Source organism: Hemicordylus capensis, chromosome 3 (assembly GCF_027244095.1).
Source record: "Hemicordylus capensis ecotype Gifberg chromosome 3, rHemCap1.1.pri, whole genome shotgun sequence".
NCBI lineage: Eukaryota > Metazoa > Chordata > Lepidosauria > Squamata > Cordylidae > Hemicordylus > Hemicordylus capensis.
In genome coordinates, this window is record NC_069659.1 from 321,357,448 (window position 1) to 321,934,163 (window position 576,716).

The following is a 576,716-nucleotide window of genomic DNA, read 5'->3' on the forward strand; positions in this document are numbered from 1 at the left end:
GACCTTTACCAGGGAATCAACAGAGGAAATGTAACTCTGTTGGTTCTTTTGGCTCTCTCAGTGGCGTTCGATACCATCGACCATGGGAATTGGGGATAGGAGGCACTGCTTTGCAGTGGTTCCGCTCCTATCTCTCAGGCAGATTCCAGATGGTGGAGCTTGGTGACAGTTCCTCTTTAAAATGGGAGCTATTATATGGAATCCCTCACGGCTCCATTCTGTCACCAATGATCTTAATATTTACATGAAACCGCTGGGTGAGGTCATCAGAAGATTTGGTGCAGGGTATTAGCAGTATGCTGATTACACCCAAATCTATTTCTCCTTATCATCATCATCATCATCATCATCATCATCATCATCATCATCAGGAAATGGCATTCACTCCCTAAACACCTGCCTACAGGCAGTAATGGGCTGTAATGGGCTATGGCCAGGAGTGCTTTCTATCAGCTTTGGCTGATTCGACAGTGTCCATTCCTTGAAGAGAACCATCTCAAAACAGTGGTGCATCAGCTGGTACCCTCCAGGCTTGACTACTGCAATGCACTCTATGTGGGGCTGCCTTTGTACGTAGTTCAGAAACTTCAGTTAGTTCAAAATGTGGCAGCCAGATTGGTTTCTGGGGTAACCTGGAGAGATCATATTATGCCTGTCCTAAAACAGCTGCACTGGCTGCCGATATGTTTCCAGGTGAAATACAAAGTGCTGGTTATTACCTTTAAAACTCTGAATGGCTTGCATCTGGGCTACTTTAGAGAGTGCCTTCCTCCGTATGATCGTCATTGCTCGTTGAGGTCATCTGGAGAGGTCCGCTTCCAGTTACCACCGGTACGTCTAGTGGCAACTCGGAACCGGGCCTTTTCTGTAGCTGTTCTTGGTCTATGGAATGCACTCCCAGCAGATATCCGCAGTTTAGGCTCGCTGTCGGCCTTTAAGAGAGCCCTAAAAACTTATTTGTTTGGCCTGGCTTTCCAAAACTTGTAAAGTGTTGTTGTTTCAAAAGTATTTTAATTGGTTTTAGATTGTTTTAATTGTTTTATAATTGTTTTTATATTGTTTTTAGCACTGTGTTTTGAACATCCCAATGAACTTGAAAGGAGGGAAAACAGTCTAATCCAGTGAGTCTAATCCAGTGAGATTGTCTCCTGTGCAAACCCCATTGAAATCAAAGGAAGTTGTGCAAGAGCAAATTAGGAAGTATGTTAGTGGGCTTGTACAGGTGACCATCCCATGGAATGGCTCCAATCTTTACCAAGTGTTATAGCAAGTAGAATAATTCATATAAGCTGAACCCGCACAGAGCATCTGTGTGCTAGTGCACTAGGCTTTCCCAACCCCTCAGTCAGCCTTCCCCACCCCAGAGATTTGGCGGGCGGCAAAAGGCCCCCTTACCTGGCCTTTTCTCCTAGCTCGGCCTCCCCCCAGACTTTGCTTGGCTGTTCCTCCCTGGCTTACCCTTTGCTCGCTACTTGGCAGCTGCTTTCCCCCATCCGCCTGCTGCTCACCTGTTTCTCTCCCACTCACTTTTTGCTCCCCCTCCATTCACCACTCACTCTATGCTCTCCCCCCCTTGTCCATCCCTCCCCGTTTGCCGCTCGGCAGATGCTTTCCCCCGCTTGTTCATCCATTTGTCCCCCTTGCTAGCTAGCCCTTTGCCCTCCCCCTGCTTGCTATTCACCCCTGCCCCCCGTCACTCACCACTCGGCAATTGCTCTCCTCCCATTCACCTGTTCCTCCCCCCCCCACTCACCACTCGGACTTTGTTCCACCCACTTGCCCATTGCTTCCCCCAACTTGACCCTCTGGCCCACCTCCCCACCACACCTTAAGCAGCTATTTGACGGGCAACGATGGGTCATGGCTGCATCGGGGGTGGGGCTTGCCACACATGACCTTATCATATTAAATACAGAGATAATAAGGAGTTGCAATGAGCCTTTGCAGTCTTCTCGTCTAGCCCTCTGCAGCACAGGAATCTGGTATAGCATCCCTGGCAGGTGTCCCTCAAGCTACTGTTTGAAAAACTGTGGTGAATGACTGCTCACCACCACATGAGGCAGACTGTAGTACTGAACAGCTCCTACAGTTTGAAAATTCCTTGTAATTTTTAGCCTATACCTGCTTCCTCCTTATTTCAGCTCATTGGTTCTAGTCGTTCCCTTAAGAGCAAAGAACAAGCCTGATGTTCTTTGTGACAGCCCTTCAGATATTGACAATGACTGTCATTTCTCTCCTACAGGCTAAACATACCCAGTTTCTTTAACTTTTCCATGATAGGACTGGATCCCAGGCCCTTCACTATTAGGGATGTGCAAATCAATTTACAAAATGATTTGTACCCAAATCTACCTGCTTGGTAGATTTTGCCCCTGTGCTAGCTGGCCAGATTCAGGTCCAAAACAAATCACTCAGATTTTGGACCTGAAAAATCCATAGATTCAGACCTCCATTTTGTGGCAATCTCTCTTGCTGTCTCCATTTTGTGTCAGGAAATCTTTTTTAAAATCCCACCCTCCCAAGTTTCAGATTAGTGATTTACGTTGTGTAATGATTGGGTGTCAATCCCCCCCTGGTTCCAGATTGGCTCATTTTCATTCAAATCTTGTGTTGCCAGGGGTGACTGACCCCACATTGGTTAGGAGAAGGGTCAAAGAAGGGACAGTAGTGGGGGGAGTTCAAAGAGGGATTTTCAAATGTTCTTAAGGAGGCAGCCAGCCACCATTCTGCCTTTTTGCCTCGCAGGAGAAGAGAGAGAGAGCCAGAGGAGCTTTGCCTTGCCTTGCCTCCCTGCTGCCTGGAGTGGATTCTCTGCTTTTTGTTCCTGGTTTCCTGACTGAGGAAAAGAGAAGAGAATTTTTTCACCCCTTCCTGCTACTGAGAGACTCACTGCCTACACCTGCTGTCTGTGTATCCAAATTGATTCACACAGACCTGTTTCAGGAGATTTGTGGACAAAACAAATCACCCCTGTGCTAGCTGGCCAGATTTGGACCCCCAAAAAATCAGGAGTGATTCGATTAGGTTACAGATCGAAAAGAAAAATTCTATTTGTTCACATCCTTGTAACCTAATTGAATCACCCCCAATTTGTTAAGAGAAGGAGTGACAGCTCTGTAATTGAACATATGCTTTACATATGTCCGGCTACATGTCCCTGTATCCTTTACCCAGCCTGGCTAGACTTAGCAGGTCCGGCCTCAGAGCAGGGACAGCGAGGAGGTTGAGCATCATCCTGTGCCTCCTCCATCCCAGGCTGATTGCTCCTTGTGTCTGCCACTCTCTGGGGGCCCCTGATACTCTCCATGAGCCAACCTCTCATCCCCAAACGGCTACTTGTATGCCTCCTCACAGGCTCTGCATCGCCCACCCCCAATTACAGGGCCAACGTCCCTCTTTATTACTTGTAATTGACTACTCCTTACAGCTGTTGCCAATGCCTCTCCCCTTTCTCCCTCCTCCTGCTCAAACCCCTCCCTTCGGGAGGCATGCTGCTGATGTTATCCTCACATGCCTCCCCTTCGGCCTTATCAGGGCTCTGCTCCTCCTCCACTGAAGCCAAGTCCCTGCCCGTTAGCTGTCTTTCCTCCATCTCTCTCCAGCTGCCAGCCATCCCTGTCGCCTTGGGCCCTCTCACCACTCCGCCCTTGGAGGTAAGGACTCACCGGACAACATATAAGTACAAGTAGAGTGTATTTGATTCAGTACCTGTTGTTTTCATATAAAATGTTCTTCAAAATCAGGGCTGGGAAATAACTCTATCTGAGAGTTTGGTTGGCTGCTTTCAGCTGCAGTTGTCAGTACTGGGATAAATGGGACTGTGTGCTGATTCTGAATGCTGCAAATTGAGATATTCAAAGTTCTGCCGAGGTTTCATTTGGAATATTGTGTCCTGGATGGTCTCTTGTGTTCAAGAAAAGCGTATTTGATCTCGAACAAGGCAAAGAGGAACAACGCCATTGGAGAACTAGTGTCATGTTGTGGAGAGCTAGTGTGGTATAGAGGCTAGGGTGGTAAACTGTAACCAGGGAGACCTAAGTACACATCTTTGGTGGTCTGGTGCTGGTTCTGGTGCTAGTGCTCAGGTGGCAATTTCCCATCCACAGGCTGTTGTTGTCCAGCAGCAATAAGGCCTCATTAAACTCTGAGGCTGCAACTATCTGCAAGCTACTTTTATTTCCTTACCATTCATCCCAAGCAGGGCAAGGGAAAGTTTGCTTTTTTGTTAAGTTGGGATAGACTCCTAGTTGAGGGAGGGAAAATACATATGAAAAGCTGATTTAATCACGTTACTATTTTATCTTATGTTTACATTTATATCCTGCTCTTCCTCCAAGGAGGCCTGAGTGGTGCACATGGTTATGTTTATCCCCATAACAACCCTGTGAGGTAGGTTAGGCTGAAAGATAAGTGACTAGTCCAGAGTCACCTAGTGAGTTTCATAGATGAACAGGGATTGTGAACTCGGGTCTCCTGAGTCCTAGTCCAACACTTTAACCAATACATTACTTTAACTTAGGTGGGCCTTCTAGTTGAGGTTGGCCTAAATCTTTTTGTCCTCTGGCCACTAAGACTGACTAGAGGATTCCTCCTTCCCAGAAACACAGAACATAATTTTATATTGCTTGCTGATTATTTAAATTTAGGTTTGCAAGCAAAGGAATGTTATTTTAAAAACCAAGGCCTAGAGAAAAATCACACTTCCTAACTGTCCACAGAGCAAACATCATGTTACACAGCTGAAGTGTAGTTGTAGGGCAGGGAGCATAAAAAACAATATTAATCAATCATCTTTATGAACAGCAAAATGTTATTTAGTATTGGGAGAGACCAAAAATAAAATAAAATAAAAAACCAAGGCCTGAACTATACCACTTAGCAAAAAGTAGTCTTGTAATTCCTAATATTCCAGAAAGTGTAAAGAAAGCCTTTTTCTTGTCACTTCAGCAATCAAAGATGACTGAGAGAATTCTGGAAGATGTACTATTAGTACAAGCAAATAACATGTTTAAAAACTCCTTTCCCTCTTATTCCCTTTTTCTTTCATTTGTTGATTAATGTTTTATTTTCCTGCTTTTTATCCTGTTGTCTATTTTATTTGTGTTAAAATAATTTAAAAATTAAACAATAGGCAACTTAAAAATATTTCTCAAGTTAATAGTTATTACTATCATTCTGAGCAAAGGGGTTTGGGATTATTCTACATGAAATATATCCTAAACTGGTTCAAAACTGGTTCAGAGTGTCTGAACTGGTTATTGAACTACCTTTTAAAGTTTGTGGCTGACATTCTCCACAGTGCTATGGCAATGGAAGAAGAAGCCCTGCAATATCACAAAGAGGCTGGAGGCTAGCTGCATTACTTCCTTTTTCTGAGTAGGAGGGGCAGCAGTGGAGGAGCCCTCCGAATTTTGCTGCTCTTTCCTCCCTCTTGAGTTGAAAAGACATATTCACTTGCCAGAATATGTCCCTGAGGATCACACAGCCCCCAGTGACATATTCCTACAAGTGAATAATCCTTCAGGAGGGAGGCAATAGCAGCCAAAATTACACCCCTCCCCCTCCACTGCTGCTGAGCTGCAGAAGAAGAAAGAAGTGCATCTAGCTTCAGCCTCTTTGTAATACTGCAGGACTAGGGATGTGCATGGAACCTGCTGGTCTGATTCAGTTTGAGTCCAAATTGGACATGAAATGGACCGGGCCAGTTCAGTCTGGCACCCCCTTGAACCTCCCCAGTCCAGTCCAGTCCCGGGGGGGTTTCACATATTTTTTTAAAAAAATTAAAATTAAAATTTTAAACTCTTATCCCCTCTGGGGGAGTTGTCCGAGGTGCCGGGGGGAGGGGTCCACAGAAGTTTCCCCACCCCCGGCAGGTCTCCTCCATGCACCTAATCAGCCACTCTTTGGCCTTCCCCCTCGGTGCAGTAGCCATTTTTGAGGCCACCGTGCCTGCACAATGGGCCTTTGCATGTCCTGGACCCAGGCCATGCAGAGGCCCATTGTGCAGGTGCAGCAGCCTCCAAAATGGCCACCACCCCAAGGGGGAAGGCCGAAGAATGGCCAAAGAGCAGCTGATTTGGCGCATGAGGGAGGCTGGCGGGGGGAGGGGGAATTTCTGCAGACCCCCTCTCTGGTGTCTTCAACAACTGCCCCAGAGGGGGTAAGTGCTTAAAATTTAAAAGGGGGGAAAATTGCGAATCCCCAGTGGGGTTCAGTCCGAAGACGGGCTGAACAAGGGGTGCTTTGGTTTGACCCCGAACAGTCAAACCAAACTGGTTCGACATCAAACACGTTTGACATTGAACCTATTTGCACGTCCCTATGCAGGATATTTTCCATTGCGGCAGCACTACAGAGGGGCACTTCTCACGATCAGCAAAAATTGGGCTAGCAGAGGCTAGCCCGATTTTTGGTGACTGTAAGAACCACCAGGCTCGCAGCCGAGCCCGGTAGTTCTTGAGCGGGTAACCTGCTCGAGGACCCCTGGTAAAAAGCAGGTCTGCGGAGCGAGCGCACCAGCAAACCTGCTTTTTACGATCGTGAATAGCTGCGGCGCGCCTACTCACGGGTAGACCCCCCAGCAGGGAGGCTTAAAAGCAGCCTCCCGGCTCGGGGGTCTCCCCAGTATGCCCTGCACAATCGCGGAGGGCATACTGGGGCTTGCGGGGGCCGCACGGCCCCCGCTCCCCCCACCCCCTGCCGGCTCCGTCTCGGGGCCGGCCATCGTGTGGGCAGCCGATCCAGCTGCCCAGGGCTCCCTGCCCACTTGTGAGTGGGGAGAGCAGGCTTAGCCCGCTCTTCCCACTCACCAGGAGGAACCGGGTCTCACTGATCGTGGGACCCGGTCCAGAGAATGTCAACCAGTATCAAAGAAATGCTTTTGTACCTGAACTTGAACCAAACCCAAATTTGTAATGGTTCAGCTCCCAGCTTGGGAGCCCAACTACTTCACTTCCTTATTGTGAGGATTGTGTTTGCTGCTCCATGTTTTTTGGAGGAAAATTGTTGAATAAAACTGTAATTATTATAATATAATGACCACAGGAAAGAATAATAACTGAGCAAAGGATCCAAGAATCTGGCCTACACCACTTAGAAAAGAAAGAAGACTGAGAAATTATATGATTGACCTCTTCAAATAAATCAGAGGTGATACACAGAAAAGCAGTTAAAGATATTTAGGATAAAGAAGACTGGATTCTAAGCAAACAGAGTCACTCCTTTACTTTTGTTTAGTAGTACAAAGAACTATGGTAATATTGAAACTCTAATTTGAGCAAGGATGCCTGCTCAGGCAGAAAAATTGTGATACAGTTTGCCTTGTGGAGCTCTTTATTAATCTTCTTTGCCAGTCTTATTTGCACTTTTCAAGTATGGATTTAGCCTATCAGTTTTTCAGTTCTGCCTTCTTAAATCTTATGTAATTCAATTCATAAAGCTTGTGATTTTTTTAAAAAAACACCTCAGAATCTTTTTTCCATGAAAGTAATGAGAATTAACTCATGAAATCTTTTTTTTAAAAAACCAAAGAACAAGGTTTGCAGATTCCCCAGATATGTCCTATTTCATACCTTAGAGACAGTCTACTCAGAAATTGTGAATGCCTTGGGCAGTTTTTGTTTTCAGTGGGAGGGTTAGCTGCTTTGTTCTTTTTGATAATTAAGCCCAAGTTACTGAATGCTGAAGTCTTAAAACACAGAAAATGCAAATTTTATTCATCATGATTGCAATACAGGGCCTTGGAAGATTCCTGACTAACGTCATAAAACTGGAAAAGACCTCCAGTTGCCACAAGGAACAACTTCTCCAAAGCAAGGGTCCATAAGCAGATTCCAATCTTTTCTTGTGGCCTTCAGAGAAAGTGAAACTAGGCACCTGTTTGTGGAATTTCTCATGCAATCCACCTAGTTCCTTGGAAGAACACACTCTGGAAGTGCCTGCCTGCCTCCTGTTTCCACCTGCTACTGATGTTAAGGAGAAAAGGACTTATGTTCATGTTTTAAGACTTGTTTAATATCTATGTTCCGATTCAGATTCATCATGCAAAACCATGAAAACAGTTGAACATCTGTCTTGAACTACTTCAGGGTAGCATTTTTTAAAATTTCTTTTCTTGTTGGCTGGCATACTGAGTAGATTATTTCCTTTCTCTGTGGTTCATATAAGGTACAGCTGTTGTTAAGTTATTTCTCCACGAAGGAGTTACTTATGCTTCCATGGAAATGGTGGTCTCATCAGTTCTTTGTCTTCAGTGATGAACATTACAAAGTCTTGACCAATTTCCATGAATGGATTGCCAGACCCTCTGAACTTTCTCTCTCTTAATTGAAATGTATTTCAATTGTTCATAATGACAATGGGAATCTTTCCCTGCTACTGATTTAATGCCATTATCAGTCTTATCAACTAGTTGACATATATCTGGACCATCAACTACCATCTTTTTATCTATCAGCTGCTTTTCTGGCACCCGTGATTATTATAGCATTATTAGGTTAATGAGCTTGGTCTGAACTTATGGCTGAGGAAAAACTATTTGTTTTATGAACAACAAACTGAAATTACAAGGGTTGAAATGTCAAGGAAAGAGATTTAGGATGGACATTATGAAAAATTTCCAAATAGTAAGAGCTGTTCAATCTGCCCCAAACAGTGGCTGGCTCTTCCTCAGTGGAGGTTTTCAAACAGAGGCCAGAGAGTAATCTATCCGGAATATTGTAGCAGTTTTGTGCACTGAACGGGGCTGGACAAGAAGACCTTGCTAAAAGGCTATGATTCTATGAATGCCACTTTATCTATTATATATATTGAAGAGTTTGTTTGTGGGTGTGTTCATGCAAAGTAAAGTCATACTTCCTAATTACCTGCAGATGCCAATTTTGTGTCATCTTAAGTGGCGCAGCGGGGAGATGCTTGACTAACAAGCAGAAGGTTGCCAGTACGAATCCCCATTGAAACACCGATATCGGGCAGCAGCGATATAGGAAGATGCTGAAAGGCATCATCTCATACAATGGTAACACACAAACACCCCAGCTGTATTCTACCAAAAAACCCCACAAGGCTCTGTGGGCGCCAAGAGTCGAAACTGACTTGACGGTACACTTTACTTTACCTTTACTAAATTTTGTATCCACAGTCCTGCCCCTTAAATTAGCTGAATGCATTTCTTTTTACACTGGAATATGCTAGGGAAAGATGTTTAAATGTAAGTATACTCTGTGCAAGATGCCTTTGCCTGGTCAATGACCACCTCGTGTATGGATTTTAAATATATATTTAAAAACAAGTGTTCTTCAAAGAGTGTTTATTGTTTAGAAATTGATTCCTCAAATCATAGCTATTACATCAGACACATTCTTATGTATTATACTGAACAGTTTAAATATGATTTTTTAAAAGGCCGTTTTTTACAATGTGGCTGCCATATTGGAAGCTGTGCATTTTCCAAGATCTCATTACATCTGAAGATCCTGAGTCCTGTAGCCCACTTGCCACCAGATGTCCATGGACTCCAGCACCTGGCGCGGTCCTTGTTGACCCGGGCAACAACCAATCCGGTATAGATTTATTAAAGTTACGTCTCACCATATTGTTGATGGGACAGGCACTCTTTGTCTGGCTCCTCTGGTGAGACCTGTCCAGTATGTTTGGACCTCTGGCATAGCTCTCACCTTCCTCAGAGAACGCAAGCCCCACAACCACGCCAAGGTAGTGCCTCACTGGGGGGGTAGTGCCTCACTTTTCGACACAAGTCGAAAAATCCACCACAAACAGCAAGTGCCGCCTTTGTAAAGAAGAAGATGAAACCGTGGACCACCTAATCAGCTGTTGTAAAAAAATCGCACAGACTGACTACAAACAAAGGCATGACAAGGTAGCATGGATGATACACTGGAACATCTGCAAAAAATACAAGCTACCTGTAGCCAAGAATTGGTAGGACCATAAAATTGAAAAAGTTGAAGAAAATGAAGATGTAAAAATATTATGGGACTTCCGACTACAAACAGACAAACATCTGCCACACAATACACCAGATATCACTGTAGTGGAGAAGAAAGAAAAACAAGTCAAAATAGTCGACATAGCAATACCAGGGGATAGCAGAATAGAAGAAAAAGAAATAGAAAAAATCACCAAATACAAAGATCTACGAATTGAAATTGAAAGGCTGTGGCAGAAAAAGACCAAAATAATCCCAGTGGTAATTGGCGCCCTGAGTGCAGTTCCAAAAGACCTTGAAGAGCACCTCAACACCATAGGGGCCACAGAAATCACCATCAGCCAATTACAAAAAGCAGCTTTACTGGGGACAGCCTATATTCTGCGACGATATCTATAACAGCAACAACATTGACAATAAAATTCTGGCTTCCCAGGTCCTTGGGAAGGACTCGATGTCTGCATAAAACAATCCAGTCAATAACACCTGTCTGACTGTATAAACAAGAAATAATAATAATAATAATAAAGGCCCCCAGTGAGGCACTACCTTGGCATGGTTGTGGGGCTTACGTGCTCTGAAGAAGGTGAGAGCTATGCCAGAGGTCCAATCATACTGGACAGATCTCACCAGAGGAGCCAGACGAAGAGTGCCACTCCCATCAACAATATGGTGAGACGTAACTTTAATAAATCTATACTGGATCGGTTATCGCCCAGGTCAACAAGGACCGCGCCAGGTGCTGGAGTCCCTGGACATCTGGTGGCAAGTGGGCTACAGGATTCAGGATCTTCAGTTGAGCAACAAGGGCTGGATACTGCAAGGTTACTGGAAGAAACATCACTTAACCGGAAAAAATATACGAAAAATGCCAACAAGGAAATAATGATCTGCTATTACAAGTCTAGTCCAACTAGAAGAGGTTATTTAAAATGAATGTACCAAATTTGGAAAGAGAAGCATCCAGATACAGAAATCACAGAACAAAGGCTAGCAGACCAGAGAAGATTCATAATCAAAAATAAAGTATTCACAGGAGTTGAGCTGGAAGAACTGCAAAGAGCAACACAGGCTCAAGATATGGAAGAAGAATTACCACCAACTGAAGAAGTTGCTCAGGCGCAGGTGGAGGAAGTGTTGGAAATAGAGGATGCCACTGTTGCTGAACTGTTTCAAAATCAAAACCAGGCAACCGCCCCTTTGCCTTCACCTCAAAAACCCAAATGCCGTTTAACAGAAAAGCAACAAGAACTAAAGCAAAAAATAACTGAGCACATGAACCAAACAACCAACAGGGTTTGACTTCCAGCTCTAAAAACAGTTGCCAAAAAACAACTTGCTCAGGCATTAAAAGATATAAATGCTGCACTTGCGGAAATAACAACCAATAATTTGCAAGAAACAAACCAACTAATGCACAGTGCAGCAACAATAACAACACAAGAGCTCAGATAGAAGATCAGTGGACCTGTAAAAAAAGGAAGTAGTACATCCCCTAAATGGAAGATTAGATTAGAAAATAAAATCTCCAGGCTTAGATCAGATGCTAGTAAACTGAAAGATATGAAAGACAAGAAGCTGAAGAATGAAAACACCAAACAGTATCTGATTCAAAAATACCACCTAGATTCAAGGAAAATTAGAGAAGTCCTGGAAATAATAAAGCAGCAAATAACAGCAGTGTCAAAGAAGATTAGCAGATACAAAGCTAGAATTACACAACACAGGCAGAATCTCCAATTCCAGTTGAATCAGAGACGTTTCTACCAAAGCATAGAAGGAGAAACTGCAAGAAACCTAGAAACACCAAATAAAGAAGAAACAGTGCAATTTGGGGGGAAATTATGGGACAATCCAATAGATTATAATAAAAAAGCAGGCTGGATGAAAGAGGTCAAAAAATGTAACCAAAAAATGCAAGATCTAATAATAACACCAGAATTAATAAGTGAAAGAGCAAAGAAAATTAAAAATTGGACTGCTCCAGGCGATGATGAACTGCATGGCTTTTGGCTTAAACACCTAACAAGCCTTCATAAACAACTATCAAAACAGTTCAATCACATTTTGCAAGGAGGTAATATTGAACAATGGCTAACAACTGGGAAAACTCATCTCATAATGAAAGACCCAGCAAAAGGTGCAGTTCCAAGTAATTATAGACCAATAACTTGCCTGCCCACCATGTTCAAATTATTAACTGGAATAATAGCAGATGAAGTGATGCAACACTTATTAACTAACAAACAGCTTCCAGTTGAACAGAAAGGAAATTGCCCAAACACCAGAGGCACAAAAGACCAGCTGCTGATTGACAAAATGATTTTAGAAAATTGCGAGAGAAGAAAAACAAATCTAAGTGTTGCATGGATTGACTACAAGAAAGCATTTGACTCATTGCCTCACACATGGATACTAAAATGTTTAGAAACAACTGGTGTCAGCAAAAATATTCAGATATTTATTTAAAAAAGCAATGAGCATGTGGAGTACACAGTTTATTTATTCGATTTTTATACCGCCCTTCCAAGCTGGCTCAGGGCGGTTTACAATTAAGAACAATCAATGGTGAGACACTTCGACAGGTTAGCATTAGAAAAGGTATTTTCCAAGAGGACTCACTATCCCCTCTGTTGTTTGTAATTGCCATGACTCCTCTTTCACAAATACTAAAAAAAACAGGCCTTGGATACCAAACATCTAAAACATCAAGTAAAATCAACCATCTGCTGTACATGGACGATCTGAAGTTGTATGGAAAGTCCCAGTCAGAAATTGAATCACTGCTAAACACTGTCTGTATATTCAGTAGCGATATAGCAATGGAGTTTGGACTAGACAAGTGTGCTGCATTAATAATGAACAGAGGGAAAATAAGAAAAACAGAAGGAATAGAACTGCCCAATGGAAGCAAGATCAAGAACCTGGAAGAGAAAGAACATTACAAATACTTGGGCATTCTCCAGGCTGATAACATTGCACACACTGAAGTTAAAAGAAAAACTGGAAGTGAATACATCAGGAGAGTTAGAAAAATCCTCAAGTCCAAACTCAATGGCGGGAACACCATACAAGCCATAAACACCTGGGCTATACCTGTTATCAGATACACTGCAGGAATAATAGACTGGACCCAGGCAGAGCTAGAGATGCTAGATTGTAAGACCAGGAAAATAATGACCATCAATCATGCTCTGCAACCCTGCAGTGATGTAGATAGGCTCTACCTCCCTCGCAGCTCAGGTGGAAGAGGAATGCTGCAAGTCCATCAAACAATAGAGGAGGAGAAAAGAGGCCTTGAAGAATATATCAAGGACAGTGAAGAAGATGCACTTCAGATGGTCAATAACGAGAAAATATTCAACATCAATGAAACAAAGCAGGCCTACAAGAAAGAACAAGTCAAGAACCAAGCAGAAAAATGGAAAAATAAGCCACTGCATGTTCAACATTTGCACAATATAAGTGGAAAATCAAACATCACCAAGACCTGGCAATGGCTTAAGAAAGGCAACCTGAAGAAAGAAACAGAGGGTTTAATACTGGCTGCACAAGAACAGGCACTAAGAACAAATGCAATAAGAGCAAAAGTTGAAAAATCAGCAACAAACAGCAAGTGCTGCCTTTGTAAAGAAGCCGATGAAACAGTGGACCACCTAATCAGCTGTTGTAGAAAGATCACACAGACTGACTACAAACAAAGGCATGACAAGGGAACAGGGATGATACACTGGAACATCTGCAAAAAATACAAGCTACCTGTAGCCATAAATTGGTGGGACCATAAAATTGAAAAAGTTGTGGAAAATGAAGATGCAAAAATATTATGTGACTTGCGACTACAAACAGACAAACATCTGCCACACAATACAGTAGATATAACTGTAGTTGAGAAGAAAGAAAAACAAGTTAAAATAATCGACATAGCAATACCAGGGGATAGCAGAATAGAAGAAAAAGAAATAGAAAAAATCACCAAATACAAAGATCTACAAATTGAAATTGAAAGGCTGTGGCAGAAAAAGACCGAAATAATCACAGTGGTAGTTGGTGCCCGGGGTGCAGTTCCAAAAGACCTTGAAGAGCACCTCAACACCATAGGGGCCACAGAAATCACCATCAGCCGATTACAAAAAGCAACTTTTCTGGGAACAGCCTATATTCTGTAACGATATCTATAACAACAGCAACAATATTGACAATAAAATTCAGCCATCCCAGGTCCTTGTTGGGAAGGACTTGATGTCTGGATAAAACAAACCAGTCAATAACACCTGTCTTACTGTGTAAACAATAATAATAAAGGGCAACTCCCTGGTGAAACAGGTGGGTCTTAAGAAGGGCCTTAAAAGCAGCCAGAGAGGGGGCTGAACAAATCTGGAGGTGAAGAGAGTTCCAAAGAAGAGGGGCAGCCATAGAGAAGTTTTGTGTTGTTTTAACTCCCAAGCACTCCAGCTATAGGAAACTTTCCCAAATTCTGCAGGAGTCTGTGTTCATTACTCTTGAATCTGTATTATTGGCTTATTGACCAGAACAGTTTACCTATTCTTAAATCATTCCAGCTATAGGTCAGTATCCACCAAGTGAGCGAGCATCCTAAGACCCCGTAGCCTGGCTGAAACAGAGCAGGTTTGTACATATTCCACCATTATATCAAAACAGCTAGCTACATATGGAAAAAGAAGCTACTGTAGTTGAGCTACAGTACTATGTTTTAATTGTGTTTTAAGATTGTGAACCGCCCAGGGACTTGAGTATGGTGTGGTATAAAAATGTGTTAAATAAATAGATCTGCTGAATATTATTTAAATAAGTTACTGTTATTAGAATTCAACTTCTTAACAGAGGAAAGTATTGGAATAGATAGAATTTCAAAAGATCTGGAAGCCAAAGTGTGCTTGAGGAATATGTTTTGCTGTCGATATAATTTCACTTTCCCAGTAGACACTTTTAAGGTTCCAGTTCTTGATTCATTCGTGTTTAGGGAAGAATTACTTAGCTCACTCACCCATTTAATCTCCTGCTTTTTTGCTTTTTTTTTTTTTTAAATGGCTATTTCCAAGTCTCTCATTATCATCTCACAGGCAAATTTTGCTGTAAGGAAGATATTTAGAAGCCTTAGATTATAATTTAGAGAACTAAAAAGGTCATATGGATAGGAGGTGCTGCCAATTTGCTGCAGTCTGCGCAGAGATAAATGTCTGTAGCAGTGACTTTTTAAAAAAAGATTTGCTCTAGGGAGCAGGTATATCTTACAGTTTGTTTTCAATTTAAGGGGACTTCTTTTGCTGGGCTTAAGAGCTAATGATGGACAAAACTTGAATTCCCCATGGATTTACAGAGACAGAAAGAGTGATACCATACTTGTCAACTGCCCTGATTTACCTGGGACAGCCACAAATTCCAATCACATTTCCCAGCTCATGACTACACAATAGAAAATCCTAATTTCTACCGCCTCCTTGCTCCTCCTCCCCCCTCCCTTCAGAGAGTCATCTATGTCTGAGATGCAGATTTGAGGGAGGAGACCGCCATGGAGAGACCTCGTCTGTCTGAAGGGAGTGTGGCCACGAGGTCTCTCTTTCAGAACACATGGATTTCCCTGCAGGGAAGCAGGGTCTGATTCATTTAAGAGAGCACTTGCTTCATAACCCTGCAGAAAGGGTTGGATTATTTGATAGAGCACTGAATTCTTTGCTTTTCAGAATATTAATTTCTTCTGTGTCTGTCTATCTATCTATCTATCTATCTATCTATCTATCTATCTATCTATCTATCTATCTATTCCCCTTCAGAAAAGGGTCAGATTTATTTGAGGGAGCACTTGCTTCAGAATTCAGTTTATATCCCTGCAGAAAGGGTCAGATTATTTGAGAGCACTGACTTTGCTTTTCAGCAGAATTACTTCAGTTTATATGATAATTCCCTGCAGGAAAGGGTCAGAATATTTGATAGAGCACTGACTTTGCTTTTCTGAGATCTTCTGAGATCAGATGGTTGCTTTGACTTGTTGCCATCTACTGGCTGTGAACAGAATGCTTTCCCGGCGGGGGGTGGGGTGGGATAAAAACAAATTGTCCCTATTTCTCATTCTGAAATGTTGGCAGGTATGAAATACCTTTGTATATAATACTCGCCTACTATGTGTGGAACATAACAACAGTTCAAAGCCAGAAAATCGGAATGAGACTAGACGCCCTTTTCTTTTTCAAAAAGCAACCATGGGACTTTGATTTGGATAGAGATCATATTGTGGTGGAGAAGGCCTGCACCACTTGCCTGACTTATTTGGCCCCTAGAAGCTGTTGCTGGCCACAACTCCCCTTCTAATGGAACCATGTCCCCAATCCAAATTGTCCACCACAGCTGGTTTTTGGCAAGGAAAAATATATTGAGAGTTTCAGTCATGGAACCCCCATGTCAAGTCTAGGTTTAGCCTTAAGTCAAGTCAAGTCAAGTTTTATTTACGGTCCTAGCCTTAAAATATCCATGAAATTTGTTTTGGTCCTAAAGTGTGTGAAAACATAAGATCCCATGATATTCCATAGAGTTTTTAAAAGTATATATTGGACTAAAGCAGTTACATATTTAGCAGTTTGTGCTAGGCGAATTTGATGTCATTGTTTTATCTAAGGGAGATATTCATAAAGACAAATGTGCATTCATCAACTGGTAGTTTTAATGATCATTTGCTCAAGTCATGCAAAGATCAGGGATTGTTGTTTAATAATATCTTCCGTAAGCATTGGCTGCAGGCTATGAGTGCAAGCACAGCACCACCATGATCTTTCTGCAAAACTTTACTATGATTGATACAGGGTGGAGAACCAAACTTCTTGGTGGGCTTTCCTCCCTCCCCCCAGATTGCTTCTGCTGGTTCCTCAGTTATTAATTTATTCTTTATTTTGCTCAGTTTTGTTTGTTGTAGCCTTTTAAAGGGCATTTTCCAAGTGATCTCAGGACCAACACATGATGCAGGGCACACATTTGACCTGGCTTTGCTCTGATCAGGGAGGTGTTCCATGGGTTGGGATTCCTACTATTTCCCCAATGTCATCAATGGACCACCACCTCGTGAAGATTCAACTTGCAGCCAATAGTCACCTCTGCAGGGGTGAAGGGCCTATTAGGATGGTCCGGCCAAGGAGGCTATTGGATCTAATAGGATTCCAAGAAACCTTGGAGGGTTTTAAGGTTGGCTCTGCCGATGAACCTGTTGATGCTGTGGTGGAGAATTGGAATAATGACCTCACCAGGGCAGTAGACACGATCGCTCCTAAGCCTTTTCTCCAAGCTGCTTCTAAATTACCTCCATGGTATATAGAAGAACTGTGAGGCCTTGAATGAGTTTTTTTGTGGACAAAATCTCTCGTATTCGAGCCGACCTGGATACCACTGATAGTGCAGTCTTTTGTGGGGATATCCAGTAACTCCTCTTGTGTGGTTATATTGGATCAGTTCCAGTTTGTGATTTCTGAACACAGTTTCAGTTTGTGAACAAACTACTTGGAGCCATGCTTCCTACCACTTGTTTTCTTGACCCTTGCCCAACATGGCTTATACTGTCAAGTAAGGACATTATTGGAGAAGGTCTGGTTGAGATAATAAATGCTTCTCTGAGGGAAGGTAGGATGTGTCTTTGTCTTAAGGATGCAATTATTAGACTTCTTTTAAAGAATCCTACATTAGATCCTTCAGAGTTAGGCAATTTAGGTCTGTATCCAAACTCCCATGGTTGACCAAGGTGATTGAGAGGGTGGTGGCCTCTCAGCTCCAAGCAGTCTTGGATGAAACAGATTAATTAGACCCATTTCAAACTGGCTTTGGGGCAGGTTATGGGGTGGAGACTGCCTTGGTCAGCCTGATGGATCATCTCCAATTAGGAATTGACAGGGAGAGTGTGACTCTGTTGATCCTTTTGGATCTCTTGGTGGCTTTTGATACCATTGACTATGGTTTGCTTCTGGACCATCTGAGGGGGATGGGAGTAGGAGGCACAGTTTTACAGTGGTTACATTCATACCTCTTGGGCAGATTCCAGAGGGTGTTGCTGGGAGATTGTTCTACAAAGTGAGAGCTTTAATAGAGTGTTCCTCAGGCTCTATTTTGTCTCCAATTCTTTTTAACATCTACATGAAACGATTGGGAGAGATCATCAGGGAATATGGTGCAGGGTGCTATCAGTACGCTGATGACACCCAAATCTATTTCTCCATATGTCAGCTTCATCTGGCAATGGCATAGTTTCCATAAGTGCCTGCCTGGAGGCAGTAATGGGCTGGATAAGGGATAACAAACTGAGGCTGAATCCAATCAAGATGGAGGTACTCACTGTAGCGAGCCACAATTCAAGAGATGGGATATATCTACTTGTTCTAGGTGGGGTTGCACTCCCCCCAGAAGGACAGGTTCACAGTTTGGGAGTACTTCTGGACCCAGCTCTCTTCTGATATCTCAGGTGGAGGCAGTGGCCTAGAGTGCTTTTTATCAGCTTTTGCTGATACGCCAGCTATGCCCTTTCCTGGAAGAGTGTTACCTTAAGTCAGTGGTGCACATGCTGGTCACCTCCAGGCTTGACTACTGCAATGAACTCTATGTGGGGCTGCCTTTACTGCTATTGGTGCAGAATGCTGCTGCCAGATTGGTCTCCAGGTTGTCCTGAAGAAACCACATCACTCCTATTTTGAAAGAACTACACTGGCTGTCAATAGGTTTCTGGGCAAAATTCAAAGTGCTGGTTATTACCTATAAAGCCCTTAACAAGTTACCCCTGCTAACTTGGCAAAGAGGCACCTTTTAACGTGGTGATTCTCTTTATTTAGCAGGGGGAGAGTAACTGGCCCTATCCACCCACAGCACAGTACCTCCAGTGACTGTTGCTTGTGCCTCTCTAATGTTTCTTTTAGATTGTGAGCCCTTTGGGGACAGGGAGCCATCTTATTTATTTATTACTTATCTGTGTAAACCGCTCTGAGCCATTTTGGAAGGGGCGGTATACAAATCAAATAAATAAATAAACTGCCCTGAGCCATTTTTGGAAGGGCAGTATAGAAATTGAATAAATAACAACAACAACAACAACAACTTGGGCCCACAGTGTATAAGATAATGCCTTCTTCATTATGAACCCTCCTGCCTATTGAGATCATCACGGGAGGTTCGTCTGAGGCTGCCACTGGCTCGTCTGGTGGCAACTCAAAGGTGTGCCTTCTCTGTAGTTGCCCCAGGACTGTGGAACACACTTCCTGCTGAGATTAGTGCTGCTCCATCCCTGATGGCTTTTAGGAAACAACTGAAGATACATCTCTTCAGCCAAGCTTTTTAGTTGAAATTTTAGTTGATGTTTTTAGTAGATTTTTATTGATTGTTTTAATTTTAAATTTCATATCTATTTTAAATGTGTTAATCTTTTATTTTATTTTGTTATTGTAAGCCTGACTAAAGACTTTGGTAGTGGGCAAAATATAAATACAGTCACCCCTTGCCAACTGCTAGGGTTCTGTTCTGGTGAAACCTTGCCTTTGGCAAATTTGTGACTGGCAAGGCATTAAAGTATATGGGGAACAGGGGGTTAGGGGATCCACAACCGCAAAAAGACCTAAAAATAAAGGGAAAAAATACCCCCAATAGCTAAAACCCCCCTGGCAAGTCCTGTAATATCTCCAAGAGTCACCAAGAAGAATGAGCAGATCAAAACTCTGGAAAAAAATTTGAATCCCCCCCTCCCCATCACTCAAAGGCATTTTAAATTGGCAAAGGACAGCAAGATCAGCAAGGGTCACCAAGAGGAATGAGCAGATCGAACCTCTGGAAACCCCCTCCCCATCGCTAGGAATCCTCCCATCACTAAAAAAACCTCATCAACCGCAGATACTCTGATCGTGGTTGTCAAGACCAGTCACAATTTCCTATTTGCATATACTCAAAACCGCAGTTGGTAAAACCGTAGTTGGCAAGGGATGACTGTATGTCCAATCCATCCATCCATCCATCCTCCTGGTGTTTTCCTTTGTAGCATGTGGAGGGCGGGGAGGGGATTCCTCTGAATAACTACTCTACATGCATGCAATCCAAAGACTCATTTTAACCCTCATTAGCAGGGATACCGCAAGGAATGAGGTGGACTCTGTGCACATCTCTCAGGGATCCTCAACAAAGTCCTCCCTCTACACATAATACCTGTGTGTCTTCCTGCATGGTATCAACTAGTAGTCTCAACCAATATGTGTCCTGCAAATCCCAGATGATCTTACCCACTCCGCGAACTTCCTTCATCAGCTCACTTGACTCTTTGCATACACATTGACCTGCCCTAATGACTTTCATATCGTGTGCATGTCAGATTGGACTGGTTTCAGCCAAGTTTCTAGCACCCCAAATGGTAATCAGAATGGAACAGTCATTCACATGGCCATAAATTTCGATTTATGAGTAAATGGCATGAGCCCCTGGTGGCACAGTGGTAAAACTGCCGCCCTGTAACCAGAAGGTTACAAGTTCGATCCTGACCAGAGGCTCAAGGTTGACTCAGCCTTCCATCCTTCTGAGGTCGGTAAAATGAGTACCCAGAATGTTGGGGGCAATATGCTAAATCATTGTAAACCGCTTAGAGAGCTCCGGCTATAGAGCGGTATATAAATGTAAGTGCTATTGCTAGTGCTAAGTGCTAAATGTCTGTGAAGGGTGCTATCAGTGTGCTGCTTCACAGCTATCACAGCTATTTAATTGTAAACCGCCCTGAGCCATTTCGGAAGGGCGGTATAAAAATCAAATAAATAAATAAATAATAATAAATATCAGTGAAGGTGGTGCAGACAAGACCAAACCACAATTCTTTCTTTTAAATAATAAATATAATAATATTAGTAATAGCTTTGGCTGCCAATATTACTTTCTGTTGTTTGCTTTTATTTTATTTTTAAAATAATTTTGTATTGTTTTGTTTCTGAGCTCTGAAAAAGAGATAGAATATAAGCATATTAAGATAACTTACATAGTATTTCATATGTCACTGCAAAGAAGGTTTTCACTTAGGTAAAAAGACTGAAACAGATATTTAGATTTCTGAGCTAAAACAAATTCTATGTGATAAGTTTTGGACACAATTCAGCAGGAACCTTTCCTTGTAGAAATCTATTTGTGGTTCCGTAATTTCAGAGCAATGTCTATAAATTATCAGCTAGGGAAAACTAGTTGGCCTTGCAAGAAGTGCAGAATGAAGGTACAGAGAGCAAACTGGTAGTGAAGAAATCTACTTTCTCCATACAAAGATTAGCCCTCTGATCCATGGCTTAACGTAAATTAAGTGTCCTTAGTGATGAACTTTTATAAACAGAGTTGCAAGTATTTCTGCCACAGATCTTGGCATGGTATACCTTACCAAATTTATTTCTCCAAAACTGAATGTCTTTTAGTACTGGTGGCTTTTGCCCAGGAGAGACTATTAACTTGCATTTCCCTGTAAAGCATCAAAGGATGAAATCCGGAATTTTAGTATGCATTGCACTACAAGTATATTTCATTTTTGTCCACTGTACTGTACTTGTTTCAACCAGTAGGGGTCTCTTGATGGAGCAGAAAGAGGATCATTGTGCATTTAATTCAGTTATGTCCACATTCCATTTGTTAAAGACGTGGAATGAAATCGTTTTTCACATCAGTGAAAGATTAGGAAAGGAAAGTGAGAGAGCAAAGCTGTCAGTGAAGAGATGGATCGGGCAGTGACCGAAGCATTCAGATTACAAAACCCAGAGAGAAGTTGACGGCACAATTCTGGGGGGGTAGCCTATTCTACAGGTTTTGTGTGGATAATATGGGAAGCCCCATACAATATGAATGTAATTAAAAATGTGCTCTGTAACATAAGGTCATTCTGTACACTTGTGCCGCTAGGAATAATCTTTGCATGGTGGATGGACATGTTCATGAGACAGATGTTCTCATGTAGACTTAATTTGTACAGTTTATCTTCCACGGGTTTTTAAGAGGGAAGGATCCCACAAATTGTGCCTGCATATGTTTACAAGTGCACTTCTTTCACATCACACAAGGACAGTCCTCAGCTGAGTGAAATTATGAATCTGCACAAATATCCGAAGTGTGAAGATTGCTTTTATGTACGGCTGGTTTTATGATTTGTGATTAGTATTATTTTATTTGTGATTATTATTTTATTTGTGATTATTATTTTATTTGTATTTTGTATTATTGATTTGTATTTAAAATTATTTATACTTTAGTATTATATCTTTGTAATTTTTGTCGATGAACTACTTTGGCATTCTACAGAAAAGCTTTTTATAAATATAGTAAATAGTGCATATGTGAGCTTGTCAACATGTTTCAGACTAACAGAAACTCTCACGTGAGCACCTTGGGAAAATACAGGAACTACAGCATAATTTGCACAATTGAGACAGCCCAAAAAGGGTCATAACAATTGCACAAATTATGTTAAAGACCACCCCCCATATGGATGCATCACTTCTCACAAAAGGCTCCTCTGTATAAGGACTGCTTGGCCATGAATCTTGGGATCAAATGTGGGGCTTGCCATTACTGAAGAACAGTCTCATATATGTCCTGATAAAACTTAAAATCCTGACATAAATATAAGTGGCTGCCATACTGATAATGCAGTAAGCACTGCCCAGATCTATGTTATTAGAGTGCCAGTGGGATGTAGAGGCAGTTGGAGCATGGGGACCCAGATTCAAATGTCCACTCCCTCATATATCTCACTGGGTGACGCTGGGTCAGTCACTCCTTCACAGGGGTGGCCCTCCCATAAGGCAGGGTGAAGTGGTCACCTCAGATGTAAGTTTGGGGAAGGGCAAAGGGGTAGCAGGCCCCACAACCATGGGTGACCTTGCACCATTCACAACCACTGCCTTCCTTCACCCCACTAGGGCACACTGTTCATTTTCTTCTCCACACCCTTCTGGGTCACCCTTCTGGGTCACATTTTCTTCTCCACACCCTTCTGGCCCCCCAGCTTGAGCTAGGAATGCCCCCTCCCCGTTCCTGGCTTGTTGGCAGTCTGAGCGTGCTCTTGTGTCACTCTCACCACTGCCTCAGCAGCATGGCCTGAGAATGCTGAAGACCTACCTACAGGCAGAGGCGCTCTTACCCCTGGACCTTGGGGCCAAAGTCCAGGGCTCTACACCCCCTGAGGGCCCCCAAATCCTCTTTAGTCTATCCTGAGTGGTGTGGTTTGTGCCCTCAAGAACCTATGTGTTAAAAAATGATGCTTAACTTACAGCAGGGGGGCCTCCAAAGGCCTTTAGGTCCAGGCTCCAAAGTTACCTAAGTGGACCTCTGCCTATGGGTGGGTGGGGCATCTTCATGTCCTTTTCCTCAGGCAGAAAAATGTCTTGGACTACCCCTGCTTCCTCACGTTGTATCCAGCCTCACAGGAATGATGTGAGGATAAAAAAGGAGCAGCAGTCTATTGCAAAGACTCTAAAATGGGGAACTTAAGAAAACATCTTGGGAGGAGGTAAAAGAAGAGTACAGGTGAAGATAAAATGTATCCTTCCCCCATAATGGAGAACTGCTGTCAGTGAGCAACATCCAGAGTAAATTAGTTGTGACCAGTGTTCCTATTAACAGGGATTCTCAGATGTTGTTGACTACAACTCCCAGCATCCTGAGCTGCAATAGCCTTTGCTTGGGGACTATGGAAGTTGTAGTCAACTACATCTGGAAATCCCTGTTAGAGGGAACACTGGTCATGACTAAGTCTCATTTAAGTGAATGGCTTAATTAATGAGGAACAACTTGTCTAATTGATTTCAGTGGTGCGTAGTCATGACTATCTAGTCCAGATGTTGTCCACTGTCCTCTGCTTTTTCTCAACCAGCTTTGATAACACAAAGATTTCAAACATGAAGGGCCTGATCAGACAGTGTTCTCCTCTGCCTTATTCAAGCTGCCTTTTACAGAGTCAGACCATTGGCCTAACTAGGTCAGTAGTCTCCAGTGACTGGCAGCAACTTTTCGGGGTTTGAGAGAGGTCTTTCCGAGGCCTACCTAGAGATGCCAGCGATCATCCAGATGCAAAGCAGGTACTCTACCCCCACCTCAAATGTTATGCTTTTTGTTGTTATGCCTTCTGGTTTCTCTCTCTTAGTGTTTTTATGATTTTTATTGCTGGTGTCTGCGGCAATGTTTGTTTTATTGGGGTGTGTGTGTGTGTGTGTGTGTGTGTGTGTGTGTGTGTGCGCGCGCGCCAGCCACTTTGAGTTCTATTGAAAAAAGACAGGCTATAATTGGAGGGAGGGGGAGGGAGAGGGAGAGAGCAAGAGAGCGCATGTGTGTTTTTCTCATGTCACTGCCCTGGGATATGTATCCAGAAAAAAGAGGCAGCATCATGTGCATCTCTGTGTTATACAATATAAACTGTTTTGACTTAAACCTCTTATGGTCTCACATGAGCAATTCAAAACTCTTCTAATTCATTCTCAGTTAAGTGCCTCTACCTCCCACATCCTCACCCCACTTCACCCCCACCCCCGGCCATGTAAGGATGAGCAGTATTGATGTGTTTGTCCAGATGTTTGGAGTGCTTTCTTCCATCCTCTTTTAGTGAAAGAAATATAGGAGATGTTACAGCTACATCCATCTATATTATAACTGAGAGATGTTGTCTCTGTTTCGCCAACCAGTTAAAATGCAGTAATGCTGAATGTCTCTGGTTATAGCCATAATGCAAACCCAATCAATAGAAGCAACTTTCAGTAGATAACACTTTTGCTTCTTCTCTAAGGATTGATTTTTGCTCTATTAAAATGTAATGGGATTACAGCCAATTTATAAAATTGCTTCTTTCTATCTTATGTATGATTAATGGGGATTAAGATAAATATTTTCAAAGGGACTTAATAGGATTTTCCAAAAAAAAAAGAAGAAGAAGAAGAAGATATATGCAGCTTTACGCTAAGGATTAGCAAGCTATTAGAAAGACATTCATGGAAATAAAACATAGTGAACCAAGTGGAAATAAATTGATTCTTAATAGTAATGAACAATCCAAATTATTCCTTCTTATCATGCACAAATACAGATAATAAAGGACTAAAGTTCTGTGTGAATTTAAATGCATTGTTACACAACCAGTGTCACTGAAGCATTTATCTACATATAGCAGGGGAAACTATTATCTTAATAAACATAATATTAAGATAAAGATATGCCTACTTCAAAATACATTTTAATTGATCATCTGTCATGCTGGCAGATCTCTTTCATATATTATACCAGCTATTCAATGCAATTGTATCAGATATCTTGTCTTATTGGAAACATAGATGTTAATATCATTTTTAGTGTTTCATTATTTAATTTATATCCTGCCTCAATCTCAATTGATCCCATATCTTCTGCAGTTGATTTATCTGCTTTGGGGATCTGATCCATTACCAGTGAAGTAAAAGCCAGGTGACCATGGAGTAAGCCTCATTGGTTTATTGTGAACTATAGACTATAGGACTGGCTCCATCAATTACTCTGATGGAAATTTGATTATGTCATAATAACCCCTGCTAACTTTGCAAAAAGGCACCATTTAATGTGGTGATTCTCTTTATTTAGCAGGGGGAGAGTAACTGGCCCTATCCACTCCCAGCACAGTACCTCCAATGACAGTTGCTGGTGTGTTTCTTTTATATTGTGAGCCCTTTGGGGACAGGGATCCATCTTATTCATTTATTATTTTTCTATGTAAACTGCCTTGAGGCATTTTTTGAAGGGTGGTATAGGAATTGAATTCATCATCATCATCATCATCATCATCATCTCAAGTAAAACAAACCATCTGCTGTACATGGACGATCTGAAGTTGTATGGAAAGTCCCAGACAGGAATCAAATCACTGCTAAACACTGTCCGTATATTGAGTAGTGATATAGCAATGGAGTTTGGACTAGACAGGTGTGCTGCATTGATAAGGAACAGAGGAAAAATAACAAAAACAGAAGGAATAGAACTGCCCAATGGAAGCAACATCAAGAACCTGGAAGAGAAAGAACATTACAAATACTTGGGCATTCTCCAGGCTGATAACATCGCACACACTGAAGTGAAAAGAAAAATTGAAAGTGAATACATCAGAAAAGTTAGAAAAATCCTAAAGTCCAAACTCAATGGTAGTAACATCATACAAGCCATAAACACCTCGGCTATACCTGTTATCAGATACACTGCAGGAATAATAGACTGGACCCAGGCAGAGCTAGAGATGCTAGATCGTAAGACCAGGAAAATAATGACCATCAATCATGCTCTGCACCCCCGCAGTGATGTAGATAGTCTATACCTCCCTCGCAGCTCAGGTGGAAGAGGAATGCTTCAAGTCCATCAAACAATAGAGGAGGAGAAAAGAGGCCTTGAAGAATATATCAAGGACAGTGAAGAAGATGCACTTAAAATAGTCAATAACGAGAAAATATTCAACATCAATGAAACAAAGCAGGCCTACAAGAAAGAACAACTCTAGAACCAAGCAGAAAAATGGAAAAATAAGCCACTGCATGGTCTATATTTGCACAATATAAGTGGAAAATCAGACATCACCAAGACCTGGCAATGGCTTAAGAATGGCAACTTGAAGAAAGAAACAGAGGGTTTAATACTGGCTACACAAGAACCGACACTAAGAATAAATGCAATAAGAGCAAAAGTCGAAAAATCCACCACAAACAGCAAGTGCCACCTTTGTAAAGAAGCAGATGAAACCGTGGACCACCTAATCAGCTGTTGAAAAAAGATTGCACAGACTGACTACAAACAAAGGCATGACAAGGGAGCAGGGATGATACACTGGAACATCTGCAAAAAATACAAGCAACTGCAGCCAAAAATTGGTGGGACCATAAAACTGAAAAAGTGGTAGAAAATGAAGATGCAAAAATATTATGGGACTTCCAACTACAAACAGACAAACATCTGCCACACAATACACCAGATATCACTGTAGTCGAGAAGAAAGAAAAACAAGTCAAAATAATCGACATAGCAATACCAGGGGATAGCAGAACAGAAGAAAAAGAAAGAAAAAAATCACAAAATACAAAGATCTACAAACTGAAATTGAAAGGCTGTGGCAGAAAAAGAACAAAATAATCCCAGTGGTAACTGGCACCCTAGGTGCAATTCCAAAACAACTTGAAGAGCACCTCAACACCATAGGGGCCACAGAAATCACCATCAGCCAATTACAAAAAGCAACTTTACTGGGAACGGCCTATATTCTGCGACTATATCTATAATAACAGCAACAACATTGATAATAAAATTCAGCCATCCCAGGTCCTTGGGAAGGACTCGATGTCTGGATAAAACAAACCAGTCAATAACACCTGTTTGACTGTGTAAATACATAAATAAATAAATAATAATAATAATAAATACTATCGCAAGATTGATTTCAAAACTTTTATGGGATAGTGAATAAAGGTGGAGATGAACTTCTCCATATTCAGGGTCAATGTAGTGTGTTCATGTGGAGGGGAGTTCTTTGAAAAAGCCCCCGCCCTTGCCAATGAGTGGTAAATACCTTAACCCCCAAAGCTCTTCTCTCTCTTGTTATTTAAAAAATATCTTACAAACAATTATGTAACAAACCCTGCCAAATAAAACAATGAGTATGGATAGACATTATCATTAAATTGCATATTCCAGTAAACAACTATTAAAAAACCTTTCATTGACAAATTTAACGGTCCTCTTCATTTTCTTTCTACTGCCTAAATTATGTCAGCTTTGTAAGCAGTGTGATATCTCAAATACATTTCTTTATAACAGTCAATTAACAATGGAGCAGAAGGAGACTTTCAGATGAATCAATATAAAGACTTGCTGTAGATAATATACATAAGGCAGGTTCTGACTTAGCACAGAAATTAGCATGTAACTTCAGTGAGTAACCTAGGAGCAGGTGCTCCTCCTTCTCATTCCCATTGTAGGCACATCTGCTTTCTTTGTTGGTTAGGATAAGCCAGATCTAGCTGTAAAGTCTGAGCCCAGCACTTGAAATTACGTCAGGTCTTCAACCGCTGTTTTCAGATATTGGGCTCTCTGTAGCAAATGCCTAAGAATAAGCTTGAAACTGGTGGGTTCAGACATTGCAAATGATGAGGATGTGGGAGGAGGAAGCACTTCTGGGACTGCGGGAGGCCACATGGTGCTCAGCTTTAACTGGGATTCCATGCTAAGTTTAAACTTGCCCATAGTATCAATTCCATTTCATCCATCAACATTTCTCCTTTTAAGTAATCAAGCAAAATGACTTGTGGATTATTTGCTAAAGCATAACTTGTGATCTCTTTTTTATTAAGGATGTGCCAAAAATAAATGAATAATATCTGCCTTAGGGTCAAACTTGAAAGCTCTTCTGTGAATTGGAGCTCAGGAATTTTTGTTTAATTTTTTTGTTTAATTTTTTTGGCATCTTCCCACCAACCCTGCCCTCTAGCTCTTCTTTCTGCCCAGCTCTTTACTCACCCATCCGGTTGCTGGAGTGGTAGCAGCAACAATTAAAAGTGAGAAGGAGGATTCCTTTCTCCCCGCCACTTCAGTGCACTGTACACCAGCAGTAAAACAGGGCCATGTGGAGGCTTATTTTCTGCCTTCCTCCATTCTGGTACTCTTCTGAAGAGGGCATAGATTAAAAGAGGTCCTCTCCTGGGTTTTTGAATGTGGAGCATTCATCCTGTGAAGTGAGAATATAAGGTTACATTTTTAAGTACAGGCAAAATGGAACTAATAGAAGCTAATAATAATAATAATAATAATAATACAATCCAGCATTTCTTAGAGGTAAAGAACCCTGTGGTGCCTGTGGAGCTCCACTCCATCAAGGGCTATCCCACGGCTTGACAAATGCCAGGTGCCAGAGAGCCATGACACCTAGAAATCTAACAGTGGTGCCTAGACTACGCCAGTATGGTGTAGTGTTAAGAGTGTTGGACTAGGACTGGGAAGACCCGAGTTCAAATCCCCATTCAGCCAAGAAGCTCACTGGGTGACTCTGGACCAGTCATGTATCTTTCAGCCTAACCTACCTCACAGGGTTGTTGTGAAGATAAATATAATCATGTACACCGCTCTGGGCTCCTTGGAGGAAGAGTGGGATATAAATGTATGTAAATAAATTAATAAATAAAATAGACTAGGATATTCAGAAGCAGAGTTATTTGATACAATCTTTATTTGTCCCAGGTAGCCCTGTTTCTGTACTAAATATGTTACTTGTAAAGGGAATAAAGAGAAGCCCATTTACTCTTCCCCTCCACAGTATCCGTCACTAAGTCTGGTAATTCTGTCAGGTGTCCATTTGGCTCCTAATTTGGGGGGATGGCTCCCAGATCCAAATAAAATTTGTCAAGGCTATCAGATTTATTTCAATGGAGGGAGGAGGTGCTGCTTGTGAATCTTCATTGGCCTGGGTAGATCTGCTCCCTCATTGAAATTAGTGGAGGCAACTTGTACTTTCAAGAGCTTTATGTGCATCACAGCTTGTATGAAACTCTGCATCAGCGTGATAGTACAGAATTAGAAGCAGAATATACAGGAAGAAACTCCAGTATAAAATTCTTAGATATAAGTTCAAAATAATGTACCCTAATTCAAATGAGGCCTTCTGCTATTAATCTGTGTGCCTTAACTTGCCATCTGTGGCGTATGCTAGAAACTGTCATCCTACTTGTCCGTTTCCTTGTTTTTGGATTATGTTGCTGCAGTCTAATACTCTGAATTTGCATATCTCCCCACAGATCCCAGCTCTGGACATGTAGATGTAAATTCTCCAATATCGAAATCCAATATGTATGTATATCACTCTGATAGTCTCAGATTTGCATGTAGCTTAATTAAATGATGGAAATGCTATACATATTTAGTAGCTTTTTGCTTCTCATTATGCAAATGAGTCAATCTATTTAGCATATTTCCATACGAATTGGTAGGCTCCAAGCTGCTTAATTCTAATCCTTTCTGCTCATGCTGCTTAAGGAGTTTACCATGCTCATATCCAAATAAAGCAATCAAAATGTGTGATTGTTTTCTATTGGAAAATTTACTAGAGGAAATCCTCTTTCTGAAAGAGCACAATGGTTCTTGATTTCTCCAGAGTAAATACAAGCCATGGAAAACAAGCCTTATCCTGTTGTAGTACATTCCTCTAGAGGCCAAAATTAAAAAGCTTATGGATGAACGTTAGAAAATGACAAAAACTATAGTCTAAGGGGAGATATAGGTTGAAAATGAAATATGATTTCTCTAAAACTGAGAGTTTTGTTACTGAAGCTAAGGAAACAATTCAATGGTGCATTGTTGATTTAAGCAGAATGCATATCCAGATGGTATTTTAAGCGTGCACTCCTAAACTAATTATATTTTGTGCTGCTGCATTTATGCAATTTTGTTCTGCTCTGGTGTCAAATGTTCCATGCTTTGGGGTGGCAATTCATTTTCAGTGCATGTTTTATTTCCCCAGCCCCGCCTCCCACCCCCCAGCATGATTTAACTGATAATTTTTCCTACGGCCAACTATTTGTTAATAGCCAGGTAGGTTATGCAGAATAACATGGTTGCTTCAGCTATTGTAGAGGGGGAAACAGATTTTGTTGCTGCAGGTTTTTTAACCACTACAGCTACATCAGCAAGAGGGATCAGAGTCATCCACTTTTGTATCTCTTGTCACTGTCATTTTCTACAAAGCCTTGAGATCCTCTTTACTACTATGAATTGTTGCCCACTGAACAGGCTCTGGACAGTCAGGTCATGGCTGTAAAGAACCAATAGAATAGCATGGCTGGTAGCTATCTTTGCACAGAAAGCAGAGTTGAAGGCCAGCACCATAACAGGGAGCAGGGATGGGGGGAAATGTCTCCTTGAGATGATTCTGGAATCTTTATGACAGATATTGAGTGCTGTGTCTCAGTGGAACAAAGGATCAGACTGTAAAACAATCCATAATACTTCAGTGATTACCCATATTAAAAGAGTGCAAGAGAGATGAGTCAAAAATTACTGCGATATTAACTCTACTGCGATATTAGTGCTCTAATGTAAGATTAGGTTCTTACATTATTCTTACTTATAAACCATCTTGAGAAATATTTTGGAAGACTGTATATAAATTCCAAATCAATATAGATAATTATCTATCTATCTATCTATATTTATTTATTGAATTTCTGTACCACCTAATATAGAAATCTCTAGGTGGTGTACAGATTAAAACGTAACATAAAATATAAAACATTTAAAATTCATAAAACAGGTAAAAATCACGATAGATAAAAACACTTTTAAATTTAAAAATTTGATTTCAGTTAAAAGCATAGGGAAATAGGCACGTCTTGAGTGTCTTCTTGAAAACAAACAGAGAAAGAGATGCTCTTATTTCAGCATGCAGCACGTTCCAAAGCCCTGAGGCAGCCACAGACAGGGGCTTATCTAGGGTAGGGCAGGCATGGCACATGCCTTGGGTGCCACTTGAAGGGGGGGCACCATTTTTTAAAATTAAAATTTTTTAAGTGAGGCCTTAGGCCTTGCCAGGCCTTGCAAAGACCATTTGAGCATGCATGGCAGCCATTTTGTTTTCAGCGGCCATTTTTTTAAAAAGTTTTTTTAAAAATGGCCACTGAACATGCTCAAATGGTCCCTGCGAGGCCATAGAGGCTACCGGGGGGAGGGGAGACCTTTACAGGCACCCCCCACGGCCTTTAGGAAGCTGCCCGAAGGGGCTACAGGTTTGTTTGTTTTAAAAAAATTAATATAAGTCACTGTGCACATATTCAGATTGGCACTATGTACAGAGAATCAGGGCTTGTGAATACTGAGCTGAAGTTTATGAGCTAGGATTGTATTCATTTGCTCTTACTTTGCTTCTTGTGATAAGTGAATTAAATGTGATATCTTAATAATATGGCTATTAGTGGTGAGTTTGTCCTTGAATCAATGTGAAATCCTTAATATTAAGGCCCACTGGGAGTTTCTTGCTCTCCTTTTCTCATTTTAACTGTCTTTCTGAAATACTAGAATATATTCCAAGCAGTGATACAGTTAACTCTGCATATCCTTTAATTATTTTCAGAGTATCTGGTAAAAGTCAAATTCTCCATTTATTTTTAAAACTTCTGTAATAGTGATGCTACAATGCATAGTAGAGAATTAGACAGGCACTTCTGTTTAGTTTTCCAAGGACACCTCCACATAGTATTTGGGTATTTCATGAGCCCCAGCATACTGAAATTTGTAGTTTTCCAGCATTTTTTGGTCTGGCTAAGTCCACTGCTAAATAGTTTTTGAAATATTAAAAGATTAATGAGCTTGACTTGTATTTTTCAGCTGATATTATGGTAAAGTTATCTGAAAAATGGGTGTCAGATATTTTACAGGGGTTGCAATTTCAGTGCTTGCCCTAGGCGCTATTTTCCCTAGATACATCTCTGACCACAGAGAAGGCCCAGTCGCAGGCTGCCACCAAACGAGTTGGCAGTCACTGTAACTGGACCTCTCCAGATGATCTTAATAGGCAACAGAGTTCACGACAGAGAAGGCGCTCTTTTAAGTACCCTGGACCTAAGCCATTAAGGACTTTATAGGTAATAACCAGCACTTTGTATTTCATTCAGAAACATATCGTTTTCAAGGCTCAAGCCTCAATTTTAGCTACTATCCTCCATTTTGTGTCACTTGCGTTGCTTGATTTCATTTGCTGAGCTCATGCTTCCCTAATTGGCCAGATGAGGCTGGCTCTCTGGTAGGCTCTGCAGTCTTGCCACTCCTTGAGAACTGGCATCCTATTGGCCGGAGGGAGGGCAAAGGTGGATGCTCCCAAAGGAGGGATTTTCAAGTTTTATTTAAAGGCAAGCCTCTGGCCTTGCAAAATCACTCTTGTGGCAGTCCTTCTTGGCTTGAACGGAGTGCTGCTGGCTGCTGCTGGCTGGTGAGAGTCTGCCTGCAGACTTGCTGTGTGTGTTCCCTTCTCCTGCCTGTATTTCTGCTCCCCACTTTTAAACCTTCTTTCCCCTGGTGTGACTGTGTGCGTGTGTGCATGAGTGTGTGCTGCTGCTGCTGGTGTCATCGTCCCCCAAGTGAGTGAGTGTCTCTCCCCTCTCTTGCTCTGGGCCGGGGGTCCCAGGCCCTTTGGCCCAAGAGGCATCTCTTTGGCCCATTTCCCTCCCTATCCCCGGATCCCCCCCCCCATTTTGTTTTGTGGTGGTGCTGCTTTAAATCTTGGCTGAGTTGAGATTAGAGTTTTCAGTTTTATTTTATTCTGGGTTTGGGGGGATTCTTGTTTTCTCTGGAGCAGCAGGGTGGCAGGAAGAGGTGGGAGGGGTCACCAAGCTGAGGTGGGGGGCAAAGAAGGCAGCATGTGGTCCCTCAGGTCCCCAAAGCTGAGTTCTTTGGTCCAGATGAGGTGGTGGAGTCAAGGCTCTCCTAGCTGTAGGAGCCTCTTGCCGCCAATCCAGGTACAGGACCAGTGGTGAGTCCATCAGGTGGTGCACTGCCAGTGCTGCCACTCTGTGTCGAGCCTGGTGGTGGTGGTGGCTCTCCTGACAAAGAAGCTGCTTCCATGGTGGGGGTGGAGGGCAGCGCCTTGACGGCTAGCAGTGCAACCAGATTTTCCCTCCCTCTAGTGTCCCCTCGAATGCTCCTCTCCCCATCAGTGGGGGGAGGGGCAGCTGATAATGCCCAGGTCATGGCGGAGTCCAGTTCTGGATCCTCCAAGTCTGGCTCCAGAAGGGACTGCTTCAGATGTAGAGGGGCACCCCCTCCTCAAATGGAGCTGGGCCCTTCTTCTTCCACACAGGGTGGAAGGGTGGTGGGTGATGGTTGTGGGAGACGACCAGAAGCCCCTCTAGCTCCGCTGCCACCCAAAATGCCCAAGACTGAATCCAGGACATCAGAGGCCACCCAGAACAGCAATGTTTGGCACATTTTAAGATCTCTCAAGATGCCCCAACAGCTGCCCTGCTGTATCCACTACAGGGCACAGGTCAGTCGTGGAAAGCATGCTAAGCATTTGGGGATGACCTCCATTTGGCGACATGTGCAACAGCATAACCTAGATCTCCTTGAATCTGCTGGCAACACTAGTGTGCCTAGTGTGCCTGCGACTAGTGCTGACATGGGCTGTGCGAAGGCTTATATGAAGCAGGGCAAGCTGCAAGTCAAGTGGTAGACTCAGTCATCGGGCAAGAAGCATCCCAGTTACGTGGACTCAAGTCTCCTCACCCGCCTCATAGTGGAGATGATGGCCACTGAAGACCAGCCATTTCACTTTGTTGAGAACACTGGCTTCCGCAGATGCTAGCACCTGACTAAACTGTCCCCTCAAGGACCACGCTCAGCTGGAATACTATAGCTGTATAGATAGATTTGTATATACAAATATATGGATTTGTGAACTGTGTTTATTTAGGCCCCGCTTTCTTCTCTTTTCCAACTCCAGTTTAGTTCTCACACACACACATGCACACACACCAAACATGCATGCCCCAGCACTGATGAGTAAGTGGTGTCTTGCCACACCATGTTCTTGCCACACCATGTTCTGAGCCTGACTTTCCTATCCCTTTAATTTTTTTAGGCCCTGCTCTTTTTCCCCTCTTCAGTCTAGCACACATGCACATGCCAAACACACATTCACCGGCAATGATGATTAAACAGTCTGCTTCTACACTACGTCATGTGTGGCTTCCACTGACCTGCCTCAGAGCCGGACTTTCCTATTTCTTTAACCTTTTTATAACCCCCTTTCTTTCCCCTCTTCAGTCAAGCGCACACACACACATACACACATGCACCGCCAATGATGACAATGTGGTCTGGTGCCACCATGTGTCTGGGGCCTGTGGCCTCCAGCAAAGATGTGGTGGACCTGCCTCTCTGAGGCGCTTTTCCTCACAGGCAAAATGCATGCATGAAGAAAAGAGCAGAAAACCAAGATGCATTACTTTAAGTTCTCCTTTAGTGTGGTGGTGTGTTTTTGCCTTGCCGCATGTTCTTTGCAGTTTGCATGCTGGGTTGGTTTTACTGCCTTGCACCATCTTGCTAGGTCTTGTTTGTGGTTGTTGTGGTGTTTGGTTTGGTACCTTTGGTTTTGCAGTTGTGCAGGCACAGCAGTAGGTTTGTATCTGTGGTGGTTTTTCCAGTTTTCAGCTTGGTGTCTTTGTGTTGTGTCACTGCGTGTTGGTGTTGCAGCCTGCTAGGGGCACAAACCAGGGTGGGTGGTAGGCACCCATGGGTGCCAACTGCCACCCGAACCCCAAAACAATTGGGCATTCCTGTGATTTCAAGAGATTTTTTAAAAACTGTTTTGCCTTTTTTGCATTTCTCGTATAGGGGACAATGGGGATTTGAGGCAGTCCAGCCGGTCCATTCTCCCCTTTGGGGGGGGGGGTGCCTGGTCACCCCAAAGTGGGTTTGGGGGCATGTGTGTGTGTGTGTGTATGAAAAGTTCATAGGATTCATTCAGAGAACTCATACAGCAGCAAGTGCAAACACAAATTGGATTCTTGGTTGCTATATGAGTTATCTCAATGAATACACACACACACAACCTGCCATGCCCCCAAACCCACTTTGGGGTGCCCAGGTACTCCCCAAAGAGGGAGGAATAATGCAAAAATTGAAATAATCTTCAAAAAAAATATTAAATATCAAAGGAGTCTCCAATTAGTTTGGGGTTCAGTGGGAGGTACCACCCACCCTGGTTTTGTGCCCCTAGGTGCTCGGCATAGGGAATAATGGCCTGGTTCGAGTCCCCATTACACCCTATGTAGAACTGGTTCAAATTGTGTTCGAATTCAAACTTAACTGGGGGTTCAGGCAAAACCAAAACCGAACCTACCCACACTGATTCAAAGCTGGTTTGAATTTGAACCAAACAGGCCAAGCTGGTAGGGAGGTGTGAACAGGTTTGGTACCGAACTGGTTCAAAATTAAACCAGTTCAGTCTGAAGGCTCATGGTCAAGCTGAGCCACCCCTGGTTCTGCTTGCCCCCAGACTGAAACACATCCCTGGCCTGTTTGGGGGTTTGTGAATGGGTTTTTTAAAATTAACTTATGGGGGGGATAATCCTCTGGGGGGATTATCCGACGTGACAGCGGGTCTGTGGAGGTTCCCTTCGCCCCACCATCCTTCCATCCTTCCAAATATGGCCTTTCTGACCATTCTTCGGCCCATTCGGACCTCCCCCCCCCAAGCATGGAGGCCATTTGGGAGTCTGTCACACCTGCGCAATCGGCCTCTGTGTGGCCTGAGTCATGCTGGCCATATTTGGAAGGATGGAAGGCTGATGGGGGGAAGGGGAACTTCCACTGACCTGCCCCCGCCCACACACACACTACCTCTGAAACCCCCCCTAGGGAGTAAGTTTTTTTAAAAAATAAAATGTTACCCACCCAGCCTGAACCAAACCCGGGGTGGCAGACCAAACTGGCTTGAACTGGATCAGCTTGTTCTGAGCACACCCCTACAAACTGGTTTTGTGCACCTCCCTAATTGTAGTTTCCAAACTATGTACCAGTTGCAGGGGAGTAATGGCAGGTGAGAGGGCACGCCCTCAACTCCTGTCTGTGGCTTCCAGCGGCATCTGGTGGGCCACTGTGCGAAACAGGATGCTGGACTAGATGGGCCTTGGGCCTGATTCAGCAGGGCTGTTCTTATGTTTCTTATGCTAGAAGCAGCCCCACGTAGATTGCATTACTTGTTTGGCCTGGCCTTCCAAGGTTTTTAAATTGTTTTTAAAGTATTTAAATTATTTTAAAATGGTTTTAAACTGTTTTTAATTGTTTTTATTGTTTTTATATTGTTATTAGCACTGTGTCTTAAATAAGGTTGCGCGTTTTGTATTTTTTCTGTTTTGATTTGTACCAAATCCAAATCAACCCCATTTTGTACTTTGTCCGAAATTAAGCCTTCTGAATCACTCCAGTTTTGTTTTGTAACCAAATTAATCTGAATCTGAATTAATTCAGATTTAAAAATGGATCACATGGTCAAAAGAGTGGTGGGGGTTATAGTGCCCAATGAGTGGAAGCTACCACAAAAATTTCAAAGGAATTGGGCAAACTGCTGATTTTTGGTGAATTTTTGAAGTTTGTGTGTCTTTCAGATTTTCCCCATAGGGTATGATGGAGGTTTCAGGAAAAGTATAGCTTCACACTGGGGGGCGGGGGGAAGGGGTGGCCCAGAGTGGAGTGTGGTTGGTGGTAGTGCCCAGTTGGTACAAAGAAGCTACCACAATTTTTTCAGAGGAATATGGCAAAGGGCTGATTTTTAAAGAATTAATGAAGTTACGCGTCTTTCAGATTTTCCTTGTAGGGTATAATGGAGGTTTCTGCAGTCCCATAACTCCACTTGAAGGGCACTGGGGTGCCCCAGAGCAAGTGGCGGTGTAGTGCACATAGGGTGCCAACCACCTACATGGGTTGCCAACCCATGAAGTACAGGGTTTTGTTGTTCTAGAGCTGTTCTGCAAGTAGATTCACTAGTAGCACATGAGTGGATTCATGGTTTTTCATTAAAAATCTTATTTGCTACTAAAGAATCTAAACTCAACACCTTGGAAACAACAAAGCCCAGTACCCCAATGGATTAGCAATGGTTGGCACCCTCTGTGCACTACACCACTCTTTGCTTCGGGCCATCCCAGTGCCCCCCAGGTGGAGTTATGGGGCTGCTGAAACCTTTATTATTCCATATGGGAAAAAATCTTAAAGCTGTGTAAACCTCAAAAATTCCTAAGAAATCAGCCCTTTGCCCTATTTGGAATCTGGGTGCACCACCCTTGGGGCACTGCCACCCAACCCACTGTTTTGCCCCTGAAGCCCCACATAAACAAGTTGCAAGAGTGATGGGAATGATGAACAACAATACTTAATTTTTTGGCACAGTTATTTGAGAATTTTGTAGTGGGTGTGAGCCTGTCCCTGTGGCACTAGCACAGCAGCACAACCCATTTGTGGAATCAAGCAATCTTTCAATAAAAACACTCCCTCCCCATGGAACAGTGACCACAGGTCTTTTGAGATAGCAAGATAGACCAATGAGCCAGTGTGGTGTAGTGGTTAGAGTGCTGGACTAGGACCGGGGAGACCCGGATTCAAATCCCCGTTCAGCCATGATACTAGCTGGGTGACTCTGGGCCAGTCACTTCTCTCAGCCTAACCTACTTCACAGGGTTGTTGTGAGGAGAAACCTAAGTATGTAGGACACCGCTCTGTGCCCAATGGAGGAAGAGTGGGATATAAAATGTTAAAAAATAAATAAAAATAAAATAAAACTGCCTTGGTACTATGGAACAGCTTCAAATGTTCATTTAACTGAAGTGGAGTGAGTCATAGCCCAAACAAATCAGCCTACTGTTCAGAATTGTTGAGATTTATCATCACTGCATTTAAGAAAGTGAAAAACCATGGATCATGGTTACAAGAAAGAGAGAAGCAACTAAGATTCCTGGGGGTGTCAATAGATTGACAGGGGTATTCCCCACCCCCCTCCTTTTGTCTCCAGTAGTCCCATGTGGATGACCTGTCCCTGCAATGGCAAAAGTTGTGATCCACTGGCTTAGACATCATGTCCCACCAAATTACATTGTGGCCTAAATTACATTAGACTGCTCAACTTGGGCAATAAAACTTAGACACCACTATAACTCATAAAAATCAGAAGAAAAACAAAATAGCTCTTCAAAAGACCCCTGAATAAGTCAAGAGATTCTTTCTAAACCTTTGGAAAGAAAAACCCGTGTAATTTCAGAACTTCCCTAACCAGCTTCTCGAAAAGCTTCTCCACACAATTTATACCATGGCTTTTAGCAAGAGCTTTAGAATTGCATTGAGCTCCCAAAGATATTTGGGTATTTTTGTCTCAAAATGCTGTCTTCCAAATCCCTTTGCAAGGTCAGTTTGCACTTCAATCACACTGAATACAACACATACTTAACACATGCTCAACAGCTTTTTGCATATCTTATCTTCTGCTAATCACTCAGTGCCTCAGTTGGAGCGGAGGGAGTCAGATTTGAATTGCAATGCTTTTCTGAAGAACAAAGCATTCTGTCGGAAACACAATCATTTCGATTTGTAAACAAAAATCTCTTTTTTTTAATTCTTGATTTTATTTGGGTTACAAAACCTCCGAAATTGCCATTTTCGGGCACAAAACGTTTTGTACCCGAATCGAAATGCACAAGCCTAGTCTTAAATGGTGTGTGTGTTTATGTCTTTTTATTGTTGTTCACCACCCAGAGCCTTTGGATCAGGCATTTTATAAATGTAATAAATACATACATACATACATAAATTACAGCAGTCAAGCCCTCTTTTAAGGTCATTTGTCTCCAGAAATGGATGTTTCTTACATATCAGCCGGAGCTGATAAAAAGCACTCCTGGCCACAGCCTCAACCTGAGAAAGCAGGGGGTGCAGGAGCACTCCCAGACTATGAACCTGATCTTATAGAGGGAGTGTAACCCCATCCAGAACAGGCAGATCTAAACCATCTCTCAGATCCCAACCCCCTACAAACAGTACTTCCGTCTTGTTTGGATTCAACATCAGTCTTTTATCCCTCATCCAGCCTATATATAATTCTATAATATTAATATCTTATAGATATAGATACATACGTAACCTGAAGGCAATGGATCCAGACCATGAGGAAGGAGGAACCCATACTGAGGCTTCTCCCCACACCATCATTAACACAGATCCCAGAGGGTTGATGCTGGGGAAGGAGCGCTCATGCATGATCCACTAGCCGCAATGCGGAGCTATCCTGCAAAAGCTTCTCACATTGTCATCACCTGCTTCTTTAGCAATAGTAACTTGCATCTGAATGAGTGTACCAACTTGAGTGAAAAGCACTAGGAACAGAGCTGTCCTATATATCTGGATATGGAACAGGGTGTTATCAATATGCTGACACCCAAATCTATTTGTCTGTGACAATATCATCTGGAAATGGCAAGGCTCCCTTAAATGCCTGCCTTCTGGCAATAATGGGATGGGTGAGGGATAATAAATTGAAGCTGAATCCAAACAAGATGGAGGTACTAATGGTAAGGGGTCATAATTCGAGAGGTGTAATAGAACTTCCTGTTCTGGATGGTGTTGCACTCCCATTGACCCAGGCCATGCAGAGGCCCGTTGTGCAGGTGCGGCGGCCGCCAAAATGGCTGCTGTGCTGAGGGGGAAAGGCCAATGAGCAGCCAAATGGCCAATTTCTTAAATAAGGGAGGACTGCGGGGGATCCCCCCCTTGGACAACTCCCCCCGAGGGGTTAAGTGTAAAAAACATATTAAATTTCAAAAAACCCTTGCAAATCCCTCCAGACCAGACCGGACTGGGGAGGCCATTCAAGGGGGTGCTGGAACGAACTGGCCCAGTCCGGTTCGGGTCCAGTTCAGATTTGAACTGAACCAGACCAGCCGGTTCAGGTCACACCCCTAGTGTCTGGCACATCTGATGAGCAACTGTGTGAAACAGGATACTGGAATAGATAAACCTTGAGCCTGATCCAGCAGGGCTGTTTTTATGTAAGACACTATCCTGATGGAAACTTGAATGGCTGTTTGCTTGTCCCTCACCCTGAGCCATAAAGTTAGTCCTGCTTCAAGGTAGCAAGAGTGACTCACTACCTTTAGATATGCTTGGGGCATTTCTGGAAAGATTCAGCAGAAAAAGAGAAAAAAGTAGCTGACTCAAAACAAGGGTGACCCAGATACAAGACTCAAGCTTTTCCTAACTGTTGTCTAGTATAATTGTTTATTCCTTCTTTAAGAAGATTGTACATACACACACATGCACACAACAGCTCTTCACAAGACTTAATATCAACTATTATATTCATTATTCCATATACATTTCTGAATTTTGCATCTATAGTTTTGCTTATTTTCTAGGAGTTTTGATAACTTTTATTTGTATATTAAATTTTAAATTAATAATTTAGTGGTCCATTTCTTCATTTTGATGTTTTGATTTGAGTTATTTGTTTTGATGTTCTGATGTTTGAGTTATTTGTTTTGTAATGTAGTTTATATACGTGCCTTTGGTTTCATTTCGAAGAAAATGTTACATATTCATGTTTGTTGTTCTAGCATATTTCTATACCACCCACAACCTGCTTCTCTGGGCAGTTCACAGTTAAAAACATTTAAACATCAAATAAGTCAAACAATTAAAATAATTTAAACATTAAAATCATTGACAATAAAATCATTTAAAAACCCAACATTAAAATATTAAAACTATAAATCTAATTAAAAGCCTGGGTGAATAAATAATTCTTCAGTGCCTTTTAAAAAATTGCCAGAGATGGGGAGACTTTTATTTCAACAGGGAGCGCATTCCAAAGTCCAGGGACAGCAGCAGAGAAGGCCCATTCCCAAGTAGTGCCAGATGAGTTGGTGGCAACAGCAGACGAACCGCTCCAGATGATTTTAACAGGTGTTGGGGTTTATGGTGAAGAAGACGTTCTCTTAAATCTACCCAGGACCTAAGTTGTTTAGGGCTTTATAGGTAATAATCAGCACCTTGTATTTTGCATGGAAACTTATATGCAGCCAGTGTAGGTCTTTCAAAACAGGAGTAATATGGTCTCTCCTAGATGACCAACCTGGCTGCCACATTATGAACCAACTGCAGTTTCCAGACTACATGCGAAGGCAGCTCCACACAGAGCTCATTGCAGTAATCCAGCCTAGAGGTCACCAGCATATGTACCACCATTTTGAGGCCATTCCTCTCAAGAAAAGGATGCAGCTGGCATATCAGCCACAGCTGATAAAAAGCACCTCTGGCCACTACCTCAACCTGGGAAACCAGGAAGAAGTTTGGATCCAGAAGCACCCCCAGACTGTGCACCTGTTCCTTCTGGGGGAACGTGACCCCATCCAGAACCAGCAGATCAAAATTATATCCCAAGTTCCAACCCCACACAATACCTCCATCTTATTTGGATTCAGCCTCCGTTTGTTATCCCTCATCCAGCCCATTACTGCCTCCAGGCAAGCTTTTAGGGAGTTTATACCATCTCCCATTGATGTTGACATGGAGAAATAGAGTTTGGTGTCATCAGCATAGCACCCCGCACCAAATCTCCTGCTGATCTCTCACAGTGGTGTCATGTAGATGTTGAACAACATTGGAGACAAAATGGGGCCCTGAGGGACACCATATGAAAGATCAGATTTTGAAGAACAACAGTCTCCAAGAGACACCATCTGAAATCTGCCTGTGAGCTCAGAGCACAACCACTGCAAAGCAGTCCCTCCCATCTCCAACCTCCTCAAATGTTCCAGAAGGATACTATGGTCAATAATATCGAAGGCCACTGAGAGATCCCAGAGGATCAACAGAATCACACTTCCTCTGTCAATTCCCAATTGGAGATCATCCATCAGGTCGACCAAGGCAGTCTCCAATCCATAGCCCACCCAAAAGCCAGTTTGAAATTGGTCTAGATAATCAGTTTCCTCTGAGACTGCCTGGAGCTGGGGGGGGGGGTCACCACCTTCTCAATCACCTTGCCCAGCTGGGAGTTTTTTACCGTAACAGTGGGGAGGGGGCGGCAGGGAGGTATCCTGCTGCCCCAATTACTCTTGCAATTATGGTGCCAGAGCGGGAAAGTGGCAGGAGGGGTAAGTCAACCCTCCCGCAGCTCTTAAAGTTACCCCCCACCCCAGTGCCGGACCGCAGTTGGCGGTTCCGTGCACACCCCTACTCAGATATGCATTTATAATCACAACCAGGCCCTCTACAACAGCCTCCCTGGCAGATAGTATAAGCTATGTCAGACAATGATCAAGAGAACGGTCGGTAGGCCACATCATTCCAAACAACTTGTCCACATCCTCAGGAGTCAAAAATTGAAACTGATCCAGAGTCATCACATAAGAGGAGCTGCTGGACACCTTGGCATCAGACACTGTAACAATTGTGGAGTCTGAATCCAAGTCAGCCTGAATACGAGAGATTTTGTCCACAAAAAACTCATTAAAATGTGTGTCCCTTCCTCCTTGAACCAGTACTTGGAACCAACAGTTACTCACTGTGACATTTTTAATGAGTTTTTTGTGGACAAAAACTTATTTACTTATTTTACCATACATATTTATACCCTACATTATTAAAATAATGCTCAAGAAAGCATACTAAAATTAAGCTTTTAAAAATAATATTAAATTGCAATAATAGATAAAATTAACATTTTTATCTATTGTGATTAAAAATAATCATAATTATTTTGTTTTTATTGTAAAAACATTGATTATCTATCAAGGTTTTTACTAGGTATTATCTGTTTTTACATAATAAATATGAAGATCTTAAAGGAGTACTTGGGAGTCATTTTAAATATGCATATTGCATCGCCAGCTTATGAATTTATAGATAAAACAGATAGAACACAAGAAAACAAGCACTTACCTTTCTACATGACTGTCAGTTGATTTAGAGACTGGAAAGATGCATTTTGAAACTTCATTTCTGTCTTTTACAAAGACCCACCACAGTGTGAGTCCCAAAAGCATCTGTCCCTTATATAAGAACATAAGAACACAAGAAAAGCCCTGATGGATCAGGCCCAAGACCCATCTAGTCCAGCATCCTATTTCACACAGTGGCCCACCAGATGCCTCTGCAAAGTCCACAGGCAAGAGCTGAGTGCATATGTACAGTATATTGTGTTGCAGAATGACAAAATGACTGTGTAAACAGACCATGGAGTAGGCACTCCTGTTAATATGGATACATATCCTGCTCTTCCTTGGAATGCTCTGAGCAGACTAGTAGTCTGTCATCCAGGCACTAATCAGCTGTACATTGTTAGCTTCAAGAATGGTGCAGCATCAGCACTTCCAGGGAAAGTGTTGGAAACAATGATCGTATATCATGGGAAATGATCATGTAATGGCACTGGGACACTGATTCTATGACATCACACATTCAGTATTCTTTTATTTATTAAATTTTTATACCATGTTAATGAAATTTGTCTGGAGTGCTGGCTAAAACTTGTCCAGAGTGCTGGTACTATTTGACTAGTATGGGGAATCAGAGTGACTATATGGAACAGTTCATTAAAGTATCGATTTGAGCAAAGTTTTGGTCTGGAAATGATGAGAAGACAGAAATATGGTACAATCAAATTTATGTAGGGATAATCAAGGTACAAGAAAATAAAAAGATTGATTAGGCAAGGTGAGGAGGTAATAAAATCATAACTAACAATATTAACTAGACTCTCACACAGAGAGGTTTTAGCTTAAGGTCCAAATTGTGAATGAATCAGCTTAAGGCTTTACTTGAGAAAGGACCCAGATGTAGACTTAAAGAGGAGAGAGAAGGGAGCAACATGATTTAAAGGTAGTATTACTGGTCCTGATCTGTTGGTGCGTTGGGTGCACTTGCAGGTTGGCGTGCAGAGGTAGATTTTCTCACAGGGCCAATTTACAAAGGCAGGAAAAATAAGAACCAAGTGGTACAGTGTGGCCATGCAGGCTGAATAGCCAGGGTAGTATAGGTCCATGTAAGTGTGGGAGCAGTGTCCTTTCTCCTTGGGTCTGAGATAGGTTCTGGGAGTTCCTTGGGTGTCCTGAGTACTCTAAACATGTGGTTGGATCTGGGATACAAATTGTTATGTACCCCAACCTTAGACTTAAAGGTACCAACTCAAAAGTATGTGGAATTGAGGCCTGTGTCTGATTTCATTTTATTTTAAGAGTTCAATTAATGCCTGGACTCGGTGAATTGACATACTAGATCTCAACTGCTCTGTGAAGGAGGAGGCAATCCAGCATTGTATTGTGAAATGGATACTCAAGGGAGTACAAAAGCCAGGCCTGAATGCTGAATGCTATATCCAAATGCTAAAATGTGACTCACTACCATATAATGTCTGTGGAAGAGGCCAGAGGCTGATCTCCCCTCTCCTGTTGCAAGAAGTCAGCGTTAATCCTTGTCAACAATTAACTCAATTGCTCTCTATAGAGATTCAACTTAGGTAAATGCATAGAAAGAAAACATCTGTAGACTTTAATTCTTACCTCACTGACAGGATGCTTCTGCCTTAGTCAATGGTATTGATTAACTCGTCTCACACATGTACCCCTTTTTATATTACTTTAAATATTCTCTTGTTATAATCACATACTAGATAGAGGTACACAAGAAATAATGTAATTGCTGTCTCACACAAATAGAACTAATTCTCTCACTAACTCCTGACTTTTAACACCTTTTGGGGTCAGACAATCGGGGAAGATGTCATTTGTAGCTCAGAGATGCAGATTTGCTTTGGGCAATGTCCCCCCCCCTTCCTGAGTGCACAGTTTACAGAAGATGAGATTCAGATCTCTCTGTACTGGCCAATATCCTGAATAATTAAAAGACATTGTCCAGAAGGTAACAGCATTGTCACCCCTTTTTGAGGACCCAGGAAAAGATGAGATTTGAATAGATCACAGAAAATACAACTATAAAGAATGGAGCTACTGGACAGAGAGTTAGCAGTCTTGTGCCTACGGGCAATCTTGTGCCTACATTCAAGACCTGCTCACACACAATCCCAGAGTTTGCTGCTAAGCGGCGGGGCAACAAGCAGGAACTCTGTCCATGGACAGGAGCTGTCTGTGACTTCTACTGCGCAGTGAGAAGTCAAGACTTCCCCAGCCATGGTGCTCTGGCTCTCAGCCGTGATCTGAGCAACTGCAAAAACTGCTGTCTCCAGCCAAGAACCTCGCTCCTTCAGCTGAAGAGATCCACCGCTCTCAAGTCTCTGGTCCTGGTAATATGCTGATCCTTACAAGCCTTGGGTCCCTCCATCTTTTCCCCTCCTTCTCCTTCCCCCCTTTTCCTCTACTAATTCCTGATCTCCCCCAAACCATGCCAGCCTTCAGCCTTCCTTACCCCCCCCCCTTCCATCTGTATCTGAATTGTATTAGGCTTTACGAAGATTTAATACACACACATATGGTAGTTAGGAACACTGGTTGAATATTGGTACTGGCTAGGATGTTCTGTTTAAATACTGTTGGTAATAATGATAGAGTGTTCTGCTTTCTGCTCAACTAGAATTGATGTTGTTATTCTTTTATACTCAATAAAGCCCATTGAATCTTTGAGGATTGGTTTGATCTCCTTTCTTCCTTGCACCCAGATCCTACATGGTCACCATATAAAAGAACTTGGTCACTTGGTGACACTATGAGCCAGGCCTAATTTTGTATGCTAGCTAATGAGCATATTTAGTATATAAATCAGCCCTGGACCGTAACATAATTTGAGGCACCGCTGGGATTTTGGTGACACCATGGCTTTCTGGAAGCACAGGGAGAAAGAGAGCAAACCCAAAATTCAGTCCTGGGAGGACAATGATATTGATCTGGCATTTCAGGGACCTAGGAAGGGACACTTGGAACAAGCACTGGATGAACTGGCTATTCCCTTCCCCAATTTATTCCCTTCCCCATACTCTTGAAGATTGCAAGACAGTCTTTGAGAGATATTGCATTAAGGTAGCTCCCACTAACAAAGACAAATGGGCTGCTTTAATGATTCTCCTGAGAATTCTGGTGTGCAAACAGGGAGAACAAGCTGATCTAAGAGAAGGGATAATCAGAACTTTGACAGAAATGAATGAAGATTTAATGTCAGAAATTAAGCTTTGACTTTAGACACAGAATCCCGCATGGCTGCTCTGCAGAGACAGCTAGATGTAGCTCAGGATGAGATACACCATGCAAAGACCAAGGAATCCCTTGCTCTAAAGTAGTAGTGTGTCCAAACCGGTCCGGCGGCCATTCCAAAGAATGGCCGAACTGCCGGACCTGTCCGGCCCTGCCTGGTCCGGGTCCGGGTGGGGGGTATGCCTTTAAGGGCGGGAGGGCTTGCTTAGCCCTCCCGCCTCCTTGCCCCCGCCAGCGCCCGTATTTTCCAGTATAGGGGCGCTGGAAACCAGCCGCCCCCCCGCTGCCGCCGCCGCCGCCGCGAAAGAACTCCCAATTGTACTGCCAGCCCTCCCGCCCTCCCTCCCAGCTAGCTGCCCGCCCACCCGCTCACCGCTCACCCGATAGGAAACGAGAGGAGCTCCGGCACAGAGCTCCTCTCGTTTGGAAGGCCTCCGGCATAATGGTGTTTTGCGCGCACGCGCATGCGCGTGCCACAAAGCACGCCATTCGCCGGAGGCCCGGTCTACCCGCCGGGAAAGGGCCGGGTAGACCGGGCCTCCGATCGCTCGGTAGACCGGGCCGCCGGCGATCGGAGGCCCGGTCTACCGAGCGATCGGAGGCCCGGTCTACCCGGCCCTTTCCCGGCGGGTAGACCGGGCCTCCGGCAAACGGCGTGCTTTGCGGCGCGCGCAAAACACCATTATGCCGGAGGCCTTCCAAACGAGAGGAGCTCTGTGCTGGAGCTCCTCTCGTTTCCTATCGGGTGAGCGGTGAGCGGGTGAGCGGGCGGGCGGGCAGCTAGCTGGGAGGGAGGGCGGGAGGGCTGGCAGTACAATTGGGAGTTCTTTCGCCGCCGCGGCGACGGCAGCGGGCGGGGCGGCTGGTTTCCAGCGCCCCTATACTGGAAAATACGGGCGCTGGCGGGGGCAAGGAGGCGGGAGGGCTAAGCAAGCCCTCCCCGCCCTAAAAACAAGGCCCCCCTTCGGTGCCGGTCCGGACTTCTCCGGACCGTGCACATCACTACTCTAAAGCAGCTGGAGGACTCCACCTATAGTTATAAAGACCACACTGAAAGCTTAGGCATTGCCAACCAGCGTTTAGCCACAGAATTAGCAGAACTGGAGAAAAAGAATTCAGCCATCCCTGGCTACAAGCTTCTCATTAAAGAACTGTCAAAACCTAGGCTTTCAGACACAAAACAGCCCTGTAAGTGCCAGTCCCAGAGCCAACAGTTAAAACGGGAATTGCAACAAAAGACCCTTCACATTGCAAGCATTACAGAGATTGATCCTAGCTGGGAATCAGCCATAGAAGAGCCAGCCAGTGAACCAGCCAGTGAAATTTTTAGGGAGCTTGCTCCCCAGCCAGCTAGGGAGACAGTGACCGCCCTCACTTCTAGCATCACTACAAGAAGATACACAAATTGTCTGGTCCAGGGACAATCTATCACTATTAGCAATATGAGCCTTGTGGAAGACAAAGAATTGGCAAAAACCTTGCCGAATCTATGTGCAGACACAACTGTAGAGTGGATGGCTGGATTTGTCAGGCTTCAAGCAGACATGAGGCTGACCCTAGAGGAAACGAGAACTTTGCTAAGAGCTGCTGCTCCAGCAGGATTGCAAGCCAGGCTCTTACAAAAGTTCAACATGCATGTAACAAGGGTTAACCAGACAGAGATTTTAGACTTATGGGGTGCATGTCAGGCTATGTGCTCTGTAATACTGCTAGCTGGGGCAATGCAGGAAAAGGCAGTGACTGCTAGGCAAAAGCCTGGGGAGGATCCAGTCAGTTTCTTCTTCAGAGCAGCTATGGGACGATTTTTGGCCGGTTTACTAATTGTGCCACACGCAGCCCCCAGCCTTGCTGATGCACAATGGAATGTGAGAGATCTAAAATCTCTCTTACGGGGTCTCCTACCCTGGTATAGAGATAAATTGGGCCTCCTAAGAGAGAATGAGCCAGCAACTTTTGAGGCTATGCTAGACTTAGCTCAGAGAGTGACCTCCCAATATGGTTTTGATCCAGAGGGAACAGAAAAGCTTGCCCGTCACAAAGTGGCGGCAGTCACTGAGACTGTAAGCTACAGTAACAAGGGAGGGGTTGTCCCAACACAGAGAGAAAGCCAAGGATTCAATAAGCAGGGAAGGCACCCACAAAATCCAATGTCTGAAAGGACCAAGCTTTGGTTTTCGCTGCTAGATTATGGAGAGGATATGGAAAGGTGGAATGGGGCTGCCACAGCAGACCTCAGGCGCCAGGTTGAGGAACTGGCTAGTCGTCCAGTTCAACACCAGGTGTGGGTTCCCCCAGAAGGATATCAGGAGAAGGGAAGGGCAGTGCAGGCAGTTAGAGAAACTACTGGAACTTGTGACTCCAACCTATCAATTCAAACCCTAAATAAGATCCTAAGCAAGGTGGAGGCACTAGAGAGGTCACAGCAAGCTTCCCCACAGACTGCTTCAATTGCAGCCATAACTGAGAGGGCCCAGGTGGCCCCAGCCTACCCACAAATGTTAGCTAACAATCAGATAGCTTCCCCGCCAGCAGTCTTGACACCTGTAACCACAGTAGCTGGAGTCAGCTATGGGGTACAACCCCAGGTGGGGGTGCAGACAACAGGGACATACTTTCCTCCCCCACCCACTGTAACCCTGTAGGGGTGCCCTGATGCCAGGGAAGAAACTGAGCAAAGCCAAGAAAACTGGCATCTTTTGGGAAAATTGTCTTGGGATCAGAATGGACATAGGATAGGGGAACTTTTGAAACAGGGTGTGGCCAAGACTGATGGCAGTTCCGCCGCACCAACACAGAGAGAGAAATTTATAGGAACAGGGCACGCCAGCCCAGTTGTCTCTGCCTTGACAGCAGAGGGGGAGGAATCCTGGAAAAGCCAGGTTCCCAAGTTGATTTCCACAGAAGCAGGGGCAGAAGTAGCCCCTGATACTGAGGAATTGTTGCAGCAAAAAGATTGGCACGCCAGCAAGCAGGAACTCTGTCCATGGACAGGAGCTGTCTGTGACTTCTACTGTGCAGTGAGAAGTCAAGACTTCCCCAGCCATGGTGTTCTGGCTCTCAGCCGTGATCTGAGCAACTGCAAACGCTCCTGTCTCCAGTCAAGAAGCCTCGCTCCTTCAGCTGAAGAGATCCACCGCTCTCAAGTCTCTGGTCCTGGTAGCAATAGCAATAGCAATAGCACTTACATTTATATACCGCTCTATAGCCGAAGCTCTCTAAGCGGTTTACAATGATTTAGCATATTTAGCATATGGTAATATGCTGCACCTTACAATCCCTGGATCCCTCCATCTTTTCCCCTCCTTCTCCTTCTCCCCACTTTTCTTCTACTAATTCCTGATCCCCCCCCCAAACCATGCCAGCCCTCAGCCTTCCTTACCCCCCCCCCCTTTTTCTGTCTATATCTGATTTATGTTAGGCTCTAGGAAGATTTAATACACACACATATGGTAGTTAGGAACACTGGTTGAATATTGGTACTGGCTAGGATGTTCTGTATAAATACTGTTGGTAATATTGATAGAGTGTTCTGCTTTCTGCTCAACTAGAATTGATGTTGTTATTCTTTTATACTCAATAAAGCCCATTGAATCTTTGAGGATTGGTTTGATCTCCTTTCTTCCATGCGCCCAGATCCTACATGGTCACCATATAAAAGAGCTTGGTCACTTGGTGACACTATGAGCCAGGCCTAATTTTGTATGCTAGCTAATGAGCATATTTAGTACATAAACCAGCCCTGGACCATAACAAAATTGGCAATTCATGCCCTGGAGCAATGCATAAGTCAAGCACCCTGACTGCAGGGGCTGAAACTCACATGTAACAAAGAAGTTCATGTTTGCATCAACCAATCAAGTGGGTGTGATGATCTTTAACAAACAAAAGATGGAATTGCTAATCAAGAGTTGTGCATGGAATACTGAATGGATGAACCCAAAAGCTTTATCTGAGACCAGGATGTCTCTTCCTGAGAGAGAGAGGTTTTCTTTTCCTGTTAACAATCCAACTGCTGGGTCCTTGGGGGCTCATTAATGTTGTGATAGGAGACTGGGGGTGTGCCATGCTTATCTGGGTTGTTGTAGGAGTGATTAGTGAGGCTAATTCCATTGTGAAGGAAGTTAGCTATATCTCTTGTATAGGTCTCTTTGACCCGGGTCTGCTTGCTAGCTTCCTCCTTTTTACAAGAGAGGCCATGGGGGACTTGTTATTCTGACCTTGGGCAGTGTTGCCCCATATGCTTGTGCTAAGCAACCAAATTGCATAGTTTGCCAAATATGGGCATGTGCAGAGTTCACAATCCCGTGAGCTCAGGGATCCAAGATGGAGGATGCAAGCCTGCCACTCCAAATCACATAGAGAGGTGCTCTTTGTAGCACCAAAACAAGCTGTTTCAGCAACAGCTGCCTCACCAGATGGCTCTATGTGGTTCACCTACTACTAGATGTTAATGAGTAATAAGTTCACACTTTTAGCCCATCCTTTGAGGTGCCACTTTTTCTTCTTCTGAGATGCATAAAACTCTCAGGAGATCTGGGACTTCTAGAAATCTCATAGCTGAGGTTGGGATCTAATCTTAACTACTTACAAAAACATGGAAAAACCCCAGAGCCCTCTTTGGACACAGGAATCTAAAAGGTTCTAGATCTCATGGGCATGATTTAGGGTCTACATTGTACAGAGGAAGTGTCTTCTAGTTCAGCACTGCCTCCTCAGGCAAGTGCTGAATCTGAGGAGAGCAGGGGAAAGAAGTATAAAACAATGGTGCAGGGTGGCAGGACCAACTGATATACTTATATTGCCTCCTACCTGGGTACTGCATACCCTTTAGAATGATTGAATAGGGTTAATGTTGGACAACAGTAATCTCAAGTTTGGATCTTGGTGCAACCTCCCATAATCTTGTTATGGATGTTCCTTTTTGGACTTCTTGTATACCAAGAAGTAGGGAAGGTACCATCAAGTTCAGGAAGATGCCAGCATGGCTAACAAGTAGAGTCAGGGAACTTATAAATGGGAAGAAGACTTCCTTCAGAAAATGGAAGTCCTGTCCAAATGAAGAGAGCAGGAAGGAACATAAACTCTAGCAAAAGAAATGCAAAAAGATAATGAGGGATGCAAAAAGGAAATTTGAGGAATATATAGCTAGAAGTGTCAAGGCGAATAACAAAAACTTATTTAAATATATCAGAAGTAGAAAACCTACCAGGGCGGCTGTGAACAAGGCTAATTCCATGAAAGGGGGTTGAAAATAAAAATGCTAATATTATAATGCCCTTTTACAAATCTATGGTGTGGCCGCATCTGAAGTACTGCATACAGCTTTTGTCATCGTATCTTAAGAAGGATATTGTGGAACTGGAAAAGGTGCAGAAGAGGACAACCAAGATGATCAGTGGCCTGGAGCACCTTCCTTATAAGGCTAGTCTACAGCATCTTGGGCTCTTTACCTCAGAAAAGAGGCAACTAAGGGGACATGATCAATGTGTATAATATTATGCATGGAGTGGAAAGGGAGGACAGAGAGAAATTTTTTCCTCTCATACACAACACTAGAACCAGGGGTCATCCGATGAAACAGAAGGTCAGGAAATTTAAGACCGACAAGAGGAAGTACTTTTTCACAGAGCACATAATTAATCTATGGAATTCTTTGCCATGGGATGTGGTGATGGCCACCAGCTGGTATGGCTATAAAAGGGGCTTAGACAAATTCATGGAGGACAGATCTATCAATGGCTACTAGTCTGATGGCTGTGGGCCACCTCCAGCCTCAGAGGCACGATGCCTCTCAATAGCAGTTGCCAGGGAGCAACAGCAGGAGAGGGAGCATGCATATACCTCTTGCCTGTTGGCTCCCCAGAGGCATCTGGTGGGCCACTGTGTGAAACAGGATGCTGGACTAGATAGGCCTTGGGAATTTCCAGCAGGGCTATTCTTATGACTGTTATGACTGGTTGTGTTTAGACACACAATGTTTAGACACACAACCTCAGGGTAAATCATTCTCACCATCTGTTTACAGATAATGTGTATTTGATAGCATCCCAAGCCTAGAAGAAGTATACGTTAACAACATGGTTGACAAGAGAAACATTGTACTGATTCCACCATTTATATAAATAAAGTTACTCTGCTTGAAGAAAGCAGTTTTAGCAACATATTTAGGAAAGGGCTCTTGGTTTTCTTTTGTTGCTCTCCACTTTTTGCATGATACACCAAGTACTATTAATTATTATGCACCAATGTGTATATGAAGCCCTACAACAGGTTGAACTCCCAGGAGGTTTCCCTTCATTGGAAGAAACACTGCTCATCCAGGGCTGATGAAAAAAAAGAGAAATACCATGGCACAGAATGCTCTCTGACTGCATCACAGCCTTCTCAGTATCCCACTCATAATATTTCTTGGGAAATTATCATATTTCAGTAGTGACATTTACTAGCTTTATGAAAAATGAAATAAAGCAAAATTGTTCTGCTGTCAGCTTATCAGCTTCATCACTTTAGGAATTTCCAGTGATGTTTCTTTTATACTCCCTATTTTCCTTCCTCCACTATTCATCTGAATTACAGAACAATCTGAGCAGGTTCAGCTAGTTTTAAAAATAGCTATATCAAGTGGTGACTCTAGATAAACAAGTTGTGGGTTGGCAGTTGGCACTCGCCATTTTCAAGCCCCTTCACTATACATCACAACTGATTTGCTTGGGGACCACGTCACACTGTATATTTTTAGATACACATCAGGCATTGTAAGCATATGCTTAAAAATGCAAAGTGTGAATGTGGAAAACTTGCATTTGCAAACACATTTGCCATACAAATACACACTCAAAGAGGCTGTTCCCATGAGCAGCCAAGCCCAGGCCTGCCCATGAGAACCATCAGAATCCAAGCGGACCCCAGCAGTGTTGCAGCACCAAACCCAGTGCCGAAGTCCGGCTCTTCGCCTGGGTTAATGGAATGAGCGCACTATTAACAACTCAGGAATTGTGTGTCAGTGTGGGCTGCATGCAACTTGTGCTGACACAGAGACAAGCGCCCAGAGCACTGGTCTCTTGGGGGAATCCCCCAATGCCCTGCGCTCGTCACATGGTGCATTGTAGGATCCCCCTGGTCTCCAGAATGCAGAGCCAGTCACTACTGGGTTGATCATGTGTGCAGTAGGGCGGTGCAGCTGGTGCCAGTCCGGATCATCTGTGGGTAAGGTAGGCTAAACCCTGCCTTCTTCCACCCCCCCCCCCCATGTGATTGTGTGAAGCCCCAAAGAGTAGAGTTTGACAGGGAATATAGGGGATGGGGCCATAGCAGAGGAACCAAACAACTGCTTTGCATGTAGAAGGTCCCAGGTTCAATCCTTGGTGTCTCCAGATAGGGCTGGGATAGACTCCTGCCTAAAACCTTGGAAGACAGTAGACAGTACTGAGCTAGATAGACTAACAGTCTGTCTCAGCATAAGGCAGCTTCCTATATTCCTACTGTGGCTCTCTGTCAAATACACCCAGGGTCTGATGCAGTTTAATGTTAAGGCCAGGTCAGCTACAAACCCACCCTTCCTTCCTTCCTTCCTTTCTAAAGGATGATGATGATGATGATGATGATGATGATGATGATGATGATCTCTCCTCCCTTCCACTCTTCCTCCCTCTGTTCCTTCCTCAGTGTACCTTGTGAACTGGTTACCAGATACCACCATTAAATCCATCGAAACGGAATCTACTCTGTTTGCACAAAAGGCACAACCATGTTATCCCTATTTCATTTCCAAAAGTGCCATCCTTTCCCAGTCTTGTCCAAAGCTTACACCATCGCACCCTGCATTCTCCTTCTTTCTCTCAAGAAAAATACTGTATGCTATAGAAACGAATGATGGGGGCACTCAACAGAGAATTCTTTCCTCTATATCTGAAGAGTGATTTGGGTGTATGCATGCTTGTCATCCCAGATTCCTCCCCAAACAATAGTTGAATAAAAGGGTGTGTGGACAAGCATGTATACTGCCAAATCACTCTTCAGATGTACAGGGAGGAATAGTTCATTGGGCACTACTTCTCTCTTCTTCATATAGCCCTGTTGTTCTATTTTGTTCTTCCACTCACCAAGAAGCTGGGTGGGTGGTGTGCACTAAGAATTCTGCTGGGAACTGAGCTGAGCTGAGCAGCTGTATTAAATTAATTGGGTGAAGGGGAGAGGTACAGAGTACATGTCCTGATATCTCTACATATGTTTACTTGGCTTAGAATTCTCCCAATCCCCTAAGATGGGTGAGATATCATATTTAGGGCTGTCACCCAGTTAAGGACATCTTAATTGATCAACAATATGTATTTTATGATCAGTCAATCGATTGATTGATTAATTAGGATTTGACAGTAGTTCTGAAGCCAACATTATATTTCTTTGTAGCTGATGCATGTGAGTGGCATCTCAGCCATCCTCTTACAAGAGGCATTTTCTTCTGCATAAGAGAGCCAGAGAATGCCTGTCTTAAGATAGCCCTTGACATCTGCAGTTTTTAAAATGATCTGTATTAAAATTATACAACTTTTAAAAGGATATTTCTTTAAGACATGAAATAGAAAAGCACTAGAGCTTTACTTGAGGCCTCATACATGAGCTTTTGTTGAGGACTTATTATGAAATGAAGCCTTTGGACTTAGAAGATTAAGTTTTTCATCAAAGAATCAAAGCAACCATGGGTACCTATTATGCCTATGTTACAGTTCATTTTATATTATGCTGGTCAGTGGCTTTTATTCTAGTCTATTTTCATATGAGATATTAAATATGTTATATATATTGTTCCTTAGTGGATCTTCCTGCTTTTGTTGTTTTTAAAAGCATTTGCCATGTGATTAATCATGTGATTTTAGACTTGAAATTAATTATTCTAGATTTATAGAACAAATTAATTGACTGGATATTGGGGTCCAAATGAGAATGGGCAGGATTGCAGGCCACAAACTTTGCCACTCTGAATGATGCATTTCTGCTTATGATGCGGTTACCTTCCTCCATTTAGTGACCTTTTGCTGTTTCTGTGAACAAATGTTTTCTGCTGACATAAGCAGATTTACATCTTGCACCTCTCTGTTCTCTATTGGCACACAGCTCTGTGATGTAGGAATGTGCATTTCATAGAATGTGAGAACTTTACATCCTGATCCAGTGAGCTGTTGCCATCACTCAAAGGATGTCATGACCCATAGTCTGGAGGCCCTCTATTCAGTCATCTTGGGGGATGAGTTGGGATAGGAGATCCCAGTAGCACCAGACCCTCCCCCTGTGCCACAAGGGACAGGAGGGAGAGACACGATGGCACCTCTTCCACAGATGATTAACCAGATAAGGTGGCAACTCCTCCACCTCGACACAACCTATATCTGCAAAACAGGGCCTAGACTCTTTAAGCCAAGGCTGTCCAACTTCAGCCCTCCTGTGGATGTTGGCCTACAACCCATAATCCCTGGCTCAAAAATAGCTGGAGGGGGGCTAACTTGAGCATGCCTGCTAAGCTCATCAGCCCTTCAGAGTGAAGGATGGGGCCAGGGTCCACTTCCCCTTCATAAGTTTGCCCCTGCTAACTGGGCAAAGAGGCACCTTTTACCGTGGTGATTCTCTTTATTTAGCAGGGGGGAAGTAACTGACCCTATTTACTCCCAGCACAGTACTTCCAGTGACTGTTGCTGGTGTGTGTCTTATGTTTCTTTTTAGAATTTGAGCCCTTTGGGGACAGGGAGCCATCTTATTTGTTTGTTATTTCTCTTTGTAAACCGCCCTGAGCCATTTTTGGAAGGGCAGTATAGAAATCTAATAACAACAACAACAACAACAACAACAACAACCACCTTGAAGAGCACCTCAACACCTTAGGGGCCACAGAAATCACCATCAGCCAATTACAAAAAGCAGTTTTACTGGGAACAGCCTATATTCTGCGACGATATCTATAACAATTGACAATAAAATTCTGGCATCCCAGGTTCTTGGGAAGGACTCGATGTCTGGATAAAACAAACCAGTCAATAACACCTGTCTGAAAGGGTAAACAAGAAATAATAATAATAATAATAATAATAATAATAATAATAATAATAATAATAGAGACGCGAGATCGTAATACCAGGAAAATCATGACCATCAATCATGCTCTGCAGCCCCGCAGTGATGTAGATAAGCTCTACCTCCCTCACAGCTCAGGTGGAAGAGGAATGCTGCAAGTCCATCAAACAGTAGAGGAGGAGAAAAGAGGCCTTGAAGAATATATAAGGGACAGTGAAGAAGATGCACTTCAAATGGTCAATAACGAGAAAATATTCAACATCAATGAAACAAAACAGGCATACAAGAAAGAACAAGTCAAGAACCGAGCAGAAAAATGGAGAAATAAGCCCCTACATGGTCAATATTTACACAATATAAGTGGAAAATCAGACATCACCATGACCTGGCAATGGCTTAAGAATGGCAACTTGAAGAAAGAAACAGAGAGTCTAATACTGGCTGCACAAGAAAAGGCACTAAGAACAAATGCAATAAGAGCAAAAGTAGAAAAATCCACAACAAACAGCAAGTGCCGCCTTTGTAAAGAAGCAGATGAAACAGTGGACAACCTGATCAGCTGTTGTAAGAAGATCACACAGACTGACTACAAACAAAGGCATGACAAGGTAGCAGGGATGATACTCTGGAACATCTGCAAAAAATACAAGCTACCTGTAGCCAAACATTGGTGGGACCATAAAATTGAAAAAGTTGAAGAAAATGAAGATGTAAAAATATTATGGGACTTCTGACTACAAACAGACAAACATCTGCCACACAATACACCAGATATCACTGTAGTCGAGAAGAAAGAATAACAAGTCAAAATAATCGACATAGCAATACCAGGGGATATCAGAATAGAAGAAAAAGAAATAGAAAAAATCACCAAATACAAAGATCTACAAATTGAAATTGAAAGGCTGTGGCAGAAGAAGACCAAAATAATCCCAGTGGTAATTGGCGCCCTGGGTGCAGTTCCAAAAGACCTTGAAGAGCAACTCAACACCATAGGGGCCACAGAAATCACCATCAGCCAATTACAAAAAGCAGCTTTACTGGGAACAGCCTATATTCTGTGACGATATCTATAACCATTGACAATAAAATTCTGGCATCCCAGGTCCTTGGGAAGGACTCGATGTTTGGATAAAACAAACCAGTCAATAACACCTGTCTGACTGTGTAAACAAGAAATAATAGATAATAATGGCTCAGTTGGCTTCAAGACCTTGCTGAAGCAACATCATTGCAGAAGCTCTTGTCTTGACCCTCCTTGATTTTCAGTAAATCTGTTTTCCTGGCTTGTTTGTACTTCAACTCTTACCATCTCCCGTATACATGCAACTGCCCGGCTTCTGACTCTGGCTTGACTTACCTTGACTCTGGATGCACCCAGACTGACCTCACCACCGGCCCTTCTTGACCCTGGTCTGGCTGACCCTGAGACCTGAGACTTGAATTCCTGGCTCATAACCCTGGTTTGCCTGCAATGACTGGTGTTTATTCTTTGTAAGATCCTCTCCCCTAGCCTGAGATGTCAGTCGTATTCACACAGGTACAGCATTGCCCCAGGTTAGGCACTCTTCATGGCTCTGTGGATCATGATAAAGGACTGAGCACTAGGGGCCTAACACTAGCTCTGTAACAACTGTGGCACAGCTGTGTTACTGAAGTGCAGTAATGCTGAGCTTTCAGAGTAGGCATTCAGAAGGAGCAGGCCATCTGCATATCTTCACATGGCACTTTGGCCCATAGCAGATGTGGATCCTGAGGGAAATATGCCTGCTGTATTTAATGATGTGGTTTCCTGGCATGTGAAAAGAGCAGGCTCCCATCCTCCCATTTGTCTGGCACAAAATCATTTGGATTGCTTTATACTGACGGCTGCTCTATCTAGCTTAATATTGTCAAAGTACTGACTTGAATATATCCACCATCTATAATTTCAGCCAATATATGAGGACTGGATGGGGTTTGGGGAGTAGGATGAATCCTAGTAGTTTCGCGGGAGGGCCCACAAAATCTGCATCATTTTTTCAGCATTGGGTGGAGGGCAGTGTTCCCTGTAACAGGGATTCCCAGATGTTGTTGACCACAACTTCCATAATCCCCATCCAAAGGCCATTGCAGATGGGGATGATGGGAGTTGTAGTCAACAGCATCTGAAAATCCCTTTACAGGGAGCAGTGGTGGAAGGGCTTCCCAATCTCTTTTTCCCCCCTTCAGATAAGTTTGAACTTCTGCAGATGGTGGCAGCTGCAGCCCCAAAACACAGCCACAGCAGCAGTAATTCAAGTGCTGCTACTCTACCTGGCAGCCAAACTCCTGCTATTGACCATGGTTTTATACTGGGGAATGATGCTGCACAATAATTCTGTTAGAGAGCTCATGAGAGGAGATTTCTTTATCTGCCCCAGCTGCAGTGTACGTGCATAGGTAAGAGGGCAGCACTGCTAATTCATATTACTCATGAGAGCCAGCGTGGTGTAGTGGTTAGAGTGCTGGACTAGGACCGAGGAGACCCGAGTACAAATCCCCATTCAGCCATGAGACTTGTTGCGTGACTCTGGGCCAGTCACTTCTCTCTCAGCCTAACCTACTTCACAGGGTTGTTGTGAGGAGAAACCTAAGTATGTAGTACACCACTCTGGGCTCCTTGGAGGAAGAGCGGGATATAAATATTGTCTGGAGACAGGGAGTTAAAAATTCAAATAAAGTTGTTTATTTGGGAAACCCATCAGGGAGATAGATAAGGAAGTTCTTCACACAATTAGTGTGAAGTGCCAGGAGGGTTTGTGTGGGGAGAGCGGGCTTAGCCCTGTACACGAGCAGTTGCTCATTGCTGGGCAGCCAGATCGGCCACCCAGACAAGCGGTTGCTCTGGTTGGGAGCTCCCGCACTACTGGGCCACAGCTCCATTGTTAGCTCCGGGAATTGGGGGAAGGGGAGTGCTGCTGTGTAGCACCCCAACCCGCCCCCCCCCGAATCCCAGGAAAGCACTGCATGAGTGTGCGGTGCTTTCCTGGGGTTCCCCCCCTCTCCCTCCCGCCCTGAGTGATACATAAGTAGGAAAACAAGGTTAACAGAGTGCTCACTCCATTAACCTTGTTTAAGAGGAAGGGTTGTGAGGCAGGCTAACCTCTGTGGAACCCCCAGACTCATTTGCAAGCCCATGGTTCTGATGATCACTTCCTGAAGTCAGCCCAGTGGTTCTGATGAACACTGAAAACCGGGCTGGGCTCCCCTAGCCTGGTTTTCAGTGATTGTCAGAATAGCTTCAAGACTTACATGCCTCATTGCTAGCTACACACAGGAAAAGGGTTCGGAGAAGAAGGAGGTCTCTCTCCTCAGGTGAAAGAAAGAATGAAACCTATCAGTCTAACAAAGGGGAATCAGAGTAGATCAGATGTGGGGAGGATGTCCTTACTGGCTATCTCTACTCCTAATCTCCTAGTGGTCAATAGAGTTGGTAGTGCTAAGAGTTAATGCCATCAGGAGCTGCATCTTCTACAAATTCCAGCTGCATTCAGAGGGGGAGGGAAAGACTCAGTTGTAGCACTTCCTGTTGAAGGAAAAAACAGCCGGTCACTCCCTCACCCCAGAATTCATACAACAGAGATGGCAGCCACTCTCACAGGTTTAAGATGGGCAGCCTTCTTAGCCTCACTTGGAGTTGCCAGGGATTGAACATGGGATCTACCACATGCAAAGCTTGTACTAAACTACAGAGCTACAGCCCAATCTCTATGTGGCAGCCTCAAGTTGTAGCCTGAGCTGTGCAAGACACTACTTGTGTAACTGCAACTGAAGGCTGCTAAGCTGCATAGAAGCATTGTATCCCTGAACTTGGACTATTTTTTAATGTTGTGTGATCAGGTCACTGAGCCTCTATGCACTTCATAGTTTCAGAGCCAAAAAAAAACAAGGCAGGTTAAAGCCACTGACCTACAGTACAAAGAACATTGAGCACCACATAAAAAGTATTTTTAAAAGGAACTTAAGTGTGAAATCTTTCCAAACACGTTTATGTTTTTCCACATTGGGACTCTAAAAACTTTCCAAGGGAACTTCTCAAGAAACACTGCCAAGAACAAAATTTTTGTGAAGGGAGGCTTCACCCTGAGAACAACCACAACAGTACCCTTGTAGAGACAAATACACTCTTGCTGCAAAAAACAGTTTCCAAAGTTTTGATGAGGAGCTTTAGTTCACTTTGCTTTCTGTGCAGAAAGTCCCAGATTCAGTATCTGCTACCATGAGGTAAATAGCTCTCAGGTAGCAGGACTGTGAAAGCCTGGGTCATTTTCCAGTTGTGCCTAGGGATGGGAGAATAATTTGAATTTTGGGTGCTTGAATTGTAGCAACCCCATTTTGACATGGGCAATGTTCAAGCACACCTGCCAAATTGGGACACACACCCCACTCATACTTTCTGTGCCAGATCTTCTCCCTTCACAAACAAACAAAAGGGCAAAATCCTTAGGTGTGGTGGGGGGTAATTGGCGCTAGGAGAAATCAGGAGGCTGTTCTCATGTTCAGCCTGACACAGGCTAGGGAAGCCTAGCCAGAATTAGGCTGTGCATAAGAACTGCTAGGATTGTGCCCAATCCCAGTGGGGCAGCGCCACCTAGCCTAGCCTTTAGCCCGGCTTTAAGCCAAGGTTAAGGGAGTGAGTGCTCCCTTAAACTGGGCTTCCTGCTCATGTGCAAGCTCAGGCTGCTTCTAGCCTGGCCACACACAGAGACATGTGCCTAGAGTGCCTGTCTCCTGGGAGAATCCCCCCAATGCACTGTGCTCAGCATGTGGTACATTGTGGGAGACCTGGAGGCTGGGACAGGTCATCCCGGCTTTCTGAAAATGCATAGGGGCTATTCTCACAATCAGCCAAAATCGGGCTAGGAGAGCCTGGCCCGATTTTTGCTGATTGTGTAAACCATCAGGCTCGCAGACGAGCCCAGTGGCTTACTAGAGGCTAGCCCGCTTTTTTGGCCCTCCCTTGGCCCAGGTTTGCGGAGCGAGCAAACCCAGGCTTTCCGATTGTGAGTAGCCGTGGCGCGGCTCCGCGCTGTGGCTACCCACGAGGAGATCCCCGGAAAGGAGGCAAAAAGCTGCCTCCCAGCTCCGGGGATCTCCCCAGTATGCCCTGCGCACTCACGCAGGGCATACTGGAGCTTCGAGGGGCTGCGCATCACGGAGCCGGCAATCGTGTGGGCAGCCAATCTGGCCGCCCAGGGCTCCCTCCCTGCTTGTGTGCAGGGAGAGCGGGCTTAGCCCGCTCTTCCCACTCACCCTGCTAAACTGGGTCTCACTGATCGTGAGACCCAGCTCATTGTGTGGCATCACAGACTGTGCTCCCAGCAACATTTTGCTGATTTGGGTGAAAAGTTCGTGTAGTGAAGCCTTCCATCTGCCCGTCTGCCCGCCTACCCGGTCATGTGAATAAGCTCCAGAGCTCATTAGATGGGCAGGTTGTCCTTCATGCCTTCCTGACTGCTGAGGTTGAACTTATAGTGCTGAGCATCTTCTGAAATGACAATTCCTACAATCCAGCAGTGTAACTATAATACGACAAGGGGAGACAGTTGTCTGGGGGCCCACTGCCTTGGGGGGCCCCCAGAGGCAAGTCACATGACTGACTCCTCCAGCCAAGCACCCGCCCGGGCTTCCTTCAGTTGTATTTATCCTCCAAAATTGATGTGAGTGTTAAGACCTGGAGCTACCAGAACAGCATGTCTTTCTCTAGTACCATTAAATGACTTGCATCGTCCACAATTTACAAAACCTTTGCTTTTTGTTACCACTATTCAGCCTCATTTAAGATTTCTTTACTTCATGAGGTGAGCTTCAGTGAGTGGGGGCCATTTTAAAATCTTGTCTCTGGGCCCACTCCAACCTTGCTACGCCCCTGCTACAATCCTGTTAGAAAGTATTGTTGCTGTGGTGGCGTGTGGGCTGTCCACCCTCACTGTCCTATGGTGCACTCACTGCCCAAGGCTGTCATGTCATGTGGCCCCATGAGAGACCCACCCCTGCATCTTGTTTAGCACCACTGATAAACTTATCCTCTGTTTATGTATCTAAGCCCCTTTTTACAGCTCACTAGGAGATCACCATCTCTTGTGGAAGTGAATTCCATAAGTGGATTGTGCCCTGAGTGAAGAATTGCTTACATGTGTCTGCCCTGAATCTCCTGCCAATCAGTGTCATTGTTTGACCCTGGGAGGAGAGCTAGTCGTGTGGTAGCAAGCATGAATTGTCCCCTTTGCTTAGCAGGGTCCACCCTGGTTTTGCATTTGAATGGGAAACTACACATGTGAGCACTGTAAGATATTCTCCTCAGGGATGGGGCTGCTCTGGGAAGAGCATCTGCATGGTTGCATCCAGAAGGTTCCAAGTTCCCTCCCTGGCATCTTCAATATAGGGTTAGGAAAGACTCCTGCCTACAATCTTGGAGAAGCCACTGAACAATACAATACTGAACAAGATGGACCAGTGGGCTGACTCAGTATAAGGCAGCTTCCTATGTTCCTATGACACTGGGTTCTTGTGTTAAGAGAGGAGAAAAGCTTAGCTCTATATCTAAACATATCTATACCATGCATAATTTTATAAACAGGCCTACACAACTGTGGTTACTTTAGTGCACAACAGATTTATCAGATAAAGATTATAAACTACCTCTCATATGTCTTCTCAGCTGTTCAGAACCTAACTTTTTGGAAACTCATTGTTTCCAGTAGATCTTGAAGATTCATGCAAATGGGTTTCATTCGCAGGGATGTGTGAGAATGGCTATAACTAGTCTTATTTGCATGTGTGGGCTGCTTGCTTTGTCATGATCTGGTAAACATCATTTTTAAAAATATGCTATTGCATATTTTCATCCAATTACAGAGTGTAAGGTTTGTAGACAATGCCAAGAGTTTGGGGTTCTCAACTGCTATCATATATCTGTGTTGTGAATAATCTTGAGGCTGATATTTATTTGTAGTGTTACAAATGTAGTGGACTTTTTGATGAGTGTTGAATTTTAAAAAAAATCTTAAAGGGAAATTGAAGCTGCTTATAGTTAGGAAATGGAGAAGAGGAAAGGAGACTAAAGGAATGTTAATGTTATTTAAAAGATAAGGCCTGTATCAAGGAAGAATGTGTGAAAGTTTCATTGTTTATAACAGGGCCAAATGAGACATGATATGCGAGGTCTGTAATTGGATCACCCTACATCCTTTTCTAAAAAGGAGTTGGGGGGAGGCAATTTGTATGGGGGTCCTAGTGCTGACAGAAGAGGGGTCTGCCTTTCCCCTATACCACTGGGTCCAATTCACACATTGGCTAACATACTATGCATAACATAAAGTCACGCAGGAAATACAGGATTCCCTCAGTAACAGGCATGCATAACAGGCATGCATAACATACAGGCAGGCATGCATGCTGCTTCCGGGACTCTTCAAACTCCACTGATGTGGCTTGTGAAGGTAGAGAGGCTCTGTGCCTTGCCTACTAAGGAATGCACCTCCCACTGCTAGCCCATTATTCCCATGGGAGTAGCAGTGGGAGTGTGAGGACTCACTGCTTAATAGGCATGGAGACTCCCTGCCTTCACAAGGTGAGGTTTAAAGTGCCATGGAATCAGCAAGCATGCTTGTCACTTAGGTAGGCAGCGACCTAAGGTGGGTAGGAGCGATCCAGGCTGCAGCTCACTGAATCACTGGTGAACATGCTTACAGCGCCTTGCCCTCACAGATTCCCCTTTACAAGTATATTAGTCACCTGAAGCACTGAACTGGTTCAGTCAAATGGACCAGACCAGCCATCAGATCAACCAAACTGGTTCGGACCAACACGGTTCAGTTCAAATTGATTCAAATATGAACGGAACCGTGTGTTTTTGGTTCCATGCATGCACACCCCTAGTTCCAAGTTGAAAGAATCTATTATGCATATGAATACAGGATGTGTAACTTATTATTTTACATTAATACAATGAATAAAATGCTGGACACTAAGGAGTGTCTGCTAGGCTCCATTCCAGAGCTCTAGATAAAACAGAGTGTTTACAATCCAAACCGGTTCCCTGGAGAAGATCTTTCCACATTAGAAAGAACACAGTGAATTGACAACATTCGGGTGAGTCTCTGTGCTGAAATAACAGGTGGGTAGAGAAACAAAGGAGGTCAGAGGCATATTGGCAGTGACAGGCAGAGAAGCTTTTATTACCATGCCAACAGTTTTCTTCTATTTTTGCAGCAAGGATTGCCAGCCAAGAGTTTCAAGTACAGCCAAGGGGGACTAGGCTAGTCTAAATCCCCTGTTTTCATAATTATTCCAGAGTATCTGTGCACTCAGTGTGTAGACTTGTTCTGGGGATTTCCTTCTCCCCATCTCTCCTAGCTCTAGGGAAGAATAGTCTGCCAGTTATATTTCACCTTACCTCAAAGTCTAATACAATGGAGCTTTTGGGGAAATGTAGTTTTTTTCTTCTTTTGTTGCTATGGATTACACAAGTCCCCCATAGGAAATCATATACTAACTTTGTCCATATATTTTTAAACCAGTTCACTGTACAATTCCAGCTTTTGTTTCATCCCAACCAAGATGTGTTCAAGAAGAACAATGAGCTTCCCATTCTTTTTTGGACTTTGCACATACATTATCTCTGTACAAGGAAATTTTAATCCTTCTCAAAATACAAGAACTCGGGGTCATCCAATGAAGTCAAACAGCAGTAGGTACAGAAGCAGATAGAATGAAACACTTATTCAGCAATATGTAATTTGGTTAAGGAACTTACCACACATGAACACAAGAACAGCCCTGCTGGATCAGGCCCAAGGCCCATCTAGTCCAGCATCCTGTTTCACACAGTGGCCCACCAGATGCCACTGGAAGCCTACAGGCAGGAGTTGAGGGCATACCCTCTCTCCTGCTGTTACTCCTCTGTAACTGGTACTCAGAGGCATCCTGCCTTTGAGGCTGGAGGTGGCCTATAGCCCTCCGACTAGTAGCCATTGATAGACCTCTCCTCCATGAAGTTATCCAAAGCCCTCTTTAATGGTGATGGCATATGGTGATGGCCATACTAGCTTTGGTGGTTTTTCAAAAAGATTAGACATTCAGGATAGAGCTATCAACAACAACCTATTGGCCATGATAGTCAAAATGGAATTGCCATTGGCAGAGGTAGTGCATCTTGAGCATCAGATGCCCCAAATGATATATAACAGACAATGCAACCTTCATGCTCTGTTTGAGCTCCCTGGGGCATCTGGCTAGCTGCTCTTGGAAACAGGATGCGGGCTTCTGCTCTGATCCAGCAAGAAAGTGGGATCAATCCAGGGCCTGAGAACTCCATGCCTGTCAAGGTTGCTGTAGTTCAGCTTTCAGCCACATGGGGCAGTGGTGTACAGGTTATCAGATCCCTATTCTCAAACATATGCAGTTCCTGACAGCCTCTGAAGGCTATCACCTGGACTGTGCAGGCAGGTTGATCTTGTTGGGAATTCTCTCTGGTAAGATAAACCCTTTTTCATTATAGCAGAGTGCACAGAGGCACAACACAGCGGAATTTGGTTAGGCATGCGTGTATGCTGAGAGTAAAATAACTTGGAGCCAGTTCATAGTTTCAAATCAATATACGGAGTATTTATTAGAGAACTTCATTCTAGATAGGAAAGTGAGGAGACAGAATCTCTAATCTATCTATCTAGCTGGATGCAGATGGATTCTGAATCTCTGCACACATGGTGCAGGGGGTCAGCGCTTGCATGTTGCAAGACAGAAGGAAGGGAAGAAGAGGGAAGAGGAAGTGACAAGGCAGGCAGGCAGGAAGGAAGTGTCTCTGAGAGTAGCAATCTACATTCCAAAGGGATAGTGTTAGAGCAGTAGAGAAGGGATGACCAGTGTATTGACCCTCTAGCCCTCTGACTCACTAGTCTGTCCTCCTATATCATTGAGACAAGAGACAGCGCATAGTCCTTCACTTCCAACAGATCTGTGGTCCTGTTTTTTGGATTCAAGATCTTTTTGATCATTTTCAAACTTGGAGATATGATAATGGCAGACTGAAGTCAACCAAGGCTAGAGAAGAAACAGCAATGGAGTATAATTCCATGTGTATAATTTAATTAAAATAATATAATCCCGTGTATTATAGCTTTCAGGCTGTGCATTGGATCCATACATTCAACCATCTATCTATTACCTTTAGGAGTGTGCGGAACCTGTTCTATTTGAACCTGGTTCAATTAGAACTGGCTCCCTTACAAGCAAAGTGGGGGGACTCTGTCCTCCTAATGGGGACGGCACCTTGTCATCGTCAGAAGCTGTGGAGGCATGGCTCTTCCAAACTCTGGACGAGGTCCAGCGCTTCAAAACAGCCCGTTTCTGACCTCCATGCATGTGCAGAGGTCAGAACCAAGCCATGCTATAGCGTTGGACCCGGTCCAGAGTTTGGGAGGAGCTACACTGCTGCCGTTTCAGTAAATGAAGTGCCCCCTTGCCAGCCCCCTTAGGAGTTGTTGTTTTTTTTAGGCAGGCAGGGTTTCCCCCTTTGCTTGTAAAGGGGAATCCTCGCCTAATTTGGCCCGAATTCGAACTGAACCAGCAGAATTGGCTCTGTGCACACCCCTAATGACCTTACTCATCCAACTGACCACCCTCAGTCATCCAAACGTCTCCTGCTCCCACAAAGAACAAGCAGCCCCTTTTGTCTGGAACTGCCTCCTAGAGTACATATGTGATGCAACTTTCTTACTTCCTTCAAACTTCCCTCCGAAACTACCCTTTCCTATGAACTTTTGGCATAACCCCTTAGTTATACCTACTATAACTAAACATGTGATTGAAATACATGCATATCCTTCCCCTAGTTATCCCTGTCTCTATTTCCCTCCTATTGTTTTCTCCTGTGTGTCAAAGTTTATACTGTAATCTCAGGAGGATCACTGCCATCTTGTACTCTGTAAAGCACACTGATGGCAATACATAAATAATGACCAACATCCTCACTAACTGAGGAGGCGCTGTGTGCAAAGTGCCTCTACAGAACTTAGTAATCAAGAGTTTTGCTGCATGGGCAAAAGAGTTTTGCTGCATGCAGCAGCCAGATTGGTCTCTGGGTCATCTTGGAGAGACCAGATTACTCTGAGAGCAGAGTAAAATTTACTCTGTAGCAAAGTAAAAGAGCTACACTGGCTGCTGATAAGTTTTCAGGCAAAATACAAGGTGCTGGTTATAACCTATCAAGCCTAATCAGCTTAGGCCCTGGGTATTTAAGAGATCATCCTCTTTGCCATGAACCCCACTGCCCATTGAGAGAATCAGGAGAGGTTTTTCTGCAGTTGCCACTAGCTCATCTGGTGGCGACTCAGGGACGGGCCGTCTCCGTTGCTGCCCTGAGGCTTTGGAATGCGCTCTCTGCTGAAATAAGAGCATCCCCATCTCTGACAATTTTTTAAAAGCCAGTTAAGACACATTTGTTCACCCAGACTTTTAATTAGATTTAGAGTGTTTAATAATTCAACATTTTGTTAAAATTTAATTTTTAAAATGTTTAAACAGTTTTAATTCTTTTAAAATTTGTATTGTTTTGTTGTTAACCACCCAGAGACATAAGTTTTGAGTGGTATACAAATGTGTTAAATAAATGAATGAATGGGTAGCGGAGGGGGAGGTAATTTTAAACAATCTGCCCTTCCCCTAGAAGTGGTCTTTGACATCCATAAATATGTCCCTAATGGCTATGTAACCCTCAAAGACATATTTTGGGGTGTTAAAGAGTGCTCCCTGTGGAAGGAGAGTTGGGCTAAAACTGTCTCCCTCATCTGTGCAGCAGAACTTGGAATTACTAAACACGGTGGAGGCACTTTTCACATAGTGCCTCCTCACAGTTAGCAAATACAATATGTCATCCAATAACTAATAGTAATAATTGATCCAACTCTGCCTTAAACTGTGTAATTTATTCAATGCTGCCTTGACCTATGAGACTCTTCCCTCTGCAGTTTTACAGAACCAATCCGTGCCAAGTCTCTGCTAGAGAAAAGCAAGGACAAAAGCCCTGTTCTGTTGCTCAGACACAAGTCTTTCCTGAACAGCTCAAGTAGCTTGCCAGTTTGCAACCATTTTCTTGTGTATCCCTTTTTATTGCTTTTGTGCCTGGAATTACTTGATAAATTTGCTTTGGGTTTTGTGGTTATTTTCAAATTAGAATTAGAGATTGATCCAACACAGTTTTGTGTGCTTTTTTACCATTTATAATCTTGTAAACCTTTGAACACAATATTTAATATACGTTAGCGGAGATGCAAATAACATCTGAACTGACCTTTGTATCATCCATAACAAAAGAGGAAAATTAAAGTGCTATGGTAATCAACCTAAATCCATTTTCTTTGCCCAATAGCAAATATATGATGTTCCAAAAAGTTTTGCATGATATTGAATAAGTGAGTGGTTCCATAAATTAAGATTTGCAGAAACAAGAGTTTTTTTATTGCAGGAGGGGAGACTTGAATTTAGAGGTGCTTCTGATGTTCCATTTCTATTCTCACACTCAAACATACAGAAGTGGCTACATGAAGTGGCTACCTGAAGGCTGAAGAAGAACTCTTTGGGTCTGCATGGACATCATTTCTATGTAAACGGAATGTGCATATGGGATCATGCCCACTTGCCCTCCCCTGAACACAAGTTCAGCATAATGTTAACACAGAACCCCTCTTCTTATGACATAGCAGATGAATGGATGCATGTGGAGCGGGGAGCCGGATTACAATGTTAGAGTCTGATCAACTCTGATCTATATGGGTTCCCTTGAGTTTCTGCATTGAGTCAATTTATTAAAAACTCTATCTGCCCAGGACTGAGCACTGAGTAGAAGGTATTCGCTCCAGATTACTGGGAGAATCTGAAGGGCAGGTTCCAAATTGCAGGGAGAGAGCGGTTGTATATGTGCTGTCCACATGAAGTCATTCACATGTCAATCTCCTCTCTCTCTCTGTGTTCATTCTGCCTGGATATAGCATGAGAAAAGGGGCCAAATAGGGCAATATGTCTTGCATGACCCAGCTCATTCTGTGGGGAGGAGCAAGGATGTGCAGGTCCTCCCCACCAACCAAGCCTGCCATCTCCTCTTCTCCACCTGGTGTCCCCAAATGCATAAGTGGGGGTGGGAAATCTGAATGTCTCCTAATCTGAATGCCCCCTGCTAACTGAGCAAAGAGTCACCTTTTAAAGAGGTGGTTCTCTTATATTTATTTAGTGGGGAGAGAGCAACTGGCCCTATCCAACCCCAGCACAGTATCCCTCCAGTGGCTGTTGCTGGTATCTGCCTTGTGTTTATTTTTAGATTGTGAGCCCTTTGGGGACAGGGAGCCATCTTATTTATTTATGTATTATTTATTTTTCTATGTAAACCACTTTGAGAACTTTGGTTGAAGAGCGCTATATAAATATTCATCATAGTAGTAGTAACCATTACAGCCACCACAAAAGCACCACATTCTGAAATCACAAAGAACGCAAACACCATGCTGGGTTGTATTAAAACATACATTATGCACAAGGCATAGGTGCTGCTTCTCTTTCTTTGCATTGTTGAGGACTTCATTGCAATTCTGTGCTGGCCATATACTGCGCAAAACTAAGAAAACACTGTAAAAATCAGAAGAATATGAAACATGAAGAGAATGAAGCTGGTTTTGTTTCATTTGGAGAAGAGAAGGCTGAGACCAGTAATAATTATGACGAGTTTTTGTGGGGCCAGTATCTGCAATTTGGAGCCAACATGGGACAGAATCTACATTGTGTTCAAAAATGGCTTTGTTTCACATTCTGTCTTATCCTGGCAATGTTCACAAGTAGTGCCTTTTCATATGCCTACTTCACTAGAGCCTGGTTTGTATTTCAACCCATATCTACCATGCTATTGCTCTACCATATCTTGTGCTCTGTGCCATTATGCCCCCTACCCCGCAAATCGTTTAATTACAAGCTAGATGTGCAGTAAAACAAGGGCAGGTGTTTCAGATCTTGCTCTTATATGAATCACGACATCACTTCATGAGGAACACCTAGAAAACCCTAGAACTGATGTTACTGTTTCATGCTTGGAAGGGGCTAGCCAAAGTTGCCCATCCCAATTTTATATTAAAAATTGAATTTAGAAAATTGTATTATTACATATCTTTTAATGTGTTTCCATAATTGCCTCATCTCTAACTAAACAGTTAGTGATTAGATTTTTCTGTTATAGTATCCTAATTTAATTTTGTGCTGCTAATTGTTCTGGCATTTCAATGTTCTCCTTTTTCATTACATGAAGACATTAATCAAAGTACGGTGAGAGTGGACAAGGTCTTTCCTTTTGCATTAAAACTAAAAAAGGTTAACAAGGGGCCACTTTCTCAGCTGGTGCCACTTTCATGATTGATTTTCTTGACATTATAGAGGCTCAGAAAGTGGTCTGCCCTAAATGTTCAGGTTGCTGTTTTTTAAAATTTGGAGCAGAAAATAATTAATAGAAGGATATATTAAACTGGTTGCAAAATAGTGCAATGTTCCGGCAAGAACATGGCACAGTCTACACATTATGTGATCTGTCACACTTGAGAATTCTTCTCCAGAAATCCAAGTTCATCACAGCTTTAGGTGGATTTTAAAAAAATTGAAGTCATAGAACATACAGAAAATGTGCAAAGATTAGTATTGGAACAGTAAGAGACAAAACTGGATTAAAACATGACACCCCTTAATTGCATCTACTTCATTCTTTGGATATGATTTTTCTGCATGGTTTTGATGGGCTACTTAAGTGGGCTAGTTATCAGGAATATCTCCTGAGGCAACCTGTTAATGTTGTAACACAATTGCCAGAACATCCTGCTGTTCCAGCCTTGTCCCAAGGGTAACATCTACAAAATAACAACACACTTGTCACTCCCAGCAGAGCAAGGGAATGTTATGCTGCGATCCAATAGCCCCATCCGCCCCACCTCCCAGCTCTGATAGCATCATTAAATTGGAATTTTCCTCTGCCCATTGAGGTAGGCAGGAGAGGTAAAATTACAATTAAAAGGTGAAAATGGGTATAATTGCCTTGCCATCTTATTCCACTGGGGAGTAATACAATGCCAATTAAATGACATCTCCAAGAAACACAAGAAGAAAAATCTGAAATTAAAAATGATAGTTTTCATATAGTATACGAGCCTGGAAATCCCTGCACAGGCATCATATTTTTAGAGTTCTCACAAATGGAGTGGCAGAAGCACAGGCATTTTCTTTTAAAATCCAATATTCAGGAGAAGTGGGGAACATGAGCCCACAGTAATTTAATACATTACCTTCTGTAAAGAAGAGTGTCAGTAACTCCCTCCATTTTGTACCTTAGGCTAAATATAGGACTATGCTTCAATTTCTCTTTATATGACTTCAAGTACAATCTGTTTTCTGATGTGTGCAGGAGCAGGGAAGGAAAGGAATGGGAGCTGGGGCCATTTGAGAGCCCCTCAGGCTTTTCATCATAAGGGCCAGCAAAGCTTCCTATAGTTAGACTGATGTTAAGGTAGAGGTGTACAGGAAAGTGGCTTGAACAACTGTTGCAAAGTATATTGCCTCAGCTCATACTGCAAAAACCGCATTAGGGAGTTTTCTTTCCCCCCCTTCATCTTGTTCCCCTCATTTTTTAATGTTACAATGAGTATTTTTCATTGTATATTATTATTATTATTATTATTATTATTAGTAGTAGTAGTAGTAGTAATAGTGTTGCTATTGAAAATGTGTATTAATTTTTACATTTTTTATCCCACTTTTCCTCCGAGGAACCAAGAGTGGTGCCTCACAACTACTCTGTGAGAGAGTAGGCCAAGAGAAAGACGACTGGCTCAGAGTCAGCCAGTGAATCTCATGGCTGAAAGGGGATTTGAACTCAGGTCTCCCCAGTCCTAGGCCAAAACTCTATTATTTCTTGTTTACACAGTCAGACAGGTGTTATTGACTGGTTTGTTTTATCCAGACACCGAGTCCTTCCCAAGGACCTGGGATGGCTGAATTTTATTATCAATATTGTTGTTATTATTATAGCTAGCGTCACAAAATATAGGCTGTTCTGAATAAAGTTGTTTTTTGTAATTGGCTGATGGTGATTTCTGTGGCCCCTATGGTGCTGAGGTGTTTTAGAATTGCACTAAGGGCACTAATCTCTACTGGTATTGCTTTATCGAACAGTTTGACTTGTTTTTCTTTCTTCTCAACTACAGTTATATCTGGTGTATTGTGTGGCAGATGTTTGTCTGTTTGTAGTCAAAAGTCCCATAATATTTTTGCTTCTTCACAAAGGCAACACTTGCTGTTTGTTGTGGATTTTTCTATTTGCTCTTACTGCATTTGTTCTCAGTGCCTGTTTTTGTGCAGTCAGTATTAAACCCTCTGTTTCTTTCTTCAAGTTGTCAGTCTTGAGCCACTGCCAGGTCTTGGTGATATTTGATTTTCCACTTATATTGTGCAAATATTGACCATGCAGTGGCTTATTTTTCCATTTTTCTGCTTGATTCTTTACTTGTTCTTTCTTGTAGGCCTGCTTTGTTTCATTGGTGATGAATAGTTTTTCATTATTGACCATTTGAAGTGCATCTTCTTCATTGTCCTTGATATATTCTTCAAGGCCTCTTTTCTCCTCCTCTACTGTTTGATGGACTTGCAGCATTCCTTTTCCACCTGAGCTGCGAGGGAGGTATAGCCTATCAACATCACTGTGGGGGTGCAGAGCATGATTGATGGTCATTATTTTCCTGGTCTTACGATCTAGCGTCTCTAGCTCTGCCTTGGTCCAGTCTATTATTCCTGCAGTGTATCTGATAACAGGTATAGCCCAGGTGTTCATGGCGTGTATGGTGTTCCCACCATTTAATTTGGACTTTGGGATTTTTCTAACTCTCCTGATGTATTCACTTCCAATCTTTCTTTTAACTTCAGTGTGTGCAATGTTATCAGCCTGGAGAATGCCCAAGTATTTGTAATGTTCTTTCTCTTCCAGGTTCTTGATGTTGCTTCCATTGGGCAGTTCTATTCCATTCGATTTCTATACTGCCCTTCCAAAAATGGCTCAGCACGGTTTACACAGAGAAATAATAAATAAATAAGATGGATCCTTGTCCCTAAAGGTCTCACAATCTTAAAAAACCCCACTCTAACCACTATACCACTGTATATTGCTTTTCCACAGAGGTCTTATAATGGTTTACATAGCAAACAGTATGAGAAAATGATTGGGGTTCCCAAATGGGATCACAATACACACACAAGACCACCCATAACCATTGGAGAGATGCTATTCTGGGCTGAGTAGGGACAGTTGCTCTTGCCTGCTAAATATTAGACAACTACCACATTAAAAGTTGCTTCTTGTGCAGTTAACAGGAGGTAAAGGTATCATCTACTCGGCACAGAGCTCTGAGGTTTTTCTTCTTACAGGAGGGGCAGAAGGTACTGTTGTTCAAATGTGTATGCACAAAAATATTTTTCAGGAAAAGAAAAATGTGGGCTCTTTTCAATTTCTAGGGTTCCTATAGAATCAAGTTATAAAAATGTTTTATTGCTTCTGCCCTTTTTGCACTATGGATGACACATTTGCTCAAAACTACCTGTTATTTGTCCATTAAAAACATTGTATTACTATATTAGATTATTGGATTATATTTTTTAAAATCATGAATGGAGATTCTAATCGCCAGCCACACTACTGTAATACAACAGGATTTGTTGCTGCTTTAGAATAGTGTAATCATAACATCCAGTGCTAGGTACAACAGTGATGTAAGCCTCATTCATATACATGGCTCATTTTAACACTAATTGTAACATTTGTGGTAAACCAGCAATGGTGTTCCTTCCTGAAAGGAGCCTTTGGATGTCCAAATACTAGAGCAGCTGTTAGCAGAAATAATTTACATTCATTGTAAATTACATTTGCTCTTTGTGCAAAGCAATCAGCCATAATGGGGCAAATCCTAGATTTCTTTGCTGTGGAATATTTTGAATATGCAGTGTATTTCTACCACAGTTGCCTGTTAATTACTGATGTAGGCTTGGTTTTTAGTTTTTGGTTTTGGTGTGAAGTCAGGGTTAGCTCTACCGTATCTAAGGAAGGCTCAGGTAGAGCAACCCAGATGGCAGATTTTGGGGAATTATGAAAAAGAAGCAAATTATCAACTATTTGTGTATTCCATTTTCTTTCCTCCATGAGACTCAAGATAGTGTGCATGGGTTCCCAGGCAGTCTCCCATCCAGTCACTGTTCAGATCCAGTCCTGCTTAGCATCAGCAAATTTGCTACATCACGAGCCTTTACACCAAGACTGCACAATATAAGATCTGGTCTGCGGGGGATTCATTTGGTGGTCCACAGGTAGGATTATTCTCCTGCAACACCAACCCAGAAAGGCAGAGGGCCACTCTTTGGGTCAGTTTCCTCTTCTCCAAAGGGGCCATTCTCTGTCTTCTTGGAAACTCCTGTACAGCACCACCTATGCATGTTTAAAGTTGTGTTGTCAAGTCAATGTCAGCTCCTGGTGACTACAGAGCCCTGTGGTTTTCTTTGGTAGAATACAGGAGGAGTTTACCATTGCCATCTCCTGTGCAATGTGAGATGATGCCTTTCAGCATCTTCCTATATCACTGCTGCCTGATATAGGTGTTTCCCATAGTCTGGGAAACATACCAGTAGGGATTTGAACTTGCAACCTCTTGCTCACTAGGCAATTTACTTCCCTGCTGCACCATTAGGTGGCTACTCAGACATATTTCCAGAGTGTTCCCCGTGAGGCTTAAGTAAGCATGCCTAGGATTGCAATCTGAACGTAACAGTGATTTACGGAGGGGAGAGGACTTGACATTTGCTTGGGACTGGCATGCATTCCAGGTGCCCCGCTGAGTGAGCAGGGGCATGGCCTATTTTCTGGCTGCTTTGCTTAATTAAAATGGTAGGTCCCTTGACAAGGGCAAAAGATCAATAGGTAACTAATAATTGCTTTCATTAATATTCTAAATAATTAATTGTAATGTAATAATGTTGAAAATTGACAATAGCCCCCAACCACTATGTCATGGTTGGTTCCGGCTCACCAGGGCATTTGGGTTGTGCACCTCTGCTATAGAAGATGCACTGGGACCACCTTTGCAGGTGCCTTTTTTTGTTTTTTGTTTTGTCAAACTGTGTACATGATGTGTTAGTTCTTCAGTGTTAGAGCTGCTCTATTCATGCACTTGTATCATGGACTGTCTATGGAATAACACTGAGAAGATGTGAGGTGATATGAAAGCTCAGTGGTGTTTGGGCTTTGAGGACCATTTCATACATGCACACCATCCCATGATACTGCAGTCATGTATGAACTTTGCGATAGAAAAGGTGCTTTTGTATAATGGTGTAAGAAATAAATATGCACAGGTGATGTGTGTTTAATGTTTTCATCATCAGCTCATACCATCCTTCTGCCCACTCTGCCACAAAATGAATCTTGTCTTTGCAGCAATACTGTGAGGTAGGGATGTGCAAGCTGGCTCGATTTGAAATGCAGTTTGAATCGAACTGGCCCGGTTTGCCGGTCTGAATTTGAACTGGACCAGCCTCCCAAAGCAGGGTGACAGTCTGAGCTTGAACCAGATCAGCCCCAGTTCTAAAAGAACCGGTCCAAATCGGTTTGGGGATATACTTGTAAAAAGGAATCCAGCAGGGATTTCCCTTTACAAGTATAGGGGCATTCCCTAAAGTAAGGCAGGGGGGTGAGAGTAAAGGTACTTAGTACCTTGATTTCCCCAGCTGGGCATGGTGAAGTGGCAGAGGCGACCTCAGTGGCAGGGGAGACCGTGGTGGCAGAGGCTCCTGCAAAACCCTCGCCGGCCAAAGGTGGCAGGGGGGTTGAAGGAGCCCCCACAGCCCCCATTGCTTTGGCCACCTCCGCCACAGCTGCCTCCATCCCCCACTTGGAAAACCAAGGTACTAAGTACCCTTCCACCCCCCACCACTTTATTACAGAATGCCTCTACACTTAAACGGGAATCTTTGCTGGATTCCCCTTTACAAGTATATTCCCAAACCACCCAATGAACTGGTTCAGCCCAGTTTTATGGCTGAACTGGGCTGGACCTGGTTTGGCCAGACTCGGATCTGGACTGGGCCGGGTCATTTCTAATCCTATCCAGATTCAAACTGAACTGGCCAAATCAGTTCTGTGCACACCCCTGCTGTGAGGTGGGTCATTATAGTTCTCCTGTGTTTATTAGGAGGAACTAAGATGGAGAGCCTACAGCTTAGCCTTAGACATGGCCTGCTAACTTGGCAAAGAGGCACCTTTTAATATGGTGATTCTCTTTATTTAGCAGTGGGAGAGTAACTGGCGCTATCCACTCCCAAAGCAGTACCTTCAGTGACTGTTGCTGGTCTCTATCTTATGTTTCTTTTTAGATTGTGAGCTCTTTGGGGACAGGGAGCCATCTTATTTATTTGTTATTTCTCTGTAAACTGTCCTGAGCCATTTTTGGAAAGGCAGTATAGAAATCGAATAAATAAATACATAAATGAATAAATGGCCTAAGACAGAGTTCCCACCTATGTATGACAGAGTTCCCTCCAGATGTTGCTGAACTACTAATCTCATCATACCCAGCCACCATAAATTGTAGTTGGGGGTAATGGGAGTTGTAGTTCAGCAACATCTGAAGAACCACAGGTTGGGAACCCCTGGCCTAAGATGTAATTGGAGCGTAGTGAATTCCCTCCAGTGTATCCCTATAGCTACCCCAAAACATCATTTCTCTTTGAGCTGTGTATTTCCCCATGAAGCAACTTTCATTGTTTCAGTTAAGAGTGCACAGTGTTCATGTCTAAATATGATTTATTAATAGACCGTAGTAAAATATGAAGCAGCAGAAAATCACAGACCATTTAACTTTCTGCCCAATACATGTCCCAGGTACACTGAAATAGTTAGATCTAAGTACTCAGATTTAAGTGACTTAATCTTTTTTGGCTGAAGTCCAGTGATACAACCCAGTGGCTGTAAATGGGGCTCTTCCATTAATGGGAAGGTATCTATGTGTGTGCAAAGCTCTGTTGGCCAGTGATGGCAACTGGCTTCATGCAGGTACGAGCTCTGGACTGTAGCCTAGTACTTCAGTGAGGCAGAGTGTCAGAGCAGTATATTCTTCATAGATGACATCAGATGTTTTCCTCCATTACTTAGGACAGGGGAAGATGGGTTAGGCAGCCCCTGGGGAAATGGCTGCTCCTGGGGGGTGGAGGGTGGGAGAAATGGCAGCATTTCCCATAATATCACAACACTTGTGATATTGCTTCCTTCCTCTGGGCATTATGAGTCAGTTGCCAGTGGGGAAAGGGTGGCATTTTAAAGTGCCACTGCTGTGGGTTCCCAGAATTTAGATAGTTTCTGGTTAGAAAATAGAAGGGAGCTCACCTCTTGGATTCAGGAGTGAATCCTCCCTCCTCCACCTTCCCCTCTGCTGCATCAAAGCCATCCAAGACATCAGCTTGATTCACTGCATCCCACCCCCGTGTTTCATCAGCACGATGCAAAGTTAAAAGTATCTGATCAGAACTAATATTGATAATTGCCCTAATCATTACAGCTACTTTAAATGTGTTTTCTTTTGATTACTGTAAGCTGTTTTGGACATATTTGATGGAAAAACAGGTATATAGAGAGAGTAATAAATACATGAGGGACTGGAATGGGTGGAGTGATCAGCTAGACTTGGCTTGGCCTGCATTCCATTGTGGTGGCAACTCTGCTTTGTGAGAGGTCACAGCCAATGAAGGAAGAAAATAAGGAATGCTCCTGATCAAATCTATGGATTGCCCTGCCTCTTTCCCTCTCTCTGGCTATAACCAATTTTAAATGTTTAATTCCCCACCAACACGTGGAATTATCTATCTATCTATCTATCTATCTATCTATCTATCTATCTATCTATCTATCTAACACATTTGTATACTGCCCAAAACACAAGTTTCTGGGTGTGGCTCATAGCGAAGAAGACATTCTCATAAAAAACCCAGGGCCTGAGCTGTTTAGGGCTTTATACCTTATAGCTTAACCCACGCAGAGCATCTATACTCTAGTACTTGATTGCTCCCCTAACCCCGTGCCACAGCTCCTCTCATCTCAGATCTCTCCACCCTCACCTGAGCCACCACTCTCCTCCTCCTCCTCCTCCTCCTCCATCCCACTGCTTCCACCAACCCACTTACCCCTCTTGGTCACTCCTCCATCCCTTTACTCCAACCCCCTCACCCCTCTTGGTCATGGCTGCAGCATTCCTGGTGCCTATTGTTCCCCTCAGGCCACTGACAGGCTTTGGCCCGTCCCTTGCCCTTCCTTCTGTCTCTCTTCGCCTCCCTTCTTTCTCTCTCCTCCACTCGCTCTACCTTCCTTCCTTTCTTCCCCTCCTCTCCCCTTCCCCCCCTCCCTAGATATAGATATAGATCGTGTTTCCTCATCTAATATACACAACGGCAGCCTCCTTCTCCTGAAGGAGAATATATATATATATATATATATATATATATATATATATATATATATTCCTCCCCTCTGCAATCAAGAACATCTTCTGACTAGTAAAAGTTGCATTCCAACTGACCTTAACCATCACAGGCTCTGCCTCCCTATCTGCATATGGAATCCCCACTGCCCAATCACGATGGTGCTTCTGCTCGCAAACTCTTGTGAGAGCTGCCACACATGGGATTAGCCATGGGTATTCCTTAGAGAATTATATAGATAGATAACCAAGACCTTGTACTTTGCCCAGAAACTTATCAGCAGCCAGATCTTTTAAGACAGAAGTGATACCCAGAGCCAAACCTAACTGCCGCATTCTGGACCAACTACAGTTTCTGGACTATGTACAAAGGCAGTCCCACATAGAGCACATGGTGGTGACCAGCAGATATACTACTAGTATGAGGTTGTTTATCTCAAGAAACAGATGTAGCTGGAGTATCAGCCAAAGCTGATAAAAGGCACTTCTGGCCATTGCCTCAACCTGGAAGAGGCTTGTGTCCAGAAGCATCCCCAGACTGCATACCTGTTCCTTCTGGGGAAGTGTGACCTCATCCAGAACAGGCAGATCAAAATCATCATACTTTTAACTTTTTTAATCCTGTGAAATTCTTTTAATTGCTTCTACTCTGTTTTATTTTGTTTTAAATTGTGTACACCACCTAGAGACACACAACAACAACAACAACAACAACAACCCCCAGTGAGGAACTGCCAACCATGTTCAAATTATTAACTGGAATAATAGCAGATGAAGTGATGCAATGCTTATTAACTAACAAACAGCTTCCAGTTGAACAGAAAGGAAATTGCCCAAACACCAGAGGCACAAAAGACCAGCTGCTGATTGACAAAATGATTTTACAAAATTGCAAGAGAAGAAAAACAAATCTAAATGTTGCATGGATTGACTACAAGAAAGCCTTCGATTCATTGCCTCACACATGGATACTAAAATGTTTAGAAACAACTGGTGTCAGCAAAAACATTCAGATATTTATTTTAAAAAAGCAATGAGCATGTGGAGTATACAGTTAACAATCAATGGCGAGACACTTGGACGGGTTAGCATTAGAAGAGGCATTTTCCAAGGGGACTCACTATCCCCTCTGTTGTTTGTAATCGCCATGACCCCACTTTCACAAATACTAAACAAAACAGGCCTCAGATACCACACATCTAAAACATCAAGTCAAATCAACCATCTGCTGTACATGGATGAACTGAAGTTGTATGGAAAGTCCCAGTCAGAAATCGAATCACTGCTAAGCACTGTCCGTATAATCAGTAGCGATATAGCAATGGAGTTTGGACTAGACAAGTGTGCTGCATTAATAATGAACAGAGGGAAAATAAGAAAAACAGAAGGTATAGAACTGCCCAATGGAAGCAAGATCAAGAACCTGGAAGAGAAAAAACATTACAAATACTTGGGCATTCTCCAGGCTGATAACATCGCACACACTGAAGTTAAAAGAAAAATTGGAAGTAAATACATCAGGAGAGTTAGAAAAATCCCAAAGTCCAAACTCAATGGTGGGAACACCATACAAGCCATCAACACCTGGGCTATACCTGTTATCAGATACACTGCAGGAATAATAGATTGGACCAAGGCAGAGCTAGAGACGCTAGATCGTAAGACCAGGAAAATCATGACCATCAATCATGATCTGTACCCCCGCAGTGATGTAGATAGGCTATACCTCACTCGCAGCTCAGGTGGAAGAGGAATGCTGCAAGTACATCAAACAATAGAGGAGGAGAAAAGAGGCCTTGAAGAATATATCAAGGACAGTGAAGAAGATGCACTTAAAATGGTCAATAACGAGAAACTATTCAACACCAATGAAAGAAAGCAGGCCTACAAGAAAGAACAAGTCAAGAACTGAGCAGAAACATGGAGAAATAAGCCCCTGTATGGTCAATATAAGTGGAAAATCAAACATCACCAAGACCTGGCAGTGGCTCAAGACAGGCAACTTGAAGAAAGAAACAGAGGGTTTAATACTGGCTGCACAAGAACAGGCACTAAGAACAAATTCAATAAGAGCAAAAGTGGAAAAATCAGCAACAAACAGCAAGTGCTGCCTTTGTAAAGAAGCAGATGAAACAGTGGACTACCTGATCAGCTGTTGTAAAAAGATCGCACAGACAGACTACAAACAAAGGCATGACAAGGTAGCAGGGATGATACACTGGAGCATCTGCAAACAATTTAAGCTACCAGTAGCCAAAAATTGGTGGGACCATAAAATTGAAAAAGTGGTAGAAAATGAAGATGTAAAAATATTATGGGACTTCTGACTACAGACAGATAAACATCTGCCACACAATACACCAGATATAACTGTAGTCGAGAAGAAAGAAAAACAAGTTAAAATAATCGACATAGCAACACCAGGGGATAGCAGAATAGAAGGAAAAGAGATAGAAAAAATACAAAATACAAAGATCTACAAACTGAAATTGAAAGGCTGTGGCAGAAGAAGACCCAAATAATCCCAGTGGTCATTGGTGCCCTGGGTGCAGTTCCAAAACACCTTGAAGAGCACCTCAACACCATAGGGGCCACAGAAATCACCATCATCCAATTACAAAAAGCAGCTTTACTGGGAACAGCCTATACTGTGATGATATCTGTAACAACAGCAACAACACTGACAATAAAATCCAAACAAACCAGTCAATAACACCTGTCTGACTGTGTAAACAAGAAATAATATCAGGTGGTATAAAAATATGATGAATAAATAAATATGAAAATAAATAAATAAACAGTATCCCAGGCCGCAGCCAGCTCACAAAGGCAGCCTTCAGCCTTCACTGTACGGAATTACAAAGCACAACTTTAGCCACTATCGTGAACTGCAATAAAGACAGGGGCTGATATACTATAAGTGCTGACATATCATACTTGTGGATCCAGGAGGGATCTGTGCTTGCTGCTTCTGCACCAGCCAGCAGCCCAGCAGCATTGTTAGTGATGACATTGGCTGGTCTGTGCATATTAAGCTCTGTGTCAGAACAGCTGCCACTTATTCCCACTGGGAATGACAGGAGTAGGTCACAGCTGCTCTGATGCAGAGCTTAGCATGCATGGAGTAGCCCATGCTGCCGCCAGCAATGCCAATGGGCAGGTGAGTCGCTCAGAAACAGAGAGAGCAGATCCCTCTTGGACCCACAGCTCGCTGTGTGGTATGTCTGCCACTGACAATTGTACCTTTGTGAATTATAAATTAAGACCCTTGTCTCTGCCAATGAAGCGATCATTTCTCCCCCTCAACAAAATTATAAATGAGACATGAATTTGACATCTAAGGCAAGAGATTGAAAAGAGACGGGAAATAAACTAGACGTTCACCTCTCTCCGGTGATTCCCGTACGCAAAGATATGAAAGCCGCTTTCATAATGAACCAACTCTTCCTCAGAATAAGGAGTTATGATATTAAGGACACGTTTGCTCAAGATCAGCGTGGCTGCAAAGATAAGAATTGATACTGCCTCTGAGACTAGTGCCTGCCCTATTATTCTAAACAGGTGGGAAAAAAAATATTTATGAAGTGCCTCACCAAGAACAAAGGCAGGTAGACAGCATATGAAATCACTATCATTAACTGAGAGGCTCTAAACAGATGGCAATTAAATTTATTATCTCCTCTCTTCCAGAGGAATTAAATATATATGCCTTCTGCATACAGCAGATATTGCCCTCCAGCTCAACAGGCTACAAGAAAATGGTAAAAGAGGGAAGAATCTCAAAAATGCGTTCATCCTCCAACACCATCCTTTCATTCCCATAAAACTTGCTGCTGGCTGAGCTATTTGAGGATCACATTGCTTTAGATATAGGACATGGAAAACCTGCTTGTCTGTGTTGAGTGCACACTAAACTGCAATGGGTGCCCATGACAGAGTTCTCCCATAACTGCTTTGCCGCAGGCACATCGAAACCCAGGCTGTCAAACAACATTAGCCCAACTCGAAAATAAAGAGCAGGCTCCCATACCAATGGGTATGTGCATTGCTCCTCAGCCTTAGCTCAGCAAATGCGACATAACACCATGGCTGTCATGCTGCATTTTATCTGCCTTCTGTGCACAATTTTGCAAGAGCACTCTTGTGCAAAACACAGGAATTGCGCAATCTAAGTTGGATGGCCATAATTTCCAATCATGGCCAGATGGATGGCCATTATTTCCAATGGCCATCCATAGGGAAGAGAGCTGGTCTTGTGGTAGCAAGCATGACTTGTCCCCTTAGCTAAGCAGGGTCTGTCCTGGTTGCACATGAATGGGAGACTAGAAGGGTGAGTACTGTAAAATATTCCCTTTAGGGGATGGAGCCGCTCTGGGAAGAGCATCTATGTTCCAAGTTCCCTCCCTGGCAACATCTCCAAGATAGGGCTGAGAGAGATTCCTGCCTGCAACCTTGGAGAAGCCGCTGCCAGTCTGTGTATTTTTAGGTAGGAGAGTTGTTCTTGTGGTAGCAAGCATAATTTTGCTAAGCAGGGTCCACCCTGGTTGCATATGAATGGGAGACTAGAAATGTGAGCACTGTAAGATATTCCCCTTATGGGATGGAGCCACTCCGGGAAGAGCAGAAGGCTTCAAGTTCCCTCCCTGGCATCTCCAAGACAGGGCTGAGAGAGATTAATTTCTTGCCTGCAACGTTGGAGAAGCCACTGCCAGTCTGTGAAGACAATACTGAGCTAGATAGACCAATAGTCTGACTCAGTATATGGCAGCTTCCTATGTTCCATTGTATTTGCACCATTTTTGCATTTTGCAGCAAAGCGGTTCTGCTCAACTGTGCAAACATTCTTTTACAAGGTAGTGCAGTGTTGCACAGTATGTCAACCTATGAGGTTGTCCTCATGACTGCTGGGCAGGGGCTGAGGAAGGCTTGCAGTGGCAGGAGGCGGGGGAGGCAGGAGCCTACCTATCTTCCCCCACATGAGCCCTGCTGCACCTGGCTGCACCACACTGCATGCCCACACGATCAGCTGGGCAGCAAGTGGCACAGAGATTGATCCAGAGTTGGGGGAAGGGTGCCTAGCTGCCAAGAATCCCACAATGAAGAAGGCCAACACTGAAGGCAGTGGCACAAGAAGCGCAGTGCACTGAGGAACCTCCTGCTGCTCGGTCGATCTTTCAGCTCTATGGTCACAATGGCTGCCAGCAGCTCAAAAGGAGTTTCTGGCAGATCAAACATCCACATGACCAGGTGGTGAAGTTTCAAACCTGGGCTACCTAACAGAGGAGCACCAGGATCAGGTAGCACAGATTGGGCTTGTTGCGAGAATGACCACATTGTGTTTAAATGAGTAGATTCAGTTACTGTTATGATTTGGTACATGCTGCTATACGTCCTCAGTACTACTGTACAATTTATAGTTGTCTAGGAGAAAGATATTGTATCTGTCTTGAAGAGCTTTTTTCCTGATGGTCTAGCAATGTGCTCTACCAGCACAAGGGGGTTTAGGAGTGACCTTATGGGCTTAACTCAAAGATAGGATTGTTCTGTTGCTGCCTCCAATCAAGTAAATATGCATTGTCAACCAAGAGCCCCTGGTGGCGCAGTGCTAAAACTGCCGCCCTGTAACCAGAAGGTTACAAGTTCAATCCTGACCAGGGGCTCAAGGTTGACTCAGCCTTCCATCCTTCCGAGGTCGGTAAAATGAGTACCCAGAATGTTGGGGGCAATATGCTAAATCATTGTAAACCGCTTAGAGAGCTTCGGCTATAGACCGGTATATAAATGTAAGTGCTATTGCTATTGCTATTGTAAGAGGCTACATAAATGCCTGTTACATTCTAACACTTTTAGGAAATGTGGACAATGCAGCATATAATACAGTGAGCAGCCATTTTTCATTCAAAGAATAGTACTAACCAAATGGCTATTTAATTCAAATGTTTTGCATGAGTATTACCACTATAGTTCATTATAGTTATTAGAAGGGTGACTGAAATTCTAGTCTGTCCAGTTCTATTAAACAGCTGTAACTAAAATAAAGGCCTTCTTTCTAAATTGATCTGTATCGCACAAATAATTAATAGTTCACATTTATGCACTGAACTTCAGCTCATATAAAAGGAAAGACTTATAGGTCCTGTTTGGACATAGCGTGAATCCTCGGGTAGATGAAGCTGCGGTTAATCTGTGAAGCCAAGAATCATGCTGCAAATGATTTACTAATTGCAGAATGGCAACTTTTGGCTTCTGGGCAGAGGAACCTCTCCCTCTTCCTAGTGTGCCCCGGCTGTATCCCAGCAAGTTTCATTCTGCTCACGTCACCAAAATGTGGGCAACGTGCCAGCATGCTAGTGAAGCTGCAATGTTGAGGGGGTCTGCTCAGCATGATTGTGACTTTTTGACAGTGTTAGCCTGTCCTAGGCCGGGCAAAGACATTTTAACCCTTTCCTCACACCAGTCACACCACTGTCTTCCACAGTTGGGGAGGAAGGGTCTTGTGCCTCCCCGCTTCCCTCCCCTGGAAAGAGAAGATTGAGCTCCTCTCTTTCCACTTGCCATCACTATTTGTGACATGCCCACACAAGCCCATTCTCCAGTAGATATGTCTGGAGACTCATGGGCACCCCATTTCTCCAAGGACTTCTATTTTTCCCCTCCCCCTAGACTCACAGTGGCTGTTTTGCATTAGCCTGGGATCCTCGTTTTCCCCTTGTCTGTCCACCCAACCCGAAACCACTCAAACACCCACAGTGGCCTGGATTACTTTGAAGTCTGGAAGTGTTGGGTGCAAGGGGGAAGGTGCAGATTATGAGTTCTATTGTTAATCAGGGGTTCCAGGAGCCCCTTAACAGCAGCCTCCCCCCATATTTGGAAGGATTACCTCATGAGAGTACAGTCAAAGGGAGAGCTGAAACCCATTGGTGTTTCTGTTTTCTCCGGTGGGCTGGCCCTCTGATAAGAAGGCTAACCCTCTGGCCAGCAAGCTTACATGAGGATGAGTATGTTAGGTCTTTCTCACTGCCTTGCCCATGTCTGCTAGCTTGGTGGCACCCTTGAACCAAACCCCAGGATCTTTTGCCTGTGTGTGTGTATATATATACACAGACAGACAGACAGTGTATATATATATATATATATATATATATATATATATATATATATATATATACACACACACACACACACACACACACACACACACACACACAGTATACACACACACACGTGTGTGTGTGTACACACAGTATATACACACAATATATATCCCCTCCTAGGAAGTCAATAACAACTGTTCCTGGAGTACCAGCCAAGCAGCCCTAGCCCTTCTGTGGTCCAGCAACCAGTGTCTTCCCCTGGAATTCTTGGGTGTGTCCCTTGGTCTGGTTTTCCTGCCCCCACACCTTTGTGTGCATTAAGATCAAAGAACTACATCCATTGATAACATCTGAGAGCCCCATGAATGGAACTGTGGTTGGGTGACAAAATTGCAGCTCATGCTTTTAGAAATCACAAACTCAAACCTCTGCCACGTTTACCTCTGGTTTAGTGTTATATTTGAACAGGGCCATAGACTTTCTCTGAATTTCTTCTCTTATCTGTCCTTCATCTTAAGGTGGTAAAAAGAATGTTACTCTTAACAAGTTAAGAAGAAAAACACACAGGTTAAATGGCAAGGTTTGAGAAACTGTTTGCAACAAAAGAACTCTTTTTCATAGTGCCTATTCATACAAAACAATATAAGCAGTAATTTGCTGAAGAGGAAGCATGAGTCACACTTTTTATTTCTCTGCTTTTACTGCAGTGTAGAAAGTGAGACATACTCATTTGGAATGGATTGGGGTTGGATAAAGACACTTGCTGTTCCCTATGGCTTCCAGAAGACATCTGGGGGCCACACACATTTTACAAGAATCAATAATAGTAGAAGCAGGAAAGAGGAAGCATGGATCATATCATACAGTTTGCAGGATCATTGTAATTTATGATCCCCCTCTGTTTAGCCAATGTGAAATAGACATGTATATATTCTTATTATTGGCATTGCCTGGAACTGCTCTTGTCATTTTTCTTCATCATGCCAACCATTATTACTATTACTAAGAATATGTATATACCAGTTTTCAACAAAAACATTATCAGTGTGATTTACATAGAAAAGGGAATACAATGGCAGATCTGGCCACAGTTACCCACGCCTTAGTCACGTCGCGGCTGGATTACTGTAACGCGCTCTATGTGGGGCTGCCCTTGAAGAATATCCGGAAACTGCAGCTAGTGCAAAACGCGGCAGCAAGGGTGTTATCCAGAGCTGCCCGTTGGGAACATATCACCCCCATTTTGAAAGAGCTGCACTGGCTACCGGTTCGTTTCCGGGTCCAATTCAAGGTGCTGGTTTTGACCTTTAAAGCCCTAAACGGTTTGGGCCCAGGGTATTTGAGGGACCGCCTGCTCCCAAGGGTTGCTGCCCGCTTGACGAGGACATCTGAGGGGGCCCTGCTCCGGGTGCCGACAATGAGAGAGGCCCGGCTGTCGTGCACTCGGGACAGGGCCTTCTCTGTTGCTGCCCCCAGACTCTGGAATGCTCTCCCAGTGGTCATTCGCTCCTCGGACTCCATCATGGCTTTTAGAAAGCTTGTAAAGACTTGGCTTTTTACCCAGGCTTTTACATAATCGTTTTTACTGCTGCTTCTGGGTGTTTTTTTATTTCTTGTATTGTTTTATGCCTGTTTTTATATGTTTTTATACTCTTAGCATGTTGTTTTTATTGTGTTTTTATTGTATGTTTAACTTTTGTAAACCGCCTTGGGGCTATATTTTAACGAAAGGCGGTATAAAAATGCAAAAATAAATAAAAAATAAATAAAAATGGTTCTTTATCCCAAAAGGGCTCACAGTCTAAAACACCTGCTGGAGAAAGATGCTATGGTGTGGTTGGATAAGAACAGTTGCTGTCCCCCTGCTAAATATAAGACAGCCACTAAAGGTGCCTCTTTGTTCAGTTAACAGACGTTCCATACAGAACAGGGACAGAAAAATGCAGGTTGAAGACTACAATTTAACTATATGCTCTACTTTGCTCTGTTGAGTCTCTTCTAGGGATGTGCCCGAATCATTTTGGCTCCTCAACAGAGGTGCCAAAATTATTCTAGCTGCCGCAGCCAAATTATTTTGGTAGGGGTCAAGTGGTAGCTTTAAAAGGATGCATGCAGGTCTTACCTGCACCTCCACCAACCCCGCCACCCTTCCGCGGTGCTGTCTGTTGGTTCTAAAAAGCTGTGCCACATGGCTTTGGTGCTGCTCCCAGCAGCCCATGTGCACTATTGGCATACACCTGGCCACCATGCTTGTGCGGCAGCCATGTGCATGCTGAAGCCATGCATGGGCTGCTGGGAACAGCACCACAGCCATGCAGCATAGCTTTTTAGAACCAATGGTGCTGTGGTGGTGTGGCAGGGGACAGCAAGGGACCAGGTAAGATCTGTGTTCCTCCTTTAAAGCTACTGCTCACCACCAACACCAACACCCTGTGGCTTCATGGAACACTTTGTGCACATCCCTGGTCTCTTCAACTTTGGATCGAGAAAGAAACCCGAAATGCAAGCAGGTTCAAAACAGATCAAAGAACCCCTGGAAAATAGAGGTTCCTTTTTCCTTTCTTGTCTTCAGTTCATCTTGTAGTAAGAAACTGTGCTTGCTCAGAACCTTTGGTAGAATAAGATGTTTGGAGTTTAGTCACTCATAAATCCCAGGAAACACTAAGAACACAGAGTAGACCTAAGCTGTTTAGTAAGTGGTGGCTAAAATACTTTGGGATGCCTTGTACAAAGTCAAGGTAAGAACGGAGTTCTTCTCATGGTCAGTGGTAAGAGCTCCTCCAAGATCTGCAGGGAGATCGGGTTTGCCCAACCTTCCCTGCAGACAATCATTCACCTTTCGCTGGACGGGCGGATCACCCACCCAGACAAGTATCGGCTCTCCTGTGGTCCGCCTGCAGCTTGCCTGGCAGCTCTGGGGGTCGGGTGCAGGGAAGTGCCTCTGTGTGGTGCCCCACCACCCCTCCCGGAGCCCAAATAATGTACCACATGAGTGTGCGGTGCATTACTGGGATCCCCCCTCCCCCCGGAGTGTGCCCACCATGGCTGCAAGAAGCTGCAGCAGACACATGATCATAACAATGAGGTCAAGGGAGCATTCACTCCCTTAACTTTATTAAAGCAGGAGGTTTCACAGGCAGGTTTGCCACCATGTAGCCACCAGGATTGGGTGTGATCCCAGTGGTTCACACAAGCGAGCAAAACAGGGCTGGCTTAGCCCAGTTTTGCTCACTCATGTGAATAGCCTCAGTGTTGAACTGCAATGAATTAAAAACCTCTGAATGAAACTGACTCCAGTTGTCTCCCATTGTACAGAACAGCCCATAAATTGGTACAGAAAACAAATGTCTTCAAAGTACGCAAATCTGCTCAAAGAACCCAATTTGTTTTAGGGCACAGATCAGAGGAGATCTATATGTAATAACCTTAAACTGATATAGTTTGAAAAATGTAACATAATGTGTTGAAAAATAATTAAAATAATTATCTCACATTAACTGTAAAATGAGCTGTAGGGAAACTATGAGAATTTGAAGGTCAAGGAGTCAGAATATTTGGAGAATGATGGTTTTATCTACAGAAAGAAGGTGTAATCAACAGGTTTACAGTTGCTAAAGGAGATTGAAGAGAGAATATCAAATGTATTTTATTGTTGCATCCAAATTATTGAACAACAGTTTTAACTGATACAGCAATTAGTATTCTTGGAAACTTTTCCCATGCCTATGTATTAAGAAACAATTTAACATCTGGATATTCCTTTCTTGGCTAACATTTGGAGGTCAACACAGAATAGTTAATCATTTTTATGGAGCCAGAGATTTATAATCTGTAAGCAGTAACAATAAATGCCACTGAGGAAAATATTTCTCACATCTGAAATTGGTGCATAGCAACGATAGTTTGCAGAGATCAGTTCCATCTTGTTATTTCCGAATACCACATATTTTGGTTAGGTTGTGAGGAAGAACTACAAGAGTCTAAATTATATTGTAAACGTTTGAAAGTTGACTAAGTAAAGGGCACATCTTTGATTGAAATTTACCTTTGCTAAATTTTAGTGTTCATGCAACATTATATTGTTATCATGATGAGTAAAATGATGTGCATGTAACTGTATAAGCATAAGGGTCTGTATGTATGAGAATAGGGCTTGTATGAGTTCTCTTCACATGTTATGTTCATTGCACATACAGTGTTATGTACAGTAGCTGATGACATGTTATGTGCAGTAGCTGACATGATGAGGAAAATTGCTCAGTAGTCCCATTGAAAGGACAAGGTAGGAATTGCCTGACTTGCCCTTTACATTTCAATGGGATACATTGAGTATTGTTTCTCATCATGTCAACCAGTTTACCTGTGTCTAATGTCCTTATAGTTTGTCGTCAAGCTGGAGGACCAGATATCATCTGAACCTGCATAGTGTGGTGAGAATCAGAAGCTTCTATTCTCTCCTAAGTCAGAGAAAAAAGAATTTGACTAGCATCTTCAATGAATACTTAAGGGACATGTTCCAAAAGGGGGAAAAGTTATTTCTATGAGTGTAATTAATATTGTGAGGTATATTTTTAGAAGCTGGGTTTAAAAACAAAATGCATACCTAGAATTTCAAGCACTTGGTTAGCCTTCTCACAAGCATAAGAGAGTAGTTTCCATTAGAAATTCCAAACACTTGCCAAAAATTAACCATTCAGAATTATGGCTCAGAAGTAAACCCCGCTGACCTCAGCGGGACCTGTATGTACGTGAGGAAGTACATGCAGCATTGTCCAAGAATGACCAATTCATTTGTGCTTTTAAGCCAAGAAAGAAGTCTGGCAGTTTGTCCCCTGCAGGGCACTAAATCAAATGTGGACACTGGAAAACGGACATGAGATGAGAAAGTAAACAACTGTCATATTTAAAAGTAAAAATAGCTGGACAACCACAAATGGTAACTCTATATCATTTACAAAAAATGTTGCACAAAATTAAGATGTCATTCCCCCTCTTTCTTTTATTATGGCAATATTTCCAATATGTAATATTTTACATATTGTATATATGCTACAAAGACTTACACTAATATTTTTAGGATGTTACTGAGTGCCTGTGCACTTGGCTCCAAAATTCGAAACCACCAGTATACAGTTGCTTTGTACCCATGAGTGTGTCTTTTTGCATTTAATATATTAGGATTCTGGGGTGGGGGAAGAGGTGGAATTGGGAATTGAGAGTAACATGTGAAGCATATATGGGAAGAAAGACAATGAGCCCTTCCTCATGATCATGAGAAAGGGCTCGAAGGGCTGAGGGGAGGAAGCCTTTAAAAGCTTATCTCTCCTGCAGATGATCCATTCCGCTTTGCTGGGTGCACAGCACTGGGTGCTCCACCACTGTCAGCAGCAAGGAGATTTGGGGGTCAGGAGGCCCTCAAAACTCCCATAACACATTGCACAAGTACGCAGTGCATTATGGAGATTCCTCCAGCACCGTCAGGGAGCCCTGCAGTCTCCTAGCCCCAGCTGCAAGCAGCCAGGGCTGGCAGAAAACCAAAGAAACGAGGTCAAGGGAGGACTTGCTCCCTTAACCTGATTTTGAAGGCAGGCTCAAAGTGGTTTTGCCATCATGCCGCTGCTGGGAGTTGAGTGGCTCCTGGTGGTTTTCATGCGCAGGCAAAACCGGGCTGGGCTTCCTTAGTCTGGTTTTGCCTGCACGTGAGAACAGCCTTAATGAATTCAAGTTGAGTTGAATAGGGGTAACAGATCCCGTCTATAGACTTAGAGGCTATTCACATGGACTGCAAACATTGGGCTAAGGGAGCCTAGCCCGATTTTTGCAGTCCGTGTGAACTACCGGGCTCGGCTGCGAGCCTGGTGGTTCCTGAGCGGGTAACCTGGTCAAGTAACACGCCCCTTAAACCGGGTTTGCAGAGCAAGCGCTTTGTAAATCTGGTTTTTTAAATTGTGAGTAGCCGCGGTGCAGCTCCGCACCGCAGCTACTCACAAGGACACCCCAACCGGGAGACTAAAAAGCAGCCTCCCAGCTCGGGGGTCTCTCCGGTATGCCCTGAGCTCTCACGCAGGGCGTACTGGAGCTTCTGGGGGCCGCACGGCCCCCAATCTTCCCAGTCCCCGCTGGCTCCGTAATGGAGCCGGCAGTTGTGTGGGCAGCCGCTGCGGTGGCTCAGAGCAGACTGGCTGGTTGTCCGCTGTGGCCGCCCAGAGCAGACTGGCTGGTCCTCACAAACCCCCTAGAGGCTTTTCTCACCAGTTGTGAGAAGAGCCTCTTGGTTTTTTTTTTTTGTTTGATACCCAATCCTGACATGCAGAACCAGGTCCATAACTCTGCAGCAGAACGCAAGGATTCCATGCACAAGTTTCCAGGTTCAACTGGAACCTCCATTTAAATGTTAACTGGCTTCTTCAATTAAATGATCTCAGGTGTAGGTCTGGGAAAAAGCTCCACCTAAGACCCTGGAAAGCTTTAGTTGGAGCAGACAATACTGGAGTATATCCCCTGCTAATTGAACAAAGAGGCATCTTTTAAAGTGGTGATTTTCTTATATTTAGTAGGGGGAGAACAACTGGCCCTATTCAACCGCAGCACAGCATTCTCTAGTGGCTGCTGCTGATGTCTACCTTATGTTTCTTTTTAGATTGTGAGCCCCCTGGGGACAGGAAACCATCTCTCTCTCTCTCTCTCTTTCTCTCTCTCTCTCTCTCTCTTATGATTTTATTTTAATTTATTTTTCTATTTTCTCAAAGTTCTCAAACCAATTTGATAACTTCTGTTGAAAAGCAGTATATAAATAGTAGTAGAGTAGAGTAGATGATCCACGTGTCCAACTCCACATAGGTCAGCTGTATATGCTCATTGTTCATACAGTATATCACTGCTATTGAAAACAAACATGTAAAACTAGTTCAGGACCAGGGAGCCATAGTTTGGGTGGTTGGTTGGAAGTGGTTTTCAGAGATCCAGATATCTCACATGGTCTCATGCCTAACTGCATACACAGCCCTATTGCTAACTGGGCAAAGAGGCACCTTTTAAAGTGGTGATTCTCTTTATATCAAACAGGGCAAGAGTAATTGGTCCTTTTCAGCCCCAGCACAGCACCTCTCCAGTGGCTGTAATTGAAGTCTACTTTGTGTTTATTTTCAGATTGTGAATCTTTTGGAGACAGGGAACCATCTTCTTATTTTTCTATTGAAACAGCTTTGCAACGTTTTGTTGTTGTTGAAAAGCTGTATATAAATAATAGCAGTAATCATGCAGGGCATGATCTAAGGGTCAGAACTATATTTGCTATTAGTTCCTGTAAAGGACTAGTCAACTTACTGAACAGCACTTTTAAGTTTAATATTGATGTTGCAACCCCCTCCTCATGAGGGCTGTCCTTTCCCCTGACAGTGCACTGAAACGATGCTGCAGCCAAAGCCTTGTGAGAAAATAAAGTAGAGATGTGTGTGTGTGTTTGTGTGTGTATATGCAGGGTATGGCTGCTAAAAATAGACAGAAAGATAATAATTTTTAAAACCCACAAAGACAAATGAGGAATAATCAAAGAAAAGAAAGTGGAATAGACTAAATAAGTCAATGAATGTAAACACAAAGGAAAACTGAATAAGTAGGGCTGTAATTGTAATGGACAGATAAATTAAACAAAAAACAAATCTTCCATATCTCCACCTTTCTGTGTTTCGACAGAAGCATAACATGAGATATTGATGTGGTACACATGACCTTTTACTGGGGCGGGGAAGGCGGGGAGGGAGGCAGGATAGCACCTAGCTTCCCTCCAGATGATCTCTCCCATCCTCCTGGTCACACAGCCCATGCGGGCGCACGAGAGGCTCTCCCTAGAGCTGTTTGGCCATCTAGAGGCCAAGAAAACACAGCCTGACTTCCAGAAATCCCTAAATGCATTGCATGAGGAGCATGTCACATTGAGGGATTATCCCTCAGCTGAATGCATGCATCCCAAGCAAACATATGACCAGGGGCCTGGGGGAGTGGGGAGAGCACACTTGCACCCTTTCACTTGTGTAAAAGCTGGGGTTAAAACTCTGGGCTACTTGGTGGGGCAGTGCCAGGACTGGCCACAATCATGGTGCTTCACATGAGCAGCCCTACCCCAGTGGGGCTGCTCATGGGAACAGCTTCACTGAGTGTAGAATTCAGTCTCCTAAACATCTTATTAACATAAATTCTCATTAAAAGGAAAAGTAAGTTCCTAGTCCTCTTGGTTACATAAATAGACTTGGAATTTTGGGTTATAGATAGCTGCTGGAGTCTCAGAAGCAAGAGAGGGTTGCGGTTGCAACCCAAAGGCTCTTTACTTTTGACATGGAAGATAAAACAAGGAAATCTGAAAATATAGTTCAGTGCAAATATGTTGTTTTCCCCTTGCAATTTCTCCACTTAATTTGACCCTTCATAATCCAGGCAGCCTAGTATCCTCACTCATAAATCATTTTCACTCTCATTAATTTTAATGAAAAAGACTCAGGTTACAGTGATCCAATGCTGTTGTTTATTCTGACCATTTTTATGCAGTTGATTGCTCAATTAAGCAATAGTAACCTACCCAAACTGTCTCCGCTTCTTTTCACAGTAATTAGGCTGCCTTGTTAGGAGAAATTGGAAAGAAACAGAATGAGTTGTTTCTTTTCCATATTAACAAAATTACCACTGTTAACCAATACGAAATTAGTGTTTTTATTTCACTGGAGACATTAAGCAAATCCAAGATGAGCCTGCTAAGGTCTCATTCTCACAAAATACAGAAGACGAAGTTCTGGATTTCCAGTGAGACTCAGTGTTTTCTCCATTCACGAAATGTTCCACATGGCAGTAGTGCTCCTGGCAGAAAAGAATTCCCTTTTTCTCCTTTGATGAAGGAGGTGCCTTCTCTATTCCCAGCTAGTTATGCTGTCAAAATTTGAAAATATCAGGCTTGCAATGCAAATTGACCAAGCTCAGAATATGTGTGTGACACCCATGGGTGGCCTGCCTCACAGTGTATAATCCCAGCCAGGAAGTGCAATAGAGAACCCTATCAATCCACCATCTATGTTAGGGTGTGGGATTTGGGTCTGATTCTGCTGAGTGTGTTCAGTTTATTTCCAGATGTTTTCGCCTTTAAGTTTACCTGGGCTTGTCCACTGCCACCATTGGTTTCTTATGAAGCTGCTGTAACGCTCAGGGTTTCTTATCCTAGCAATGTGACTTTGCAGATGTGGGGAAGGTGGTTGACAGGAATCACTCAATCAGAGATGTTTCAAACAAAAACAAGAATAAAACTTTATTAATGATGTTGAGATTTGTGTAAAGGTAACGTGCACCGTCGAGTCGGTGTCAACTCCTGGTGACCACAGAGCCCTGTGGTTGTCTTTGGTAGGATACAGGAGGGGTTTACCATTGCCATCTCCTGCGCAGTAAGAGATGATGCCTTTCAGCATCTTCTTATATTGCTGCTGCCCAATATAGGTGTTTCCCATAGTCTGGGAAACATACCAGCAGGGATTCGAACCGGCAACCTCTGGCTTGCTAGTCAAGCCATTTCCCCACTGCGCCATTAGGTGGCTGTGAGTTTTGTGTACACTACTATTAAACAGGGCTCTTAACTTGCTTGGTTACAGTACTGATGATTCTTTTTACAGAGCTTGGTTGTGTTTCACTCAGTACTTAAAACTTTCTCCCAGTTGCTTCCTAGAACTGTCCTCTTTTACCCAGTCCTTATCACAGACTGCCATTCACTCAGTCTTTGTCACAGACTGTCTTTAATCTTTTGAGTCTAAAGCATCTCCTTTTGAGACTGCTTCTCACCAGACCCCAAAATCCACACCTTCCCTCTCCACTTCTGACTCCCAACTCTCACACCCTAACTGCCCCTTGCGACTGACAGCTTCACTGCGTTCCAAGCTAATTTGCATACAAATAGTTCTGCTCCATACACCACTGTGTCATTTCATCCCATAGAGTATAAAAAATTCGACTCATCCCAGGCTGAATAATACTTCCTCCACTGTACAACACCTTCAATAATGGAAGCAGGAGGTTGCTTTAACAGGGATGCTGGGGAGAGGGAAACAATAGCCTTGACTGGTGAGTTTGCCAACTCTCCGCTCTGTCCCTCCATTGATGGTGGCAAGTGTGGGCAAACGCCCTCAGCAGTGACTCCACAGGCCTTCTGCTGTCCCCCACATGGTGCTACTGTTGCTGGCTTCTCTCCTCCTGTCCTGATCCACTGCCACTTGGCTCCTTCTTCCTTCACTTCTGTCTCCCCCTTCCTGCTGCAGCTTGATTATTTCTTGGGCTGTACTGGAATGCCAGAACCGCCTTGCTCCCAGCTTCACATCTCCTCTGGCCTGGTATCCTGCTTCAGGCTGAGCCATAGTCTCCTGCAAAGCAAAGATCAGAAATGCACCAATCTTGGATATCTCCAGGACTGGCAACAGATTGACAACAGGTCAGGATCGCAGTCTGAGTCAATCAGGGAACACAGAAGCTGGATGCTACAATTGAAAGGTAAAGTTTATCAGCAGACTACTGGTTTATATAGCCCCTTGCTTAGGGAGGGTGACTCAGCCCCTAAGGAAGATGTGATTCTTAGGGGCTGTGATGGAACACTAGTCACCATTCCTATCACCATTCTTCTGGTTTGTGACTAGATCAACTAGGTGACCAGATCCCAGTCACCATATATCTTGATTTTTTAAAAAAATGAAATCACCTTTCACCATACTTTAAACCATATATAACTATATAAGCTGTTGGCACCACTTCCTGAGTACTATTCGCTTTCTCTCCCCAAAATATTTTGAGTAGCAGAGTATGACTGTGGGCATGAGGGAAGCAATTAGAGTACTAGTTATAGTAGTACAAGTTATAGTAGTACAATTGATAAGGAATCTTTTACATTTTTATGACTTTTCTTACATATTTATGATTCCCCTCCCAGTTGTGTTTTCTTAAAATATTACACAAAAGGTTAGTGCCTTCACTCCATTGGAATCAATACCTTTAACACTAAGTGTATCCCTTGTGTATCCTTCTCCTTCCCAGAGCTAAACTTTTCATATTCCTTAGACCAGAGTTTCCCTTAAATAACATTGTTTTCTTTTGATTTGTTTCAGAGATTTCATGCAGAAATAAAACCAGATTCACATACCTTATAGGTGTGTTTTCTTTCCATCCCAGCTGTTCTGAAGGGGGAAGAATAGGAGCTGCTCTCTTGCTCTCTCTCAGGCTTCATTCACACATAACGTAAAACCGGAGGTTGCCGAACCCATGGTTAATTTTTGAAACCAAGAATCACATAGCAAATATTTGTTCAACTGTAGCCCAGCAACCTAGGATTTCAAGGTAGGGAAGCCACTCCCTCTTCCTGGTCTGATGAGTCCACATCCCGTAGCACTTGTGCCATCAGACTGTGGGCCCTTGCAGAATGTCTGCAGGGCAGCAGCTGTTGGCCATGATCTTCAAGGGGGTGGTGCTGAGCACGATTTTGCAGGGAAAGGGCATTTAAATCCCTTTAAATGGTATGCTAGCCCTTCTTCAGACAGCAGTTGCACCACCACCCTTGTAGAAGCCCCACACCAAAACAGTCTTGCACAAGCAGAATTTCTGGCAATAGGAGGATACCAGGGGCACTATTTTTCTGTTATTCTGGGAAGAGCTCATGAGAACATCCTAGGAGGGAATATGTATAGGAGGGAGGGCAAGGGATCCACTGTGACCAAGGATGCTCTTGTGATGGCTGACCCCAGCAGAGCAGTCCAAGGACACCAAAAGACACTCCTGCCCCCATGTTGGCTTGCCACCTGGGAATTAGCCCTCTCATGAAAGGACCAGTTTACTGGGGAGTACCACAGGCTCCAAGACCTTTGGTCCTCTGTTGGACTGTGCTCTGAGGAGTTAGGCCATCCAAATCATAGGGAGTCGCTTGTGCAGAGACCCCGTTCTCTCTGGTTAATAACAGAACTTTAACATCATGACCCTCTCACCTCCAGGCAACCCATTCATGCACCCAAAGGGGAATTCTCACTCCATGTGTCCAGGCAGTACTGGGTGGGCAGATAAGGGAAACACTGGGACCGGGGATCAATCTTTACTCTCATTCAAATTTCCAAGGTTTGGACTATGGATCCAAATTTTTCTTTGCCTGCTCGTTACTTATGAGTATAAATATCCTTTTATTTATCTCCTGACAGCTTCCTACCCTGTCAAACGTTTAATCAAATGCAGTGTCCACTCTTCCTTCCCTACCAATCCAATCTCATCTTCAGCTGCCCAGATGAACATTTCGTGTTGCTCCCAGCAGTCCCACTAGAGGTTAAAGCCATGCCCCCTGGAACAGGACCTTTAACTCAAGCCCCTGCAGGCATAACAAAAGGGGCATTAATTCTTTAGTTCCAATTTCTCTACAGAGGCCATGCCTGTTTTGCAAATTCTTCCTCTGATAACATGGGAGCGGGGGCTCTACTCTGACTGTTAGGTACTTGGAGGACTCCTCCAAAGCAGAGGACAATGGCAGGACTGTTTCCTTGGGACTTGGTGGGGATACTGCTCCAATTTCCCTTGGTTCATTTGGTGTGGGGGGATCCTTGTAGCACAAGGTCATCCTGCTCCTGAGTCATTGATGCCTCCTATTCTGCCTCTTCTCCTGGACTTTTCATCTCAACCCCCAGCTTGGGGATTCTGGAGTTTGGTATAATGAAACCTGGCCATGTTTGCTCTTGAATGGGCCAAAACCACCCCTACACTGATGTAGTGGCAATTACTGACTGGCTCCTGACAATGTGAATATATTTTGAGACTAGCTGCCTTGCCCCTGAAAATAATCTTCTGTCTGGAATTTAGATTGGGCATCTTACAAGCATATGTGCCTGCACGGTCTCTATCCCTCAGACTAGAACTGCTGTAAAATGCAGCTGCTGGGTTAGAACTTAGAGCTCATTGGTTGATTGCTGAAAATGACATGAAGTCTCTAGTCACATGTAATGGGAAACTGTAATTGAAGGTGGTTGAAATTCTAGTACACCCAAAAGCGTGCAACCATGGTTTGGGCACAAAATCCACCTGTTGTTTCCCTCCTGAAACTCCAATTTGAATATTTGATTTGTAGATGCTGAAAGGCATAATCTCATACTGCACAGGAGGAGGCAATGGTAAACCCCACCTGTATTCTACCAAATAAAACCACAGGGCTCTGTGGGCACCAGCAGTCGAAATCAACTTGACGGCACACTTACCTTTTTGTCATGGCCCAATGGATGTGAGTGGTGCTAGTGTTCGTTGCTAAAGAGCACCACAGACAGCTTCAAGCAGACATGTTGAGTTCTTGGGCCGGAGTCCAGAAGGGCATAGACAAAGATAGTCCCAATTCCTCACCCTGTGTCAGGAATTACTGACAGTCTGCTGTCTATCAGAGAGAGCTTCTGCTTCACTACGCAGATTAGACAGCAAGCTCTGTCTAGTGAGCAAATATTGCCAGACTGCTGAAGCTATGCCCAGAGAGCTGGGTTCTTATAGTTGTTTGAGCCTTTGCTCTAGACATAGAGTTTTCTCAAAATATCAGCATCTGTGCTGAATCTCAAAGTGTTAATTCCTCATGACAATGTCTATTTGTCTGAGGAAATTGAGGGCCATCTCCTATGTATCCCCAGTTTCTGTTATCAGGAGGACATTGTCTCTTGGTGTTCTCAAAACAATATGCACTTCTGAGATTTGCAGATGAACCATTGCTGTGCTGGCAGACTGTGGGTGCTTTGCCCTAAAGAAGTGTTAGAAGTCAGGATGTTGAGGAAGAGACTAATTTGTGTGTGAGAGAGAGAATAATCAAATTGCTTTGTGTACATCTACCTAGTGTACATATCTAAAGCCATTCCAAGGTGATAGTATTGAATACTGTATATGTGATACAAGAAGTCAACACTGACTATTGTAGCAAACATTGTAGGTTACATTAACATTGTAAGCATTCTGCAGGGGCAAATGCAGGATTAGCTTTCAGCTTTCCCAAGGCCACTACCTGAGAGCAAAGTACAGCCAGTCTGGCTTGTCTCTTAGGAGTTAATCATTTCATTCAGAGTTCAGTGATTTCCCGAATCAAGGAATCTCATATAGGAATGCCAATATCTAATACAGACCCCAGCTTTGGGCTCTGATCTCTGGTCCAGTCTGGGTGACCTGGGCTATAACAAAAGGGCTCATGGAGGGAGCCAAGTGCTCCTTGAAACTAGCAGCTGGACTTCATCACATCTGCCAGCTCTATCTCCTTCCCAGTAAATTGTGCATCTGATCTATGGAAAGCAAAATAAAATGGGTTCAGGAAATCCCACTGCTCCAATCTCAGTTTCTTATCATGTGAGCAATTGCAGCTCTTGGGATTAGTTGCCTGAGAGGTGGCTGGATTCTCCACACCATATATTTGTATATATTTATTTACGACCCATGGTCAGCCTACAAATCAACTAGAAACAGTAGAATAAAAGGAATCCTACAAAAGGTTAACAGTTGCTAGAAAATAATAAAACATCAATCACATACAGTACCAATCAAAAATTTAACTAGCAATTGCTAACAATAAAATATAAATATAAACTAAAAATTCAGGAAGAACATATGCATGAAATAAAAACTGACGTAACCACATAGCATTAGAGCAGAACTTCGCCACCTTATATGTAACTAGTAGACATTAAGCCTGTTACATTAACGGGCGCTAGAAGAGTTGTGTAGAGAACAGTCTTTCTTCAAGGGCAAGGGACGTGGGCTTTCCCTGTTCCTAGGCGTCCCCCTGCTGTTGGTCCCCGGCAGCTGGCATGCAGTGATAGACTGCTTCTATTCAAGGAGGCTCCCTTTGGTCATTAGGACTGACAAACCACATACCACCACCCCCAAAACAAACAAACCCTGTCTCCTTCTTTACATGAAAAGGGGCAGGAGGGAATGCCAAATCCTGTACCTGGGCCAGGCTCCCAGAGATTAGAGCTTAGGGTTTTATTATATAGGATAGGAGGAAGCAGCTAATCAGGAGGAACAGGGAGCTAGGAGACTCACAGTTTAGTGAGGCTGCAGCTTCCTTCCCCAGGCAGCCAGGGCTGGCTTCCCCGCAGGGGCCTTTCTCCCCTGTCACAGCAGCGGGCAAGTTTTTGGGGAGGAGGAAGCATGACATCATCCCCCTCTCTCCTCCAGGGCAAGCCGTCCCGGGGTGGGGGATGCGTCGGGCTCCCTCTGCTGCAGTGCCTGGGCGCGCGTGAGCAGCCGTTGTGGGCGGCCGCGGCAGCACCAACCGGCACCTCTCCATCTCCTGCGAGCGCCGGGAGTGCAGCCGGCCATCTTCTAGCCGCCCTCCTGGGCTCCCGCTGCACTCCCTTTCACAGAGGTGACACCAGGTGGGGGGCGCAGGCGGGCAAGGGGAGGACGCTAAGACCCAGAGGCTGCGGAGCAGGGGCGGCGCCAGCAGCCGCAGCAACCGCTCCCCCAGCTCACCGCCGCTGTCCAGGGTGGCTACTGCTGCTGCTGGCCAGGCCGCCGTCTCCTCCTGGTTGCCCCTCCCTTCCTCCCTCTTCCCCGCGCAGTGGCGCCAGCAGCAGCAGGAGCCAGTCCAGCCGCACCTGCCGCAGCCACCCCAATGGCCTCCCTGCAGCCAGGCCGGGCCTCCCACCACTGCCTCTGGCCTCCCCGCAGCCGAGCCGGGCCCGCCGCCGCCTCTGGCCTCCCTGCGGCCGGGCCGGGCCTGCCGCCACTCCTCTGCGCCGCGCATGCACAGAACACCCGCAAGAGACACGGACGCAGGTACCTTAGGGTTTCATTATATAGGATAGATGGAGAGGGAGCGTCTTAACTCTCTGTAAAACAGGCAATGGAGCAATACATGTTGGATGGTTTCAATCTCCCTATAACCACAAGGGCAGATTCGATCTTCCTTAGGTATACTCCTTATTCTCCCTGCCACACCATGTCAATGGAAGATTTAGGGTCTCTGTGTGAACAAGGGCTTGGTAGGCGGGTGATTACTCCACTTACCAAAACAGCATTCAAATATCTATATGATAAAAGTGACTGTCTGGCTCTGCTTGTGCAGTGAAAAATATTATTGCTCAGTTGACTGCTAGGTATTACAATTAGCTTGGGTTGGCATACTCCTTCTTGGATAAACTGAGGCACGTACTGGTAAGAAGAAACTTCCTATTCCACTGAGGAGTATCTATGCCTCTAATGAAGGTTCACCTCATACTGAACTTCATCATTATGCACTTGAGATCTAGAAGGTTTTTATAAGATATGGTAGCTCTCTCATTTAATAATCTGCTTATTTGGTCTCTCAAAAGCCTAGGTTGGCTCTGGCTGGCATCCAGAGCAATGCATTGTGGATAAACCCAGAACATATGTCTGTGCTGCTGAGAGCTTCCCCACTATGACTGCATGTGTCTGTGTGGGGTGTGTGTGTGATTTTGGCCAGTCTTCACTGCCTCTGGAAGTGCCCTGTGCCTTCTAAAAATATGTCCTTGAGGGTCATGTAGCCTTCAGGGGTGTATTTTTGGAAGGCACAGAGCACATTCAGAGGCATCAAAGATAGTCAAAAATTAGGGATGTGTGAACCGGTTCGGATCCGAACCAGGGGTGCTTCGGCGGTTCGGATTCGAACCGAACCAGGGGCGGTTCGATTCGGACCGGTTCGGACCGGTTCAGACACCCGAAAATTGGTAGGATGGTAGCTGGCACCCAGGGGTACCTGTCACCCTGTCCTAACCGGTTCGGATCTGAACCGAACCAGGGGGTGGTTCGAACAAAACCAAAACCGAACCACCCCCTCCAGGTTCGGACCCGGTTCGGATCCGAACCGAACCGGGCGAACCGGTTTTGTGCACATCCCTATCCAAAATCACTCTCTCCAATGCCTGGGGACCAGGAATGGTGGGGGAGCTTTCCAGCTGCATTACAGGCAATCTCCAGCTGTGAGGATGCAAATCCTTACTAGGCTGCTTTGGATGTCAGCCCTTCCCCTAGAAGCACTCTTTGCAACAAGAAATATGTCCCAAGGGACATGAACCATGTTCAGCTGTGAAACACTCTGCCTCGAGCGGACTGATGGACTCCACTGGAGGTTTTCAAAAAGAGGCTTTGAACATAAGAACATCCCTGCTGGATCAGGCCCAAGGCCCATCTAGTCCAGCATCCTGTTTCACACAGTGGCCCACCAGATGCCGCTGGAAGCCACAGGCAGGAGTTGAGGGCATGCCCTCTCTCCTGCTGTTACTCCCCTGCAACTGGTACTCAGAGGCATCCTGCCTTTGAGAGTCGAGGTGGCCTATAGCCCTCCAGCTAGTAGCCGTTGATAGATCTCTCCTCTATGAAGTTATCCAAATCCCTCTTAAAGCCATCCAAACTAGTAGCCAACATCACTTCTTGTGGCAGAGAATTCCACAAGTTGATTATGCGTTATGTGAAGGAACTTCCAAGGTCCCTTCTAAATCTCTAAAATTCTGTGTTTCTATGATTGTATGAATGGGCCAGCAAGCCCAAGACATGTTTAGCAGGGATGTGAATGAATCAATTACTTCTATTTGATTTGTACCCGAATCGAATCACCCTGATTTGTTTTGGGTCCGAATCTGGCCAGCTAGCAAAGGGGTGATTTGTTTTGTCCAAAAATCTCCCAAAACAGGTAGATTTGGGTACAAATTGTTTTGTACCCAAATCGATATGTACAGACAGCAGGTGCAGGCAGTGATTCTCTCAGCAGCAGGAAGGGGATGAAAAACATTCTCTTCCCTTTTCCTCAGTCAGGAAACCAGGAACAAAAAGGAGAGAACCCATTCCAGGTGGCAGGCAGGCAAGGCAAAGCAAAACTCCTTTGGCTCTCTCTTCTCCTGTGAGGCAGAAAGGCAGAATGGTGGCTGGCTGCCTCCCTCAAGTACAACTGAAAATCCCTCCTTCGAACTCCCCCCACCCTTGTCCCTTCTTTGACCCTTCCCCTAGCCAATATGTGGTCAGTCGCCTCTGGCAACACAAGATTTGAATGGAAACAAACCAATTTGGAACCAGGGGGAAATCACCAGTCAATCGTTGCACACTCTAAGTAACCAATCTGAAGCGTAGAGGGGGGCGGGATTTTTTTTTTAAAAAATCCTGACAAAAAATGGAGACAGCACAAGAGATCCCCACAAAATGGAGGTCTGAATAAATTTTTTAGGTCTGAAATCTGGGCTATTTGTTTTGGACCCGAATCTGGCCAGCTAGCACAGGGGCGATTTGTTTTGTCCTCAAATCATCCAAAACAGGTAGATTTGGGTACAAAGCATTTTGTGCCCAAATCGATTTGCACATCCCTAATGTTTAGCCCCACAAGAAACATGTCACAGAGTTGGGCCCCCCAAAAAGAGGCCAGACATGATCAGGTCCAAGAATACAACTGCTGGAAGAGGCCCAGACCTGTTACCTCAGGACACAGGGGTGTAACTATAATAGGGCAAGGGGAGACAGTTGTCTGGGGGCCAACTGCCTTGGGGGGCCCGGAGGCAAGACATATGACTGACTCCCCCAGGTCCCACACCCACCCGGGCTTCCTTCAGTTGTATTCATCCTCTGAAATTGATGTGAGTGTTAAGACCTGGAGCTACCAGAACAGCATGTCTTTCTCTAGTACCATTAAATGACTTGCATCATCCACAATTTACAAAACCTTTTCTTTTTGTTACCATTATTCAGCCCCATTTAAGATGTCTTTACTTCATGAGCTGAACTTCAGTGAGGAGGGGGCCCACTTTAAAATCTTGTCTCTGGGCCGACTCCAACCTTGCTACGCCCCTGTCAGGACAGATAGGTGAATGAATGATTCTTCTGTTGTCTTGTGATGTACAATCAGATGGTTTATAACCTGACTCTTCCTGAATTATTTTGCAAGGAATGCTGATAGACTGGAATGCTGATAGATTGGTCCTAAAAAGGTCAGAAGTGCTGAAGCACAGGCGCATGGACAACTGGACAGTTAATGACAAACCATGTTGCTCAAGTGACATTTCTTCTTGTTTAGGAGTTGCTGTCTCTTTCCATCACTAGGTGGCAGCATTATGGGACCTACAATTTCTTGAAAGCTTGGCATTATGAACAAGAATTTGAAAAAATATAACCATTGGTTTCCTTTGCAGAATCTGTATGATATAAAATATCATTAATATCTCACTGTCGTCTGTCTGCTTTTCCCTAATGCTAGGATTTTAGTGAGGGTAGGACTTGTTTCACTAAAGCATGCATTAGAAAGCATGTTCTTAGAGGTTGCCCAGATGAGTAGATTAACATAAATGCAACACTCCCTTACCTGAAACCTTCACGTCTTTGTCATGACTGCAGATGGGAATGCCAGTTGGCTGTCAGATAATTAATGTAGTACTCCAGGGCTTGGATTTTAGTCCTAGTAAAGACTGCATAAATATTTGAGCTCCATGCCTACATACTTTGTGGAATTGGGCAGTGCTTCATATTGCTTTGCCTTAATTTCACCTCCACCAGCTAAGGACAAATGGAGCATTTGTTTCAAGGCTCAACAAGGAATATGGGGGTTTGTTGCTGCATAACTGATCATTCTGCAAACTGAACTTTGCTGACCTTCATAATAATTCACAATTGTCTGCAATCATTTTGTTTCTTTGTCGCAAGAATGTATATCCCACCTCATCAAACCATATCTCAAGGTGGCTATCAATTGTTGTTAAAACACAATAATCAATAAAAACAAAAATACAAAATAAATCGATAGTATAAAACCTAGTGTTGGTTCAAACCTCCCCCCACTCTACAACATTTTCTCCACTCCTTTCACAGGCAACAGAAATGGGGGTGGGGGAGAACACAGGATCAATTTAGGAACATAGGAAACTGCCATACACTGAGTCTGACCATTGGTCTATCTAGCTCAGTATGGTCTTCACAGACTGGCAGCAGCTTCTCCAAGGTTGCAGGCAGGAATCTCTCTCAGCCCTATCTTGGAGATGCCAGGGAGGAAACTTGAAACCTTCTGCTCTTCCCAGAGCAGCTCCATCTCCTAAGGGGAATATCTTACAGTGTTCACACATCAAGTCTCCCATTCATATGCAACCAGAGTGGACCCAGCTTAGCTATGGGGACAAGTCATGCTTGCTACCACAAGACCAGCTCTCAGAAAGTTAAGACTTTTTATTAGTTTTGTGGGGAGACCCACAAAAAACAAAAGAAATTTTCCGGTTACTGGTATGAATGGGTTTCGTCACTTTGTTCTTTTAGGTAAAGGGGTAAAGAACTTTTTGTTCACCCAGGCCTTTTAAATTCAGATTTAGAGATTTGCTCTGGTTTTTAATTAATTATAAAATGAGTTTTTAAGCTGCTTTGTATTGTATTTTGTATTTTCTTTCCTTCTTTTCCGTCTGTTATGATTTAATGTGTTATGTGTTTTTATTGTATGTTTTACTCCTCTGTCATGAGCCACCTAGAGAACAATTTGTTATGAGGCGGCTAACAAATAGTTTGTATTATTATTTATTATTACTTTTGTGGTGGAGAGGGTCCATAGTTCAGTGGTTAAGCATTTGCTTAGCCTGCAAAAGGTCCCAAGTTCAATCCCTGGCATCTCCAGCTAGGGTGAGGAACGATGCCTGTTATCCTGGAGAGTTGCTTCCTGTCAGTGAAAACATTATTGACATTGAAAGACCAATTGTCTGACTCAGTAGGCTAGTTTGAGGCAAGACTCTTAACAGGCCATTTAAAAGCATCGTGAGGAGAGGGTGCTCACATCTCCTTCACTCACACAGCCTCTAATCATGTAGGATGGCATTTTTTCAAGCCACCTGGCAACACAAAGTTTTAATCCCACTTTAAAGTGTTATATTATAATTGTACTTTCAATATTTTAAATTATCCCTTCAGCATTCCATTCTTAATACTACTCTAAAGGATAAAATCCTGGCATTAGGGAAAGTAAATAAAGAAACACTAGTTTGAAGCAATATTAAAATGGCACGTTGAGGTCTGTCTCCCTTCAGTATGTTTGGGTGACCATGATGGTATGTCGGGTGAGGGGAAGACACGCAAACATACACACACACTCCTTCTGAGTGTTTAGGATGAGCTGGAAGAAATACTGCCCAAGCCAGCCCACTATGTCTGTATGTGTGTTATGTATGTATTCCTTGAATTTGTATGTATATATACGTCCCTTCTGACTGATCCCAGATCTTTAAGGCTACTGTGCACAGCAGCCTGCATTGATCCAGTATAAGTATATATCACTCCCAGATATTGGTTTTATTCTTATTGGGGGCTTGAGAGTGTACTACAACATCAGGGTTGTTGTGCTGGTTGTTGTTGATGTTATTGTTGTTGTTGACAAACCCTTCTTCTGAACCATAATCTGAAATTGAGGGTAAGCGCTTTGGGCGCTGCAAGAGTCATTCACATAACGGGCCCACCTACAGCATAGTGAACCATGGGCAATTCAGCACCACCCGCAGTGTTCCAGATCAGGGCTGTTTTTCTCTGACTTTAAATTGCACAGAAGGCTTTCCCGGACGGGCAGCTGTACTGTGGCAGGAAGTGCCTAAAGTTAAACCTTTTTGAGCTCTGCACCAAAGTGCTATTTTTTTAGGACACATATAATGCACAGTAACGGCAAACCATCAGAGGGAAAGCTGAATAATGCCATTGGCTGTAGGAACTGCACCTTCTGTCACTGTCCTGACATCGCTATCAATGGTTGCCTCATATGAACTCTCCTGCCCCCCGCCCCCACCGCCAGCCTAAATGCAATGAAGCACTTAACAGCGGTTAAATCACCATTTGGAGGACTTCAAGCACAGTTGCACAATGCAACCTCTATTATTTCTATCATTTTCATGTCACACAACTGAACTTGCCCAATTTAAAGTTGGAGTGGAACAGCCCTGTTCCGCTACACTGGCAATATTGGACTGTAGCACCAGCAGTATTGGAGATGCATGCAGCAGCATGGGCAGTGCTGAACCACCCACATTTCACTGTGCTGAATGTGGGTCAGGGTCTAGAAGATTTCTGAAAAATGCTGAAGAAATAATGGTTTAGTTAGTTTGACTTCTTAGTTCCAAAGACAAATAGATTTTCCACACATTCAGTGGCACAGTTCTCAGGAGAGAAGAGGCCTTGACAACCCAGGCTTTATCTCTGATCTTTCTGTTTATACGGGGTGCTAGTGGTGACAGACAGGTGACTGTGATAAATGGGGATCTGCATTGTGCTAGAAATCAACGGCCTCAGGACAGAGGCTTTTACTAGCTGTGGGACATGAAGCGATTATAGGAGTGTCTGCCAGGGTAATCACTTCAAGTGAGGGAATGTACTTTTAAAAAGCCAAATAAAAGGTTAAATAATTAATCCAGTGTCATGGGGAAGAACTATAATTTCATCCTGATCTTTTGCTTTAATTGCATCTTCGGTGCAGTTCTGAGCACTATTTCTTTTATAATGGAAAATTGATGAACAGCAGAAGGAATTCCTGTTTGAAATTCCTGTAGAATTTGTAGATAGAAATTATAGTCCTGCCCAGACATTCTTAAAATGGATACAGTCAACATGTTGCAGGGGGAACAGAAGTATACCTGCTGACCCTGCTCTTGACCTTAATGCCTTACTCTAACCTTGTGCCAAGAATCTATGTGCATACAGCTTGTATACATGATCTATATCCTGCATTTTGAGGAATAGTAGTTCACATGTGGAGAGTGTCCAGCTTGTGCACTCATAGGCTCTGTGCACAAGAGAATGACTAAGGAATTACTAATATCACAGAGTATGACACTATGATCCCATTCTGCTGTCCACACACACTGATTATGCCCATGTTTAGAACATCTGAATACAACTTTTGTTTCTTAAATACAAGCACTTCAATCTCCATGCTGTGGCTGTACCAGAAGAAAACAAGTTGCTCTAGTAAGAACTAATCAGCCTACTTTCCTTTCACTGTATCTACAACTGGACTAAATTTGGTTCAAATCAAGGTCCACAAGTTAGGTCTCTTGCACCTCAAATGTTCATGCATCCACCATTTTGGATCAAGGTGAATGACATCATTACAAACTACACCATTGAGGTGTTCCTGTGTGTCACTCACTACAACTGTACCAAATTTGGTTCCAATCAGTTAGACAGTCCACCAAGTTAGCCCACTTGTGCCTGAAATGTTTACACATCTACCGTCTTGAATTGGGGTGGATGACATCATCACAAATTATACCATTGGGGCATCCCTATGTGTCCATACAGCTGCAGCAAATCTGGATCAAATCGGTTAGACTGTCCAAGCAGTTAGACTATATTGGGCAGCAGCGATATAGGAAGATGCTGAAAGCCATCATTTCATACTCCATGGGAAATGGAAATGGTAAACCCCTCCTGTATTCTACCAAAGAAAAGCACATGGTTCTGTGGTTGCCAGGAGTTGACATCGACTCGACGGCACAACTTTGTGTGTTCCTACAGCTGTAGCAAATTTGTTTCAAATCAGTTAAGTGGTCCACAAATTAGCCCACTCGTGCCTCAAAAATTTACGCATCCGCCATCTTGATCCGGTGTGGATGAGATCATCACAAACCATGCTGTTGAGGTATCCCTTTGTGTCACTTACTGCAACTGTACCTAATTTGGTTAGACAGTCCACAAATTAGCCCGCTTGTGCCTCAGACATTCATGTGGCTGCCATCTTGAATTGGAGTGGATGACATCATCACACACCATGCCATTTGGGCATCCCTATGTGTTCCTACAGCTATAGCAAATTTGGTTCAAATTGGTTAGGTGGTTCACAAGTTAGCCCACTTGCGCCTCAAAGATTTACGCACCTGCCATCGTGGATTGGGGTGGATGACATCATCACAACTGCATCATTGAGGTGTCCCTATGTGTCCCTACAACTGTACCCGATTTGGTTCATATTGGTCCAGGTGTTGTGAAGTTGATGACCGGGGCACATGGACACACACACAGAATGTTGGGTGATCTCATAAGCCTACTGGAAAGCAGGCTAAAAATGAGAGGAAATTGATTGAGGGGCAGAATTGAGCAGAAGAGATAAATTTGAGCAGAAGGGAGGGGGGAATTGAGCAGAAGTGGGAAATGCATATATGGGTAAGTGAGCTGTGTCCCACATATTAGATTTGTGAAACAGAAATGGAAGGCAGGTGGGGGGCAAACCAATGGTCTGGAGGGACACTTGGCCTCCTTTACCCCCCTCTGGATTCTCCATTGCCTCCATGGTTATCAAACTAATTGATTTCTCCACATATAAAGGAATGCATCTGAAGATACTCTGCATTTCCCCGAGTGTTAAATGTGAAGAATTCCTGCTGGGTTGTTTTTTTTAAAGAGCTGCTCCACAGATGCAACTTCACACAGTAACATGTTACACTGAAGTATTTTGAAGAATTTCAGGAATTTTTGTTCTGCAGCTATATGTTGGGGTCATTCACACAAGCGGAAACTGTGTTCTACCCAGGTATGGCAGCTATGTGTGCTCCCAATTTTCAGTTGTGTGGATGCAAACAACTAGGCAGGAGGTGGGAGAAGTGATTGTATGGAATCAAGGTAGGAGGAAAACCTTGCTTCCACACAATCACTTCTCCCTCCTTCTACCTAGATATTTGCACCCACACAACCAAAATGTGGGAGCACACACAGCAACCATACCTGGGTAGAACACAGTTTTCACTTGTGTGAATGACCTCGTTGTGTGATTGCTGGTTTTTCATCATGAAAGTCAGCCCTGTTGTACGACATATGTGTGCTATTATCCAGGGCTGTAGCTATAATTGAGTGTATAGGTTCAAAGAACCCGGGCTTCCCAGCTCCTGGGGGCGCCCAACTCCACCCCTCCCTATTTTCTTCATTATCTCTCTCACTCCGAGGGGCTGCCGGAGAGAGAAGCAAACACGGGCCCCCTCTCACCTAGCTACACCCCTGCTATTTTCTATGGGGCCGTGCATTGACTCTAGTAGAGTGGTCTTCTTAAATTTATGATTCTGGAGTGCAGCAGTACAATGCTCATAGTATAATGGATAAAATACTAATTAATGCCACTGCTCCCATGACTGTTCCAGGCAGCACTCCACTCGTGATCTCCAGGAGGCCTTTCAGCTGCACAACTCCCATTTTGCAACTATTTTGCCAGATTTATTTGCATGGGTGTATTATGGTTGGAACTGCAGATGTTAGATGGTGATGAAAGATGTTGCTCTATAGTCCTATCCTGCTCACATACTTCTTGACAAAGGACAGGATGGGATATTAACAGGTGTTTTGAGTTGTGCCTCCTTGATCAGTTCTGAAAAGATGTATAGGAAAGCTTTAAAAAAATTCCTCTAGGGCCCTTTGTGATAAAGCGACACATTTACAACTGAGCAAGCTACGCTTTGTGATTTGCATATTGCTTTTGTGCATATTACTCTGATACATGTTCTGTACAAATACACTTTAAAGGCCTTTAAGCTGTGTATTAGTTTGTCATATCTACTTTGCTATGAAATATACTTGAATGCCTGTGGCTTTTATGGGGAAATGTAATTAATTGCTTGATTATATTCTAGTTGTTTGATAGGTTACATCCGTACAAAGTTGATTTCTGAAGAGTTATTGTTGATTTGTTGGGAAGTCCAATAAAAGAGATTATTTCATATTTTTACTTGTGCTGTTGGATTCTCCTTCAGAATAGTTTCTGCTCGAAGTCCCAACAGCAGCAGTAAGGTTGCTGGTATTCCCAGAAAGGGACAGCCATTATTTAAGGACACATGCTTTAAAAACTCCAAAACTCACACAGGATCTGGGAGGGTAATTGTGAAGGATTATTTTTCTCTTTCAAGCTCTAGAAATTCCTTGGAAGCTGTAATTGTATGGGAAAGATGTTTTTGTCTTGATCTCATCATTTATATTTTATATTTTAATTTATTTATTTGTCTGTCTATCTATCTATCTATCTATCTATCTATCTATCTATCTATCTATCTAATTTGTACACTGCCCCAAACTTTTGTTTTTCGGTATATTTTTATATACTGTGGCGGATCCCATGGTCAGTGGGAACCGCCAAAGTGGGGGTTGCGAGGAGAGCGGGCTTAGCCCGCTCTCCTCGCAGATGACCTGTCAGTTGGATGCAGGTGGCCGAACTGGCCGCACACATGACTGCCGGCTCTGTTACGGAGCCGGTGGGGGCTGGGGAGTTCGGGGGCTGTGCGGCCCCCGGAAGCTCCAGCATGCCCTGCGTGAGTGCTCAGGGCATGCTGGAGAGACCCCCGAGCCAGGAGGCTGCATTTAGCCTCCCTGCCGGGGGTCTCCTCATGAGTAGGTGTGGCGCGGAGCTGCGCCGAGGCAACTCACGATCAAAAAAGCTCCGCTAACCTTGGCTAAGGGGAGGGTATTCAAGCTGGTGACCCACTTGAGAACAACCAGGCTCGGCTGCGAGCCCTGTGGTTCTCATGGGCATACTAAATCGAGCTAGGCTCCCTTAGCCCAATTTGGTATGACCGTGAGAATAGCCTCACTGTCTTTTGTCCTAAGACCCCAGGGCAGTAAACATCAAGGTAAAAACAATTCCATGAAAACATAAAAACAGAACAAATGCAGCTAAGAATCTCAAAAGAGCGAGGGACAGCTCATTGGCCACAAGCCTGGAAAAAAGGGGCAGCCTCCGCTTTCCTCCTTAAGGCTGGGAGAGAGGGAGCCATGCGGGTCTCAGCTGAGAGTACTATGACGGCGAAGAATGTTTCTCTACCACATTTCAACCCAAATTCTCAAAGTGGTTTACACAGAACAATAAATACATAAATAAGATGGTCACCTGTCCTCAGAGGGCTCACAGTCTAAAAAGAAACATAAGGCAGATACCAGCAGCAGCCAATGGAAGGATTCTGAGCTGGGCACGGATAGGGCCATTTGCTCTCCCCCTGCTAAATATAAGTGAATCACCTTCTAAATATAAAAGTGTCACCACTTTAAAAGGTTCCTCTTTGCTCAGTTAAGTTCCAAATCCTGCGGACAATAACTGAGAAGAGCCTGTCCTGCATGCTTGCCAAATGGGTCTCAGCAGATGTCGGCATGCAGAGCAGAGCCCTCCCAGACGATATAGTCAGGTGGGCAGATTTAGCTGGGAGCAGCAGACAGTCCCTAAGGTACCTGGGGTCCAAGCCATTGAATTGTACCCAGAAACAGACTGTCAACCAGTGTAGTGCCTTCAAGACAGGAGTAATATGTGCACTGCAAGCAATCCCAGAGATCAAGCTGGCAGCTGCATTCTGCACCATCTGTAGTTTCCAAATACTTTTCAAGGGTAGCCCCACGAAGAGCACATTGCAATAATCCAACCGCTATGTGTCTGTCTAAGGTATGGGTGGCACAGGCCAGATCAGCCCTCTCAAAGAAGGGTATCTGGCTTTATTTATCCAGTGTTCTTTTTAAATGAGGGAATCAGTAACAAAGATGCATTAGTACTAGTGATACACAGGGCAGAAATGGTTATTAGGTGCTTTGGAGTACCCCATGAAATGAGACTGTTTTTGAACTCTGCCTTGACTCTGAGCAAGCAACAGATTGGTTATACAAGTACAGCTGAATGAAGATGAACGTTGAAAAGGGCAAAATCACAATCTGCTCATACATACTGTCATTTTCTGCAACAATGAAAATGGGAAGGAGTCAGAATGGGCCCAGGATCTGTTCCTGTTTTATAAGAATCTTAGTTAACTCAAGCAGACTTTACATACTGTGCAGAATATAATGTGTAATGTAATTTTATTTACAGTCATGTGCAGAATATAAAAGCTCACCATCACATTTTATTTTGCTAGGAGAAATAAGAAGCAGTGTGTGTGTGTGTGTGTATGTGTGTGTGTGTGTGTTTTACTTCTGTGGAGACAAATGCAAGTAAATTACACTTTCATTCATTTGAGAATGGTCAGGAGTAATTTACCATAGGCAGACAGGATAATTTTGATATGAATGATGCTTCTACTCCCTTTCCCTTTCCCTGGGTTTACCCACTAAAGTAAACAAGACTGTAGAGTGACAGTACTTGTTCTACCATGTTTAAATCTTTAGAGGTGTCAGTAAGACTGCACTTACATTTCCTCTTCTCCAGTGTTTTAGAAGCGTATTATCAAAATGTCAGCATATCTGACAATTAAATTATATCCTTCCTTCAAGTTAAGGACAAACTATGCCATCAAAAACAGTAGTGTGTTTACTCACAGATCTTCTCTACACCATTGGAAAAGGTATTGCTTGCATAGCTTCCGGGCTGGCTTGCTGTCGCTGAACTAACCATCTTTGTGCATCCACTAGGGGCTCTCCTTTATTATTTTCCTATAACTCTTACATAGGAACATAGGGAGCTGCCACATACTGAATCAAACCATAGGTCCATTGATCTCATTATTGTCTACACGGACTGGCAGTGGCTTCTCCAAGATTGCAGGCAGGAATCTCTCTCAGCCCAAGAGGTTCACGCAGATGAGACAATAAATCTCTTCTGGAAAAGTTTGTATGGTTATGTGCAAAAAGACAAGAGTATCTCTTCTAAACAGCATTGGGACAAATTGTGAAAATGGACGTCGGATGTAACCCCCCCGATTACCTGATGTGCCTTGAAATCCCCCACCCCCGAGTTACAGTACTGCCTGCATATACTTCATAACCTTGTGGGTTTCCAAATCCTTGTGTGTAAATCTTTGTAGATATATCATGTACAAACCACCACTTTGTATATAATTGTGCTTTGGCAACGTACTGTATGCTTTGGTAGTTTGTTGGTTCAATAAAACGAATCTTGTCCTATAAAAAAATCTTGTCCTATCTTGGAGATGCCAGGGAGGGAACTTGGAACCTTTTGCTCTTCCCAGAGCACTTCCATCTCCTGAGGGGAATATCTTATAGTGCTCACACATCATCTCTCATCCATACACAACGAGGATGGACCCTGCTTAGCTAAGGGGACAAGTCATGCTTGCTACCACAAGACCAGTTCTCCTCTTGAAACAGTTCTTCTACAATCACTATTACTGCTCATCCGTTCTATATGAATAAAATTAAATATGTCCTGTATCTGCTCAACTAAATTTTTACAGCATTCAGCATCATTCTAAGCAAATCAGAAAGGCCAGTGGGCAACAAAAATTAGTGGACAGCATCCAGACTAGGAAATCATGTCTAACCACCATTGAAATGAATAAGACAGTTAGTAATGAATAACTTAAGTCCCATTAATTTCAATGGGACTTAGCCATGGTTATTACATAGTCTGGATGCTGCTAGGGTCTTCAGTTAGAGCAAAGGTTTGGCAATTCAGTAAGTCCCCGTTACGTGCAGTAAATGAATGTTTAAAGTCATCATGATCTTGGAAGCAAAACAAAACCTTTTCCCAGCACTGATAGAGTTGAAGCCAATCTGTGACTGGCTGTTGGATGCATACATTTTTATAGGCTGGCTTCTCCAAGATAGGGCTGAGAGAGATTCCTGCCTGCAACCTTGGAGAAGCCACTGCCAGTCTGTGAAGACAATACTGAGCTAGATAGACCATTGCACCTGGGGATACTGGGAGTTGTAGTGAACAACATCTGGGAATCCCTGATGGAGGGAACACTGATGTGAACCTGTGACAACTTTTTGAAATGATTTTATGCATTCTTGATATATACACTCTGAGATTAAATGAATAGGGATAAAAGAATGCCGATGGCATCTTTTCATCATTTGCTTCTTTGCCCTGCTTAATAATGTTTCTAAAATGATGCCGGGTAGCAGATTCATGCACTAGAAAACAGAGTCAGGATCCTAAACCTCAAGTGGATTTGTGTGCCAGAGAAAGCTGAAGGGAATTTTTAAGAAATCTTGGACAAGGCTATTTCTAGCACTGTTTACGCTGATAGATTTTTATTTTGACTCTTCTCTAAGAGTTGGATACAGGAAACATTCTCCCTCACCCTCTTCCTTCCTGTACTGTTTTGTTTATCTTGCAAAAATGTGGCTGTGATGAACAGAATTGTGGAGAATGTTAGAGGAGCAGGCAGTCTTAAATTTGGAGGGAAGAAGGCGAATATATTTACTCTGACCATTGCTGGAAACTAGCATATAAAAATTCAACTTCACATATTTTCTGCTTTGCCTTCCATAACATTATTCCTTTGAAAAATCCTTCTTGCTTTCTCTGCATTTGCAGTGAAGAAGATTCCTATGGCCCATATATTCTACAGACTATTGGTTTTATATCAGTTTTCCACAAACCCCCTCCCATCTCCCGGACACATATACAAAGAATTCCAGGAATTGTAGGGTTGTGGGAGTGCTGGAAATACTTGTCCAGCCCACCTGCCCTAAGCTGCAGTTTCCAGTGTACCTTGGAGAGAGGGGATAATTAATCATTATTAAACAGTTTAAATATGCAGTGTAGATATGACCTTACATTGACTTGGCCATTTCTTACCATGACTACTGCAGTCTTCTTCTTTCTAATTCTATTGCCTCTGATCCCAGTTCAGAACTGCTGCTGGAATTATACAACTTCTGTTGCAGTTCTCAAATTATGAGATGGGGGGGGGAAAGGAAGCGAGAACCTAGCTCCCTTAGTTTTTAACAGACTACAGGAGGGTTGGTGTGTGTGGATGACTGATCTCAATTAGAAGGAGATTCGTGGATTTTCATTGAAACCCCCCTTCCCCCATTACTCAAGCACTGATTTCGGGGCTTTTTAAAATGTACAACCAGACACAGAAAGTGCTGTTCTTAAAAAAAAAAAGGGGGGGGGTAACCAAACCAAAATTTATTTATTTAATTTATTAATTATTTATTTGATTTATATACCACCCTTTCAAAATGGCTCAAGACGGTTTAAAACAGAATAAAAACAATTAAACATTAAACTGTTAAAAACCCTGGAAAACCAGGGCAAACATTTAAAACAGTTTTTAAAACCCTGGAAGGCCAGGCCAAACAGATAGGCTTTAAGTGCTCTCCTGAAAGACAGTAATGAATTCAAATTACAGATTTCTGCCGGGAGTGCATTCCATAGCCCAGGAGCAGCTACAGAGAAGGCGTGCCTCTGAGTCGCCACCAGACCAACTGTGGTAACTGGAGACGGACCTTCTCAGATGACCTTAATGTGCAGTGAGGATCATGCAGAAGGCGGCACTCTCTAAAATGAATGCGACAAGGGGTTCCCTATCTCTTCCCACAAACACTGGTTTTTTGTTTGTTTTTAAATGAAAAGGAGGCCTTAGAAGGCTATAATTGGGAACTAAAAAGCCACAGGCAGAAGGGGCTGATTAGCCTCTTCCTTGTTGCAGCAGTGATGTTATTACACTGCATCACAGCAATATAATGGGAGGCAACTGGTGGCAGCAGTGAGCAGGGCCCATAGAGGCCAGTGGCAGGTGGGCCAGTGGGGCAACCAGTGGCAATGATAAGTGGTGGCTGCGGAGGTCAGCCTTGGCTGGTTCCCTCCCCTGGCAGCCTTTTTGGCCCCTTTGTTCCGCCCACTCCAGATTTTTGTGAAAACGTATCTGCAAGTTACCTTGAGTCTGCCAGTACCTCCCTCTTGCCTGCAGGTAGGGTTGCGCGTTTTGTATTTTTTCTGTTTCGATTTGTACCAAATCCAAATCAACCCCATTTTGTATTTTGTCCAAAATTAAGCCTTCTGAATCACCCCAGTTTTGTTTTGTATCTGAATTAATCCAAATCTGAATCTGAATTAATTCAGATTTAAAAATGGATCACATGGTCAAAAGAGTGGTGGGGGTTATAGTGCCCAATGAGTGGAAGCTACCAGAAAAAATTCAAAGGAACTGGGCAAACTGCTGTTTTTTGGTGAATTCTTGAAATTTGCACGTCTTTCAGATTTTCCCCATAGGGTATGATAGAGGTTTCAGGAAAAGTATAGCTTCATGCTGGGGGGCGGGGGAAGGGGTGGCCCAGAGTGGAGTGTTTTTGGTGGTAGTGCCCAGTTGGTGCAAGGAAGCTGTCACAATTTTTTCAGAGGAATTTGGCAAAGGGCTGATTTTTAAAGAATTAATGAAGTTACGCGTCTTTCAGATTTTCCTTGTAGGGTATAATGGAAGTTTCTGCAGTCCCATAACTCCACTTGGGGGGCACTGGGGTGGCCCAGAGCAAGTGGCGGTGTAGTGCACATAGGGTGCCAACCACCCACATGGGTTGCCAACCCATGAAGTACAGGGTTTTGTTGTTCTAGAGGTGTTCTGCGAGTAGATTCTCTAGTAGCATATGAGAGTGGATTCATGGTTTTTCATTAAAAATCTCATTTGCTACTAGATAATCTAAACTCAATACCTCAGAAAAAACAAAGCCCAGTACGCCAATGGATTAGCAATCCAGGGGTTGGCACCCTCTGTGCACTACACCACTATTTGCTTTGGGCCACCCCAGTGCCCCCCAGGTGGAGTTATGGGGCTGCTGAAACCTCTATTATTCCATATGGGAAAAAATCTTAAAGATGTGTAAACCTCAAAAATTCCTAAGAAATCAGCCCTTTGCCTTTTTTGGAATCTGGTTGCACCACCCTTGGGGAACTGCCACCCATGGATCATGGTTACATGAAAGAGAGAAGCAACTAAGATTCCTGGGGATGTCAATAGATTGACAGGGGTATTCCCCACCCCCTCCTTTTGTCTCCTGTAGTCCCATGTGGATGACCTGTCCCTGCAATGGCAAAAGTTGTGAACCACTGGCTTAGACATCATGTCCCACCAAATTACATTGTGGCCTAAATTACATTAGACTGCTCAACTTGGGCAATAAAACTTAGATACCACTATAACTCATAAAAATCAGAAGAAAAACAAAATAGCTCTTCAAAAGACCCCTGAACAATTCAGGAGACTCTTTCTAAACCTTTGGAAAGAAAAACCTGTGTAATTTCAGAACTTTCCTAACCAGCTTCTCGAAAAGCTTCTCCACATAATTTATACCAGGGCTTTTAGCAAGAGCTTTGGAATTGCATTGAGCTCCCAAAGATATTTGGGTATTTCTGTCTCAAAATGCTGTCTTCCAAATCCCTTTGCAAGGTCAGTTTGCATTTCAGTCACACTGAATGCAACACATACTTAACTAAACCATTCAACTAAACAGCTTTTTGCATATCTTATCTTCTGCTAATCACTCAGTGCCTCAGCTGGAGTGGAGAGAGTCAGAGAAGTCAATTTGAATTGCAATGCTTTTCTGAAGAACAAAGCATTCTGTCGAAAACACAGTCATTTCGATTTGGAAACAAAAATCTCTGGTTTTTAATTCTTGATTTTATTTGGGTTACAAAACCTCCGAAATTGCCATTTTTGGGCACAAAATGTTTTGTACCCGAATCGAAATGCACAAGCCTACCTGCAGGTTCTCTTGCTATATTTCCTTAAGGTGCATAACATTTCCAGCTCTTTCAGAAGTAGATATCACATGTTACTCTATTTTAGAGATAGCTTTTCCCTGACATTATTATCATTTAAAAAGATTTTGTTTGGTATGGGGATATAGGAAATAACTACATGTGAGTTTGTGAAGGGAAATGTATGTAAATTCAGGGTTTAAATATAAGACCCCATTTCATATACCCCCCCCCCCCGATCATCTTTATGTCTTTATCTAAAAGTATCCACACAATAGTCATTTGTTTTAGAAGCATGGGTCTTTTTAAAAAGGAAGTTATCTTGGATTCTGACAAAGATATCTGGTTCTTAATTAGAAATCCAGATTTCATAATCTCAAGCACGAACAAAGGTTTTCTTGATGTCCTATTTTTAACCTGAAGAATCAAGTTGTAATGTTAAAAATACATAACTCAATAGTTTCTGAGAAGGAGAGTATTGTGCTTTCTGTCTTGTTTCCAACAAGTGTGAGTTGAAGAAATTGGTCCAAGAATGCTTGTTGTATCACAAAGCCTATTTGAACCACCAATGCCCTGATTGCCAAATACCTTCCACCTCCTTAAGGAAGGAAGCCATGTTCTCATAATAGAGAGATGCTAATCACCATGGTCAGCACTAGCAACGGTGTATGTTTGTTCCCAGATGCCTAATTACCAGACAAATTTTTGATATCAATCCCCCTTATTTGTTATCTGCCCCTTTTACTACAGAAAAGCCACCTTGAGTAGAAGGGGTGTTTTAGCCTAGTGATGAAAACGTGTGAAAAGTAAAATATATTGAGATCATGACTCATCACCTTCTAGTACCTGCAAGTTCAACCCACATTTCAAAAGTTTTCCAGGATGTTATTCTTCAAAACTGTTTTCAAGCTGGAACACATGACCATCCTACTTGTGGGTGACTCTGCCCCTCTGACTGTGACCATTCTTTGCTCATGGTAGGAGGAACCTTAGAGTTATTTGATGAGCAGAAGCTTGTGATGAAAAACATCTGGGTGTGGATAAAATGGTGTATACAGAATTTCAATTTGAGCAACAGGAGGAGTCAGGGTAGGGACCACTATGGAGAGAGAGAGAGAGAGAGAGAGAGAGAGAGAGAGAGAGAGAGAGAGAGAGAGAGAGAGAGAGACTATTCACACATGCCCTGAAAACTGGACTGAGGAGGTCCAGCCCAGTTTTTGGTGTAAGTGTGTACCACCCAGATTGGGCCCATTCCTGGCAGCGCCTCGGTGGCAAATCTGCCTAGGCAGCCACCTTCCAAAATGAGATAGGGAGAGTGAGCACTCTCCTAACTCCATTTCTGTGATCATCAGTTTGCAGCCACAGCTGGAAGACTGAGGAGATACTGGGCAGCTTCAAGGAGGGGAGGGGGGATCCCCATAATTCTCCGCACACTTGTGCCATGGGCATAACTAAGATCAGGCAAGGGGAGACAGTTGTCTGGGGGCCCCACAGCCTCGAGGGCCCCCCTGAGACATGTCATATGATTCCCCATTGCCCGCCTGCCCAGCTCCAAGGCCCCTCAGCCATTTGCCCTGTTCGCCGTGTCTCCTGCTTGCCCTCCTGGCCAGCAATCTAAGCAGCCTGCAAGCTGCTAGAGTTCCTTCTCTCTCCGCCTCTCGGCTGATCGGTGGGTGGGCAGAGCTTCCAGAGAGGCCTCTGTGCAGGCCTCCCTGAAGCATGGACTCGAGTGCTGGCAGGCAGCAAGGAAGGAAGGAGGCAGGCAGAGTGCCAGCACTGGCTACCTTACCCACCACAGTTCTCTGCAGACCCTCTGCCCAGGCCAGGCCAGCCAGTCCAGCCTTTGCCAGTAATGGAGGTAAAATGTGAATTCCTTTTTGTGGTCCCGCACCCCATATATAGGGATCTGCTTGCTTGCTGTAGGGCTTTGATATGGTGGGGGGGGGGGAGACTGAGAAGTCTCTGAATATTTAATTTGAAACAGATTGGAAAATTTGCTGGCTTAAAAAAAACCTATCTAAAAAGTCCTATAAGTGGCTTGTTTCATGGCAGAAAATTACAAAAACTTCTGGAACAAACAATATTATATTATATCCATTCATTCATTCATTTATTCATTCATTCATTTATAAATGCACTTATGTTCTTGTTTTGCAACCCAGAAGGTCTGAGTGAGAACTGTGAAGCATGTGTTGTGCTTTTATTTTATTTCATTGTTCTTTAGAAATGCCAAGCTGGTTGGACATGTCCAAAAACCTCGCTCACACTATTCACACTGTTTGTCATCAGTCAGTATGATTCTGTAGTGATATGATATGAAATGTTAAGGAGGCCCTGCACATGCTGATTGGCCCCCCAGCCCCACACCCCACTAGGGACGACCCTGCTTCTGAGCACCTGGTTTTTAATCTCAGTGGTTTTTATCTCAGTACACTGAGAGACCACAATCAACCCTACTTTCACATTGGGGAGCAATGAGAATGACCTTTAGGACAGACTAGGGCGTAACTTCAGGAGCTCCTTGAGCCCTGGCATGTCTCATCTATCTTAAAATTTTATCAAGAAGAGGCAGATTCCTCATTCTCCCTCCTCCCCTTTTTCTCCTGATGAATGGTGCTAATCCTTGCTCTTTTCTCTATTTCTCCCCACTGATCTTTCTTGCTTCAGTGGGACTTAGTGGTCTCCTATATAGAGCAAAATATGCTGGGAGCACAAGTTAGTTTGTTTTGGTTTACATCCCTGAGCATGTGCAATCCTATATGCACTTACCAGGGAAGGATCTCAGACAGTTGAATACAATGGAGTTTTTTTTTAAGTAGACATGCTTACCTTGCTAGTAAGTCCTTTAGGTTTCAATGAAAGGTACTTCTAGCTAAATGTGGTTAGATTTACTGCCTGAGACTGCAATTCTCCACACACATAGCTGGGACTTTTACACACAGCCGGCTTTACTGTAAGTTTACTGGGTGGCTTTACTGCGAAACTGAAGTTGTCCCAAAGAGTGTTGTATTTTTACTCCGGATATAAATCAGGCTACACTCTAATGAACAGTGAAAAACCTGAATTGTATGTGAACTGCTCCACAATAACTCGCAGGGACTTCAGGATAAGTCTGGCCAACATGTGAATGAAGCACCTCCATTCCAGAGGAGATGTGTGTTAAAGGGCTTTAAAAGCCCCGTGTGAAAAACTTCCTGGAATCAAACTTTACTGAATTTGTTCAGAATTCTGAGAAAACATACATAGGCTCACACTGCATAGTAGAAAGTCTCCTTTGCTAATCTGCAGTGAGGGGCCCATTTTAATAATTAGCGTTGCTAGTGTGTTCTAGGCATTACAAGTAGCACAAATATATAGTATTCAATGTATATCACTATATACTGTGAAGTGTGTATTTAGTGAAATGTATTTCCAGGCAGCATACTTATTTTGAAATATCAGACTTAAATCCTTGGGGGCCTGGGGTGTGCAGAGGCCCTAGACTTTGAAGTGGGGGGCGGATTTTAAAATCTCATCTCTGGGCCCAATCCAAACTTGCTACACCCCTGACTCATGCACTGCATTATTGGTACTCCGGGGGGTGATGTGATGAGGGGCAATGTGTCCCAGCATCCTGGCCCTTCAAGCTACCAGCAGCAGAGCTGGTAGTTGTCTGGGTGAGCAATCTATCTGCCGGAGAGGACACCATTGATCATCTGTGGGAAGGTAAGCTCTTTAGGGCTTCCTCCTCGCTAACCCTCTTGCCTTTTCTCACTACTCTCTCTCTCTCTCTCTCTCTCTCTCTCTCTCTCTCTCTCTCTCTCTCTCTCTCTCTCATACACACACAGAGACACAGACACACCCCTAGGTATGTTGCAGGTGAGTATTGTCATGTTCATCCATTTGAGATTAGGAGCTGAAGATGGGGGTTCTACTTACTTCAGTATGGTGAGCAATGGTCACCATTCAATCTCTTCTAGTGCTATTTTCTACCCTTGAGGTACCAGATCCAACAGGGAAAAGAAAGATCTCAGAGGAAGAGCATTCCCCCTAGTTTTCATCATCTTGTCAGGGTCAATATGGTCAGTTCTGAGCTAGACTCTCTCAATATGTTTTCCCCTTCACTGATGTAGTAAATCCACATTTCTCCATTCCATACTTACTCAAGGTCCATGACAGCCATATGGCAGTGAGAGCAACACTTCTGTCCTGCTCATAAATGTCCTTGCTCTTGCCTTCCACCTGAGCTCTTCTGCTGGCCTGGTGATGCTCCTGAGTGGAACCAGCATCAGAAATAGCCAGTGAGGGTTGATCCTGGTGAATTCTGCAGCTAGAAGCACATGTAAAATGCATGTTTTGCTCATGACAAATAAGTCAGTTGGTCTTTTTGCCATGAGGAAAAAAACCAGACACGAAAAGTGAAGCAGTCCAGTGTTAAAAATTCAAATGACTGGTCAATTAATGATGGTGTCACAACATATCGGCTAATTAAAAAAAAAGTCATGCAATTTGGCCCTTACTGATAAACATAAACTTATCTGCAATGGTGTCTTTAATTTTAAGAACCTGCATTAATTAAAACTAGCTGATCTGGCACAGAGCATCTGCGCCCCTAGTCCCCCCCCCATGGGTTTTTGCTTGCCCACTCCCACTGCATTCTTCCCCACCTCCCATCTTTGTCTCCCGCCGCCCACAGCCTCCTCCTCCTTCTTCTTCCCTGCCCCCATCTTCTTTCCTGCCATTCATGGCCATTTGGCTGCCTGCAGCTGCTCCGGCCACCTGTCTGCCAGGTCCTCCTGCTGGTCGCAGCTGCTCTGGCCACCCGCCTGCCAGGCCCACCTGTTGTTCATAGCTGCCCGTCTGCTGGGCCTGCCCACTGGTTGCAGCCGTTCTGGCAGGTCACCCGCCTGCTGGGGCTGCTCACCTGTCCGCTGGCTGCCTGTCTTCTCCCTGCCCCCCCCCCATGGCCTGCCATTCGTCGGGCTGCCGCTTCTCCCTCACTGGGGTCCCCGTTGCTAATCGGCATGGGATTATCAATGGGTATGCCTAAGAGAATTAAATATATAGATGTGGATATAGAATATTTATAGAGGGTTCCAAATATAGATTCCAGTGAGTCAGTGGTTACATTCAAACATTGTTAAAAACTGAATAAAATAACAAGGACAGTTTAGGCAGTGCAAATGGCTTTTAATTTTCATATATCTGAGAAAAAAAGAAATTTTCTATAAAACATGTTTTAATGTATTCATACTGTGAACTGTGGGAACTATTTGAGGAGAGTAGTCCAAGATCTTTGGAAATATGGGTGTAGTTCCAGTCATAACATTACCAAACTTTACTTCAAACCCATAATAGTAAGCTTAAGGAATGTCTAAATATTTACTTTAAACCACAATACCCTATTTTCAGCTAGGAGCTGTAAACTATAATACACTGTATCTGAATCCTCTTGCCATGTAGATAATCAAAGTGCCAGTTGCAGAAAAGGAGAAATCTAGCTAAGAAAGAGATGTGGGCTTGATTTTTTTTGTTTCTCGTACCAGAGCCCTTACATTAAATGCAGTCTCTGATCTCAATAGTGTGAATATCAGTTTCAGGCAGATTCTCTTGATTTCTCCCTGGGGAGGCCACCACTCTGAGGTGTCAACTTCCCACCTCTAGGCTGCATTTGCACGTAACACAGGACAGGAGTTTTAGGGGACAGAGGTTTCCTCACCAATCCAAATGCTTGCAACTCAGTTTCCACATGTTGACCAACCCTCAGTTTCAATTCTTTAACTCCCATTTGAAACCTCAGGTTGTAGTGAGTTTCGTCTCCCCAGCCTAAGGTTCCACACTGTGTAGTCCAAATTCAGAACTACAGGCAGCATTTGCTGTAGCCAGAGTTTAGGGAGGAAGGTCCTCCCTGCCTCTGGCCATGATTGGCTGTGCGGGCTATCCTTTAAGCCGGAAGGAAGCCATTTCCCCCTCCCCTCTGCAGTCTCACTGACTGCTGTTGGTTCACTCTCCACGATATCCAAATTCAGGCAGGAGATCAGGGGGAGCGGGGGGAGTAGAACCGTGGTTCCACTGGACCCTCGGTTCCACATTACCTGTGAATGTGGCCCAAGTATCACATGTGAAGGCAGTCTTGTGCAAGCCTATGGAACATGGCATTTCCCCATGTTCTGGGAAAGACCTACTCTCAGTAGCTCTTGTAATTATAATAATATTTCAAAAATGATAATTATGTTAATGATATAAATATTTATGTTCAAATGAGTCCCAGGGTCTGGTCTGAAGGCACACAACCCAGCACCTTTAGTGAAGCTCAGCAGATCTAGGTGTGGTTAATACCTGGGTGGGAGACTGCCTGGGAATTCCAGGTTAGCAACCCTGAGTCCTATACTGGGAAAAAAGGTTGGGATATAAAATGTAAGGCTGTGCGAATCAGCCCTGATTTCTTTGGGGTCTGCCTTAGTGCTTCGGAATTGCCCCTTATTTGATTCAGGACTTAGAACTGGTGAAAGAGTTTGATTCAGGCCTAGCCCCTTTGGCCCACTTTGTTAGTCCTCCCACCAAGCTCCTCCCCTGACCCTTTTACTTACAGGCAGGAAACACGTGGTGCTGCAATGATGTGGCTTCATTTTAAAAAGGGCTGCTAGAAGAGATGTTTATTTCTTTTTCCAGCAGTCCTGGGAAAGGCACAAAGTCTTCCGGGAATCACAGTCCTTTTTTTTAGTGGCAATGGCCACAGACCTATAAAAGACTATGTTTCCCATAAGACCTCGCCCCTGTCTCAGACCTGCAGGCAAAGGAAATAATCTCTTCCAGTAGTCCTTGTCAAACTGAGGCTACGTTGAGCTATCTGCACCTGTCTCCTGTCCAAGGGTTGAGGTGAGGAGGTTGAGGTGAGTACTGCAAAAGATGCCCATGAGTGGCCTGGCGTAAGCAGGTTCTATGTAGCACTTTGGCTTCATATCAGCCAGCAGTTCGATTGGGCAGAAGCAGCCAGCTGGATTGGGCAGAAGCAGCCCAGTTCTCTTTGGAGCTGGATATCATCCCAAAGTTTGCATAAATAAATAATGGCTGACATTCAGAGCAAGGAAGTGCTGGTTCAGCAAGGGAGCAACCCAGCAGAGCTTCCCAATTAACTGCACCACTGCAGTGGGGAAGCGGCAATTTTTAATGCCCTCCTCTTCCCCGGGAAGCCCACTGTGCCACCCAAATATATGTCCCTGAGGGCTGCACGGCCCTCATAAGACATATTTTTGGGTGCCACAGAGGGCCTTCTAGGGAAACGGAGAGCATAACAAAATCCCTTCCCCACTGCACTAGTGCAGTTAGTTGGGCAGTTCTGCCAGGCCTGCTCCCTTGCTGCACCAGCACTTCCTTGCTCTGAATGTCAGCCAGTGTTAATATACATCTTGTACATCTAGCATTTATAGAATGCATATCATTTATGTGATCAATTATTTAGTAGTAATTGTTTTCTTGAAATTCATTATTTTGTTTACAGAGCACCAGCCTGAAATGTGCTAGAATTTGGTACATTTGATTGCATGGTTTTTGAAAGCCAGTATTTGAATTTTTTATTGTTGCTTTTAACTGCTTTGGCAACCTTAAAATCACAACGCTTATGATGCAGCACACGTGTGCAAAAATAGCTGGGGCCTTCTATTTAAGTGAAGAATGAACATCATTAAATCAATTAACAAGCAACTGGAAAGAACCATTTGGATGCTGAAGTGGATTTTCCATAGAAAGCCACTGCTTAGGATCAGGGGACTGAAAAACAGAAATTTCCAATAGATGCTACACGTTTCTGTTGAGAACAAACACTCCTAGGTAATTCAAATTAATAGTAGGGCTGCCAATAATATAATGTTCAGCCGCCCCATTCTTCAGTAAATGAATGCAACTTCTCAGAGATATGCCACTGTGCAAATATGTTAAGAATGTGAAATTCTTAACATTCATGGACTTTTGGAGATTCCTCCCAGCTACTCCAAGATCAACAGCAAAACCTCAGTATACACTATGCAGTGGTGTATATCAGTTCCACAAAAAATACCTTTACCATCTGTTTTGTTACACTGCAAAGTGTACTTGTAAGAATGACTTCCATCATTTCTTTTGTAGGTACAGTTTGTTTTTCTAGGAACCTGGGTAAGAATCTAATTCTAGCTTTCAGACTGTGCTGAGGAGCAACTTCTGTCTCTGTTTAGTTTTGTTTATAACATTCTTCTGTTGTGGGCCAGTGAGTGTGTTGTTTTTTATGCCTCTGCACAATCTCCACTCTTACATATAAATGAGATTTTGGCAGTGTGCCCTGCAGGAATTAGCACACGCATAAAAGCAGAAGTATGAAAAGAATTCCCTCAGTCAGGTGCTAGAATAATCACCTATCCATGCAAAGTTTTCCCAGGACAACTCTTAACGCCTGTGTAATAATTGTCTAGAGGACAAGAGTTGAACTATTAAGATGTGTGTTTAACAAGATGCAATGTCCCTACATCACAGTGCAGGGGATGTTCCACTGCCATTCAAGCTAAGACAAAGCTTCAAAGGACTAATATAAAATTTTGTGCTGGAACTTTGAATGCTTCAAAGGGCTCCAAATGGCTGCATTTAAGACATGGCATTTCCCTTTAAAATATATATATATATGCTGTAATCAGCTAGCTGAGCCACCTAATGGAGCAACAGGGAAGTAACTTGCCTAGGGAGCAAGAGGGTGCTGGTTCGAATCACCGCTCGAATGTTTCCCAGACTATGGGAAACACTTATACTGGGCAGCAGCAATATAGGAAGATCCTAGAAGGCATCATCTCATAATGTGTGGGAGATGGCAATGGTAAACCCTTCCTGTATTCTACCAAAGACAACCACAGGGCTCTGTGGGCACCAGGAGGCAACAGCAACTCGGCGGCACAACTTTACCATTATTTTTAATTAGCTAGCTGAAGAATGAATCAAGAGAATGAATGGCTCTGCTGCCAGAGGAAGGCCAAAGCTATCAATGGTAGGAACTCAGCTGAAATCTGTTTCCCACCCAAGACTTTCTGCAGTCAGTTACTAGGCTGGGGCTTTAAATCACAGCAGCTAGTCGGCCCATGCACAGGAAAAATATTCACATTGAAAGTCAGTTGGGAGGGTGAGATTGATTTTCTTCTGTGTTTCAGTTGTATGTTGTGCTTATATTTGACCCAGTTGGGAGAGTCATTTCAATTTGCTGAAGCTTTAGATGTTTTGAGCTGGGTTCACACAATCACAAGGATCCTGATTTGTTTCGTTTCGTTTTGTTTGTCACATTTACTCAATATAAAATCTCAGGGTGGTTTACAATTTAAACAAACAGCAACTAAAACCCCAAAACCATATAAAAGAGTAAAATTACCATAAATAAAACTTAAAAACATCATAAACTAAAAGCCTGATAAAACAAGTGTGCTGTCAAAAGCCATTTAAAAACAACCAGAGATGGGGAGATTCTGGTTCCATTTGGGAGTGTGTTGCAGAGCCAGGCTTCCCAAGATGATCTTAATAGGTGGTGGGGTTCATGAGTAGATACTGAGGCGATTCTCATGATCAGTGGAAAGCAGGCCAAGGGAGCTTAGCCCAGTCTCCATGGATCGTGGGAACCACTGGGCTCGCAGGCAAGCCCGGTTTCCCCAAAGCGGGTCACCTGCTTACCTACCCTTCCCCTTAGCCCAGGTTAGGGGACTGAGCGCTCCGCTAACCCGGGTTTTGCGGTCATGTATTGTTGTGGCATGCCTCCACTCTGCATCAATACACAAGGAGACCCCTGGCCGGGAGTCTGCAAGCATCCTGGAACTTCCTGGGGCCGCGCAGCCCCCGATCTCCACAGTTCCCCCCAGCTCCGTGATGGAGCCGACAGTTGTGTGGGCAGCCCATCCAGGGCTGCAGCAGTGCTTGTCTGCGAGGAGAGCGGGCTGAGTCTGCTCTCCCTGCAAACCTCATTTTGGTGAGTCTCACCGATCATGAGACTCGTCCAAATCTCTTAAATACCCTGGGCCCAAGCCATTCAGGACTTTACAATTAATAACCAGCACTTTGTGTTTTGCCTGGAAACTTATGGGCATCCTGTGGAGGCAGGAGCCTAGCCCACATGACCATTTCCTCTTCAGGATACCACCACATGTGTGCCCTCACAAGTGGTGCTGCAGTGGCCGTTCAATGTGGGATTGGGAGGAAGAAGTCCTCCTGCATCCCACAATGACCTGTATGAGCAGTAGAGAAGCAGCCTCTATGGTCGCTGCTCCCAGTGGCCATTTTCAGAGTCCCAGCACTGGACACAACCAAAATGTGAAGTAGGACATATTCCTTTTCCATTCCACCTTGCTTTTTGCCTGGGTGGTGGATGTGGGCTACCTGGCACTGCAGTTGCTGGGTCATGAGACCTCCCGGTCTCCTAGATGGCACAGGCTGTTTGGGTAGGATAGAGTTTGCCCATATGTGAATGACCCTACTAGCTGACATCCTGACTAGCAAAACACTGGTGTAGCACCTGTGCTGCTGAAGAGTTTCAGACTAACACTGCACCAGCACTAGTGTGTATGTGTAAGGTGGATTTCAATGACTCCCCCCACGGACATTTCTAGGTTGCACAGAGCACTTCTTGTGGAAGAAGAGGTCCTCAAAATTTGCCTCCACTGCTGATGCAGCAGTGAAAACTGAGTTAGCTGAACTTTTCATGAGCAGCTGTGCTTCTCCTGTAGCACCATTGCTTTGTTGTTCAGTATGTTGGACATTTTGTTCTAAGATCAAGATAGAATAGGTCTAGGGCAACTTGTGGACAGCACAACCACTTGTTGGTTAAATTGACTCCTGGGACCCGGCATCACCAACAGACTATTACTCCATATTTGGTCAGCTGCATTGGGACACCAAAAGCATAAACTTGGATCAGTGAGATGATCATATAGCTTTTTGCTATACATTCCATCGTCTTGCATGCATTATTTTTCAAGACAGTTTTCACCATCTTTTCCCTCAGATAACCTAGTGATGAAGCTCAGGACTCAGTTCTCAGGAAGAAACTACCGTATTTACCTAAATCCAAAACTAGGTTTTTTCCAAGTTTGTTGATGTTAGAACTCAGAAGTTTGTCTTAAATTCAGAATCCTTTTCCTTTGGGGTAAATACAGTTATAACCTAAATTTAACCTCTAGTTTTTTAAGTAGATCATCTTAAATTCAGAGTAATCTTCTATTTGGGTAAATACAGTACACAGAATTCAACAAAAAGCATTTGTCAGACTCCCAGGGGATGAGGAGGCTCATCCAGTAGGCTCCTAGCCCTTCTTGAACTCTAGAATGACTTGAATACCCCCCAAAAGGTCAGCCTCAGGAACAGACAGGGGAGGAGGTTAATTGGTCACCTGAGTCCTCCTCCTGGCTTGCTGCATTCAGCCAGTTCCCTCTCCTGGAGAACTCCTGGCTCCCATTCTCAGAAGCAGCCCATCATCATCAGCTGCCTTGTCTTTAAATACCCCAATGCAGAGCTGACAGGGCTTCAAGCCTACTTTCAGCCCCGCCCCTTCCTGACCTTGCTTCCTATTTCCTGCCACACCCAACCTAGCTGTCTCCCTGGAGCTGTTTCCTGAAGCTCTCCTTGCCTTGCCCTCCCAACTCCACTGAGATCCCACCAGCTTGGGCCCTTCTCATCTCATCCCTGCTGCCCCCTAAAGAGAATGAAAGACTTGGAGGAGGGATGCCACACCCTTCTCCAGACTCCACAGGGCCACCCAAGCAACCAGGTAACAAGGCATCCCGACAACATATAATCAATTAAAACACATAATCTCTTAAACATTCATGTATTAGGGAAACATCCTGGCTAATGGGAAACATCCCCTGCTAACTGGGCAAAGAGGCACCTTTTACCCTGGTGATTCTCTTTATTTAGCAGGGGGAGAGTAACTGGCCCTATCCACCCCCAGCACAGTACCTCCAGTGACTGTTGCTGTTGTCTATCTTGTGGTTTTTTAGAATGTGAGCCCTTTGGAGACAGGGAGCCGTCTTCTTTATTTATTATTTCTCTGTGTAAACCGCCCTGAGCCATTTTTGGAAGGGTGAAATTTAATTAAATAATAATAATAATAATAATAATAATAATAATTAATAATAATAATACAAGACAAAGAGTGCCTCTCCCATCAACAATATGGCGAGACGTAACTTTAATAAATCTATACCAGATCGGTTGTCGCCCGGGTCAACAAGGACCGCGCCAGGTGCTGGAGTCCCTGGACATCTGGTGGCAAGTGGGCAACAGGACTCAGGATCTTCATTTGAGCAACCAGGGCTGAAGACAGCAAAGTTACTGGAAGAAATGTTGCTTAACCGAAAAAAGTATTCAAAAAATGCCAACAAGGAAATAATGATCTGCTATTACAAGTCTAGTCCAACTAGAAGAGGTTATTTAAAAAGAATGTACCAGATTTGGAAAGAGAAGCATCCAGAGACAGAAATAATAGAACAAAGGCTAGCAGACCAGAGAAGATTCATAATAAGAAATAAAGTATTCACAGGAGTTGAGCTGGAAGAACTGCAAAGAGCAACACAGGCTCAAGATATGGAAGAAGAAAAACCACCAACTGAAGCAGTTGCTCAGGCGCAGGTGGAGGTGGTGTTGGAAATCTTGATGCCACTGTTGCTGAACTGTTTCAAAATCAAAACCAGGCAACCTCCCCTTTGCCTTCACCTCAAAAACCCGAATGCCGTTTAATAGAAAAGCAACAAGAACTAAAGCAAAAAATAACTGAGCACATGAACCAAACAACCAACAGGGTTCGACTTCCAGCTCTAAAAACAGTTGCCAAAAAACAACTTGCTCAGGCATTAAAAGATGTCAATGCTGCACCTGCAGAAATAACAACCAAGAATTTGCAAGAAAAAAACCAACTAATGTACAGTGCAGCAACAATAACGACACAAGAGCTCGGATATAAGATCAGTGGACCTTTAAAAAAAGAAAGCAGTACATCACCTAAATGGAAGATTAGATTAGAAAATAAAATCTACAGGCTCAGATCAGATGCTAGTAATTGAAAGATATGAAAGACAAGAAGCTGAAGAATGAAAACACCAAACAGTATCTGATCTAAAAATACCACCTAGATTCAAGGAAAATTAGAGAAGTCCTGGAAATAATAAAGCAGCAAATAACAGCAGTGTCAAAGAAGATTAGCAGATACGAAGCCAGAATCACACAACACAGGCAGAATCTCCAGTTCCAGTTGAATCAGAGATGTTTCTACCAAAGCATAGAAGGAGAAACTGCAAGAAACCTAGAAACACCAAATAAAGAAGAAACAGTGCAATTCTGGGGGAAATTATGGGACAATCCAATAGAATATAATAAAAAAGCAGGCTGGATGAAAGAGGTCAAAAAATGTAACCAACAAATGCAAGATCTAATAATAACACCAGAATTAATAAGTGAAAGAGCAAAGAAAATTAAAAATTGGACTGCGCCAGGCAACGATGAACTGCATGGCTTTTGGCTTAAACACCTAACAAGCCTTCATAAACAGCTATCAAAACAGTTCAATCACATTTTGCAAGGAGGTGATATTGAACAATGGCTAACAACTGGGAAAACTCATCTCATCATGAAAGACTCAGCAAAAGGTGCAGTTCCAAGTAATTATAGACCAATAACCTGCCTGCCAACCATGTTCAAATTATTAACTGGAATAATAGCAGATGAAGTGATGCAACACTTATTAACTAACAAACAGTTTCCAGTTGAACAGAAAGGAAATTGCCCGAACACCAGAGGCACAAAAGACCAGCTGCTGATTGACAAAATGATTTTAGAAAATTGCAAGAAAACAAAAACCAATCTAAGTGTTGCATGGATTGACTACAAGAAAGCCTTCGATTCATTGCCTCACACATGGATACTAAAATGTTTAGAAACAACTGGGGTCAGCAAAAACATTCAGATATTTATTTTAAAAAAGCAATGAGCATGTGGAATACACACTTAACTATCAATGGCGAGACACTTGGACAGGTTAGCATTAGAAGAGGCATTTTCCAAGGGGACTCACTATCCCCTCTGTTGTTTGTAATCGCCATGACCCCACTTTCACAAATACTCAACAAAACAGGCCTCGGATACCAAACATCTAAAACATCAAGTCAAATCAACCATCTGCTGTACATGGACGATCTGAAGTTGTATGGAAAGTCCCAGTCAGAAATTGAATCACTGCTAAACACTGTCCGTATATTCAGTAGCGATATAGCAATGGAGTTTGGACTAGACAAGTGTGCTGCATTAATAATGAAAAGAGGAAAAATAACAAAAATAGAAGGAATAGAACTGCCAAATGGAAGCAAGATCAAGAACCTGGAAGGGAAAGAACATTACAAAGACTTGGGCATTCTCCAGGCTGATAACATCGCACACACTGAAGTTAAAAGAAAAAATGGAAGTGAATACATCAGGAGAGTTAGAAAAATCCTCAAGTCCAAACTCAATGGCGGGAACACCATACAAGCCATCAACACCTGGGCTATACCTGTTATCAGATACACTGCAGGAATAATAGATTGGACCCAGGCAGAGCTAGAGACGCTAGATCGTAAGACCAGGAAAATCATGACCATCAATCATGCTCTGCACCCCCTCAGTGATGTCGATAGGCTATACCTCCCTCTCAGCTCAGGTGGAAGAGGAATGCTGCAAGTCCATCAAACAGTAGAGGAGGAGAAAAGAGGCCTTGAAGACTATATAAGGGACAGTGAAGAAGATGCACTTAAAATAGTCAATAACGAGAAACTATTCAACACCAATGAAAGAAAGCAGGCCTACAAGAAAGAACAAGTCAAGAACCGAGCAGAAAAATGGAAAAATAAGCCACTGCATGGTCAATATTTGCACAATACAAGTGGAAAATCAGACATCACCAAGACCTGGCAATGGCTTAAGAATGGCAACTTGAAGAAAGAAACAGAGGGTCTAATACTGGCTGCACAAGAACAGGCACCAAGAACAAATGCAATAAGAGCAAAAGTCGAAAAATCCACAACAAACATCAAGTGCCGCCTTTGTAAAGAAGCAGATGAAACAGTGGACCACCTAATCAGCTGTTGTAAAAGGATCGCACAGACTGACTACAAACAAAGGCATGACAATGTAGCAGGGATGATACACTGGAACATCTGCAAAAAATACAAGCTACCTGTAGCCAAGAATTGGTGGGACCATAACATTGAAAAAGTTGAAGAAAATGAAGATGTAAAAATATTATGGGACTTCTGACTACAAATAGACAAACATCTGCCACACAATACACCAGATATAACTGTAGTCGAGAAGAAAGAAAAACAAGTTAAAATAATCGACATAGCAATACCAGGGGATAGCAGAATAGAAGAAAAAGAGATAGAAAAAATCACAAAATACAAAGATCTACAAATTGAAATTGAAAGGCTGTGGCAGAAGAAGACCAAAATAATCCCAGTGGTAATTGGCACCCTGGGTGCAGTTCCAAAAGACCTTGAAGAGCACCTCAACACCATAGGGGCTACAGAAATCACCATCAGCCAGTTACAAAAAGCAGCTTTACTGGGAACAGCCTATGTTCTGCAACGATAACTATAACAATTGACAATAAAATTCTGGCATCCCAGATCCTTGGGAAGGACTCGATGTCTGGATAAAACAAACCAGTCAATAACACCTGTCTGACTGTGTAAACAAGAAATAATAATGTTCTGTGCAGTGCCCTGTTTATCCAAGAGTGGGGGATGCATGCTAGTTCTTTGCTAATCCAAAGTCTGCCCATGCTACTAACAAGCACAGAGAGATTCATGGCTACAAGATTACAACAGCCTCCTCACTGTTAGCAATGCTTCTCCCATTGGGAATAATGGGGAAATCATTGCTACAGAATATGCCAGAAATCCACTAGAAATGTTTCCTATGAAAGTCTCCTTGAAATGAGTGGGAAATGTACTAAAGTCAATCTGTATGGTCATCATGAGACTTGCATAAGAGAGGTTCCTGGAGTATTGTACTCTCAATGCAGTGCTGCAATACTTCTGACTCTCAATACTCTCCTCTCAAAGGGAGGAGAGCTGGTCTACGAGAGGAAAGCTGGTTTTGTGGTAGCAAGCATGACTTGTCCCCTTAGCTAAGCAGGGTCCACCCATATGAATGGGTGACTAGAAGGGTATGCACTATAAGATATTCCCCTCAGGGGATGGACCCGCTCTGGGAAGAGCAAAAGGTTTCAAGTTCGCTCCCTAGCTTCACCAAGATAGGACTGAGAGAGATTCCTGCCTGCAATCCTGGAAAAGCCGCTGCCAGTCTGTGAAGACAATACTGAGCTAGATAGACAAATGGTCTGACTCGGTATATGGCAACTTCCTGTTTTCCTATGACCTACCATGCCCAGTGCAGCCCAGCAGCCACAGAAAGGCAGCCACTAGGGTCTATATTAACCTCTTGGTTTTTTCATTGCCTGCCTGGACCTTCAGGTTCCAGCTCTTGGCTGGTAGGCTGTGCTTAGGCTGGTGGATCACAAGTTGTAGACACCTGCCTTAGGCCCAGTTCAGATGATTGTGAAAACTATAGATTATTATGAATGAGCCATTCGGTACTCCCCTGACCTCCTTCAAGTGTGGATGAGATTGAAAACTTCCACTTCTGAATCTGAATAAAACACATTTTCCCATTACATCCAAACTCTGGAAACTGTGGCTTAGTTTAACGGTGGTCAGTTAACAAACCAGGATCTGAAACCATTGTTCAATTCTGGTTTGTTTGAACCAACCACAGTATGGATGTAACGGGAAACTGCAGTTTATTCAAAACTCAAAGGGGGTCTTCTCAGTTTCCCATTGTATGTGAAGGAGGAGGAGAGAAGACAGAGTGGACACAAGCCCAATTCTTATTGCAGCTCATTCACAATAATCTAAACCATGGCTTACCAGATCATCTGAACTATGTTTTTGTGTGTCTACAAGAACGGACACTAGGCTATTATATCATGACATGTCAGTGGCCTACATCCTGTGCAGTGCCCTGTTGATCCAAGCCTGGGATGCAGAAATGCACAGCATGGATCCATCTCTAAACTGGTTCCATCCATTCTCCACACTGCTACCAAGTGCGGGGGCTCTGTGGTACCTAAAAATTGCAGCAGTACTGTAGCAATGCTTTTCCCATTAGGAATGATGAGGAAGTCATTGCTACAGCACTGATGCAATTCCTGGTGCCACGGATCCTTTTCGTGCTCAAGAGCATGGAATGTGGATGGGGTTTGGAGATGGACACCACCAGCACATGCGCACCACTCTTGTCTTGGCAGGGTGCTGCACAGTATATAGGCCACTGCCTGGGTGGGAGTTAACTAGGAACCTATGCACATGGTCTTGAATTTTGCTGTGGGGAAAAAGATGAGCTCTGTGTGCAAAGGCATGCTTTTCCTATCTTGAACTCAGTCCCTACATGCTGCATTATAGGTTGCTTATAAGCTGCCTCTCTCCCTTTCGTTAAATTTCCAAAGTAGTTTGTGGTATGGTAAGTGGGGGGAAGCCCCTACTGTGTGCACAAATTGCTTGTATGCCTCTTTTGATTGTGGTCATTGTGTGAATACATGACTGCTTGGAATGAGGTCCCTGTTTCTGCTTAATGGATACTTTTCTAAGCACTAAACTTTCAACGATTTTTTTAAAGTCCAACTGAACTAATGCGCATTATAAAATAATTACCTCTAAATAACTGTCATTTCAAAGACATAACACCATTGAATGGCGTCTAGAACCATAAAACTGCTCTCTTTTCTGAGCTATTTAAATGGCAAATGATGTAAAAATTATTACTTCAAGTAGGAGGCCTGGGCTATGACTCATCCAGAAGGATTTGAGTGCACGCATAAGGAAAGAAACTTCTCTGCTCTGAAGTGGAGAAAACAATAGATGAGATTTGGCATCAGAATGGTGGGCAGAACTTTCTAACTTCGGCAGCAAACTTTGTGCTGTCCGTATGATTAAAACCAGACAGAGACTTTGTCCATAGCAGCAGGGGAAAATGAGTTCTATTTAGAAAATAGGAGAAGATGGCACAACAAAAGCCAAACAGCATGTGTAGTTTTTAACAAAAATGCATGTCTAATTATACATGAAGGACTGAGTGAATGGGTTAGTGGAACTCCTCATTAATAGTTTTCTATGTGGTTAATGTTCTGTGGCCTTGAAAAATATTCTATATAAAATGATAACAATAATGCAAGCAAATGCATGTAAGATTTATATATTCTTCTCTCATTTTTTTAAAAAATATAATCAGTTATCTATTCTTTAACTTTTTAAAAGCATAAATGAAGGTGGGGAGTTGGAAGGTGGGCAGAAATAAACAATGGCCCCAATCACACATAACGCATGTAATGCAAAACATGTAACACAAAAGGTTAAATGGGGCAGAGGCTGGAATTCCTGTACGTCCGAATGCATGAAATTCCTGTACATCCGAATACGGGATTGCAAGACAGGCATTATGTGCTTTGCTAAAAATTATGTTCACAAGCACATGCAGTCATGGTGACACCATAAACGGGGCATTAGAGCACAGCAAATGTAACATATGGCAGGTAATGATACCCAGGGTTGGATTTAAAAGGCAGCCCCACCCAGGAATTCTTGAATGGCTCAGCTCTATTTTTTTTTGTACAATAAAGTTGAGGAAGGGGGACCCAGCTCATTCCCGTTGGGTTAACATGTGTAATCCCTAGGCTTACTCTTGAGAATAACCGTCCAGCAGGAGCAGCATTGCCTTGAGTGACAGGGGAGATTCCTCCTTGGTGATAATGATGGATGCTGCTCCCAAGCGGAATGCTCTCTCATGAGAATGGAAGGCCATGGGGATACCCATTCACCATTCATGAGAAGAACCATCGGGGGGGGGACAGGGGGATAGGGAAGAACGCTAATAATATGTGATGACAGCCCTTCTCCCATGGACCACTCTCACAAGAGTGTTACATCATAGAGACATGCATGTGGAACAGATGGCAGATGCACCCAGCCTGGTTGCTCGGCATAAGCAAGTCATAGTGATGAGTACCCCGGCAACACCTCTCTGTGTCTTGGTGACTATCATGAAGAAGCAGTCCAAGCAGGACCTCAGCCTGTCTGGCCACCCATTGGAACACATCCATCTTAATTTTTGCACACAACAGCGACCCCACTCTCCTGGGGTCACTGATGATTGGTGCTCCCCTCTTCCATGATTCCCCATGGTGGCCAATCTGCATATGCTTCAACACGGATCTGAACCTGGGAAATTTAAAAGAGAGCAAGAATCTATTTCTGATCCCAGTGTTTCCCTAGCCCAGACACGTGAAGTGGAAAATTCCCCTTTGGGTTGCCTGTAGAGGAGGGGGTTGCTGTGTAAAATTCATATTATTAACCCGAGAGAATGGCGGGAACACACAAGTAGGTCCCCCTTTATTTGGATGGTGTACCTCATGAGAGAGTGCAGTCTGATGGAGAACTGAAGGTCTTGGAGCCAGAGGCCCTCCCCAGTGGACTGGCCCACTCATAAGAGGGCTAATCCCCAGGAGGCTAGCTGACACAGGTACAGGAGTGTGGTTTGATGTACCTGGACTGCTTAGCCAGGGTCTGCCATCATAAGAGTATCCTTGGTCACAGTGGACCAGACCCCAGAATCTTTTGCCTTCCTTCATATACATATTCCCTTCTAGTAAGTGTCTGGTGGCTACACAGAGACGGGCCTTCTCAGTCACTGCCCCAAGATTGTGGAATGCACTCCTGAGATTGTGGAATGTGCTCCCTGCTGAGATACGATCCTCCCCATCTCTGGCAATTTTTTAAAAAACACTTGAAAACCCATCTTTTCACCCAAGCTTTCCCAGCTTTTTAAAATTGTCTGTTTTTAATGTTATGGCTGTTTTTAAATTGTTGCATTGTTTTAACTTTTATATGTGTTTTAATTGTTTTTATGTTAACCCCCCAGAGATGAACGTTTGGGTGGTATAGAAGTTTAAGAGAGAGAGAGAGAGAGAGAGAAGTGGGCATGATTCATTTGTGGAGTAACAGAAAAATAACACCCCTCTGCATCATCCTGTTGCCTCAACTGTGCTTGTGAGAGACTAAGAACATAAGAACAGCCCTGCTGGATCAGGCCCAAGGCCCATCTAGCCCAGCATCCTGTTTTGCACAGTGGCCCACCAGAGGCCGCTGAAAGCCTACAGGCAGGAGTTGAGGGCATGCCCTCTTGCCTGCTGTTACTCCCCTGCAACTGGTACTCAGTCATCCTGCCTTTGAGGCTGGAGGTGGCCTATAGCTCTCTGACTAGGAGCCGTTGATAGCCCTCTCCTCCATGAAGTTATCCAAAGCCCTCTTAAAGCCATCCAGGTTGTTGGCTGTCACCACATATCACGGCAGAGAATTCCACAAGTTGATTATGGGTTGTGTGAAAAAGTACCTCCGTTTGCTGGTCCTAAATTTCCTGGTAGTCAATTTCATGGGATGACCCCTGGTTCTAGTGTTATGGGAGAGGGAGAAGAATTTCTCTCTATCCACTTTCTCCACACCATGCATGATTATATAGACCTCACCGCAGTCATCTTTTTTCTAAACTAAATAGTCCCAGGTGTTGTAGCCTTGCCTCATAAGAAAGGTGCTCTAGGCCCCTCATCATCTTGGTTGCCCTCTTCTGCACCTTTTCCAGTTCTACAATGTCCTTTTTTAGATGTTGTGACCAGAATTGTACAAAGAACTCCAGGTGTGGCCACACCATCATTTTGTATAAGGGCACTATAATATTAGCAGTTATTTTCAGTCCCCTTCCTAATAATCCCTGGCATGGAACTGGCCTTTTTCACAGCTGCCACACATTGAGTCGACACTTTCAACAAGCTGCCCACCACAACCCAAGATCCATCTCCTGGTCAGTCACTGACAGCTTAGATTATTATTTCATTATTATTTAACATATTTTAATACCACCCAAAAGACAAGTTCTCTGGGTGGTTTAAATTAAAAAGCACTGGTCCCAGTACAGATCCCTGAGACTGTTTTGGTTTTGGCATTTAAAGGGATTTAAATGTGTTTCCCCTGCAGTCTTCTGAGAAGTAAGCCTTGTTGAACTTAGTAGTACTCACTGTTTTGATTTCTTTTTCCCAGTCTTTTAAAATGCTCTTTTTTTCACCTACTCTTTCTTCTCTTCCTCTCCCTCATACATTAGTTTATTTCATGGTTCTCATATTTAAGGTGTAAGAGTTTATCATGGAACTGTTTCATTTTTATGAATATGGAGAACCACTTTGGGGACTCAGATTGAATGCCAGGGATACAAATCTAAAAAACAAGGAAGCAAATGTGAAGGATCCTTGGGAGTCAGACCCATTTGATTCAATGGGGCACCCTTCTAAGTACAAATACATCAGACTGTGCTTCATGTTCCACTGACACCTTAAGTGGTTTGACACCATTTGCCCACTAAGTGTGATTAGCGGGAATGGGGATATCTTCTGGAAAGGCAGAAGATGCTGTGGTAGAGTTGCCGTTGCTATGCTGAAAAGGGTTACCATCTCTATGGCAACTGTGACTCGGCTGCTACTTTCCTTTTCCCTGTGTGGCAATTCACAAAGTAGGCCTGTGCCGAAGCAGCCACGGGAAATAGCTCCCTGAGGAAATTAGCATGATACAACAAAACATGTTCTGCATTTGCAAAGAGCTTTTGAGAACCTCAGAGCGCCTTATTATTTTTCATTATTTATCATATAATCTAGTTTCACTAAATGAATGTGTCTCTTTACTTCCTTCAAGATTCCTACAATGCATAGTAAAAACAAGGGATTCTTGTGAAGTACCCAGTTACTTACATTCACATTAATCAAATATCTGAGAGTGGCAAATGAACATTACATAGATTTCTTTAACAAAAGGAGGTTTCCCCCCTGAAGGAACAGATCTACACTAAAGAATGTTTCAAGGCAAGAATGGAGAAGCATATGCTCAAGTATCCCAACTGAGCAGGGACAGTCACAGTTTTCTGAATAAAGTTCAGTTTCCTCCCTGAGGGTCTCTAGAGGCTGAGTCTCAGAGGGTGCAGAGGATGCCTCTTGTATCTTGTGTGCATGTGTATCAATGCATGTGCATGAACACTAAGGCTTCATGCTGTTTCACACTGCACCTGCTGAATTTGAATTTTGAACTGTTGATAACCAGAGCCGTATTCAGGCATTCAGCCTAAACACACTGGAGGGAGACAGGAGTGTTCCAACTAACTACAGCTACACACCCAGTAGTGTAGCCAGCAGAAGGGTGGCCTGTGTCTCACCTGCTGGCAGCCTCTGCATGTGACGTACATGTGTGTGACATCACGTGCAACGGGGGCATTGCCCAGTCCCCCCCCGCATGCAGCCCTGGATTAACCATTAAGCAAAATAAGCACGTGCTTAGGGCATGAAGGGAAGGGGGCACCACAAAGTTTCCCCCCTAGCTATCATGCCCTTAACTCTTTCACTGCCACACTCAACTTCAGTCAATTTTTTGTAATTGTTTTTATCTGCCGTGTTCGACTTTACTCTGCATTGTTAAAAAAAAGTTTTCTTTTCCTCAGTGAGCGACTAAAGTTTTGAGAAACTACTAAACTATGTATCTGAAGTAAAAAGTCATTGATTTGTGAAAGATTACTGTAAAGAGCAGTACAAAATATTGATAAAACTTCATGTAAAAGATGATCATATGTTATGATGTCTGACCCTGAAGATGAAATATTTTTCTCAATCATTCCTTCTGCTGTGGCTGTTTATAAGAAATTATAGGCAGTGGAACTGTTATGTTTTACCTTTTACAGCTTTATTCAGTCAAGTCTACACAAAAATAAGAGTATAATACCACAGAAACATATAAAACTATGGTGCGTCTACAGCTGGAGTACTGCATACAATTCTGGTCACGACATCTAAAAAAGGGCATTGTAGAACTGGAAAAGGCGCAGAAGAGGGCAACCAAGATGATCAGGGCACTAGAGCACCTTTCTTATGAGGCAAGGCTACAACACCTGGGGCTTTTTAGTTTAGAAAAAAAGATGACTGCAGGGAGACCTGAGAGAGGTCTGTGAAATCATGCATGGTGTGGAGAAAGTGGATAGAGAGAAATTCTTCTCCCTCTCCCATAACACTAGAACCAGGGGTCATCCCATGAAAATGATTGCCAGGAAATCCAGGACCAACAAATGGAAGTACTTTTTCACGCAACGCATAATGTATGTACAAATACTCTTTTTTGCAAGCATCTTTAAACTGTTAAGTAACCTGAAAGATGGGTAGATTCCTTCCATCAGTAGCAATCCGGAAGATAGTAGAAAATGGTTTCCAGTGGAAAGGAGTACTGAGAAGATTTAGATATAGCTTCGTTAAAGTTTTGGAAACTACTGCTAATGACCTCTGTGAGCCAGTAAACATATAACCATTTAATAAGACTGTGATAAGAGTCTTAAACTGTTTTGAATTTTTTAACTGTTGATTGTTTTATGGTGTCTTATGGTCTGTTATAAACTGTTAATTGATTTTAATTGTTTTGTTCCACCCTGAGCCATTTTTGGAAGGGTGGTATAAAAACTGAATGAATGAATGAATGAATGAATAATCAATTTGTGGAATTCTCTGCCACGAGATGTGGTGACAGCCAACAACCTGAATGGCTTGAAGAGGGGTTTGGATAACTTCATGGAGGAGAGGTCTATCATTGGCTACTAGTTGAGGGCTACAGGCCACCTCCAGCCTCCAAGGCAGGATGCCTCTGAGTACAGGTGCAGGGAAGTAAGAGCAGGAGAGAGGGCATGGCCTCAACCCCTGCCTGTGGCTTCCAGCGGCATCTGGTGAGCCACTGTGCTAAACAGGGTGCTGGACTAGATGGGCCTTGGGCCTGATCCAGCAGGCTGTTCTTATGTTCTTATGTTCATAAGTCAAACAAAATGGTGACAGATGTATATAGCGACGTAGCTAGTTTCATGGGGTTTTTTTTGGCTTCTGTTTTCATAAGCTATATTTGAGTTATTGTCTCATTTGTTTTAGCTTTATTTGTGTTAGTATTGCATTATTCATGTGTGTTTTGTAATATTTTACTATAAGTAGTGGTATTTCACCGGCAGCCTTCTCTGCCTTCTCCCTCCCGGACTCCAACTTGGGGCACCCCAAACAACAAAGTCCAGAATGGAGGCCTGGTCTACCTGCCATAGTCTGCTATGGAGGTAGACCAGGCCTCTGCCGTTTGGAGGTCTGGTCTGCCCGCCATAGATAGCTATGGAGGTAGAGGTAGAACAGGCCTCTGTGCCTCTTGCCGGCTGAGTGGGGAGACTCCGTTTCTTTCTCCCTTTGGTGCCCTTGTTCCCCTCATCCACCCCCATTCCCAGTGCTTAATGAGTCACTTTCCCCAACTCAGGCCTTCGCCCAACCCCAGACCACTACCCCTTCCCAGGCTTAATGCTCCAGTCTCACCAGCAAAGACAGCCCAGCCTACTCTCTGCCCACTCACCCCATGGCTTCCTCTAGTGGAGGGAGGGGGGCACCATTGTTGGGCTGTGCTTAGGGCATCAGTTGCCCTTAATCCGCCCCTGCCCACACTAATATGCCCCATAGCCCTCCTCCCTACTGACCATGAGTACATATAGATATAAATGCTGTAGCTGGTATGAGATCAGCCCTGTGATTAGGAACTAACATCTCAGCATTCCTATTCACCAGAAAGATCTCTCCCTGAGTACAGGATTTTCTGCTTCAAATATTGCACTTGTGGTTGACAGGGACGACAGGCTCTGGTTAGCATTAGTATGGGATGAGGGGCAGGGCTTGCTGGCATGCCTATATTCTGCCTGTACACTCTGCTGTACCTGAATTGGGCTCTACTGTGGGGTAACTACATTTTTAACCAAAAGTCCTTCTGATTTTACACTCAGTGAAAAACAGTAGGAAGCTCTTCTCATGACAGGTGAGAAGACATTCTGTCAGGTCTGAGGGGAGAGCGGGCTTAGCCCACTCTCCCTGCAGACAATCAAGTTCGTAGCCCTGGGTGGCCAGATTGGCCACTCACACAACTGCCGGCTCCATCACAGAGCAGGTGGGGGATGTGAGGATCGGGGGACGTGCACCCCCGGAAGTCCCAAGATGCCCCTCACGAGTGTATGAGGCATTCTGGAGAGACCCCCTGAGCCCAGGAGGCTGCTTGCAGCCTCCTGCCCAGGGATCTACTCGTGTGTCGCTGCGCACTGTGGCGACACATGAGCAGCTAAATGAGGTTAACGATGTTATGCTCGCTCAGTTCACCTCATTTGCGGAGGGGGGGGTAGGCGGGCTAGATGCCTTGGGAGGCATCCCTTAGCCTGCTTTCCACTGATCGTGAGAATAGCCTCTAGATGTACAACACAGAGAATAAATGTATGACACAGTATGACACAGTAGACCTTTCTATGGATGTGCACAGAACCGATTCTGGCAGTTTGATTTGAATTCAAGTTGAATTCAAACCAGACCGCAAGCTGGTTCAAGTCGAACTAGCCTCTGGTTTGGTCCGAGGGTCAAACTGGGCCAAACCAGTTCAGAACCAGTTTGATTTGGCGTGTGGCAATTGCTTGTAAAGGGGAATCCTTACCGGATTCCCCTTTACAAGCAAAGGGGGAATCTTGCCATCACAATACTCCTAATGGGGGGTGGCAAGAGGATACCTCGGCAGTGGCAGTGCAGCTCCTTTGAACCCCAGACTGGGTCCAGCGTTCTAGTATAGCCTGGTTCCAGCCTCTGTGCATTGCAATTGCACCACTGCTTCCAGCATCTGGGTTTGAATAGAACTGGTTCTGCACATCCCTAGATCCTTCCACACAGCATGGCAATCAGGTGAAGGTGACTAGGAGAGTGATCCTTGATATAAGAATTTGATTGTTCTAAAGCTCATCTTGATTTCAATTGCTGAAATGTTAGAGGATATAAAATTGTGAAGTATGGTACCCCAAAGCACTAATATTTAATGTTTTTGTTAAAGAGAGGCAAAAGGGGTCAGGATCTCTTAGAATCTCATCCCTTAATCTCACATTTGTTTTTAAATGAACATATCACTTTCCCCACTAATGACAATGGATACAGCAACTAGCCTCAGAATTGACAATGAAGACATTGAAATGATGGATAGCTTCTGCCTTTTTAGGATCGACCGTCAACAGTAAATGATCCAGCAGTCAAGAAATACACCGCAGACTAGCACTTGGTAGGGTTGCAATGAAGGCCTTGGAAAAGACATTGAGATGCCGTGACGTGTCTACACCTACAAATATTAGAATTGTTCGGACAATGGTTTCCCCCATGACACTCTATGGATGTGAAAGCTGGACTTTGAAGAAGCAAGATAGAAAAAGCATTGACGCTTTTGAACTTTGGTGCTGGAGAAGACGTTTGAGGTTACCATGGACAGCCAGGAAAACAAACAAATGGATCATAGAACAAATCAATCCAGAATTTTCACTCGAAGCACAAATGACCAAGCTCAAACTTTCATACTTCGGACACATTATGTGAAGATCCAGCTCCTTGGAGAAATCCATAATGCTGGAGAAAGTTGAAGGGAAGGGAAGAAGAGGACAATCAGCAGCAAGGTGGATGGATTCGATTATGACTGCAATGAATGCACCACTGAGAGTCCTTAAAGGCCGAGTTGAAGACCGATCATCCTGGAGAGAATCTATCTATGTGGTCACTAAGAGTTGACACTGACTTGACAACACTCACTCACTCAATCACTTTCCTGCCCTATCAGGGTTTTGAAGGATGTTTACAGAGGCATAGATACAGAGTTGCACAAGTGAAATGTGATTCGCACAAGGCTTTTTTGGTTCCATCTTCCTCACTGCAACCCCCACCCCCATGCCCTAAAATGTTACTCCTGGTGCTCAGGGAACTCTGCAGAATGGTGAAGAATGTGGTGCACAGGGGAGCTGCAATGGGACGTATGCATCTATGGAAATTGGGCAAAAATGATTTGTGCAAAAGGAGGTTCCGTGTATCCCAGATGCCCCCTCCATCTGATTTCTTCCAATGTGAAGATAACCCCGAGTCCACAGATCCAGATAGGACTGTTGGAGAGGAGAGCTGATATTTTGGTAGCAAGCATGACTTGTCCCCATAGCTAAGCAGGGTCTGCCCTGGTTGCATCTGAAAGGGAGACTTGATGTGTGAGCACTGCAAGATATTCCCCTCAGGGGATGAAGCCGCTCTGGGAAGAGCAGAAGGTTTCAAGTTCCCTCCCTGGCTTCTCCAAGATAGGGCTGAGAGAGATTCCTGCCTGCAACCTTGGAGAAGCCGCTGCCAATCTGTGAAGACAATACTGAGCTAGATAGACCAATGGTCTGACTCAGTATATGGCAGTTTCCTATGTTCCTATGTTGCTAAGGAAAGTCTGTGGCTCAGGAATTCCTGGATTCAGGAGCTGAAGAGCTGATCTTCCGGTACTGAGCATGAATTGTCCCCTTTGCTAATTAGGGCTTACCTTGGTTTTCATTTGGATGGGTGAATACATGTGAGCACTATCTGCTGTAAGATATTCCCCTTAGGGGATGGGGCCATAGTTCAATGGTAGAGCATCTGTTTGTTTACAGAAGATCCTTGGTTCAATCCCTTGCATCTCCATGTAGGGCTGGGAAAGACTATTACCTGAAACCTTGGAGATGCTGCTCCCATGCAGACAATATTGAACTAGAGGGACCAATGGTCTGATTTGGTAGAACACAGCTTCCTTTGTTGGTAGTGTGATTTTGGAATTTATTTTAGGGCACTAAAATGTTGAAGATCAACTTTATGATTATCATCACAGAAATCAACCTAGCAGAAATCCAGTCACTGGATTGGACATGCTGTTTTCATTTCTTTTTAAATTATTTTTTCAGGAAAATAAAATATATCCATTTCCTGATATGGTGTCATGCAAATCAAACACCAGCCTGCTATCATTTGGTTGTGCCTAGATATATATCCACGTATGGGCATGCTTGCCAACAGTTAGTGATTAAGTTACATTAATTGTATTTGATTGACTCATGTATGGGATATCTGCCTCCTCTGTCTGTTTGTTCATCTTCTAATCAAACCTTGCAGAACAATCCCCCCTATGCAGTCCCATGTATCTATATATGCAGAACTGCAGAGATGGAGAAAGACCTTCCTGCAAAAGCTCATGTCACAATCAACTGGTTATAAAGTGCAACAGGTCTGTTCATTGTGTTTGCTGTGAGTGATTGAAACTGCTATCCTTTTGAATGCATCATTTCCTGAGAAGTTCTGCAGAAGAAGGTCTCTATCGTTAAGGGGAAAATGAACTGGGCAGCCATCCGACTTATTCAGAAGGGTTACAGTGAATGTTTAGATTACTCCTTTTGTTATGAATGTCTGCCACAGATCTTATAATTTGTTTGCAGGGTGGAAATGTTCTCCCTTTGGCAAGACTTTAGAGCTATTCAGTCACCGAATGTAATATGCATTAAGGCATAAAAAGTGCTCTCCATTTCCTATGTCCATCTTGTATTTTCAATAGGTGTGTTATAGGGAGTTATTCTGCAGAAATACCTTCATTAATTACTTCAGAACCTGTGCCTGGGGACTGGTTTGCACAAGATCCCTTGAATGGGCCTCCATGTATTAGAAGCTCCAAGTGACTGTTGTAGCTATTGATTCTGACAGCTGCTACAGTCACTTAGGAAGACTTCCCATGCTCTCAGCACCTCCCCTCGCCCACTCACCTCCAGCAGTGTCTCGCTTCTTCTTGCAGCAGCAGAAGGCAGCAAGGAAGTCACAATGACAATTTTCTCTGCAAGAAAAACCAATTAGGTATCAGTGCAGTTAGGTCTCAGAGAGACTGAGGGGAGTGACCATGGTGTGTGTGTGGGTGTGTGTGTGTGTGGAGTTAGAGATAGGTAAACCCTCCCCACTCACTGCAGGTAAAGTTGGAAATGGTTCCAGCTATTCTTCCCCACGTTGAAAAGAGCTCAGTTCACTTTCCAGGCCAATCTGAGACAAGGGAAATGACCTCTTCCTTGGGAATGACCCCCCCCCCAAATCCACCCCACCCCCCATTCTTTATTTACTAATCCAGTCACAGTAGGCACAGCATGGGGGTGGCATGCAGATAAAGGCTAATATTTTTCCTTTTTTCTCCCCCAACAAATTCCTCTGCGAGGCACCAAAGTATTATGTTCCCAACCTTGAGCAACAGCTAGGACTCAGATCCCAAGTGGGGAGAGCCAGGCAAACCAGAATCACCAATACCAGCTGTCAAGGCAAAAGATTCAGGCCACTGTGACAAGGATGAACCAGGCAACAAGGAGTCATGGAAATCCAAACCCAGATCCCCAGAAAGGGTCCTCCCTGAGCTGGACTCAGCCAAGGGGTCAGACCAGATAGTTGTCTAGCTATGTGATTGCTGTCTGAAGGAGATATTCCTCAGTCACCAGCCAACAAGTACACTAGCCTACTGTGTTACAGATTCATCTGCCTACATGGAATGGATGCACTTGGTTGCCCAATTATGTCCTTAACTGAAACAGGCCCTTTGCCTGTGAAACAAGCTATTGTTGCCACTGATTAGGCTATTCATATTTCTCCCAGGCTTTTTGGACCAGGGTACCCATAGAGTTCCCCTTCCTTCCTGCCAAGTAGTCTATCTTCATTCAGTCGCCAATTTCTATGTCAGTATATAAATCTTTTCTGTATTTTACTCCCACAAGGGAGCAGGAGCATTCCCATGAGTTTGAATCATAACATGATAAGCAGCTCTTAAAAATCAATATTCATTATTATGCAAAGAATTTTCCCATCAGCCCATTAGCAGTTGATTGATAGAAATGATATCAAGAACATAAACAGAGTTAGGCATATCTGGTAAAGTACCAAAAGAAATATTTTACCAAGCAGAGAATGATATGACTGTAAGACCAAAGAGCCATGGCAGAGAACAAATTATTCTGAATGCTGTACTATGAAAACTCTGTGGTTATTGGTTTATAGGGATGTCATTTTGTTATTCCATTCATTTTTTATTATTAAAAGCTTTGTTCATTTAGTTCTTCATTCTTTTAAATCACCTTGTTTTCATTATCATTTCAAATAATATTATTTCATAATTATTTGTTTCCTTACATGCATTTTTCAATTCCCATTCAATGGGACATCTGGCTGCTCCTCTACTTCCTGCAACTTGTGTGTTTTCCATCCAGTTGGCATGACATTTTTCAGACATTCAATTACCTTTCAAAGGAATAGGACCTGCCAAATTTCAAACAGATGGGGGAAAGGATCCTTTATAGGCAATTTAAGAAGTTATTCAAATTAGGGGTGTGCACAAACCAAAAAACATGGTTCGGTCTGAATTTGAACCAAACTGCATTGCTCTCAACCAGTTCTGTCGAACTGACCAGCCGGTCTAGTCCATTAGATCAAACTGGTTTGTACAGCCAATATACTTATAAAGGGGGATCCAGGGAGGGTTCACTGTGGGGAATCCTTACAAGGGTAAGAGGTGGCCGGGCAGGAGCAATGAGAGACGTACAAAGCTACTTACACAGCTGGTGCAGCTGCTGGTGCTGCCACTCACTGCTGCTCACTCTCCTGGTATGACACCAAGTTTGCTTCCCCCAAAGCTGCCAGCTTGGCGGAGGCTTGGTTCTAGCCTCTGCACATGCACAGAGGCCAAAACGGAACCACTGCCAATCTGGTGGCTTGGTAAAGGAGGGGAAGCATGCTTGCGGACATGCCAGGGAGGGCGAGCAGCCATGCCGGCCAGGTAAGCAGCGTATTACCTCTCTCTCAGCCCCCACCCGGCCTCCCCTTACTGTGCTGAACCAGTTTGCCTGATCTGGGCCTGATTCAGTTCGATCACACCTCAAACTGTCCCCAGTTTGGTCCATGATCGAACCTCAAGGTAAACTAGTTCGGCACAAACCATTCATGCACACCCCTAATTCTGATAGGCTCACAGGAATCAGACTGTTAATATATGTCTCTAAACTCCAAAGTACATATATATCTACACTAACTAAGCACAAGAAAATGGGGAAGGTGGGAAAACACAGCGTGGAATGGATTCAAAATATTAGGAGTTCTAAGAGGTGACTGATTGAGAACTGTTTTTGCACAAAGACACCAAACAGACCAGCAGAGGGATCTGTGAACACTCAGTCTCAAGAAACAGAACTCACAAGCAACAAGCCTTCAGCTCTGTCTTTCATAAACTTCTATGTCCCTTCCCTTGACATTGTGATTGGAGGATGGAACATGTACTAAAATTTGTTTGAGCTGAAGGCAAGGCACTTTAGTGTCAATATCTTTCCCCTTGGTCTCTTCCTCCAAACCTATAAGTGCCACCTGACCTATTCCGGCTACTAAGGGAAAAATAAAATGAATAAGGAATTAATTCAAGGAATGTCACAGATGACATTGAGACCTATTTTGTGTCTGTGGAATTTGTTTATTAGTATAGACCCCATTCCATTTTTCATTCATTGCAATACAAATACACACTTCTACTGGGTCTATCACTTACTTAAGCTAAACACACTTATTTGTAAGTAGCATCGAATCTATCCTATCCTTTGAAAATATTGAATCATGTGGAAGGAATGGTGACAGAATAACTTTCCTTGCCACTTGCCACTGTGATTCAGTTTCAGACATTACTATGAGATGTATGTGCATTGGTTCCCATGATACTGTTTGTAGCAGTATTATGGTTGTGAGCTTCTCAGAGGTACCTGGGGGGCCACTGTGAGAAACAGGATGCTGGACTAGATGGGCCATGGTCCTGAACCATCAAGGCTCTTCTTATGTTTTCATGTGCTGCAAACAGAGCTTATATGAAGCTTTAGTCCACTTACTTGTTTTCTTGACATTTCTGTCTCATTCATTTCTAGAAAAACAGTGCTAGTCTAGAAAATTTGTTATTTTTATGCCTCGGGTGCCTTTAGCAGAAAATATTGATATAAAATAAATAAATACTTATCCTTAACAAATTCCTGCATTGGGAAGTAACATTTTAGACAATCTGACATAGTTAGAGCATTACTGCAGTGGGTGGTAAGAGAGAGAGAGAGAGAGAGAGAGAGAGAGAGAGAGAGAGAGAGAGAGAGTTGTCCATATAAGAAGAAAGAAGCTGTGAAGTGAAGTGTATGTGTCCAGAGGATTTAGCAGTCTTAAATATGGAGGACAGGAGAACACTTTAAAAATCCTTCAATAAACAATATGAAGTGACATGGTTTATTACTACACGGCTAAAACATGTAGAAAGAAAACTGCTTTCACTTTTAACTTTTTCTTCTTTCTGCTTGGAGCAAGGAGAGTTACTTATTTCATAAAATAATTCAGGTCCTGCAAAACAAAAGACTAAGTAAATATTATTTCTCCATGATTTTTTTTGTTTAAATTAGATCTCCTCTGCAGATTTTTTTAAATTTATGCAATTGGTTATTATACTTAATTTGAACATTTCTCCAGCTATTAGCACAAGTGATACAAGAAACTAGAGACACTGATGATGAAGAAGGGTTGGCTTTCTGTCTATCACCATCAGGAACTAATTTTATCCAATGATTCGCTGTATTTTTAAAAGCCTGTTTTTGCAAGAATATTCAGCTTTCCTTCCCTGAAGGGGGAAGAAATATGCAGAAGTCGAGATGTGGAAACATTCTGCTTGCCACATCTTTAAAAATATCCCTGGCAATAAATTGTGTCACTAGTCAAATGAGTCTCTAAAGGCTTATTCCTCTTTGTGCTAAGCAACCGTGTCAGTTAAAAATATTATATTGAGACTTACAAGGCTTTTTGGGAGTGTTTCTGTCTGTTTTTGTGACCCCAGAGCTTCCAAAATACCCACATGCTGGCACAGAATATGGATTCTGTCTTGTTCTTGAAAAGAGTGAAAAATAACATGCTTTAAAATCTTTTGCAATGCAGTCAGCCTTTAAGGGCTTTTTTTCTGGACAAAAAGTCGCATTTCTCCTTTTTAACCCATTGCTCTGCATGTTTACTCAGAAGAAAATCCTACTGATTAGAAGACTTATTCCCAAATGTGCATAGGTCTGTAGTCTTAACATACAGATATTGCACACCAGAGATTAAAAAACCTGGCTACTTGCAGGGACTGTAATAATGTACTAATATTGTAAGACTCCTTGCTTTTGCAATTAATTCCCGCCCCCCCCAATCCTCATGACTGCAGATACAGGTATACAAGTGGAGCCTTAATACAGCACCCATAAAAGCAACCACTGTTGCACCATTTCACTGGCAACAGCAGTATCTTGCACCATACCCATGCCTTGCTTCAAGGCAATTCTTTAAAGGAACCTTGTGGTTATTACAAATACCCTAGTAAAATGAGCAGAGGCAAAGGCTGAAAGTGTTGAAAAAGACAGTGGCCAACTTTTGATTTCAAAAATTCTGGTACCTGTCCAGGACCAGGGGGTTGGAGCCAGTAACAACTTTAAGGGCTTGCCGTTCCCAAATACCTATGGAAACAGAACTAATAAGAGCAGGGGTGGAGCTGTAATATGGTTCAAAGACCCTGTCGTGTTCTGCATCTAGAAGCTTCTAAGCCTCTGGGAGGAGCCTCTGAATTCCCCACTTCTACTGGCCAGTGCTCCTCCCACTGTTGGCCACTTGCCAGCTGCTTTCTTCAGCTGTTCACTTGGTTCCGCCCATCCTCCTTCCAGTGGCCAGCCTATGGAAGGAGGGTGGACAGGCACTCCTGATGAGCCATGTGCACACCCTCCTTCCATCTGCTGAGAGTCCAATTGATGGAAGGAAGATGGGCAGAGCTGGGCAAGTGGGGATGCATGCCACTAGCCACCTCCTTCAGCCACTTGCCCAGCCAATGGAAGGAGGTTACACACGCGGCCCATCAGGAGTGCCAGCACATCCTCCTTCCATTGGCCGGGGGCCCAGCTGTTGAAAGAAGGATGGATGGGCAGAGCTGGGTGAGTTGGAGTGGGTGCACACAGGGGCAAGAGCCATACAGGGGACACTGCCACACATGGGGAGGCCACCATATGTCAACACAGGCCCCTCTCCCATTGCTGTGTCCCTGAATAGCAAAAGCTTCCTGTTCAGTCCTTTAGTTCAAGAGCTCCTAACCTTAAATCCCCAAATGTTTTTGGACTACAACTCCCACCATCCACAGCCACAATGGCCAAAGACTGAGGATGGTTGGAGTTGTAGTCCAACAGCATCTGGGGACCCAAGTTTGAGAACCCGTGCTGTAGTCCATACTGGGCTGAACCTGTGTATGGATTCTAGTGTGGAGTACAATTGGAACATAGAAACATACTGTAGGAAGCTGCCATATACTGACTCAGACCATTGGTCCATCTAGCTCAGTATTGTTTTCACAGACTGGCAGTGGCTTCTCCAAGGTTGAAGGTAGGAATCTCTCTCAGTCCTATCTTGGCAAAGCCAGGAAGGGAACTTGAAACCTTCTGCTCTTCTCAGAGTGGCTCCATCCCCTGAGGGGAATATCTTACAGTTCTCACACTTCTAGTCTCCATTTCATATGCAACCAGCTTAGCTAAGGGGACAAGTCATGCTTGCTACCACAAGACCAGCTCTCCTCTCTTGCTCAAGGAAATGGATTTGTGGGGCAATTGCCAGTTGATGCTGTCAAATGGCCAATTTGCCCATTTGTCTGTCTCTGGAATCTGATTCTCAAGATACATGCATGACAATTAAAATATTTGTTCCTTTTTTTCATGGCTGTTGCAAATTTTTATATAGTCTTGATTAGGGGCAAAAAGGTAGCATATGACCTTTACGAAAGCCCTGACATTCTCCAGTGACAGTCATATCACTATCCAGTTGCTTTTGTTGCCTGGTAATGTTAATTCATCTTGGTGAAATATTAAAGGAACTAAACTCTATAACATTAACCTGCTAGAGTTTCTCCAAAACTCCGAGTCTGAGCCAGAACTCTGTAGAATGCCATAAAAGGGAAGGCACAGAATTTCACTTGCTGAAATGTTCAGACAGGAGGATAGTGTTATACACTCATTTACCAGAAGGGCAGCAAACTAGATGAATATTATTCCAACTTTGCATTTCTTGACACAGAGCAAAGCTGTGGCCAGAGTCCAGAAACCACTTCAGATGTCATAATGACTTCTGAGCCAGCCTGGCCCCATTGCCTTCAATGGAATGAACAGCCTGATACTAAGATACAATCATGCAGCTAACTGAGCAAAATGGCACCTTTTAAAGTGGTGAGGATTCTTCTGTATTTAGCAGGAGGCAAGCAGCTCAGCACAGCATTCCTCCAGTGGTGTCTAGCATATGTTTCTTTTCAGATTGTGAGCCTTATGGGGACAGGGAAGCATCCTTATTTATTGTTTAGTTTTCTATGTAAACTACTTTGAGAACTTCTATTGAAAAGTGGTATATAAATATTTGCTGTAGTACTAGTACTTAGGATGAAGACTTTTTTTAATGCCTTCATTTGGTTACACACTTAGTTTGTAAGACACCTGTATCCTGCCTCTCACAAGTGAGGTCACATTACATCTCAACATTAATCTAAAATTGCAAAAGTGAGCACAGTATTTGAATACATGAATTATGCCTGCTGGATGGGAAAGGATTGCTACTAAATCCTCCTGCACCAGCAGACTGCAATGTTTGTGAGCCAATGTAATCGAGTGTTCAGAGTGCTGGGCACAGGAGACTCAGATTCAAAACCCTGCTCACTGGATGACTTTGCGTCAGTCACTTTTTCTCAAATTAACCTACCCAACACGGTTGTTGTGTAGATAACTGCCCTGAGCTCCCCAGAGAAACAGTGGGATGAAAATGCAATTTTAAAATGCTGCAGTGAAAGAAAAAATTGTGCCGCATTCAGGATTATTTGTTTATTTTGGTTAATAGCCTGTCCTGTCTCCAGGACATAGGGCCTGATTCTGCCTCAGCTTGACCCAGGATCTGGACCTGATTTAGTCTCAGTCTTGACCTAGTAATGAGACTGAAACCACCTTGGGGAAAGGGTGGTATATAAGTGTAAATAATAAATAAATAAAAACAATTATACAGAAAACAAACTTTTTCAAAACACTTACGGTTGTCGTCTTATTAAATGCAGTGGGACTTAACTTTTAAGATTATAAAATAAAATATCTAATATTCACACACAGACATGGTGGTCAAGCACCATGGAGGGAACATGTCAGAAGCAGGTGCCACTGTGATGATGTCTTGCCTACCTCCCCCCAGACCCAGTTCGCCTCACAAAGCTGTTGATCTTACATGGCTGCTCAGTTGAAGGAGGGGAAATTCTGACCCACTCCAGCTGTCGCAATGATATACAGAGGCGTTCTTACCCCTGGACCATGGGGCCCCGGCCCATAGCCTCCAAGGTGGGGGGCCTCTCCAAAGGCCCAGGGGGCCGCCCATCACTGCGAGCTCTTCCGTCGCTGAACAACCGATCTTTGCAAGTATTCTAGCTGCCATGTGGGGTGAGCCTGAGCAGGCCTCCCTCCATGGTGGCGACGGGTGAAGCAGGAGTGGCCGCTGGGCTGACTGTCCACTCAGGGGTCACTGAGGCGGATGGTCAGCCCAGCGGCCACTCCTGCTCTGCCCACCACCGCCACGGGGGGAGGCCTGCTCAGGCTCACCCCCATCTCCTGGCCATGCACATGGCAGCTAGAATACTTGCAAAGATCGGTGGTTCAGCTATGTGGTGGCAGCAGTGGTGGGGGGCTTGGAGCGGTGGGGGGGGGGGGGGCTCATGGCAGGGGCGGTCCAGATGCCCGAATTACCTAGGTGCGACACTGATTATATCTATCATGAACCAGAAAACTGTGGCTAATATGCATCTTTAGGTCACATAGTTAATGTGTTGGCAGGTGTGAAACTATACCAGGTATACATATTGCCTCTACTCAACGATAAACATATTTATTCCAAATATATTACCTTCAGATTGGAGGGTAATCTGAGTCATCCTTCAGAAAGAGTCTAGTCAAGATATTTTATAGAGTTGAAGAGCTTAATGTAATGGGCTGGTTCAGAGGGCACATGGAACTGCAGTTATAGGCTGGCTCTGCATGATGTCCCCAAGTGAAATATTCTCCTTCACATGGGTCTATTGAGGAGCACTCACTGGGTGGGCTTGTCTCTTGATAGGCCTGTCCCACAGCCAGTAGTAAACAACCAAACTGCATTATTCCAGCAGAACAAGGCACTGCACAGCCTGACCAAACATCTAGAACTGGTTCCAGTCATATTGAGAGGGAAGCCACACCCATTGCTATGAGAGGATAAAGTGGCAACAAAATACACTTGTTCTTAAAGCAACACACAGATCTGACCATACCAAGCCTTGGTAGCCAACCACTCCTCCATTAGGGGTGTGCACAGAACAGATTCTGGCAGATTGGTTCAAGTTCAAGCCAAACTCAATCAGACCACTGGCCTGCAACTCGGTTTGAGTCGAACTGTCCCCTGTGGTCAAACTGGGCCAAACTGAACCAGTTCAATTCAGCTTGAGGGGGCATGCTTGTAAATGGAAATTAGGTGAGGATTCCCCTTTAAAAGCAAAGGGGAGAACCCTGCCTACTTTTAAAAATATCCTATTGGGGCAGCAGGCAGGCACCTCGTAGTTGGAGGCAGCAGCAGCCTGGTTCCTTTGAACTTTCTAGACTTGGACCAGCACTCCAGCGTGGCCCAGGTCTGGTTCTGCCTATGCATGAATCTTGCAGGAACTCTACTATTAATTTTGGTTAGATAGAAACCAAGATCAGTTGCAATGTCCAAATGGACTAATCCAATCAAATGTCCCCCACCCGCCAACTGTACTAAAGTAAACTTAGATATGTAGCCCACTCCAAGTCTTGGCTTCATTTGTAGGCTTATTTTGGGGAAGCTGCAATTTTAACAGACACCCATCCCAAGCACCAGACAAACATGCCACAGGGCATGTTGTCCTTTATGTTGACCCAGCTGAAACAAAAATGAGAGTGAGGATATTACAATATTGATGCCTCTTAGTTTTTTTAAAAAAAAACAACTACCACTATTCTACATGAGCTTATTTTTAGTTACCAGATAATTACTGTTTCACTTTGATCTTATGCTGCTGTACTTGAAGTGCACTCAGAAGAACTCTCATCGCTATTTTCATATAGCGTCTGTACTATGCCATCACACCAAACCTAATGGGGTCTATATTGACTTGTGTTTCTGTTTCCATTGTTAGGGATCACTAAAATTCTGCTCAAGAAACTTCCATGAAGAAACCCATTTGGAAAAGGGGTTATTATGTATGAAGTTCCCAGAACTGTTTTTAGTCATGTTGATTATTTACAGACATGTTTCCCATATTCCTTTTAAGTTGTACACAGCAACCATTCGTATGCACTTAGGTTGTGATGCAATTTGCAATGGCTTGCTTGTCAAAATGATTAATTTTGAAACATAGGCCAAGAAGGTAATTGCCATAGATTCCAGCAAGCTATTCCTGCCCCAAGCCCAAAGGAGCCTCAGAGTTAGGAGTTTACAGCACCCTCTTTTTTGTCCTCTCTCAACTGTCCTTGGTATGTCTCTGGCCTGACACCTTTCTGGGTGACCCAGACTTCAGTTCCCACCAGCCCTCATCCCTGCCCCCTTTTGCCTTATATGTCCCACTTCCCCTTAGTTGCCCCTCCTCCCAGCCTCCATTTCCTCCCCATGCCCAATCCCATTCTCTCTCTCTCTCTAGTCTTTTTTTGTTCTTCCTCCACAGACACTTTCTCTATCTCCAAGTTTTGCCATGGTGACTTCACCCATGCTCTTTGTCAGCTTCCACTGAAGATCAGAATTGGCTTCCAGAACACTGGAGATGAGATCTCTGGGAAGTACAGGTGGTACCAAAGGGGACAAGGCTCTTTAGTTGTCAAAGGACCACAGCCAAGCACAGCTTCTAATAATAGGAACATAGGAAACTGCCATATACTGAGTCAGACCATTGGTCTATCTAGCTCAGTATTGTCTTCACAGACTGGCAGTGGCTTCTCCGAGGTTGCAGGCAGGAATCTCTCTCAGCCCTATCTTGGAGAGGCCAGAGAGGGAACTTGAAACCTTCTGCTCTTCCCAGAGCGGCTTCATCCCCTGAGGGGAATATCTTGCAGTGCTCACACATCAAGTCTCCCTTTCAGATGCAACCAGGGCAGACCCTGCTTAGCTATGGGGACAAGTCATGCTTGCTACCACAAGACCAGCTCTCCTCTCATGCTTGCTACCACAAGACCAGCTCTCCTGCTCCTTGGCTTGCATTGGCAGCTGGCTGGAACTCAAAACTCAGGCAGAAGATACTAGATGGTTTATCAGCAATAATGCACCACTTTTGGTGAGCGACTTGGTAATTGTTCCTCCATTCAGCCAGTCCAAGTGGTTTTATCCAGGTTCTACCAGGATCCTAGCAGAAGTACAAAGGGCTGGTTCACACAACCAAGAATTGGACTGTCTGGACTCACCCTATGTGTTTGTATAGGCCTGAAACCCTAAGTTTATGTCATTTGCTGAAACACCACTTATCCATGATAGCTCACTCTGCGTGCTCCCAGTTTTTGTTCGTTTGCAAGTGTAAATGCCAGTTAACTCACCCAGAAATGATTGTGCCATGGTAGTTGGTGCAGGCTAGCAGGAGTTATTGATTTAGGATTAAAACCAGGCTAGCAAAGTACAGCCTCCCGCACAGCACACTATTATTTCTGGAGGATTTACCAGGGATTTGTGAGTGCAGATGAGCGAAAATGGGAAGCATGCTGGGTGAGTTATCCTAGATAAGTGGAGATAGAGCCCAGTTCTTGGTTGTGGTAACCAGTCCTAGGTGGTCCTTCTTGTACCCCTCCTTGTACCCACATCTGAGGTGACTATCTCACCCTGCCCCAAGGAAGAGTCACCCCTGCACTGACAACAAAGTGTAGAAGTTATAGAAATGGCCAGCACTTATAGGTGGTGCCTATATGCAGAGTTTGAAACAAAATACCGGCAAAGTGAAATCTGAAACAGAATTTCAGGTTACCTCCAAGGAGAAACTGAAATTCAAAGAGGCATTTCAGGGTTCCTTCCAAACAGAAATTGAAATTCGAAGACAAAGAGTTCCTCCCAAGGAAAAACCTTGGTGAATTTTCATAGGCAGTTTCTGCGTCATGGGCAGTGCATGTACAAGAGAGGGATAGATGATCATGGGATAGAAAGATGGGCAACATTGACAGCATTCATCAGGGACCGGGAGGGAAAAGAGATATTATTCCACAATCCACTTATTCCACAATCCACAATCCCTTCCAAATTTCTGGAAGGAGTTTTTTTTTGGGGGGGGGGGAGTCATGGAATTTAGCATAGAAAAGAAACCTTGGTTGCAGTTTCCTGCTCTCAAGTTAAATTCATACTATGGGTAGGGCCTTGAGGTGTAATTACTCAGTTCAACAGGTTTAACTGAGCAGTTGTATACAATGAACTGCTTAATGTGCATATCAGTTTGAATATCTAAAGACCTACGAGGAACAGGTGAAACAGCTGTGTATATTTACCCTGGAGAAATCTAAGGGGAGACATAACAGTCACCTTCAAATATCTAAAGGGCTATCATGTAGAAGAAGGAGTGGACTGGTTCTTGGTTGCTCTGGAAAGCAGAACTAGAACCAATGGACTGAAATTAAAAGGAAGCTGGACATTAGGAAGAATTTCCTGACTGTAAGAGCTTTCTGCCTCATGCAGTGGCAAGTTCTCCATCACTGGAGGTTTTTGAACAGAGTTGGATGGCCATCCATCAGGGACACTGTAGCAGTGTCCTGCACTCAGCAGAGGCTTCAAAGATCATAGAATCATAAAATTTTAGAGTTGGAAGAGGACTTAGAGGTCTTCTACTCCAATCCTCTCCTCAGTGCCGGAAACGGCTACAGGATTCCTGACAAATGGTCATCTGGGCTCTGTTTGAAAGCCTCTAGGAAAGTCTATCACTGAACGAGGCAGAGATCCCTCCCAACTTGAAAATTCGGATTCTCTATCAGTATCAGCTATGGTTGTCATCTAGGGACTTTTCTAGGGAACATGAAACTATTTGGGGGACCAAACAAACTTGATTGTTGTTGTTGATGTTGTTGTTTGCATTAGGAGGAATAGAGACTATTTTGGGGGATGAAACGACTTTAAAAAAATATTTTATTTTATTTTTGCATTTGCTGTGGTGTCCAGAGTTCTGGAGCATCTCAGAACATTTTGCTCTCATGAGCAGCTCCTCTTCCTTTGTCTCCTTCTCCTGCTGGCATCCTAGTGACTATCCATCCAGCAGGGAAGCCAGAGGGGAGGTTCTGCTTCAGTGGCAGGTTGCTCAGCCATGTGACGCAGGGGTACAGATAGTGCAGGTGCAGCTTGCTTCCTGCTTATTCTGGTGGTGGTGGCAGTGAGAAGTTAGCAGTTAGCTAACTAACTTTACTCAGTTAGCAGTTACCCTTGCTAACTGAATAAAAAGGCTCCTTTTAAAGTGGTGAATCTCTTCTGCAACTGGCTATTGAACCCCAGCAAAGCATCCCTTCAATGGTTGTTGCTGGTGTTACCTTGCATTTCTTTTTTAGACTGTGAGCCCTTTGGGGACAGGGGAGCATCCTATTATTTATTTTTCTTTGAAACCCATTATGAAACCCTCTGTTGGAAAGTGGTATATAAATGTTTGTCGTTGTGGAGAACAGCAAGCGAGTGGGAGACTGTGCATGTACTGCTGTATCAGCATGCAAAGAGGCTGGCTTGGTAGCTTGCTGGCTGCCCTTCCTCAAGCCAGGAGATGAAGTTGCTGGCCTGGCTGGGGAAAGCAGACTGTGTGACCTGTGGGGGAGGAGGACAGAGGACTCTGTGGGGCTATTCTTACGATCACAAAAATCGGGCTAGGAAAATCCTAGCCCGATTTTTGTGATCATAAGAACCACTGGGCTTGCAGCCGAGCCCGGTGGTTCTGGAGTGGCTAACCCACTCCTGTAGCTCGCCCCTTAGCCCAGGTTTGCAGAGCGAGCGCTCCGCAAACCCGGGCTATCTGCTTGTGAGTAGCTGCGGCACGGCTCCACGCCGCAGTTACTTGTGATTAGACCCCCAGCCAGGAGGCTTAAAAGCAGCCTCCCGGCTCAGGGGTCTCCCCATTATGCCTTGCACGCTTGCGCAGGGCATACTGGGGCTTCCAGGGGCCACACGCCCCCCCAAGCTCCCCAGCCCCCGCTGGCTCCGTCTCGGAGCTGGCCATCGTGTGGGCGGCCGATCCGGCCACCCAGAGCTCCCTGCCCGCTCATGAGCAGGGAGAGCAGGCTTAGCCTGCTCTTCCCGCTCACGGCGAGGAACCGGTTCTCACTGATCGTGAGACCCGGTCCTGTGTGTGGTAACCTAACCAGGAGACGGGTTTATGGTTAAGAAGCAGGGGCCTTGAGACAGCAGACTGAGCAGACATACAGCTCACCTGGTCATCAGCTGTACAGAGGTGAGCTGTATTTATTCTCAAATTACCCAATTTTTATCAAAATATGCATATATAATAACACTAAACAATGTACATTTTATGCAAAGTGGAGACTTTTTTTTGGTGAAAAGCGTCCTCCATTTCCACTTGTTTGGTGGTGGATATTGACCTTTTTTCACTATCTTGACCTGGCAATCCTAGTGTCAGCCTGTCCTGAGTCTTCAGATCTCTCAATTTCATTAGGTCTTCATTTATTATGCCTGCTTATTATTAAAATATAGTATTGCCACATAACACATAGTTGGCCCATAGATTAACCGTGGAGATTCACTGGGCAAATCTCAAGCAATTTGCCCCATGAACTGATAGTTGATTTTATTATTTGATAAATTAATGATTTAAAAAATCCTTGGACTAGAATGAGGATGTTTTGAATAGTATGAATAAGACCTGGCGCCATAAACATTTTGGTGATTTAATGCTGTGTGTTTGTTGCTAGGCTGCAGTCAGTTGATGCAAAATAATCTTCTGCACACTGGGAAGGTAAGATTTGATCCTTGAGATCACTTGTTCATTTGCTATTCATTATTTTTTTCTACAGACCTTATTTGAAAATAAATAATGGGTTCCGTTCCTAGTTTTAGCCTGTATAGATGTGTTGGGCACTCCACTGATAATATGGATAATCATGGGGTGCAAGGGTGTCTGGTGAGGCCGCCTGTCCTTGCCTCCAAAGATGGAGTGGTGAGAGGGCCTAAGGTGACAGGGACAGGTGGCATCCGGGGAAAGAGGGAGGAAAGACTGCCAATGGGCAGGGACTCAGGGAGGAGGAGCTGAGCCCTGATAAGACCGAAGGGGAGACATGCAAAGATACCATCAGCAGCATGCCTCCCAAAGGGAGGGGTTCTGAGCAGGAGGAGGGAGAAGGGGGAGAGGCTTGGGCAACAGCTGTAAGGGGTAATCAATTACAGGTAATAAAGAGGGGTGTTGGCCCTGTAATTGGGGGTGGGCAATGCATAGACTCTGAGGAGGCATATATAGAGCTGGCCAGAGATGAGAAAGAGGCTGGTGGAGAGTGTCAGGGCCCCCCGGAAAGGGGCAGACACAAGGAGCAAGCAGCCTGGGATGGAGGAGGCACAGGGTGATGCTCAATCCCCTCCCTGTCCCTGCTCTGAGGCTGGTCCCCAAAAGCCTAGCCAAGCTGGGTAGAGGAGACAGGGATGTGTAGCCGGACAAAGGGTAACTAAATAGATACGTGTTTGTTGAAGTTCCCCCTGGTTTCCCCTTATTTAGTAGATGTGTGAGAACTGTTCAGTGCTTCAGAGAATATTGTTTATGGAGGAGCGTAGGCATAAAATAAATGTACTGGCTGACTAAAGGAGGCAGTAACATTTCAAGTGCTTAGCTGTTGCATGTACAGGACATACCAAAGAAGAACAACTGGTTTCTTATCTATCCCATGATGCTTTCTTACTTAAAATGGTAATCAGACTCCAAAATTTATAATAATTATTAATAGTGATAGTAGGAGATGTAAAAAAGCAATACATTTGCTACAGTTGTGAGAATAATCTTATTTGTGGTGAGCTATATTTATTTTCATTAAAACCTGTTAATAGAGAAAGCTAGCCACCTAACAGCGTAGCAGGGAAATGACTTGACTAGCAAGCCAGAGGTTGCCAGTTCGAATTCCCACTGGTATCTTTCCTAGACAATGGGAAACACCTATATTGGGCAGCAGTGATACAGGAAGGTGTTGAAAGGTATCATCTCATACTGTGCAGGAAATGCCAATGGTAAACCCCTCCTGTATTCTACCAAAGAAAACCACAGGGTTCTGTGGTCACCAGGAGTCAACACCAACTCGATGGCACAACTTTACCTTTAATATATAAAGCTGCCTCATCCTGAATAAGACCATTGGTCCATCTAACTCAGTACAACAACAAGGGTTCTCAAACTTGGGTCCCCCAAAGTTGTTGAATGATAGCCATTGTGGTTTGGGATGATGTGTCCAACATCATCTGAGGACCCAAGTTTGAGAATCCCTAGAGGGTTTCCATACAGGACTGTTACCGTGAATCTCCTCCCAAAGAGAGTGTCTGTGTTCACACACCGGCCAGACTTACCTCAAAGTAGAAGCACCCCTACACAAAACTGGCTTGTATCTTCCAAATTCTAGCTTGTCGTGGTGTATTTCCGGGTTTTTTAAATCCTGGTTTTAAGTGAGTTTTTCTGATTACACCACAGCAAATGCCAGAGAGAGAGACTTACTAGAGTCTTTACATAATCATTAACATGATAAGAGGAAAGCACTCTTTGGGAATGCAAATAGAACTGCCATGCCTAGATGCGAAGAGTGGAAATACCAGTTTTCAGGATTCAAACTCTTTGAAAGTTGTTGTTACAAACCCTCTGTGTATGCTCAAGTGGACATTTTGAACACTATTGGCCTGCTTGCTTAAGGTTTTCACAAGTTTAAAAAGAGGTTTTACCGATGTAAAGCACGCCATGCATATGTTGCAAAAAAAGAGGAAGAAATGTGTTGGAAATGCTTCCAATCTAGTACATGAGGTTTTGAAGGCAACCTTGAGACTATTCTCACAAGTGAGAAAAACCAGGCTAAGGGAGCACAGCCTGGTTTTGCCTGCTCATGAGAACCAGCGGGCTTGAGGATGAGCCCAGTGGCTCCATGACAGCAAGCCCGCCTATTTAGAACATAAGAACAAAAGAACAGCCCTGCTGAATCAGGCCCAAGGCCCATCTAGTCCAGCATCCTGTTTCACACAGTGGCCCACCAGATGCCGCTGGAAGCCTACAGGCAGGAGTTTAGCCACCTCTTAAATGAGGTTGAGAGAGTGAGCGTTCCGTTAACCTCATTTTTCTGGTTGTGTGTCTATTGCGGCTGCTTGCAACCATGGTGGGCACACTTTGGAGGAGGGGGAAGCATGGTGGCCCTTCCCTTCCTCCGACCTCCCGTAGCTGCTGGGCGAGGTGCAGGTGGACAGCAGGAGAGCTGCCTCTTGTCTGGACAGGTGATCTGCCTGCCCAGAGCCCGAAGGAGGATCGCCTGTGGGGAGGTAAGCGCTTTTGGGCTTCCTCCCCACAAAAGAGGGTAGCCCTTCCCATTTGATCATGGGAAGAGTTTCATTGTGTTCCTCCTGATGGAGCTCCCAAGCACACACTATCTCCCCCCACCCATTATCTAGAAGGAAAACACGGAGGCATGCAATGTTTTACCTGCACAAAAAGAAAACCCAAGAGCAGAGGGAAGGGGCTTCTTCCATCATGCCTTGCATGCATTTCCCCAGCTTCCAGAATGCTGCACAGTGGCGATTGTGTGTGTGTGTGTGGCCATGCAACACAACGCAAGGATCCCCACAGTAGGTGTGTGGGAGGAAGGTATCCTGCCTCTCCCCACCACCAGCCCTCCCTAGGGATTTGGTTTGTGTGGACTATCTTTATTTTTTATAGCCAAAATTCTTGGTGACACCTAGTTACCAAAGGTAAATATGAAGGCTTTCTACTGCAATAAATGTACTCAGAAGCCTGCTAAATTGCTGGTCTTGCCTTGCTGCACTAAAGAAATAAAGTGATCAAGCAACCAGAGTAGTTTATGACTATGCTACAATATTGTAACATTCAGTCCAATCCTTTGCATCTTTATTCAGAAGTCGTACAGAATGTAAAGGAACTACTCAAGTACTCATGGAAAAGATTGTTTCCTATGTTTTTAATAGCTAGATTTGAAATATACAAAGTTTCCATTATGAAGATGCACAAGCAGTAGAATGAAAATAACTGGTCACTTCCAGTTTAGGCAATTAGAATGTGCTTTAGGTGAGTCTGTCTTTGAAGACGGTTTGGAATCTTTAGATGGATTAGAATGCAGCGGACACTTGCTAACAGGTATTTGAAATACTCTGATTATTGCCTGGCTTGAAGCATCTGTGCTGGCTACCATTCTATTTGTGGGCCCAATTCAAAGTGTTGATTCTTATATCTAAAGCCCCCAATTGCTTGGGTCCTTTATTTTATTTATTGTTTATTTAATTTATTTAAAATATTTCTACCCCACCCCTCCAGTACACCACAGCTCGGGGCAGCTCACAACATTGATAAAACAGATACAATACAAAATAAAAGATTAATAAAGTTAAACAAGTTAAAAAGCCAAGCTAAAACAACATTGAAAATTACTATGCTTTTAAAATTTCAAATTAAAAGTTATTAATAAAAAGCTAAAAACTGAGAACTGATGGTGGAGGTATCTAAGTATGAACCCCTCCCACCGCACCTTATATATTCTAATGAGACCATGCTACCACATGCTTTTAGCCACCTACTGGCACAGAGGGGAAATGACTTGCCTAGCAAGCATGAGGTTGCCGGTTCGAATTCCGCTGGTATGTTTCCCAGACTATGGGAAACACCTATATTGGGCAGCAGCAATATAGGAAGATGCTGAAAGGCATCATCTCAAACTGCGCGGGGGGAAGGCAATTTATTTCCTAGATTAACCTTTTCTAGAAGCAGAGCCTTCTCTGTAGCAGTCCCAATGCTGTGGAATTCACTTTTGAGGAAGTGTCATGCTGGCTCTTACCTTTGGGCTTGTTTCAACTGGCATTTGCTTGTAAAGAAGCAATTATATTTCATCCTGCCAATACTGTTTTTGTGAGGTTTGCTGCTACTTTTGTTGTTGTTGGCTTGTATTGTTCTATTGTACTGTTTTATTGTAGTTTTGCATGCTTTAAGCAGCTCTGCTATAAATCTTTATTAATAGCCATATAAAATTATTTAAAACAAATCATATTCTATTTCATAGCCTAGTAAGGAGGTTATTGTACTGGTGTAGAAACAGAACTTAAAAGTAAAAAGCTAATCACTATGAAATGTCATGTTGATCATTGTTTTTAATGGGTAAGTTGGTCTGTTGTTTCTCCATTATATCTTAAAAAGATTCTTTTGATATTTTTATCTGTGTGCATTTCATGCTGAATAGCCACCATAAAGCCTCTGTTTTCCACATATATTTCTTTTCAGAAAGCTGTTTAAAGGTTCTCTGTTTCAAGAGTGCTGGGCAATGCATATGGTTGACCTTTTATGAACTAATAGCTTGCTTATCCCTCAGAATGTCTGTATTGCTGACTGATGTATGGGCTACTGCTTCATAGTCTTAAGGTTGAATTGTGCAATTCAGAAGATGGTGCCTGCAGTTCTTTAAACCTATATCTGGAACTCACTGCTTTCAGTTTCTGATGCCAGAAAGCCCTATTTAGCAGCTAAGGCCCATGTGTGTACAGCCCTGGTCAGAATACTGGAAATAAACAGTTTTTTTAATTGGCTGCCAAAATGTTTCTGGGTGAAATACAAAGTGCTGATTAAAACCTATAAAGCCCTGCTTGGGTCCAGACTATTTGAGAGAGTGCCTCCTTTGTCATAACCCTTCCACCTGTTACAATCTTCAGGAGAGGTCTGGTTACAGTTGCCACCGGCTCGTTTGGTGGTGACCCAGGACTGGGCTTTCTCTGTGGCTGCCCCAGGGCTTTGGAATATGCTCCCTGCTGAAATAAGAGCATCTCCTTCTCTGTTTGTTTTCAGGAAGACTCTCAATACTCACCTGTTCTCATAGGCTTTTAATTAGAATTAATTTTAATAATTTTAAAAACTTGTTTTAATAATTGTTTTATTCTATTGTTTGTATTGTCAAGTATTTTAATATGCAACTTTAAAATATTTTAAATTTTGTACACCTAATGGTGCAGCAGGGAAATAACTTGCCTAGGGAGTAAGAGGTTGCTGGTTTGAATCCCTGCTTGGCTGTTTCCAAGACTGTGTCGGGCAGCAGCAATATAGGAAGGTGCTGAAAGGTATCATCTCATACTGTGCGAGAGATGGCAATGGTAAAGCCCTCTTGTATTCTGCCAAAGAAAACCACATGTGTGGTTGCCAGGAATTGACACTGACTCAATGGCACAACTTTACTTTACTTTACACTGCCTAGAGATTTATATAACAGGTGGTAAAAAATATGATAGATAGATAGATAGATAGAATAAACAAATACAGTAATGTCAAACAATGGGGTGTGGAGATTTACCACATTTGTATCCCATATTTGATCTTTGACACTTTGCTGCACATTAAAACTCTCCTTACCACTTGGAAGAAAAATGAGGGGAAAGGGATGAGGGAATCTGATCTAGTAGTGTGATTGCAATTCAGACTATTGCAAACTAGGAAAAAGAAGAGGAAATTAGAATGTAAGAGAAGAAGTGGAGGAGGGCATGTGAGTCCACAGTACATTCCTGATATCCAAACCATGATTTGAAAGTATGGGACTGTGACACCTTAGTTAACCAGTAGACTTTCCAAATACCTAGCTCAGTAACTCCTTGAGGTCATTGACACAATCAAAAAATGTGTTTTACCCAGGTTTGGGAGCTGTGTGTGCTCTCAATTTTCAGTTGTGTGGAAGAAAGATAGGAGGAAAACCTGGGTAGCTTTTCCTCCTACTTTGCTTCCACACAATCACTTCTACCCATGTTTTCCTTTTACCTTGCCTCCACACAACCAAAAATTGGGAGCACACACAGCTCCAAACCTGGGTAGAACACAGTTTTTGATTGTGTGAATGACCTCTCTATATAAGACTTGCATTGCACTCTTAAGGTACATAGAAGGCAGATAAACTGGTCCAGATCTTCAGGGTGGGATGCTCCAAGTAATTGTTACAACAATTGCTACTGATAAATGAATATATAAAAGGTCATCAGAATAATATGTGAATCAAAAGAAAATCTTTCTCGATATGCTGATGAAAATCCCATTAGGACTTTATAAGGAAGAATAAGCACAAGATAAATTCTTTTGAGTGTTCTTTATTTACTTGACTGTGGAGTGGTGGTAGTGGATTACAAGTAAGTAGTTTCAGCATGGCATGCCTAAGACGCAATTCAAGTCCATTGGAATCGGTGAGCGATTTTTCACTTAGTTCATGAGATGTGAGTTGCATTCGTTCCTCAGTGAATTGCTTGAAACAGTTCATGAAGTGAGACTTCATGCTTTTAAATCACTTTCACGTCTGTATGTTTTTGATTTGTGAGACAACTACATTCAGCAATAAACATGTCTCAGCTGCAGGTTGATGCCATTCCAGCAATTTCAGTGGACCTTCAAAAGACCCCCCTCCCCCGCAAAAAAACCCTTCTTTCTTAGCACTGTCAAAGTGATGTAAATAGCCCCATTACAAGTGAGAATTAGTCACTATAGGCATTGAAACTACAGTTCAACATCTGGTAATGACTATGTAGTTTGTGTAATGAAGCCACTATTTAGAGAGTAATATGTATACATTTGCGACTGACACTCCATTTGTTTAAAGTCCTTGGAATTTTGGAGAAATGAAAATAAATCAATCACAATCTCTCAGATAGAATTTATGGCACATCCATATATTCCTGCAATGAAGAGGAAGCTATCGGATAATGTTGTGAAAGCTAAAAGATGAACAACTGCATCATAGCAGGCCAGCCAGCTTAACACTATCAAGCTCTTCAATCTTGGTTATTGAAAAAAATGAGCAATAAATGAAAAATAAAAGATCTAGTGAAATGGATTTTAGATGCCAAATTTGACTCTCAGAGTGATGGTAGTTTTTCTGAGTTAATTTTCCTCCTCCTTTTTTGGCATTCAAAACAAATGTTTTGAGAGAAGTTGAAAATACCATATCCACACTGAAGTTCATTTCATATAAGGACAGTTATTTGAACTATTTCCATTAAGCTGGGTGACTTGGTGGTGAAACTTCAGTGTGATCCACCTGCTTTGTTTAAGACAGCCACAACTATTTCCATGAGCACAGTGAACATAAGAACAGCCCTGCTGCATCGGGCCCAAGGCCCATCTCGTCCAGCATCCTGTTTCACACAGTGGCCCACCAGATGTTGCTGAAAGCCTACAGGCAGGAGTTGAGGGCCTGCCCTCTCTCCTGCTGTTACTCCCCTGCAACCGGTACTCAGAGGCAGCCTGCCTTTGTGCCTGGAGGTGGCCTATAGCCCTCCAGCTAGTAGCCATTGATAGACCTCTCCTCCATGAAGTTATCCAAACCCCTCTTGAAGCCATCCAGGTTGCTGGCTGTCACCACATCTTGCGGCAGAGTATTCCACAAGTTGATTATGCGTTGTGTGAAAAAGTACTTCTGTTTGTTGGTCCTAAATTTCCTGGCAATCAATTTCATGGGATGACCCCAGGTTCTAATGTTGTGTGAGAGGGAAAAGAACAAATCTCTACCCACTTTTTCCACACCATGCATGATTTTATAGACCTCCCCTCAGTCGTCTTTTTCTAAACTAAATAGCCTCAAGTGTTGTAGCCATGCCTCATAAGAAAGGTGCTCTAGGCCCCTGATCATCTTGGTTGCCCTCTTCTGCACCTTTTCCAGTCCTACAATGTCCTTTTTAGATGTGGTGTGACCAGAATTGTACACAGTACTCCAGGTGTAGCCGCACCATCATTTTGTATAAGGGCACTATAATATTAGCAGTTATTTTCAATCCCCTTCCTAATAATCCCTAGCATGGAACTGGCCTTTTTCACAGCTGCCACACATTGAGTCAACACTTTCAACAAGCTGCCCACCACAACCCAAGATTCATCTCCTGATCAGTCACTGACAGCTTAGATTATTATTTTATTATTACTTAACATATTTTTATACCACCCAAAAGACAAGTTCTCTGGGTGGTTTACAAAACAATAAAAACAATTATTTTATTTTGTACTTTGTTCTTCTTGTTGTACTTTGTTCTTGTATTTTTGTCTATGACCGTAAATCAATTATCTAATCTAACCAATAAAAAGATTGACACATTTCAACAATTTAAATTTAAAAATCCTATTACCATATACTTGAAGTTGGGGTTTTTCATCCCAATGTGCATCACTTTACATTTGCCAACATTGAAGCACATTTGCCATTTTGTCGCCCACTCGTCCAGTTTGGAGAGATCCTTTTGGAGCTCCTCACAATCCATATTGGATTTCACTACCTGAAAGAGTTTGGTATCATCTGCAAATTTGGCCACCTTGCTGCTTACCCCTGCTTCTAGATCAGTTATGAATACATTAAAAAGCACCGGTCCCAGTACAGATCCCTGGGGGACCCCACTTCTTACTTCCCTCCATTGTGAAAACTCTCCATGTATACCTGCTCTCTGTTTCCTTCCTTCAACCAGTTGAGAAATCCACACATGTACTTGTCCCCTTATCCCATGACTGCTAAGTTTTCTCAGGAGTCTTTGATGAAGAACTTAGTCGAAAGCTTTTTGGAAGTCCAGGTATACGATGTCAACTAGATCACCTTGATCCACACACTTGTTGACACTCTCAAAGAACTCCAAAAGGTTTGTGAGGCAAAATTTACCTTTGCAGAAGCCATGCTGGTTCTCTCCCAACAAGGCCTGTTTTTCTTTGTGCTTTGCAATTTAATCCTTGAGGATGCTTTCCATCAATTTGCCTGGAACGGACGTTAATCTAACATCCTGTAATTTCCCAGATCACCCCTAGATCCCTTTTTGAAAATCAGTGTAACATTTGCTACTTTCCAGTCCTCTGGTACTGGAACTGGCTTGAGAGCTGGTCTGCAGATGTACACAACCTCCATCCAGTTGTCCTTGACTGCTTGAGATTGTGTTGGAAAGAACTGTGTGAATGAAAAACAGAATTCTGGATAATAAAATAGCAGCAACAATGAGCCTATAACCATGATAATTCTGTGGCAAATCCTGTCTTCACATAATGCTGTTGATGTATGATAAAATTCCCCTTATCACTTAGTAGAAGGATAAAGCCAACCAAACTAATTTAGGATAAGTTACATCACCATGGGGCAGTTTGACTATTTACGTACATAGGCTCAATGTCTCTCTTCCATATAAAAAGAGGGAAAAGGACATAAAAATTCATTTAAAATTCACTTTTAACTGGGAGCAAACAAAGCTTATCTGCGCTAGGGTACTCCAGTCAGGAAATCAGTTTTATTTGCCCTCAGTGATACTTGCATGCAGCCAAATCTGATAGGTTCTGTGACAATGTCACTGCTGCTAGCAAGAAAAACTCTGATTTCTAAGTATAACAAAATGGGCTGAAGCTGCAGTCAGCTGGAGCAGTGAACTGCAGCAAATGAAACCAGTCCGAAATAAGTGTTTAGTGTCCAATTCAGCTCCTGCCTAAAACCCCTTTTAACATAAAAAATGTTCACCTGCAAACATTCAGCTCAGCTCTACTGAAAGTAATTGATTGAAAAGAAACAGATAACCATAAATCATATAACTGGAGAGTCACTTATCCACAACAACTTCCCAAGGAAGGACAGTAGACCAAATAGTTGCTTGGTACCCACAGTCTTGAAAATGGATACAATTTCCCCCTCATTCACATGTAATGTAAAACCAGAGCTTGCTGAACCCACAGTTAATTTTTCTAACCATAAATCACATTGCAGACTTTGTCTAACCACAGCCCGGAAATCTCCGTTTTCTAGGTAGAGGAGCCTCTCCCTCTTCCTTGTCCACCGAGTCCACTTCCCAGCAAGCTCCATAGCACTCGTTTCACCAGACAGTGGGCAAAGTGTCAGCATGTCACAAGAGTGGCAGCCTTTGGCCATGATCTTGAAGGGGGCATGCTAAGCATGACCATGCCTTTTTGGAGTGGTCTACCTGCCCTTGGCAAGGAAATGGCATTTAAATCCCTTTAAATTCCATGCAAGCCCTTCATCTGACAGCAATTGCCCCACTGCCCCCATAAGAGCCCCATAACAAAACAGTCTCTCACAAGCACAATTTCTGGCAGTGGGGGGATGCTGAGGGGCACTCTTTTTCTGTTACTCAGGGACAGGAACATGATTACTTCCTAGGAGGGGATAGGTATATGAAGAAGGGGAGAGGATCCTGAGGTGTGGCCTGCTGTAACCAAGGATTCTCTTTCAGTAGCTCACCCTGGCAAAGCAGTCCATAGAGACAAAACCACACTCCTGGCCCCATGTCGTCTTTCCATCTAGGGATTAGCCCTCTCATGAGAGGGCCAGTCCACTGGGGAAGACCATAGGTCTTCCGTTGGACTGCGTACTCATGAGATGAGCCATTCAAAAAAAGAGAGCCCTGCTTGTGTGGGGTTCCCGTTCTCTCTGGTTAATGATAGAACTTTTGCACAGCATCCCCCTCCTCTCTAGGGAAGCCTTTGATGCACCCCAAAGAGAATTTGACACTCCATGTGTCCGGGCGTAGCCGTGTGGGCAGACTGGGGAAACACTAGGACTGGGGATAGATCTTTACTCTCATTCAAATTTCCCGGATTTGAAGCACCATTGTGGCATATAAAGATTGGCTGCTGCGGGCAATTGCAGAAGGTGGGGATGGAGCCCTGATTTCCAGTTATCCCAGGAGAGTGGGATTGCCATGCTGCGCAAAAATAAAAGTGTATATGTCCTGATGGATGACCAGACTGGCAGAGGACCCACTTGGACTGCTTCCTCACAGCAGTCGCCAAGCCTGGGAGAGGTGTTGACAGGGTAACCATCCCTGCAGCTTGCTTGTGTGGAGCAAGCAGGCTGGATGGCATATGCCGTCTGGCCTGCATACATCTCTCCATGGCCTAACACTCTTGTGAGAGAGTGGCCCATGGAAGAAAGGCTTTTATCACACATTATTAGCAATTCTGCCCAATCCCCATCCCTCTGGATGGCTGTACTTATGAGTTGTGAACGGTTATCCCCATGGCCTTCCACTCTCATGAGAGAGTGGTTGCTAAGGAGCAGCATCCATCATCATCATACATGTAGAATCACTCCTTTCATTGGAGGCAAAGCTGCTCCTGCTGGACGGTTCTTCTCATGCATAAGCCTAGGGACTGCATGCATTCACCCAAGGTGAAGGGTTGCTCCCCCTTCCCCAACATCACTGTACCTAAGTGATGTTGACCTAAGTTAATAGACCTAAGTTATTCAAGAATTACTGAGTGTGTCTGCCTTTTAAACCTGACCCCAGATATTGCCACCCTTCCCTATGTTACCTTCCCAGCGATCTAATTGGGTTCCCTGGTTTATGGTGCCACCTCAACTGCATGTGCTTGTGAACATAAACCGTTATCACTTCACTTTCAGAGAGCAAAGCACATAGTGCCTGTCTTGCCATCCCGTCTCCTTTTTCTCCCAATTGCCAGGAGGGTGGGGGACAAGAGACACAGTGAGAAGAGGACATGCCCCATGTGAGCTTCCTGTTTGACAGCCTTACAAGCTTGGGATGGGATATGGTGGCATCCCTGTTGCCAGGCAACTGCTTTATTAGATCAGAGATGGGGCGGGGCAAGTGCTCAGAGTGGCAGCCATCAAGAAGCACTGCATGCGTGGAGCGGGCACGAATGCGTGGAGCAGGCACAAACCGGGCAGGTCTGGGCCACCCTCTCTATGATTACAGTTCCAGAAACAGCATGAAACCATGGTTAAAGTGGCATCTGCATTTGGATGTAACGCTGCCACCCCAAAACCTCAGGCTGCAGTGGCGAAACGCATACAAATCAAAGGTTCAAACTGGAGTTTGGCAAGGGAAACCACACATCAATTTTGCTATGAAACGGCGGCTTCATGTATACAGATGTACACAAATTCCAACCTCTGCCCCCATTTAACTGCAGTTTTGTGTTACGTGTGAATGTGGCCTCAGTTCTGATGGTCAAACTGGGCAAGATGGTGGAATATGTTGCTGCATTTCCATCCCTTGAAACTTCTTTAAAAATTGTAGCCATGGGGGTCTGGGTTGGGACCAAGGTGGAAAAAAGTTTTAACCTTCTCCCCTCACCATTTTTCCCCATGAAGACCACCCTCCCCAAGCTATTTCTCTGCACAAAACTATTTGTGCCAGCTTTGTTTCCTCCCAAGTAAATAGCTTCAATGGGAAAAGTTAATCTCCACTAGTTGCTGTGCTGCGACTGTGATCTAGAGACTGAGAGCCCCTATGACTCTCTTTTAAAAAGTTTAAAAGGATAGAAATGTGGCAATGCATTTCATGTCATCTAGTCTGATACTGAAGTCTATGTTAAATGAGCCTGCACTGACACTCTGAACCTACAGCGATAGATTATGTATATGTTGCCATGTGTCAGTCAGAAATAAGGAGAATGAATGGCATGAAGAGTAATTGTTTTAATCCTTAAGCTTCTCCCAAGTGAGTGACTAATGCAGATTTCTGCTGCTTGGGAGCCACCCCACTTTCCCATGGGCTTCCACTTGTCAATGGACCTAATAAACTCAAAGGAGTTTATTTTTATTATTGTATTTATTGTTCAATTTTTATACTACCTTTCATAAGGCATACCAAGATGGTTTACAAAAGTTAATACACAATAAAAAATTTCATTAAAAAACAGTAAAAACAATACCAAAAACAACCACCATTTTAAAAAATAAAATAAACAGAGACCTGGGAGTCCCTAAGGCATAAAAGCCTGAACAAATAAAAAGGTCTTTAGTTGTTTTTTAAAAGCAACCACAGATGTCAAAGAGTGGACATTCACTGGGAAAACATTCCAGAGCCTGGAGGCAACAACAAAGAAGGCCCTGGCCCACATGCACAACAATTGAGCCTGTCTCAACATCAGCACATAGAGCAACAGCCCCCCTGACCACCTTGTTGGGTGGGCAGAAACTCTTGGGAGCAGGTGGTCCTTCAGGTATCCAGGGCCCAAATCTTTAAGGGCTTTAAAGGTAATAACCAGCACCCTGAATTGGATCTGGAAACAAATTAGCAGCCTGTGCAGCTCTTTCAAAATAGGTGTAATGCAGCTACATTCTGCACCAACTGGAGTTCCCCAATATTCTTCAAAGGCAGCCCCATGTAAAGCACATTGCTGTGATTCAGCCACAATGAGATTAAAAGGCATGGGTAAACACATCCAGATCTGCCTTCTCGAGGAAGGGAGGCAGCTGGCGCACTAGCCGAAGCTGGGCAAAGGCACCTCTGGCCACTGCCTCTATCTGAGCATCCAAAATCAGACTGGGTCCAGCAACACCCCCAAGCTGTGTACTTGTTCTTTCAAGGGGATTACAACCCCATCCAGAGCCAGTTGGATCACCCTATCCTGACTGGCTTTTCTACTGACTAGTAGTGCCTCCGTCTTGTCTGGATTTAACCTCCGTTGGCTAGCCTACATCCAACCCATCACTGCGTCCACCAAGCTCGCTCAACCAGGTCTCCTTCACATATACCAGGTCAGCCTGCTCATCCACAAGTAAATCATCGATGAGAGATGTTTTTGCATTTACTGACCTGGCATTCAACAGCAGAACCCTAAACCTTGAGGGAGTGTTCCCAGAACTCCCTGGAGCTGCAGAATTGGGAGACGAGAAAGAAAAATGAATAGGCCTCAGTTTCCTAGACATTTCCCCTTGTTACAACCTGCCCAGCTCCCACTTCCATATCTCCCTCTGCCCACCACTCAAGAAACACAAGCTGCCCCCAGACTACCCCCAGTCCCCCACTCTCCCAGGCACATGCTAAGTACCAGCTCCCACAAGTGTGCAGAATTTTTAAAAGGCAGAGTTTAAAAGGTTTCCCCAAAGCCACACAAATCTCAGGCTACAGGCTGTTCTCACAGGCTGATAGTGCAGGATGAGAGCCCTTGTGCTCTCACCCTTAGGCTCGTGCCTCTGCCTCCAGGAGGCTATTCCCATGATCACTGGAAAGTGGGCTAAGGGAGCTTAGCCCACTTTCCAGGGATCGTGGGAACCACCAGGCTCACAAGCCTGCTCTCCCCACAGACCCGGAAGAAGCTCTTTTCACCGATTGTGAGAAGAGCTTCAATGTGTTCTCTTGTACCTGCAGAAGGGGAGGGGGCAGAGCAAACAATTCAGGGCTCCACCCACAGCTGCTACTTCCCACTCTTCCCTCCAGAGTTGCAGCTATGGATTAAACTGGACTTTAGTTATATATTGGGAAATGTATACAGAACTATGTTTCTTTAGAACATTGTGATGACTTTGGAATTGCGATTACTGTCAAAGTGTGTAAACATTCCCCACAAGCAGATACCACATTGTCCTGACATGAACTGGCTGAAAGCTGATTTGCATCCCATGGAATTCAATCTGGTTGATTTGGGGAAACTAGTTAAAATAGCAAAGTATCATTCACGCCATTTTGTGCTGGGGCTAATTTGTACTATAAATTCTGGATTAACTCCAGGGGTAAAAAGGAAGAATGCTTGAACTTGCCCAGCCACAAATGTAAAGATTTAGTCACGTTGTCATTTGAAGATTTTGTGTAAATACTTGGCCCCAATCCAGCTAAAACTTAGTTGTGATGGAGACTGTAGAAGTAAATTTAATTGGACTTACTGCCAAATAAACATAGGATTGGGCTAGAAGTTCCCACTGAAATAAATGGCACAAATTAGCCACGTCTAATTAAATCCTCTTGAATTCCTTGAGACTTAGTGACATTTGACTTCAGCTGTGTGGGTCCCTTTTCAACTTTGTAAGCTTTTAAATAAACATCTGTATTGATATCCTATTTGTAAACATATATTTGATGTCGAAGCAGATTACTAGACACTAAAAGATTAGGACTTGGAATTTCAAGGAATATGTATTGCATCCAATTTCCTAGTATATACGATATACCTCGACATTCAAAAAGCTTTCGACAAAGTTCCTCATCAAAGATGAGTAAGTTTTCTTGAGAAAACTTAGCAGTCATGGGATAAGAGGACAGGTTCAGTTGTGGATTGGTAACTGGTTGAAGGACAGGAAACAGAGGGTAGGAATAAATGGAAAGTTTTTACATTGGAGGAAAGTAAGAAGTGGGGTCTTCCAGGGATCTGTTCTAGGACCAGTTCATAAGAACATAAGAACAGCCCTGCTGGATCTGACCCAAGGCCCATATAGTCCAGCATCCTTTTTCACACAGTGGCCCACCAGATGCCACTGGGAGCCTACAGGCAGGAGTTGAAGGTCTGCCCTCTCTCCTGCTGTTACTTCTCTGCAGCTGGTACTCAGAGGCATCTTGCCTTTGAGGCTAGAAGTTGGGGTAAGTAACAAGGTGGCCAAATTTACAGATGACACCAAACTATTTAGGGTAGTGAAATCCAAGAGATTGTGAGGAGCTTCAAAAGGATCTCTCCAAACTAGGGGAGTGAGCAAGAAGATGGCAAATGTAGTTCAGTGATAACAAGTGTAAAGTGATGTATATTGGGGCAAAAAAACCCAACTTCACATATATGCTGATGGGGTCTAATCTGTCAGTTACTGAACAGGAGAGGGATCTTAGGGTCATGGTGGACAGCTTGTTGAAACTCAGTGTGTGGCAGCTGTGAAAAAGACCAATTCTATGCTTTGAACTATTAGGAAGGGGTTTGAAAATAAAACTGCTAATACTATAATACCCTTATACAAAACTGTGGTGTGGCCACACCTGGAGTACTGTGTACAATTCTGGTCACCACATCTTAAGAAGGACATTGTAGAACTGGAAAAGTCGCAGAAGAAGGCAACCAAGGTTATCAGGGGCCAAGAGCACCTTCCTTACAAGGCAAGGCTACAACACCTAGGGCTTTTTAGTTTATAAAAAAGATGACTGTGGGGAGACATGATAGAGGTCTATGAAATCAAGCTTGGTGTGGAAAAAGTTGATAGAGAGAAATTTTTCTCCCTCTCACATAACACTAGAACTAGGGATCATCCCATGAAACTGCCAAGAAATTTAGGACCAACAAAAGGAAGTACTTTTTCACACAACATATAGTCAACCTAGGGAATTATCTGCCACAAGAAGTGGTAACAGCCAACAGCCTGGATGACTCTAAGAGGGGTTTATATAAATTCATGGAGGACAGGTCTATCAATGTCTACTAGTCTGAGGTCTATAGGCCACCTCCAGCCTCAGAGGCAAGATGCCTCTTAATACCAGTTGTAGGGGAGTAGCAGTAGGAGATAGGCTATGCCCTCAGCTCTTGCCTGTGGGTTTCTCAGAGGCATTCAGCAGCAGCACCCTAATCCTTGAGAGAGTGTTCTCAGAGTTCCCTGGGGTCAGAGGGTTGGGAGAAGGGCCGGGAAAAGGAACAGGCTTCAATTGCCTGGACCGTTTCCCCTGCAACAGCCTGCCCAACTCCCACCGCCATACCTCCCTCTGCCCGCTACCTGTGATATTGCTGCCCCCACTCCATCCCCACTTTTCTGCTCTCCCAGACTTATCCCCTCAGCCTAACCAAACACAGCTCCTTTGTTTAGTAAAAACGCGACCCAAGACTCATGCTCTCTTCAAGCTCTCATGCTGGCTTCTTGATGGCAGAATTAGGAAGGTCTTCTGGGCCCCAGGCAGCTTGCCCCATGGCTGAGAGCCACAAGGACGAGAGCCCTTGGGCCAGTCTTCCCTATATAGCAGCAGCAGCCACAGCAGCAGCAGCCCAGAGGAGATCACACACACCTGGAGGAAAGACGGGGCAGAGGCAAAAGCAGCACATTCAATGCCCCACCCAAGCTGTTCCCTTCTTCCCTTCCCTTTATGTTCTTATGTTCCGTCTAGAGTCACTTATTTTAAATGTGGACATCAGAAAGGGGCTATTGGAAATATTTATACAGACACACAAACACACACATGATCAGAATATTTTATTCTTTATTGTAAACCATGAAGAATGAACCATGAAATTCAGAGAGTGACAATGACCTACAGTCGTAACAAAGGTTCTCCACACGATATATACAGGAGATCTCTCTCCCTCCATTTGCTCATTAAACACATACTTCCCTTCTTTTCCAGAAATTTTATGTGCAGTGTGTTTTATAGCTGCAGTGTGGAGAGCCAGCGGGGGGGGGGGGGGGTGCGGAGAGAGTGGGCTTGACCCGCTCTCCCTGCATATGAGCACGCAGCTCACCCTGGGCGTCCGGATCGGGTGCCCACACGATTACCGGCTCTGTCAGGGAACTGGTTGGGGTGGCGGGGTTTGGGGACCTCCTGGCCCCCAGAAGTCCCAGAATGCCCTGTGCAAGTGCATGAGGCATTCTGGGGAGCCCCCCGATGCTGGGAGGCTTGTTGTAGCTTGTCGTTGGGGTTAGCGCAACGCTAGTTCTGCTGTCCTCTTGCGGGGGGGGGGGATTAAGCAGTCTTGTTTAAAGGAGGGGTAATTAAGCGGGTTCCCAATAGTTCACATGGACACTGGTAACCAGGCTGGGCTCCCTTAGCCCAATTTCCAGTGCACGTGAGAATAGCCTCACAGTGTAATTGGTTTGTGGGTATTTTGCTGGCCCCTTCATGCAAAAGGGTGGAATTAGATGCCATGGTTGTGCATCAGGGCAGTGTAAATGAGTCAGATCATGGTGTAAGCCATGGAAGTTTCTAATTCATAGTGGTGTAACAGGGCAAAATCTAGCATCTGCATGGTGAAAAGGGTCAGCAAAACAACCCAGTACTACTACTATGAATATTTATATACTGCTCTTCAACCAAGATTCTCAAAGTGGTTTACATAGAAAAATAAATAATACATAAATAAGATAGTAGTATAATATCGTATATACAGGAGAGCTCTCTCCCTCCATTTGCTCATTAAACACATACTTCTCTTCTTTTCCAGAATTTTATGTGCAGTGTGTTTTATAGTTGCTTCCCTTGTAAACATGAGGTAATCTTATGTTGTTTTAACTAAGACTTTATTCAGAAACAGCTCCATTTCTCCTCCTTTCCCTCCCTTTTCTTTCTCCTACAGTCTCTACAGGATCCCCCCAGGAGCAAACTACTAATATAAAACATAAAAGATTACTAAATAGAATAAAACACAGTGCTACATGCATTTCTGGAACCCTGTATATATATATTGGTTAAAGATACTTGCTTAAAATAAATCTTGAAGCAACCAGTTTTGGATTTGATTTGATAATCCACTGCAGTAATTGTTACAGTGGGGAAAGGAACAGAATGTGTATGATTAAACACCAATTTCCCAGGACATCAGCATCAGTAGAACTCTCTAAGACTATGCACACGAGCAGCCCTAACCAGTTTAGGAAAGCCCTACCTGGGATGTGTAGGGGAAGAATGGCAATTCAGTCCCCAAACAGCAACGCAAAACCAGTTTGGTGAGAAAGCAGCAGAGCAAGAGGTCTGGAGACAGTACTGAAGAATTACAAGGAATTATTTAAAGAAAAATAAAGGTTACAAGCGAATGTGAAAAGGCCTGCAGCTTAATTTCAGCTGTGGCTCATGACTGAAGAGAGAGACAAAAACAAATAGCCATCTCTGGAGAGACAAAATGGAGACTAACACTGGATAAACAAAGAGGGGAGGAGTCCAGCACTTTTATCCATGACCCTAAACCTCCCCTTTAGTGGTCACTATGAGACATTGCAGTTGAGAGCTGATGCTGCCAGGGTCCTAGCTCCAACAGGCTGCTCATGTGAAGTGCCGGGATCTAGGCCGATCCTGGCACTGCCTCCCCCACAAGCCTGAGTTTTGGACCTGGGCTTTTACCTGGGTTGAAAAATGCAAGCATGCCCTTTACCCCAGGTACAAGGTCAGGTGTATCCTCTGCCTGAACACAACCTGAGCATACACAGTTGGGCTCCGAGAGCACCCAGCTCCTGGGCAAATCCCCCAATGCACCACGCTCATCATATTGTGCATTGTGGGATTCCTGGAGGCTGGGAAAATGGGTCCTGGCCTCCAGAGATCTGAGGTGGATCATGTGGGTACGTGGCAGCACACCAATGGGAACTTCAAAGATCATCTGGGGGAAAGATAGGCCCATACCTATCTGCCCATCCTCCCACCCACACACCTGGTCATGAGAATAGCCTTTCTTTGTTTGGAAAAACAGCAACGGTTGGGACTTAGGTAAGTAGAGAAGTCTTTTCTGCTGAATTTCCCTCTAGCAGAAAAGGGCAGGAAAGTAAGCACAGCAATTCTTTTGGATTCTTTTGGATTCAAAAGTTAGAATTCAAAAACTGGAAGTAATAATAATACTTGCTAGCTGTCATACTACAGAATGACAGCCAAGTTAGTCCCCTGCTAACTGGACAAAGAGGCACCTTTTTAATGTAATGATTCTCGTTATTTAGCAGGGGGAGAGTAACTGGCAGTCTCCACCCCCAGCACAGTACTTCCAGTGACTGTTGCTGGTGTCTGTCTTATGTTTCTTTTTAGATTGTGAGCCCTTTGGGGACAGAGATCCATTGTATGCATGTATGTATGTATGTATGTATTTATTTATTTATCCACGTAAACCGCTTTGGAAACTTTTGTTGAAAAGCGGTATATAAATATTTGTTGTTGTTGTTGTTGTCCAGAATGTTATGTGTGTGTTGCAATGGAATATTCATGCAGTTGTGCAAATGTGCTCTTGCACAACCACAACGATAGCTCAAACACAGTTGCATTACAGTACAGTCATTGTTTCCAATGGCTGTGCTGTTGTACAACTCTGTGTGCACAATTTTTGTGCTTACACAAGAGCACAACTGTGTGAATTTTACATTACAGGTATATAAAAAAAGAACCACCACAATATAATCATCTAATAGAAAACTATTATCTAGAAGTATGCATGAGCCTCCAAAGAACTATATAACCAGTAGATAATAAAAATTTGCAAACCTCTGAACACTATAAAGTCAGTAAATAATATAGAATAAATTTAATTAAAAGTCTTAGTTAAAACATCAATAAAGACAGTGTATATATAAAACCATAGATGCTCTTAATGAAGACATAAACCAATCTAAAGCAGGAGTTCAAACAATTCCTATACAGTATACCTTCAAAATGGATTTCACCTCTGATGTCTTTAAGGTAACATAGAAAAAATGCCACAACTTGCAATACAATCATTCATAAGGTTTCCTTGTAAGTTTCTAGATGTCCAGTTTAATAGATGAAAAATCCAGTCAATTATAAATGAAGTGGAAATGCAAGCTCTATATCTTGTAAAGAGCCAAAATCAGCACAGAACATACAGGTGAAACTCAGAAAATTAGAATATCGTGCAAAAGTCCATTAATTTCAGTAATGCAAATTAAAAGGTGAAACTGATATATGAGACAGATGCATTACATGCAAAGCGAGATAAGTCAAGCCTTAATTCTTTTGCACGATATTCTAATTTTCCGAGTTTCACCTGTACAAGGAAAAAATTCTTCCAGTGCTTTTCAGTGGCATTACTTCAACAGAAGAATCCTTGTTCTCAAAATAGTAGCTATACAATCACATTAAACCAGGTGTTTATTCCTGGTTTGTATAGTTTACGAAGTCTTATTGCTTCAGATATCTTACTCAAATAGCTATTGGTTCTACCAAATTCACAGGTATACCAACTGGCTGTAATTTATTTGTTATTTCTCTATATAAACCGCCCTGAGCCATTTTTGGAAGGGGGGTATAGAAAGTGAAAGAAAGAAAGAAAGAAAGAAAGAAAGAAAGAAAGAAAGAAAGAAAGAATACATAAATAAATATTGTCTGTCCTCAGAGAAGATATAAGACAATAACCAATAGCCAGTTGGTATACCTGTGAATTTGGTGGAACTCCTTAAGGTCCTTGTTAGATTCACTGAATTTTACATTACAACATGCACATGATTCTGCACAATGTCAACCAACATTTGTAGACTTTTCTTTGGAGATGGTAGTAGCTCAGTGGGAGAGTACCACACAGAAGGTCCTAGGTTCAATCCCTTTCATCTTTAGGTAAAGTAAAGTAAAGTTGTGTTGTCGAGTCGGTGTGGATTCCTGAGACCACAGAGCTATGCGGTTTTCTTCGGTAGAATACAGGAGGGGTTTACCATTGCCTCCTCCTACGCAGTATGAGATGATGCCTTTCAGCATCTTCCTATATCGCTGCTGCCCAATATAGGTGTTTCCCATAGACTGGGAAACATACCAGTGGGAATTCAAACCAGCAACCTCTTGTTCCCTAGGCAAGTTACTTCCCCACTGTGCCATTAGGTGGCTTCATCTTTAGGTACAGTGAGGAAAAACTACTATCTGAAACCCTAGAGTCATTGTAAAGAGTCCTGAGCAAGAGGGACCAAAAGGATAAGAATATGATGATTCCCATATTGCAGCTGAGATTGAGAGGGAGTGGCTTGCCTAAGGCCATCAAAGACTTCATGTCAGAGGCAAGAATGGAACCAGGAAAGTCCTGATCCACAGTTTGGTCTCCTAACTGCTACATTGGAGAAGTAGCAGCTCCATTCTTTTCCTTGATCCACTTTGTGCCTTGTCATCCCCTTTCCTCCCCACTCCACCCCACCCCACTCCACTCCACCCAGCCACCCCTTTCTCTTTACCATTCATCTCCTTGGTGATACTGGTTGTTCAGAGATCTGAAGCCTAGCTTTTCATCAGTCTCTTCCTAAGCTTGTCTACACTATGAGAAAGCATGTGATTTACTTTCTTCATCAACTATCACTCAGAAACTGGCTAGTTGTTCTATATAACAAGTTAGAGGCAAGTTAGAATCTTTTTTGTGGGTTCTTTCTTAATAGAATAGTCCCTTGAGAGCTCAGTCCAGATCAGGTTCATGGTGTAAAAGTGAAGGGTGAATATTACCTTTTACTTCTGTGCTATTTATTTATTTTAATTGATTCAATGTTTTCAGTGATATTAATTGTAAACTGCCCAGAGATGCAAGTTTGGGGCAGTATAGAAATATGTTAAATAAATAATAAATAAATAAAATTATTTCACCTAATATCAGCCACAACGCTGCTATAGGCCCACCAAGGGTTCCATTTGCTGAAATTTTCAGAGGACTTTAGCAGCTTTGGGGGGATTCTTGGAAGAAAAATGGCATGGTTTTAAAGAGTTAAACACTCTCTGCATCTGCGTCATGGTCCTGATTGAGACTGGAGCCCTACATAACTGCTATATTAAGGTTAAAACAACCTCTAAACAAGGCAATGATGTGTTACATCTAGTTTGGCTTTAACTTTGTCCGCACTAGAGTTTTGGTTTCAGAGCTGGAAAGGAATTCCAAGGTGGACTGTTAAATCCCTGCAGCCTGCTTCACATAGTGGAGTAGCTCATATACAATTAGATTACAGTTACACAAGTTGAGGACAGAAAATACAAAGATGGACTATGAGTTTACCACATAAGAACTGGCCCTTAGCTCAAAGCAAAAAATGTCTCCTCTCTCCTTCAAAAGTTATAAGTGTTTCATCTTGTCTGCATATTAATGAAGCACATTTGACTAATTTTAGCTGCTAGAGACCTCTGTTTTGGAAGCTTTAACTACCTAGGATCTCAGGTTTAGAAAAGTTTCCTAATCAACTTGCAATTCACTTCTTAATGAGTAAACTGAACAGGTGCCCAGATCAGAATTTAGAAAGAGAGGGGGATGTTATTTCACGTTACTTGATAAATGAATCTAAAGATCTCACATATTCATTTTTTGAAAATAACTTTATTTTGAAAAGAAATAAAGGCTATTCTCATGAGCAGCCTAACCCGAGCTAGGACAGTCCAGCCTGGGTTAGGCTGCTCGTGTGGAGCGCCAGGATTGCTCCCGATCCTGGTGCTTCTGTCCCACCTAACCCAACTTTGAAGTCCAGCCTTTAGCCAAGGTTAAGGCAAAAGAGTGCCGTTAACCCCAGTGCCAGGGTCATGTGTGTGCTCAGGCTGCGTGTAAACACAGAGCTGGGCGGCAAGAGTGCCCAGCTCCAGGGAAATCCCTCCTGGTGAGGTGCATTGAGGGATATTGGAGGACTTCTTCCTGTGGCTCCCAGACCTGCTGCTCACTGCAATGCTGCATGGGTGCCGCATGAGCAGTAGAGCCTTTAGGCCAGTGGTGTTTGTGTTCTGTGAGGCAGGTCAGAGCCTGCCTCCCCACTCGCCCTCCCCACCACCAGCATATTTGGTTGTGCGCATGACCTCAAAATATTTTGAAAAGCTTTTGTTTAGGCAGTAGATCTGGTAGTGTGAGGTGGAGAAAGTTCTCTTCTTAGGTCACCAGGGTGGCTGTAACCCTTCCATGAGTGCTCAGCAGTTCTGACTTGAGCTTTGATTAAAGAAACAACAAAGTTTGTGCCAGGAGAATGCAAAATTTCTGCCTAGGCCAGGATTCTTAAAAGTGCTGTCTCTACACAACCGAGTATAGCAGAACTGCATTAAAGGGTAATATTTACAGAAGAGAGGATAAATACTTGCCAGATTTTGAAATCTATTTGGGGTAGTTTCAAAAACTCTCCTAAACATCGAAGTCCCTCCACTGCTGCCATTTCCTGTCCGGTTCTGAAAGTAAAGCAAATAAAACTTGGTGAAATGTTCTGCTATTTGAGTTACTCTACATCATTTGTCTGATGATACCTGAAATGAACATCTGCCATATTTTGACTGGTAGATTTAACCCTTTGTGTTCCAAACACTAGAATTGCTGAAACTCTTTTGGGAGACTTCTTGCTTGCACAGGAGCGAAGGTCTTGTAAGGAGTTCTGATTTTTTGCTCAGGTTTCAGAAATCTTGTTTGAAATCCATTTATTTATTTATCATATTTGTCATATTTTTACACCGCCCAAAACTTACGTCTCTGGGCAGTTTACAGCAAGATTAAAAAGTAATACATTAATTTAAAAAAAAAACTTTGCAGAAGAGCTGAGGTTTTTGAACAATTATTATTATTAATAGTGGTAGTAGTAGTGGCCGTAGAAGTAGGGGCCACCATAGTAGTACATTGTTTTCCCAAAGAAAACATCTCAGAGTGGTTTATATTGGAAAAGGAAGAATATGAAGAATATGCCAACCTGTCCCAAGAAGACGCACAATCCTTTTTTTTTTTTTTTAAGGGAAACCAGTAACAGTCACTGGTGACATAAAGCTGGAATGAACAGGGGCAATTGCTCCTCCTTGTAAAACAGTCTTCCCTATAAAAGGTGCCTCTTTGCAAGAAGCTGTGCTTTGTTTTAGTAATCTGAGTTTTGTGAAAATGTGCAGTGCTTTCATCTAGCAATGGCTGTTCTTAGAACAGAGAGTGGGGAAACATTTTGTGGCACTTCAGAAGACAAAAGCAGGCTTGGAAACGGGAGGTCCATTTCACCCAAAGTGGTAAGGACTTGGACCAATCTTAAAATAATGTGGCAGAGCTGGCAGATGAGCCCCTGGTGGCGCAGTGGTAAAACTGCCGCCCTGTAACCAGAAGGTTACAAGTTCGATCCTGACCAGGGGCTCAAGGTTGACTCAGCCTTCCATCCTTCCAAGGTCGGTAAAATGAGTACCCAGAATGTTGGGGGCAATTTGTTAAATCATTGTAAACCGCTTAGAGAGCTCTGGCTATAAAGCGGTATATAAATGTAAGTGCTATTGCTATTGCTATTGCTAAAATAACATCATTAGGGACAGTAGCTGCTAACTGAGCAAAGGGTGATACACGTAATCAGCAGGGGAGAACTGGCCCTATCCGACCCTAGCACAGCATGCCTGCAGTGACTGCTGCTGGTTACATTAGGTTTCTTTTTCAACTGTGAGCCCCTTTGGGATAGAGACCCTTCTGTTTTTATTTTGGTTGTTTTTATTTTTTATTTTTTTGTGTAGACTGCTTTGAGAACTTTTGTTGAAAAAAAAAAATATATATATTGTTTGTTTGTTTGTTTGTTTGTTTGTTTGTCAAATTTGGCAAACTTTCATCTCTGGGCTGTTAACAACAACATTAAACAAGTTTTAAAAATCTAAAAATTAAGAACAGGTTAAAACTTAAAAATTTTTAAAAGCTGAAAAAGCTTGGCTGAAGAGGTGGATTTTCAAGTGCTTTTAAAAAATTGTTGGCGATGGGGAGGATAGTCTTTCAGTAGGGAGCACATTCCACAGTCTTGGGGCAGCAACCGAAAAGTCCCGTCTCTGTCTGGCTGCCAGCCGAGCTGGTGGCAACTGGAGACGGAACCCTCCAGACAACCTCAATGGGTGATGTGGTTCATAGCAAAGAAGACATTCTCTTAAATACCCAGGACCCAAGCTCTTTAGGGCTTTATAGGTTATAACCAGCACTTTGTATTTTGCCCAGACACTTAGCAGCAGCCAGTGTAGCTCTTTCAATACAGGAGTAATATGGTCTCTATGAGATGACCAAGAGATCAACTTGGCTGCTGCGTGCATTCTGTACCAACTGGAGTTTCTGGACTACATACAAAGGCAGCTCCACATAGAGCGCATTGCAGAAGTCAAGTCTGGAAGCTGTAAATATTTGGTGTTGTAGTAGTTCACATGAGTGTGCAGCTATGTAATGCCTATGTGCTGAGGGGGGATACAGATTCACACTTGCCTTTCTCCAGGGACATAGCAAGGTTGGAGGGGGCTTTGAGACAAAAAGTGAAGATGGGTCCCTGCCCCCGCCGCCCATCGCCAGCCTTCCCTTTTTCAATTGTAGCTATGGCCCTGCCCTTCTTGCTATGCACACCTGCTCTAGCTCTAGGCATGCCATAAGAACACCCCTGCTGGATCAGGCCCAAGGCCTATCTATTCCAACATCCTGTTCCATGCAATGGCTCACCAGGTGCCTCTGAGAAGCCCACAGGCAAAAGGTGAGGGCATGCTCTCTCTCTTGCTGTTGATCCCGTACAACTGGTATTTAGAGGCATCTTGCTTCTGAGGCTAGAGGTGGCCAATAGCTATCAAGACTTGTAACCACTGATATACAGGGGCTTATCTAGGGTAGGGCAGGCAGGGCATGTGCCCCAGGCACCACTTGAAGGGGGGCACCATTTTTTTAAATTTAAGAAAATGTAATGGCCACCGAAAACAAAATGTCCACTGTGCATGCTCAAATGGCCTCTGTGAGGCCCTAGGCCATGCCAGACCTGGCAGAAGCCATTTGAGCATGTGCAGTGGCCATTTTGTTGTCAGCGGCCATTTTTTTTAAAAAAATATTTTAAAAAATGGCCATCGCACATGGTCAAATGGTCTCTGTGAGGCCCTAGGCCATGCCAGACCTGGCAGAAGCTATTTGAGCATGTGCAGTTGCCATTTTGTTGTCAGCGGCCATTAAAAAAAATTTTTTTTAAAAAAAAAATGGCCATCACACATGCTCAAATGGTCCCTGGAAGGCCCTAGAGGCCAGTGGGGGGAGGGTAAACATTTGAAGACCTCCCCCCCCACAGCCTTTAGGAAGCCCTCTGAAGGGGCTAAAGGTAAAAAAATAAATAAATAATAATATAAGTCACTGTACACATATTCAGTTTGGCACTATGTACAGAGAATCAGGGCTTGTGAATACTGAGCTGAAGCTTATGAGCTAGGATTGTATTCATTTGCTCTTACTATGCTTCTTGTGATAATTTAGTTAAATGGGATGTCTTAATAATATGACTATTAATGGTGAGTTTGTCTTTGAATCATTGTGAAATCCTTTATTATTAAAGCCCACTGGGAGTTTCTTGCTCTCTTTCTCTCATTTTAACTATCTTTCTGGTGGCGCAGTGGTAAAACTGCCGCCCTGTAACCAGAAGGTTACAAGTTCGATCCTGACCAGGGGCTCAAGGTTGACTCAGCCTTCCATCCTTCCGAGGTTGGTAAAATGAGTACCCAGAATGTTGGGGGCAATATGCTAAAATCATTGTAAACCGCTTAGAGAGCTCCAGCTATAAAGCGGTATATAAATGTAAGTGCTATTGCTATTGCTATTTCTGAAATATTAGAATATACTCCAAGGAGTGATGCAGTTTACTCTGCATATCCTTTATTTATTTTCAGAGTACATGTTTGATCTAAGATCGTAAATAAACAACTAACTAATTTTCAGAGTATCTGGGAAAAGTCAAATTCTCCATTTATTTTTAAAACTTATGTAATAGTGATGCTACAATGCATAGTAGAGAATTAGACAGGCACTTCTGTTTAGTTTTCTAAGTATACCTCCACATAGTATTTGAGTATTTGAGCCCCAGCATACTGAAATTTGTAGTTTTCCAGCATTTTTTGGTCTGGCTACGTCCCCTGCTATATAGTTTTTGAAATATTAAACGATTAATGAGCTTGACTTGTATTTTTCAGCTGATATTATGGTAAAGTTATCTGAAAGATGGGTGTCAGATGTTTGGACAGGGGGTGCAATTTCAGTGCTTGCCCTAGGTGCTATTTTCCCTAGATACACCTCTGCTGATATATCTGTCCTCCATGAATTTGTCTAAGCCCCCTTTAAAGCCATCCAGTCTGGTGACTATCACCATATCATGTGGCAGAGAATTCCATAGGTTATTTAGAAATGCGTGAAAAGGTGCTTCCTTTTCTCAGTCCTAAACGTTCTGGCAGTCTATTTATTGGGATGACCCTTGGTCTTAGAGGTCTGTGTGTGTGGAAGAGGGAGAGATAAATTTCTCTCTATCCATTCTTTCCACACCATGCATAATTTTGTAGACCTCTATCATGCCTCCCCTTGATCATCTTTTTTCTAAACTAAAAAGCCCCAGGTGTTGTAGCCTGGCCTCACTGGTTCTCGAGGCCCCTGATTATCTTGATTGCCCTCCTCTGCACCTTCTCCAGCTCTTCAATGTCCTTCTTAAAATATGGTGACCAAAACTGTACACAGTACTCTAAGTGTGGCTGCACCATAGATTTGTATAACGACATTGTGATATTAGTGGTTTTACTTTCAATCCCTTTCTCAGTGGTTTTGAGCATGGATTTTGCCTTTCTCACAGCTGCTGCACACCGAGTCAACACTTTCAATGAGCTATCCACCACAGCCCATTGGACTCATGTATTGAATTTTCGCATGCCTGGAATTCAGTGCACATAGGCACAATATATAGAATCTCTATTAATTGTATAGACTAACAATTGCACCCAAGAGCCCTGTGCTCATGGCAATCCCTCTTCCAAAACTGAATGAAAGGCCAGCAGAAGGACAAGCACATGTGATGGACAAGGAGGTAGGTGCAATCCTGTTCTCCCATAGGCCATCGCAGTCAGAGGCTTCTGTGAGTAACCTCATTCCATTGAACAATTTTGGGACAAATATCTCAGAACAACAACAAAAAGATGGAGAACAGCTGCTGGGACTGGTATGAACCCAAATTGTTATTGTCTTGCCAGTGGACTGGTCTGTGAAGAAGCCAACTATTCTCTTGAAAAAGGTTTTACTTGTTGGGAACTTCAGTTAGAAAGACATACAGGTCCCAGCAGCTGAGGTGTTTGTGTGTGTGTGTGTGTGTGTGTTGGGTTGCAGCTGTCTCTATCTATCTATCTATTTATCTTTCTATATCCCGCAACAAACATCTCTGGACCTATTCATTTTCCTTCCAATAATTGATCAGAGAATTCACGTTACTACTAACTAGCTGCAACTGCTTCTCCTAGTGTCCACTTAGTAGAGCCTAAATTATGTGCCTGTCTTTTAGGACTGGGTCAAATTGACCAGCGTTATTGTTCATATATTGACCTCTTTGATATTCATGGGATATTCATAGCATTTCATGGGATTTTTAATATGGGGAAAGGGTGATACCAGTGGTTTCTGTTAAGTGGGGGAAGGGAAAGTTTCTCTTGGACAATTATTCAGTAGATCTTTCATGGACAATCTAGTTTCTCAGATGCCCTTCTAAGAGATGAGTGTAGTGTTTGTAACTTTTCAGTAATTACTAAGCATTTTTGGCTTGAGCTTTAAATGAAGGGACAGCAAGGCATGTGCCAGAGGTTGCAGAATTCCTGCCAGTGTTTCCACACCAGAGACTCCTGCTTCCATGCCAATTCATGCTGCAGTTTCAGAGGCAAGTGCCTGCTATAAAATACAGCCTTCTCCTCTGTTTTGAATGGCCTAAAGTCTGCAGCACAAACAGTGCCATATTCATGTCACTCTTTATGGGATGATTCACACCACTGTTTTTCCACACAGGGTGACTTTTGGTCAGTCATCTTGTGGCAGAGATCCTTGTAGCATCTGTTCTTGTGAATGGATTTGCACATTGCCAGCTGCCCTTCCATCATGTGTCCAGACTAGTGCTGTGCTGAATTTTCTCTTTGAAGAATTTTTAGTTTTGAATTTGGGGTTCCAGACCCGGTCTGGACTGTAGAGGAGCCGCTGCTGCCACCGGCACCACCAGTAAGGGGTAGGGCACGGGGGGGCCACAGCAGTGGGCGGAACCCAGGCCACTGGTCTCCCTCCATGCCTGTTCATAACTATAACAAGTAGCTGTCTGAGAAGCTTATGTAATTCATAGTACTTTCCATATGTTCTGTTAGCATCCCTGACAACCAACTTGCAAGGCAAATCAATATTATTCTCCCCAGATTTCAGGTGGACAGGGGTCAGGCTAAGAGATAGTGGCTTTACCTAAGGTCACTGAGCAAGTTCACAGTTTCTCCTGACATGTGTTGCATGTTGCAAGCCATGCTGCAGTGGCACACAATCACCAAATGATCCATCCTTCTTCAATCCATTTCATTTGGGCTTTTCAATTCCAGCTGATTATGCAACTGAAGAGAGTGGTCTTTGCAGAGAACAGAGATTTTGTTATGCTGATTGATGCTTTTGTCACCTCTAGGACTAATTACCGAAACATACTTCATCACTTGTATGGAGCTGCCTTAACACTACTTGGCTGCATCAACTAGTGCAGAGTGCTGCTGCTCACCTACTGGTAGAGGTTGGGAACATAGCCAACTTATTCTACAGCAACTGCACAGGTCACTGATAAGCTGCCAGGCCTGCTTCAAATTGCTGATTCTTGCCTTTAGAGTCTGGGATCCGCAGAACTCAGAGATTATCTCCCCTTATAGGAACCCCACCATTGCCTATGCTTCATGGGGCAGTTCCTACTCATGGGAGGCTGTTGCCATTAAGCCATATTTTGGGGTAGCACAGAAAGCACCCTTCGACTCGATGTTGCAGCAGCACTGGATCATGAGCTCATGATCTTAGTATCTATTTCACCCTGCCTAGTCAAAGGACTTGGCCCAGGAGGTCAATAAGTACCGACTGTGCTGGCAGTGTCCTCCCCTAGACCCTTGCTGGCCTCAGGGCTCCATATTATCTCCAATGTTGTTTAACATCTGCGTGAGATCGCTGGGAGAGTTCATTGGGAGTTTTTGTGCAGGGTGTTATCAGTATGCTGATGACACCCAAATCTTTTTCTCCATGTCAACATCATCAGGAGAAGGCATAACCCCCCTAAATGCCTGCCTGGAGGTGGTGATGGGCTGAATGAGAAGTAACAAGCTGAGGCTGAATCCAGATAAGATGGAAGTACTTATTGTGCGTGGTCGGAACTAGGGAGATGATTTTGATCTGCCAGTTCTGGATGGGGTCACACTTCCCAGAAGGAACCTCTCCCTGGTGTCCCAGGTTGAGGCAGTAGCCAGAGGTGCCTTTTATCAGCTTCAGCTGATATGCCAACTGCGTCCATTTCTTGAGATAAATGACCTCAGAACAGTAGTATATCTGCTGGTCACCTCCAGACTTGATTACTGCAATGTGTTCTATGTGGGGCTGCCTTTGTACATAGTCCGGAAACTGCAGTTAGTCCAGAGTGAGGCATCCAGATTAGTCTCTGGGTCATCTCGGAGAGATCATATCACTCTTATCTTAAAAGATCTACACTGGCTACTGAAAACTTTCTAGGCAAAGTACAAGGTTTGGGTTATAACCTATAAAGCCCTAAACAGCTTGGGCCCTGGGTATTTAAGAGAATGCCTTCTTCGCTATGAACCACACCACCCATTGAGATCATCTGGAGAGGTTCGTCGGTAGTTGCCACCGGCTGTCTGGTGGCTACTCAGGGACAGGCCTTCTCCATTGCTGCCCCAAGGCTTTGGAACACACTTCCTGCTGAAATAAGAGCATCCCCATCTCTTACAACTTTTAAAAAGGCAGTCAAAATGCATTTGTTCACCCAGGCTTTTAATTAGATATTGTTTTAATTGTGTTTTTAATAGTTTTAACATTTTGGATTTTAATTGTTGTAATGTTTTAATCTTGTTATCTGTTTTTATTGTTTTGTTGTGGACCGCCCAGAGACTTGCATTTTGGGTGGCATATAAATGTGTCAAGTAAAAATAGATAGATAGATAGATAGATAGATAGATAGATAGATAGATAGATGCTCGGGGAGCTGGAAGCCACCTGGTGAGTGGGGAGGAGGTCTGAGCCAGTTCCCTGCTGCAGCCCCGCCCCCAGAAAAACTTGGCCAGCCATTTCAAAATCTGGATTTTTTTTAAAAAAACACAACTTGCAATTTTAAGAAGAGCGAGTTGTGTCAGCATTTTTTAAAATTCTAAAGTCCCATTTTACAGCTGGGCAATGCTGAGGTTCAGAGATGGGCAACTCACCCATGGATGAGACATGTAACTGCAGAACGTTGCAGTCTTTTTGTTGTTGTGGCTATTTTTAACAATGGGGCTGGGGTCAGAGAAATCCTTGCTGATCTACTGCAAATTGCATGACGATCTACCAGAAGATTGTGATTCTGACTTTAAGCTTGATTTTAAAAAGTTTTTAAAAGGTTTTGCATGTATTTTGTATTTGAGGCCGTAAATAACTAGGTCGGAAAACAGAAATTGTGGTAAAAGGGCACAGGGCAAAAACCCTGGCCATAACTTTCTTAATAATAATATTAGCAACCAATTAGGTGCTGTTTGCAAACAGAGGCTGAAGGACAGCAACCAATAGGAGGCAGAGAACATCCAGGGCAGGGCAGGCTTGCACTGCCCCACAGTCTGTGCAAATAAGCTGTATTGAGCTATAAATCGACTAACACAAAGTTACAAGCACTTGCTAATTAACCCAGCAAAATAATTAATAATAAAGGTTACAATGTAGCAAGAGATATTCAAATGCCCAAAAATTAACATTCAAGACTAATTGTCAAGCTGTCTCTCAGTCTTCACCACCCAACTAATAACGGAACAGCCATCTTCCCGATGAGGCGGAACACACACATACCCTGCCAATGGCCAATTAGGCAGGGAGGCAAAATTCCCCCATGGACCCCACGAGGAGCAACCAGGAAAGAACCCCAGGAAGGTAACAAGGCAGGAGGGAGGGTGTGACCGCTCCCTAACAGGTTGAATAAACTGAAACACACTAAGACTAAAGCTCTGCCTCATGTCACAGCGCAAGGGTCAGGACAGAAAACCCTGTGCTGGCTTATTATTAAATCACCCCACTGCAGCATAAGCTGTGGCAGGGTGCAATTTGTGTTGTAATTTATCTTGTTTTATGCGGGGGAGGGGGATTGGATTTTTTAAAAACTGTGTTGTGTTACTGTGAGCCGCCCAGAGAACAATTTGTTACACGGCAGCTAACAAGTTAATTTTTTAATTTTTTAATTTTTACATTTACATCCCGCTCTTTCTCTGAGGAGCTCAGAGCAGTACACATGATTTTTTTAATCCTCACAACAATCCTGTGAGGTAGGTTAGGCAGAGAAATACATGACTAGCCCAGAGTCACTCAGTGAGTTTCATGGTTGAATGGGGAATCGAACCTGCCTCTTCCTAATCCTAGTCCAACACTCTAACCACGATGCTATGCTGGCCTTCTCATCATCAATCAAATAAAGATGATGGTGATGATGGATTGTCCCCATTTTATAACACAATCTTATGCATATTCGCTCAGAAGTTAAGTCCCACTGTTGTAGAAGTAGGTGTCACTGGAATAGGACTGCTTCCAGGTAAGTGTGCATAGGATTAAAAACTTTGTCATTAAGCCATTACACTTCTTGTTTTCCTTCCTTTTTTCTCCCTCCTGTGAAGCTCAGAACAGTTCACATAGCAGTCTCCTATTCAAGGACTGATGTCGATGAAGCTTGTTTAGCCTTAACAATGTAACCACTTTACAGGCCTCCAGATATTGACTTCTCACTTTCGTAGTACAGGACTGTCAATGGTAGTAGGGCTGAATAGTTATAATATGACATTAATTCTTCTGTATCTTGCTATGTTATGTTTCTACCTGGAAACAACCCCTCATGTCGTACGTAAAAATAGCACGGTCTCTGTAGTTTAGCTATAGAAAAGCATTTTAAATGCATCTTGCTTGCAGAGTCTGACACAATATGTCAGACTTTGCACCTGCTCTGCAACGGGCGTTAGTTTGGAAATTGGTAGCAGTTTCGGTTTTGCAAGAGTTTATCAGTTGCTGACATATGAAGAGGAAGGAAGGCTAAGAACAAAAAAGAATAAAAAGCGGTGGGGGGGGGGGGGCGCTCAGTTTCCAAGAACGCTTCTTGATCTTGTCAGTTAAGAGACTGCCAAGTCTCTGGCGGGCAGATGTCAGGGGTTAGATTAGAAGCTAGGTCATCTGCTAAAGCTCTTTAATTGGCTAGTTTGAAGCACACAACCATTTCAGAAGACATCAACTTCATCTTTTTACTATACATGCTACGTTATGCGGCACTGAATGCAAAAGTGCTTCCTTTAGCCTCTCCATGTTTTGTTTTGTTTTTTAAAAAGTGAAAGAAAATGTTGGAGTTTTGTTTTGTTTTGGTTTTTTTCAGAGTAATGCCAATGACAGTCAGTTTCCTTGGTTACTACTGTATGTTTTTGTGTGAATAGCTAATTTCACATTCATAGACCTATATGGTTTGGGGGGCATAATTACTCTGACCTTCCTCTCCTTTCCTGTTAGCTCCACTACTGTCTTACTGTGGCAAAAAAGAATGTTGCAATTAGCCCAAAGTGCACTTCAGATCTGCTTCTTTAGAAGGAAGAGGTGGAGATGATAGCACTAAATTATTTAAGTAGCTTTGAGCTGCTATAGGCACATGTGACGGACAGGTGAGGACTGCCATTCTGTCTGTTATACATTTTGTTGGATTGGGCATTTCTGTACTAGAGTCAATCAAATCTGCTACAGTCAAGAATGAAAAGACCAACACCCTGCCCCCTACACACACAAACAACCAAGTAATAACCATTAACAAAAGAGCCCACTTACATATACAGAGGCTATTCACACGTGTGTGCAAAACCGGGCTAAGGTAGCCCAGCCCGGTTTTGCACACGCATGTGAACCACCGGGATCGGGCCCAACCCTAGTGGCACCACAGTGGCAAACCCACTTTGTGGAGACACCCTTCTAAATGGGGTTAGGAGAGCGAGCACTGACAGACTCAGGGAGGGGAGGGGGGATCCCCATAATACAGTGTGCACTCATGTAGTGCATTATTGGAGCTCCGGGCGCAGGGCAACACAAGGCTGTTGGAACTAGGACTCTGGCAGGATCAGCTCTCAGCTGCAGTATCCCATAGTGACCACTGGGGGGTTTAGGGTCATGGATAAAAATGCTGGACTCCTCCCCTCTTTGTTCTTTCAGTGTTAGTCTCCATTTTGGCTCGCCAGAGATGGCTGTTTGTTATGGTCTCGCTCTTCAGCCATGAGCTGCAGCTGAAATTGAGCTGCAGGCTTCCCTCCATCCATTTATAACCTTTTTTCTTTCAATAAATCCTTGGTGTTCTTCAGTCCTAAAGAACTGTCTCAAGACCTCTTGCTTTGCTGCTTTCTCACTAAACTGGTTTTGCTCTGGGGACTGAACTACCATTCTTCCCCTACAAAGGCAATGCACCCCAGCACCCTGACCCTTGGAACTACTGGAAGGAGTCAGTCCTCATCTGGGAGGGCAATCCACCTGCCCAAGGAAGTACTGCTCATCTTGGAGGAAGGTACATTATTATTATTATTATTGCTTGTTTACACAGTCAGACAGGTGTTATTGACTGGTTTGTTTTAGCCAGACATCGAGTCCTTCCCAAGGACCTGGATGGCTGAATTTTATTGTCAATTGTTATAGATATCGTCGCAGAATATAGGCTGTTCCCAGTAAAGCTGCTTTTTGTAATTAGCTGATGGTGATTTCTGTGGCCCCTATGGTGTTGAGGTGCTCTTCAAGGTCTTTTGGAACTGCACCCAGGGCGCCAATTACCACTGGGATTATTTTGGTCTTCTTCTGCCACAGCCTTTCAATTTCAATTTGTAGATCTTTGTATTTGGTGATTTTTTCTATTTCTTTTTCTTCTATTCTGCTATCCCCTGGTATTGCTATGTCGATTATTTTGACTTGTTTTTCTTTCTTCTTGACTACAGTGATATCTGGTGTATTGTGTAGCAGATATTTGTCTGTTTGTAGTCGGAAGTCCCATAATATTTTTACATCTTCATTTTCTTCAACTTTTTCAATTTTATGGTCCCACCAATTCTTGGCTACAGGTAGCTTGTATTTTTTGCAGATGTTCTAGTGTATCATCCCTGCTACTTTGTCATGCCTTTGTTTGTAGTCAGTCTGTGCGATTTTTTTACAACAGCTGATTAGGTGGTCCACGGTTACATCTGCTTCTTTACAAAGGCGGCACTTGCTGTTTGTGGTTGATTTTTTGACTTTTGCTCTTATTGCTGTTCTTGTGCAGCCAGTATTAAACCCTCTGTTTCTTTCTTCAGGTTGCCTTTCTTAAGCCATTGCCAGGTCTTGGTGATGTCTGATTTTCCACTTATATTGTGCAAATATTGACCATACAGTGGCTTATTTTTCCATTTTTCTGCTGGGTCCTTGACTTGTTCTTTCTTGTAGGCCTGTTTTGTTTCATTGGTGTTGAATAGTTTCGCATTATTGACCATTTTAAGTGCATCTTCTTCACTGTCCTTGATATATTCTTCAAGGCTTCTTTTCTCCCCCTCTACTGTTTGATGGACTTGCAGCATTCCTCTTCCACCTGAGCTGCAAGGGAGGTAGAGTCTATCGACATCACTGTGGGGGTGCAGAGCATGATTGATGGTCATGATTTTCCTGGTCTTACGATCTAGCTTCTTCTTCTTCTTCTTCTTCTTCTTCTTCTTCTTCTTCTTATTATTATTATTATTATTATTATTATTATTATTATTATTATTATTTTTCTGTAACCAGCCTTCCCCGCAGCCTGCCCTCTAGCTCTTCTCACTGCTCATTAAAAGAGGCTCACAGAAGGATTCTGCATGCACAAGCTTCAACTTTTCTCACTAGTTCTATTTACAAGCTATTTTCAATGCACATATAGTTTGTGTACAGTGTATGCATGCACAGATCTGTATGTAGTATCCAGTGTATGCATGCACAGAAGAGAGACACCAGCAACAGTCTCTTGTGGTACTGTGCTGGGGGTGGATAGGGCCAGTTACTCTCCCCCTGCTAAATAAAGAGAATCACCACATTAAAAGGTGTCTCTTTGCCAAGTTAGCAGGGGTCTACATTTCAGGATATCGACTGGCATTCAACACAAAAGAATTTGAGCACCATCCTCACCCACTGTGCATGTGTAAGCCATGCCATTGAGGCTGTGCTACAGAGCAGCATTGCTCTGTCATAAAGCTCTGTGAATGCTGTTGTGCAATGTGACGCCCATTATTCCCAATGGGCATTGTGCAACTGCCTTCATGATGCTTTACAATGGAGCACTGTTGCCCTGCCGCTCAGCCTCATCTGCAGTGCTTACACATGCACAGCAGGCATGAGCAGTGGTCTAGTTGCCCATGTCCCCATGTGCTGAATGTCAGCCACCTTCTTCAGAAGCACAGACAGTTACTTACAAAAAGTGTGGCTTCAGAAGCACTATTCCACAAAGCACTCTACTGCTCTTTGGATCAGATCCACACATGAATTTTCAATTGCCTTTTTCATGTTGTTTGTGTGAACATCTGTACTGCTAACTGCCCCAATTCATTTCAGCATAGCATGCCTCCCAGTAGCTATTGCTGGGATGATCTATTTCTTTTCAGACAGTGAGCCCCTTTGGGACATCTCCTTTGGAGGAGATGCTTTGGAGGCATTTTTGTTGCTGAAAAGCAGTAGATAAATATTCTTGATAACAAGAATGTGGGAAAGAGACATTTGTAATACATATGAGCATTCTGAGCCATGTCTGTGGAAAATGCCCATTGTCATTTACATGTTTTTAATATTTGAGCTCTTAATATTATATTCTTCCAAATGGATTGTAAATTTATCTGTAGCTAGAAATATATTCCAGAAGGATTGCAACCAAGTACAGACTTTTGATGCAAATAGCATTTCTGGAGATAGGAAAAAGTGCTGTGTTACCAGCTTTTACTAGAATTTGACTTTCAAATGTAGCTCAGGATTTACAAATTGAATTCTGCCTTTGCACTCGATTAATAGGATTGGGCCATGGCTCTTCAGTGTAAGTGCAAATCCGTCTGCCTGTATGCTTCTGATTATGAGAGGGATTGTGTCTCTGCTTTTTATTATTGTTTTATATGTCACTTTTATTATTGTTTTTATATTTTAAAAAATTGGACAGCCACTTTCCCAAATGTCCTTTAGCCTTCAGAAGTCTCAAAACAGATAATCAGATGTTAATCCACAAGGGCAGTTATAGGCACGTTTGGGAGAAACCAGGGGTTGCCAGGTTTGAGTCCTCAGATGTTGTTGGACTACAACTCCTATCAGCCACTATGGCATTCAAGATGATGATGGGAGATGTAATCTAACAACATCTGGGGACCCAAGGAACCTCTGTTCTAAACTGATACCACACAGCTGGCTCCTGCTTGGAGGAGACACTTGGCAAAGTGTTCTCTGCAGGCCACCTTTTATTTCACCGTTTGTCAGGTGGATCAGATGCCCCCTAAGGTTCGTGGTGGCCCATCTGCCACCCACAAATAGGAGCTTTGCCCCAGAGGCCCCTGGCAGTCGGCAGTGATGACACAGTGACTTTGCTAAGAAACTCATTCCATTGCTACGTAAAAAGGCTCAGCTTGTCAGGGATCAGCAGTGCACTTTCCAAAGGCCTCAGCAGCTGCCCAAGAATGCCGACCTGTGTTGCTGGATACTGACCACACAGAAGAGAGACCTTAAGGTCATTCTCATGTCTGCTGGTTGGGTGGGGAGGGTGGGCAGGGGGAAGGCAAGTTGGACCTACCTTCCTCCCCAGACAATGTTGACATGATGCAAGCTGCATGGCTCATGTACCCACACAACGGGCAGTGCCATAAGCTGTGCCACATCCTGGAGGCTGCGGGTATGGCCCAATGAGTTGGGCGCTCTAGGCACCCAGCGCTGTGTCTGCTCGGGCTGCACGCAGCCGAGGCACACACATGACCCCAGCCCTGGAGTTGAGGGTCTGCTTGAGCCCTTTAACTCTGGTTAAGGGCTGGGGTTAAAGTCAGGCTTGTGGTGGAGGCAGCATTGTGATTGGCCTCAGGCTGCTCATGTGCACAGGCTGCTCATGTGCACAGGCTGCTCATGTGCACAGCCACCTAGAGTTCCAGCACTTTGCAACACAAAGTGCTGGGACTCACAAGGCAATTAAAATGTTTGAAAAGGGATAGGAACAAAAACAGAAAATGTAATTCCACTCCACATTGAATGAGTTGTCATCCCACCTCTTCCTAAAGTAGCATATATTGCAAGTGCAATACTAAGAATCATAGAAACATAGGAAGCTGTCTTATAGTGAGACAGAGCCTTGGTCCATTTAGCTCAGTAACAACAGCAGCAGCAGCAGCAACAACAAATATTTATATACTGCTTTTCAACAAAAGTTTCCAAAGCAGTTTACACAGAGAAATAATAAATAAATAAGATGGATCCCTGTCCCCAAAGGGCTCAATATTGTTTACACTGACTGGCAGTGGCTTCTCCAAGGTTACAGGCAGGAGAGGAGTGTCTCCCAGCCCTTCCTGGAAAAGCCAGGGCATGAACTTGAGGCCTTCTACATGCAAAGCAGATGCTCTGTCCCTGAGCTATGGCCTCATCCCCTAATCCTTACAGTGCTCACACATAGTGTCCCATGCAAATGCAAACCAAGGCAGACCCTATTTAGCAAAGGAGACAATTCATGCGTGCTACCACAAGACCAGCCCTCCTTCCCATTGAAATGTTTTTACAAGGGGAGCCATTTCAAAAGGATCAGGCACTTGCTATAAAGACAGCAAATTGCTGCTATTTATACTTCAACAGATCTGGGAAGTGAGCACTGAAAGTCAAGAGAAATATCAAAATAGAGGCATGTCAGAGCTACATCTTCTGGCATATTTTCAAGGTGAGAGGACGTGCTCCCAAGCCACTCCCACATGTGACATGTGAATGACACTACACAAAACAGCTTGGAGTGAAACGTGAATGGTGCGAGACACCAGGAGCAGATCTGTGGTGTAGCTTTTCTTTTGAAGTTGGTTGCACACACTGTCATTTTTATATATGAGCCATAAGTGAGACCTTGACCCTTTAAGTGGCAAGCATAACTTAGGCAGTGCACTGTATGCTTAAAGAATGTAAATGATATTAAAAAGCTGTTTTTTCCACCCAGGATCCTAAAAGTCTTATGCTCATGCGTAAAATACTTCTAGCATGCACTAGACTTCATTGCATTTTATTTATGACTACAGCTTTTCACACTGGTCACATTCAAACATGGTCACATTCAAACATGGTGAACGCGTCCCAAGATCACACATTCCTCTTTCTCCCTTCGCACTCTGCATTTCTGGTTCTAGTTTGCAGCAGAGCACACATCAGAGTATCCCAGAGTTCCCAGCTTGCCTGACTCCTGGCAATGCCTGTCCCCCCTTGCCATTGTTCGCCAGCTCTGCATGGGTATGGAAAGCTGCATGAGCTGCTTTGGCTCTTCTTACCCATCTTTGGTTGCTCTCGGCTGGTTGGAGCTTAGCCATTCTGCAGCTACACGAAGAGGGGATTCTCACGATCGAGCAAAAGCGGGCTAAGGGAGCCTAGCCCGCTTTTGCCTGATCGTTTGCTGCCACGGGAGCCATGCGGATCCCGGCAGAAAACCCTACTAATTTCCCCTCCCCTTAGATGAGGTTAGTAGAGCGAGCTCTCTGCTAACCCTGTCTTTTCGATTGTGTGTTGCCATGGTGTGTTGCCTCCACGCCGCGGCAACACATGAGGAGACCCCCGCCAGGAGGCTGAAACAAGCCTCTCAGCCCTGGGGGTCTCTCCAGGATGCCCCGCGCGCTCACACAGGGCATCCTGGAACTTCCGGGGGTCATGTGGCCCCCGATCCCCACAGTCCCCACCGGCTCCTTGATGGAGCCGGCAGTCATGTAGGCAGCTGATTCGGCCACCCAGGGCTGCTTTCCTACTTGTCTGTGAGTTAGCAGAGGTAAGCCCGCTCTCCCCACAAACCCCTTCCCGGCAAGTCTCACTGATCATGAGACTTGCCTCAAAGACAGGCATCCCAGATATTTCTTATGTTTTGCAAACACAGTGGCCACAACTAATCAGAAACTGCCTCCTCCCACTCCCTGTGTTCCATTGCGCAGTGCTGTCAGGAGAAGCTGCCAATCCCCTTTCCTTATATTTGCAGAGGGAACATAACATTTCAAAGAACGCCCACACCCACCACCTCCTCCCAGTGAGCAGGGGGCTTATTGAGTGCCCATGTCCACCTCCCCTCAGTCCCCTCAACCCACAGCTTATTGCTCGCCCTATGCCCACCTCCCTTCAATGAAGGGTTCTCTTGGCTTGTCTGAGACTCAACCTGAAAGCTCCATCGACATTTTCAGTGACATCAGTGGTTGCTGGGCAGGCTTCACCTGAGCACATCCAAGCACATTCAGAGGAGAAACCATGTCCAAGCACATTCAGAGGAGAACCTAGGCTTCTCAGCCTAGAGCAGTCATGTTGCACAGCTGCAAACCTTTTGGCAGCTCTATGCCAGTGACTCTTGAAGCAAGCTGAGCATAAACCACCAGGGCGGGTTTGGATGCAACGCGAGGGCAAATTGAACCACACTTAGAACAAACAAGCCTATTTCAACCCTACTTCAACCCTTGGTTGCAAACAAGCCAACTTCAACCCTTGGTTGGTTTGGCCAAATTTAACCTCAGTTGAATTTGAGAGGAGCATTCAGTCAGAAAAACAAACTGGTAATACTGAAATTCAACCAAGGTCCCACATGTGGATAGGGAGGAGCTGTAGACACTATGGCAGTGCTTCCCAACCAGGGTTCCTCCAGATGTTGCTTACCTACAACTCCCACATTCCCAACCACAATACATTGTAGCTGGGGATGCTGGGAGTTGTAGTTCAGCAACACCTAGAGGAACCCCAGCTGGGAACCACTGCACTGTGGTTTAGTGTTACGTTGGAATGACCTAACACCACTGTCAGATGCTGCACCAAAGGCAGTTGGGTGGATTCCCAAGTTCTAAATCCTGTCCTTCTCTCTTCTTTTTGTTTTGCCCTGTCCTGTCCTAAAGGCTAGGGAGCAGTGAAGTTGGAGCTGCAGGTAGTGATTAAATATATTTCCAAAATATATTATCTGCTTCTCCAGCTTACCCCACTCTGTGTTTATTTTTTTCAAAAGACAGTGGGTAAGAGAAGATGCAGTGAGGAAAGGAACATGAGTGGCTGTGGTTGCTGACTCAGTCAGCAGGTAGGAGGAAGCAGGAATCCAAATCCAGCCTTTGGTAAGATTTTAGAAAGGTGCTTCATGGGGCAGGGGGCTGCCCCCAACCAACCTTTGAAAGGATTTGGAATGCAGGGTAAAGAGAGGCAGCTGCTTGCTGGCACTTTTCTCTCATTGCCTGGTCCCCTTGCCAGCCTTGAAAGGTGGCCAAGGTGATGAGAAGATACAGTTAGCCAGCAGTTTCTTCTCCTCTGCCTGTGCTGCCTTTAAACACTGGGGGTGTGTGAAGTAGTGTTTTGCAGCTCACCTCAGATGAGGAGAAACTTGGGGCCACACCTGTAATCGTTTATGCTATACCTCAGTTGTTGCTGGCAAAAAAAAAAGTTTGCCATTGAAACACGTATTTTGTATAGCTGTGTCACTATGGCATCAATATCAGAACAGATGGCCTACTGATTCAGTGTTTGCATTTGAATGATTATATCCTAATGCTGTAATCTGAATTCTGAATACCAAGCTGGCTTTTAGATTTACTGGATCAGCATCAAGATTCTTCTTTATGTTTGTTTTGGCTCTGCTAGAGTCACTGCTGATTTTTCCCCAACAGCAGTCTACTGATCGGCGCTTTCCTTTAATAGTTGCTTTCCTATTTGTTAGTTACCTGGAATATGTGGAGTCAAAAACATAATTGCTTAAAGTATACCACTGTCATTTGGTTTAATTTTGGCTCCAACCTAACACAAGAAGTAAGCAATGAGCCTAGTGTAATATGAAGACATACAGTATGTCCATTTAGCAAGGTAGATGAAGCTGCCCTTGGAGTTCTAGAAGAAAGTGGAAGCAGTTTTGCTCCTTTGGCCCTTTTTAATCCCATCACCTACTGGTAGTTATTGGGATGCTCTAAGTAGTTGAAGCCTAGAAGTGACACAGTGAGGCACTTATGTATGCAACCACAGCAGCCAGGATAGTATATGCGCAAAAATAGAAAGATTTTAGAAAAAATAGAAAGATAGAAATGCCCTCAAAAAGAAGACTGGTTGATAAAAAAATTGGAATATGCTGAGATGGCAAAGCTTACAGCACTTATAAGAGATGAAAATTTGAAATGTTTTAAAGATTGGGAACCATTTTTGCTTTACTCAAATAATTATTTTTCTACTATGGACTTTTCAGTAGGGTTTGAAATATAGTAATAACATCAGGTTGGGTTGGGTAAAATCGAGTAGTATTGTGGCATATGTATGTTTTGAATTATTATAGCAATGGTTTATATGTATAGTTACTGTGAACTGTGCAGATAGGCAAGCTGGAAGTCAATATTCACTTACGTGTAGAAATTAGATAAAAGAATGCAATTTGAATATAAAAGCTATTGTAAAATCCAATAAAATTTAAAATGCAAAAAGAAAGAAAGAAAGAAAGAAAGAAAGAAGTGACACTGTGAGGCGCTTCACACAAGCTGTGTGAAGCACTGAAAGGAAGTCTGCAGGGAGAGGGGTTTGACCCGCTGTGCCCATAAATTATCGCTTACTCTCCCTCGGGTGGGCAGATTGCCCACCCAGATGAGTTGCGGCTTCCCTGCGGTGCTCCCGTGCCTTGCTTGGGCGCTCCGGGGGCCGGGTGCAGGGAAGCACCACCACGTGGCACCCTGACCCCCCAGAGCCCCAATAATACACCGTGCAAGTGCATGGTGCATTATTGGGAACCCCCTGAGTGTGTCTGCCATGGCTGCAAGCAGCCACTGCAGATACACAATCACTTATCCCATTTGGGGGGGGGAACACTTGCACCCAAAACCTGGGTTAAGCAGAGGGCTACTTTAGAGAGCTCACTGCCTCACTGCTACCGGGAGCCGGGTGGCTCCTGGTGGTTCTCACGCACAGCGAAAACCCGGCTGGGCTTCCCTGCTTGTGAGAATAGCTTCAAAACTTTTTGAATAGCTTTTCGCTGCTTGTGAGAATAGCTTTTCGCTGCTTGTGAGAATAGCTTCAAAACTTAACCGAAAGCAAAGTTTTGAGGTGAATTTGGTGCTTGCTGCTTGAGAGAGACTTCTGCAGAAGTCCGAAGGGAGCAAAAAGAGTTTTGATAAGTCCGGCAGCAGATCTCAGGTTAAGGGCCCAAACTGTTAAGGGCTCCTTAGTAACGATGGATCCTCTCTGAGCTTGGGAGAAGCAAGAATGAAGTTCTGACTTACATGGAGCCCTGTCTCCCAGTGGGGAAAAAGGGCTCAAAAGGGGCGAGGGGAGGTAGCCTCGAACTGCTTACCTCCTCTGCAGACAATAATGGGCGGCAGATCACCTGCCCAGATGACTGCCAGCTACTCTCGGCAGCATGGAGGTTTGGGGGCTGGGAGACCCGTAGAACTCCCATAATGCACGGTGAGTGCACAGTGCATTATGGGGAGCCTCCCAATGCAGGCTGGGAGGCTACTTGTGTGTAGGTACCATGTGAAGCTGTGTGGCACTGACACATGATCAGTTAGCCAGGGGTAAGAGCACGCTTGTGCCCTTAAGCCTGGCTAACAGACAGGGCTGCCTACAGGGTTTGCCGCCATGCTTGTGGCTCCTGGCAGTTTACATGCACAGCAAAGAATGGCCTTGGCTGCTTAAGCCCAGTCTTTGCTGGGCGTGTGAACAGCCTCATGAAGTCAGTGTGCATACCCTTTTCTTCCATGGATGGCATGCTGCCCTCTAGGTGAGCCACTAAGTTTATGACTGCTTTAAACTGTTTTATTTATTGTTCTTGTTAAAGTTTTGTTGTCCGCCCTAAGAGCTATAGACTATGGGGGGGGGGTATAAACACAACAGAAAATAGATATGTACATATGTACCCTAAACACATTATCCAGGCAGCTAATCCACAGCAGTGAGCCCCTCAGGATCTATGGTTAATTGCCAGTTGGATCGATGCAGGTGACCATCCATCCCAATGCTGTGGAGAACATAGTCGTCTATGAAGTCTGAAATGAATGAAAATTGCATTAATTATGATTGTATTTCTTGGTATGAAATAGATTGCCAACAGCGAATGAGGCTGATCACAGGAGCAGCCCTACCAAGGCTTGTGCAGCCCGACCGGGGGTAAGGCTGCTCATGTGAAGTGCTTGGATTATGACTGATCCTGGTGCTGCCTCACATGGGAATTCCCCCTGGGCTTTTACCTGGGTAGAGAGGTGTAATGGCACCCTTCTACCGAGGTCCCTGGTCATGTGTCTGCTCGGATTTCCTGCAGACACAGAGCTGGGTGACTAGAGTGCCCGGCTCCCAGGGGAATCCCCTAATGCACCGCACTGATCGCACGGTGCATTGTGGGATGTGGGAGGCCACAACCTGCTTTCCTTCCACTCTGCAGGCTGCAGCCACTCTTGGAACTGCTGCATACCAGTCGTGCAGGTCTGCGGTGCTGGCAAGCCCTAGAGCAGCTTGGATCATGATGGGGAAGGCAGGATGGCTCTTCCTTTCCCCCAAGCTCTCCCCTGGCCAGTTAAATTTAGGTCATGTGCATGATCTTAATGCCTCAGCAGTGTTCACATATTAAATGGGCTCTTGGAATTTTGTTCTGTTGCTGCTATTAGTATGTCAAACTCAGTGTAGTCTTTATTTATTTTCTTTAGATATTGTTTTGTTTTTGTGTGTTTTAAAATTCTGCTTTAAGCCGCCATGAATTCTCCCTGTCCTCTGCTCTTTTTAAAGCCTATAGTCATTTTGGAGTTGCATTTTATGTATTTATCTCAGGATGTAAATGGTGACCATGAGAAGGCTTAAGCATAAAAGCCTTAATCCCTAGTGCCAGTTTTTTAGGGTCAGTTGTAAAATTTAGTGGCAATGAAATGGCACTCGGGGTCAGCACAGCTCTTTTATCTTCACCATAGGGAATAATGGGGATACGGCATGGCCCCATTACTCCCCATGGGTAGCACCAACATGGTCCAAAGTGAGTTGCGGGGTAAGGCACATTGGGTGCCAGCTACCCTCCAACCCGCAAGCCAGTTGGGTACTTAGGTATTATTAGGAATTTTTGAAGTGCTTAGACTCTTTGGTGTGTTATTACTTTACATTATTATTATTATTATTATTATTATTATTATTATTATTACTACTACTACTATTATTATTATTACACTTATATCCCACTCTTTCTCCAAGGAGCCCAGAGCGGTGTACTACATACTTAAGTTTCTCTTTCACAACAACCCTGTGAAGTAGGCTAGGCTGAGAGAGAAGTGACTAGCCCAGAGTCACCCAGCTAGTATTATGGTTGAATGGGGATTTGAACTCGGGTCTCCCCGGTCCTAGTCCAGCACTCTAACCACTATACCACACTGGCTCTCCTATGAGGATCCATTACACACCAAAGAGTCTAAACACTTTTTAAAAATCCTAAAAAAACAAACTGAGTACCCCACTGGCGTGCAGGTAGAGGGAAATTAGTGGCACCTCATGTACCAATTATCCTCAACCCACTAGCCAGTGGGGTACTCAGTTTATAATTTAGGAATATTTGATATGTTTAGACTCTTTGGTGTGTTATGACTTTTTTATAATGAATCCCTATGAAAATTCATTACACACCAAAGAGTATAAAAAATATATTGAGTACCCCACTGGCTTGCAGGGGTAGGTGGGATTAGTGGCACTTCTAAGTTTCCCGGGAGTGCTGGGTGTGCATTCGCACATCAGGGGGATTCACCTCAAAGTCAGTGTAAGGTATCAGGGAGCACTCCATACACAATTTGGGTTTCTCCCTGTGCATTAGAGTTTAGCAATATATAGCAACAGCAATAGCACTTACATTTATATACCGCACTATAGCTAGAAGCTCTCTAAGCAGTTTACAATGATTTAGCATATTGCCCCCAACATTCTGGGTACTCATTTTACCGACCTCGGAAGGATGGAAGGCTGAGTCAACCTTGAGCCCCTTGGTCAGGATCGATCTTGCAACCTTCTGGTTACAGGGTGGCAGTTTTACCACTGCGCCACCAGGGGCTCTTTAGTTTAGCCCAAATTATCACCATGCTAAAAAGTTCCACTTTCTATGGTGGCTTTTTTGAAGTACCCCGACGTTTCTTCTGAGATGTATGGAGGGGGCATATAGTGATAGCTCCGCAATTTTTTTCTTTGCATTACTTTTTTTTTTTTTTTTGCTGGGTGATCTTGTGGAACACTAGCAAGGCCGCTAAGAAAGAAAAGTAAAGAAAAATAAAGGAAAAGTGAAAGCAAAAAGGATCTGTGTGCCCCCGCCTCTGTGCTTCTCTGCCCACCTGGCTATCTTGGCTTGCTCTCCCCACCTTCTCTACAGCTGCTTTCCAGCCAGGCAGGTGGGGAGGGACGGGAGGGGGGTCTTTTTGTGGAAGACCCCCTAAAACAAATTTTAAAATAACTTTATACATATATATGTTATTTATTCATTGAAAAGAAAGTTTTTAGAAGTGAACACCATGCATGATTAAGGGAGGAAAAGGAGGCATGGCATCCTGCCTATTCTAGAAAGCCATTGGCCATAGAAAGTCCTCGGGGCAAGCAGTATGAACAGTCCCTGGAAAATTTGAAAGGAATGGAGGGGACACAGCATCAACATAGCCCTATGTGAAAGCCCTCAGAATTGTTATTTCAGCTTCAGGCTGCGGCTTCTATGCGATTAATGATTAGTTGTGTAATTCCGCGATTAAGCCTGCCATCTGGGGAAGCTTGCAGACTGCGGGGCTCCCGGCCAGATTCAGGGAGGGGAGGGGGATCCCCATAATGCACCATGCATTCACACAGTGCATTATGGGAGCTCCGGAGGTGGGGTGATGTGGGGCAATTCCTGGTAGCAGCCGGTAATCATCTGGGCAGGTGATGCGCCCACTGAACCTGGAGGGCGGAAGGGGAAATAGCAGCTTGCCGGGAGCATTTAGGGAAGGAAAACATCAGGTTAAGTTAAACACCCTCTCCCTCACCACCTCTCCCCATAAGATCTTAGAGCTAAAAATAACCCCTACAGGGCACCCAATCATGGATTCCCCCACATCTTGTTTAGTGTGGTTCTCAGTGAGGCTATTCACACGATTGTAGACAATCGGGCTAGCCGCCGCTAGCCTGATTTTCTATAATCATGAGCACCACCGGGCTCGGCTGCAAGCCCAATGGTTCTTGAGCGGGTAACCCTCTCAAGTAGCCCGCCCCTTAAACCGGATTTGCAGAGCGAGCACTCCGCAAACCCAATTTTTTTAAAATCATGAGTAGCCGCGGCACGACTCCGCGCCGCGGTTACTCATGAGTAGACCCCCGGCGGGTGGCTGAAAAGCAGCCTCCCGGCTCAGGGGTCTCCACAGTATGTCCTGCGCGTTCGCGCAGGGCATACTGGAGCTTCCGGTGGCAGCGCGGTCCCTGAAGTCCCCAGCCCCCGCCGGCTCCGTCACGGAGCTGGCAGTCATGTGGGTGGCCAATCTGGCTGCCCAGGGCTCCCGCCCTGCTTGTGTGCGGAGAGCAGGCTTAGCCCACTCTCCCCGCTCACTCTTACAAACTGGGTCTCACTGATCGTGAGACCCGGCTCAGAGTGTTTTATATGCTACTTTTCAGCAACAACAGTTTTCAGCAACAACAACAGCAACAACGATTTTTGCTATGTAAACTGCTTTCCGAATTTTCAGAACAAAATTCTGAAAGCAGTTTACATAGCAAAAATTGTCACAAGGAAGGGAGATATTCCTTTAAGAGTAGCCAACTATTATCTGGCATACCTTTTACAAAATTGAGCTCACTCAGATATACAAGTCAAACTGCCCACAAATGGAAATTCTATTTTCAGGCAAAGTTCTTGGTGTGGCTATAGTTTCGCAAGGCTATTTATGTGTTTACATGCTCCTGAAGTAAAGCAAGCACAAATATTGTTTACCAAAGAATTCACACTGCACAATGTAGAAATGTTTATGTAGTTATTTCTGTAAATACCTCAATAAAACCGATAAGCAAATATCTGGGGTAGGTTAAGGAAGCTTCTGTGAGTAGCCAAAACATCACAATAAAGAAATGAATGCTTTTGTAAGGTTCATGGGCATTTGTTTGGTCTGCACACTCATTCACTTTGAAAGATGTACAGATAATAGCAAATTGAATCAAGCTCTTTGTCAAATCTAAAGATTGGATCTTTTGCTCTTAATTAGAAGTCTAGTGCAAGATACATCCCCATCCGAGTCATTTAAACATGAAGCTATTCACATGCGCAGACAAAACTGGGCTAAGGAAGTCCAGCCTGGTTTTGCCTGCGCATGATCAGGTCCGATCCTGGCAGCACCACAGTGGCAAACCCACCTCTGGAGCCACCCACCTAAATGAGGTTAGGAGAGCAAGCACTCTCCTAACCTCGTCTTTCTGGCCATCTGTCCGGCCTGGCTGCTTGTAGCCAGGCCTGGCAGACTCTGGGACTCCCAGCCAGATTCAGGGAAGGGAGGGGGGATCCCCATAATGCACCATGCCTTCACACCAGGGGCGTAACAAGGCTGGAGTGGGCCCAGAGACAAAATTTTAAAATGGGCCCCTTTCTGATACACACACACACACACACTTCACATGTGACTTGCCTCTGGGGGGGGCCCTTGAGGCGTGGGGGCCCCCAGGCAGCCGCCTCCCCTTGCCTAATAATAGTTATGCCCCTGCTTCACATGGTGCATTATAGGAGCTCCGGAGGTGGGGTGATGTGGGGCAATTACTGGTGCATAAGAACATATGAACAGCCCTGCTGGATCAGGCGCAAGGCCCATCTAGTCCAGCATCCTCTTTCACACAGTGGCCCACCAGATGAAGTTGGAAGCAACAGGCAGGAGTTGAGGGCATGCCCTCTCTCCTGCCATTACTCCCCTGTTAATGGTACTCAGAGGCATCCTGGTAGCGGCCGGTAATTGTCTGGGCAGGTGATCCACCCACCGAAGGAGCACTCGGCTGTCTGCAGGGAGGCATGCTTTTTAAGGCTCCCTCTCCAATAGCCCACTTCCCCTGTAAAGCAGGACACTACTAGATATAGTTCTGATGTTTCCATTTATCATTGTTTTGAGTTATACTGCCTGCCATGATAAATGATCACAGTGAGGCACTGGAAATATGAAAAACATTGGATTTCACTCCTATTGACATTATATCTCATTGGATTAGACCAACAGTCTTTCCATCACAGTATATTGTCTCCTATCTTCTAATGGAGAACCCTGCACCATGTTGGTCATTTCCTTTTCTGCTAATCTAAGGATTGAGTCAAATGTTGCATTTTGTAAGTGCACCCCTAAGATTTTTCAAGGGTACAGCTTTAAAAAATGCAGTATGTGAATGAGACCAACATGGACTTGGAACTACATTCACACACACACTCATCAGAGAGCCAGGATTGGCTCCCTACTGAGCATCAACTCGATGGCAAACCATGTTTGCTTTCATGGATATGTAGAATGGCCCTAATTCTAGCACTTTTCACACATTCATCTGAATGCATAGTGGGATTGTGGCTGTTTGCAACTGTTAGCCTAGATCCATATGTGTGTGATGAAGGACTTGAAAGAACTTTCTCATTTACAGCCTGTACATGCATAGACGCATTTGCATGATCAGTTTTCATGCCTTCACCAAATGCATAGATTGGACAGGAGCCATTTTTACAGATAAGCCTGAAAATTGCTGATGTGTGTGCTCTATCAGTGTACATTTATGAATCCCCACTTCAGATTGTTAGAGAGCTTGGAGGGGAGATTTCTTTATCTTCCCCCAGCTGTACACAGGTAAGGAGAGCACTGCTAATTAATATTGTCTGGAGACATGGAGTTAAAGTTCTAAATAAAGTAGTTTATTTAGGAAATCCATCAGGGATATAGATAAGGCCTACATGCCTTCCTGCTAGCTACATACAGGTACAGGAGATGGAGAAGACTGTCTTTCAGGTGAGAGAATGAAACCTGAGACTATCTGTCTAACAAAGGGGAAGTAGAGTAGAGAAAGTGTAGTCAGAGAGTGAATGTGCTTGCTCACTATCTCTAGCCATTATGCCCCTAGTAGTTAATAGGGTTGCTGGTGCTAAGAGTCGATGCCATTAGGAGCTGCATCTCCAACACAGATTACAATATGGATAATAACAGGAAGCATCAAGAGCAGCACAGAATGTTCATTTCAAGCCAAATGCTCTCAAACATTATAGTGCTCAATGCATGTGCAATTTGTGCTCAGTCTTCTTTAAGTAAAGTACAAACATTAATAACACTGGCATCTAGTTTAAAAAAAAAATGAAGGAGAAAAAGACACCAGAACCTTATTCAAAGAAGTGGAGCTGTTGGTTACAATAGGATTAGGGTATGAAAAAGGCAGGTGATTGCTTAAAGGAGAAATAATTGCACCATCAGTTCTTGCAATCTACAGCTTAGTAGGTTTCTGTGTGAGTGCTTCAAATACAACAAAGATCTAGAAATATCATGAGATTCAATACAGTGAAGAAGAGGGAAACAGAAACAGCACACAATAACATTTAAAATACCATCATGCATTGATGCCTTGCTCCTAGGTTTTCTGAAGCCAGTTTTCAATAGGGATGTGCAAACAGGTTCAGGGATTCATGGTTTGGGTTCGGGGGTTCGACAGTTCAACTCTCGAACCAATCCCTCCCTCCCCGCCCGGTTCAGTCCAGACGTGGACCAAACCTCCCCGGGGGCTCAGGGGCCAAAATATTTACCTTGTACTCCCCTCAGGTGAGTTCCTGGAGGCGGCGGGGGGTGGGGGGTCTGTGGAGGTTCCTCTCTCCCACCGACCTTCTAAATAACCCCCTCGCCCCATTCGGGCACTCTTCGGTCGCAATTTGGCCTTCACCCAGTGGCCATATTGTGATCTGTGCCAGATCATTTGGGGCCCCCGAGGAGACAGGAGCAGCAGCAGGGCGAGGTATCTTGGGGGGGGGGGGATTAAGCAGGGCCTCTTAGCAGGGGGGGTCCTTGCAGTGGGGGGGAGCATTGCAGCAGGGGGAGGCCCTCTGAAGCCCTCTAGGTCTGGGCTGATTTTGGACTTAGGTGCGCCACTGCCTCTGAGGTCGGTCCTGATCAGGGTGCTCCTCCACCAGGAAGGAGTTTTGTACCTGGGCTAAAAGTGGGGTAGGAGGGCATGTGCATGGCCTCCTTCCTGACCTCCGGGTCATGTGGAAGCTCAGGCTGCTGGGTGGAAGGAGTGGCTTTACATGATGCATTGTGAGATATGGGAGGACACAGCCTGCTTTCCTCCTTCCCTCTCACCGGTCCGGGATTGCTCACTTACCAGTTGTGTGTCATGTAGCACAGCAGAGCCCAGGGGTGTAAATATAATGTGGTGGGGGGAGGTAGGTAGTGTCCTGCCTTCCCCCACACCCAACCTTCACCCCAGTGATGATGATCATAAGAATGACCTCATATTGTGTGAATTTTCACTTACCTTTTAATGAAACATTCACTGTTGCTCAATAGCACAAAAATTGCCCAAATGCAGTTGTGCAATGGATGGCCATTATTTCCAATGGTCATTCAACACACAACTCTGTTTGCACAATTCCATGCATTTGTAAAAGAGTGCTCTTGTGCAGCAATGCACATTTTGTTAAAAGGCACTCATAACTTTGTGCAATATGTCTGCCACTGTTTAACTTCACTATATCAGAGTCCTTGGAACACTATAGACATACCTTAATTCAGAATTTAGAAAACTGTTTATTTACTCATCATTAGGCTATTCACCTTTACTGAACATCTGAACTGGAATGGAATCTGCTTGTGGAATTCTCTGCCACAAGATGTGGTGACAGCCAACAACCTGGATGGCTTTAAGAAGGGTTTGGATAACTTCATGGAGGAGAGGTCTATCAACGGCTATTAGTCAGAGAGCTGTGAGCCACCTCCAGCCTCAAAGGCAGGATGCCTCTGAGTACCAGTTGCAGGGGAGTAACAGCAGGAGAGAGGGCATGCCCTCAACTGCTGCCTGTGCCTTCCAGTGGTATCTGGTGGGCCACTGTGCGAAACAGGATGCTGGACTAGATGGGCCTTGGGCCTGATCCACCAGGGCTGTTCTTCATGGATTCAGAGGAGGGCAAAAAGGATGATTTTGGGGTCTGGAAAACAGGTCCTGTTGTGGAATGGTTAAAGGAGCTGGCTATGTTTAGCATGGAGAATAAAAATCCAAGGCGAGATAAAAATGCTGTCTTCATATAGTTGAAGGACTGTCACACAGAAGATGGAGAGGACTTGTTCTCTGTTGCTCCTGAAGATAAGACTAGGACCAACCATTTGAAATTACAAGGAAGCAGATTCAAGGTAGACATTATGATGGATTCCTTAAGTCTAAGAGCTGTTTGACAGTGGAACAATCTGCCTCATGTCGGGGTGAACTCTTCTTTGCTGGAGGTTTCCGAACAGAGGCTGGATGGCCATTTGCAGCTGGAGAAAATTCCTGTACAGAGGTGTAATTTTGGAGCCTGGACCTAAAGGCCTTTGAAACGGCCGCCCCCCCACCCCCGAGCTGCAAGTTTAGCATAATTTTTAAACACGTAGGTTCTTGAGGGCACAAACCACACCATTCAGGATAGACTAAAGAGGATTTGGGGGTCCCCACTGAGTGTGGAGGCCCTGGACCTTGGCCCCAAAGTCCAGGGGTAAGAGCGCCTCTGTTCCTGTACTGCGGAGGGGGTGGACGATGAGACCTCCAAGTTCCCTTTCAACTCTATGCTTTCACCATTGTATTATTCCTGGGATGTTGCAATTGCCAAATGAAAGCCTTACTTTCTGTCTGTCCTAAATCTGGTTTTGATGATCAGTTTGTTGGAGTTTTATTGACAAGTTTTGCACCTGTACAAGGACAGTGGAAACTAGATAAATAACACACTCATGGTTCTGGCTGTAAAGTAACAATTTTCCAAATGACTCCCTATAGATCCAAGCCCAATTTAAGTTTGTGGGTTAGAATTAAAAACAAAACAAAACACACACCCTTCTTTGAATTACACTTTGAAAATAGATTTTTTTACCCTGTTTACAATTCAGTCTTAGAGAGGTAAGCATTGCTTGACAAAACGTAACATTTTGAAATAAACTGCTCCAAGTTGACCTGAGAATAAATTCAACGCAGGAAGTAAAGAAAAACTTAGTCTGAACTATCCAGCTACTGTACCTCTTTATTAAAACAGTGACTTGCATTTCTTTAACAAGTAATTTGGGAAACCAATTTTAGGAATGTTATATTCTGGAGAACTGCTACAAAATGAAGGAAAACCTTGAAATAAGTGTATATGTTAGGTTTTGTCACATGCAACATTATACCACAGATCTTAAATTGCTTTATCTCAAGTTATGAGATCTCAAGTTTATCTCGATGTGGTCAGTGGGAGAAAGCAGCTTTTTGGATATAGAAATAGCTCCCTCTCTTTTGGAATGATCCTGCTTTTGTGCAGTACTCATTTCGACCAGTGGCACTTGCACAGAACAGGGGCGGCCTTTCCATGAAGCAGGGTGAGGCAGTGGTCCCAGGTGGAGGTGCAAGGAGAGGCACAGGGGATGGCAAGGACCAGTTCTCCCTGCCACCATGGGCACTACCCATGGGCACTACCCTGCTGACAGCTGCCACCACCCTTCCTCTCTGCACTGGGGCATGTGGTTGATTTCCTCCTCCTTGCCCTGCAGGGGAGTGGCTTTCCCCCTCTCCCCCCCAAATACAAGCTGGTACACTCCTGCCACCACTGCCAGGCCCTGAGAGTGCTTTCATACCATTGCTGCTGCCACCTTGGCAGCATGGACTGAGAAAGCTGAGCTCCCGCCTGTGGATGGGAGAAGGTGTCATTTTGTCCTGGACCTTTGCCTCAGGCAGCAAAAAAGTCTTGGATTGTCTTGGAAGACCTGGAGCTTTTCCAAATGTTGATTGAATGTAGCTTCTCTACACTGAGGCTGGGGCTGGGAGTGGATTTCATATGAGGAAAACATTTACAGCACATCAGGACATCAACAGAAGGCGCCATTCATACAGTCAATGGCATTATTCAGCTTTGCTCCAGACGATTCACAGTTCCTGTGCATTATATGCACCCTAGAAGAGTAGCACTTCTGGTGCCATGCTCAAAACAGCTTAACTTTAGGCACTTCCTGTCACAGTAAAGCCACCCATCTGGGGGAAGCTCCTGGATTGCATGCTTGGTGTATATATAATATATGAATGAATGTATATACACTTTAAGGAATGAATTGAATGTTTTCTCAGTAGCCCTTACAGAAATACTGAATGCATTATGCCTTGGTTTGTAATAAAATAAGTGAGAATCTGAAAGTAAGAAGCACCGAAGACCATCATGGAGCAGCAGAGTGAATGTCACATGCTTCCTGTGGCATTTTATACCTGAATGAAAACTCACATAGGAGAGGTGACTCATAAGAACAGCCCTGCTGGATCAGGCCCAAGGCCCATCTAGTCCAGCATCCTGTTTCACACAGCGGCCTACCAGATGCCGCTGGAAGCCACAGGTAGGAGTTGAAGGCATGCCCTCTCTCCTGCTGTTACTCCCTTGCCTCGGATAGTGCTTAGTTCTAACAACAACAACACTACTACTACTACTAATAAACAAATTGATTTGTTAGCTGCCTCTTAACAAATTGTTCTCTGGGCAGCTTTTGTATTTTATGCTTGTATTTATCTTATGCTCATATTTTAAATATTTTAATCAGATCTATGTTTTTATATTTTAGCTTAATATTTTAATTTTGTAATTTTATAGTCTTGTTTTAATTATTGTGTGAACCGCCTTGGGATTATTTTAATTAAAGGCGGTATATAAATTTAACCATAAATAAATACATTAAATAAAAACACATAACACATTAAATGAGAACAGTCCAAGGGGAGGGGGGGAGAAAATACAAAATAAAATACAAATTAATTTTAAAACACTTTCAAAATCAGCTTCAAATTCAAATTTAAAAATCAAAATTTAAAAGCCATGAGTGAACAAAAAGCTCTTCCCCTGGCATCTAAAAGAACAAAGTGATGAAGCCAGGTGAACCACCCCAGTGTTTCCTCTAATTTTTCCCCCATCTTTGTGCAGAATGAATTTTGTTCTGGGCATCAGTATCGACGCAGTGTGTGCACATGGTGCATTCAGAATGGGGTCCTCCTGATTCAACCTGAGCGGGATCTAAAGATAACTGAGTGGACATAAAAAAACATGTGAGCGCGTGCACATGCACACACCTTAGAGGGAACACTGAACCTCACATAATTCTTCATTTTTTAAAATTAACATGTGTACAGAAGCAGGGGTGGCTTCTTTATTAGGTGAGTTGAAGCATCCACCTCAGGTGGTAGATTACTGGAGTGCCAACCGGTCAGCAAAATGCCCCCTTCTGTCGCCATTGGAGCAGGTTTTGCAGGTTATATTGCTGCTAATGCTGCTGCTGTAGCTGTAGCTGCTGCTGCTGCTGCTACTACTACTACTACTACTACTACTACGATGGCGACTACTACCACCACTATATCACTTTTCAATCAGAAAATTCTCAAAGTGGTGTACATAGAAAATAACAATAGGGATGTGTGAATCGATTCAGGTACAAAACTATTTGTACCCAAATCTACTTGTTTGGGGTGATTTGCGGACAAAACAGATCACCCCTGTGCTAGCTTTCTGTGCTAGATTTGGGTCCAAAATCACCCAGATTTTGTACCTGAAAAATGTGTAGATTCAGGCCTCCATTTTGTGGCAATCCCTCTTGCTGTCTCCGTTTTGTGTCAGGAATTTTTTTTGAAAATCCTACTGTCCTAAGCTTCAGATTGGTGACTTACAGTGTGCAACAATTGGCTGGCAATTCTCCCCTGCTTCCAGATTGGTTTATTACCATTCAAATCTTGTGTTGCCAAGGGTGACTGACCCTACAATGGCTAGGGGAAGGGTCAAAGAAGGGACAAAGGTGGGGGAGTTGGAAAGAGGGATTTTAATTAAGGAGGCAGCCAGCCACCATTCTGTCTTTCTGCCTCATGGGAGGAGAGAGAGAGGGGAGCTTTGCTTTGCCTTGCCTGCCTGCTGCCTGGATTCTCTGCTTTTGGTTCCTGATTTCCTGATTGAGGAAAAGAGAAGATAAGTTTTTTCCAACCCCTTCCTGTTGCTGAGAGAATCACTGCCTGCACCTGCTGACTGTGTGGATAGATTTGGGTACAAAATGATTTGTACCCAAATCTTCCTGTTTTGGGTGGTAGATTGCCACTGTGCTTGCTGGCCAGATTCGGACCCAAAACAAATTGGGGGTGACTCAATTCAGGTACAAACTGAATCAAAAAACCCGATCGTGCACATCCCTAAATAACAACAACAAGATGGTTCCCTTTCCCCAAAGGGCTCACAGTCTAAAAACTCTATTACTGCCCCGAGACTCTGGGATGTGCTCCCTGCTGAAATAAGAGCCTCCCTATTGCCGACAACTTTTTAAAAAAAGTATCTAAAGATACTTTTTAACTAGACTTTTTAACTAGACTAAAGAAAGTTTTTAACTAGACTTGTGGTTTTAAATTGTTTTAAAGTTTTAATTTCTGTTTTAATTTGTTTTATGTTGCTGTAAACCTCCCAGAGATGGAAGTTTGGAGCAGTGTACACATATAATAAATAAAACAAAACAAAACAAGGCAGACACCAGGAGCAGCCTCTGGAGGGATGCTGCACTGGGGTGAACAGGGCCAGTTGATCTGCCCCTGTGCACAGCCTTTTAGACACAGAGCACCACACTCAGAAAAGCAGTGGGGCAGTGGAGGAGCAGGTAAGGACCTCCTTGCCTGGTTTTTAAAGGACCTGATCCCCATCCCACCCACACTGCCCAAGCCAGTTTGGGAACATCCCTAAGGCAAGGCAACATTTGGTGCCTCACCTCTCAGGAACCACGATCCCTTGGGCTGCCTCTGCACAGGAGAATAAGGCAAGTGTTTCACAATAACTAACTCTTGTTTTCACTCACAAAACTACAGTGATGACTATTTTACATTTTTATCCTTTTAAAAATGAAAAATTAGTTGGGAGGCATCCAAAACCAAGTTAAACATGAATAAGCTGCACTGAAATCAATGGGACTTGTTAGTCATGACTAATTTATCTTATTGGGGTTTCATCATGACTAACTACTCTGGATGCTACCTCATTTTTAAAAAGGAACCATCAAGGACAAAGCTAGAAAACGTTTGAAATTCTTTCACATTTTAAAAATTAGTCCAAGCCAGTTTGGGAACATCCCTAAGGCAAGGCAACATTTGGTGCCTCACCTCTCAGGAACCACGATCCCTTGGGCTGCCTCTGCACAGGAGAATAAGGCAAGTGTTTCACAATAACTAACTCTTGTTTTCACTCACAAAACTACAGTGATGACTATTTTACATTTTTATCCTTTTAAAAATGAAAAATTAGTTGGGAGGCATCCAAAACCAAGTTAAACATGAATAAGCTGCACTGAAATCAATGGGACTTGTTAGTCATGACTAATTTATCTTATTGGGGTTTCATCATGACTAACTACTCTGGATGCTACCTCATTTTTAAAAAGGAACCATCAAGGACAAAGCTAGAAAACGTTTGAAATTCTTTCACATTTTAAAAATTAGTCCAAATTTGAAATTGATGTAACATGTTGTTGCAACTCTTATAATATTTAATTTATTTTTCAAAAAATACTTGGTTTATCTTTTAAAGTTGTGTGAAGTTTTCATGGCCTATTTGGATTCCGCCCTCTCCAGTCCAAATCAAACCATCTTCTGATTCGGCCTGAACCAGATATAGATCAAAGTGGATCATGTTGCTTCGCTTCGGGCTGTCACTGTACTCCTCCTCACCAATCCCCTGACCCCTTAAGGATGGTACTTAGTGAACCAGACAGGAGACAGTCTGGCAGACTCCCAGCAGTGAGACAGCAGTAACTCATGCATGGTTTCCAGTGATGGCACTATAAAAAATTGAGCGCACAAAAGGGATGTGTCTTTCTGGGTGGGGGAGCTAAGTTCCACATGTTAGATGTCTGAAACAGAAGTGGGAGATAGGTGGGGGGGGCAAATTACTTGTCTGAGGGGGCATTTGCTCAAGCTTTTCCCCTTCTGGAGCCACCCTTGATGGTTTCACTCTCAAAGTTGGTGGCCTACATGATGCACAGCATTACTGCTCCATAAGCCATTCACCAGCCCCAGAAAAGACTACAGTTTTCAGGAGCACTTGTACAATGTCATTCTCAGGACTCAAAGGGAATTAAAGGGGGACAAATGTCAACGAAGAAGGTTTTTTAAAAAAGTAAAACTGTGAGTCACTATTTCCTTGCCAGTGGGAATCCATCAATCTGTGTCTTACCTCTTGCCACCAGTCTCTTACCTCCTGCCTTGTCTGTTAAGGGTTGATGGAGTGGCAGGGGAAAGAGGGATGGGGTTGAATCTTTGGACCAAATCAAAGCAACCACTTCAAATTGAGTTGATGTGAAACAGAACCCTAATGAACACTGAATTGGGGCCACCCCCAAACTTTCAAAGTGACCCCCAAATCAAAGTGATGATATTTTGCATAGTCCTATTATCTACAGGCCATACAAGTCGGTCAAAGCTTAGAATGGATTATTTGCCTATCAGTATAGATTGTGTTGAAGCATGATCAGCGTCATCTGGAGAATATGTATCCCAGTCAAATCAGAGCCACTATGCATGCAGAAACATGTTTTTGTGTTCCTATCACCAAAGAGCCAGATATGAAAATGTGTTCTGTGTAGGGGTTTCCTGCTCCAGTTCTACAGCTGGGGCTGCCTGCATCGAGCCCTTTAATAATGTTAAAGCTACCTCCATTGGGAGAGGAATCAATGAGCTTTCAGATTCCTTATTCCTCATGAGGTTCCAGTTCAGGTTTCCAATCCAATAGCTGATCAGTGGGATTAAAATTAAACAACTGCCCCTACTATTAGTTGATGGTTGCATTGACATATTGGCTGAGAGGAAGACAGAACTTCACTGAGACTGTTGGGGGAGGTGAAGAGCCAGCTTCTGTGGTTTAAACCAGCAAGCTTTTGAAGGCTGTAGAAGTTTCTGACATTCATCTCGGTAGATAGCTATTTTCTTTGTGGCTTTCCTTCTCATGACTCTTTCATGGATCAGTGGCATGAGAGCATTACTCTTTCAGCCTTCTGTACAGTGATGCTGGTGGGATGGGTTAGTCTCCAATTAACTGCAAGGTCACCTTCAGGATTTTGTGGGGTGTGTTCCCCCCTCCTTTATCTGAAAATGTTCTCTTAGGAATTTCTCTCCGCCCAGAGGTGACCTCCACAGCTAAGGCTATGGGTGCACCTAGTTAAGATCCAGAAGCCTAAAACTGGTAAGATAAAGTGCTTTTTTATTCGCTCTGTGGAAGGATGAGAAGAGTGCTTAATGGAAAAACAAAAGCTCACCTGCTATCTCTCTCTCTCTCTCCCTCCCATGCCTGATTAAGGTCACTATTGAAGCTGCATGACTGGGTGAAAAGAAATGTCTTACCTTGACCTATGAGTGTTTGATGCTCAGAACAACAAAAAGAGAACACTTGCTAGAGCCCTGATTTACACAACAGTAATGTCCTGTCTGGTTTTAATGAACAGATAATGCAAGCTTTAGAAGAATGATCTCTTTCAAAGACATATGGAAGAATTCAGACTGGAATAGGCAATTGTCATTGTTCTAATGTGATGCATTTTGCTAAGTGTCATCTTCTTTCATATGGACCTGTCTGGGAATTATCCCTGGGATGACTGGCTTACATGATGAGAAAGATTATTCAACGTACTCATCATATTTGGGAATGTATATATTTCTTCATATCTTCATACCTGAGTTTGCTTTTAGAAGAAAGAATGTATAAGAATCTCTCTCACACACTCTCTTTCACTAAACCGTTAATATTCCTGATTCCAAGCCACCTAAAGGTGCAGCAGGGAAGTAACTTGCCTAGGGAGCAAGAAGTTGCTGGTTTGAATCCCCGCTGGTATGTTTCCCAGACTATTGGAAAGACCTATATCAGGCAGCAGCGATATAGAAATACTGCGTGGGAGATGGCAATGGTAAACCCCTCCTGTATTCTTCCAAGGAAATCACATGGCTCTGTGATTGCCAGGAGTCGACACCGACTCAACAGCACAACTTTACTTTACTATTCCTGATTCAGCTCCACTGTCTTGTCCTTGCATACCACAACACCTTCCCTTAGATTCTACACCCTGGAATCTTGTATGTATTGGAGTAACAACAGTGTGTATTAGATCTGAGCCCCCGCCCCCTCTCATATGAAAGAAATAGACGATATTATTAGACTTGTTAGTCCATTGCTGTTAAACATTAAGGGCTGTGTCACAATGTGCCTTTGACATGTTACGCCTGTGGTTTTCTCTCTGAATGGCACCATGTGTATGGGCATGCTTCTGAGTCTCTTCAGTGACACATATCTGCTAATGTGCCATTGAATGAATCCTGCAGTAGTGTTTACATAGGCACTGGGCTGGGAGAGGGTTGGGGGTGGAGAGGGGAGGGGAGGGAAGGATAACAGAGTGGAGGAACAGTGGAGGATGGTAACAGAGTGGAGGATGAGCTGGCAATGCTCTGGGCCCTCTGGCTTATTTTGTTTCATTTTTGGTTCCAAAATCATTGCAAGGGCTTGGTGAGAGGCAGGGACTTATACCAGAAACCTGTGCAGGCAGATCACATTGTAAATAAAACATGCATAGCTGGTACTAATGTTAGTGGACACAGACTTTTCCAGATAGGCTGCTGCTGAAAGGGTCCTTTTCAGATGACTCAGAGCATTGACTGGGAAGATTCAACACAGGGTGAACAGACGGACATTTCAAAATTCAGAGCTCTAGTGTATAATTTGTAACAGGAGAGGTACTAGAGAGGTACTCTGGTCTACTTACAAGCCCCTCCACCAGCCGAGATGTTTCAGGAGATTCACTGTGAGGGCAAAGGCCCTTTGCTCATGCTCGTCCACTCTCACAGTCAGCTTGCAGCTGCAGAAAAAAATGAATCTCAGTTAATGATTACATGGATATGCACTTGGTTTCTATATCAGATATATAGCTGTTGTACACATTGAGTTGAATGTGCAGAATGAGGTGATTGTACAGTGAGTTATCATGTTTCTGAATGCACTCCTTCAGTACACTAAATCTTTCCTTTGTGATTAGCTTCTTTACTACAAGAAAGGAGATTTTTAGATGGGGGATCTTAAAAAAAAAAGTTGTACCCCTACCTGCATTCTGAAGTGGTGCAATCCATTCTGCTCAGACTACCACCTTATCCTGTCTCATGGCTCTTATTAGTTACCACGCTGAGTTAACATATATCATTTCTGTGGAGAAGCAGGTTACTGCCTATGAATGTCCTGTCCCTTTTATTATTTTACCTATTATCTGGTCCCTGGAAAATTATCATTCTCTCCTATCATTTGGTCTTTCTGGTGCCCCCACCCCCTGGCTTGCTGAGTTCATCAATCACTAATCAGGCACTTTAGACCCCACAGAAATAATCCTCCTCTCTGGTACCCCCACAACATGGTGCCCTTAGGCCTATGGGACCTATTTGGAAACCTGGCCCCTGGTAAGTCACTGTCCCAATTTGTCTTTGGGGGAGATTATGAGGATGTCTTCTAAAATGATCGTTCATGTAAATTGTTAGAGATGATTCTTCAGTTTTCCTTTCCCTTCTGGTCTATAGAGGTAAAATTCCTGAGTCTCTTTTTATAGAGGGGAGTATAGATATCTCTAATGCACACACATGGAAATGCAAGCACATGAAGTCTAAGGCCCCATGCCATATTGCATGGTTTAATAGCTGAGGTTTACTTTGAATTGTCAATAACACATTCCAAGACAAATTATGAAGAAAGTCTGCCCTGCTTTGCGTTGAATGGGAGACTACATGTGTGAGCACTGTGAGATATTCCCCTTAGGGGATGGGGCTGCACTGGGAAGAACATCTGCATTAGGGATGTGCACAAAACGGATTTAGCATTTTGTTCCAAGCTCAAAAGGAAATGCAAAATGGCCAAAATGTTTTGCCAGAACAGCAGTTCTGCTGGCAGTTTCAGCAAAACAACTCAAAACATCTCAAGGCTTTTGGCCACAGGGAACAATGGGGAAACCCGAAACACCCCATTGTCCCCCATGGGTAGCTCCTAGGGACATCAAAGTGGGTTGTGTGGTAGGGTATGATTGGTGTTCCCTACCACCAAACCCACCAAAGAAATGAGCAAGCAGATGATTTAAAACAAATTTTTAACCTTTACCCCAACCCCTTCTAGGATCTTATAGGGTTTGGGGGAAAGGTTAAAAATTTGTTTAAAACTGCCTGATTGCCAATTAATTTTGTGGGTTGTATGGTAGGTTGTACCCATCAGGCCCTAACACACAACCCATTGTTCCCCATTGTTCCCTATGGACAGATCAAGCTGCACTCACAAAGTACACACCGTTTGCAATACATTTTGCAACACTGCCTTGAAAAACACTGCAGTAAATGGGAATCTGTCCCGCCCAACACAGAACATACATTTCAAATACAGTACAAATGGCCAAAAAAGCAATCACTGACCCAGAATCCACTGCCAGCCACAGTGCCTGCACTGCAGTTACATCATTGGCACAAGTTGTTCTCTCACACACAATTACAATGCCTTACATCCCTAGCATTGCAACAGCTGCCATAGCAGCATCCTTAGCAGCAAGCATAGGCATAAGTACAACTTCAACTAGTGCAACTACAGCCACATTTTGACTGAGTACACCTTGCAATGCAGATTGCAGAGAAGACAAGAGCAGTAAGTGAAGCACGAGTTAGTCTCAAGGCCAGACATAGAGCTCTGGCTCAATCCAGCAGGACTCTTTTTTAGCCTACTTTCCAGTAGGCTTATGAAATCATTCTCTGTGTGTGTGTGTGTGTGTGTGTGTGTGTGTGTGTGTGTGTCTGTCCTTGTGTCCCCCCACATCAACTTCACAACATCTGGACCAATATGAACCAAATCGGGTACAGTGGTAGGGACACATAGGGACACCTCAATGACATAGTTTTTGATGATGCCATCCACCCCGATCCAAGATGGTGAACACCTAAACTTTGGAGGCACAAGTGGGCTAACTTATGAACTGCCTAACCAATTGAACCAAATTTGCTGCAGCTGTAGGGACACATAGGAACACCTCAATGGCATAGTTTGTGATTATGGCATCTACCCCAATCCAAGATGGTGGACGTGTATATTTTTGAGGTGCAAGAGGGCTGATTTGTGGTTTGTCTAACTAATTTAAACCAAATTACATACAGTTGTAGTGAGTGACACACAGGGACACCTCAGTGATGTAGTTTGTGATGATGTCATCCACCCTGATTCATGATGGCAGAAGGATAAACCTTTGAGGTGCAAGTGAGCTAACTTGTGAACCGCTTAATTGATTTGAACCAAATTTGCTATAGCTGTAGGGACACACAGGGACACCTCAATGGCAAAGGTTGTGACGATGTCATCCACCCCAGTTCAAGATGGTGGACACGTAAACTTTGGAGGCATAAGTGCACTAACTTGTGGACAGTCTAACCGATTTGAATCAAATTTGCAACAGCTGAATGGACACATAAGGATGCCCCAATGGTGTAGTTTGCAATGATGTCACCCACTTCGATCCAAGATGGTGGATGAATAAACTTTTGAGGTGCAAGTCTAACTGATTTGAACTAAATTTGGAACAGCTGTAGTGAGTGACACACAAGGGCACCTCAATGGTGCCGTTTGTAATGATGACATCCACCCTGATCCAAGATGGCAGACACATGAACTTTTGAGGCGCAAGAGATCTAACTTTTGGACCTCGATTTGCACCGAATTTAGTCCAGATGTAGAGATAGTGAAATGAAAGTAGGCTGATTAGTTCTTACTAGAATAATTTGTTTATGGGATTAAATGAACAACCTACAGGCAGCAACTGGAGTTGCATACATTGTAAACTGCACACCTCCCAAACAAATAATTGGCATTACTCATCACCAGTTTGCAGGTAGTGGGATTGAATTCAGGCTCCTATTCTCCCTTCCATCAATGAGTGATACTGTCAAAGTTGACAAGGCTGATCTGCACAAATATGTATATGTGCACACAGGGGCGTAGGGAGGACCGAGGACCAATTCCTGCTTGGGGCTACCCCAACCCTTTATATTTTTAACTGTGTGTGCAAAGTGCATACATACTCCAAGCCCCTGCATCTGATGTCAGATGAAGAGAGCATGTCCATTACCAGGGATGGGGCAAATCAGTCCCTACAGAGTTTTTTCAGTCAGGGGCTTGTTGAATAGCTGACTGGGAGCTTCTTTCCCAAAAGGAGCTCCCAATCAGCAATTCAACGAATCACTGACTGGGAAAACTCTGCAGTAGCTGACTGGCCCCATCCCCGGTATTAGCCACACACCCTGCATCCAGTGTCAGATGCAGGGTGTGTGACTACTGCCCAGGAGAGGGTCTGTTCAGACCCTCTCCCATCACTCCCAGTCAGTGTTTCATTGAAATGCTGACTGGCTGGGCTGCACACACACACCCCGCCCAGTGTTTCAATGTAAACCTCACACTCCCAGACAGCAAGCGCTTCCTTTGGTGCAGAAGGGGGCAAGGGGTGCCCTGGCTGAGGGCAAGGAGGTGCCTTGAGAACCCTCCCCCAATCCTGGCAGATGAGGGGCAGTCCCCCCGCCTTGCTCCATTGTCCCCACGCCCCTGTGCACAGGGAGCAGAGAGCAGCCTACTGTTACATATGGGAATTGGTGGATTGAGGCCAGAGTTCTGATGGCATCAAGCACCAACAGAAATCAGCCAGGTGATTCTCCTGGTTTTTGCACCATGGATTTTAACTGGCTAACAAGAACTTAGCTAAAGGATGTTTTATGTTGCCCTAGAGGATAGGTAGATTTAATTTTATATCTCAACACTTTCTGACAAATGGAGCATGTCCACACAGCAGCCTTCCAAGCATTCAGTGTGACTAATTAGAACACAATTAGAAGAGCAGGAAATTGTATTAGTGAATGAAAAAGGACTATGTACATTGGGGTTTTCTGCATTTTTCAACCATGTGGATTCTTCAAGTCACATAGTGATCTGAAGAATCCAAATGGCTCCCTTGGGTGTCCTGTAGGATTCCATGAGATTGGTTCAGACTGGAATTTGTATAATGCTGTATGGGCTTATGCAGAATGCATGGACTACAAGCATCTAATGTCATTTACACAAATGATGCACTTAAATCAGCATTTGAATTACTTCTGACTGGAATTCAAGTGCAAAACTTACATTGCCTAGAAGGTAGTCAAAGCCAATGTTATTTGTATGTCCCTTTTCCTTATACAAATATGCTCAACGTGGTTTATAACAAACTACAGTGACAAAACAACTGACACCAATATCAGGTCTAAATATTATCCTTTTTCTGTGTATACCTCTTTGACAACTTTTTTGTTGAAAGGTGGAATAACAACAATAATAAACATTTATATTTATTTCTATCTATTACATCAAACATTTATATCTATTACAATTTTTAACAGTTCATATACACCTAGTCATAACAATAAAGCAAACCAAACCAAATAACTCAAAAGATCATTAACTCAATTCACAATTACAAAATCATAACATTTCAAAACTATTCTGTTAACATCACAACATTCCAAAAAAGACATAAGATTAATAAGAATTAATATAATATTGCACTATAACCAAATTCAATAAAACAATATTAACTTCATATGATACAATTCAAAAATCCCAAATGCACACAATACAAAACACAATTAAAAAAAAAAAACACAATAAGCAGACACTAGATTCAAGCCAAACTGCTGAGAACTTAAGCTATCCTTATTCAATTATAGTAAACTTCATGAAAGATGGTCAGAAAAGAGATATTTTAAAGTTTAATATTTTATTATTTATTTATTTATTTGATTTATATACCGCCCTTCCAAAATGGCTCAGGGCGGTTTACAATATACATTGAATACATTCCCACATGTGTACATATAGCATGTGTTAATCTCAGATGTCATTAGTGTCCTGTGCATGGTCTGAAGGCATATGGTACACCTAGCTGAATACCAGGGTTTTGAGTATCATGGTACCTGTGTACCATGGTCTATAAATGGTTTTGAGTTACACAAAAAAGAAAGAAAAGCATGGTAGAAATGTAATAAAATAAATAAATGTGCACCAACAGCTGTAAAGCCAGTGCCCAAAACTAACTAATATAAAGTGTGCAAACATGCCTCAGGTGTACAGTAGTTGGGAGAGATACTACAAGAGGCCTGAAGAACATTCTCTTTTATGAGGAGATGCTCATTATGTTCTGAATTTGAAATTGGGAAAAGGCTGGAAGTTATCTCGGAGGCCTAGTTCTGACAAGAAGCAGACATTTATTGACTGTACTTTGACTAACAAGCAGAAGGTTGCCGGATCGAATCCCCACTGGTACTATATCGGGCAGCAGCAATACAGGAAGATGCTGAAAGGCATCATCTCGTACTGCGCAGGAGGAGGCAATGGTAAACGCTTCCTGCATTCTACCAAAGAAAACCACAGGGCTCTGTGGGTGCCAGGAGTTGAAATCGACTTGACAGCACACTACTACAGACAAGGGCTCACATGACTGAATGGTCCTTTCAGTTAAAAATCCCTTCACATGGAACAAGCACAGGGGAGGATTCTAGTTTTGCCTTCTCCTCGAAATGCTAATTTTCTATGTGTTGGGATTTTGTTTCCATTATAAAGGATTCTAGTTTTGCCTTCTCCCCGAAACACTAATTTTCTTTCTGTTGGGATTTTGTTTCCATTAAAGAGGAATGTTCAATCCCACAAGAGCCCGTTTGCAGTCCAAAGTGGCACAGTCCAGAAACGCGTTTACCACCTCATCCGTTGTCTGTGAGAACAGAGGCTCAACCTGATACAAATATAGCCTTGAAGGGAATTCTGCAGTTCTGGCACCTAAAATAAACAGCAGAGATTATGTCTCCAAGTCTGAGATATTCTAGAATACTAGCCAGACCTTTTAAAGCAGGGTTGCCTTGAACCAAAGATCTGTCAAACCCAAGACACAGTGCATTTACAATGTACAGTGAATTTTAAGTAGCAATACAGTGCTGGGGGGGGGGGACTGCCATACGGAAAATGAAAAGTGGTGGTGGTGGTGGTGGTGGGAGTCCACAGAAGACACTCCATTGAAAGAGACCTTTGGATCAGATTTACACTACAGCCCAGAGGTGTTTTTCCTTTCCCCCTCGCTTTCTTTCCTCTCATGTTTTACATATAAACTTGGGAGATACCAAGAGTAGCTTTTAGGGGATACTGCGTGTTTTCAGAGTCTGCTTGCTTGCCGCTTTTCCTCTTGCCCTCGGCCAGCCAGTCTGAACCCACATCCTCTTCTATGGTCGATGTATCCGTTCCTAGCAGCGTGCAAAGAGGGGCAAAGCCGGCGCAGAAGCGTTTGCAATTATTATCCCTCGCTCTCTCTGCCTGCCAGCCTGCCTCCCTGTCTGTGCATTCTTGCAGGCTCCACAAAGTACGCCCAGTGCTTCCTGGTAGGGTTTTGCCGAATGGGGGAGGGGCGGCGCACGCAGCAGCGGAAACCAGACATTACAGATAAGAGTGTGCAGAGCCATCGGCTACAGTCTTTTGCATTGCAGCTGCGTGAGGTTCGGGGCGGTGAGAATGCCGCTGTGACAAGGCGAGTGACAAGTTCCTTTTTTGCCCCCTGTTGTTGTTTTCATTTCTTTTTCTTTCTTTCTTTTCTTACCCCCCCCCCCCCCCCACCCCGCTCAATCTTGGTCATCATCTCCTGAATCCCCCACAATGCCTTGGTCGATCTGTCCACAATCTGATGGTTGCCTCTGAAAAGCAATGTGAGAGGTAAGAGCAGGTCTCTTCTGGTTGTTGTTGTTGTTGTTCCTGTGGATGGTGGTGTTGACTCCGTGTCTTCCTCTGAACATTTTGCAGAGCGGTGGTTTGGATTTTGGTGGCGAATTTCTTTTAAGGCAGCACACTTAAGCACGGGATGGCTGAGGAAAGAGGAAGTGAGATTGGAGGTTGCCTCCACTGGAGAAGTGCAGGGACTGGATCTCCTTGCCACCGTTTAGGATTTCACAGCTCACACGGTTGAGTTGCTAAAAAAGAAAGCAGAAGGTCGCAGCTGCAGTTCTGCTCAAAGCAGACGCTTCCTCCCTGCGTGCGTGCGTGTGTGTGTGTGGATGTGTGCGCGCGCGCGTGTCGCTCTGCAGGGTCTGTCAGAGTGCAGTTTTTGCAGTCTTCACGCAGACAGACGGAAGACACCCGCCAAGCAGGTGCATGAGGAGGTCCCCTATCACTCAGTGACCTTTCTTTCAAGCTTAAATTATCCCTGAACTTGGCTTGCTGCATGGCCCTTATTATAGACCAGCAGCACAGCTCTACAGAATAGAATGGGTGCGCTTTACTTTAAAACCCTCCAGTTTCACAGGACTCCATAGATCAGCAACCAGCTCCACAAGGTCCAATGGGATGTGCCAGCCTTACCTTGCCTTTCAAGCTGCCCCCCCCCGCCATGTGCTCATTCTGCTGCCTCACTTCCCCCCTCCATGTGGGCCAAATATATTTGCTGCTGTGAGGTTAATTCCTTGCCTACTTCACATAAATGTATGTGTGACACGTTTAGTTGTATTTCCTTATATGGAAAGCACTGTATTTTGGTAAACTATGGCTTTTGTCCAAGTTTACAGGATGGAGGATACACCTTTGAAAAGAGATTCTATTTCTTAAAAACCCGTTAAAGAAATGATTTCTCTGTCTTATGATCTACCTACATCACCTCTTTTTAAAAACTGTACATATGGTGTTTGACAACTGAAGTTTGATGTGCATATTGCCTTTATAAGGAATGATTTTCTTTTATGCATTGATTACAGTTTTATTCCAGACATGAGAAATATCAAAGTGTGCTTCCTTTAATAGGCAGGAATTTGTTAATAGCACTGCATCATAAGAAAATATTGTGATCCGGGTTTCTCTAGGGGAATGTTAACTGTGGTGCAATGTAAGTGCTGTCCCTAAAGTAGTTAACTGGCACAGATAAATTAAAGAAGCCAGTTTAATCTCTAGACTCAGACCTTCTACATTTTTGGGAGAATGGTTACAGACATGGGTTTATGCCCAGTGTGAAAAAAGTTTATTGAAGAGTTGTGTGTGTGTGCACTGAGAGCGAGAGCGAGCGCGAGAGCAAGAGAGAGAGAGAGGAACGGTTTGCAGGTGTTCAGGCCTATATATGCAAATACGTATAGTTTTCTGCATTCAGCTTGTGTGAGCACATATTCATATAGACGTGTGTTTGTTTTGAGTAACTGTGATAGCCTTTCAGAAAAACTAGAATTTTTTATAAGGAATTTGCTTCAGACTAATGTTTTCCAACATCATCCATTTATTTGTCTGTTCTTGACTATTCTTTAAACATATATTGCTAGCCAGATGGATGGGCTAGCTCTTTTTCATAAGGATTTCTAGAATCGTTGGATACCTTTTGATGTGTATCAGTCATTTGTAGATGTACTAAGACAGGAAGTGAAAACAAACAGTATAATTGGTTAATTATCAGCATAGGAAAGATAAGATTCAGGGTTATACACATGTTGAAAGAATTATGTTGCTTAATGAATTTTTAGTGGCCTGTAAAGAAGAATGTGCAATTATGTTGCAAAATCTGCAGTGACCGACCATGACTAACGAAGACTGGTGAAAGGCACTTCAGGGAGACTCAGCAAAGCTAGACTTGTGGATAAATTACTTTGGGAAGTTGCATTTCTACTGCTCACAGGGGATATTTTGAAATAATTGTAAAGTTGAACTCTTTGCAAGATAGCCTGATTTTTGGAGGGAAGTTAATTACTTCCTTTTCTCAAAGTAATGTACAAGTTGCAAGAGCAAAAGCAAACAAGATTTTTAAAATTAATAATGGAATAGTTATGATAATGATTCTGTAGAAATTGACAGTTCTTTCATTTGTCTCTGTGAAGTGATCAGAATTTTTTAATATAGGCCAAAAGTGAGCAAGCAAGAAAGAGTGGGAGAGAGGGAGAAATTAAAGGTGATACACAAACTAATTATACGTAGAAGATAAACTGGACTCTGACTTTACTGATGTAATAGAGGGTGCTTTCATTGAAACAGAATATTAAAATCTACTCCTTTTTCTTAACAATGCAACTTATAGGTCTGATTCAGAATTACACTCCCTGATTGCCAGATCATAGTTTAGTGATCTAGAGTGCGGTGTGAGTTTGCCTGCTTTTCCCTTCCCTCCTCTTTCTCCCCCCCCCCCCCGGTCATGTGCATTCTCCTTCACTGACATGGTTAGTGAAGTTACTATGGCTTACTGTGACATTAAACACATGTAACTATAATTATTGCTAACCATAGTTTTTTCTCAAACTAGAAACTGATACTGGGATCTAATAATGGTTTCAGTCTTTGTTTGGAGTGAAAGCTATGGGATGGTAACTGTGGGTTCAGCTATATGCAAGCCATACATATTTGCTAACCAGAAAAGAGAGAGGAGTACTTACATGTATGCAGAGAAGAGGGGGAAGGAGGAGCCTGTGACATCATGGGGTGCTCCCAGTTGCCTAATTGCCAAAGCATGGTTGGGCGATAGGTGCAGTGTATGATGTCTGAAGTAGGCTATGGTCTCAAAAGACAATTCAAAACAAACATTTAAAGAAGAAAACTGTGTTTTCATACACGATGATAACAGTGTGTGTGTGTGACTTAATCCCTCCCCCCACTTGTTCAAAGCAGTTTATATTTTAACCTCAAAAAAGTCATTTCTGGTAATTAGAATGAGAAATGTAGCCACCTAATGTGCAGCGGGGATGTAACTTGTCTAGGGAACAAGAGATTGCTGGTTTGAATCCCCGCTGGTATGTTTCTCAGACTATGGGAAACACCTATATTGGGCAGCAGCAATACAGGAAGATGCTGAAAGGCATCATCTCACACTGCACGGGAGGAGGCAATAGTAAACACCTCCTGTATTCTACCAAAGACAACCACATGGCTCTGTGGTGGTCAGGAGTTGACAACGACTCGATGGCACAACTTTACCTTTAGAATGAGAAATAGGTACTTATCCAAGGCCTCTCAGCTAGCTCCATGGCAAAGTGGGGATTGAATCTGCATTTCCCAAGTATTGACTCAAAACTTGCAGCATCCTTATATTTGTGGGATGCAAGTGTCTATGGCCAGAATTGCTGGCATGCTCATTGTACAGCTGGAGGGCCCCTTTTGGACCATAAAACTTTTTGCCAACTGCAAGAAAAATTAAGGCAAAAAAGAGAGGATTGCAAGAGGAAAATCACAAGACACTTTCTTTACTGTATAACTATGGAGAAAATATAAGACAAGGATATCCTATAAATGTTCTAGCCACCCTAATTGGATTCCATTATTATTTAGAATAACTGCTTCTCTAGAGCAGGTCTTTAAGTATTCACGGCTAAACAGTTCCTTCTTGAGCCATTACAGCCATTACAATACAATGCAGTAAAGTGCTTCTGTGCTAAATCATTTTGATAAGGTTGAAAAGATCTTGAAAATCCATTTCTTAGTAGAATGTTTGAGGAAGAATTCAGTCAGTTATTGTGTAAACCTAAAGAAGCCATTTTGCCAGTCTTTACTTCCCACATTGCAGTTAATTATGTGACAGTAATGTCTCCATTGGCTTAGTTTGTCCACGCACTGATAGTGGCTGGCACTTGATCATCCCACTTGCTGCCCTGACACAACTCCCTGTGGCCCAGTTGTGAATTGTGTTTACACAGCTAAAAGGATGATGAGACCCCCAAATTTAGAATAGCAATCCAAACCATCTGACAAATGGTGATCCAAACCATCTGAGAATGAATCTGCTCTGAATGTAGGAAAGGCACTTCTGGGCTTTCACTGGGTTCAAAGTTTATGGCTGGGATTGCTCCAAAGAGTTATTTTAGGCATGCCCAAGTACTTGGACATGCCTACTGATATTTTTATTTTTATTTTTTGTTATACAACAGATGCTTGCTCCATGACATACTACAAACTGGCTTGAAGACCCTTTAGTTTCAAAGGTAGTTTGCCATGAAGCTTGGTGCTGCTGTTTGAGAAACACTAGCTCAAGGTCCTCTGAAGAATGCAGAACTAGTTGCACAATTCTTTGGATCCTACCCTATTTCTTTTGGGGAGTTATATGTCTGTATTCTGTTCTATCTGAACTTGCATAATAAACGCAAGTCCGATAAAAGCTCCAGTGGAATACAGATTATATCTGCATTTTCATGATGTAAAGCAGGCCTGTGCACTGCATATTGTTTAGATTTAGTGTGAAATATCAAACTTCAGAACATTTCACTTGCTGCCATCCCATCCCACTTCAGTTCTCTTAGGCTCCAGCCATTTCTCACATCACATCCTCCAAAACTATCCAGTGCCTAATGGGCTCTGAGACTGTTATACTTTCAGTACTCTATATTTTTGTAACTAGAAATGGCTGTTAAATTCCTCAGGTATTGGTTCTGTTTGGACATGTTACTTCCCTTAGAACTTGTGGGAAATGACCGTCTCAACCCACTTCCAAGAGTCTATTGTTACTGAGCCCCATTTTGCCTAGTAGAAATGTTTGTCTACATAAATCCACATGTCACTGAAGTCAGAACTTTCATTGACTTAATTGCAGCTCAAATCCGTGTTTTTACAATACTATTAATCATACTAATGTACAATTCTACTGCAATTTAGATTACCTGGTACTGATGTTAGGGTTGTTGGAGCATTGCATGGGACTGTGCATTGGTGGAATAGGACAGGTCATGCATGTAGACAATTGATCATGCTAGAATTGGTGAGTGAATATGTGAAATGAATCCATTGAAGGTGCACTGCATTTGAGTTCATGGGAGCTTGTATGGAATTTTTGTTTGGTGACTTGCATCTCTGATGGCCCATTCATGCATGCATATCATTACTTCATGTTACAGTCAACAAGAAATGAACATGCCTTTGACAACGAACCAACAGTATTTGCAGAGGAAGGTGAACTAGTGGCACAAGAATCCAAAGGCCCACCTTCTTCTCTAGGACAGCTTATTGCACTTACAGTTATGGTCTAGAGCAGGGATTCTCAACGTTGGGTCCCCAGATGTTATTGGACCAACTCCCATAATCCCCAGCTAAAGGCCACTGGGGCTGGGGGATTATGGGAGTTGAAGTCCAATAACATCTGGGGACCCAACGTTGAGAATCCCTGGTCTAGAGCACTGAAGAAGCTAAGAAAGGAGCTAAGAAGACTCCCAGGGAGATATGCCATTCAATGGCTGACATCAGTGTTCTCTCTCTCTTTTTTAAATCTGCGTGCAGAATGAGTTTTGTTCTGAGTGGCAGTATCAAGGCAGTGTGCGCGCATGTGTATTCAAAGTGCGGCCTTCCTGATTCAACCTGAGCAGAATCTAAAATTAACTGAGCGGGCATTAAAAACCGTGTGAGCACATGCACACGTGCATGCCTTAGAGGGAACACTGGCTGACATGTTGCACAATTTTATGCCACTGTTGACCCATACTGCTGCAGGTGCTAAGGAAGGATCAGTGTAAGATTACAGCTGTGCAAAAGCTTGCATACTGGCAGTTTGGGAACACAGCTTCCACTGGAAACAATCAGAAACACAGCACAACTGAAACACCGCACAATCAGAAAGACTGCACAACATGTTGGCCGTTCAATTTTGTTGGATCTGCGTTTTTAGGTTTTTCACTGTGCACTTCCAAGTGGGTTTTGCCTTGCAGTTTGTTGACAGCTTGCAAACCAGCATTAACCAGTAACAAAATTATTGTGTGGCTACTATTTCGGGTTGCTGTGAGGAGGCACAATTTATGGATTGAAACTCAAGATGCCCAGAAGTGATGAATTATTGCAAAGAACAGACTGTGACTAGAACAGGAAGACTTTAAGAAAGCGGCATTGCTCTTTTATTGGGATAAGGCATTAGCATCCATTATGTACATGGGCTGTAAAAATCTCTCTGACCCTTCTGTTTTAATTTGCTTAGTAGAAGAGTTTCAGTTGTGATGTTTAATAGAGAGATAGTAGGAAAATGCTGGGGGGACGACCCTATGATTAGGTGGACAGGCCTTAACAGCTACTGATGACTGGAATAGTGTATTATTGCTAGTTAGATGTGCTTTTAAGTTCTCAAGCACTATCATTCTCCTGAAAGAAGCTGGGGGGAAAAACACCCCAGAATAGTAATATATGTTAGCTTAAAAATAGTTTCTGCAGTAAACATTTATTATCTCCAAAGGTTTAATTTGTGTATTCAATGTTATTTGAATACACAAATTTGTGTATTCGATGTTATTTGAAATAAAAGTTATAGCATTTACAATAAATTAGAAATGACTGTGTCCAAATATCATAAATGGTTCACAGCACAGAAGTTAAATATTACTCTGTGCATTATTTCGTTATATGTGCACTCCTTCATGTTGCCTGTTAAAACTGGGCCATATTGTTTAGGAAGCACTCATGATAGCTCCCATTTAAGCTGATATGGTTCACTTTAATATTCTTCTATAATAGACATTTTTCCTCTTTGCTATTTCTCTCTTTTAACCCAAATTCAAGAGCTTTCTACCTCTACCTGTTTATTCTTTAAGAGTTATATTTATTCTTTAAGAAACTTATTCTTAAAGAATAAATAATTTGGCAAAAATAAATGTTGCATGCTTGTGAAAGCTGTAATGATCTGGAATGTGATTGCTCATTTGGTGTTCTTAAGGACATTGGGACACCAACAGCTTGGAACAATATGTCTTCTTCATGTCACTGGAAGCTGCATGTGAAAGAACAGAGCCCATAGTTAACACGTGTTGAAAGGGCAAAGCATTATAAAATGCAAAGGAGGGAATCTCTCCTTTCTTCTTTTCAATCATTATCTACGAGTAGATAAACATGAGTATGCGGTGTGTTATGAGTCTTCTTCTTATGGAGAGATAGTTACTAGTGATCTAAGCTGCACTGTTTTTATCAGACTGTGACCTAACCCTGGCCACCCATTCAAAGACTGTTATTTTCTGTGGGTGGATTGGGTGCTTAAGGAGACATCTTTATCAGATAAATACAGTATAAACTTGTCCACTCTTTACCTTTTCCCACCATGTTGTGTGTACTTTCCCCTGTATGTTTCTGATATAGAAATTTTAATCTGATATTTTAATATATTGTCTGGCAGAATATAAATAGTATATCTGTTGTATGTTACAGTGAGTAACCCAAATTTGTTGAGTATTATTTATTTATTATTATTATTATTATTAATAATAATAATAATAATAATAATTCAATGTATTTATTCGATTTATTGACATCACACATGAACGCAGACTATCCTAGACAAATCATGTGGACATCTGAAAAGTTAGACACATACTGGTGGATGTTGACAAGCATCTCAATGAAGTTGTCTGCAGTGAATGATGTATTTCTCTAAAAGTGTGTGTGTGTATGTAGAATTAAATGTCTGGTAAAAATACACACAGACACACACACTCATTTATCTAATTCATTTATCTATCAGACACTTATTTAATTCATCTTGGATTTTCTGCATTCAGATGAACTCAAATTTGGGACTCGTGCTGTAGGAAGTATATTTTTGAAAAAATTTTTAACATGTTATAAATACTTTGGCACTTGAAAGGTTCACTCCTTACTTTATTTTTATTTATTTATTTGTTTTTATCATCATCATCATCATCATCATCATCATTATTTTAATGAGGCTCAGTAAAAACCAGTTCACAATTTGTAAGAGATCACCATGCAATGGGGCTTACTGATGTCAATAATTGTGGCACATTCTTCATTTGTCATCACCATGAGACTCATTGCTGGGAAGCAACACTGTGTTTGTAAACAATGAAGTTCTCTGGGCAGATTTGTTCCTTGAGATAATTGGAGGAGATAGCCTGGCACCCCAACCAGTGTTCCTTTAATCTTTTTCATCTGTGTGTGGAATGTGTTTTGTCCTGGGTGGAAGTATCAAGGCAGTGTGTGCATGCACATGCATTCAGAGTGGGATCTTCTTGATGCAGCCGGAGCGAAAATTAACGGAGTCGACATTTTTTAAAAAAAACTTGTGAGCACATGCCTTAGAGCAGGGGTGGGGAACCTTGGCCCTCCAGCTGTTGTTGAACTACAACTCCCATCATCCCCAGCCACAATTCAAAAACAGCTGGAGGGCCAAGGTTCCCCACCCCTGCCTTAGAGGGAACACTGACCTCCAACCATCTTATACCTTCAAGTGTTATGTATGGTTTGCAATTTAGGCTACAGAATCTGAAGAGTATTTTATTTTAGGCATTTATATGCCACTTTTCAGGCAAACCTTCCAAAATGGTTTACATTTTAAAAAATGAATAAAGAACCGCACTAAAAAGCAACGTATTTACATATTTGGCTCTTTTTCTCTTCTCCTCAGAGCAACATGGTCACTAGTCACTCTGCTGGCAGCTGGGGATGGGAGGGGCCACCTCAGATGGAAAGAGTATTACTAGTTTTGCTGTCGACATTAATCATATTCTATGAATTGGAGCAAATTTCATATATTTACACTTGATCCTTTGTTTCTGGTATTTTTAATTATTTTGCCCAACAGCACGTAAATTGCCTGCTGCACAAAGGAGTCCAGTTAATGTTTAGAATTAAAATTATTTAGAATTCTGTTCCAATTTGAAAGCATAGACTTATTAGACTGTGCTACCTTTTTAAAAAGGATGTGCTTTTATCTTACTACAACACATTTTCTGAACAGAATATGAAGATACTTTGTTGCTAGTTTCAAACTTCATGTGCCAAAAGATAGACTTAGAGCTCTGTTTGTTTGAGGATAACAAAGTAATAGGTCACATGACAGAAACAGTTCAGACAAAATAATATCAACATCTGTACTGCTGTCATTTTCCCAAAAGACAAATAAAACATTAAACATATCCTGAGTGGCTTTGCTAATCCTGTGCTGAGTTGACCCTAAGAAGCTTTGATGGGGGTGTAGTATGTTCTCAGTTTAGCTTGTATATGTACTTATGCTAGCAAATATGATAACCAAATCATTTGTGTACTTGTGTCTCCTGTAAACCTAGCACTCTACACATTTACCTAGAATAAGTCCCTTTACATTTAAGTGGAATTAGCTGTTAGATAAATTATAAACAGTTTTATGTTTTCCATTCTGCAAATTACCAAAGAATACGACTCCAAACTGAATTCCACCGTCTTCAGAAACTGTCCTGTTAGTTCGGCTGACTCAGCTCCTGTTGTACCTGGGCAGGTCAGGTGTGGCAAGAAGCACACTGTTGGAGCAGGCAAGGCAAAGTCAAACAGGCAGGAGGCCAGGAGCAAGGGCGTAGCATCCATTGGCCAAGGGGGGGGGCGCGTTTGTCCCTAGAGGGTCAGGGGGCCCACAACACTGAGGGTGCGCCCTGCCACCGCTGCCCTTCCTGCACTAGGTGCTCGTGCCCTGAAGCTGGGGTGTGCATGTGCGCAATGGGAAGAAATGCATTGGGGCTTCCTTCCTTTCTCCCCCCGCCCTGCGCTTCCTCCTCCCAGGAGGATGGCCACAGTGGATCAGCCCTCACTGCTGCTCCATCCCCTGGCTGCCACAGCCATGCAGGAGTCACTGGAGAAGGGGTTGCCTGGCCCTGATCGGCCTCTGACCTTTGAGGAGGACAGTGGCCCCCAGTGGCCCTGCACCCAGCTCCGTGCTATTAAGCTGGCACTGCTGCTGGCTATGGTGGTGGCCACTCTGCAGGTCCTGCTCTGCATCAAGCCTCAGAAACCGCCCACCTCCAGCAATGGCTCAGCGGCAGGCAACAGCCACCATGATGGCGGCGGCTGCAAGAATGGGACCAGCCCCGAGCAGCAAACTGGTCCCGTGGTGAGAAATGGGGAGGGGAAGGCTTGGGTAGGTTAGGTTGCCCCACCCCCTTGCATAAGACATCAGACGTGTGGGCATGGCTTGGGGGACACATATGCTTTGTGAGTACGATGGAAGACCCTTAGCTGCACTTTGTCCCCCGGCCACCGGGAAGCTCACTATTCCCCTTGCCAGGACCCAGAAATCAGTCCAGAAGTCAGAGTCAAAACAGGCAAAAGGTCAGAAGCCCAAGATCAGCCCATTAGCAGCAGGCAGGGTTGAAGTCCAAAAACAAGCAAAGGAGCAGAAGCCAAGGAAACCTAGAGCAGGAAAAAGAACCAAGGTAGCACACATCCACAACAAATTTTCTTCAGCAAATGGTGGAGGCAAATTGAGGACTTAAATACAGAGCCAGCACTGCAGTCTCACCCGAGCCTGGGATGTCTTAAAGGGGCTGCACCCTATTCCTTAAGTGTTGGCTGTGGCGTAACTGGGTGGCTACTGATGGGTATTGGGATGCTTCGGGTTCAACCTCCGATTCAGAGGACACAAGGTGTATTGAGCAAGGGTGTATTGAGGGGGTCAGCAGGACAGTACATTGAGGGGGCCAGCAATGGGTCAGCACATTAGGCATTTCCATTGGTGGGGGTGGGGCCCCCCTCAAAGCTTGCCTCATCCTGTGAGTCCTCCCGGTCAGAGTCAGGCTCAGGGGTCACAGTCACTTCACCTCAAAAGTCCCTGGTGTCCAGCTCAGGGGCCATGACCCCTTCATCCTGGGACTCTTCCGTGTCGGACTTGGTGCTCATGACCGCTCCACTGCTGTCTCAGTGACTCGGGCAAATTTTGATGTCCTCCTCCTTCCCCAGGAAGTGCTCTGTGCCTGAAAATATGTCCCTGAGGCTTGCACTTGGAACTCAGGAAGCACAGGTGCCATGTCATTTCTTTTTCTATTGCACTGGTACTTTGTTAGGATGCCAGCCACTGACTTGCATCAGCACTCCAGTGTTTCAGCTCTTTCCTGCCACTAGATGAAGATGCCAGGGATTGGACCTGCAACCTTCTGCATGCAGTGCCTATCGATGAGGCTCTACACACGATCTGTGTGTAGAGCCTGGGAAGGTTCTGTGGGGAGAGTGGGCTAAGCTGCTCTCCCCACAGACGAGCTGGGCGGCTGGATTGGCCGTCCACATGACTACCACCTCTGTCACGGAGCTGGTAGGGGCTGCAGGGATCGGGGGGCTGCCTGGCCCCTGGAAGTCCCAGGATGCCCTGCGTGAGTGTGTGGGGCATCCTGGGGAGACCTCCGACACTGCGAAGCTCATTTTAGCCTCCCGGCGGGGGTCTCCTCATGTGTTGCTGTGGCATGGAGTCGCACCGTGGCAACTCACAATTGGGAAAATGGGTTAGCGGAGCGCTCACTCCGCTAACTCCATTTAAGGGGAGGGCTTCTTTGGTGGGCCTGCCTCCAGAGAACCACCGGGCTTGCCTCCAAAACTGAACTGGACTCCTTTAGCCCAGTTTTCTCCCATCGTGAGAATAGCCTCAATGAGTTGGTTACAGCCCATCTCTTCATTTGCCTAGAATCCTCTGCATTTGCCTAGAATGTTAGCGGGGATTCAAACTGGCAACCTCTTGCTCCCTAGGCAACTTATTTCCCCACTGCGCCATTAGGTGGCATTCCTATGCACATAATATACACTCCCCATGCACTCAGACACTTACACGCAGACACAGACATTCACACTCGTGTGCATTTATTTCCCTGACTCAAAAACATTTTTTTAAACCATATATACTTACTACAATCACCTCGTCTCATACAGCATCAGCAGTGAAGAGCAAAGAGTGAGCTGTTACCCTACCAGCAAGCCTTTCTCCTCAGGGACCTAGTTGTTCCCCCTTGTTCAATTATAGCTACACCCCAATGGAAGGGTGATCAGAAGACTAAGGTTTGTTTGCAGTCGAACTGATTTGTACAGCTCTTGCATAGCTCCATTGATAATTGTTTGTTTTGTTTTTTCCTTTGACTGGTAAAGGATATTAAGGCAGTATGTGATACTTGGGCAGCAAAAAAGGCCTCTGTTTCTGCTGTATGATTTGCCTACTCATTATTTCCTGGGTGTCCTCATTTCATCCATTGATTGACAACTGCTGTAATCTCTTAGTGCTCAAAAAATATAACTAACAAAATGTGTTTGTATGTAGGCTGCATGCCATTGTGACTGTGGTAATGCAGTCCACAATCTGACATGTTTGCTCAGTGCTTCTGGTCAAATCCCATGTCCATATAGTTGAAAACTTTGAGTGGCATTGATAAATTAAAAAACCGGGATGCTCTTTATCAGGGATGGGCATTTTGTAGCTCGGTTGCTCCTGGTAGCTCCTGGGTTTGTCTGAAGTAGCTCTTCAGACTTTTGGGTTTGTGTCTTCATCCCTTCTCTTCCAGCCAATACTGAAAATCTTATTGGCTGGCTCAGTGCAGGTATCTATATCTATATCTATATCTATATCTATATCTATATCTAATGGTCACCTTTACTTTCTCTCCAGTTATTTTCTTTCCAGTTGCTTCTCCCACAAAGCAGCCTCTCTTACTTTCCTTTTGTTCTCTAGCAAAGCTCTCCTGGAGTTCAGGGACTTTGCAAACCACCATTTTGTGAATGATTTCTGGAAGCTTTTAAGTCATCCCAAACTTGCCCTATAGAACTGATTGACTGACAGAAGCATTTGGGTGTACAAATTCTCCTGTATGTCACTAAACACAGGACATACTTACTTAGGAGAAGTGTAGCAGAATCTAGACAAGAACCACTGTACTGCAGTGGATATTGTTTTGAACTTGGATATAGAAAAACAGTATTAAGATGATTTTTGGTCATAGCCAAAGTCCTGTCTCTTATCCAAACCTACCTCACAGGATTGTTGGCTAAAATGCCACTATAGGCTCTTTGGAAGAAAGGTAAAGTACAAATAAAACCATATTTTTTAATGGATCAGACATATATCAATATTTACATTTATATCCAATCTTCCTCCAGAAAAGCTTACAAATTAGTTTTGGGCGGCTCTCAGGACCAAACCTGTTAAGCTTTATCAGTAGAATTGGATGTCTAAAGAACATTCTTTTAGCCAGTGAGTCGATAAAACACAGGTAGTGCTGAAAAACTGTCAGTTGTTTGCATTTGGATGTGCACCTTTTCATTGGAGGGGAACATTAGTTTAAACAATGAGGCCATTCTTACGCACATCCTAGCCCAGGCTAGGGAAGTCCAGCCTGGGTTAGGCTGCACATGAGAACTACCAGGATCAGGCCCAGTCCTGGCGGAGCAGTGCTGCCTAGCCCAGCTTTTTAACCCAGTTTTTCGTTGGGGTTAAAGGCTCAAGTAAGTCCTTAACCCGTATTCTGGGATTGTGTGTTTTGGGGGGCCACATTCAGCCACAGCAGACATAGAGATGGGCGCCAAGAGTGCGCAACTTCTGGGGGGATCCCCTAATGCACCCCACGTGTTGCACAGTGCACTGAGGGATATCCTGGATGTCCCAGCCTCCGCAGTGCCATACAGTGCCACACAGTGCCACACAGTGTGGATTGTCTGGAAACATGGTCTGCGCTCCCAGCAACATTTCAGCTATTGACTGGTGGGAAGGTGAGTTAGACCAGCCTCCCTGACTGCCTGCCTGGTCGTGTGAGTGGTCCCAGTATGTTGCAAGTGACTATGACTGCTCCAGCCTGAAGACAGAACCAGTTCTGAAAATACTGGTTCCAAAGGTGTTCTATCCCTTCTGCCACAAAAAAAAAAAAAAAAAGAAAGAAAGAAAGAAAAAGAAAGAAAGAAAAAGAAAGAAAGAAAGAAAGAAAGAAAAAGCTAAAACTGGTAGCTCAGTAACTTTGAGAAAAAGGGGAAAATGCATAGGTGCTGTTCCATGAACACTTGTGCAAGTGCTAGTGGAAGACCTCTCTCATTGGAGTGCCACAATGTTTCGAGATTTGTGTTACAGTGTGAGAAACATTGTGAAGGTCCAGGCTGTAGCATATATTCCAGCAATCTTAGCTATTTTTCAAGTACGGACCACTTTGGAAAAAAGCTCTTCAATGTGAGAGCCGTTTCTCACTGTGCTGACCTTGGCACAGCATTGTACCTTTCTCAGTTTTGGAAGGATCCTTTAAGATAAATGGAGCCCTCTCTTAAGAGCTCAAGGAGGAAAGCACTGGGCGGGGCTACAGTTCCCAGCACTCTGTGCATGCCTTCCAAGATGGTGCAGGGGCTTTGGAGGGCCTTGTTTCCCTTAAAAGAGCTCCCTTGGTGTTGGGCAAAGCGCAGCATGCATGGTGAGAATGGTAATCTCCATGTGGTGCAAGGAGTCTGTGCAGATTATTTCACTTTGGTTGAAGCTTCACACAGGCCCAATAAACAGTTAGTCAGGTAGCCGCCTTAGGGTTGATGTGGGCCACCCTGGGCCGTACAGTGAAGAACGCTGATACATACTCTAGTGGGCCATAAAAAGGATCTGAAAAGCACTTGTAAAAGTATCGTACAAAGTAGCAGAAAAGTACACGGAAGCAGAAAAATGCAAATAAAAACTGTAAGAGTGATCATTTTGCACAAAGAAGGCCAAAATATAATTAGCCTTTATGAATTAAGTATTGTCTGTGAGTAAAAGAATGTTATAGGGACACAGGGGAAAAAAGGATGAAGCCTATTAATCTTTTTTGTTTGCCTTGGCTTCAAGCTGCATTGACTTGATGTTATTTTTTGCATAATCAGTACATCCCACAATTTACATACCCACTCATTCTGCAAGGGTAGAGTAGGTGCTTTCCATCGTTTACTTGCCAACATCAGTTTTGTAGCCAGTAGCAAACTGAAAAACCATTTCCTGTGTGCATGCATATAAAGGTGTATCAGAAGTAAAAAAAAATTTTTTTTGGAAGATTTTAAATAATCATGCAACACATAAAGATCTCACCACTTAAATTAAACATTCTTGTCACGCACTCATAATGTACAATTTTATGTGGCTCTCTATTGGGATCTTTTAGAAATTGATTTAATTAGCACTTAATATTTTTATCTGGTATAATGCCGTGCCCAATACCGATATTGATTGAGATACCTCAGTTGTGCAGTTAAAGGAGGATGGTCAGAACTGCTGAATGCTCAGGTGAATGACAAGCAGTTGTGGGAGGCAAGCAGAAAGGACATTTTTAGGCTCTGAAGGCTTGCACTATACTGGCTTGTACTTTGATTCACTTGATCAGACCATTCACTAGATGAGACATAGGCCGCAATGTTATATTTCTACATGCAGGCCTTTTTAAGACTTGGAGGGGTCTGGAAGCTGAATGTTGATTTGAGGCTCCCTTCTTTCTTTTCTCAGTTTGGTTGCATTGTTACCAAAGTTGATGTGGCCCCTTGATGTGTGAGACCAGGGGAGGATTGTCTGCTGCTGTCCTTCTCCCTAAAAGAGGTTGTAGATAAGAACATAAGAACAGCCTTGCTGGATCAGGCCCAAGGCCCATCTAGTGCAGCATCCTGTTTTGTACAGTGGCCCACCAGATGCCGCTGGAATCTAGAGGCAGGAGTTGAGGGCATGCCCTCTCTCCTGCTGTTACTCCCCTGCAACTGGTACTCAGAGGCATCCTGCCTTTGAGGCTGGAAGTGGCCTTTAGCCTTCCAACTAGTAGCTGTTGATAGACCTCTCCTCCATGAAGTTATCCAAACCCCTCTTAAATCCTTCCAGGTTGTTGGCTGTCACCACATATTGTGGCAGAGAATTCCACAAGTTGATTATGCATTGTGTGAAAAAGTATTTCCATTTGTTAATCCTAGATTTCCTGGCAATCAATTTCATGGGATGGTTCTAGTGTTATGTGAGAGTGAGAAGAATTTCTCTCTATATACTTTCTCCACACCATGCTTGATTTTATAGACCTCTATCATGTCTCCCCACAGTCGTCTTTTCTCTAAACTAACTAGTCCCTGGTGTTGTAGCCTTGCCTCATAAGAAAGGTGCTCTAGGCCCTTTATCATCTTGGTTGCCCTCTTCTGCACCTTTTCCAGTTCTACAATGTCCTTTTTCAAATGTGGTGACCAGAATTGTACGCAGTACTCCAGGTGTGGCCGCACCATAGTTTTGTATAAGGGCATTATAATATTAGCAGCTCCCCTTCCTAATGATCCCTAGCATGGAATTGGCCTTTTTCACAGCTGCTGCACATTGAGTCAACACTTTCAACGAGCTGTCCACCACGACCCCAAGATCCCTCTCCTGGTCAGTCACCGAGAGCTCAGATCCCATCAGCATACACTTGAAGTTGGTTTTTCGTCTCAATGTGCATCACCAGTGTGATCACCTTTTGTCCCAATGTGCATCACCTTACACTTGCCAACACTGAACCGCATTTGCCACTTTGTCGCCCACTCACTCAGTTTGGAGAGATCCTTTTGGAGCTCCTCACAATCCATTTGGGATTTCACTACCTGAAAGAGTTTGGTATCATCTGCAAATTTGGCCACCTCTCTGCTTACCCCTACTTCTAGATCATTTATGAATAAATTAAAAAGCACTGGTCCCAGTACAGATCCCTGGGGGACCCCACTTCTTACTTCCCTCCATTGTGAAAACTCTCCATTTTTACTTACCCTCTGTTTCCTGTCTTTCAACCAGTTAGCAATCTACACGTGTACTTGTCCCCTTATCCCATGACTGCTAAGTTTTCTCAGGAGTCTTTGATGAGGAACTTTGTCAAAAGCTTTTTGGAAGTCCAGGTATTCAATGTCAACTGGATCACCTTGATCCACACACTTGTTGACACTCTCAAAAAACTCCAAAAAGTTTTTGAGGCAAGATTTACCTTTTGCAGAAGCCATGCTGGTTCACTCCCAGCAGGGCCTTTAATTTACCGGATTGCCCCTGGATCCCTTTTTGAAAATTGGTGTTGCATTGGCTACTTTCCAGTCCTCTGGTACAGAGCCTGATTGCAGGGATAAGAAGTTATATATTTTAGCAAGGAGGTCGGCAATTTCACATTTGAGTTCTTTGAGGACTCTTGGATGGGTGCCATCTGGCCCTGGCAATTTGTTATTTTTCAGTTTTTTCAGACAGTTTAGAACATCATCTCTTGTCACCTCTATCTGACCCAGTTCTTTAGCCTACATCCCCCAAAAGCCTGTTTCAGGAACAGGTATATGCTCAGTATCCTCTGCCATGAAACAAATGCAAAGAACTCATTGAGCTTCTCTGCAACCTCCATATTCTTCTTAATAATCCCTTTCACTCCCTCATTGCCTAATAGTCCAAGCTCTTCCCTGGCAGGTTTCCTGCTTCTGATGTATTTAAAGAAGTTTTTGTTATCCCCCCTGATACTTTTAGCTAAATGTGTCTAAAACTCTATTTTTGCCCCCCTATTGTCACCTTGCATTTCCCTTATTGTCACCTTGATGTGACATGAATGACAGATTGAGGCTGTTCACATGTGGAGCCCTACCGAGGCTTGGGCCACGCTACCTGGGTACAGCTGCTTGTGTGAAGCGGCAGGATTGAGGCTGATCTCGGTGCTGCCTCCCTGCGTAGCTGGGATTTCCCCCCATCCTTTTACCCAGGTATGCGGCCACTTGTATGCTCAGGCTGCATGCAACCCAAGCAGACACAAAGCCAGGAAGCTAGAGTGCTCAGCTTGAGGCGAAATCCCTCAATGCACTAAGCTCCTCGTGTGGTGCATTGAGGGATACCTAGAGGCTGGGCTTTATTTTCTCGGCCTCCAGAGATCTGCGCTGCTTAGAGCAGCAGGGATCACGTGGGCGTGTGAGCTGCACACCCAACCCACACTGAGGATAACTGATCATCTGGAGGAAAGGTCGGTTCAACCCTGCCTCCCCCACTCCCTCCCCACCCCATTAATGGCGGTGAGAATGACCTTGTCATTTAGCTTGATGTTTAGTCTATAGAGAGGTGTTGCAGAGCTTTTAAATAGTTGAATTATGTGATCAGGCAGGAAAGTTTTATGTAAGCTGTTTCTTTTTCTTTTTAATGTTTAGGCTGCAGGTAACTAATATTTGGACTATGCACAATGAATAAACTAAATACTAGGAGGGAAGTACTATAACTTGACAGATCTCAGGTGTCAGGGTGCCATGGTGCCAAGAAATTTAACCATGTGCCTAGACTAGGATATTCAGAAGTGTTCTAATATACAAGGCCACATGTATTGTCCATGTTGACAATTTTTGTTTGCATCTAGGACCCATCCCCCCAAATTAAGTACCGGACAGTGGACACTTGAAAAAATTACCAGACTTAGTGATGGACATTGTGGAGTGGAAAAGTAAATTGATTTCTCTTTAACCTCTTTAGAACTTACATACTTAGAAACAAGGTTGCTTCCTGGGACAAATAAATGTTTTATTAAATATCATATTTAATAAAATCTTTGTTTGTCCCAGGAAGCAATCCTGTTTATAAGTATATAAGTTCTAAAGAGGATAAAGAGAAATCCATTTACTTTCCCCTTCCACAATGCCCATCCCTGAGTCTGGTAATTTTGTCAAGTGTCCATTGTCTGGTACTTAATTTTTGGTACTGAGTCCTAGATCCAAAGAAAAATAGTCAAGGCCTAATATGCATGTGTCTGGGCAGGTGAGCTAGTGAAAACATCATGTACTGGTAATTTTTGTATAATTACTTGCAAAGGTAGGTGTTACTCCTGCTAACTGGGCAAAGAGGCAGTTAAGAGATTGACTCCTTAATCTCTTTAAGAGATTAACTCATTAATCTCTTTAAGAGTTAAGAGGCAGTCAAGAAATTGACTTGTCCCAGCCTCTGGATATTCCATAATTCATTGCATGATGAGCACCGTGCATTGGGGAATATCCCCATGAGACGTATGCTCTAGGTGCCCATCTCTGTTTATGCTTGGGCTGCGTGCATACCCTGTACCTGGGGTAAAGGGTGCACTCGTGCCCTTTAACGCAGGCAAAAGCCCAGGTACAAAACCCAGGCTTGTGGGATTGATCCCAGCACTGTGCATGCACAGCCCTATGCAGGGATATTAATTGAGCAATGTTGAACAATATATATTTTGAACAATGTACATTTCAGTATACTGCTACATTGAGCAATGTACATTTTATTCACAATATTGTCAAAATACTTCAGGACTGCTGTGGGTGTTCGCATAAACCCATACTTTTTCAAAAATTATAATTAATTTTAAATTTCCCTTCACATATGCAGACATATTTTTCATCTACATTTCTTTTACTGCTCTAATGGAGCTGAAAAACTGGAACCTTTCTCCCTGTAACTATCCAAATATGTAGTGTTTCATTACTGCGTGCAGCTTAGTCCTAGGCATGTTTACTTAGAAGTAAGGTCAAATCACAAGTATTGTAGGCTGGTATTATAGTATTGTTCCAATTTTGCAGATGATGTAATCATCAATCAATAAAAAACGTTTTAAATTGTTGTTTTATGGTTTTTTTTAATGTTTAACTGATTTTAAAGGTTTTAAATATGACTTTTATGGGATTTTATTGTATTCTAACTTTTGTAAACCAGCTTGACATGCATTATGAAAGGCGGTATAAAAATCGATCAACCAACCAATAGATAGATAGATAATAAATAAATACAGAAATAAAGTATGTATGTATGTGTGGATGGATGGATGGATGGATGGATGAGCTTGAAATACAGTACTGTCCATTTGCCTAAAGCAACCTAATGAGTCAATTACTAAGGTGGGTTTTTTTAACCAAGGGACTTTCTGACTCATGATTTACAGCTCATACTCTTAGCCATAGTGGTTTGACAACTGTGACTTGTTTCTAATGTTTGCAGCTCTGTGATGCTTTCTAACTCACTGTTGGGGCATCACCAGAACATCAACTAGTTCATGTTTGTCTGCAGGCAGTGTTTTCTTGTTCATAGGTTGAAACATTACCCAAATATCATGCTGCTGATACTGAATTCTACATTAGCTTATTTCACAGAATTAAAAAAAAACCCCACTGTTTATGGTAGGGGCTAGGGAGCCAGCTATACATCATTAAATATAGGATTAACCTCACTTAAGCGTTCCCAGGACAACAGATCTCTCAAGTATAGCTTCTCTCAAGCATGTGATTTGTTCTAGTAAGTTTATTGTGAATAGGCAGTTTGATTTTCTGAAACAAAAAAATTGTGATGTTTTACCATAGCTGGGTAAAACAATATGTAATATTAATGTATACAATATGTCTTGGCTTATCTGGAGATGGGGAGACAGTGGGCATATCCACTTATTATGAGGCAGCTATTCTGGTGGTGGAGAGTAAAATAAGAAACATTGGCAAGTTAGGAGGCCATTACAGGGGAAGAGAAATCAGAAATTTCTCCTTCTGGCTGTCCTGCCAGCTCTTTGACCTTGGGGAGCAGTACCAGCCACCCACAGAGCCTCACTTTGGTCCTTTGTAATGCTGGGTGGGTCCAGAATAAATCAGAAATCATCCATGATCTGATTATTGACGAAGGGGCCAACCTGGTATGTATCACAGAGACTTGGTTAGGAGTTGTCTGGTGGCCAAGTTTGGTTCCAGCTTCTCCCTCCATGGTACACTGTTGAGGAGCATGTGAGAGAATGTGGGTGTGGAGGCGGAGTGGTTGTGGTCTATAAGAACAACATCTCCCTGTTGTTCGATCAGGATCCCTGTTGAATATCTGACCATATCAAATGTGTGTACTTATGTTTGGAGACCAGGGATAAACTGGGACTTTTGTTGGTGTACCGATCACCCCGCTGCCCAACGGAGTTCCTAACGGAGCTTACGGACTTGTTCTGGGGCTAGGCATTGGAGTCACCCAGGCTTGTGGTGGTGGGGGACTTCAGTGTTCACTTTAGGACCAATTTGTCTGGGGCAGCACAGGAGTTCATAACAGCCATGACAACTATGGGCCTATCCCAGGTGGTCTCGGGGCCAGCACACGTTGCTTGTCACATGCTTGATCTGGTCTTTTACTCTGATCAGGGTGGTGTTCTGTGGGTTGGGACTCCTGTAATCTCCCCATTGTCATGGACAGACCACCATATGGTTAAGGTTGGATTCACAACCACATCCCACCACTGCAGGGGTGAGGGCGCCAGAGGTGCACCTAGGTAATTTTGTAGCCTCGACCTAAAGGCCTTTGGAGGCCCCTCCCATCTCCTGCAAATTAAGCATAATCATGCTCTGCTGGGCGACCACACCACCCAGGACAGACTAAAGAGGATTTGGGGGGGTCCCAGGGGCTGCAGAGGCCCTGGATTTGGGCCCCAAAGTCCATTGGTAAGAGCACCTCTGGAGGGGCCTATAAGGAAGATCCACCTAAGAAGGTTATTGGATTCAACTACAGTTGGTACAGAATGTGGCAGCCAGGTTGGTCTCTGGGTCATCTTGGAGATACCATATTACTCCTATACTAAAAAAGCCACACTGGTTATCAATAAGTTTCCAGGCAAAATACAAGGCACTGGTTATAACCTATAAAGACATAAACAGTTTAGGTCCTGGGTATTTAAGAGAACATCTAAGTTGCCATGAGCCTCACCACCCATTGAGATAATCTGGAGATCATTTGTCTGCAGTTGCCAGCAGCTCATCTGGTGGCTACGCAGGGACGGGCCTTTTCTGTTGCTGCCCCAAGACTCTGGAATGTGCTCCCCATCTCTGACAACTTTTTAAAAGTCCCTAAAGACTCTTTTTTTTTCACCCAAGCTTTTTACCTTGACTATGGTTTTAAATGGTTTTGAGGTTTTCATTTTTAATTTGTTTTATGTTGTTGTAAACTGCCCAGAGATGGAAGTTTGGGGCGGTTTACAAATTAGATAGATAGATAGGTATATCTTAAGCGGTGTTCCCTCTAAAGCTTGCGCATGTGCTTACAAGCTTTTTGATGTCCGCTCAGTTGATTTTGGATCCTGCTCAGATTGAATCAGGAAGGCCCCACTCTGAATGCATATGTGCGCACACTGCCTTGATACTGCTGCTCAGAACAAAACTCATTCCACACACAGATGGAAAAAATTAGAGAGAACACCGATCTTAAGCCATATGTATCCAAACAGACCCTATTTAGACACTTTGAGAAACGTGTCATCTTAACACCCTCCTCAGCTTCTGCCCTATGATCCAAGTGGTGTGTGGGTGTTCATTAATTTATAACTATGCTTTAATGCCAGTTTATATTTTATGTATATCTGCATGACCCATTTTAAAAATTCTTATTGTTTTAGTTAGTTAGACCACAACAGCCAGTAATTATGTAGAATAAAAAACAGCACAAATTAGAACTAATGAAAAAAGAAAACTTTATAAAATCCAGAAAGCTCTAAACATCCCCTTTTTACTTTAGTTCGATTCTAGTGTAAGCATATTCAAATCATTTTGAATTTCCTGAATAAATATGAAGTTGAACTTCCTATTATCAGAAACCTCGTATCACCATATTCTCATTGCCTTGCTTTCACATGCAAATATTAGAGCCTTAGCATATATCTTAACTAATTTTGTTAGCTGTATTTGGGCAATAAACTTGGTCCTTGCCCCGTGTGCTCTGCTACAAGTTGGATGATGACATGGAATTATTGCATGATTTAGACTATTCTTTGCAAAACTTCCACTGCACATATATTTGCACTACATGTTTAGTTTTCTAGATCTGCTTCATTAGGTGATTTGCTTTCCCTCTTGTTTGATCATCTGCGACTGCCAGTTTTAACCAGATCTGGGGGAAAAGAAAGAAAGCTTACTCACTAAAAGAAGGGTGGATTTAGGTTTCCTTGGGAGATAGTGAAATCGTCCATTACCTAGGTTTTCAAGAGAATATTGGACAAACTGATTTGTAGATGACACTGTAGGACAGAGGCTTGGATTCAACCTATTGACTTCCAGGCCTTTCTCCTTCCTAACAACTCTTCCACCTCTATAATTCTGTGACTCTAGATGTGAAAATTAGATAACAGTTGTATCCCCTCTGCTCCTAAACCTTGATAGTGCTGTAAATTGTTTTCCTACAATTAAGGTTGACTCAGAAGTTAGAAGCTTTAAACTAGAGTTTGCACCCTATCTATCTATCTATCCATCCATCCATCCATCCATCCATCCATCCATCCATCCATCCATCTATCTACTGTTACAATTGCACAGTTGTATTTCTTTGGTTATTTTCACTGCAATGCATAGAAATTTATTCTGATGTAAAAGCAGGCTCCTCAGGACTCATGTGCATGTAACATATGTGCAAATACCAGAGCAGCTTTTTCCATCAGCATTCAGAGAGAATGTAACTGTATACAGTAATCATGTTATTTATTTGTTTTTGTTTTTAAATAACAGTATGCTTGCAGCCGCGGCTGAAAGACTTGGGGAGGGGATCCCAGTAATGCACTGCACACCCACACAGTGCATTATTGGAGTTCCAGTAGGTGGGGAGTTCTGGTGAGGTGGTGTGTCCCAGCACCCTGACCCTGAGAGCTACCAGCAGGAGCCAGTGCTCGTCTGAGCGGCCAATACACATGCCCAAGGAGGAGGATGATGCCAGACTATTTTGCACCCTAGGCAAGGCTAAGTACTTGCACTCCCCCCCGCAAATTTCAACTTCAATTTCCAAAAACAGATGTTTTGTAGCAAAAATGAAAAGCACAAAACTTGAAACTGCTAAATTTATTTTAAATTGCAAGTATAGGTAATACATCAATTTTTGATTATCTTTCTCAAATACAAAGGAAAATATTTTGGCACACAAATCATTTTGATTGATCTGATAGACTCTGCGCCCCTTTGAGGTCTGTGCCCTAGGCGACTGCCTAGTTGGCTTAATGGTAGCACCGGACCTGGATGAGCTGCTTGTCTTTGGGGAAGGTATGTCTAACCCACCTTCTCCGCAGCCCGCTCTGGAGCCCTTCTCATTGCTTATGAGAAGATGCTAACTGTGTCTTTAAAAAAAGGAGCACAGAGGTGTTATAAATGCCAAAACTTGAGTTCCTGAAGTTTGGCGGCGAGCCTGACTACAAGTGGCAGGGGGAAGGTAATGCTGGTCATGTCATCCAAGCCTGCCAATGTTGGCTCCATTTGCAATGCTTATGATTCTGGAGCTGGCATCTGTAACAGACTTTTCATCACAGATGGCTATGGTACCAAAGGTAGGGCTGATGGAGCCAGCATTGATGCGTTTGTGCAACCTGGCCAATATTGGCTACTTGCGCGCGCACACACACACACAGCCGGGCTCACCACTACACTCTAGGAACTGGAATTTTGGCTTTTATTGTTTTATGTGAACCCACTCACAGTAAAAAAACCTGAAAGTTTGGGAGCCATGTGGACCTGTGGGGAGGGAGGGAATTCCACAGCCAGGACACCACTATTGAGAATTTCCTGTTCTAAGTCACTGGAGCCATGTTTACATGTGTAACTGCTGTCACATGATTCTGGTTTATGGCAAAACTGAATAGCTCTGTCCCACATATCTGTAGAAATAAAGGCCAGCTAAAAGTTACTTTAGGCATTCCCCAGGGCTTGCATTCAGACATTGCGTTCCTCCTTTCTCTCTCTCTCTCTTAGAACAGCAGATCCATAGGGCATATCACAAACTGCTTTTTGAAACTCTCTTGGCGTTTCAAAAGCAATTTGCTGTGCAGCATCTGGGGGCTCTTGTTGGAGAAACTCAAATCCAAAATGCCATTCAGCATCTGGAACCAGTTTCACAGTCCTTTGGATCCTGACTGTACAATGTGAAACCGTTCTAAGATTCAGAAGACAAAACTCTTAGGGAGGGGGAAAATCAATTTCTGACACTCTGTATTAAATAAATCACAAGCTTCAAATAAATCTCCACCACAGTTAATGTGTGTTGGTAGTTAAATTTGTATTCATTAAAGAAACTTGAATATTATTCCTTTTTAGTATTTCCAGTAATAATGTTATGGCTGCTGACATGTTTGCAGTTTCAAAAACTGTTATAATTACATCAAGTAACAATAACATGTTGGAAATAATACAATATTATTTTAATGGTTAATTTGAAACACCTCTGGAAACAAACTCCCTAAAGTGTTTGGAACTCTGCAGAAACGTGGAGACTTTGATCTGACTTATTTAGAGCTTGTAGGCACTCAGGCATGAAAAGTGATCTGAATGACTCAGTCACTTGTAAGTGCTGAATTATATTCAACTGCAAATGCAGGACAGCATTTATCTGAAATAATTTGGCAAACATCCCAATTCTCTAGGTTATCCAGCAAGGCTGCTACTAGGCGTTTGTTGGAGCCAGTTGGAACAATCAACATGATCAAGCTTTCCCCCCTTAATTGTACTAATTCAGGCTGGAGCATGTGTATGTGGAGTGGCAGGATAAGAGGGGATACTTTGCTCCTGTGAGATCTGGTCTGCACATGTAGGAGAATTAGGTGCCAGAATAGGCAACTCTAAGTGTGAAAATTAGGTAATGATTGGGTCCCTTCTGGCCCTAAAGCTCTGTGATACTGTGAATTGTTTTCTAACACTCAGGTGGGATGCAATAAAAAAGATGCTCAGCAACAACAACAAAATATTAAAAGGGCATGGACTCTAATTTTAAAACTCTTTAAAAAAAGACTTCAGCAGTCTGAGTGTTGGAAAACAGTTCAAAACATAAAGCTTTAGGCCCGAAGGGACCCATCTGTTATACAATTTGCACATCTAAAGTCACAGAATCATGGGCGTAGAAAGAACGTTAGAGGTTATCTAATCCAAGCCCCCGCTCTCACATTTTAATGCTCAGTTACATCACAAACTCTCTGCAAGGAGAAAACTAGCAGAGGAGGCACCAGACTGCTTTAGAATTTGTCTTCCTGGTATTTTTTGTTTTTTACTTGCAAGGAATTTTGTTTCACATGGGAAATTATTCAAAAATTGGATTCACCCACTTGCATCCTAAAGTGATTCAGTTCCTTTTACCACCTCAGAACTATACCAGCTCATTCCCATCTTATCCTGCTACATTCCCATCTTATCCTGCTACATTTGTAGAACAGGTCCAAACATTCTCCCTTGCGTGGCAATGGTGGTGATGGTGGGGAATAGCTGCATATAGCAAAAGAGCATGTCAGGGAGAAAGCTAAGCTGAGTTGTTTTCTTTTAACATGGAAGTTCTCCACATGCAGTCACTTTTTTAGCCGGCTGTCCAAAGGAGGAAGGTTCATGACATCACAGTTTCTTGCTCCCTGCACTCTCTCTCCCTACTAACCTGTTAATAATCTGATACAAACCAAATTTATGACACAAGGAAGGACCCTATTATTCCCCATTTACCATCTTGTTTCAAGATTTCATTTAAAATCCTACATGTAACTTTGACATTGAAAGAAGTAGAAAGCAGGCTCCATTCGTTCCATCTAAAATGACATTTTATGCATGAGCTTTCAGACACACAACCCCATTGTGCATCCTGATACAGTGCAGCCAGGAATGGAGTTATCAGTTGACTTTGTTGATTGTGTATAAACTAGGTTCAGTTACCTTGATATGGAGCTAGGCAGGGGACAGAGTGGATAGCATTTTGAACTATTGCATATGTTGAAATTTAGCAAATAACAAGTCAGTTTTTGCCGTAGGTCATGAGTACCTTGTATATGGAACAATGGGAAACAGCCACTCTCCACCCTTTTGATGTGGAATGAGTGGGGGACAGAGTTGGGGCCAAGCCTGAGAGATGGGCATGAGAGCCTCCTTCTTGGTCCCCTGGCACATGGCGCCGCCATACCAATCACGAGTAGGGAGCGTGGACCAATCACTGCATAAGCCTTTGGCTCCTTTGCTCTGTCTTTCAGTTGCTCTATGGGCAGGCACCCTCTCACCTGCCCCTGAACTCAGTGAGGGATATTCCGGTCGCCATCAGGGTCATGTAGGACTTTTTTGGGGTCTCAACTGATTGGCTAATGTTGGGGCCTTTTTTTCACCTAATTGTTACTGATTTTGTTGAAGCAGTCCCTGGGGATAATTGGTCACTTTGCAGATGAGTGTGTGACAGGGTAGATTAATTTATATTGATGTGGGGCTGGAGGGCTGTTATGGTGAGTGGGTATATGGAGGAAGGCTTGGTGATCTCACGACTCTCAGGCTGAATCTGCTCCCACTCAGATGCATGCCAGCAAACATCACTCAGTGTCTCACAACCTGGGTTGAGGTGGGCTGGAATTCATCTCCTTGATGGGGGTAACTTCCTGGTAGAGAAGAGGTTTGGACTGGGTACTGAGCCGAATCGAAGCCCGGTCCTTCACCCTCCTGTGAGCATACCTTGTATGAGATTGATCCACATAGGGGTTACCCACACTTTAGTTAAGATTCCTTGTTGCAGGTTTTGTCAATATTCAATAAAATGGCCCTAGATTTTTTCAACTATGTGTGTCCTATCATTATTTTGGCCTGGGTTTGGAATGAAGCATACAAGATGTTAAGAGTATTTCATTTCTTGTTGTCAGGGGCAAAGAAAAATAATCCGTTACCCTGTAATTGCAAATCAAATAAAGCAGTCGTTGGTATGAGGGTCTCTTAAGGCAAGGTTGTACAATATTAGGCTAGCTATTTCAGTTCTGCTGTAGTATAATGCCACTCAGTCATGCAGTATAAATACTCAGTAGACTTGGAGTGTCTCTGAACATGTTACTAAGAATAAAACAACACAAAGCTGCTGCTTATTTTTAAATTTATGACATTTTAAATTTATGGTATTTTAAAGAGATGATATACTGCTTTTCAATTAAAAATGTCCAAGGTGGCTTAACCTCAGCCTCTACAACTCTACTTAAACAGAGTTTGCATTTAGATTAATTCTGAAATCTGTTCAGGCTGGGGCTCTGGCAACCTCCAAAAAGAGGGCGTTTCACAAATATGGAGCAACTAAAAAGGAGACCTCTCTGTGTGTTCTTGATAATTGAAATTGGTGCATAGTTAGTACTGATAACTGAGCAAATGCCACAGGACATAGAGAAGGATGAAATTTCTAAGATATTTGGAGCCTAATTAATTCAATATTTTTCATAGCTCATCACCAAAACCTGTAATTGCACCCAGAGGCTATAGGAAAGCCAACATAGATTGTTTTCTGAAAGTATTTTGGGAACTGTGGAGGTCCTTGGCAATGGACTGGGTTCTTCATTGAGAAGATCAGGAATTTATCCTTGCAAGAGGTTGCTTCTGAGCTCAACCAGAGCATTATTGAGCAGCCAAACTCACAGAGGGGGAGCAGGGATTGATTTCTGCCCATCCTGATAAAAGTCCTATTTGGCTGTCAGTAATATGTCCCCGAGGATGCTGTACAACCCTCAGGGATTTATTTATTTAGCATATTTTTATGCTGGCCAAAATTTACGTCTCTGGGTGGTTTACAAGATAAAAACAACATTAAAAAATTAGTTAAAAACAAAAACAAGAAATTTAAAACATAACAACTTAATTTTTTTAAAAACAATATTCTAAAACAACATTAAAAACAATCAAAACAGTATGAGTTAAAAGCCTGGGTGAACAGATGTGTCTTTAAAGACTTTTAAAAATTGTCAGAGATGGGGAGGCTCTTATTTCACTAGGGAGCGCATTCCAAAGCCTCGGGGCAGCAACAGAGAGGGCCCGTCCCAGAGTAGCCACCGGACGAGCCAGTGGCAAATGCAGACGGACCTCTCCTGATGATCTCAATGGGCGGTGGGGTTCATAATGAAGAAGACGTTCTCTTAAATACACAGGGCCCAAGCTTTTTAGGGCTTTATAGGTTATAACTAACACCTTGTATTTTGCCCGGAAACATATCGGCAGCCTGTGTAACTCCTTCAATATGGACTCTCCTAGATAACCCAGAGACCAGCCTGGCTGCTATATTCTGAACCAACTGTAGTTTACGGACTACGTACAAAGGCAGCTCCACATAGAGCGCATTACAGTAATCCAGTATGGAGATTACCAGCAGATGTACCTCAGTTTTGAGGTCACCTATCTCAAGAAACAGACACAGCTGGTGTATCAGCTGAAGTTGATAGAAGCAGGGGTGGAGCCACCATTGGGCCAACGAGTTCAAAGAACCCGGGCCGGTGACCAATCAGGAGCCACGAGAGCGGCCCTGACACACACACCCACGTCTGACGGCAGACGCGGGGGTGGTAGTTTAGCTTCCGTGCGGGGGCCACGCGGCCCCTTCGGGAACTAAACTAAGGCTGGTGCTGCGTTTGCAGCACCAGCCAGGAGCGGCTCTTCCCTGCAAAGTCAGGGAAGAGTCGCTCCTGGCCGCGTGGCCTCTTCAGGAGCTAAGACTGGTGCTGCGTTCACAACACAGCCCAGGAGTGGCTCTTCCCAGGGAAGAGCCGCTCCTGGGCTGTGCTGCGAAAGCAGCACCAGCCTTCTTCTTACTGCCAAAGGGGCCGCGTGGCCCCTTCAGCAGTTACAACTGAGCTGAGTCTCGGACGGAGCCTCAAGGCTCGGTTCAGAAGCCAGGCCACTCCCCCCGCATCTGACATCAGATGTGGGGGCGTGGCTATCCCCTGTGTCTGACATCAGACACAGGGGCGGGGCTATCAGGGTGCCTGCCGTGGCTGCACACGGGCCGCCAGTGGGCTAGCTACGCCCCAGACTGCGTACGTGTTCCTTTTGGGGAAGTGTGACCCCTTCCAGAACAGGCAGATCAAAATCGTCTCCCGAGTTTCAACCCCGCACAATGAGTAACTCCATTTTATCTGGATTCAGTCTCAGTTTGTTATCCCTCATCCAGCCCATTGCTGACTCCAGACAGGCATTTAGGGAGGTTATGCCCTCTCCTGATGATGCTGACATGGAAAAATAGATTTGGGTGTCAATCAGCATATTGATAACACCCTGCACCAAATCTTCTGACGATCTCTCCCAGCGGTTTCGTGTAGATGTTAAACAACATCGGAGACAATACGGAGCCCTGAGGGACCATACAAAAGTTCAGATTCTGAAGAATAACAGTCTCCAAGGGACACCATCTGGAACCTGCCCAAGAGGTAGGAGCGGAACCACTGCAGAGCAGTGCCTCTCACTCCCAACCCCCTCAGATGCTCCAGAAGGATACTATGGTCGATAGTATCAAAAGCTGGCGAGAGGTCCAAAAGGACCAACAGAGTCACACTTCCTCTGTCAATTCCCATTTGGAGATCATCCATCAGACCGACCAAGGCAGTCTCCACGCCATAGCCCATATTCTTGGTAGCTGGATAGCACATTCAGAGGGAGGGAAGATCAGCAAAAATTATTCCCTCACCTTGTTTGCATTTGTAAAGTTCTGGTTGCACTCTGAATTGGCTCTTGTGAGCACAAAACTCCCATTCTGACTTTCTGGCACTGCAGAACTGGTGAGCCACTGAAATTTGCCTGTTATAGATCAGTGACAGTGTCACTATTATGCAACAATGTCTTTTCTGACATGGTCTAACTGAAAAGTCTAATGTACGGCATTATGAAGTTTTTTGATGATAGGAATAGCATGTATTGTAAGTTACTTCAGAAGATTTAGGTTTGTGGTTAGCTAAACAAAATGTTTAGCCCATGAAAATGGGTAGCAAATTGCTTTCACTTCTTCAAAAAGCTACATGCCTTTTCTGTGACTGTTTTATCTTGCAAACATCTTAACCTAAAAATCTTGCTTAGTTTATGCAGTAGGAGACAAGAACATAAGCATCTTTTGTTAGACTTAGTGGGTTATTTTGAAATTACTCACTGTTTTCTATGAGAGTATCAGATTCCAATCATTCACATAGCTTCTGTACATACTACATATTGCACATTTTGGATTGGATTTGAGTAATCTACAGACTCTGCTAATGAGTCACTTAGGTTTGGAAAGTGTGTAGAATGAAAAGTTACCCACTTGAGAAAGTCCCAAGAATCCACAAAAATTGCATTAGACATTTGAACTATTTTAAAGAGTCTTCTATTGTGCTGCCTTTTAAAGCCAGCCTGCCAAGATACTGTACTTCCCCTGCTGTGATTTTGTTCCATTCCACCTCCTGCAAGTAATCCTCAAAGCCATACTGCGCAGGACCAATGTTGAAAATGAATTTTGAAAAGCAAAAACAACCAAATTTGAAATTTTAAAGTTTGGATTTTGATATCAGTACATTTCAGCATTGAAATGTTCCATCAGCATTGATTGGGCTCTTGGTCACCTGTTGATTGCTGCTGCATCTTTCATCTGACAAACACTGAAAAATGTTGATTGCTATAAATCCGATGTCAAATGTTGACTGGTATTGCAAGTCAGGAGTCATGATAGTGTCAGCTGTTGACGCAGAAAAATAATTGGATCTGAAATGCTGAAGTAGAAGGATTGAATATTTGCACATCCTGATAATAGCTGACATCTACACCAGCATTCTGGTACTGGAAAAGGAAGATGTGCCAGTGTAAGGGAGAGGTTTCCTAGCTGTCCTGGGGCTGTGCAGCCTCAGCCATGCAAGAGAGGGGGAGCTAATTTTGATAATTCACTCTGCGAGTATCCTGTGTCACCCAAAAATTTGTCCCTGATGGCTGTGTGGGTATTAGGGACCAGTGTTCTCTCTAATTTTTTCTATTTGTGCGTGGAATGAGTTTTATCCTAGGCAGCAGTATCAAGGCAGTGCTGCGTGCAAGTGAATTCAGAGTGGGGCATTTCTGATTCAACCTGAGCAGGATCTAAAATGAACTGAGTGGACATCAAAAAAATTGTGAATGCACACATGTGCGCATGCCTTAGAGGGAACACTGTTAGGGGCACATTTTCAGGTGACACAAGGCACGGCTGGAGCAAATAATCAAAATTCACTCCCCCCTCTTGCGTATCTGAGGATGTGTGGCCAGAGCAGTGATGGGATAGTTCTCCCTCATGCCAGCACATATTTCTTTCCCGCTACTAATATTCAGAGAAGATGCACAATCAGATTTCACAAAAAATTTTGAGAATCTGGGAAGGAGAACATTCCTAGCTGGTGGTGATAATAAATGCAGCAAGAGCATTACCATTTGGGCAGAGTCAGGTTCTAGCACAGGACTAACCTGTGCTCCCATGCTGGACCCTTACACCCAATCCTGTAAACCAGTGTTTCTCAACCACCGGTCCCTGGACCGCTGCCGGTCCCCGAAGGGTTGAGTGCCGGTCCCTGACTGGGAGTCAACCCCCCCCCCCAACTGAAATCAAGGCACTCACTTCCTCAGTTTTGCACATGGCACGGAAGAGGAAGAGTATCACGGAGGCATGGGACCCTTCTTGTGCCTTGCCTCCAAGTGCTGCTGAGATCTTCCTACAGCTATCTTATTCCCTATCTTTACAGCTTCAAACTGTATGCGGTGCGGGGGCATGGAGGAAAAAGTATGGCAGTGGGCGCCACTTGAAGGGCTGCTGGTTCTTGCATGCTCATTGTTTGCAGCCAAAGGTTGGTTGATTGAAACCAAGCTGCCTGTTGTGGTCGAGGCGCCTTGAGAGGGAACGCTGTTTCCCTCTTGCATCAGTGGGGCTTGCTTGTATGTTGTTTTCATTGGCCCCATGTAGCTTTTGAATTTTTCTAATGGCCCAACATCCCCTCTCCATTGAGTAATCACAAGCACCTCCACTCCAGACATACTGGAGACAAATTTGTTCACCCAGGCTTTTAGATTCAGGGGTTCTCAACCTTGGGTACCCAGACGTTGGTGGACTTCTACTCCCATAATCCCCAGCCATAATGGCCAAATGCCATTGTTGTTGGGGGTTATGGGAGTTTAACTGAGGGACCCAAGGTTAAGAACCCCTAATATTCCATGTTTGCAAAAGATTCCAAATTTAATTATTTTAATGCTTATATTATTTTCATTCTAAACTGCCCAGAGATGCAAGTTTTGGGCAGTACAGAAGTCTGATAGATAGATAGATAGATAGATAGATAGATAGATAGATAGATAGATAGACAGACAGACAGACTTGAAACCCCTTTACTAACTGCTGGTCCGGGAAACTGCGCATGAAGAATGTAGCGGTCCTTGAAACTCTGCACGAAGAATTTAGCGGTCCTTGACTCCAAAAAGTTTGAGAAACACTGCTGTAAACTGCTGGGATAATGCAATCACTAACATTATCAATACAAATCTGGATTCACCCCCCCCCCGCCACTTTATCCACTGCGTCTGTACAAGGCAAATGGAACAAATCTGCCTTGCTATTCTTGCTACACTGTGTTATGCTGTGTCATGCTAAGCTGTCTGTGTCACTGGCTGTGTACTTTAATGCTATTCAAGCAGATCGTTATCGTGTATCAGGCCCAGTGTATAGGATTTGGAGTTAGGATTTGCATAGGTTTATGGATCCAAGTCCACCTACTCCTTGGCTTCAGTTATTTTTTATCTTGTATATGCAAAGTATAGTTTTACAAAGGTCAGAATAAATCTTCACAATATATAAGGCAAGGAATTGAATTTGAAAAGAACAACGAAACACAAACACAACTAAAATGATATGGAAGGTGGACCATATTCTTATGAAGGTAGGTTTATATATTTGGGGCAATTTTAGGAATATATGTTCCTTAGGAAGATAAGTTTAAATTCTGGGGGCACTTTTCGCTGCAAAGAAAGTCAACTTAGAAAGATGTGAGAAATGATTAAAATTACCCATCAGCAGGGTAAGTAAAAAAGAAATGGAGAGAAAAGATGAATAAGTCAACCAAGAGGAGAGATTAAGCTTCAACCTGGTTCTCAAAAGTAATCAAAAGGTGAACTGTATACATTATACATATGAGCTGGCTGATGTGTTTCGATTAAAAAACTTTTCTTCCAAGGCCAAAGAATCTTGATAGCACCTAAAGCCGTATATTCAGCCGTATTTCTCCAGAGAATATTCATTTCTATATTGCCTGGAAAAATATCATTCCAAAGTGCTCTAGCTGCTTTACCAGCTCATGGCAGACTTTGACATTATTTGTCTTCAAGTATCTTTTTTAAAAAATGTGAAAATTCTCCAGCAATTCACATGTATCATTTCCAAGCACTAGTTTGTTGCTTTGCCCCACTTCTTCCCTCATTTGATTTCAAAGCCCTGCAATATTTCAGGCAAGGAAGGGCAAGGAATAAGGGTTACTTTAGGGTTTGCCAGGTACCAGGGCACCATGGCACCTCAAATTTTAAGCATGGCACCTAGACTAGGATATTCAGAGGTGGAGTTTTGTTGAATAAAAATTTTATTTGTTCCAGGCAAGGGTGTAGCTATAATTGAGCGAAAGGGATCAAAGAACACGGGCCCCCAGCTCTTGAGGGCCCTCCAGATCCACCCCTCCCTATTTTCCTCATTATCTCCCACAGTCTGGGGTGCCGCCAGAGAGAGGGATGAACACAGGTCCCCTCTCCCCTAGCTATGCCCCTGGTTCCAGGCAGTCCTGTTTCTGTTCTATGTATGTGATGTGTAAAGAGGATAAAGAGAAGCCTATTTTCTCTCCCACGCCACAGTGCCAGTCATGAAGTCTGGTAATTTTGTCAAGTGTCCATTGTCAGACTCCCAAATGTTTGGGCTGGCTCCTAGATAAAAGAAAATGTGTCAAGGTCTGGGTTATCCTCTAGGTGTGCAAGACAAAAAGCCAGCTTGAGAAGTTACGAAGTATGGCATCACTGAAGCTGCCTCAACCATCACCACTTACCCATTCAATACTGCTGTAACACCAGTTATGATCTTAGTCTACTGAGTTTACCCGTGATGCTGAGGATGTTGAGTGAGCAGTAACTGAGGCTGGGTGAAGGATAAGATGGCCTCTCATGAGTCCAAAAGGAAGCTCTTACTTCCTTGCTCTTCTGCACCCGACCTGAGACACCTTTGAGTTGGATGACACTCTGTTGCTAAATGTGGTAGAAGAGTCCTCTGGAGGATAAAGGAAAGCAGTAGGCCTTTGTGCTCCATTGCCTGCCCTCCTCCCTTTAAGATTTCTAGAGTATACTTCTGACGTGTGCACTCCCCAGAAAGAAATGGAGGCCGTGCTGTAATAGAAGTTCAGCACAACACATTCCAAACTTACATGTGCTTACATGGTGCATGGTGGGTGGTGATGTGGAAAGAGTGAAAAAGGAGTATTAGTTTTTCCTAGGGAAACTGCCAAGCACAGATTTTTAGAAAAGCAAAGCTAAATTCTCCTTCACCTGGCATCTAAACCACCTAAGGTACTCATTGCTACAGGATATTGTGTGGGCTATTAGTAACTGCTAATGCAAGCATCTCCCAACTCAGCTCAGCAATGGGCTTGGTATACATGAGCTTTTTCAGAAAGTGTTTGAAAACAAAGCATCTGCATTCTGAGAATTCTTTCCTAGCTTGTAATGGTGCATGCAAGAGAATGATGCTTCATTCACGCAGGTTGTTGTATTGTCCCCTGGGAATTCCAGTTTTGTTTCACCTGACCTGACCTGTGTTCATAGTACCAGCTATATTTGAGTATTAGAGAGCCACTTGGAGGTTCAGTTCAGTTCAAAACACACCAGGAAACAAGAGAATTGAATGTGGAGGGGGGCATAAATAACAAGCAAAATATGTGCAAGAAAGAAAGAAAAACCAAGATAGTGGATGGAGATACTCAACAAAGCAAAGGATGCTTAGGTCGGATGTGGAGCCCTCAGGGACATATTTTCAGGTGCCAGGTGGCACAGAGCAGTTCAAAGGGAAGGGGAGATTGGTGAAAATCCCCTCCCCCCATGAGCACTCGTACTGTTCTAGTCTGGAATGCAGCAACTGAACCCATGATTTATTTGCGGCATGTGTGCTGTGTTAGTCAGGATGTTGGCCATCATCTCTGGGCACTTTGCATAAGGAAGGATTATTGCAAGTATGATTAGCTGATCTTTTGACAGTTGTCATAGTACGGAAAACAGCTGATCATGTTTGCTTTGAGTGCAGGATAGATAATACCTACCCTAGAACTCTGTGTTTGAATTCCATTATATGCAGATTTCTTGGGAGTGGAGGAGTGTGATTTCACATGGCAGCAAACAACAAATAGTCTGGTAATCAAATTAAATAATAGCCTGAACATTAATACCAAACACAAACTGGTAAGAATATTGATCCACTTGTTTGCAGCTTTTTTTCAAGCATTGATGGAAAGTAATTTAAATTACTTCAAGGTTGCCATCTGTAGTTATGCACACTTTATCAGGTACAATCCAAATAGGACTTTCATTTGTAAAGCTATGAATAATGGATTTATATTAATCAAAAACCTAAAATCATTTTTTAGTTGTTTTCCTTACTAGTTTGGATCCCTGAGGAGGAAAAACAAGGTCGGGCCATTCACATGACTGGGTGGGCGGGCAGAGGGTGGGGGCGGGTGGGCAGGCTGCTTAAACTCACCTCCACCCCCCCTCCCCGATGAGCACAAAAATGCTGCTGGACGCGTAGACCGTGCTTCCAGACAATCTGCACTGTATCACACAGCACGGAACTCCAGTGGCCGGAACAATGTATCCCTCCCTTTGGATATCCCACAGTGCACCGTGCCACAAGTGTGGTGCATTGACGAGATTCCCCATCTGACAGGCACTCTAGGCACTTGTCTCTGTGTCTGGCACACATCTCTGTGCCAGCTGAGGTTTGCTATACCTCCTGTTTTCACTGCATGCCTTATTAAGTACCTGGCAGGCCATAATGTATGTCTGGTGGCTTGCATTTGACTATGTGAGTCATTAGTTGTGCAGGTCTGTGTGGGTCACTAGTTGTGTACCCATTCTCCCTCTGCGTGCTCTTCTCTTTCTGAATGTCCCTGTGATATCACTTGCTTAAGTACAAATATTCTAGAATCTCACACAGAAGATATATATTTTCTATTTTCTCACATCAACTTTCACCAGCTCGTGAGATTATATAGAATGACTTTTAATATTAACCTTAAAAAGAGAAGGCAAAAGCCCAATGTGCTGCAGACACAATTTATTAGAAAATATTAAAATCATAGGCAAATGTTGTGCCTCTGTCACTAAAGCTCTCAACAGATAGTTATCCTTAATTCAGTTTTATTTCAGAAATCACTAATCTGATCAAGGCTATACTTTCAGATAACAGGTTAGCATTGATTAACGTTAAGGCATACATTCAAATATTTTAAGGATGAGCAAATGTAGACAATTGTGAGGAAGAATGTGCTTGTACATTTTAATACTTATTTGTTTAATAGTACGGAGCCAGCACTGTGTAGTTGTTAGAGTGCTGGACTAGGACCGGGGAGACCCGAGTTCAAATCCCCATTCAGCCATGATACTAGCTGGGTGACTCTGGGCCAGTCACTTCTCTCTCAGCCTAACCTACTTCACAGGGTTGTTGTAAAAGAGAAACTCAAGTCTGTAGTACACCACTCTGGGCTCCTTGGAGGAAGAGCGGGGTATAAATATAAAAAATAAAATAAATAATAAGTATTATTACTAACCTCAGAACATTTGCTGGTCACCTCCAAACTTGATTACAGCAATGTGCTCTATGTGGGGCTGCCTTTGTACGTAGCCCGGAAACTGCAGTTGGTCCAGAATGCATCAGCCAGGTTGGTCTCTGGGTCATCTCAGAGAGACCGTATAACTCCTGTCTTAAAAGATCTACACTGGTTGCCAATAAGTTTCTGAGCAAAATACAGGGTTTTGGTTATAATCTATTAAGCCCTAAACAGCTTGGGCCCTGGGTATTTAAGAGAATGCCTTTTGCTATGAACCACACCGCCCACTGAGATCATCTGGAGAGGTTCATCTGCAGTTGCCACCGGCTCGTCTGGTGGCTACTCAGGGATTGGCCTTCTCTGTTGCTGCCCCGAGGCTTTGGAACACACTTCCTGCTGAAATAAGAGCCTCCCCATCTCTTACAACTTTTAAGGAGGCAGTCAAGACACATTTGTTCACCCAGGCTTTTAATTAGATATTGTTTTAATTGTGTTTTAATAGTTTTAACATTTTAAATGTTAATTGTAATGTTTTAATCTTTTTATCTGTTTTTATTATTTATACACATAGCAATGGGAGCAAAATATATGATGACATTCTGCCCATAAGGTATTGTGCTGTGATTTAGGAAATGGATATTAAAGTGTCATCTGATGGTTAATCAAGATATTCAACAAATTAATGCAATACTTGTGCCCATATTTTTAGGGCTAAAGTGCACTTTAAATGGCAGTATTTTGCTTTAGGATCCACCTTAGTGTTCGCTTAAAAAAATGAAAAATGTGTAAAGGGCAGATGGAAAAATCAGGGTCAATCTATAATTGGCTTTGTGAAGTATATCTAGTACAATTTCATGCCCTCTCCACATGACCCTCTTTAATTCTGTTCTGCCTACCTTGTATTCTCCCTAGTTAATGTTTATTTACTTCTTTCTCCTTGTAACCACAGTAGTCCTGCTTATGTGAAAACTGATAGCAAGACAAATAGGGGGCGGTGGAAATAATGAACATGTTGCAGCACTTGGAGCATATAAAGAACTGATGTGTGGCTTCATACAGATTAAAACAGGCTTGGGTGCTAGTGTGCTCTATCCTGGTAATTTGGAACTGTGTTATAAACCATGCCCTCTCCAGTCTTATTAAATACTTAGTATTCTGTTTGGTGTTTCTCACCAAAGTTTCTGAACTCAGATCAGAATAAGCCTGGTTGCAGATCCTCAAAATAGTTGAACCTTGAACTTACTTCCCAGTGATGTCAGTTAAATATTTGCAGTTCAAGGGTTTGCAAACTTTGTCCCAGTGAAACTCAGGTGGGGGGAAAAAAAGCACAATAATGCAAAATGCAAGAATGGACAGCTTAGCACTCCCCCCACCTCGCTACATTTTTATTTCAGGTCTGGGAATAGGCAGGCTAAATAAAACTAGAAGGGGATATGACTTTATGGGGCCATTGTACGGGATCTTGACAAGAAGAAGGTCAAAGCCTTGCAAAAAGTTCAGGAAATTGTCCAACAGTGACAGCATTTGACAGAAGATGTACGGGGAGAAGTAGCTGGCTGGGCTGTGGTGGGGGCTCATGCTCTGGAAACTAGGCTATGCAGCCTTAGCTCTATTTTTTTAAACATTTTAATGGCTATATTTTAATTAATTTTTATAGCTACTTTTAATATCTGTATCTTAATTTCCATTTTAACACAATGAGTCTATTCACACGATGGGAGAAAATTGGGTTAGCGGAGGCTAGCCCAATTTTCTCCCATTGTGAGAACCATCGGGCTCGGCTGCGAGCCCGGTGGTTCTTAAGTGGGTCACCCGCTTAAGTAGCCCTGCCCTTAAACCGGGTTTGTGGAGCAAGCGCTCTGCAAACCCGGTTTTTCTATTTGTGTGTTGCCGTAGCGTGGCTCCATGCCGTGGCAACTGACAGGTAGACCCCCAACCGGGAGGCTCAAAAGCATCCTCCCGGCTCAGGGGTCTCTCCAGCATGCCCTGTGCACTCATGCAGGGCATGCTGGAACTTCCAGGGGCCTCATGGCCCCTGATCCCCCGCCAGCTCCATAGCGGAGCCAGCAGTCATGTGGGCAGCCAGTTCGGCTGCCCGGAGCAGACTGACTGATCGTGTGCAGGGAGAGCGGGCTAAGCTCGCTTGATTGTGAGACCCACCTCAATGTTTCAAGTAATGATGGGACAAAAATTAAAGTGACCTATTGCAGTACTTCGAATCTGCTCAAACTTAGTTTTTTTCAGCCCCTTATCTCTGTTTGCTAAACCAATTTTGGAGCAGCACAAATGTATAAGTATCTTTGTTATAGATTTAAGTATGATAGGTGGGCATTATGAGATTTAGTAACCAGTTCTTTCATAAAGCGTCTTGATTTGTGACAGGAAGATGATCCAGTCTGGCTGATTGTTAATAATAAATGTGCTGAATACCAGGGGCTAGGGGAAGAACAAGGGGATGGTACAATGTTCTCTCTAAGCTTTTTCATCTGTGTGCGGAATGAGTTTTGTTCTGTGTGGCAGTATCAAGGCAGTGTGTGCACACATGCATTCAGAGTGGGGTCTTCCTGATTCAAAATGAGTGGCATGTAAAATTAACTGAGCTGACATCAAAAAACTTGTGAACGTGTGTACATGTGCACACCTTAGAGGGAACCCTGGATTGCTATATAGCATGCTAACACTTTTGCATGCAGACCCTAACTCTTTTGCATGCAGAATGTCTCAAGATCAAACCCTGGCATCTCCAGGTAGGGTTGAGAAAGACTGCTGCCTGAAACCTTGGAGAGCCTCTACCAGTCAATATAGAAAATTCTGAGTTAGATGGACCAGTGGCCTGACATTAGTAAAAGGACACATGGTATAAGGTAGCTACCTATATTCCTAAGCAATGAGGGAAGGCTCTTGCTTTCATGGTTTGCTGGAGACATCTGGTTGGGCTAGGGCAGCTAAGCCTGGGTTTGGCTGCCTGTGAGAACTGCCAGGAGCCCCAGGGCTCCCAGCGGCACCTCGATGGCAAACCCGCCTATGAAGCCCACTGGTTAGCTGAGGTTATGGGCATGAGTGTGCCCTTAACTTGGGCTAAGTGCTTGTGTGTCAGCATGGCTGCTCCCAACTGGTGCTGACAGAGGAGTGGACTCCTGTCCATCGCTGGCGGAGGGGGGGGGGATCCCCACAAGGCACCGCACACTTGCGGTGGGATTGTGGGATTTCTTGGGGATGGGACAATGCGTCCAGGCCCCTGAATCTCTGTGCTGCCTAGGGCATCAGCGACTCATCTGGATGGGTGATCCACGTGCCCAGCAACTCTACAAGATCGTCTGTGGGGAAGGTAATCAATCTGCTTTAGCCTTCCCCACCAACCACCCTCAAGCCCGCTCATGGGATCGTGAAAAAGGGCTCATTCTGAACAAAGAGTGATGGTCAGAAATGGTAAAAATTTCAAAATTGTTATTCCATTTGCAGTCTCTCATTTGTAACTGCAGGTAGTATCAATTAGTTTGTGCTTTGACACACTAATTGTTCTGATAGAATGGTTAATGGCAAAAAGGATTTTATCCACTCTTCCAAAGAGCATTTAAGGGGCAATGTGGTGATTCCATTGAGCATTCATGATTGCAAGAGCACTCCAGATTCATAAATCTGGATGTGTTTTCATAGGCTAAATTCCAGTGACATACCAAGGCTGGCTGCAACACAGTCTAACCTAATCACAGAGGCTTTCTGTGTCCTGCTTGGTTAGTGTTGCACTTATGGCACTTATTTAAGATACCACATTGTATCTTAATCAACACAGCAGGAACAGTAGGGTTTAAAAGGGTTAATAGCAGAGCAAATGGCGGGCTCCTCATGGTTTCCTCTTTTTGGTTTCTTGGCTATGAAGGAATCTAGTGCATGTTAATCTGAAGTGGGTTTCAAATAAAAGCAAAGTTGTTGTTATGAAGTACACAACCCATCCAGGCCAGAGAAGTGTATGTGGCCTTCCTGGTCATATGGAAGCCTGGGAAAACATAGAAAAGGAATTGGAGAATCATAGCCTATTGAGCCATTTGGCTTGCAGCTTATTTTGCTGGAGGGCTACTTTTGAGGATAAGTGGAGGGTAACGTGCAAGAGCTCAGCTACTGTTTTTTTTTTTTTTTAAATGCTCTGTTGGCAATGGTCCCTCAGCCACGATCACATCTCCCTTCATATGCCTTTCTTGCCTCTGGATTGACAACAGGATGGGCATATAGTATCTCTCAGGGAGCTGGATTTGGACCCAGCAGGGCTGCCAGTGTTATTGACTGATTGATACTGAAACATTTATATCCTGCTTTTTCTGCCAGTGGGCAGCCCAAAATGTCTTACAACAAAAAAGATAAGAAGTGCCAGTCGAATAAGCCAAAACCAATGAACAGTAAAAACCATTAATATTTAGGCAAGCAGTAGTACTACCCAAATCAAGCACAGAAGAACCAACAATTCTCATCATCAGCAACAATTGCTGATCCCTGGCTTTGATTTATTGCCACTCTTGCAATATTGCCACTCTTTTTCATGCTTTAATCATTGTGATTGTGATTGTCATTGTGATTATGGGGACAAACGATGCTAAGAGTTTACTGAAGGAGCATGCGTTCTAAGGGGAGAACAAAGTGTTTCTAATTGTGAAAACTCACAGGCAGCTGGTATTTATTCGGCATCAGCTAAAAGAAATAGAGTATTTTGTAAATGCCCCTTCATATAAATTTGGTTAATAAAATTTACAACAGCTCTTCTCCTTCCCAAGGGCCAAGAAATACCGCAGTTGTTTGCCTCTTTGAATAATAATCATCACCATCTTCATCTCTCCCCCCCCCTTCCTGGAAAACCTTATCCTGACTAGTTTAATGCAAAGCAAACTGCTCACATAAAGAAGCCATTTTAAAATGTGAGCTCCTGAAGAGAAGAGTTCTGGCATGAAAGTGAGGCTCAAAAACAGTAGGCATTTGCTGATGCTATCGCTTTAAATCAGAAGTGTTGATCGGAAGCGTATCATGTTGTTTAAACCAGATTGGCTGCTTAATATTTAAGATTCCTGCAGTGGAATCAGTTTCCCCCCAGGGATTGACTTGTATATTGCCAGGCACCCCGACAGCATTTCCTGTCTCCCCTTGTTCGACCTAGGGTTGCCTCAGGGAGTGAGGAAGGTATTTTTGCTCCTACCTAACTTGCGTAGGATATGCAGGCAGTGTCTGTGCTGACAGAACAGAATAGTTCACCAGTACAAAAAAAAGTGCTGCTTTCTGTGGAGGAGGCAGGACTTGAGATTTAGAAGGAAGTAAATTGGATAGGTCAGGAGACTGTACCATTTGTGAACACCCCCTTTTCCTTTTATATCCATCTGTCAGATACAGTAGGCGTGCTCTGTGCTTGCTGTGCTCGATGCAAAGCAGGGAGAAAACAGTCTAAAAATGATCTGCAGTTGGGAAGCTTGCTTCTTTCCTTCCTTTCTCCCTTCCCCTTCTCCCTCTGTCTGGTCACCGCAGGCACTTGTGCTTGAGTTGGAAGCTGTTTGAAAACTAACATGGTTTAATCCACTAACTGCATGTTGGGTAAATTCAAAACCCACATGGTCGTCCTCTTGCAGTGGAATAAGTCGCATCTGATGGACATTTTCTCTGCTTATAGCATAGTAATGAACGTCTGACAGGCTCGACCTTTCATAAGACAGCCCACACTATTGGCTTTCTGCCCAGAATATTGCTGCAACACTATCTGTGATTGGTTATCTCCCTATCATGCATTGCTTCAGAAGGGGAAAACGGCCCCCTTTTTAATAAATCTACGATGGCTGGCTGCACTATGCTACACTGTAAGTATTTTGTTGGAGACTGAAAGAGTATCATGCTGTGTAGTAGTAGACTGAAGGAGCACGTGGCTACTTTATTATGCTTTGAGACATCAGTGAAATGCTGCTTGGTAAATTTTAACGTATCTGTTTTTTCTACAGGTTGGTACTAAGAAGTGCCTTTCCTGACGTCTTTGCTGCTTGGAACCGCTTCTAGAGCAGTCTCTGCTTTTTGCCTTGCTTGCTGCCAGCTAGACTGCGACGACACCACATCCACCCTCCACCTCTAGCCCAGCCACCTCCCCCCCCTCATTTCTACTTATAATCAAGAAAAAAGCTCTAAGCATCAGGCATTGCCCTAGGCTGCTTTAGTTATTCTTATAGAAGTAAAAGTTTGCTGGAAAAGTGAGATATCTTCTGCCAGGAAAAAAAAAAATCAAATAGAAGAGAAAAAATAAATAATTTCTCGATTTGTTGCTATAAACTGCTGTATCTGTCTGTGCCAAACTAATCAATACCAATTGCACCACACCAAAAAAATAAAATAAAAAAATTGCAAATTCAGCTGTGTGGAGATTACCTTTCAGACAACTTTTCCTGAGAGCAGCTTGGAAATTCTGTGTCGAAGGGTCTGCCACGTTTTGCTGCTTGCATTTTGGGCTCAAATTTGGCACTCAGAATGGGTAACTGAGAGCACAAGGCTACTTCCAGGCCACACTTTTAAATGCTCATTTTACTTATGATCTTAGCATTTCTCTAAGTACAAAAATCGACAGTTTCATGCTGTGACTTCCTAGTGGGAAATCTTTTCCTTGCTGTTGCGACAACAACATTTTACATCTTCTTTTAACGTTGGGCTTGGGTGTTGGGGAAGTATTTTGGAGGTGACATTTTTCATCATTTTCAGTCTTATCAGTTTGGCCTTTTTTTGTTTTTGTTTGTGCTTTTCATTGAAAATTTTAACTACCTGTAAAATCTAAACATGGCTGTAAGTGTCACACCAATCCGGGACACAAAATGGCTAACACTGGAAGTGTGTCGAGAGTTCCAAAGAGGGACTTGCTCACGACCAGACACGGAATGTAAATTTGCACATCCATCGAAAAGCTGCCAAGTTGAAAATGGACGAGTAATCGCCTGCTTTGATTCATTGAAAGTGAGTAAATATTATCATTCTTTTCAAGGCTACAAAAATAGAAATAGAAAGAATTGTAAGCAATAAGGCTATTGAGTCTGGACAATACTATTTTTTTCTCATTAATGAAGTTTGCAATTTCATATTTCTTTTTGACAGCAGGAGGATTGTAGGGGCTTTTTAGAAAGGTCAGGCTATACCTTATTGGTGGTGCTACAAGTTCCAGCACTCTTATTTTAGAATTATGGTTTTGCTCTAGTTAGAATTAGAAGTATCATGTTATGAATACTAGAAGAGAAGTTATGTTGTTTGTAGGAGCCCAAACAAGAAAGAGTCATAAGGTACCTTAAAGGCTAATTGATTCCAGTATGAGCTCTCAAAGGATAGAACTTGCCTTGTCAGATGCATCTTGTGAAGTCAGCTGAAGCCTACTTCAACAGCTCATGCTGCAATAAATTTGTTAGTTTTTAGGGCAAAGTTGACACCTTTTTTTGGTAATAGAAAATATTGAAGTAATAGTGATTTTTTTTTAAAAAAGCAAACAAATCTTTGAACTGAAAACCATCTCTTCGATGTGTGTGTCGGGATTGTTGCTGCTTGTGGTCAGAAGGCTGGAGATACAAAATTTAAAAATCCTTACATAAAGCGTGTGTGTGATTTTTGAAACTGGTTATTAATGCTGTCAATAAAGAAATTGCTCATATACGTCCCAGCTTTGAAAATTAGGCCTCTACATTCCAAAGAATGCATTATAGATGTATTGCTGCCTCAAGAAAATGTTTGATGCTTAAGATATTTAAAGTCGTTGTTTTCAAATATGTGTTTATCTTCAGATGTGAGTATCTTCTACCTCAGTTTTCTGTTCTTTGTATTCCAGATTTGTCTCATTCCAAACATGTACACAAAAGCTCTGTTCAGACAAGAAAAAGAGGGATATTGTACTCGTGTACTATGTCCCAGAGTGTGCCTGGAAGTCCCGCCTGCCCAGTCCCTGATTTTTTCATGTCTGAACATGGCTTTGATCTTATACAGCTTGGGTGCACCAGTGCATTCAGGTGAAGTGCTTGTATTTAAAATTCCATAGTCCTATTGACTTCAGTGGAACTGAGGTAGTGGTTTAAATCCAAGTACTTATTATTAACTGGATTCTAAATCTGCCTAAGAATTATAAGATGGCTTCACATCTTATAGAAACTGGTGAAAAATGAATATGTGAATGATTAATTGATCCTTCTTTTTTGCTTCTGGTGTGATGTGTAAAGAAGTGAGGTCTGTATCCTGTGGTGCTGCCCTCAGATACACTGAAAGTTGCGAGATGAAGTTTGCTTATTTTTCTTAAAATGAAATAATGCCGTTTTTATAATCAAGTATTTACAGTTGAAATTGAATCAAGATGGGCCACATCTTCAACTCCCAACTCTGCTTGGTTTCTGGAGGTCTGCTATGCCAGATTGACTGATTGGACAGAAGTCACAGTAATAGCGGGAAAAGCAGATTGATTTCTCTGTGTTTGTTTTGGCTAGTGAATGCCTGTTGTGGCGTTTGCCATGCCGGTTGGATTTGTTGCATTCCTGGTCAACATAGATTTGCCTGTTGCAGGATAATGTTGAAAGATGTCTTATCACATCGATAACATCAGTGTTATTATCATCAAGTTGTATATATGATTGCTGTTTGTGGATATTTGATAGCTGGCACACAGATTTTCTAATGCTTGAGGGCCTTAGGCACCAAAGCTGGTGATCCAAAGGTTTTGTCACTTGCTTGACATTGTTTGCCATATTTAAATTTTGGAGGTGCTCTCCATCAAGCGCTGCTGCTAGGTAATTTCTGTCCATTTTGTAGGCTTGGGCAGGGCAGTCACAAAGTCCTGTTTCAATGAGCTAGCACCAGCAGTGATGGAACATGTACCCAGTGTTTTCAATATTATATTATTTAGCAGTGGCTAAAACTTAACCTTCATAATAGATCCAATTACAATTCATCTTTTTAATTTACCGCCACTAATTGAAGTCATATTTCTATAATAGTGAACCTCAAACTTGTGTCAAGTTAATCCCTACAGTGAAATTTCAGATCTTCTCTGTTTTGCCCTGTTACAGCTTGGTGCCTGTTTGTGTCACTTTCTATATAGCCTCTCACATGGTCATCTGTGGCAAAGGAAGAATTTTCTCTGGGAAAGGGAACTTTTGTAAACTGGAAGAGATTAGGTTCTGTGTGTGTGTTTTTAATTTCTTTAGGCTGCCATATGTCAGAAATCACGTGCATGGGTAGTGTATATGGGCAAATGAGATAGTAAAATTTTTTGAGGGCTAGAAATATCTGTGGGCTTATTTGCAATTTCACGATCCATCATCGTGAGATAACAGCCATTATCCAAAGCTCAAGTGAGCCAGTTGTAAGAAATAGATTCCCTGGATATTTATGGGCTTGGCTTACTTCTGTTTCGTCTTGTGATAAATGATTCCAAGCCAGTTCCTATGTTACCTCAGTCAGATCACTTGTGCATTTTACTCAGGCTTGTAAATAGCCATTTTGCTTGGTCTCCTATGGCAAGAAAGACTCATATCTGGGTGATCAAACATTTAAAATGTTGATTTAAAAACACCACACACCACAGGTGTGTGTGCACTCATAGTCAGCCTAGCAGACATATGCATGGGCTAATACCTTTTGTGAAATTATTCAGAAGGCTTGTTTAACTCCTTATGTGAATTATCTACTCACATGATGAGTAATGTAATGTTGGGAAGAAGAAACCCAAAGAACAATACATCTTAGCTTCTGTGGCTTTCTAATTTCCGGGCATCTGCTGCTCACAGCAACTGGCCCTATCCAGCAAGTGGCCCTATCTATCCCTCCAGTGGCTGTTGCTGGTGTCTATCTTATGTTTCTTTTTTTCTCTAAACTGTGAGCCCTTTGGGGACAGAAGCCCTTTTGTTTATTTATTTATATCTATGTAAGCCACTTTGGGAACTTTTGTTGAAAATTCATATTAGTCGTATCTGTATTCACAGAAGTTGATTTGGAATCCTTAATGAGTCCCCTCCTCTGATGTTATATTACATTTGTAAGTGGATCATTCAGAGAAACATGTACATATGAGAGAATTTGTTCTCAGTCAGGGATGCTGTAGTTGTGATCTCTAGAAGAATAAAATTCATCCCCACAGGAGGCATACAGTAACTGGGGCACTGTGGTATATTAAGCAAAAGTGTGTGGCCAGTTTGTGGTGACCCTTTCCCCAAGAGTTCTCTGGGACTGCTTGAAAACAACAAACCAATGGAGGGGAGTTTGCTCATCATATCCATACATAAATAAAGATGTGTAACATTTTGTTTAGACCACATATTATTAAACAGGTTCTGATATCCCTGTTCATGCAAGCCCTTGGAGAACAGTCATTATGTGGGAATCACAAAACACAAGACAGATGCAATCCCCAGACACTTCCCATTTTAACACCTAGCAAATTACTTTCACTCATTTGCCTATTTTGAGTATCACACATATGCCCCCTACTAACTTTTTCTCTTAATGAATAAAATGTAATACATATATCAAGATGTGCAAAAAAAACTGGAAACCTGATACATGAATATCCATTTAATATTCTTTACAACACAATATAGATTCCTCCCAATATATTATCAAAGTTGTCACATTGCCACAGGTATTTTGAAATAGTTCAGTTCAAGGCAAGAGACCTGCCTTGAGGAAGAGTTGTCCAAGAATTTGTTTGGATCCAAGTTTCTTATATTAATACAAACAACTGCTGAAATTTACTTTACCACTGGTCAGACTATTTTGTAAAGGTCTGTGGTTTGAATAAATAAACCAATGCTGAATTAAATTATCAGGCTGCATGCTTATGGTATTTTACTGAAATTGTGATCAGTTCCTGATTCAATACAGTGAGATGAAGACGTGATCTTGGGCTTGTAGGAAATGGAGGAAAGTATTTGAGCCCGCTCCCAAGCAGCACTTTAGCATTTTCTGCTTCCTCTTCCCCCTCCCTCTCCCACACAGCAGTGAAAAACCCACTAAGAATTGTGGGCAGATGTAAATCTATGTGAATCAGTACTTCAAAACATATGCTGGAGATGTTGCTTAGGCATTGAATGATACACTGATTAATACACTTGTAATTCCAAAGCTTTATTTTATATCCTGCGAAACTCCAGAACAATGTTCTGGATACTGGAGACTCCAAAGTCAGCATTAGAGTACATGCTTTGCATGCAGAAGCTTCAAGGTTTCCATTTAAGAAACCTGGATTTCAGCTAGCAGGCCTGAAGATCTCTGCTTGAAACTTTGAAAAGTTGTTGCCAGGGACAAACATCTGTGTTTGTTGCATTAGTACAGTGTTAGTCTGGATGTTAGCCAGGGTAAACTGCTCTGAGCTAGAAGGGCCAGTGGTATGGCTCTAAATAAGGGAGCATCATACCATGAAAGGGGCTCTATAGAAGTTAAATGGATCACGGTTTCTACCAGAAGGTGCAGAATGGTAACTGACTATCTTTTTTGCCATTATTACTTTTCATTAAAGTTTATCAAGTTATCTCTACATATGCATATACTAAAACACATAGAGCTGCCTTATACTGAGTCAGGCCATTGGTCCATCTAGCTCAATCCCTCTGACTAGGAGCAGCTGGGGTATTTTGTATGCAAAGCATATGAGAGTGCCTTCATTGTCAGGAACCCTATCACTTATTAAGACCATCTGGAGAGCACTGTTCCCTCTAAGGTGTGTGCACATGTGCACGCTCACAAGTTTTCTGAGGTCCACTCAGTTAATTTTAGATCCCACTCAGGCTGAATTAGGAAGGCCCCACTCTGAATGCATGTGTACACACACTGCCTTGATACTGCCACCCAGAACAAAACTCATTCCATACACAGATGGGAAAAATTAGAGGGAGCACTGCTGGAGAGGTCCGGTTGCATTTGCCGCCGACTCATTTGGTGGCGACTCGGGACCGGGCTTTCTCTGTGGCTGCCCCAGGGCTTTGGAATGTGCCCCCTGCTGAAATAAGAACATCTCCTTCTCAGTTTGCTTTTAGGAAGACCCTCAGGAGGCACCTGTTTTCTCAGGCTTTTAACTGAAATTAATTTTAAGTTGTTTAATTTGTTTTTATCTTATGAGATTGCTTTTACTATTTCTGTGTGAAATTTTAACTGTTTTTATTCTGTTCTACATTTGTTTTGTTTTAAGCTCTGTATACCACCTAGAGATGCACATATCAGGCAGCTTTGTTGTAAACCACCCAGAGCTGTGAGTTATGGGCAGTATAAAATACGTTAAATAAATAAAATAAAATAAAATAAAATAAAATAAAATAAATGAATTATATCCACTGAACAACAGCCCCTTTCCAAATCTGGCTAATAGTGCATTGAGATGATATTTGTATGGAAATTAAGGAAAGCCTCTGATGCCAAGTAAAGGTTTGACCTACTCCTGTAATATATAATAATATATTAGATATTAATATGTAATATATTACTCCTGTAATATAATAATATTCTTTCTTGCAACTGTATGAAACTGTACGAAAACCCTTTTGAAAATCTATTTATGTCCCGTAAAACACTCCTACCTCTTATCACTGCATTTCAAATGATAATGTTTTATGCTAAATGGAAAGGCATCATATTTACTATGTGCTAGGGTTTTTTTTTGTTGTTTTTTAAATACACTTGTTATTATGTAGACTTTCAAGCAATTAAAGGAGAAATGAATTTATGTTTTGAGGTCCCTCCTTTCTCATTGAATGATGAAAATATGAACTTCAGATGTTAAAAATGGAATAAATGCAAACATGTTTGAAAAAGTTTCTCTAAAATTAAGGTACATAGGAAGCTGCCTTATACTGAGTCAGACCATTGGACCATCTAGTCCAGTATCGTCTACACAGACTGGCAGCAGCCTCTCCAAGGCTGCAGGCAGGAGTCTCTTTTAGCCATATTTTGGAGCTGTCAGGGAGTGAACTTGAAACCTTCTGCATACAGAACCTTCCGTATGCAAAAATATATTGTATAGCATGAAATAAACCTTTTAGTGATGGTTACATTTATATGAAGATTATTTACTCTGTTAACATACAACAGAAAGAACTGTTATGACAGCATTAATCTGTAAATAGCTATAAAACATTTAACTCCCTTTAAATTGCACATAAAATAATATTAAATTTGCCACAAAGGCTAACCTTTCATATTGGAAAGAACTTTTAATATCTGAACATACCTATGATTTTAAAGTGTTAGTAGCAAGAACAGTTATAGCTCTCTGTGCTGTATTAGAACAAAAAGAGAGAGCTTTAGAGGTTGAAAAGGAACCCACAATCATTTAGCAAGCTAAATGATTGTCAGATAAAAGGTGAGCTAGGTACCCCAGAATGCTTGTAGATCTTCTGTAGTAGCTGCATTTCAGTGCAAGATGGATATAGTTTGATGTGCGTTGCTATTTTTAGAATATTACACAGGCAAAGCAAACACTTTCTGAGGGGACCCTGTGAAATGGCAGAACCCTCTGCTGTACTGTTTCAGACTGGCTGTGCTCCCAGGTGCTGTTGCATTAACATACTGTAGCAGGGCATCTGGCTGAAAAAGAGAAATGCAGTATATTATAAGGCAAACTGTTCACTTCTTCATTAGGGATGTGCATGGAACAGGATTTGTGTTGCGTTCTGAGCTCAGAGTAGAACACAAATTCCCAAAACATTCCGTTGGAACAACTGGTCAAATATTCTGAGCATTCTGAGTGCCATTTTGAAGACATGTTTTTCCTTGCTGACTTCTGATTGTCTTGCAATCTCCTTGCTTCTTGGTTGGCTTGTTATCATACAAATCAGTGCCAAAACCAGTCAGCAAGGGAAAAATACTCCAAAATGGCGCTTGGAACGTTCCAGCTAAGAATGGGGTCATTCCTTTCCGAACTCGAAATAGGCCCTTCATTTGAAGGGCATTCTGTTTCGAGCTCGAAACACTTGAAATGGCCCGTTTTGAGTTGGAACATTTTGAGCTTAAAGCGTTCTGCACACCCCTATTTCTCATACATACACATACCGAGCAAGAAAGAGAGAGAAAGAGCTGCAAATACAAATACACATAATGCAGGTTTAGTTTAGTTTAGTATTTATTTACGGTCTTTGACCAAATGATACAACACATTTACATTTACAAAAAAGAGAAAACAAAACATACTTTCAGAAAATTTGAAACATTAAATAAAAACCAGTTAATCACTGAAAATGGAGTACATGTGCATATTGTAGCTTCCCAGAAGCCTCAGAGACTCTATTTCTTTGAGGGCCGTAATCTTGAGGCCACATAACAAAACTTGGCTACTGCGGCAGAAGTTGATATATCCTTGTCATCTAATAAGTATGTTACCACCAGGTCATCATCTTTTCCATTCAGATCTTTTAATAATGGACCAATTAATTGATGCCTTATGTCCTGATATATAGGGCATTTCAATAAAATGTGGGCCATAGTTTCGACCGCCTGATCGCAAGGACATTTCCTTTCTTCATAGGGTAATTTTGCGTATTTCCTGTACAGTAAAGCCGATGGGAGAACGTTGAACCTAGCCCTAGAGAAGGCCCATCTAAATTTACTTAAGGTGATTGTAAATAAGTATGCTGCCGGAGTAAGATCCGCCTTAGCATAGATTGATTTGTAGAAAAGCGGTAAGCTGGCCTTCTCAGTTTGTAAATCTATGTCTATCAATCTCTTTCTCACCAGTCTATGGGCTGTGTTTTCGCCACCCTCCAGGAGTAGGCAGTCCACTTTGACTAAGTTTGTCTGTTATCTTCCTACTCCAGGGTGATTGCGGCTCAACCGATAAGAATTTAGGAATTGGTCCCGTCGGGTAAAGATGGAGTTTAATCCAGTAAAATATTCTTATTAGCCATGCCCTGGATTCCAATTTGAGTAGGCCCGCCTCCCGGTGGACTGCCACATTGGGCACACAATTAGGTACGCCAAATAGCTTTCTCAAAAAACCCTGTGCAGTTATTAAAGTGTAAAAACTGCATTTTACCATTTTGGGCCAGAAACATTATTTTGGTCATAAAATCCAATCTATCCCTCCAATCCACCTGAAATTGTTTATGGAGCAACTGCATAGCAAGTGACACCAGGTTCTGTGTAGGTACCATGCCCATCCATTTCTAATGACCAGCCATATCACAGTTTCAAAATTTATTCCTCCAAGAAGCTGATTTCCCTTGTGGCAAACTAAGTTCAGCCAAGAGTTTTTTACCATTCTTATTTTTATTTGTATTTTTAAGTATATTCAAAATTTCAGGTCTATAGCAGAATGCCCTTTTTTGAGGAGGCATAATCCACTGAGTATTTTTCCCCAAATTATTAAGTTTTGCAATCCCCATTACAACAGGGTTATCAACTGAGTATGCCAATCTCAACACATACCAAATAGCCTGATTGATTCTCCCCAGTAGCAACCTTTTCTCTCAGTAAAGGTGGTTTTTGCCTCCATTTTACTAAAACTGTGTGGGCCAACTGAGCCACCATAGCAAGCTGGGATGTGTGTCTAACTTGTTCAGAGTATATATTGCTGGCTTGCTGAGTCTCGTCTATAGCAGTTGCCTAACAGTACTGTCCTTTGCATGTTTACTCCAAAGTGAATCCTACTGTTAATAAGTGTGCATGTGTGTGTGTGGAGAAGTAATTCATATCCTGTAAAAAATGGTTCCAAGTTCCCTCCCTGGCATCTCCAAAATAGGGCTGCCTGCAACCTTGGAGAAGCTGCTGCTGCTCTGTGAAGACAATATTGAGCTAAATGGACCAATGGTCTGACTTGGCAAAATGCAGCTTCCTATGTTCCTATGGTGTCATTTTTGAATTATTGATCTGATTACTGAGTGTTCAAAATCTGTGGAGAACAATAATAGTTACGATATGATATTATATTCAGAATGTCTTTTAAAATAGTAATAAAACTAAACCTCTCCCCTCCCGTCAATATTCCAATGTAAAAAGTAGTGCATTCAGCTAATTTATGTAGTGTGTTCAGCTAATTCAAGTGGCAGGATTGTGTATGCAAAATTTGTTATCTGTAGGTAATTGGGAAATATGACTTTATTTTGCACAAACTCTTCAAATGTAGATAATAGATGGGAAGACAAAAGACAGAAAAATAGGTAAGGGATTCCTATTGCCCAGACAATAGTCATTTGTAAAGTTTCATGGGAATGAACCAGAAAAACTTAGAACAAAGCTATTTAAAAATAATTGAATGTAAACAACAACAATTCTATTAAGCTGCATATTTTTTTTGGTTCTGAATTGTGATTAATAGACAAGCCCACAATCTAGTTTTGTGTGTAACTTCAGTTTTAGATGCTGTTGCATAATGTATCTGTTTTCAGTTAAGTTCCATTTAGCATGAGCTGTAGGTGTTACCTTGGATATTCTGCCAAGCTGAGCAAATGAAAGAAGAAGAAAAATCCTATTAATAACCCAGTTCTTACTATGCTCCATGAGAACAGTCCCATTGATTTTACCAACATTTGCTTCCAAGTAAATATGCTTAGGGTTGCCTGACAAATTGTTAGGTGTAACTGAGATACAATGTCAATATCAATTTCGATGCACCATAGGGGCTTAATTAGAGTTCTGTTGGTACATTATGTGCAATGCACGTACAGTCTTTGTGCACTGAACATATGTACAAATCTGTATGCACATATATTCACATCATGCACATACAGTTATGCGCACATTAGGTTCAACAGTAGGACACTTCCTATCTGTACCCTGCATTTGTGGGGATATGTACCCAAGTTCAATCACTGGGCTAGATTGGATGAAAATTCGCTGGCATATGTGATCAGGATGAGGATGGAACCCTGACATCACTGCAGGATGTTCTGACGCACTGTCAGGGCATTCTTTAATTGCATAAGAGGGACATTCATCTGATTCAGCCCACAACACCCTGTTTAAACAGAGTTGCACACCCCTCAGGGACGTATTCTTGGAAGCTAAAAGAGCTTTTGCAAGAAGGTAAGAGAAGCAAAAAATTGCTTCCCGTCCCCCTCCATCCATGTTGGTCTGTAGAGAAATGCTTAAATCCAGCAATGCTGCAGCTGCTCTGCGGGGGCGGGGCCCTTCCCCCACATTCATACCACTGGGGGACATGTGGGCCAGTGTTTCTCGAGTGTCTGTTCATTTGCTGCCCAGAAGCAAAGTTGCTATAATATGCCGAATGTTTTCTCCCTTCAGTGTGATGTGGATGTATCTTATTTTTCATTGTGAATTCCATGAATATATTTGCAGCAGCCCTCTCCTTTATAAGGTGAGCAAGTGCTTTTGCAAAATGGAATGGAATACAGTGTGTCTGATGTGAGCCTGTAAGATGACCAAACGACTTTAAAATAGCCTTTTTAAAAGCTAATGAGCAAACATCATTTCCAAATGCTATTGCCTATGGGGAACTTTTTATAGCAAAGTATATTTTACTAATCATTTATAGTAGGAATTGCCACTCTAGGAGTTTTATGTTGAGTTTGCTGATCCTAAAACTTTCATTTGTTTGATTTTTAAACTTTTTTCACAAGTCAGTGAGAGTTTGGGGCTTTTAATAAACTGGGAATGGGACCATGAATAGCAGAAGTTTTGGCTGAGCAAGACTTGCAAAATCAGTCCTGTATCTTTGTTTTCCCCGTCTGTTGGGAAGTGGAATTTCCCCGTGTATTCTGTGGTGGCAGTGTTCATTGGTGCTGAAATGGGAACTCCCAGTCCACTAGTGCCAAGGAGCAAAGTTGATATCTGTAACCTGACCGTACAGAAATAGACCTATTTTTAATTTGTGCTGAATCTCAAAGGCACAACACTTAAGCCAAATCAGTTAGTCACATAGGTGGACACGAAGGTGGACTGCTAGACCCAGAAAACATTTTTTCCTGCTTTTAAATGGAAAAAAAAAATCCTTTAGAAGGTGCAGTTTTTAGTAAAATCTGAAAAATATTAATTACTGAGATAGGGCATGAGCTGGTCAATTTTAAGGACTTTAAAGCACTTAATTTCCAGTTTAAATGCATTGTGGATTAGGGTGCATGTATACTACTACTACTGGTAGCAGCAGATGCAGCAGTAGTAGTAGTTAGGGCCAGTGTTGTGACATAGCTACCTCAGGTGGCACATTGGTGGATGTGATGGATTAACTGCCTCTACCAGCCCGCTGCCTCTGAACATCAGCCTCACTGCTCCATTAGCTAATGGGTGGGTGGCCACCCCTTCTCTGGTCACCAGTGGCAATGTTCTTGCTGCACCATGCTGCTCTTCCACCTCTCTACACTGCTCCTCCACCCACTTGTCATACTCCATGTCTTTTGACAAGGCAGGGGGTAGAGAACAGTGTGGAAGGAAGTGTGGCGCCCGCCACACTTATTTCTGTTCCAAACTGTTCATGCATGTACTCCTTCATTTTGGAAAGGTAGGGAGTGAAACAACTCCCTACTTGGAGGGAGGAGGAGGAGGTGCTACAGTGGCTGCCATGCCAAGATGAGATGGGGGTGTTATGGGGCAGAGGTGTGGCAGCTCACCATGCTATGTTAGGGGGACTACACTTGGGCCTGCTACTACTATTTATTGATTTACACACCAGATGAGTTGGGTGTGGGAGGCACTGCTTGGAGGTGGTTCCACTCCTACCTGTAGGCTCATTTCTAAAAGGTGGTGCTGAGATTATTGCTCAACCCCTTGGCAGTTATGTTTTGGGGTTCCGCAGCATTACATTCTTTCTCCTATGCTGTTTAACATCTGCAGTAAATCACTGGAAGGGGTCATCTGGAGGTTTGGCCTGAGGTGTCATAAGTATGAGGATGACACTCAGTTGTATCTCTCTTTTTCATTAGATGCAAGTGAGGTGGTGACTGTCCTGAATCACTGGCTGGATGCAGTAATGGACTGGATGAGGGTGAACAAGTTGACACCTCTCCAGATGCTCTTAATAGGTGACAGGATTTATGACAAAGAAGGCGCTCTCTTAAGTATCTTGGACCCAAGCCACTGAAGGCTTTATGGGTAATAACCACCCCTTTATATTTTACTTGGAAACATATCGGCAACCAGTGCTATTCTTTTAAAATCAGTGTTATATGGTCCCTTCTGGCTGCTGCATTCTGTACCAATTGCAGTTTCCAGACTACATACAAAGGCAGCCCCACGTAGAGTGCATTACAGTAGTCAAGCCTAGAGGTTATCAGCATATGCACCACTGTTTTAAGGTCATTGCCTCAACCTGAGAAACCAAAGAGAGTTTTTGGATCCAGAAGCACTCCCAAGCTCAGGAGCACTCAGAAATTTCAGCTGTCTCTATGTTAGGAAAATACTTAGCAGTTTTGATCATTGGTGTCACTGAGGGAATAAGACTCAGACTTCTCTCTCCATATATAGTAAAAGTAAAGTGTGATGTCAAGTCAGTTTTGACTCCTGGTGCCCACAAAGCACTGTGGTATTCTTTTGGTAGAATACAGGAGGGGTTTACCAGTGCCTCCTCCTGCGCAGTATGAGATGATGCCTTTCAGCATCTTCCTATATCGCTGCTGCCTGGGAAACATATCAGTGGGGATTCGAACTGGCAACCTTCTGCTTGTTAGTCAAGCATTTCCCTGCTGTGCCACTTAAGGTGACCTCTACATATATAGATGCACTCACATTCTATTCGAAAGCTTTCTGTATAACATTGTTGATTCATGCAAATAGTGGTATAAAGCAACTTTTGTCACAAGCCTCAGGACAAAAGATATTTGGCAGAGTTCAGGATGTATAAGTCACTGAGTAGGTCCATTAAAATGAATGAAACAGGATAATGCAGTATATCAGCTGTGATGTGGTAGTGACAAAATAACGCTGTTAACCAATTGTGGATTGATTGAATCTAAAATAAATGGAGAGGGGGAAATATTGTCAACATTGTATGGACTTAAATCAAATCCTGTGCCAACATAATCCAAATTATGCAACAAGAAAAGATTATTTTGTGTCCTGTATAAATTATGCAATTTGAGCCATCCTTTTTATCTTGCAAGGTTTGGTCTATATTTTTTGCTGTTGCACATAATTAATTCTGGTTCATATAGATTTGGGGAAGAGCAAAGACCTGGTTAGGCTCTGAAATCATAAGAGTGCAAGAGAGTCTGGCTGGATCAAAGCAAAGGTCCATCTAGTCCAGCATCATTTTGCTTACCAAAGTGGTTGGATCAAAATATTATTCAACACCCATTTCGGAGATTTCACTAGACATTCCCCACATCTTCAGTCTGGCCTTTCATCACCTGTCCTTGATGGGCAAGACTTGTTGATCACTTTTACAGTGCAAAATGGGCTGGATAAAGTGCACTTAAACTAAGCAGCAGGATTCCAAGAAACTATACATCCTTGGGAAATGAGTCTAATGCCACAAAATATGCAGATAAGTCAATATCTGGCATATGAGCTGGTAGCTTTAAAATCATGTGTTTGTATCCCTGTGTTGTTGACATCCAGTCCTTGAAACATAGCAATATAGACTTAATTAATAGCTAACGATCTCATTTACCTCCCCCTCTCATCTTCTCTTATTTTTTAAAGTCTCCATTTGAGTAACTCTGTGGCACAGAAAGCTAGATAAAATTATCTTGGTACATGCCCTATGAAACACATTCAACACAAGTAGTTTAATTACTTATAACTATTTCCTTTCTAACAATCTATCAGTAATGTGGGTTGTAAGTTAATAGACCTGTCAGCTCTGACAAGCAACCAAAGGATTACAATCACCATGCCATTATGAGTGGCTCTCACTGGCTGAATACAACCATAGACTTATCTTTAAAAACATGTCTGAAAAGGATTAGTTTTGCACTTGGAGAGTAGATAAAGTATTACAAAAGAGTGTGCATCGCTTCAAGATCTCTGACCATTTAATGGAATTAATCTGAATATGAGCACAACCGGTTCAGCTTCCTACAGATAACATAAAAGCTTCAGAAAGGATATCCAAAAATGCTAGTCTAGAATATCAAACTGAATATCCAATTCAATTCATTTTTTAAAAGAGCAGGATGTTGAAGAGCAGCATGCTGTGTTCTTACAAGTTGTATTTTTATATTTGTAGGCAAATTGAGCAGTGAGGATACAAACAATCACAGACAAGATGAAAAAGAAAAGGCCCTTGGCTGGGAACACAATTATATCCCCCATAAATTTATAATCTCCGCATCCATCTCCCTGTTTTGTCACTGTGCCCTTCAGCTGTTCCTTCATTACAAAACATTCAACTGTCTTGCAGACAAAACCATTTGTCTTAACCAATCCTCTTTCTTTAAAAAGTCCTTTTCAGTTTCTTCCTTCCATTTTTAACTACATGAATTTCATAATGTAGTTTTATTAGAAGTTTAATTTATACTACCAGAGCCTGCTATCTGCAGTGGAGCCATGTTAACACTTCCAAAGGCAAGTGCTTGAAACCAAGTCACACAAGAAAATAAAGTGTGATTATATCCAGGAGTACATGTATGCCGAGAGAGCACAGAACTGGGCAATCCGACACTGGCCTCAGAATGCTTCCTAAGAAGCATTCCAAAAATCAATAAGGTCCAAGTCCTTATGGATGCAAAGATAAGACAAGAGAGAGGGAGGTGAGGTAGATGAGATTTTAAGTTATTTTTAGTTGTTCTGAATGTCAAGAACACAGGAATACAAACACATGATATTAAAGCTATCAGCTCATATGTCAGATATTAACTTATCTACATTTTATGAATACGACAAATATTTATATACTGCTTTTCAACCAAAGTTCCCAAAGCGGTTTACATACAGAAGTTAAGTAATTAATTAAATGGCTGCCTGTCCCCAAAGGGCTCACAGTCTAAAAAAGAAACCTAAGAAAGACACCAGCAAGAGCCACTGGAGGTATGCTGTGCTGGGGTTGGATAAGGCAGCTGTGAAAAAGGCCAATTCCATGCTAGGGATCATTAGGAAAGGGGTTGAAAATAAAACTGCTAATATTATAATGCCCTTATGCAAAACTATGGTGCAGCCACACCTGGAGTACTGCTTACAATTCTGGTCACTACATCTGAAAAAGACCATTGTAGAACTGGAAAAGGTGCAGAAGAGGGCAACCAAGATGATGAGGGGCCTAGAGCAACTTTCTTATGAGGCAAGGCTACAACACCTGGGGCTTTTTAGTTTAGAAAAAAGACGACTGTGGGGAGACATGATAGAGGTCTATAAAATCATTCATGGAGTGGAAAAAGTGGATAGAGAGAAATTCTTCTCTCTCACACATAACACTAGAACCAGGGATCATCCCATGAAACTGATTGCCGGGAAATCTAGGACCAACAAACCGAAGTACTTTTTCACACAACGCATAATCAACTTGTGGAATTCTCTGCCACAAGATGTGGTGACAGTCAACAATCTGTATGGTTTTAAGAAGGGTTTGGATAACTTCATGGAGGAGAGGTCTATCAATGGCTACTAGTCAGAGGGCTATAGGCCACCTCTAGCCTCAGAGGCAGGATGCCTGTGAGTATCAGTTGCAGGGGAGTAACAGCAGGAGAGAGGGCATGCCCTCAACTCCTGCCTGTGGCTTCCAGCGGCATCTGGTGGGCCACTGTGTGAAACAGGATGCTGGATTAGATGGGCCTTGGGCCTGATCCAGCAGGGCTGTTCTTACATTTTTATGTTCTTATGTTCTAAGGCCAGTTGCTCTCCCGCTGCTAAATAAAGAGAATCACCACTTTAAAAAGGTGCCTCTTGGCTCAGTTAACGGGGTTTGTAGCACTAGACACATTTCCCAAGGATGTATAGCTTCTTGGAATCCTGCTGCTTAGTTTAAGACCATTTTGCACTGTAAAAGTGGTGAACAGGTCTTGCCCATCAAGGACATGTGATGTAAGGCCAAATTGAATCCACAAAGGCTTTTCTTCCATTCATTATTGCACTGGCTCTAAGTTGACTCACCTGTGAGTTGGTCATTGTAGAGGAAAAGGAGGGGGGACCAACAGGTATCATGCTGTTCACCTCTAATCTAAATATTTTCCATCCAAATAATGATCAAACATGCCAATTCTAAACATTTTATTGGGGATGGAGTCAAGATGATGAATTGTAAACAGTATATAACTACAAGAGGCAGTTAGGGTCAGATCAGGAAAAACAGAATGAGCCGGGTCACACGATCAGTGAGACCCGGTTCGTAAGAGTGAGCGGGGAGAGCGGGTTAAGCCCACTCTTCCCACTCATGATCAGAGCGGGAGCCCTGGGTGGCCAGATTGGCCGCCCACATGATAGCCATCTCCGTGACGGAGCCTGGTTCCGATTGGCTGGTTCCGATTGGCCCCCGGAAGCTCCAGCATGCCCTGCGCGAGTGCACAGGGCATGATGGTGAGACTCCCGGAGCCGGGAGGCAGCTTTTTGCCTCCCCTCTGGGGGTCTCCTCGTGAGTAACCGCGGCGCAGAGCCGCGCTGCGGCTACTCACAATCTTTAAAACCAGGTTTGCTGAGTGCTCGCTCTACAAATCCAGTTTTAGGGCAGGGGTAGTTAGGCGGGTTACCCGCCTAGGAACCACCAGGCTCGCAGCCGAGCCTGGTGGTTCACACGATGGGACGAAATCAGGCTAGCCTCCGCTAGCCTGATTTCGCCCTATTGTGTGAATAGCTTCAATATCTAGCACTGCAGGTTAGTGGCCAAGCATGTCAGGTTTAATAACGAATAAAGTAATACCTGTATTTTTATTATTGCTTCTTGGTGTTCTTGGGAGGTTTGTAAGTTTTGTTTTTGCTTTTCAATTACTAGTTGTCTTCCTTGTTAAAACAATAATCCATAAGACAATTGTCTTCCTTGAGGATTATCTTGCAGAATGCAAAGTTGGTATATTAACATTCTGAGAAATAAACAGAAACAAATGTCTACCCTTATGTCACAAAAGAAAGGCAAAACATGTCTTTAAGTATAGTTTTATATTTTTGCAAATTGTAATTAGACAGCATATGACATGAAATCACTTTAGATATGAAATACTAGAGAAGAGCTGAACAGTAGAAGAAGGTGTCTGAATTAAACAAAAACACTAGTGGAGAATACAGCAGTAACACCAATATTTATATACCACTTTTCAACAAAAGTTTCCAAAGCAGTTTACATAGAGAAAAAATAAGTAAGTAAGTAAGATGGATCTCTGTCCCCAAAGGGCTCACAGTCTAAAAACAAAAATACAGATAAAATATATTCATTCATTCTTTATTATTATGGTCATTCGATCAGCAAAACATAAAAAATAAAATACACTAACTCTACATAAAAGCAAACATGGCATGGCATGGCGTAAAGGAAAAAGCTCCATAAGTCAGTTCTACCGAACCTTGCAGAAGAGATATATAAGTCCTTTTTAAACAACATATTCCAGTTGTTCTGAGCAGCTGCATCTTGAATTACTTTTAACAGATCAGTGGGATGTTGTGTCTCATAACATGGCGAGGTTTTGCTTTTTGGCTAACAAGTCTCGGAAAAAAAATGTCAAAAAACGAGACATGGGATTGGATTGAATTAAATTAAATTAATATTAATATAATTTATGGAGCCTTTCCTTTATGCCATGTCATGCCATGTTTGCTTTTATGTAAAGTTTATGTATTTTTTTTAATGTTTTGCTGGTTGAATGACCGTAATAATAAATAATGAGATAAAACATATAGTTTCACCACTAATTAACAATATAATTTTTTACACATTCCATGGAAGACGAAAAATCAGTGTGAAAACCGAGACCTTGTTATAATAAATGAGGCCTCTTAAATGTACTCTAGGGAGGACATTTCTGTGCTAGGGAGTTCAGTATTCTTCACTATCGCTTGGCTGTTGGGTTTAAATCAAGGTGGGTTCAAGGCTCCCTGTGTTTTGCAATGTTCTGTTTCTTCCATTAAGTTTGCTTTCATGGTACATGATTTACAATCAGAAGAAATACGACAATAAACACTCATTTGGTTCAAGGTCAGCATAAGGACCTCTTCTTACAGAGATCAGACTTTCAGGTAAAATTAGCTATACAGTCATTTAACCCTTGCTGTGCTGATTTGAGACCAGTTGTGTGAAGTGAGAATTCTGCCTTTCTTTCCCCTTGTTTCAGGAGCCACTAACACATTTTGAGAAGCAGAAATGGCAAGAGAGCTTAAAATACTGACTAATGCAGCATCCAGTCTTGAGATAGCTGGCAAGCCACCTGGCATGACTGTAGTGTAGTTTTAGCAGCAAATATTTCCGGCGAGTAATTAAATTGTAACATTGGGTGTCTTATTGTATTCTAAAAATATTCAGTTATTGCATAGATAGACAGCTGGCCATGCTAATGTTGCTGCTTTTTATAATTTATGTTGTACTTTTAATTGGCAAAGCATTTTAAAATCTTGTTCTCTTTACTCAGTATTCTGAGGTTAGCTCACTATTATTCCCACATTTTATATACAAACGGAGGTCAAATTAGAGTTTAGAACAAACACACACAAATGGCAGGAATGGGACCTGAACTTACATCACCCAGATGTAAGGCAAATCATTTATCTATGGAATAAGCCAAGTTTTGCAATGGGTAATTTTATACAATATACTTTGGTGGCTCATATCCTAAGAAAGCACTGGTGCAATGGGAGAAACTATGGTACAGCACCAGTGCTTCTGAAGCATTCAACTAATATTACATTGGTGCTAGTGTGTGTGTGTGTGTGTGTGTGTGTGTGTGTGTGTGAGTGTGTGCATGTGTGAATTTCTGAAAATTGTCCCTTCCTCCTGAGGCCACTGTGTTATCTGAAAATATGGTCCTGAGAACTGTGTGACCTTCAGGGAAATAATCTGGGGTGTCACAGAGTGCTTCCAGGAGAAGGGGAGGTCTCTGAAATTTGCCCTCTCTGCTGAACCAGTTATCTCAAACCCACCTTCTCTCTGATTCACTCTAAATCACTTTTTGCCGGGGGGGGGGAGAGTATTAGCAAGAGGACACCTAAATTCTTGCATGAGCTGGGCAGAGATATGCAATGGGATGCTCCACTGAACCAACAGTGGAGCTGAGTTAGTTGAATTTCCATTAGCACTGGTGCTTCTCCCATTATATCAGTGCATCATTAGTCAGGATGTCAGACAGTGTCTTGTGTAAATATGATTCTATCTGGGATACTGTATATATTTTTTAAAGCTGCTTTGGTTACAGTTGCCCAAATCCCCCTTTTTTTGTTATACTGGTTGTATTTACTTGAAATAATATTAAGGACGATCATGGCAAGGAAGAAAATGGCAAGACAAGACAGTTAATAAATAATCATCTCATTTGTGTTAATAGCATATGTAGGGATTTTTGTTGCACACATATATGTTCAGAAGCCATGCCTTCAAGGTCAGCCTCCTGCCATATGTATATGTGGTGGAAAGTCTGTGCAGGTATGTCTCAGGATCTTTGGATGCCTGAACTAAAATGCCAAGCTCTTCCACTGTGGCACTCATCACCAAGTACATCTCCTCTTATCACGTGATGCAAATGTTGTCCCTTTACCTGGCAGCAATGCAGTGCGCACAAGGAACTCCAACTCCAACTCCTCCTCCTCCTCCTCAGCTGGATTTGAAAAGGAGGGAAATAAGGGAATTAACTGGAAGAGAATAGAGTGGTGGGAGACTCTATAACCCACACTCCTCTACTCTGTCTTCCTACTCTTCTCCATTTACCTTTTATGCTTTTTCAAATCCACTGAGCACAGGAGGAGAAGCAGTGAGCAGTGGCCTGATAATCTGTTGACTGAGGTGACTGCTTCATCGATCCTCACTGGGCCTCCTGGGCTGGCCCCTTGTAGGCAGTCATCATGCATAACAGTGAAACAAGTTGGTTTGATATATCTTCTTGAATGAAAGGGCCTTCTGTGCAGGAGTGTTGGGTCTTGGTCAAGCTCCAACAAAAAAGGCCACAACTAGAGATTCTATTCCAGTGCAGTAAAATAAGGGTTGCAGAGCCCAGCAGCAAATGATGTGGGTGAGACAGATTGGTATCAGGTTCTGGATCAGATGGGCAAGGATTTTAAAAAAATGCTTAGGGGCAGAAAATGTGGTTCAGGACTGACTAGTAGTCAGATATCAGGTTGGGCAGGACTATTTAGTGGAAATAGTGGCTTAGATTGAAGAACAAAAATGGGGACATCGTTTTGATGAGCTGAGCTCCTATTGGTTACTCAGATCACCTGCTCTGCTTGGGCTGATGAGCAGCGATATTCATGCACCCAATATAGGGGTGGCACTGCAGCACAGGGAATATCAAACCAGTAGAACATTTGGTGTGAGCTGCCCTGATGACTTAGGGTCATGCTGCCTAAGTTTCTGGTTCAAGTTCCCTGGTGACTTCCATGGAGATTTGGAAGCCCAAAGTGTCCATTATTGTTGGAAAAATAAGCGATAGATAAAGTATCTGTGGATAATAAGCATGAGCTTCTGCAAACATCTGTGAGTTTTTGAGTTCTGATATTTAAATATTAGAATTAAATCTCTAGAAACAAATATCCTGATTATGTATATGTAGCTTGTTACATGTATCATTTGTTGCTAGGACCTGTTTCTTCCCCTAAGCATAGTCCTTCCCCTAAGCATAGTCCCCTAGAATGAAGCTGTTATCATAAGCACTGGGGGCAGTGCTTATGATAACAGCTTCATTCTAGGGGACTATGCTTAGGGGAAGGGAGCAAATACACTGAGCCTTTATGCTTAAAGGGATCACTTTTGGACTGGAAATCTTTGTAGAAAAAGAGAGCTGGGGAAGCCCCAAAGCAGAAACTGAATAGGAAAGATAAAACACAACAAAACTAGTCCTCCCTGGTTTAAAATTAGCGTGTGTCTCTAGATAGAAATGAAATTAGCAAAAGCAAAACAGACCACCTCAAGCAAATGTGCCAAAGTAGAACTGAAAGCTCTACTTCTAGGCCACACAAACGGTCAAAAGCAGCAATCCATCAAAAACCAGATCTGGTGCAAGTCAGATAATTAACCTTATTTGGTTGGGGAAATGGAAGTGGCTATATACTCAGGGAGAGCAAGCTATTATTTGAAATGAAAAGTGTGGCCCTAGTCCTGAGTCTGCTGTGTACACTGCTGAGATAATGTAAGGCAAAACGAGGAGCCTTGTGGGTCAGGCATTCCTGAGGCTACTGTTTTGCCCCTTTCCTGCTTTCCTGCCCTGTGCATGGTCTTAAATATCCACAGAAACTCTATGGGGTGTTTTGAATATGCTTGCACTTAGGAAATATGGGCATAAGTAGGATGCACATTGTATTGTTCATCCAAATGTGCTTGCTATCCATTACTTTTAATGAAACATGCATGCAGTGTATTTCCGTTGCTTTCAATGTAATGCACATTGAGTGACACATCCCATTGCATATCTCGCCTCGGCATGTGCAGGAGTTTAAGCATCCTGTTGCTTGTACACCTCCACCCCCCGGCAAGAAGTGAATTAGACTGAATCAGAGAGAAGGTGGGTTTGGGAGAATTGTCTGCACCAGTGAACCTGCATCCTTAGTCCAGACCAATTTTTATTTTTATTTAACATGGCCATTCAGATAGACACAACACAAAGAGAAGTTTGAAGAGCAGTGTGGATGTGATGTGTGAGTGTGTATGAAAAGAGACTACTTTCCTGCTATGAAGGAAAAATGCAGTGTTCCTGAATCTAGTACGTACACTTCTTTGTATGTATGTCTTGTACACATAAAAAAACCTATTAAAAGAGTAGAAACAGTGGCAAGTGATGCATAAATCTACAATAAGGGAAGCCAAAGCCAATATATAGAACATTATTTTAAGTACATCAGAATCAGAGAGCCAGTAAATGAAGGACTGTTAGCTTAGAAGAATATCAAAGGAACACTAAAGGAAGACAGGAAGACTGCAGAGAAATAACATAAAATTCACCCTACTTTATTTTGCTATTTTCCACTTTCAAGAGCCAACTTCTGCTTGTGAAAGTGAAACTCACAAGAGACTTTTGTTGACTTTGAGAAGAGTTTTGACAGTGTCCATAAGCAAGATTTCAGTCCTCTTTGAATTCTTTGCGGCAGCAAAAATTATATTGGAGGGATATTAATAGCCATTTTAGTGCAATTAAGTCAAAGGGAGAGGACAACAAATGGAATCTTAGAGTTCATGAATTAAATAACTACAAGACACGAATTCAGAGGAATTGCCCATTCTGCCTATCTCTATATTTCCCTTTCCAGGCAGTAACAGACAGACCTGATTTATACAGGACGTGTGCCATACAGAAAGTCCTCATGCATGTAAGCTTTCTGTACTTACCGCATGTATGGGCCCATTCATGTGTAATGTTTTGATGCCTGAACCATCAATCCCAGTTACCTTAGTTAACTTGCAAATTGGGTGGCACATATGGTAAATACATTTAAAGGTGACCAGGTGTACATGGAGAGCTTCGATGGGTAAAGGCTTTCCTCATGGCCTATACCTTTATAAGAGCATTCGGCAGTAATAGTAAACCACCCTGAGCCTTTTGGAAGGGCGGTATAAAAGTATGAATAAAAAAATAAAAAAGGGGCATTGCTGTGTTTCCTTAGCTGTAGAAACACAGTGCCACCATCCTTTATCTCTTCTGTCAGAGGGAGGGAGGGAGATTTATGTGTATGTGTGTGTGTATACACACACACACACACACACACTCTCTCTCTCTCATTCACACACACACACACACGGGCAGGCAACCCTGGCTCTCCAGCTGTTGTTGAACTACAACTCCCATCATTCCCAGCCTCAATAAATTGTGACTGGGGATGACAGGAGTTGTAATTCAACAACAGCTGGAGAGCCAAGGTTGCCTACTCTTGCTTAGGGATGTGCAAGAACCTGTTCGGAGGCCCTTTTACTGGCCTCCGAACAGGTTTGAACCAGCCCCTGGTTCAAAGTTTGACAGAGGGGTGGTGCCTCTTTAAGGGTGGGGGAGGGTGCACTCACCCCTCCTGCCGCTTTTCCTCTGCCGGCGCCGTTTGTTCCTAAAAACCTTCGGGGCGGCAGCATACCTCCCTGCTGCCCCATTGCCCTCATCGTCCGGAAGTGGTGTGCATTTGTATGTCATGTGCACATGCAAATCAAATGGGTGCATGCGCGCATGCAACGTGCACATCCATGCCCGGTACTCGATGAAAACAACATGGCGGCAGGTAGGTATGCTGCCGCCCCGAAGGTTTTTAGGAAGAAATGGCACTGGCGGGGGAAAATCGGCGGGAGGGATGAGTGCACCCTCCCTCACCTTTAAAGAGGCACCCCCGCCACCTTCGAACCGCGGAGGCACGGTTCCATGCACCTCCCTACTCTTGCTATAGCAGGCAGAGGGAAGCTGTGCTTGAAGTAGGAAGTGGCCAAATGCTCCTGCAATGTAGATTTCCAGCTGTCCCATGCACCTCATTAAAAGTGAAGTAGCCTTGTACTTAATAAAATCTGGCAAGTATATCAGTGCTTGTCAAGCTGCAGCTTATTATTATTATTATTTACAAAGTTTGCCATGCTCACCTGTGTTAAATCCCCCCTGATAAAGTTAATTCCATATTTTCTTTGAATTGCAGTATTTGGACTTGAGCTGATTTTGTTCCACTGGTGTTGGGCCAGAGTTTCTTTCCCCCTTTGCTTTCTCTCTGAAATTTCCTTGCTGCTGCTGCTGCTGCTCCCTCTAAATTTCCTTTGATTGTAAGCCATTTGTGCCAAAGACTGTGTTTTACCGTTATTTGTCTGTAAAGCTGTGATTCCCGTTTGACTGACAATGCTGATAATCTACACAGTTCTATCTTCTCTCTCTCTCCCCCTGGAGCAATTTGAAGGTGCAGCCTTTTGGAGATGGTTTTGTACTAAGCTGTTGTTGGCATTTCAGAAGACAAGATAAGAGTGGGGAGGTTCCAGACGAAAGAAGGCAATATCATTTAACTTCCTTCCCAAGTGCAAATAAATGATAGGAAGCAGTGATGACAGCTGCTCCTCTCTGGGCCTGCAGCATCTGAGGAGCCAAAGAATACCTCAGGCTTATGGAACAGATGACAGATGTGTCCATTAAGTGGGAACATGGGTCTAGTTCCTGCCATGTCCTCTAGCTGTTTCTCCCAATAAGTATTATTTCAGTCTTGTTCAGCTAACTCACCTCTGCCTGTGTCCTGGTATCAGTTTGAAACCGGTTGAGATCCTGACCTGGCTGAAAGTGGGTAGCATTGTTCCTGCTTTTGGAAACTACCATTAAACATGTAGTGATTATTGTGTATAATGCATAATTTAAGATTAGAGATTGTATATATTTAGTGTGGGTTTGGACATAATGTGGAACTAAGGTTAGGTTTAACTTAGGCACCCAAGTCAACTTCAAACCTAGGATTCAGATCTTGGTTAGATGGCCATAAATAAACTGCAGTTAGTTCTGTGGCGTAGGTTTAGACAAAAGCAACCCAGGTTACGTGAAATAAACTGAGGTTACATAGGGAACTGCCTTACACCAAGTCAGAGAATTGTTCCATCCAGCCCAGTTTTGTCTGTACTAACTGGCGGAGAATGTCGGTTTTAGGCAGGAGTCTTTCCCAGTCCTGCCTGCAGATGCCAGGGATTGCTTCTGGGACCTTCAGCTGCAGAGCAGATGTTCTACCACTGACCCACAGCCCCCTATGTTTCCGTGCCTTATAATAGCTTAACATTTGTATGGTGCTTTTGAGTGCTCAAAGCTCTACGCATGCATTATCATTCCTTCCTGAAATCCTTCCAGCAAGTCTCTAAGTTATATGAGTATTATTATTATATTGCAGATGAAGGACTGAGACTAAAATTGCTTCCTCTAAGTGTCACCTGCCTCAGGCCATAGTTCAGGTAGGAGGGGGCCTGTCGAGGGCAGTTTGCCAAGGGCTCCTGAAATCTGGAGTCAACTCTGACCTTGTGGACTACATTATGCTAACTCAAGTAATAGTTCCTGATTAGTCATTAGTTATGCTTGAGGGCTGATAAGGGAGACTCCAGGCAGTGAGAGTTGTAGACTCTCCCACTGTGGCTTTATTCCAGATCTGCTCCGCCCACCCCACCCCCCACCCCCGGAATATAGCAATGAACCCGGAATTTTTCTCTAGCATAAGAGTGTTTGATTTTATTATCTGGGAACAGATTAATAATTTTAATGAAATAATGAAGCTCTTCACATGAGCAGCCAAACCCTGGGTTTGCCCATGTTAAGTACTTTGATTGATGCTAATCCCCGTGCTGCCTTCCCTGTAAGTCTGGTAATCTACCCAAGGTTTTAACCTGGCTTATAGGGTACATGCGCACCCTTTACCCCAGGTACACGGTTGTGTGTATGATCAGGCTGCACGAGCCTGTGATGCATGATTTGGTGTGGGGGGGGGATTCCCCAATACACTGTGCTTATCACATGGCGCATTGTGGGATATCTGGAGGCTGGGTGTCCTTCCCCACACTGCTTGCTGCTGCAGCACTTGTCTGTGAATGCTACGCAGCAGGCCTGGATCGTTTGGGGGAAGGCAGGAGCAATCCTGCCTTCCTTCCGTCCCTCCCCAGCTCTGAGAAAAGAGGCCATGTGAATGACCTCAATATTTCATTGTCTACTGGAGATTTTCTGTTGGTTGACATTTCTACAGCACTTGTGAATGTTGAAATCTTGCCTCTTGCTTTGGTCGAAGATCTTATAGTCAGCAAAAGTTGGCTCTTGAAAGTGGAAAATATCAAAATTATTAATGTTACTGTGAGGAAACATTGATGTCTTTTTCTTGTTGGGGTCTGCCTCATAATGGTTTTCTGTGTTGTTTAAGTGGTGCATAGCCATTGTTTGTACCTGGGTGAAATTTTCCCCTCGAGAAGGAAGAAAAATGGTTTACATCAGTAATGTTTCCATTCTGACTGAGAACAGGAAGCTCCATAAATCTCAAAAGGAAACCTGGTCCTTGTGATTTCTAGATCTAACCACTGGTAATAAATGTCAGATAAACATCCTCAGGGCTGTATGCTTATCTGAAGCAAACCAAAACAATTTTCCCGCCATTAATGTTATTGTTCTATTTTGCATTTTTTCTAGCATAAATTAATCTTATGCCTTGTTTTTCTTAAAAACATATATTAAGAATTTTTTTTATATTTATACTGCTCTAGGCTAAGCTGTTTTATTTTGTTTTTTGCTGAGGCCGGGATCATGAAGGGTCATAAATCTTAGACAGCTCCGAGGGAAATGAGTCAAGAATTCTGAGCAGGAACACACAAGAGCTGGACATAGCATAAGAAGGATGTTGCTCCAGCAACTGCTTGGAGCTGACTGCAGGTTTTTCTGACTGCTGCTAACACATGTGGCAATGTCCCTTTCCCAGAAAAGACTCTTGCTTAAAGGGGCCTTGCTTGATTTTTTTCTTAGCACTGGCTGTGTTGCCACTGGGCTCTACTAGGCCTGACAGGTGCTCAGGGAGAATCATAGGAGTGAGCAAGATTGTGTCCTCTGGTAATGGAGGAGATGTTGACAGGTTCCCCTAGTTCTCTAACTGTGAGCATCCTGGCAGTGCAGAGTCTCCTAGGGTCTGGGTCCTAGGGTCTTTTCATTCTGTCTGTCTCATCACTCAGTTGGAGGGTGTCCCAGATTGAGGGTGAGGGGTCCCAGTTTCAGGGTCATGATGGTATTTCCTTTATACCTAACACATTAAGCATGGTCTGTCTGTCTACTTGACTTTTGTCAAGTGTTGATCTTGGATGTATTATTAAAATGCCAACCTCTTATGTGAACACATGTCATGCAGTATCTATCTATCTATATAATTCTCTAAGGCATACCTGTGGCTAATCCCATGTGTGGCAGCTCTTTCAATAATCCACAAGCAGCTGCCAGGAGTTGTGAGAGCTGGTGAGGAGAGGGGGGAGGGAGACCGAGGAGGAGGAGGAGGCAGTGGCAGCAGTGGCGGCACTGGCAGCATTGTGAGCTACTGAGGACGGCCAAGCTAGTGAGGAGTATGAGAGCTGGCAGCAGGCAGGGAGTGGGGGATGTCAAGTAGAAGGTGGCGGTGCCACTGCAAGCATCCAAGCAGGTGGTGAAAAATGGGGCTGCCGGCCTCCTAGCGAGGAGGATGAGAGGAAGATGCTTCTGGCGGAGAGGGAGACTGGCTGAAGGGATGGGAGGAGTGGCTGAGTCCTGAAATGGAGCTGAGAACTGGCTGAGCCCTGAACTGGAGGGGGAGGAAGGGAGAACTAGGGGCACAGAAGCTCTGTGCCTGGGTCAGCTAGTTTCCATTATTCCCGATAAAGTAGGGGGATTTTCAGAATTCAGCATCCAGCCCTACCAAAGTTGTGAGATCCAATTCCCAAGTGAAAAAGAGTCTTCTGTATTTGTCAGGTAGGTACCCTTGGCATGGTGGCTGCAATATTAGGTATGCATTGAAGAAATATGCATTGAAGAAATATCTACTAAAGGCTATGGAGTCCACCTTATAAAGTCTGTGCTCCATAATGCTATGCAGTGACCCCCCCCCATTATTCTCTGTGTCTGGTAGAAGAACAGGGGGTGCATATGGTCAAATGCAGGCAACATTGTCTTCCCTTCACTCTGAGGCATTCAGAACAGAATGGAGGTCACTGACACAGTAGCTTGCAAATCGCATTGCAGAGGCAGACAGCAGGAAGAACTAAATAGAAGCTTGCATTTATTTTGGGGAGCTCTGCTGTGTTGGACAGGATCTGCTTGATGTTTACTGTGTTAGCAAAAATGAAAATCACATGATAATTAGTAAAATAATATATGTTTTTATGGTATCTCTTTAGTATGCTGATACGTGATTTTATTGGACTATTTTAGATAAATCAGGATATGAGTGTAATTGTGCTTTGATTCCGCCCCCCCCCCCCCATGTGTTAGCCTCCTCAACCTGTTAATCAGTCACAACATGCAAGACTTGTGCCAGACACCTGTTGGAAGTTTAATATTTTTTAAAAAACATTTCCTTATATATTTTTTCTGCATTAGGTATTATTTAGTGTTTGACACATTTGTACATGGCTTTATGGAATGGATTTTTGAAAGTATAACTTTTCCTGTTTTCTTGGTAGAAAAGTTGATTTGCAGTAGAGGCATTTTTATAAGTCTTTTAGCAGGTTTCCTCCTCTTTTAATAACTGCATCCAATAATCTCTTGGAATTCAGTGCATAAATCTTTTTGTTCTGTGTAGACAGGAATTTTTTATTTTCCCCTCTCCCTTTCTATTTTGATGTTTTGATAGAATGAGGACATTTTGTTCACTTCCTATGTTGTGTGTGTACAAAAACTGTTACAGCTGTTTGCATTAACACAAAAAGTTGCAGCAATTCCTCTCCTTATAATAAAAAGGCACAGAAAGGCACAAAAAACACATAATGTTAAGTAACATCAAGATTTGGCTTTTATGATTTAGGAATGTCAGGTAGCAACTTCCTTGGAGGATCTAAGACCTTTCTGTATCCAAGGCAGCCTAAGCTTGGGCAGCAATTTTGTTATTGCACAGTGCAAAGTTGCCCAATGGTAATGTTCCAGTAATAAGTGTATAATCCCTGGTTAAGCTGCAAAACAATTATTATACCAATGAAGGGCATTCTACATGTGATGTGAGGATTCCAGGATAGGAACTCCCAGTGTTCTAAGTTTTACTGAAAAGCAACGTGTATGACTCTGAAATGGATCGGAGCAATGGCCCTTTCCTCTCATGCCATTTTCCTGATCTAAATTGCAACCCACCCCCCTTACCTTTTCCTCAGAAGTGGAAACAGCAGCTTCACAGGAAGCGATTTTGCTTGGGATCAACATGGGCAAGAAAGGGCTAACCTCCTCCCCCTCTCCCCCCCCCCTCCTGGTACTGCTGCTATGTATAGCCACCTAATGACACAGCTGGGAAAATACTTGACTAGCAAGCGAGAGGTTGCTGATTCAAATCCCCGCTGGTATATTTCCTAGACTATGGGAAACATCTATATCAAGCAGCAGCGATATAGGAAGATGCTGAAAGGCATCATTTCATACTGTGCGGGAGATGGCAATAGTAAACCCCTCCTGTATTCTACCAAAGACAACTACAGGGCTCTGTGGTCGCCAGGAGTTGATACTGACTCGACAGCACACTTTACTTTCAACTTGCTTAACCCGTGCAGAGCATCTGCAGGCTAGTACTTGATTGCTCCCCTCACCCCCTGCTACAGCTCCCCTCACCTCAGAGATCTCCCCTCTCTCACCTGAGCTGCACTCCTGCTCCTCCTCCTTCATCCCGTTGCTTCCATCCTCCTCACCCCTCTTGGTCACTCCTCCATTCCTTTACTCCATCCCCCTCACCCCACTTGGTCGTGGCTGCAGTGTTGCTGGTGCCTATTGAATGCCTATTGGCCAAGCTGCAGTCTCCTATCCCCAGAGACCTTCCCACCCGAGCCCTGCTCCTGCTGCTCCCCACAGGAGCAGCAGAAGCAGCAGTAGTTGTCTGGGCCCTTCTTCGCTGCCATCACTGCCATGGCCATTCCCTTCAGACCACTTACAGGCCCAGGCCTCTCCCTTGCCTGCCTGCCTCCCACTAACAATGGCCACGGTAGTCTCAAACACAGCAGTGGTTGACTGGACCCTTCCTTGCTGCCAGTCAGGGGCATAACTATAATAGGGCAAGGGGAGACAGTTGTCTGGGGACCCAATGCCTTGGGCCCCCCCCGAGGCAAGTCACATGACTGACTCCTCCAGCCACGCATCCGCCTGGGCCTCCTTCAGTTGTATTCATCCTCCGAAATTGATGTGAGTGTTAAGACCTGGAGCTACCAGAACAGCATGTCTTTCGCTAGTACCATTAAATGACCTTCTGTCTCTCTTCCCCTCCCTTCCTTTTCTCTCATTCTCTCTCCTCCCCTCTCTCTTCCGCACTCTTTCTTCCCCCTCCCTTCATGTTCTTTCTCTCTCTTTCTCTCTCCCTCCCTTATTTGACAGATCTTGTTCATCTTGTTTCCTCATCTAATTCACGCAATGGCAGCCTCCTTCTCCTGAAGGGGCTCTTTCCTCCCTCACGACCCCTCTCTTCACAGACCCCTGCCTACTATCTATCTATCTATCTATCTATCTATCTATCTATCTATCTATCTATCTATCTGTGTATCTATCTTCCTGTCCTCTACAATCAAGAACATCTGCTGACCAGTAACAGTTGCATTCTAACTGACCTTAACCATCACAGGCTCCTCCTTATCTGCATATGGAATGCCCTCTGCCCAATCATCACAGAGCCACAGGCTCCTCCCCCCCATCTGCATATGGAATCCCCACCACCCAATCAGTAACAGTTGTATTCCAACTAACCTTAATCACCACAGGCTCCTCCTCCTTGTCTGCATATGGAATCCCCACTGCCCAGTCACCATGGTGCCACAAGCTCTTTCTCCCTATCTGCATATGGAATCCCCACTGCCCAATCAGGTGTTTCTGCTTGAGAACTCTCACTAGAGCTGCCACGCACGGGATTAGCCATGGGGAAGCCTTAGAGAATTAAATATATAGATGATAGAAGATTATGCCCCACACCATCTTGCCAAGCCATTCACAGGCAGGCTGCAAAATTTTGGAAGGGGGGGCATATTGGCAAATTCCAGGGTGGAAAAGGAGCAAGGTAGGTGGTGAAAGTTCACATCTTTTGTAAGTTATTTACAAAACTTACAACTTATTGCTTGTGGTCAGTTGTGGTCCTAGGAGTGACTGACCATTGTTTCAGTCCCCTCTAAAATGTTGAAGTATTAAAGATTGCACTTGAAGCACTAAGCACCTGTTCCTTGCACCATGCTTTTGATTGTGATCTCTGCCAGACATCCTGACTAGCAATGCTTTGTAAAGAGCAAAGTTCTGGTAGCGCAAAAAGGTCACATAGTTGTGCTACAAAATGGGGATTTGTGGAATTAAATGATAGCATTCTTGCACAAAAGTTCGCTTTAAAACAAATGAGGCATTCCACAGTTAGCACAAGCCTGCTTGCAGTAGCCCAATACCAGCTCCAGACTTGGCACAAGTAGCTAACTCAGCAGCTTTGCGCTAGGACAACATCTTTCTGCAAGCGTTTTGTTAGTCAGGATGTCAGCCTCTCTGTGTTAAGGGATACTGGACACAAAGCCTTAGAAGCAAAAAGCTAGAAATACTAATGTGCATGTACTTACTGGCACTCATTTGCAACTCTGCTGCCCTAGACGTATTGTGAGAGAAACGTTGACGTTGGTTCCAAAACACAGTTGGCAGATGTCTTATTTTGTGGTGCTTCATGGTTGGTGCACAAATTATGACTATTATATGAAGGCCTCTTTAAATCACTCCACACAGTGGAGCCAAGCCATTCACATGCCAAGCCATTAATGCGCTGCTGTGAATCAGGCTATTTCCTCCAGGCCATTGCAGACCATTTTTCCCCCATTGAGATGAAGTATGGGAAATAGGAGAGTGACAATGAAGGTATGCCAAACTCTTACTTGGCTCCATTAAAAGTAGTAACTCACTGGTGTTAGGTTGAGGAAATCCGGTGGTTCTAGTTGGAAGGGTCTTAGGAATTTGGCTAATAATTCCCCAAACTGCATGCAAATAATGTTGCAGCAAATATTTTGGATCCAAAGCACCATGCGTGTGGTGTTTTATGCAATTGTTTTTTAACAGTCCTACTGGGAGTATGCAATTTGCAGTGGAGAAGCTTTGGGCAGGAGAGTGCACTTAACACATTCCTTAGCCACCCTTCCAGCTGCTTTCCCCCCAGCCTAATTTCAGATCTGCGTTTGTGATGGAAATATGGTCTGGAACCTCAAGTGGAGGAAAAACAGCCGGTAGAATGGCAGTTCAGAACCAACCACATTGTATTGCACAACATGACAACCATTGATATGAATGCAATGTAAGTTAGTCATGACTCTTCTCATTGATTTCAGTGGTGCTTAGTCATGACTAGCTAGTCAGGATGTTGCTCAGTGTTTACAAGTGTCATATACCTTTTTTTATTAGCTGCATTTTTACTCTTAAAGTTTCCCATTTCCATCTTCTTTTTCTTTAATTCCAAATGTTAATGAAAGCAAACAACTCCAGACAGGTTCTCTGTGCTTGTGCCTTTTCATCAAAGGTTTCATAACGTATCTGAGATGGCTGAAAAGGCATTGCTGTCTCTTGGAGGTGAACATTGCAGTCTGACACTCTGCCTCTGCTGCAGCTTCAGTTTCAGCATCTCTAGACAGTATTGGGAATGTTGCGTCGAGATATTAATAATCCTGGGTTCTTAGTCTGAATGTTACTTTCGATTTCATCAGCTTGATCTACTCCAATGCAAGGAACATTTTTTATTTCCCAACCACACAGTGGTGAAATGCCTTGCTGTTAAAAAAACCCCTGAATTATTCAAGTATTTGGGTTATGGAAATAGTTCTTTTCATTCTCTGTGTTGTATCAGCCATATAAGCTTACAATCACAAAAAAGAGAGTAAAAGTATTAGACGATAAGGTATGTAGGTAAGCAACTATTTCTAGATTTGCCTACTGTTCAAGCTTCCAACTGGGAATTAGAATCTTCCCCTTGCCTTGTTCTCTCCATCTGAACTGGGCGTATTCATCCCAAATATAGTTACCTTACAGGGCCTCATGTTCCTTCTTCATCTTTATACTTCGCCAAGGCCAGGATATTTAAGAGGGAGAGAGGGAGAGATTAACTTGCAGTTGAGAGGTGTTTTCAATGAGTTCTTACTGGCTCAGCCAGAGGGAGGCTCCCATTTGGCTAACATGACCACATTACCGCATACAGACTCGAAGAGCAGCAGGTTATGATTTGGCTGTGGCAAGTTGCTTCTGAGTAGCATAAGATATTCACTGCAGCAGTGTATGAACAATTGTAATTGTCTTTCATTTCCAGACATGCAGTCATTGGGATTCACTACCAGCTGGCAATAAACACTGGGCATAATCCAGCCAAACTTAACTGTGTGTGACTCAAAGTTATGGTCAAGACCATAAGTCATAGTGAGTAAAAAGAAAATGGTTGACAATGCTACATGATTCCAAAGCCTTAACAGTGAGAAGAATGGCCAATATCCATATAAGATCCAGAACATTTTTAGTGCAATGCTAATTTTGTATGTGTGATATTTTTGGTGCAATGCTGCTTGAGCTGTAGCTGGGCCAAATATGTAGTTCAACATATTTGTTAACAAAACAATTAAACACGCCATGAGGGAAACAACTTATAAGACCAGTTTGGTTTCAGTGGAAGAGATTTGAGCATGTCCTTAATTTCCCCATGACTTAAAAGTGACAGAGTTTGGCTGGATTGTGTCTACTATTAATAGTAGGCACCAAAGCATCAAACTGTAATTCTACTTATAGAATAAGTAAAACATTTTCATCGATTTGGGCATCTGGACATCTTGTTTCACCAGTGAACTAGAATCTAATAGGTTGTGACAGTTTGAGAAGCTCGATCAGCGTTGCTTGCACTTTGAATTATACACTCCTGTATAGTGAAGAACTATCTAATGTGCATGGCAAGGTTCTAGGGTCCTACTGCCAGTGCAAGGGTACAGCCAGTTTCTTTGTGTGTCACTGTGATCTGACCCAGTCACCATACTAGTGAAGCAGAATCCATTATTACTGCCTTTCCCCTCCAGCCTCTCTGTGCTTATTTAGGATGGGTTTCAGGGTGGTAGTGGACAAGGCTGCTTTGAACCTATTGGGCTGGACCAGCCAGTGTTGGAGTAACCATAGGTTCCTTGCACAGGCACAACCCTTTACCCTTGAGTTTAGGACATTTAGCAATGCTTGGTCAAAGGAAGTGTCCCATTGTCATGCTTAGAAGAATATCATTTGTTTGTTTAGGTTTATAACCCACCATTTCATTAAATAACAGCCAACAACAGGTTGCAATAATGCAATAATAATTTACAAAAATACACATGCACACACACAACTCAGCAGCCCTTTACACTCTGGTCATTGATCTAAATTTTGATGAGCAGTGAGGCTGATCACATGAGCAGCCCTGCCCAGGTAGCTCTCCTGGGTAGCCCAGGAATTATATCTGACCTTTTACCTGGGTAAAAGGTGTGCTGTTTTACCCAGGTACAGGGTCATGTGTATGCTTGGGATGTATACATGCAGCCCGAGCAGACACAAAGCCCGGCGCCTAGAGCGCCCAACTCACGGGGGAATCCCTTAATGCATCACACTTGTTGTATTTTTCTGGCCTCCAGAATGCTGTGCAGTGCATTGCAGCACTAGTCATGTAGGTGCGTGAGCCATGCGGCTGGGATTGCCATTGGATCATCTGGGGAGAAGGTAAATACTCTCTAGGGATGTGCATGAAGCATTCCAGCAACTCTATTTCGAGGCACCAAAATGCTTCAAGCAGCCCCCAATTATTTTGGTGGGGGTGAGCAGGCCCTTTAAAAGGAGGAAGGCAAATCATACCTGCCCCTCCATGGCCCCTTCAGGTACTTTTTCTCCAACCTAGTTCATCGTGGGTATCAGACCTAGGCTGGAAGAACAGTGATCAGAGGGGTAAAGTGTACAGCTTTCTGAACAGGCAGGCACCATTTGCGGCAAAAATCAGATCTCACCCCCTCCGCGGGTGTTATATATGAATTGAATTGATAAATGAACAATTATTATGGTTGACCCTGTGTATAGGATTGATTCCTGAAATCCTGGGTAGCAGCCTCTGCTGCTTCCTGGGATTCCCAAACCCTAGAGCTGAGGATGTACAGGTGAAACTCGGAAAATTAGAATATTGTGCAAAAGTCCATTAATTTCAGTAATGCAAATGAAAAGGTGAAACTGATATATGAGACAGACGCATTACATGCAAAGCGAGATAAGTCAAGCCTTAATTTGTTATAATTGTGATGATCATGGCGTACAGCTCAAGAAAACCCCAAATCCACAATCCCAGAAAATTAGAATATTACATGGAACCAAGAAGACAAGGATTGTAGAATAGAACAATATCGGACCTCTGAAAAGTATACAGTGTACTGTGCTTGACTGGCCAGCAAACTCGCCTGACCTGACCCCATAGAGAATCTATGGGGCATTGCCAAGAGAAGGATGAGAGACATGAGACCAAACAATGCAGAATTGCTGAAGGCCGCTAATGAAGCATCCTGGTCTTCCATAACGCCTCATCAGTGCCACAGGCTGATAGCATCCATGCCACGGCGCATTGAGGCAGTAATTGCTGCAAAAGGGGCCCAAACCAAGTACTGAATACATATGCATGCTTATACTTTTCAGAGGTCCAATATTGTTCTATTCTACAATCCTTGTCTTCTTGGTTCCATGTAATATTCTAATTTTCTGGGATTGTGGATTTGGGGTTTTCATGAGCTGTACGCCATGATCATCACAATTATAACAAATTAAGGCTTGACTTATCTCGCTTTGCATGTAATGCGTCTGTCTCATATATCAGTTTCACCTTTTAATTTGCATTACTGAAATTAATGGACTTTTGCACGATATTCTAATTTTCCGAGTTTCACCTGTATTTGTTCTGTTTTAGAGGCCCAACCCTAAAAGACAATGATCCATCATAACATTTTCACCAGCTTGCCACGGGGCTGGGAATTATCACAATTTTTCTATTTATCTCTCATCGATGCAGAGACAGAATGTTACATGCTATATTTATACAGTACCTTGACTATTATTATTTTTTTTTAAAAAAATGGTTAAGGTTGTCATACTGAAACTGTATCTTTTAGAATAGCATGGATGCTTTCTGTAGGGCTGCTCCAGATTTACAAATGTGTGGGTCATTCTCTTAGAAGATTCTTTTAAATCTTATCTTTATTGCAGTGGTATATCCCAGCCTACTGCAGATCTTCTGTTAAGTTGTTATTATATTACTGGTATCTTTCTGCTTTATGAGATAAGCAGTTCTTACCTTTTTAACAAAGCTGAAAAGTGTATTTATTCATTAGATAACAGCCTGATTAGGCAGTTATCTGTAATGCATCATTGTCATTATGCAATATTAGTCTGCCAAGTATGCAACAACTTGGAAAGCACTTCTAACTCGGGTAGGAAATTACAAAGCTTATCGGTCAATCACGATTGACTGATTGATTGAGTGAGTGATAACATAACACTGTTCTTTCATGTACACAAGTATTTGAGAGGTGTGTGTATTAGAGAGAGTGAGAGAGTGAGTGAGTGTGTGTGTTTGGGCTCTTGGCTGAGACTTTAATGAATGGCAAATGATGAAAACGTTTCCAAATTTTGTGAAGTGATGACTACAGTTCCATGCATACTTATTTGGTGGAAGGCCCCATCAAACTCAATGGGATTTACCTCCAAGTAAATATGCCTGGGATCTGGTTTTAACCTACTGCATGATACAGGGGCCTACTTTTTCAGAAAACAAATATTAAAAGGGTGATTTAAAAACCAGGAGCCTTCTAATGCTTCCAGTGCTGGAGATTCAAAAGTGAAGTGACCAACACATTAATCAGCCTTTTGGCCCACGCTGACACAAATAGAATGAAGTAGCTTCTTTTAATATTTATGTTTATTCAGCCTGTATTTCTAACAGCCCAATCTTTGAACACTATTCCAGCAAATAAGTGCATAAGATTAAGTGCCAAGAAAGCTGTCAGTACATTGCCACAAATTGTGTGGATTTACCTAGACATTACAGAGTAACATATGTTGGTCCATCTCAAATTGTGCAGTAGCCATTTCTAATGTCCTTGTATCCAGTTATTGATGAGATTTGACTGCCCTGGTGGAATTTCTAGAATTTGTGCCCCTGCCCCGAGGGAAGAGAAGTATATATACTCTTACCTCGGATATTATACAGAGCTTTCATCTTAGAAATTAAATGCCTTTTAAAATGACATTGCATACTGCATTTCCTAGCTTCACTTTGAGAAGTACAGAGGTGTGTGAAGCTTTAAGTCACATGCCTCGATTGGATCTTTGATATGCTTTCTAAGTCATCTTTACCAGATATTAAGGCCATTTTCATGACAGGGTTGAACCTACCTCCCCCGCCAGACGTTCGGTCATCCCCTGTGTGCCGCGAAACTCACACCCCCCCACACCCGATCCATGCTGTGCTCTGAGCAGTGCGGATCTCTGGAGGCTGGGAAAATGAAGCCCGGCCTCCAGGTATCCCTAAATACATGAGGAGCACGGTGCATTGAGCGATTTCTCTCTAGCCAGGTGCTCTAGGTGCCCAGCTCTGTGTCTGCTGGGGCTGCGTGCAGCCTGAGCATACTCATGACCCTTTGCCTGGGTAAAAGGGAGTGCTCACACCCTTTTATCCAGGTAGAACGGTGGGTAAAAATCCTGGGCTACCCAGGAAGGCAACGCTGGGTTCAGCCTCGATCCTGGCACTTCACACGAGCAGCTGTACCCAGGTAGGGCTGCCCAAGCCACGGTAGGGCTGCTCATGTGAACAGCCTCATTCTGTCACTGGACCGATAGGCGCAGCCTGTCACAGTAGCAGTGGCTGTGACTGAGTGCATAGCATGGTAGCCAGTTTTCAAATGTGAATGACTTGGCTGCTGCTATTGACATTATCCCAGTAACTGTTATGGCATAGGAGCTAATTCAGGCTACAACTATGGTTTGTGAGTTACAATCTGATAGTGAAAAACTAATGTATGCTTTAACGGAACAGTACAATATACATATCATGCCTCGCATTTATTTCAATGAGTATAGAAATTTCAGATCTTTTTTCTAGCTAGAGTGTTAGCATTGAGTCCAAAGTAAATATTATGCTGTTGGTTAATGATCTCCTGGAATAAAGAACATAAGAAGAGTCCTGATAGATAAGACCACAGGTACATCTAATCCAGCACCCTTTTTCTCATGGTGGCCAACCAGATGCCTCTGGGAAGCCTGCAAGTGCAGTTTGAACCCGTTAACTCTCCCCCACTGATGTTCCCCGACAACTGATGTTCCATGGTATACTGCAGGGTTTCTCAACGTGTGGGTCCCCAGATGTTATTGGACTTCAACTCCCATAATCCCCAGCCCCAGTGGCCTTTGGTTGAGAATTATGGGAGTTGAAGTCTAATTACATCTGGGGACCCACATGTTGAGAAACCCTGGTATACTGCCTTCATACGTAGATATTCTAACTAGTCTCCTGAAATAAAGTTTGCTATCTCTGGTGGCTCTCTTTACAAATCTAAATGGAATGCTTCCCATCTAGAATACTTCTGAGGTGGTCCAAAGCCACTCCTTTTCCTGAACTGCTTTATGATATGAGCAGGTTGTTTTAGATGGCAGCTTAGGAGCGGTATTTTGGAAGGAAATATGAATATTTAATTGAATCATTTCTATCCATTTTTGTTGTGGGCAGATTCTAAAGATATCAAAATGTGCCCTTGGTGAGCATCAACAGTTTTTTTGTTTTGGCAGTTGGATGCTGCTTTCTTTCTTGGTGGTTTATTTTCCACCCTGTTACAACCCCTCTTCCCCACATCAAAAATATTTACTTGTACTTCATGCATTATGACTTTCCTCCAAGAAAAGATTTTCATTGACAATGATCATGTTGTGCATTTATCTATATGATTACATGTGCCATGCATATCCACTGAGATGATGGATACATCAAAATGGTGATCAAGACTGGTGAACACAACGAATGGCATTCAGACTAAGTTAACCAATAGTATTACTGTGGAGTTACTCTAAAGGGGTACTTAATTTCAATAAGACTTCTCTCAAGTAATTTAATCAGGATGTCAGGCAGTGGTCTGATTTTGGTGTATCCGATCATACATACCCAGACATTTGGACCATTTTAACTGTCACATGCCTTGGGAAAGACAGCAAGGTATATGTAAACCTCTCTCTGAGAGCGAGAGTGAGAGAGCGGGAGCGCTATATAGTAGTTGGAGAAACAAATACTGGGAGAGATTTTACAGCTCATGTTAAGGAGATGGTCCAACTAATTTGTTAAATGAAACACACATGGAGGCTCTTTTCATGACCAGCCTAACCCAGCCTGAGGCAGCCCAGCCTGGATTAGGTTGGTTGTGAGAAGCAGCAGGAGCCTTGCTGATCCTTCCGCTTCCTGCCTGCTTAAGCCTTCTAAATAACCTGGCTATTAGCCGATGTTAAGGTGCACTTGCATTCTTAGCCTGGCTACGGGAACCAGGGTATCATCTGTCTCCTCGAGACAAAGAGACAGGTGCCTAGAGTGCCTGTCTGATGGGGAAATCCCATCATCCCATGGTGCATTGTGGGATATGGGCAGCTGGTACAATAGCTCCGGCCAGCGATCCCTTTCCGTTTCTTTGTGGAGCACAGAACATGTGGGTGCATGGGAGGTGTACTGAAGATGGTTGTCTGGAGGGAAGGTCATTTGAAAGCTGCCTTCCCCCTGCACCCTCCCTGCCCATTCCTGGCGATTGTGAGAATTGCCTCATGGGCTGAGAAATTATCATCTCCATTACAATGAAATTAAGAAGATTGTTGATTTTCAGGATTTCATATTCTAGTTATTGTCCATCCCAGGATCTTTTGTGCCATCAGACTTGAGTCCTGTCATAAATCACCCAATTTCTTTCTTTTAGTGGTAGCAATTAAAAACCATAGTGGCTCTAGTAGTAAATCTAAATTTGGAAGCACTTTGGATTGGTTCACAGTAGGGATTAAATGTGCAGCACTTCTGTATTTAGGGGCATTAAGGACAATAATTAAATAACTAGTTGACAAATGCTAATCAGGTCAATGCCAAACTCTATTTTATGTTATTTTAGCTGAATCCCAAAGCAGTAACTTCAGAGCTTGTGCCAGTGATGTTAAAGGGAAATTATGGGAGTAACTGGTTGGAGGATTAGGGTATTTATAAGCATGTATGTTTATTTGTTGTGAAAAAATCCTATCCTGCTTTTCTCCTGAGCAGTCATGATGGCTAACAGGCAATGCATTACCGACTATGCATGAAGAGCTCAGCAAAACAGGGAATCTTGCAATTATGGCAAAAACTACTGGGTGATGGCAAGTGACAGATGAAGGCTTTTAGAATGGTCTCTCTTTATAGGTTTAATGTATGTATGTATGTATTCATTTATTTATTACTAGATTTGATGACTTAATTAGAGGTGTTTTCTTTTTTTGTCATGATTATTGATGAGTTTTGGTACTGTGTTTTTATATATCATGTTGAAATAATACTACAAAAATTAGCTGTATGCAATAATAAATCAGTAAGAATATGAAACTACACAATCATCTAAAAGTTAAATGTGCAGTAAAGCAATACATGCACATATAATAAGTCAACTAAAAGCCTTTCTACATTGGAAAGTTTTATAGCACCTTCTAAAAATTTGCAGTGTAGGTTTCTGTCAAATTCTGGGAACAGGAATATATTATTCATTTCACTGTAAATCTTTATAGAATATGAGCATGTGAATGGCAGCTTTTCAACATACCCCACATTTTCTAGAAGATTGATTATTACTTCCAACATCTGAAATAGAGACCAAGGAATCTTGCATATTGTTTGTGATCTACCTAAAGCCCTGGTCTGTGATCTGAAAGTCATGCATGCACCCTTATCCTGTAATGCCAGTTGAATTGCTTGAACCTTGACTTCTTACGCAGAAGATCCCTACACATTATTTATTAGCCCAGAGACTCTTAATGGAAACCACTGTTCTCTGGTTTACATTGGACTGAATAACTATCCCCCGCCCCCGACCCTGGACATTATGAGGTTGTTCTCACAACCAGCTCTACCTGGGCTAGTGCAGCACTACCCAGGCAGAGCTGGTTGTGAGAAGCACTGGGATCGGGACTGATCCTGGTGCTCCTCTGCCAGGTAGCTTGGGATTTCTGCCTGGACTAAAAGTACCAGCAGCCCAAGCATAGAGCGTCCAGCAGCAGCGAAATCCCCCAATCCACCACAAGGGTTTTGCCACTTTAATCTTCCCCAGGAATCTTATATGGAAAGAGTGGTTTGTCCAACATCAAAATAAAGTGGATGGTGGCAGGCTACTGTGAACCCCTTACAGATAAAGATTCAACTCCAGGGAATTATGCCCCCCCCCGACAAATACAACAAATGTGTTTATTGGAGTTGGTGTGGTGTAGTAGCTAAGACTGAGCTGAAAATGAGGAAGTCCATGATTAAAACCTCATCTCTGCCATGAACCCACTTCATAGTCATAGGCAAACTAATAACTTGCCATATAGGATTTTTGCAAGTCTTCAATAAGAAGTGTTTTGAACACTGAAAGTGCTATTCAAAAGCTAAGTATCAGAACTGTCCATGGGTTGGGCAGCTGCCTACGGCCTTGAGGAGCGCCCACTGTGATCACCTCCATGCCATCCATCTTATTTATTTGTTATTTCTCTGTGTAAACCGCCTTGAGCCATTTTTGGAAGGGCAGTATAGAAATCAAATAGATAGATAGATAGATAGATAGATAGATAGATAGATAGATAGATAGATAGCCTTTTTGTAGTGGTGCAAGAACAACTTTCTTGAGGCCTCCCTGAAAGTTTGCTGAAGGCCCCTGCTAAGTGTTGTTAGTATCTTCACAGGCACACAAAGGGCATGATACACAAAATTGTACCATTATGCACACTCACACAAGCAAGTATCTGCACAAATATATCCCCCCCCCCACACTTTATGCTTATATATTTCGTCCATAACATGTACACAGGAGTTGTAGTGTTCCTTCAGTGCAGTGCACTTTGGAATAAGTAGAAAGCTGTGTTTTTTCTACACAGTGTGCATCATATTCCTCCTTTGGGAAACCCTCTTGACCAATAGCCGACTCCAGATATGTGGAACATGAAAATATAGGCAAACCTTAGTGGAGTGGGGCCAACTAAATGGTGCTGCAAAGGTAAGATGGAGTTACACAATGAACCTGCCTTTATCTTGAAGGTCTTGTTTGGTTCTCTTTTTCCTTGGGCTGACTATTCATGTATCCCATTAATAGCAGATGTGAGTATGTGATTTGAAGCACATGGGATAAAGTCCACTTTCCTACATGGGAACCTGTCTGGCAGTTCAAGGGTAGGGATGTGCGAATCGATTCGGATACAAATCGATTTCTACCCGAATCTAGCTGATTTGGGTGATTCGGAGACAAAACGAATCACCCCTGTGGTCCATTGGCTAGATTCGGGTACAAATCGAATCGCGGTTGATTCGATTCAAATCGATTTGGGGTTCGGATCTGTCCTATTAATTTCCTCAGATTTCCAGCTTTCATTTAAAAAAGAAAGCTAAGCTCTAGCCTTTATAGAAGTTGAGTTATGGAGCAAAATGTGTGGTCACAAATCAGCCCTTTGTCCAATTCCTCTGCAATTTGGGTGGTAGCCTCCACCCATTAGGCACTTAACTTAAACTGAGTAGTACCTCACTACCTTGTGGGTGGGAGTGGGGTGTAGTTGGCACATGGCAGTTGACAATTGGCACTGTCTAAAAGACAGTCAAAATGAATAGAAGAAATGAAGGTGTGTAATGAATCCTCATAAGGATTCATTGAGTGAAAGTTATTATACACCAAAGAATCCGAACACTTAAAAAATAGTGACCACACATTTTGCTCCATAACTCCACTTCTATAAGGGCTAGAGCTTAGCTTTTTTTAAAAAATGAAAGCTGGGAATCTGGGGAAATTAATGGGACAGATCCAAAACCCAAATCAATTCGATTCAGATCAGCCGCGATTCAGATCCGAATCGAATTTGGGGTGATTCGGATGGGTCAGATTCGGATCCAAATTGAATCAGGGTTGTTTCGATTCGGTTACAAATCGAAACACAGAAAATCTGAATTGCACACCCCTATTCAAGGGCCGGTGAGTGCAGAGATGAGTGGCACCTTTAAAAGGAAATAAGTACCAGCGTTTTACCAGCGTTACTGCCACTCCAGGCAGTTTCCTGCTTTGGTGGTGTTCCCCCCAGCTTTCTGTGTGTGGAGGAAAGGTGAGTGCTGCTGCTGCGCTGCCACCATGTGTGGGCTGCTGCAGGGAGCATGAAGCTTCCTGGAGTGGCTGTAATGCTGGTAAGGATGTGCTTATTTCCTTTTAAAGGTGCCGCTCGCTGCTCCCCCGGCACCAGCCTCACCGGCCCTCAAACTGCTGGACTGGTTCATGGTTGGGCCGAACCAGGCCGAATCGGGTTGCAGGACTGTGGGTCAGTCTGAATTTGGACCAACCGGCGGTCCATGGTCCGTGCACACCCCTACATCGCAGTAGTCCCTGTGCCCTTGAGGGTGGGAGATTCACCAGAGCAGGATGGTACTGAATGTGGAGGGCTGCAGGGGGAAGAGAGGATTGGCAAAAATATATACTCTTACTTGCATGAATTCATGTACATCTTTGGATCCTACCTCTTGTCTGATGAGTAATGCACAGTAGCAAGTATTATTACAGAGCAGTCACTAGCCTGGATAAAAGCTGCACAATTTTTCAACACATTGCAACTGTATTATCCACAGTAGTAAAAATAAAATGCCATTAGTTAAATGGTTTATATTTATTTCTTTTGAAGGTTTTGAATGTTCCTTAATTCCTTCTACATTCTTAGTCACTCATATTGTTGAAATATTTCTGACTCTCCCTTTTACCAAAGAAGGTTAAATTTTTAACATATTAGCTCATCTTCCATCATATTCTTTTTCCTGTTGCCTGTTTTCTGTTGCCATCCTGCCTTCTAGTGTTAACTGCTTCTATGCATGTTTTGCCTTAATGAGCACTGTGATTTTTGCATCATTAAAGACTAGTGCTCAAATCCTGTATACAGTTTGCCCTCCTACCAGTGCATCCACTGGCTAGAATCCAAAGCATAGCACACGAACTCCAAATGCTCAATGGGTTTCTCTGTCCCCACATCTTCCTTGTGCAGCACCATACTCCACAGGGTGGTCCAGTGGGCTATAGGGCTACAGTGAGGATCCAGCTTCAGCTGGAAACAAAAATTGGCAAATTCTCCTGTGGAAGTGTTCTCTGCTCATACATGAGGATCTGTCAGTCCTGGACCTTTTTATTTTAATCCCTTCCAACTGTACTGTACCATTTTGGGGGAAAGAAATATAGAGGATGATGCCCATGCAGGGGTTTCAACTTCTGTGAATACTAGTACACCTAGAGTGTTTTCTGGTATATGCTGTAGATTTTGTTTATTAAACCCTCTTCCATTTCAGTGGCTCAAAAGATAGTATTTACATTCATTTAGAAATTATATTACATTGGAAGACTATCCTCTCTCTGTCTGTGGAAACTGGAGGAAATGAGTTTATTATTATATCTGATTAATCTTTGGAAAGAGGTTCTCAATTTTGATTATTATCATTATTAAAGTGTGTGAGGCTGGCATTTTGCATCTGCTGTAGGTAGAAGCTCATTCCCCAGTTCTTCCTTAATCATTATCCCACTTAGTTCCTGGCTAATTGAAACTTTCTTAATTAAGCTGTATTTCAATTAACACTTCGGGTTCTTTCAAAATCTCCATTGAACTTTCCTAAGTGCTTGCTGATACGGCTTATGTCTTTTAGAAAGCTATGAAAGAAAATATGTAGAAAAATAAAGATATGAATGAGTGAATTAACACATTTCATTTTTAAATTTTTTTCTATGTTTTTTATTAGTTTGAAAAACAAAATAAAACATTGTACTATGTTAGTAGTTAGTGGCAATCCACCAGGTCAATCTGCAATTTTGTTTATTTTTCAGATAGCATTCAGTCTTCAAGAACATACTTCCACCAATTTTGTGTATAGGCTTTAAATACTGCGGTTTCGTTTTCCATGCCAGCCGAATTCCCATTTTGGCTTAACTCAGTGAACATCTCATTTAGTTCATGCCTCTTTTTAAGCACTTGGGCATCAAGTCCGTCATTCCTGTTTAAAGTACAGTGGTCTCCCTTCCTACTTCTGTTTCACAAAAACACACTCTTATTTTTTTGTTTCTTCCAGAACTGACTAAGCTTCCTGTTATTCCACTCTGTCAGTTTTTCCCCAATATTCTTTTCATGTTAAGTTGAAATTTGTTTGCCAGCAGCTTCCTTCAGAGTTTTCCTACTCTTTCTCCTTTGTATTTCTGAAAACCCTTTTCGTCAGTTAATTTTTATTAGTAGCAGACTCTGTGTCCACCCATGTGTGATTTAGTTGAAGTAATTTCTCTGTGTTCTCAGCTGAAACATTTTTTCCTATAAATTCACTCTGCCAAAGAAGTATTGAGGAAAACTTAAATGTCCAGTCTCCTGTAGCGATTATTAAACTTTGAAAGTTAATACCTCATATATATCATTTTCACAGTGTTTTATATACTCTTTCTATTTGTGTATCATGCAGAATGGCTCCAGTGGGAAAACGGGATAAAATCAGAACTCCTGCAAACCCATCTGGAGAATGTCCTCATTGCATTCTCCTAACTTGCTAAGAGCAAGCACATGTGTTCCAAACATGACTACAGCCCTGTTTTAGGCTTTGAGCCCTTTCTCACAAGCAATGCGAAAGGGATACCCATTTTGTGGGGAGGAAGCCCAAAAGCACTTACTTCCCCACAGACGATCAAGCTGTGGCTCTGCGCCATGGCGACACATGAGGAGACCCCCGCTGGGAGGCTGCAAGTAGCCTCCCAGGTTCGGAGGTCTCTCCAGGATGCCCTGCATGCTCACGTGTGGCATCCTGGAACTTCCGGGGGCTGCATGGCTCCCGATCCCTGCCACTCCTTTCGGCTCCATGACAGAGCTGGCAGTCATGGGGGTGACCAATCTGGCTGCCCAGCTACGAGCGGCTGCTTATCTGTGGAGAGAGCGGGCTAAGCCCGCTCTCCCCGCAGATCCCCCTCAGGTGCTTCACACTGAACGTATGAAGCGCCTCACAGTGTTCTCTCTCAGAGGGAGAATATTTCCTTGTGTATGTTTATCTCTGCAGACGAATGCTGTATCCGTAGAATGCTATGGGGCTATGGTGGCCCTTCTATGAAGCATGGTGAGGTGCTTGCCCCAGGCAGCAGATTATCGGGGCACCAACAACTCAACAAGTTGTCCTTCTGCCACCATTTTTTTCAAAAGAAGGGTAAAAGGAACAGAGGTTGCACACTGTGCCTCAGGCACACACACACACACACACACACACACACACACACACACACACACACACACACACCATGAGCCACCACTGTACGGAGTACATAAGCACAGAGGGCAGGGCTTGAAAATGTGCTCCCATGGGCGCTCTACCTAGGCACAGCATTCACAGACTGAGATGCCTAAAGAGTGCTCACTGCTTGTATAGCTTAGCAGTATCATAGTTGCAGTGTGATGCTAAAGCCTGGGTGATGCTAATGCTGTCTCCCTGAAACACATGACTTGCAAAAGAGCCAGCCTCAGGAATGCTTGCTCTCTTCCTCTCCTCTCTCCAACAGGAGTTCCTCTCTCCCTTCCCTTGTCAGCTGTATGTGTGACCTGCACTTAGTCCTGCCCTGAAGGTAACCTTGGTAAATATTAACCAGGATTAGGGGTATGCAGAACCAGTTCATGATCAAACCGGACTGCTGCGAACTGGTCCGAACTGATTTGGGCTGGTTCATTGAACCAACCAGCCCAGCAGATTGGTTTCACACACCCACAGTTTGATCCAAATTTGGTTCAATTCAGACCAAACTGCACCAATCATGCACACCCCTAACCAAGATTGCTGTCTTAACCAGGATTTGAAGCCAGGGTTAAAGCAGTGTTGTAAATGCTGGTTAAGAGGGAGCAGAATAATGTCTGTACCAGTCCTAACACCAGTTGCACTGGTAATTTGTGAGTTTGGGGGGAAATGGGTGCCAGTGCAAAGTTCTTTGCAAGGCAATGGAAATGAAGGGCTTAATGGACCAGCAGAACAGTGCACAAATAGCCAGAACCACATGTGTAGAAGGAGCTGCTGGATGTGCCTGCTCCAATCTCCTGCATATGGTGAAGGCCTTTCCACGTGTAGAACTTTAATTCCATACATAGGAACCCCTTATTAGGTTGGAATGAGTTAGACTATTGCTGTAGGTGTCAAAATACTAATGATTCCGAGTTTGTAATATGTTCTGCTATCTTTGGCAGTATGGACATTTCCAGGTAGTTATTTTTTATTATCGAATCTTTATATCAACCAGCTGTTTCTCAAAATGTCCTGATGACCAGCATGGGCTCACTACTTCCAGCCTGGCATCTAATGTATTTTTCTATGTTTTCATGTGAATGATGTGTGTGTAAATCACCAGGACTGGCTTGCTCTATATGCCTGAGTCCTAGCGACCTACATCTTCCTAAAATGTTGGCCAGTTGGGATCAGCAGGTGGCCCATTTCTTCATAATACATATGCCCTCTCAGACAAGCACTATCTAACCAACTACATTTAGCAGTGCAGACCAGAGTATAATATAACATCGGCGTAAACAAGTTATTTCTGTGTACTAAGGATGACCATGCATAAATGACTCATGGCTCTGCTTTGATACTTCTGACTTAAGCAGTCATTCCCAAGGCTTAAAAATAACTTAGGTTTTTAAAGCACACGGTGCTGAGTACTATGTATGCATTACAAGATAGGGTTCACTACCCTTTGACTTATTTATGTCTTACTAACTGGATTGACATATTTAACATGCGTAGTCCCAAAATTCTACTGTTTGGAAGCATTGTATAGCCTTCATTAGGCAGGGGTGCAGAGGGAAAGCTTGAACAACTCCTTTCTTATGTATTTTTGTGGAGAGAGGAAACATGCTTTTGCAAGGAGAAAAAAATGAAGATATGGGTTCTTAGGTTGAGTGGGTGGGTAGTTCAGTAAAACGAAGGGCACAGAATCCCTCCAGTGGTTGTTGCTAGCAACAACAAAGGTAAACACCTTATGCTTCTTTTCAGATTGTGAGCCCTTTGGGGACAGGGAACCATCTTCTTAATTTTTAAATTGTTCTGCATGAACCATGTGAGAACATTTGTTGAAAAGCTGTATGCAAATATTTATCATTGCTGTGGAGGGAACTCCCCAGATGCTTAGGGAAGGATCTGCACCCATGTCTGTAGGCTTTATGTATCTATGTATGCAGTACATGGTTACCATGCCCACAGGAGCATGTCAGCAGGCCTGGCTGTTGTGCTGACCTGTTCTTTAGCTCCACACCTGTAGCCCACAAGCTCAGTGCTTATCTGTGGAAACAACACCACACCTAGGGAGAGATGTTCCCTGTGATCAGGACCTCAGGGCACTTCACTATTCCTGATCATGGAGAAGAGACCTCCCAGGCTACAGCATTTACACTCATGGATAGTGGAGAGGGGTATGTAGTGTGTTGGCATGGGGAGTGGGTATTGCTGTGTTCCTGTGGTCATTGTAATTCTGTAGCACATGCGGTTGCATAATCTTTTACTGTTAGATTGGTCCCAATGTCCACATTCCCCTTCTTCTAATATGTAAACATACTTTTAAAGTTGCAAATGTTATGTAAAACGGGGTTGGATCTAGAGAAGCAAGCAGAGTTTCACTTGCACAACAGTTCTTCTTATCCCTTCCCCCTCCCTTCCCTTGGAGGGCCCTCTTGAATTGTGTGGGATGGAGTGCAGAAGGCTGCAATGGAAGGGCGGAAACTGATAAAAATGGGGGTGTTCCTTGTAGGTGTGGAAGTGCCTTTCTGCCTGCAAAGGATATCTTTGGATCCCACCCATGATGATGACTTATAATAAAGTATAGGATGCATAACTTATAGAATTACATTTATAGCAAATAAGTATTTGAGAATATTCAAGAGGGAAAGAGGGTAAAGCAAAAGACAGAGGGGGGAAATTAGAAAAGCTGAGGTGAAGTCTGTTCCCTTAAAAATAGTTGCCCCAGATTCTTTTCTGTAAGTCTTTGAAGCAATAGTGTTGGCCCAATTTATATATTATGTGGGCCAGAGGGAAAAAACCATTTACTGAAGCAAGCACTGAACATTTCAAAGCACTTTCCATGTGTTCCCTTATCGTGTTAGCATGCCAAGAATACATCTGCCGAGACCATTGATCACTGTCTGCTAATATGATCCTAAGCATTTGGTGTGCAGTTGGTATGCATTGGGTTCATCTCCTGGGGAGGAGAAGGGAGATGAACCCAATGTTCCCAACCATGACACAGATAAATAGGGCAAATACTATGTTAAATACGTTAAAGTCAACATATTTTAGCTAGGTGAAAGATGCGAAGATGCAGAATATAACATGAACTAGTATCAGAAGAGTGCTTCATCAGAATTAGTCATCAAGAAAGCCCCAAAAGATTTCCAAAGGCTTTTGTCCCTAAAAAGGAGGATACTTGGAAATCCCATCACATTTCAAAACATGCACCTTTGTATAAGAGTTTTTAAGCAATACAGAACACAGAGATAGACAGTGGGCTTCTACCGAAACCCTTCACACTGAAGCGGTTTGTCATTAGTTACCTGTAACAAGCAACAATTTGTTAAACCCTAAGAAACAAACAGCTTGTCTCAGTGTACATAGGAACCAGAATGCTTTCATACAAGGAGCCCCCCGCCCCCAGAGCCTGCTCTCACTGCTGCTATTGCTGCTTCCCTTTTGACGGGCAAGGCAAAACTGCTGACCCAGCATCCTTTGCAGTTGGCTATAGAAGACAGTCAAGACATGAGTTACAGCTATCTTTTGGATTTTTACCAGAGCATCAGCCTTGTTCTTTCATCCAAGGTAAGGAATTAAGATAATCAATAAATATGTTTGATTGAAAGGACTTAAATAAGCCATAGGTTAAGGGAATATTAAGTGCTGAATTATCTTGAACTTCTTTTTATATATTAATCACTAACACATTTCAAGTCATAACCACATCAGCAAGGTCTCTATATTTTATGGATTTATTTAATGTTGATGTTTTGTTTAATTTGATATGTGGATTAAAGTTGGGTGTTCTGTCTTCATAAGCTGCCTTAGGCATTTCTCTGCAAAGGTTCTGTATGCATACAATGAGTAAAAAAAACCCACACACCACACAACAACTTAATGTATGACCTTGTCTTGATTCTCAAGCAAGAAGGAGATTCTGATATAGGGTCTCCCCCACCCACCCCCACATAGACTTAGGCAATTTCGTTCATCAGCTTTAGTTGATTGTAAGCATTTAGAATGATTTTAAGCATTCATGAGCAGCTTACAATAATTTCTCATCCTGGATTTTTGTCTTATTTCTTAATGGAACACATTTTGGTGTCATAGGGCCAGGCTGCAATGAATGCTGCCTTTGAATGCGACCATGAATACTTTATTTCTTCTCCAGCAGAGTCATGTCGATTGGTTTACCTGAGAATCAAGGGTTTATTTTTATATATTTTATGTATGTATTAGATTTCTATCCCACCCTTCCTCCAAGGAGCTCAGGGTGGCCTGCATGCTTTTATCTTCCCTGTGAAGTTGGTTAACCTGAGAGATGTTGCGACTGGCTCAAGCTCACCCAGTGGTCTTTTTGACTTTTGAGGGATTTGAACTCAGGTCTCTTCTAGCCCTAGGAGGTCCTAGTCAGATACTTTAACCACAACATCATGCTGGTCCTCACTGTTGGAACAACTAAGAACTATAAATATTTGGGATAATCTTAACACATTAGCAATTGCTTCCCTTCTTGTTTGTGCAGTGAGATTCTGGAGTGCCTTGCATGCAGTGCCTTCACACTGTTGGTGAGGATGTCAGTCACTATGTCAGAATGTTGGTCCATCTAGCGGCTTCTAGCCTAATATTGAGGCTTTCCACACAAGCAGCATGGAGAGCCTAACCAGGCACTGCAGGGAGAGCAGGCTTCTCCCTGCACATAAGCAGAAGGCTGTCCCCGAGCGGCCAAAACGGCCGCCCACACAATTACCGGCTTCGTCACGGATTGGGGGCCGCCCAGCCCCTGGAAGTCCCAGGATGCCCCGTGTGAGTGCACAGGGCATTATGGGGAGACCCCCAAGGCTGGGAGGCTTTTCGGAGCCTCCTGGTCAGGAGTCCCTTCGTGAGTAGCCGCGGCACGGAGTCGCAGCATGGTGTCTCATGACAGGAAAAACCAAGTTAACAGAGCGCTCTCTTCATTAACCTGGTTTAAGGGGAGGGGTATTTTTGAAGGTTTTCTGCCAGGAGCTGCGCAGCTTCTGCGTGGTCATGAGAATAGCCTCGTTGTCTACTCAGGCTGGTAGCAGCACTCAAAGATCTTAGGCAGGATTCTTTCTCATCATCTCAGGCCCTGCTCATGGCCCCGGCACTAACAGAGATCTGGTTGATTTGGTGGGGACTAGAGACAGGGACTTTTCAGTTATGGCCCCTTTGGCTTTTGGCCCCTCCCTGAAGAGCTTCACCATGTTCCTTCACTCAATGTTTTTTTAAAAAAACAATTGAAAACATCTTTTAAAGTGGCTTTTTAATGTTTCAACTGCTGCTATATCTTGTAGGTTCTTTAGTTTTTATAAAATAACTTGTAATTTGAATTTTTTAAAAATGTAATTTTAAATGTGCTTTTAGCCTGGCCTTTTAACTTCTTTAACTTAAATTTGGTTAACTTTATTAGTCTTTTTTTACATTGTATCTTTTTATTAATGTTGTGAGCCGCCCTGAGCAGTAGTATACTGGAGGGGCGTGGTATAAATATTTTAAATAAATACTACCAGATATCCCTTTTGAAAAAATACTAGTGATATCAGAGTGGCGGAGTGGTTAGAGTGTAGGGCTAGGACCAGGGAGACTCGAGTTCAAATCCCCTTTCTGTCATGAAACTCACTGGATGACTCTGGGCCAGTCACAGCATTCTCAGCCTCACCTACCTCACAGGATTGTTGTGAGGATAAACATCACTACGTATACCATTCTGGAATCCTTGGAGGAAGAGCAGGATGTACATTTAAAAATAAATAGATAAATAAATACTGGGATAAAAACCTGGGATCTTCCACTAAGTTAAGCTGTGGCCTCTTCCAAACTAAATTTTAAGAGTTACACCCTCCCTCACTCCCTAGGCTTTGAACAGGCAACAGGTTTGAGACCATGAAGCTACTGGCCCGGAGACTTTGGGTACTTCTTGTTCTGTGAGCTAGTAACATAAAGCATGTGCATATTGATATCCTTTAGCCACCAGTTCTGAAGCTGGAGATGCTCAGTAGTTAAAGGTGGTGTATGTAAGTCTTTGGGTACTTCCAGTCATCCATAAGAAGTGCTATGTGAGAAGCTTTCATGTAAGATCCAAACACAAGTTTACTCACCCTCCAAACACTAATATTGGCCTCTGGCTTCCTTCCTAGTGTGAATTCACACTGTGTTCAGATACTGAGCAGAGTCTTTGAGTTATCTTTGCAGCACCACTTGTCTGGGTCTTACTTTCCAAAAAACTCACCGTTCATCAGAAAAGTGTAATCAATTCTTCTCTGAAAGCAAGTGGGGGAAATCTACTGCAAAAATTGCAGGAGGACCCTGCTCTGTCTCTGAACACAGCATGCATTTGCACTAGAAAGAAGGATGGAAACCAACTCTAGTGTGTGTAAGGTGAATAAACCCATGCCTAGCTCTTGTGTGAAAGCTTGTCATATAGTGCTGTAAGGACCCATTGACATACAGACTCATTTATGTTCTTCCATTGCGATCTGATCAGACAAGCTTTGCAGATTTTTGAGGCACTACAAAAACCTGCAAAAATGGGTTGGGTGGGCACACCAAGGGGAACGTTGACTTTATCACCTTTAACTCTTTGGGAAAGACGGGGAAGTCACTATCATCTATCTCCAGCCTTATTTCATTAAAATTAGAAAGAGGTAGTCAGAATCCCGTTTAAGGCTTCTGTTGACATTGTTGCACTGAAGCATGTTGTAGCAAACCCCGCGGCTGGGATGCATTTATTTAAACATTTCATTTCAGGGTTTCTTAACCTTGGGCCCCCAGATGTTGTTGGACTACAACTCCCATCATCCTCAGCCACAAAGGCCATGTCTGGGGATGATGGGAATTGTAGTCCAACAACATCTGGGGGCCCAAGGTTAAGAAACCCTGTTTTACTTCCTTGTCCAGTTTTTCCTCATATGTTCACTATGCATATTCCAATGCTTTTCAATGAATACATTGGAGTGCATATTTACAACATATTTCTTACGGCTAGGCAGTAGTAAATGACCGTTTGTGTTTGTAAAGAACTTTCACAAAACCTTACGTGGTGGGGAGAGCTCCTAGTAGCCACAGACAATCAGAACCTCTGTTTGAGTCACCAAACCCAGCACACATATGAGCAAGGACTTTGCTGAAATTGGGAGCTGGGCCACTAGAAAGTTTTCTGAGGGTGGAGGAAGCCTTCCCAGCATGCTTTGTGCTGTTAGTAGACTGACAGGCCTCATTATTTCAGCAGCTGTCCTCTGATTGGCCATGAAGGGGCAGGCGGGGACCTAGCTCTGCTGAAGTATCTGCAAACGTAGGGTCATAGTGTGTGCTTTGCAGAATGGCAATTCACTGGCGGCCGCTCCTGTAGCCACAGCTATCGGTTGTTTCCCTAGCTGCTAGTTCAAAGATAAATGTATCCACATGGACAAAACAGCAAGATAGGAGAACTCTGTTTTCCTCCTACCTGGATTAAGAGCAGGGTACAAAGGCTGGGCTGTTTTGAGCAACCTGGGTTAGAGGGGTATCTGTGTATTCACACACACATGTAAACCAGGGTTCAAGGCTTCCTGCCTTGATGTTGACAGTCATGTGAATAGGCCTATTGTCATTTGCATGTATGTACAGACAGACTGTGATGATAATATGACTGCTCTTAAGAACATTTTTGTTATCTGATGATATCCCAAGGACCACAAGTAGGAACAGAAGTAGTTGACTGTTTGGAACTAGCTTCTGTCAGTTGCTGGGAGAACTGGGAAAAGGAAGCAGAATAAAAACATTTAAGAACATAAGAACAGCCCTGCTGGATCAGGCCCAAGGCCTATCTAGTACAGCATCCCATTTCACACAGTGACCTAACAGATGCCTCTGAGAAGGCCACAGGCCAGAGGTGAGGGCATGCCCTCTCTCCTGCAGTTGCTCCCCTGCAACTGGTATTGAGCGGCATCATGCCTATGTGGATGGAGATGGCCTATAGCCACCAGACTAGTAGCCACTGATAGACCTGTCCTCCATGAAAGGAGGTATTTGGAGAGGTATTTACAGCTAGTGAATGGAAAGCAAACATAGCAGACAAATTGACCACTCTTATATATGACATTGAATCGATTCACTGACTTGTGGTGGTACTTGGATGACCATGGTATAGTTAGCTTTTAACAGAGTGTCAGCTATTACTTCATTATATATGGATTCCTTTTTGGTAGGAAATGAAATATCAGTCTGGGCATTTTTGCTTAGATTAATTGTGTAAGACAGATACTTTGCAGTTCTGAAACTATTCATTTTTCTAGGAGATCCTACGGTCAAAAGGCATTTGAGAATTATGGCTTAGTGACACCGTATAGATAGAGAAGAGAAACTGAGCCTTGTGTTTGCATCCTCTTTGCTCAGCAGTAGTTTAGATTGAGCCTGAGAAGGTAGGTACTTTCCATAGATTGAAACAAACAAAACATGTTCAGGGTCAGAGTCCATTAGCACAGGAACATAGGAAGCTCTTATCTTCTGAGCCAGACCATAGGTCCATCTATACAGACTGGCAGTGGCTTTTCCAATCTCTCTCAGCTCTGTCTTAGAGATGCCAGGGAGGGAACTTGGAACCTTCTGCATGCAAGCAGGCAGGTGCTCTTCTAGAGCGGCCCCATCCCCTAAGGGGAATATCTTACAGTGCTCACATGTAGCCTCCCATTCATATGCAACCAGGGTGGACCCTGCTTAGCTAAGGGGACAAGTCATGCTTGCTACCACAAGACCAGCTCTCCTCCCTCCTTTCCTTGCATTGGGTAATTTCTTTGGAGCAGTGGTTCCCAAAACATGCCATGACCAGGCTTTGTCAGTGAAGAAAGGGTGTGGAGACCAAACATCCACAAGTGCAAAAAGCGAAAATAAAGATAACCTATTGCAGCTCACAGTACACAGTGGCCTCAGACATTAAGGCTATTCACACTAGCTGCCCAGTCCAGGCTAGGGCAGCCCAGCCTGGGTTGGCCAGCTGGTGTGGAGCACTGGGATTTCTCCCGAGCCCGGTGCTTCTGCCCCTGCTAGCCCCACTTTTTGACCCGATGATTTACCAAGCTTAAACGAACCTGTGGTCCATGTAACCTTGGCAGGCGATCGTGTGAATGGTCGCCGCTTGGTCAAAAGGCTTCTGCCCAGCCTGCCACCACTTCTGGCAACAAGCCGGGGGGAAGGAGCAGCCAGGGGAGTTCCTGCCTTCCCCACAGCCCTCTTGAGTGACAGCCGGAGGTTGTGTGCATGACCTTATTCAGTTGTATGAGTGTACAGATGTCTGTAAACTTCTTAGTTTTTGTGTGAATGACTGTACCCGCGTTCATTTTAATGAGCAAGGTATAGGCCCCTCAAATGCATGGGGCAGCTAGGAAATGTACTACAGGATAAGACTATTCACATGAGCAGCTCCTGTGTTAGGCTGTTCATGTGGAGCACCGGGATCCCTCCCGATCCTACCCAGCTCAGTCCGACTTTCAACCCTGGCCTTTAGCTGGGTGTTCCCTTAACCCCGGCACTGGTGTCATATGGGTGCTCAAATTGCCAGCAGCCTGAGCACTCACAGAGTTGGACACCTAGAGTACCCAATTCCTGGGGAAATCCCCTAGGCACTATACTCATCATGCGGGATTTCCTGGGGAAACCCCTTATCACGGATGCCTTGTGTGAGTCCTGGAGGCCAGGAGTCTTTCCCCGGCCTCCCTGCTGCTGTGCTGCTCACCACAGTAGCGCTTGTTTGGGAAACCATTGCTGAAAAGCAGTATATAAATATTTGTTGTTGCTGTGTGGCACAGCGAGTGGGGTGGAGGTTCTGCTTGTGTGGGGGAAAGCGGGAGTGTTTTGCAATTCCTCCTTCCCTTTGCAGCACTCTGTGTTTCCTGGAAATGGGACCTTCACTGAGATATTTTTGGGTGGGACATAGGGTGACAGAAGGAAGGAAGGATTGCAAAAAGCACCCCTTACCCATGATGCAGACAAAATGTTAGGCTGCATGCTTGCCATTATTTTTGGATTTATCTTCGACCTTGGTTGCTAGGCTGAAAGATGGGGTAAAAGTGTTCTTATTGGGCCAAAAAGGCAAAGCAGTAGATTTTAGAACTTTCTGGACCTATATGTAGATAAAATAAATAAATACTTGAATATGATCAGTCACACCACAAGACTGTCATATAAAGTTTTGCTTCACTTGAGTGGCTGCTTATTTGGGGCAACAGCTAGATAAAGTCCAGCCCTTGTAATTAAGTCCATTTGATTTCAGCCCACACTTAAAAGAAGTAAATAAATTGAAACAAGCGAGACTTAATATCCTTGGCTGGATCATGTCCTAGGTTTTTAAAAAAACATTTCTGTTAAAATTCTAGGCTCCATTCAGCCAAACTTAAGCCATTTTTAATTTCATTGGTTTCAGTTGGATTATTCCTCTATTTTCTGCATAGAAAAATTAGAATACAAATTACTCATGTACAGTATTTGATTTTTTATCCCCCGAGAACACTGAAGAGATTGTAGCATCATCATGTTTGCATCAGTTCTTTTTATATTCTTAGGCAAAGAACATGTGAAAGTGCATGCTACTGTATCTAGGAAAAAAGTGGGCTAAATTCAGCATTATGGCCCAGTTAACTTTGTACTAGCAATGTGTTCACCCCTCCAAATGCTTGATGATCCTTTATTGCTTTGAAATGTGGCTGCATAATGTGAATTATAAAACTTGTGTCATTTTTACTGGGTGAACAGAAATGGGTTTAATGGAACTAAGCATGCTGCCATAAAAGTTTAAAGATGCTTTTGGTGTTGCTGAAAAATATGGGGCACAAATATGCTTTATTGCATGTTCAGTATAATAGCATACTTTCCATGCTTGTGCATCTATGAATGCTATTTACTTGGCTTTTTCCTACAGACACAGAAGCCCTGGTTTTTCTTCAACACTGATGTCTGAGACAGAGCCTGTGGGTCCCCTGATGTTCCATTTCCTACATAGTTGCTGCTTTCAATTTACTTTGGCAATATAGAGTGTGTGACTTATAGTTAGGTAGCAACCCTTGGTTGTTATTGAAGCAATATGTTTTCAGTTCAAAAAGTTGGCTTTATTGTAAAATTCCTAACAGATGTGCATTTTTAGACATCTGGGTGGTGTTTGTTTTACCAAAAAATAAACAGGGCCACAATCCAACAGAGTTAAGTGTGGTTCAAGCATCCTTAACTCTCTGTTGGATCATGGCCAGGTAGTTTCATTCTGGGGTTCAGCAATACAAGAATACAATGTTCTAATTACCCATGGGGGTGAAAAACCACATTAGAAATATAATAAATAAACTGGAATCCAAGGAGCTGCTTTTGGCAAAATCAGTGGATTGCATTGACCCACTGGATTTTTCCCCCTTTGAACAGCAGACCCCCAGGGCACATCACAAAACAGTAGAGAGAACTGTTGTTGAGAAACAGAAGCCCAAAGCCCTCTTGGGTGTGGGGAATTAGTTTGTGTCCTGGCTTAAATAAAGCAATCAATGAAAAGTGTAACAGTCTGTAGATTCTGACATGGTTGTGAAGTTATGCAGATGTTTGTGTTGTTTTATTTAAACAGATTTTATTTCCTCTATTGCCAAAATCCCTTGCAAACACCACTTTTCTTTCTAGGGTCAGTTGGGGATCAGTTCTTTCTTCTTCTTTTTTTATCGTGTGTGTGAATAAATATTTAATCCTGGCACCAGTTCTTCAAGTGGTATTCCAGTGAGAGTCAGTTTAGCATAGTGGCTAAGAGTGTCCGCTAAGGTGAGATGTCTCTGATTCCAATCTCACTTCAGCCATGAACTGATTAGGAGTCCTTAGACAAACCATTATTCTCTCAGCCACCTATTTGCTATAAGAACATAGGCATATTAATTTACAGATTAGGGCATTTGTAAGGATTTTTGGATAAAAGCCCAGTTCAAAGTATCTGGCAAACCATATTGGTTTTGGATTTTGAACTTAAAGTGCTCCAAGCCCACATAACTCTCCTCTCTCCCCCTTCTCACCTTCAGTAAGAGCAGTGACAGATTAATCCTAGTTAGTTACATCACAGCTCTTCATGTCATTTGAATCTGGGAGTTGTGGTTTAACTGTGATTTACAAACCAACTAGAAAGTGATTCCAGTTCAGTATCCTGGTTTGTAAGCCATGGTTAAACCAGCTCCTGAGTTCACACAACACACAGAGCTATGATTTAAGTAACCAGGATTACTTAATCACGTCTGAGTGCACAAAGGAAGAATGAAAGGGGAGGAGGGAGCACACAGCCTTGGAGTTCTGGAAATTCCCTTTCATGATCCAATTATCCATTATGTGTGTAAATGATGGTTGGTTGGATTGTTGGAACTGGGCCAATGTGTGTGAAGTACTTTGAATACTTGAAATGTACTACCTAAGTGCATTATTGTTGTTGGTAACAACAACAACAACAACAACAACAGCAACACTCTCTCTTTCAGTAACCCAGTGTATAGTCAGGTGTGGATACCAACTTCCAAGCCTTTTTCTTTCTAGGATCATAAACAGCTCTTGAGGAATGTTAGGTTATTATATTGCACGTCTGGAGAATGACAGCTTTTTGTATTATATTTAATAGGAATGATGGTACTTACATTCTCTCTGTTTTGCTGCTTCAGCATATTTGGAATAATTCCCTTAAAAGGCTACTGTGAGTTTCCAAAGATACTTTACCTCCACATCTGGGTTTCAGAATACTACTATTACTGCTTCTGCTGCTTCTGCTTCTGCAGCTGCTGCTACTGCTGCTGCTACTACTACTACTACTACTTATTAGTATTATTATTAACTGGGGATAAGTGTTTTTAAACTCTTATGCTATTTCAAGTTTGTAAATGACCTCAAATGTCCATTAAAAGTAGCATAGCAATATAAGCTAGATATTCGCTAGCTATTTCCAGCACATGATTAATCTTCCTGAAGATGCACCCTTGATGCATCTGATAGAAATGTGCATATAAAAGAATGGCTAACATCCAGAGCAAAAAAGCCACTTCCAGAGTGAGTAAATTTGCATTAGCACAAGAAGTTAACGTAGTTACGCTAAAAATGGAGATGTGTGCTCTTGCACAAATATCCTCATTAAAACAATTAAAACTGTGTGCCACTTTTGTACAACTGTGTGCCACTGTAACTGTTTGCCACTGTCGCACAACTGTTCAAGCACATGCATGCTGGTGGTAGCACAACACAAGTCTGGAGTGCAAACTGCAGACTTAGCAGAACTAGCAGGTGCAGTTTCTTGCTCTGTGCATTGGCCAGTGGATATATTCATGAGGGGAGAAGAGGTATGAAAGTTGGTTGGTGTCTTAGCAGTGGTGCTCAGCTGATGGTGTAGATAAAAGGGCTTGTGTGAATATGCAAGAGGGAGAGATCTAGGGGTGTATAAGTGATTCTGAGCTCAATTCTTTTTAAATCCAGCACTCCACTGAAATGGTATGAAATAGTCGCTTTTTAAAGACAAAATTTTAGCTGGACATAATGGCTGGTTCCAAAACCAGCGTTGTTTGAGGAGAGAGCAGTGCTGAAGTACAGTACAGTTGATGAGAGGTGCAATTAATGCGCTTGTCTTGTATTTACAACCCCATGGCATGAGGAAATAAGATCCGCAATAATGCACATATGTGGAACAATTTCAAACCGGGCTGTAATAGAAAGTGTCACCATATCAAAGCCCTAGTATTAGACTGTGGAAGCCCAGGGCTGGAACTGCTGTTATACAGCCCCGATAAAAGTGATCATTTTAGCCATTCCCTGTTGGTACATGTTAAATTGTACATTCTTTCCTCTCGGTGAGAGCCTGCCTTTTTGCAGAGAACAGTTGATCCTTCCAGCTGAGAAATGCCATCTGCATCCAGCAATACTGTGTTGTAACTGTTTGGATGAGAGGGATTTTTTGAGAGTGTAATGTATTCCTCTGTCAAATGCCCAACTAATTAACACAGTGTTTCAACACATGCTTTAGAGACAATTTCTGCGATACTTTAAAAAAGTAATTCAGGGTGTTCAGTCATTTTGTTTTAAAAACTGGGTATGGCAAACTGGTTGTGTGTATTGCCTGGCCACAAGCACAAATCACTGTCCCCACTGGACACAAGCAATTTGTGTTCCTGATGAGCCAATGCACATGGTCCATTTTTAGATAACTGCCTGCATTGATCTGCTGGGGTTGTGTGAGTCAACTCTCAAATATATTTAAACATGTCGAAAAAAATAATCCTAGAAGTGTGTTGTCTTCCTTTATGTCTTTTAGGCAAAAAAAAGACAAAGAAAAAAGGCCGAGTGTGGTGCAGTAGTTTGAATGTTGGACTAGGAGCAGAGACACCCAGGTTTAAATCCCCACTCATCCGTGAAGCCTGTTGGGTGACCCAAGGGCAGTCACCATTTTCCAGCCAAATCTACCTCACAGACTGGCCTCATTCACTCAGTCATTTGAGTCTAGGTTTACTGTGGGTCACAAACATTTGCATGATTGTATGAACCCATGCCAAGGCGAGAATCTTGGGATATAAACTTCCTTGTTCACAAAATCATGTCAATGTTGGTAGCCCACATTAAACCTAGATCTGAACAATTGTGTAAACCAGACCCCTCTCAATCTAATATACCTTGTAGGTAGATTAGGAGTTGTGCGAGGATAAAATTAGAGGGGAGGCTTTGCATGGTTCCCTGAGTTCCTTGGAGGAAGGGTAAGATGGAAATATAATAATAATAATATTATTATACTTGCAGTAATAATACAGCAAGTTTAAATTGTTATATTAGCAATAGCAATAGCACTTACATTTATATACCGCTCTATAGCCGGAGCTCTCTAAGCGGTTTACAATGATGTAGCATATTACCCCCAACATTCTGGGTACTCATTTTACCGACCTCGGAAGGATGGAAGGCTGAGTCAACCTTGAGCCCCTGGTCAGGATCGAACTTGTAACCTTCTGGTTACAGGGCGGCAGTTTCTCTTGAGCTTTTAGTGAATGATAACAAGAGCTTCCTGCCATTCCACTTCTGCTGCTAATTCTATCAGCTATATTGTTTGGTTAAATTTGGGTGGGTTGTCTGGTTTAGTCTATATAGATCCAGAAAAGTACCAGTGCAACTTCACTCGCAGTGGAACCTTCCCACCTACCCACTCCATTGTGACCTCTGCATGCCCACAAAAGTTGCCTTTAAGGGCTAAGAGAACCACTGTGACATTGTGGAAAATCTTCAGGAAGCCACAGTAAGAGGGGGAATCAGCAGAAATTGTGGAGGTCCATCATGCGTTGCGAAAGTGCCTTCCTTTCAACCAAGAAACCCTTTGGATACCAGCCACTGTTAAAGTCAACAAATAAAGTGGATTTGTTCTAAATTAATATTTTATTTTTGATTGTAAGCTTTATGTTATAGTGGGAAGGCCAGATATATAAATATATAAATAAATATAAATATAAATAAATACTTCTTGAGGCTAGATCCATGAGATATACTTGTGAAATGATTCTGCACCCAAGCACAGACAGTGCTCTTTTTCCTCCTAAAGATCTTCAGAGTTGTGAGCCAAATCACACTTGGAAACTTCATGGTAGTTTGTGTGTGTGTGTGTGTGTGTGTGTGTGTGTGTGTGTGTATACACAAACACATATACAATTCTACAAGGTGCTCAGAACCATCAGTTTATTCATTTGATTAAAAACATGGGAGATTCAGATCTCCATGGAATGAATTTATGTTTTGCCTGAAACAGTCAATGAGGTTCTTCCCATTGTGTCACTGAGTTCTGGAATTTATTGTAGGTGAGTTGCTTGGATATTAAATTTTGTCCTCCTAATGCTAGATGGAAATTAGAAATGGTTTGAAGTGATTTGGAGATGGGGGCAGGAAGTGAGCTCTGATCTGTCCTTTCCTTGACAGTGAGAGGGTGAATCTTTTGCTCACTATTGGCTTGGAAAGATTCTGCAAGAAATAGGTCCTTATAGCAATAAGTGATTAAGATCAGTATTCCCACACAGGACAGGAAGACCTGATTAGCACCCATGCTCAGATTGGTCAGATATTGTTTGGTACGCAGATGTTGTTTGGTTGAAGAAACGGACCTCACACTTAACTAAGGGCCATATTTAAATTGAATGGCCTCTGTGTGCATGTGCTGTGTGCATCTGTGTAGTGTGGTAAAGCAGGCATGACACGCATTATATTTGTGGACAATCTCTGTAATTAACTAGGATGGGAATTACAGCTGCTGCTATTTGGCACTCAATTGATTTCCTTGGACCCCCTCACAGGGGTTGGAGCTTTTGTCAGGATCGTCTTCCAGAACAATCTCTGTTGGATGAATTTTGAATAAAGCACATTGATGCATGACAGCTAAAAATCTGCTACATGAATAACATAAAGGCAAGCATATAAACTGCCAGGATAGTATTTAATGTTCCATAATAGCCAGTTAGAGAACTTTTTGAATAATCTGTTGCCATACTCAAGTTACTTGCATTCCTAAGTACAATGAACTGAGGCTATCAAATGCCCAGCAAGTTTTACAAACTCTAGCTGACAGGCAATGAGAGAACTCTGTATTACTTACTTGGATGAATCTTATGATCTCAACTAGGCATTTTGAAGGCCTTTTTGTAATCAAGATTTTTCAGTGTATTATACTTTGAAGGGTCATTGTGGGGCAATAAATGAATTATTTGGCCACTCTCATTAATAATAACAACTCCCACTTCTTCTGGGAGTTCCCAAGTAATATAAAGCCAACCTAAGCAGAAACTTCCTGCAACATTTATACCTGAGTGGAAACCCGGTCCTTTGAAGGGTAAGAAAAAAGGAAGTTGCTACTTCACATGCTAGCAAATTCCAGCAAGGAAATGACCTGTGTAGGAATTGCCTGATACTCCTTATAATATGTGAAGGTCTCACATGTGATCACTGGCAGACATCTTGACTAACAAAGTGCTGTTCCAGTGGAAGGAGCTCTCCCTTTTTATTAGTTTTTTACTAGTTATAAACTAGTTATTTACTAATGGCAACAATTATATTCTTTTATAAGTGGCTCAGGTCTCCTCCATAGTGTTCCAAAAATAATTGAAAAATGACTATCTGCTCAAGTACTGTTTTGTAGGGGTGTGCAATTCGGATTTTCGGTGTTTCGATTCGGATCTGAACCGAAACACCCCTGTTCTGTTTTGTATCCAAATATGGCCCATCCGAATCACCCCTGATTCGATTTGGATCCGAATTAATCCGAATCCGAATTGATTTGGATTAAAAAATTGATCCCAGGGGCAAAATAGTGGGGTGGGGTGGTAGTTCCCAATGGGTGGAGGCTACCACCCAAATTTCAGGGGGATTGGGCAAAGGTCTGATTTTTGGTGAATTTTTGAAGTTTTAGTGTCTTTGGGGCAGATCAGGGGCATAACGTGGGATCTGGGCCAAAACAGTGGGGTGGGGTGGTAGTGCCTAATGGGTGGAGGCTACCACCCCAATTGCAGAGTGATTGGGCAGAGGGCTGATTTTTGGTGAATTTCTGAAGTTTATGCGTTTTTAAGGTTTTCCCCCATTAGGTATAATGGAGGGTGTATCGCTTCACATCGGGGGGAAAGGGGTGGCCTCTGAGGTATTCTGAGTGTGGATTCTATGATAGCAAATTAGAGTGGATTCATGGTGTCTCATTGAAAATCTCATTTGCTATCATAGAATCCACACTCAGAATACCTCAGAAACAACAGAACCCTGTACGCCATGGGTTAGAAACCCATGGGGGTGGTTGGCACCCTATGTGCACTACACCACCACTCTCTCTGGGCCACCCCATCACCCCCCAAGTGCACTTATGGGGCTGCTGAATGCTCCATTCTATTATAACTTATGAGGAAAAACCTTAAAGACACGTAAACTTCAACAATTCACCAAAAAGCAGCCCTCTGCCCAAATCCTTTGAAAAAATTCAGGTAGCTTCCTTGCCCCTACCCAGCACTACCACCAACCCCACCCCTCTAGGCCACCCCTTTCCCCCCGACATGAAGCGATACACCCTCCATTATACCTAATGGGGGGAAACCTTAAAGACGCGTAAACTTCAACAATTCACCAAAAATCAGCCCTGTGCCCAATCACTCTGCAATTGGGGTGGTAGCCTCCACCCATTAGGCACTACCACCCACCCCACTCTTTTGGCCCAGATCCCACGTTATGCCCCCGATCTGCCCCAAAGACACTAAACATTCAGAAATTCACCAAAAATCAGCCCTTTGCCCAATCCCTCTGCAATTGGGGTGGTAACCTCCACCCATTAGGCACTACCACCCCACCCCACTATTTTGCCCCTGGGACCCGAAACTCGAGCAAACGTCACATCAGACCTTTTTGCATTGAAGTCAATGGGAGGCAAAAAGGCGGGAAATTAAAATAGACGTCATTGCTCAAAATGGAGGGGGATCTATTGGCCACAAAATGGAGGGCCAAAACATCCGAATATTTCAGATCCGAAACAGGGGTGAGTCATTTCGGATCCGAAATTATTTGGGGCTCTTCGTGGGTGATTCGGTTCGGATCTGAATCACCCGAAACTCACTGTTACGGGTACGATCTGTACCTGAAACAGTGAGTTTCGGGTGATTCGGATCCGAACCGAATCACCCACGAAGAGCCCCGAATAATTTCTGTACCCAAAACGTTTTGCACATCCCTACTGTTTTGTTCAGAACATTTTGAGCACTGGGATTCAACATACAGTTGATTACAGAGAATTATCCCAAGAACTGCCTTCAAATTGCTCATTTCCCCCCAAACAAATCCCATTTTATAGGCTTACTAGAAATATAGACAAACACAGCTGTGGGTTTTGTTACAACATAGAAAATTGTTTGTTGAACAACAGATAGTTAAAGATGCAAACTAAGGAAATTAATGGTGTGTGTGTCATTAAAAGACAAATTTGTAAAAAAAATAAATCATTGATTTTTGTTTGCTTTGTACATGACAGACTACTTTTCCTATGAATTCATTTTCATCCAAAGAAGCAATGCATTTTGCTGCTAGAATTACTTTAGAATGTATGTCTAGGCATTTTTTTAATATTTTAGGTGTTTAAAGAATTGAATACACTTTAATTCTAAAATGTTCTGTTTAAATAATCTAAAGTAATCTAACCCCAGTGATGTTTGCCTGGCTTCATCCCTTTGTTCTTTTAGAAGCCAGGTAAAGAACTTTTTGTACACCGAGACCTTTTAAATTCAGGTTTTCAGATTTGATCTGATTTTTAACTAATTTTAAAATAAATTTTAAAGCTGCTTTGTATTGTATTTTGTATTTTCTTCCCACCTTTTTTGTCTGTTAAGATTTGATGTGTTATGAGTTTTTACTGTATGTTTTAATCCTCTATCATGAGCAGCCCAGAGAACAATTTGTCATGTGGCGGCTAAAACATAAAGTTGTTGCTGTTGTTGTTGTTATTGGAGGTTGTGTGCATGTGGTTATAGGACCATCTAGCATCAGCAACAACCATTTTAAATTCAAATGATCATGCCTGCCGTCTGATAATCTCTTCTGCTGACTGGACAAAGAGGCACATTTTAAAGCAGTAACTCTCTTATATTTAGCAGAGGGGTAACTACCACATTGTCCCAGCACAGCATCCTTTCTATGTCTGTTGCTGTCACCTCTTTTGTGTTTCATTAATACTGTATGTGTACTCTTTTCTGTATCTTCTCATTCATTTTGCTATGTAAACCACTTTGAAAACTTTTTTCTCAAATTGCACTCTCCCTCTCTCTCTCTCTTGCTCTCTCTCTCTCTCAATAATGATTAAGGAAAATCCATCAGATTTTCAAATTGACATCATCATATAAGTATTATTAGATTAATAATACTAATATGGTGACATTAATTTGAGAATCTGATGGATGTGAACTTTTCTGATGCTGGCTGCACACAAAAGTTTCTATGTGAAGCCAACCCATTGGCTTTAGTGGGACTGATGTAGTCTGTCTCTGTGCACTATCTAATTTATTTATTTAATTGATTGATTGATTGATTGATTTCTATACTGCCCTTCCAAAAATGGCTCAGGGAAATAATACACAGAGAAATAATAAATAAATAAGTTGGATCCCTGTCCCCAAAGGGCTCACAATCTAAAAAGAAACACAAGATAGACTCCAGTTTATTGTAAGCAGTGTAATTGTAATTGTAAGCTTTGTGACAGTTGCAGTCGTGAACCTTCTGATTTGTCCTGTTGTGTGATACAGTACAAAATACTGGAGCTGTCCTGTTGGAATTTGAGGCCCTTCCAACCTTAAAGATAAGAGGGAGGATTAGAAGCACTAAACATTCTGTTGAAGGTGGGAGTTATGGCATCATAGATCTGCATAACATGCAAAAGTGGCTGTTTCTTCATTACCTGTAATGGATAGTAATGCCCAGTGTGATCTGATGTATTGAGGTCCTAGTAACAAAAAACAGTAACAAGTTTTTATCTCTAGGCAAATACATCTCAGCAAGGCTGAAAGTGGTAGAAAGTAGTTAATATTAATTGGCTGGTGGATGGTTTAATATAGAGCTGCTCAACTTGGGCCCTCCTTGTTGGCCTACAGTTCCCATAATCCCTGGCTATTGGCCACTGTGCCCACTGTTGGGGATTATGGGAGTTGTGGTTCAAAAACAGCTGTGGGGCCTAAGTTGAGCAGACTTGGTTTAATACCATGGCAATGACCTAGCAGTTATGTGCATACGTATAACTTGCGTAAATGTAGAAAACACACATTTTGAAGAACAGTTGAAGGATTTACTCTTGCACTCTCTGTCCTTCCCTGAAAGAAATCCATACATGGCCAGTGCATTTTATGGTCTCCCAGGGATTTGAATCAGTTGAACCATATCCATTGTATTTGTCTCTAAGCTTCACTTTCTCCCTACTAACTATAGCCTGGATGTTGAAAGAGCAGTGGTGCCACATATCAAGGCAACCACTGCAGAATGTTACAATATCCTTGTGCAGTTTCAGTCTGCAAGTGGATATATAAAAGATATCAGCAGTGTATATAAAATCTGTCTCCAGTGATTTCCTGACTACATATTACTGCTTTTCGGATTCCCATACAAACTATGGCCCTATTGAGAGGGATCAGAGCTGTATAATATGTGTTGTGACCATTCATGATGGATCAAGACTCAGCAAATAAAGTTTGTTTATATATATATATATTTATTTATTTGCACAGTCAGACAGGTGTTATTGACTGGTTTGTTTTATCCAGACATCGAGTTCTTCCCAAGGACCTGGGATGGCTGAATTTTATTATCGATGTTGTTGCTGTTATTATAGATTTCGTCGCAGAATATAGGCTTTTCCCAGTAAAGCTGCTTTTTGTAATTGGCTGATGGTGATTTCTGTGGCCCCTATGGTGTTGAGGTGCTCTTCAAGGTCTTTTGGAACTGCACCCAGGGCGCCAGTGACCACTGGGATTATTTTGGTCTTTTTCTGCCACAGCCTTTCAATTTCAATTTGTAGATCTTTGTATTTGGTGATTTTTTTCTATTTCTTTTTCTTCTATTCTGCTATCTCCTGCTATTGCTATGTCGATTATTTTGACTTGTTTTTCTTTCTTCTCGACTACAGTTATATCTGGTGTATTGTGTGGCAGATGTTTATCTGTTTGTAGTCGGAAGTCCCATAATATTTTTACATCTTCATTTTCTTCATTTTCTTCAACTTTTTCAATTTTATGGTCCCACCAATTCTTGGCTACAGGTAGCTTGTATTTTTTGCAGATGTTCCCGTGTATCATCCCTGCTACCTTGTCATGCCTTTGTTTGTAGTCAGTCTGTGCGATCTTTTTACAACAGCTGATTAGGTGGTCCACTGTTTCATCTGCTTCTTTACAAAGGCGGCACTTGCTGTTTGTTGTGGATTTTTCTACTTTTGCTGTTATTGCATTTGTTCTTAGTGCCTGTTCTTGCACAGCCAGTATTAAACCCTCTGTTTCTTTCTTCAAGTAACCATTCTTAAGCCATTGCCAGGTCATGGTGATGTCTGATTTTCCACTTATATTGTGCAAATATTGACCATGCAGTGGCTTATTTCTCCATTTTTCTGCTCAGTTTTTGACTTGTTCTTTCTTGTAGGCCTGCTTTGTTTCATTGGTGTTGAATAGTTTCTCGTTATTGACCATTTGAAGTGCATCTTCTTCACTGTCCTTGATATATTCTTCAAGGCCTCTTTTCTCCTCCTCTACTGTTTGATGGACTTGCAGCATTCCTCTTCCACCTGAGCTGCGAGGGAGGTAGAGCCTATCTACATCACTGCGGGGGTGCAGAGCATGATTGATCGTCATTATTTTCCTGGTCTTACAATCCAGCGTCTCTAGCTCTGCCTGGGTCCAGTCTATTATTCCTGCAGTGTATCTGATAACAGGTATAGCCCAGGTGTTTATGGCTTGTATGGTGTTCCCGCCATTGAGTTTGGACTTGAGGATTTTTCTAACTCTCCTGATGTATTCACTTCCTATTTTTCTTTTAACTTCAATGTGTGCGATGTTATCAGCCTGGAGAATGCCCAAGTATGTTCTTTCTTTTCCAGGTTCTTGATGTTGCTTCCATTGGGCAATTCTATTCCTTCTGTTTTTGTTATTTTCCCTCTGTTCATTATTAATGCAGCACACTTGTCTAGTCCAAACTCCATTGCTATATCGCTACTGAATATACGGACAGTGTTTATTATTGTTATTATTATTATTATTAAGGCCATTTGCAAATAATAAAATCTTTAGCATTTGCAGGACAGTAATGGACTAATGATGGAGTAATGCAAATAAAACTGTTGATTTGCCAGTGTGACCCTAAAAGACTGAGTGCATCCATTCTTTTGAAGATTGTCTGGTTGTCACATCTTTCATGCATCTTTCTTCCACTGAGGTTCTGAAATGAGCAAAAGGAAAGCCACACAGATAATAGCAATGTGCCTATTTCGTTTTACAGCTCCAGTGACTCACAGCTCAGTTGCACTGGTTAAAATACAAATAACTAATTCTGAAAAGATTGTTGAATTAAAAGCAACAACAGCAGCAACACCCTGAACAGAAACAGCAGACTGTTGGGGCAGTTAAAAGAGCTGAGTAATTTACAGCTGAACTGAGGACAGTGGGTTGAATTGTTGATAAAAGAGGGCTGCACACTACCTGCAGCTGGCTGAGCTTGTACAGTGTTTCTTTGTTCATGCTTTTTGCTGGTCTGACCTGTACAAAGTTTTAATGATAAATGGATCAAATTCTCAGTGTCCATTTTTGTTGATCTTGAAGTCAAGTCACTGTTTCTACTATTAAACTGTTAGTTATTACAAGTTTAGGGTTTGTATAGATTAATGGAATAGTTACCAATTGACTTCATGGCTTTGGATTTTTTTAAAAAATGCCTTGTGCAGAATTCTGAATAATCTCCCAATGTTTTTATTAATGCTAAACAGGCAGCTGTTGTTATCAAAATGTTCAACGATCTGAAAGATTGCTGTGAAATTATCCAAATTGTAACCTTCATAAAATTCAATAAAAATAAGATCTTAAAGAATGGTAACACATAGCTGGATGTTGCTCCTAATCAATACAATGGTAGTTAATTAGAATATCTCCTGTGAGACAGGTAAGGAGAGGACCTTTTCCATATAAGAACTAATTCAGTTTAAATCTCCTGCAGAATTGTACAATTTCAAGCATCTTGACTGGAAATCAAGATTAGTAGGAATTGGAACTGAACTTTAAATATATCAAACTATATTAAGTATATTTTTAAAGGGTCACATTCCATGGCACCTAATGGACTAATAATGTGGACATAAGAATAATATGAAGCGGCATTATACTAAGTGAGAGTATTGGTCTATTTAGCACCATATTGCCTACACATTATGGTGCTAGACACAATACAGCAGCTCTAATTTTTTTAGGTAGAGAGAGATCCTTCTTACCCCTGATACTTGCAAACCTTTTCAAATGGAAACACTGAGAATTGAGCTGCATGCAGAGACTGTGCTCTTCCACTGAGCTATGGGGCTCCCCATAATTTCTATGGTCTAAATGTCAGATGCATGAAATGCTCTGTGTTAAAGTTGATAGACATATGCACTTGAGGAGAGTTCTTGTTGATGACAACAACAGCTAATAATAATAATGATTAATAATTAATAAATTTAAGAGGGTGCAGTCAAAGAAAATGCAAGTGGCAAAATGGCTCTAGCTCACAAAAGCTTGTGCCGCAATTAATCTGTTAGGCCACAATCTAGTCCAGGATCGACACTATTGAATTCTATTGATTTCAGCTCTCCATTGAAATCAATAAGACTTAAAAGGATTTGACTTTGGATGAATTCTGCATTTTATTTTTTGAGATGTCATAGGACTATTTCCTATGTTTGCTGCAACTGAATAATATGGCTAACCATCTGGAAATATTATTCGAGTTAAACATAATATTTGCTCAGAAAGATCCTGTGAAGGATACTGGTACAAGTATGCTCTCAAGAAGTCCATGTCAGTTCAGGGACTGACATGCTGACTAATGAAGCATGTGCATTATGAGGGAAAGTGTGTGGGGGCACACCAGGAGCCCTTGCGCAACCGCCTCAGGACCCCTGGCTGCACATGTACTGTTCTGCCATAGCCCTAATCCTTCTGAGGGCTGCCTGCACTCCAGAAGCACTTTGTAACATTGGAAACAGATTGCTGACCTTCGGCAATGTGTTTCTGATCTTCCTGAGTGCTTCCAGAGTGTAGGCAGCATTTGGAAGTATTAGGCACTACTGTCTTTAGGCACAAGCTAAGCAAGTTACAGTTCGTGGCCCCACATTATGATGGGCCTCTGAATTAGAAAAAGAAAAGAGACTGAATTCATTTTTTACATAATACATTTTCATTTAAAGATATTTCTAATGCAAATAGGCTTCTTGCATGGTGACTGTTTTTGCTGGATTATTAGCTTTTCATTGCGTCTTTGGAAATTAAAAATAAAGCTTTATTATTTCTATTTTCATTGCCCTTTTCAAATAATGACTTTTTAAATAATACAGGGACTGATATGCTGACTAATGATAAGCTTGACACAAGCTTATAAGGTGCTTGACACACCTTATAAGCTTGACACACCTTAGGGCCTCAGCATGTCCTGGTATTAGGGCCCTTGTGCAACAGTGTGCCCACTGGAAAAGCTGCACAAGGGCTTCCGACACATCCCCACAGCCCCTCCTAATGCACACACTTCATTAGTCAGGATATTAGCTGGAACATTTTGGTTCCTAATTGTCCCCGGGACCCAGCTATGTTCCAAACATAACAGGCGAGAGACTGGTTGAGGACACATGAGTAGGGTTAGAGCATGTGAAGACTGGTGTTATGGATATTAGCTTGGTGGTATGTGCCTTTGAGAGGCTGTTCTCACAGGCAACCAAGACCAGGCTAGGGCAGCTAAGCCCAGACTTGGCTTCCTGTGGGAACCCGTGAGAACTGACTGGCTCCTGGCTGTGCCTGGGTGGCAAACCCACCAAGGGACTCCACTTCTTAAATGGGGTTAAGGAAGCAAGTGCTCTCTGACCCACGTTTCCCTGACCTTGTGCAGCACTGGCTGCTTTTAGCTGGCACTGTAAAACTGACAGACACTTGCCCGTCACTGTGGGATCCCCACAGTGCAAGTGCATGGTGCATTGTGGGATTTCCAGGGGCCAGGATGACATGTCCCAGCCTCCAAACCTCCGCTGAGACTGCCCATGACTGTCTGGGCACACAGCAAGGACTCAGAATTAGTCTGTGGGGAAGGTACGTTTAAGCAGCCTTCCCTGCCACGTGCCCACTGCCCCCCCCATGAGTACGACCTCTGAGTGTGAGAAGTGTATTTCACTAAGTGAGTCAATTTACACAAAACTGACAAAATACAGAACTCAGATAATTTATCATGTGTACGGTCATGCTTCACACCTTAAGTGGCGCAGCGGGGAAATGCTTGACTAACTAGCAGAAGGTTGCTGGTTCGAATCCCTGCTGGTACAATATCGGGCAGCAGCGATATAGGAAGATGCTGAAAGGCATCATCTCATACTGCACATGAGGAGGCAATGGTAAACCCCTCCTGTATTCTACCCAAGACAACCACAGGGCTCTGTGGGCACCAAGAGTCAAAATCAACTCAACGGCACACTTTACCTTTACTATCATGCTTGATGTTACTTATATGCGCCCTGATCCAAATACATACACATAGATCCTTCCTTGATATGGAAGGGACTTGACAGTCATGGTTCACAAACCATGACTGTCAAGTCCCTTCCATATCAAGGAAAGCTTCGTGTTACCATTGACAATACACTATTCTCCAACCTGGAAGTGAATATAACTTATGTAGAGGATTCTCCAAAAAAGCCACTGTTTGTACTCTGGAACAGCTGAGTTAGGGCCAAGGTTTGATGTATTTTTAAGACCTTCAAGATCTCTGAATTATAGGATAAGTTTCTGTTTTTTTCTTATTTATTCAGATTCAGTGAGCGCAGAACACTCTAGAACAGTAAATGACTGTGAATGTTCTATTTGTAAGATATTGCAAAAACTCTAAGAGGTCATTAAATAATCACTTTAGTGTATTTTATGGCTGTAGTAGATATGAACGAATGCACAAAAATGATTAGAAAATATAAAACTCACAGCTAAATCAGCATAATAATTACTGCAGAGAAAATAATATGCCAGAAAGGAGACTGATAAATTGGTACAGCTAATTTGCAAATTCAAGGGGGGGAAAGGCTTCTCACTGATAACAAATATTACGTTCACTATTTGATGAAAATATGATACGTTGATGATGGCTCGAAGTTTGAGATATTCCTGTCTTTCACAATATGAAATAAAGCAAGGTTTTGCTCTCCCTAGGAATCCCACGCATCTGCTGTTTTATCTTTTTGCTTTTTAGATTTTTTGGTTGGTTGTGGGTTTTTTTGTGGTGTTTTTTTTTCCTTTTTCCTTTTTTGCATGATTGCAGAGGGCAATGCTCAATTATTCATGCTTTCAAAAAACACAGCTGTAGCATTGCCAATACTTGCACTAAATGAGAGCATAAATCAAAAAGCAAGAAAAATAATTTTAGAGGAGTGATGTAAAACAACACTATGGCTGCAATACTGAGTATATTTACTAATAAGCAAGGCTGTAGTATGGAGTCTCATTAAAGTCAGCAGGACTTCTGAGTAAAATTGCATAGGATTTTACTCTGAGCTGTGGATTTTAGGTTGGGTTTTTTTTACAGCTCTATAGGTACTTCTGGGGGCTAGCAAAATTTCTCAGAGTTATAGCCCTTTTGTAGAATTCAGCAAAATTTGTCATTACATGTATGCCTTAATATCTCTCCAAACATTATGTGTATGCCTTAGTATCTGTCATTTTGAGTAATAAAAGATCTAAAGTGTTCAATATATCATCAGGATATATTGAATCACTGCCTCTTCTTACAGGTCTACAACTGCCATCAGCAGCTTCTGCAGCAGGCTACAGGGCTTCTTGGCCATCTGAAAGTGTTCCTACTGCTATTCCTATTACTTTCCTACTGAATATTCCTATTACTTTCCTACTGAAAGTAATGGGAAGAGGGAAATGATATGCAATGTAGCAATCTGTTACCCCACATTTTTCTCCATTATCCACATGGTCTGTGAAGAGCTGGTTCATTTGGAGATACACAAACTCTCCCAAATTCGCTTTGGATTAACTCGGAATCAAACTGAGTTCTTCCCCCCAAAGTTGATGTGCTCAGAAAGAAGATGCTGGGGTGTGAAATTCACAGGGAGGCATAAATTCAGGTGGCTGGTCTCCTCTTTAGGCAACTGGCAGTTAGTGCCCCCCCACACACACACACACATTCCCCATGTAATTATACAACATTGCTCTGGTAGAGGTTTCTGGGTTTTAAAGAAAGGTGTCCCCTATCCAGTGCATTATCTACGAAGCATACAGACTTTTGAGCTACTGTTCTTTCAACTCTGTTTGGTCACTAGAGAAGTCTACTTGTAGATAGCCTACTTTACAAATAGATACTGTTGCTGCCGCCATGATGTTTGGAATTGATCAACTGGCCCAAACATCAGCATAAAAAGGCAGTCTCTGGTTATGTATCTGAAGCAGAACTGTCTTTTTCATCAGGGTATCTGTAGAGGAACAAAGCCAAGGGACATAATAGCTGCTCAATCAGAACTCATGTAATCTGCAAGACAGTCTCACTCACATTGATTTTGTAAATTAGAAATATGACATCACTACTGAGATCACCACCAATATTGTTATGTTTTCACTGATTAGCTCCTTGTAATCTAGGTGGTAGTTAGAACATCTAAGCACCTTTTGCATACCATTTACAGGTTGGGAAAGATGGATTTCTAATCATAACAACTCAGGTTTTGTGAGTTTTAAAAAATACACTCACTATTGCTTTAACAACCTTGTGAGACCAGCTTGTCTTTGTGCTGCTGTCAGCTTAATATTTTTTTTAGCACAATGGATATTGGTTAGGAAAATAAATTAAGGACTATTGATTTCCCTCCCTTTCTGCTTCCATTTCCCTGTTCTGCTAAGTGCATAATAGTTATTTATTTATTACATTTATAGACCACCCCATCCAAAGGCTCTGGGCAGTGCACAAGAAGTTTAAAAACAAATAAAAACAAACACCATTTAAAAGACACTGCTTAAAACAACATAAAAACAATTCAAAACCATTTAAAACCAATTAAAATACTTTAAAACAATTTAAAAACCTTGGAAGGCCAGGCCAAACAAGTAGGTTTTGGGGGCTCTCTTAAAGGCCAACAGCAAACCTAAACTGTGGATATCTGCCAGGAGTGCATTCCATAGGCCAGGAGCAGCTACAGAAAAGGCCCAGTTCTGAGTCACCACCAGATGTACCGGTGGTAACTGGAGACGGACCTCTCCATATGACTTCATTGTGCGATGGGGATCATACAGAAGAGGGCGCTCTCTAAGGTAGTCCAGACTGTAGCTGATCAGGGCTTTAAAGTTAATCACCAGCACTTTGTATTTTGCCTGGAAACATATCGGCAGCCAGTGCAACTGTTTTAAAACAGGCATAATATGATGTCTCCGGGTTGCCCCAGAGACCAGTATGGCTGCCGCATTTTGAACTAACGGACCTTTTTGAACTGCGTACAAAGGCAGCCCCACGTAGAGCGCATTGTAGTACTCAAGCCTGGAGGTTACCACCTGATGCACCACTGTTTTGAGATTGTTCTCTTCAAGGAATGGACACAGCTGTCGAATCAGCTGAAGTAGATGGAAAGCACTCCTGGTCATAGCCTCCACCTGAGATACCAGAGTGAGGCCTGGATCCAAGAGCACTCTCAGGCTGTGTACCTGTTCCTTCTGGGGGAGTGTAACCCCACTAAGCACAGGAAGATCTAACTCATCCCTCAAATTCCAATCCCCCACAGTGAACACCTCCATCTTGCTTGGATTCAGCTTAGCTTGTTATCCCTCATCCAGCCCATTACTGCTTGTAGGCAGGCATTTAGGGAGTGAATGCTATTTCCTGATGCTGATGATAAGGAGAAATACAGTTGGGTGTCATCAGCATATTGATAACACCCTGCACCAAATCTCCTAAGGACTCACCCAGAGGTTTCATGTAGATGTTAAAAAGCATTGGTGACAGAATGGAGTCCATATAATAGCTCCCGTTTTGAAGAGCAACCATCACCAAGCTCCACCATCTGGAATCTGCCTGAGATCCCCAACTCCCCCAGACGATCCAGAAGGATACCATGGTTGATGGTACTGAATGCCGCTGAGAGATCCAGAAGAACCAACAGAGTTCTCCCTCTGTCAATTTTCTGGCCTCATCCATCAGGCCGACCAAGCCTGCTCTAAAGCCATTTTGAAATGGGTCTAGATAACTGGTTTGATCCAAAACTGCCTGGAGCTAGTTAGCCACCACTCTCTCAATCACCTTGCCCAACCATGGGAGATTGGAGACTGGCCTATAACTATCCATCACTGAGGAATCTAGGGAAGGCTTCTTAAGAAGTGGTCTAATCATTGCCTCCTTCAAACAAGGAGGCATCCTGCCCTCCCTCAGCAATGAGTTAATGATATTAACTAGGCCACCTCCAACAATTTCCTTGCTAGATAGAAGCAGCCAAATCATTCCCGCACCCACCTTATTCACTTACAGTTATGCTCCTGGTCACAAGCCAAGGAGCCATAGTTGATTATGACTTTCCATCACATGTTTGTAGGTATGTTGTTGTTTCTCAGCAGATGTTTTGGTGTTTGTCTTTCCAGAGTGCAAAAATGCATGTTGTGTAAAATGTGAAATGGGCGTCAGCAGAAGAACCCATAATACTTTAAGAGGTTGCAGAAAACGGTAACAAGCTGGAAGGGGCATTGATTGGTTAAGGCTATGCCAAAACCACTGAAACAGGCACCAATGATGCAGCAAGGTTACAACTTGTAACCTTTTACAAGCATTTACAAAAAATGTGACCAGTGAACGAATGATTTTTCTGTCACCCATTGGACAACTAACCTTGCCTGTGCAATGTACATAGCAGAAAGAAAGAAAAAATTTCTGTCATACTGCAAATGCTACAAGTGGGGAGAAAATGTTAAAAGACTTGTGATCGAATCTTGCTTTCTCATCCCCTCAGGCTTGCCTAATATCATTACCCTGACTAATTCTTTAAATCCAGAGTCATCAGGGATAGTCTTCCCACATTATTAAGCAGAACTTGCAACATATGTCTGTCAACAGCTGGCATAGAAATAGATTCCTTAATACTGTACAAAATGCCCTCACTGCTTCTCTAGCATATGAAAGCGCATGACGTGGTTAGTCTTTGAGGTGCCTCCAAACTATTTGTTGCTTTTTTGTTAAAGTCGCACTTGATCTCTGCTGCACTTCAGTCACTCAGGTTTCCACATGTACACTTACTTTCATTCATAGTTTATTCAATAGAGCCCTCCCTTTCAGCAGTAGGCTGCAGGCTCTGGCATAATAAGAGAGAAAGTTTTGCACATGACCATTGTGGGCATGAGAGGAAGGCAAGATCCAGCTTACCTTCCCCCCAGATGAGCATGTGTGGGGCATGCGGCCCACATGTGCACATGATCCATGCTGTTCTGGAGGCTGGAAAAATGCGTCCCGGCCTCCAGGTATCCCACAGTGTACTGTGTGGACAGCATGGTGCATTGGGGAAATCCCCTGTTAGTCGAGTGTTCTGGGCTCTCAACTCTATGTACACTTGGGCTGCATGCACCCCAAGCACACACATGACTTGGGCTCTGGGGTGAAGGGTACACTTGTGCCCTCTAACCCTGGTTAAGGGCCAAGGTTTAAAGACGGGCTAGTGGGGGCAGAAGTGCCGGGATTGGGACTCCAATCGGTGCTTCTGTAGATCGGGGCTGCTCTAGCCTGGGTTGGGATGCTTGTGTGAATGGCCTTAGAATCTAGTATCCGTAACTGGCCTGTGCATTATATACATTTTCTGCATAGGCTGCCAAAAGTGGCACCAATTAAGGGACGTTCATCTTCTTTTCCTGTGGATACCTGTCCAAGTCATTTCCCACTAGTCATCCAACAGCTATTAGGAGCAAATGACTGTTAGTATAGAGAAATGGCTGAGAGTGGGTGACTAACGAACCTCAGCTAAGCATCAGATTCAAAGGGTAGAACTGCTGAAATTACCCCTGCTCTGACTCCGCTGATGTTCCATACACTCAGAACGGGTCTCATTCTTAGTGGCTTTGATATTGGAGTGATTGGTTTTGAACTGTACTGTTATGTATCTCTTTTGCCCTTGAAGATGTTCCAAGTTCATTGCTTAGACGTGTATGATTCTGAACATTTTATTTTTGAGGTAAATTCTAGATGGAAATATACTCAGGAAGCTGGTTTGCATGAAGCGATTTTCCAAAGTCTGATTTTCTGACAATCTGTTTCTGCATCTCAGGGTGGAACAGCACATTCTCAGGGTCATAGCTATTATTGAACATGGTGGGGGGAACATGTCCCCGGGACCCTGAGGAAGAGGCCCTGCCGGCTGGATGTCGGCTCACTCTTTGCTCTTCCCTGTTGAAGTTGTATGAATATATTAGATTATTTTAGTAGATATACATGATTTAAAATTTTCTCTGAGTCAGGGGAATGCACACATAGAAAAGTGTGTGTGTGTGTGTGTGTGTGTGTGTGTGTGTGTGTGTGTGAGAGAGAGAGAGAGAGAGAGAGAGAGTGTCTGCATTCATGGGGAATGTGTGATATTATTTGCATAGGAGCGAGAGAAAGGGCATGCCAAGAATGTTTTGTTTTTCTCTGTGTCATTACAGTTCTTCTGCAGGAAAGACATGGGAGGGGAGAGGAGACGAACACAGGGGGGTTAAGGGCCCATCTTTGCTTCTTGACCAAGGGCCCCCTCCAACATTGCTACGCTGCTGCACACCTTCTTAGCAAAGGTGTCTTCTCAAACCTGCATATGCTGAGGTAAACTGAGAGGTGATTCTCATGACCGCGCGGAACCAGGCCTAGGGAAGCTAGCCTGGTTCCACACAGTAATGGGAGCCATGTGACTCCTGGCAGCAAACCTTCAAAAATACCCCTCCCCTTAAACAAGGTTAAGGGAGCAAGTACTCCGTTAACCTTGTTTTTCTGCTCGTGAGATGCCATGGCGCAGCTCCGTGCCACAATGACTCATGAGTAGATGCCCGACTAGGAGGCTCCAACAAGCCTCCCCTGCTCGAGGGTCTCCCAGAATGCCCCACACAAGTGCTGGGACATTCTGGGACTTCCGGGGGCCGCACCCCTACCGGCTCCATGATGAAGCCGGTAATCATGTGGGTGGCCAATCTGGCCGCCAAGGGACAGCTTCCTGCTCGTCTGAGGGGAGAGCCCGGCAAGGCTCTACGCACAGATCGTGTGTAGAGCCTCTGAGTGTGAAGGAAGGATGTGTATGTTATTTTGTAGTGAAGGATTGGTGAAGTTGCTTATCCCCACTCACACCCAAGAATTCCCCCCAAAGAATGCCCTTCTGAGGTAAGGTTTTCCAAACTTCACTCTCTTCCACTTTGGAGTTCATCTGGGAACAAACAACCACCTGGGGGGACACTTGTAAGAGAGAATTGGCAGGTAGGGGAGGGTTAATGCATGGGTAAGCAACTGCTCCCTCTTGCTGATTCTCCTCTGCAAATGCCCACCATTCCTACACTAACCTTGCAGGGAAACCACAAGCTGGGAATTCTTTTTCCTTCATAACATATAGTTCCCTCTCAGATTAGACTTAACATATCTATAGTAGAAGCCAGGCATTATGTTATGGCATTAAACTGTGTTGCATCATCGTTATAATTGATATAACCATAAATAGCCAGTTTCAAGACTATTTTTAAGGGCAAGCAACATATAAATGTTTGAAATGGACTACTCAACTCTCCTGTGTTATGAAATGTACTACTCTTACTTTTAGAGCCTATTCTTGTTTTGCCTTGCTGCATTGGTTTGCTTATTGGGATCTGTTGACTGGATTAATAAACTTTGTTTGATGATTAAATAATTGAAGCAGACTAATCAGAGAAAATATTCCATCCAAAATGAAACAAAAAATTGCTTTACCAGCCAGACCTTTATTTCATTTTATTTTCATTTTTATTTTATTTTGTCTCCTAATGGATGCCTGAATAAATTGTCATGTCTTTTATGTTTTGCCCTGATCTCCAAGTGTTATCCATATTTCTCTATCCACACCCTCTCTCTTTCACTAAATAGACGGAGAGTATTTATCTTGTGATTTAAACATAGAACTGGGGGATTGGGAGACCAAAGTCTTGTTTACCCTTGGACTACAGGCAAACAGCCCTCTCAGATGTCCTGTTCCTCCACTAGTTTATGTGTTTAAAATTGAAGGGAAGTGTTTCTTGGTTTTTTGGAATCTATTCCAAATTTTCTAGAGTAAAAAACTGTTTCTACATATTGTATGTGCAAAAGAAGCATCAGTTTTCCTGGACATATATTAGGAATGGAAAAATACCTATTCATCTGGAGTAATTATACCAATTTCTTTTAAAACATTTTATAACCATTTGATGTCTACCTTTCATGAATAAGATCAGATGTGCTAACTGTTAGCATGTAGAAAGTGTAGTGAAATTGCATCAAACCCTAGGTGTACATTCTTTGTCTGGTCTTTAGCACACATGTTCGATCACTGAGATAGCTGGTCATAGAGAGATCCAGTAATCCATAGTTATTATGTCTTGTAATGAATACTGTATGGGGTTGTGGTTATGATGTCATGTATGTTGTATTTTATAAAACTGTGTTGCTTTGTATGTTATTGTTTGTAAGCCGCCCTGAGTCCTATAGTAGGGTGACATATAAATAAATAAATAGTAGCAGGAAATGTAGCAAGCTACAGATCTTTTCTGATATGCCTCTCCACATCCTTCCAAATAAGCAGTGGAAATTGACATATTACATGAGGAAAAATTCCTTATAGTGGATTGCAACAATGTTATATATAATTGGTTGCTTCCATGGAATCCAGTAGCTGGCATGCTGCACTAAAATTATCTTCTGACTTTAACTTTAGAGCCTGTGGTACTAGAGCTAAGATGATAGGAGCTTCTTGTAGCTGTTGTTGGAAAATAAAATATTTTGGTGTTCTTTGTGTGAGACTTGGCCTTTTTTTCCAATTCCTTAGGTGACTTTGTAAACCTGATTACTCACAGGTCAAATGTACTTTTCGCAGCCACTTAGAAAACAGTCTTTTAAAAAAGAAAGGTTATGTATTGCAAGGCTTTATTTTGTCCCTGCATCTTACAAACTCCAAAGAAAATACTTTTCAGAATGCCATAGTTCAATATTTCTCAGAAAAATTGTTAATTCCAGGTCCAATGCATAAGCATCCTTGCCCCAAATACCATCAACACAGGTGAATGGCACCATGTGTAACTTATTGTTTTAAAAGGAGCCCTATGCCAAGGTTAAGGAAGTAGTCATTTTTGCAGTCCATCTATCTGTATTATTAATTCCTGTTTATTAATTCCTGTAGACGGACCAGGGGTGTGTGTGGGGATGTGGCAAACTCTGCCCCCGCTGCAGCCGTGACCAATGGCGGGCCCAGAGGGGGAGACACATGCAAGGGTGGAAGGGAGGAGCACACGCCAGGAGGTGGTTGGCAAGACTCCACAGGGCTCGCGGTTGAGGGAGGTTGCAGCTGAGGAAGGAGAACAGTTGAGCGGCTGAGAGAGGAAGGTGACAGTTGTCTGGCTGAAGCAGGGAGGACAAGATGAGGAGGAGGATGGATGGCAGGCGAAATTTGGAGGGCAGGAATGGGTGGCAGCCAAAGCCGAGGAGGAGGACAGAGGACCAGGACGGAGGAGGACATGGGGCACAAGAGACTGGAGCAGAAGATGGGGGAGGGCAGGGGAGACTGGGGCAGAAGCAGGGAGGGCAGGAAAGACTGTGGCAGAAGGTGGGGGAGGGCAGGGGAGACAGGAAGAAGGTGGGGGAGGGCAGGAGAGTCCGGGGCAGACTGGGAAGGCAGGAGAGACTGGGCATGAAGGTGGTGGGGGAGTGTATTGTCACACAGATGCTCTGTGCAGGGTCAGCTAGTTATTAGTAATAGCAATAGTAAATTCCAAAGTTAATATAACTGGAGATGGCACTGCAGGTGCAGAAAGAAATTAAAAATTATATGAATAATAATAACCAAGAAATATTGTAATACATTAAGGAAGTGATATGAATAATAATAACCAAGAAATATTGTAATGCATTAAGGAAGTGAATAATTGTTTTAATGACATCCACTAGTGACTGCTTTGTAGCTTTTCTGAAACAACATTTATTATTTTTTTAATATCCATTATCTTTTCAATGAGTTTTAGGGCAAAATGTTCTTCAGGTGAGGGCTCTTATTTTTGCCCTTAATTAACAGAAGTAATATATTTGGGGTCCCATTTTTAGAGACTGCAGCTGAGTCCAAGGCAGCCATTTTAGACTGACTGGAATTGTCCACACAGAAGCATGTTGAAAAGTAATTTAAATACAGTAAACACATCATTAAAGGAGAGAAACCTTTCCTATTTTCACTAATATCCCAATTTATACATATATCAATGGCTTTATCAGGTTATGAGATATTTATAAAAAGGCACATCATCTGGATTGGATATCCTTTTTAAAAATAATAATAATAATTGATGCATTATTCACTTTTTCTGGAGAAAAGCTAGAACTTTAATTGAAAGATGCTACTTTAAACGGATTGGGGATTTATTTTTTTAATTCCATCCCTCATCTTTTTCTCCTTGGATTGTAGATTTTGAATACATTGGGAAAGAGGTGAAGAAAAAAGTTGATACTCACAGGCAGGCTTTCCCTGAAGCTGTGAATAAAGTCTTAAAACAATTAGCATTTCCATTCACTGCATCCAATTAAAGTGCAAGGATCCTGAAAGGTGCTGAGTGCCTTTTGTGAAATGTTGATTTTGATTTATACACATAGTTGTGCTTAGCAGGATTCAGATCCAAGTGAATTACATGCAGGGAACTTCCCCAGCCCAGTTGCTACAGTAAACCGTTATTGCCTAGAATGTTGTGTTCTTTCTCTGTCCCTGTTTGATGCTGGGCAGACATGAGCAGCACGTCTGCACTTTGCTCTGAGACTGGTAGAAAACAAAGATGCTTGGGGGCATTTTTCAGCTGGAAAACATCTGTGCAGCATTCTGTAAGCTGTGTCAGAGACTGATATCTGAAAGGCTTGGCAACGGCATCACCCAAAGTCATTTCTCAAGCCCTATTATATATTATTAGACAGCAACACTGCAGTCAGACTGAACTGCCCAGATGACATACCCATGCTGGCAGCTTTGTTATTTGCCGGGGCCAGCTAGCCAGCCTCTGGTGTCAGCTTGTGGTCAGAGGAAATAGGCTGAAAATGTGCAGGATGTGATTGTCAGGGAAGTGAAATTGATCTGTCACTCAGTGGATAATTTAGATACAATGTACCAAACAAGAGCAGTGTGTGTATATGGTATGACAATAATGAGTAGGAGGAAGAAGGGGGAGAAACATGTCAAGTGAAGGGCAGCTTCACTTTCTAACAACAAGACAGGCCATAAATTGCTACACCTATCTTCATTGACTTTTGGGAGCGTGCATGCTTTCAGACCTCCCCAACCCCACATCTCTGAAAGGCAAGTTTAATTCCAAAAAAGATTATATTACAAAAGAAGGGAAGGAGTCGGTTTTTCTGCCTGGCTGAATTTGCAGATTTCAAGAAGGACTTGATTCTTCTCTGCAGTTGTAAACTGGAGTTAACCTCCTAAAGCAAGGGTGCCCAACTTGAGCCTCTCCAGCTGTTACTGAAATATAATCTCCATCATCCCCACCTGCAGTTGAGGCTTGGTGTGATGTCCAACAACCTGAGATGCTCCCTGTCCTAAAGCCTAACCAGTCCCAATCACATGATATCTGAGTGCTTAATTGATGTAAATCATTCTGTTTGGGAGAAATAAGCTGTGAGCTAGTTTGGCTGACTGTGCTTATTTCTGGAGATTCTGCTTCGGGGAGTGATAAATTGCAGCAGTTTCTGCATTTGAACTTGTTGATGGCAGAGCTCACAATCACAAGGATCCTGGGTAAAATGATCATTAGAATTAGTGGCCCCATGATGATGATTGGTTAAATGCAGAATTTCCGGGCAATTCTGGTCAAAGTGCTCATGTTAAATAGCATTTAACCAGGATAGATAACTAGGATTCAGTCCTAATTTAAGTGCTGCTTAGTTGGTGCATTTTGACCAGGGTTACCCTGAAATTCTGTATTCTCACAATCAGCTTCATGGAGCTTGGTGATCCTGATTAGCCTTTTAACCAGAATTCTTGTGATTGTGAGCACACAATTCTAGTTTATGCTTTGGAGCCATCTCCAGTCTGATATGGATTTGCCTCTAAATGCAGATAGACTAGAATTAGCTGTATTCAAATGATATGATATCATTTGAATATGCTGCATTATATTGTAATGAATTTGAGGTTACAATTCATGAATTCTTGCTGGTCAGCTCTATTCTTAAACAGATTGCTCGCTATTATTCCAGGAGGCCAGAGAATGAGGCTGTTCTCACATGCAGACTAAGGTAACCTGGATTAGGCTGTATGTGAGAACTGCTGAGATTGGGCCTGATCCTGGCAGGCAGCGTCACCTAGCACAGCTTTTTTGCCTGACTTTTAGCCTGGATTAAGGCCCTTTAAGGGTGTGAGTGCTCCCTTAACCCAGGCTCTGCTGTCGTGTGAAGCCCATGTGGTCACAGAGATGGGTGCCTAGAGCACCCATCTCCTGGGTAATCCCCCAATGCACCATTCTTGGTATGCGGTGCATTGTAGGATATCCAGAGGCCGGGACATGTCATCCCAGCCTCTGGAGCAATACACTGCCTTGTATAGCTGCAGATTATCTGGGAGCATGGTCTGCACTCCCAGTAACATTTACTGGATCGTCTGGGGGGAAGACGATCCCACCTCCCACCTTCCTGAATGGTCCTGTAAACACCCTTAATGTTTCTGAATGTGGCATTTATTGGTCCTCAAGTACCCTGAAAGGGGAAGCCATCAAGAGTCTAATAAGATGGCTTGTATACTTCACCTGATGGGAGTGGCTCAAAGTGTGAGGTGACCCATTCTTTAAAGGTAAAGTGTGCTGTCGAGTCGGTGTTGACACCTGGCGACCGCAGAGCCCTGTAGTTGTTTTTGGTAGAATACAGGAGGGGTTTACCATTGCCTCCTCCCACACAGTATGAGATGATGCCTTTCAGCATCTTCTTATATTGCTGCTGCCTGATATAGGTGTTTCCCATAGTCTGGGAAACATACTCACGGGATTCAAACCGGCAACCTCATGCTTGCTAGGCAAGTCATTTCCCTCTGTGCCATTAGATGTCTTGTGCCCCATCCTTTAGGTGTGAGGTTTTTTTAGTGAAAATAAACAGCAGTTTCAAGCTAGGTGTGACACAGACTGAGTTGTGGAGAGATTGGAATGGAGAAGCTGGGCAAAGACTTGAAGTACCTTGGGATGCAGGGTTGCTCTCTGGGGATCTGATGCAACCTGTTGCTGACTTGTAGGAGGGCTCTCCTATTTCAATTCCACCAAATGCTCAACTGATACATTTGCAAATAAACAAAACATTACAAAGGTATCATTAAGCCTCCCCCGATCTCTCCTTCAAAGAAAACCAGAACACAAGTGGTGCTGCACCCCCTCAGGAAAGTGGGGAAGTGAGTAATTATATTATTTAAAGTCATATTCAAATCATAATTATATCTATATTCATTGCACTTTTCCCCTACGTGCACTACTAATCTCTCACTCTCCCCAGCTCTCTCTCAGACATACTCTCCATCTACCCCTGATATGTGCAAACACATCATTGACCATACTCACAACAGCCAGCAGCATATAGGAAACATCCCACTGTTCAAGTTCTTTAATGTTACAGCCACAAGCCAAAACAAAAGAAAAAGGTTACAATTATACAACAATAATACATCCCACTGTCTTTCCTCTTGCTTCCCTAGTTGCATGATCTCTTTGTTCCTTCCAAGACTAATGGCTAGTTCACACATGCTTGTTTGTCCCGTGATAAGTGCAATCTCTGTTACATATGAAAATGAACCAACTTTGAAACCCTTATGGGGTGTAAATGCTAGTATTTTGGACTAAAATGAAATAAATCAAATGGCACAAACAGAGCTTATGTTACTAGTGCCACCTTAGGCATTATTTTTCATTGCAATAAAACTGAAGGAGTATCATGAGGGAAACTTTCAGGCCCCATTATGTCATGGCTAATATAGCATGCACCAATATGGACAAATGATTGCAATGCTTTGCGTGTTTGAATTCAAGGTGGGTTACTCCCAACTAAGCCACAGCTGATTAAAGCATGAGATTCTACCATTTCTTATACAGAGCCCTTTAGCTGAGTGATATGCATGTATCTGTGTACATTGTAGTCTACATACATGGAATTATAACTATGTAGATATACATTGATGGTGGCCAAAAGGCAGCTACCTTGTTCAACATCACAGGTAAAATGAGTACAATATTGTTGCAGGCTCCTGTTTTTGCATTCTAATCTAATTTCAACAGCATAATCATTCGCGATTGAATGCAACAGCCAGTATCTTGCATCATATGTGCCAAGACAGCTTTTGTGAGAAAATACTGTGAGTTGACACCTGGGTTTCAGAATGGTTGCCCTGGTGACCAGTAACAAGGTTAAGTAAGCAGAGATTCTAAGTGAGGCCTACAGTGGGTAAGAAGGAATTCTGAATGGTAGTGGGAAGAGGAGGGATGGTTAACTAACACATCACTTCTTTTCACTCTTGCTTGTAATTCTATCAAATTATATTGTCCAGAGAAAATAATGTTGCTGAAGGATTCTTAGTAGAGAACATGAATGGATTCTTAAGGTGTGCATTTATTATAAGCCTATTCATGCTAGGGCAGCCCAGGCTGGGTTAGGTGGCTCGTGTACAGTGCGGGGATTGGGCCTGATTCCGGTGCTGCTGCAGTTCCTAGCCCTACTTCTAAACTCAGCCGTTAGCCGGGGTTAAGGGTGACAGTCGCTCTTAACCCCATAGGTGGGATCGTGTGTTCGCTTGGGCTGCAGGCAGCCGGAGCAGACACAAAGATGGGTGCCTAGAGCGCCCGTCGCATGGGGGTATCCCCCAATGCAAGAAATCTGTTGCCAGAGGACTCTGTTGCTACAACAGACTGCAAGGAATTGTGTACAAAGTACCACATACACGACTGGCCTATACATCACCTCTTCCATGTGTAGCATAAGGGGCTAGAGGCCAGCATGAGCAGCAGGTAATTTACTGTGTCATGTGGTGCATTATGGGATATCCGGAGGCCGGGGTGCATTGTCCCAGCCTGTGGAGATCCATGCTGCTTGGAGCAGCTTCAATCATGTGGCTGTGCAACAGTGTGCCCATGAAAGGATGCTGGATTGTCTGGGGGGAAGGTAGTTGGAACCCTGCCCGCCTGACCAGTGGTCATGTGCATAGCCTCTATGTGTGCTTCCATGGCATTGACTGAGTGTTACAATGGTAAATCAGAATTGGTTCTTTACACTCTGAGTTGTGAAGGAGAAAAGAAATAACTGAAGATGGAGCCCTCCTGTTTTGCTTTTAAAAACAAGACCCATCTCTTGACAATCACCTGGTCTTATGATCTATATCCATCTAAGAGCTGCTAAAGAACATCAGGCCATATAAATTATCATGCAGTGTAGAGAGTATATTAAGAATAATAATGCACTCCAAAATGGGGGGGTTCCTACCCTCCCCCCCCTTTTTAATGTTAGTGACTTGTTATTCTTAGGACCTTTGCCAATTTAAATGTTTGCCTCCATGGAGTGATTGGACCATGAAAAATATTAAATTCAAGTTGAGACATCAATTTCTAAAATATCCATGAACAAGAACTAGCTGGTATGTAGTAGCCTATACAAATTTGTCCTGAAACATTCTGGAAAATAGCTTTTGTGCAGTATATCCGCCTCCTTTTCATAATCGATCTTTCAAGTGATATGATGCAAGCTTTGTCTGGGATCCATAGTTGACCAAGAGTGAAAAGGCAGGCCCATGTCCAAAGGGCTCGCAATCAAAAAACAGACACATGTTTTTAGATTGCATGTGATTAATCTAAAAACATTTAGATTTTTAGATTGAAAAAAGAACAGCCCTGCTTAATCAGGCCCAAGTTCTATCAGGTCCAGCATCCTGTTTCACACAGTGGCCCACCAGATGCATCTGAGAAGCCCACAGCAAGAGGTGAGGGCATGCCCTCTCTCTTGCTGTTGCTCCCCTACAACTGGTATTTAGAGGCATCTTTCCTCTGAGGCTTCAGGTGGCCCATAGCTATCAGACTAGGAGGCACTGATAGACCTGTCCTCTACAAATTTGTATACACTCCTTTTAAAGCCATCCAAGCTAGTGGCCATCACCATATCCTGTGGCAGAGAATTCCATAGATTAATTATGCATTGTGTGAAAAAGTACTTCTTTTTGTCGGCCCTAAATTTCTTGGCCTTCAGTTTCATGGGATGACCAATTTCTAGTGTGTGATAAAAGGAAGAAAATGTCTCTCTGTCCACTCTCTGTACTCCATGCATAATTTCATGCACCTCTCTCATGTCTCCCTGGAGCCAACAGAGGAATGAGAAGGAAGTGAAAGTGAATCATGACAAACCTGTCTCATTGATTTCAGTAGCCCTTGGTCATCACTAATTAGCCTGGAAGCTGCCCCCTATGTCTTCTAGACTGTTAATCTGTTTGTTGCCTTGAATTAATTTTTCATCCTACCAAATATAGGAGCTGACTTGCCAGTCCAGTAAATTACCTGCTGCTCATGCTGGCCTCTAGCCCCTTATGCTACACATGGAAGAGCTGATGTATAGGCTAGTCGTGTATGTGGTACTTCGTACACAATTCCTTGTAGTCTGTTGTAGCAACAGAGTCCTCTGGCAACAGATTTCTTGTGGCATCAGTTTTTATGGAGTACAGCCATAATACATGGAGTGTTATCTTCTGTTGTCAGCGATATAATGCATGGGTATATTTTAAAGATATTTTTAAGCAGTGGACCAAATGGTCCTCAAATACATGGAAAAGTAGCTATGCAGAGTTCAAACGTGTATAAGATTTTAGGATCAAAACATGTAAAATAAGAGTTAAGGTTCTTATAAATTCCTTCAGAAATTAAAATTATAGGTTAATGTTCCCTAAACCTGTATGAAATGTAAACCTTTACTTATTCATTTGTATAAATTTTGTTCACTTAAAATTTAGGTTTCATTTTACCTAGCCAGCGTGGTGTAGTGGTTAGAGTGCTGGACTAGGACTGGGGAGACCCGAGTTCAAATCCCCATTCAGCCATATGACTTGCGGGGTGACTCTGGGCCAGTCACTTCTCTCTCAGCCTAACCTACTTCACAGGGTTGTTGTGAGGAGAAAGTTAAGTATGTAGTACACCGCTCTGGGCTCTTTGGAGAAGAGCGGGATATAAAATGTAAAAAATAAAAATAAAATCTACCTGAGTTAGTGTAGAACAAAAAATTATTTCTTTTACTGATTTGCAATTTATAATAAAACCATTGCATCTATCTAAGAAATGTTGACTTCATATCCATTGACTGAAGAGATACAACACAATTTTAAGCACAACCACATAGAAAGTCTTTGTCCTATTTTAGAGAAATGTAAAAGAATCTTTATACCAGCACAAAATTATGATTTGTAAGAGGCTTCCCCCCACCTAAAAATTGGAATTTTTCTTCAGCTGTCTACAGAGAATTTAACAACTGACAATCCTGCATTGTTTCCTTTTTCCAGTGCCCTTCAACTGAAATTGATTTGAACAAATTAAATTACATGCTAACACGCCTACACAATTACTGATAGAGCACAGTTAGAATGGTCTCTTACTTAGGGGCCGATTACAATAACATTATGCTTGGTAGAACTGTGAATAGAACAGATGAAAGAATGCCTCAATTTTCACTATTGCCCATGTAATGTGATAAGTTAAACAAGAAGATGGTTTCGCAAAATGCTAGACAAAAAATACCAACAGAACAGCAGGGAAGGGAGATGAAAGGGGGACTGTGAACAGATGGCCATCTAGAAACACTGGATGAAGGTTTGCCAAGGTGTGGGACAAGATTATTAAGCTGTGGGGAGTCTTGGAGGGAAACAGGGGAAATGGCAGAATATACTGTCCTGAAGAAATTCATAATGTTACACCTTCAGTGTTGCAGGTGGGTGCCATCAATCTGTTAGTTGGAGACTAATACATTCCATCATTCTCAATTTTTAAGGAAGGCTGCTTCAAAACATATTTGTATTGCGGGGGCTATGCTATTTCCACATTTCTAATGTGGCTTCAGAGGTTGAAAACTTCATGTCCAATATCCTGACTAATCAATTGCTGCACTGGGACTACCGGGGAGGGGTGATTTTCAAGAGCCGCACAGCCCTCAGGGATATATTTTTGGGAGCCTCAGTGGGCTTTCAAAGAAAGGGGAAATCAACAAGCATTGCCCCCACCCCCATAACACCTGCTCCACCTTAGGAGTCCCTGCGCTTCATTAGAAGTCAGCCAGTATCATTACCTTTAATTTCATGTTAGCTGGGGCGGGGTGTGTGTGTGTCTGTTATGCAACTCTTTGAAAAATAAGGGCCACTTCAGGCAATATGTTTTTAAGTGTACATCAGAAACACATTACAGCTGTGGCATGCGAGCAGCGTGGCTTTTTGCAGCAATATCTAGGGAATAGCAGGCTGTGGCTCCTTCCACATTGCCTGGGAGTTCTTCTCAAGATATCTCCACAGGTTAGTGAAATGGGATAATGTAAGACGGTGGAAGAAGATTTTTTAGAGTGTATACCTAAATATGTAAAGTAAGAAACACTGCTACTGCTACTACTACACTACTACTACTATGGATATTTATATACCTTCAACAAACTCTTCAACAAAATTCTCAAAGTGGTTTACATTAAAAAAAATACAAATACATAAATAAGATGGCTCCCTGCCCCCAAAGGGCTCACAATCTAAAAAGAGACATTAGGCAGACACCAGCAACAGCCACGGGAGGGATGCTGTGCTGGGACTGAATAGGGCCAGTTGCTCTCCCCTGGCTAAATCTTAGAGAATCGCCACTCTAAAAGGTGCCTCTTTGCTCAATTGGCAGGGGTTGCTAATTTTGCTAAAAACACATTCTTAAAATAGCCCTCTGTTGGCATTCACTCCTGATCAAGACATTTTGCTGCCAAAGGCAAAGGACAATATGCTCACCACATGCGAATGCTTAGACATGGGAGGAGAGCTGGTACCGTGGTAGCAAGCATGAATTGGCCTCTTTGCGAAGCAATGTCCACCCTGGTTTGCGTTTGAACTGGAGACTACATGTGAGTACGGTAAGATATTCCCCTTAGAGGATGGGGCCACTCTGGGAATAGCATTTGCATGCTTGCATGCAGGAGGTCCCAAATCCTCTCCCTGGCACCTCCAAGATAGGGCTGAGAGAGAGACTCCTGCCTGTAACTTTGCAGAAGCCATTGCCAATCTGTGTAGGCAATACTGAGATAGATGGACCTTTGGTTTGGCTTGGTAGAAGGCAGCTTCCTATGTTCCTAGACTATGCCACCAAGCCAGGCAGTGATGGCAGGGACATTCTTAGCTAAAGTCAAGGTGGCGGGGGGGGGGGAGAAGAAGCACACCACAGTAGAGCAAGGAGGGGAAAATGAACAGTGTGTTCTGGTGGAGTGAGAAAGGGCAGCAGTGGGTGGCAGAGACCTGGCACATGCAGGCCGCTGTGGCACTCTGTACACCTGCGCATGAGGCAAATTCCTCACCTGCCTCATGGAAGGGCCACCCCTGCAGCTGAATGTAAGGAAGGGCAAATCAGAATACACTGGCTATCTGCATTCCCTGTGATGATGTGCCAGCTAGCCAGGTATCTTCCCTTGCTCAACACTTATATGCAGAGGCCAAACTCAAGAGAGTTCAGCAAGGGCTGAACATATGAGAGTTTCTCCCTGCATTCTGGAATCTCAAAACAAAGTTGTAAGAGTCAAGTTGTAAAGAGCAGCATGTATTCAGGAATGCTGTATAGGACTGTGTGTTGTAAATTGTGTTTCCCTGATTAAAACCCATGACGACATGCCTTTGATGTGTTTGTTTTGTGAGGTGGCTAAACAGCAAAGCTGCCTGCTTGTGCGTTTCAGTTGAAAGGCGTGTGAGCGAAGCTGTTGCTTGGCAGACAAAAGGAGGAGGAAATCTTCTCCAAGAGCGCCAGCAAGGGAGGATTACAGCCCCTAAAGCAACTTTATTTCAAAGCAGGGTTGTGTCTCTGTAGACAGGTGTGTTGTGAGGGGAGAATGATAAAACAAGCAAAGATTGCAAATGGCACAAACCAAAATGCATAAGTAACAAGTAACCATGGATAAAACAAACTGTATTCAAATACTGGCTTATCAGTCAAAAATGAACCATGGTTTGTTGACTTGCACTGGCTTGAGTATTCAAATTAACTATAGCTATTAATTAAACTTATACTCACTTTTTTTGTAATGTTTGCACACAGAAGTGGTGAACTTTATACCAAAGCAGCGGTTCATGTAATGGCTAATGTGGGTCAGTATTTCTGCTTGGATTTGTGAGTTTAATTCCATTGAGGTCCAACTTCCGGGGCAGTCTGTAGGGAGAGCGGGTTATACTCAGCCTGCCTGGCAGATTATCTCCTCTCCTTCCTTAGGTGGGTGGGTGGGCACCTCTGGGGCTGGGATGTACCACTATACATCTTCATGTCCCCCAGAGCTTTGATAATGCACCACGCAAGCAGCCGCGGCTGACACACAAGCAAATAAACGGGGTTAAGGAAGCACTCACTCCCTTAACCTAGTTTAATAGGGTGGCTAAATAGGCCAGTTTGCCACCATGTAGCTGCTGGGATCAGGCCCGATCCTGGCAGTTCACACGTGTGTGCAAAACCAGGCTGGGCTCCCTTCGCCCTGTTTTGGACATGTGTGTAAATAGCCTCATTGTTTAAGCAGCTGCTCTGGAATGGATGGAAACTACACCTAAAAAGTCAAGGATGCTTTTCTCATTTTTATCCTTTCCATCCTCACTTGCACATTTTTTATATCAGAATCATTAACTACACATGAAAGTGTGAGCCATCATCACTGTACATGCAGAATGCTAAACAGAATGGGATGTAGATTATACAATCTGTTTTAAAGCCTGCAAATATATTTATTGATTAGTTTTAAATTTGTATATCCCATTTTTCTTCTTCTGAAGGACCCAAAGTGGCTAACAGCATAAAAATAAAGAACAATTAAAAATAAGAATAAAAATATCAAGTGGGGGGGGGGGAGAATGAATCAAGCAGTCAGCAGAACATTGCCCTATTTCCCCAACTGTAAAAATCCTGATTAACAGCCAACATCTGCTAAAGGACAAAAAGAGACTGTGTACTGGGGAAGGCACAAAGCCGTGTGTGTGTGTGTGTGTGTGTGTGTGTGTGTGTGTGTGTGTGTGTGTGTGTGTGTGTGTGTGAGAGAGAGAGAGAGAGAGGGATGGACCTATCTTCCTCCCCAGATGATCGAAGGAGCTCCTCTTTGGTGTGCCGGTGCACGCCCAAACATTCCACACTGCTCTCTGCAGCGCAGCTCTCTGGAGGCTGGGACTCATTTTCCTGGCTTCCAGGAATCCCATAATGTACTGTGCAACAAGCATGATGCATTGGGAGATTCTCCAAGGAGTCAGGCATGCTAAGCTCCCAACTGTGTGCATGCTCGGGCTGCGTGTAGACCAAGCATGCTCACAGCCTCAGAGTTAAGAATGCATATGCACCCTTAAACCCTTGCTAAAGGCTGGAGTTAAAAGTCAGGCTACCCGCAAGGGCAGCACTGGGATTGGGCTCAATCCTGCTGCTACACATGGGCAGCCAAACCCAGGCTGGGCTGCTGTAGCCTGGGTTTGGCTGCTCTTGTGCACAGCCTCAATATGCACACAGCCTGAGCATACACAGAGTTGGGTGCCTAGAGTGCCCGATTCCTGGGGGAATCCCCCAATGCACAACACTCATTGCATGGTGCATTGTGGGATTCCTTGAGGTTGGGAAAAGGAGTCAGCCTTCAGAAATCCATGTTGCATGGAGCAGTGCGGATTGTGTGAGAGTGTGCCAGTGTGCCAAAGAGGAGCTTCATCAATCGTCTGGGGGAAGGTAGGCACATCTCTGCCTCCCCACCCCTGCCTGCCCGCCCCACCCCGCCTGCCCTCCCTATCCCAGTAATGATCATGAGCATAGCCTGTCATGTTTTACTAAGCAACAGAACACATACAGTGATGAGTCCAGACTCAAAATAGAAAAGATCCTAAGTATGTATAAAGTGCTCTCCAATAGTCTTTGCTGATGTATCCAAATTTTACATTTTAAAATAATTCAGATTGTTTTAAAATATGAGAAGTTAATTTTTTAAAATGCATGGGTGTTTTTTTTTTAAACATGAACAGTTGAAGGCATGAATTATTTGCCTCCAGGAGGGCTAAAATAAACCACCCAGAGACGTAAGTTTTGGCCAGTATAAAAATATGTAAAATTAAATAAATAACTAATAAATAAAATCCTTCAGGAGTGTCCCAAATTGCAGTTTTTATCCTTTGCCTATGCAGGTCAGTACAGCATAGAGCATTCAGGTAGCATCCTTCTGCATATCCCATGCCTTCATTTGCATATTTTCACTATGAATTCTTTGAGCCAGTACAGATGATACAGAGCCAGGCACATGTGATCATGAACGGGACACACTGAGAGCACACTTGTCAGGATGCCCACAGCAGACATCCCAACACCCTCCATCTGTTGTGTGTGTTGTGGGAGGGGGGGTGCTGTTAATCTGTTTAAACAAATATCTGCAGCACATGTAAAGGGGCCATTCAGATGAATACCACCCCCACTGACACTAGGGATGTGTGAATTGGTTCGATATCTAACTGGTCTGGCTTGAAGGCTCACCCTCAAGCCATCCTGACCCTGGTTCAATTCAAGGTCTAGCCAAAAAACCCTCCCCCCTGCTGGCTCAGGGCCGGCTCAGTGGTTCAAATGTTTTCAATTTTTTTTAAAGGACTCACTGCCTCTGGGGGGTGCGTCTGCAGCCATGTAGACTGAACTGGGCAAGCCAGTTTTGTGCAGAACCCTAGCACGCGTGCACGTATACACACACACACACATACATAATAAGGAACACACGAGGATGTCCTCTGAGGATGTCCCGGCAGGTGAGGCCTTGGCGCATCCCCTTCATTAGAATGGTCCACCCAAGAAGGTTATTGGATCCAGTAGGGTTCCAAGAAACCTTGGAGGGATTTAGTGTTGGCTCTGCAGTTGATCCTGTTGATGCCCTGGTGGAGAATTGGAACAGCAAACTCACCAGGGCAGTAGACGTGATTGCTCCTAAGTGTCCTCTCCAACCTGCTTCAAAATTGGCCTCCTGGTATATGGAAAAACTACGGGGCTGAAGCAGCAAGGTAGATGACTGGAGCCCAAGTGGAGGAGAGCTGGTCTTGTGGTAGCAAGCATGACTTGTCCCCATAGCTAAGCAGGGTCTGCCCTGGTTGCATATGAATGGGAGACTTGATGTGTGAGCACTACAAGATATTCCCCTCAGGGGATGAAGCTGCTCTGGGAAGAGCAGAAGGTTTCAAGTTCCCTCCCTGGCTTCTCTAAGATAGGGCTGAGAGAGACTCCTGCCTGCATCCTTAGAGAAGCCGCTGCCAGTCTGTGAAGACAATACTGAGCTAGATAGACCAATGGTCTGACTCAGTGTATGGCAGTTTCCTAAGACTTGAATCTGACAGATTACAACATACAGTACATTTGAAGATCTATGCTCTGGCAATATGTGTGGCAAAGAAGGTATTATTTTCAGCCCACATTGTGTCTGCAAGTTCACTTCCAGCTGAGTTGTTCAGGATTGTGAGAGGGCTGGTAAGTGCCCCTCCTCCCTTGAATCAGAACTTGGAACCATCTATTACCTGCTGTGACGTGTAATGAGTTTTTTGTGGATTAAATCTTTCATATTCAGGCCAACTTTGATTTACCTCTCATAAATCTTCTCTCGTAGACCCCACAGTTACTGCAGTATCTGAATCGGAGGTGTCCAGCAACTCCTCTTATGTGGCCAGGCTAGATCAGTTCCAGTTTGTATCTCATGAGGATGTAAACAAGATGCTTGGAGCGGTGCACCTACCACCTGTTTTTTTGACCCTTGCCTGACATGGCTCATTCTATCTGGCAGAGGGGTTGTTGTAGAAGACATAGTAGAGATCATAAATGCTTCTCTGAGGGAGGGCAGGATGCCTCCTTGCATTAAGGAGGCAATTGTTAGACCTCTTTTGAAGAAGCCTGCATTGGATCCCTCAGAGTTAAGTAATTACTGGGCTGTCTCCAACTTTCCGTGTTTGGGCAAGGTAATTGAGAGGGTGGTGGCCTCCCAACTCCAGGCAGTCTTGGATAAAACTGATTATCTAGACCTGTTTCAGACCGACTTTCGAGTGGGCTATGGGGTGGAGACTGCCATGGACGACCTGATGGGTAATCTCTAATTGAGAATTGACAAAGGAAGTGTGACTCTGTTGGTCCTTTTGGACCTCCCGGCGGCTTTCGATACTATTGACCATAGTATCCTTCTGGAGTGTCTGAGGGGCTTGGGGGTGGGAGGCACTACTTTGCAGTGGTTCCACTCCTAGCTCATGGGCAGATTCCAGATGGTGTCCCTCGGGTACTGCTGTTCTTCAAAATCTGAACTTCAGTATGGTGTCTCCCAGGGCTCCGTATTGTCTCTGATATTGTTTAACATCTATATGAAACCGCTCGGAGAGATTATTATTGTTGTTGTTGTTATTGTTTACACAGTCAGACAGGTGTTATTGACTGGTTTGTTTTATGCAGACATCGAGTCCTTCCCAAAGACCTGGGATGGCTGAATTTTATTATTATAGATATCATCGCAGAATATAGGCTATTCCCAGTAAAGTTGCTTTTTGTAATTGGCTGATGGTGATTTCTGTTGCCCCTATGGTGTTGAGGTGCTCTTCAAGTTGTTGTTGTTAGTAGTAGTAGTATTTACATTTTATATCCCGCTCTTCCTCCAAGGAGCCCAGAGCAGTGTACTACATACTTTACTTTCTCCTCACAACAACTCTGTGAAGTAGGTTAGGCTGAGAGAGAAGTGACTGGCCCAGAGTCACCTCGCAAGTCATATGGCTGAATGGGGATTTGAACTCGGGTCTCCCCAGTCCTAGTCCAGCACTTTAACCACTACACCACACTGATTTGGTGCAGGGTGTTATCAGTATGCTGATGACACCCAAATCTTTTTTCTCCATGTCAACATCATCAGGAGAAGGCATAACCTCCCTAAATGCCTGCGTGGAGGCGGTGATGGGCTGGATGAGAGATAAAACTGAAACTGAATCCAGATAAGACTTGTGTTTTGAACAGTATACAAATATGTTACAAAATCATGTGTGCCTGGCTTTATATCATCCATACTGGCCCATTGTGTTGGTGTGGTGTTAAAATGTGATGGAATTTTGAAAATGCTTCAGTGTGACAGGATCTTTCAGAGTGTGCCAGAGAGAGAGAATATTGAGCACTAACTAGTTGTCCCCCCCCCCCTCTTCATAAGAATTAATTTTCACATGATGGACCAGAAATATTAAAATATTATTTGAGAATACATTGTATTTTCTACTACATCTCTAAACAATGACTTTCTTGATCCTTCCAGGAAGTCTGTTCTGTTATTGGCTGTTGCGGGAAATTTCTGTGTTTTGTGTTGTATTGTTCCTGATTTTTATGGTTATTTCCTGAAATCTGTGATCTAGCAATAGAATTTTGTAGAAATCATCAGGTAAAATTAGGTGACTGAATAGTTGGTAATGATATGGAAGGCTATTCCTTATATGTCCAGGAATCAAATTAATACTCAACGGAGGAACAATTTCCAAGTCTTGTTTATCTCTTTTAACAACTTACTCCCAACTAGAGTGAAACTATGAGAATATTCACATGTGCATGCGAAACCAGGCTAAGGGAGCCCAGCCTGATTTTGCACGTGTGTGTGAACTGCCGGGATTGGGCCCAATCTTGGTGGCTACATGGTGGCAAAGCCACCAAAATAGCCTCCCTCTAAAATGAGGTTAGGAGAGCAAGTGCTCCCTTAACTCCATTTTTTGGACAGTGTGTAAGCCGCAGTGGCTTGTAAAAAATGAAGCTAAAGGGACAGGGAGTTGGTTTTTGGTTGAAGAACAGAAGATACCACCAAAATTCAAAGGCAAAAAACTGGCAGGTTAGGCAGGTATGCATGCATTACTTGATCATCCTAGAAGGACTCTATGAAAGTCTTCCAAGAAATGTTGATTTGTGCTTTTTCAGTTCCTCCAGCTACTGGGAATTCCATTTTCTCTTTCTTATGCTGCAGAATTGATGTGCCCGACTATTTTCTTGATTTTTTAAAAATATCTTAAGTACAGTGTTAACTTTTCTCTGCTTTGATGGCAAAGTAGTCAGCTGATAGACTGAATTATGATGAGTATAGGCAGGGCCAGCCCTAGGGTACATATTACGCTGGCCAAGGAGTGCTTTTGGTGCCTCCCACCCCATGGTTCGCCAAATTGTGTGGCTTCTGCAGGATTGTAAAACCTAAAAATGTAAGGGGCTCTTCTGTTCCTTGGTTTTGCCAGCAATGGCTATGAAAAGCACCCAGAACTACTTTGCTGCTTTGCTGCCAGCACTCTCCTGCTTCAGTTCTGGGACCCCACTGAAGTGGAGCTCGCCTTCTGCAGCTTCTTCTTCAGTCTTCTCCCCCTTCTCCAGGTGTTTCCCTCTGTCCTTTTCTCCAACCTTGCTTCTCCCTTCCCAGAGGAAGAGCACTTCATTTTTCAGGCTGAAGAAGCAGGGGCTATCGGGAGATGTAGGCGGTAACTTGTTGCCTGCTTCAAGTAGGCATCCTGGGCAACTGCCTAACCTGCGCACCCCTAAAGCCAGCCCTGGGTTGGTGGCAAGTGCCTTGCCTTTTACACACCTGCTACCACCATTGTGGCCATAAATGTCTGAGGCTGGAAATCCCATAATGTTGGCTGGTTGTTGGTTGTTCATTTGTGGCTTGTGTTTAATTTTGATTTTTGAAATAATCTTTACTGGCTGATACTCATGCTTATGTTTCACACACTAAAAAATATTTCTCATGCACAGTGTGAGAGGGACATCTGCTCTTCTCTCTTCAGTCCAAGGTACCGCCCAAAAATATGTCCCTGAGGGTCCCACAACTCTCAAGGACATATTTTTGGGAGGAACAGTGAGCTGCAGAGGGAATTGGGCAGAAATTGCCCCTTTTTAATTGTGCAGGAACCTTTGTCAAAAGACAGGATGCTGTAAATACTTACATACATGCATACATAATGTTTTGTGTATTGTTACATGCTGAGAGTCTTTGGGTTTCGGTGAAACAAAATACAGTACTCCAAACCTATTTAAATGAATATTGAAACAACTGAATGAGACTTTTCTCACAACCAGCCTGGGGCAGCCCACACTGAGTTAGGCTGGTAGTGAGAGGTTGTGGGATCCTCGCAGATCCCTCTGCTCCCTGCCCACCTATCCCTGTAAACAAACCTGGCTGTTAGCCAATGTAAGGGTATGCTCAAACCCTTAATCTGGTTGCCAGGTATCATGTTTCTTGTTGGGCACATAAAGCACCTGTCTGATGGAGGAATCCCCCCAATGCAACCCATGTGTCACATGTAGCACTGTGGAGTGCCCTCTGCCCTGCTCCATGAATCATGCACTGGAGCAGTGCTGCCCTTATGGGAGCACTGAGCACGCTCCCACCATCTTCACCATCATTATCTGTGGGGAAGGTAAGGTTTACCCTGCCTTCCCCACACCCATCCACCTGTGGACAATGGCAATCAAGAGAATCGCCTCAGTGTATGCTAGTAGAAGTCTGTTAGGTTCTATATAAAACAGAGGTGCAAGATAGGCTTTTGATGGGGTGGGGAGAGAGCTTGTACTTTGTCTTCATATGATATTTGAAGACATTTTAGTATGTTACTATTGAACTGGTCATTTTAAAAGAACAATCTGAAATTAACAGCAAGTTCTGTCTATTGGTACCTTTGCAATCACCAAGTCATGGGAAATGCCAGTGGAATGCATTATTTTTCCTAGTTATCTTGGGGAAAACAAATGATACCATTGTGGGAAGCTGCCCATTTTGTCCTTGACAAAGTCCACTGCCCTTACTGCACCTCAGTATAGAGGGGGAAGGTTCCAGTGCCACCCACATCCTCATCTGCATGGGCTGGGCTCCTCCAGCCAAATTCCTCTCTGGCAATCTCAGCTATCACTGAAGTCACCAGCAATGATGATGATGATGGAGGAGGCTCCATCATCATCATTTCTGGAGAGTGAACGAATTAGCCTCCCACAAATGCTGCACTGTTATAGAGGTCCCATTTAATTTTCTATAACAGGGTCTTCTCCACTAAAGCAGTCAGGTGGTTCCAGCCTCATCCTTTCTGGGGCTGCTCACCTCCACACCTCCCACGAGTGTCCTGTCCTCTAGCTTCTCCCTAAACAGGGACATCTCCAAGCCCCCAACAATCATTTTTAAAGCAATAGGAATGGTTTTGCATCATTTTTTTTTAGATAGACCAAAATAAGATCCTGTGGGGTTTACTCCCCTGTAAGTGTACTTAGCACTGAAGCCTGAAGTCATCATATAATAGCCTTCCTTCAGAAGCAGAAGCATTCCATCTGACTCAGTGAGAATGGAATTTATGTGTTTAGAGCCATCAAGTCAACATCCGTAAAATAAATTCAAATACTTCTGTTTGTTTAGCTTAAAATAAACAGCATTTTAAATGTGCTTTCAGTAGACCCAGGGGCACTGGAGTAATCATCTGAACAAAATAAATGATATTTAAAGGGAGGTGCCATCTGATTGTGTTTGCATTCTTTGCACTCTGTAATTCATAACTAAAAATCTTTGGGAGCATACAGATGTATTTTTAAGCAAGATTTAAGCAAAAAAAAAATTAAAAAAAAATTCTGCAGAGTGATCTTAGCATCCTCACTGACCTTAGAACCTATTTACCAGACAACGAGGCTATTCTCATGATGGGGAAAAACTGAGCTAAAGGAGCTAAAGGAGACCAGCCCAGTTTTTCCCCATCGTGAGAACCACCGGGCTCAGGGCAAGCCTGGTGTTTCCACGGCGGCTAGCCCGCCTAAAAGCCCCTCCCGTTAAATGAGGTTAACAGAGCAAGCACCTGACTGAAGCCACCACTCATCTGCACGGCCAATTTGGCTGCCCAGCAACAAGTGACTGCTCGTATGCAGGGAGAGCGGTCTAAGCCTGCTCTCCCCACACAAAACCATGAGGCTCTACACATTGATCATGTGTAGAGCCTTAATACTTATTAGCGGTTCCAATGCTGATCCCAGTCTTGTGGGCAGGCTATTTTTGTTAGTTTCTTTGTTTTAAAAAAAGAAGATAATTGAAGGGGCATCAGGAACATTAAAATACAAGTTCCTTCAGCATTTTATTTAATTTATATAAAAGCACTAAAAAGAACAGAAAGCTACTCCAGGGATAGAGGGAGGTGGATTTGTGGCATCACAAGCTGTTCACCCTTCGCCCAGGTAGCTTTTGCTATGAATAGTCTGTCAGTTTCCTCTGAGCTTGATCTTGGACAGTGAATTGCATCCATACATTGAGGCTGTTCTCACGCACAGCCTAACCCAGGCTAGGGTAGCCCAGCCTAGGTTAGGCTGCATGTGAGAGCTGCCAGAATCAGGCCCGATCTTGGCGGGGCAGTGCTGTCTAGCCCCGATTTCTAACCCAGCTCTTAGCCGAGGGCAAGGGAATGAGTGGTTCCTTAACCTGGGCTATGGGCTCATGTGTTTATGGACACAGAGATGGGCCCCTAGAGCGCCTGTCTCCTGGGGGAATCCCCCCATGCATTGCGCACATGGCACAGTGCATTGTAGGATTTCTGGAGGCTGGGACATGTTGTCCTGCCTCTGGAGCTTCACGCTGCAGGCACGCAGCACAGATCATCTAGGAGTGTGCTCCACACTCCCAGAAATAGGCAGGCATCGTCTGGAGGAAAGGTGAGTTAATCCAGCCTTCCCCCACAGCCCCCTGCCCCACCCATGTGGTCGTGTGTACAACCACATTGAATGGCTGTGCTTGACCATTTGAACAATGTACCTCTTCACACACCCATAGATTGCTTTTCTGTGAACCCAAACCAGTCGAATGTCCATGTAGCTTATTTTCTTATTCACAGAGAATTCTGCAGATGTGTATGGCAGCTGTATTCCTATACTAATCCAAACTCATATGCGAGGCAGGACTGGCCAGGTAAACTGACTTTCCTGTATTAATGTCATGGCTCAGACTTCTGACTCAGAAGAGTCAGAGGAGGAATGGGAGGATTCGCCTGCTAGTGAGGGCTCAGAGGCACAGCAACAGGATTTGGCAGGGAGACCAGACTCTGGAGCTGAGGAATCGGAACAGGTGTCAGACATGAATCCTGATCAGCAGCAGGCTGATCAGGAGGAGGCTGGGATTTCACCTGTCTTGAGAAGATGTCTCAAGAGGAAAGCTCAGCGAGAGACACGCAGGCACATGAAATCACAAGAGAGGAAGCAGAAGTGCTAACTCAGGGAAGCCTGATTGGCTGCTGGTTTTGTTGAGCCATATATCAAGCAGTCTGTGCTTTCTACTGAAGCTGTTAGCAACTTTAGCTGACCACGGACTGTGTTCTATTTTGAATTCTTAACTTTTCCGAGTTCCAGTTTGCCCTTGTTCTGATCTCTTGTTCCGTTAATTCTTTGATCTGCTATCCTTTGTTCTTTTTCATTCCTTGCTCTGTTGTCTTCTTTTCAGTTATTACTCAGTTATTGTTAGAGCGGGGTACTTAGTTCAGTTCAGGGGGACTTGATTCATTTACTATTTTCTTTGTGAGCTTTTTTGTTTTCCTTCATGCAGCTTTGCCGCTACTTTCTATTAACTCACAGGGGGAGTGCTGAGGGGGGTTATAAATCCTGATGGGTTAGCCGAGCTAACAGATTTACGACAATTAATTACATATAAGCACCTATATGTTTAACTGTTGGCCACTGGTTCATTATTTGCAGAGGCTGTTCTCACGATCAGGAGAAATCAGGCTAGGGGAGCCTAGTCTGATTTCTCCTAACTGTGAGAACCACCGGGCTCGCAAGCGAGTCCGGTGGCCTCCAGGCGGTTAACCCGCCAAAGTAACTCTCCCCTTAAACCGGGTTTGCAGAGCAAGTGCTCCACAAACCCAGTTTTTAAAATTGTGAGTAGCCGCGTGTGGCTCCACACCATGGCTCCTCACGAGTAGACCCCCGATCGGGAACTCAGGTGTCTCTCCAGCATGCCCTGAGTGCTTGAACAGGGCATGCTGGAGCTTCTGGGGGCTGTGCAGCCCCCGAACTCCCCAGCCCCGGCCGGCTCCATGATGGAGCTGGTAGTCATGTGGGCGGCCGCTGTGGCCTCCCAGAGCAGACTGTCTGCAGGGAGAGTGGGCTAAGCCCGCTCTCGCCGCAACCCCCCTAGAGGCTCTTCACTCTAATCATGATTCGCCTGCTAGTGAGGGCTCAGAGGCACAGCAACAGGATTTGGCAGGGAGACCAGACTCTGGAGCTGAGGAATCGGAACAGGTGTCAGACATGAATCCTGATCAGCAGCAGGCTGATCAGGAGGAGGAAGTCTTTAACAAAAGCTTAGTATGTTGTTAACAGCTGGGATATTCAACAAATAGGGTTGTATCCAAAATAAGCTGGTCGTGACTAAGCATGATTGAAAGGAATCAATGAGACACATTAGTCATGACTAAGTTAGGTGGGAGCTTATTTTGAAATGAATGAGCATAGTGCAGATGCATGGTATGTATATGAAATGTAAAGAGGTTGAGGCTTCTGTGCTGGTAATTCTGACATCGTTGGAATAGGTTGAAGGACACCTGCCCCACCATAGATGGCATATAAGATATCTTGGCTGACATCCAGACTAACACAGTTCTTACACCAAACATGTTATACTAGTGCAAGGCTGTTGCTCTAGGTTAGTTCTGCTCAACCGGCCCTCCTGCAGATGTTGGCCTACAGTTCCCATAATCCCTGGCCATTGGCCACTGTGGCTGAAGATTATGGAAATTGTAGTTCAAAAACAGCTGGGGGGCCTAAGTTGAGCAGACCTGCCTAGGTAATTGAACTAAGTGCTGCCCTTGCCCAAATAAGTTTACATATGCACCACAAGCTGCACATTCTGGCATGCAGGGCCATCCTTAGGGCATGGCAAGCAGGGTGACCGCCCCGGGCCCCACTCTCTTATCCCCCATTAGAATTAACTGGAAGAGGGCCCTGCACTGGCTGATTTGCCCCAGGCCCTGCACCCCGCCAGGGCTGTCTAAGGACAGCCCTGGTGGCATGTCTCATCTCTTTTCCAGGGCACTCTGTGCAATAGCTTTGGTGCAATAACTGTGGATTGCCTAGTCAGAACAGTATCATTTAATAGCACTTATTATATGAATCAGAGCCAGGCCAGCACATGGTGAGTTATCCCTCTTGTGATCCATGTAAATGGCACTTGAGGGCAGAGGCCAGGAAATTTACAAGGTGGGTGCCCTGACCTGATACAGAGAGGCTGTTTGCAAGAATTGCAAGCAGACTTGATAGTAGAATATTTCGGCTTGGAGTGCCTGCCTGATTTGAAGCAACAGCTTATTTCACTGGAGCTATTTAGATTTCAGCTAGAGAACCTGAGACTTAGACTTTACTTGATTTAAAGCAGTCAGAAATGAATGGAATCAATGAGCCATATCTCTGACTCGTGTAACTCTGCATAGCTCCATTGATTTCCACTGAAGGCATAATATCTGGTCCAGCAAGCCCTGCATGTCTGTAAACAATGCAGTTTCTTAGTTTCATTACTAAGACATAAATGACAGAATTATTATCTTAGACTACTTATATTATCTAAAATACATATATTAAATCTTGTTGCTAAAGCAATACATTTTAACTGAAGCATTATAAAAGCATGAGTGTTTCCTCTGTCATATAAACATTGCCTAGTAAAACAGCAAGGAAGAATGTGCAGCTTTTAAAATTTAAATTGAATGAAAAAATTGTTTCAAATTTGTTTTATATTACATGTTCATTTGGAAACTGTGCATGTTGTTTCAACCTAAGGACACTTTATTGAATGTCTTCTGTATGTCTTGTACAAACAGGGGTGCTATTTCAAGGTGTGTCCCCTGCCAAAAAAAATGGAGTTATAATTTCAGATATGGGAACATTCAAGGTTATTTTTTTAATTGTGATTTTTTTCTTTCTTTCTTTACATCTGATTATTATGGTACTAGTATTATCAATAGGATTCTGGTGAATGTCCAACCTATGCTGCCTTTTTGCTGTTTGAGTGATCTTTCCTATACAAATTGCTTGGGCCCCATTTCTTTAAGCTGTGCCTTCTTCAGGCTAACTGCTAGATCCTAGCCAATCAGGGATCACATAGCATGATCATGTCATGATACTATCACATAGCCAGCTATATCTGTCAATGTGATGAGGAGATGACGTCAATTCAGTGTGAGAGCAATGCTTTCTGTTCCCACTTTTAAAAGAAATACTTTGATCCCTTTTTGCAGTACCCCTCCCCTGAAAAATTACTGAAAGGAGAGTGCGAGGCTATTCTCACCATTAAGGGAGCCCAGCTCGCTTTCCTGCCATTGTGAGAACCACTGGGCTCGTGGGTGAGCCTGGTGGCTAGCCTGCTCAATTCCCCCTCCTCTAAAATGAGATTTTTCCTGATGTTTCCCATTTCCTAACAACAAGCCTTCTGGCATAAGGGGTCTTCCCAGAATTCCTTGCACACTTGCGTGGGGCATCCTGGGACTTCTCGAGGGCTGGGCAGCTCTGTGACAGAGCCAATAATTGTGTGGGCAGCTGATCTGGCCACCCAGGGAAGGCAGAGTACCCGTGTGCAGGGAGAGCAGGCCAGCCCCACTCTCTCCATCAAACCCTCTTCAGCTCTCTACACAGCTCGTGTGGAGAGCCTCTGCTTCTTGCAGTTTGCAAAAGCTTTCCTAAAAAGCTCCCCCGGTTTCAGCTCAGTTGTAGTTACCAAAACAAGACACAGTCACCCTTTTTAGAAAAATGTGCCTTTGGAATGTATCCCTTGTACATAGGCCCATTTAAGTGTTTATAAGGGAAACCACTCATTATGTAGAACCAGTGAATTGGTCAGAGATATGGGCACTCCTGAGAAATCACATGATGTGTGAAATTGGGGAGGGAACTGCCTTCTGATTTCTCAAAATAACAACCCTGAATACAAAGGCAGCTGATCAAATCCACTCAATCCTACCTACTCATGTACTGCATATTCAATAGGAGTACATCTCTGAATTTGCGTGAACAGAATCCAAATAGCTGTAAGGTTTTAAAGAGTTGGTCCGTGTAATTCTCAATTTGCTCAGTGTTCAACAAGACTTGCAGAATTAACACAGACATTTCAGACAGTTCTCTAAAATGGTGTGAATAGTTAATTGTGTTACTCTCTGCATGAGCAAAGAGCTTAAGTTTGTTACCCAAGGGTAAGAAGAACAAAGATTTATTCAAATAATGTTTCAGCTCTTAATAAATAGCATATTTGTGCTGGCAGTAATGCTGTGTATGTGAAAATCCATGGAGATATTATAATGGCACGAAGCTGGTTGATTTATAGAAAACAAGATTCTATCCAATTGCCTTTTTAAAACAAAAACTGGAAATGTAAAACCCCGAGCCTTTCTTGTATAAACACAGCCAAGACTGCAAAGCAGGTAGTTTGTACTTCTGATACACTGCAGTATCATAAAAATAAAAGAAAGAAGAAATAAGCAGACTTGGTATGCCTGCACAGTTTAATTTTAAGGCTTTCCCACACCTAATTCAGCAACAAAGTTACTTCTAAAATATACATCTGAGGTCAATGTGAATGAACTATAGTTCAATCAGGAAATACTTCACTTTGGGATAATCAGGTAGTCCCGCTGAAAAAAGAACGAGTGGTGCTGTGTTTGGAAGTTTTCAAAGTTTATGCAGTGCCTGCTTGCTGGGACTGTTTACTTTAGCTATTTTTATATCACTGCAAGGAGCATAACCTTGTATGATGCTTGCAATAATGTTATGCACTCTGTGCTCCACAGTGTTTACAAAATGACACCCAATAACTTTGATCTCCTTTAATAATAACATTCTTTATGGAGAGCTGAGTTCTTCACCATCGAGCTTAGACATTTAAAAAAATGTAGCTGGGCTCTAATATTGCAAAGTGAAAGCAGCTTTTCTGCCTCCCCCCACCTCTCTCTCTCTCTCTCTCTCTCTCTCTCTCTCTCTCTCTCTCTCTCTCACACACACACACACACACACACACACACACACACACATATACATACATACATACACACACCTCTATCTTAGGCTGTTCTCACAACAAACATCTAAATCAGCAGGGATGAAGAAATGTTGGCTCAGTTTATCAGCCAGACAAAATATTCTGCTCCTCAAGCCATATTGGTACCCTCAACGGGGAGGGCCGGGGGCTGGGATGTGTCATTCCAGCCCCCAGAAATACAATGATGCACCCCACAAGTGCACAGTGCATTGTGGGGATCCCCACCTTCCCTCCCTGCAGTGTGGCAGCAGCCGTGGCTGCTGCATGATTTTAAAAAAGGGGGTTGAGGGAGCGCTTGCTCCCTTAACCTCATTTTCAAGGGTGGCTAATAAGGCGGGTTTGCCTCTGTGTTGCCACCGGGATCGGACTGAACCTCGGCGTATCCATTCCAAACTGCATGCTAGGTTTGGCCTAACAGCCTGCCAGCAGCATCCGAGCTGGAAGGCTTTTCTTCACTCATCTCTCATCCTTGCCCAGTCTGTGGAACTGGACACGATCCCGGCGGTTCACATGTGTTTGCAGAACTGGGTTGGGCTCCCTCAGCCCATTTTTGCACTCGTGTGTGAATAGTTCCCCCCCCTCTCTCTCACACACACTCACAACACACACACACCACTGATAGGCATTTAGCTATTACATAAACAAAAGAAGATGTCTGCTCTCTAGCCTCCTAGCTGGAATTGCCCACTCCAATTTAGGAAACCCATCCAGGATCTCAGGCAAAGGACTTCCCCAGTATCTGTATTCCTTGAAGAGGTACAGTAGTGATTGAAGTTGGGGACTTCAGTGTGCAGAGTCTGCACTCGACCACTGAGTTATGGCCCCTGAAGATGAAGCATAGTATCTAAAAAATATTTCTTTTCTTTTACCCTCAGGATGATACTTAATCCAAAAACAAAATGGCATGCATGCATATGAGAGAAAACTACTTCCATAGTAGTCTGGTGCAAGTTCTTCAAGAAGTTCTTTCTAATCGCAGTCACCCAGTTTTGCCAGGGGTAGACAGTTTAAAATATGGCAGACATAATGCTGCCCTAATTATGAGACTTGCAGGCTGGTTGTTTAGCCTAGCCCTGGGCTTTTGGCCTGAATGTTGTTGATATGACAGCAGGAGCAAAACATCATATGATAGCCATCTGCACTTTCCCCTCTCATTTTCACATTTCTGCTTATTAAGACATACAGAGCTGGCATGCCTGACATGAGTGCAGTTCATAACATCTCCATATTTTTTGTCTCTCCTCAATATATATTTCTGAATAGTCTGTGTGCAAAGGCTAATTGCAATATCAAACACAGCACTTTCTATGTAGCCCTGTTGTAAAGAGTCAAGCAGTTCAAGTGTTATAAAGTGGTGTAATAAAAAGGGTAATTATAATCTGGCATAAGGGAGCCAAATTGCATAATACGGAAGTAAGCCTTGTTTGCTTTATGTATGGCAAAATAGCATGATGCTTATTACAGTCGAAAGCATTATTCCTCTGTTCAAAATCTCATTAAGTATTTCAACCAATATGCTTTGATTATACTGTAGAAAAACTATAGAGATTGGTTGAGGTGGTGGTGACATGAACATTGCCGTTTAAGAGACAGTTTACATTTTCTATTTAGGTGTACACTACATGCTAGTGTACACAATAAATATGTACCCCTTCAGGTGTGAAAGGTGCACACCTATAGAATTAGGGTATCATTAAAAAAAAACAAAAAACCAGAAGCAGCAGATTTTATTATTGTGCTTGGCTGACATACTGCACAGTCTGCCATGTGCATTGTAATGTAGCTTGCATGCAGTTGTACACGTGCATTGGAAATAGCTACCATTGCGCAACTTTGTTTGCACAATTTTTACATTAGTGCAAAAGCACACTTGTGCCCCTGCATTCACCTTGTGTTTACTATACATATGGAACTTTGAACAATGTGTGAGCCATCATTATTAAGAATATGTATATACCATATTTCAATAAAAATGTTCTCAAAGCAGTTTTAAAAGACACATGCCTGTTCTATACATATGTGTCATTTGCATTTGACCAGACATGCTTTATATATGAAGATGACACTTTAGTTTAATATGTGAATATAAAACATACATTAATATAAAATTGTGAACTCACCCTCCCAACATGACTTTGAAAGTATCTGAGGAACAGTCTTATGCTTGCTTCTTCTGTCTGTACACATGATCTCTTTATAAGACATCATTAGAGGCCAAATTTCATTTGGAATGCTGTCCTCATATTCTGTGGAAAAGAATATAATCGACTGTCCTCATAGTCTGTTAAAAAGTAGGCTGTATGCATCCCTGTAATTTCCACTTGGTAATGTATATTATCTTGCTAGTGTACCATCCTTTTTCTTCAGTTTTCCTTGAATCTGTTTTTAACCTTTTAAAAAACTGTTGAAAATTTACACACACACACACACACACACACACACACACAGACATAAAGTGTTTAGATTTCACATATTTTAAAATATTTAAAAATCTTTTGAAAATAGGGTTAATAAAAAGATTCTGACTTTATTGTTTAAAAGCCAGGGTTGAAACTCTATAACCCAACAGGGTCAATAGAAAATAGCTCCAGAACTATATAATGTGAGCCTTCTATAATACAAGAAAAATCTGCCTACGTGACAGTTGAAGTTTCGGGGCTACGTGCTTTCTCTGCGGCGGTTATGGACCAAACAGAAATGTTAACTTGCTATTACACCTGCAATGTGATAGCTTCTCTGCAGGATAAAAATAGCATGCCATCCATTAGACAAGAGCAGCTTTTCACTTCTTAGCAAATTGTGCACTTACTTTATTTATTTTTATCATCCAGATTCTAGATGGTTCATGTATAATTCCAATTATAATTCCATGTATAATTCCATGTAATATTTATAATTCAAATTATGCACAATTCCAATTATATTTAATGCATAATTCCAATTATAATTTCAATTATATGTATAATTCCAATTATATTTCGTTTAATGGAATGATAAATGATAACACAGGAATTTAAATTTGCCCAGATGTAGATTATTTGGGCAAATTTAAATTTGCCCAAATGTAGATTACTCCTTGTACATATGATCTTTACATGGAAAGCTGCACTTCTTCTACATTCTACCCCCTGTAATTACTTTGTCTCCACTCCTTACTCCCAACAATCTATGGCCCTATAGAACAGCATGGTTTTCCCATTCAGACACCATTGTCCTTGGTCTGTTTTAAGCTGTAACTGCACAACTAGGGCCCACTGAATTCAGTGGGACTTACTTCTGGGTAAACATGCATAAGACTGGACTGTCAATCTGGATATCATAAACTTGTACCCTAATAGCTCTCTGAAGCAGCGGCTTCTGGGATACATACAAGACTCTTCTGAGCTACATCAGAACTATAGTACTATCCCTGTCTGTACATTTCAAATACTGTAACCCTGATTCAGATGGAATGTAAAGGTTCCTCCTTCACTAAAGCATGAACAATTTCAAGAAAAAGCAGGAAATAATTCAACAAATGTAGTGACATTCACCGTGCCATTTCATACATCCCTATCTGTTTGCCTGTTGTTAAAATGAGAAACTATTAGCTTAATGTCCTCACAATAATGCCAAGTCAGTTACATATCTGGCCTTCCACGTTGGTTTTGAAGGCTAGGAAATTGCTAAGAGAAGATCTCTTTTTCCAGAAGCTCTTCAGTGAATGTAATCAAGAACTCTTCCACACTGAAAAAGCTGGAGAATTGGTGATATGTATCATTTATATATGAAAGCAGAATGTAAATACTGTGGGCGACATTCAGCGCAGTCTCCCATTGAGGCTACGTACCCACCAGGGCAGCTTTGCAACTTCAAAGGCAGCTCCATTGGAAGCAAGGGAAAGGGGCACTGCCCGGGAGCACTTTAAAGGCATCCCGCAGCAGCCCCGTTGCTACACCATTGGGGCTGCCTTTGAATTTGTGCAGCATCCCTGGAAGGTCCTTAGCATTGATGGGAGGCTGCACGGAATGTTGTCCAGTATTTCTGATATCAAATTGACACTGCAACTTATTCAGAGAACTCAAGAGAGTAAATGCAATGAATCAGCAATTTAAATGAAAATGCATCTTTTTATGACAATTTGCTTTACAGTTCTCTACAGGTACCTTTGAAGTTGATAATATATTCATTTATAGTTGGTGGAAGGGCCTCTGGCAACTTTCCTTGTTGCTGATGTAGTGCATATGAACATAATAAAATAATGGAGCCATTTGAAAATCTGGTGAATAAACAACAGTATTCAAACTATCTGCAGGGAACTACCTGTAGTAGTGGGAAGGTGCATTTTCTTTATAGGAACATAGGAAGTTGCCTTATACCGAGACAGATCATTGATCTATCTAGCTCAGTATTGTCCTCACTGACTGACAGTGGCCCTCCAGGGTTTCAGGCAGGAGTCTTTCCCAGTGCTATCTAGGAACATTCTACATGCACACAGATGCTCTACCACTGAGCTGTGACTCCAGGGCAAATATCATACAGCAGACAGTGCTAACATGTAGTCACCTATCCAAATATAGACCAAAATGAACCTTGCTTAACAAAGCAAAAATTAAATGCTTGCTACTTTAAGACTGTCTCTTCACTCCAAGAGATTTTATTGATATTAACTCTGTGTAAAACTCTCTGAGGTGATTCTCACGATCACAAAAAAAAGTGGGCTAAGGGAGCCTAGCCTGCTTTTTGGCGATCGTGTGCTGCAACGTCCGGGCAGCAAACCTCACTAATTCCCCCTCCCCTTAGCCGAAGTTAACAGAGCAATCGCTCTGGTAACCTCGGCATTTTGCTCCTGTGTTGCCACGCAATGCGGTGACACATGAGTAGACCCATGACCAGGAGGCTGCAAGCAGCCTCCCAGGCTCGGGGGTCTCTCCAGGATGCCCCGTGCACTTGCGCGGGGCATTTTGGAACTTCCAGGGGCCATGCGGCCCCTGATCCCCACAGCCCTCACCAGCTCCGTGATGGAACCAGCAGAAGATGGGAGATGCCTGCTAAGCCTGTAATTTCTTTAGGCTTTATTTCTGTCATTGCTGCTTGTCTGCTATATCCATGTTTATGGGTCCAGTCTTCAAGCACTGACAGAGAAATCTGGCTGCCATATAAACGTGGCAGCTTCTGTCATTTTGAAATAGTTCTGCTACACTTAATAGAATGTTTTTTCAGATGTAGGAACCTATGGCATTATTTTTAGGTTCTTTGCAGCCTGTATATTAAGATGTTCATAATGCAAAACCATAGGAAGACCAACATGAATGCAGAAAATGGCTTTCTGTTATGTTTTGCTGTGAGAAGAGAAAAGAGACGCTCTGATGCTTTCCATCCACAAATGCTGCACGTCTTGTGATAGATTCAGTCCTTTGGCTGCTGTGTTTGGCAGAAATGATCAAATCATGTGCCTGTGTGTTAATAGAACCTTACTACTGTGTACTTTGACCTGTTTTCTATCTTACTCTTTACTGCTACTGAATTTTTAAATGCCCAATTTTCTCTTGAAAGAGAAAAACAAAACAAAAGTGTTATGATTTGATTCCGAGGCCGTAGAACTAACATTTTGCATCCTTAAATTATGGTATGCTAAATATTTAGCCAGGCTTTATAGTGTGCCACCAGCTGAAGTTAAGTAGGGATGTGCCGAAGTGTGATTTGGCTGTCCGAATCACAGGCACCTCCCTTTAAATTTGAGGATTTACACAGACCGTTTAAAGTGGAGGAGAGCAGGTCCATAACTGCTTCTCCACACGCCACCATTGCCACCATCCCAGCGCTCCCCCCAGCTGTGCCTGTGTGCCAGCGGGGCGTCTCCCAGCTTCCCCTGCATGGCCAGCATGCAAGGGCAACTGGGAAACGCCCCATTGCTGTGCGGGCATAGCCGAGGGGAATGCTGGGATGGCAGCAGTGGCAGCGAGCAGAGGAGGAGCAGGTACAGACCTGCTCCTCCTCTGCTTTAAAGGGGCCATGTAAGCTCTCAAATTTAAAGGGAGTTGCCCAAATCATGTTTCGGCACATCCCTAAAATTAAGCCCCATTGACTTCAATAGGAAAGTTCAGCATGTTTTCAACTCTCTCACATTGAAATCAATGGAGACTAAGAGGGCATTCACACAATCAAAAACTGTGTTCTACCCAAGTTTGGGAGGTGTATGTGCTCCAGGTTTTTGGTTGTGTGGAAGCAAGGTAGGAGGAGAACCTGGATAGAAGTGATGATGTGGAAGCAAGGTAGGAGGAAAACCTGGGCAGAGGAAGTGGTGACACATGGGGGGGGCAGGTTAATGTGTTTTCTTGGGAATGAGAATTGCTCCTAATAGAGAATTTCTAATAGAAATAGGAAACTCCTAATATAAACTTTTATTGTCTGAGGACAGGAGTTCTCAAACTTGGGACCCCATATGCTGCTGGACTACAACTCCCATCATCCCCACCCCAGTGGGCAAAACCATTGTGACAGCGGATGCTTGGAGTTGTAGTCAACTCAGAAGCATCTGGAGCCCCAAGGTTGAGAACCTCATGCTTTAGGAGAAAACTGCAAAAAATTCCTTTGAGAATCTCTTCACCATTCTCAAGTTCCCAAGATCCCTCCAGTGGATGTTGGCAAAGTAGTTGTAATGTTTGACTTCATAGCCTTACTACCCCCACCACCTACACACACCTCTCCACAAATTTTCTCTGCACAACTAACAAGCTACATTCTCAACGATAGGTATTGGTATCATTAATGATGACATTAATGAAAGCAGGGCTTGATAAATTCTATGAAACTCAAATCATGATATTTAGTTCATGAGAGTTGACTTTTTCTTTGTCTGTAGGAGACTGAAGTATAAGGTAGATGTTACCTTCTAGAAATAAAGAGTGGGATCATTGGTGCCAGTGCCAGATGAGAATTATGTTTCATCCAGCTTCTTCACCAGTGAGTTTCTTGCTGAAAGGAGATTGTTTTATTTAACCAGATGGTACATTATCTCGCTAAGATCAACTTTGTTGGCAACTGACTTAGATGAAATAGTTCGCTGATTAGATCCTTTATTGCAGTTGGAGGGACAGTGCAGGAATTGTATAGATTTTGTTCTATGTTGGTTAAATTCTGGAGAAGATGCATTCTCTGCTACAGATCTGCATTGATTTAAATAGGTTTGCAACACACACTGGGGAGGGATGTGAGCTTCTACTTTAAATAAATAAATAAACAAAGCCAGTCTGAACAAAGGTTACTAAGTATGCACAAAAATGTATTAGGTTTATATTTATATGTCTGTGTGAGCTGAGCCATCAACAAAATTATTTTTGGTCTCCAAGGACTAGTTGCATTAATATATGTTACAGGTTCCAAAATACCTCTATTGATACCTAGCCTCCATGGCTGTGTGATACTGATAAATGGTAATCTGAACATTGGGACCTTATATAGAGGCCTTTGACTTCAGCAATAACTCTTTTCATCATTCCCCTACAGTGGTCCCTCTAATTATTTTCATCTCTGTGCGGAATGAGTTTTGTTCTGGGTGGCAGTATCAAGGCAGTGTGTGCGCACGTGCATTCAGAATGCACTGAGCAGACATCCAACAACTTGTGAGCACATGCACATGTGCATGCCTTACAGGGAACAGTGTTCCCCTACCATGACATGGCAAATCACTGTAGCTCAGCATTTTTTCCTATGCCTATTATTTTATTTTATTTTATTTGTTATTCATCTGCTATTGTGGTTCTTGCTGTACCCCCCCCCCCGACTAATATAAACCCTGCACAGCCCTATATGGACGTTTCCAGAAAGCACTTCCCAATGGTGGCACTCCATGCAACTGACATAGCATTTAAAAGTCTTTCCCACTGCTCATTGGCTCCAAAACATGCAGCATTTCCATGCCGGCACCGGAGCATGCCTGGGATGAGTTGGGCCTAGATTTTGTCACTGTGGGCCAGTTTAGATATGTGTTGATGCTGTCAGATTTCCCACAAAGGAATGTCCTCAAGCTGACACTGCTTCTGTTCTCATGGAGGAAGCAGCATAGGAACTGGAAGTATGTATATGCATACACAATTACCCATAATAGTTGTAGTTCCTATGATTGCACTAGCCTGTGGACATTTGCATGGTGGAGGTTTCACTATATCTGTAGACTGTCTCAGTGTTGCCCACATCAAAGGCTCATACTATCCTATGGCCCCACATTACTGCTCTTGTTGCAATGTCACCAACAGACATCTAAGGCGATCTACCCTACAGATATTTTGGTTTTATACCAGTGTATTATGTGTTCCGCCAAAGAATCCTGGATATTCCATATTGATGAGGGTGCTACAGATATCCTGCTAGGGATTCCTACCCCTGCACCCCGGAGCCTTGAAAAGGGTCCCACCAGAGGGGCAATGACTGCCAAACCAGTTCAGGACTGTAGTGCAGAGCTCTGCAACAAATCCCCCATTGTCTGAAACTAGCAGTAGGGCAGCTGCTTTGCATGCAGAAGGTCCCAGGTTCAATCTTTGACACCTCCGGGTAGGGCTGGGAGAGAGTCCTGCCTGAAACCTTGGAGAGCCACTCTGGTAAGGGACATGAATATGCATATCCTTCAGCTCCTCCAAGGAGATCTTTCTGCTTCCCTACTGGTGTGTGGATGAACTGACTGCTCATGTAAAAAGCATGTCAGGAGGGAGGGTGGGATGTGCACACTTAACGTGAGATGAGTGGGGCTGGTTGGACATATCATCTGAACCAGCCCATTGTATTTCCCATATTGTATATTTTAACTTTAAGCAGTAATTCTATTTATCCAAATTTCTAACTACCACCTCCATCCTATTATTTAGTGGGCATCCTTTGCTTCTTTCTTTGATGTTGCATATCCTCCAGTATTTGAAACCTGTCATGATCTTCACATACACAAACACTGTGGTTTCCATTGTAATTACAAACAAGTCTTTTGAAAGGCAAGTCAGACAATCTGCTTGATTGACTGTTCTGCTGCTGTTATTTAACCCCAACAAGATCTCAAGAGTTATGTAAAATCCCATTATCAGACATAGTGTTTTATGCAAATGCCAACTGGCTAGCTGCAAAAATGAAAGTCATATGTGTTTGGCTGACAAGAGCAGAGACAGATGGGTGGAAATAAACCATTTACTGTGACATAAGAGAGCTTCAAGTAGGACTGCTGGCAGACTATAACAAACACAAGCTATGTAGCTTTCTGCACAAAAGTCTAGTATAAGGTCACATTGTACTGAATTAATTTGTTCCCTGTTAAAAAATATATAGCATAGCAAAGCAGTGCTTGATCTGAGCAACTCAATGCTTAAATTAAAGTCCTAGTTTTCACAGCTACTGCCGTTTTTTGGATTGATTACTAAGAAAGAAGGGGAAATTGGAACTTTTCAGATTAAGCTATTTGTTCTGCCAAGAAGAAATTTGTGTCCCTTTATATCTTTGATTTTAGTATGTCCCTGAGAGAATGAACTCCACTGTTGCATATTCAACCGTGATCATTGAAAACATTAATTTTGTTGATTAAGTTAAGTTTTCAAGCTCAGGATGCATATGAATGGGGCTTGTTTCAGGGACCAGATGTGCTCATTCAGCACAGCTCTTCCTCATAGCTCCAAGGCCCTTGAGCTCAGCCAGCCTGCAGTAGGGATGTGCCCAAACAGGCTTGGGCAGCCACGGGTGAGATGGGGAAGCAGGCAGCCTGCTCTGCTGCCACCCTGCTGTGTTTCCGGGTGTGCCACTCACTCTGCCAAAGGCCGTGTGCAGCTGCAGTGCTGTTCCCTGAAGCCTGTTTGTGCAGATACCACGCGCTGGCTGCAGGGAATAGTGCCACAGCCGCACATGGCCTTTGGTAGAGCATGCGCCGCACTGGGAAAAGCGGCGGGGTAGTAGTGGAGCAGATAAGGACCTGCTTACCTGCTTCTTAAGGGAACCACTCCCCACCCTGCTGAACTGATTCAGCTGCGGGCACCTGAGTAGATTCGGCACTTCCCTAAGGAGGCGCCGAACCAGTCCATGCACATCCCTAGGCTGCAGTGGTTGTGTCTATCTGCTCTACCAATACATTGATTATATAACACAGAGACGTGGTGTAGGGGTGTGCACAGACTGGTTGCTGCAGTTCAGTCTGAATCCAAACTGAATTTGGACCAATTCCCGAACCGGTTCAGTCGAACCTACCGACTGGGCCAGTCAAGTCACTGAGCCAGCTTGAACTGGTTCAAAATGGTTCATGATCGAACCACTTGAACTGGCCCGGTTTGCTGCAGACTGTTGCACAGTCAAACCAGTCCATGCACACCCCTAATATTACGTCAGCATTGAGTTGGCTCCGCTACATTGCACCTATTTTATCAAGGATTTTTCCTTACATGTTTGATTTCATCCTAAAGCACTGAATTGTGCGCACAGAAAGGCCCTTTGGAGGTGAAGCTGTGATGTGTCATAGCCACAGATTCACAAATCTTGTTTGGTCTTAATATTAGCCATTATTTTTAGTTGCCAGCTCAATCCAGCCCTCCCCCAGTTTCTTTAGGAAACTCAGTGGAAGGATCCGTCTACTTTGTGCCAGGCTATGGAAATGCAATAAAAGAGATCCTTGCCAGTTTTGAGTATCTCCAAAACATAGTATATCATGAGAGCACCTGATCTCCCTTTCCCTGAGTTTTCTGCTTGCGTCATGGAGAGCTGCTGTCTCTCTCACCTGGGAGAAAGTGAGAGAAGTAAGACCACACAAGGCTATTCACACGACCAAAGTGGGATGGTCTGGGGGAAAGGCAGATAGGATTCTGCCTTCCCCCAGACAATCGGAGCCTCCTCTGGTCTCTGCTGCTCATGTGCCCACATGACCAGTGTGGCAGCAGACTCCTGAAGTGGGATCAAGAGAAGGAACTCCTCCTATATCCCTTAATGTACCACGCAAGCAGTGAAGAGGCAGCCCATGACAATGCATTAGAGCTCCGCTCCCTGGCCTCACTTTCCCCAACACTCTATGGCCACTACTCCCAGCAGCCATTTTTACTATTGCGGTGCTCCAGACAACCACAAAGTGAGGTAGGACGACCTCCATTTCCCTCCTACCTCATTTTTTGACCTGGGTTGCCCATCTGGCTGTGCTGGTCTGGAGCAGCTAGATCACGAGGCCTCCCTGTGGCCCAGATGACATGGCTTATCTGGGCTATGGGCTATGTCTGGGTTAACCCAGCCAGAACCCAGGTAGCTCATGTCATGAGAATGGGCTCCACTTCTCCTTCCACACAGTTAGAAGCTTTTGAATTCTTTGTGAGGCATTGGGTGCTCAGGAGAAGGGAGGTTTCTCTCTGTTTGTTGTGGGCATCCAAAAGCAGGTGGTCACTAGGAAGGGATATGTAGTCACCATTGAGAACCTGATGACCACATCTGTGGAGCTCAGACTGACAAAACCAATACATACAAGTAAGCCCACTGAAGACTATGGGATTCAGCTAATACGAAATTTGTATTAGGTCAAATATGACTATTTTTGGATATAGGACTAGGACCTTAGTCCATAGTTAAAACAGTCCTTTCGTTTAAACATGCATAGGACTGAGCTGTACAAATCACAATCCTAGTTATGTACAATAGTGTCTTTAGAAATATCATTGAAAATGGCATCCATGGCATACTGGATATAGCAGAGGTACAATTTTGTTATATCAAATGGATGTTTATTGATTATAGGACTCAGAATGATGATAACAAAATGCAAAATGTGTTGTCTGTACAAATTTGTCTTTATTAGTTGGGCACTACTCTATTTGAAATTGTTATCCTTTGAGAATTAGAAAAATAAGTTTTAAGAAACAAATAGATTCTCAAAAATCAGAGGCCACACAGTGGTTAATTTAAGGCATTTTTCTTGGTTGAATAAAGAGACTTGTTTATACATCAGCAAAGGATAGATGATTTCCAGAAAGATGGTTAAGTATGAACCAGGAACTTATGTTGGTGGGCAGGACGCTCTCTTTTTTAAAAAATATCTCAATCCTATCTTTACATATGGTGATAATGGGTTAATTTCTGCTACTATCTATATTATTAATTCTCCAAGACAGGCCATGCGTGGAAACGTGGTAGAAAGGAGGTGATTGGCTGACAGAGTTTGCAAGCAGAAGCACCTGATTGGGCAATGGGGATTCCATATGCAGATAGGGAGAAAGAGCCTGTGAGAGCAGAAGCACCCTGGTGATTGAGCAGTGGGGATTCCATATGCAGATAGGGAGGAGGAGCCTGTGGCACTGTGGTGATTGGGCAGTGGGGATTCCCTATGCAGATAAGAAGGAGGAGTCTGTGATTGTTAAGGTCAGTTGGAATGAAACTGTTACTGGTTGGAAGATGTTCTTGATTGTAGAGGAGAGCAGTCTATATATGTAAAAGGATAGCAGGCAGGGGTCTGCAAAATGATGGGTCGTGAGGGAGGAAAGAGCCCCTTCAGGAGAAGGAGGATGCCGTTGTGTGAATTAAATGAGGAAACAAGATGAACAAAACCTGTTAACTCAGGGAGGGAGGGAGGGAGGGAGAGAAAAAACATGAAGGGAGGGGGAAGAAAGAGTGGGGAAGAGCGAGTGGAGGAGAGAGAAAGAGAAAAAGAAGGGAGGGGGGAGAGAGACAGAAGGAAGGGCAAGGTACGGGCCTGAGCCTGTCAGCAGCCTGAGGGGAATGAGCGGCCATGGCAGCACTAGAAGCAAGGAAGGGCCCTGTCAACCACTGCTGATGTTTGGGGCTATCAAGGCCATTGTCAGAGGGAGGGAGGCAGGCAAGGGATGGGCCTGAGCCTGTCAGCGACCTGAGGGGAGGGAGCCATGGTGGTGGCAGCAGAGAGGAACAGCCCAGCCAACTACTGCTGCTACTCCTGGGGGGAGGAGCAGGAGCGGGGCTCGGGTGAGGATGGGGAGGTCTCTGGAGATAGGGGGCTGCAGCTTGGCCAATAGGCGGCAGTAATGCTGCAGCCACGACCAAGAAGGGTGAGGGGGATGGAAGCAACAGGGTGGAGGAGGAGCATGAGTGCAGCTCAGGTGAGGGTGGGGAGCAATCAAGTACTAACGCACAGATGCTCTAGAGCGTACAAGAGTTCCAGCATTGAAGCGGAGAGAAATAATGGCGGCGGTCAAGATGCAGAGGTGGAGGGCTGGCAGGAAAAGCCCCGCCGGCCAGGAAGAGGAGGCGGTGGCGGGGAGAAATAATGGCGGTGGCAAGGAGGTGGGCAGATGGTGGGCAAAGCCCTATCACCTGGGAGGAGGAGGTGGAGGGGGCCACGGGATGACCTAGCCCTGGGCTGCCCAATAGGGAGAGCTGCGGGGGGGGGAGAGCCGTGGGGGGGGGAGAAAGCTGCGGTGGGGAGGAGAGTGAGCGAGTGAGCTGCAGGGGAGTGTGAGCGAGCTGCAGGGGGAGAGCGAGCGAGCTGCAGGGGGAGAATGAGCGAGCAAGCTGCAGGGGGAGAAAGTGAGCGAGCTGCGGGGGGAGCGAGCGAGCTGCGGGGGAAGTGTGCGTGCTACAGGGGAGTGAGCAAGCGAGAGCGCTGGGGGGAGCGAGCAAGCGCGCTGTGGGGGGAGCAAGTGAGCGCGCTGCAGGGGGAGCGAGCGAGCAAGCGTGCTGCGGGGGGAGCGAGCGAGCAAGCGTGCGAGCGAGAGAGAGAGCTACGGGTGGGAGAGCGAACAAGAAAGCTGTGGAGGGAGAGTGAGCAAGAGAGCTGAGGGAGAAGTGAGTGAGAGAGCTGCGGGGGGAGAGTGAGCAAGAGAGCTGCGGGTGGGAGAGCTAGCGAAAGAGATGTGGGGGGAGCAAGCGAGCGAGAGAGCTGGGGGATGCCACAGGCTCAGTGCACAACTGCACAGATGTTCTGTGCGGGTTCAGCTAGTTATTACTATTACTCAGCATTTCCTCCATGCTAACAATGTCCTTTTGTCTTTCACTCATGACAAATTTAATACAGAAAATATATAGTGCTTTATACAACTCACAGATTTAGACTGTCCTCCTGCTGCTAATAACACATTCTGGAACCTGTTCACAACAGTTGAATTAAGTGCACAGAAATTGGTACAACCTCAATTAATAATTGGAATCCTGTGAAACTTTAAAAAACAAATAAACATATCAACTAACATAAATTGTCCAGTCTTATGTGGTCTACCTTGTAACTCCTATGTTTGGGGAGATTGTCACATGATGTTTGTCACATGATGTCTGAAAAACAGAATTGTTGCATATTCACCAGTGTGAATACCTCTTTGCACATATATTGGAACCCTGGTTTAATCCAAGGGCTCTTAAACCTGGGTCTCCAGATATTGTTGGACTACAACTCCCATCATCCCCAGCCACAATGGCCTTTGACCATATGGCTGGTGATGCTAGGAGTTGTAATCCAACAACATCTGGGGACCCCTGGAAGTTTGGGAACACCTGGTTTCATCAGTTTCTGCTTACAGCCACCCTTTGTAAAGCTGTCCTTAGAACAAGCCTGAAGAAAGAAAATAATCAGAGGATGCATTTCAATGGTCTTAAGTTGCATAATGAAACATTCTAATCAGGCAATACTAATTAGTCTTGTTCTATTTTGCTGTGTTTCAGGGTCGATGCTCAAGGGAGAATTGCAAATATCTTCACCCACCACCACATTTAAAAACGCAGTTGGAAATCAATGGACGCAATAACCTGATTCAGCAGAAGAACATGGCCATGTTGGCCCAGCAAATGCAACTAGCCAATGCCATGATGCCTGGTGCCCCGCTACAACCAGTGGTGAGCATGGTTTTGACTGTTCTTCACTAGTGCCCCAGTCCACAACTTCTGTCAATGGCAAAAAGCAGTATTGTAAAAGTAACTGCTCTTAACATCTTATTCCCTGTCAGAGGCAGAGGCACCAGTGGGCATTCCTTACAGATACAAAAACTGGCAGACACACAGCTCACCCATATTTCAAAATGGTGCAGCTGCATCATGTAGAAATACAAGAACTTGTCCCCAATGTGGGCAAAGTTATATCTAAAGGCCTACTTTGCCCACACATTCTGCCTGCACTGTACAGTGCTTTTGTGACATCTGGCTGTATGAGTGTGCCTAAAGCTGGGTCACTGAACTGCTGTGTTGTAGCTGCTGACAGGCCTAATTTCAGTTCCCCATGATATCTTATGAATGGCCTATGTTGATGAGGAAGGAGTTTTTCACACTTTCAATCTCCAGATATTTTTTGAATGGGATATCCATATCCCATTCCCCCCTCCTTCCTCTAATCACTGCCCTTCTGATCTTCAACATCATTTATTTTGTAAGTCACCTAGAGATTTTAATTCTGGCAGTATATAAATGTGTAAAATAAGTACATTCCCTCCCCCACTGCCCTCCCCATAACTCTTCCACTGAAGTTTCTAGCTGGTGAAATGTGGGGCTCTTATGGCCTGTGCGGGTGTGCTCTCTCACAGCAGGTGGAGAGAGGGAAAGGAAGATCACTCACACCTTGCCCACCACCATACCACTGCACTGTGTTTCCCTGGCTAGGAACAGCAGTGGTAGAAATACTGGGAGAAGGGCACTGAGCTCACTAACAGAAAAAAGAAAATGGCAGCAGTGGGGCAGGGGTAACGCAGGAGGATTAATCATGCTCTGTCATGGCTGCAATATAATGTTTAGTCTGTGATGCTTTCTCTTCCTTTATAGGGTGCTTGGCGGGGGGAGGAGTCAATGGCCAACATCCATACTAATGCTATGCATGTGGAGCCCCAAAAGCACACATGCAGTGAGTGTGACTGCATGCCCACTTCTAAAATGTGCAAGCTCGAGCTTGTGCAAGCTAAAATGTGCAAGCTCAGGTGAGGGGGGAAGATATTCACTGACCTCCTCCATCCCTGGAAGTGCTCTGTGCAACCCACAAATATGTCCCTGAAGGCTGTGGAACCCTCAGGGACATAAGAATCACACACACAGCCCTGCACTTCAGAAGCGGGCATGCAGCCACTGCACAGTGTTAGTATGGACATCGGCCATTGTTGTGTTAGAGTTCTGCGGGACTTACTTCCTGGTAAGCGTGCTTAGGATTGCAACCAAAAGCTGCAGAAAAGGTCACAAATAACAATCTACAGCTCTCATTCACTAATCAATTAAGCCAGAGCACCGGAATTTAAAGTAATGTTAGTTTTGCTGAATTTATTTGGATGATATCAATTTAAATTCAAGTGCCCTGACTTTAGCTGGTTTGTGGGTCGGGCTGTAAATGTTTCATGCTGTCTAGCAATGAAAGGCCATTGATTGGCAGGGACGCTTTATAAATTTGTAAAAGGCAACTTTAAAAGCCTGGCTTTAGCCCTTTTTGTTTAGCCTAAATTTGACATGCAGGATCAACACATCCATTTGGCAGGTTCTGCAAATTCAATAATGCTCTCCTTAAAGTGATGATAAGGGAACTTATCAGAAATCTGCACTGTAACTGCAATACAAACTGATTGGTAATAAATTAAGTCACATTTTTATTTTACTGAAATATTTCACAATGTACCAACCATGAAAGTAGGCTACTAGTCTCCAAAGGCAGATACTGACATCCTGACCAACAAAGCACCAGTGCAACAGGAGAAGCAGTAGTGTGTCACTGGTGCTTCTGAAGAGTTCCAGACTAGTGCTGCCCTGGTGCTAGTGGATGGGGGAGATTTCACTTACCTCTCATTACTCTGAAAATCCTCTAAGTCTGCTTTAAAAATATGTCCCTGAGGGTTGTGTAGCCCTCAGGGACATATTTTGGGGTGGCAAACCCTTCCTGTTTCTGGGGAAGGGGAGGATATTAAATTTGCCCTCCACTGAGCCAGCAGTAGATCTGAGTTAGTGGAACTTTTCATAAGCACTGGTGCTTCTCCTATTGCACCAGTCCTCCATTAGTCAGGATTTCAGCCAGCATTTAGAAGCTGGGAGTTGAACTTAAACTGGAACTCCTTTCCTGTAGTGAGATCACACACCCACTCCAAAATATCAAACATTAACTGTATATGGAGCTGCCTGAGTCAGGTCATAGGTCCATTTGTATCAGTATTGTCTACTCTGACTGGCAGCATCTCTCCAACGTTATGGGAAAGGATCTGCCTGCCCTTCCACCTGAGATTTAATCTTGGACCTTACACATGTGCTCTGTTACTGAGCCATGGACCCTCCTCCACTTCCTCCACATCATAGCAGAGGAAGAATGAAGTGCAATTAGGAGTGCCTCATCAACCAACCATATTTTAAAAAGCTAGAAGGAGGTATATATGATGTTTTCTTACATCTGGCCACACTATTGGTTATCTAGCCTGGCAACAGATCTTTAGAATCTCATGTGGAGGCCCTCCCCAGTCCTGCCTACCAGAAATCAATTTAGCTGGAGATGTTAGGGATTGAACTTAAAGACCCACTCCAGAAATAAGATCCCTCCCATGGAAAAAAAGAAGGAAGGGTCATGTTGCCAATAAACCCCCAAATATAAAGTTGCTTACTGTGAAATTACTATCAAAGGGACAGCCATGGCATTGCCTTAAAGTTTAAAAATAAAACCAGGTATTGGGCATACTCAGAAGAAATATTCACCTCAAGACTACTCTAGGGAAAAGCTCACGTGTGGTGATGTTTCCCTTTACAACACTTCATTCTAAACAACTTCTATAAAGCAACTAAACAAATAAATCTAGACTGCACAGAATCACCCACAAGCAAGCTGCAAGGGTGTGTAACCAGCCAAAGGAATTTCATAAGGATCGTCCCTTCACTATACTGATTACCATCAGATCTAGCCTTTGGTAATAATAATAGTAATGCATTAACAAGGGCTGTGAGAAAGAAGAAAAAGGTGAAAGAAACAGCCAATCTAGAAAAAAAATGAGCAACTCTGTTGCAGTTTTCATAAGACTTGTTTAGGTGTCTTAGTTAGAGCTGGGGTCCACACATGTCCCTGAGCCTCAGGAATGTGCCCTCATTTCCTCATGTGAGTGTCTGCTTCCTGTTGAAATTCAAATACTGTTACTGAGATTGGCCATATCATCTGAACCCACCAATCTCAGTTTTGAGATTGCAGTGGTGTCTGGTGAGGGCACTGACGGGGGCAGCCGGCCAGTGGGAGGCACCTTTAACTGTAAATTAGTAGGTGCTTACCTCTCCTTCTGCCACACCTGAAAGCTGTTCAGAGCAGTGGCACACAGCCCAGCACCTGCTGTGGTGGAGGATCGGCACTGCAATTCAGCTGGTTTCTGCATATGTGTGGAGGTCATTTGCCGACCACGCAAGTGGCCCCCGCTAGCTGAGTGGCGGAGCTGATCTTCTGCTGCAGTTGGTGCTGGGCGGTGTGCCACTGCTCTGAACAGCTTTCAGGTGTGGCAGGAGGAGAGGTAAGCACCTACTAATTTACAGTTAAAGGTGCCTCCCACTGGCCGGCTGCCCCCGGCAGTGCCCGCACCAGACACCACTGCAATCTTGCCTTATTTTAACCTAGATAGGACGTAGACACTCATGTAGGGGTGGGAGAGGGAAGCGTGCATTCCTGAGGCACACGGACATTGTGCAGAGACTGGCTCATGATGTCTGAACCAGCCCATAACCAGGATTAATTTACAAAGCAAAACTCACCCTCAAAATGGAATGACTCTTCCCCACTTTCTGCATCAGACCATATAAATATTTGTGATTTGTACTTTTATACAAAGAAAGGTATTGTTGTTTTCTTGCACAGTTCTAACTTTCTATTATTTTGAGATCTAAAGTATCACCAATTTATCTTTTTTAAAGTATGGTTATGACTTGATTCAATAGCATTAGTTTAATATTTTAATTAGTTAACTCGATACTATTATTATTTTTTCATAGAACCATATGCCTCAGACATTCCAAAAAAGAGGGGGGGAGGGATCTCCATATTTCATCGACAATGATTCCATTTATCAATACCAAACAGTAAAGGTGAGAAAATGTTATAATTTTGGGTTTCCTTTTTGCTTTCTAAGGTCTTCTAAGTAATGTTAGTTTCTCACATTAATGGTTAAATGTACATTCAGATCATGATGAAGCGACAACATTTCTAGATACTATAAATGACTTGTCTTTGAACAATTAGTTATGGAACAAACAATGAGGTGACCTTTGATTTAATACTGAATGATGCCCAGAATCTGGTTAGATATGTCAGTATCGCTAAACTGCTTAGAAATAGAGACCACACCACCATCAAATCCAGTATGTAAATGAGTGGAAAATTGCCTAGAAAGTCCAACACATTTCATTTAAGAATTTGTCCAATATGAGGGCATTAGAGAAAAATAAGTTGAAGGAAAGAATCAGGCGAATCAAATCTCTTCTGTAAGCTTCAAGGTTGTATATCACAATGTAATGTATATCATAATTTAGGAAGGATGCAAAGAAGTCCAAGAGGATAATCAAGAGGTTGAAGCAGTTTCTCAGCAAGGAAGCTCTTATTTCATTTATTAAAAGATACAAATTTGATAGAAATTCATAATACTGGAACATACAATCCACCAACCACATTGACTGCCAGTAGGTTTAGAACAGAAAAAAATGATGTACCATGATGTACAACACAGAAGCCCTATTCACACATTTTGTTCAATGCTCATACAAAGAGTGTACATGACACATAGGCACAGTTCTGTAAACATATGCAGTTATTCACATGTTATGTTAAACACATGTACAGCAGTATACTGCCTAACTTTACTTGAGTATGGAAGGCCTGTATCAAGTTCACTTTTAAAATGAACACAGGTACGTACACACACACACACAGCAGCCCATTACATCCCCATTTACCACACCTAGCAGCACACAGACTGGAACTGTTCTCACTCTCGTCAATCCACTTTCTCCACTCCTACCCTGGGTTCCGAAAAAGCCAGGAAAGGGAGCAGGAGGAGGAAGTGTTTTGAGCCGGGAACTATGTTGACACTCTAGGCCAGAAGGCTACTGGCCCAGTCCAATTCTTTCTGCTCCACTCACTGGCCTCTTCCTTTTAGCAGGGCAGGAATGAGGAGAGGAGGAGGGGGAAGGCCGTCTTTGAGGCTAAGGCCATCTTTAACGTTTTTATCGAAAATAAAACTGCTAATAATAATATATAATGTCATTCTACAAATCTATGTTTGGCCACATTTGGAGTACTGTGTGTACTCAGGAAACCATATCTCAAAAAGGATATTATAGAACTGGAACAGATGCAGAAGAGGACAACCAAAATGATCAGGGGGCTAAAGCACCATCCTTATGAATTAAGGCTACAACATTCAAGGATTTTTTTAAAGAAAAAAAGGCAACGAAGTGGAGGCATGCTAGAGGCTTACAAAATTATGCATGGCTTGGAGAATAGGATAGGGGGTAGTTCTCCCCCCCCCCCCACAACACTAGAACCAGGGGTCATCTCTTGAAACTGATTGCCAGGAAATTTAGGACTGGCAAAAGGAAGTACTTTTTAATACAATGCATACTTTATCTGTAGAATTATTTGCTACAGGATATGGTGATGGCCACCATCTTGGATGTCTTTAAAAAGGGCTTAGACATATTCATCGAGGACAGGGCTATCAGTGGCTGCTAGTCTTGATGTCTATCTGAACCTTTCAGGTTCAGAGGCAGGATGCCTCTGCACATCAGTTGCAGAAGATGAACCACAAGAGAGGAAGTACGCTTCGTCTCTTTTGTATGGGCTTCCCAGAGGCATATGGTGGGCCACTGTGGGGAGCATGATGTTGGAGCAGATAGGCCTTGGACCTGATCCAGCAAGGCTCTTCTTATAGCTTTGTGCCAAGTTGTGTTGCACCAATTGGTGAAGAGCTGCTTCCATAATGGTGGGCAGTGGTGAAAGAGACAGGCAAGGCAAAGGGGGTAGCTTTTTACATTTCCCCACCTCAACTGCCTGCCTCTTCAAAAATCTGCCACTCTGGGCAGCCTGGCAAGTCAGCTGTAGAGGCACCATTGTGCAGCAGATCTTATCCAGATATTACAAACTACTGCTGCTCAGTGTCTCTTTGCCCATAAGAGCATCACATAAGACTATAAGAACAAACCTACTGGGTTTTTCTAATGTACTATTCTAATGTTATGTATTTAAGAGGAAACAAAGAGACGCAGACCAAGAGGTCAACTATTCAAGCATTCTGTTTCCAAAGAGTTGCTGGATAGATGCTCCAGAAGCCCATTATGTGGGGATGTGCACTAAACCAGTCTGCCCGGTTTGGTTTGAATTAGGACCGGGTTCAAACTGGGGTGGGGAGGTTCGGTTTTGGTTTTGCTCTAACACCCCTTTGGTTCAGTTCAAATTTGAACATGATTTGAACCAGTTTGAACTGGTTCCAACTGGTTTGAGCCTCCAAAACTGGGTTGGGTGGTAGGCACCCATGGGTGCCAACTACCACCCAAACCCCAAAGCAGTTGGACACTCCTATGATATTTAATGAATTTTTGAATTTTTTATTATTATTGCCCATTATTACATATGTGGAGTACCTAGGGACAAAAAACTGGGGTGGGTGGTAGGCACCCAGGGGTGCCTACCACCCACCAAACAGCAAAGCAATTGGAAACTCTTACAATTATTTGTGATTTTTTTTCCATTTTTTAAAATTCCTCCCATAGGGAATAATGGGGATTCCAGCAAATGTATCGCTTCACATCGGGGGAAGGGGGTGGCCCAGTGTGAAATGTGGTGTGTGAGCACTGCAATATATTCCCCTCAGGGGATGGAGACGCTCTGGGAAGAGCAGAAGGTTTCAAGTTCCCTCCCTGGCTTCTCCAAGATAGGGCTGAGAGAGATTCCTGCCTGCAACCTTGGAGAAGCTGCTGCCAGTCTGTGAAGACAATACTGAGCTAGATAGACCAATGGTCTGACTCAGTATATGGCAGTTCCCTATGTTCCTAATTTATTTCAAAGGAATTGGGCAAAGGGCTGATTTTAAATGATTTTTGTAGTTTACATGTCTTTAAGATCCACCCCCCCAAGGGAATAATGGGGAGTCCAGCAAATGTATCACTTCACTTCAGGGGGGGAAGGGTGGCCCAGAGTAGAGTGTGGTGGGTGGTAGTGCCCAATGGGGCAAGAAAGCTAACAGAATTATTTCCAAGGAATTGGGAAAAGGGTGTCATGCCCTCGAGCTCCGACAGCGAGGAGGAAGGGGAAGCTGTCGGCTTTCCAGCCGAGTCAGGAATGTCTGAAGAGCAGAGCCCGGCTGTCAGCGTTCCTAAGACAGCTGCAGTAAATCCAGCTGATTATTTAGAACAGGCTCAGCAGCCTGAGTCAACAGAAAGCGTGAGGAACCAATCAGAGGGTGAACTAGACATTGGAACACCGCTGACACCACAACAACGCAGGTGTTCTAAACGCAGGACACAATTAGAAGCGGTTAGGAGGAGCAAACGGCTATTGTTGAAGGCTGACAAGCCGTAAATTCCTACCAGCTGGGAGCCCTCGGCTTGCTCCATAAATTACAGCTCCAAACTCCGACTCATTGCTGAGATTCAACGTTCGTCATTCAGCTGACAGCGTGCAGCCGAGCCGTGAACTTCCCTGGCCTTGGGCCAGACCTTGACAAAGGGTTGATTTTTTGTGATTTGTTGAAGTTGACGTGCCTTTAAGGTTTTTCTCCATAGGGAATAATGGAGGTTACAGCAGCCCCGTAACTGCACTTGCAGGGCACTGGGGTGGCCTGAGCTAACCCATGGGGTACTGGGTATTGTGGTTTCTGAGGTGTTCTGAGTGTACATTCTCTGGTAGCATATGAGATTTTCAGTGACAAACCATGAATCCACTCTCATATGCTGCCACCCCCACCCCCCACTTTTTTGCTCCTAGGTACTCCACATGGGGAATAATGGGTAATAATAATAAAAATTTCAAGAAATAATTAAATATCGGAGTGTCCAACTGCTTTGGGGTTTGGGAGGTAGTTGGCACCCATGGTTGTCTACCACCCAACCCAGTTTTGGAGGCTCGAACTGGCTCAAACCAGTTCAAAATGAACCAGGCTCAGTTTGGTTCGAATTCGAACAGGCATGTCGAACCTAATGCCTGGTTCGGTTCAAATTCGAACCATCAAACCGAACTGGTTCAAATTCAAACCAGTTCGAATTCAAACCATTTTGCATATCCCTGCTATTATGTCCTTCTATTCATGGAGGACAGGGCCATCAGTGGCTACTAGTCTTGATGTCTATAGGCAAACTTCAGGTTCAGAGGCAGGATGCCCCTGAACACCAGTTGCAGGAGAACAATAGCAAGAGAAGAGGCATGCATTCATCTCCTGCTTGAGGTGTCATAGCTTGTATTTAAAGTAGCTGTGAACATAAGACTTTTGTACAGCTTTCATGAATAATACTCACTGATAGGCTTGTCCTCCATTTTTTGCTGTGTGAGTGTATTTTCTCCCTCAACATCTAGCTAAATGCAACCCACTATTGTGACATTATTGCATCATTGTGCTGTGCATCATCATGGTATGTTGCACTTGTAGGGCAACATCCTATGCAATATGATGCGTTGACCTCTCTGTGCATTGTCTTTACCTCAACACTAGGAAGATGAAGGGGAAAGAAACCTGGAGCAGTGGCAGGTCCATGACTCTTGTAACGTCTAGTTAAGCCCTAAGACTGGGGATGCAATATATAGCCTGAGGGCCAACTCAAATGGTCAGTTACTGGTGTGGTACATTTTTCTGACAATGACTCTAAATCCTTAGATGTCACTTGAAGGATTTCTTGTTTGAAATCACCCCACATTAAGAATTATGCCCCAATATCATGCTTAAATTTTAGAAATCTGAATATCCTAATCCTTCATTTTAAAAAAGCAAGTTTCTGGCCCTCATGCGTTCTGACACATTTCAAAAACGTGATTGAAAACATTCAGACAGATTTTCAACAGCTGCACTGTATTGCTTGCAGTTGAGGGAGCCAGTTTCAGGATAAGAGCACTGCAGAACAAATGCAGCAGGTCTACCAAGTATAGCGTGGGATCTGAGTCACTAGTGAAAATGCCATGCACATTATTTTAACTGTATGCCATTGAAATATGCTTAAATTATATTTTGTCCATGATGTATTCTCAGTGAGGCTCAGTGCTGAATGGCTGACAAAAATGTAGGGTAGGGGGATGGCAAGTTCAACCCCTATTGGCAGAATAAATCCAGTATAGTGTGAACTCAGCCAAGCAGGAGGTCTAGAGATAGTTGTTTAAGTTTGGGGAAACAAGGACTTATTTGGAAATAACAAACAAAATAGGAAAGCCTGCAGCCTGTTCTAGCTGAGCGTATGGTTGAAGGGAGGAGAGACAGAATGACCAACTGCTAGTTCTGGGAGAGACTACTAACTCTGGGAGAACAAAGAGGGTGAAGTCCTGCACGTTCTATGTGTGCTCCGTAAGCCCCTAGTGGCCATTAGGAGATACTGCTGCTGAGAGCTGATGCTGCTAGAGTCCCACCTCCAACACTCCTTCTCATCTGCTTGTGCTACTGTCTACAAGTCCCAAGATCTCTCTCATGGTCTTGAAATGATCCCTGGGCAATGGCTTAGCACATCTGCTATCATCTGTTTGGTTGAACAATACTTTATTTTTACAAGTCTTTTTTCTTCTGTATCCCACACATAATGATATTTTGTTTCACTGTGTATTATTCTAAATTTAATTTTCTCCGTTTCTGAGATCTGGTTGCAGCTTTGATTATCCTCAAACATCTCAATGGGTTTTGGTTCGTCTGTGTTGAAATCCAACAGTAGCTTGTGCAGGCACACCACCTCTTGACATGCCTGAGTGACAGATACATATTCTGCTTCAGTAGATGAGAGGGCATTGCTTGCAGCTACACCAACTGTCTGCTCCACCACCATAAAAGAATACATAACCCCTGGCTGACGTCTGGTCTGTTCTATCCTCTGCCCAGTCTGCATCCATATAGCCTAGTAATTTGGGTCCACTACTCCCAGGCAACATTAATTTCAGATGAATTGTCCCTTTTTGGTAACTGCCTAGTCTCTTTACCACAGTCCAGTCACCTTTGTGCGGTACACTTACTTTCCTACTCAAGCTTCCCTGTATCCGGTCTTGTTATCATAGCTATATATAAAAGTTCTCCAGTCACTGTCCTGTACTCACTGTTGTCTGGCAGAAGTTCACTCCCATCCTTCTGTTTTAGGTAACCTGTTTCCATAGGTATACTTATCTCTTTGGCCTCTGTAAGTCCCAAATATTCTAGTAAATCTTTTTTTTTTTTTTAGCCTACTTTCCAGTAGGCTTATGAGATCAGCTGGCATTTCGTATTTGTGTCCGTGTGTCCACCTCCCCCCACCTATCAACTTTGCAATGCCTGGACCAATATCAACCAAATTGGGTGCAATTGTAGGGACACATAGAGACACTGCAACCATGTAGTTCATGATGCTGTCATCCACTACAATTCAAGATGGTGAACACATAAACCTTTGAGGCACAAGTGGACTAACTTGTGAACTGCCTAACCAATTTGAACCAAATTTTCTACAGCTGTGGGGACACAAAGGGATGCTTTAATGGCATAGTTTTTGATGATGTCATCCACCCCAATTCAGTATGGCAGACGTGATCATTTGAGATGCAAGAGTACTAAATTGTGAGCTGCCTAACCAATTTGAACCAAATTTGGTACAGTTGTAGTAACACACAGGGACACCCCAATGGCATGGTTTGTGATGATGTTAAGCATTCTGATTCAAAATGCTGGAAATGTGAACGTTTGAGGCGCAATTGGGCTAACTTGCGAACTGCCTAACTGATTTGAACCAAATTTGCTAGAGGTGTAGACACACATAAGGACAGCTCAAGGGACGACGATGGCAAAGAATATTTATATACTGCTTTTCAACAAAGGTTCCCCAAACAGTTTACATAAAGAAACAAAAATAAGTAAAGATGGGACCCTGTCCCCCAAGGGTTCACAATCTTTAAAAAAATCATCATCATCAGATAGACACCAGGAACAGCCACTGGAGGGATGCTGTGCTAGGACTGGATAGGACCAGTTGCTCTATTCCTACTCAATAAAGAGAATCACCACTTTTAAAAGGTATCTCTTTGCCCAGTTAGCAGGGGAAAGGGCATAGTTTGTAATGTCATCCACTCTGATTCAGGATTTATTTATTTTATTTATTTTTAAAAATTCTATACTGCCCAAAACTTGTGTCTCTGGGCAGTTTGCAATTAAAATAATTTAAAACATTAAATCAATTAACAATCAAAATCATTTAAAAGATTAAAAACATTTAAACCCCAGTATTAAAATTATTTAAAACTATACATCTAATTAAAAGCCTGGGTGAATAAGTGTGTCTTCAGTGCCTTTTGGAGGATCCGTGAACATCTGAGGTGAAAGTGGGAACCAATATGGACCAAATTTGGTGCAGTTGTAGGGACACATAGGGACAGCTCAAACTCATAGTTTGTGTTGATGTCATCCATCCCAATTCAAGATTACCAGCATCAGTACTACTGTTTTAAGGTCATTTACCTCCTGAAATTTGCATAGCTGACTTATCAGCTGGCCATTGCCTCAACCTGAGAAACTACAGAGAGTTTTGGATCCAGGAGTACTTCCAAGCTTGGCAGAGCAGTAGTCTCTAAGTGACACCATCTGGAATCTACCTGAGAGGTGGGAATAGAACCACTGTAAAACAGTGCCACCTAATCCCACCTCCCTCAGGTGACCCAGAGGGATTCCATGGTTGATGGTATCAAAAGTTGTCGAGAGATCCAAAAGGATCAGCCACACTCCCGCTATCCATGCCTAATTGGAGATCATCCAGCAGGCCAACTGAGGCAGTCTCACCCCATAGCCCACCCAAAAGCCAGTTTGAAATGAGTCTAGATAATCAATCAGTCAATCAATCAATCTTTATTATTACGGTCATAGACCAGAATAAGTATAAGGGGTGATTACATATGGTAAAGGTACATAAGGATAATAGAAATTAAAGTACATTAAAAATACACAAGAAGCATAAGGGCATAAAAAGCCTCAAAAGGCATAAAAGTCATATAAAAGGACATAAAAGGATGGAGGGCATAAAAAGGGGTGTAAAAAGGTTAGAAGACATAAAAAGACAAAAATGCATAAAAGCGTGAGTAATAAAACTAGATAACGGCCAGGCTATACGGTTATAAGATGCAGTAAGAGAAGAGTCTAGGGCGCACAGTATTGAATAAGCAAAGTGTAGATCCCACTCTTAGTTACTGGTGGTCAGATTAAGGCTGATAGGACCCACTACCTAGCATCCACCAACACATGCTGGTCGCTGCCGCACAGAACCTGTCAACGCTATATGTGACAGCAGGCTTAAAGTCAGAAAGCAGGAAAGAGACGGAGAATTAGCTTAAGCATCCCGGATACTTGCATAGCAATTGAAGGGTAAGGGAGTTGCAAATGTCCCTGTAAAACAAACAGTGGAGGAGGAAATGCTCAATGGTTTCAATCTGCCCTGAGCAAAATAGTTTCAATCTGCCCTGAGCAAGAAGGGCAAAATTACTCTGCAAATGGAATCCTTCTATAATGGCCTTCTAGCACTGCTAAGGGGAGGGTGTGACAGCGAGCCAAAGTGAATGAGGTCTAGGTAATCAATTTCCTCCAGGACTGTATGGAGCTGAGAGTCCTCCACCATCTCAAACACTTTGCCCAACCATGGAAGATTAGAGATGGGCCCATAGTTACCTTACTCTTCAGGATCCAATGTAGGGTTTTTCAAGTATGGCCTAATGATAGCTTCCATTAACGAGGATGCATTCTACCCTCCCTCAGAGAAGCATTTATGATGTTTACCAGACACTCTCTAACAATCTGATTGTTAGATAAAATAAGACAAGTTGGACAAGGGTCAGGAGAGCAGGTGATAGGCACACAGTCTGAAACAGCTTGTGCACGTCATTAGGAATCACAGACTGAAAGTGATTCAGTCTGACCACATAAGAGGAGTTTTTAGAAACCGCCATAATAGACTCTGCGCTTAGTGTAGAATCAAGTTCAGCCCGAATAAAATATATTTTATCCGTGAAAAAGCATTAAAAGCGTCACAACGGGGCACCACAATGATGGATCTAAAGTTGGATTAAATGGGGAGGGGGCTTGTACTAGCCCACTCACAACCCTAGACAACTCCACTGGATGTGAACTTGCGGATGCAATGTGGGCAGAAATGAATTGCTTATTTGCCATACATATTGCCAGAACATAGATCTTCAGATATGCTCTATATTGTAACCTGTCGGATTCAACTCAAGTCTTTCTCAATTTGCTCTCTAGTTATCTATCTCACCACTTCAGCTCCTGTAATTCTCCTGAATATCACAGGGCTAATTTTGAAGCAGGTTGGAGAGCACACTTAGGATTGATTGTGACTACTGATCTAGTGGGTTCGTTATTCCAAGTTTGCAGCAGAGCATCGACAGAATCATCTGCAGAGCCAACTCAAAACCTTTCTAAGGCTTCTTGGAATCCTTTCGGATCCAATAACCTTCTCGGGTGGACCAACCTAATGGGTCCTTCATCCCTGCAGAGGTGGGTTGTGGTTGCAAGTCTTACCTTAACCAGATGGTGGTCCGTCTATGACAATTGTGAGATTAAAGGAGTCCCCACCCACAGAACACTGCCCTGATCAGAGTAAAAGACCAAATTTTATCTGACATTCCAGGCTATTGCAGCCTGCTTTACTGCATAGATACTTTTCTGCAGCTTTCACACATATTTTTCTTTACCAGGTTCTTCAAATCCTGGTGGCTGCTTCATATCAATATCTTCTTTGATGCCTCAATGAAGAAATGCAGTTTTCACGTCTATGTGATCCGCTTGCATTTTCTTTGCTGCCGCAATGCTTAGGAGTGTCCTTACTGAAGTGTGTTTTACAATGGGAGCAAATGTCTTGTCATAATCCTCACCATATATTTGCAAGTCTCCCATTGCCACCATATATTTGCGAGTATTCTGTAATGTTGGACATCTCCTTCTGCATTTTACTTAATTTTAAAAATCCACTTGCACCCCACAGTCTTTCTTCCCTCATGTAGCTCTGTGAGTGTTCATGTGTTATTTTTGTGCAATGACTCAATTTCTTCTTTCACAGCTTCCTTCCAGTTATGCACTTCAGTTGCAGGTAAGTTATCAATTTCTTTCCATGTACTTGGTTCTTGAAACCTTTCTCCATTTGCAATGTAGGAAAGTTTCTTAGGAGGAACTCATTTATTTTGTCTTGATGAATGCCACACCCTTTGTTCGTCATCAGCATTCTCTTCTGCTTCTGAATCGCTGCCAGGTATAAAACTTATAGCAGATCTTTCCTTTTGGTCATGTTCTCTTGATTCTTCCTCTAATTTAAAATTGGGCTCAAAGTTTGGCAGTTCACTAGTGGTTGGTTTTTCATTTTCATTTAAGTATGCAAATTGCATGTTTTAATTGTTTCTGTGGCAAGTTCTGTATCCTCTACATCTTAAGGAGTAGCCAACAAGTATTCCTTTCTCACATCTACAGTCGAGTTTTGTTCTTTGGGCCTTTGGTATATAAGTGTATGCTTTAGATCGAAACACTCTTAAATGATTCAGAGTGGGCTTGTTGCCATGCCATAACTCATGTTCCATTGTTCTTGTGGCCTTTGTTAGCAATCTATTTTGAAGATAAGTAGCAATCACCATTGCCTCTCCCCAAAATTTAGTAGCCAAATCAGTGGTGGAGCCAGAATACGCAGGCATGGGTTCTGCCCCATCCCTGGTGGCCCTGCCATGTGTGCACCATGTGTGCCAATGACACCTTTTGTGCATGATATCATGCCCACGTGAGCATGGCCTGATCTTCGGAGGACCCACACACGCCTTCTGGAGCACATTCCCAGCCAGCGTTTGCTGCTTGGGTTCATTTATTTCCTTTCCTCTCTCTCTGTTGAGGGAGAGAAAGGCAAATAAATGCACACAGCAGCCAATACTGGCTAGAAATGAACTCCGAAGGGTTCACATACCCCTTCCATGGCTCGTGGCTGGGTTCCTTGAACCTGTCCGCTTAGTGTTGACTCCACCCCTGAGCCAAACTAGCATCTACAAGCATGCATCTTGTCATTTCCATAAGAGAATGGTTCTTTCTTTCCATCACTCCTTTTCGCTACAGCTTATATAGTTCAGTCTTTTGGTGTTCAATGCCTTTCTCCTTTAGAAATCTTATTACATCATTCCCAGTATACTCACCACCATTGTCAACGCAAAGGATCTGAGGCTTCCTCCCAAACTTGTTGCTCACTCTTGCAACATATTCTTTAAGTCTTTGTAGTACTTGTCCCGTTTTACTTAACAAGTCAGTAAATGTATATATAGAATCGTCAGTATAACAAGTCAGTATTTGTATATATAGAATTGTTATCTATAGTCATTATCCATCCCCCAAGTATTAACTCTCATAGGTCCACAAACATCACTATGAATGAGATCCAAAGGATACTGTGTTTTTCTTTCTTTGTGTGGAAGGAAAGGAAGTCATGTTGCCTTTGCTCTTACACAGCATATACACTGAGATTCAGTACTATAATCTTTAGACCTTTTACCGAATCCATCTTTTCAGCCTGAGATTTTGTTTTGGCATCTCTATGGCCTAACCATCTGTGCCATAGATACAAACATCCTTTGTGTGTGCATTCTTTCACAATTTTGGCCTTTTCAGTCATGCATTCTACTTTAAACAATCCATTCTCTTATAAAATTGCTTTCAAGAGCATTTCCTGTTTATGAATAATGAAACAGTGCCTTCCTTTGAACTTTACTTAGTAGCCCCTTTATGTAGAATATGTTACAGACATCAGGCTGGCTTCTGGAGTAGGCACATACAAAGCTTCTTCAATTATTAATCCAAAGGTCTCTCCTTTCTCCAGTTTGCAGAGTAACTGTGCAGATCCTTTCTCTTCTGCATACATACTAGGGTGTCCCACCACCACATGCAGGCTGCTGGGTGAAGCCCCGCGGCTGCACGCAGACTTCTGAGTGGCGCTGTGCCGCACCCAGAAAAGCTGTAGGGTGGAGGAGGAGCAGGTAAGGACCTGCTTTACTCCTGCTTAAGGGTACCACTCCCTGCCCTGCCGAAACGATTTGGCGGACCACGCCAAATTGATTCGTGCGTATCCCTATCTGGAATCCTTGTGCTGTCTCCACTTTTCAAAGCTTTTGTCTTTGCTTTGCTTTCTATGTAATTCTCTAAGCTGTTCTCTTTTAGTCAAATGTCTCTGGGCCCATAACCCTTCTGAGGGGAGGCTAGCAGGTCAACTCCTATTAGCAGAGTAAATCCAAATAGTGAGAACTTAGCCAAGCAGGAGCTCTGGAGACAGTTGTTTACGTTTGAAGAAACAAGAATTTATGTAGAAGTAACAAATGAAGTGGGAAAGCTGCAGCCTATTCTAGCTGAGCTTATGGTTGAAGGAAGAAGAGGCAGATTAACCAACTGCTAGCTCTGGGAGAGACTATTGAGATACTTACTCTGGGAGAACCAAGTTTTGGGGGGGTGAGGAACCCTGCACTCTCTTTCTATGCTCCTAAAGCCTCTAGTGGCCATTAGGAGATATTGCCTCTGAGAGCTGATGCTGCTAGAGTAGAGATGTGTACAAAACTGATTTTGCATTTCATTTCAATTTCGAAATGAAACACAAAATGGCAGAAACATTCCATCAGAACAACAGTCAACCTGGTTGCTTCGACGGAATCCTCATTTGAGGGTTTGGGGGAAAGTTAAGAATGTGTTTAACATTGCCCGCTTGCCCATTTCCTTTCTGGTTTGGGTGGTAAGTAGCACCCATCATGCCCTACCACTCAACCCAGTTTCGTGTTCCTAGCAGCTCCCCATGGGGAACAATGGGATGTTTCAAGTTTCCTCATTGTTCCCTGTGGCTTAAACATTCAAAACGTTTCAAGATTGTTCCAACTGTCTCAAGGCCAGACATGGAGCTCATCACAGCAGTCACCAAGTTATATCTTTCCCACACCTATACAGAGCAGCCATTGTGGATTTTTCATCACAACATTATCTCACAAACAAACTAAACCACAACTCAAGGAAGGCAGGCAGGCACCCAAGTTCTGCCTTTGTCAAGAAGAGATCCAGCAAAACTAGATAGTTATATTTTATTATTTATTTTATTTACATGCCACCTGACTACAAAGGATATAGGTGGTTCATAAAAGTAAATACAATAAAAGCAGAATAAAACAACAATTAAAACAATAATTTAAAACATCCAGAGATTACTAAAAGCCAGGTTAAAAAGATGTTTCTTAAGGGCTCTTTTAAAGGTGGGTAAAGATGATGAATCATGGACGGCTATAGGAAGTGCATTCCAGAGCCAAGGAGCAACTACAGAGAAGGTCCATCCGAGTTGCCGCCAGGCTTGCTGGCAGCATCTGGAGATGGAGCTCTCTTGAGGACTTTTAATGTGCAGTGGGGATCATGCAGAAGAAGGTGCTCTCCCAGGTAACTTCATACTATGCCATTTAGGGCTTTAAAGGTAATCACCAGCACTTTGTATGTTGCCTGGAAACCTATTGGTAGCCAATGCAATTGCTTTAAAACCAGCATAATATGGTCTCTCTGAGAAACCCCGGGGACCAATCTAGCCACCGCATTTTGGAGCAACTGAAGTTTCTGAACTACATACAAAGGCAACTCCATGTAGAGCTCATTGCAGTAGTCAAGCTAAAGTGCACTACAGCTCTGAGATCATTACCTTCTAGGAACGTACGCAGCTGTCGTATCAACCGAAGTTGATAGATAGCACTTCTGGCCATAGCTCCAACTTGAGAAACCAGAGAGAGGCCTGGGTCAGAAGCACTCTCAAGCTGTGTACCTGTTCCTTTGGGGGCGGGGTGCAACCCCATCCAGAACAGGAAGATGTATCACATCCCGTGAAAAATATGACCCTTTACCATGAGTACCTGCATCTTGTTTGGATTCAGTTTTAATTTATTATCCCCCATCCCATCCATTACTGCCTGTAGGCAGGCATTTAGTGGGGTTATGCCATTTCCTGATGATGAAGTCATGAAGAAATAGATTTAGGTGTCAGCAACATATTGATAACACCCTGATCCAAATCTTCTGATGATCTCACCCAGTAGTTTCATGTAGATGTTAAGAAGCATCGGAGATAGGATGGAGCCCTGAGGGACACCATACAATAGCTCCTATTTCAGAGAACAACTGTCTCCTAGCGACACCATCTGGAATCTACCTGAGAGATAGGAGTGGAACCACTGCAGAGCAGTATCACCTATTCCCGAATCCCACAAGTGATCCAGAAGGATACAATGGTTGATGGTATCAAAAGCTGTAGATAGGTCCAAAAGAACAAACAGAGTCACATTCTCTCTGTCCATTCCTTGGTAGAGATCATCCATCATGCCAACTAAGGCTGTCTCTACTGCATAGCGTGCACTAAAGCCAGTTTGAAATGGATCTAGATAATCAGTATCATCCAATACTGCCTGGAGGTGATCAGCCACCATTCTCTCAATTATCTTGCCCACCCAAGGGAGGTTGGAAACTGGCATATAATTATCCATCACCGAGAGCTCTAGGGCAGGCTTCTTAATGAAAGGTCTTACAATTGCCTCCTTCAAGCATGGAGGCATCCTGCCCTCCCTCAGTGAGGCATTTATGATGACAACTAGGCCATCTCTAACAGCCTCCCTGCTAGATGTTATGAGCCATGTTGGGCATGGATCCAAAGGACAAGTCGGAGGCCAAACAGCTCCAAGGAGCCTGATCACATCCCCAGGAGTCAAAAAAGTGAAACTGATACATTCTAATTAGACCAGAGGAGTTACTGGGCACCTCTACAACTGACCCTGCCATAACTGTGGAGTCCAAGTCGGCTCGAATGCAAGAGATTTTATCAACGAAAAAGTAGTATTGAAGCAATAGAAAAGAAAACTATGAAATCAAACCTTCCTTCCTTCCATCCTGCCTGCCACAGAGAGACAGGAAGGTAGAGCAGTCATGGCTCAGGCAGCTCAGCTCTGAGCTCAGCTGTCTGAAGACTCTGAACAGGATGGAAGAAATGTGAGAAGCACTCAAAGATATTGCCTCTGTGGGTGGGGCCTCTCTTGGATGAGCATCTGCATGCTTGCATCTGCATGCTTGCACATGCAGAGGTTTCCAAGTTGCCTCCCTGGCATCTCCAGATATTGGGCTGAGGGAGAGACTCCTACCTGTAACCTGAGAGAAGTCTGACTCTGTGTACTGTAGACAATACTGAGCTTGATGGATTAATGGTTTGAACAGAAACAAAGCTTTCTCATACCATGAGAAGAACTCTTCTTTCTTTTCTTCTTCTCCAGCATATATCCTGCGACACTGCTGCCTGCCTGTGTCTAGATAACTCCATGGCCTCAGTTTGCTGCTGAGCCCAATGGGTCAGGGCAACAGATTGGTGCTGGGCACATGGGTCAAGGAAACGGTCCATCTCATCACTGGTCATGGCGGTGGTGTATGTGTCAGCAGCAGACAATTTAGTTACAAGAAGTTATAAAAATCACCAAGAAATATTACATACATGCATACATGCGCATACACAGAGCTGCCAGTGTCCATTTCTCGCCACAACACTATCTCACAAACAAAACAAACTATAACTTGTATGAGTGTGTGTGCCAGGATCATTGGACAATTTTGTTTTGTTTTAAAGGCTGGTGTGTTGTGACTTCTGTCTGGTGCCCAGCCTGCCAGGCGCTCTCTCTGTTTGTTTTTACCACCCCACCAACTTTTTTTTTTTTTTTTTTGGATGATTGGGTGCCCACCTGCCCAACACACACTATTGAGTCCCAGCTGTTGAGTCCCAGTGTCTGCCTGGCATCTGAGAGCAGCACCTGGTGAAGCTCCAGCAGAACATGCTGGATGGTAAGCCTCCCCCACTACCCCATCCATGGTCAGATTAGAGAGTTCTTTAAATAGGACCTATTTGCAGGGAGGTATTAGGTACTAGTTATGTAGGACAGGAGGGATGGCTTAATTTAGGAGAGGTCACGGTAATCCTCTTTCCCTTCCCTTCAATTTACCCCATTGTTGCTCGTTTCCCCTCCAAAAAAGCCTACCCCAATAAAGCCTGCTTCTTTTGGGGGTGGGGATTTAATTTTTCTAACTTCTGTATATGCACTACAGTGCTACAGATTGCATTGTGTGTGCCACCAACAGCTTAAATAGAATGCCTCGACCCCACACCCCTTTTAAAAATACCCGCCTGTCCAACTACACATCCCTGTCTCATCTACCCAGCCTGGCTAGGCTAATCGGGACTGGCCTCAGAGTAGGGACAGGGAGGGGATTGAGCATTACCCTTGAGCATTACCCTCAACAAGCAGCCTCCTCTGTCCCAGGCTGCTTGTTCTTTGTGTCTGTCCCTCTCCGGGGGCCCCTGACACTCTCCACAAGCCCATTTCTCATCCTTATATGCCTCCTCACAGGCTATGCATCGCCCTCCCCCAATTATGGGGCCAACACCCCTCTTTATTACCTGTAATTGATTTCCCCTTACAGCTGTTGCCAATGCCTCTCCGTCTTCTCCTTCCTCCTGCTCAGACCCCCTCCCTTCAGGAGGCATGCTGCTGCTGTTATCCTCACATGCCTCCCCTTCAGCCTTATCAGGGCTCAGCTCCTCCTCCACTGGTGCTGAATCCCTTCCTGTTGGCAGTCTTTCCTCCATCTCTCCCCAGCGGCCAGCCGTTCCTGTCACCTTGGGCCCTCTCACCATTCCATTCTCGGAGGTAAGGACAGCCGGCCTTGCTGGACACCGCCTTAAAGGAACTTCATTCTTCTCCCTCTCCCATCAGAGTTAGGGCTTGCATTTTTTAAAAAACTCAAGATGTCCAGGAGGGTGCGAGGCAGAGTCAGGAGCAGATTGGTAGGCATAGGGAGGGCTGATGCTGGTTGTGGTGGGTGACGGCAAGAGAGGCCTATTTCCTGAGTCTTCCGCACTGCTGTGCCTGCGTGCAAGCTAACCTTTGAGGGGAGGAGGGTGGCCGGTCGTAGCTGAGCTAGGAGATTGCAAGACCATCAGAAGCCTGTGCCAGAAAACTCGTCAGCAAGGCGACGGGGGGTGGGGCCTCCAAAATGGCGCTGAAACATTTTGATCGAAGTAGGGTTCTGTTCTGAGCTCGAAACAGAATGCCCTTTGAATGAAGGGCCTGTTTCAAGCTCAGAACAGAACCCTAAAACACTTGAAGTGGCCTCTTTCAAGTCAAAAGTTTCAACCTCGAAACGTTCTGCAAATACCTATTTTAGAGTCCCATCTCCACCAAAAAATACTACACCATTTTGATTGTTATTACTGTACAATTCTAGAAGAAGTTTTATAATCCATATCCTTTAATCTGAGTTTTTTAGGGTGCACTCTGACACTCATGTAGATGGGAGTACAGTTCACAGAGCATGTTTGAATCTTTATTTGTTTAGATTATCCCTATCCACCCCGAGCACAATACCTCCAGTGACTGTTGCTGGTGTCTATCTTGACATTTCTTTTTAGATTGCGAGCCCTTTGGGGACAGGGATCCGTCTTATTTATTTATTTATTTCTCTATGTAAACCACTTTGGAAACTTTTGTTGAAAAGCGGTATATAAATATTTGTTGTTGCTGCTGTCATCGTTTACACTCCACCTCATTGAATAGTTTTTGTTCAGAACTGCTTAGAAGATTGAAGCTAATGTAGAATTAGTTTTGATAGATACCAATTCTTTCCCTTGCCTTCTCCCATCTCCTCCTCCTCCTTGATCATTAGAACTTTTTTATTTTCATCATTTAAAAAAAAAAAGCTTACAGTGACCTTCATCCAGACTAGTGTCGTGCTAGCATAATGCAAGAAGACACACACCTCTGTGCAGTTTATTGTACTCCACAATGTTGTGCATCCGGTACTGGAAGACCTTCTCCATGGCATGTACAAGGTTGTGCAACATGTTGTACAATGCATTGTGCAGGATGTCAGCATCTTCTGCTAGCACAAGAACTAGTCTGAAACAGAGGTCGCTTTCTTTGTGCAATGTCGTTGCACTATATCTTTATGCGAGTGCAACACTTGTCTGAATATAGGCCATAAAATTTATGCCATTCAAGCCATGCATGCATGCAGTGAGACATGTTGTTAATATCATCTCAGAATTTAAAAAGAATCCAGTCCTGGCTACACTGTGATTTTGTGGCAAGGTTTTCACAGAATGTTCACAGAATGAATATTATTGGAGGTGTATGAGTAACTGTGTGAATTCTGTGTGAATTTTGGAGGGGAAAGGGGAAGTAAACACTAAAAACCCTGTCAAAAAGAAGCTAATATGTCTGTGAAACACACACACACTCAGAGGTATATGTGCACGCTCTCTCATACACACATACACATACATGCACACAAATACCCACTCATTCTGGGACATTGAGGGGGCAACTGAGATGAAATGCTACAAGAGTTCTTGTCCAGGTGCACCCTGAATGTGCTAAGCCCACAGCATATTAGTGTGTTGACCGATTTGTAAAAGATCTGAAATTCTGGAAGACTTTAAAGTGGATCTGGATCATGCAGCTCTAGCTATATTGAACATTCAGGCTCCATCTCTGTTTCACTTTTTGCTTTGCTTGCTATCTCTGAAAGCATTTCCTGCTTCTTGGGTTTCCGACATTTATAATAAGCATGAAAGAGATACTCAGCAGATACTCACTTCTGACTCTCAAAACCTTTCCCCTTCTTAGTTTTAGGAACTTCATAGATTTACGTGAGGCAGCTTGGGCCAAATGAAGGATTAGTGTGTTATTCTGAGAGCCGAGGCGATCCCTCCCAACATGGATTTTCTGTCCAATGGCAAGCTTCATATTCTTGTTTATGATTATTCCATTAAACGTCACGATGAGGAAGAGAGCTATAAGACCTACCATCTCCCACCCTGACACCAAAGCAAGTTTCAGTTCTTTTGACTATTTATCCCCCCTACTTAAAACAATAATATAAACAATGTTTCACATGTAGCAAGCATTTACAAACAAAATCAGCATTATTAATATTTATAAAGGCACACAAAATATCCCTATCATTTTAAACTTAAATATCTCATATAACAAATATCTTTAACCATTCTGGTCTGGTATAAGTAGACTTAGATTTGTCAGTAAAATTGAGAAAAGGAATCCACCTTTCAAAAAAATAATTTGTATAGCTCATATTCAATGAGGCTTTAATTTCCAATAATAATTTGTCCTGTATTAAGATTTCCCATATTTTTAAAAACAGTCTTCAAGTCTGTCTTCGGGTGCCACCAATTCATCTGGGATTGGTCCTTCTCAGTTGGGCCTTCTCAGACCAGGGATTGGGCCTTCTCAGTTGTTGCCCCTGGGTTGTGGAATGCACTCCCCATGGAAATAAAAGGATTATCGTCCTTAGAGGCCTTCAGGAGAGACTTAACCCATCTTTTTAGCCTGGCTTTTAATGATATCTAGTTTTAACTTTAATCTGTTAATTTAAAGTTTTCTGATTTTAACTGTTTTATTATGTGTTTTTGATTTTAATGTAAACCACTCTGAACCACTTTAGGAAGGGCGGAATATAAATTGATTGATTGATTGATTGAATAAAATTATCTTATTCCTGGTGGTCTTCTTTTTCCCCAGTTAGTGACAATTCTAAATTTTGCTGATAGTATTATTATTATTATTATTATTATTATTATTATTATTATTATTATTAATTCAATTTCTATACCGCCCTTCCAAAAATGGCTCAGGGTGGTATACACAGAGAAATAACAAACAAATAAGATGGATCCCTGTCCCCAAAGGGCTCACATTCTAAAAAGAAAAATAAGATGGACACCAGCAACAGTCACTGGAAGTACTGTGCTGGGGGTGGATAGGGCCAGTTACTCTCCCCCTGCTAAATAAAGAGACTCACCACATTAAAAGGTGCCTCTTTGCCCGCCCGGTTAGCAAGGGGTGAGTTGTAAATATTAGTAACAACGTAGTTAATTCCCTCTGCAAATTTGAAGCGTTAATTTCTCTTAAGTAAGTCATTAAGAACACTGGTTTATATGGCACAACAATTCCAGTTATGATTACAGGAGCTGTGGCATCAGGTCTTAAGCATTCATTCAAAGCAACCAAGTCTTGTCTGTGACTGCCATACAGAATACATCTTGCAATAATACTTATACGCATGCTGTGCTACCACCACCTCATGCCCCAAAGTGACAGTTGTTCAATCCTCAAATGCACCTCATCTTACCTAAAGTCCTTTAGAATTAGGGTCAAACAACAAATTCTTTTTAATGTCTTTTAATGTCTTTGCATGTCTTGGTTTTCTTGTGTAAATAAATAGTGATCCAGATTGGGGCCATGGTGTTGGGTAGAAAAGCGTTAACACTTTGCCTCCACCATGGTCCCATTCTGGATTGCTCTTATACACACATATTCTGTTTACATTGGGGAAAACATTTCCCCTGATGCCAATGATATCTTGTTTCTTGAGATAAATGGCACACAAGGGATGGGGCACAATCTGCATGAGGGCCACAGTGCAGGCAAAGCATTAACCCCTCCCACCCTGTCTCATTGTGATCCTGATCTGGATCAGGGCCCCTGCCCCTGTTTTTTGAAAACTGAGACATGCAAGTCCAATAACACATTCAAACAGCATTTCATTTTACCCTTAGTGGGCCACATATGGCCTGCGTGTTGCTACCTGAGAATTGTAATGTGGTTCATGAATCTAGAAATCTACTTCCATTAAAGAACAGCCAATAATCATCATTTTTATAGCATTCTTGGGTGATCAAAGAACTTCACATACATGATCTTGTACTTGTGTTTCAGGGCTTGTGGGGGTGTGACATAAGCATGTGTGCAGCTCACCCAAAGCCTGTACACATGCGCTGTTGCACAAGACTCATTAGAACTCCAAGCTCAGGGAGGGCTCCATACTAGGGGTGTGCACAAAACCAGCTGGCCTGCTTTACCCGCAGACGATCACTGCAGGAGCCCTGAGCGGCCATATCGGCCGCCCTCATGATTGCCGGCTCCGTGATGGAGTCAGCAGGGGCTGGGGGAGCGGGGGCCAATTGGCCCCCACAAGCACGCAGGGCATGCTGGTGAGACCCCCGGAGCCGGGAGGCAGCTTTTCGCCTCCCCTCCGTGGGTCTCCTCGTGAGTAGCCGCGCCACGATCAGAAAGCGCTCGCTCCGCAAACCCGGGCTTTGGAGAGGTCTACTTGAGCAGGTTACCTACTTGTAAACCACTGGGCCCGCCTGCGATTACACGATAGCAAAATCAGGGCTCGCCTGTGGTTTACACGATCAACAAAAATCAGGCTAGGCTCTCCTAGCCCGATTTTTGTTGATCATGAGAATAGCCCCATAGATTAATTATGTGATGTGTAAAAAAGTACTTCCTCTTGTTGGTCCTAAATTTCCTGACCTTCAGTTTCATGGGGTGACCCCTGGTTCTAGTGTGGTGAGAGAAGGAGAAAAATTTCCCTCTGTCCACTCTCTACTCCATGCATAATTTTATATACTTTGATCATGTCTCCTCATAATTGCCTCTTTTCCAAACTAAAAAGCCCCCAGATGTTGTAGCCTTGCCTCATAAAGAATCTGCTCCAGGCCCATGATCCTGTTGGTTGCCCTCTTCTGCACCTTTTCCAATTCTACAATATCTTTCTACAATATCACCAATATGGTGACCAAAACTGTACACAGTACTCCAGATGTGGCCTCACCATAGATTTGTATAAGGGCATTATAATATTAGCATTTTTATTTTCGATCCTCTCCCTAATTATCCCTAGCATGGCATTTGCTTTTTTCACAGCTGCCACGCACTGAGTCAACGCCCTGTGTTTGGTTCAGCCCCGCGTGTTCAGGGGGGTTTGTGAGTCATTTTTAAAAAATAGTACTTACTCCTCTGGAGGACTTCTCTGAGGCAGTGGGGCCTCATGACCCGGCCAACAGGGGCCCATTGTGCATGTGCAGCAGTCTCCAAAATGGCTCCCATGATGGGGGAATGGCCTGGAAGGGGCCGAAGAATGCTCAAACGAGGCGATTTTTGCCACAAGGAAGGCCTGAGGGGGGAGGGGGGAACCTCCTTGGACTCTCCCCCCCCCCCGCAACCTCAGAGAACCCCCCCACCAGAGGGGGTAAGTACTAAAATAGAATAAAAAAAATTGACTTGCAGATCCCGTGAATGGCCGGGAGGGGGGAGCGGTCCAGGGTTGGACCGAACAGGGTTTGGTTTGGTTAGACTCTGGACTCTCAAACCAAACCGGTTCAAGGTAAAACCCGTTCAACACCCAACCTGTTTGCCCATCCCTACTCTGTACAATCAGAAACATGTCATGAGAATGCTGCTTTGAAAGTTAGTTTATATCAAAATCTCCCTCCACATGGAAATATACCATGGTGATACCAGTGTAAAGCTTAGGATAGGCTTGGTATGGAAGCATTCTTCATGGAAGGAGATGTTGAAACTGAAGTTCTTTCAAACAAGTATCCCCCCAAGTGCATTCTGAGATGGTACCGTCCCACAAGAGAATTGTCACATGTGAGTGCCTGCACATTTGAGTCAGCTCTTGGTTACTCTGAACTTTATCATGTGACAGCCAATCCATTTGAGACAGGCTGCAGTGTAATCTAAGACACTCCACATATTTGCACTTTGGAGCCCTGCAGCTCCAAGGATAGTTTTATACATTAAGATAGTTTTATACATTTTAGAAGGTCATCTTCTTGAAGTGTAAATGTTTCAGCATCAGTTAATGTTCCAGCATCAGGTAAATGTTCCAGCATCAGTATTTATGGAGTAGGTGGGCTGTTCCTTCCTAAAATAAAATTCATGGGTCCCAGAGTTATTGACCTCTTGCAAAGCAAGTAAAAGTATATTATTACTTAGGATAGTTACATAATTACTTAAGATTAGCTGCTGCAGTAAGAGTACAAGTACTAGTACTGTAGTATCCGTTGAAAATGTCTCCTAGATAAGGCATGGGTACCATAATAGATGATCCACAGATTATTTACATCCTATGAAGGAATTTCACAGGCTTTTGCTAGATGTGTGGAAGACTGATTAGGGTCATCACATCTGAGGTCAAAGCTCAAATGTGCAGAGCCATGAAGCTGTGGGAAAGAGTCAAGAAATAAAGGTCACTTTCCACATTCAAACATTCCTGCCTCAGCACATTCCCTTATCAATCCATGTAAACACAGTGAATATACTTTATTGGTAACTGTCACATGTAACAATCTATGTGCATTATTTCCTGCACAGAAGTACTCTTGCATAGGACATTTGTAAAATGTGAAGTGGACCTAAGATAGAGATTGAAATTAAGTCATATAATACAAATTTCCAATTTTAGATTTGATCCCCCCCCCCCCACCCTGCCCTTCATTATTCTCAGAAAGTACCCATAAATTTTATTTGCCTTATTGGATTGTTTCTCCCTCACCCACCTCTCTCTCTCCATTTTATGTAATGATTTCCCCCCCTCTATAAGTTCATAAACAACCCCAGATAAAAGAACTAAATAGAACCAGCATATGAACCTTATCCAATAATAGTTCGTTGTGAACTGTCCAGGGACTTTAAGGTATAGCGCAGTATAAAAATGTAATTAATTAATAAAGCATAGTCTAATGAAGCAGCCATATTGAATCAAGTTGTCATCTATCTATTATTTAATTAACCTAAAGATTGAAGGCATGTTTCCTGTTCAAATAATCATCCAATTTTGCTATAAACATTTAATTGAAATTTTCACTTAAATAAACTATAGTAGGTTATTTTTGTCACTTTAGCTACATCCTGTACTTTAGAGAGCACAAGGTCTTTGTGTTTCCTTTAGTAAACTCATGTTCAACATGTATCCTCAATATGTTGTCTTGAAAGAGTATTCGAGATGCTTCTGCTTCTCCTGTGAAAAGAATTTCACAGTTGCATTTTCACTTTACCTCAAGACACCCCCCCATGCTTAGTCTGGCCATCCCCCATCTCTTTCTCCCAACCACCCCATTCTGTGGATCACTCCATGCACCAGTTTTCCTCCAAACTTCCACCCACTTAATCCCCTCCATAACCCCCACCCTCAGGGCACACGGAGCACGCCCCTGCTTCCCCCAAGTCTCCCACCCATCTACCCAGTCTTCCTGGAACTGTCCCATCTCCAAGGTATGCAGAGAACCCTGCACACCTGCCTTCCACCCACCCCAGCCAAGCTCTCTATCCTTACATTACCTAGTGGTGGTGCAGAAGCCACCACTGTTGCCTTCCTCCTCCACATTCTCCCTTCTGAAAAGACAGAGGCGGAAGAGTGGAGGAAGAGGCTGGTGACAGGCTGGCTGGTAGAGGCAGCCAGAGGTGGTAGATCGGTGGGGATGGCCAGTAGGCAATCATAAGGTAGCACCTTACTCAGCCTCATAAGGGGGGCAGCTGTGGAAGAGAGGTGGCCCTCCATTAGTAGACGTGATTGAGCTTTCTCCTTTAAAGGGGTCTCGCTGTTATGATCAAATAAGGTCTTCAAAGCACTGCTTCTTGTGTACAGAGCCTGAATTGTGCAAACATTGTGATCAGAGCTAAAATATGTTCAAGTTATTACAGAAAGAAGATATTCTGAGACACTAATCCTTTAGTCTCATATTGGCTTGCCCTCAAAATGTGCATCTCATATATTTATGATATTTTGATAAATTAAACCCTTTACTACTATCTCGGAAAAAAAGTTCATATTAATGCAGAAAGTGTGGGGTGTGTGTGTGTGTGTGTTTCAATAGCATGCTTTGCTATGATTGCTAGTACATGCTAAATTCCATAAGGCCTTCTTCTATGAGCTAATTCTGAACTGTGAGTCTGTGACCTTTGGCCTTTGGAATCTTCTTTCACTGCTGTGCATAGAAAGACAGCCCTCAACAGCAGGTGCCAATGCTTTACTTTTCACAAGCCAGAGACTAAAGAGAGCTCATTCTTTTTGCTAAAGACTTGTCATTGGAAGCACAGGTAAAGCTTCAATGCTTAGAATGTCATTCTGTAATATATTTCCTCCATGGCAAACATATTTTTTTAAAGTCTTTTTTCAAATGCTTGGGTTTTTTTTCAAATGCTTGTTTTGATGGCCCTGTAAACACTCTGCTAGTTACAACTTTAGGATGTGAGTTGACACACAAATGAGCTCACGCTGCCATGTTCGGTTACAAGTCGGGTACTCTTCAGACACACCCTTCGGCTGCCAAGGAGCGGCATTTTAATTATATGTTCCCACAAGAGTGAACGCTGCATGTAAATGCCACCACCAGGTGGACAGGCCAATCATGTGGCTCTTTCCAACAGAACTGGCGCCTGTAGGAAAGCATGACACAATTTCAGCATGACACAAATGCCATATCATCTACAGGGCAGCAACCTTCTGGGTGGAAACACATCACAGAAAAGCACCTCCCACACCCGCACTAGGGGCTGGCAGCTGCACCTGAACACGACACTTTGAAATACGTATAAAGGATATTTTCCTGCCTTCCTCCATGGGAAATGATGTAGGCTTGAATGTGATTGTGGGAATATTCATTAGCTCCCCATTCAGGAACATATGCCTCTCCATGAGAGTTCTACTCAGGTTCTTTGCACATGACATCCTATGTCAAAGTTCATCCCCTCATTGTCACCACACCTGCCCACTGCAATTTGTAACATAGGAAGTACCCCATAAAGGCACAACATCAGAAGGGATTAAAAGAAGACCACCTGATTTAGGCCTTTGGCCACAAAGTCTCTCATGCACAATGTACCTCAAGCAAAAAGAGAAAAGCCATGTGTAGCACGTGAAAGGGATGAGGCCCATGACTGTCCATTCTGTGGTTCCAGAAGGTCCAGAGGCCCAGGGACTGCTAACTATTCTTACATTTCTTTTCCAAGAATGAAAATCATCAGAACTGAGTGCCAGTCATAGTAGTCATAGTAGGCTAGCTTTCTGCAGAATGTTTGGGAAATATTTTTTATAACCCCCCTCCCCCATCCATCATTTTGGGAAATTGTCAGGTGGGAGCCTTTTTCTAGCTAGGCCACCAGAATAAAAAGCACCAGCATAAAAATTGCAAGGTATCCTTTGTCCTCTGGCAGCTTTAGTACAAAATGAGCAGGATGACGCTGCATTATGAAGGAGTCAAGGACATGAATTTTAACCAGCGACTTGGCCACTAAGCACACAATGACTCAGCAGTCACTGGAACCAGAATGAATGAGTTCTCATTTCTGTTGCTGTGTTCTAACAGCTTGGTAACTTTCTAGCTCATGTTCCGTCCAACTGACTGTGGACCATGGGGGAATGTTTAAAATGTGGTTAAATATCCCCCAGTGCAGAGAATATAAATTATATGAATGTGGTTGGTAGGTATTGTTTAAAAAAATATCCCAAATTACTGAAATATTTTCCTTTCAGATTATAGAAACAATATACCTTCTTATTTCCCTTTTTATCCTCCCACCTACCCACTCAATACACACATTCCCCCCCCCCCCATAGTCATTATACTGATTTTTTCTTTCTTTTAGGATCTTATACACAATAGTCCTGCCCAGTAGCAGCTGGTGTGGGCACCGCTGGGAGGGGCGACGAGAGGCACCTTTAAGAGTAAAGCAATCAGTGCTTGCCTCTGCTCTCACCACCCCTGAATGCTGCTGGGAGCAACAGTGCATCCCCCAACACCCCCTGCAGTGGGGGATTGCCTCCACCACTCACCTGGCCGCTGGCAGGGGATCAGCTCCACGGAGGCCAGGTGGGTGGTGGAGGTGATCCCCCGCCGCAGGGGCTGCTGCTGTTCCAAGCAGTGTTCAGGTGTGGCGAGAGCAGAGGCAAGCACGGATTGCGTTACTCTTAAAGGTGCCTCTCACTGCCGCTCCCGGCGGCACCTGCACCGGCCCTGACTGGTCTTGCCTTGTGCTGGTGCACTCTCCTTCAGATGCTCCAGTGCAGACAACCAAATGCATACAAATCCAGGAGCTTAATCCTGCAGCCATGGGATATGTGCTCTCATTTCTTCCCAGCTAGGGATTTTCACAACTGCTCTGACAACTGCTGGAAACAGATAAGGCAGTGGTGGTTGCTGCCCTTGACTGTGGGCTCTGGCTCCTGGGCTTGTGTGGTCTGCACAGCTGTTGGATGAGAAAGGTCATATCAGCACAGCACAAGACTTTTCTGGGTCAGGCTCTGATACTGTCGCTCCAGTTATGTTTGGGGTGTCCAGCAGTGGTGGCCGGTACGGGTACCGCTGGGGGAGGGGCAGCAAGAGGCACCTTTAAGCATAACTCAGAAGGTGCTTACTTCCACTCCAGCAGCACCTGCAAGCTGGGGGATCGGGTCCGGTGAGGGATTGGCACCGTGGAAGCCAAGTGAGTGGCAGAGCTGATCCCCTGCCAGGGTGTGCTGGGCAGCGCACTGCAGCTCAGAGCATCTTGCAGGTGCTGCTGGAGCAGAGGCGAGCACCTTCTAATGTATTCTTAAAGGTGCCACTTGCCACCTCTCTCTCTCTCTCTCTCACACACACACACACACACACACACACACACACACCCCACAGCACCAGCCCCACTGGCATCAAGGTTTGCTATGATAGTATGAGGCCCACTTTAACCCTGTTATTTGATTCCTGAGATTTCAATGAATGCTTCAAATGTCTATTGAGTTTATTAGTCTGTTGACAGTTCATTGGCAGATAAAAGTGGAGAGTTGAGATTGAGTGGTGTAGGTGCTGTTAGGTTTAATCGCAGATACTTGGGCCGCGGGTCTTGTTGGATGCTTAGGGTATACCTATAATCTTACTAGGACTAGGAAGACATTTCTCTCCAAGGACATTGGCTGGAGAATTTCATATTGCTCTATGTGATGTGATGAGTCAACTCAATGAGTCTTCTATTTATCATGCAATTAAGCGAATCAATCTATTGCTTGCCCTCCAGCATTTTTGAATGCTGATCCCTGCTAGGGTGTGTATGCAGTCATGTGAATTGGGCTGGTCACAAGTCAAGGATGACAAGGAACGAATAGCAGAGGGGAGGGGTCTTGAGATTGTCAATGATTTTGCATCTTAGCAGGGAGGACTTAAAATTTAGGAAGCAGGTGCTGGACTGGGGAGTTAGGGAATATCACAAAATACTGACTGCATTCACATGTATCCCTCTGTATAGTAATAACTATGCCAGAGTCCTTCACTTACTCCTTGATGACTTATTTGCTTTAGGATCCTTCATACCATATACCCCCTCTGACACACACACACACACACACCACAATTCTCCAAAGTTCCAATTACATGTTAGAATATATTCATCTTTATGGACTGAAATAATTGCTTTGAAGCCCAGCATTAGCTGTGTGGAGGAACTCCTAGCACATTCAAATCTATCTGGGATCATTGCTGGACAAGGCCGTAGTTTAGTGTAGAGCTCATGCCTTGCATACAAAACGTCCCAGGCTCAATCCCTCATATCCCTATTAAGAACTGGGAGAGACTGCCTAAGGCCTTGGGCAGCTACTAGTCAGAATAGCACTGGGCTAGATGGAAAGAAGGACTCAGTATAAGGCAGGTTCATATGTTTGTGTGTATTGCAAGACGTTTCCGCCATAACTACTACAGTACAAATTATTATTTTTATCTTTTGCAGCTCTTGATCATTTTAAGTTCTGTGGAAGTAATGTGTCAGTAGTAGTAACCATTGTATTTTAGTACTACAGTAGTAGTAGTAGTAGTAGTAGTAGTAGACGACAATTCCTGTAAGGTCTTCTTCCAATTAATTAATTGAAGAGGGATGTGCACTCTAAACCTCTAGTATAATGTAGGCACAATATTAAAAACCGAGTGAAAATAGTATCCTAATCATTCAGAATTACTGCAGTAAATTTTCCTCTACTGCAAAGAACGTTTCCTTTGTGGAATACATTTTCAGTCATATTGTGACCTTAAAATATTATTGCTCTTTTATAACTTGCTATGAAGCTGTTCTCCTTCTCTCATGGGTAGATTTGGGGGATATTATTATTATTATTATTATTATTATTATTATTATTATTATTATTTCTTGTTTACACAGTCAGACAGGTATTATTGACTGGTTTGTTTTATCCAGACATCAAGTCCTTCCCAAGGACCTGGGATGCCAGAATTTTATCATCAATACTGTTGGTTATTATAGATATTATTATTATTTTGGTGAGAGCAGGGAAGCACCACCCACTTGCTTTTTTTTTTTTAAGTTCTTGGCATCATTCCTGCCTCAGATAAAATCAGAAGTTAGACTAGGTAACCTTTATACCCTCCAGCTCCAGAGATCAGTAACCCTAGTGCCCAGGATATATTTTTTAAATTACATTTAAAACCTAAGATTGCCAGGATGTATTTTTAATATTGCTGTAGGTGGCAAAATGGCATCAGCACTGAAGCCTTCTCGACAGTTTTGTGTCATAGGAATCATATTGGAGGCATTGATCCCTTTTTTTAAAAAAAATGGGGATATGATACGGGATGGTTCCATGCTGATCCCACAGAGTGCTGGTACTGCCTACTCTAAATAGTCCTGTACTACTCACAGCCTGTGACATTGTTGCCACCTGGATGCCACTGCAAAGTGGTGGGAGAGGGTGCACGTATGTGAAGCTGTGGGGGCCACTGACCAACAAGAGGGTGTGGTCAGCTGTGCAGTGCAGGTCAGTGTAATGCCGCTCCTGCCCAGCAACTAATGACTCCACAAGCCATGCCTACCTTACAGATACCTCCCAGCAATGCAGAGGTTGCCAATGGAATGCCTTTTGTCCATGTTCTGTTCACATACCGCTGGTGCTGAATAAAGAGTAGGCTTGTTCATGTGAGCATTAACTGAGTCGGACAAACATCCTACCCAGCTTCGGGAGCTGTACGCACTCCCAGATTTTGGTCATGTGCAAGTAAAAATCAAGGTAGGAGGTGGGGAGCATGGTGACATGTTAAGCATCTGCTGGGTAGGATGGTGTCTCCTCCTACCTCATTCAAATGCTAGGGATGGAATCTGGATAGGCTGTGGTTGCCCTACCCAGCTGATGCTTAGCAGCTGATTAGCTCTTGCCTGTGGGCTTCCCAGAGGCATCTGGTGGGCCACTGATCCTGCAGGGCTTTTCTTATATTCCTATGTTCTTATCATGCTTCCCGTTCTCCCTTTGCTTTGTACTTGCACACAAATGAAAATTGGGAGCATCCACAGCTGCCCCTAAGCTAGATATGACACTTGTCCTACCCAGTCAATGAACAAGCCTATTAAACAATGGCAGCAGTCATAATAAATAGTGCAGATGATATTGGTGGTGGGGGTGGGGGAAGGTACACAATGAGTATAGGCTGCTTCTCCATATTGCTGCTGCAGTGTCAAGCTAGCTACTGGCTTTGTATGTGACGCATTATGAATGTAATGAGCTGACTAATATTTACATTTCTTCTTCTTCTTCTTCTTTTCCAGCCAATGTTTTCAGTTGCACCAAGCTTAGCCACCAATGCTTCTACAGCCTTTAACCCCTACTTGGGGCCTGTCTCCCCTGGCTTAGTCCCAGCAGAGATCCTGCAAACAGCGCCAATGCTGGTTGCAGGGAATCCTGGCATGCCGGTTCCTGCTGCGGCTGCGGCTGCAGCACAAAAGTTAATGAGGACAGACAGACTGGAGGTAGGAGACAGCGCCTTGTGATTGCGACTGTGGTGCTTCTGGCCACCCAGCTCTGCCTTGCAAAGCATATAAGTCAGGGGTTTCTCCACCTTGGGTCCCCAGGTTGGACTTCAGCTCCCATAATCCCCTCCACAATGGCCAAAGGATCATGGGAGTCAAAGTCCAACAACTTCTGGGGACTCTGGTTTGAGGACCCCTGTTAAACGCCATTGTGACATTGACTGGTCTTGGATTGTAACAATAAAGATTGGTTGAGCAGTTGTGACTCCACCTAAATGCCTTGCGCGCACACACAAAAAGTGGCCATTTATGCCATTCAGAGCACAGGCTTTACACAGAAGGTGATGCAGTGGTGTGGCCATATCGGTTTCTAGCTAATCGTTGAGAAGAGGCAAATATAATTTGCACCCCTGTTCACTTCAGCACCACATATGTATTATGAATCCTAGCACCAGTCACCCCAAAGAAGGCAAAAGCTTCACAAATGTATACTAGGGCTGGGATTCTCTGCCGAGGTGGGTGTGCCTGAGTCCCAGCTCAGGATCAGGCTGCAAAATGGCTACTGTCTTAAACTGTTCCATGAATGTCTTGGTTATCTGAACATTTTTATCCATCATCAGTGGTGGACTGACAGAGAGGCAGAGTAGGCATTTGCCTATGGGGGCAAAATTTGAGGAGCAGCAAATTTTGCCCCTCCTCAAATTTTGCCATCCCTCTCTGTGGCCAGTGGCCGCTGCAGCAAGAGTGGAGTGGGCAAGGGGAAAATCCCCCTTGTTTACCTTAAAAAAAAAAAGGCAAACCATTTTTGTTTAAGGTAAAAGGGTGACAAAAAGCTTACTCTACCTCTGTCCATCATGCAAGGCTTGTTCTCACAACCAGAATCTGGGTAGGAGGACCATTCAGCCAGGCTCCCAGCCTTATACTCCAAGCCTTCACAAGAAATGGCTGTGTGTCAGCAAAAATTGAAGTAGGAGGAGGGGAAAGTGATTGAGAGCTAGCCATGATCTGTGTAGGTCACTGGGAGCTAACTCACACTCTACCCAGCACTGTATCGAGCGTGAAAGAAAAGCGCGTACCACCCTGTCCTACCCAGAACGCAGCTAGCACACAATCACTTCCCCCTCCTACCTTGATTTTTGCTGACACATGGCCATTTCCCAGAACTAGGAATGGGTGCTCCTCCTACACAGGATGCTCCTCCTACACAGCTTCTGCTCTCAAGAACCAATCTGTAGTGTCTACATATAGCTAAATAAACTGCTGACTTGTCCCCCCCCCCCAAATTGTGGGTGATTTTTGTTTTCAAAATCTTCCACACATGCCAGGCATTCACAGCTAGACAGCAATACAAATCCACACCCAAGACCCCACAACTGATTGAGTGGTGCACCCTGGTTCCTCGTGCTATAAACTGAACATCGTTGCTACTTAAACTGCCACCTAGCTTGATAAGAAACTGTCAGACTTAACCGTTCATGTTTTCTGTGCTTGCTGCTAGAATTCTGTCTGAGGTCTCATATTGGTTATTTATCAGCTTGTGCGACATCCCTAACAAATGTTTCCCCATTAAATCAGTTATTCTCCTTTGCCCTGAATAATTCCTTATCTGAGGATGTTTGACAAGGGTTTTCAGCATCTTATCACTTCACTGGTGAAGTGGGCCCTCAGCCAGCCTTGTGCTGCAGCCTGGCGTGGCGCTAAACTGAGTTACAAATGCAGTATTCTTTGTGCTGATCTTTGCAGTATCTGAATTGCACATTTATCTTTTCTTTAAAAATGTAAAGTGGAACATCCAAACGAAAGTCAAGACACCGATTCAACACTCACATAATGCTTTACCATTATTAGTGCTAAGGATGATTTGTTGCCTTAACCCAAAGGTGCAGTGAAACCGATAATTTAGTTGGGCCTGAAAAGGAATTTGGGGGTTCTGAACAGCCCGCCTCCACTGACAAGCAGATTTTTACAAGCTCCTGAATTTTCCCCAGCTCAGATCAAAATCCAAGCCAGAGGATAATTCTTGGTTTTCCTCTTTCCATCTCCACCAGTCTTCTGCAATTCTACCCTGCTACCTCTCCAAAATTTACTTGCTTAAATGGTGATGGTGGCAGCCCATGTGAAGAAGGGAGGTATTCCACTTCCCCCTCCCCACTGTTGCCCTAATGTACTGCAGTGTTCTGCTTTCTTCTTCCCACATGCTGCCATTTGAGTAAGAAAAGAAAAGCAGAAAGGTAGTTTGGGGGTTGGGAGACAGTTTGGAGGTGGGTGGGTTGGTGGGAACCCAGGTTTTCCCCAGTTTCTTGGGAATAAGTTAGAATTCAGCTTATGGCAAGTGGGAGAGTTTGCTTATCTCTACCTGCAAGGCCTACTTGTTACCTTGCAAGGAGAGAGGTTGGATTGGTGAGAAAACTGTCTTAACCATGGTTTGCTCTATGCAGATGTAACCCTAGGCTTAACCATGGTAAACACAACCGTAGTTTGCAGAGTGATTTCAAACTATGGTCTAACATACAATATTGGTTTTGGCCTGTACGTTACCCTAATTTAGAAATGTATATACAATGCTTAATGGTGGTTAATGAAAATGAAGGATGGTTAAGTTTCACAGTCTGCATAGGGCTCCAATAATGACAGTGCATTATTTTGTTTGCATTTTCCAGTTTACATAAACACACCAAGGTTATTCACAAGACCAGGAGACATGGAGGGCGGGCAGGCAGGGGGAAGGCTGTGCATAACATACCTTCCTGCTAGACAATCCAGGTAAAACTGGGAGTGTGGACCGCGCTCCCAGATGGTCTGAGCTGCTGCATGCAGCACAGATCTCCAGAGGCCGGGATGATGTGCCTCAGCCTCCATGTATCCCACAATGCACTGTGCACCAAGTGTGGCACATTGGGGGGATACTCTGATGAGATGGGGGCTCTAGGCGCCTGCCTCGGTGTGTGCGCTGGTGTCTCTGTCCGGCCCCAGCACTTGCACCCTTAGACTTGGTAAAAGGCTGTGGCAAAAAACTGGGTCAGTTGGATCCTGGCGCTGCACATAAGGCTTGGTTAGGCTGCTTGTGAGAATAGCCTTAGTCAGGGGCGTAACTATCATAGGGCAAGGGGAGACAGTTGTCTGGGGGCCCACTGCCTTGGGGGAGGCCAGAGGCAAGTCACATGACTGACTCCCCCAGCCACACACCCGCCCGGGATTCCTTCAGTTGTATTCATCCTCCGAAATTGATGTGAGTGTTAAGACCTGGAGCTATATGTGTATGTATATAAATTTTACTATGCTTTTTGTTACCACTATTCAGCCTCATTTAAGTTTTCTTTACTTCAGTGGGGGGGGGGGGCATTTTAAAATCTTGTCTCTAGGCCCACTCCAACCTTGCTACGCCCCTGGCCTTACTGTTTACCTCTTTAAACTTTACCATAATGGTAGTGGCAAGCAGCAATAACTGGAAGCGATACTGGCTTTTTACACCGCAAGATAAACTGTACAAGTAACATTTTTAAAAACAGCCTTCAGAGAGAGTCAGTTTTTGCAAAAGTCACTTGCATCAGAAAGCTTTCCATTTTGCGAAATCCCCATAAGGAGACTTTTAAAATAGCGCCTTATTACTTGTGAATTGCGAGGGGAAATTGACCAGTTGCATGGGGAAATGGAAAGGCTGTGAGTTTCATCTGTTCTGTTTCAACTGTAAGGTCTGCCGATGCCCTGGTGTAAGTTCATTACCTTGTACTTGCTGCCAAAAGCATGTAGAGGATGAGGCTACATCCATTTTTCCCCCTTTTCTTCTAACCTTTGGAGAAAATACCCCTGTGAAAGCTATATTTTCTATTTTATTTATTTAAAATATTTATATCCTGCTCCACCAGTACAGTACTGCTTGGGGTGGCTCACAACAGTAAAGCACATAAAACAACATAAAGTGAATAACACCCAGTTAAAACTAGGCCCAGTTAAAACCAGACGTACAAGTTATAAACCCATTTTTTAAAAAAGGAGCAAAAAGTTTGAAAGCCTCTCTAGAAAGATGTTGAGGCTATTCCAACAATCAGGCGAAATCGGGCTAGGGGAGCCTAGCCCGATTTCGCCTGACCATGAGAACCACCGGGCTCGCAGGTGAGCCCAGTGGCCTCTAGGCGGTTAATCCGCAAAACTACCCCTCCCCTTAAACTGGGTTTGCAGAACGAGCACTCCGCAAACCCGGTTTTTAAATCGTGAGTAGCTGCACCGCAGCTACATACAAGGAGACCCCCGACCGGGAGGCTGAAAAGCAGCCTCCTGGCTCAGGGGTCTCTCCAGCATGCCCTGCGCACTCTCGCAGGGCATGCTGGAGCTTCTGGGGGCCATATGGCCCCCGATCCTCCTAGCTCCCACCAGCTCCGTAACGGAGCCGGCAGTCATGTGGGCGACTGATCCGGTCACCCAGGTCTGCCACCCTAACGGATCGCGAGAAGAGCCTCGTTGTGTTTCTTCAACATGGTGGAGCTCATCCAGATTCGAAAGGCCACAACTGAAAAGGCCCTGTCTCAACTCTCTGCCAATCAGGGGCCAGAATCAGTGTTGTAGAGCAGAGAGCCCTGACAAGTTCATATGGATGAATGCAGTCTGACAGATATTTTTAATTCATTTTACATTTTATATCCCGCTCTACCTCCAAGGAGACCAGAGCGATGTGCTACATACTTAAGTTTCTCCTCACAACAACCCTGTGAAGTAGGTTAGGCTGAGAGAGAAGTGACTGGCCCAGAGTCACCCAGCAAGTATCATGGCTGAATGGGGATTTGAACTCCCAGCACTCTAACCACTGCACCACACTGGCTTACATGTGAACCCACATTATGTGAACCCACAGCCTGTGAGCACGCTGGCTGACATGTGAACCCACAGCAAATCCTGAAGCAGGAACATAAGGAATGCCTTGTGCATTCCATCTTGCTGTGGCCAAATGACTTACAAGGAAAGCAGCAAGAAAACGTCTTAACCACAATAGTCCAGAGCAGGACAGGAGATGGTTTTTGTTATATTTCAAAGTTTCCTGGTAAAGCCAGCCATCTGGTCTGAGTAGCCAGGAGACTGTGCTCCCAGCTACCTCTGCTTTGCTTCCTCTCCCCACTAACTTAACTGGAACTGGATATACAACAAATAGAACCAATACTTATACACCATTTTTCAAAAAAAGTTCCCAAAGCAGTTTGCATAGATATAAATAAAGATGGCTCCCTGTCCCCAAAGGGCTCACAATCTAAAAAAGAAACATAAGATAGACACCAGCAACTGGAGGGAGGCTGTGCTGGGCATGGATAGGGCTAGTTGCTCTCCCCCTGCTAAATAAAGAGAATCACCACTTTTTAAAAGTGTTTCTTTGCTCAGTTAGCAGATATAAAGGCTCTCCACATGAGCAGCGCGGAGAGCCTGAATGGGGTTTGCAGGGAGAGAGGGCTTGACCTGCTCTCCCTGCACACGAGCAGGAAACCTTCCCTGGGCGGCCAGATCGGCCACCCAGATGCTTACCGGCTCCGTCACGGAGCCAATTGGGGTGGTGGGGTTCGGGGGCCTCCTGGTCCCTGGAAGTCCCAGAATGACCCACGTGAGTGCATGGGGCATTCTGGGGAGCCCCCCAATGCCAGGAGGCCTGTTGTAGCCTCCCAGTTGGGGGGCTACTCATGAGTCTCTGAGGCGAGAAGCCATGCTGCAGTGACACACAAGCAATTAACCTGCTTTTCGGGTGCTCCTGCACCCGAAACCCGGGTTAAGCAGCGGGCTAGCCAAGAGGGTTTGCTGCCCCGCTGCCAACTCCCAGCAGTTCTCATGTGCTAAAGAAACTGGGGTGGGCTTCCTTAGCCCGGTTTCCACTACCCGTGAGAATAGCCTAATAGCCATTTAGAGGCTATTGGCATGAGCACACACATCCCTTCCAGTATCGAGTCCTGCATAAGTTGTGCAGTGCACTGATGCTGCAGCAGAGATCTGTTTCCAAAGTACACCCAGATCAGAAATCCCTGACTGCTTGAGACAGTAGAGGGAGAAGTAGGTACCAGCATCTCAGATGCTATAAAGGTAAGAAGATAAGAAGAGCCTTCCTGGATCAGACTGTAGGCCCCGCTAGTCTGGCATCCTGCTTCTGACAGTGGCCAACCAGATATTACGGCCAGGAAGCCCACAATCGGAGCAGGCAGGCAAGAACACTCTCCTGCTCTTTCTCCCCAGAAGCAGCAGCTCGTGAACATGCCGCTGGCGGTGGGGTGGGTGGAAGGCATCTTTAAGGGAAAAGAAAGTCGCTGCTTACCTCCGCAGTGTGCCTCCCAGCAGCCCCTGCGGTGGGGAATTGCTGCTGCCACTCACCTGGCTGCTGGTGGGGGCTCGGCTCCGTTTACGCCAGGTGGGTGGCGGTGGTGATTTCCTGCCACAGGGGCTGCTGGGAGGCACGCTGCAGAGATAAGCAGCGACTTTCTTTTCCCTTAAAGATGCCTCCCACCGCCCGCCCCGCCTCCAGCGGCGCGTTCACGAGCCGCTACTGCTCCCCAGCCATGTGAATCCAGTAGTATTCTGCATCTGAACATGGAGACTCAATAGCCATCATAAGTAATAGCTTCTGCATGCTCATATATGTATGCATTTAGTTTGCTGTACTTGAGTTCCTTAACGTTAGTAGAGGTTTTCCCCCATGCACCACCTTGTGCTTGTCCACAAGGAAAAATGTTTATTTCACTTGTGCTCTTTCCACAAAGGACAGAAAGAAAATCTAAAGGAGGGCTTGAGAGATCTTAGGCACGAGGGAGCCATGGCACCTAGACTTTTAACCATCATGCCTAGAGTAGGATATTCAGAGGCAGAGTGATTTGATAAAATCTTTATTTGCCCCTGGCAGCCCTGTTCTGTTCTGTTGCCCTTCCCCTTCACTATGTCCATCACAAATGGTCATTGTCTGACACCTAAATTTCTGGGCTGACTCATATTATATATAGAGAGAGAGACTGAGATAGATAGATAGATAGATAGATAGATAGATAGATAGATAGATAGATAGATAGATAGATAGATAGATTCTTGTCATTTCAAAGATGCAACATTAAACCTGCTTGGTGCAATTTTTCCGGTGCAAACCTTGAGGTTGGCAAGTGTCTCTGATTGGATACCAAAGGAGCCGTAACTGTGGTCTGTGCCTGTCAACTGACTGCTGTATTGATTAGAATGAAGGAAAGCACAGCAAGGAGAAAGCAAGGCAGGAGAGACGGCTGGAGGCAGTTTTCTTTTTCGGGACTAATTGGGTAATTTTCGATCCGCTGCTCTTTGTTTTGCTGAGTTGAGGGAGCTCTCTTTCCAAAGCGGAGCTCCTGCTCTGCTGCGTGTTAAGTGGGCAAATGGGATGTTACTGGCACAGCCGTCACTTTTGCAGCTCCTGGAGACAAACTCTTTGTCAGCCAACCAGTTAATGGAGCTGCTTTGCCCTTCTAGGGGGATTGGTTGCAGCATCTTTGTAAGTTGGCGTGGCTTTTTTTAGGCAGGCAATTCCAGCCTTTCAGAACATGTGTTTTGATTATGAATCAGTGCCTACTGGCTGTTCGGCAATCATAAAACACTTTCCTACTATAAATAGCCTCTTGCTTTTCTTTTGGGATCCGATGCTTCTCCTCCTCACCCTCCTGCCATATTACTGCTAATCCTGACATAGCCTTCAAAGTTTGCAGATTTGTCTCACAGTCTACATTCAGTTCAGCATCACAACAGTGCTTGAGGCTGATCACAGTTGTTCCCATTTCATAAATGGGAACTGAGGCAAATGGGTAGCAACATTCCCAAACACATCTGGTAGAGAAGAGCTTTGACTTCCCAACTGGCTGACCAAGGGTGTAGCTGTAATTGAGTGGATGGATTCAAAGAACCTGGACCCTCCAGCTCCTGAGGGCCCACCAGCTCCACCCCTCCCTATTTTCTTCATTATCTCCCTCACTCTGAGGGGCTGCCAGGGAGAGGGGTGAACAGGGGCCCCCTCTCCCCTAGCTACGCCCCTGTGGCTAACCATTGGGCAAAAATAAACTGAAAGGCTTGTACTGATGGAGCTTCTCACACCTTATCATGTATACTGTGACCTCCTCACTCTCACACTCCCATTGGCCTCAGCCTGGAAGAGGGGAGGAAGCAGGTTCCATCACCTCCTGAGCCCTTCTCTTCCCTCCCTTGGATGACTCCGCTTCTAACAAGGGGGGAGAAAGCCATCAGCCCTCCGTGGGTCTCCTCCTCACCCCCTGGCCCTTTCTAACCTCTTCAGAGAGCCACTGGCACTTCAGTTAGCCACCAACAGCACTGGCATTCACATGCCTGCCCAGGTGAAGTGCCTGTTTCTGAGTAAAGGTCTCACAAGACCTCACTGAAATGCTCCACTGGTGGCGTTATCCCTGCAATGCCACTCGCTCACTTATTCCAGTCTCTGTCCTGTTACCTGTAGATAGGGATGTGCGAACCGGTTCAAATTTGAACCAGGGTGGTTCGATGGTTCAAATTCAAACCAAACCGGCCATCAGGTTTGAGCTGCAGGTTTGAATTCAAACCAAACTGGGGGTGGTTCGATTCAAACTGGTTTGAACCGGTTTGAACCTCCAAAAGTGGGTGGGGTGGTAGCTGGCACCCATGGGTTCAAGTCCCATCATACCTTATGAGAAAAAAATATAAATAAATTTCAAAAATTTATTAAAAATCATACGAGTGTCCAATTGCTTTGGGGTTTGGGTGGCAGGTACCCATGGGTTCCAGCTACTACCCCACCCACTTTTGGAGGTTTGAACTGGTTCAAACTGGTTTGAAATGGTTCAAATTTGAACCTAACCAGGGGGATTCAAGCAAAACCAAACCACCCCCTCCTGGTTCGGACCCGGTTCAAATTTGAACTGAACCGGGCAAACCAGTTTTGTGCACATCCCTACCTGCATACCCTTCCCGGTGACTCTGCTCCCACCGATACCAGCAGGTGGTGGCCAACAATTGCTATATTAATTTCTTGTTCTAATATACTTAATTTTTATGGCCACCCACCTAGAACCTCCAGGTGGTACCCATAATTCTGTGTTATCTGCACAACAACCCTGTGAGGTAGGTTCATCTGAAAGCCAGTGAACTTCATAGCTGAGTGTGGATTTGAAACTGGTTCTCCATGGTCCTGTTCCAACATTCTAGCCACTATGCCACAGTGGCTTTCTCCTAAAATCTACCAGTTAACATTTTTCACACAGTCTTATTTCAGAGCACATTTATTGCACCAGTGCTCTGCTAGCACATTGGCATTGCTATGGCTCAGACCATTTTTGCTGCTGATTTTGTGCTCTATAAAACACAGAGGTGACACCAATCTTCCCTGCATGCTCTTGCAATTTTAGTATCTAAGGCAGAATTAGAGCATGCCTTCTGCAGCACATGCTAGCATAATCCCTGCTTACTGAGCAAAGAGACACCTTTTAAAGTGGTGATTCTCTTATATTTAGCAGGGGGAGAGCAACTGGCCCTATCCAGCCCCAGCACAGCATCCCTCCAGTGGCTGTTGCTGGTGTCTACCTTATGTTTCTTTTTAGATTGTGAGCCCTTTGGGGGCAGGGGGCCATCTTATTTATGTATTATTTATTTTTCTGTGTAAACTGCTTTGAGAATTTTGTTGAAGAGCAGTATATAAATATTTGTAGAGTAGTAATAGCTTGTTTTTATCCAGGATAAATGTGTGCCTTAGAGGCATGGCATACATAATTCTCAAACAGTTATTGCAATCTTAGGATATGAACCCAATGGAAGAGAAATTAGGATTGTGCAAAAAAACAAAACAAAACAAACCTGCCTCAGAATGTCTCCAATCTTACCTAGCAAAAAACAGAGAGGATCCGCCCACGAAACTGAATGGAGAACAAACACAACTGGATGAAGTTGGGTTTGTTTTCCATTCAGTTTGGTGTGGGCATCTTTTTTAGCTTTAGTTTTGGGGTGGTTTTTTTGCTGGTGTGTTTCCATAGATCCCAGTATGCTTTACATATCTGCTCCAGTCTTATCTAAACACTTCAGGTGCCTAATATCATCTGAGGAGATGCCTCCAAATGCACTGTGTGCATAATTAGGCAGGGATCTAGAGATATGTGGAGCCTTCTTGGAAATGTCTTATCAACATTCTTTTGGCTTCCCTGGAAATTCTGCAGATGTGTTGCCCAAACCCACTTTGCAGTTTGCTTTAGGAGCTATTTTTGTGGCGGTTTCAATAGAAGCGAGGTAAAATAAGATTTAAAGAAAACAGATGGCTTCATTGGTAGTGCTCAGAGGTTGGCTGGTTTTTTGCTTCTAGGCCCCCAAGTGGATGATGTACAAAGGGAGGGAGCACAATTTTAGGGGGCTCCAGTGACCCTTCAGCATTGGTAATTAGCAGATGGAGTGGGACCCAGACCCTGCCGCACTGTCCTAACTGAGGGCAATCACAGGAGAGTTGTGGCTTTTTTCTCTGACAGTGTTGCACACACATCTCCCTTGGGAAAGCCACTTCCTACGTTCTACACTGGAAGAGAGCGCTCCAGAGCAATCCAGTCCACCACAAGTGCAGTGCCTCTACACAGAATATTCTCCTAGGCCCAGGAGAGCCCTGTCCCCGCTAGCCCGATCTGCAGGCAGCACAAGGGGCTGTTTGAAAGAATGGAGGTCTGTGTATGCCTCCCATGGCCTCAGTAGATCCTCTCCTTCAAGTTTCCCATCCTTCAGAATGTTAATAACTTGTACTGACATAATAGCGAGAATTGGATGCAGATAGAGATGGTGCACAACACAGAGACCTCCCCTGCCTCCTAATGGCCAGTGGCGCTTCATGCATGCAGCTAAGCAGGGAGAGGAGGAGAGAGAACACAGTTTGTGTACTGAATCTGTGGGGGAGTAGACTGTGCCATGTCTTTAGACCTTGCTTGCTATGAAGGTGAAGCTTGGTCAGTAATCTGCACTATTTTTCAAGTGTGGGCCATTTGGCAAAACAAGCAAGCAAACAAAAGCCAATGTGAGAGCTGTATTGTGAGAGACCTTTGCACAGTGCTGTGTTATGTCCAGAAGAGAAATAGAGCCTCAGCATCTTCTTGGAAGGTTTAAGGACATAAGAACCGCCCTGGTGGATCAGGCCTGGATCACCTCCAGGAGGGACTAAAGTTTTTAGTGCGGCGTGCATGCCTTCCAAGATGGTACTGGGGCTCAAGAGGGCTCCCCTTGTCTTGTCCTCTTATTTTTGTATAGTACTTTGTACAGGGATGGTGGTGTGTAACTAATAATATGAAGCCATCTTCTCCTGGGTCAGATGATTAGTCCTTTTTCCTCAGTATTGTTAACTTACTTACTTAACTTTATTTATTTATTTAACATTTGTATCCCGCTCTTCCTCCAAGGAGCCCAGAGAGATATATGGTATACATAGTGATATTTATCCTCACAACAACCCTGTGAGGTAGGTCAGGCTGAGAGATAAGTGACTGGCTGAGAGTCACACAGTGAGTTTCATGGCTGAACGGGGATTTGAACTCTGGTCTCCCCGGTTCTAGTCCAGCACTCTAGCCACTACACCACACTGGCCTGACAGTGACTACCCAGCGTCTCTCGTTACAGGGGGCTTTCCCAGCCCTACCTGAAGATTGAGGGATTGAATCCTGCATGCAACTTCTGCATGCAAAGCATATTTTCTGCAACTGAACTATGGCCCTTCCTCACTTAATACTAAAGCTTCCATCCTGTGAGCATATCTGTGTCTGATATCTATATCTGATGATAAGATTTTAAAAAATGAACACTGTCTAGCAGGAGGCAGAGTGGGAGGCAGAAAAGCATTATATGGATTTGCATCCCCCTCTTGTGGTTAAAACATGGCACAGCCATTTCTGTAATTTTTGCTCCTCTGTGTTGCATTGCTGGCATAGCTCATCTTAAGTAAAATACATGTAAAAATATTACAGGTTTCAAAGCTAAAAGAAACTAATTGGCTGAACAGGAAATACCTTAGTGCTGCTTTTAAATTTGGAAAGATCATAGACCATGTAAATCGGAAGAGCACACTGGAGTTCAGAAAATTAACAAGCTCACCCTTTTTAAAAATTGGCTAATTGCATTGTGATGGGGTGGTGGGTGGAATTGGCTTTGATTCTGTGGTGTAAGGCCTTGCAATATAAGGGAGGCTTAAAAGGTCCAGATTTCATTGGCCATCCAAGGAATCCAAAGGGCAACAGAATGATAAACAACATCACCTCAGGATGGGGCAAAGGCAATTGCTGGACTCCACCTTAAGATTATTTGCAAACCTATCCAGATCACTCTTGTCCACCTTCCCTTCCTTCTCTCAGTCACATGGCTAACTAACAACATGGCTTGCATCTAAATTCTGCTGCAGGTATGTCGAGAGTATCAGCGTGGCAATTGCAACAGAGGAGAAAATGATTGCCGGTTTGCTCACCCTGCCGACAGTGCAATGATTGATACCAATGACAACACTGTTACCGTCTGCATGGATTACATCAAAGGGAGATGCTCAAGGGAAAAGTGCAAATATTTCCACCCTCCTGCACACCTGCAAGCTAAGATCAAAGCTGCCCAATACCAGGTCAACCAAGCAGCAGCTGCTCAGGCAGCAGCTACTGCAGCGGCCATGGTGAGTCCAGAAAGAAAAGAAAAGGAAAAAATCTTACAAAGCAATAGCATTGTCAGCCTCAGAAATATTCATGTATTAATTCTCCTTGCTGAAGACGTTTGTTCAGGTATCCCGTTCTCTACATATTTCAGTAAGCTTCCAAGCATGTGATGCAAATCTGCTCTTAAGTAGTTTCAGCTTCTACTAAAAACATTTTACAAAATTGTTGGGAGCTCATCTGAGGTATGACTTGTGCATATCTATATGCACATGTCATCAGTTATCTGCCTATAAATATTCTCAAAGACCCATTTAGTATGTTGATTTCATATAAACGTTTATATCTATCTATTTGTAACTATTGATATTCATGATGCCTGTCAGGGTGATTCCAGATTGGCAGCTGTCCACACCTTCTGCTACATAAGAATTTCATAAAGGAGTGGGTACACTATTTGCTAGATCCCTGGATCTTTCATTTTCTGAGCACCATTTCCTGCTTTACAGGCAAAAAAAAAATGGTACCTCATTACACATTTTTGTATAGTTTATGCAGACAGAAGTCTCACACCATCTCACTTCCTGGCCGTTTTATTACTTTCCCTCCTTCATTATCAATTGCCCTTTGCCCCTTTCAGATGACAAATTCCTACCAATCTTCCTGTGTAGCCCTTAGCTCTTATTAAAGTGACCTCCTGATTTCTTCTAGCAGTGGCTGAAACTGGCGACTTTTAAAATTCCAGAACCTAATTATTTCATCAGCCCATTCCACAATTCCACTCCATACGTTTTACAGGGGGAATATGGATACACAGATGTAGTGCTATGGATTCAATATTTAATTTGATAAAAACAAACACAAATCCAAGTTTGCCACTCCGAACAGAGGAAATAATGCTTATCTGTGCGGGAAATGTGCAAAGGTGAAACTGGTGAAGGGCAAAAGTGAACAAGAAGAAGAACACATATTTGGATGTACCCTGACAAACATATATATATGCACATATAAATTACTGCCTGTCTTTAAATGTCCCTGTTACTGTTATCTCTGCATTAAACATACTGTTCTCAGGCCTCCTGTTCATGTATGGGGTTTCACGGTAACTTTAAAATACACGATTGAACTTGAGGGTGGTGGGGAATAATACCTGGAACTACTTAGGAGCAGGGATTTCCAGCAACTGGACTGTAACATTATTTGAGGGAGTGGAATCATTCTTGATTGCGTTTCTCTTGAACATGATGATGGTGTAATGAATAATTGCACAACTGGGACGTTGACTGTGACATGGAGTAGAAAAACCGCAGCACACTGGGAGGTATTAGGGAGTGTGCTTCAAATGCAATTGTGGGGATGTTAACTGATAGCTATTTTAATGGGTCCCTTCTTTGTTCCTTGCTTAGCTGTTAATGTTGTCCTATATTTTTTTTACATAACTACATGATTTGACCATTAAAATACTACTTCATGTGAAACATTGTTGTGTGATATTCATAGCACAGTACTGGACAACAGGAGAGAAGCCTTTTTTCTGTGTTTCTGGATACTTGAGCAAAAATACAGAAGGCAGACTCTCTTCCTCACTCTTTCTCCTCCTTTCACACTTTCCCCTCCTGTTAGAGTATCTTGTTTGTAATTAACTACATAGAGGTGTATCCTCACAATAACAACTCAGTAGTGCCTTTATTGTGCATGCTTAGTCTTGTTATTTGTTGTATATGGCATTCCGATGATTTGTTTTTTATTTGTTTTTTCTCACCTACCCAAAAATGCACTGCTGCCCCCATGATGCACCTCTGCTTGCTGTTTATGTTAATGCGCTTGAACCCCACTGGCCCATTGCCATCATGTGCTCGCTGCCTGCTAATTAAGACTCAGTCGGCTGTCAAATCACTGAAGCGACCCCTCGAGGCAACCTTTGACCTGGTACTATGACCTTTCACCTTTTAGCTTGGCATGTAGCTTTATTGTAGTTACAATTTTTTTTAATTAAACTCTATTAGTAAATATTCCTTATTTCCTGTTATAAATGTAAGCTCGATGGAAAACTGAGTGTGGCTTCCTGATCCCGTTAATGGGAAGGTTATCAGCACTTTTATTTCCCAGTCAGCGTCCCTAAGATATAGGACCCCACATTCAGTTTAACCACCTCATAGACGTTTCTAAATGAAGTAAGATGGGAGTTTTGTTTTTGTTTTTGTTTTTGTTTTAAAAAATAAGACTTATTAACCAATGTGTAATATATATATATTATATATATTTGTATCTGTTTGGTTGGCATGGCTTAACAATACTCTTATATAGGTTTAACATTTGTAATGCAATGTTAAAAGTACCAGCATGGTATGGTACATTTTTTGCATGTATAGCTAGACTTTGGTGGGGGCGGGGATGTGGGAGTTAAAAAAAAAATTATTATTCTATTAACCTGTTTCATGCAGTCTGTAAGATTTCTCTTTAACATTGCTTTTACGTCAATCCTCATGGAGCTAGCAGTGCAGCTTTCTTTAGTTTCTCTCCCCCCCTGCCCCCCGGTATTGCTGCTTCCTTACTAAAAAACTGAAGCTTTATAGAGTGGAATCTGCTAGCATGTAGATCGCAAGCACTATTTCCCTACAGCTCCCTAGTAGAAAGCCAAAGTAATACTTTCTTATGAAGCTTCAGCCACCCCTTTCCTTTGAATATTAAAGTCCGCTCCGCTGCTTGCTTGCTCAAGGATTAGAAAAGAAAAGAAAGATGGTGGTACCTGACTGTCGTGTCTTCTACTGATTTTTCTGTTTCTTTTCTCTCTCTCTCTTTCTCCCTCCCCAACCCCTCCCCCCCTTTTTTTTACTGGAATCTCTTATATTCACCTACCATTAGGGAATTCCTCAAGCTGTACTCCCCCCATTACCAAAGAGGCCTGCGCTTGAAAAAACCAATGGTGCCACCGCCGTCTTTAATGCTGGTATCTTCCAATACCAGCAGGCTCTTGCAAACATGCAGTTGCAACAGCATACAGCCTTCCTCCCACCAGGTAAGTACAGCTTCCATATCCTCTCGAGTCAGACACAGTCGAGACTGTAAGAGCTTGCCTGGTCTTAGCACACCTCTAAGGCTCAGGGTTTGCATTACTAAGGCTGAAGAAGGGTTGGTCATTCATGGGCAGGAAAGGAAGACAGTCTTTGCCGCTCAGCTGCAGATTCTGCATATGTTTGTCTTTGAAGCAAGGTGTCGGGTGCTTTCTGGTCCCTTATGGAGATTGGCATCTCTGCCACGTCCAATCTTAGGTTTCAAAACAGCATTGAAAGTCTACTCCCTTGTATCTCTTTTGCCTAATCCTTCATTTCATATCTGTTACACTGTTTTGTATGGTTCTTTTTTTCACTTTAATTGCTGTAAGACCCCTTTGCCGCTAATGGCTTCATCAAATCATTCTCATGAGTCATGCTCACAAGGTTTCTTAGCTGGAAGAGGTGACCCATTCACCTTTTAATGCTTTAGAGACGAAAATCTTCTTCTCATATATTTTGAGAATTACAAGGACCTTGAAAGATTTGCCATTGATTTTATCACGCGCAGGCTCAGTTATTTCTATGAAGAAGGAAATGAGACTCGTTTACTAAGACAGCTCTAACGCTTGAACATAGACTTAATTGCTTACACAATTGCATCCTTGAAGGCAGGACAAGGACAATATTTTCAGTTGAGAGTGTTAGATAATGAGGTCATTCACACAAGTGAAAACTGTGTTCTATTCAGGTGTGGGAGCTGTGTATGCTCCCAATGTTTGGTTGCATGGGAGCAAAAAACTAGGTAGGAGGAGGGAGAAGTGATTGTGTGGAATCAAGGTAGGAGGAAAAGGTGGGTTGCACAGCTTTTCCTCTTACCTTGGTAAAATGCTGGGTATGAAAGCTGGGGTGGACAGTGCGGCCTTACCCAGCTTTTCCTTCTACCTTAGATTCCACACAGTGACTTCTCCCTCCTCCTACCTAGTTTGCTCCCACACAACATAAAATTGGGAGCACACACAACTCCCACACCTAGGTAGGATACTTGTCCTACCCAGTTTTCGGTTGTGTGAATGACTGTGTTTACTATCAGAACTGAAGTCATCAAATGTGCTTGAGTTGTTGAAAAACCTTTGCTGCCTTGTGTATGGAGGCTGTGTAACCTTAGCCAGCTTTTCTTAATCCAGCTATATGTATAGTGCTGCCGAAGGTTGTTTTGGCTCAGACTTTATGTCAGAGAGGATTTTGCATGATGCTTTTCCCTCCATGATGGAAAGATGAGTCACTGGAAATTAACAGACGCACACATTTCAAAGAGGCATCTGTATGTATGGTGTTAAGCACCACACATACAGAAAACTGCAGATTCCATATTAATTGCACATATGGCATTATCCTTAGAACAGATAATTGGGATATGGTTTCAGCTTAGGCAACTCAGAATATAAATTCTAGTGCCTAAAAATGGCACTGGTCCTTCTAGACCACTGTAACAGCAGATCCATTCAAAATTTGCTGAATAGCCTAGAGTTTATCGCTGCTTCAGCTTGTAAGCAGAAGCATCTGAAGGATTCATAGCTGTGCTCCTGGTATGTATATGCCTAAAGTAGGAGCTGGGTCAGAACTGGGTTGCCTTGTACCACACCATCATGTCTTACACCATAGGGTATGAACTCTTTCTTAGCCCTTCGATCTCTAGCCTCTCATAGCAGAATGTGAGAGGAAGGTAGAGACAAAAAACACCTTTGTTTCTCTTAAAGAATGGGTGACCAACCTGTGGCACTTACATACCACATACAAACATTGGCCTTTGTGGCATGCCTAGAATGCAAGCATAGACTTAAGTCTATGTTCCTAGCTGGCTCCCCAATTCATTAAACTAGAGGTATGAATCACCCCAGGGGTATACTTCATACGGTCTTGAGGCAAATTTGAGTGTAATCTCATGTTTTGGACATGACTTTGTAGATGTGCCTAAGAGGTTCCAAGAAGGCCAACACTAACTTTATACAACACATGGTTGTATAAAAGGTTGCATAACATTGATAGCCTTAGACAAAACATTTCACTTAAAAGTAATCACATGTCCAAGTAAGGACAACATTGGAAAGTGTGTGTGCGCTAAGGGTGTGCATGAATCAAAACCTACCATTCTATTTGAAGTTGAATCAAATCACAGACATCCACCCCCCTGCCACAAATTGATTCATTGAATCTACCCTGAATCAAATGAATCTACTCTAATAGATAGACCTGTCCTTTGAGGTAGGCTGACATGCTAAGTCTGGAGCGGAGGGCTGGTCTACCTGCCAACCCAAATGGTTAGACCAGCTATCCTGTTTTTTCCAGGGAGAATTGGTCTACCAATTGGGATCGGCAGGTAGACAAGCCCTCTGTGCTGGACTTAACATGTCAGTCTGCCTCAGAGGACTGGTCTACCTGGGTAAACCTGTCCTCTGAGTGGGGGCTGACATGCTAAGTGCAGAGCAGAGGGCTGGTCTACCCACTGATCCCAATCCCCAGAGGAAAGTGCCATTTTGAGGCCCGTTTTTCCAGCAAAACGGGCCTCAAAATGATTTTCAAATAGCCCGAATTGATTTGGGTTGAATCAGGGGTGATTCTCCTTTACCCCAAATCAAGCCTTCTATTTTAAGGGTGATTGATTCATCGTCGAATTTGCGAATCACTCCCAATTCGACCGAATCAATTGGACGGCAAATCAAATTGCACACCCTTAGAATGTGCTCACTTGTAAAAGGGATTCAACTCACAGTAATAAACTGGTTCTGCTTCAGTGTGAATCAATGGCAAAGACTCTTTTTTATTTCAGTAGCCACAGAAACAGATTAAACTGTGATCCTGTTTTTTCAATAGAAGAAACAGTCATATCAGATTTTAAAAGATCTGATCTAAATGATCTCTTATTGAGATAGATGTATAAAAGAGTACTAATTGTTGCCTAAAAGATAAGGATTGGATTGGTACATTTTTTCATGAACATCCTAAGCAAGGAACCGCATGTGGAACGAGCACAGTTGTGCAGGTGCAAGGAGATGGCTTAGTTGTGCTAAAAATGGGATTGTCCAAAAGCAGACTTATGCTATAGTGCTCTTGTGCAAAAGTTCCCATTGAAATAAATTAGATGTGCTGCAGTTGTGCTACTGTTGTGCAACCACAATCATGCTAGTGGCAGCTCAACACTATCTGGGATGCAAGCTCCAGACTTGATGCTACTAGCTGGTGCAACAGTTTTGCACTAGTGTCAAGCCCTTCTGCAATCGGTCCATTGCTCTGGATGTCAGCCGATACAAATTAGCAGTGGTGTATCAGAGGGGCAGGGTATGATTATTTTAAATTTAAAAAAATCAACATTGGTGAATTAAACCCTTTGAAATCAAGGCAAAAAGTGTGATGGTGGATGGCATTTCTGTTTTAAGTTATTGTTCAACAAAGGGGTCCTACATCGCTGTGTCCTTTTCCATACTTGCAAGTTATTGCTCCATAGGTTTTCATTGCTGTCTTATGTTCATTTGCTGCAACCCCTGTGCAAAATGTGTGTTGGTTTAAAATGTCACGGGGGGTGATAAATGAAACTTGATAATGAAAATATATTCAGCTATTGCAAAATTATTACAAAAAAGCTAATGCTTCTCCCCCTAGCATGCACACCTAATTTAAATATAGGGATTATAGAATTAATAACAAGTAGCTCAAAATAAATGTGACATATTTTATGACATGTTTACAAACATTTAATAAACCAATGCACCCTCAGTATTTTCCCTCCATGTAGCAATACTGAAATAGTTTAATGTAGGATCACAGATTTTTTTAGTTGGAAGGGAGGTCTTGGAGTTCTTCTAGTCCAACCCCCTGCTCAGTGCAAGACACTGCTACAGCATCCCTGGCAGATGGTCGGCTAGTAGGAGTGTGTGAGCCGACTCTAATCGAGCCAGGCTCAAGTTTGAGCCAGCGTGGCTTGGAGGCTCACGCTCAAACCGACTCAGCCCCATAAAGAGTGAAGCCGGTCTGAGTTCAAGTTGAGTCAAGCCTGGCTCAAAAAACTCACTCGCAAGCTGGCTCAGGGGGTATACTTGTGAAGGAGAATCCCTGCCATATTCCCTTTTACAAACATATCCCTCAAGCTGGCTCAGTGGCCAGACTGGACCAGGGTCCGGCTCGATTGAGCCTGCGCTGCCTCGGATGGCTTGAATTTGGTCCGGATTTGAGCCAAACCGGGAAAGCCAGTTCTGTGTACATCCGTACTGACCAGACTTTGTTTGAAAACCTGCAGCAAAGGAGAGCCCACCACTGCATGAGGCAGACTGTTCTACTCTCAAACAGCCCTCACAGTTAGATAGTTGGGGATGGGACCATAGCTCAGTGGTAGAACATCTGTTTTGCATGCAGAAGGTCCCAGATTCAATCTCTGGCATTCCCAGGTAGAGCTGGGAAAGACTCAGAAAACCTGGACAGCAACTCCCAGTCAGTGTAGACAATATAGTGCGCTAGATGGAGTATGACCTGACTTGCTATGTTCCTAATTCTTCCAAATGTCTAGCCTAAATCTGCTTCCTTTTTATTTTAAGCCATGGCTTCTAGTCCTGCCCTCAGGAGCAACAGAGAATAAGTCAACTACTAAGTGAAGCCCATCACAATATACTTTGGGCACAACTGCCCTGATGGACCTAAGGGCCATGTGTATGTGGAGGCAAGCTTCCCTTCACATACAGGGAAGTGTGTACACAAAGGGGTGTTGCACACAATTTCCAGCACATTCCAGCATTCATGTCAACACACATGTAGCCTGCAAAGCTAGAGTAACACTGATCAGGTATTTGAAAGGTGGAGTAGGCTGGGGGCTGGATTCAGTTCCTTCCACTCTCCCTGAATCTTTGAACAGGATGTAATGTCTATTTAATCATGCAGGAATGAACAAAAAGTGACAGGGTGAGGAAGTCAGTGCAATGTCACTGCAGCTTCAATTGGGACACTAAATCAGAGAATTTATCCAACATCTGGTGGGCTGCAATACACATGCTGTGTTCACATATTCACAGGAATCCTGGTTAAAAGGTTAATCAGCATTAGTGAGCCCTGTGGAACTGATTAAGAGAACCCAGAATCTCAGAGTAATACTGGTCAAATAGCTCTGGTTAACCAGCATTTAATCAGGATAGATTATCAAGACTGAATAATATTGTTGACCAATATAATAACATACAATAATAATAATACCAAATAATACCAATCAGTATCTGATCCAAAAATACCACCTAGATTCAAGGAAAATTAGAGAAGTCCTGGAAATAATAAAGCAGCAAATAACAGCAGTGTCAAAAGATTACCAGATATGAAGCCAGAACTACACAACACAGGCAGAATCTCCAGTTCCAGTCAAATCAGAGACGTTTCTACCAAACCATAGAAGGAGAAACTGCACGAAACATAGAAACACCAAATGAAGAAAAAACAGTGCAATTCTGGGGGAAATTATGGGACAATCCAATAGATTATAATAAAAAAGCAGGCTGGATGAAAGAGGTCAAAAAATGTAACCAACAAATGCAAGATCTAATAATAACACCAGAATTAATAAGTGAAAGAGCAAAGAAAATTAAAAATTGGACTGCTCCCGGCGACGATGAACTGCTTGGCTTTTGGCTTAAACACCTAACAAGCCTTCATAAACAACTATCAAAACAGTTCAATCACATTTTGCAAGGAGGTGATATTGAACAGTGGCTAAGAACTGGGAAAACTCATCTCATCATGAAAGACCCAGCAAAAGGTGCAGTTCCAAGTAATTATAGACCGATAACCTGCCTGCCAAACATGTTCAAATTATTAACTGGAATAATAGCAGATGAAGTGATGCAACACTTATTAACTAACAAACAGCTTCCAGTTGAACAGAAAGGAAATTGCCCGAACACCAGAGGCACAAAAGACCAGCTGCTGATTGACAAAATGATTTTACAATATTGCAAGAGAAGAAAAACAAATCTAAGTGTTGCATGGATTGACTACAAGAAAGCCTTCGATTCATTGCCTCACACATGGATACTAAAATGTTTAGAAACAACTGGTGTCAGCAAAAACATTCAGATATTTATATTTTAAAAAAGCAATGAGCATGTGGAGTACACAGTTAACAATCAATGGCGAGACACTTGGACAGGTTAGCATTAGAAGAGGCATTTTCCAAGGGGACTCACTATCCCCTCTGTTGTTTGTAATCTCCATGACCCCACTTTCACAAATATTAAACAAAACAGGCCTCAGATACCAAACATCTAAAACATCAAGTAAAATCAACCATCTGCTGTACATGGACGATCTGAAGTTGTATGGAATGTCCCAGTCAGAAATCGAATCACTGCTAAACACTGTCCGTATATTCAGTAGCAATCTAGCAATGGAGTTTGGACTAGACAAGTATGCTGCATTAATAATGAACAGAGGGAAAATAACAAAAACAGAAGTAATAGAACTGCCCAATGGAAGCAAGATCAAGAACCTGGAAGAGAAAGAACCTTACAAATACTTGGGCATTCTCCAGGCTGATAACATCGCACACACTGAAGTTAAAAGAAAAATTGGAAGTAAATACATCAGGAGAGTTAGAAAAATCCTCAAGTCCAAACTCAATGGCGGGAACACCATACAAGCCATAAACACCTGGGCTATACCTGTTATCAGATACACTGCAGGAATAATAGACTGGACCCAGGCAGAGCTAGAGATGCTAGATCATAAGACCAGGAAAATCGTGACCATCAATCATGCTCTGCACCCCCGCAGTGATGTAGATAGGCTCTACCTCCCTCGCAGCTCAGGTGGAAGCGGAATGCTACAAGTCCATCAAACAGTAGAGGAGGAGAAAAGAGGCCTTGAGGAATATATAAGGGACAGTGAAAAAGATGTACTTCAAATGGTCGAGAACGCGAAACTATTCAACACCAATGAAACAAAACAGGCCTACAAGAAAGAACAAGTCAAGAACCGAGCAGAAAAATGGAGAAATAAGCCCCTGCATGGTCAATATTTACACAATATAAGTGGAAAATCAGACATCACCAAGACCTGGCAATGGCTTAAGAATGGCAACTTGAAGAAAGAAACAGAGGGTTTAATACTGGCTGCACAAGAGCAGGCACTAAGAACAAATGCAATAAGAGCAAAAGTAGAAAAATCCACCACAAACAGCAAGTGCCGCCTTTGTAAAGAAGCAGATGAAACAGTGGACCACCTGATCAGCTGTTGTAAGAAGATCGCACAGACTGACTACAAACAAAGGCATGACAAGGTAGCAGGGATGATACACTGGAACATCTGCAAAAAATACAAGCTAGCTTTAGCCAAAAATTGGTGGGACCATAAAATTGAAAACATTGTAGAAAATGAAGATGTAAAAATATTATGGGACTTCCGACTACAAACAGACAAACATCTGCCACACAATACACCAGATATCACCGTAGTCGAGAAGAAAGAAAAACAAGTTAAAATAATCGACATACCAATACCAGGGGATAGCAGAATAGAAGAAAAAGAAATAGAAAAAATCACCAAATACAAAGATCTACAAATTGAAATTGAAAGGCTGTGGCAGAAGAAGACCCAAATAATCCCAGTGGTAATTGGCGCCCTGGGTGCAGTCCCAAAAGACCTTGAAGAGCACCTCAACACCATAGGGGCCACAGAAATCACCATCAGCCAATTACAAAAAGCAGCTTTACTGGGAACAGCCTATATTTTGCGACGATATCTATAATAACCAACAGTATTGATGATAAAATTCAGCCATCCCAGGTCCTTGGGAAGGACTCGATGTCTGGATAAAACAAACCAGTCAATAACACCTGTCTGACTGTGTAAACAAGAAATAACAACAACAACAACAACAACAACAATAATAATAACTATTATTATTCTTTATTACTATTATTATTATAGCAAACCTTTATTAGGAGTGTGCACGAATCAAAATCTATTTGATTTGAACTCCCCCCCCCCCCATTGATGCATTGAAAGCAGCCAGCTTGGCCAGCTGCTTCGATGAATCAGCCCCGAATCACCCAAATTGATTTGGGTTACCCAATCACCATTTGAGTTTCACCATTTTTGGGGAAATGGGCCTCAAAATGGTGCTTTTTTCCATGGAGAGCTGGTCTACCAATTGGTGTCTGCAGGTAGACCGGTCCTCCACTCCGGACTTAGTACTCCAGCCTGCCTCAGAGGAAAGCTCTACCAGGGTAGACCTGTCCTCCGAGGCTTGTTAACGTGCTAAGAGCAGAGGGTTTGTTCTACCCACCAACCCCAATTGGTAGACCAGCGCTCCATGGAAAAAAGCACCATTTTGAGGCCTGTTCTTCCAGCAAAATGGGCCCCAAAATGGTATTTGAATTGCCCAGATCAATTCAAGTCAAATCTAGGGTGCATCTCCTCGACTCTGAATCAGGCCCTCTATTTTGAGGGTAATTTCATTTGGGTTTGAATTTGCCATTTGCTTTGATTTGACCCAAATGGACCCCTCCATTCAGGTTGAATCAACCTGAATCAATTCAACAGCAAATCCAATTGCACACCTGCAACATTTATATCAATTTCACTTACTTTGCCATTCAAAATGACTGCTAGAAGTACTGCAAGAGAAACATACCAAATTTATTTATTTATTTACTTACTTATTTATCTATTTATTTATTTGAATTATATAGCACCTCATTCCAAAGGCTCTAGGTGGTTTACAAAAAAACATTTATCCAGTGTATTTTTTCCAAAGCCGTTTGTCCTAATCTTCCAATTATTAAGTGCACAATCAGAAAAATTACCTCCATATTAATAGTACACTCATAGCATCAGGAAATCCCAAGAACTAACGCCCACTCAGATGTCTCTTACAGTATTACTACCTCTTGTGTTCCTGTAGCATCAAATTGCTTCTTCCTTCTCACAATGCTTTTGTTGTGGTAAGGGTAGCTATAGCATAGACCAAAATACAGCATACGTTGGTGTGGCATCTTGTTGCTAGGCAATTTAACTGTGCATGGAACATCATATTATTTCATATGAGAAAGTCAGGGAGATACATTAGCACCCCTAGACCCACTTAGCCTGGTCCTAAGATTTTCTGCATTGGCCAATTAGTATTTAGGATGAGGTATGCCTATTGTGACATCAGTTTCACAAACCAAGACTTTAATCCTTTATAACCTTGTAAAAACAGGATACCGGCTAACATGATTCATAGCATTATGGCGCCGTAATACTGCTCTGCAAGGCTGCTGAGGATTTCAGACGCCCCAATGCTGTTCTGCATAATTGGGTCAGGAAGGACCACTTCTGCAGATTTCCCCATGGACACGAATGGGTGAACCTTCACAATAGCTTCTTCTGGAACCATTCATTCCGAGCAGCATCGAGGCTGCCTCTGAAGTCTGCAGCCCTAGGGTGGAGCTTTATGGAGCCATCATGTGGGCTTCTAGATCTCAGCACAGGGGGAAAGTACCATCATTTCATAGTGCTTTACGGGTTTTTTAAAAAACGATTTTTTAAAGGAAACTTGGCTTCAGTATTTTAAATTGGCATATCACAAGGGGAGAACAGTAGCTCAGTGGTAGAGGGGGGACTTGGTTTGCATTCAGAAGGTGCCAGGTTCAAGCACCAGATAGGTCAGACAAATCAATGCGATTAAAAAACAGACAGCGAAAGCTTCTTCTCATGCAGTTAGAGCACATTCTTTTAAATCACCTAGCTAATAATAATAATAATAATAATAATAATAATAATAATACCAGCACACAGTTCCGTCTGCTTTTACCCTGCCCTGCTCATGTCATTCTAGTTCTAATCGATCACCTCTGTGCTGTTTGATTTGACTGTGCTGATGGTTACATGATGCCACTGTTCCCATAATAACCAATTTTTTCTTCTTTGTTCAAATGAGATTTTCCTAATTACACTTGTGATGGGTTGTTTTAATTCTTTTCCCTTTGCAAATCCACCTTCCTGTTGCAATGCATGATGGGCAGGCTCAATATTGTGCATGACACCCGCTACAAGTGTTGGTAGGTGCCCGCTTTGTTTCTTGATTATCTTAAAAAGCTGTTTAGCAGCTCACAGACTCTCAAAATCCACTGCTGGGTTTTTAATGTACAGCTATTGTGCCAATCCATTCCCCCCTTTTCCCTGCACTAACACCTTGTCAATTAAATGCATTTGCTTTATTTAATTGACATAGACAACCTAGAAGGCATTTACTTTTTAGCATATCAAGTTGCTCTATTACACAGTCTTTTCCCCCTTGTCAGCTTTGGTGGATTTTGACTGGACTCTGAGTTCCAGTGTTTTAGAAACTGTTTTGCATTTGAAATAACATTCAGTTGTATCCTTCATGAACATAATACAGAAATAGAATTCCATGCCAGCTGGTTATAATATTATCAATAGGGGCTGATGGGGGGCGGGGCTGGGGATGGGTGTAGTTATCATATAAGGGCTGTTTTCAGTTTGTTTGTTGAATATAAATTTTAAAAAATTAAGCTTGATTGTCCTGATTCCCTTGATTTGATGGTAACCAGCCTTTTTTTCCCTCCCTTTTCCCTCCTCCCCACCTCGTCTTTCATCTCCCCCTCCCACCGCTCTCTGGAATGTTGTCCTGCTTTGCGCTATGATTGCATGTCACTTGCTGGTGGTGATGTCTCGTCACACGGCTTGTCTGCTGATATAAATACCATACTCGATGATTCTACCACCTGTTGCCATGGTTTCCCATACTGCTACACTCTTCTGTATGTTTGCTTATATGATTTTCCTTCCGAAAAGTTCCCATGGTGCACGGCGCTACGCCCGCCACTGTGTCTGCAGCAACAACATCTGCCACAAGCGTCCCCTTCGCTGCAACAGCCACAGCCAACCAGGTTTGCTAATTTACAGCTTTGTTTCTTAAACATAACTCTCAGAATCGGTGCTTTTGAGGAGCATGGGGATTTTTGTTTTGTTTTTGTTCATTTGTACCTCTTGTTGGCCTACACACTCTCTTATAATCTACAGGGTAACTAAATTAGCCTTTTGACCATGCTCAGGAAGGTGATCCAGCTCCGGATTCTGTCTCCGGGTGGTTGTTGTAAACCACCCGGAGATGGAAGTTTGGGGCAGTCTAAAAATTTGAGAAATGAATAAATAAGTGAATTTCCAGTCAAATTTACTACACAATCCCTTCCTGAATCACTTAGCATATGAACCATTTTGCTTTCTCCCCCATTGCCACCCCTAACTTTAAAAAAAAATAGTAATAGGAAAGGCTATCCAAGACTAGGGGGCTATTCACACACGCAGGCAAAACCAGGATAAGGAAGCCCAGCCCGGTTTAGCCTGCGCATGAGAACCGCTGGGAGCCACTCAGCTCCTGGCAACAGGACGGCAGCAAACCCTGTAGAGAGCCCCAGCTGTTAGCCAGGGTTAAAGGTGCAAGCATGCTCTTGCCCTGGCTAACTGATCATGTATTGGTGCTGCGCGGCTCAAATGCAGCATGTACAAACAAGTAGCCTCCCAGCCTGCATTGGGAAGCTCCCCTGATTTTCAGGGCTTTTAGCTGTTTTATTGGTTTTATTGTGTTTTAATAGTTTGATTTTAATTGTTAATTTGTTTTTAATTGTTTTTATCATGTTGTGAACCGCCCTGAGCTGTATCGGAAGGGCGGTATATAAAGCTAATAAATAAATAAATAAATAAATAAATAAATAAAGCACTGCACACTCGCATGGTGCATTATGGGACTTCTAGGGGCCTCCTGGCCCCCAAACCTCCCAGCTGCCGGTAGCAGCAGGCAAACATCTGGGCGAGCCAAAAGGCAGGGATTGTCTGTGGGGGAGGTGAGCATTTTAAAGCTTCTTCCCCAGCAGCATAGAGCCCTTTCTCCCTGATCGTGAGAAAGGGCTGCCAGGCTTTGTTTTGCCTTTTTCATGTAGAATTTCTCAGGCATTGGTGAGATCTCCTCAGGGAAGGATTAGAGGATCAGGGATATAACAGCTGAAACGTTCTCTGATCTAAATCAAATAAGAGTCTGAATACTTAAACCTATACAGGGACATGACTTGAAAACTCTTGTTTCAATTTGCAAATCAGTCAGGGAGGATCTTTATTTGACAGCCTGTGCACTGCAAGCTAGATTACATTTGGTCTTTCGGCAGCTCTCACAATTGCTGTTTTGTCTGAAGACATAATTACAAGAAACAGCAACATGGCACTTGATAGCAAGCCACTAAGTACGAAAACTTCCCTTTGACATTAACAGTCATGGTTGGTAACAGCATCAGACTCTGTTTAAGTATGCGACCAGTAGTTCACCAGATTCTGGTGATTCCTTATGCGAGCACCACCCAGGGAGTGGGAGGGGGAGAGGCACCTTTAAGCATAAATTAGTAGGTGCTTACCTCTACTACCGCCACACTGAAAGCTACTCTGAGCAGCAGCGCAATGCCCAGTACTTCATCACTCACTTGGTGGAAGCCATTTGGATGGCGACAAATGACCTTTATGCATGTATGAAAGCCAGGTGAGTGGTGGAGCCGATTGCCCGCCACGGGGGTTCTGGGTAGTGTGCCACTGCTCAGAGTAGGTGGTGTGCTGGTAGCAGAGGTAAGCACCTCCTAATTTACACTTAAAGGTCCCTCTCTGCCTCTCACGCCCACCCTCCCGGGGGCAATTTCACCGGCCACTACTGTACGTGAACTACTTGTTTCTGATTTTAAATCCGGCCATCAGTTATGGCTAAGAATTCCAGGAGTCGCATGTTGTGATCAGTGTTCCCTCTAAAAGGTTCACTACAACTCCCAGCATCCCCATCTGCAGTGGCTTTTGGTTGGAGATTCTGGGTGTTGTAGTCAGCAGCATCTGGGAATCCCTTTTAGAGGGAACACTGATTGTGATACCCTGAGACCATTTCTATTTGATGGGCAAAGCTATGGTGCAAACTAGGCTTGTGCAAAGATTTGGCTTCAAAGTGCCGAATGCAAAGTGCCCTTTGCATTTCAGGGAAAGCACTGTGAAGGACTACATTTCTCCATTCCAGCATGGCTTCCACAATATCACCAGGGCTTCCTGCAGCTCTGTTCCCATTAATGACCCTTCTTTGGTGCTGTGCATAAACCAGCCTGCACTGAGAAAAGCAGGGAGAGAGGCTGCCTCTGTGCAGGTCCAGGGGCAAGGCACATATGATTCAGCTTCAGCACTTCAAAGCCAAATCTTTGCACAGGCCTAGTGCAAACACTGGAATTCTTGGCCATAATTGTATTGCAGTCCATTAGCTGCTTGTTTACCTCCCGTTCCATTTTTCACCAAGGCAGGCCAGAAAAACAAGGACTATCAAGTTGCCTTGTGGTCTGCCACGGTCTGATGCTGCACATGGCTTTTGTGAATCTAAAATAATATATACAGCACTTAAGATTGTTCAAAGCACTCTACATTATCTCAACTATACTTCCAACAGCCCTGTAAGGTATTATCTGTATATTGGAAGGAGAGCTGTGGTGTGGTAGCAAGCTTGTATTGTCCCCTTTGCTAAGCAGGGTCTGCCCTGATTTGCATTTGGATGAGTAACTGCACTGTAAGATATTCCCCTTAGTGGATGGGGCCATAGATCTATGGTAGAGCATCTGCTTGCATGCAGAAGGTCCCAGGTTCATGCCCTGGCATTTCCAAGTAGGACTGGGAGAGACTCCTGCCTGAAACCTCGGAGATCTGCTGCCAGTCAGTATAGAAAATACTGAGCTAGATGGACCAATGGTCTGACTCAGTGAAAGGCAGCTTCCTATGTTCCTTTGCAGATTGGTGCCTAAGGCTGAGAGTCAGTGGAGAGAAGTGAGGTGTGTGGCCTCTGTGTGGGTCCACAGGAAAGGTGCAAATGATTCATTTTCAGTGCCTAAGGAAGCAGAGAGAGTACATGGCAGAGACAAACTGGGGATTTTCCAGCTCACAGTTCTCTTACTTATCCACTAGGCTACCCAGGTCTCAGGCCTAAATCCCTTCCAGCTTTTTAATTATTCCTTCTAGTGATTTAAAATTAAAAGATAGAATTTATATGTGTGAGTAGTTAAATTGATTTTTCTCCTTTATTAAAAGTACAGTGTGCAGGAAATCAATGCTTGAAGGCCTAATCTATCTGTGAAGGGAAAGTGACTTGGTATTCACTAAAGCCTATTTGCCTCCTATGCACTCAGAAGAGGTCACAGAAGGCTGTAATCCCCCAGGGTCCAATAGGATAACTTGCAAACAACTTCACGCAGATGTGGTCTCCCTACATATAATGGAGAGCCCTAGTTCCTGGAGCCCTAGGATCCTGTGTGTACCTGCAGGCTCACAACTTTCTGTCCAAGCTTCTTGTGATCCAGCATAGGCAGAATGTAGTCCCTGGGCATGGGTAAAACTACATCAGCTGCTCCACAGCAACTGCTCCCTCACGTTGACCCTGCCAGCTCTCACTAGTTCCAGCTCCAAAACAATGTTACACCCAGCAGGACCTCTTTCAAACATTTCAAAGGCTTCAGTCCCATGTTTCTTTCCTAACATTTGGTTTGTCCCGTTGTCACTTATGTTATCAGGGATCATTCCACATCAGGCTCAGTACTGCTGAAAGGTTGGCTGGTTATGAACCTATCACAGATAGACTAGTGATTCCACTAAGCCTATAAGCTGAGGGGATGTTATAGATACAGGCCGTGTCCAGGGCAGTTCTGTCTGTGTGCTCTGACCCTGGCAGCTGCTTTTTCTGCTTCTGCATGATGATCCCCACCACACAAGCAGGCAGTATAGCCATCGTGAGTCTCAGGTTTCCACGTTCATCATTCCTTGTGCATAATGATGCCCTTAAAACTGCCCTGAGCCTTTTTGGAGGGGCGGTATAAAAATTGAATGAATGAATGAATGAATGAATAAAAGACAAATCATGTTATGTCACATGTCAGGTGTACACCCTTTCTGTATGCTGAGAACCAAACATGGCTGCCATGTCCAGCATACACAAACAAGCACGCACCTTTATGTGCATATATAAAATACCACTTTTTTTAGCAGCCCCAAATACTAATAGATCAGAAACTTCTTGCCAGGTTTAGTAGGAACCAGCTAGTGAACAACTGGGTCACCTTAATATTCTTTTTCTTTAATCACCCACTTTTGCCCTGAGAATCACAAAACTGCTGGCAAAATCCTCTTCCCTCCCACAGGTTACTCTGTAATTTTTCAGTATTTTGAAGACCCCATGACTTGCTTGACTCAGATTCTGGTGATTCCTTTTGTGTACAATCTGACCATTTCATATGTATCCACTCTGGATCTTCATAACACACTCCAGTCAAGTTCCGCAGTCAACCCTCCATATATACATATATAAGCCATATATGTATATAGTGCGTAAGTAATGCTGGCATGTTGTAATGCCGCAAAGCGCAATGTGCATGCTTGCAGAAGGCCTTAAGATCTGGCCCTTCATCTTCCCTGACTGGTGCTGAAGGTCCTTGGTCTGTTTCGACAGCACTACCCTTGAAGCTTCTACACAGCTGGGTACAACATCTCCTCCTGCTGCAGTAGAAAACCAATGGTACGAAAAGCTTCATTACACTTGTGGCACATTTCTGTGCAAAAATGCTGTAGAAATGTATGAATGGATTCCTGAAAAGTAAGCATGAGGGGTGAGGGGAGAATAAGCTACTAAGGCCTTGAGGTTGGCTTAACTGAAGTCGTCTTCTACGATCTTTTTCTTCTGGTGTATGCAATGATCTAGTGCAAGGTAACAAAGTATGTAAAGTTTGCATTTTTGAGCAAAAGTTCATGTTGCAGGGTCTGGCTTTTTGTGAGCCTGTTTCTTCTGTGTCCAAGCTGAACCAGTTTCACAGTTATCTTTTAAATGCAATGGATATATTTCTAAATGTAAAGTTTCACTTTACAGTGAAGCTATCTTGTTGAGACCATATCTTGAGAAGGCCAAGTCATTTGTGTCATAAGAAAAAGCCCTGACAGATCAGGCCAAAGGCCCATCTAGTCCAGCATCTAGGGTCACACAGTGGCCAGCCAGTTATACCTAGGAATCCCACAAGTGGGGGAAAGAGAGCACTCTCTCTTTCCCATTGGTATTCCCTTGCACCTGGTATTCAGGAGCTTACCACCTCTGATCCTGGGAGAAACATACAGCTGTCAAGGCTAAAAGCCATTGATAGCCCGATACGAATTTGTCCAATTCCTTCTTAAAACCATCTAGATTAGTGGGCATCGCAACATCTGGTGGCAGTGAATTCATAGAGGCTATTCTCATGATGAGGAGGACCGGGTTAAGGGATCCTAGCCCAATTCCCCCTGGCCATGTGCTGCCATGGGAGCCACGCAGCTCCGGGCAGCTAACCCCACAAAACACCCCTCCTCTTAAACAAGGTTAGTGGAGCGAGTGCTCTGCTAACCCCATTTAGCAGATTTAACCCAATTTAGGAGATTGTGTGCCACTGCGCCGTGGCTCTGCGCCACGTCAACACACAACAACACGGCATGACAACACACAAGTAGACCACCGACCAGGAGGCTACAACAAACCTCCTGACCAAAGGGGTCTCCCCAGCATGTCCCGCACATTCATAAGGGGCATGTTGTGATTTCCGGGGGGGGGCAGGTGGCCCCCGATCCCCATCTATGCTACTGGCTCCATGATGGAGCCAGTAGTCATGTGGGCAGGCAATCCAGCTGCCCAGCGCTCAGCACTGGATCATCTGCAGGGAGAGCGGGTCAAGCCCGCTCTCCCCACAGAAGCCCTGCAGGCTCTACACATGGGTCATGTGTAGAACCTCATAGTTTAACTACACATTGAGGTCATTCAGATATTCAAAAACTGTGTCCTGCCAAAGTTAGGGAGCTGTGTGTGCTCCCAATTTTCAGTTGTGTGGGTGCAAACAACTAGGTAGAAAGAGGGAGAGGTGGTTGTGTGGAATCTAGGTAGGAGGAAAAACCAGGTAGCTTTTCCTCCTACCTTGATTCCATGCACTCACCTTTCCCTCCTTACCTAGTTGTTTGCACCGACACAACTGAAAATTTGGAGCACACACAGCTCCCAAACCTGGGTAGTACATAGTTTTTGATTGTGTGAATGACTTCATTGTGTAAAGAAATAATTTCTTTTTCATCTCCCAGCATTTAGCTTCAACAGATGACCCTGGGTTCTAATAGTGAGAGGGAGAAAAACCTATCTCTCACCACTTGGCCCACACTGTGCATAATTTTATACACCTCTACCATCTCCTCCCTTAATAGCCTTCTTTCTAAACTAAAAAGGCCCAGGTGTTATAGTCTTTCATCACGGGGAATTGCTCTACCCCCTGAACATTTTTCTGTATTCAGTGGTTATGAACCACAGCTCTATACATGGGATTCCCATTACCACCTATGAAAGAACAGAGCACCCTGGATAACTTTTGCCTTCTGTTACTAACAGTGAAGAAGCACTTACTGCAATCACAGCTCCTCTTCCTAGGTTTTCTATCAAGATGGGGTTTCCATGGTTACAAAAAAGGCTGCTATGGAAAATGAGACAACTGTGGACAAAGTTTAATCACAGATGCCAACACTTAAGTTTAATTCACAGTTTTAAAGCACTTTTGAACATTTATTTATAGAGGTCATTCACACAATCAAAAACTATGTTCTACCCAGCTTTGGGAGCTGTGTGTGCTCCTGATTTTCAGTTGTGTGGAAGCAAAGCAGGAGGAAAACGTGGGTAGAGGTGATTATGTGGAAGCAAGGTAGGAGGAAAAGCTGAGTAGCTTTGCCTCCTACCTTGATTCCACACCATCACTTCTAACCAGATTTTCTTCTTACCTACACAATCAAAAATTGGGAGCACACACAGCTCCCAAACCTGGGTAGAACACAGTTTTCGATTGTGTGAAAGACCTCCTAGTCTTTTAAAACACATTAAAACTATACTCACGACTGGGTGGGAGGTGAGGGGGAAGGCAGAGTTTCACCTACCTTCCCCCCAGATGACTGTTGAATGTCTCTTCAGCTCACACAATCTGCACTGCATGGAGCAGCGTGGATGTCTGAAGGCCCAGGCTTGTCCTGGCTTCCAGGAATCTCACAATGAATGGTGCTTTGGGGGGATTCCCCCAGGAGTTGGGTGCTCTAGGTGCCCAACTCTTTGTATGCTTGGGCTACATGCCCATGACCTCATACATACGACCCCGTACCTGGGGTAAAGGGTGTACTTGCACCTTTAATCCAGGTAAAAGCCTGGGTACAAAACCCAGGTTTGTGGGGAAAGTAGCACCTGGACTGGGATTGATCCCAGCACTGCAAATGAGCAGCCCTACCCAGGAAGGGCTTGCCTAATCTAGGTAGGGCTGCACATGTGCATAGCTTTATTATCTGCCCAAATACAATTAATAAAGGCAGTAAGACAGCAGCAAAAACAATAGCACAATAATAGCAATAAAATGACTAGGCAAACATATAGTCCATCTGAATAGTCTCCAGTTCGCAACCACCGGCAAACACCTTCAGAAACAAAATTTTCTGTCCCTTTTGTGGACTGCATAGAGTAGACACCACACAGTGGCAAAGGCAGCTCACTGCCTTCCTGATTTTACTTGAGCAAAAACTGGAACACAGAGTAGAGCCTCTCCTTCAGATTTCAGGAGCAAGGAGATAATCCTAGTACCCTCATTAGAATTATCCCAGGGCAGGAGTGGAAAAATATTTCAGATTCCTAGGTGCCAAAGGCCTGCATCCAAGAAAGTTAGTCATGACTAAGAATTTTTGGAAATCAAAGGGACTGGTTAGTCGGTACTAACTTAAGGTGTGTTAATTGCAATTGGACCTAGTCATGGCTAATTTTCTCTGGCTAGAACCCAAAATGTCAATATGCTGTACCTGTGTAGGGATGTAAACAGTGATAAAGTTTTTAGGCATATGGGCTATGTACCTGAGATGTTTTCTACCCATCTCTGGAAGTACGTGTTACGCGTACTGCCGTTCTAGGTTTCTGGACCTCACTCTGACATGCCTTTCATCTGAAAATCAGCTTAGTTTAACTGCAGAACTGAGTCAGTTTCAAAAATCTGGGTTCAAACCATCCTGAAATCAAGACTGAAAAGTGCATTGATTAGAAGATTACTAAACCTTCTGAAGCCAAATTTCTGAAACACCCCAAACCACCTAATTCTGTGTAGGCCAACAAACAGGTCTTTTGATAGTACTGCACTGCATGAACTTTTAATTGTTAACTTTCTTTCTAAACAATCAATAATATTTACTTAACATTGGTCAAAATAATGCTTACTGGAACGTTTTCATTGGTTGCATATGTTGCTACTGTACCTATGGTTTTGTTAACATATAGCTACAATATAGAAGTTCACCGTCTTTCATCTGAGCAATGTTCATATTCCTTAATAAAATGTGGCATTGATATTGAAAATATTACTCACAGTTTACATTTATTTTATTTTGTAATAGATACCCATAATATCTGCCGAACATCTGACTAGCCACAAGTATGTTACACAGATGTAGACATTCAATCATCAAACAGTAAGTAATTTGTGTTTTGCTCACATTTTAATTGCACTCTTCTAGGTTTACTTTTTGTCCTTCTAGAACAAGGATGCAGATAATGTTCTATTTTCCCAGACTGGGATCTGCTTCCACGCAGCCCTCTTTCACACCGCAACAGAAGAACCACACACATCAAGCAGTTCATGTGATTTCTTCCCGTGCCAGCATTAAGCTAGGAAGTAACCACATCAGTTACCCAATTCATACAACTACTGGTATGCTACTCTTTATAGATGTTGCTGGTGCAACATAGGAGTAGACCATGTGGGAGAGATCCCATGCTACAGCAGTAATGTATTTATCAGGCCATAGTGTGAATGCTAAAAATAATCTATAAGAAATATAGGGAACATTCTGCAAACTCTGTTTCAAAGTGTCTGCTGAGGAAATAAGGCACACCCAGTGAAATGGAGTTATGGCAGGCTTCAGTGCTCCAGCTGTTGTGTTGGATTACAGCTACCATCATCCCCAGCCACAGTCGCCAATAGTCAAGGATTATGGCAACTGTAGTCCAAGAACAGCTAGAGGGCTAAAGTTTACTAATTTTAACCACTTCCTCTGACAAGTTCAGAGTAATGGACCATATGCAGAAGGACGCTGCACCAGCGCAAAGCTTTTGTGCTTGCTTGCTGCGCTCAACCTGGAACTTGCATTCTGTGTAGTGTTGCACAACTGCAGCATGCCTCATTTGTTGTAATGGAAACTTTTAATGGGGCTTTTGGTGGGCATTAGAGCCCTTTCTTACATAATGCCGGCAGTGTTGAAGTCACTGTGTTATTCCACCGCGGCAGCTGCAAAATGTGCTCATTCTTCAGCAAGCAGAAAGCATAATGCTCTTTTAACATGTTCAGCCCTAAGACTCCTCTGATGTGATTGAGAACAGAGAGTCACCAATCTAATCGTCTTTCTTCGGCGCAGACCATCAAATTGTGTTAAATTGTGTGTGTTACTGTGACAGAAGCTGTGAGGAAATGTCAGAGACTGTAAACTCAACTGATAGTTCCATAAATTCAGCTCGAACTGCAGCTTCACTTTACTGTATGTCGTGTCTTCACAATAAAAATTTCACTTGACTAAACTCGCAAGACAGCTTTTTGTTCCTGCATTTGATTTCGAGTTGTGATTTAGTTTAGTACTGATTTTGCCCTATGTCAGGTCTTCATTTAACCAGAATAGTTGAATAATTGGCTGACATCATGCACAGTGTTGTATGCACATTGCAATGTAATGTCGGTGCAGTTGCACAAGAGCAAATATTGCGGAGAGTTGTGCAGTGGAAATAATGGCTGTACTGTCACAGAACTGCATGTGCACAATTGTTGTGCTTGCTCAAGAGTGCTGCTGCACAAACATTACATTGCAACATGCATATAACATTGTGCAGTCTGTCAGGCATCAGTAATAGTTCTCCCACCATCTCCTCCTCCATTCTTGGAGTAAGATCTGCTCTTTCATTTAAAGGCTGTCCAGAATTCTCCCTCTTCTTACTTCAAGTTGTGTGTGTTCAGTATATAACATCTCAGTTTTATGTGTTAAAGAACTTTTTGCCATAAATAACAATAATATCACCTTTGGTGCTAAGTATGTATACATACATGTGTCCCCTCCCCTTTTAGTCAATGATCTCCAAATCAATTTACAACAGAGAACAATGATATAAAAAACTACCCCATGCCATTGTTCTTTTGTCTTGTGACAGCAGCCAGAGTGCCCTTTGCCTCACTTCGACAGTCAGCACACAGTGGGATGACTGTGTGGGAGTAGTTATTTTGGGTGGCAGGGGGAGTTCCTTGCAAGTACTCATTGGGGCTCTGCATAAATTCAGATCTGGCTGGTTTGGCGCAACAGAGCCACCAACTTCTTCAGGCTGAATCATGCTGAATTGGTCCAAATTCTGATGCTATTCAGATCCAAATAGCACCAACAAAATCCCCCTACCCCATACTTACTAGGGATGGGCACAGAACCAGCTAGCCCAGTTCGGTTCGAATCCAAACCGGACTCGAACCTGACCAGACCAGTTCAGTCCAGCACCCCTTAGAACACCCCCCCTCCAGTTCAGTTTGGTCCAGGGGGGTTGCAAAGTTTTTTACTGGTTCGACGTAGAACCGGACCCCCCTCGAACTGTTCACACATCCCTGATCCTTACCAGGCAGGAGAGGAAAGGATTTCTCTATTTTTAATTTGTCTATTTTTCTCCCAGTGAGGGAACAGTGGCTGCCAAGTTTGACTTTCGAAAAAATTCCCAGATGCGGGTGTGTTTTGTTTTTGTTTTGTTTTGTTTTTAAATCCCACTGAAGATCCTATGAGAGGCACAGATGTTCCTGAGAACTGTAGTCTTTTTTGGAGTTGTGGCCATTGCTGCAGGCTCTGAAAAAACTACAGTTCCCAGGAGCACCAGCAAAGGGCGGGGGGAATCCAGATGCCATTGTGAAAATCAAGCAGTAGCAGCTGCCACTCTCTCACCACCAGAAACAAAGTGAAGTTAAAAATAGAGAAATTCTTGCCCCTTCTGACTGATTGCAGGAGTTGGGAAAGTGTTTGGTGTCCCCTTGGGCAATGGACCCAATTCACAGATGTTGTTTTGGAAGGGCCAGATTGAGGCCCAACATGCTGTTAAAGTGCTGAATCAGCTGGAGGCCCTCTGAAGCCCTGTGGCAGCCTCCAAACTGAGCTCATGCACAGCCTATTTCTCATTCACTGTCCATTGGCTAGGATCCGGCTGGTTTTCCCCATGCTGTGGCATCTACAGTAGAGAAAGGGCTGCTTCCCCTCACTTCGGCATTCTGAATAGGGGTGTGTGTGTGTGTGTGTGTGTGTGTGTGTGTGTGTGTGTGTGTGTGAGAGAGAGAGAGAGAGAGAGAGAGAGAGAGAGAGAGAGAGAGAGAGAGAATATTTTCACCACCCCAGCCCAAAGTTTGAGGGCAATACAGTGTTGAAGATGCTTCCCATTCACCTTAGCCCTATGTCAACAGGGATTTTGTGCTCTTATTTATTAAAATATTGGTTGTTTTATACTGTTAAGTATAAATATGCTATGTTTTATTGCATTGTATGGGGAGTGTTAAATTGTTCTAATTGAATAGCATCGATTTTTTTTAAGAAAAGAAAAGTGGGGTTAAATAAATAAAAAGTTTAACAACTTCTTCTTCTTCCTCTTCTTCCGCTTCTTTTGGATAGATCATATAAGAGAAAAGAGGACAGTGTGGTTGAATGAAGAAACAGGACAGGTCATTAGCCATAATGTATATACCATCAAATAACAGCACCCAAATTTCCTCAGCAGTAAGACATCCACATATTGCATGTTAACAAGATGAAATGACAACTTGGAAATCCACTGCACACTGTTGCCTATATACTTTGTACATTGAATCGATATTTGTGTTGAGGTGATCATATTGTCTAAAGACTACAGCATTGTCTATCTTTTCTAGCACACAGGTATGCAGTGCATACAACCTGAAGTATGCATTGCTAGACTCTTTCCTACGTAATCATGTACATCATCTTGAAAAGACAGACTGTGATGTAGCCATAGATCTATTATGTATTGGTACGTCTGTAGACCAAGATATAATTTTTTAAGTAAGTTTATTTCTTTCAAGGTTTACAAATAACAAAAGGTGCACCTTGTATTTAAAATTGCCATTATAGACAAGAGCGTGCATGCACAGTATAATTTTTTTCTTTTTTTGTTCTAAGAGTAATATTTTTAAATGTAATAGATTGTAAGAAGTGGTAAAAGAGGTATCTGACAGAGATGAATGTGCCAAGTTTAAAAAAAACAAACAACTATGTATATTTTTAAAGCACATCAATGGCTTTAAGTACCATGTTGTTAGAGATTCTCATGAAGTGCCATAGACTGTAATCAAAGTAGAGTATTATTTCTGCAGTGTTACTTTAAGAGCCACATTTCCCCCCTGCTTGTTTTGCTAGTAGCTTATCAGTCAAAGGGCACCCTTCTTTTTCAAACCAAAGCTGTCTCAGAAATGGCCACTTTTACCTTAGTTAAGACAGCACAAGAAAAATGAAAAAAGAACCACAAAGAAAGAAAGAAAGAAAGACCAACCCTAGACATATAGATTATTCTAACAGATATGAGATATATAAGCCTATATAAATTATTATAATCAATTGTAGTTGTAATAGTTATGCAAACTATACTGTATAACGCACAATATACATGTTTGGGTGTTTTTTTTTTAAGGGAAAAGCCATTTCTGAGACACTATTAGCAAAACGTTTGGAGAGTTTTCTTTTACTTCAAGTTTCTAACCTCTGTCAAAAGTCCGTGAGACTCTAAATGCATTGCAAGAGGTGGGTTTCGCTTTCTGCTCAAATGCATCACTTCAAAGTCACACACTTCAAGAGGAGTGACTCTAATCACAAGAGAAGCACTGACATCAGATGCATGACAAAACCAAAATAATGACTTAAATGGAGATGTTAATTAGAATAGGCATCGGGTGGGTTAAATATTGGGGTGAGTTTTATATGTGATTTCTTCTGTTCAGATTAACTGCTTATAGCCTTAGAAAGCCTTTACAAAAATGAAACAAAACAAAAATAGATGTGCATTCAAGTTTTTAAGAATGGATTCATCCAAAGGAAATCCTTTTTTGTGGTTTGGATGTTGCAGCTAGTACAGAATATATTTTGCTCTGTTCAGCAAAGCTAGAGGTTGCTGAGGTGGGGGCCAGGTCACTGGTAGTATAGAGTGGAATGGGAGAGGCGAGAGTTCAGTTCTAGAACTTTCCATACTTCCAAGTTTACTTGCAAGTTTTTATGCTTGAGAGATGCTTTCTAGTTTAAAAAGAAAAGAATGATGTGTTGATTTTACTGATTGTACTGTACATCTATTAAAGCCTTAGATTATTACATTACGGGTTAAAACCCATACCAATGTAATTTCAATCGTGTTAAGAAAGTATAGGTGACTTCACATGTTATTGTATTTTACTTACATTAGCAAATACTACTTATTTTTTTCCCTCATTAGGATAGTAGTTTTTATTTCTTACATTTATTAGATCATTTTCATTTTCTATTACCAGATAAATGCCATTTCAGTTTATAGAATTTTGTTTTATTAGATTTTACTGATGAATTTTTCAAAATATGGAAAAAATTAAAAAGTTTTTTTCTTCATAGCATATGCAGTTTTGAATTTACATGTAGTGTCATGAATATTCGTATTATTGTTAACTAAATGATTTATATTTTACTGATTTATTATTACAATGTAAGAATATCAGTCATTGTTAGTTCTTGTCTAGTTTTCATTAAAAGAACAAAAGATCTTTTATATGGATATCTTATATAATCATTGCTAAGTAAGAAGTTAAGTTGTTGCTATTGCAACAATCCTGGCAGACAACTGAGTAATATTTTGATGATTTATTTTGTTTGTAATTAATTATAAAGAAAATCTAGTTCCTAGATATTAGAATAAAATTTATTTTCTACTGTATCCATTTCAAATGTTTAAAATATTGTTTAAATATTTTTTGAAATCCCTGAATATCAGGCCTTGTTATAAATAAGCTGCATAATCAATAGATCAAGGGACTTTTTTGTTGATAATCCAAATACTCAAAAGTTTACGTATAACAAGAATTATAATATGTGTGAGTGCGTGTGCAAACTCTTGAGGGTTGATTATGCTGCAGTTTTAGCATGTGGGAAAGTATAGAGAGAAGGTTGACCTTTTGCACTTCTGTATATAGTCAAAAAAAAAAGAGAGAAACCTGTATAATAGTAAGATCTTATTTTGAATAAAAATGTCTATAAATACAAGGAGTTTTGTTAAGGCTAATAAAAATGACAGGCTGAACAAAATTGCTTGCAAAAAGTGGCACAGAGTTAGCACTCCATACCCCTTGGAAAAAGTTGCTTTGCTTTATGTGAACAGCTTCTAGTTTGCCAGGATTCTTTCAGCTGGAAAGACAGGCCATGCTTCCCAGTTCTCATGACTGACAAAAGCTGCACTGGTCCAAATCTGCCTGAAGATCATTACCTTAAACAAAAAATATTTTTTTAAAAATAAAATTTCAAATGAACAGGTACTTCAAACCATTAAAGGGAAACCATGGTTCAATTATATCATACATTACTCAAAAACAACTACTGCATGTTTAAAGTATCAAAGAAGAGAGAAAGAGAGATTTTAAAAATATATATATATATAAGATATATATTCTATTCAAACCAGTTTCCGACAAATTTCAGTGGTTTTATTATTCACACACCAACACTCACACACATACACAAGCACACAAACAGAGAGATATATTGACTTACACACACACACACACACACACACTTTAAAAAGTCATCAACAGGCAAACCAAAACAGAACTTCATAGCTATAGTTGTTATGTAGTTATTTTTATTGCTGTAGTGATCCTGTTCTTTTAGCAGGTGAAAAAAACCCACCACAATACCCTATCAAATTTGCCATTTTAACCTAAAACATGTGAGAAACCATGTAATATATGAAGCCAAAGTGAAGGGTGATGGGAGGGGAAAAGGCAATTAGATCTTTATTCTATCTGGTAATTCTCACTAATGAATTAGTAATGTTGCACTTCCTTGCAACCCTGCAACTTTCATCTGCTGAAAGGACAGATGTGCTTGGTTTTTACTATTATGTAATCACAGACTTAAATTTGCTTGTAGTTGCTCCAAATTATGTACTCTGTCCTGGGCTGCAATTTGTTTTTATGCTTATTTTATTATTACTGCTATAGTTGACCTAGCTGTATGGAAAAAAATAAAGTTAAATTGCCCTAATAAAACTTCTCTTTCTTAATTTTTTTTAAAGTTTGAATATTGTTTGTCATGTTATTCTAAGATATATAAAAATGTGTGTATGTGTGTATATATATACACACATGGGGGTGAGGGGGAACAGTCTCAACACATCCATGCTGTAGTTACCCTCCTCCGATCTTTCCCAATGGGAGAAGTGTTGCTGCAGCGATGATACAGAAGTCACAGAGGCTCTCTGAGTTTGCTAGCAGCATCAACAGGCTTTGGAATCAAACAGAACCAGTGCACATGCCCCACTCTTCGATCAGTGGGACGTTGCACAGTATGTCAGCCACTACATTTTATTTTATTTTTTCTTTTAAAAGATTTCTACCGTGCCGTTTTCCAGAAATTCAAGGCAGCTTCCAAGGTGAACTGAAAGCACAATTAACAACAATCGCTAAAAACAAACTACAAAAGTAGAATGAAAACCTCACAATTATGAGAAAGCACTGAAAACAATTCAGATGGTCAGAGGGTTGCCAGGATAGCAAGAATTTCATCTGAAAACACAACTTATTTTCGGCTTCTAAAAGCTTCTTGGAACAGCTATAATTTTAAACTTTGTCTAAATACAAGCAAGTAGGGTGCTTAATTGACCTCAGTGGTAGGGAATTCCACCGGAGCTACAACTGAGAATGCATGCTCACACACTGAGGAAATCCAAATTCATTGGGAACCTCTAACTCTGGGATGTTCAAATGCATGCATGCAGTTTAGGCAGAGAACATGCCACTCCTGCTCACATATTAAGGATCTACAAATTCTGAATGGCTGAAAGGGCTCTAAGATGAACTGGATGTTCCATGCAAACACCTGGTTGTGGATCTCTCCCCCACCACCCTCCAATTTTTGAGGAAATGCCTGAAGCACCCATTTCCCAGTGGGGTGGGGAGAAGAGTGCTGCCCCACAGCATGTATCAAACAGGGCTAAGCTCTGATAACCTTGTGGATGTATGAAAGCTCTGATAACTACACAGAGGTCTGCATTGGGGTAGAGGTTTATGAGCACAAATAATGGCTACCCCATGGCTGTGGCCTATTATTGCTTTCGAGCAATATCATATGGAACACATGAAGCTGCCATATACTGAGTCAGACCATTTGTCTATCTAGCTCAGAATTGTCTTCACAGACTGGCAGCGGCTTCTCCAAGGCTGCAGGCAGGAATCTCTCTCAGCCCTATCTTGGAGATGCCAGGGAGGGAACATGGAACCTTCTGCTCTTCCCAGAGCGGCTCCATCCCCTGAGGGGAATATCTTACCTGCCAAGGTATATCAGCTCCTGCCAATATCAGTTCCTGCCAAGGTAAATCCTGGGGCTGGCATGATCCGCTGTGGGCCCAAGAAGCTGTCTGCATGCCTGTGCTGAAGGCATCTTTGCACATCCAAGCAGAAGTGGAGAGGGAGCTTTGGAGGGTCACCTCAGGAAGAGATGTCTATAAATGGAAAGGGCTTCTGGAGGGGGTGGAGATGTGAACATCACTCCCTCTCCATGCCTGCTCAGCTGCACAAAAAAGTCTTCCGTGCAGGGACGCTGAAGGCTTCTGGTGGACTCTCAGCCCTGCTTCCATCACCAGAGGGCTGCAAAATCATGTCAGCCCAGGTCTTTAGGGTCTGTGGTAGATGCTTGTACCTATCTTGAGAGGTAAAAGAACCTATAGAGCTCTCCTGCCCATAAATCTGGTGTCTTAACTTACCACATGGCTTCAATCACTTCAAGCCTGTACGGAGCAAGGGGCTGGACCAAAAATCTCTAAGGCCTCCTCCAACTCAAAGATTCTAGGAGCCTCTCCAGTTGCCTAGTGCAGGGATTCTCAACGTTGGGTCTCCAGATGTTATTGGACTTCAACTCCCATAATCCCCAACCAAAGGCCACTGGAGCTGGGGGTTATGGGAGTTGAAGTCCAGTAACATCTGGGGACCCAATGTTGAGAATCCCTGGCCTAGTGGATCTGACCTCTTGTAGGGGTCAGATGAGCTCACAAGCATAGCCAACCTCGCTTCAGTTTGGCTGCACTGGACACAACCTGTTTAACATATTCTGTCCTGCTCTATATTCTCCGAAGGCTCTCTGGCCTTCTGCTCTGTTGCCTTCCTATGCAAAGTGATCCTTCGCTGACAGGAGGGCCTGCACATGGCTGCTATCCAACTGCCGCTCAGCAGCACTGAAGTGCTGTGTGACAATTACTTGAGATGGAAGACTATAGGCCAGGGAAAGGCAACCTTTTGGCACTCCAGCTGTTGCTGAACTACAACTCCCATCATTCCTAGCCACAATAAAATTGTAGCTGGGGGTTATGAGAGTTGTAGTTCAATAGCAGCTGGAGTCCAAAGGTTACCTATCCCTGCTTTAAAGTAAAGTGTGCCATCGAGTCATCGTCGACTCCTGGAGACCATATGGTTTTCTTTGGTAAAGTACAGGAGGGGTTTACCATTGCCATCTTCTGCGCAGTATGAGATGATGCCTTTCAGCATCTTCAGATCGCTGCTGCCCAATATAGGTGTTTCCCAGGATTCGAACTGACAACCTCTGGCTTACTAGTCAAGTCATTTCCCCACTGCACCATTAGGTGGCTACCCCTACTTTAGGCCTACTCATATGTTATGTTCAACACTCGTACGATCTGTGTGCATTGTACACGGGTACAGATCTGTATGCAGGTATAATTAGTATAATAAACCACTGTGGTGTCATGGGCTTGGAACGATCTATTCCAACTGTGCAGGCGCACTGGAGCACTTCACAGTTCTCAAGGGCTGCTGTGCTGGACGGACAGGCCCAGCTGCTGCTCTACCCGCCATCACCACCAGTTATAATGTTTGTTTTGTTGATGTCTCTAATTCATGAGGAATCAATCATGGTAGCTTTGGCGATCCCCTTTAGGAGTTCTTGGTTACCTCTGGAAGTGTCACAATCCCCAGACTTTGGTGACATGAGCAGCTTCTCTTCCTTTGTCTCCTTCCCCTGCCGGCATCCTACTGACCATCCAATGGGGAAGCCAGAGGGGAGGTTCTGCTTCAGTGGCAGGGTGCAGAGCTACGTGATACAGGAGCACGGATAGGTAGGCCCAACAGGTGCAGCTTGCTTCCTTCTTCTGGTGGCGGTGTGGGTGGCAGTGAGAAGTTAGCAGTTAGACAACTAACTTTGCTCAGGCAGCAGTTACCCCTGATAACTGAGTAAAAAGGCTCCTTTTAAAGTGGCGACTCTCTTCTGTTCATCAGGGGGAGAGTAGCTGGCCCTGTCCAATCCCTGCACAGCATTCCTGCAATGACTGATGCTGGTGTTACCCTGGGTTTCTTTTTAGACTGTGAGCCCTTTGGGAACTGGGGAGCATCTTATTTCTTTTTCTTTGAAAACCACTGTGAAACCTTCTGTTGAAAAGTGGTCTATACATGTTTGTAGTCATAGAGAACAACAAGTGAGTGGGAGACCATGCATGCATCGCTGCACCAGCATGCAAAGAGGCTGGCTTGGTAGCTAGCTGGCTGCCCTTCCTCAAGCTAAGAGGTAAAGTTGCTGGCCTAGCTGGGGAGAGCAGGCTGGGTGACCTGTGGGGTGGGGGTGGGGGGGCAGACAGAGGATTGTGTGTGGTAAGAGCAGTGTGGGGACCCGGCCATTATCACACCTGTGCACACGGACCATTCCGGGGTCTGAAACCTGTTCCTATTGGTCCAGGATGGCTAGGCGTGTTTATAGAGGGGTCACATGTCCACCTTCGGAACATGCCTGGACATAGTCTGGGTAGGAGTGGAATGGTGTGGGCCAAACTTCTAGGGGTGAGGGTGTACCCCTACTTCTGACCCTTTACGGTCATGTGGGGGTCTCCTCTGACCATTTCCTGTGACATGAGCCCCTCCCCCAACCATTTCCGGTGACTTCAGCTCATTTTGACAGCTCCCATGACGTCAGCGCCCACGTGGGCACTATGATGTCACTATGATGTCATTCCCTCGGGACATGCTTCTGTTTGTAAACAAAAGCACATGGAGTTTGACAGCTAGTATGTCCCCACACTACTGGTAACCTAACCAGGAGATGGGTTTATGGTTAAGAAGCAGGGGCCTTGAGAACTCTGCCCCTAGACAGCAGACTGAGCAGATATACAGCTCACCTGACCATCAGCTGCACAGTGGTGAGCTGTATTTCTTCTAATTATCGTCTAATGAATTAATGTATTTCTGTAATTATCTAGTTTTTAATCAAAATATGCATATAGCTGGGTATTTTCTTCTTTCTCCCCATTACTCAGAGTGAGGGGGAGAACAAGAAAACACCCTGCTGACAATGAAACCAGCTGGGAAATGAGGCCACCAGAGCCTGGGAGTGGGGTGAACCAGGTGGCTCCCAGGAGACAGGCAGCTTGGGTTCATCGCCACCCCTGTGTGAGGGAGATTGCATGCTGGGCTGACAGAATAAGTGATGTTTCCATCCATGCCTAGCCTACCTGGCTGGCTAGTATCTCTGTTCTTGCCACTGGGGCATGTACGCATAAGGAGAGTGAGCAGGGGAGAGCCAGATTGACAAGTTCCTCAGGACCTGAGCAATTCTCAATCTGCCTCTGGTTCTTGCACCCATATGTAGTGCATCCACACAAAGCAATACCTGAGTTGTATTGGATCACCAGAAGACTGTGATCTCTGCTTTACTGGATATAGTGGCCAACATGATGCACAGCATATTGGCAATGGTGCAAACCACACCAGAAGGCTATGCACATGAGTAGTCAAACCCAGGCTAGGGCAGCCCAGCCTGGGTTTGGCTCCCTGTGTACACTGCCAGCGCTGTCCTCGTGGGTAGCCCAAATTTTAACCCAGGCATTCAGCCAACATTAAGGGCATGAGCAAGCCTTTAAGCCAGGGGCCCGGATTGTGTGTATGCTCAGACTGGTTGCCAACACTTCCATTAACCGACTGCACGCAGCCTGAACATACACGGAGTCGGACGCCTAGAGGGCCCAACTCCTGGGGAATTTCCCAATGCACCACGCTCACCATGTGATGTATTTTGGGATTCCTGGAGTCCTGACTCATCCCAGCCTCCAGCTATCCGCACTTCCAAGAGCAGCAAGGATCATGTGGGCATGTGGCAGCGCACCCAAAGGAGAATTGCCGAGCATCTGAGCATCCAAGCATTATCGTCGCAGAATATAGGCTGTTCCCGAGATCTATAATAACAGCAACAACATTGATAATAAAACTCAGCCATCCCAGGTCCTTGGGAAGGACTCGATGTCTGGATAAAACAAAGCAGTCAATAACACCTGTCTGGCTGTGTAAATAAATAAATAAATAAATAAATAATAAAATCAATTAATAAATAGTTTGGATTCCAAAGATTAGTAGTAGTAGTAGTAGTAGTAGTAGTAGTAGTAGTACCTTTATGTATAAGGCACTTTCGAGAGTAAAAGAAGCAAAAAGAAAGGATTCCCATCCCATGAGTCTCTACCCCAAATGAACTTACAATCTGAATTTTGACAATGGCGGGGGGGGGGGAGCAACAAAGGGGGAGGTGGCAAAAAAGAGGCTTGAGTAACATGGGGTGGATGTGAGAAATTTTTTATCTTTAGCAGAAAGATTAATGCCCTTTAAAGAAGAAGAAGCAGCAGCAGCTAAAATTAGAGTTTGGGAAATGCTCCAAATGAGCTCTCTTTTTTCTCTTCTTTCTTCTTTTTTCTCCTGTTATAATCATTTAGGAGGTAAATAATCAAACAACCTTTGGGGAAAAGAGCTGTATGGACAGGGATTACAGAAAAACTGCTTTCAGCTAAGCACCGTTTTCTTCTCTAGTTTGATCTATCCATTATCTCAGATGTGAACCTCTCAACTGGGTCAGCACTACATGAAACAGCAGGCACAGTAATGGAAAAGCTCTTGTCATATGCAGGAAACAAGCAATCACCATCTTGCCCTTTGCTCTATGGATTTAGAACTGAAGTTCTAATTTGTCCAACCTTTCAAAAGGTTTGTGCCATGGGCACACACGCAAGGCAAAGCGAGTTTGTTTTTTAACTGGGAACATAACCCATAAGCATAGGCCTCGTTCAGACATAATGCCAACCAGAGGTATATACACGCCAGAGGTTCGAGTTTGTGATCATCCAAAAGTTTGAAGCTGCTGTTTCATCACCCAACCGTGGCTCAGTTTTCACTCCCAAACCTGAATTTGAATCCTCGGTTTGTAGTGAGTTTTGCTGCTGAAACCTGAGGTTAGAAAGCAGCATTGTGTTATCCAAATTCTTCCACTGCTATAACCTGGGTTTTGTGCACAAACTCCTCTTGCAACCATAGAGAAACCAGCTCAGAGTAACCCATAAGTATGTCAGTTCTAGGGCAACTGCGCTTCTTGCTGGCTGCTTCTTGGAGCTCCTTTCTCCTCCTGCCTCTGCTTGGCAACAGGGATGCTGTGTCCCTGAAGTCCCTGCATTTAAAGAGGTGGAACAGCATTGGGGAAAGCATGCTTTAAACAAAAGGAGAATAGACACACGTAAAAGGAGCCCTTTCATTGAACCAATTGAACCCCATTCCTGGGGCTCTTGGACATTATCAATTGAGTGTCGTTTCATTGGTCTTAATGTACACAAAGGGGTAGGGGGTAGGGAGCCAGGCTGAGGGACATTCCCCATAAGTTCTGGGGGAAGACACTGGTTCCTGGACCATGGAAGGGCCAGGGCTGCTTGTTACTGGGGGGAAACAGGTTAGACATCAAATGTGTTCAAAGCCAAACTGAACCACCTCCTGTTCAGTCCGACCTCAGACTGAACCCCCCTCCCCTAGCCATTTGGTGGTGTGTGTGTGTGGGGGGGTGTGTGTTCATGGTTTTTTAAATTAAAAAATACATTATTTTCAACTCACCCCCTCCGGGGGAGTTGCTCAAGGTGGGTGTGTGTGTGTGTGTGTGTGTGTGTGTGTGTGTGTGTGTGTGTGTGTGCGCGTGGAAGTTCCCCCTCTCCCCGCTGGCCTCCCTTACTGCCCAAACCAGCCCATTCAGCCGGCTCTTCAGCCCAATCGGGCATTCCCCCTCCGGTGCGGTGGCCATTTTGGAGGTCGCTATGCCAGCACAATTTCATTTTTAAGTAGAAACACACACACACCCCGGCCCAGACCAGGGGTGGGTGGGTTCAAGGGGGTGCTGGACCAAACCGGCCCGGCCCGGGACCAGTTTGGACTGGAACCAAACCAGACCAGCTAGTTCTGTGCACACCCTTACTGCTTGTCTGGTACGCCAGTAAAAGATCTTATTAACTTCCTAGGAGGGTGTGTGTGTGTGTGTGTGTATTTATATATTTATTTCTCCTAGGCGTACCTGTCACTAATCCCATGCATGGCAGCTCTTGCGAGAGCAGCTGCCTGGGGGATAGCGAAGGGGATGGGGAGACAATGGTGGTGGCGGTGGGCCAGGCCGGCTGGCCACCGGGGGTGGTGGTGGGCTAGGTCGGGTGTTGGGAGAAGGAGGCAGTGGCAGGATGGCCTGGCCCAGCCACCGAGAACAAGAGGCGGTGATGTGCCAGGCCGGCTGCCGAGAGAAGGGAACAGTGGTGGGCCGGCCTGGACTGGCCGCCTGGAGAAGGAGGCAGCAGTGGGCTGGGCCAGCCGCCGGGAATTGTCGGGCGGGTGGGAGGATATAGTGGTAGGCAGAAAGCACCGGGTAGGGGGAGAGGAGAAGAAGTGGGCTGTTCCTGCCAGCAGGTGGGCGGCCAGCCAGCAGGAGCAGGGGGCAGCAGCCCGTCCCAGCCGCCAGGAATTGGCGGGTGGGCGGGAGGAGGTGGTGAGCCGGCCAGTCGGCCCACCAGCCAGAAGTACTGGGATTCCAGAAAGATGCAGCCAGCACACCCCCCCATAAATAGCCCCTTAAATATTCCTTATATAGCCCCAATGAATAGCCTCATTGTTGGGTTTTGCTTTCCTTAAGTAAGGCTCTTCCTCTCACTGTATTTTTTGGTTCCACTTGTAGGAGAAAAGCAGTTTGATAACAAGATGTTCCAGCAGATGTCAGTATTGGAAAAAGCTGTGATTTGGGAATGTGGCTGAGCAAGGTACAAAGGAACATAGAGAAGGAAAATAGATCCAGTTCTTTGAATCTTGTCAAGGAAAGAAGATAGCCAGGGAAAATCTGGAGGGTTGATGAGCTTAGGAAACTCAGACCACAACTGTGCTACAGTGAAAAACACCATGTGGTCCTTTGCTAGAGGCAGTAAATGTTTTTACTTCCGACAAAAGCATAACTGTAGTACATGTGCTTTGATCTTGTAAAAGTGACCGATGTTGAAATTTTGTAGAAACATCACCCAGAACTCCCTGTTAGAAAAATCTGAAGAGGGGACATTTTTACATGTAACCATCAAACTCAGAACATGTTGTTTATCTCATAATAAAGGGAAGCACTCTAGCACCAAAGACAGACACAGAAAGAAATGATAACCACAGTTCTGTTATTCCACACATTTGAATAATCTGGAGGAGAGGATTTCCAAAAACTGCCAGGATCATGTATCTGATCTATGCTTACAGAACACAAAAGTGTCATACAGAAACAAACCTCCCTCACATGCATACATAAGCCTTTTTCACACAAGCTTGGTGTGTAGACTAACCACATGTGTGTGGGGAGTAGGATTCATCATCAACCTCCTTGACCAACATCCATTGAGCTCTTTATTATTATTATTTTATTATTATAGTCAATGTATAAATGTACACAGCATATACATCAGCTATGTATATGACATCATATACATAGCTATGATAGACCTCAAATATTTCTGTACCTTAGCAGTTGCATTAGATCAGACAGATACCAGCTTGAACCACCGTTAATCATAGCAAATACAACACTAAAAAAACCAAAAAAACCCACCTCTGATCAGTGTTAATATCCATATTATAATGACTCTTCCTAAAATGAAAAAGAGGAGGCCAATTTCCACTGAAGGGTTTCAGCTGTTCAGCAACCATCGCTTAAACATACCTGCCCAGTTAATGCTCATGTTTCTGCTCGCTTCCATATTTAAACTAAGCAATCTCTCAGTGTTGGTAGGCAGTATTTTGCTACCAGAACATACATTCATTTCAAATAGCATCTGGAACATAGGAACATAGGAAACTGCCATATACTGAGTCAGACCAGTGGTCTATCTAGCTCAGTATTGTCTTCACAGACTGGCAGCAGCTTCTCCAAGGTTGCAGGCAGGAATCTCTCTCAGCCCTATCTTGTAGAAGCCAGAGAGGGAACTTGAAACTTTCTGCTCTTCCCAGAGCTGCTTCATCTCCTGAGGCAAATATCTTGCAATGTTCACACATCAAGTCTCCCATTCAGATGCAACCAGGGCAGACCCTGCTTAGCTATGGGGACAAGTGATGCTTGCTACCACAAGACCAGCTCTCCTCTCCATCTGAAAGGAGCCTCTGCACAATCGGGAACACTGTAAAATACATTGTTCAGCTGAACAAGCACAGTTGCTGTACACACACACACACACACACACACACACACACACACACACACACAGAGCATTCACTGTACCCAGCTTAAACATCTGCATGAACCCTATTCAGACATTATGTTGAACACTTGTACAGCTATTCACATGCTATGTTGAAGAGAGGTACAGCCACACGCTTCCTGTCTGTACCATGCACTTGAGGGGCCTCTACCCAGGTTCACTTTTTAAATTGATGCAGATATGGCCATTACCACAGAAATGTGTACCTGTATCTGTACACTCATGCAACATAATGAGGGTATTCACATGACCAGGTGGGCACTCCCAGATGACACGTCGCAGCCTCTGTATATTCCACAATGCACCATATGACATGTGAGATTCATTGGGGGATTCCTTCAAGGGATGGACGCTCTAGGTGTCTGTCTCTGTGTCCACTGGAACTGAACACAACCCCAGAGAACACACGATCCCAGAGCCCAGGTTAAGGGCTGGCCGGGTTTTTAAGTAGGGCCCAATTCTGGCAGTTCACACACAGCCTAACCCAGTCTGGGCCTCCCTAGCCTGGATCAGGGTGCACATGAGAATAGCCTAAATTTCTGAATAGGAATAGGTTCTCCTTCATATAAGCCACCTAATGGCACAGTGGGGAAATGATTTCATTAGCAAGCCAAAGGTTGTCAGTTCAAATCCCCGCTGGTATTCCCATACTATGGGAAACACCTACATTGGGCAGCAGCAATATAGGACAATGCTGAAAGGCATCATCTCATACTGTGTGGGAGATGGCGATGGTAAACCCCTCCAGTATTCTACCAAAGACAACCACAGGGCTCTGTGGGTGCCAGGAGTCGACACTGACCCAGCGGCACACTTTACCTTTACATCCTTCATTTAGAGAGAATTCAGATTTGCTTTTGAAGGCTAAGCCCATGACATTGTCTGAAGGTATATGATGAAACAAGCTTGTTGAAGCTAAACACATCTGGGTCTGGTCAGTGGGTGACGGGAGACTGCCTTGAAAATTATGAATGATATCAGAAAGGTGGGGCAAAATGTAAGAAAGAAATATCATGGCTTCTTAAACTTTGAAGGGATGTCCACTAAAAATGATTGTTTAACAAGCCCATCTCACTTTTCTATTCCTCTTGAATTTAAAACAAATGACTCAGTATAATTTGCTCATTCATGCGCTGCTTTGGAAGCCTGGGGATTTAGCCATGATGGCCACACTTTGCTAATCATGAAAATAGTTGTCTAAAAATGGGCAAATGCTCTATTGAACGCCTCTCTTGACAGCTGGGATTTCAGCCCCATTAATTAATGGAAACAATATTAGAGAGAGTTACATAATGATTACAGCTGCTGATTGCCTGCCTTTCAGTCACAGTGTGGAGTAGCCCAGCACCTTAATCCTAAACACAATGGCTGCAATCCAGGCTAGCTCAAGTCCCATTGAATAATTAATCCCTCATCTTGTGCTTTTCCTCTGCACAACTGCATGTGCTTTGAGGCAGTACATGCCGAGGGCTTCAGCAAAGCAAACACATGGGAATATGTCCCACTCAAATCAATTAGTCCAGGGCTCTTTAAAAAAAAAATGCAACCAGATACAAAATGTGCAGCACACACACACACCCAACCCCACCACGCAAAGTGCAGCTCCAAATGAGCATTTACAAAATTCAAATCAGCAAACGTATTATGTTAAGATGATGTAAAGAGTGACTGATAACAATGAGAAAAATAAACAATGGAATAATGAGAAGCGCCACTCAGAGCCTTCACCAATGAAGGTAACACTCTTCTGCAATCGTGCTGTCAAATCCCCAGTTCTTTCTCCCACTCTCTGTAGGCTGCTAAATGTCACGGAAAGTAACCCTAGGCAACAAAGTATGTGTGCACAGACAAGGAAAATGCACAGCTGTGCGTTGTAAGGGCACACACCACACAAGTGAATTATACATAGCATCATGCAGTTCTGAATTTCCCTTTACAAAGCCCTGCATTAGACTAACCCTGTAATGCTCTCATTCCAAAGATCTCTGCATGCAGCCATATGCTATGCACAACCAGAGGTGCACCTAGGTAATTTTGGAGCCTGGACCTAAAGGCCTTTGGAGATGCCCCCCCATTGCAAGTTAAGCATCATCCCCTACACACACACACCCCAAATTTTTAACATGTGGGTTCTTGAGGGCACAAACAGTAACAGAACTCACCAGAATGTAGAAATATAAAACAGCATGCTCATTAATATTTGCATATTTGCCAATATTCATGTGCATATTTGCATACAATATGCAAATATGCATCGCAGAAACATTTCAGCAGGCAGCTTAATATATCCCCAGCCCACATATTTCTTCCTCCACTCCCCCCTCTATCTCTAAAGCAGAGGTCTTGCCCGGCCACCTGGTGCAGGTCACAGTCACATTGGGCCACTTGGTACAGCACAGCCGGCACCAGAGTGCGACAATCACACCACCCAGAACAGACTGAAGAGGATGTGGGGGGGTGGAGGCCCTGGACTTGTGCCTGGAAGTCTGGGGGTACGAGCACGTCTGTGCACAACAAGCAGTATCTGTGCCTGTGTAGGTGCTCAACAAATGATCTGTGCTGTCTGCTATGTCGTGTCTTGGGGAAGAGAGGAAGGGAGACCTTGCTTGGGGATGAGTCTGAGAGAACAAGACTAGTTAAAGCTACTTTGGGAGGACATCTCATCTATCTAGACAGAGGTGGGTAAACCTGACCCTCCATCTGTTGTTGAACTTCAACTCCCATCACTCCCAGCCACAATGCTGGGCATTGTAGCTCAACAACACCTGGAGGGCCAAGTTTGCCCACCCCTGATCTCAACCAAGGTGGGTAATCTCATTCACTCCAACTGTTGTGGAACTACACTTCCCTTCATTCCCAGCTGCAGTGCATTGCAGCTGCAGATTATGGGAGTTGTAGGCCAACAGCTGGAGAGCTTCAGATTGCCCACCCATATCTAGATTCTCCTGCCCAAATCATTCATCTCCCCTGTTGCCCCAACCACCCCTCCTTCTTTCAGTAGCTCCTCATCCATCCCCATATTCTGAACCAGTTAATTGCCTTTACCTTCAAAACTCTCAGGGCTTTGCCCCCTATCCCCATCTCTCCACTCTCCTATCAGACACATTCCCTGCCCTTTGCTCATCTCGCTTCATCACCCTCAGACATCGAAGCAGACATTCTGCTCCCTCAAACAACTCTGCCCAATTTCCTTTGCTGCCCCTTAAGCTTGGAACTGCCTCCCAGAATGCATCTGTGAAGCTTCTATCTTACTTCATTAGTATCTCTGCAAAACCCACCTTTTCCTTGAAGCCGTTGGCAGAATCCCAAGTCTCTATATCCTAATTATCTTGTCTATCTATCTATCTATCTAGAGATTGGAAGCCCTTTGGGGCAAGGACCTGCCCTCTTGTGCCCTGACAAGTGCCTGTACCAATGATGCTTTATTTATCAACATCATCACCATGGCTGAGCTAAGATTTCAGCAGGTGATTTTCTAGTCCACCCTTGCTCTAAATTACATGACAGCAGCAATCCACATGCTAAGATTTAACCATCCTTATTAGAGCGAAATGAATCCTCTAACTGGATCTTCTGCCAGATATATGATGCTATTCCAAGTAGCTCTTGCTGACATTCTCAGCAGCCCACATTGTGGAGCAAAGGAAAGCAGCCAATGAAGCGATTAACAAGGTTGACACATCTCTCCTCTGGAGACTTGTAATTGGATACCGAATCTTCCCCTTCTAGGTCATTCTTATCCGGCTTGGGAGGAAAAAGTCTCAATTCGGTACCATCTGCTCAGTGGTTTGTGTCGGATTCTCACCTTAGTGTGCAAAGACAGACATCACAAAAAGGTTGCCATCACATTTGTTATTCAAATGTGCAGATGCTTGCAAGAAAAGGCCAGGATACTCAATCATAGAAAGAAACCTCTGCCTGTAACCTAAAAAGGCTTTAAAGGGGGCTTAGACAAAGTCATGGAGGAAAGGCCTATCAGTGGCTACTAGTTCAGTGGCTATGGGCTACTTCCAGCCTCAGAGGCATGATGCTTCTCAATACCAGTTGCAGGGGAGCAACAGCAGGAGAATGGGCAAGCCCTCACCCCCTGCTTGTCGGATTCTCAGAGGCATCTGATTAGCTACTGGGTGAAACAGGATGCTGGACCTGATAAGCTTTGGGCCTGATCCAGCAGGGCTGTTCTTATGTTCTCATACTCTCATAAAGTCAACCAGTCACCAACCATAAACTCATAACCATAAAGTCAACTAAGTCATCAGCTATAAAGTCAACCAACCCACGAACCGTAAACTCATGAGCACATACTCATAAAGTGGTAGACCACATGCTCATGCAGCAATTCCTAGGTTCAATCCTTGACATCTCCAGAAAGGGCTGTGAGAGATCCCTCTCTGAAATCCCGGAGAACTGCTGGTAGTTAGTGAACTAGATGCATTCATGGTATGACTCATTATAAGGCACCTTCATGTGTTCACATTTACAATAGCAGGGCTCCAGGGAGAGACTAACTACTACAGAGACAAAGTTACATGCACATTTTGGAAAACCTGTTACATTGCCCTCAGCTCCTGCTACTACATAGCCTTAGCCTAGAGGAATGTAGCTAGTCAGAACTAGCTTGTAGCATTTCGTTTTTCACAAGCTGAACTCTCTGTGTTGGGAGTTGTAGAGGAAGAGGCAGGCCATCCATAAAACACTTACAAAGAGGAAAAATGAATCAGCGAAGATAATAGCCCAATATTAAAAATAGTAAGTGGAGTATGAGCCATACAGGGAAGGTGTGGAGGGGATACAGCAATTAAGCAGCCTGCCTCTTGATTCTGGAGTATGTTTTGCAGATAACTCGCCTTGGGGAATCAGAATTTAGCTTATTTGACAAGATGGGTTCTTCCCCGCCCCCATCCGCCAGGTATGCTTCAACAATTGCTTACAACTACTGAAGCTGGTTTGAGGAGCTTCCCATAATATGTTTTTGAACTACAAATACTGGATATTGGAAGGATATTATAAATTTATAATTGATTGATTGATTAAGTGCTGTCAAGTCGGTGTTGACTCTTAGTAACCACATAGATAGAGTCTTTCCAGGATGATCTGTCTTGGCCTTTAAGGTCTCTCAGTGGTGCATTCATTGCTGTCGTAATCGAGTCCATCCACCTTGCTGCTGGTCATCCTCTTCTTCTCTTTCTTTCAACTATTATAGTATTTATGATACTATTTTGTAAATTCTTAATTGATAATCATTGTCAAATCTAATTCTAAACATGCAAATGTCTTTCACATGATCATCTGGGTATGTTTGAGGGAGCAATGAGCTCCTACCCTGATCCTGACAGAAGAGCAGAGCCCCCATTTGGCTCTGCAAGCCCAGTGCACACGTGAGTAACACAGCTGCAATCTCCGTTTTAGAATCTGAGAGCTGGGTCCGCTAAGGATTGAAAGAGCTATCCCAGGATGTGTTGTGCTGGCTGGAAACTGGAGATCCCCATTACAACATCAGTTGTCCTCTGATTGTCCATGAGGGGGCTGGAGGCGGGCCTAGCCCTATTCAAGACATTCTGAGGAAAGGATGATAGAGTGTGCTGTGCAGAACAGCACATATAAACATAGCAGGCTCTGGAGCTGCTATTCTCTATTACAAACATGGGGGCTAGTTGCTAGGAGCTGCCACCAAAGGAAAATGTCCACACAGTATCAAAAACATCAAGGTAGGGGAGCTCTCTTTCCCTCCTACCTTGGTAAAGAACAAGGTAGAAAAGCTTGGCTACACACATTTGAGTGAGCAAAGTGGGAGGGGTTTGTGGGTTCTCGTGAGCCCCCAAACCTGGGTTGCATGCCTCCAACCTTCATTTTGACATCCTGGGCATAGCCTTACAGATTCCCATCTATGACAGCCTTCACCATAGAGACCAAATTCACTATTGGACAGCACACAAGTCCCCCGCCCCTTTGAAGATGTGATTGGTTTTAGCCATGCAGTGCACTTGCTGTGGTTGTGCATGTTCAGAGACACAGGTGGATATCCCTTCATGGAGTGAAATGAACCCTCCCTCCTGCTCAGCTTATCCCTTAACCTGTTATTTAGAGTTTAGCACCTCTGGATATATGTTTGGGTTAGTCTAGGACAGAGATGATAGGAACATAGAAAGTTGCCTTATACCATGTCAGACCATTGGTCCATCTAGCTTAGTATTGTCAACACTGACTAGCAGTGGTTCGCCATGGTTTCATGCAGGAGGCTCTCCCAGCCCTACCTGGAGATGCCAGGGAGTGAACTTGGGACCTCGCACATGCAAGCAAATGTTCCACTACTGAGTTACTGCCCCATCCCCTAAGGTGAATATCTTCTAGCAAGCAGTGCTCAAATAGTCACTCATACAATGCAAACTAACACAGACAATTCATGCTCACTACTGCAAGACCAGCTCCCAAATATAAAAGGAGATGGTCAAGGACCTAGAGACAGGAGCCAGGTGAGAGGTAAGGAGTAGGGTAGTGAGGGGCAGGATCTTTCAAAGAGGTTTTATAAAATGTTTTTTAGCATAAAACACACAGGATCTTTCAAAGAGCTTTCATAAAAGGCCCCAGGCCTTTAAATTGATCAAACTGTTTTGAGTATCGCCAGCGGCAATTTTTGTTGATTTCTTTTTTGTTTGTGCTGGTTGGTATGGAAGTTAGATTGCAATTTTATGTTGGGGGAAAATGACATATAAATGAAATACATAAATAAATGTCTGCATGTTGTTTCATGCTGACAAATTAGGGTACAAATCCAGCCATGCTTAATTGACTTTTAAATCCTTTGCATTTTAAGTATGTGTTTAACTCACCTACTACTAGAAAATTGCTTAGCTTTGGCTTGTTCAAATTATACAAATTACAATTTGTTACATTACACAGTTTACAACTCATTACACAGACACTCTGATGCACATACAAGTCCTTTGAGAGAAAGCCTCTACTGAAACTAAGCTTAAGTATGTACAATTAAAGTGAATGCATATTCTTTGCTGTTACACCTCTGTCTTCCTCTCCTCCTTCTGTTGTCTTCCTCAGTGGCAAGTCTTAGACTGTAAACCCCTTGGAACCAGACAGGGTTGACTCCAAGTTTCAGGGTGACCTCTGCAAACATTACTAGCCTGCAGGCGTGGAGCAGGTTGAATGGTGGCCTGTATCAGGCCCCACCCGATGGCCCCTCCAGTGACATCCAGTGCGTGTGACATCATGTGCAAAGGGGGCATGGCCCGGGCTTGGGAGAACCCAAGTGAGCTCTCCCCTATCCATTTCAGGCAGCACTTGCTGTCTGACAGCATTTATTTCTCTTTCTCCCTCTCGCTGGAGGGAGAGGAAGGGAAATAAAGGCTATCAGGCAGCAAACACTGCCTGAAATGGATGGGGGAGAGCTTGCTCAGGGCTCTCCAGCACCCAGGCATGGGTGGGTTAGAGTTTGCTCGGGGCTCTTCTGGATCCTAAGCCATGTCCCCTTGCAGGCTTCAATGGCCTTTTTCATTGGCAGCCTGGGTTCTTTGTACCCACTCGCACAATGGTGGATCCGCCCTTGCTAGCTTGTTACTACCATCACACAAAAAAACCACAGAGGTGGCTTCTGAGATCAGCAGTGGGATCTTCTGAGAGCCTTTCTGAGGGTCCTTGCAACTGCCCAGAAATGCCAACCCCTGACACTGGCCCTGCAAACATGGACCTATCGTTTTGTTTGCTCCTCTGTTTCTCTGCCATGCACATTTGATTACACAATATAAACAATGATATTCATTAATACAACAAATCAACAACTTTGCCTCTGAAAAGGCAAGCAGCCAGCAACATCCCACTTTTCTGTGTTTCAGGTCCTCGCCTCTTTTCCTTTTCACAATGTTAATGTCAAAAACCAATGTGGGCTGGCCATTTAAGAAATTGTATCACTAATGCTCAATTAGTGACCACAATTAAAAACACAGCTGCCCCCACATCAGGAGAGAAATTAATCATGACACATAAAACCAACAGAGATGGGCAGTATCTAAAATGCAAGTATTTAAAATACATACTAGCTGACCCTGCACAGAGCATCTGTGCAGTTGTACACTAAGCCTGTGGCATCCCCCGGCAGTGCTATCGCTCACTCCCCCCCGCCGCAGCTTGCTCGCTCGCTCCCCCCTGGCAGCTCTCTCCCCCTGCAGCTCTCTCCCCCCACAGCTCACCCCATTGGGCGGGCCAGGGCCAGGTTATCCTGCCGCCACCTCCCACCTCCTCCTCCCAGCTGGTAGGGCTTTGCCCGCCATCTGCCCACCTCCTCATCACCACCATTATTTCTCCCCGCCACCTCCTCCTCTTCTTGGCTGGTGGGGCTTCGCCCGTCATCCACCTACCTCTTCTGGCCAGAGGTGCTTCGCCTGCCATCCCTCCACCTCTGCATCCTGACCGCCACCATTATTTCTCTCCGTTTCAATGCTGGTACTCTTGCACACTCTAGAGCATCGGCATGTTAATACTTGATTGCTCCCCTCACCTCAGAGATCTCCCCATCCTCACTTGAGCTGCACTCCTGCTCCTCCTCCACCCTGTTGCTTCCATCCCCCTCACCCTTCTTGGTCGTGGCTGCAGCATTGCTGCCACCTATTGGCCAAGCTGCATCCCCCTATCCCCAGAGACCTTCCCACCCTCACCTGGGCCCCACTCCTGCTCCTCTCTCCAGGAGCAGCAGCAGTGGTTGACTGGGCTGTTCCTCTCTGCTGCCACCACCATGGCCGCTCGTTCCCCTCAGGCCGCTGACAGGCCCAGGCCCATCCCTTGCCTGCCTCCCTCCCTCTGACAATGATCTTGGTAGCCCCAAACAGCAGCAGTGGTTGAATGGGCCCTTCCTGGCTGCTAGTGCTGCCATGGCCACTGATTCCCCTCAGGCTGCTGACAGGCTCAGGCCCATCCCCTGCCCTCCCTTCTGTCTCTCTTCCCCCTCCCTTCTTTTTCTCTTTCTCTCTTCTCCACTCACTCTTCCCCACTCTTTCTTCCCACTCCCTTCATGTTTTTTCTCTCCCTCCCTCCCACCCCGAGTTAACAAATTTTGTTCATCTTGTTTCCTCATTTTATTCACACAACGGCATCCTCCTTCTCCTGAAGGGGCTCTTTCCTCCCTCACGACCCATCATTTTGCAGACCCCTGCCTGCTATCCTTTTATATATACAGATTCCTCTCCTCTACAATTAAGAACATCTTCCATCCAGTAACAGTTTCATTCCAACTGACCTTAACTTTCACAGGCTCCTCCTCCTTATCTGCATAGGGAATCTCCACTGCCCATTCACCACAGTGCCACAGGCTCCTCCTCCCTATCTGCATAGGGAATCCCCAGTGCCCAATCAGGTGCTTCTGCTTGCAAACTCTGTCAGCCAATTGCCTTCTTTCTACCACATCCCCACACATGGCCCGTCTTGGAGAATTAATAATATAGATTTTTTAATGCTTTTGTATTTTGTATCTAAAATACTTTTCAGGAAATTATTTTATCTAAAATACATTTGCTCAGGTATTTTGTATTTTTGAAATGCATTGCTATAACCAAAATACATCTCAGCCAATCAATGCTTTGCTTTCTTGCTTCAGGAAATGCCTTTTTATTGCAAGCAGGCAACTCATTGGCTTCCAAGCATCCGTGTGTGTGTACTCTGTTTCTCCCTCTCTGCCCCCTGAAGTTTGAATAGTTTTACTCTGCTGCTGACTGGTCAGCCAGACAAGTTTGAAAATAAAAGGGGGGGGGAGAGACTGTCCCTGTGAGTAAAATGGGAAATAAAGGGTGAGGGTGGCGTGGGATTCCATGGGGGGGGGCAAGAAGGAGCAGCTCCCCCCCCAATTTGGGGGGGGGGCAAGAAGGAGCAGCTCCCCCCCCAATTTTGGATGCAAGAGAACTTGCTACCTCACAGCTTGCTTGCTTTAAAATTTCTCTGTCTCTCTAGCTGCAATGCTGTAAGTAGAAACCTGGCCTGATCTGAAGAGGCTGAAGTTCTTCTGGTCCAGTTTCTGGGTAAATTTGCAACTTGCCTAAGGCTTAAGCAGGCTGTTTTGCAGAATAGTTTACAAATATCTCCCTGTCTGTGTCCCCTATTGTTTACTGTGGCTGACTAATGGTAACAAATTTCCATTTTTTTTCCTCTCTGTGAAACAAAGCATCAACATACTCTGAAGTTTACCTTTAGAGAACTTTGTGTTCAGATTGCTGGAGGACATGCAGAGTGTTTGGCTGGCTTTCCAGGTTACCTGGCTGTGGTGGGAGTTTGACACATTGAGGTGATTCTCATTATCTCCAAGAGTGGGCAAATGTGTCAAGGGGGAGGATGCTTCCTGGGTTTTTGGCATGCCTCCCACAGACCCAGATGAGAAGTGCTCCATGGGGGAGCATGGAGTGATAAGCATCCAAAACTCATTGTTCCAGCCACCACGTATCCCACAATGCACCATGCATTGGGGGATTCCCTCATCTCGGTGTCTCCTCAGTCAGGGCTGTCCCGAGGAGGGTGTGGGGCTGGGTGCAAGTGGCACTCCCCCTCTTTCACCACCACTCCTCTCCAATAGTGCTTGCAGCACTAAGGAGCTCAATCACCTCCCTTGTTCTGGAGAACAACAACTGAACTTCCCAACATGAACCCGGGGGTGGGTGGGTGGCTGAGTGTGGGGAGTGGTTGGGCCTGGCCAGTGGTGCAGCTATGTTATTCCAAAGCCTGGACCTAGTGACTTACGGGGCCCCATACAGGGGTTGTTTTGAAGATGATGAAAACAACTATGTTATTTGGAGACGTAAACTATCTAGGGCAACTTCCCAAGGGATGGAGGGAGGGAGGGAGGGGAAGAGTATATGGACAGGTGAAAGAAAGGTGGGAATGAAAACAAAGAGAAGAGAGTGAGGGAGGGGGGGAGAGAGAGAAGGAGGAGGGAGGGAAGGAAGAAGGAAGGAGAAAAAGAAAAACAGGTGGAAGGAAGGGAAGGAAGAGGAAAGAAAGAGAGAAGGGAAGGGGGGAAGAGAGAGGAGGAAGGAAGAGAGAAGGAGGGATGCAGCTTTGCCTTCAACCCCTCCCTATACTTATTTACCAGTGGGGAGTGGGTGTGCCTCTTTTTCTCCTTTTTCCTTGCAAAAGTGAGGTGAAAAAAACCCAGCAAAGAGTCTTGTGACACCTTAAAAGCATCTTCAGTTCCTGCATCAAATGCACCTGTACTTCAGTCTAGGATATGTAGGGCTCAAATCAATGTGCTGGCCAGTCAGTTTAATTTACCTCACAAGACACTTGGTTGTCCTTTCACAGCAACCTATTTGAATGTGGCTCCTCTCTGCCCCTTGAAGAGCATTTTATGATTCTTCCTGAGGAGGGGAGATCTACCAGACATTGCAGAAGAAGAAGCTTTTTGAGAAAATGCCATTCACACACTGCTTTCCCACACCTTGTCCAGGGAGAAAGAGAAGTGCCAGGGAGAAAAAGAAGTGGTGTCCCTATTTTGGCTTCCTATTGGGATTCCATCAGGGTTAAAATCAGCAAGTGTCTTTTCCTAGAGAAACCTACACTTACACCCACTCCCTTCTGCATCCAGTAAATCAGCACCAGATTTGCAGGCATCTAGTGAGTGGATTGGGGAAAGGAATCACCTGGAAGAGGAATTTCATGGGGTCATCCCAAGTTTTAACTACACTCTCTCTCCACTTTCTCCATGACGTGCCATGGGGTCTTTTCAAACGCGGGGTCTGGGGTGATCACCCTGGTCACCCCACCCTAAGGACAGGCCTGTACTCAGGCTGTCTGCAGCCTGAGGAGACACATGATACCCAGCAGATGGGTTAAGGTAGAGTTCGCACCCTTAACCTCAGCTAACAGCTTGGTTTAGTAAGGGGTTCAAGCTGCACAGGAACACCAGGATCCGTGAGGATCTGGAAACTTCACACGACCGGCCTATTTTGTATTTTGTATCTAAAATTCTTTTTAGAAGTATTTGGTCCATCTCTTAAAACCAACAACAATCAACAACACAGGGGGGCTATTCTCACGATCTGCAAAAATCGGTCTAGGAGAGCCTAGACCAGTTTTTGCAGATCGTAAGAACCACCAGGCTTGGCTGTGAGCCCAGTGGTTCTAGAGCGGGTAACCTGCTCAGGAACCCCTGCCCCCAAACCAGGTTTGCGGAGAGAGTGCTCTGCAAACCTGGTTTTCTAGATTGTGAGTAGCTGCGGCATGGCTTTGTGCTGCACCTACTCAGGAGGAGACCCCCGCAGGGGAGGCTAAAAGCTATCTCCCTGTTCCAGGGGTCTCGCCAGCATGCCCTGCGCACTCACGCAGGGCATGCTGGAGCTTGCGGGGGGCCATCGGCCCCTGCTCCCCCCAGCCCCTGCCGGCTCTGTCATGGAGCTGGCAATCATGTGGGCAGCCAATCCAGCCACCCAGGGCTCCCTCCCTGCTCACCCTGCAAGACCGGGTCTCACGTATCGTGAGACCCAGCTCAGGATCTTAGTTTTACCAGCACACTATACAGCCCTGTTGTGAAGGAACAATTACAAATGAAATTTGTAATACAAACAAACAAAAACCCCGTAATTTTTTCTTTAAAAAAAAAAACCTTATACTATTGATGTTTGTTGTTATTTAAGCACATTTAAGCACATCCAATTCTTGTTAACCGTCAGTTATTACCATCATGACTACAGAGGCAGAACTGCCCAATGAAGGTGTGGTAGAGGAAGATGGTATATAAATCTGTACTGCTACTACTACTACTACTAGTAGTAGTACAGATTTATATACCATCTTCCTATATACTACTACTACTACTAGTAGTAGTAGTAGTATTAGTAGGCAAGAAAAGTGGGTCAGAGTGAGGCTAGGAGGTCAATTTCCCTCAAAACTCTTTACTCCAGAGCAGACCCATACAGAAGGTTGGGACTGTCTGAAAAGTACTCCTTGCCCATCAATTTTGATGGGCAATTTGGCTAATAACAATTGGAAGCCGGCTTCCCCATGATCATCAAGCTCCCGAAGTGCTCTACATTTACACCTCCATTGACATAAGTGAGGAGCACTTGTAAGGCAGGGGAACAACTCATAGTACATTGCTGGAATGGGACATACATGGTCAGGCCTATCACGAAACAGGCGCAAGTGAGCTGCTTTAGGTAGTGGATTGTGGGCCAGTTCTCAGGGTCAGGAAGAGAGCATGCCCCACAACCCCCCTCCATGGATGGTCTGCAGAGGAAGGAAGGTGACATGGCAGCAGGCTGATTTGGCCTGATTCTTCCTTACAGAAAAGGAAGGAGGGAAGGGGGAAATACTTGAAAGGAAGATAGGAATTTGTGGTGTGATTTCAAAAGAAAAAAGGAGAAAGAGGAAAGAAAGTTCGGGTGCCATTTGGTGCCCTGATTCATGCATCAAAAATGTCATGGCCAGCACTTATTTAGAAAGAACTGGAAAGAAATCAAGATCTCATCTTGGATCTGGGTAAAGGCAGTACTGAAAGGTACCTCTGAAAAGTATACAGTGTACTGTGCTTGATTGGCCAGCAAACTTGCCTGACCTGACCCCATAGAGAATCTATGGGGCATTGCCAAGAGAAGGATGAGAGACATGAGACCAAACAATGCAGAACTGCTGAAGGCCGCTAATGAAGCATCCTGGTCTTCCATAACACCTCAGCAGTGCCACAGGCTGATAGCAGCCATGCCACGCCGCATTGAGGCAGTAATTGCTGCAAAAGGGGCCCAAACCAAGTACTGAATACATATGCATGCTTATACTTTTCAGAGGTCCAATATTGTTCTATTCTTCAATCCTTGTCTTCTTGGTTCCATGTAATATTCTAATTTTCTGAGATTGTGGATTTGGGGTTTTCATTTCATGAGCTGTACGCCATGATCATCACAATTATAACAAATTAAGGCTTGACTTATCTCGCTTTGCATGTAATGCGTCTGTCTCATATAACAGTTTCAACTTTTAATTTGCATTACTGAAATTAATGGACTTTTGCACGATATTCTAATTTTCCGAGTTTCACCTGTATGTGGGCGGCTGATTCGGCCGCCTAGGGCTGCAGCCTTGATTGGCTAAGCCCGCTCTCCCCACAAACCCCATTTTGGCGAGTCTCACCAATCATGAGACTCGCTTCACTATCTCTGAGCTTAATCTACCTCTCGGGGTTGTTGCTCAGATAAAACAATGAATCCTGAATTCCTTGGAGGAAAAGTGGAACAAAAATAAATAATAGTTTAAAAGTAAAGGCACTTCAGATGCAACGAGAAACCTCGGCTCAATGTGAGAATTCTCGGTTTGTTTTTTCATCTGAATGTGTCTCTCTAATTCAACCAAGGTTCAATTTGGTAAAGAACAACAACAACCCAACATTTAACACCAAGGTTCCACATTTAAGCTTGATTGTTTTAAATGTGGTTCAAATGGAGGTTAAATCCACACAAGATGGAGGTGCTGCTGGTCACTAGAAAAGCAAATCGGAATAGGGTGATTCAACCAGCTCTTGGTAGGGTTGTACTTCCCTTGAAAGAGCAAGTGCGCAGTTTCAGGGTGTTGCTGGATCTAGCTCTGCTTTGGGGTGCTCAGGTGGAGGTGGTGGTAAGGGGTGCCTTTGCATAGCTTTGGCTAGTGCACCAGCTGCATCCATTTCTCAAGAAGGTAGATCTGGCCATGGTTACCCATGCCTTAGTCACATCATGGCTGGATTACTGTGATGTGCTTAACATGGGGCTGCCCTTGAAGAATAATCAGAAACTTCACTTGGTGCAGAATGCAGCTGCCAGGGTTCTCTCTGGAACTGGTCGCTTGGAGCATATTACAACTATTTTGAAAGAGCTGCACTGGCTGCCAATTTGTTTCTGGATCCAATTCAAGGTACTGGTTGTCTGTCTGTCTGTCTGTCTGTAATTCTTTTAGACATACCTGTCGCGAATCTCATGCATGGCAGCTCTTGCAAGAGTTCGTGAGCGAGCTGCTGGAAGGGGGGGAGGAAAGCAATGTGCGTGACAAGCATCACCCATGCAGTGCTAAGCACATGTGTGGTGAGAGAGACAGCTGGGGCAGCATGATGGTGGCACCACTGCCAGAGATGAGAAGGATGACGAGGAGGTGCAGGAGGGGGGCATAGGTTGCCTTACTGGTTCGCTGCTGGTTGGGGCATGATATGGTGGGCGAGAAAGCCCTGAGGGTGGCAGGGCTCCAGTGCTGGCGGCCCTTCTTCTGGGTTGTTGTCGGTGCTGCTGCTGTGGTCTCAGTGTTGCCTTCCGAGCAACAGTTGTGGGTGAGAAGCAGCAGTAGCCGACTAGAGAAGGGGCTCACCGCACCACAAGGAATGCCAGGAAAAAGGAAGTGGTGTTTGTCAGCAGTGAAAGAGGGCAAAGGTGGCGGCAGACCCTGGCTGTGGGAGGAGTGGAGCCAGCATGGGCTGCTCTCTGCCTTGAACAGGCAGTTGCCTGCTAAGAGACTAAAGGGAAACCACAGACACCTAGCCACATTGCCAAATGGCAAAAAAGTTGTGCCGAAAGGAGGTGCAGAAATCTCCTCATTGAACTTGGGCCCTCCAAGGAGGAGGAGGAGGAGGGAGGAGGAGGCCTCTGCAATCCAGCAATAAAAGAAACGCCGCACCAATGATCCCTGGAAATAGGATGGGGAACAAAGGTTGATGTTTATGCAGTCCAGCTTCAGGGCAATCTTGGAAGGTTGCTATTTCAAACCAGAGCCCAGGAGGAGCTTAGCCTAGGCAGACCAGCAAAAACCCTTGGTTGACCCAGTCATGTTCCTGGCAACACAGATTCATGTTGTCCTGAGCCAGCTGCTTCCCAAGCTGAGAGCCATGGTGTAAGCTGGGGGAGGGTGAGCTGCTCTCCATCCCTCACGGACTACCTACCAGGGCCCTGTTGCAAACTACAGCCTTTGCTCCATGTGCCAGGGTTGCAGACAATACTGAGCTAGATGGACCAGTGGTCTGACTCAGTATATGGCAGCTCCCTATGTAACTCTTTTCAAAATGCTATGCTCCCTCCACCTCCAATATGAAAGAGGATTGGCACTTTCTTCTGCCAGACTAAGCAATTGAACGCAGAGGGTGGGAAAGAGGTAGTTAACCTCCCTTTCTGGGCAGCTTTCTGACCACTTTAATCGAGCAGGCTACATGCATCGCAGCACAGACTCTCTTGGTAAAACTGTTCCAGGAATGGTCTGGTTTTGCCCTCTTTGCATAGCTGCGCCAGGACTAGGTTGCGACTATCTGAGAGCAGCCGAAGACGGATGAAAAAATGCTGAAGTGGCGTTTCCAGCTTTTCCATGCCCATGCCAAGCTGGCAACCAATGGTAGGGGAGGGAGTGACAAGGTGAAGCATTGCCAGGAGTTGGGCAGGCCAGGAAGTCTGACATTTTGTCCAGGAGTAACGGATTAAGGGAATAAATAAGGCTGAAGAAAACGTCAGCAGGCAAAACAAACTATGTTGTTGTTGATTGTCTGTGGAGTGAATCTCTGTTTGTTTTATGAAGCTTGGTTAAAATTAAATGTGGTTCCACATTGTGTCTGAATGCACTCTGTATAATAGAATGGGATGACCTTATTGAATTATGCAAAGCCCATGGTATGCAGGTTGGCTTCTATGCCTATGGTAGATGATCTTTTCCATAGGACTCTCTTACAATTCTCCTTGATGCCTTCTCCATGGCTGCCCCAGGGCTTTGGAATGCGTCCCCTCTCCATCTTCGGTTGCCTTTAAGAAGACCCTCAAGATGCACCAGTTTTCTCAGGCTTTTCATTGCCTTTAAAAAAGCAGATGTACCTGCAGGGGCATTATACAATGAACCTGAGTAATTCTACCTGTCCATCCACAATGGGCCCTCCCTCTGAACTAGGCCATAATGTGGAGCTCAGCACATCAATTCTCCTCCCAGACAACAGGCAGGGTTAATGAATTTCTGGTGCAGTAAATCACTCAAATGACAATCTCCCCCTTTCCCCTGAAGGGCCATTTATTTGGGTGCATCAGATTATATTTGTTTACAGTTCTGCGCAGTGTAATAAATGCTGTGGGAATCTGATCTATCCAGCAAAATATAGAATATCCTACTTTGACAGTAATGGACTGCACAAATAAGCATGGCCATCCTTCATTTACTTTTCCATTGCTCTAGGCATTGCATTTTCTAATTCTGTTTACTTCCAGATAACCTACTAGCATCCATTGGTTGAGTTTATGGTCGAAAAATATCATCTAGCGCTCAGTCTGCCTTTTTATGCCACATCATGCAGAAAATGCTTCGAAAATGTATCCTACTGTTAGCTTTGTGAGAAATGGCACAATTCTAAAGGAGAAGATAGATCTCTAACAGAATAGTTTTTATTTAAAACAACAACAACAAGAAGATAGCTTATTGTACATGATATGGACCCCAGATGCCCTTAATATATAAGAGGCACTGGAGATAAGAAGATTCACCGAACAATTTTCTAAAGACCTCTACTTTTCATGCAGTTGTGCAAGAGTGCTTTTATGCAAGTACAAAATTGCACAAAGTTGCACGATGGGACAGCCACTGGTAATAATAGCTCTACCATCACAAAACTGTGTTTGTGTAATCTTTGTGCTTGTGCAAGAATGCTCTTATGTAACTGCACAAACACTACATGCACTTAATGTTGAGTAGTATATCAGCCAGTGAGATCATTCACACAATCAAAAACTGTGTTCTGCCCATGGTTTGGGAGCTGTGTGTCAGTAGACAGCATAGAGCGGGGGGAAAGACACAAAGCATTATATTGTGCTATTCTACTATCAACAGAGGACAACTTCTACATTTCTCTTCTAAAGATGGGGATTTGTTTGAAGTTTCAAGTGTGCTGCTGAAGAGACAAGTTGCTTCTATATAAAAATTGGAAAAGTGAATCACCTCTTCAGTATAGTAGCCACCTAATGGCGCAGTGGGAAATGACTTGACTAGCAAGCCAGAGGTTGCCGGTTCAAATCTCTGCTGGTATGTTGAAACACCTATATCAGGCAGCAGCGATATAGGAAGATATAGGAAGATATGTGGAATGCACTCCCTGCTGAGATATGATCCTTTCCATCTCTGGCAATTTTTTAAAAAACACCTGAAAACCCATCTTTTCGCCCAAGCTTTCTCAGCTTTTTAAAATTGTCTGTTTTATTTTTATGGTTGATTTTAAACATGATTTGTTTTAACTTTTATATATGTTTTAATTGTTTCATGTTAACTGCCCAGAGATGAAAGTTTGGGCGGTATGTAAGTTTGATTAATAAACAAATAATTAAATAAATAAAATAAGATGCTGAAAGGCATCATCTCTCATACTGTGAGGGAGACGGCAATGGTAAGCCCCTCCTGTATTCTACCAAAGACAACCACAGGGCTCTGTGGTCACTAGGAGTCAACACTGACTCGAAGGCACACTTTACTTTATGTGATGAAAACATAAAAGAAAAATCTGTCCAAGGCCAGCATCAAGGGTCAGTATCATTGGGCAACTGGTTTGAAACCAGCTCTTGAGAAGACAAGTCTCAGACCAGGGGAGGCAGCAAACCTTTGTTTTCCTTCCTAAAAAGACAGCAAGGATTACATATATAAATATATAAATCAACAAGAAAACAAGGGGGAAAGGACAAGCTAGGTTTGTTAGGGCTGGTCATTGCTAGGGCTTGAAATGGCTGTAGTTTTTTTTTGGCTGTAGTTTTATTTTTGACGGGGCAGTTTTTTTCACTTTTTCCTAGAGAGACAGTGGGTGGGGCACTAGGTTCAGGTGAGTCACACAGCTTGTGGGTGGGTCCACATTCCTAAGGTGGCTCTGTTTGATACCAGCTCTTGCGAAGACAAGTCTCAGACCCGGGCAGCTTTGCAAACAGGAGTTTGCAAACATATCTTGAAGGAGTTTTGCATGGTTTAGTGGGAAAGTGTGCAGGGAGGTGCACACGTAATCCACCTTCATCACAAAGGAGACACTCGGCACAAGGAGAAGGTGAATTCTACCCCACTTTTGTAATTTTGTTGAAGGAAAGAACTTAAAACCTTTAATTAGCTGACTACTGCAGCTAAGACCTAGCTTTCAATTAAACCAGCTCAATATATTTTAAATAGCAAATAAAACCAGTTATGAAGGTAGAAGGCCAGCAGGGGAGGGAGTGCTTCCCAGTGTATTGCATGGAGTGTTGCATGTATATCTGTCTGCCTCAGTGTTAGAAGTTGTGGGTGTGCACTCGGTGCAACGAGCTACTGGCTTTTAGGAAACAAGTTCATTCCCTCAGAGCCAAGATGGCTGACCTGGAGAAGCTCAGGGAGAGGTATGTGGGTGACACCCTCAGGGACGTGATCAAGGCATCCCTCCCAGGCTTACAGCTCCTCTGCTGTCAGGGAGAATGAAGGTCTCTTGGAAGGAGGACATCAATCTGAGGAAGAGGGGAATGGTCCCTTAGAAGGGACCCCTTCCTTGGGTGATGTGGTCATATCCTCTCACACAGAGGACACTCCTCTGGGGATCAGGAGCCTCCTAGAAGTGGGTGATTCACTCATTAGAGGAATAGAGAGATCAATTTGTGATCCCTGTGTAGACCGCACGGTGATTTTCCTGCCTGGTGTGAAGGTTGCAGATGTCACACAGTGTCTAGGTAGGCTGCTAGGCAGTGCTAGGGAGGAAGCTGTCATGGTGCACATCAGCACCAATTATGTTGGGAAATGCAGTCGGCAGGTCCTGGAAGCCAAATTTAGGCTGCTAGGTAGCATATTGAAATCCAGGAGCCCCAGGGTAGTGTTATCTGAAGTGCTACCTGTTCCACACACAGGGCCATTGAGGCAGAAGGAGCTGAGGGTTCTCAATGTGTGGATGAGATGGTGGTGCCAGGAAGAGGAGTTTAGATTTTTTTTGGCACTGGGATACATTTTGGGGCAAGCAAAGCCTGTACAAAAGGAACAGACTCTACTTGAATCAACATGGAACCAGATTGCTGGCACTTAAAACAAAAAGGATTACAGGGCAGCTTTTAAAATGATGCCTGGGGTATTGCCGACAGGAACTGGGTGGTATCTGATTCAGCAGGCAAAATCCCCTAAGATGCAAGGGTGTAAACATTTCAGATAAAGTAGAACCGACAGATAGTAGAACCAGGAGTAGAGCAGATGGAAAAACACAAGAGCTGGTCAAAAAGATTAAATAGCAGAAAGGAAATAGCACATGCCAATGCCAGGTAAGAGACTAGGCATATAGGTGTCAGAAGGCTTTGAGACAAGATGGATGTGCTTGGTTGCTAATGAAAACATAGATATAGTGAGCATAATGGAAACCTGGTGGAATGGTGAAAACTGATGGGATACTGTTATTCCTGGGTATAAACTCTACAGAAAGGACATGGAAAGGTGGATTGTGGGTGAAGTAGCTCTATATATTAAACAAGGGATAGAATCAAAGAAGCTAGAAAACCTAGGAGGACTGATGTCCTCCATTGAATCATTTATTTATTTATTTATTTATTTATTTATTTACATATGTATTCCGAGAAAAGAAATGTGTTACTAGAGGTGTGCTATCGCCCTCTGGATCAAAATGCTGAAAGTGACCCGGAGTTGGAAAAGCAAATCAGAGAGGCATCAAAGAGAGAGAGCGCTGTAATAATGGGCAACTTCAATTGCCGCACACACACTGAGCAAATTAACATGTGGGTATTGACAGAATGGCCAAATTTCTAGACATGCTAAATGACTGTGCCTTAGAATAGTTAGTTGTGGAACCAACCAGAAAAAAGATGACCTTGGACTTAATCCTGAGTGGTGCCCAGGACATGTGAAATGTCAGTGTTGTAGAACCATTGGGGAACATCATAGTGTGATCCAATTCAGCTTATATACCAGTGGAACATTGTCAAGGAAGTCCAACACAGATGTGTTGGACTTCAGAAGAGGAAACTGAGGGGACTGGTAAAAAGGAAGCTGAAAGGGAAAGTCAGGAGGGTAAAATCACTCCAGAAAGCATGGAACTTGTTTAAAACCACAATAATAGAAGTTCAATTGGAATATATACCAAGACGGAGGAAAGGTACCACCAAGTTCAGGAGGATGCCAGCATGGCTAACAAGTAGAATCAGGTAAGCTATAAAAGGGAAGAAGTCTTCCTACAGAAAATGGAAGTCCTGCCCAAATGAAGAGAACAAAAAGGAACATAAACTCTGGCAAAAGAAATGCAAGGAGACAATGAGGCGATTCCCACGATAGCCCAAAAGTGGGCTAAGAGAGCTTAGCACACTTTTGGGCAGTCATGTGCTGCAACGGGAGCCAAGGGGCTTCCGGAAGCTAACCCCCCAAAATACCCCTCCCCTAAGATGAGGTTAACAGAGCAAGCACTCCATTAACCAATCTTTTTGCCTGTGTGTTGCCGTGGCATGTGGCGACACATGAGTAAACCCCAATCGGGAGGCTGCAAGTAGCCTCCTAGGCTCAAGGGTCTCTCCAGGAGCCGTGTGGCCCCCAATCCCCACAGCCCCCACTGGCTCCATGACGGAGCCAGCAGTCATGTGGGCGGCTGATCCGGCCACCCATGGCTGCCTTCCAGTCGTTTGCAGGGCTAAGCCTGGTCTCCCCACAAACCCCCTTCTGGTGAGTCTCACTGACTGTGAGACTCATCTCAATAAGGGATGCAAATAGAGAGCATATTCCTAGAAGTGTCAAGGGGAATAACAAAACTTTTAAAAAATATATAAGAAGCAGAAAACCTGCCAGGGAAGGGTTTGGACCCTTAGATGATGAGGGCATGAAAGGGATTGTTAAGGAGGATAAGAAGATTGCAGAGAAGCTGAAAGGGTTATTTGCATATGTCTTCATGGTGGAGGATACTGACCCTATACCCACTCTGGAACCTCTCAAGCTTTTAACTTCTCAGGCTTGGAGGTTGAAGTTCTGGGCAAATTTGATGTGACAAGATAGGGAGGTGGGTCTCACGATCGGTGAGACCCACTGTAACAGGGTTAGCAGGGAGAGCGGGCTTAGCCCACTCTCTGCACAGACAATCATCCAGTCTGCCCTGGGCTGTGGCCGCCCACACGACTGCCAGATCCATTATGGAGATGGTGGGGTCTTGGGAGTTCAGGGGCTGTGTGGCCCCCAGAAGTTCCAGCATGCTCTGTGCAACTCTGCAGAGCATGCTGGAGAGAACCCTGAGCCAGGAGGCCGCTTTTTAGCCTCCCAGTCACACGCACAGCAACACATGATCTGGAAACCCCGGTTAGCAGAGCACTCGCTCTGCTAACCTTGGCTAAAGGGAGGGCTTTGCAAGCAGGTTACCCACTTGTAAACCACCGGGCTCGCCTGCGAGCCCGGTGGTTTACATGACCAGCAAAAATTGGACTTAGGCTCTCCTAGCCCAATTTTTGCTGGTCATGTGATTAGCCTCAGGATGTTCTAAACTGTCTTGAAAAACCTAAAGTTAACAGATCACCGGGACCAAATGGCACCCACCCATGAATTCTGAACAAACTCGAGTGAAATTGCTGGTCTCCTAGCAAGAATATGTAACTTGTTCCTATGTCCCTACAATCAGGCTCTGTACCAGAGGACTGGAAAGTACATAGCTAAAGTAACTCTGATTTTCAAAAAGGGATCCAGGGGGGATCCAGGAAATGGCAAGCCAGTTAACTTAACTTACAGGTATGTGCCAGGTAAACTGATGCAAAGCATACTTAAGGTCACAATTGTTAAATATATAGAAAAACAGGACTTGATGAAGGAGAACCACCATGGATTCTGCAAGGGCAAGTCTTGCCTCACTAACCTTTTGGAGTTCTTTAAGGGTGTCAGTAGGCAAGTGGATAAAGGTGATCTGCTTGACATAGTATACTAGGACTTCCAAAAAGCTTTTGACAAAGTTCCCCACCAAAGGCTCTTGAGTCAGTTTAGCAGTCATGGAGACGGGTCTCACAGTCAGTGAGACCTGCTTTGAAAGGCTTTGTGAGGAGAGCAGGCTAAGCTTGCTCTCCCCGCAGATGATCAGCAAGCCCTGCCTGGGTGGCGGATTGGCCACCCACATGACTGCTGGCTTTGTCACAGAGCCAGTGGGGGCTTGGGAGTTCAGGGGCCATGCGGTCACCTGAAGTTCCAGCATGCCCTGCGCGAGTGCGCAGAGTATGCTGGGGAGACCCCTGAGCCGGGAGGCTGCTTTTTAGCCTCCTGGTTGGGGGTCTCCTTGTGAGTTGCCGCGGTGCAGCACATGATCCATTAACCCTGGTTAGCAGAGCACTCACTCCACTAACCTAGGCTAAGGGGAGGGCTTCTCAAGCTGGTTAGCTGCTTGTAAACCACCAGGCTCGCCTGCGAGCCCCGTAGTTTACACAAGGAGCAAAAATCGGGCTAGGCTCTCCTAGCCCAATTTTTGCTGGTCGTGAGTATAGCCTCATGGGATAAGGGGACAGGTTCATGTATGGATGGGTAACTGGTTGAAGGACAGGGAACAGAGGGTAGAAATAAACAGAACGTTTACACAATGGAGGGAAGTAAGAAGTGGTGTCCCCCAAGGATTTGTACTGGAACCAGTGCCCTCTAACTTGTTCATCAATTATCTAGACATTTGGATAAGCAGTAAAGTGGCCAAATTGGCAACTGCCAATTAGTAGTGGAATCAAAAAGAGATTTTGAGGAGCTCCAACAGGATCTCTCCAAACGGAGGGAGTGGGTGACAAAATGTCAAATGTGGTTCAATGTAAGCAAGTGTAAAGTGATGCATATTGGGGCACACACACACCCGCCCATATAAACATCATATATACACTGATGGGGTCTGAGCTGTCCATGACTGACCAGGAGAGAGATCTTGGGGTTGTGGTGGACAGCTCATTGAAAGTGTCGACACAGGGCATTTCAGTTTGAAAAAGGCAAAATCCATGGTTGGGATCATTAGGAAGGGGATTGGAAATAAAAACGTTAATATTATCATGCCTTTATACATATCTATGGTATAGCCACATTCGGAGTACTGCATGCAGTTCTGTTCACCTTATCGTAAGAAGGACATGTAGAACTGGAAAAGGTGCAGAAGAGGGCAACCAAGACGATCTGGGGCCTAGAACAACTTTTTTATGAGGCAAGGCCACAGCATCTGGCACTTTCTATTTTGGAAAAGAGGTGACTATGGGAAGATATGATAGAGTAGATGCATGGTGTAGAGCAGGCCAGCTCAACTTAGGCCCCCCAGCTGTTTTTGAACTACAGCTCCCATAATCCCCAGCTACAGTGGCCGATAGCCAAGGATTATGGGAATTGTAGGCCAACATCTGCAGGAGAGCCGAAGTTGAGCAGCCCTGGTGTAGAGAAAGTGGACAGAGAGAAATCCGCCGCCCCAGCCTCTCACAACACTAGAACCAGGGGTCATCCCATGAAATTGAAGGCCAGGAAATTTAAGACCAACAAAAGTACGTTCTTTGTCACACAGTGCATAATTAATCAATGGAATTCTCTGCCACAGGATGTGGTGATGGTGACTAGTTTGGATGGCTTTAAAAGGAGCTTAGACAAATTCACGGAGGACAGGTCTATCAATGGCGACTAGTCTGAGGCTGGAGGTGGCCCATAGCCATCAAAGGCAAGATGCCTCTAAATGCCAGTTGCAGGGGAGCAACAGCAGGAGGGGGGCATGCCCTCACCTTTGAAAAAGTCTGTGGGCTTTTCAAAGGCATCTGATGGGCCACTGTGTGAAACAGGATGCTGGACTGGATGGGCCTTGGGCCTGATCCTGCAGGGCTGTTTTTATGTCCTTAAGAGGACCCAAGGCACTTAGAAGGTCACACTGATACATAGCCTTTGTGTGATGGTGGAATTACTCTTTCATCCAAGAAATTCATCTGGTTTTGCCTCCTTTCTTCCATGAAATCCACCAAAATAAACCCCACCACAAAGCTCATGGTTTTCAGCTGAAAGGGAGCCCCTGGAAGGTAGTTTGTAGAGGGCTCCCTGAATCCTGGACCAGACCCATCTCTGGCTCTCCAACCTTAGCCCCTGTTATAGTCATTGTAGACATGGAAACCTGCAAGTCCACCTGGGACCACTGATGGTCTCCATGCCACTGTTTCAGAATCACTGTAGAAAGCAAGGCAATGCATGGTCAGAATTTCATTGAATTGACTGGGGAAATTCTTTTTAGTGAGCAAGTTCTGTGTATGTATCAGAAGATACACAGGACTATAGATCTTGATACCCTGGATATATAGGTTTAATTGTTCATTAGAAAAGGACACTGGCTATACTTAGCTACTGATTGGATCCTGCAGTTTCAGAAATTTACAGATCTTTTTCTGGGCATAAACGGAATAGGGTATTTCTTCCTGGATGTCAGAGGAGCAAGATTATATCACAATGGCCACGGAGCGAGGTCTACTAAATATTATAAATCTTTACTTTAAAAAACCTCACTTCTTTCCTGCTGTACCTTAGTGTCAACTGTAGAAACCTACTTTCAACACTCTGACACTCTGCCAGTAACCTCAATGATACTAAAAAGAAGCCTAGAGAGGGAAAAATACCATGCTATAATTGCCTGATAGGAGTGGTGAACGTGATTTTGCCCTATGTACAAAAATTGGGCCAAGATTGTGCATTACTTAAAATTCTTGCAGCTAGGAGAAATTAAGATGAACCACAATGGAGCTGAACTGCAAATCACTTGATCACATGCGAAGATGCAACCAAATCAAATTCCCTTGTCAGCTCTTTGATGGAAGAGAACCACACATTCTTCAACTGAATAGTAAATAGGTATCAATAGAAAAGTGCAAAGCCCTAGCTGTCCAATCTCCAAATGAAAATGTTGTGGTCAGTTCATGTGAATTCATCCAGCATGAGATTTATGCAGAGTTGTAATGGTGCACAACTATGATTAACGCATCTCTATGCCCCCCCCCCCCCGCCCACCGAAAGCACTGATGGGATATCAAAGAGGTGTGGGTTCAACACAATTTTTGATGTTAAAAATCTGGGTAAACAATGTGCAAGTTCCAGGTCTGTTTTTCTACCTGCCATTTCAAATAAACGTTTCCTTCCTTAAATAGTTAGGATTATCATTGCATAAAGGCAAGGTGGTGTAGTTATCTAGGTCTTGTAATAAGTGAGCCCTCTAAATTGTAAATTCTATTCAAGTGCATGAAATCCCACAGTAATGAGCTCCCAAGCGATTTCCCCCCTTTCGTCTCCAATATATCTCATATTCTATCTATACCGCATCAATTATAGAATGTCTCTGGGTTATATTATTTTAATAAACAATACTTTGCTCTATACTACACTGATAATCAGACAAGGCTGCATCTTTACCACTATGAATGCACCTGAACATGTTTCCCTTTACTAAGACATCTTGTGAAAACTGTCCTGTGAAAGATCGATCAATCATTAAAACACAAGCTCAAGCAAAAATGCAGTAGGAAGAGAGAATGACTCCACTTTAAGATTTGATTTTCTATCAAGATATTGGTTGGCAGGGGGGACCTGAAGTGATATCAATTGTCCAGCCCCCAATAGCCATGGAAAGCTATGAAGTCCATTGGTGGTTATGTAAGTGAATGTTGTGAACTGTGCTGGGGCTGTTGCAGACTTGGAAGGCAGTCCTGATGCTGCAGGGAAGGTGCCCACTCAGTGCCACCACTGTTACTCCCATTGTCAAGAATGGGAGTACCTGCAGCAGCACTGACCATGTAACCACTCTTTCTATGCAGCATCGGGGCTGCCTTATGAGCTTGAAGATGCCATGAGATGGTGCACTGCATTATTGAGGCACTGTGCACCATGTCGGCCACTAGATCCATACAACTGTGCATGCATAAAAGCATACATATTTTTGTAGACTACAGTATGTATACTGCCACCGTTTGGTCCTTGGGAGCTTAACAGATCAGGGAACCCATCCACCTTGGGTGTATACCAGTTGGGAGGGAATCAGGAACAGGGTTGGAGGTGGAAGGGACTCTGGAGATCCGATAAGAGAATAGAGAGAGAAGAATGCAATCAGTGGAGGAATGCAAAGTGGAAAGATGATGCAGGCATAGACAGACAGACAGACAGACAGGGTACTGGTCACTAAGAGCTTCCTAAGAGCTGTGGGACTGTGGAACAGTCTGCCTTGCACAGGGATGGGCTCTCCTTTGCTACAAGTTTTCCAGCAGAATCTGGACAGCCATCTATCTGGGATGTTGTCACAGTTTGCTGCACGAAGCAAGGGGTTGTAGTACTAAAGGACTTCCATGGTCCCTTCCAACACTAACATTTTGAGGCGATTCTCATGACCGCCAAAAAGTGGGCTAAGGGAGCCTAGTATGCTTTTTGGCAGTCGTGTGCTGCAAAGGGAGCTGCACGGCTCCTGGCAGCAAACCCCACTAATTCCCCCTCCTCTTAGCCCAGGTTTTTTGGTTGTGTGTTGCCATGGTGCAGCTCCACAATGCGGCAACACATGAGGAGACCCCCAGCCGGGAGGCTGCAAGCAGACTCCGGGCTCGGGGGTCTCTCCAGGATGCCCTAAATGTTTGCGTGGGGCATCCAGGAACTTCCAAGGGCCACGCAGTCCCTGATCCCCGCAGCCCCTGCCAGCTCTGTGACAGAGCCGGCAGTCATGTGGGTGGCCAATTCAGCCGCCCAGGGCTGCTCCGGTGATTGTCTGTGGGGAGAGCGGGCTAAGCCCGCTCTCCCCGCAAAACCCCTAGAGGCGAGTCTCACTGATCGTGAGACTCACCTCTCTATGAAAGCCAGCGTGGTGCAGTGGTTAGAGTGCTGGACTAGGACAGGGGAGACCCGAGTTCAAATCCCCATTCAGCCATGGAAACTAGCTGGGTGACCCTGGGCCAGTCACTTCTCTCTCAGCCTAACCTACTTCACAGGGTTGTTGTGAAAGAGAAACTCAAGTATGTAGTACACCGCTCTGGGCTCCTTGGAGGAAGAGCGGGATATAAATGTAGTAGTAGTAGTAGTAATAATAATAATGATGATGATGATGATGATGATGATAATGATGATGATAATAATAATAATAAACAACGATAGAGGAGGAGAAAAGAGCCCTTGAAGAATATATAAGGGACAGTGAAGAAGATGCACTTCAAATGGTCAATAACGCGAAACTATTCAACACCAATGAAAAAAAGCAGGCCTATGAGAAAGAACAAGTCAAGAACCGAGCAGAAAAATGGACAAATAAGCCCCTGCATGGTCAATATTTGCACAAAATAAGTGGAAAATCAGATATCACCAAGACCTGGCAATGGCTTAAGAATGGCAACTTGAAGAAAGAAACTGAGGGTTTAATTCTGGCTGCACAAGAACAGGCACAAAGAACAAATGCAATAAGAGCAAAAGTCGAAAAGTCAACAACAAACAGCAAGTGCCGCCTTTGTAGCAATAGCAATAGCAATAGCAATAGCACTTACATTTATATACTGCTCTATAGCCGGAGTTCTCTAAGCGGTTTACAATGATTTAGCATATTGCCCCCAACATTCTGGGTACTCATTTTACCAATCTCGGAAGGATGGAAGGCTGAGTCAACCTTGAGCCCCTGGTCAGGATCGAACTTGTAACCTTCTGGTTACAGGGCAGCAGTTTTACCACTGCGCCACCAGGGGCTCTGTAAAGAAGCAGATGAAACTTGTAAAGAAGCAGATAAAATTAAGCAGATTTGTAAAGAAACAGATGAAACCGTGGACCACCTAATCAGCTGTTGCAAAAAGATCGCACAGACTGACTACAAACAAAGGCATGACAAAGTAGCAGGGATGATACACTGGAACATCTGCAAAAAATACAAGCTACCTGTAGCCAAACATTGGTGGGACCATCAAATTGAAAAAGTGGTAGAAAATGAAGATGTAAAAATATTATGGGACTTCCGACTACAAACAGAAAAACATCTGCCACACAATACACCAGATATAACTGTAGTTGAGAAGAAAGAAAAACAAGTTAAAATAATCAACATACCAATACCAGGGGATAGCAGAATAGAAGAAAAAGAAATAGAAAAAATCACGAAATACAAAGATCTACAAATTGAAATTGAAAGGCTGTGGCAGAAAAAGACCCAAATAATCCCAGTGGTAATTGGCGCCCTGGGTGCAGTTCCAAAAGACCCTGAAGAGCACCTCAACACCATAGGGGCCACAGAAATCACCATCAGCCAATTAAAAAAACAGCTTTACTGGGAATAGCCTATATTCTGCGACAATATCTATAACAACAGCAACAACATTGACAATAAAATTCTGGCATCCCAGGTCCTTGGGAAGGACTCGATGTCTGGATAAAACAAACCAGTGAATAATACCTGTCTGACTGTGTAAATAAATAAATTAATAATGATAATGATAATGATAATGATAATGATAATAATAATAATATGACATTGCTGGCTAATAGCCCAGTGATTTCAACTCAAAGTGGAATGATAGTGCAGGCATTCAACTAGATGAATCCTCTTGATATCAGTGACTTTGCAACTTATGCTACCAAATCTCAGAAGCTGCCATCCTTGCCAGCAGATGTTCCTGAATGGAAGAGACACTGGAGTTTCAAGGTGACTCATGCTCCCCGCTCCAATTGAGGAGAGGGGGCTGAAGTGTGCTGTGTGTGTATAGTTTGGGATGGAGAAGCCATTTTGAAAAAGGGACATAATGCGAAAAGCTGACAGCAAGAAGCACTTTATGGGGTTAAGGACCTCTCTGGAATCTGCTGGGAGGTAGCAGACTGTCTAACAAGACATGCATGCTCTTCACCTCTACATACTGCTCAATGTATGTATTGCACAGGCACCATCAACTTCCAGCCATCTCTTCCCCAAAGAAACCAAAACCCAGGAAAGACTGTCTCTGGATCCTCTCACTGCTTATGGAATTTATTTATTTATTGTATTTAATACATTTCTCTACCGCCCAAAACACAAGTTCTCTGGGTGGTTTACAAAACAATAAAAACAGCCAATTGGGGAGCATGTACTAGTATTAGAGCTTTTCTGTCAACTCTTCTGCAAACACTAGCTGAATATGTAATGCAGTGCAACTCCACAATGTATTGAGGGTTGCCACACAGTATTAGAAACATGGTGAGTGAAGATATTGACTGTAGCGTATAAACTCTAGTGCAGTGGTTCCCAAGCTGGGGCCCTCCTGATGTTGCTGAACTACAACTCCCATCATTCCCAGCCACAGCTGGAGATGGTGGGAGTTTTAGTTCAGCAACATCTGAAGGACACCAGGTTGGACACCACTGCTATAGTGGGCCAAGCCCGCTCTCTCTGCCAACCCCTTTACAGCTCTCCACACTGCTCATGTGGAGAGCCTCTATGTGTGGAAGCAAGGTAGGATGAAAACCTAGGCAGCTTTTCCTTCTACCTTGCTTCCACACAATTGCTTCCACCCAGGTTTTCCTCTTATCTTACTTCCAAACAACCAAAAATTGGGAGCGTACACAGCTCCCAAACCTGGGCAGAACACCGTTTTTGATTGTGTGAATGACTGCACAGACTCACCGGTGATCATAGGAACCAGGCCTTTATATACTGATTTTTTAAAAGAGTTCTCAGAGCTGTTTACATAGCAAAAGAATGAGAAAATAGTTCCCTTTCCCAAAAGGACTCACAGTCAGAGACACCAATAGAGGCACCAGCAGCAACCCCTGGGAGAGACACTGTGCTGGGACTGAATAAAGATCGTTGCTCTCCCCCTGTTAAATATAAGAGAGTCACCACTTGAAAAGTTGCCTCTTGGCCCAGTAAGCCTCTTTTCCCACTTATTTATTTATTACATTTTTATGCTGCCCCATCCAATGGGCGGTGCACAAGTAAAAAACAAAAACAAACACCAATTTAAAAAACTGCTTAAAACAATATAAAAACAAATTTAAAACAGTTCAGAGTCATTTAAAACCAATTAAAAATAATTAAGGACAATTTGAAAAACTTGGAAGACCTGGCTAAAGGAGTAAGTGTTTTTTGGCGGGGAAGGGGGGGCTCTCTTGAAGGCCAATAATGAGCCCAAACTAGGGATATCTGCCGGAAGTGCATTCCACAGGCCAGGAACAGCTACAGAGAAGGCCCGGTTCCGAGTCGTCACCAGTCGTACCGGTGGTAACTGGAGACGGATCTCAGTCTCCAGATGACCTCAATGTACAATGGGGATCATACAGAAGAAGAAGCTCTCTAAAGTAGCCCAGATCTAAACCGTTTAGCAGGTGTCAGCCCAGTTAGCAGGGGTCAAACTATGGTCCTGATTATTAATACATTCTGTGGCAATTCAGGTGAATAGAGATACTTCTAATTCCGATGAAACTCCAAGGCACCTTGGAACATAACACTATTTTGAAATTTTCAAAGCATGTCTCAGAGCTTGGTACTGCAGAACTAAAACTGCACCTTATTAAAATGTGAAACCATGCAAAACTAAGACATTTTATACCTCAACAAGGAAGCTGGCATTTGACCTGAGATGGCATTCAACTCTACCTGCATATCAAACAATTAAATGATGCTGTTGGTTACTGTCTGATGAATTCTTACAAAGAAATTGAACCCATCCTCTGCACAATTTATGTTAAGTTTCATTTGTGAGTGCATTACACTGAAAGGTCACACTGGGCAAGATCCAAACTAAGTTAGTCATGAGTCCCATTGATATTAAGAAGCTGGTTTGGACTAGCATCTGGTGGCTCATGTGAGGAGGATGGAGTTGTGCTGATTGTGTCCATCCTGACAACACTAAAGGACGTTCTGGTGCACTATCCGGATGTCCTTTAAATCACATGAGAGAGTCACTCCCTATACCCTGTTTAAACAGTGGTACTTAGTTATGTTTAAAAGTCTAAGTTAGTCCATCTCACTAGGCTTTAGAAAAGTTAAGATGTGGTTTTGTACAGAAAAGTCTTTCAGGGAGTTGTCTCTGAATGAGGTTCCATAAGGACTGAGCCACCGAATCTGTTTCCAGTTCCAGGATTCAGCCATAGCGCATACATGAAAAGTAATAAAAATGAGAAGAGCACTGGGCATGAACAGAAAACATTTCCTGTGCCCTAGGATAAGAGCCAGCCCCCCTCCAAAATCTTGCATTAGAAAGCAGAACTTCCAGGTCAGGAATGCTAGCATGGTGTGTAGAGGAGAGAAGAATGGACTTAGTCTACAGGAGGTTAGTTTCAAATTCCCATGCAGCCAAGAAAATTCACAGGAGGGATTCAAACACATCACCCTATCTCAGCCTAGTCAACCTTTCAGGACAAAATGAAGAACCTCCCATGCGCACATCACTCTTGAGCTCCTTTGAGCTCATTAGTGGTACTATTCAAAGGGTTTTCTAGCAATCTTGAAGCCTTCCTCCTCTTTCTTTAATAAAACAAACACCTAGGCTGGTTAATTTAAAAACACCTTCCTTCTATGCAAGGCTTCACACAGTGGAAGGCAATCTCCCCAGGGATACATATCTACTGATCCTTCCCAGTCCTATTTGTATCTGTGCCTTGAGGAGGCTCTCAAGAAGCCAAGTACAAAGCTGACTCTTCCCAATTAGTGCATTGTAATGGCTGCCTGCTGACCTGGATTAACCCAACTTCTCTTTAGTAGAGGGACAAATTGGTGCCCTTTCTGTGCTTTAACAGTTTGGAGCTTCACCACATGAAGAATACACATATCAATTCTTTCCCCTGAACAATTCCTTAAAGAACTCTCACAACAATCCCTTGCAGCAAAACATATCATACTGTTCCCTTATCAGATCAGAGCAGTGACCAGGTTCAACTCCAGAACACCTAGTTTGGGGAAGTAAAGGGGTGGCAAAGCATATTATTAGGGGAATGAAAATTTTCTTATACATTCAATATGTACAGAGGCAAGGAAATTAATCTTGTTAATTTATTTACCTTATTAATGAAGCTTCCTTTAGAAAATGGGCCAGATTCCTCTCAGAAAATACTGGGCCTGTTCACACAACCATCAACATCAGGGTGGGAGGCCTTCTATCCTGGTTTGCATGGTTGTGTGAACTCATGAAAATCTCTCCAACTAAGGTTGCTCAAAGCAGGGTGGACCAGCTTTCGTATTCTGTGCTTAACCAAGATAGGAGGAGAGGAGAGCTCTTCTACATTGCTTTTTTGATCATGTGGATCCATTTTTGTTCTCTAGCAGTGCCTCAGAACTAGTAGGCCTGGAAATGATAGAGAGCTGTGGCTACAGGGCTTGTCATCCATGAATGTACCACTCTACAAAGCACACTCTATGATCCTATGTTTGCAGCTGCTCCAGCAGGGCATATTATATAATTATAATATTGTATATTATATAATAATAACAACAACAATTAAAAAAATAATACAAGCTACCTGTGGCCAAAGATTGGTGGGACCATAAAATTGGAAAAGTTGAGGAAAATGAAGATGCAAAAATATGATGGGACTTCCGACTACAAACAGAAAAACATCTGCCACACAATACACCAGATATAACTGTAGTTGAGAAGAAAGAAAAACAAGTTAAAATAATCAACATACCAATACCAGGGGATAGCAGAATAGAAGAAAAAGAAATAGAAAAAATCACGAAATACAAAGATCTACAAATTGAAATGGAAAGGCTGTGGCAGAAAAAGACCAAAATAATCCCAGTGGTAATTGGCACCCTGGGTACAGTTCCAAAAGACCTTGAAGAGCACCTCAACACTATAGGGGCCACAGAAATCGCTAGCAGCCAATTACAAAAAGCAACTTTAATGGGAGCAGCCTATATTCTGCGACAGTATCTATAATAACAGCAACAACATTGGTTATAAAATTCAACCATCCCAGGTCCTTGGGAAGGACTCGATGTCTGGATAAAACAAACCAGTCAATAACACCTGTCTGTCTGTGTAATCAAGAAATAATAATTAATAATAATAATAATAATAATAATAATAATAATAATAATAATAATATAATATGATTGAGAATTATAAAAACTAAAAACTAAAGAAACTACCAGATATAACCAAAGATGGAGCATTAAAAAGCCTCTTTAAAAAGATGTGTTTTAGTTGGGGTTTTTTAAAAACAGTGAGGGAGGGAGCATGGCAAAGCTTTTTGGGGTGGGCGTTCCAAAGCCAAGGGGCCACAACCTAAATGGCCCTGTCTCTAGTCTCCACCATCTGGATCTCTGTTAGTGGCTGGGCCTGACAGGGCCTGAGATGATGAGCGGAGGGCCCTGGCAGGTTCATATGGGTGAATGTGGTCCAACAGGTACCCCAGCCCCAAGCTGTGTAGAGCTTTAAAGGTCAAGACCAGCAACTAGAATCTAGCCCAGAAGCGGATTGGTAACCAATGAAGCTGCCACAGCGTGGATGTGACACTCATGAAGCAACTTGCACCCATGAGCATCCTTGCAGTAGCATTATGGACCAGCTGAAACTTCCGAACCATCTTCAAGAGCAGCCCCACATAGAGCACATTGCAGTAGTCCAATCTGGATGTTACCGAAGCATGAGTGACTGAGGTCAGGTCCAACGTTTCCAAGTCAGGTCATAGCTGGCATACCAGCCATAGCTGGTAAAAGGAACTTCTGCACACCACCACCACCTGTGCCTCCAAGGACAGTGTCATGGCCAGTCAGAGCACAGCTGCTAATGTAATGAGGCTTTCCAGTCTACTGGAAGTGCAAGGCAGCAGTGGATCTACAAATGAGCAAACATGTGCAATGAACACGGGACACCACTAGGGGAGTTGCACCTGAATTTTCAACTTAAACCCTAATTTCCCCATAAGAATCAACAAGAGACTCAGAAATATTAATAACGCCTGAATGGCTGGGCAGAAAGTTCTGAAATTCCATATGGTTTCCTACATTATTGTAGGATTAAATGTATCAACAACCAAGGAGATCAGTCCTCCTGTTGATTTTTTAATATATTTTTTAAAAAATCATTTTAAAATCCATTAAAAGGACCAGGTGAACTGATCTCCATGAACATTCACACATTTAATGCGACCATCATATGCTACTCCTATATAAATTCTGAGAACATTCTGCCCAGCCATTCTAAAGTTATAATATGGGGTACAAAAAATGGGCATACTACTCCTTTTATATGAAGACAAGGAGCAGTTTCCTTCATCTGAGCTTGAATGATGGACAGAGTGGGGGATTCAATTCCAGAACTTTTTGTAATTTTCTGCCACAAAACAAAGCAGTTATGACACTTTTAAACAGTTTTGTAAATTTTTTAAAAAAACAACCAATATCCTTGAATCAAAGCAACATTTTTCATGTTCCTTACCTCACACCAGACTTTTGGTTATGAGTTGGTTGCTTTCTTAAGCTTCTGGGAAACCATGAGTAGCTTTATGCTTTTCAAGCCATGCAATTTCCTGCAAATAAAGATTGTCTCCCCCTCCACATCCAGTTCTCTGCACAAGTCTGTTCCCATACAAGACAAAAGTGTATTTTTTAATTTATCTTGGAGAACTATCTCTTTTTCTCTTGTGAGAAGAGATATATTGCAGTTTAGGATGTGTAAGTCTATCCGAATGCAAACTGATTTGACTCAAATCTGGGTGGTTTGAGTGATTCAAATTCAAATTGAAACACCACTAAAAAGGGTAATTAGATTTGAATTTGAATCAAATTTTTGAAATTCAATTTGAATTTGATTTGGGGGTTGTTTGGCACTTTTAAAAAACCACTCAGGCCCCCTGATTGGTTTTTAAAAGGCACCAAAACAGGGTCAAATTGATTCAAATCAAAATGAATTTTTGAATTCGATTCAGATTCAAATTGATCTGAATTTGAATCAAATTGAAAAATTCGATTCATGTACATCCCTATTGCAGTTACTTATATACTGTAAAATTATCTTTCAGTCTGCAAAACAGTAATCAAAATGATGAGATCAATGTTTAATCATGATATATATCTTTTGTGATTGGTTTGAAACGGCCAGTGGGCCAGAAAAGAAACCAAGAGACCTTTTACTTTGGCAAGAAAGACTTGCATCTTAAGGACTTACTTCTATATTGGTGATGGCCACTTGTGATCTTTTACACTCCCTCCTTCCTGAAACAGTGCAACAATATGTATCACTGGACTTTTTGTTATAAGTTTGTTAATTTATTCATTCTATTTCTTAAACTGATTGGAAATTGTACATTTCAAGCCATTTCCTGCTAATAAAGCACATTGTGATGGTGTTGCCACTCATCCTCTAGGAAAGAAACCAAATTGTTGCTTTCTTTACCAATAAAGCACTTACCTCTGCATTAATGATGCTAATATCTGAATTTTTTTGCTTCCCTTTTTCTGAAACAGGGCAAAAAATTATGTTCCATACCTTCATCATTATTTACATTGTGTCATGATTTTTTAATGAGTTCATTTTCTTAAACTTGGTGGAATCTATGATTTTTTAAAAAGCTTTTTCAAATGATTCCCAAAATGAAGGCTGCCATATTGTTGTCCATTTGTCTGTTGTTTTCTGTTCTAGTTGGTCTATTTCCAGGGTGAATATTCTTCTCCAGGCAATGTCGTATCTTTTCCCCTACTGTCTTTAGAATTAATCCTTGGCAGAGGTTATTTACAGAGACAAACACACAGAGAGATATTTTGGCATTTAGAGATGGTGAAATACTCTTCTTGGATTGTTTGGTTTCAAACTGCCTCCAGCCCTTTCAAATTCCTGTTCTAGAACAGAAAGATACTTCTTACCTTGAGAAGAATATATGTGTTTATATATAGAACTACAAACATATATATGGTTTATACCACTCCTATCCTGAGAGTTCTAGTTCTGATAATTCTCAGAGCTATTAATCTTTTTGAGTACTCCATTGATCTCTATGGGGAAATTATCTGAGAGGGCCCATGTTCAATTCTTGCATACAAGCCCCTTCAGAGCTTGTTACGCCGCTGCTGGCAAGGCCAGGAAGGCCTTGGGAGGACTCTCTCTATGCCCCCAGCTCCTGAATTCAGCAATGGACACTTCACCTGGCTTACCCATCCACCCCACCCCGCACCCATCCACATATGGCCATGTGACAGGCCATTCTGTTCCTGTCAAAAATCGTGTGACAGGAAAGAACCACACGGGGATAGAGGTCAGTACCAGATCTGGCCGGGGGGTGGGGGGATGTGTGTGACTCGGCACTCTTCTGCACATGGTCTCACCCAGCTCACACATTGTCTCATCCAGCTCAGTTCCTGGCCAGGAAGGAAACTAAGGGGTTGACCTGGCTTCTGGGAGCTGGGAGGCTCCTACTTACCTGGCTGGCCAGCTTTGCCCTCTGCTTGCTCTGGTTAAGAGGAGTAGGTGGATGAGGCTTCTCAGCCTCAATGGAGGCTTTTAAAAACAATTAATTCAAACTTTAGGGCCATAATATACTATGACTGTAAAGGTTCAGTCTGATGGATGGGGGAATGAGAAATATTTTTTGAAGGAGCATCCACTATCCCTGCTACCACTTGGAGTCATCCCTAGAAGCAACAACCGTATTCCCAGTGTGAAGAAAACTGAGAGTAATTATCATTCAAAACACCATTTGGAAGAATTGGAGCCTGAATGCCCTTCCCTTAGCAGGAGATCAGCACTGCCAAAAGCTTATTGTGCAGGAACATATTTGCATAGGTCCATGCATGTAGATTTGTTGACTGGGGCCTATTACAAAGAAGTAATAATCAAGAGGCCAGTCTTCGCAGATCTTTAGAAGCACTTTTCAAACTAAGTACATATTTATTGTAGCCACCTAATGGCACAGTGGGGAAATGACTTGCCTAGCAAGCAAGAGGTTGCTGGTTCAAATCCCCACTGGTATGTTTCCCAGAATATGGGAAACACCTATATTGGGCAGCAGCGATATGGAAATGTACTGAAAGGCATCATCTCACACTGCACAGGAGGCAAAGGTAAACACCTCCTGTATTCTACCAAAGAAAACCACATGGCTCTTGGGTCGCCAGGAGCCGACACCAACTTGGTGACACAACTTTACATATTTATTATACTAAGGTCCCCATCCGGCTAAAGACAGTCATGCCTAATTTCAATTGAAAACCATTTGGTAGGAATATACCACTCCAGTATTCTTTACATGTAGAGTAAGTTAATTCCTACCCCACCTCTCAATGAGAGCACTGAAGGTGGATTACCACAAAAGATAAAAATAAAATATAAACCCACATTGTGAAATTCAAAACCACACCTAAAAACCAATGACAAAACTGAAGGAAACTAGATGGCAGATTCAAACAACACCAGCAAAAATGTTGTCCTCATAAAGGACAGATGCAAGGAGGGAAAAATAATATGATCAACTTTATACCTATCAAAAAGCAGGCAGAGATGGGGCTAGAAGTACCCCCAGGAAGCCATTCCCGATTTGGGCACCACATCTGAAAAGGCCTTCTCATGTGTACCCACCTGCCATACTTATGATGCAGGGTGAGGTACCTGAAGAAGGGCCTTACTGAGTTTTGGGCAGTCTCACAGGAGGAAGGGGATGTGAGGGCTTTGAAAGACAAAACCAGTATAACTCTGTCAACAAAGAGTGATTTGTCTCTAACCTAACTTACACTGTTGAAACCTTTCTGCATGTACTGCTTCTCACATATTTCAACTGGGAACCCACATTTGCATGTAGAATGCAACATGTGACCCTTCTAGACACAATTGTTTTAGCTACTTTCCTGGTGGCAATTTCTGCAATCACAACAGTATATCTTCAGTTACAGGAATAACTTCAGGTTCACTACAAGGAATGTATTCATGTAGGGATCTTATTCAACATTACATTTTACATGAGATGAAGTGCAAGGAGGGACTGTCTGGATAAAACAGGTGGTGAATCCACCCCCCCCCCATCTAAAGCCACAGAGGACATACAGGCCATTTATTTTCATCTTTCAATAAGCGAAGCGATGATTTGCTCTTAGTTAAGGGCTGCATCTTGCAGCAATAAACCAGCCTAATCTGGAGATCTGCATATTTTGGGGGGGAAACAGCTAGGGATGTGCAAATTGTTTCGAGGTTGAATTGATTCAACTCGAATCTGGTTGATTTGAGTAATTCGAGCTTGAAACAAATCTGCCCTGTCACCCCTGGCCAAAATAGAACTCGAATCAAATATCCCCAGATTCAGTTCAAAACAATTCAAGATTTGATTTTCCCATCTGAAATGGTTTTATTTTTCTGCCATAGGGAATAACAGAGATTCAAAACAGCCCCATTACTCCCTGTAGGTAGCATCAAGGTGGTCCAAAGTGTGTGGGTCACATTTTTAACTCAGTTTTGGTTTTTAAAGGAATTTTTGAAGTGTTTAGACTCTTAGATGTGTTATGACATTTCCTCATAATAAATCCCTATGAGGATTCATTACACACCAAAGAGTCTAAACACTTTTAAAATACCTTTAAAAATGAACTGAGCACCCCACGGGCTTGTGGGTGGTGTTGGTGGGAATTAGTAGCACATCATGTACCAACCACCCCCTAACCTGCAAGGCAGTGGGGTACTCTGGTTTTTAAAAGGCATTTTCGAAGTGTTTAGACTCTTTGGTGTGTTATGATCTTTTCTCATAATGAATCCATATGAGGATTCATTACACACCAGAGAGTCTAAACAAAATTCCCTAAAAAATGAACTGAGTACTCCACTGCCTTGCAGGTTGAGGGGTGGTTGGTACATGAGGTGCCACTAATCCCTCCCACCCACAAGCCAGTGGGGTATTCAGTTATTTTTAAGAATGTTTGAAGTGTTCAGACTCTTTGGTGTGTAATGACTCTCATAAGGATTCATTATGAGGAAAAGTCATAACACACCAAAAGTCTAAACACTTCAAAAATTCCTTTAAAAACCCCAGACTACCCCACTGGCTTGAGGGTTGGGGGGGATGTTGGGCATAGTTGGCACCCAATGTGCCCTACCCCCAACCCACTTTGGACCACCTTGGTGCTACCCACGGGGAGTAATAGGGCTGGTTTGAATCCCCATTATTCCCTTCAGCAGAAAAATTAAAACCAAATTCAAAAATTCATTTTAACAATCACCCCTTTGCCTGATTCCTTTGGGGTCTGGTTGGTAAATGCCACCCAATGGGCACTAACATCCTACCCACTCTGGTGCCCCCTGGCCTTTTATAGTTCCCCCAAACTGATTGGAATCAAATTGAATCCAATTCAAATTGAATCTGGGCTGATTTGAGGGGGCTAGATTCAAAGTCAAATTGAATTCAAATTGAATTGAGTTCGAGGTCAAATTGAATCCAGAATCAAGATCAAATTGATTCACTTTGACTTCAAATCAAATTGCAAAAACAATTCATGCACATTTCTAAAAACAACCACCACCACCAACCCAGCATACCGCTAGAAATGACGGTAAGATATCAGTGATCTCATCTGCTATGCTAAAAAAAAAAAAAAAATCAATAGCAGCTCTGTGTGAGGGGGAGGGAATAATCTGGATCAAGACTACAGGACTAGGGAAAGTGAGGGATTAATCCTTCCCTCCAACACTATCAATGAAAATCACACAAACCTTCTAATTGCTATTAAACTTACAGCTTTTTTCCCTACTGCATCCAGCAAAGTTATCTCTCCTGTCCCATCCATGATTATTGTCTCACTTTAGATTTCCTAATAGGGAAAAGAAAAAGAAAAAGTGGGATAGAAAATAAGAATGAGAGAGAGAGAGGCAACAGAAAAGAGAAAAAATGGAGGGTTTTTGTTTGTTTTGCAGAGGCTTACTCTTCCAGTATAGGGGTTATGTCTATTTTCTATTTATTTTTTTATCTTCTATTTTTAATAATCTCTTTTAATGAACAGCCTAACACCTTATTAAACACACAGATCCCACTGGGGGGGGAGTAAGTTCCCACTGCACTTTTTTTAGCACTGCACAAAATGCATCCAGCTGCACATTAGAATAAACTCTGACTTCCTCCTCCACCCCCACCAACATCTATTTAATTAAAGAAGAAGAAAAGAAGGTTCTGATTACTGAACTCATCAAGCAATCGAAGCTGCCTGCAGCTGATTCATGCAAAATAAAGTAAAATAAAATAAAAACTTGTTTGATCTAAATATTGTTGCTAATGTTTACCTCTTAAACTTTACCATGCAGGGTGTGGACCAGGAGCCTGAGAAAACACAACCCTGCAGAAGTGCCATTATTAGCTGTTCCTTGATACATGCCTGGTCCATATGGCATATGATTCCCATGCAGAGTTGAAAGGTTTGCTCTTATTCTGAAACTATAGTTGACTGGCAATGAAGTCCTGCTCTTATTCTGGCAATGAGTGGAGACAATGATGACAACTGGTGAACTTTCTGAATGCAAAAGTGCCAAGAGAGGCAATTGTGAGCAAGCAGCCCTTGGAAAGAAGCAACTACACTCCTTGATGGCAAATGTGAAGACTAAGTTCCAACTTGCACTCAACTTGAACAAGACCTTTGCTCTCAATCATGTCAAGGTGAGACAGGTTATCTAAATGTTGCTCAAAAATTTACCATCTGCTTGTTGCTCTTTGTGCTTCCTTAATTATGCAAATAAAGAATTACTGTGCAAGCCAGATCTAAAGCAATATATTGGGATCTGTTCAAGCTGGGAGGGGTTTTCTTTCCCACACACTCCACTTCTTCAAAAGCCAATGCAAGCCTGCCCAGTATGAAGTTTTTGTATCGTGGCCTGTGAACAACATATACATAAGCAAAGCAACTGGGTGAGAGAAAGATCTCATTAAGATTTCTCGATAGAAATTTTGGAATAATTGGATACGATGCCAACACCTGTTACAGCTGATGTTCTAATTATGCATTTCAGTTAACAGGGACATCTAGGACATCCCAGGTTTATAATAACCATCTCACTATCCAAACCCATCTCCTTCTATCAAGCTTCATTCAAATTGCAACCTGAAAGATTTCAGCTCAGACAAAATAGGTAGCAGCAGCATCTGTAGTTTTTGACTGTTGCTATGCAGCCGGATGTACAGCAACCAATTACTAGTCGAGAAAAGAAGAGGTTGACAGGTTTGGCACAGCATTGCTGTGCAAAACAAGACAGCCTGGTTACTTTTTTTTAAAAAAGAAGCCAGCGATGCATTAAATCAAAGATTTGTATTAATGAAAATGTGGCAGAGCTGAGAGCTCTTCACTGTTACAAGCACGATTGACTTCTAGACTTTGCCCTTGTCCAAAATCAGACCTCAAGGGAATAGGAAGTGGCTCAAGTTAGCAAATGGAGAGATATTCTAAGACACCTCCTTTCCTAGGCTGGAAATTGTGATGCTCTATCCAAAACTAATTTTTCTCCGATTGGTGCTGCCAAAGAGACATGAATGCACACAGGAAGGGGGGAAATGCACTATGGTCCATAGAAACAGAAGGCACCTCTCCATTGCCTCAACTCTCTTAGGTTTCTGTCTCCTAATCAAGCCCCAAGAAATAGGGAGGTGCACGAACTGCTCATGTAAGTGTTAGGGATGTGCATGAACCTGTTCAGCGTTCTATTGTTCTATTGTTAGAACGCTGAACAGGTTTGGAAATCCTGCATTTTGAACTGGTTCGAACGTGGGGGTGGGGTGGCTTTAAGGATGGGGGAGGGTACACTTATCCCCCCTGGCCACGCTTCCCCCTCTAGTGCTCTATGTATAAATAGTCCGGCAGGGTGGCAGCATACCTCCTTGCCTCCCCGTTGTTTCACTGACCTGAACTGACTGGGGGTGCTGTTTGTGTGCGTGTGTGTCGTGGCGCGTGCGTCGTGGCACAGCCTTTGGTAGAGTAAGCACTGTGCCTTGAAAAGTGGTGGGGTGGCAGTGGGGGAGGTAAGGACCTGCTTTTCAAGAGAACCCCTCCCTGCCCCACTGAGCTGGTTCGGCTGCAGGTGCACAAGCTGGTTCGGTGCTTCCCAAAGGAGGCACCAAATTAGTTTGTGCACATCCCTACCAAGAAAGGGAGACACACATATAGTTGCCAGTATAAAACTGAAATGAAATGCTATCAGTGTTAAGATCTGTCACATTTCTCAAATGCTCTTTGAAGTTTTCGTCAGAGTTCATCCTCAAAATACAACATTGGAATTAAAAAAAAAATTATTTTATTTTATTTATTTATTTCATTTATTAGATTTCTATACCGCCACACCCAGATGGCTCAAGGCAGTTCACAATATTAAAAAACAAACAGATAAAATTAAAAAAAACCCTCATTAAAACAAAATCAAAACCAGTTTAAAAACATTTCAATAATAACTAAAGGCCAGGCTAAAAATATACGTTTTTAGGGCTCTTTTAAAAGGCTTCTAGAATTCTCAAGCCTTTAATATCCACAGGGAACACATTACAGAACCCAGAAGCAGCTACAGAGAAGGCCCAGTCCCGAGTTGCCAATGCTGCCAGGTGAGCTGGTGGCAACTGGGACTGACCTCCCTTGATGACCTAAAGTGTGGTGGGGATCATACTGAAGAAGGCACTCTCCCAGGTATCCTGGTCTTAAACTGTTTAGAGCTTTAAAGGTAATTACTAGCACTTTGTATTTTGCCCAGAAACATGTCGGCAGCATTTGACCTTAACATTTAAAGTTATGTTGATTAAATGAATGCTAAACAGATGAGTCATTGGGTGCATGACAGGCAGATTGCGTTCACTTTGGTGGGTGGGTCATGAGTTTCCTGGCTTTTTCTAGGTGACAGAGAAGGCCCAGTTGCACAGTGTATATTTGGTGTTTATTAATTAAATTAAATTAAATTAAATTAAATGTATATACCAATCCAAACCAATCTTTATTACAGTCATTGACCAGAATACAAAGCAAAACTACACATAAAGAAAAATAAACGATAATAATAATAATAATAATAATGATAGAAAACAATAAACAAATTGTAATTAAACAAAGTAAATTAAACAAGTAAACAAAGCAAAAATATAAAACAGGTTAATCAGAACATAAATATTACTAAGAATCTGAACGGAATTTACAGATTATATAGCAGTACCTAGCTACTGTATAGATAACATCTTCATCTGGATTGGATAGTATAACTTCAAATAAAAATCGTTGGAATGCCCTATAAATTTAGCCAACAAAGGGGCAAGTAAACTAAGACAAGCATCCCTATAAAAATCACAATACAAAATAGAATGTGTGATAGTCTCCACTTGACCTGCACCACAGGGCATAGACAGGCAGAGAAAGGAATACCTCTGAATCTACCCTCCAGAACAGTGGAGGGGAGGACATTCAATCTAGCTAATGTCAGGGTACATATAAATTTGGAGATTATAACAGAATACAAGTAGCCTGCAGGTTTAGAACTGAAAGGTTACTCCCCCAGGTAAATATTCTTAGGAAAAGAAGCAGCCTCCTCCTGCAGTTCTACATCAATGATACGCTGCTTGATCTCTCTCTTGGCCCATTCATAATCCATCTTTAAATTACCTCTGGTGAGAACCCATAATGTGCTAATTTATCAATGAAGTGGTCCACCTGAACTTGAACTGCTCAATCTTTATAAAAGAGACCAGACCCACCTGGGAGAAGATGAATTTTATCCAGAATAAAATAATGGTTCTCCAGTAACAAGTTTCCATTCTAAACAAACCTACCTCTCTGCTCAACACCAACGAGGGGACACAGTGAGGAGCCACTAGTAAAGATTTCAAACATTTAGACTGAAGGGCCTCTAAAGACACAAAATTTCTAACTGGTCCTAGTTGAGCACAGTAAAACAACTGAGAATGAACTTTGGTGACAAACAATTTGACTGCAGCAGGAATATAAGATGCCCCCCTTGAGTAATAAAAGGAAGTAATAAGATTAATAGTGGATTGGGCCATCAACAAAGAGGTATTTAAAAGAGCCCTACATGCGCCTGAAGAGTGGAAAGCCACTCCTAAGTATTTAAAAGAATTGACTTGAGCTATCCTTTGCACTTTCAAAAACCAGGTATACTGCCTGGGACGTTTAGCAAAAACCATGATTTTGTTTTTTTAGTAGTTGACCTCAATAGCTTCTTGCATACAAAATTTAGATAGAAGACCAAGAGCATGTTTCAAGCCAACTGGGGTCTGAGATAAAATTGCCATGTCATCAGCGTATAACAAGACAGAGATATGCCTACTTGGAGGGATGAGTGGAATGGCAAGAAACGAAAGAAACTACAGGGTTAATATTCAAGTTAAATAGCATAGGAGCGAATATGCAGCCCTGTCGCACACCCCTTTGAGAGGGTATTGTTGATGACAAGGCCCCCTATGCATTGCAGTGGACTTTCACCGAAGTACCTTCATACAAGGAAATTACCAGTAATAACAGCCTTCTACCTATTCCAAGTTCCAACAGTTTTTGCCAAAGCCTCTCGTGGGATATTAGATCAAAAGCTGACCTGAGATCAATAAAAGCAGCATACAGTCCATGAGATGGCTTGGTGGAATATTTTTTGGATAAAAATTTAAAAGTAAGGGCATGATCCAAAGTAGACCGGCCCTCCCAAAAGCTAGCCTGCTCTGGAGCCAAAATATCACCTCCATCAATCCAATTCGTAAATTTGAGAAGTAAATGTTTGGCATAGATCTTACTGATCACGCTTAATAAGCTAATTGGGCGGTAATTATTTGGGTCTTCCCAATTGCCTTTTTTGTAGATGGCAATAATAATGGCTGTGCCCCACTCATGGGGAATTTTAGCCGTAGCATCAATATATGTAAAAAATGAGGCAAGTAGGGGCACCCACCAATTTAGATTGGCCCGCAGTGCCTTTTTGGTAACGAAATCATAGTCCGGGGCCTTGCCATGAGGGAAAGAGTTAATGAGCCTTTCTATTTCCAAGTGTGATACAGGCTCCCGGCTAGGGATCTCGGAATTACACAATCCCCTGGAAACATTAATGTTGATATCTAGCCCTGGTGTCTCTTTGTACAGGGAGAAAAAATGTGCTTCCCAGACTCTGCTGGGATACAATAAGCGAGGGAGGACACTGCTTTGGTAAATGTACTGTATATAGCTGGTGGTGACTCAGAGTCAAGCCTTCTCTGTTGTCTCTCCTGAGTTGTGGAATGTACTCCCTATATGTATCTGAGGTTTAAGATCATTAACAGCCCTTTAAAGCTGGTGTTTTCTTCCTCATTAAGCCTGGCCGTTAGTGATTTTCAAATGGTTTTAAATTTTTAATTGTTGTAATGGATTATTTATTTTGTTTGTAATTCATGTGAACTGCCTAGAGAGCCATTTGAGTTAGGCGGTATAATTTTTTAAAATAAATAAATAATAAAATAAATATAGCGCCTAATAAAAATTCTCGAGGCAGTTTACAAACCAATGAAAATGAACCATTTAAAATTGAAATTAAAATAGTTAAAACCACAATCAGAATGATAATGAACAAGACATGTCTTTAAATCTCTCTTAAAGGCCAGCAGCGAACAAGCTGGTATACCTCTCCCGATGACCTTAACAAGCAGTGGAGATCATGCAGAAGACGACACTTTCTTAAATGTGTGCAGAGATTTATTGTATGCAAACATACAAGCCCTAATCCAGCAGGGTCAACATGTGTGCAAAGGCAGTTTCTACATGAAAAACTGTGTGCAAGGATAGGTGCCACCTTCTGTTCAACCACAGCACCAGTGGAGCTGGTCTTGTGGTAGCAAGCATGACTTGTCCCCTTAGACAAGCAGGGTCCACCCTGGTTGCTTATGAATGGCAGACTAGAAGTGTGAGCCCTGTAAGATATTCCCCTCAGGGGATGGAACCACTCTGAGAAAGGTTCCAAGTTCCCTCTCTGGCATCTCCAAGATAAGGCTGAGAGAGATTCCTGCCTGCAACCTTGGAGAAGCCACTGCCAGACTGTGTAGACAATATTGAGTTAGATAGACCAATGGTCTGACTCAGTATATGGCAGCTTCCTATGTTCCTATGACTGGTATTCTCAACACTCACAGTGCCAACCAACCACCTATTTATGGATGTGTACAATGTTTGTGATTCCCAGTGTTGCAGCAGGAACAAAGTACTGGATGCAGGATACATGAACTGCTGCCAGGAGTTATGCACAAAGCACCATTTTGCTCACCCAGTTCCTAATTAAACAAGTGTATGCACACACAATGCACCACCCTCACCAAATCAGAGTGAAAATGGTTATGCATAAGTACTGTATATTCCTATAAACCTTTTATGCCTTTACATACATTAAGAGGCCCTGAAGGTTCCAATGGTTGGGGCCAACATAAACACAGGTGTAGTAATTCTCAAACTATACAATGTATTGCCATTGATCAGGGAAGAAATAAGCATAATGAACAGCTTCTGTTCTCCATTTCCTTTCTGGATTGGCAACTGTACATGCAGACTGAATGCACGTTTAGATACAATGTATATGATTCAGTCACTATTTATACTATACCAGGTGTTCCCAACCTGTGGTCCAAGGACACAGGTGGTCTGAAAGGGTATTGCAGGTGGCCCACGGAGGGAGGGTGAGGGTTAGATAATGTAATAAAAATATAATGCCGTGTCTCTAATGAGGTGGCACAGCGGGGAAGCAGCTTGCCTAGGGAACAGAGGCTGTTAGATCGAATCCCCATCAGTGTGCTTGTAGTCACCTATATCAGGCAGCAGCGATATAGGAAGGTGCTGGAGACGGATGCTCACTTCAGTGACAATGGCAAAGGCACTATCTCACACTGCGCAAGAGGAAGGCAATGGTAAACCACTCCTGTATTCTACCACAAAAACCACATGGCTTTGGTGTCGCCAGGCATCGATGCCGACTCAACGGCACAATCGTTCCTTTTACCTCTTATGTATCATATTTGATGTTACATTCTGAGGGTCTACACACCATCCATGTGTAGAGCCTCACCGGGCTCTGCAGGAAGAACGCGCTTAGCCCTGACAGCCTTTTCATTTGCATGGTGGGGACAGGTGTTTCCCATCTCTGATCCCACTGGTGCCGCAGCTGCAGGTGATGATCCCCATGCTACCATCACCAGTTTTAAGGGCGGTGCGCCCTTCCAACACCATGCACCTGCCCACCTTGGTGGTGGGCTGGAAGGAAATGCACCCAGGAGTGTCTTCTGAACACTGTTCTCACTGCGCTTGCCTCCCTGCTGCTGCCGGCAATCCTGAGGAACGGGATCATGTGGTTTGCTGGGACAGTGTCCCGTCTCCTCCAGGGACCCCTCCACCACTGCTCTCACCCTCTGCATGTGTGGGTGGGTCCATGGGCTCCTCCAGCAGGATGTCTCCCCTGGACTCGCATGTGTGGTGCAGGATGTAGCAGTCCATGATCACCTTCAGCAGGAGCTCCTTCTCGACATCCTGCAAGGTGTAGAGGGCGCACTACCAGGCCTTCAGCCTCCCGAACACCTGCTCGATCATGATCTTAATGCTGCTGTGCCTTAAGTTGAAGTGCCTCTCCAGGGCACTTCTGGGTGTGCGATAGGGGGTGACCATCCAATTCTTTTTTTTTTCCAAATTCATTTTTTATTTATTTTAACAATAGCAATATTGTCATTCATTACAAATACACACATAAAAGATGGACTTCCCGCTCACATTTCTTCGTGAATCATCAACTATAAGATTTACCCTTGCTATAATAATAATTCAAAACATAAGTTCAAGCCCTTACAAACATAATTAAACTAACCAACCTGCGATTTATACTAAATTTCAAACCCTGCTGTCAAGTCCATAGTAGGGAAGTAATTTTTTAAATACAACAAAAATGGTTTCCAATCTTCTTTAAAACATTCCAAGTTTTGATCTCTTAATAGTGCTGTAAGTTTTGCCATCTCTGCAAAATTTTTATCAGCCAGTCTTCTTTTGAAGGCAGTTCACTAGACTTCCATTTCTGTGCATATATAATTCTAGCTGCCGTAGAGGCATACATAAAAAATGTTAAATTGGTTGTAGAAATAGCTCCTTGTGTTATTCCCAGCAGGAAGGATTCTGGCTTCTTAGGAAATGTCATTTTAAATATTTTCTTTAATTCATTATATATCATATCCCAATAGGCTTTAGCCTTCCCACAGGTCCACCACATGTGAAAAAATGTGCCTTCAGAATGTCCACACTTCCAACATTTGTTTGAAACATTTTTATACATTAAAGCCAGTCTTTTTGGTGTCAGATACCATCTATACATCATTTTATAATAGTTTTCTTTGATAGCATAACATGCAGTAAATTTTAAATCCTTTTTCCATAACTTTTCCCAGGCTGCCATTTCTATATTACGCCCCGCATCTTGAGCCCATTTTATCATAGTCGTTTTAACCACTTCTTCTCTTGTCTCCTCCAAAAGCAACAGTTTATACATTTTAGAAACTAATTTTTCATCATTTTGACATAATTCCTTCTCAAAATTTGAAGTCTGGTCCTCAAATCCGACTTTAAGGTCCTTCTTATACATCTCATTTAACTGATGATACTGAAACCAATCTCTAACTATATCTTGTATTTCAATTAAACTTTTTAACTTACAATCCTTTTCGTGAAAATGTACCAAATCCCTATAGGTACCCCAACCCGTTTGCATATTTACTTCTTTACGTGATAAAGCTTCAATCGGAGATACCCATAACGGAGTTTTAGGTTCAAACCAATTTTTATATTTTAACCACACCCTCATTAAACTCCTTCTCACATAATGGTTCAAAAAATCTTTATGTATTTTACTTTTTTCATACCATAAATACGCATGCCAACCAAACCTTCTGTCAAATCCTTTTAAATCAAGAATTCTAGGGTTTCTTAGTGTTATCCATTCTTTTATCCATGTCAAACAAACAGCACCAAAGTACATCCTTAAGTCTGGCAAGGTAAGACCGCCCCTTTCCTTTGCATCTGTTAGATTCTTAAAATTAATTCTTGGTCTTTTCCCCTGCCAAACAAACTTGGTTATGTCCTTCTGCCATTGCTTGAAACAAGTTAAAGTGTTAATTATGGGAATAGTCTGAAAGAGAAACAACATTTTAGGCAAGACAGTCATTTTCACCACTGAAATTCTTCCCATTAAAGAGAGATTCATTTTGGACCATCTTTCTAGATCAGTTTTCACTGAATTCCATATTTTGACATAGTTATTTATAAACAACAGGGAGTTGTTATTTGATAACCAAACCCCCAGATATTTAACTTTCTTCTCCACTTTCAGCTCACTTATTTGAGAGAATCTGTCTTTAGTTTTCTGGTCTATATTTTTAATTAAAACCTTAGTCTTGGTCTTATTTATATAAAATCCAGCCAGTTGACCAAATTGTTGTATTTTATCCAAGATTCTTTCGATGTTATCCAATGGATTTTCTAGAAACAGCACAACATCATCTGCAAAAGCTCTCAGTTTATAATCCTGTTTCCCAATTTTGGGACCATGTAATTTGTCATCTTCTCTGAGGTGACCATCCACTTCCTGAGGCTGTATCTCTGGTCCCCGAATATCACCGGCTTCTCCAAATATTATCCACCTTCATGGGTGCAATGTTCACCCAGGTAGTGGAGTGCAGCTTTGAGGCGAGTGGGGAGGTCCAGAAAATGGCTGTGTCATGGCTTCTGCCCAACACTGCAGCATAGGTGTCAATGAACCACCCCACTGAGTCTACCACACCTTGCAGGGACATGGTGTAGTAGTGCCTCCACCTGTAGTACTCCTCGTGGCATTGGGGGCGGGGGCGCTAGAATTTTCAGGTGTGTGCCATCTATACACCTGATGATGCCCAGGAACCCCTTCTGCTGGATTTCCAGCCCCCGCCATCACCTCCTGCAGGTTGCCCACACAGGCCATGTCCACCAGGAACATTCCCACCAGCAGCTCCACCACTTCCTTGACTAGCTCACAGACGATGGAGGTGCCAACCCCAAATAGGTTGATCAGAGCCAGTTAGTTGCAGTTGGATGCTAGTTTGTAAATCATTGTGGCAAGTTGCTTGTGGGCTGGCACTGCGCAGACTTGCATCACAGTGCCCTGCCAGTGGAGTATGGGCTCCATTCCGCTTGCCAGAACATCAAAGGTCACCGAAGACATCTGGATGTTGCCTCGAGACATCCTGAAACTCCCTTTAGGACACTGTGGGCTTTTTAATGAAGCCTCCAAGGGGGTCCTCCCAGAACTTTGATGCTGCCATGTGCATGCAGCCCCTTGATGTGTCAGTGCTGACCCCTCCTCCAGAATGGACAGGAATCTCCTTGTCCTTGGTGTGCTGGGAACGGATGTGTGGGCATCGAGAAACAAGTGTGTGCAACTGTTTTCAAAGCAAAGAGCAACACTTTATTTCAAGGATGTGACCAACAAAATCCTCTTTGCAAACTTCAAAGAGGAAAACAACCAAAAGGGATGATTTGGAGCACGTGGGTGTGAACATAGGACTAGAAGCTGGGTGTGGGCTTGAGAGCTTGTGGTTTGGGGGTTTACCAGCACTTTGGGGGTCTAAAGCTACTATAAAGTGCCTTCTAAACAAAGCAAAGCAAGGGAGGTTGCAGCTATGCCTTCCAGGTGGCATTCACCTGTTCAGGAGCACGTAGACCATGGTGGAGTCGCGAGCCTATGTGGTGGAGGAGGATTAGGCGGCTGTTTCCTCAGGCTCCCCTCTGCTCTGCTCTTGGGGAGCAGTAGCTTGTTCATAGCCATCTCCTACTGTACCCCCCAGTTGTTTCTTTCACCTCAGAGAAGCCCACGCATGAATGTGGCTGCACAGCGCTTCTTTGCATGTTGGCCTTCTCTTCATGAGGGAAGGTGCAGGTGGGGGTGTCACATTTCTGGACAGAGCCCCCCCTCCCCACCGCCCTTTACAACCAGGCTTTTGGTCTGGGGTGGTGTATGGTATCTTGGTGGGGACCCTGCATAGTGGCAGCTGTGGGGGTGCAACTGAGGGCCCACTGGCGCTGAGGGGCTTGTGCATGGGCCATGGGTTACGTATGCACAGGGGTGCGGGATTGCTGCCCATATGCAACGACTGGGCTACCTCCTGAGGGCCCTGCATGTGGACCCACAGGAGGAGGTCTTAAGGGTGTCTCAGGCATGGAAGGCAAATGCCCACCTTGCAGAACCCTGAAGCTCCCTTGAGGTGGGGCAGGGGGCATATGGGCCTGTGGGTGCTTCTGGAGGGGAACAAAGAACTGCCCCTGCACTACTTGAGAGCCCGTAGTGGCCCATAAATGCAGGCAGGTAGGGTCCTGGCATCAGCAACTGAAGTTGGTAGAGCAGCTGTTGTTGAGGTGCAAAGGGTGGCAGCTGGTTGCAATTCTAAAAACAGAGTCAGCCATTCATTCAAGGTTGGCAGTGTACCTCTCAAGCCTCCTCTCAGCTGCTGCATCAGACTGCTCCATGGCAGCCACCACTTCCCTTGCAGTGTGATCCGAGATTTTTTTGTAGGCCTGCACTGTACGCTCAGACACCTGTTGGTAGGCCCACACCATCTGAGCTGTGACCTCTTGCAAGACCCGCCTGTCTTCCTTATGAATTCCTCCCTCTCTTTGGTCCATTTAGTGCAGCAGCTCACAGGTGGCCTGCGAGCTATCAGCATGCTGTGTGATAAGGTCCTTTGAGAGCTGGAGGTAGTCCACATCCCTCCTGTTGCATAGCTGGGCAATGCACAATGTTGGCCATCAGCTTGAGTGGGGCAGGATCTGGCTGGTCCATAGGCATGGCAGGCACGCAGGTCCTTCCTGGACAGGTTGTGGCTGGCCAGGATCCAATCTCACCAGCGATGCTGCAGGGAGGAGGCATGGAGAAGGAGAACAGTATTATGATTTAGCTTAAATAAATCCTTTGACATTACTGGTAGCACGCATTTGGATGTAATGTAGTTCCAACTTCTGCCCTGTTTACTTCTGTCTAATTTTGCGTTATGTCTGAATATGACCATCCTTGTGGAATATAACATCAAAAGTTATTAGGAATAGCTGCATTTTTAATATTCCTTGATATATAAGTCTGACTCCCATCAGCCATAGAATGTTTTAAACATTCAGCCATTAAGAATATTTTAAATGGATTGCTTACATGGTGGTCCACGAAAGCTTTTGATGACGATGTAGTGGTCTGAATAAAGGAAAAGGTTGGGAACTGCTGTACTACACAAAATGGAGGAGGGCATGTTTGAATCTATTCTGCAAAAGGAATGAGAACATGCAACTCACAACCAATATCTTCATCGACACACGTGTTGCTGCATGTCGCTATATCTGGATTGGGGTCAGCATGAGAATTAATGTGTGCCTAACTTATTTTATTGGTATAATAATCAAGCGACATCCGAAGAGAGATAAGATCAAGATAAAACTTCATATTGTAGCCAGTGGCGGCACCAGAAAAAAATGGGGGGGGGCACAGAAGGGGCAAAGTACATATCTGGGGGCCAAATTGTGTCCCACATGTTAGATTTCTGAAACAGAACTAGGGGGAAGGTGGGGGTAGCTACTTTTCTGAGAAGATGTTTGCCAGCCTTGCCTCCCTCTGGAGTACGACAGAGTAATCTCTCTCGTAATCTCTGACATTTTTGAAAATCTAAAGTATAAATACACAGCATAACCAACAACAAAGTCTGAGCATATATGGAAGCTAAAGCAAATCAAAGAAGAATCCCTGAGCACAACATAAAATATGAGGATCAGTCTTGATCTTTGCCAAGGACTCTATCCTTAATCCACATCAGTAAGATAATGCATATACTGTACCAATCATGTTCCTAGGGGAGTCTTCTACTTTCAAGACCAACATTCTATCCATTCTACCACACTGGCCTTCTAGGTAGAAGCAATAATATTTTGCTACTTAAGACTGCTGAATTTAGAGTGCAAACTCCCCAGAGACTTTTAACATTTTTTGCTTATGTTTATCTGTAAAACACTGTATGAATGGCAAATAAATAAATTGCTTTGCAAAACCTGAAGATGGAAGGTCAAGAGGAGACGGAACGTTTTGACTTGGACAACTGAATTTCTCCCTAAAATAGAATTGAAAATTAAGCAATTTGGCTACTTCTCCAACTCTCTGCAGTGTGGAAGCTCATCTCCAATTTTATATAAGTCATCCATGCTGGCTAAAGTTAATACTGCAAACATTAATTTACTTTATTTTCTGCTTCACCGGTTCACTTCCTAGAAGAAAACTTTCTCTCTCTCTTTTCCTGTTATAAAAGTAATTTCTTGGGTGTATTTAAATGCTCTTTCATAAACAGCAAGTCTCAAGTATGCTTTGCTGAAGTGTCTATTGAGATTCAGATAATGTAAACAAATATTTGATAGTGTTGAACCTAGGATCTTCTGCATGCAAAGCATGTGATCTACCCTGAGCTCTGGTCATTTCCCTAATTTCATACCCTGCTTGCTTGGTTCCTAATTTCACAATTTCATGCCCTGCTGCAACCTTGGTTCCTGGTTGGCCACTGTGAGGAGCTGAGCTAGATGAATGTGGACCTGTGGTTAATCTAGCAGGGATGTTCTTTTGTTCTTACTATATTCTGCCCAGCTGCCCTGGTGAGATGTCCAGGCCCCACTTCCAGAACAACAACAACAATATGGTTCTATCTGACCTTGATTGTTAGGTAGCACACTTCCAGTGTGGGGTTATTTCACCATAATAACATTCCCATATACCTCTCTTCTAGTTCATTCAGCTCCAAGTGTAGATCAGGCTTGTTGGGTTGTGGCCTAGAAAATAACTAGAATTCTGTTGGAAATTCTCCTGCATAGAATACTCTTATCCATGTATAAACATGAATAACATCATTACCATGACTATGACATTGTTGCTGAGTGGGCATTAAATGAAAACCTAGTCAAGGTTAGGCACATAGGAAGCTGCCTAACCTTGGCTACAGTGTCAAACCATTGGTCCATCTAGCTCAGTATTGTCTACAGAGATTGGCAGTGGCTTCTCCAAGGTTACAGGCAGAAGTCTCTCTCAGCCCTATCTTGAAGATGCTGGGGAGGGAACTTGCAACTTTTTGCATGCTTGACATACACAAAAGAACCTTGTTCTTAAATAGCTTGTCAGGATTTTGAAAGATGCTGAAATACAGAAAATTTTGCAGTTGGGCTATTTTCAAGTGTACAGAAAATGCAGATGTACTCTTTTGATAATGCTACTGTCACAATGGATGTAACAGATGGCGTCAAGGAACTTAAGGCTTTCTGAAGAACAGAGGGAGAGGAAGGAGGCCTGGAAGACAGAAACGTAACAGTTGAGCACATTGAAATCAAGCTAAGAACACATTATGTGCAAACATATTTCGGGAAGGGAGAATTCAGAGCAGAGAAGCAGGGTGTGCTCTTCCTGATGCACCCTTTATTTTCCAAATTGCCCCACAAGCTGCTTCTCCCCTCCAGTCCCTGCTAGAGATATGCCAAAATGTGTTTTGGAACATGAATTGCGGGGAACCTCACTTTAAAAACGAGGGCTTCACCAGCCCTTTAAAGTGGAGGAGCAGTTCATACCTGCTCCTCCTCTGACCACCACCATTGCCATACTTCTGGCGCTCCCCCAGGATTAACTATGTGCTGGCAGGGCATCTCCCAGCTGCTCCTGTGGCCAATGCTGGCACATACATGGTCTTTCGCATGCGTGCTGGAGGGAGCACTGCGATTTGTTTTGGGTCCGAATCTGACCCCCTGAATCACCCCAGATTCGATTTGTGCCCGAATTTTCTGAATTGATTTGGATTTTTAAAAAGAGGCCTGGGGCCAAACGAATGGGGGTGGTGATAGTGCCCAATGGGTGGAAGCTACCACTCAAATTTCAAAGAAATTGGGCAAAGGGCTGATTTTTAAAGAACTGTTGAAGTTTACGTGTCTTTAAGATTTTTCCCATAGGGAATAAGGGGGATTACAGCAGCCTTAGTTATAACTCCCCTGGGGGAGCACTGGGGTGGCCCAGGGAGAGTTGTGGTGGGTGGTAGTGCCCAATGGGTTCAAGGAAGCTACCACCCAGATTTCAAAGAAATTGGGCAAATTACAAATAATGAATCCACTCTCAGTTGCTACCAGAGGATCTACACACAGAAAAACTCAGAAACAACTAAACCCAGTACCCCATGGGCTTGTGAGTATGGGGGTGGTTAGCACCCTATGTGCACTACACCACCACTCGCTCTGGGCCACCTTGGTGGCCCCCAAGTGGAGTTATGAGGCTGCTGAAATCCCCATTATTCCCTATGGGGGGAAAGCTTAAAGACATGCAAACTTCACAAATTCTTTAAAAATCACCCCTTTGCCTCATTCCTTTGGAATCCAGGTGGTTGCAGGCACCCATTGGGCCACTACTACCCGACCCACTCTTCTGCCCCGAAGCCCCTTTTCTGCCCTGAATCTGCCCCAAAGATGCATAAAATTCACAAATTCTTTATAAATCACCCCTTTGCCCAATTCCTTTAGAATCTGGGTGGTAGCAGGCACCCATTGGGGCACTACCATCCAACCCACCATAGCACTCCTAAGAGGCACTCACAAGCAGAAATGGGCACTGTCTGTCCCCATTGTCCCATAGGCTGGATGCAGCACACATCAATAACAACAGCAGAGCTTTGCAAAGAACAAGGTTTCCAAAGGTGATGCACATCCACTGTGTCACTCATCACATCCACTGTGTCCCCCCAACAGATATGCAATTGATTTACACACAACAGTATGAAACAACAACAATGAAATGCACTGCCCCACGCGCCCTCTCCCAATACAGGGTAACAGCAGCAGCCAACAACAAGCAACAAGTAAATAAGTTGATATCACAGATGTAGCAGAGTAGCACTAACAGCAGCATCAAATGTGCCCTGCCCTCCCTCCCCCAAGCATTTCATCAACAAGCAACACACAACTACATCTGTGGCACCTGGCTATAAAAGCAGGTTAAGTAAGGATGCAAAACCACATTCTGCCAGCGGAACAGCAAGGTTTCTCCCCCTACACAAGTAAAAGAATGATGATGACAACAATGGCACACATTTTTTGGTGCATTTTTTGACATTTCTGCAATGGATTGCAGCCTGTGGCACCAGCTAAACCTATTGTAGATGCAAGCAATCTAGTTTGAATAAAAATGATGATGATGTTAGAAGTCACAATATGACCCAATCTTCATTGCAAAGAAGTACACACACACACACACACACACACACACACACACACACACACACACACACACACCCTGCCCTTTGTCCATCAATGAGGTCCCCTAAATACAGGCACAACAACAAACCATCCAAGGCATTTGAATTGCATAATACATATACTGCTAGACTTGACATTATATAGGGGGGCAGCATAGTACACCTGAGTGTATGTGCTCTGCAAAAGGGTTAGTGGTTAATTTTTCCCATGGCCTCCGAATGCTGCAGTTGGGGGTGGGGGTAAACAGGCGCAGGGAGGAGGCTAGAGTCTGTGCCCTCCTGCCCACTCAGAGCCTGTAGGATGTTGGGCAGAGAATATTAATACTGATATATTATGGGCACAGAGGGCTTCTGTTTTTTTTAAATGCAAAAAAATACATCATTGGAATGGGGGGAAAAGACAGAATTGTTTTTTAAAACCACAAGGCTATGATACCCTTCTAACCACCTACTAATACTAGCTAACAGGGATCCCTCCCTCCCACACAGAACCCCTGTTTAAACTTCTTCTAAACTAAACAACACACAACTTTTAAAATTCAATTGCAACCCAAAATCTCCGTCCAAACAGGAAAAACAACCCCAAGAATACACAATCCCAGAGACGTGTGTGTGTGTGTGTGTGTGTGTGTGTGTGTGTGTGTGTGTGTGTGTGAAAATGGGCACTCACTCAGTCTAGGGCTTCACCCACATTGTGTCCAGTTGTCCATTTCTGTGGTGTGGTCTCTGAGTCTACTCTTCTTCAATCTTCTTCTTCTTCTTCTTCTTCTTCAGTCTTCAGATTTGGGGGCTGGGGGCTGAGGCAAAAGCCTGGAAAATCTGGGGTGGGGAAGGGGGGCTGGTCAGGTGGCTAGTGGCCACGGGCTGCAGTTGGCAGCTGGCACAGAAGGCACAGGCAGGCAGTGATTGTCTTGGCAGCAGGAAGGGGGTGAAAAAAGAATTCCCTTCTTCTCAGGAACAAAAAATAAGCAGTGCTGCAGATATAATCCATTCCCAGGATGGCATGCAGCAGCAGGGGCAGGCAGGCTGGGCTTAGGCTGGCAAGGCAGAAGGCAATAGGCATGGCATGGCAAGGCAAAGCATAGCAAAGCTCTCTCTCTCTCTTCTCTCATGAGGCAGAAAGGCAGAATGGTGGCTGCTGCCTCTTTAAATCTAATTGAAAATCCCTCCTTGAACTCTGCCCCATCCTTGCCCTTCTTCAACCCTTCCCCCAGTCAGTGTGGGGTCAGTCAGGAGTGGCAAGAGCCAAAAGAGCCAATCTGGAACCAGGAGGGAATCATCAGCAGATCAGCCCATGCTTTCTTCACTAATCTGAAGCCTGGAAGGGCGGGAAATTCAAATAGATGTCAAACACAAAATGGAGACTCCACGGAGATCACCACAAAATGGAGGTCCGAAACAAAAAAACCTTCAGCTCTGAAATTTGGGTGATTTGTTTTGGAGCCGAATCTTTCAGGACTTGCAGATGGGTGATTTGTTTTGTGCACAAATCACCCTAAACAGGCAGATTCAGGTGCAGATCGTTCTGTACCCAAAATGTTTCGCACATCCCTAATATACACTACCTTGAGTTTTAGCATGGCCCATTATAAATATAATAAAGAAATGTCTGGATTCCTCTGAAGGAAAACACAGGTATGGGTGGGGATAATTTTGATTGGAAACATGGCTAGTAAGGGAGATCATTCACATGAATTGGCAGGCGAGGCAGCAGGTTGGTGTGTGTGTGGGGGGGGTGATGGTTGTAGTCACCTCCCCCAACCCCCCAGACAAGTGCTTGACCGTTTCACACTCCAAGAAGATTCGCACTGCAAACCGCAGTGTGGAGCTCCAGAGGCTGGGATGATGCATCCTGTGGGATGATATCCCACAGTGCACCACGTGACATGTGTGATGCATTGGGGGAGTCCCCCAGGAGATGGGTGTTCTAGGTGCCTGTGCCTGTGTCCACTGGGGCTAAACATAGCCCCAGAGAACACATGATCCTGTAGCCTGGGTTAAGGGCTCACTTGAGCCCTTAACCCTGGCTAACAGCTGTGCTTAAAAGTGGGGTTAGGCGGTACTGCCCTGCCAGGATTGGGCTCGATCCCGGTGCTTCGCTAGCCTGGATTGGGGTGTGCATTAGAATAGCCTCAGGGAAAGGGTGAAACATCACATTCCTCTGCTTTTTTGTTCCAGATGTCCCACTTTTCAAAATTACATTGCTAAAAGCAAAATTGGCATCAGGGTTTGGTTACATGCATTTTCATGTAATGTTTAGCTTCCATCTGTTTTAAATAAGAGATTCCAGAAAGAACAATTCACTTTCTCCGATCACTCAGCTGCCACATTTCTATTTTTTCAGCCCTCTTTCCTCCTCTCCTGTTCTGCAGAGAGCCTTACGTTTTTTAATGCCATCTGCTACACCCATTGTGACAGTGACTGATATAAGTAAAGGTCAACATTTCAGCAGAAATGAGAAAGTCATGCAACGGCTTGTGACAGAACCTTGTGAGTGACTCAGAGTGTGATTGGTGAATCCTATTTGCTAGACTGCTTGGTACAAACTGTGTGCAACATTTGTCATCTCCTGCCAAATTGTGCCCTTATAGTCAGCTGCCATATACCTAGTCAGACTACTGGTCCATCTAGCTCAGTATTGTCTACAGTGACTGGCAGTGGTTCTCCAGAGTTTCAGGCAGGAGTCTTTCCCAGCCATATTTGAAGATGCCAGGGACTGAACCTGAGACCTTCTGCATGCAAAAAGGGAACTCTGCCACTGAGTTATGGCCCCATCTCCATAAGCCACAGCCCCTCTTTGTGTTACATCCACAGCATGGAAGCTTCTGGAGCATGACTGCTTTCCAAACTGTGACATCAACATCAGACAGCCTTGGACTATCTAGAGGAGTCCATGAAGTAGCAGCATCCCACAGCGGCATCACCCATCTTGAGAAATGGAGCAACTCTGGATTGTGGGAAGAGTCACAGCATAGAATCCTCTTTCATCGGCCAAAACATCTGATATTAGCTGGCACTGCTATGAGCTGCATTATTGTGGTGTGGTGGTTCCCACCCAGCAACTGTGACATCAGAAAGAGCCCTTAAGGGCCATTCTGTATTTTGCACAGAATGATGTGGTAGACTAAGATGGCAGAATTCTTGTTTCTACCACTTCAGACTGAAGAAGAGATTTATCTTATTTTTTCCCCAGTGCGGCCTTTGTAAGAAGCTCCATCTATGTATTATTATTTTCTTGTTTACACAGTCAGACAGGTGTTATTGACTGGTTTGTTTTATCCAGACATCGAGTCCTTCCCAAGGACCTGGGATGGCTGAATTTTATCATCAATACTGTTGGTTATTATAGATATCGTCGCAAAAGATAGGCTGTTCCCAGTAAAGCTGCTTTTTGTAATTGGCTGATAGTGATTTCTGTGGCCCCTATGGTGTTCAGGTGCTCTTCAAGGTCTTTTGGAACTGCACCCAGGGCGCCAATTACCACTGGGATTATTTTGGTCTTTTTCTGCCACAGCCTTTCAATTTCAATTTCAATTTGTAGATCTTTGTATTTGGTGGTTTTTTTCTATTTCTTTTTCTTCTATTCTGCTATCCCCTGGTATTGCTATGTCGATTATTTTGACTTATTTTTCTTTCTTCTCGACTACAGTTATATCTGGTGTATTGTGTGGCAGATGTTTGTCTGTTTGTAGTCAGAAGTCCCATAATATTTTTACATCTTCATTTTCTTCAACTTTTTCAATGTTATGGTCCCACCAATTTTTGGTTACAGGTAGCTTGTGTTTTTTGCAGATATTCCAGTGTATCATCCCTGCTCCCTTGTCATGCCCTTCTTTGTAGTCAGTCTGTGCAATCTTTTTACAACAGCTGATTAGGTGGTCCACTGTTTCATCTGCTTCTTTACAAAGGCAGCACTTGCTGTTTGTTGTGGATTTTTTGGCTTTTGCTCTTATTGCATTTGTTCTTAGTGCCTGTTCTTGCGCAGCCAGTATTAAACCCTCAGTTTCTTTCTTCAAGTTGCCATTCTTAAGCCATTGCCAGGTCTTGGTGATGTCTGATTTTCCACATATATTGTGCAAATATTGACCATGCAGTGGCTTATTTCTCCATTTTTCTGCTCGGTTCTTGACTTGTTCTTTCTTATAGGCCTGCTTTGTTTCATTGGTGTTGAATAGTTTCTCGTTATTGACCATCTGAAGTGCATCTTCTTCACTGTCCTTGATATATTCTTCAAGGCCTCTTTTCTCCTCCTCTACTCTTTGATGGACTTGCAGCATTCCTCTTCAACCTGAGCTGCGAGGGAGGTATAGCTTATCTACATCACTACGGGGGTGCAGAGCATGATTGATGGTCATGATTTTCCTGGTCTTACGATCTAGCGTCTCTAGCTCTGCCTGGGTCCAGTCTATTATTCCTGCAGTGTATCTGATAACAGGTATAGCCCAGGTGTTTATGGCTTGTATGGTGTTCCCACCATTGAGTTTGGACTTGAGGATTTTTCTAACTCTCCTGATATATTTACTTCCAGTTTTTCTTTTAACTTCAGTGTGTGCAGTCTTATCAGCCTGGAGAATGCCCAAGTATTTGTAATGTTCTTTCTCTTCCAGGTTCTTGATCTTGCTTCCATTGGGTAGTTCTATTCCTTCTGTTTTTGTTATTTTTCCTCTTTTCGTTATGAATGCAGCACACTTGTCTAGTCCAAACTCCATTGCTATATCGCTACTGAATATATGGACAGTGTTTAGCAGTGATTCGATTTCTGACTGGGACTTTCCATACAACTTCTGATCGTCCATGTACAGCAGATGGTTGATTTGACTTGATGTTTTAGATGTTTGGTATCTGAGGCCTGTTTTGTTTAGTATTTGTGAAAGTGGGGTCATGGCGATTACAAACAACAGAGGGGATAGTGAGTTGGAAAATGCCTCTTCTAATGCTAACCTGTCCAAGTGTCTCGCCATTGATTGTTAACTGTGTACTCCACATGCTCATTGCTTTTTAAAATATAAATATCTGAATGTTTTTGCTGACACCAGTTGTTTCTAAACATCTTAGTATCCATGTGTGAGGCAATGAATCAAAGGCTTTCTTGTAGTCAATCCATGCAACACTTAGACTGGTTTTTCTTCTCTTGCAATTTTCTAAAATCATTTTGTCAATCAGCAGCTGGTCTTTTGTGCCTCTGGTGTTCGGGCAATTTCCTTTCTGTTCAGCTGGAAGCTGTTTGTTAGTTAATAAGTGTTGCATCACTTCATCTGCTATTATTCCAGTTAATAATTTGAACATGTTTGGCAGACAGGTTATCGGTCTATAATTTCTTGGAACTGCACCTTTTGCTGGGTCTTTCATGATGAGATGAGTTTCCCCAGTTGTTAGCCATTGTTCAATATCACCTCCTTGCAAAATGTGATTGAACTGTTTTGATAGTTGTTTATGAAGGTTTCTTAGGTGCCAAGAGCCAAAAGCCATGCAGTTCATCGTTGCCTGCTGCAGTCCAATTTTTAATTTTCTTTGCTCTTTCACTTATTAATTCTGGTGTTATTATTAGATCTTGCATTTGTTGGTTACATTTTTCGACCTCTTTCATCCAGCCTGCTTTTTTATTATAATCTATTGGATTGTCCCATATTTTCCCCCAGAATCACACTGTTTCTTCTTTATTTGGTGTTTCTACGTTTCTGTAGAAACGTCTCTGATTCGACTGGAATTGGAGATTCTGCCTGTGTTGTGTGATTCTGGCTACGTATCTGCTAATCTTCTTTGACACTGCTGTTATTTGTTGCTTTATTATTTTCAGGACTTCTCTACATTTCCTTGAATCTAGGTGGTATTTTTGGATCAGATACTGTTTGGTGTTTTCATTCTTCAGCTTCTTGTCTTTCATGTCTTCCAATTTACTAGCATCTGATCTGAGCCTGCAGATTTTATTTTCTAATCTAATCTTCCATTTAGGTGATGTACTACTTTCTTTTTTTACAGGTCCACTGATCTTATATCCGAGCTCTTGTGTTGTTATTGTTGCTGCACTGTTCATTAGTTGGTTTGTTTCTTGCAAATTCTTGGTTATTTCCGCATGTGCAGCATTTATATCTTTTAATGCCTGAGCAAGTTGTTTTTTGGCAACTGTTTTTAGAGCTGGAAATCGAACCCTGGTGGTTGTTTGGTTCATGTGCTCAGTTATTTTTTGCTTTAGTTCCCTGTTGCTTTTCTGTTAAACGGCATTTGGGTTTTTGAGGTGAAGGCAAAGGGGAGGTTGCCTGGTTTTGATTTTGAAACAGTTCAGCAACAGTGGCATCCTCAATTTCCAACACCTCCTCCACCTGCACCTGAGCAACTTCTTCAATTGGTGGTAATTCTTCTTCCATATCTTGAGCCTGTGTTGCTCTTTACAGTTCTTCCAGCTCTACTCCTGTGAATACTTTATTTCTTATTATGAATCTTCTCTGGTCTGCTAGACTTTGTTCTGTTATTTCTGTATCTGGATGCTTCTCTTTCCAAATTTGGTACATTCTTTTTAAATAACCTCTTCTAGTTGGACTAGACTTGTAATAGCAGATCATTATTTCCTTGTTGGCATTTTTCTTATATTTTTTCCGGTTAAGCGACGTTTCTTCCAGTAACCTTGCAGTCTCCAGCCCTGGTTGCTCAACTGAAGATCCTGAGTCCTGTTGCCCACTTGCCACCAGATGTCCAGGGACTCCAGCACCTGGCACGGTCCTTGTTGACCCAGGCGATGACCGATCCGGTATAGATTTATTAAAGTTACGTCTCACCATATTGTTGATGGGAGAGGCACTCTTTGTCTGGCTCCTCTGGTGAGACCTGTCCAGTATGGTTGGACCTCTGGCATAGCTCTCACCTTCCTCAGAGCACGCAAGCCCCCACAACCACGCCAAGGTAGTGCCTTACTGGGGGTATTATATTATTATTATTATTACATTTATATCCCGCTCTTCCTCCAAGGAGCCCAGAGCGATGTACTACATACTTTCACAACAACCCTGTGAAGTAGGCTAGGCTGAGAGAGAAGTGACTGGCCCAGAGTCACCCATCTAGTATTATGGCTGAATGGGGATTTGAACTCGGTTCTCCCCGGTCCTAGTCCAGCACTCTGATTTCTACCATTGGGACAGACCATAGCTCACTTGAAGAGCATCTGCTCTGCATGCAGAAGGTCCCAGTTTCAGTCCCTGGCATTTCCTGGCAGCTATGGTAAAGACCTTTGCCTGAAATCCTGGAAAGCCTCTACCAGTCATGTAGACCAGGGATTCTCAATGTTGGGTCCCCCGATGTTATTGGACTTCAACTCCCATGATTCCCAACCAAAGGCCACTGGGGCTGGGGATTAGGGGAGTTGAAGTCCAATAACATCTGGGGTCCCAACACTGAGAATCCCTGATGTAGACAACATTGAGCTAGATGGACCAATGGTCTGACTTGGTATAAGGCAACTTCCTATGTAACCTATGGAACTATGCAAGCCTTTTCTTCAGATATGCTGGTTTTCTACATGCACAGAGCACACATGAGCTTGGAACACTTGTGGGGTAAAGATGGAGAAAAAGTGGCTGAACAGGGAGGGGGGGAAGCATTTCTCTTCTTTTGCTACACAGCACTACCTCCAGAGATCAAGGGTCTGTTGGGTTATTATTACATAAGGCTTCAGTCTACATTAATGTGCATTTTGGACCGTGGTAGTCAATATATTGGACCTCTGTTGGAAAGATATAGGCACAAAGCCCTGTCCAGCCATGAAGCTTACTGTGTGACCTTAGGCCATGTACTACCTCTAAGTCTCACCTATAATCGCAAAGCTGTTGTGAGGAATGTTGAGGATGGGGCTGCAGCTCAGTGGTAGAGCATCTGCTTTACATGCAGAAGGTCTCCAGGTACCTCCAGGTAGGGCTGGGAAAGACCCCTTCTGGAACTCTGGAGAGCTGCTACAAGTCGCAGGCTGATATCCTGGCCAACAAAGCCCTAGTGCAATGGGAGAAGCACCCATGTAGCACTAGTACTTCTGAAGAGTTTCAGACTAATGCTGCACAGGTGCTAGTGTGTGTGGGGGGGGGGAGAGGAATTTCAATGACTGCCCCTTCCCCTGAAGCCCTGAAAATATGTCCCTGAGGGCTGTGCAAGTCACTGCCAGACCAGATAGAGAATACTGAGCTAGATAGATCCAGGACTTCGTCAGTATAAGGCAGCTTCCCATGTTCCTAGGAAAAAAAGTTGAATAACGATGAGTTGTTTGACCTCTCCATGGTAGAGGAGTTAGGAACATAGGGAGCTGCCATATACCAAGTGAGACCATTAGTCCATCTAGCTCAATATTGTCTACCCAGACTGGCAGCAGCTTCTCCAAGGATGCAGGCAGGAGTCTCTCTCAGCCCTATCTTGGAGATGCCAAGGAGGGAATTTGGGACATGCTCTTCCCAGAGCAGCCCCATCCCCTAAGGGGAATTTCTGATAGTGCTCACATGTAGTATCCCATTCAAATGCAACCAGGGCGGGTACCACCGGAAAGACTAATTTTATAACAGTTGGGGGGGGGATATAAGAGGATAGTCAGTATAAGGATATCAAATATGTAGGTATGCATGTTTTTCTGAAGTGGGAAAACTAATATTATAATAATATTTACTTTGTTATTGAATCCGGATATCTGTGGTTTATTAACATATTTATATGCTGCACTTCCTGTTTTGTTGACAGAACCACCTATTTCATTTAGAATGATCAGTTCCAATAAAGATTTTTTTTAAACAACAACAACAACAACATACAATTCAGCAAAATCATATAAGATCATAACATAAATGTCATGGAGATGAAGCGAAAAGCAAAGCCATTCAGTCATCCAAGCCACAGGCATAATAAAATTGGGTTGTCTTTCTTGGGTGTCAGAACATCATAAAAGAAGGGTCCCTCCAGGCCTCTCAAAGCAAATAATCCCTCTAGTGGGATAGTATGGGGTAGGTGCAAGTAATTCAAGTTGGGTGTACCCATTACCTTTTGGCAACATTTCCGTCATCTAAATCCATTCCTCTTTCAGTGTTTCTGCAGCCCAAAATAAGTCACTCTTTCTCTAGTGACTAGGGCTATGACAAATGGGACATGACAAATGCACACGGCATTCCAGTTGCAGGGAAAAAGCCATTGTCAGGGAGAGTCAAACTAGGTTATGAAGTCACAGGGGTAAATGGAGCCCAAGGAGTCATTCTGTCCCTTTTCTGAAAAATAGTTACAGCACAGCAGCTCGCAGCAGACATTCTCCCATCTCTGTAAACATTCATAAGCCTGTATTCTCTGTGCATCTGTGATGACAAAATGAGGAGGGTTTGCCCATAGAGCACATGGCCACAAGGTAGCCTACTAAACCTTACGTTTGGCCAACAGTCACCCTCAAAGGTGTGGTTGTGCATCAATACAAATGAATTACAGAAATCTCATGTGACTAGTTCTGACCCTCTGATGTCAGGTTCTCTTCTCAGTCAGTTTAAACATCTAATAGGATAACCGAGAACTCTTCTGAAACAGAATTAGCAACTTCTTTGTCCCTCAGGAAACAGTGTACAGAATTGTTCTTCTCCCTTCTTGATGAAGGGCATGTCCATCCTTCAGAGAGGATGCTGATTTTGGATCTGTTAGAATCTTGATTGCCTTGTGGGACTGAAATCAGGCACACTATGGAAACATTGTGCAAAGTATAAAGTAGAGAGTGACTGTAGAAATTCGGACCTGAACCTTGCTTCTGGACCTCACGATGTGTAGAATTAGAAGCCAGAGCTAAGTTCAACACCTAGTTAACCCCTGGTAATTCCCAATGAGGCACCTTTTAAACTGGTGGCTCCCTTATATTTTTAACATGGAAAAGAAATGATCCCTATTTAACCAGCATAGTCCCCTTCAGCGGCTATCACTGGTGTCTCCTTCTTGTGTGTGGGTTTATTTGAGATTGTGAGCCCTTTGGGGACAAGGGATCATTTTTTTATACTTTTTTGTTATGTAAAACATTTTTTTGTTATGCTACAACATTTTCACAGGGTGAATGAAAACCCACAACTCGTAGTTTGCATCCACAGCGGTTGGTGTGGGTGACGTGACAGGGAGGCTGGATAATTGGTCTGCATTTCTTTGTCAGCAATGTGACAGGTAAAACATTGCTGCTTGTGTTGGATGTCTGCCTAATGCATTTTATTTGATGCAATGGACCAGCCTGTCACTCCAACTGGAGAAAACAGAATTTGAGAGTGCCAAAAGGAGCATTCCACATAATAAGAAAGATATACACTGCAAATCAAGAAGTGTTTCTGCCTTTACAGTCAACAGATGATACCGCCCGCCCCCCTGAAAGTTACCCACCAGCATACAACTTTTGGGCCACATTTATGTTTTGTGCATATGAAAATGAACTACTTAGCCCATGAGCCAGGTCCACAAATTTTGGGCATCAGTACCATCTTAGGGGATGTATGATCAGAGTGATTTGGGCACACTGAAAGCTGAAAGTATTGCAATGCTATCACCTATTTTCCATCTCTAGGGGTGTAGACCTTATAAAAAATCACAATGAGCATTCATCCCCACAAATGATATCAACTACTCCAGCTGGTTCATGTACCAGCTTCTTATAATGTATATTAAATTAAATCTGTGTATTAATTAATTAATTAATCATGTGCATTATCCTCATAGGCATCTACCATGAAGAAGTCAAAGAAAGGAAGAAGTATTTTTAGTTGGTGGAATAAACAGACTGCAGTTTACTCTTATATCAAAGCTCACTAGCACATTGAAGAATTAGCACAGTGAACTGCAGAAATACATTTCTCCTTAAAGTCCCTGGCTATGTGTACACATCTACTTTTTGACAAGCATGTGGATTTGTGCTTTATTTCTAGATAGGAGCCTATGCAAGTGCACTAAAAGTCTCTTCTGTTACTTTCAACCTTCATTCCAATACGGAGGACTCTTTTTAACTTAAAGAATAGCCAGTTTGCATCTGCTGCAAATTACATGCTAATGGGTTGCCTTTCCTGCTAATGAGGCTCAATATTATGCAGCAAGCAAATTATTTCAATAGTTTATCCTTCATTTTGTTGTTTATCTTTTTCATTTGATTATCCTTCATTTTGTTTAAAGTAGAGTTGTGAGGTAAATATTATTAATTATAAATCATGTTTCTTTAGGAAAACTGGCCAACATACAAACTAATGTCACATACGCCAAATAATGTTTCATGTATGTGATCAGAAAGGGTGATTTTTGCCACTGCCCCCTGTCCCTATGTGCCTTCTGAAAATATGTTCCTGAGGGTTGCAGGAGGGAATCAGCAAAAATAACTCCTTCCCCATTGGGCATGTGAAACATTATTTGCTGCGCACAATGTTAGGCTGAATGTTGACCATTGTTTCCTTCTAACAAAACCATATTGTTACCAGAAACTGAATATCAAGTTTTTCCATTTCTGTCATGAACCCAAGCCACCTGGACAACCCACCAGGTCTGGGTGACGAGAGCTCAGGGGATGAGGAGTCTGAATGGCAACCAGACTCCCTTGCTATACCCTTACACCACAATCCCAAGGACCCACCCAGTGAGTCAGAGCTATCAGCCTCAGAAGATGAGGAAGGGAATGCAGGAGAGCTGGCACCACCAGAGACCATCGATCTAGAAGACCCACCACCAAAGGTCCTTGATCCAGAAGAAACACTGCCTCTACCTTGCCCAGAAGATACTCTCTTGTCTCTGTCTTCTGACTCTGAGGACTCCCTGGAACCAAAACAAACAGAGGAGGAATCATCACCCCACCCCAGAGAAACCTGCATGTAAGGAAAAAGGCATGGCTCCTTTAAATGACTGCAGCCCACAGAAGAGGTTGGAGGAGCCTGAAATGGGGATCCTGGAGCAGTCCTATTAGTCTTGAAGGAGCAGTTGCTGAAGCAACTTTGATGTAAAGCTTTCCCACCTGCTGCTGAGCTCTTGCCTTGACTCCCTGGTTCCTGACTGCTTACCTGACTTGCCTTTGTCTCCTCCTGTATCCTGTCTCTGGCTACTGACCCATTGCTTGTCTGACCATGCTTCTTGCCTGCTCCTATTGGACTGCCTACCCGTACTGATCTTTGCACATGTGACCTTGACCTTGTTGTAATTTATGGACTGCTTTCTGGCTTCGACCCTTGGCCTGACAACGATGATCTCACAGGCCCACTCTACGCTGATCGGCTCACCAGTATGTACCAAACATGACAATTTCCTTGGAAGCAAATTGTATGGGTTACAGCGCAGTTTGATTTATATTTATTTATCAATCAAAATACTTCTGTACTACCTTTCTAGCACTTCAAATGTAGTTTACACCAAATACAATACAATCACAATGATATCAACATAGAACACCATCGATTTAAAACAGCCACAGAAAATCAATTTCTCAATCAAATGCCACATGGAAAAGATAGGTCTTACAACCAAACATGTGGGTTTTCCAGAATTTTTTAATTGGAAAAATTTCCCATGCAAATTTCCCCTCATTTGCATAAAAATTGCATTAGGTTTTTCCTCAAAAAACAAACACATTACTGTACAAATTTTCCTGATGCCCTAAATAGATTATGTTCTGATTTGGTATGCTATTTGACCTATTTATACAGATGAAAATGGGGGAAAATGAACCACCACCACATTAATTTCCTCTCTTTGCATCTCAAAAGTGTTTTCAATTAGCCGAGTACATTTTAGAAACAGAAAATTTTTCATGGAAAAATAAAGTATGGAATTTTTTTTTTGGCAGTAAACATCCCACCCCACATTTCTGCTTATACCCCCTTTGAAAAAACAACAAAGCGGTAGCTCTCTAGCCAAATCTTGGAGGAAGTTTCACCATTTGGGGCTGATGCTGAGAAAGCCCTATTCCTGGCCATTACCTAGGGCTACCAACCATCCAGGACTGGCCTAGAGTCTCCAGAAATCAACATCTGTGTTCAGGTGACTACTGAAAGCAGAAACCTTAAGATGTTAGTGGCTTGATATTTTTTAAAAAATATTGGGGGTGGGAGGAATTTCCAGGGATAGTTTTTTTCTTCTTTCAGAAATAGCTTCCCCTGGTTTCCTCCAGGAAAACAATCTCCAGGAATAGACTAGCATTTGTAACCATCCCACCTGTCACAAGGATGGAACAGCAGAATCTGCTGCCCACCTCAGTTGATGAACTGGGTTATATTTTTAGGCCTTAATCCAAGGAATTGCATATGCATTCTGATGAGAAGTATGCATACAACTGGAACTTTCTTTGAAGTTCCACCTGAGCAGCTCCCAATACTAAAGAGGCAAGTTTCTGATCAGTTTAACAAGGGGCTTAGCTTTTTGGTAGTGAAAGCTTGTGATGTAGAGGGGGAAATGCAACATTGCTCCATCTGTGAGTACAAGCTCTCTCCCCAATATCCTTTCGATCAAGGCCTTGGGTACGGGGGACATTCCTTTTTCAAATAATTACACAGTTGAAAACATGCTATAAAAGGAGGATTTGATTAAGTTTATTCAGAAACCAAAGAAAACTAGGAAACTAGGTGGTATAGAAAACCCATGAAAAAGGAGATTTTGTTAATTCAGCACATCCCAGAATTGTAAAGGAGCAGATAGTTAAGAATGTAATACAGAAGGCTATAGGCATGTCATCTAATGAACACATTGAGACCTTTCTCACCATCTGTGAGAGGGGAGGCTTACATCCCCCGCAGACAATGTCCCTCACTTTACTGGGTGGGAGGATTTGCCCGCCCAGGTGATTGCACCTGGGAGATTGCTGCTGCTGGCAGCAGGGAGGTTTGGGAGCTGGGAGGCCCCTGGAACTCCCAAAATGCACTGTGTGAGTGTGTGCGTGCATTATGGAGATATGCCCGATGCTGACGGCTCGCAGAGGATTTAAAAAAAATGGGGCTAAGGCAGAGCTTGCTCCCTTAACCTCATTTTAAAGGCAGGCTCTGGAGATGGGTTTTCCACTGGGAGCTGTGTGGCTCCCAGAGGTTCTGAAGATCAGCTGAGACCGGGCATGGCTTTCTTAGTCCTGTTTTGGCTGATGGTCAGAACAGCCTCACAGTGAGCCGGGTCTCATGATCCGTGAGACCCGGTTTCTTCGGGTGAGCGGGGAGAGCTCACAAGTGGAGAGGGAGCCCTGGGTGGCCGAATCGGCCGCCCATACAATTGCCGGCTCCAAGATGGAGCCGGCGGGGGCTGGGGAGCTCGGGGGCCGCACGGCCCCCGCAAGCCCCAGTATGCCCTGCACAAGCGCGCAGGGCATACTGGGGAGACCCCCAAGCCGGGAGGCAGCTTTTCGCCTCCTGGCCGGGGGTCTACTTGTGAGTAGGTATGGCGCAAAGTCGCGCCGTGGGTACTCACGATTGTAAAAAGCAGGTTTGTGGAGTGCTCACTCCGCAAACCTGCTTTTTACCAGGGGTTCCAGAGCGGGTTAGCCGCTCTAGAACCACCGGGCTCGGATGTGAGCCTGGTGGTTCTGATGATCAGCAAAAATCGGGCTAGCGGAGGCTAGCCTGATTTTTTGCTGATCATCAGAATAGCTCCAGTGACATCTACGGGGAAGGCTGAAGAGTTGATTCAAGTTAATGTACACAGACTACAAAACAGACTACAACTAATTCTTTTTATGTAATTTGGTGGGAAAATTATGTGATCCACTTGTGGAACTCTCTGCCACAGGATGTGGTGACACCTGACAACCTGGATGGCTTTAAGAGGGGTTTGTATGACTTCATGGAGGAGAGGTCTATCAATGGCTACTAGTCAGAGGGCTGTGGGCCACCTCCAGCCTTGGGGGCGGGGTGCCTCTGAGTACCAGTTGCAGGGGAGTAATGGCAGGAGAGAGGGCACGCCCTCAACTCCTGTCTGAGGCTTCCAGCGGCATCTGGTGGGCCACTGTGCGAAACAGGATGCTGGACTAGATGGGCCTTGGGCCTGATCCAGCAGGGCTGTTCTTATGTTCTTATGGTTGTTTTCCTTCTCCAGACAATGAGGTCATTCACACAATCAAAAACTGTGTTCTACCTGGGTTTGGGAACTGTGTGTACTCCCAATTTCTGATTGTGTGGAAGCAAGGTAAGAGGATAACCTTGGTAGAAGTGATTGTGTGGAAGGAAGGTAGGAGGAAAATCTGGGCAGCTTTTCCTCTGACCATGCTTCCCCACAATCACTTCTAACCAGGTTTTCCTCTTACCTTGCTTCCACACAATCAAAAATTGGGATCACACATATCTCCAAAACCTGGGTAGCATAAGATTTGTGATTGTGTGAATGACCTCACTGAGTTAAGGCTAATGTTGTGTGTATAGCACCCAAAACTTTAAAACAGCATTTAGTTAAATCTCAGTTGTATGATAATTGATGTGAAGGGAGGGATTGTTCTATCTGTGAGGAGGATGAGGTTTGATGTATAGTGAAGGGCATAGTGTATGTAATTGAATTGTGGAATGTGCAGCATTCTATATTGGAGAGACAGGGAGGCTATTTATGAAACTATATAAAGAAAGTCTGGCTGATATGCAGCATAATAAAAGTTGAACGAAACCGTGGGCGATACATATGAAAGAAGAATACAATGGAAAAGTGACCAAAACAGAAGTATCAATTTTGGCTGTTGGAGGGAATTTAATAAGATGTAAGATCAAGGAATCTGTGTGTTCATAGAACAATTGAAACCTAATCAAAATGTTAAGGATGAGATGAAAGAAACCATGAGATACATTGGCCATTGAAAGAGTTAAAAATCTTCATGGCAAAAGGTCTGCTCCCTCCTTCCTCACTTGTTATATGTTATCTATCTATGAGCCCCTGGTGGCACAGTGGTAAAAACTGCCGCCCTGTAACCAGAAGGTTACAAGTTCGATCCTGACCAGGGGCTCAAGGTTGACTCAGCCTTCCATCCTTCCGAGGTTGGTAAAATGAGTACCCAGAATGTTGGGGGCAATATGCTAAATCATTGTAAACCGCTTAGAGAGCTCCGGCTATAGAGTGGTATATAAATGTAAGTGCTATTGCTATCTATTTGCTACTTTCGGTTCTCAGCTTCTGTATTTAAGTGACTTCAGTTGGCAAGCTAAATGGAGCACTGGGGATGGTGTTTCACACCAAAACGTCTGCTCGGTTTTTGTTTTAGCTTACATGTTTTGTGTAAAAATCTGTAAGTTGTTTTAACATCTTTTATGCATTAAAGAGGTCATTTTGAAGTTTGTCTTTGGAGCAGTGTGCAATGCCTATTTCAATGCTGGTATATTGTTTTCTGCAAAGAAAAAATTTACATAATTATGCTATGTCTTGACGAATCTAATTTGAAATTTGCCATTATGGCAAAATTTTGATAAAAGCAGTTCAAAAACATCAGAAGTTTTTTTTTTTAAATGAACACATATTAAAGCTGCCAACATTTTGATTTTTTGTCATGTATTCAGTACTTCATTCCAAGTGTCAGTTTTGACAATAGCACGACAGGTTTTCCACAAAAAATGCCTGAAAGTGGTGATGTTATATACATTCAGAATTCAAGGCTGGCCTTAAGTATTCAGATAGTGACTGTTCCTGCTCAAAAACATTTTGAATTTTTCACCAAAACATCCCAAAACACAAAACAGAACTCTTTCTGGCTTACATAAAGCACAGATATCCACCCATTTAAGAGGGAGGCACGCATGCAGTGCCAGATAGAGGCACAAGCTAATGAGGCTCCAGCATAGGGCCTCACGTTATGAGGGGCCTGTGAATAATAATAATAAAAAGATTAGATTTCAAGTTTTAAATATTTGGTTGAAGAATAAAGGGGAAAGTGGGGGCGGGGAGACTTTAAAACAACATTCTGATAAGACAAAAATAGACTTCTATGGCTACACAATTAATCATATTTTAAAGTTTTGGAATTTTTGTAATCTGTATTTTAAGCTGTTTTAATTGTGTTAATGTTTCAATTATGTTTTTAGATTGTGAACCACCCAGGGACCTGTGCATGGGGCAGTATAAAAATGTGCTGAATAAATAAATAATTTGGCTACCCAACGGCCTCATGCTGGGTGGTGGGGGTGGTGCTTTGTTCCACCCCCGAAGCAAGCAGCACAGTGGCCACCTGTGGTTGTGCCTTCTGGGAGGGCGCAGGGCTTCAGGGCCATTTGCTCAGCATGCTCCCTCCCAGAATCTGGGCAAACTCCCCCTCCCTCCTTCCCTGGGTAAAGAACAGGCTCTTGCTGGCTGTCCTTTTGGAGGCAGAGTAGGAATTTTTTGCACTTCTGATTGGCCATGTGCGGGGTGTTTTTTCACCTACTGTAACCATTATTAGTTAGTTAGCTAGGTCACAATGGGCAGGGGCAGTGCGGGGTGGGTGTGGGTGTACAGCAGAAGTTGGAAGTTTACACTGGTGAACATCCTGGGGCTGAGTCAGGGGAGTGTGGAATCTGTCTTTAGAGGCTTCAAGGCTCAGGGGCTACATTTCACACTCACACCTGCTTCGAGGACTTCACGAAATCTAAGGCTGTACGGCTTGGGGCTATGAAGTCCTCTAAAGGGCTGACCCTTTGGTTCAGCTATGAGGGACAGGTATCAGCACTATTCTGAGGCCAGGTTCTGAGCCAGGGTGTGTTGCCCATCAGGCTGGGGAAGGGCTACGTGGCTACGTTGTCCAACCTTGGCACTGAATAGTTCCATACTGCCTGGGGGTGGATTTTCTAGCAGCAAAATCTAGTTTTGAATTTATCAATAGTGGTGGCGCTTTCTCCCAAGTCTTGCTTTCAGGATGTTTTTTGCATGCTGTGCTGGTGGGTGTGGGGACAATAAGCTTATAAATCTCTGCAGAAATAACCAGGGCCTCATTTAAACCAATGTCCACCATAGTAATTACAAGAATATTCGCCTCTTCAGATGAATGCTGCTCTAGACTATCCATAAGCAGTGCAGCGAGGGATGTGAGTGAGTGATGCACCAGGGCAGGAATTCTGGTCCATTTTGTAAAATTATGGGGTCTTTCAAACTTGCTAAAGCTTTACAGTCTCAGCATGTAATAATCCAGACCTGCACGTGTAGAGCTTGTGAGCTACTGTAAAACACCTCCAACTGCTTCTGAAGGTGGGGCTACTTGTGCCTACTAAGCTTTGCAAACATGCAGTTGTGACAGTACTCTCCTTGGGAAGCAAGAGCGTCACATCGTGACTCCATTTTCTCAATGCTTAGCGGGCATGCAGCAGTCAGGGCCGGTGCCAGACTATTTTGCACCCTAGGCAAGGCTAAGTACTTGTCCCCCCCACCACAAAAAAAAAGAAAATTCAACTTCGATTTTCACAAACAGATGTTTTCTAGAAAAAAATGAAAAGCACAAAACTTGAACCTGCTAAATTTATTTTAAATTGCAAGAATAGGTAATACATCAATTTTTGATTATCTTTCTCAAATTCAAAAGAAAATATATTGGCACACAAATCATTTTGATTGATTTGATACACTCTGCACCCCTCTGAGGTCTGCGCCCTAGGCAGCTGCCTAGTTGGCCTAATGGTCGCACCGGGCCTGGCAGCAGCCCCGCCTTCAGAAGCAGTGCAGACGTGCTTTAGAGTGGCTTGTAAGTTGTGTGCGTGCTTCTCTATTACACAGATGGATATCTGCGTGGCTTGCAAGCTATGCTCTGCTAGATATCGCAGAGGTGGTTAACATAAGATCTTAGCTGAAAATCAAGACTCAGCTGTGGGGTTTTCCTCAGCCAATTAATTTATTAATTTCAAATTATTTTTTGCTTGTCTTCCAAAAAAGGAACTAATTGCAGATCACAGAAGCAAACCACTAAATGCAAGAGTTCATGACTTCTCCCTCCAAATAAGAAACAAAAGCCATGTTTTAAAAATACTGAACTATTATCTGTGTGTGAAAGGGCTGATTTAACATTCAGGGGGGCGGTGAATCATGTGGTACTACCAACCAGTACTTGCATCACTTCTAACTGTAGGACATAATTTATTAATTACATTTATGTCTGTGTAGACTGAGCTAGATGGACAAATGGTCTTTCTCGGTATATGGCAGCTGCCTATATACCATTATGGACCTCATAGCTAACTTGGCAAAGAAACATCTTTTAACATGGTGATTCTCGTTATTTATCAGGGGGAGAGTAACTGGCCCTATCCACCCACAGCACAGTACCTCCAGTGACTGTTGCTGGTGTCTATCTTATGTTTCTTTTAGATTGTGAGCCCTTTGGGGACAGGGATCCATCTTATTTGTTTGTTATTTCTCTGTGTAAACCACCCTGATCCATTTTTGGAAGGGCGGTATAAAAATCGAATGAATAACAAGAAGAAGAAGAAGAAGAAGAAGAAGAAGAAGAAGAAGAAGAAGAAGAAGAAGAAGAAGAAGAAGAAGAAGAAGAAGAAGAAGTCGGGTTCCCACACCACTTTACTGAGATTCACCCAGTATTCTCCTAAGATCCTACACCCAACATCTCAAAATGGGGGCTGATGGTGGGGGGACAAAATGGGGCTGAAGCGGGGAGGACAGGGAAAACTAGATGCTCTGCGCCAGGTCATCTAGTATTATATAGTAATACTTCTCATTTAAAGGAATTGAACCGGAGCTGTACTCAATGGCAGCATGGATGAGTTAGTGTCCACCTCTTATTTCTTTGGCTAGCTTGCAGAGGATGTTGTCATAGTCATTAGCCTTTGCTCTGGCCTTTTCAGCATGAAAGATTCATGCAGTGAGTAAGCATCATCCCACCAAACACTTGGCACCACCATTCATTTTGATGGAATGTACTGGCTTGAAATGTTGCTTTTCTGCATGCAGATGACCTATGAAATAGTCCATGAGTATCAAATGAGTCTGAACATCTTAGCAAAGAGCTCTGTATTTGCCCCTTCTTTATGAGCTGGGTTCCAAAACAGTTGTCTGTATCTGGATTAGATGCTAGCTACAAATCTAAATGTGTTGGTTATTTCTTTGTACAAATGCTAGGGAACCAGGATGCCTAATTCTACCCTGAGGATAGAGCCCTTTTCTGTTTACAGGACTATAATTGGTTACGGTGGAAATGAGTTCAACCTAATGAGTCCTGTTTGTTCTCATAATGCTTTCTGAGGATGCAGCATCATTTAATGCACTGTTACTTGAAAAGGATGATAAAGTGCAGAGCAGTGCTTCAATTTTTGTGCTATATAAATTCATTGTCAGCAGTTAAAGCAGCTTAATGAGATAATACCAATCATTATTTGTTGTACAACTTTGCCAGTTAGAAGCTTGATGATGCCTTGCCTCTTCCTAGGCCATGACTGGCAATCTTTGTGGCAATTTTGCAACATGTTCAGCCCTAAGCATTAAGTAGTGCCACTCTAGAGGGTGCTACAGTACAGATCTGGTGCTCTTCCTGCCCCAGCATAAGCCCTGCTGGGTCAGGCCCAAGGCCTATCGTCCAGCATTCTGTTCCCCACAGTCACCCACCAGGTGCTGCTGGGAAGCCCACAGGCAAGAGATGAAGGCATGTTCTCTCTCCTGCTGTTGCTCCCCTGCAACTGGTATTCCGAAGCATCCTGCCTCTGACCCTGAGGGTAGCCTATAGCCAACAAGACTAGTAGCCAGGGGCGTAGCTAGGGGAGAGGGCTCCTGTGTTTGCCCCTCTCCCTTGTGGCTCCTTGGAGTGAGGGAGGTAATGAAAGAAATGGGGAGGGATGGAGCTGGGTGGCCCTCAGGAGCTGAGGGCCCCGGGTTCTTTGAACCCATCCGCTCAATTATAACTACACCCCTGCTAGTAGCCCTTGGCATGATTTTGCTTTAAGTCCCTTGAACCTAAGAACAGCCAGCATATTGTGTGGAAGGCCTGACTCTATACCACAGCTAGGTCCACAGGTTCCCTTGTTTTTGACCAGGTTAGAGTGTCACATACCTTTACTTCCTAACGAACACAGGAGTTCCATGCACATAAGTTACAAGTGAATGTGGTAATCAGGCATTAGATATTGAAGGATTTAGAAAATACAATTCAGAGATAAACTGAATCTTGTTTTCTCTGAATGTGCATTTAAATACAGCTGTTTTTTAAAAGTTCATTTTAGTAAGGGCTGAGGCATTTTCTTAAGCACACTTCTGACAGTGCATTTAGGCACATACTATCCAACACATATAAATTCTAAGTGTGTGCTATGGATTGGCTGCTCAAACTCCAAAACCCATACTTTAGGAACATAGGAAGCTGCCTTCTACTGAATCAGACCATTGCCTATCTTGCTCACTATTGTCTACACACAGACTGGCAGCAGCTTCTCCAGTGTTGTAGGCAGGAATCTCTCTCAGCCCTATCTTGGAGAAGCTAGGGAGGGAACTTAAAACCTTCTGGACTTCCCAGAGCAGCTCTATCACCTGAGGGGAATATCTTACAGCGCTCACATGTAGTCTCCCATTCAAATGCAACCAGGGTGGACCCTACTTAGCTGAGGGGACAAGTTATCTTGCTACCACAAGACCATTCCCTCACCTTCCATAATATTTAAGGGTTTAAAAAATTCAGACCTGACATATACTTAATTTCCCTACAGAAAAACACTGAGGCGCTTCACATATTTAGTTCCAACAATCACCAGGAAGCAGCCTAGGCTCCCTTAGCTTGCTTTCTGGTGATAGTCAGAATAGCTTCACTATCTTGGAAGCTGTATTGCCTTTAAAACATGTGCCATTGTTTTCAATGGAGGACCAGGCCTCTGGAAATGCAAGCAACAACTGTTCCATGTTGCAGGTTGCTGCCTTCTTTCCTTTTCTCTGTGCTCATATCAACCAGCAATATCTGCTAGCCGTCCAAGAAACTGCATCACTAAAGTTCCAAACCTTAGTTAAAAAGCGCTGCCCACCACAGAAAAGAAAAGAAAAGAAAAGAAAAGAAAAGAAAAGAAAAGACACATAAAACCAATAATTATTACCAACAGCCATAAAAAGAAGGAAGAAGAGCTGGTAAAGGCGGGGGTGGTGGCAGCAGAAAAGAAAGAATAATGGAGAGGTGGAAGGTCAGAAAATAAGTGCAGAGGAAAAGAAAACTTTTGCAGGCACAGAAAGAGAGAGAAGGAAGATGGAGAGATTGATGGAAAGAGACTTGCAAAAGAGGAGCGGGGGAAAGGTGACATATAAAACCAAAAACTCTTCCCTGTCATTCCAATCATCAGTTTTTGTATATAATAGAGCCCTTGTCAAGTCTATGGGTATCCTACCAAAGTAGCGCAAAGTTTGCAAGCAGAATAAATAACCCTAATAAAGGTTAATAACCCTAATAAAGCTTGCAAGCAGAATCAATAATCCTAATAAAGGTTATTAGGGTGGGAGCAAGGAAGAAGCCATTTTGTAGGATAATTAGGAGCTATGCAGGACACTCATAAATGTCCTACCTTGATCGGCTAAAACATCACTCTTAGGTTTTTTCTACATTTTTTCTCATTAGGTACTAAGCCCACATATTTTCATGCGTTTCTTCACCACCATAAGGACTAGAACCATGGCTTTTAAAAGTGTGGAATTTATGCCAAATTCTGCCTTGTGTATTCAACTTGCAGGTTTATAGAATACAAAAAGCTCTGATCTTCGTGAATATTTTATCCACATCACAAAAAACAGTTCAATAAGGTGAAAAAGAAAAAGTGATTCCACTATCATGTGATTAACTTGATGACTGGCCATTCTAGCTAGTCATGTGACTAGCTTCTACAAGCAATCTAGAAAAGTGGAAAACTTGCTTTGTGTCTTCTTATTCCATTCTGCCAAGTTTACTTGTGCAATGTGCCAAATTAGACTCCAACAAACCTCCTCTGCAAAAGCCTTGGCAGATCAGCACAGACTGTTCTGAGGGCACAGTCTTTTGAAAGAGATCAAAACAATTTTAAGTGCTCAGTAGGCATTCAGAGGAGCTAATTATAACAGTGAAGATAACTGCATATAGACCATATGGATGTAGATAATGGAGGAATTCTTGACGCCTGTTCAAGATACCACTCATCAGAGATGCATAATCATTATCCTGGCATACAAAACCTCAGCCCACAAACCTATCTCCAACACCAAGTTTCCATTATAGTTACTTTCCTGAATAATCTTATATTCAATAAGGGTGCAAAACAAAAAACAAAAAAATAACAAAAAACAACAACAACAAGGGTGCCTATTAAATAAAAAAAGACCTGAACGGGTTGTCTGTCTCCTTGGCAGAGGACCCTCAGCAATCCACAGAAACTGTAAGGCTATTCTCATGACCTCTCGAAAGTGGGCTAAGGGAACCCAGCCCACTTTCAAGCAGTTGTGAGAACCACCAGGCTCACGGATGAGCCTGGTGGTTCAGCGGCACCTAGTCCACCTAAATACCTCCCCCTAAAATGAAGTTAGCGGAGAGAGTGCTCTGTTAACCCCATTTCTGTGATTGTGAGTTGCCCCAGCACAGCGACTTATGAGGAGACCCCCCAACCAGGAAGCTAAAACAAGCCTTCCAGTCTCGGGGGGTCTCCTCAGAATGCCCCACGCACTCACGTGGGGCATTCTGGGACTTCTACAGCCCCAACCGGCTCCATGATGGAGCTGGTAATTGTGTGGGTGGCCGATCCGGCCACCCAGGCTAGCCCCCTGATTGTCTGCAGGGAGAGCGAGATTGATCCACTCTCCCTGCAGAACCCTATTAGGCTCTACACAGCAATTGTGTATAGAGCCTCTGTGACTACTCAGTCACTGACCCATCATATTGAAACAGCCATTTTTGTTCTAATGTTCCCTGCATGTGGAACTGTCAAAGGAGGTGTTCAAAGGGGGAGTTCAAAGGAGGTGGCTTAAGGGTGGGGCCATAACTGAGTAGCAGCGCACATGCGTTGCATGCAGAAGGTCCCAGGTTCAGTCCCTGACCTCCTCAGAAAAAGCTGTGGTTCTGAAAAACTGGAAGCCGATCAAGAAGGCAGCCTTGGGCGGCCACCCACATGACTATTGGCTCTGTCATGGAGCTGGCAGGGGCTGTGGGGATCGGGGGCTGAGCGGCCCAGAAGTTCCAAGATGTCCCACGCGAGCAATGCACAAACAAAAAGACGCAGTAAACAGAGCACTCGCTCCATTAACCTCGTCTTAGGGGAGGGGTATTTTTGAGGGCTAGCTGCTGGGAGCCGCGCATCTCCCGTTGCAGCACACGATCGCCCCAAAGCGGGCTAGGCTCCCTTAGCCCACTTTTGGGTGATTGTGAGTATCGCCTCATTGCCAGTCACTGTAGATGATAACAAGCTGTCATCAGGGAGAAGATCTGGTCTTGTGGTAGCAAGCATAAATTCTATTCTTTGGTAAGCAGGGTCTGCCTTTGTTTGCATTTCATGGGAGACATGTAAGCGCTATAAGATATTCCCCTCAGGGGATGAGGCCATAGTTCAGTGGAAGAGCATCCCAGGTTCACTTCTTGGCACCTCCAGACAGGGTGGGAGAGACTCCCATCTGTAATCTTTAAAGAGTTGCCGCCCATCAGTGTGGATGAGCTAGATGGACCAAGGGTCTGACGAGGCAGCTTTGTATGTTCCTAAACTGGATAGGTCCTACTCGGCAAGACCCTGATATTTAATCCTTCTAGTGTTCAATGTTGTATTCATACCACAGTTCTCAGAGCTGCACATGAAAACTAAACACTTTTTTTTTCTTATTTGATGTTTATTTTTAATATGTTTTTGGTACTTTGAGCTCTAAGCTGCCCAGGTGCTTTGGTACAAAAGGTAGGGCACAAATATTGAAAGTACAAACCATAGAACTTGGTGTAAAGAATTCTTGAACTGTTGCCCTGATCCAGTCATCTCGAGTTGTCACCTTACTGGCCTTGTGTTCTTACAAAAGCTGTGACACAAGAGCACTGAGCCTGGACCAAGATGTTTGGCAGCAGAGACATGATTGCCAATTCTTTGTTTGCTTCTGATGTGCAAGGTGGAAGGGATGTGTGAAGTGGAAGTGTACTTTTCAGGGTAGAAGTGGTACATGGGAGGAAAGTGCTATATAATCCTGCCTGCCTCAGTCACTTCTCCCCAAGCATTCTCTAAGTTCATTAGTCCCATATGGAGGAAAGCAATGGGGGGTGGGAAGCAGGGGGGAGTGGTTGTAGAGGAAAGGTTATAGATAGGGCAGAAGCTGAGCATCTCCTTCTGCCCACCACTCTTCTTGCCTTTTATGTTGAAGGCAAACAGAGGATTGGGAATGATGTGAGTGCTGCAACAGCCCACCCCCAAATAGGTACCTGCAGCACCCAAATTCTGTAGTGTAGGATGCAGATATCCTGGAAGGCAACAATCTATTTCATGATATTGTGGTTTTCGAAGCATCTGGCTGGCCAAAGCTGGAAACTGGAAATTAGAGTTTTAAAAAATGTGGAACCATACACAAGATGTACAGTTCCAAAAGAACATTTGTGCAGTTCAAGTCACGCAAAAAGTTGCATTATGTTGGCTGACAGATAACTTATTTCCCTTATCTAAGTATCTATTGGTGTCCAGATATTTCAGTATGTGCTGGAGAAAAGGGTCAGCAAAGTTCATTTGAAATAACCAGAATGCACAGGTGTGTTGTATAGCATGCACACACACAGATTATAATCACGCACCACTATGCAGTTCCGGATTTCCCTTTTAAGAACTCCTGGTGTTAGATTAGATGGACTGGTCCAGGAAGGATCTTATTAAACAGTCATATGAAAAAATCCTGAAACTTTATGTTAATTTTATAATCTACTGCTTAGTGCTACAAGATACCTCCTGTTTTTGGCTTTGCATTGTTGCCATGTCAAAGCAGTGAAGTGAGGGAAATTCAAGGGAGGGAGCTTACTCGTCCTGAATGGTGGAGTATTCAAGATGGAATGTGCTCTCAATACCATTGCAGACTAAACATCAGATAGAAGTTGATGGCTGTCTGAACATCAGCCCAAACACTGTAACTTTGATTCTGGGAGGAAAGTGGCAGAGGAGATAAATATCAGATAAATGTCAACCTAGGACAGCATATCTTTTAAACCTAAGGGTGATGGGAGGGTAGTGGAGGCATGTAGCTCAGTGGTACAGCATTTGCTTTGCATGCATAAGGTCTCAGTGTCAATCTCTGGCATCTCCAGGTAGGACTTGGAAAGACTCCTGCCTGAAACCGTGGAGAGCCTCTGCCAGTCATTTTTGACAATACTGAGCTAAATGCACCAGGGTCTTACTTGGAGAAGACAGCTTCTTATGTTCCATGTCACAGTATTATTCACAGCAACTAAACAGGAAGATAAATGATCAAATGTAAATACTTCCCTGCACAAAAAGCCAGATGGTAAATGCATACTGTGGGATCCAAATATTTGCACAATCAATTGTCAGAAATCTATTACACAATCACCCCTGTTAGCACTGGCAATTTGATTTCTGCAACTGATAAACTTGATATGTAGTCTAATTATAATCAACAGTGTGAAAGAGATAGGCCTATATTCTGGTGGAACAGGGGAATTGTCCTGATAAATATTAATTCCAGAAAGTGCATTGCTTCTCAATAACCTTATTCCAGCTATGGGCAATATGTATTTCAGCTCACGTGTGAATTTTGTCATGGAAAGCATGGAATCTGTTATGGGGAATATTTGTGGGGAATATAGTTCAAACTGGAGGAAATTTGGTACAACAACCTGTACACCTTCTTTAAAGGTACTGAAGCAAAGACTGCTGGAAGATTACATTCAGAAGGTATTTCTCTCAGTCACATAAGAACAGGCTAACTGGGTCAGCCTAATGAACCATTTAGGCAAAGATCATGTCAACAATATCTTACCTCTAGTTCAGCAAATAAAATATTCCACTTGTAGGATAACAACAGAGAACTATTTATTCCAAGCTATTCTCTGTGAGTATGTCAAAAGTCAGAAGTAATGGAATATTCCAGTTGGAACCTTTGGTTTGCTTTAGGGAGAAAAAGGCACTAAGGAGATACATACAGAAAGAACAACTTGCAGGAAGCCGAGAACAAAATGGGGAAGTGAATCATTTCTCATTTCCTAGCCCATCCTTATGTCTACTCATACTAGTAGTATGATACTACTCATACTACATTTTTAAAAACCATAAACACAGTGTACCAGTACTCTCCTCTCTTGGGCTCAGAGAGGGAACCTGCTCATGTACCCAGTTGGTGGTATGAACTATTAGGGCACACGGCAGAGCAGGACAGGATCCTCCAACTTGGGTTCCCAGATTATTTTGGACAACTCCCACCATCCCCAGATCCAATTGCCGAAGGGCTTCCTTTTCCCGCAGTGAGCCGCAGCCTTTCAGATTTTTCACCTCCAGCCATCCATGGTTCTTCTGTCCACCACATTCTGAGAGGTCAAAAAGAAAGTTAAAAGCTTTTCATTTTTTTTTAAAAAAAGTTCTCCTGGATCTTAATTACTGATTCAGGTGTAATTAAAGAGAGCCAGTGTGGTATAGTGGTTAGAGTGTTGGACTAGGACCGGGGAGACCTGAGTTCAAATCCCCATTCAGCCATGATACTTGCTGGGTGACTCTGGGCCTGTCACTTCTCTCTCAGCCTAACTTACTTCACAGGGTTGTTGTGAAAGAGAAACTCAAGTATGTAGTACACCGCTCTGGGCTCCTTGGAGGGAGCGGGATATAAATGTAATAATAATAATAATGGTTTCCATGTGCTTCTGCTGTTTGGGGTTGTTAATTTTACCCCCAGTAGGTAAACAGCAGAGCAGTTACAGAGCAGGTAGCAGAGGATGGTTGCGTTGTTGCAGTTATTTAGAGAAAACACGTGGAGATTCCTGTAGAACTAAATACTAAGTATTTATTGGTTAAATACATTGGATAGGAAATAGGGGTGTGCACAGAACCGTCTGGCCTGGTTCGGTTTGAGGCCTCGAATGGAACTGGGCCGCGAATGGAACTGGGCCAATTCGGTCCGGGCCCCACATCGACCCCCCCCAGTCCGGTCTGGTCCTGGAACAGTCCGCGAATTTTTTTTAAAAAAAATTCAGTCAAGGAGCAGTACCTGTAGGCCCTTTGGGGGGCTTGCTGAAGCCGTGGGGGGGGGGATCCGTGCAGGTTCCCTCTCCCCCTTGCGGCCTTAGTCATCACTGCTGCAGCTGCTGCAGCTGGGTAACTGAAGCATTTTATGGGCCTCCGTAAGAGAGAGCGGCCGCCATTTTGGCAGCTGCCGCACATGTGCAAATGCCCTCTGCAAGGCCACGAAAATGCTTCAGTTACCCGGCTGCGGCAGCCGCGACGGTTATGAGGAAAGCCAGCGGGGGGAGAGGGAACCTGTGCACACACACACATACACACCCGTGGCTTCAGCAAGCCCCCCTAAGGGGCTACAGGTACTGCTCGTTGACTTTGGAAAAAAAATTCACGGACCTTCCGGACCGGATCCAGGGGTCCGGTTCTGGTCTGATGGAACCAGGGTGGTGGTGGTTTGGTTCCACCACGAACCCCCGGACTGAACCGCCAGACTGCCAGACCTGTCCGCACATCCCTAATAGGAAAGTTCTGATCCTAATCTAAAGGACTACATAATGAATAGGTAAAGAGAGAGAGATATGTTTCCATCTACTCTCTAAGAGGAAAGGAAGGATTGTGATTCAGCACAGGAGGTGTTGAAGAGTCAGATCAGGGATCATAGAGTAGGGACAGATAGGGAGACTCTTACTCACTGTCTCTACTCCCAATGGCCCAAGTGGTCATGAGGATAGTTGGTGCAAAAGGTCGATGCACTGGAACTCCATCTCCAGCATCTGCTGTGTCTGGCTTCCCATTGTTATAGTTAATGGCTTACATACAGGGCAGTGAGCAGTGCACCCAAGAGGGATGGAAGTTCTCTGACTGTGTGGGACTCACTACTCCATCCGTGCTTCAAGCAAAGATGGCTCTGTACAAATGACACTGTGCATCATTGCCGCTCCGCCCGACTCCCAGCATTCCAAATGAGAGTTGGGTGCGTCATTTGCACTGAGCCTCTTCCACCATAACTAGAAGCACAGATGGAGAAGCAAGTCTCATGTGGCCAGCAAGATCGCATCCCTCTTGGGAACATGGTTCGTTGCGCTATATGTAAGCCATTGCTGATACGGTATATTCTTCCATTTCTGAACACATACTGTATTAGACTCAGCTCAGTTTTTATGGAATGTAAGTTGCTTTGAGCAACGTAAAGCAACTCATAAGTTTAACAGAATAATCATACTTCCAACACTTAACTATATTATCCATTTTATTAATTTTGTGAACCACCTAAGCAGTATTGTACAGGAGGGGTAGGACATAAATAATTCAAATACAATGAAATAAATTGGATTAGGGATTGGTTATCATGGAGAAAAGAATTTAGGATATGCTTCTCTTTTGTATGAGTCTGCCTCATCTTTTGGTCCTACCTATAAATAATTAAAGTTTGTTTGGGCCACAATTCCATTTCTTCTTTACTGACATCTTTGTATAACTTGGGGCGGGATGGAGTGGGGAGCTTGTAAGCTACAGTATGGTTTTTATCAATGAATTCCAGAACTTCCTCTTCTTATACCCTTCAAGCTTAGTTCCTACCGATTTCCAATTTGCTCTTAGTTTCTGAAACCACAAATACATCCTGCCATAAAACTGACAGCTATGCGAGGTTGTGTTCCTGTCACACTAATACTCCCATGACATACAGAGGAAATGACAGCTATTTATTGTGTCCCTCGCCCTCTCGTTAACAAAAGACAGGAGCAAACTCTAATGCAACCTCTCAAGTATTTGGGCATAGATTTTTCTTCTTCTCTCAAGGCTTTTCTATTATTGCACCATCATTTATCTTGTGCCGTATGAATGACTTCTAGTTTGCTCAGTTTTATTGTACAAGGAAATGTGTTCTATTCAAATAAGGTACAATGGTTTTCTCAGAGTCTTGCTACACATTTGTTCTGAATGGGACAAGAAACATTTCTGAGGGTCAACAATTTCATGTCATATCATGTGCAAAAGGCAATATTCTTTTCCAAACAGACTGTTTCTGCAGCCAATTATCTCTGCCAAACACATCTTTATACTCCAGTTGCATATTTAGATATATTTTGAACCTTTTAAAGTTTTACCAACTCTCTCTGTCTTTTTGGGCTAGATTGACTGATTTTCTATAGGGTTTGGGGGCTCATTTAGCTGATTCGTGCAACCAAGCCCATCTAATCATATGGAGAGAAAATGTGGGTAGGCATATCTCCACTCCACATGACCCCTATTAAGACATTGGGGCCATTCACACAATTGGGTGGGTGGTTGGGTGGGTGGGTAGGCAGGGTTCAGCCTGCCTTCCCCCAGATGATTAATGGTCTCCTCTTCGGCACATGAGCCACATGCCCACATGACCCATACTGCCAGGAGCAGTGCAGATCAACAGAAGCTGGGGCCCATTTTCTCAGCCCCCAGATATCCCACCAACCACCATGCAATGAGCGTGGTGCCTTGGGAGATTCTCCCATCAGATGGGTGCTCTAGGCACCGGTCTCTGTATCTCCTAGGGCTCCTTGGAGCCCGAGGAGACACATGAGCCCAGCAGCTGGGTTAAGGGAGTGCTTGCTCCACTAACCTTGGCTAAGAACTGGGCATGGGAGCGGGGTTAAGCTGGTTGGGAGCACCGTGATCCACATGGATCCTGGTGCTCTACACGAGCAGCCTAGCCCAGACTAGGCAGCCCTAGCCTGGGATAGTTTGTTTGTGAGAAAGGCCTCATTATGTTGTACAAGTGCACAGGATTCGCTACACTCAGTATATATATTTCTGTATGAATGACTGTACCTGCATTCACTTAAAAAGTGAACCTGGGTACAAGCCCCATCTAGTGCAAGGGGCAGATAGGAAGTGTACCGGTGTTCAACATAACATATGAATAACATAACATATGAATAATTGTACCTGTACCTGTCTACACTCTACACTTGTTGTATAACCGTTGAGGCCTACACATGAGGGAAAGAATTTAAATAGCATTTAAAATAAAATAAAAATGCACGTGAAAGGTGGTTCAGACCTCTTTCATACAAGTATGTGGTGGTGAAATGAGAAAATGAAACACCCGATGAGCAAATGAGTACATCCATGCTCCTCCCTATGCAGTTTGTTGGGCCAGTCAGCTGATTCATATGAACCAGCCATTTACCTTTCTTATTTCCCTAGGGCCAGACTAGATATGACCAAGAAGTTCTGGGATAGGAATCCTTCCACCCCACCCCACCCCCGCCATAGGTGCAGCCCAATGGGAAGGGGATTTGCACTGGAGGAAAAATTGCAGTCATATGGTTTTACTCCAGCAAGTTTTTTATACCCGGCTTTTAGTTCACATCTCCTCCAGAATGGAGGTGTGCAGTTACATATCGGCCAAATTTACCCCGGAGTCCCTGCAAGCTATCAAGGAGCACTTCACACACAATTCAGGTTTTCCATCGTGTGTTAGTGTAGCCTGATTTATATCCAAGGGATGGGGGAAATCCACTTTTTGCATTGGTTTTTTTGGGCAACTTCAAACTCACAGTAAAGCTTCACAGAAAACCTGTAGTAAATCCTGCTGTCTGGGAAAGTTCCAGGTGTGCTTATTTCTATGGGTGACATGCAAGCTCAATCAGTCCTCAGACAGAGAATACTAGATCTGGACCATCAAACAGATCAGAGTCTTATTCCTAAAGATGTTTTCTTAGGTGGCCAATTTGTTTTCTACAAGCCATCTAGAAATCTCAGGCAGCTCATAATCCCAAAATATCGCAGAGTTCTGACACTAGCGCAATTTAAATGCACTCCACTGTAGTATTGGAAGGGAGATACAAGAACTTACGGTATGTTATTATTTATTTATTTTTACATTTTATATCCCACTCTTCCTCCAAGGAGCCCAGAGAGGTGTACTACATACTTAGGTTTCTCCTCACAACTATCCTGTGAAGTAGGTTAGGCTGAGAGAGAAGTGGCTGGCCCAGAGTCACCCAACAAGTATCATGGCTGAATGGGGATTTGAACTTGAGTCCCCCTGGTCCTTGTCCAGCACTCTAACCACTATACCACGCTGGCTCTCTGAGTTGAATGTCTTTGTCCCTGTAGTTTGGGGGCCATAGAAACATCAGCCCATTATTACTTGACTGTAATGTTTTCAGGGACATCTGTCAAGGCTATATTTTACCTTTTTAAACAAACCTTCCAGGTTGTTTGGACTCCTCTTTAAGTTATTTACTGTCTGACCAGAATGATAGGATTTCTTCCAGCTTTGCCTTATTGCAAGTAGGGTTCACCATGTGGTGACCTTTCCTCCTATGTGATAGTGGGTTTGAAGTTAATATCAGTGGATCAGCATCAGACAATAATGATCATTAGTCCAACCAGTCAGCACTTAAATCAATGGGTTAGATTACTGTATTCAGATAGATGTGCAGCTAAACAGATTGGTGTAATTGGATGGATGGGGTAATTCGTAAGCTGTTACTAATCTTCAAACTTTAATATTTGCAGCACCATTTTCTTGGCCAGATTTCCAATTATGTTTTAACTATGTTAGCATATTATTTTATATGCATGGAATTTGTTGTGTTACGGCCTCTGGTCAGTGGCCATAATAAAGGCTGATGATGATTGATTGAGTGATTGATTGATGACTGGTAGATTGATTTAACACATGTATATACCTCCCAAAACTTATGTCTCTGGGCAGTTTACAATAAAAACAACAAAAATTAAGACAAAATTAAAACATGTAAACATTAAAACAATTTTAAAATTAACACAATTTTGAAAACTGTTAAAAACTATTAATCTAATTAAAACTCTGGGTGAATAAATGTGTCTTCAGTGCTTTTTTAAAAATTGTCAGAGATGGGTAGGCTCTTATTTCAATAGGGAGCTTGTTCAAAAGACTCAGGGCAGCAACAGAGAAGGCCTGTCCCTGAGTAGCCACCAGATGAACCAGTGGCAACTGCAGACGAACCTCTCCTGATGATCTCAATGGGCGGTGGGGATCATGGTGAAGAAGACGTTCTCTTAAATACCCAGGGCCTAAGCTTTTTAGGGCTTCATAAGTTATAACCAGCACCTTATATTTTGCCCGGAAACTTATCAGCAGCCAGTGTAGCTCTTTACAGGAATAATATGATCTCTCTGAGATGACCCGCCACATTCTGTACCAACTGCAGTTTCTGGACTATGTACAAATGCAGCCCCACGTACATAGAGTGCATTGCAGTAGTCAAGTCTGGAGGTTACCAACAAATGTACTGCTGTTACCTGGTTATTGGCTACAACTATTTCCCACTTTGTCACTATTGGTAGCAAAAAGCAATAGAGGTCCCCAACTCTCAATAGGAAGTGAGCCAACAGGGCCACATCAGACACGCAATAGCTGAATTTATAATGTGATGGAAAAGAGAAGACTTCAGAGCTAAACCTTTTTGTTTATCCTTTCTTGGCTCAAAAGTGAGAGGCTCCAAGGGTGGGAAGGTTTCATCAGGTAGCTGTCTTGCTCATCTTTTTCATGACTGCCTCCTTTGCGGTCCTGACAATAATGGCAATTGCACTGCTAGCTGCTGGATGCCATTTTTTTAAACCCACAAGACTCCAGAGCAAGAGAAGGAAACATGCTTTGGCTTCTCATCCAATTTGGTCCTCAGTCTAAATTGGCTTCTGGTGGCATCATGTGGAATGATTGTGAAGTCAAAGCAGAGTGAGGGCAATGCCTCCTGCCCGCATCCTGGTGTCTTGTGGGTATGACTGTTGGTTTAAAAAAACCCAAACAGTGCTCAGTCACAACTGGGAGCACAAACATCACTCTGCCAATAACTTTGCCCCGTACTTTGCCCCTGCCCCACTCAGAAACACTGAATCCCCCCACTACTTTTCAGTGGTGACCAAGAAGCGGGTATGTGCATTTTGGCTCAGCACCAATTGTCACAGAAATTGTCCAAAAAGTAATTCTCAGCATACTACATCATTGATGTAGGGCCTTCTCCGATGCTGCCGTTGGGCTTTGGAATGCACTCTCAGTTGAAATAAGAGCCTCACCATCTCTGGTAACTTGTTAAAAGGCACTGAAGACATATTTGTTCACCCAGGCTTTTAATTTGATTTATAGTTTTATTCGTTTTTAATGTTGGGTTCTAAATGATTTTAATGTTTTAATCATTTTTTGTTTTGTTCAATTTGTATTGTTTTTATTGTACACCGCCCAGAGATGCAGGTTTTGGGTGGTATAAAAACAGATGTACCAGATATTCCAGCCTAGTTGTAGAATTGATGTTCTTGAAGTGTCAAGAATTGAAGTGTTCTTGTTGCAGAATTTAGATAGTTTTGGAGCAGCCCAGGTGGGACGATGACCATCGTAGCAGGATGCATTACAAAGAGGAAACAACAACTGGCCCAGAAATGCAGCCCAATGGCAAACTCACAAGCACGTGCATAGAAGCTTTTAGTAGTCGGAAACATTTGCAGTTAAATTAAGTCTATTTTAGCTGCTTAACACAATGATTTTCCCACAAGATAATGCATGGTGGCAATAATGAAGAATTTACTATTCAGGCTTCAGTGAACATTTTTGAAAGACTTTAAAAGGCAAGTTTCAGAGTACTTGGCAAAGCAGGGCTTGGTGAGATGCTGGCCGTTCATCTCAGACTGCATAACAACATTACATCACCAGCGGAGGCTAATTCTGGAATATCTTGTATGAAAGCTTGCACAAAATCATTTTGCCTTCTTGCTTAGCCTTAATTCACAAACCTAATATTTCACTCGCAGAAGCTTGTTTGCTGATACAGAACATAATCCCTTGAAACTGGCTGAGGCTGGAGAGCCTTTGCATAGCAGCATGCTAGTGAGGAAATGGGGTCACAAACATAGGGCTCCAAGAAGTTGGGAAGGGGCCCCAGCTCAATGGCAGAGCACATTGTGCTGGGTGCCTTGGGTGTATATGGTTGCAGGTACAATTCCTGGCTTTTCGTGTAGCAGCACCACAGGGAAAGGTCTCTAGCTATCACCCTGAAGCAGAAATAATAGCAGCTGCCATCCAGACTAAGGCTGTGCTAGTGCAAGCACGTTCACTAGCTAGTTCCGCTAAGCAGGGAGCTTGCATTCTAGATTACTTATTTAAATTATTTGTATCCTGTCCCTCCTGTACAATACTGCTCAAAGCAGCTGGCAAGACTAGTGTTGCACGGGTTCAAGTAGGTGTGCTTGCACAACTTCTGACATACTTCCTG

The 576,716-nt window shown here is 43.5% G+C and overlaps 1 protein-coding gene and 1 long non-coding RNA gene across 19 annotated transcripts; one reads left to right on the top strand and one right to left on the bottom strand.

Moving 5' to 3' along the window:
- Positions 1-230,971: 230,971 nt before the first annotated feature.
- On the top strand, positions 230,972-474,898 carry MBNL1 (muscleblind like splicing regulator 1). 18 transcript variants are annotated; one of them, XM_053307246.1, is made up of 14 exons: positions 273,963-274,069; positions 274,551-274,734; positions 274,873-275,866; positions 397,766-397,936; positions 402,014-402,106; positions 412,283-412,312; positions 432,678-432,878; positions 445,255-445,512; positions 447,365-447,418; positions 448,355-448,508; positions 458,520-458,555; positions 459,313-459,407; positions 467,983-468,057; positions 471,262-474,898. In XM_053307246.1, the coding sequence occupies exons 3-13, from the start codon at positions 275,693-275,695 to the stop codon at positions 468,037-468,039; spliced, it is 1,323 nt and encodes a 440-aa protein (XP_053163221.1). In that variant the 5' UTR covers positions 273,963-274,069; positions 274,551-274,734; positions 274,873-275,692; the 3' UTR covers positions 468,040-468,057; positions 471,262-474,898. The 18 variants fall into 18 exon arrangements, with proteins under 18 accessions (XP_053163234.1, XP_053163228.1, XP_053163236.1 ...); XM_053307244.1 differs by lacking the exons at positions 273,963-274,069; positions 274,551-274,734 and adding an exon at positions 230,976-231,440; XM_053307247.1 differs by lacking the exon at positions 274,551-274,734 and having other exon boundaries at positions 273,998-274,069.
- A 60,723-nt stretch (positions 474,899-535,621) lies between these two features.
- Positions 535,622-553,290, bottom strand: LOC128348701 (uncharacterized). The gene is made up of 2 exons (XR_008318264.1): positions 553,200-553,290; positions 535,622-537,085 (listed from the first exon to the last, which is right to left on the bottom strand). It is a non-coding gene; the product is annotated as an uncharacterized LOC128348701 (long non-coding RNA).
- Between the last annotated feature and the right edge of the window lie 23,426 nt (positions 553,291-576,716).

Excerpts from the sequence above, each read along its gene's own strand:
- MBNL1 (XM_053307244.1), top strand. The coding sequence starts at position 275,693 with ATGGCTGTAAGTGTCACACCAATCCGGGACACAAAATGGCTAACACTG. Across the intron at positions 445,513-447,364 it reads CAGCTACTGCAGCGGCCATG|ACTCAGTCGGCTGTCAAATC; the intron begins GTGAGTCCAGAA and ends CTGCTAATTAAG. Across the intron at positions 448,509-458,519 it reads TACAGCCTTCCTCCCACCAG|GCTCAATATTGTGCATGACA; the intron begins GTAAGTACAGCT and ends CATGATGGGCAG.